The sequence below is a fragment of the Haemorhous mexicanus genome, chromosome 11 (assembly GCF_027477595.1).
Source record: "Haemorhous mexicanus isolate bHaeMex1 chromosome 11, bHaeMex1.pri, whole genome shotgun sequence".
Classification (NCBI taxonomy): domain Eukaryota; kingdom Metazoa; phylum Chordata; class Aves; order Passeriformes; family Fringillidae; genus Haemorhous; species Haemorhous mexicanus.
Window position 1 is genome coordinate 11,698,374 of NC_082351.1, and position 495,625 is coordinate 12,193,998.

Below are 495,625 nucleotides of genomic sequence, written 5' to 3' on the forward strand. Positions count from 1 at the left end.
GTAATTAGTGTGGATCTTAGAGATACTTTTGGCAGAGCAGCTGGGAGTGTAGAACGCTTTCAGAGGTGTAGAAATGACTAAGACACAAGTAGAGGAAAAAAACCTAAGGAAGATATGAATAAGAGAGGTGGGGGAAAGATCAGACTAAAGAATTAGAATTTTTATTTGTAGAAGAAAAAACTCCATGTTGCAGTGTGGTTATGGACTAGATACCAGAAGAATTAGTGGAAGTTAATGAGTTACTGATGAAGTACTTTTATTGGCCCAGGTACAGCAGTGATCAGCACCTTAAGAACAGGGATGATGATGCCTACACCAATGACTTCTGGTAGTGAGATTTTGATGGAATTTAGGATACAGTATTATCCCTGAGACTGCAATTTTCTTCTTACTGTAGAACCCAAGGTGGACCAGTATCCCTAAGTTTGCACAGTTCTTGTACTCAAAAACCAGATTGTTTCCTAGCACTATTCTAGCACTATAAGTGCTAATTTTTATTGCAGAAACAGAAATTAAAGATTCATTTGTTTTACTCAATCTCTCAACGTGATATCCCCCTTTTCAGAAGACATGGTCTTTTCATGGTGTGATTTTGAAGAGAAGCTATCAAAAAACCCATAAATTTTCAAAACATTATTTTCAATTTTATATGCTGTTCCTTCTCCTGCTCTCCTGATGCAAACATATTTTATAGGAACACAGTAAGAATATTTCTGAGCTATTTTTATCTTTCCCAAGTTATTTATTTGCAGTTTCAACTTGCTTGTTAGTCATAATTTGAGTAAGCATATATCTAAATTGTTGTTTATATTAAATACATATCTCTCTAGGAAAAAGGAACAATTATTATCTTTGAAGTGCTGACATACACTTGACTGGATACATTTACAGTAGATCAAATAGCATTTTTAAATCCTAAATAAATGCTTGTGTAATTTTAGTTAAAAATTCCATTTGTGTCAAATTAAAGACTCATCAAAGGCTACAGAGCATCTACATGTTATATACAATAACAGACATTTGGCTTTGTCATCAGAGGAAAAAGTATCTATTTACTGATAAGCCTGAGTCATATTTTAGGAAGTATTACCATTCTGGTCACTCAGTTGTTTCCAGACATCCTTTGGACAATCTGTTATTATTCAGAGGTGGTGTGTCCTAAGGACAGTAGAGTGCAACGGTGCTTTTTCTTAGTTATTTTGTGATAAGCATTAGAGACCAGAATTTAGCAAATCCAAAAAGAAAAATGGCCTCTTGTAACAGGGGCACTCCTGCCAAGTGAAATCCATGGTCCCACAGCTTCTGTCACTTGCAGCCTGTTGGTTGTTTAGTTTGTAAATACAAACACTGCATAAATCAGGAACATTTTCAATCTAAACAGGGATAAAGTATGACAGATGGTTGTAGAACACAGATGGAAGGAGGGAAGAGAAAGTCTTCATTGCTGTATCATATTTATTAGGAAGACAGAAATAGATGTTTCTGTAGCACCTGTATTTTGAGCTTGGAACTCTCATAAATCAGTTCCTCGCAAATTGCTCAGCAGCTTCAGCCCTTTAGGCAGTCAACAGTCCCACTGCCCCTATTTTTCTCCCTTTTTAAAATTTTGCATTACATAAAGTTCTAATTGTCACAGACATAATCTTCTTTTTATTCACCAAACCAAGAGTTATATGTGTAAGCATTTTATGATCTCCCAAGGGGCCTTAAAATTTAATCCCATGGTGGTGTTCTTTGGCTTATTCAAACTTCACAGGTACAGAAAGGTCATTCAGAAAGATCTCAAGTGTTCTGTCTTGTTGATTTCCTTAGCATGAGAAAAGAAAACACAGTAACTCCTTTTTTCTAAGGAAAGAGGTGGAAGTGAAAAAGACACAGGCAACAGGTCCCTTCTATCTATTATCTCTCTCTCTCTCTCTCTGTGTATGTATATATATATATATATATATATATATCTATATATATATACACAGAAAGGGAGAGATCATTCAGACAGCCACCCCTCCTATACTGCAGCTATCAGGGGTGATATGTATACAGCAAGTTCTGTGTAAGGAATCCCTTTCAGAGAAGCTTTTATGCAAAGCTTCACTCCCTCAATTTGCCAATTATTTAAATAATTTATAAAATATTACATATCATACACATGAAGAGCCATGTAGACTTTCTAATACTATTATTTTCAGTATTTTACTTCTCCCCGAGACTGAACAAAAGAATTCATTTACCTTGAAAAAAATTAAATCACAATTTTTCAAAAGCCACATTGCATGACGCCACGTAGCCATAGAGATGAGATGAAACTGCATTTTTCTGTGTTACAGGAAACAAGAGCAGTGTACATGCTATGAAAGGGAGATGCCATTTAGAGTATAATCTAACATATTTGAAGAAAAACCTTATCAAAGTCTTTATTAATACTGGTCTTTTTTGCAAATAGAAAAGCGAAGTAGGGAGGGAAGAGGTTACACCCCCATTACCCAGGAACAGCAAGCAGTGTGTTTGAGCTCCTGGCCATAGGGCAGTGTCACAGGCTATCTTTGGAAATTCCATTGGGGCATTTCTGACAGGACAGTAGCAGCACACAATATATCTAGCTATGTAATTTAACTCCCAAAATATAAGTCAAAAAGCACTCTCAGACATACAATTGGCTAAGAATAATCTTCCAAAATTTCAGGGAAAATATTTGTAATCACTGTTAGAAACATAAATGGTCATTACTGTGTCAGTGTGCAGCCTCTAACTTGCAGCTTTCCAGATACAGATTCCTTTTCTGAAACATTCATTGGTCTGGCAATAATCCTTTTAGATCCCAGTTATTTCCAACGTAGTGTACATAAAAGTGACAGAATTCAGGTCATTCTTATGATTATGATCCAATAATGTATGCTTCTGAATTACCCATGTTGTGAAAGCATACTCAATTAAAAACCCAGGTATGACACAGCACTACAGAACTCCCTTTCAGAAACTGCTAACTTTTTATAACCCATAAAGATTTGTCCAAGTATGAAGCAATTACTTGTAGATACTGGAATAAAGGCTGGCAGATTTCATTTGTTCCAGAACATAATACAGCAGCACTATCAGATGTGCACTTGCAGGACAGAAAAGGCACTCCCTGCAGAAGGAACTCCAGCCTGACCTGAGCTCCAGTAAGACCATGATGGTTCCATGTCACACTTGTCATCACCACGTTCAGGCTTGTCCTGTAGTAGCCAGATAAGTGTTTTTTCTTCAAAGAGAATGTCAGTTATATCTGGAAATAATTGTTTTGCAGAAGCACTGAGCATTTTTGAAAGCCACAGCACAACAGTTTTATCTCCTTTTCTTAATAAAGCTCCTTTACCTATTCAGAAAGAATATCCTGAATTACTGGTGTCCCAATCTCCTTCTATTCAAGCTTATCTAATTCAACAGTGTGAAGCTTTCAGAATGAGCAGAAAAGAAATACAGTAAATACTTTTATTTTTGGGTAAGTATGCTTATAAGAACTCCTTATATTTTTATATATTTAATATATGTATGCAAGTGTACACACACCCCCACATATATAAAGCTTTCATAGTAAAAATAACGCAGTTGGCAGAGCTTACTCATGAAGTGGGATTGAATCACAAACCGTTCAAGAGATCCAGGCTGATTTCCCAATTTTCTGCAAAACAATTATTGCCAGATATAATTAACATTCTCTTCAAAGACTGATAAGGACTACAACTAAATTAATTTACATGCTCAGAAATTCTAAAGCACTAATGAAAATGATAATACTCAGAGAGTAGCATTTGTTGAGATTTCTTTAAATTATTTTGAAATATATCCAAGATCAAGCCTAAATTGGTTTAAGAAGCAAGTTACAGTTAAAAAGCTTTGCTCAGAAAATTTGACAAAATGGGACACTCATACAAAAGATGACAGAAAGCATTACATTAGCTTAGGTAATTCTTTCCTTTTTTGTTAAATCTCTATTATGCTGCATTTTCTGTTTCAGCTATACCTAAGGTTTGGACAGGTTAAAAACAAGGCATAAGCATAAAAGCAAAATATTTCCAATTCTAAAAGCCTTTTTCTATTGTTAAAGTTAACAGGCAGGAGGATTCAGCGTAGTTGATGGTTTTTTAACCAAATCAATTTCTGCAATTATTTATTCTACTCAGAGCTGAATCTGCAATAATTTTGGTTATCTTTTTCGTGCATGATTTAGGCAGTCAAAGATCTCCACAGGCTCATTTTTGCCCATGGCCCATGGATGTATTTCCCTACATTTATCAGACAAATAAACTTTAAAGTAGATTGGTGATCTCAAAAAAACTTTTCAATACACAAAATAGTCCCATATTCCCTAAACATCACAAGGGTATATTAATTATTTTTCTAAGTCATGTTACAATAAAGTGTAATATTTGTACTTATTACACCTTCACTGACCACTTTAACATGTGCAGCATTTCTGTAGTTGCCCCCCAGTCAGAAATTTGAAAAAAGCATGTAAACATTCATTTTTGAAGAAAAAATATTTGTCTGTACATACTGTCAGGGCTCCATTTATTGCCTGCACAAAAATAAGCCCCTTTATACCCACCCTCACTTCCCAGTTTGGGGGAGCTCTGCAACTCAGTGCTGAGTCCACCCTAAAATCCCTGGAAAATTTGGCTTTAGAAGTTGAACACAAGAAGCCCCAGGAGCTCAGAACATACCTTTCACTTTTCAGATATGGTCCATTACAGTGTGAACACATGGTTTTACTTTCCCTCAGGGCTTCTTCTGAGCAGTCCCTTTGCCCAAGTTCTAACAATCAGAATGGTTCAAACTGAATAAGTTCAATCTTACCCCAAGAAGACAAACAATATAATCCAAAGTGATGGAAATATAATTACTAGCATTCATTTGCCAAAGCTATAATTTTCTTTTTTATTTCTGCAGCTGGTTTAAGTTTGATTGCTTCAGTGCTTTCTCCTAGAATATCATCTGCATAATGATTTGTCCAAGCTCTGATGAACATTTCTTATTGAATGGATATAGCTGTTTTTATCTTAGGAGTTTTGAATTTATGGACATTTTGTTTTTAAGGTAAGTTGCACTTTAAAAGTGTATGTATACAAAAGCAGAATAAATAAGAGGGAAGTTATAAGATTTGATCAAGTGCTTGCTCAGAAAAATTCAGTGGCCTGACCCATTTTTTGTATGCAGAGGACTTAACTTTCTCCCTCTTTTCTTCACTCCTTTGGTCTCTTTAAAACAACATTCTTAAATTTTAAACTACAGTATAGTTTTACTTTATTAGTATTTGATTTACCACAGTTTTTCCTGGTTTTATGAAAATCATTAATATTTGATAACAATAACAAACAAACATCATTACTAGTTCAATTATTTGGTTATTTTCTGCTGTTGTGCTAAGGTTCTTGTTGTTTTTCACTTATCTTTCACTGGTTTATGTTCCAATCCATACTGATTGATTTCTTGTGAGGACAGTTTCTTCAGTCCTCATATTGGACATTTATTTTATACCTGCTGTGAGATATTAATTTTATAACATTAAATGCTTCTATGTATTAAAATCTTGTCAGTTCACATGGGCCAGTTACTATGCATGAAGCTGAAGAACTCACCAGTGCCAATCTGATGTCTCTATCCAAAATAAGGCTCCTTCAAGAAAAGTAGTAGATGATTTGACAGCCTGTTGGAACTTTATGAAGAGGAAAAATGGGAGAGGAAAAAAAATCAGGCTTATTAACCTGGAGCAAAAACTCTGAGCTGTCAAAGGCTAATCCTTAGACGCTTGCCATGTCTTAATTAAACACAACATGGGCTGATAAAATGCAGAGAACCAACCTAAACTCCCTGCTGTACAGTGAATTTCTGCCTAGACATCAAAGACTATTTTGAATTCTCTGCAGCTTGCAAATTGTACTGAGCAGTTGTCAGATTTCTGCATAATGCATTTCAGTCAAGACTGCAGAAGAGACTCATTTGTAAGTATTTTGCAGGAGATGCTTTCCTGACAAAAATGAATTGTTAAGTGGTAATCCTTGCTTTTATAGTGTTTAATTATAAACTACATCAAAATATATTTTTAGGGGTACAAAAAATGATACATTGGTCCAAAGGAACACTTGTCCATCCCCACTTAATAAGCTGATCATTTGTAATTCCATTTTTTTAAAAATCCAAAGTTGACACTACATATTAGCATTATATAAATGGCACTCTAATCTCTCATTACCAGAAAATACTGCAAAATTTATTCTTTCCCAACACCTATTGAGAAATATACTTGTAAGGAACATGACAACTTCATGTTTTGACAGTCACTCTGTATTACACTAAAGGACCATGAGGTTTTGCTTCTTTCTGCTAGTAAGAATGCAGAAAGAAAACTTGTAAAAATCTGCAGCCCCTCAGGTTCTTAGACTGCAACACATTCTTTTCTTGATAGCCTTTTGCCCTACCATACATAAGTACCAGTTCTACACTTGATACCACTTCTATCATAACTCTACATAGAAATCTTTTCTCGTCACATAAATGTTGAAAGTTTTTGTGAAGGATTTGAGAAATATTTTTTCAGTTAAAATTTCCATGTGAAGAAACGGTACAGGAACTGGCTGTGAGAACTATGGCTATGTGCAATTTGAAACAGATCTGCAGCTACTACACCTGGACTTTTGAAGCAGGCTTGCTTTAAAAAGTGAGTAACCTTTTTGGGAAAGATCCAGTTATGTCATCTCTGAACAATTCCTCCAAAGGTGAGTGCAAGGTTACCATTCTTAGATGTGCATGAGATCCCCAAATACACGAAATACTTCACAAATACTTATGGCAAATGCTGTAGAGCCCAAGCAGCCAATTGAAGGGTTTATCACAAGTGGAAGTAAAGATTTCTTGTTCTGATATGGTGCAACTCCACTGGAACAACAGCCATTTTTACCACTCATCCATCTGACTGCAGCCCAATCAAAGCCATGGATTTGTATGTTATGGAAGGAAAAGACTGCTGCAGGTTTCAATTTGCATAAATTTGGGTTGTTTACTCCCAAGTCTCTCCTCCCAGTTTAATGATGCAGTTAGAACATACTTTCTTTACATTCCTTGTGTGCTTCTTGGTGGTCTAAACTGTGCATATTTGAGAATACAAAAGTATTAATACTCCACAGAACAAGTTATGCAAACACAATGCCCATGTACACAATCTCAAGCACAGCTATCATTCAAATCCACTCGTATGAAAGAAGGAAATGCGCAAAACCCCACACTGAGAACAAAGTATGGTATGGATGGCCTGCACATTTCTTGGCCACAGAGGCAGGTTTCAGAAACTAAATTCCTCTGCTACAGAAAAATATATTTTAGAAATATTCTAGTGTTCATAAACTTCTCAGTATGTAGTAATCTATGAAGGTATAAAGGTATACCTATGAAGGTGTGAATGTATGAAGGTATAAAGACTAATAAGCCTGTTTGAAATTATAGTTTAGAATCAGAACACGTAGTCCTGTATCATCTGGAGTACCAAAAGGCAAATTATTTTCTTTAAAGAAAGACTTTTTTTTCATTTCAACACTCAGTTTATTTGGCACACAGATCACACGTTCATTCCATTAATCATCAAGTGCCTGCTGGCTAAAGATTAACACCATCTCATGCTAGCATTTGATTGCATTCAGTTGATAGTTACTCTTCATAGTGTTGCTTTTGCAGGAAGCAATCAAGGAAACAAGTCTAAAAACTTCCATTTGCATTATCTAAAATGTACTGGAAGCAAGGCCAAAACTGTTTAGGTTTCCCATTTAACTCCAGAAGCCCTGAAAGCTACGTATGAATTTGAAACTTTAAGGACACTTCTGATTTCCTTTACTGCAATGGCTGAGTACAGAAACTACATACAAGTATTAAGAGGAAGGATAATGATTTCTGCCCATCATTGTAGGGTACAAGGATACACTTTCTATGAAAGTTATATTATTCTGAAAAGGTCTGGGAATCCCTTCCTCCAAAAGTAAGTTAAAAACCAGAAATTAATGGGCTCAAACCACACTAGCAGCATATTCAACTATTTAAAAAACACTTGCCCATGCAGCAACGATGCCAAATACAAATCTGGCTACATTCCATATGCAAGCCCCAAAGAAATGTATTCTTGGGGGACCTTCTCAGCTGTATTTGTATTGTAAATACATTTGCAAACTAAATTCCAGGCCAAAGCCCCATTGTTCCAGCTTCCACAAAGCATCACTGACTGTGCTGAATTTAATCATTGTGCCAATCCATTTATCCACCTAGAAAAGAGATACAACCATTCTGAGTGGGGTTCTCATGAGTAAGTGATTGAAAAATCAATGTGACTTGTTCTCTTAAGTCAATTACTACCAGATATTAATGGTATTTATGTGTCTAGAGATCAAGACAGACACCTGATGGGGCTTTCATAACACCTACCTCCCACTGAAATCTCATCCTCTTACCTGGCTTATATGAGCTATTCAAAAGTTTAATTAATGAGTGATTGAAGTGCTTGTATAGTGTTTCATGAGCCTTAGAGAGATGCATGTGGCCTGAAACCATTTTTATTCAGTCCTCTAGAATGATAAATCAAAGGCTTGGGAATGCTGGTTGTGAAACTGCAGCTTTGTTAAGGGACTTTGGATATTTTTAGACTTTGGCCTCTTAATGCGGGAATGACACAGGACATTCCCAAGGCAGTCTGAAAGCAAAAAAGAAGTTACCTGGCCTTCATGATAACATAAAGGCAAGTGTGCAGTATGGAATCAATAATTTTTTTATCATGTAGGAAGTTCTTTTACACAATTCACAATCTACTTATTTGCCTAAATAATTTTATTTTGTGTAGTATTTTACCAAATGCCTGAAAGACTTGCCAGTTTTGAAAGATCCAGTTCCATATATGCAGGACAAGTGTTGTAGATAGTCTTGATTTGTCTACAAAGAACACAACTGGTTTTTACCCAAGTTCTGAAACCACCAGTCAACTACTATCAGCTTTTTGAAATAACATGTCACTTGCCTAGCAAAACTAATAATTAACAAAATATTAAAAGAAATATAAATGGACTGTGAAACTTGTTTTATAGTCCTTATAAGATGATTTTCTGTATGAGAAAGTTTTGAAAAGATGCTTGAAATTATATTGCCACCTGCTGTTGCCAACAAAAAACAGGAGCCAGGTCTGGCTGGCTATATTATTTAAAATTCTGCAAGTATAATGGAAATCTATTAATTTAGGAAATCCATTGTGAAGCAAGGGATAAAATCTCACTGCTTTTATCACCTATCTTGTATGTTCTGTGCTTCACAGGACTTCATAAGCAGTGAACTATTATGAAAAATTCCAAGCTTTCTTTTCTTTTCTTCCCTTGTTCTAGTCCCTAAATGAAAGTTTCAAAGATTTTTTAGCTGATGTATAGAAGGTACCAAACAATAAGCTGCAAAGCAATATTTTGAGGGGAAAAAAAGGTAGTAATTTTGTCTGATAAATGATAATTTTACAGAAATACAAGCAAAGCAGTTCAAAGATTTTGTGCAGACAATAAACTTCACCTTAACTGTCCATTTCTCTATTATTGCTTAGTTTTCTGTGCAACCTCACAAGGGCAGCACTTACCATCAGCTGGAGAACACATCAGAGGATGTCTCCCTTTATCTCTGGTACCTTTGGCAAGACAAAGGTCTTGCCAACCACATTTAGAAGCAACATTATTCCAGACAGATCTAGAGTTCTTAACCTCCTTTGAAATAATGGAATTCAGTAAGCATTTGACCTTAAGCATAAGCATAAATGCCATCTTGAATAGTAAAATAACTCAACGGGCTCTGAAGCATTTTATTGAATCCGACTGCATTCTTTAACACAACCAAATCCTCCTCTGCAAAACGTAGATTCACTTAATTTGCAGATTTACGGGTCCCATTATTCCAGAAGGTGTACCCACACAACAGCAGTGCTCAATCTACGGCTCGGCAGCAGCGGGACGCAGAAACCGCCCCGGGACACGACAGGGACGGGACGGCTCCTACCGGGACACGGCTCCGCTGGCTCGCTGGGAGCTCCCCGGCCCCCGCTCCGGCCGGGCCCCGGGCAGCATCCCCCGGGCAGTATCCCCCGGGCAGTGCCCCGGCTCTCCCTGCTCGGCTGTCCCGGCTCTCCCTTCCCTGCCGCTCTCCCTTCCCTGCCGCTCCTCTCCGGACGGGACCGCGCGGCCGCCGCTCCCCGCGCCGTGCCACCCTCCACCTTCAGCCTCTCGCCCCTCTCCTACCTTGTCCGCTTTGCCCAAACCACACCAGAAAATAAATCAATAAAGAAAATGAAATACTGAAATGAAATGAAATGAAATGAAAATGCGAGCGAGCAGCCACCCCCCTTCCCGCGCAGCGCGGCCGCTCCGGGGGCAGCGGCCGGCTCGGACCCTCCCCACACGGATCTTCTGTCTCCCACCGCCCGCTCCTCGTTCCCCTGCTTTCCCTCCTCCCTCCGCAACTGCTCGAGGCCGGGGATAATCGCCCGGCAGTTGCTTCGCACCCTCAGCCGGGCTGCGAGACCCTATCCCCCAGGACGAAGGTGTGCGGGACTCCATCCCCCGGGACAGGCAGGAGCAGGACCCATCCCCGGCACTCCGGGCCCGGGGCTGTGCGGGACTCCATCTCCCAGCGCTCCCGGCCGCACCGCCCCGCAGTGCTGCGGGTGCCCATTGGCGGAGGCACTTCGCGGACAGCCAATTGGCCCGCGGCTCCTTCGACGGAGAGTGGAGCTGAGGGCTGGCGATGCTCGGGGCTCCGCGGAGCTCCGCGGCTGCCGGGCAGCGCCATGAACCTGGGGTAAGGAGCGAGCGGGGCCGGGCCGGGCGGGTCGCGGCTGTTCGGGGAGGGACGGGCCCAGCCCCGCGGGACGCGTCGGTCCCGAGCCGGGGCGCCCAGTGCCGCGCGGCCGAGAGAGCGGGAGCGATCTGCGGGACAGAGCCACGGGCCATCGACCCTTCCCGTGGGAGGGCCTCGGGACGGGCTCCGGGGTGCGATGCCCGGGACAGCGCGGAGCGGGGGCAACGCGCACCCCCGGCACAGGGCGGGCCGGGCCGGGCCCCGCTCACCGAAGTGCCCCGTTCTGAGGTGCCCCTTAGAAGGCTGCGTGCGAGCCCGAACTGCGCTGGGTTTTTTCATTGTTAACGTTTTATAATGAAATGTGAAGATAAAGCGGTGTTTGGAGCGCTTATCGTCACGTTAGGTTGTCCCAGCGCACGGAGGAAAGTAAGGCAGTTGGGAATTGACACTGCCACATTTTTCTCTTCTCCCAAACGCTTCTAACAGCGCTTGTTCCGCTTGTGAAGGTAAATTGTTGTGCATGGAAGCGCAACCAAAGGCTCTTTCCAGAATACAGCCCCGCTTTGTGATCAGCGCTGGCCTTCCGGGAGGCTTGGTTAGCGATTTGTGCAGCACCCAGTTTGTATTGTTGCATTATTAAATTCTTGAGGTGTATTGCTCTGTTTAATGATATAGAGTGGCACCTTTTTGTTGAAAGTAACTTCTCAAAATGTAGCTTGGGCTGTGAAAGACCATCTGGAACAACAGTAATTGTTCTTGTTATGAATGTTCAAATCTTACCATTATCAGATTACTTAATATTTCAGATTCCTCTCTCTCTCTCTCTCTGTCTCGTTTTGCAGAGATGGACTGAAGCTCGAAACTGAAGTGCTGGATGGAAAGCCTAGGCTAATTTTAGCTTCTTCTGGTATTTTTTTTAATTTAATCTTTAAAGCTTCTTGAAGTTAAACCTAATATCCAAGAGACATAAAACCCAGCTTTCCTGAAATATTTTTGAGATTAGGAAGAATGTTTGTGCATTGTTATTTATAAGTCCTCTCTCTCTCCAGCTTGATTCTCAACAGTAGGTTGATGATGAATTCTGAGTAGCCTGTGCACCAGGGAACAGCTGGCAAACAGTCTCCACTGCTTAGCCTGTCATTAAAATAAAAAGTTAACTGCTATTGTGTATCAACTGGCATAACTTGATGATAATTTCTGTAACTTTATAGCAGGTTACTTGCCAGGATAAAAGAGGCTTAATGACAGCTTAATTTACACAGCATGACATCATTAGAATCATGTTTTTAAAGCAGCTTCAGTATTTGTGGAAAACATTTTTAAATTCCAATAAGCAGTTTATTTAGGCCAAAACTCACTACTACCATCTGAGAGAATTATTTTCCAGTATAAGTGTTAATAAATTCTGTTCCTGTGATTTGTCAGACATATGTCTCTGCAATTAAATAAATTCCAACTTTGTGATTTGTCAGACATACATTGCTATACAAATCTACTTTTCCTAACCGTTCTGCATCGTCAGGGCAGATGGCATGGGAAAAGTGCTTTCCCCCTGATTTACAAAAATCAGATGACTATAATGTTTTACTAATTTCTCAAGATTGTTTTTCAGGGACAAGTTGTTAATAAATACTTCTTTCATATGTTTGTGTTTGTTTCCCAAAAGATAAATCAAAGCCTGCCATGAAGGTAAGTGTAAAATTTTTAGAACACACAAATTCATTATTTGTTAACAGAAAATTTGAGAAATTGAACTGTATAAATACTTGGAAACAATTATATTTATGAGAGAGAAATATGTGCTTATGAGTCTCTTTTAACTTGAGACATTCTGTTATTTCTCAGATTTATAATAGCTGTTCAAAAGGTTCAGAGTTTTGTGACTATTTTTACCTTTTCGAAATGCATTTGTTTCCTTGGCTAAGAAGTTAAAGCAGCAGAGGGAATCATCTAAATGAGAACTTTCAGAGCCTGAAAGGAATTCTGGTAAAATAGAGATCTGAAGTGTGTTTAATTTCAAGTTTGGTCATACAGGCTGTCTCTGAGTAAACTGCAATGGGTTGGTTTTGGGAAAGGAGAAAAAACAGAAAAAGGTCCCAATAGACAGGAAATAAATACAAGTTTGCACCAAGGACCTTGGAAAGAATAAAACTTAGTTCAGAATGGAATAATCAAGACTGAAATACTGCTGGCTGGATGGTGAAAACATGTACCTATGTGGAGCCAGGAAACACCTGTTCCCTATTCAGAAACACCAAAGTAAAGCAGAATTAATGCTTGTTAATTCTTTTAAATGTCATGCTACAGAAAGTTATTATTCATACTATTGTTTTGAAATACTCAAATTCAGGTGCTGTGTCCTCTTCCAAAGTTTTCCTGGTACTTGTGAAGATGTTTCATTAGCTTATACAGAGTTTCTACTGATGGAACAGGAAGGAAAAATGACACTTATTTTCCTTGTTGCTTCAATCTTGTTTTCATTTGTTACAAATACAATTTTTTTTTCCTTATTTAATAGATGGTGAAATCTTTTTGCTTTAACAGATGGGTAATAAAGCCAGAGCACCTAAACAGGCATTGAGAATAAAGCACTCTGGACTCATCTTGAGGGCAACACAAAATGCTTGTATCAAGCAGGAAAATTTAACAAAACCAAGGAGTGAATCAAGCTTATCAATGACAAAAGGTGAAAAACTGCAAGTTAATAAACACTCCTCACATGAAGCTGCAACTAAAAGTTACTCTTTGATTTTCCAAAGAGATAAGACAAAGAGATATCCTGATTCAGAGGATCCTAGTATTGTGAAAAACACTAAACACAAACCTCAAGCCCCACATGTATCAGCTGAAGACTTAAAAAGTTTGGTGTGTTTAACACAAGCACAGCTTCAACAGATTTTGATGATCGTTAAAGAAGGAAGAAGCATTTCTGAGACTCATGATGAAAAGCAAGAGGAAATGGGTAAGATACCAGCCATTGGATGCATTTGTTCCATGGAAACAGAGCAAAATGGGAAAGCTTAACTTGCAGTTGATAATTTCAGGTTATTTGCACATTGTAGAGATGTTACACTTAGGTTGGATGGTCTCAGACAAAATAGCATTTGCCATTATGGATGTGACATTGTTACTGTGAGAGCCAAGCATTTCAGAATTATCACAGTAAAAAAGATTGCTTGGTAGATTTCCAGTGTTCTGAAGAGCAAACCAGCAAGAAACATTGTCACAGTTCCATGCAAAATAAAAACCATTTTACTCTGGAGGAAAAACATAGAACTGCACTGTACCACCTCCCAAGGAGAAGGGCCGTTCTGGTTTGCAAAGACTTCAGGCCTTCCTCTGTGTCTCAAGAGCAGTTTTGCCATTTTCCTGTGGTCAAAGTTGGATTTGTGTCTTTTAGCCTTACTGGACTATTAGTGCTGAATAGTGTTTTTCTTTTCCCCTCCCCAGTTCTTACTCTCAGAAGTGTAAGAACTGTTGCTTATCTTCCTTTATTGCATCCTTGCTCCTGTTGGTTGATCTGTGGAAGGGGTCAGCTTTTGCACCAAGGATAAGACATCCTGCAATTGGTTAGAGTCCCAAACTCTGAGCCTTTAGCCAAGAGTAAGTGATTACTACATCTAGCATTTTAAAAATACCCTGTGAACGTCTAACTTATGTGCCTTAGCTATATAAGCAGGGCTGAAAACACTTTTGTTAAATTGTGGGGAATCTGCAAGCTTTTGCTGCTCTCAGAGTATTTATTCAAAGCTGAAGCAAGTTTAGTGGCTATATGTACATTTTTATATATTTATGTTCTACCACAGCTACTAATGAGGCACCAGAGGAAAATGTTCTAGCATCACTCCAAAAAGATTGTGAAGTGTCCCCGGTTCCAGATGAAGCAAACTCTGATTCAGGCAGGAAACAAGAAGCACATCCACAGCCAGGACAGAATGTTATGTAGGTACATTTGTGTTACTGTGTACAAAAATTGTGTCTCCAATAAAGATTCATATCATATGTTCTTAATAACATTAATATTGTTTATAAATACTAATTAAAAAGTTACCTCTAAAATTTAACAGATCAGCTTTCTAAATAAAAATCTTCCCCTCCTTTCTTTTCTCTAGAAAGGATTCATGGAAACCTGCTGACTTGTTTAGTACCTTGGGTGAAAGAGAAGGGGACAAAGCCTTATTGGAATTTAAAAAGGCCCAATGGAAGAAGGAATTAGGTATTTATGATGTATAAAATACATTTTTGATATATTTTTATTACACTCAGGATGCCAAGAAATTTGGTATTCCTTATGCCCTTTTAAATTTACTTAGATCAGTACAATTGCTACAAATTGAAAAGTAAATAATAAGTCTCCAAGAGAGATTAAGATTCTTGAATTTCAGAAGTTTATCCAAAGATTATAAATTCTTGCAAGAAACACTTCTCTGCCTATTCAGTATTATCTCAGATGTATTGTTATGCTTTGTATTTTAGGTGCTACTTGTCGGCAGTTTTGTCACATTCTGACAGTAATTGACAGCCATTATCATTAAAAAATTCATTTGTTTTTTAATGGGAACAGCATCACCTCAATCTACAAGCATGACTGAGTGTTTGATATTGCAATTTGACCTTGAGAGAGTTTCCAGTCCAGCCCCATCACCAATCAAGGGGAATCTCTGGAGGAATTGAAAACTGCTCAATACACTACTAAATTCATTCTGACAAATTAAGCTTTCTATGATTCACATGGAGGAGTGCTGTGTTTTGATTTGAAATTGGGTTTAGACCATTTGGTTTCAAGGTTTAATTCTGCATTGTCAGTAGCTTCCCTTATGGCTCCGTTGGCTTTAATAATATTAAAGTAGTTCAAGACTGATGTAACAAAATAGAGAGAGTTCATATACTTGGTTATTTGATGGTTTTCTCTGGGAAATTGTTACTCCAGTGTTTTTTAGTCTCTCTAGAGAGACTCCTCACTTACCTCTGCATCCGTGGGCAGATGCCCACTTTGCTCTTAAGAGCAAGGTCATGAATGATTGTTCAGACAGATAGGTGACATCTCTTGTGTCCATTTCACAGTCCAAGTGACAGGGAAGACATGCATTGCTGTCTTTTTTAATTTTTTTAACTGCTGAATGTTTGCAATAGGAACTCTAGTAAGAGTTTGGTTTTGTTTAAGATGAACAGGTAGCACTGAAGAAGAAGTTGAAAGAAACTCTGGAGGGAGAGGTGGGTTATTTCTGGGCAAAACTTGGCAGTAAGAAAATCCCTATAGTGGAAACACCTGACCCAGACCAGGTAAGACTGTCTATAAACAAAAGAGCACAGTTTCCACATCACTGTTGCAGAACAGTTTAACTTCTAATTCATAGAAGATTTTTTTTCTGTACAAATCCTCTAGAATCCAATATTGGGGGTGCTTTAAGCCTTCTCAGGGCATGAATTGCTGCAGCTCCCCAGACCACACTTACTTGTTGCTCCAGGTCATAACTTTTCAGCTTAAGATCTTTATAGGAGGAACAACTCTTTTCTGTCCCTCCATTTGGATTCCTGACTAGAAAGTATAAATCTTTTCTTGTTCTGCTTGAGGGAATAGTCTCAAATGTAATTCCTGGCTATATAATGATATATATTGATCATGAGCTCTCACATATATTTGATTGATTACATAACGAGCATAGCCACTATGACATCTTGCTTTGTAAAAAGCTGTAATTATGAAACCATCGTGTTAGGTAAATGCATTATACTCACAAGAGACTTCTCCAGTGAAAATTATTGCTGTTCAACAGAAGTTAGGGTTGCATCTGCTATCATTTCTTTCAGCAAAAGCAACTTGCACTTTTTTGTGGCACATTCAGCATTCCTAGCAAAGTTTTCACTCTGTCCTATAAGAATTTGTTTCAATCTACATAATTGATAAATAGTGGATATAAAAGATGCTTAGTTATAAATTTGGGTTGAGGTTCTAATGAACAGCAGCTTCTAGAAGTATAATTTTGTTAACAAACAAAACAGGTGAACTGAATAAGTCTTAGAATGGTCCCTTTGTTTGCAGACAGTGCTTCCAGCTGACTCAGTTTGTGGCACTGAGGAGAACTCTGCCTGTACAGCTGCTTTAGCCACAGAGGCTGATGGAGTTGCACTGAATGTTCCAAGAGCACCAGCTGGGCAGTCTTCTGATTTCAGTTCTTCTGACTTTCCAGCTGGCAATTGCACAGCATTGCCTTTCAGGGTAAGATCTTTAACTGTATGCAGGGTAGTTATACTTACTTATTAACAGTAAATGTTTGTCTCAATAAGTTCTTTTAAACCAGAAGAATTCCTTAGACCTTTTTGCTGTGAATAAATAACTTAGAATGGATGTTTACCAAAATATCAATGCTTTGAAGACAGCACTTCCTTCAAGGCTGATGTGAAGAACAGTACTAAAGGTGTGATATGCAGTATTAATTAGTTTTTAAGCATGTGGTGAAGAAATAGAGAAGTGGGAACCTATATAAAATAAATTATATTAATGGCAGAAGGTTCAAGAAGTAGGTCTTAAATTATGGCTGGTAGGCAGTGATTGAAGAGAGTTTGTCAGATGACATTGGAAGTTCTCAGTGCCACTGGAGCTTGTTAAAATAGTACAGAGATCCCTTAAGCAGAAACAGAAGAATGAAGGTGGCAGCTCCTTAATTTGAGACTGATCACTGCTAATTAGATTGTGGTGCTGAATCTGCCTGGAACACAGACTGAGCAGTGAACCACAGAAGAAAAAGGGATTTCTGTTCAGGATACAAATAAGTAGGGTTTTCTGAAGTGAGAGTAATATTCAGAATTCATCTTCCTATTAGCAGTCAGATACTTGCTACAGTTACAAAGTTACATCCTTTTACTGTGCTAGAGAAAGGCCCAGTTTTACTCACCAGCTGAAGGCAGAGCTTTCTGCCAAGTCCTTATTATGTGGCTAGAGAAACTACTTAATTTTTCGTAGAACTAGCAGTTATCTTATTTCAGGAAGGTGTGCCTCAGGAGCGACCTTTTACTGCTCTGAAACATGAGCAACAGAAGAAGTGGCTTGAAGAGTTGGACAAGCAGAAGGAAGAAGCTAAACTACGAAAATTAGAAGAAAAACTTAATTTATCAAAGGTATCGGTGGTTTAGAGAAGTCTTTCTCTATTTTTGTTTTAAGAAATAAAAAATGAAATTAATGAAATGGCAACAAAGATGGAATTTTGTGCAGCATGTCTAGGTTTTCACCATAAGGATGCCCTTACTGAGCACTGAGCCAGTGGCTGTTCAGTATTTCAGTGGTGTGTTAGAGCGCTTGCTGCAGGGATGGAGACAGTGGCAGCATCACCAAAAATTGGGGAGAAAATAAACTATATTTGAAGTGAGAGAGAATCAAGCATTACTTTATTTTCTGGCCCGGATGTGCCAAGGAAAATGTTCCAAACACACGGTTTTGAAGGATTTTCTCCCAAATTTCATACAGGCAAAACCCATAGAGATGCACTGTTTTTAAGTTAATTGGGCTAGAGTTGAGCAACCCCCATTATTCTCTTTCCCACTGGATCCTAATCTCCTTGCCTCCGGTGTTAATTAGATTTTCATTCTTACCAGATGTCTCCAATTCTGCCAAAGGCAGCATCGGAGGGTAAATGTTTTTTAGATGGCCACTAGTGTTTTGTTGATGTTCCGTTGATGGCCTTTATCTTTCTGGGTATCTTTGGGCTACTCCTAGTCTGTTGCTGTGTTCAGCCCATCTCCTTAGAGTGATGCTACATCTCCTAAAACTGAATGAAAGGAAGAAAATTCCTTTCCCCAAGGCCGAATCAAGCCTAACTAGAGAGACAAAATAAAAGTTTACAAGTAATATTGTTTCCAACAGTTGTCCTTTCTTTCTCTTTTCCACCATGTGTAGAAGCAAACTTGGGTGTGCAACATGGTGTAGAGACCATGGCTGGACACTTTGTAAAAAGAAAATTTGTGTAGCCTACAGGAGGTGAGAAAAGAGAAACTGAGGGCAATGCGCCACAGTGATGGCAAAATCCTGTTTCTAGAAATATTTTTTAATACACATACAGAGTCATGCAGCTATCAAAAAGTTTAAAAGCAAGTGTTATAAATAAGAAGCTTGACAATATTCAAGCAACAATCAATTTATTAATTAATATGGTAAAGTATGAGCAACACAGCGCTGGGTACAGTGGGGGAAGTTTTCCCTCCAACTGCACACTGATAGTTGGGGCTTGCAGGTATTTATAGGGGTACTCATAAGCTTTCTCAGCAGGTTCTATTCCCAATTTTTACTCGTCAGCAGTTTCTATTCACAATTTTATACACTAGTGTGATTTAGTTTTTCTCAGGATGTACATCCCGAAAGGAGTATCCCAGGTGGTGGTGGTTCAGTTTCCTAAAGAAGAAAAGAGTATTCCATAGGGTGAAGTCCAGTTTCCAGATGTGGGTCCACCTTTTGATTGTACGGGTTATAAATCTCCTAACAGTGATGTCCAGCTTCCCTTGGTCGAAACGATTAGTCCTTGAGTTGATGTACATGTTCCTTTCTCAAGCTGCATGTTTCCTTTTTATATATTCTAATGCTATAGTTTCAAAGATCCTTACTACAAGCAGTATTCTAAAATTATACTTCAGAAGGTTATTATTGCAAAACTCTTTAAGGCTTAACTACAAGCACAAAGTTCCTGTCAAAAAGCAACATCCTTAAAGCTTTAATTCAAATGCTCCTAAATCAACTTAAGACTTATGAAGTTTAATTGCAAGCAAAGGATAGGTTCAAAGGCCTTCTTCCATGCTTTATTTTTCTCAGTTATTATTAGAATTCGTCTTTATAACTGTCCCACAGTCAGTTTCCACACTATTACAATCACAAACGCACACATTGCCTGTATATACCTGACACAAAACACAGCTTTGTATTTCACACAAGTACTTTACCAGAAAGTATGGAAGAAAATAGCCTTACCTTTCTTTAGCCTCCAGAGCCAGCCTTGCTGCCCAGGTGGTTACAGACCTGCACACAACACAAGCCTTGTCTTTTCCTGAGTTGCTGAGGGCATCAGGCTTCCTTTGTAAACCGAGTTTTTAACTGTGAAGGGAACACAGCTGGGATATGTTCCTTCATTAGCTGCCTTGTTAATTGGGTAGGTGTGCTGTGGAAGGAGGACTGCAGTCACCAGGGAGTGACCCTTTCCTTTTTTTCATGAAGAGGTAGTAGCAGTATGTTAGTGCTGACCAGGTGTTAGTGTTCAGAATGATTATATGCAGGTGCTTTTATTAAAGAGCTCTGGGTGTCAGGGGTACAGACCCAAATCTGACTCCAACATGGGTTTGGGATGAACATGTTTTTATACCCTTATTGTTATATAACTACATATTAATTGTTGAATTTATATTGTTCTATTGTATACATTGATCTCAGCCAAGCATTCTTGTAATTTCCGTCAAACCCCCCAAACATTGTTTCTCATGATTCCTGTTACGATGAAACAATAATTATATCCAATTACCAAACAATCATCACACTTAACAATCATCATTTATCATGCAACAATCCTATCATTTATCATAGTCATTAAATGATTAAAAAGGTGCAGTTTCACATGATCCAGTAAAGCCAAACATTTTCCCAGGGCTTACCGAGCCCAGCCTTTCTTTCCAACTCCCCTGAATATCCCATGATTTTACAAACATTTTATCCCTATACTATCACAGGTATGGATCAGCATTATAATCTGTGATTTGACTTGCATTTTAATTGTCTTCTCACTTAAGGAATTTTTAATTGTCTTCTCACTTAAGGAATTAACTGCTGTCTGCATTGTAGCTTTTCAAATGTTCCTGCTGTACAAAATGTGCATTGTCTGTTTTATTAACCACACTTCACACTTTACAGACAGTGTAACTAAATGCTTTTTCTTTTTTTTAATTTTCTTTTTTTGTTGTTGTTTGCCTGATACTTATTTAGGCAGAAGAGCATGACAGATGGGAAATGCATTTTGATTCTTTTAAGAACCACTTTAATGCTAATGCACAACACCCCTTGAATGGAATGCACAGACAGCCTGAAAGTCTTTCCTTGTCACCTGACCCCAAGGACCCGACTGCTTTCATTCACCCTGTGTCCCCTGCAGCTTTAGGCAACCTCATGCCCTCACAGATGGGAACTGCAGAAAAAGCTGCTAAAAATGGTGCTTTGGAGCAAAGTCAGAGAGCCAGGTGAGTGAGCTTTGTAAGGGTAATTATTTTCCCAGCCAGTACATTTATGGTACCGCCTCAGAAAAAAAAAAAAAAAGAATAATAAATTCCATTACATTCATTTGGCTTTTGTTTTTTTTTTTTTTAAATACCTGTTGTTTCACTGCTGAAAGACACAAGTGCTGCCAATGTTTACTAATGAAATTTACTGCAAATAATCTTAAGTTGTTGCTTAATGAAAAGGATTTCCTAATCTATGAATTAATTTATATATTAACTTATAATTAACAGAATAACCTCATTATGAAAATGCAACCTAACTGATTCTAATTAGGGAAGGCTTAAGGACTATTTTTTCATGATTAGAAACACTGACGTGTCCCTTTGTTCAGTTTCCTCCGTTCCATGACGGCTCTGCTGGACCCTGCACAGATTGAGGAGAGGGACAGGAGGCGGCAGAAGCAGTTGGAACATCAGGTACACTTGGGTGTTAAAGCCTCACAATTATTTAATAAGCAGGAAGGATGAAAGGTAATGTCTCATGAATAAAGCATGACATTTAATACCAGAACCCGGGGAGGCACTTGACTTTTACACTGTAGATGACACGTGCATTGTTTGGCAGTATTTCCTTCAGTCAGCCTCTACAATTCTCTTTCAATATTTGCACGAGATTATTGCACTTCTGTTGCTGAGTCCCTGCCTCAAAAAAGGTACAGTTCAGTCCTTAGAGCTCTAGCAGGTTTGTGTGCATTTTCCTTCAGTCTCCACTGTTATAAGGAGGAGAAATCTGATATTTACAGATTCCCACTCCATGAACCTTTAGTTTTTTATCTACTTCACTGACATTTACCTAACCTCTGTGGCACCCTAACAATGTGTGTCTCTGTGCTGGTGTTTCTAGCACAGTGTGAAGAAGTCTCAATATAAATGTAGAGACTGTTCTGATCACACTGTTACTCTGCTGGATCAAACTCCTGGATTACCAGGAGCTTTTTCACCAGTAAGGTGAAAATCAGACGTTCATCTCTTTACAAGAAAAAATAAGTATCTTCTAAAACGTAAAAAGCTCCTTTTTTCTATCTGAGTATTTCAGACTGCTCAGTTGGGCTGGTGGTTTTCCAGAAACAAAACGATGAGTGTTTGAAATACATTGTCTTTGTGTTTTTTTTCACTTGTCCAAATCCAATCCTACACATATACAAAAATACATTAATAAATACCTTACAATATGTTAATGTTGTATCTTTTACTTTGTCCTTTTTTTTTTCTGATCCTGCCAGAAAGCAATAATGGCTCAGGTGGAAGAAAAACGGAAGCAGAAACAACTGGAGGAAGAGCAGAGAAAATGGCAAGAGCAGCAGGAAGAGCTGCGCCTGGCACGAGAAAAAGCACAACTGCAGAAGCAGTTTGAAGAAGAAATGCTGAAACAAAAACAAAAGGAGGTGGGGCTTGCATTATCTTCGTGCAGATAGTCAGTGGTAACACTGAATTTTGAGGAAAATAGTTCTTGTCCCTCACTTGGAAAATTTTGCTCATCATTTTGAAAATGAAAACTATCCAAAATGTAGACTTTCTTAATAAATACACAATACCATGTAAGAATAAGGCCAGATTCTTTTTTTGAACAAGGGCCTTTTCATTAAGAGAAATTATAAGAACTGGCAAAACCAGAAATGTAGTTGTAAATAGCACAGAAACATCCATTTTAACATGCAAATTTAAAATTAAAAAACACCTCGAACTATGTGGTCCAATTCTTGTTATTGGTAACTTGATGCTTTTAAGGTGCTTCAGTACCATGAAGTTCATCCAAGGGTATGTGCTTTCAGTCTGAATGAAAGACTTCTTAGGATATAGTCTGAAAAAGGCATTTTAAGAGTCATTCAAGTTCTCCATCTTTCCCTTGCATAGCTGTTGCTGAGCTTTACACAGTGCTTTCATATAAAAGTTAAACCAAAGGTATGTTTTTACCTTTGGTAAATACAGATTTTGCATTTCTATCTCTCCTTTAACCCCTGTGAAAGGTCAAACACTTATCTGATGTTTCATTCTTCCTTTTGGAACAGCAGAGCTATTACTGTTTGTTTCCTCTTTGGAACAGTAGCAGATTCCATGGTGTCATAAGACAAGGTGATTCCACAAACAGTCTTCTCCAAAGCCTGCAGAAATGTGGATTCCTGATTTCTCTGCATTTTCTGGAAGGAAGTGTGGCATCTGCCTGTAGATGCTTGAACAGACTGGTTCAACATGGGGAAAGTCATCCTCTGTAATTGCTCAGCTCCTTTGGTGTCACAGCACCAGTTGTTCTTTCCAACTGCAAATGCAGGAGGGAGCGGGATCAGCTCCTAATAACACCTGGGAAATGAGATTTTCCTTGGCCCAGTCTCCTGCACCTTGAACCCCTGAGTCAGGGAACTGCAACCCCCTGACATTTGCTGGGGAGCTTTTACTGTCTCCTTCCTGTGCAAGTAGGAGTAAGATGGGGTTTATTACTTTTATTTGGGCTCCTTTCATTTCATTAAACCATGGTACAGGAAGTGACAGATAGCTGACATCAGATGGCATCTAGAAAAAGAGGAATTTATTATAAGGGAAATAGATATCCAGATAACTTGGAGGATATAAATGCTCATTTATAAATGCTAAGATATTCCATTAGTACAGCAGAGTTTCTGAACTTATAATCATAGAAATTACAGGTTACATACTGTATTTACTCAACTAGTTTTAGTTTTGAAAAAAAATACTTTCCCTAAATAAAAATACATATAAACCTTGAGAATTATATGGTCATTCATTAAATAATCCAATTGACTTTATTCTCAAAATAAATAATCACATATTTACCCTTTTTTTTTTTAAGGAACTTGTAACCCTTAAAGCCAAAGAGCTTTATCAGACAATGGAGAAAGCTCAGGAATTAACCCAGGGATCAAAACAAGACCAGCACATTCCAGACTTGGCTCAGAAGGCACATGACATTTCAGAACTTCAGAACAGTCTTGGTGGTGGCAAGTATAAATCTCACACTCAGTTTCCCTGTTCTTTTGGTGGTTGAAAGCAAGTTGTTTCTGGGATTGGGGTGGTTTTTTTTTGTTTTTGTTTCCCTGTCTGAATTTGGGTCACAAACCAAATTTCATTACAATTTATTTACCTTTCAAACAAATCTAAGTGTTAACTCCTATGAAGAATATTGTGTTTTAGTAAGTTTCAAATACTGTATTACATAAAGGAAGAAATGCAGAGCTGTTGGCAGGAATGCACAGGAATGTTCAGACCTGTGTGCTGTCAGATTTCCCGTGGAAAAGGGAGAGCATTGGCATTTGGACCAGAGTTCTCAGTATTGCTTTGAGCTCTAAACCACAACTTTCTGATAACTCTGTAGCATAGTTTAAATTGAACATGGGTTACTAAATGGAACAACTCTACCCCTTTTCAGGTGACACAGAGTTTGACAACTGTAATTCTGGCATTTCAGCACAAAGTATTGATTTCCCTGCAGGTGTGGAGAGCCCCCCTGAGCTGCAGGCCTCCCCTCGGAAGGACACAGCGGTGCAGACAGGTACAGAGCCACACCTGAGTTACTCTGGGACCTCCACACAGGTGGGGGGGCTTGTTTGTGAAACTGAGCCAAATCACTGACACTCCCAGGGAATAAAGCTAGAGAGAGATACTTGCACAGACACAGTCATGTTGGTGTGTCACAGTGTACCACCCTATTCCTCTATTTATCACTATTTATTCTTCTAAATAAATGATATTTCTGTATAGTTGTTACTTACCAGTTACAAATCCCATAGTCTGGAATACTGTGTCAGCTTAGGGTCACAAGCCACATAGGTCCAAATTTTTAAGGTAACTTGATTTGGTTCTCCAGGCTTCTGTGTTTTATCCCTTCGTCACTGAGTTTGCTTCTACAGGTCCTATCTGTCTTCCACAGAAAAAAAGAATAAAAAAGCATTGTAAAACTGTAGCAACCATTTTTAAAATAAAATAAGTAATGGTAGATTGATACATATACAAAAGCCAACCACGTAATTTGAATAGCTCAGACTTGGAGTTAAAATACAATTTTTTTTTTTAGATTGCTTTAATCCTTCAGCATACATAGAGTCAGCTGAGGAAAGAACTGCATGTTGTGAATCGCCTGATATTTCCATAGAATATAAAGAAATGTCTAACAGCAAAAAATACCAGAAGGAAATGCAGTATATGGATAAAAATAAACTTCCAGGAAAAGGGACTGGTGGTATTTACAGTGATCTATATGAGCAATATGCAAGAAAAGAAAGGCACATTAAATCTTCGGAAAAATACAGCAAAAGACCTGACTGGAACATAAACAAGCCTGGGAAAAGATTCATTCCAGCCTCAGAAAGGTACCCCAAAGCTCTGCAGAGACAGAGGGAGGAGAACAAGGTGCGCCGCCAAATGGAGCTGCTGCAGCTGGTGGAAAGGAACAGCCCCGGGCAGCTCAGTGCACGAAGGGGGGGGCACTCAGCCAGGTCCCTCTCACCCCGGGAAGAAGCAGCTGGGAAGAGTAAGGGCCACAGAGGCAGAAAGGTGGGTCACTGTCTGGCCTTTGAGAACAATGGTGTGTTTTAAAAACTTTTGTTCCTCACAGTTTTACTTGGGTGGGAATTCAGTTATGTAACTAGAGCATTGAAATTCTCCTATTGCTCATCCTTATGTCAGCACTCTGATATTCAGGAGCAGGAGAACATACTCAGATTTTGTGACTGAGTTTTTACTGTTATTTCAGTCTTCCAAAGTGTTGATTCCTTTTCATTTGCTCACTAACGCTGATTCATGATGTAAACAGAGAGCTTAAATGCAAGCAGTGTGCAGGACACAGTGACATCACTGACTTGCTCTCTTTTGTCCAGTCATTGTGTTGTGCTGACAGGTGAGGTACAGCAGCACCTGCTCAAAAAAACAATGTTTATTTCTGCAAAGAATATGGATTACTGAGGATGTACTCCAGTGCCACAGAAATGCATTCTTCTTAGTGGAGTCATTCTCCATTTGCAGTATTTTATCAGTAGAGCTTGTGGCTGGAAAAAAATCTTTTAAAGAAAATACTATCAAATATATTTTTAGCTTCTCTCTTGCTCACTCTCTATATCTCTAACTTGTTCACTCTCTGTGTGCAATAAACACCTCACTTTCTCACACTTCAAATAACAAAATTCTGGACATTTCCTTTAATATCTTGGATTGAACCTTTCAGGTTTATAAATTCCTATGTTCCAAGGACAGGGAAATAGACATGATTTTTTTGATTGTACTTAGAGCTGCCAAATTCAGAAAATTGTAATGTGTTGATTTATTTCATGGGCACTACAAGTCTCTTATATGCAAAGCTTGGATAAATACCTTTCTCCTGAACCCAAGTCAAACAAGTCCTTTTAGAATTTCAGAATAAACTTCATCTGAAAAATCAAAGCTTTTAGTATAAAAAACATGGAGACTTTTGTTTTACTTTTGACTTTTTTGGTTTTCTCCTAGGAAGAAAAATTTCATAAGAATCACTTGAATGAAGAAAGGTACGTCAGTACTCTGCATTAGTAAAATGTAGGAATACATTATTACAGAAATGCACGTGCTTTTCTTTCCTGATTTTTTTTTTAAAGAATTTAGATACATCTAATAGTCTATTATTAAAGAAAGACAAGACCATACAGATTGCAGGTATAAAAGCAGAATAAATAAACAAAAATCGTGTCCTTCAAAGATTCTTAGTCTCTGTTATTTGAGAAAATCACATTACTGAAGTATTGTTTGAGCTTTTTTCTAACTTCAATTGTTCCATACAGATCTGAATCACCACCTGTTCCAGCAGTTAGGAACAGATTACTCCAAGTACAACAAAGACAGATGCAGGCTCCTCATTTCCTGCTGTGTAAGGAGCTGGGTGGGAGCGAGCAGGACGCCCCGGCAGCCTCGCAGCAGAGGAGCTCCCCCGCCGCCGCCCCCCCGAGCCCGCCCTGGGCGCGCTTCGTGCCCTACGTGCGCACACGGGAGGTTTTCTGCCTCCCCCCGGAGGCACCGCCGAGCCGGCCCTCGACACAGCACACCCACGGTACTGACAGCATCCCGGAGGGCAGAAACCTCACCTTGCAGTGCTGCTGCTTGAGCCACTCTGTTAGTTGCTTTTTACTGTTGTGCAGTAACCTCTCGATGTCACAGCAGTGCACAGAAAGGCTGTGCAACCAAATTAGAGTCGGTATTAAAAACAAAATCAAACCACAAAGTTTTAAAAAATCAGAAAAGCAACAAATATGTTATCAATTTTTGTTTGTTTACCTTTCATGAAGTATGACTGCAATTTCTTGCTTTACTGTTCAGAGATTGGGGTTTAGGAATCTAAGTGTTGTTTGATTTACAAATAGAGATTATAATCTCAATAGCAACCAACCCCGAATTTTAATAAACTTTCAAAATCTGCTGCTTCAAAATTAAAAGAAAATTAATAAAGAGTTTTATTAACTGATTTGATATACATTTACTTTTAGATTCTTACCAAATGCCACGACAGATTTTTAGCTCAGATCATGTTCGAGATCCTCTTCTAAATCCTGATGCAGTTACAATCAGAGAGAGACAACAAGAAATTCTCAAAGGATTGTCAAAATTACGACAGGTAAGCAAAAATTTATTGGATAATTGTGCATGTGTGTGTGTGTATATATGTGTGTGTGTATATATATATATATATATATACTGAAGTAAAAATTATCAGTATCTTTAATTCTGTTTCCATAATTTAATTTATATTTTGGTCCCTGTCTTGTACTTTTGTTCCGTTTTACTAATTTTGTTTTTCACGTGTTGCTTCCATCTTTGGACAGTCCTTAGAGAGAGAATATGGTCTCCTTTGTCCTTAAATCAGCTATGAAACAGTGAAGGGCCTGAGCAAAGTGGAAACCAAGAGAAATTACTTTGTTTGGTGTCCCGGTTTCTATGATTAGGGTTGTTTGTAAAGAATGTATCAGTTTCAAAGGAACAGAGTTTTAACACAGTACTAGAACCTTGTTAATGAGGTTTCTCCTGTGCTGTTCCCAGGTTAGGACAGAACAGTGGGGTTGGTGGGGTGGTCTCGTCTCAGGCCTGGAAAAATAGTGGAATTTGCAAACTGGAAGTATGAACACTTAAAAAATCCTTCCAAGACAGCTGCTACTTGTTAACATGTAAAAAGCAAACTCAGGATCTGTCAATCAGCCAGGTTTTCTGAAAAGAAAATGAAAATTAGCTTGATGCCACAGACACACGAGCTCCTGAGCTAAAAGGCTGTGTGTGTTAGTGTACATTGCTCTCTGTATCAGGCACTGGTGATGGCAATGGTTATCAAAGCCTGAGTGATTTGGGTACTGCACCTGTTGGCAGCAAGGTGTGGCCACGGCCTCTGAAGCCACAAGTCTGGACATGCACATGAGTACTTCTCTTTTATGCTCCTAAGTGGCCTGACAGGACTGCAAGGCAAAAAAATATTTACTTCAGGCTTGCCTTTGCATTGTGAGGAACCTGAAAATAAACATATACCAGTATCTTCCCCTGATTTTGAATGGGTCCAAACTAAATGTACCTTATTGCTAGCAACAGGATTTTTCTCTGCCTTCAGAGATGAAAATTTCATAAATAATCAAAGGGAAGAAAATCTGACAGTGAAGCACAACAAAATTAACAGCAGTTGAGACTATTGCTTATCTGTTGTGCTTTAGAAAGACAGAAGCACTGCCATGTACACTGTGAGAAACAAAGCCCACTCTTAAATTTTTAAGCGTTTCAATAAATTATAATAAGGGATAATTATAAAGCAAAAATTCCAGGCCTGGGTGCATGGCAAAGCTAGTGGCACACCCACTTCCTCAGCTTACAGTCTTTTATCCTGTTACAGTTGAATTACTTCCTCAAATGCCTGCAAATTTATTTTGAGTTTATTGACTACAATCTCACTTAAAATTTTTGCAGTGCTTGCACAATTCAGTAGTGCAAATGTCAGCAGTCTAGGGTGGTCTTTGGATGCCACTTTTAGGCTTGGTAGTTTTCCTTTTAGGGTCTTTGCTGTCCACTTTATGCTGTCCACAATGAACACTTTGCAATGGCCAGCATATCTGAAACGACGTCTTTCGCAAGGCTGCTTACATCTTGTGAAAGCCTTGCTTTCCCTGGCACACTGCCCACAAATGATTACAAATGTTATCATACTTCAAAAGCAGTCTAAAACTTTCAATAATTATTTGCAAACAATTACAATTTAATAATTAAAGCAAATAAATTGTAGCAAAAGCCAACTACTACAGAGCCATTTATAATACACCCACAGTCCTTCAGTGGTAGGTAAACTCCTAGTGCAAAAAAAGGCTCATGACTCTCCCCAGGTCAGTAAGAAGAGTTGTGACCCAAGAACACTGAAAGGCTGCCAGTTTCTAACAGCTTCTACATTGGTTTCACTGGATCTGGTCTTCCTCACTGCTCATTAACATCTTTGTTAAATATCTGCAGCTTTTAAGCATTTTGGTTTCTGAACCAAAGGAATCTCCTCCGCAGCAGGTACTGCAAAGACACCTTTACTGCTGCCAGCAGCATGCAGGGGGTCAGCACACCCATCTGCACATCCTAACATTGTTCATTTCACACCAGCTTTTATACAAATCTGACACCAATCCCTGCCACTTACTTATCTTGGAGTCCCAGACCTGGGGGTTGGGGCCTTACATAACTTGTGGTTTTCTTATCTTCAGCTTACAAATACAACACACCATTCCAGTCTAACAAACACAAATAACTACATCTTCCTTTATGACACAGAGATCTTCATGTTAGACTTATGGGCCACCTATACCTATTTCACTGAGTACTCTCTAGTTCCATATCTGTTCTAGCAGAACCTATGACTTTGCATCTTCCGTTTTCTGCTGGTACTTTGGGAGTTTTCCACCCGTTATCACTTTCAGCTGGCCAGGGCTAGGTCCTTGTTTGGGAAGCAGTTACAGTTATCACTCCTAGCATAGGGTGGGTCCCTCCTTGGGAAGCAGTTCCAGTTTGCAGTAGCCAGCCCCTCAGTCCTACTGGTTCACCTTGCTGAGACAAGTCCATGTTCTGTATTTCACTTCACTTACCAGTGGCATTTTGTTTAAGAGTGAAGCCAGATTCAAGGTACAGCTTGATCCCTGTGCTTGCTGAGGCTACAAAAACCCTGATTATGTAAACAGGTTAAAGTTGGCAAGCTCAGAGAAGCCACATGAACTTACAGTCAGTTTTGCAGTGGCTAAAAAGTAACAGGTTAATGTTGCAGTAGATTTGGTTCTGCAAGAGAGTTAACTTAAAACATGTGGAGTTCCTTTTTAAATACCCTGCCAGCTGCAGAAGGCATTTAGGACATGAGCTGTTCCATTTCAGTATACCTTGTATACCAAAGTATTGTACTCCTCCTGATGTACAGATGACACCTGTTTTGCTTCAGTTATTTCACTGAGAAAGTATGAATAGTGCAGGATTTTGTCTGAAATACAAAAAGCTGAGTTTTCTGTTTCAGAAGATAATCTAGTCTTGTTCTTTTACATTTATATATACATATACAGAGGGGCTTTATAGTTTCAGACTACATACATACCTACCTATATTTACAACATATTTAGCCATTGTTTTGTTTGGGGAAATTCATGTAATAGTCACAATTTCGACCGGTCTTTAGTCTTTGATCTCCGCACTGAGGCCGTGGTAAATGCAGCTGGGCTGGTGCAGTTAGAGCCCAGTGGGACTGGCTGACCCAGGGAAAAGAGGGAGGGTGAGTTCTGTCACTGCATTTGCTACAAGACAGCAAATCTCTTCCTGTGTCTCAGGTCACAGCAGGTATAGGAGCTAGCAACAGACTCTCTTTCCTCACTGAAATCACAAGTCAGTGGATAAGCTGAGCAAAGTGAATTATTTGTGAAAAAGAAGGGACAAAGTTTAAGAAAGGACTCGCCCCCAGGTCAGTACTACCAGAGGACCCCATTGTTCCTGAGGCAGCAGCACTGCCAAGGGCTGCAGGTGACAATGGCTGGGTGGGGACACACCCCCACGGCTCCCTGGGGAGGTATTTCCCACTGCTGAGCACCCTTCCAGCACCTGTGCAACCCTCGTGATAAACACTCAGCTGCCAGCTTCCAGGGTTATTTGTTCCTCAGCTCTTGGTTTATTTAGGGCAGTTTATTTTATAACTTGGTTTTGTGATGTGCTTCTAAATGCAAAAAATGCTCTGTAAAAATACTATGAGACTGAAAACACTGACCCGTTAATAGAAATAAGCAGATCCTGTTGATTAATTAGAAAGCAATTCATCAAGTGATTGAAAGTAGGCAGCTGCTGCCTTAGAAGGAGCCAAAGTGAAGTCTTGCAGGCTGCTTTGCTGACTTTCCTTTGGTGCCACCAGGAATCTGTGTCTAAATTGCTCTAGGAGCTGCTGCCTTGCATTAGGTCTGTGCTGAGCTGTGCCAGCAGCCTGTAACTCTTATCTTTGAGAAAGGCCTTGTAACTCCTGAGAAAAATAATTTTTTCTTTTTTTAAAAAAACAAACTTCTGTGGTATCAAATTATTTCTGACAAGTCTGAAATAGATGGAGAGCCAGGGGCCAGATGTATCAATATATATGACCCTGTTAATTACAGTAAAAAACCTTATTTTTAATTTATACTTGTCATAGTTCTATCATGTATGACTTGATAGACAGGGATACATTTCCAGGAGGTTTTCTTGTGACAGGTTTTCTCTATCATCAGTACTTCCAAGCACCATTGGCACAGCAGGAAGGAACCTTGAACCTTCTGACAGGTGTCTGTGTCTCCTGGAATGTCAGACAAGGCTAAAAGCCAATGCCCATCAGGGTTTTGGGTTCTGCTTCATTCAGGAATTCACTACAATACTGCAAATGCAGAGACAGTGCACAAAGGGATGAGAAAGTTCCATTTCATGTAGTGGAAAAGTCATTTTTCCCTCTGCATGGTCATCCCTGGAAACTGGCCTGGCTTCCACTCCAGACACACTTGGAAGGCTGATGTAGAAGTTCCCTCTTCCCTGACTCTCTGAGGCTTTACTGTTTTTTTCTGAAGTTGTGTACTTAAAAACCACTGGGCCTGAACAAGGAAATTGTTTTCAACTATGAAACAATGATGCTACATTGGTTCAGGCTGCCTGAGAAGACAGAACATTCACATTTGTATTTATTTCAGGGCCTCCTGCAGAAGCAGAAGGAGTTGGAGAACACTCTGATTCCCATTGTAGCTCAAGAGAACTTCATGCCACCGTTCTGAGAGGGGCATATGAATGTTCTGAATCCTCAATATGGAAATGCACAGCACTTTCTACTGTAATTAATTACAAACCACCTCTAGCTTTTTTATGAAAATTAAATTATGAGAATTTTGATAGCCTACATGGTCACATTACATTTTATATTGAAGATAATTTAGACTCATGATGGTTTGTCTGTTTAGAATGATTTTCCTGCTACTTGAAGACAAGTGTCAATTTAATATAAACCACCAAAAACCATGAAAGTGAACTGTTACATGGGTTTTTGTAGAACTCAGTGTGAGAATTTTGATAAATAAAAAGATTAAGATGTATTCTGAATGGCTTTACTTATCTTTGTTGGTATTTTTAACTATACAAAACTGCCTGTATTTCAATATTCAGCCACCTTTCAGCCTTATACTGTGAATACCAACTCAAGTACTGGCAGGTTCTAAGACCACAGTTCATCACACAGTCTGGTACAATTCACTGATAAAAGGGAGTTCTTTTTTTTTCAGAAAAATTACTTGCAGGGAGGGTAGGAAGTTTTACACTAGTCTGGTACTGGTTCTTAACTTGAATAAATCAATCCACTGATTATAGAGGGAAAGAATCAACTTTAGGCAAAAGTCTGTGTTTTGTGCTTGTTTTTTAAGAACTGCCCTTTTTCACCAATAATTTTGTCCCCACTAATTTTGTGGATTTAGAGTTATGTAGTTTCAAACACTCACCTGGTGCCAAACAGCACATCCCAGAGAAAAGCACTAAAATCGAATTACAAACAGCAAGTCCCCCAAACACAGGACTTAGGGCAACCTGAAGATGAGCACTAAAAGCCAGGAGGAGTCTCAGCCAAGTGAGCAATGCAGCAACTCCACAGCTGCTCCCTGGGGCTGCTGCCTCTGCAAGCCTGAGGCAGAACAAAAGGAGAGAATCGCAGAGGGAAAAGGTTGGTAACTGAGCAATGTGAAATTTAAAAGATAGGATTAAGAAACAGATAAAACTGTACTTACCCCAGGGCTAGTTCACAAAACAAAACCAAATTTAAAAAAACCCTGAAAGCCCCAGGAATCATTAAGCTGAAGTGGGAGAGGACTGAGGCTTTTCTGATGCAAACTGAATTCCCACAGTCATTAAGGTTTGTCCCTCTCTCATGACAGTAATGGCAGTGGCCAGATAAAAGCTGGGAGGACACTGCTGCTGCTGCAATGGCACAGAGCACCAAGTGAGACACAGATAATTGCTGTGCAGGAAACCAAGCTTGGGTGTTCCTCAAGCACTTTGCAAACAATGTAAAAACCACAGACAAAGCAATGTGTTAGCAAGTCCCTTGTGCATTAAGAGTTTATTGGATTTTTTTGTAATGGAACTGCACCATTGGTTACTCTAATTGAGGTATTTAGCCAAAATCCAGTATATAGTCATGAAAATAAGTACACTGCCTTAGAGCTATGTAAAAACAATGTACAAAATTTGTGTCCATGTCAAATAAATACATTAATTTTAATATTTATGTAAAGAAACGTGACTTGGATACTTTTGTGGTTAAGAAAAAAAAACAACTGGCTCTTTCACATATTTTAGGCAAACATTCAGCTTTACATTAAACAGACCTCAAACTGAAGCTTAGGTAACAGGTCAAATACAAATGTAGAAACTTAAAAGTGCCAACAAACAAGATAATTCAAGTACAGTAAACGTTAAAAAATATATGTATTTATTTAAATTTTCAGATGGTTCCAACAGGGACAGGCCATCAGGGATTTAAATAGAACATGAAAACATCTGAGATAACAAGAACAAGAAACATTTTGTTCCAGAATAAAATAGAAATCATTAATCCAACATTTTAGAAACAGAGAAGTCCACAGCAACTTAGAAAAAGAGACTTAAGAGTTCATTTCTGTTCTGAATATGGCCTGGAAGAATCACAGCAGCTATCCCAGCCACCAGGTGATAATGACTTTTCTGTATCCATGCTCTGATTGTAGGCAGATAGAAAATAATTGCTGCCTTCTTGGTTTTGATTTGCAGGAGAAATTGGGTATGTTGTTCCCAGAAAAGTCTGATGAGTGAGGACATGAAAGTGGCTGAATTGATGGAACATGTTTAATTGTCTGCTATAAACCTGGAAGTTACTGAAAGGAGTTTGTTCAACTGCATTGTGTTTTTCTCCTTCAGCAGAGCATGTTGTAGTACCTGGAGTAATTGGCCGCTTCTTTTCCAAGTCAGTTTTGTAAATCTTTTCCCCAAGGCCAGTTTGTGCTTCAGGAGGTAACTCTGTAACTGATAAGCAGCTGTCTTTAGCATCTACTCCATGTGGGCCCTTGGCCTCTGTCTGCAAAGCTTCCACATGAGTATCATACTTAGAGGCACCACTGCAGATTTCTATTTCTGACAATTCATCCCCTGAATCCAGAGACATGTCCTCCTCATCCTTCTCATCCTTTTCTACAAGAACTACATTAAAAGAGAGAGAAAGTTCTATTCTATTGAAATACAAACTTTGGTTAAAAAGGCCATACACTACTCACAGTGTTACACTTCAGGTTTGCCAGTCCAACAGCACTTTAAGTCTTGGTCTTCTGCCACTCGTGTTCACTTACTCAACACACACACTTAACCCTCTGTGGGAGTGTCCAGTTACTTGGTGCTAAAAGCTTCTGCACACCGTGCTCATATTTAGTGCTGGGAAATCCCAACTCCCAGCTCCAAAGGGGACAATGTCAAAACAGCATCTAAAGTTACACAGCAGGTGAGTATTTGATCAGACAAATAAAGGAGTACAATTACTGACATCTCAGTACAGTTTATCTACTCTAAGTAGATAAAGCAGGTAGTGACAAGTTTATCCTTCTCCTGAAAACAGATGCCCTGTCTACTGCCTCAAATGCCACGTCAGCCTGTACTTCTGTGTTTAAGGTCTCCATCCCCACTGCTTTTCCCCCATCACTTCAAACAAAAGAGTAGCTTGAGAGTTGGGTTTTCCTTGCCAGCTGCAGTGGCTGTTGACCAGAGTCAAGGCACACTGTCCCAGCACCTCTACCCCACACATGCAGTTTAGAAAGGAAAGTTTAAGTGTGTTTGACCTCACCTGATTGTCTTTGGCCATCACTGCAGGAAGCAAGGTTGTTCTGCTCAGTAACAGAGTTGTGAAACCCAACAAGACTTTCAAAGTTATGCATAAAGTCGTCAACAGCAGCAACCACTATGCCACTGTCAACGTAACTCGAGAGCGTCTTGAGATTCTTTTCTAAATACATAAAAGAGGAGTTTGTATTAACATTTAGCACCTATTGTCAAAAAAGGGGGAGAGGTATTCACAAATGTGGGGTTTACCTGTTAGGAAGACAACATGTCTCTGTTGTATGTTTTGAGCTTGAAGCCTGATGAGACACTCAAGTTCTGGAGCATTTCGAGTTTGAGAATCACAGTTATGGTAAGACAGAATCTCAACCAAGTTCTTCTTTTGATAGGTGTTCAGAAGGGTGAGCAGGTTCAGGGCATTGGCATTTATCCTGCAGTGGGGGGAAAGCTCACTATTAGAAACAATTTAAGGTCAGTCTAAATAGCCAGAGACAAACATAAGAGTAAGTTCTATTTAAGCGTTTTGGATGGCATACTGAAAGCTGAAGCATTTAACAGCTGCTATTATAGAACCTCACTTACCTCCCCAGCTCTTTCAGTTTTTTTTGTATTTTGCAGTGGACTTTCCATTGCCATTTCCCATCTGGGGTATTGAGATCCTCCAGAAATGTTAGGAACTGTTTTAGTTTATCTGTTATAGAGATATTGAATAAAAGTTAATTTTTGTGGTATGTAGACTGAAAATACTGCTTCAGTGTATACAAAAAGTTGTTTCCTGTTTTCATCACACTACAGTCACACAATTACAAACAGCAGCCACTCACTTCAAAAGTTTTATTCCATGCAGACTGGCCAACAGCAGTACCATAAAACTGAGCTGCCTTTCTGTACCCCAGGTGCCTAGCAGTGACATTTAAAAGCTGACCTCAGCATACGCACTCTGCCTTGCTAAAATATTTCAAAAAATTGTAACTTCATTAACTATTCCATTTCAAATGAAGAAAAAGTATATATAGCATATTTGTGGATGGAGTAGTAAGGAATAAAAGGCTCCACTGACATAACTACACCATGTAATACAAACTGAAGACAAAGTCTCCCTGTTCATGTGTTCTTCAAGAACGCCACTGGGCTGAGAAAGAGACTGAATCAGCTGAAGTTCTCAAAGAACGTCACAAAAACTGGAAGACCTGACCCTTCACTGTGGTGAGTACGGGACCTCTCACATACTGAAATGTCAGGATTTTAGTTCTAAAGCTTCCAGAAGGATCACACCTACCTGTAGTGATGGACTCTGGGTTAAGGACAGATTCATCTGACACAACAAAACCCCCAGACACAAACAGGTCGTGGTAAGTGCGATTTTTCACATCGTTCAAACTATCGACCCCTGCAAAGCTGACACAGGGGAACCTCTTCAGAGTCACCAGGCCAGGGATCTGTTGAAAAACATTTGAAATCAGATGTGTAACCACAGGTCACACAGAAAAAGGAATTACAGAACTCTCCTACCTACCAATGCCAGGCACCAAACTTCAAAACACATTTTCAAAAAATTACTGATCCTTCTCTTGCCTAGGGAGGTGCTCTCAGGAGCATTACAGGAATAAGGTAAATGGACGTTGAGCAAATTGAGTCATTTTACTTTCTGTCCAGCACAGGGTCTTGAGCTGGCAGGAATAGCTCAGGTAATCTAAAAACTGCCTTCACCTCCTGTTAGAGCATCACAGAACCAGAAACAGAACTACTCAGGCCTCTGCACAGCTTTACAACTACTAACAATAAATATGCATTAGCCTATGCATGGTGGTGGAAGAAGTTACGAATAAATGTTGAGACAAGACCATTTTTACTACAACCATTTTGTTTCTTCAAACAGCAGCTAAACACAGGGTACTGTTGAATGCTGAGCTGTCAGAAGAAAGCAGCTTTGCTCCAAATGAGCTCCTCTCACTATTGCCAACAGGTTTTTGTAGCTCACAGTTACTTACATGGGACATACCTTATGGATGAGATTGGCAATGTCTTCATTTTGGATAATGATCAACAGTTTATCCGAATTATCTCTTCTTTTAAGGAACTCCTCTGGATGGCACTCTGTGTTCCCTAACTTTCTAAGATATTCCTGCCACCACAGAGAGAGGAGACAAGGGAAAAGTCAATAGGTAGTTTGGTAAGAACAATACCCAGATGACACCCACAGCAAGAAGATTTTCCACTTCAGTGAATCCCAGAGGGACTGGCTGCTTGATCTCCCCCAAAATTAATCAGAAGGACGCAGCAACACAGAGCAGTTGTTTCAGCAACTCAGTCATTCTCATCAAATCACACACGGACAACCAACTGACAGAATCAAACTGCTCCAGTGTTCAAGGAAGGCCAGAAGTTTACAGCTTTCATCTTACACATTTAAGTACAAGCACAGTGATTTCTCAAAGTTCTGTCTACTATTAATTACAGGGGAAGAGAAAAAACCCCAAAGGCACACAGAGTGACTTTTCACACATTCTTTCTAAAATGGTAGCTATCACATTTCTTCACTTATCACCTTTTTTCTGTAACCCCCGGCAGGATCTTCAGAAAGGACCAACCTACATCCTGTCCTGTTTTCCAGCTCAAAGAAAAAGACTTACGTAAAAGCTAAATATAAGCAAGCCTACCACAAGAGCTCACTGAAGAAATGGGACAGGACAGCCTATTGTCACAACTCACTTTCACAGTGAAAGTGAGTCCAGTTTCATACAAGTGGATTTGAAAGACACTCTGTTCTGACACTAGAGAGAGGTTGAACTGAAACAGCTTTACCTTGATTTCTCTGCAGAGAACACTTTCTTCCTCTTCATGAATATAAAATTTGACACTGTTTTTCCGTACATTTTCCATTATTTGGACAAAACCAGTAAATAATTCAGGTTTTAACTTGCTTATCAAATCAGAAAAAGCTGGTTGAGTTGAAATGTTTAAGTTCTTAGGGGACTTCTGAGTCTTTTCTGGTGGTTCCCTGAGATCACCACCAGAAGAAGTCTGATCCTCTGGTTTAGCACTCCCATGACTCATTTTCTCCTTCCCTAGGGCTGGGCTTGCTGGAGGCTGCTCCCGGGAGTGCGGCTCTTGCCCCAGGTGATTGCAGGGCGGCTCCTGGAGCGGCGCTGTGCCGCTGCTGTCCCTGCACACGGCCAGCGCGTCGGGGGCAGTGCTGCTCACCACCGCCAGGGCTTCAGGACTGGAATAAACCGGGGGAGTCCGTTTCATGCATGAAGAAGCCAAAATGACACTGTCCAGCTTCTCAATCAGGCTCTCTACGTATTCTTGGACAGAAATCTCTGATGCCTGCAAACAGATGTGTTCAGAAAGTCTCATTATCCTCTCCTGGGCAGAAAGGACTGGTGTGGACATGTCACTGACATAAGGAATGTTTTTTTGCTGCAGAATTTCTTCAATCTTTCTTGCAAAGAGCTTATATTCTTCTAACAGTGTTGTCTCTATTACTGCACTAATGGAATGCTTAGCTGTAAAAGGTTGATCTGTTAGCTCATACTGGTCTTCAAGTTTCTCCACTTGTCCTGTGTAATGTCCATCTTCTGCTGTCCCCTTCTGTGTGTCTGAAAATGGAGAGCATGGCAATTGATAATCAGAATTTCTCTGTCTATTTACTACCCGGGGGTCATTAGGAAGTGCATCCGTTGGTGGCAAATATTCCAGTGGCTCTTCTGGTGATTTCAGACCTACAGAAGAAGAGTTCATCATCACCATCACCATCATCATCATCTCATGTGTGAAAGTCACACACAGCTGATACACCAAAACCTCCAAATCCCAGCCTGAAAACCAACTTCAATCCCAATACTTAAGTGTTAAAGTCTGCTGAGGTACAGAAGCACAGTACATTTAACAGCTTCTAAGACAGTCAAACAGCACAGTCCAAGTCTGCCGAAAAAGCAGAATACAAGTGGTTTTCCCAGAGAAAATGCAGAATAAGCACAACAGGATGTACCTCCATTACAAATTAAAAATTAAATTAGAAATCAAGCAGGGCAACATATGATTCAAGTATTTCCATTTGCTACTAGGTTAAAATGCTCACTTTTAAAAAGCTTAGACACAAATGACCTCGTGGAGTTGGACTGCAAGCTGCACCTGATCTTGCAATAGTGAAAACAAGTTTCTTTTCCTGAAACGGGAGGACATCAGTCTGATTGATTACTGACACAGCTTCAGTGGTGCTGCAAGAAGTGCTGAAAGACCCTCATAACCCCAGCTCAGTTTCTTCACCATCCATATTCAGAACTATAGTTTTTAAAGCATTCACATTTCTAATTTGTGTTAATATAAGGCCAAACCAATATTCTCCACCAGTATCTGTTTTCATCCAGCAGATTTTTGTATTAATCAAATACAAGAAATAACTGCACAAGCTATAGATGTGCTTGTGTACCAACATGTGATCCAAGAATGGATGTATGAATCCAGGTACAAACCTTTAGAATATGTTTTCATTCACCACTTGTAGGAACAGAGGAGTTAAAATCCATCTTACCTGTAATTGGGATAAGTTTCCAGTGCATTCCAACTTCCCCTACAGTATCTGAGCAGGGATGCTGCCTGAGATAGCCATGTTCTATAGGTGTACTAGGACAGGGATTGCAGTCTTCAATGGTACTCCCAGCGTTTGCTTCCTAAAAACCAAGCAAAATGCTCATCTCAAAACAACTTCTTTTGGTTTTGCTCACTAATAACTTTTTACATTCTGAGCAGTTGATAGAAAGAAGTGAGTTCACTGTCAATTCTGCCATCAATCTAACCCAGTCAAACCTGGAAACATTTCCACAAGGTTCTTCTCTGGTCTCTCATTACTAATGCAGTCCTGAGCACTGGTCATACAGTATGGAAGCTGGGGGTGCCCAGGGGGAAGGGAGGGGAGAACTGGCTGCTCCCTCACTCTTTCCAGGCTGTTGTCTTGATACCTGACTAAAGCCATGAGGCACTTTAAATAATATAGTTTAAAGAATTTAAATTTAAATAATAAAGTTGCTGAGGCACTGCCTACAACTAGTATTGGGCCCTTAAAAAAGCCAATTTCATCTCACATTCCAGATGGGTAGAAGCAAAACAGCACAGAGATTACAGATAGGACTAACTCATTCCTGCTCTATGACTCAGAAACTGGACTTTGTGTGGAAGTACCAGTAACAGATATCATGGAACAATCTCTCTTGTAGGGTAAGGAGCTGGGGCACTGTGATCCCTAAACTCAAGGGAACTCATTTACAGCACTGCACCAAGAAGGCACATGAAGAGAGCTGAGCATGCAGTGAAATGCTCAGAATTCTTGAACTCTGCTCCTTTTTTATTACAAAAAGAATAATGAACCATGAACACATACTTTAGAGTGGAGAAAATTTCCAACTATCTTCCTGCCAAACAGAAAAGCATCACAGAAGAGTTAGTAGTATCTGTGTTTGCCTCTGTAAGAAAAACAATGCTTTTTTCCTTCAGTCTCATATTGATGAAAACAGTACTTCCACTGTCAGCATCTCGGCAGTTTCACTTACCTGTAAATGTAGTGTGTGCTCAAGGGGGGCTTCGTTGGGTGGGAGCTGCAGACTGACATCCACGGGGTAGGGCAAGCACGGCACGTCAGTTTCCAGCACGGCCGGGCTCTGCGGGTCCTTGAAGGTGACGCTGTCAGCCTGAGCAGTGTTAGGAAGCTCATGACCGTCTCTGTCCTGAGCTGGAATGGATTCATACTCATACTTTTGTCTCACATCCTCTTCAACTTCCTCAGTGCCCAAGGCTAAGGTCTGAGCGACAGACTGTGCCAGCGCGGGGTCCCAGGGGCCGGCAGCAGCCAGCATCTCCAGCACCGCTCTGACCAGCCCCTCCGGCTCGGCTGCAGCGTCCGACACATCCTGCCTGAAGTCACCCTCGTGGCCACCGTGCTCAGAATTCACTGGGAACACATAGTGTGGTGAATCCAAGGTTCTGCCGCCTTAGAAGAGGGTGAGGAGGGGAAAAGGAATCCATTATTCAGTCTTAAAATAAAAACAAAACCAGATCTCCCCACAAACATCTGCCACATACCCACAGTCTCAATCTTTAGCGTCAGTTTGTATGTACACAGACTTATTTTAACAAAAATGTAGACATGCTTTCATCACATGTTCTACATCATTAATCAATGTCAAGAGACCTTTGAAGGTTCACAGAATTCACCAAGCAGGAATCCCAGCCATGAAGTCCACCCTTTGCATCCTTCATCCCTACATGCCAGTCAGTACCTTCTGTCCCCTCAAGAGGACAACGAAGGACAACTAAGATCAGTCACTTCATCTTCCAGTGATTCACATGCACAAGTGACTGGTGCTTGATGGAAATCCCCTCTTCTTTGTGTCACCCCGTTCCCATTTCCCCCTTTTGCAGGAGGCTTCTATAATTGCCTTGAGAAACTAGTCAGGGAAACAGAAATCAAAAGGTTTTTTCTGGCAGACCTTAAGTCAGAAGGTATCTGTGATACTTCTCTGAGGTTTGGATGTAGATAATTTCATGTAGAGAATTATTTAATCTTATTAGGTTGTTTCCTTTGTCCCACTACACACATTACTGGCTATTTCAAAACTGAACTATGCTTCTTCCCTTCAATCTAAACTTCTTAGGTATGAAAGAGGGTAGTGGACACAGAGAATTACAGCAAAGCCAAACTGCAAAAGACAGTATCAAGTCAGCTAAGTGCTCTGTATTAGAAAGTCTTTGGACAGCTCCACAGGCAAGTAAACTCTTTCAAAGTCTGCTTTCTTTCCAAAGAGGCTAAACAAAAGCAACTTCCAGGAAAATTCCCCTTAAGTTGTCTCCTAAAAAGTGGAAACCTGCAAAAAACAAACTTTATCTCTATTGACAGATCTCAGGCCAATGTGATGAAGTGTTAAATATGCTCTGAATAACAATGTTTAAAGAAGAACTCTAAACAAAGACTTTCTTACCTTCCCAGTGACAAATATTCTCTGAAGAGTCACTCATTTTTAGGTATTTCTGCAAATTTTCAGATTGTTTTTCCAGCTTTCTTTTCAGACCACTCCTAATTCTGGGGTCTTCAGAATCAGAATCTCCACCAACATTTTTCTTTATACAGTGGATCAAGTTAATAAGATCCATGATTCTTTCAGTATCACGTTCTCCAGAAGGAGGCACTTTTTTTTTGGCAGCAGTGGCTTCATATCTGGGATAGATTCTTTTCCTGCGTTTTGCCTTGGCAAAGTCAGAGTAGTCTTCTGTAGCTTCATAATCGGAGATGGGGCTGAAGCGCTGAGGCTTCCGATTCCTATCCAGCAGCTCCTTAGCTCTGGAAACGGGCAGCTGATAGGTCTCAGAACCGAAAATATAGTTCTGCAAGCATGTGCCAATGGGACCTTTGTATTTTGGGGCAGGGAACAGAAATCTTTTGTCATCCAGCTGTGTTGAGTACTCACGAAATGTAAATTCTCTACCTCTTCCAGGGCCATTGTAGAGTTTTCTAAAGTACTCATGCATGTACTTTTCCACAACATCATTGTAAGCTACACCGCTGTGTCTACAGGACCGCAGCAAAGCAAAATGCAGAGATGGAACCAACTTGCTGAATTCTGGAACAATTTCCTTTTTCTCGTGCAAAACCACGGTAGTTGAATTTTTCTGTGTTCCATATGGACCACTTTTTTGTGCTGCCAAAAGGAGAAAAGGGAATCCACAATTAAAATCAAACCATGAAGCTATAAATAAATGATGACTAGTTAGCAATACTCTGTGTTAATACATGCTGGGTGAAACACAGTCTGGAATGACCATGAAGAAGTAATTCAGAAGCCAGGGATGCTGTATCAAGAAATTTCAACAAGTTTTACTTTCTCAAATATGAACAAATGAACCTACAACGTGCAACATTTGCTTTTGTGAAGAAACAAGTATTTCTAAACACTAATGCCATGACCACAACCAATGCAAACTGTTACTCTTAGTTCACACTGACTGTATACTACAAAATCTTCAACAGAGAATCACCTCTGTTTAAATAAACCTGCACACAACAGTGAGCAAACCTACCTGAGTTAATGACACCTCTAGACTCTGGAAACAGAAACAATGCATGAAGCACACGGGACCGCCCAGTCTGGTGCTCTAGAACACAAAAAAATAAAAACAGTTAAAAAGGAGAGGACCAAGCAAAGTCAATCTAGTACTCAAAAACCCACCCCCCCTAAAAAAGCCAAAACAACAAACCCGGAAGTATGCTTACCATAAGGGGACATCATTTGCCAAGGAGAAAGAAGAAAAAGAAATCCTCTGTCCACAAGTGGTTTCACAAGGACCTGTTTTCAAGCAAAAAGAGCAAACTGCTTCAAAGACATTTGCTCATCATGAATACTCTTCTTGACTGTAAGATAACTCTGTCTTGGGCAGAGAAGTGCCCTGATACTTAAGAGTATGCCAGCTAAGGAATTCCAGTGAGACTGTGCATCTTGTAGTATGCATGGAACTACTAAGTAGTAAAATTATTTTTAAAAATAGGAATAGTCAAATCTATTGCACTCACAAGTTTCTCTTTCTCTAGTTTTTGAAGTAAACCCTCTAAGTGACTCCCAGAACGGGACTTCTCCACAACTTCATACAGGCTACAGTACACGCCATTCTTCCACACTGACAGGATACAAGGGGAGAAAGAGAGTATAAAGAAAAAGGAAACAAAATTGTAATTCAGAAAACCTGAAAATTCTGAATTTAAAGAAATTAAACGAGAACAATTTACCTTCTATTCTTTCTTGGTAAGTTTCTTTCAGGAACAATGCTGGTGAAATTTTTTTCTTCAATTGATCAATGCTTAGAACTTTTTCAACCTCAAGCTTCTCAGGACTGGAGAAGAAGGGTGGAGGGAGATAAAAAAAAAATGAAGACCTCTTTTTTTACCTTCTATATTCCTACACTCACTGATAAAATAAGAACCAGAAAATACATGCCCTTAAGAGTAATTTCTTTGGAGAAGAGCCAGGGGTGTTTATTCCTGCAGAGAAGTGTGTGTCACTTGAATGGAAAAAAGCCCAACAATCTCACAAACAACAGAACACCAAACAGCAAAGAGATGCTGACAGTTGTGGGCCTGAACTTAAGAAAATTTGGGACATACACGACTCGAGTCTTGCTTGATGTATTTAAGGCACTTAGTATTTCAGATTTTCATCTGAATATATCCAAAACTCACCAGTTTCTACTCAAAAAGAGTTTTAATAGAGCAGTATTTTAAACTTACTGTCTAAATGGCAATACTCACAGCTTGCATGGAAGGAAAAGTCGTGCTGCTGATTTTAGGGAAACGTGGCACACAAGTTTGCCTTTATTCCAAAGCTGTCCCCTCCACAATGTAACGTTAGGTTTCTCTAAATTCAGATGGAGAAAGGAAGACTAAGTGAAACCACTTGCCAGCTGTGACTGAAAGAAGAGGCTGCTGAATCTCCAAAATCAGTATAGGGAAAATTTCATACTAATACCAGACAATAATGTTAGAAGGCAACAGAAAGGGTGTTATCAACCCTGTTATGTTTTGATCTGCTCTGAGCAGGGTAAAGGAGGTTGGTTTGTTACCAACACCTGTCAATATAAGCACACCCTTGATGCTAATTTCTGAAGAATTATATCTTCTTTCCTTACCTTAACTGTCAACCACTTTCATACATATTAACTCTGCTTGAATGAGGTTCAAAACAAAGCATGACAGAGAATCATATTATTTGAAGTGCAATTAACCAGGAGATTCAGGAACTGAAGATCAGTTCCTACTACACTCTAAGTAGGAAAGGAGGGAAAAAAGATTATTGATGTTGTTCACTTGTGGTTCATTCTGATAAAAGAAGATACACATTAAGGGGTCTGTTTGATCATCGAGTATCAGCAACCAGCATGGCTCAAGATAAAATTCAGGTATACACTCAGCATAACTAAACTGGTCAAACATAAAACTACGGGGGAAAATCATCAAAACCTTCCCTGTCTGTATCATAAAACCAAAAAATGGAATTCATGCTTACCTGTACTTCTATCTGCGTGGAAGGTGCTTGCTCTAGACAAAAGAAGAGAGACAGAATGGCTAGGCTGGAACAGAGAATTCTGACCACTGAATTTTACATTAAGAATAGTTTATCAGTCTAACAAAATAGGAAGACTGGTAATTCCCTCTCTAACCTCAATCTACCACTGCTGCAGCATCTTTTACTATTTTAGATACCTTGATAACTGCTTTTAGCATTTCATAGTACAGTCCCCACACCTGGACATCCTCCTATCAGCACAGGTATCACAGTGGATCTGTGATCAACTGGCCATCTACATATTCTCTCCACCAGCAGACACCGGTGAAGAGTTCAGAGACAAAATATAGAGAATATTATTTTAGAGTACCAAGCAAGAAAGATAATCCTGTGAATGTTTTTATGTCCACAAATTTCCTCAGTTAGGTAACCCCCCCCCCCATTTGTGGATTCCACCCAGGCAAAAGGCAAGCAGGTGGGAAGAGCAGCAAAACTGCTTCCCACGGGGGCCACCCCGCTGCATAAAACCAATTTTGGCACCTCCTACTTTGCATTAGAAGTATTTAGTATACTAAGTCCCTGTGACACATTCATTCACTTCAGCACTGTTCATTTAAATCAATTCTAAGCTACTGCCAAGAGCTATGAATTCTTCCTGCTACATGCAGATTTTCCAGAACTCATTTCCTAGCTTACCTTGATGGGGGCACAAATTTTGGTCCTTGTGCCATGTCATCTTTGTAAGTAAATGAAACAACAGCAAAAGGACAAACATGTCTTGGTCTTTGCCTGATCTCATCAAAGCCGTATTCATAAAAGTAGTACTGGGAAAAAGAAGGGACAATGTTAGATCAGAAGCCTGGAGCAATCATTAATGCTTTAAATGCTGGTATTTAAAACAAATAAGTTTTTAAATGCTTCTTTCATATGTACTAGGGAATACAATAAATTAAGGCAGATCTTTTTATTTTCTCCTTCCTTTACTAACCACTTACATATGGACAGTACCTTCAGGAGTGAATCAAGAATAAAACATTATTGAAATGCAACATTTACTTGAAAGTATTTTTGGAAAAGGGATTAACAAATTAAAAAACCAAAAAAATTCAGAGGAAAGTAAATATTGCAATGAGTTTTGGATAAAATGTTAATTTAGGCAAATTTGCAATGAGAAATGAAAAAATACATTTGTTTTTTACATCTGATTCACTGATTTACAGAAGAGAAAAGAAGTTAATACTGAAGGAGAATGCTTTCAAGCAAGGATCCTGAAATCGTCAGACTTGGTGTAATAATCTAACTGCAACAGACTGTTGCAGTAAGAGATAGAACACCAGGAAGAACATAAATGCTTGGAACTGATTTCATTGTGTCTTCCCTCATCATCTCCAAACCTGAGAATCCGGAAAGGGGACTAAGCAGGAAAAAAAAAAAAAAAAAAAAAAGTGCAATTCTTTCCTAACCAACATTTCCCCTTTTAGGAGTCCCACTTAATGACCACAAACCAGTTGTACTTTTACACCTCAAACTCCCCAAGTCCTCTCTTCCAGCCTCCATTCCAGTCCCACGTACATTCCTCAGTTCCTTCCTATTCCATCTCCCCCCTAATCTGAGGGAGATCTTTGCCTGAGGTTCAGGATCACAGCATGGGAACAGCAGAGGCTGCCATGCTGTTCTGGGATTTCTAATGCAGGCACCTATGGACTGCTACACACACCCAGCTGCAGCTTCACAGGGAAGCTCAGGGAGTGCTCTAACTCCAGTGATCTTCTGTCCATCATTCAGTTCTGTTTAAGAAGGTTTTCTCTACGAAGCTGACACGGGCTCAGCTGTACCTGAGTGAGTTCGTAGGCTCGGTAAGCCAGCAAGGAGGCGACTTTAACTGCATTCTTTGAAACATGACACTCGTGGTTTGGGGTGGGATCCAACACATTCTTGACAGTTGATTCCATTGCTTTCATACCAATGTAGTCAGATACACTTTTCATTTTTCCCTGTAATAAAGCAGAATTGTCAGCATGAGCTTTGTCCTGGAAACTGACAAATTGCTTCAAGTACCAAACAAAGTAAAAGCAGAGAAAATAAAACAAGCCATTAAGAAAGCTACTTCTGGAAGTGCATTATTTTCATATTTTCAAAAAAAAACCCAATATATTTTTGTCTTCTATGACAATTTATTAAGCTTTATTTAAGCTTAATATCAATACTGGATTTTAAATCAGTGTAGAGGTCTAGATGATTGCACAAATTAAAAGTAAGTTAGGTTAAAACCACCTATGTATTACCAGTAAGCAATGTAATCCTTCAAGAACAGCAAGATAAAATTACCTTTATTATTTTAAAAACAATCACATCTCCAGTTGCTCCAGATTCTAGAGGATTAGGCTGCAATAAATCAGCATACCTGGAGATATATACACCTGAGAAGAGTATAAAAATAAAGCAAAATACATTATGCTGAATGTTAAAACACTAGAGATTTAAAAAGCCTTACATGGGATTAAAGCTCAATGCACACAAAAGAATAAATATACAATTGACACTCAAGTGCAAAGGTAAAATAATTTTGTGCTTTTCTGTACTTAGCTATTTCATAGATTTTACAGCCTCAAACACACACTGTCATCTGTTGGCATGGCTGACTACCTCAGATCAAAGAACTGTAACTCAATTCAGATACTCTAAAAAGCATCCATTTGGCTTAGGTTCCTCTCATTCCAAGTATGTATTTAACTGCTTGAGCAAATTGCTCCAGACCCTTTACCAGCTAAACAGTAAAAAAATCACATGCTCATAAAGCTCTGTTCTCCACTTCACACCTATTGCTGCTTTCAATATTCACCTCTGTATTCATTCACATTGTCTGCTTCCAATATTCATGATATCTCTGTACCATGTTCCTCTCACACAGGATGACAAAATTAGTTCCTAATTTTCTATTTGAAAAGTTTTTCAAAAGGAACTGTCTTGCCCTCTCAAAACTCTTTAACACCTTGTGACTCAGAATTCTAAGTCTCCAATTTATCTAGGCTCTTCTTGGATTTGTGGATTCAAGAATTTTAGTTCTATCTACATCAAAACTGAGCTGAGCTACTGTGTCCATGAGGTATATCTGAATGCACACACCTACAAACAAACACAGAGGCAGCCAGCCACACACTGCATTAGCTCTTTGGCCCCCCAGGTTTACTGGAAAGACATGGGATACTGGTTTGACTTAAAGCCAAATGAGAATTAGGTGTTCCCTTTGGAAAGGGAATTTAACTGAACTACTCAAAAACAGAGCTATGAAACAATATTCTGATATCTATTTCCTTTGCTAAAAACATCTTGCTGTGATATTGCTGCAGTTAGTGATACAAAAAGACTGGAAGTTCACACAACTGCCATCACATCTGCCAACTGCTACTGAATAACAAACAAGCACTGCTAATCAAAAGATAATTACCCATGGAAGGGCTGCCGAGAATTGTGATTTTGGAGTGGCCAACCTGCAGCCCCTTTTCACATATGCTCCGGATCTAAAGAGAACAGACAGTTTTTTTAAGCAAGTCTATTAGGAAAGCCAGGATATAAACAAAGAAAACAGTGAGAAATTACAATTACAGAATATAAATTGAGATTTAAACAAAACCCCAACCCTTACCAACAGAGGCAAGACTAATGAAATTCTCTATAAAACTATTAAACTGTGTAAGTTGAACTCTGATATGAAACAGCTACATAGACTCACCTGCATCTTAAAAATCCACACCCTCTCAACACCTTAAACACTCTTTATGAATATTACTTGCCTTCAATACAGAAAATTGTAATATTTAAAACAGAAGTATACCTGTCAAATGACTGCATGCTTAAGAAATCTCAACACTATAATAGCAGACTAAGCACAGAAATCACCTTTCCATCACTTTGATTTAAAGTATATGATCAGAGACAGAGAAGACAATGTCAATTTTCTAGTATTACAGGTTACCTTGTTGATGCAAAAAAGAGAAGAAAAAGACACCAAAACCCAAATGCAATGAAAGCACAAAATATTCCTCAATTAAAAAAAAAAAAAAAAATCAAACACAAACCAAGTAAAAACTCACATGTCATCCAGAAAATCTATACTTCTATTTATAAAACAGAGCCTAAACCAGAAAAGATAGAGTCATGAAAATGGAGTACCTGAAGTAGCAGGGAATAGAGGATTTAAATGGTGACAGATCTCTTTCCCATCCTTCTACACCTTCCAGTGCTGAATTTTGCAAAAGTAACTTTAAGATTGTGTCAATAAAACCATTCTGAAAAAACCCAAAGCCCCAAAAGCTCCTAGGTGCTGAAGAAAACATTTTCCCTGCAGGGCCCAGTGCTCACCTGGCACTGATCCACCATGAGGAAGGCATAACTCTCCGAGAGCTCCTTGTCCAGGCGCCCGTCCCGCTTCAGCTCTCTGCGTTTCTCTGTGAACTGTTCATACACAAAGGTCTCAACACAGGCACACCCTGCTGCTGCCACACTCAAGTGTCAATGTTTTAAGGCCCCATCTATGTTAAGCAGATCCAAGTGTACAAAAATAATCAAAAGATAATCCAAATTAAATCACTGGATGCTACAATTAGATTTCAAGAACATTATACCTGTGGGAAATCTAATTTGCTTCATCGACCCAAGTATTTGGTTTTTTAAGAGACACTCTTCAAACAAACCTGTGCAGTGACAGTTTAGTTTGATCTTTGTAGCAGAACTGGCTAGAACTATCCAGCACAATGCCTCCCACATCATCTTTGAAACTCCAGAAATAAGACTTTTTCTCTTTTTAGGAGATAGATCTCTTACATTGTACAAATATTTTTGCAGATGCACCTCACTGCTGCTGAGGTGGTTTTTACCAATATTTCTCAGCTGTAACCATGAATAATTAATGTAATAGCAGAAAATGCTTCAGTTTACTTCATAATTTTGAGATGATAATCACAGCAAACAAATTATATATTCTTCAATTAGTTCATATGTGAAGCTTTTTGGCACTGGGAATGAAAACTTCATTTGAGAGTGATGAGAACAAGCCAAGGCTGGATTTAAGAGACACCACATAAGGCACAACAGAGGGGCTTCAACCAAGGTGCTCCAATTACTAGACCAGTAATCAACTTTACTTAAAGTACTTCATGGAAAACAACGAAACTACAGAGATTATGGAAACCTCTATCAGGCACATATTTTAATCTTAATTTTCACAGGAAACATCAGCCCTGTAAAGAAGACATCAAAACAAACTTCTGGGTTATTAAAATACCTTAATAAAAATTAAGAAAATTTTTGACAGCTAATAACACACAGACAAGTGGTGCCAAATAGTTTTTCTTTTAGTCTTCTTAGGGTACCCGGCAGGCAAAAGTTTAAAACTATGCAGTAATAAACTTGCCTGAAAAATAGCTGCTTTCATTTCTGGGGATGTGAGTTTGCAATTAAAGACCAATTGCATAACTGAAAATAATGCCCAGGTCTCTGCTTCTAGATTGAGAAGCACTGTCATCTGACTGGTACCTTACTGAGAAGCAGAAGCCACAAATATACTCACTTCCTTTTCCAACAGTTCACTATGAACTAAGCTGGCTCTCTTGTATTTAAAATTGGACACTGAACTCTGATCCAAGTAGGAACAATGCAGAATGTTGATAATCTCCTCAAATTCTCGAGACCCTGGAGATACTGGTTGAAAGAGTGCTATAAAAGAGAAGAAATAAAATAATTAGCACCGATATACCTGTGAAGACATCCAAAAGTTTCCAGTTCACTGACAATTTATGCATGAAGATAAATGGTTTGTGATTCAATTTCAAACACAAAACACCTAGAATACTTGGCAAATATAGACTTTAAAAAGTTTATCTTAAAATTTCCTAGAATGATAGCATCTTTTAAAAATCACAATTGTGTTTATTTAATTGCTCTTGAACAGCTGTTAGTTCTGAGAAGTTTGTAAGGGAAGCACCTCAAGTTTGAATTTACCCCTTGAAAAACATCTAATATGTACTGCAAAACACTGTAATTCAACTTTCAGAACTGTAATTTACTAATTAACTCCTTTAATTAAGAAGCAGGAACAAAGTGTCCTAATAAAAACCTCAACAAGAGTTTCATAGCTTGGCCCCACTTCAGAACTATTATGAGGTTTTGTGTTTGTTTCCTTATGGCAATTAAGCTAAATACGAAGATATCCAATCCTATTTAAAGAAGACAAATAAGCTCCTATTATTAAAAATACCAGGACCCCACTGCCTGTGTTCATGCTTAATGATGTTTTCCCTTGCTATAGCTGCTTTAAAAGGAAAGCCCTTCATGTGCTGCTGTACAAATTCCCCGCTGGGCAAACCTTTACCCGAGTTCCCACAGGGAAGCAGTCATGTCCCTGAGCTTCTTATCTGTGTTTGGGTGCCAAGGTGACAAACTGATCAGAGGAGCAACCACCCTGGGGGGAGCCAGCAGAGGATGGCAGTGCAGTTTTTCAGAGTAGTGGCCAGGAAAATAACAACTCTGGGGGAACTGAGCTAGCACAACACAAGAAGTGGTTTTTATCCTCAGAGTAACTTCCAAAACACCCAGCAAAAGTGCACAATTTTTACTGTAGTTACAGCAGTTAGGAACAACAATAGTTCTAATCTCACAAAAAAAAAAAAAAAAAAAAAAAACCAACAACAACAAAAAAACCACCAAAACAAAGACAAAAACAAAAAAGCTACCTACCACTACTCTAACAACAAATTAAATTTAATTCTATCTTCAGAGTATATCCTCCAATTTCATTAAGTAATATGGCAGTAGATTTAGGCAGCAATCTTTCCCTCATTTGCAGAAAAGATTTACTGCATAAGCCTCAATATAAAACAAATGTTCCTAATGAAAAGCAAACTGTTCCCTGTTATTTAGTAAAAGCTGCACACTTTAGAAGGCAACGCCACATCTGCAAACTGAAATCAAGCAAGGATTCCAAAACCACAACAATGAGGAAATGATTTTTTTTTTTAAGAGCGGAAATTATGAAAGTGATTTAGAAACCATACTTATGTAACATCCTTTTCAGGAGCCACACCTTCACTCTTCAAAAGCTGACAGCAATATGGGAGGAGACAGAATTGAGAGTGAATGGAACTCTCAACTTAGTATTACTGGGGATAAGTGCTCTTGTACTGAAGACATAAATGCTTATGAATAGAATAGAAATCAAGCCTGGAGCAGGTACACACGCCCTGGGAAAGCACCCCCTGTTCCACCCCAGCCCCAAACATCCCTTGGACACTACAACACTAACTGCCTGTCAGACAGATCTGGGGCTCACACACTGCCAGCTCCTCAAAACGATCAGTTAAGGCAAAAAGTTATCTGTGCCAGCTGCTTGACCGAATTTCCTGTTTTCTTACCAGTGTTTACTGCATCTTATCCCTTCTCCCTCCTTCCCCCAGGACACAAGCTCTGTAAAAATGAGCCTATCGCTTCCATCTGGAGCCCAAACAAGTGGAAAGCACCGCAGGGTGAGCCAGAAAGAGCCACCACAAGGCAGACATAATGTCTCACCTACTTTCCCAGATGCAAATCTAGGAAGAGGCACATTATTACATTAATTAAGATCCTGTCATACACACAAATATTATCAACCATGCTGTTGTTTGTGTTTAAACACCTTCTGCTCTGTGGAAAGCTCTGGGGAGCAAGCTGAGACAGACTTGCCCTAAACCAGCAAGTCACCCTATTCTCCTGGTAGGGACAATCTGCATAAACTAGTATACACTTAGTGCTCAAGACGTTTATGGAAAAGCCCTACCTAATCATTCAATTATGGAAAACTGAAAAGAAGATTTTTTTATAAAGATTGTTGTAGTTTTTTCTTCTAGAACTTAAAGCACTGCAGACTTCACACTCTCAATCAAAACATGAAACACTACCCCAGGGAGGTAGGTGAGTAGCCAGGCAATACTTTTCAGCTCATTACTTGAGCTGAGGTGTTCAAGGACAGTGATGGTCTAAAATGTTACTGTCACCACAGCAGGGCCTGATCCTTACTCCAAGGAAGGAGAGCAGAAACAAGAAAAAGCTAAAATAAAACCGAGAAGTACTAAACTAGACCTTGTACAGCAGCCACCAAGGCCTGTGTCCCCAGGCAAACCATGAAATGGCTGAGCTCAACCCCAGTCCTCCATCCCTTCAAAGAGCAGCCATGGGCACAAACATGTATTCCAGGCTTGCTGTACACAGCTGATGGGGTTACACTGCACCTTTACTGCCCTGGGTTAATTAAACAGCAATTAAAGTAAGGACTAACCTGCAGCATCCTTATAATACAAGTCAATTGTTCTGGGGCTTGCTGGCTTGTTCAGAACAGGTAAACATAAGTAAATAAATACTGGGTTTGTTCATCTTTACCAGGGCACTGGAACGTATGTAATTATTTTTAGGTGGAAATTGAGTTTAGCTAGTAAATACTAGTCAAGGGACAGGGACTGGACTGGATGTGTGGATGTATGTCATGCCTGAGAGGTTCTGCTTTTCTTTCACAGCTGTCTGATGTTTCAACTTAAGAAAACTGAGATTAGAGTTCCTGGGTTTGGCTGCTTTAAGTCAGAATGTGAAGACAGATATCCTCCTTGAGCAATCCTGAACAAAGTTTGAAAGGAAGATAAGTAAATGAATGATTTTCCTATCAGCTAAGTGGGCAGAATGCTAGCATTCTTCACACACAAGGGCTTCTGCTACAAAAGCTCCATTGAGCTCCACCCTTTTAAGTCTCAATTTCTTTCAGTCTTCATTTTTTAAGACTATGACAAAAAATCTGTGGTGTTAATGAACTGTGACATTTTTACCTTAAGGACTTTTTCAGCCCTAAATGTTTTGTAATCTCAATAGGTCTAAAGAGTCACCAAGTTCAGGGACTGACAGAGTTCTCCACCTAGAAATATCGTGCAGCAAACAGCAGATGCACATCTCTACCAAAGAAAGGGAAAATTAGAGAGAGGACAAAAGACAAGGCAAAATGATGAATTAGAAAAGGGACAACCTAGACCTTCATGCAAATAATGCAGAGTTTCATGGGTAAAAGCAAGACCTTTTTCCCACCCTCAGCCTGAGAAACAGCAGTCATTTGCTACTTTGACAGACTCCAGAAAGAAACTCCAATTTTAAACAACAAGCAACCCCTTAAAGGCACTGGCTGCAATGTCAGCATCACTGGTGGAATTATCCTTCGGCAAGGGGATCACTCATATCTTCAGCAAGTTAAAAGTGCTCTTTCACTGATTTATCCTTAAAATTTGCTTTCTTAATCCTATCAAGGACCTCTCAAGCTTCCAAGCAAACTCGGAAACCTGTGAAGATCAGACAACTGAATTAGAAGAGGCCAGGAAAGGCCTGAAGATAAATGACAGATAAGCTGCTCAAGAGAGCATAACACCATTGCTAAACTCCATGTACCAAGAAAACAAACCTCCAAGGAACTTCTAAGCAGGAAGACAAACGCAGGCACACCTTAAAAAAATAATGTTGCAGCCAACCTTTTTTTGTTTCCTGAATTCCTATGCCAGCAAAAAGAATGAGAGAATCAGAAGAACTCTCTGTGCAAACTGATCACAGCTGTTAAGAGGTATCTTTCCTTCAGATTACAAAGGATTTCTGCTTTCAGTCCTGACTTAAGTCTCCAAGAGAGAAGATAAACTCTGAAGAAGACAAATAAGCAGCTAAAGCCTAAATTTTCCAGGATATTTCTCTCACATTTTGGAAGCTAAAGCTTAAATTTTCTCTTAAATTTACATTTGTGCTTTCCAGATTCAATTTTTAATTTCTTCACTACCAAAAATTGCTCCTGAAATACATTTTGGTGTTTAGAAATACTTGAAAATCCACCAAAAAACCCACCTCCAAACAAACTCAAACACCTCCGACAAGGCGATGCTGTACAGACTCTGTACACAGCAGCTAAGCCTTCACAATCAAGGCAGCAGCTGTGTCTCAGGATGGTATGTCCAGGAAAGACATGGTGGTTTAAAAAGCAGAACAAGGACAATTGCAAGGCAAGGAATGATGGAGGAAGCTTCCATATGTATTGCTTCATGCTGGGCTTTAGAACCAAGCCAAGAGAGATCTTTTGAGAGGAAGTGGTGTCATTCAGATTATTTTGCAATTTAACAAGATGTATTTAAGCACTAGCAATAAGGATTGCTGCAAGAGCCACTACCTATGGCATCAGATGATCCAGTGCTGATCTTCCAGCTCAGTTCCAGAACTGACTGAATTGCATCATTTTCCAAATGACAATACAAATCCCAATAGCAATTCAGCTGTCCTCGACCTGCAGTTTGGGAGTCCATGCCCTGAGAACAACACTCAGCAACAGTAAACCCACAAGCACCGTGGGCTGAACGGAGCAGGGTCGGCTCTGAGAGTTTTGGAAGCTCCAAGTCATCAGAATGATCAAAATACCCGAGAGCCTTTCTGCAGGCTGAAAGGAAAAAAGGTGAGAATGGCTCAAATGACCTTTCCATTACCAAGTCAGGTTTTGAAGTAAAAGAACGGCTTCCTCTTCTACCTTAGAGGCCACAGAAGCCTGAGATTTGAACTACACAATCCAAAATTTTGAGCACACGACAGATGGCTCAGCATAAGCAAATGACGAATTAGATGACCTGAGAAGGTATTTTGCAGGTTTTCATTCACACTGGAACCAAATGCTAAAGTGGAACTTCAAATAACGTTGGTTAAGTACTAAACATTTCTGAAATACATTTAAACCACACTTGGGTGTAACCGCACTTGGGTGTGGCACACAAGACACTTCGATTGTTCATGAGGCACCAAGTTACATCCAGGCATTTTTCTGCCACATGAATTATACAAGACTTTTTTTCTCCATATCAACCCAGCTCTTTTTACAACGAATCTCTGCCAGACTTGTATCACCCCAGAGTGGGGTGACAATGGGAAAGACCAGGAAGAAAAAGGGGTCGTTACTGCCAAAAGGAATTAGTCTATTACTGGCGAGAAAAGACTGGATAATGAAATAAACCTACCTTCATCTCTTCCTTACAGAAGAAAGCATTTCAAGAAGTTAAGATGTTACTCTCTTCTCTGAAGAACAAGAAGCCTATTCAAACAAGAATTTTTGTGATATGGACTAAGTTACTGACTCCATATTGCAAAAGAACAAGAACTAAGATAAATTTCAGGGAGGAACTCAGATATGTCTTCAAGTCCACTTAACAAAAACAAAGTTAAGCAGAAATCAGTGGAAACTTGTGAAAAGCAAGAAATACCAAAGGCTTTTAGAAGAAGAGTTACTCAGAAAAAAACCCAAACCCTGGACACTTGGAAGCAGAACGCTTCCAAAGCGAGGCACGAGAACGTGGGATGCTCCCTTTCTCCCTGCAAAGAACTTTCACCAGATAAGAACAGTCTTCTGCGTATCATCAATAAAGGACAACTCTGCTGGATTTGTTTCATCTATCCTAACAAGGATTACACCCTTCTCCTGCAGGGAGGAGGTCGGGGAAGAGAAAAGCGAACCATCTTCGCTGATGTCGGCGTCCCAAAGAAACATCTTCTCCACATGCCAATGCACCTCCAGAAGCAGAGCTGAGATCAACTCAAGCCCACCCTGACCGCATCCAGCTTCTCCTCCTTCTAGAGCAGAGATTTGAAATTCAAGCCGAGCTTCTGTTTCGGTTTTGTTTCATCCTCGTGACAAAATAAAAGTGAGAAAGAAAAGAGGAAGGGTAGGAAAAGAATGTAACATCCTGACACTAAAATCGGCTCCTCGGCAGCCTCGCGAATGCGAGCCAGCAGAGCCTCCAGCACAGCGCAGGGTTCGCATGCAGCCGTGTGAGGTGTCCGAGAGCTGCCTGATGAATCGGATGGAGAGGGGAGCGAGGTACAAAAGGGAGGGGAAGGGAAGGAACAACCTTTCTTTTCTCTGCTCTTCCTGGGGATCTGAAAGTTCCTCCTAACAGGCTGCTGGTCTTCTGAGGGCTTAGGGAGAGGGGGCGGCCCCCCGAGCACACCGCTGGGCGGCTGCTGCTGCTGCTGTTCATTTGCCGTCGAGATGCTGCTCCTGCGCTGGCTGCTGCTACTGATGCTGAGGTTTGTGGGGACCTTGTCTTCTGCAGCAAGAGCAGCCACCAGCAGCGCCTCCCCAGAGCTACCGCTCTCAGAGCGTCCGCCATTTTGTGTGGTGTCCTCAGCGGCTCCTGCTCTGTTACTCTCCAGTCCGAGGACGCCCGCGCTGGTCTTCTCCATCCGCTGATGCTGCTCCGGCTCCATCTCGCCGCCACTGCGGATCACGGCATCCGCCATTCCCTCAGCAGAAGCGAGCCCAGCAGCCCGCGCCCTCTCTTCTTCCCAGCACAGCGCCCCTGCCCAGCGCCAGCAGCGCCCGCGCCGCCTCGACTCGCCCTCCGCCCGCCTCACGGCAGCCCCCGAGCCGCCCCCGCCCCACCACACAACATGGCGGCGGAAGGGGGGGCGGTTCTGCGGACAGCCCGGTCCAACCAATCCGCTCGCGGCACACGTTATAAATAGGGGCGCGGCCGGGGCGCGGGCAGCGCCCACGCGATGAGGGCGGAACGGGTCCGTTCTGAGCCCGCTGCTGCCTCCCGGGGCACCGGCTCGGGCGCCGCTCGTTTTGAGCCCGCTGCTGCCCCCCGGGGCACCGCTCGGGAACCGCTGCTCCCGTCCCCGGGGCACCGCCCGGGCACCGCTGTTCCCGCTAACCGGCGCCGCTCGGGACCCGCTGTTCCCGCTAACCGGCGCCGCTCGGGAACCGCTGCCCTCCAGCCAAGCGGAGGCGCGTCCGCCTGGGCCCGGCGAGGGGGAGCGGGGCCGGAGCGCTGCCCTGAGGGGACGCCGCTCTCCCGAGAAGGCCGCAGCCCGCACAAGGCTCCGGCCCTGCTGCCGGGGCGCGGCGCTCGGAACGGGCTCTCCCCTCAGCGAACCCGCCCTTGGGCACGACTCCCCCCGCTTTCGGGCCCAGGCACGCTCCGGCTCCAGGGCTGGCACTGCCTTCTTTTCCCACTCCTAACTTTAACTACACGTTTACTACACTGAGTGCCAGCGCATACATCTTACTCTCAGATTCAAAGGTTTTTTCCAAGACACTGGACAAGATGAAAACATTTCACCTTTGAAGAATAAAAATGCAGTCATGGTTATGAAGGGCAGGCAAAAAAAAAAAAAACTTCAGCAGAGTTCTTTCATAGATGCATACTGAGAACAGCACTAAATAACCAATATTGGAGGCCAGAAGGTTGACATATATTGTCCCTCTAAGGCTCGCAACTTGCAGTGCAAGAGGGATGTGAAAATGCAAAAGCCAAAGCAAAGACCTGTCTTTGGCAGCTCCTAGGAATGCACTGCAGTGCAAAGTGCCTGCTGAAAATAACCATTCTTGCAGTGCCTAGGAAATGCAAAGATCAGATTTTAGTTTTACAAGTAACTAGCACAACATTAGAAGCCTATAATTTGTTTTCTTTGTTAAAAGTATACTAGTGCTTTAGGTGTTGAACAGATGCATATATTCATTAGCTTCATATACCAATTACCTTCAATCCCCATAACTGTAGGTATTCATATGTCACCTTGAAAGCAGATACTGACCTTAAAAATAGGAAGTTTTCATGCTTGCAGGGTGTACAAGGAACAGGTAATTTAATGTAGCCCTTTTACTAATCTCTTTTTAGATAAGCTGTAGATCCAAAACTATAAATAACCTATCAGCTCACAAATGGCCTGGTGCTAGTGGTAGCCTCCAGAATGTTAAAAGAAGAAAAGCTAATAATTACTAGTAGTTCTTAAAAGTATTTGGGGACCCAGCAAGTTTAAACAGTGTAATTAGTATCTGTAACTAAAATTTACATCAATTACAGAAACATAACACCCGGTATTTATCTAACTGCAGGAACAATGTTCCATTATCTAGACGTAATGAACGCCACAAATGCAGTGTTCATCCTGTGGATAAATTAGGACTCTCCCTGAGAATCTGATGTCCTACCTCTCTGTGAGGATTCAGCACTGATGAAGAGAATATTGCAAATGTGCTGATATATTATTGAAATTATTTTGCTGTGGTTTACATTGTTTAACTAGAATTTCCATATACAAGAAAAAATGAAAATACCAATCTGGTCCAATTTAAGGCTGTGTTGATCCATTATATATCTCCAATCATGTCAAATTGCTTTGTCAATTTTGAATTGGCAGAGCTGTTAAAATCACTTTCAGGCTGTGCATGTCTTCAGTACACAGTTCAGTTGACTGGTGTTTGGACCATACAATCTCTGAAGTCTTGCTTACTTACCAAGCAGCACACAGAGTTTTCCTCATAACTTGCTTTAACAAGATATGTCTTTGCAGATGTACAGAGGGTTTTTTCTGCATTAATTAATCTTAAGTCTGGGAGAGATCATAATAAAAATTACCCAGCACTAACTGATAAATGCTCCAGCAATTCCAGATCACTGCACCACACTGTGCATCTTAAATCCCAATAGCTATCAAACAGGTGCAAAGAATCCCAGTTCACAAAACAGCAAAAAAGCACCAAAGGAAGAGGTTACTTAAATACTCTGAAGTGAAAAAAGAGGTTATAAAATCTGTCACCTTATTCTCTCTCTAGTTTCTGGTTTCTGTGGTTTTTGATACTTGCCAAGCATTCCACCCTGACTCCAGGGCTTGCACCAAGTGGTTTTCCACCCCAGTACAAAGATCCCTTTGATTCTGAAATCAGATGATTTTAACACATTAGTAATACAGATTTAGATCAGATTAAGAACCACAAAGTAAGACAGAAGGGAGGGTTGCATGCTCAAGGAACAAACTTGGGTGCTTCCTCCAGACATTACTTCAGAATCCTTTTATGAATGCAAATTTAAGAATTTGAAAACTAAATTAGAAATTTGAAATTAATCAATCTGAGTATATCATTACAATTTAAATAACCAATTACTATTTTACTTTCTCTTACTACTGTAATGATGCAAAACACATCTAATTTCTTCAAAAGCTTAAGGAGCTAATTTTGTGCCAACTAAATTTCAGGTTCCAGGAGAGCAATGATAGAAGAACTGTATAATTAATCTTTCTTCCTAGACCATGCAAAGAGAAGAATCTTTGGAAAACTCAGAAAAAACCCCCAATTTACACACTTGGAAAGAGCTTTCGTATAGTTTACCAGCCATGGAGAAAATATGCCTATGATATTAAAAGGTGAGACAAAATGGGGCAGTAGTTGACCTGGCTCTGTAAAACCAGGAATTAGTAGCAGAAATTCACCTAGTACTTTCCTTTTTTCCTAACAAATGTGATCCTCAGGTAAAAGACTGAGAATATCTACTTGTATTTTTGTAATACTTTCATTTTATTATTAATACATGTAATATCTTAAAATATTTTAAATTTCCTGTAATCAAAATCAGCTGTGAAACTGCATTATTTCCAAGAGATGGCAGCACCAACCTGTAGAACACATTACAGTATTTTAAAATCAGTATTCATTAATAAGCATTAAACATGGAAGAGTTGCTCATTCTGGATCTGAAACCCCCTTTTAAAAGGAAACAAATCATCTTCTATGTTTGTGGAACTCTGTTTCAGACTCTGTTACATACTGGGAATCAAGATTTGTCTAAGTGCCAAGGCAGTGTCACCATAAAACCTCATTTTCATCAAAAAGTGCAGTCCATTAAACTGCTATCTGAAAGTTCTGATACAGCTTTCAAATTCTGGAAATTCTGTGAAACTTAAAGCAACCTGGTTCCCACTGTCACAGAAGCATTCCAAAGGCAGAAGCCTGGTTCAGGTGGGTCATGCTAGACAGGAGAAATACCTTTTGTACCCTGCAATTTTGGCCCTATTCTTATCCAGATTCTAGCAACTGTTCTTGGCACCGAGCTTCACAGATGTCAAACTTACAGTCTTACAGTTCCTGGTGTCTCATTACAGACCCTGTGTTCCATCGTCATCCTGGCTTTGTTCTTTTCAGTGCTGCAGAGCAAATCTAGGGAAACAAAGGCCACAGACAGTTCAATTTTGTGTTGCAGTCTCAGAGGACCCACACAGTTCACAGAGTCCCAAGGCCATTCTCTTTGCTTACCTTTCCTTCTCAGTCAAAACAATTTCTGCTTTTACCTTTATGGCTTCTGGTCCATCAGGTCTTTCATAAGCTACAGCTACACTGACTCCTCGTCAGGAGCAGAAGAGCAGACAGATTTGCCACAAACAGATGGATCTGCCCCCTCAGACCACTGACATCCTGCTCTTGAGAGCAGGACAGCTTGTCACTCACCCTTTTCTCTGAGTGGGAGATGCAGAGTTTGTACCTCAGGTTTAGAGGTGTCTGTATCCCTCTCCTCATTTTGCCATCTCCTCGTGGTGATCCTGGAAGCACTTGACACCTCAGGCTTTTCACTCACTGCTGCAACCTCAGACTCCCCTCTGGACACCAGAATTACTGTGACAATCACTTGAACGTATTTATGTATGCCACTCTTCCTCTTTACTTCACACTCATAATTTTACATTTTACCCGTCCTTTTTGGTACATTTTATTGTCCAAGCCCTCCCCTCCACCACCATCCTCCTGCCACAATCAAAAGTCATCCTTTCAAAAGCAGGGGCATTTAAAAAGTGCTAGAACTAAAACAAGCTTACCAAATCCAGCATGATAACAGTATTCTTAAACTGGAAAGCTTAATCCTTAGGGTGATTTGAAGAGAAAAACCCAACATCATTAGGATTAGATCAATCAGTAGCTAAGTGCAGGTTGACTACAAAGCACAACCAAAACACTTGCACTCCAGAATGCTGAACAGTGAGGGGGTGGCTAAACTATAGTAAACAAATGTAAATTAATCTTCTGAGATTCCATGGCTGGTTGGAATACCCCAAAATTAATTTCAATTATTAATTGAGACCCACAAGGAATTATGAGAGAGAAACTGATGACAGGACAGTACATTTTTGTTCCACCTACTTACTAAATTAATTATGCCATACAGAACCTTGGGGAATGTGGTGAATTGAGTGTAGTTACTTGTTGCTGTTACTCCTGTGCATTTAGCAAATTAGATCCAAATATGAACCAATTCATAAGAAAAAAAACACAAGCTTTGGTCAATTACATTAAAGCCTTACTGCATGTATCACTGAAATAGTTTTGTAGTCTTCTTCCACAAGCCAACCAAACCAAATAAAAAAAAATAACCAAAATGGTTTAATGTAATTTATTTGAAATGCTTCCAGAAAAGTTTAAGGCCATTAATAAAAAAAGTCAAAACACACATTCGTTCTTTCTTCTCTACCTGAACATTTTACATGCTTTTTGCTCTTTTTCAACATTTTTGCTCAACAACTTCCCTATGCCTTTTCTTTTGCAGATTTTTCCTTTCATCTTCACTCATTCAGCTCTAAAACCGAAGCAGTTGAAATAAATTACAAAGCCTGAAACAGAAAGAAAATCGATTTTTTTTAAAAACTATAAATACAGAAATATGTTCTATAGGGTAAAAACGTCATTTTTTAAAAAATAAAAATACCTTGTTTTATATTGTTTATCATCTTGTCACACTGATTTCGGTAATGCACATCAGCATATATATATGTAAGATAACTAGTAAATTTTATGTAAACTTGTAGAACACAAGAAAAAATATTTTTGGCAATAACTTAGCAGTTTTTCTACTTTTGTTGTTACAAGTACTTTGCACAGGTTATCTTGTGTGATACCAAGAATCATTAAAATTTTTAATCTATCATTTTCATAGCTTGCCATACAGCACTGGCATGATTTCTTACATTAAGAAATAAAATACTACCCAGGGATTCCTGAAAAATAACAGGATGATCACTATGTGTTTTAGACTGCATTTAGGTGCCTCATCTGCTTCTCATCATAATGAGTAGGTTAAATCAGCCACCAGAAAACACAGTAACATTTCCAATTACAGTATGAAATGAAATACAACAAAAACTTTTAAAACAAAACTTGAGGAAAGTAAAAAGGATGTAATACATCCTAAAGGACAAAAAATTCCCTTTTTGTTTAAACTCTCTCTACATAATCCCACAGGGTATATATGTAGAGCACCATTTGTATAAAATCATCACTTAGTTTTAAAAACCAACTACATGTAATTGTAAACAGACATTTACAGAACATTAAACGTTTTAACATTAGTGGTGCTTAAAACCAACAGTGGAGGTCAGTGGAGTGCAAAATGCTGAAGAGGGCCTATTCACAAGCAAAAGCTCCTTTCCATTCTTATTCTGTTTGGGATAAGATATATATATATGGCACTGAAAGCAAATTACCAGCTTATTTACAAACATCCAGTATTCTCAGCATTTCATTTAATTCAGTGCTGGCTGTAAAGGTTTGGTTGTGGTTTTTTTAGTTGATTATTTTTAGCATTACATTCTTTGAAAAATAAACCATCTTACTATGCTGACCATTTGAAATGTCCAGATTTTAGTAAATCTGGCTGCTGGATCTTAGGACAGTGCTTCATTTTGAAAAAAAAATCCCTAAAGAGTCCCTGGTTTCATGGCCCGCTGTTTGTAGTTCTTGCTGATTTAATACCACAGGAGTTTGGATAGCTTATTGCAAGATAGTTTTCTTTTTTGTTCCAAGAAACTACTTTTTCTTTCCATACCTTTAAGAAAATATGGAATTTCAAGATGATAAGTTAAGTCCACATCTTCAGCTGCCCCCTTTAAAGGGCAAATAAAGTACTTAAAAATTAGGGAAAGGTTATTTATGTAATGCATATACAAACAGTAGTTTAGAGATTTTGTTTACAGCAGGACATTGAGAATAACTGGTCAAGTACCTCTTTCATCCACCTTGGGTGTTTATGGAATATAATCACAGGACACGAGTTGCAAGAGATTCCAGCTTATACAGATGGGCAGTTACAGTACGACACTCACAGGTACAAATACAAGAACTGCATTGACATTGTCACAAAAAACATTCTAAAAGTGCTTCTCCGAATGGTTCCATGTATGGAATGCAAATACTGTACAGGTAAGAGACAGACTTTCTTCCAGGAGCTGTAAGTTTTTGTCAAACATTGGTTTCTATTTGCTTTTGGCTCTCCCAGGAGTTCGTCTGCTCCATGCGCTCGCAGTCGGCGCCGAGCTCGCTGGTGTCCATGCTGCAGTCGGACTCACAGTCCGACTGCTCCATCCGCTCCAGGGCCTCTCCGCGGGGGCAGCGCGCCTCCCGCCCGCCCGTGCCCGCGCACGCTGCCGCCTTCTCCTTGGCCTGCCGGATGCAGTTCAGCCACTGCTGCTTGTTGAAGGAGTCATTGGCTTGGAGAGAGTGAGTCTGGCTTTGGGATCCATTTTTGAAGCTGACTCTAAAGAAGTTTTTGACTGAAAGAAACAATACGTATCAAACCACTGAATGCTTCGGCTGAATGGATTTTAGAATCAAAGAATATATTTAAGTAACAAAATCTGCACAATTTTTGCCTTAGGGTCAGACAAGAGCATGTCAGACCAGAGAAAAGCATCTGGGTATCTTCTTCTTGTTGGGAAAAGACCACAGAACACTACAAGCACTTCTAGTAACTTCATATTGCTGGATTAAATAATTTTGGTTCTGCCATGCATGAGCTATCCATAAAGCTTAAGGTGAATCAGCAAGATTAAGGCTTCTCCCACACTTTAATGCCTCTCCTCCTACTTATCTGCAAAGTGAATTTCCAGAACCTTCACTGAATGCAGCATCCTTGTGCCAGCCAAAGACTGCCTCATCTCTTCCTTTCACTTCACTTATAGAGTGGATACATACAAAAACCCCTTGAAGTTTTGACCAGATGAGATTTAAAGGACCCTTGTAATAGAAAAAGCATCTTCCATAATATACTTAACTGGAAGGACATAAACATGAATAGCTGCAGTCTTGACCCTAAGTACTACAGCTTATCTACCAGCTTAAAGAGTTACTGAATAGCAATCAGTGTCTCCAATACAAGGAAAGGCAAAACAGCTCAAGATTTCAAAATACACTTGCTTATAACTTTGCCTTGCAAAGTTTGCAAAACTGCAGTTTTGCCACTCTAGTCTGTATGTTCTCCCCTTCTCAATTCAGTACAGGAGCAGGCGTGTGGAGAAATTCTATTACCAACATAGTGAGCTTTGAGGAAGAATTGAAAAGAAACAACTTAGAACGTAATAAACTAGTCTGATACAAAATTCAGTATGCTGGATGGAGATAATGTTAATTTTAGAGACTATTCCTATGTCCCACTGGCTGGTATCTCACAGTTCTGATGACCCTACGTGAGCAAACAGAAGAAGCTGTTGCCATACTTCTCTCGTTGTTGCTGAAGGCCCCGCGCAAGGAGCCGCCCAGGCGCACCTCTCCGTCCTGCAGGTCCTCCAGCAGCAGCTCCCGCACGGGAATCGGCTGCCGGTACAGCTGGTAGCACAGCTGCTCGTTGTGGGTCACGGCCCGAGTGATCACCAGCACCTCTTCAAAGAGGAACACATGCAGTTTCTGTTAAAAGATTCATAGGTAATACAGTGTTATTCCTTTCTTGAAACATCATTAAACCAAATGAAACAAAGTTCACCAGAAAGATGAAAATCGCCAGTTTCTTCCTGGTAGTTTGGTACTGAACTACCTGCCTGACCTTCATCAGTGAGCCAGGAAACAGCACCTGTTTATACACCTTCCCTCTCAGCTGTGTGGTGAAACAGGACCCTTCCACTGTATGCATGCTCCATAGAAGCAGTTCCAGAGCCGCAAAAATGCACTGCTTACTTTGTTACTTTCTAAGATAAATTTTCCCTAAGTTTTATTACTTCCATAAGTGTCATACTTCCATTAGTGTCAGTCAAGAAAAAAGATCTTTTTTTCATTGTTTATCCATTCAAAAGTTCTGTTTAACACTGAGGGGAAAAAAGCTAGGAAAGACTTCTCTTCTACTAATAATTTTTTTTTTTTCTTTTTAACTAAAAGCTCAGTTTGTGAAACTTAACAGTAGTGCAGCATCCCAAAGACTGGAATTCAAAGCACCAAATTTCTCTAGTCAATAAATTAACCTTGATCTCAACAAAGAATCAAGTAAAGCATTTTGAATAACTACAGCCTTTGACAAATGTAAAGTTTGTTGGTACATTTTTGTCTATAAAGTACACACATTTTGTGTGTTCTTTATAGACATTAATATCACATGTCTGAGACAGAAATTTAGGGGTTTTCCCTGCAAGTATTGAAATTGATTAGATTTGCAATTTATCCAGGATACTTCTAGGCTCCATAAGAGACAGAGATACCTAAAATCTTATCTCCCTATACAGACACTTAATTACAAAAAAAAAAAAATTAGTGTTATATATAGTAACTAATATTTATCAACTTCCTTTGTATTAGAGAGTGATGTTTCTCTATGTGTGCTCACAGCTCTTTTAGCTGTCGTGCAAAATGAAGGAATCTTTTGAAGTTATTTATGACAAAATATTTATTCCTTACCACTCCCCTGTTGTTCTTCAGTTCCCCATGACAACAAACAGCACGTGAATTATCAATCAATGAATCCCTTTGGCCTTCTTCGAGATAAATAAGTCTCTCTTTGTAATACTGGCATTCAGATTCACCAGTCTTTATGTTGATTTCAGCCACAATGCCCTGAATTATATTTATCTGCAGAAATACAATGAAAACACATGATTTTTAATTACACATCCAATATTCAGCTGTTCATATAAACATGTGTCCCTTTTTATATTTTATGTAGTTTTCCTTAATTCACTAATAAGCTAGAACTGCTAAAATCTCCTAAAAAACCCCAAACCCAACAGTAACTCACAGCTTCTTCCAGATGCTGTTGATCTGGATGATCATTTGGTGTGTGTCTTAAAATTTCTCTGAGCAGTAGTGGGTATTTCACCAAACGGCTTCTGGGGATGTCAAGGAAGTTCCAGAGGTCCAGCTTGCGGCTGAAGGGAGACTCCAAGCAGCGCTGCAGGAAATCCTGCACTCTGTGGTCTTGTTTCTTGTGGTCCAATAAAGCTTTGGCTGCCACTTGATTGCTGCAGTAGCTGTCATAGGAGTTCAGGCATGGCAGCTGAGGAAAGAATAAATTATTCTGTAGCTGAAGCAAAGCACAATGTCCTGCACTGAAAGATTCAGGTGATTCAGGACATCAGAATTCCTGCTGAGACTCCTTTAGCTGGAGATTTATCCACAGTTTATTGATGTCATGTTTCCAACAAATATAACCTTAACAAGGGTCCTCAGATCACCTTTTTCAACATTTAAGTAATTTAGAAGCACTTGCTCATCACTCAGATCCTACAGATCTCTGTTACTATTGCAAAGCATTAAAAATACAAATTACTTAAGACTGAGCACTATTTAGTGGAGATAACACTAGAACACAGAAGCCTGGCTTTCATTATGAATGGAAATAAAAGCCTAGGAATGAGTAGTCCCAAACCTGGCCTTTTTCACATCAGCCTTACCCAACCCACGAGGATGTGGCCAACATGATCTGTTGATCCATCAGGTTTCCTAACTTCCTGAAGTCGCCTAAGAAGATCTGAGAGGGAATAGAAAAAAAGAAGAGAAACCTCACTTTAATAAACCTGACTAAATCTATGTGCTATAATTATGCAGGCAATCACTATTAAAGTTTTACCTTCATGCAAAGGAATTAGAGAGTCCAGTGTTCCAAAAATTTGGTTCAGCTCTTGCTCTGTCATTATGGAAAGCTTAAGCATTGGGTCATGATAAGCCTGAAAAGAAAAACAAACATTTGTGGTTTGTTGGTTGCAAAATTAATTATAGAATTTAGTGGTGTTTCTAACTAAGTTTCATAACTATATATTAAACTATCAATTTCATATTAAAAAAAAAAAAAGGTAGCACTCTTCAACTGTTTCAGAAAGAATGGGAAGATTGAAATATGTTTTGGATTTTTTCCTCTTTTACTGTCTTAGCAATTATAAAAAACACAGATTGTTTTAAATGTTTTATGAACCAATTAATACTCTCTGTTGTGTTTTGGTTTTTGGTTTTGTTTCTTAAACAGACCTTTTTTGCCAACTTCAGATCTTCTATCAGGTCTTCTTCTCCCTGGGAAAGTTCAAAGATAGCCTGTAAAAACAAAAAGACAAATATTAGAAAGTATCTTTATTTAATCTATGCTCCACTTCCTGGGTTGATGTTGTATTCTGAACAGCTGTCTTAACACCATCTTAACAGCATTTCTCTGCTAAATCTACAGAAATAAAGTAAGGCTTTATTCCATAATTACAGAATCAAGTGCATTGTTTTTTAAAAGTTATATCAGAATGTTCATTAAAAGCTAATCTCAAATAGACAAAGAATTTTTTTTTTCCAAGGGATGTGTGCCCAGATGTAGGACACTACCTTCATTTTTGTGGTGTTTTGACTTCAACTTAGCCACTTATACAATTGCTTGTACAGGAGTTTTTGTGTTTCATTTTAGCACATGCAGTGGCAGAAGATACAGGGGATTCTACGAAGTAGGAGACAGATCTTACATAAAGCATTTTGTGGTACTGAGCACTTTTATTTTGGTACCAGTTCATTTTTTGTTACAAAGGCTGAGCTCTAGATAACTGTTGGCTGATATTAGTTACTCCTCTTAAAGCACATTTGAGACCTTAAAGCTGGCAGATTAAAAATAACACCACCCTAATTCACTGGTTTATCAAACCCCCATTGTTATTAACTTTTTACCTCCTTAAACTGGGGTACAGGAAGAGTTAAGGACATTTTGGGCTGGAATTCCTTGCTTTACAGTCAAAGCTTTCAACCAGTATAAATCATGGAAGCCCATTCCCAGCAGGAGCAGATTCCTGGGGCTCAGGAACATTGCTGCCAGGTTTGCCCTAGTGCAGCTCATGGGCAGCAGGTCAGCTGTCCCAGCAAAGCACACAGGATGGGAACAAACACACAGCAGAACCCTCCTACTAAACCTGCTGGGACACAGCTCACTTATTTGGGCTGTAGCAAGGATCCTGGCTCCTGCCCCCACACAGCAGTGACTGTGCCAACACTTTCCACAGTTTAGTTTTCAGTAAGCTGCCTTTGAAGTTCTCAATTACAAATTTATTTCCTATGAATTCCTGTACAATGTTAAAATTTGCACAAGAAAATGCTTGACACTACTGTTGTTTGATTTATGACTCAGTCCCTGAAATATTCCCAGGGAGATTGTTACAAGCTTTGTTGATACAGCTAGAAATTTCTTTAGAAAATAAAAATACCTTGATTCTGAAGGAGCTCTGTGTTGACTATAATATGAACTATTTAGACTTTGTCTTGTCTGACACAGTAAAACTCCTGGCATGCTTCTGCTTTGCTTTGGAAGACATTTTTTGATCAGTGTGTCATCTGTCTAGCACTGGAAACTTCCTCAAAGACAGCCTTTTCCAAAAGGGAAACGATGGTGCATGTTTGTGTGTCTGTATCACCTGATGAACACCTGTTCCAGGCACAGCATGCTCACCTCACATTACTAGAACAACAAAATGAAACACCAAAATATCAACCACGACTACAGAAAGTTTCAGAACATGTACACGCATGCAGCCAGTCACAAAACATCTCAGTGCCTTTGGGTTTGTTAAGGGAATAAGATGAGCTGGATTGAACAAAGAATACATTAAAATCTAATATTGCTTGAGTCATGAAGACTAGAGGTGGAATTCTGCTTCTAGAGCAGGGACACATTTGAACTGCAGGCCATCTTCAAGTGCTGCCCCAAAGCCTGTGAGCATTCCCAACTCTCCGCTTTAAAGGCAACTTTTGAACGTGAAATTTATGGTTAAAAACATATCCATATCGACATCTGTACCTCTTGCCTCTTGATTTCCTTGGATGTAAGCATGTGATTGACACAGACATCAAAGGTCTCACTCCAGAGTTTGCTGTCCCTCCTCTTGGTGTTAGCAGGGGGCACATTGCGGGACCACGGCCGTGGGCTGAACAGCTCCGGGCGACTCTCGCTGCGGAAACTGATGGAGCGCTGGGGAGAGACACGTGGGTTTGTGTTACATCAGCTCCAGGTCACACCCTCACTTGGCTCATTTCTAAGGTTCAGTACAACAAACAAATGTTCTCTGATCAGTTTTTCCTTTGACTTTCATAGCAACACTTAGTAGCAGGAATGCAAGAGAAATTATTTCAATGTATTCTCATGGAAGAGCAGGACCTCCATTCCTGCAGTGAACTCTGTCCGTGTCCTGTCCTCAACATGTACAAAACTTCTGCAATGCATTCCCATACAACAGGCACCAAGAGTGCCCTAAGGGGACAATGCAGAATGGTGCAGCACACTAAACTAACAGAAGTGATCAAATACAGAGTTCCAGTTCAGTGAACAGACAGGAATTACTTGTACATTTCACTTCTGCTTCACCAACAATTTAGAATTAATGCAAATATTAGACACTCTAGCACTGTCTACCAGCATCTCTGTATCTACTATGTGGTCTAGTCCTAAACTTCAATAAAGCCAATTTCAATTTTAAGAGAGACTTGAGAGTTCTAATTGCCTGTAAACTCTTAGAAGGACTTCAGGCTAAGGATGGATACTTTATGCTCTTAATATTCTATTTTGAAAAGGTTTCTTTTTTGCTTCATTAAAATGCAAGGCTTCTTTTTGAGGTCCTACCTCTGAAATGCTTAAACTATCTCACATAGTTGAAATACTCTACATTTTTATTGTTATCTAAAACCTGCCTTACATAACAAAATCATCTTTCAATTGCCTTGGGTAAGAATATTTAAAACAAAATAAATTCTCTCAATTTCCAGGTTGAAAGCAGCATATACAAAAGACAATATTTTAAATTCTTCTCTTAAGATAAGAGCCCATGAAATGCAAACAGACCCTATAAATACTGTGGGTTTTACCATACCAGAAGACATGATATAAATAAAAAACCTGTGTTTTAACAGAAGCCATTCTGAGTTGTACTTGGAATTGACAAAGACCTTAACAATAAACACACATACTCCTCCTTCCAAAACTTTGCAAGTCAGGTGCTAGTCTTCCTTCAAGAGTTAAGAAGATACAGAAACACACATGAAATTACATGCTTAATTTCACTTGTTATAATGAGGAATCATGGGGCAAACTCAAACTAGGCAGTATTTTGGGAAAAGTGACCTTTCACATGCACTGAGAGAATGTTCCTCCCTGCTGCAGGAGAACACTCCATACAATTCTCCACAGCCCTAAACTGTCCTCATTGGGCAGAAGTGGCACAAAGAGGGTAAAAGACTCAAAATGAAACCAAACTCCCCAAAATCCTGCTTGTTTGCTTAGTATCCTTGCTACCTAGACACAATGAGTATATATTGAATTGATTTCTCTCATCCATCAGCCCTTTCATGAACCATACAAAGTGTACCTTGCTTAACAAGTGGAATATTAGTGGAATACAGCCCTAAACTGAAGTTCTACCAAAAAATTCCAAAAACAAATTTGAAGATACTCTGATGCTATCTTTGCTTTGTACTTGTCAAGAAGGAAAAATTTTAAAAAACCAAAACAATCAGTCATGTGATAGAATCTCATGAAGGAACTGCAGGAATGTCAAAAGAGCATTTCTACATCTCCAGTCTTTTTAAAATAGTTTCCTATAAGGAAGTTTCTGGCTTCCTTAAAAAATATGTCCCAAAAACTGCTTAAAAATTATGGCCTTGTGGGATGATTAAAATTTTTATGTAATTCCAAAAACTGAAGGAGTTGGGTAAAAATCCATTCACAACCCCTCATTTTGTTTACCACACTTCTCTTGTGGCAACACATTTCCCTGGCTGTTATAAGACTGTTTCTTGAAGGGTCTATGTGTTACTAATGTTAATTAATGCAATTAAGATCCCTTAATTAGAGCTGCAGTAAAGCAAACGATTTAATATACTGGGCAAAGACCACTATTGATCAAAGCTGTGGCATTCAGAACTGATATTAAAAACAATTTCCTTCAGGATTTTTAGGAATTTTTGGTGTCCTAAGACAGAAAAAAGTAATTTGGACTCCCTACTTAAATTCAAGACACACTGATTAAAATGGAACTTGCAGAGGAAGCCAGCCAGACTTCAGTTTCTTTCTTCAGCATCTGCTGGAGTTCTTTTTCTGATCCTGTTTTCTGCTTTAAGCCAAACAGCACAGCTGTGAATAAGGCAGATCATCACAATCATTGGTGTAGCTTGATGGAGACTGGAAATACAGCTAAATAAACTGTCTTCCCAGGTGGGTTAACAAGTAAGAATACCTGCTTGGCTTTAGGTCTCCTGCAGCTGCACAGAGTGTGCCTGCCAGAGATGAAGCTAACAGCATTTTATTAGTCAGCTGCTATACACTGCCCTACACGACAGCAACACAATGACTACAAATAGTCAATAACAAACAAACCAACCAACCAACCAAAAAAACAAAAAGAAGGCTCAGAAAGAAAACCTTAAAGATTTCAAATACTTTTCACTTGGAATCCTTATGAAACAAGTATTGAAAATAAGTGGAAAATTGGAATAAAGTGAGGTATACACCAAAAAAATCAAATATTTCTATAATCAATAAAATATGCAAAACATAAAAAGTAGCCAAGAACATATCTTAAAAAAAAACTACACAAATGCCAGACAATTTTTTTTCCTCATGCTAAAAGTCCATTGATGTCAAGTCATATGTACAGAGGTAAGGAAAATTACACACAATAAGTTGGTTTTTTTTTTTTCCTCTTGCATGTATCTTGCTTTTAGAAGAATATCTAAGAAGGTTTGTTTGAAATGCCATAAAGGAATCTCAGAATTTTCTAACTAATTTTACTCATGCTGTTGGAGTGGGCTTTTTAGATGGATGTTCTGTTGACTTTGGTTTGTTTTCTTCCAGGGGAAGAAGTTGTTTGTTCTGCATGTTGTGGTGATGACAGAAGTTTTCTTCATTTTACAGACACAGAACATCTAGCAGCAATGCAAGAAGAAACATGGGTTTTGACTGAAATAACAATGAAAATACATAAAAGTTCACTCAGTAAGAAAAATCAACTTTTTTTTTCTTTTTTACAGGAGATCACGTGATGAAAAGAAACCTATACTGTTCCTAAGACACAGTGACAGCTGTGTCAAAACATAATGAAGTGAAATAGCTATATGTACTTCCCAGAATGTTTATAAGTAATTCCAAGTGGGACACCTGAGCACAAGGTCAGTCTTCTTTGTCCCTGCTCTATAGCTATTGAGAAAAGCAGATAAGACATCAATTTACAGCTGGGACATCACCAGCAGGATCTGGAGAACGTAGAAGCTGATTTCTCATCCCAGCTCCTTCAAGCACGTAGTTAGAGGGGATGATATAAATAACATCACTGTTTCATCTGCTAATTAAAATATATTCTTATGGCAGTATGAGCAGAGCAAAACAGAAATGCTTGCAATAGTAGGACTTGCAACAAAGCTGTTATTTTCCATCCTATTTTTGTCCAAACTTACCCTGAAACACATTAATATAGTTCTCATTTTGGGAAGCTGCTACTGCATACATAAAAGGATAGTTGTTTTGGACAACTTTATTAAATACAATATTGTTCTGGGCACTGCATTGTGCAGTCCCAGAGGCTTTCACTGCAGAACAATAGCACAGGTACCTAAATGGGGCCAACAGCTGCCTAAGGCTGTGGAAAGGGAAGCACCCTGCAAGCAGCAGTTTGGCCAAAAAAATAAATCCTTTTCCACACTCCTCACAACTGGAAGTGATGTGGCCCTTCCAGAGCTGAGCCAGTTTCCCCTGGAGGCAGACTGGCAGACTCTGCAGGAGATTCACAGAGCCCAGGGGATTCAGGGAGCTCTGCTCCAGTCACACAGACCTCACCTGCACCGAGCCAGGCAGGGTTGCAGACATTTGGCTGATCCTCCAACCCCGTGCAGAAATCTGCACTTTCAATATCACAGGAACCAAAGACAGGAAAACCAATGTCAGAAAACCCTGTAATATGAATTTTCTAGGTAATTACAACTGCAGAAAAATGGAGTTCTTTCCCATGACTTTTTATTTCTCAATAGACTCTGAAGTTTTATTTCTTTCCTCCTTAACAGGTAACTTCAGTAAAGCTCTAATTTAGGTTATTTTGATTAAGGAGCATTTCTAACACATTCAAGTTCCTTTTACAGTTCCTCTCAAAGAAATTAAGCTTGTTAAATAATTATTTTTAGATCTTTGACACGCCTTCTAACATAAACTCTTTCAAAGAGGAAACAGTGGCTTTCTGGGCCAGACCCAGAGCAGTGCTGCAGCTCCCTGCTGTCACTGTAATTAGGAGTTGGGCACCCCAACACTTTGCCATCTCTAGGTCTGAAGGCACAAATGCTTTATAAACTAAAGTTTCATTAGTCTCCAAGTATGTGTAACATTACATTCCTAATCTGTAACATAGAAACTGCATTTAAAATTTGTCAGCCCTTTATTAATTTTCATCATCACCTTCGGAAAATGACTTGGAAATTTCCGATTATTCACTAACTCTTTTGTTTAGTTAAGGTCAAAGTTCATTCTACAGGAGGAAATTTAGCAGTCCTACCTGACCAACTATACCAAAAATAACACTTTCAAAGAAACCAACCAACATTAAGAAAAAGCATTATGGAATACTCTCTTCATCAAATTTTAAAAGCAACTGTAAACCTTTAGCAAACTATTTTTTTATGCTACAGGTGGAATAGTTTTCTTCCTGGTAAGTGAAAAACATTATTAAACAGAGAAGTGGTTTTTTTCTGAGGTGAGAGTTGAGAGTTTTAAGCTGAGTGACCTTGTGGTGACAAGGTGCCTAAACCTGTTTGGCACATTGCAGTGGTGGGTGTCCGTGTGCATCCCCGCTGCAGGAAGGCAGCTGCAGCTGAGTGGGAGCCCAGGAGCTGCAGCTGAGTGGGAGCAGCAGCAGCAGGAGGTGCTGCCCTTACCTGCAGGGTCTGGCTGAAGCGCTTCAGCGGAGTGGCTCGCACGGGCGGGATGAGGCTGGCCAGGGATGTGACTCTGGAAAGAGGCTTGACCCGTTTGTTACTGGGCTCCTGCAGCACAGGGAGGAGGAAGGAAAGGAAAAAAAGTCAGCAGAGTGTGAGCATAATCAGGTAAAGATTGCTAACAGTTCTGCTGATTTTCTTAAGAAGGCATTTGTAGCAAGAGTGTTTGCAAACCTGGTCTATCATTAGGGCAGTAAATAAACAAAAGCAGTTTCAAATCTGACAGTGACAGATTGCTCTTGGCTGGTACATACAGGTCCTGGAAACAGCTGAAAAATGTAATGATGGCGAAGCTGCCAAGGCCGGGAAGAGGGGAAGGGAGGCAAAGAGAGAGAAAATAATTTGATTGTTTTTACTCATTCTTAGCAGAAAAATTTTCAGCAGTTCTCTGCAGCTAATGCACATTATGATAATCTTCTCACTGAAAGGAATGCTTTCAAATATAAACAATTCTGTGTGTGCCTTTGCTTCTGGCACTGTCAGCATGTGACTCTATTCAGTTAAATGTATTTTCTTCGAGAATATAACATTTAGACAGAAATCATTAACTCTTATTGTCTCTGAATGCATGGTGTTATGAAAATACATATACAGACAAACACATTAATAACATGCTTACATACACCTATTTTTTGCATAAAATATAACGGAAAATTAACAAAATCTACCATAAAGCACTCAATTCAACATTGTCCTTCTCATCTATATTTTAACAGCACAACAGCACCCAAAGTAATGTATAACCAAAATCACATGCTAATTGTCCTGCAGATGTATATTTTTTAAAAGAAACAAACAAAAAACAAAAACCAGAAATCATAACACAGAAAAAAGTGATTATAAGTACATAAAAATAGAAGTTAGCCTTGGCTTCCTAACCTCCATCTGACATTTAAGGGATCTCGAACAGCACATGCAAAAGGCAACAGAAAAAGAGCCAAACCTTCCAAATGAAGTTAAAAACCCCATCCAACACCATATTTCAAGGACATCCCAATGCAGTTCATCTTTCTTTTTCAGCCATGCTTATAAAGTTTGTGTAGGTTTGCTATGCCTCCAATTGTCTGGACACAGCTTTAAGAAAATGAAGCATGCCTATTATCCTTTTCTTAATATAAAGAAATATAAATCCTTCTGGACATAATGCAGATTTGTCATCCTTCTTGATACCAAATAATAAATCTCAGCAGCGATGACCACCATCTGTATTACTGGCAAGAAAAATTCTCTTCCATTAGTGCAGCAAGAGAGGAAAGGTGAGAAGCAGCTACATATTTAATTTACTTCTCAGCAGGCAGACCTGGAAATCCATAAAAGCCAGCTGAGATGAGCGACAAAGTGTTTAACCCTCTAGCAAAAATAATGTATTCCATCACACATGACACCTGGCATTAAAGAACTGGAGCAGTCTAAAGCAAGTTAAATCCTTATCTTCATCACTGCACTGTTATTCATAACCCTTCCTTTTCAGCCACCATGTCTTTGAGGCAGGTTTCAGAAGGAGCATTTTTACGTCATTGCAGCAATGCTTATATACTCACTCCTCTCCAGCAGCAGCATCCTGCCCCCTCCCCCACTCCCCAAAACAGAGGGAAAACCTTTGAGATTCCAGTGCAGTTCTCCTCCAACTGGTGGCACAAGCATGAGCTGTTTGTGCCTATTCTGAGTGCTGGCGCCCAGAGCAGAGCCCTGGCAGGGCCAGCTGCTCAGGAAGGTGCTGCACTGCAGTGCAGGGACACGGAGCCCCGGGCAGTGCCAGCAGCACAGCCTGTGCCAGCAGCTCTGCCTCAGCAGCACGGGCACTCAGGCACCAGCACCCCAGCCCTACTGCAAAACCTGGAAATGAACATCATATGGCCACCCCAGGAGACAGGGAGAGGAGGATTAGGATTAACAGAAATTATTACTCCTTCTTTATGCTCTATCCCTTCTGGTATCCATTGCCCCCATCCATTTCAAGGAGAAAAGTGCTAAGGCAGTATAATATTTACTAATGTCCATGTTGCAAAACCTCACTGAAAACAGAAACTGATTTTAAAGATGAACTCCAAGCAGAGTTTGAGCCACCATCAAACACCATTAAGATCTTGTGAAACCTCTTGCTGGGAGCCGCTAGAGGCCAGCCGTTCCCCCAGGAGGCAAAGCCAAGTCAGATAACTGCAGTCCTGCCCCTCTGTGCCAGCACCCCACCTTGAATTCCTCATGCAATCTATCATGTTCTGATTTCACATGGAAAATTCTGACCAGAATCCAGAACAGTTAAATATGCAATCCAAACTGGGAAGTCAATTTTATGGAAAGAAATCAGCATTATTACAGAATTCTCTCAAATAACATTACTACAGATAACTTCAGAAGCCTGAGACTTCACACCTTTACCAATAAGTTCTAAAAGAAAATCTTGTTAATCACAAGTTCTTAAGTATGAGGAAAAATCTTCTGAATACTTACAGCATGATTTTGCCCTTCACTAGCAACTGTGTGGTAGGTTAAGATACTGAGCTGGAAGTGAAAACTCATCAAATCTTAAGTGTTCCAGGTGTCATTTTATTCAGAGAAGTCTCACAAAAAAAGCCATCAGCACCGAATCAACCGTTTCTGCTGTAGTAAAATGAAGTTTGTACAAATAAGGCTTTGACTGTGCAATGAAAATACAGCACTACCAGAGCAATCCTAAAACTGCCAGACATTCATCCTGAAACTGCTGCACATCTGATCACAGGATTTCTGCTGTACTGTCTACATCCATTCTGCCTCTGCCTCCCCTCTCATCAGCACCCTCATTCTCAAGCTGTGTCACCTCTCCAAACCAGCACTGCAGAGAAGCTGAACAAACTACTGGGACCAACAATCTGGAGAGGTAAAAATTCCACAGTCAAGGGCAAGTTCTGAACAGGGGTGTTTTTCTCACCAAGGACTCTGCTCATCACAGCCAACAACACAAATGCAAAGAGGGGACTGCATGAACTGTTCTGCTTTACTCAGAGATACTGACCAGAATCTGCACTTGCACATTAGTCCAACATGTTCATTATTTCACTAATTTGTCTCTGAAGACTCTCCAATTTTCCAGTTAACCACAAGTCCCACAGCCATAAAACCGTCTGAGATATGAATCTTGACCGGTGTCTGCCCAGCACAGGGAGGCTCCATGAGGACACACTGCACTGGTGGAATGAACACCAGACTCCAGGCTGTCCTCAGAGCTGCCAAAGGCATCCCTGCTCCTCTCCTCCTGCCTCCCCCTCAGAGCTCTGGGAACTTAGAGGGGATCAAGAGAGAGGATTTAGGGGCTGGATCCATTGCAACAACCATCACCTGTCCAGACTGGGAAGCGGGCCAAGTTATCACAAAAAAATTCAGGAGTTACAATGTGCTGCCTGACCTTTTAAAGCCATTATGATTGGTATTTTAAAAAAAAACCCAAACCCTTATATCAGAGGTTTGAAATTATTGCATGTTAGACTGTATTTTCAGAGTTATGAAGGCTTGCCAAAGCAATACGGGAAGTCAGTTAAAAAAAAAAGACCCAGACTACAGTTTGGCAGAGTTACCAAAATGTGGAGCTGGTATATGTGAATAAGTAACATTAATCTGACAGGGCTTTAAATTTGATATAAGGCTAAATAAAGCTGAGGGAAACATGAGTGCAGGAACTTCAAAGGCTGAACAGTCAAGTGAAGTCAAATTAATACCTGACTAGGCTAGAACAATGAGCAGATGGCTTTTGCAGGGAGCTGTGTATTTGAACTCAAGATGACTTTGGGAATATTTGAATTCAGAGACAAAAAAAATTTAAGCTGCAAATACCGTGAACACATGCAGCCTCAGAAAGAACTTGAAACTGTGAACAAACTGAGAAAAGGAGCAAATCTGAGTCCAAAATATAGACAGCTCTGAAAACCAGACAGTGGACATTTCAAACACCTACTTTGTCCTTCTTTGTACATTTTTCTAATATACTTTTCTGAAGAATTAGTAGGAAGAAACTCTAATCACCATAGCATAATCAGTGATTATCACCAATTTAAGATGGGAAGCTATCAAACAAGAAGTTTCAAAGGTGCCATGCCTCTAATTAGGCATGAAGGACAGAGGGCTTCCAATTGCTTCTTCATTCTAATTTACTTTTTATTTACAGGTACAATTATATCTCCAGTATCTTCTATAAAATAAACTCTAACCCAATGGTTTACACTACTGAGTAAGCAAGGAAAGCTCTATCTTCTAACTCTCAAAAAAGCCCCTTCTGCTGTGGGAAATGCAGGAAAATGCAGCATTCAGCTCCAACCAGAGCATTGCTAGGAAGCCACACTGAGCAGACTAAACTGCCAGCTCCCTTTTCAGTAAAATTTAAGCCTTTTTGCCTTGCAGGACCGAGTAACATCTTGCTTTCTAAACTGTGATATGGTCATTTCAAAATGAGGACATCCTGACAAAAAGGTAACTTTTGTATCATTATATTGGGTCTGATGCACAGACCCAAACAGATTACTCTTTAAAAGCCTCAATCTTAGCACACAGCACCTGCTCCAAGGGCAAGCTGAGCATTCAAACAGGCATGGAAGTGTGTAAAAGCAGAAGATCTCGTGAAGAACCAGGCACTTTAGCTGCAATGCACTGACAGCTAAGTTCATGCTATTTCTGCTTCTTCCTTAATGAAACCAGCACCTAATAATTGGTTATATTGTATCCAAGAACACACTACACAGGCATGAAATCTTCTAGAAGGCTATTTAGGGGAAGAAGGTAATACTTGGGTGCTCTTCATCAGCAAAATTAAAAAAACCTCTTTTACTAGTGTATGTAAAGAATGGAATATTCCCAAAGTTCAAAGCAGAGTGAGTTAAACCCATTTAACTGTGTCAGTTTTCGATACATTATCATTCAAGACCACACACAGCCTAATTATCACTCTTGGTGGATAAATGACACTAGCAAAAGACTGCTTTTCATTTCCAAACAAACAGAAAGAAAGGAAACAAAAAGAATGAGGCCAGATTCCCTCCATATTGCCCTAAGAACATCAGAACCAATGACCTGGATAACACATGCTGAATAGTAGTCTAGGTGCCATATAAAAGGTCTTCACTTGCTCCAGTACCTCACTTCAAAATTCTTCCACTCTGTGCCCCTCAAGGGCCAAGCCCATGATTTCCTGCCAGTGAAGAGCCAATTATGTTCACTGCTGCTATGACTGTTTTTCCACCTGACTCCCATCTCTTATCAGCAGCTTCAACAGCGGTCTCCATGTCGGAGGAGTGGTGCTGAATCCGACAAACAAGGGAAAATGTTCCCCTGAGGGGCCATTATTCTTGCGTCTGCTGCACTACTGTGACCAGGATATTGTGTTGATTTTTCTGATTGTATTTAAAACTAAACTCAACAAAAGGAATTTACAAAGGTTTTTACCCAGCAGAGAAAATAAGTGCTATGTGAAAACTGGTACAGAAACGTAGCATTTCAGAAGAGTAGAATTTATCCTGTTTACCTTTAACCTTCAGAGGCCAACTGAACCCACACACAAAGTAGCTGAAATTGCCAATGCCTGTTAGAATCCCAACTTACTGGAGTTGAGCATGTTCTGAGACATTTACAGCAGTAATTCTGGATTTAAGGTAGCTACCTTGCTTAACATTTTATAAAAATCATGCTGTTTAAGTTTTTTCCATTTTTGATGTGAGTCAGAACAAACAGACATCCAAAGCATTCATTCTGTGCTATGGCAGCATTCATTAGGGAAAAATGTTTTAACTTCAGTTAGTCTCAAGAGTGTTGAGTGTACTAAATAGAAGACACTATAAATTGAAACAGTACAGTAACCTTTGTTTCATACCTAATTCACAAGCAGTGCCAGTAAACTCAAACAGAACCATCCTGTTTCAGATTTCAAGTAACTGGCTATATTTCCATATGCCTTAAAGGTTTCCATACTTTAAAGGTTATTAGTTTTTAGTCAACTTTATAAGGGTAAGTCAACATTTGTCATGGCAGGAAGCCCAACAATATTATTTTTGTTAGTCTGCTACTACTTAAATTGGCCTCAGATTAAACAACTCTAATAAATGCCCCTGAAACTTGGAGTTTAATAAAAAAAACCCCACATTCAAGCTCAGTTCCACAGGATGTTATCAGTATTTAACCTTCAGCAGGATAAAAAACAAAACAAAACAAAAAAGGTTAAAATAGAAAAAACAACCTATGTTACAACAATCCTTAACACAGCAAACACTTAAGTCTAAAAATAAATTAAACCAAGCATCTCAAGCTTTATGTACCCTCAGAGCAAAGCAAGTAGAAAACCAGAACAACATTCTTAATTGATTTTGGCACTAAAGACTGGGGTTTTATACTGAAACAGCAGAGGATTTGATTTCCCTTTGCTTCATAGTATCTTAGAAAGATGCTATGATTGAAAATTAAAGAACAGTGCTTCCTTTAGAAATGAGGTGTATGGTAAAGAAAAACAAAGTAGGTGACTCTAAAGCAGCTCTAAGTATAGTTCAGTGTTGTACAAAGGTAATTAAATCATCCACATGAGTCCATACTAAAACTTGGGGCATCCCTCCACTAAAACTGCCTGCATCTCAAGGAGAATTTAATAAGCAATTTTAGTGAATTGACACAAAGGCAACTTGATCATACAATTAAGTAAGTGTGTGCATTGGTGACACAATTTTCCTTGAAATCCATAAGGTCCCATGCACCACCTGCACTCCCTGATGGTAGCAGGGAGAGGTTTGTTGTTCCTCCTCTGTCAGTCTCCTCAAAACCAGCATGCAAACAAAGGAAAATCCAAAGACATTTTGTTTTAATCACAGCATTACAAAGAAGAGAACCTGAAATGATAGCTGGGGTACAATGAACAGCCATTTAGGGAAGTGGTGAGATATTCCTGGTCAAAGACAACAGTGAAGTTTGCATGATGTTATCCCCCCATGTGTTAATCAAGGATTGGCTCCTGGCTGCACACAGGCTGCCCTGCTGGTCACCACCCTTAGGGCAGATTTCATTTGCCACAGGCAGGGCAGAGCCACTCAAGTGTCAGCAGCATAAGCACAAGCTGCATCCAGCAATCTTGACTGATCATTTGTCTGCAATATCCAGAAATCAATACCTCTACCAGGAGTTAGGAAATGAAGGCAAATTAACAGAAAAACCTCACACTGAGGTGAATTAACACAAGCTACAGAAACCCTGAAAAACCCAGACAACTAATGCAGAGTTGATTAAATTCTGCATTTCCTCTCATTACAAGCTGCTTGTACAGGCAATCTAAGAAAGACCTTTTCCATTCTGGAACTGACTGGATATTAACCTGGACTGCCAATTAACCAGCAGATATCATACAGTGATTTACTAAATGGAAAAATAAAGACAACCTGTTTGTTTCACACTGCCATTAAGCAGAACAGATCACCAATTCCAAGTGCAGGGGTTTGACATGTTTCCAGCTACACTGCACATGAACTTACCTGAAATATGTCAAAACTGCAACTTACTAGTATTTCATTAACATGAAATACATACACTTAGCAAGATCAAAGAAAATTCATGATTTGGAGCTTATCTCATAATCTTTTGGCCCCTCTCCCTCTGGCTCCATGCCTGGTTCCCTGTTAATGAAGTGCCATGGCCTAGAGGTTGGTGGGTTCCCCTTCACATTCCCAGTTCCCAAATAAACACAAATAAACACCATCCCCCAAATAAACACCATCCTGAGCACCAGGCAGCCCAGAGCTCCTGCACAGTGCTGGGAGGATGGCAGGAGACAACAGAAGACAGGCTGCAAACAGCCCTGGCTCCGAGGTCAGAGTTCTGCACTGGAAGGGCTGTAAGCAGACATACAGCATACTGGACACACAGAGCAGAGGAACTCTATGCCCCCCTTGTAGTTTTCAGAGCCTAAATCCAGGTACCGTGTTGGATCCTGTATGGCAGAACAGGACATCCTTACTCTGAGGAGTTCGGGAGTTCCTTCCCATGCCTTCACATTCAGACCTTTAAACCTTAATCTGTGGCTGTGAATGCTCCTTCTCACCTGCTGCCCACCCAGTCTGGGTGTTGGCTTTAGAAGGTGAAAAATGGAAAATAATGTTTGTCATCGGGAAAGGCGTGGGGCTTTTTATAACTAAAGTAAGCAAGTTACAGATGTTACTGTTTCTATTTTTGAATTATAAAAAAAGTTGGGAAGAACCCAACACCTCTGTACTGTTCATCCCTAGAATTGTACTACAGGGTTTTATGTGGGGCATGTAATGGTTCAAGTAAAGACCTTATAGTGTTTGCCATATTAACTCAGGTACTAGGTACTGCAGTGTTTTGCTGCCCTTAAACTGCACTTAAAAACAACTATGATGACTTGGACTAGAACAACAGGTTTTTATCAGAAACCAGATTTTAGTGTTTACATATATTTCGGAAATTTCATTTGTCATCGTTTTGTGGCTGTGCAACTTTCCACAGAGTTTATGCCAAGGGAGCTGGCATTGCTGAAAGAAAGAGCCGGAAGCAGAAATCCTCAGTTCCCTTTTCTGCCTTGTTCCTCAAAACATCTATATAGCAGAAAATCTGTTCTAATCCAAATATACCAACATTTATGCACAATTTGAATTATTAAAAAAAACCAACCAAATTCACATGTTAATAACTAGAAGGAAACCGGTGTTTCCAAAGGCAGAAACGCCCAGCCCGGACAGCTCTGCTGCAGTAACACCCAGCTGTGCTAGAAGGCGCCCAACAGCTTTAATTCCCCTTGTGAATACTAAAAGCTGAAAGAACGGCTTCATATTAGAGCTAAAGGATTTTTCCCCCGTACAGTTTTCAAAGAAACAGGCTGCATGCACCAGTCCTTATAATGCCTTTCCCAAAGAGTAGCTTTTATTTCTGCTTTCTTAATTTTTTTGAGTGGTGGGTGGTCTTATATTTAAAAGTTTCTTTTTCAGAACGTTGGAATCCCATCCTACTCTCAGAAAACAGCTCAAAAGCAGAAGAGTGCGTTTTCCTGTTCGTATAAAACACAAGCTATTTTCACGTTGTAATTTTGATTGATCACATCTGTTACTCAATACTTCCTCATGCTCTCAGCTTTCACTGAGCCTTTTCCTTGGAATTTGATTATAATCAAGCTTCCTAACTGTAACAGAGCAACACTCCAGCTCTACAGATCTGACAGTTCTATTAATTCACAAAAAATTCCTTCATGCAGTAAAGGCTAAAGTCATGTTTCTTTAATATTATCATTATTATAATGAGTACCCTTGAGAAAAACATTTAGTACCTAACAGCTTGTGTTTTCCATAGATGCATACACACACACACACACACTATTAAGGTGTTAATTTTTCAAAAACACATAGCTGAAAAGAATTCCACTTCCCTTAACCTCAAAAATTAGGTCTCTCTTGTAAAAGTAAACTGGAAAGCAACAATGCAGCATCATCTCAGTTCTTAGCTTAACATCACGATTAAATAAGGTCACTGGGCTTATGTTACTTTTACTTTAGACCTATTCAAGTGGGGAGGTAATTAATCTTTGATGGAGATGTATCAAATGAAACTAACTTAATAAGCTGTCTTCAAGTTACTCAGCAAACAAGATTAAAAAAGAAACTATATATTTAAGTAATAAAAACTTTCAGATAAATGTTCTGCCTTCCGCCAGAGCAGTCACAATCCTTAATGTCACTGTTTTTTCCTAAACACAAACCAACATTAACCTAAAGTACAAATATTTAAGTTTTTCATACATAAATTTAACAATTTGTAAGTAATGCTTAGTCCTGGAATAAAATACAGCTAAATCTCTTTAAGCTACGTACATAAACCAGCTACGTCTCAATCAGCTATTTTAAAGATTCATTTTCCTAAAGCGACTGATGACAAAAAAAATCTAGATTCTGTTTCTGGCTTTATTCCAAAAGAAAGGTGAATACCTAGAGAAGGCAGCAAAGGATGCCTAAACAAAACGGGTATCCATACACTGCAGCCTGTTCTCAAACCGCGTTACTTTCCCCCAACGCAATGCAGGTCACACAATAAAAAAAATAAAGTTGCAACCGTGTCAGCAGTACCTCGGTCTCTTTAGCTGGGCTGGTCACCGTCTGCGCTTCCAAGGCGAAATTTGCCCTCTTGGCGGACAGGTAGCAGGGATAATCCTTGGCCACCATGGTGGCTGCCGGAGCGGCGCTCCCGGGGCTCGGCGCCGGCTCGGTGCGAGCGGCGGGCGGGAGGCGCCGGCCGTGCCCGGCCCCCGGCAGCGCTGTGGCTGAGCTGCGCCCCGGCCCGCGGCCCGGAGCGCGTCCCCCGCGGCCGGCCCGCCGCCAACTGCCAACTGCGGCAGCGGCAGCGCCGGGCCGGGCCGGGCCCAGGGGCGGGGCCGGGCCCCCACACCCTCGGGGCCCGCCCGCTGGCGCTGCCGCGGAACGAGCGCCTCCGGCCTCGCTGTGCCTTCCGTTCCCCGTTCTGGCCGCCGCAGCACTGAGAGCGCACGGGTACAGGGACACACGGACCGTGCGCTGCCCGTGGATGGCTGCGAGAGCGGCCACGGCTCTGGCAGCCGAGCGTCCCACAGGAGGGCAGGGCAGGAGGGCAGGACTGACAGCGCTCCCCAGTGGCACAGACCCAAATCCAGACCCGAGTCCAGCCCGACACACGGCACTGGCCCCCACACTGAGTGCGCTGTGCTGCCGCTGGTCTGAGCGGAACCTGCATCACGGCACTGAGGAGGTCACGGTGCCACAACACAGAGCATTGCTTTTACTCCCTCCTCAGCACACTTTTCTTTTTTTTTTTTTCCCTCCTACCTATACTGCTGCTTTTTTCCTGTCTGGCAAGCTGGAGTTTGTTTCTTATGTTTTTAAAGTTCTTTTGCTCATCTTGTTCAGCCAAATTGCTCCTCTGCCCGCATCTCTCATTGTACCGAGCTGAGAAAGTGAAAAACCACTTCTGCCCAAGGTATCTCACCAGGCACTTCAGTGTCTGTGCAGCCAGGCAAATTCTGTTTGATGGCTGCCTTAAAACAAAGGTAGTGAAAATTTCCTGAAAAGACAGAGGAAGCATTAGGGGCCCTGTTTGCAACCGAGGATCAGTCTGACAGAGACTATAATACAGGAGACAGGGAAAAGGAAATTGAGTAGGAAGCTGGATGGGGGAGGAGGGAAGAATATTTTCAGCCACACGGAAGCAGCCCAAACAAGAATAACTTCACAGACCCTGAAAATAACTGATTTTAAAGGGAGATCATGTAATGGATGTGGCTTTACAATCACCTATTTTTCTAAATGCTGTTAATCAGATAATGATGACTGTAGAATAAGATTAGTCAAATGGCAAATCTAGTCCTCAGCTGGACACTTTCCTTTGACTTTACCAATATCTCAAACATATAATAAGCTCTCACACTTACCCTCCTAGGCCTTTTGAGGAGTAGCTGCAGTACAACCAGAGATGTTCTCCTGTGCCCATCATGCACATCTCTATTTTATGGTAGGCTGTCCTTAAAACAAAAACCCCACTAGCTTCCCAACCCTGAAATTCCTGCAAAATCACTAGAACAGTTATCAGTACTTCTGGATGTGCAATGATTCTAGAACAAAATGTGACATTGGAACATTTGGATGTTCTGTGCCTCCTCATCTGCATCACAGTAGGGCAAGACAAGGTTGACTGAAAGTGAAAGTGCTGACAAGAGGCACAGAACAGCTTTCATGCAGATAACGGCTAAGCAGATAGGACATACAGAAATGAGAGAGATTAGAGCAGCTGTGATAAAGACCTACAAACCACAGTTGACAGAGGAAGCAAATAGGGAATTATTTTTCACTGTGTTCAACTACATCAGATTAAATCAGATGGTGGCAGATTCAGAGCAAAAAAAAAGGAGCTAATTCTTCATATTACATACAACTTTTGTATTATACACAGTGGAAGTATCTGTCACAAGATGCTGCTCCTAAGAAACATTCTCAGACACAACTTCTTGACTGTTGGGGCAATATTTTGGGAAACACCATGACCAGCTATTTCCGTTTTGGACTCTTCTCTAAGCATCTACTTCTCACCATCACTGGATATTTAGTGCTAGGTGAGATCACTTCTTGCAGCCATCGTGTTACTTTCCATACTAAAAAAAAAAAAAAAAGAAAAAAAAAGAAAAAAATGTAGCATTTTATTTGAAGACTACATACAAGTCTTAGCTCAGGATTTCTAAGCTATGAACAATTACTTCAGTCACACGAATGTACACTCACTTCTGCAAGTCTTCCTCCATGTGATGTTCAGAGGACACAGCTCTGAGCACTACCTGACAATGTTGGGCAGTTTACCCTCACATTTCAATTACATTAAAATACCACTACACAGAAACTATAAAAAAGGGTCAAGAACCTCCAGGAGAACACTGCACCTGCTGTGTAACCATCTAAACCCAAGCAGCCTTGATTTCAAATACCATCTGTGTATGTTTGTTTATGAAGGTGTATGTTAAAACCATTTCAAAAATCAGCTTCACTTAAATCATTTAGACAAAATACCTTCAGGGCATGTTCTCAAAGCAATCTAATCCTGTAACATGCTTCATGGCATAAACAGCACTTCACACAGGACAAGAGTGCACTGGTTTGGAGATTGAAATAATGAACTTGAGTTTATACACAAAAAATATGCCAAGAAGGGGATTCTGTCATTTCTCCATTAATCAGGCCCGTGCATTTCAGCTTGACTAAACATTCTTAAGAAACACGAGAAAAATTAATTCTAAGAGGAATATGATTGTCAATAGGCAGGACCTACATGTCAATAAGTTTCAGAGCACCTTGTACCTACAACATAGACTTCAATGACATGGAAAGTAGGATTCATTAGACTCCATAGACACTTGTTTACTCCACTAGAAAAGTGTAAATACAGTTTTAGAAATTAAATTTGGAACCAAAGTTCATTGATGAATGGCACTGAACTTTATAACATTATCTGATGGAATAACAAATGCAAACAGCTCTCAGAGAGCTGAATGTCTATAGAATGCTATGTGCTTTTATAAACAATGAATTATGATTACAGTTTAGTCACGGTATTGAATCCCTTCTGAACTGTGTATCAAACACCTGGAGGCCCTTCTGAAAGATCTTACAAACTTAGTGTGATTTATGTTTCATTTCTACATGAATTTAGATTGCACACTGGCTGCCCATCAATAGTCACTGCATTGTGCATGTGCACATGGGCCCAAGCAGAGCCAAACATCAGCTCATAAACCTCTGGCTGAAAGACTCCCTAGAGAACTCCAGTTGTACAGCAGGAGAAACAAAGGTTTCAGTGATTCCACAAAGTGTGGAACCAATGAGTCCACTCTTTCCTAAAATTATAGTTAGAATACAAGTCTACACTAACACTATAGGAATTGTGAACATGAATTGTAAGGTACTTTCAAAAAAATCAACTAGTATTTCAGATAAAATGATGGTAGTAACTAGAGTGCAGAGCAGGCCAGTGCATCAGTCTTACCACTTCTGGAACACATTTTTTGTGGGTTTAGTTCAGTGGAGGAGGTGTAGGAGGGTTTTAAAATTTATTTAGGCCAACAAAGAATTTACTTACCTGTCAGGGAGAAGTAAGGAAGGTATTTGGTAAGTCTGGAAAGCCCAGCTCAAAGGGGCCTAGCACTGCTGACCTGGTTGAGGTCTGAAGTTCACTGACAGAGCTGTTCTGTGGTCATGGTGTTCACACCTACGCCTTCAGTTCATTCCCTCACAGATTCAAAACTTAACACAGAAGTAACTCTTGCAAAAACATCTGTCAGCACAGCAAAGCCCTTTGAGATGTGCTCAGGTTCAAACCTTACAAAAGCCTTAAATGAAGTAGAAATATTGCATACACATTTCAAGGAAAAAAACCCCAGCAGTGTTCAGTATTCAGAGTGGAATAACTCTCATATAAATCTATGCACCCTTCCTTTCATTTAAATTGAAAGAAGGTAGATTTAGATTAAATATTGGGAAAAAAACTTTTCACTGCAAGGGTGGTGAGATCCTGGCACAGGTTCCCAGAGAAGTGGTGGATACCCCACCCCTGGAAGTGTCCAAGGCCAGGTTGGATGGGGCTCCCACCACCCTGGCCTAGTGGAAGGTGCCCCTGAGCACTGCAGGGGGTTGGAATGAGATGAGCTTTAAGGTCACTTCCAAATCAAACCATTCTGTGATTCCATGTATGTGGTTTCACAACAAACAAACCAACCAATAAACCAGAGGCCACTGCTTAGGAGAGGTGCTATTCACTGCTAGGAATACTAAAAGCTACTATTCCTTATATTCTGAAATGACCAGTGAAAGTCAGCCAGGCTAATGCTGCACATAGTAAGTACCTCTAAAGCCTCTCTCCAACATGCTCCAATCACTAGGAAGCTTTCCTTTCAGAAAAACAAAGACAAACTAAGAACCACACCACTGAAACCACATTCAAACAATCCAAAGAACTTTTGAAGCAGTCTTTTTAATCAAACTTTAAGAATTTGAATCTTCTCAGAAGATGGAATGCAGAACCACTGACAGTGTTGAATGAGAAGCCAGAAATCATATAAACTGCTAAGAAAAAGAGCATTTATCAGACAGTTACCCAACTGTTCAAGAAACTGCAATTTCCTCTTTGCAAATACAGAGAGTAATTTGGAATTCATTACCATGTGAACAAAGTAATAAATATTAGGAAGACACTGCTTGATTAAACACTTGGGTGCTGAGAAATTCCAATAAAAATATTAGACAGTAAGTGATTATCATTAAAATTGTGCTCTCAAAAACCACACCTGTAATTTTTCCAGGTAGAGTCCTAATCACGGAAAGATCAGTGCAGAAAAATGAAACACATTTCAATGAAACACAGTGAAACTCTGTGGAACACGTGACATCACAAAATTGAACCCCAAATTCCAATTCTGTCTTGATTCTCCACCTGAAGACTTTTCACATGTTCATTATTTGTGCCACCTGTGGAGTACCATGAGAAGAAGGAAGTTATGTTTCCTCACTATTATCATGGGCTGTGCTTTGGGATTTGCAGCCAAGATGCCCTGAACTACTCCCCAACTTTTCAGTCAGTAGCAGGAGTGTCCCTTGTCTCCCACTATGAATGATGGCTATTTCAAAACACCACCTCTACCCTGAAGTACACGTATGTCAAAGTGATGGTGAGCCACAATTCTCACACCAACCATCACAAATGGTTTGCTGTATAAACACACACCCAGTTCAGGCTGCAGGCTTTCAAACTCACACAGTGTTTCTTCATACAAATGTCACTGGTAGAACAATTCTGCACTGGAAGAGAAACAGATCAAACAACCTGCCAAGTTGTTTTGTTTTTATTTTGCTAAACTCATGTAACTTCTGATTACCATAGGAAATATTGTACATTTAAAGGATGCCTTGTAACAATCACTTTCACACTGAGGCAGAAGCGCTCCTTTGATGAGCTTCTCTAGGGATAAATAACAGCCCATTTTGAAATCTGCCTCAGATTCATACACAAAAATCATTTTGGTGACTGGCCTGCAGCTCAGCGCTAAGGCTGGCTGGCCTGGAGACACTGGGAAGGGCTCACACTTCTCCACCCCACACCCACACCCAGCAGTGCACAGCACTTGGTGGTCCCTAAGGAGGGAATCACAGGGTGTGGTGAGCTGGCCAAAATGACCCTCCACGAGTCACACTTACAAACAAAGAAGCTGGTTGAGTTTGTCCGAGTACACTTCCTGGGGAGAGCAGAAAGGAGGAAGTGGGGAGGATAGGGCTGGTTTATCCATGTGGACTTGAAACAGCTGCTCAAATTCTGTAGAGGGTGAATTGATCACCCCAAGTGGAGCATCCTTTCCTGAATTTTTCACTGAAAGGCATTCTAGGGAGAGGAAATTACTGGAAACACTTGTATGATGTTCAAATGAGATTAAATGTAATTAAAATACTTTTGTTTCAGTTATAGGCAGTGGGGGACCAGGAATTTCTCTCTAGAGCACTTATGCTGACTGGAAAATTAGGTAACAAATTTCTTTATGAGAAGTCATTATCCCTAATACAAAATGTTCGGCAAGACATCACAGTAGTGGTCTATTTTTTGTTTTGATTAAATTTTATTACAAAAACATTTATATTACATGAGTAACTCTGTAAAATTAGTCCTCAGAATGGATAGTATTTTCTAATTTTCTGCTGTACGTATGCACGTATGCTTTGCTTATATATGTATGTATGCCCAGATAAGAAGCAACAGGAATTTCTCCTCTCTATAAATGATCTCACAATACAGGCCAAATGCCACTTGGTTTGACCTTCCAACCATCCCCTCCAAGTGCAATATGCAAACCAAAGTTTGGGGTTTCTAGGGTTTATTAGGCAAATCACATAACTGGGGGATGAAAAAAAAAATCAAAATCCAAACCAAAGCCTACAAAAAACCTCAAACAAAAATAAGTAAACAAAAACCCTAAAAAAACCAAGAGAACAAGCAAACAACAAAAGAAGAGCTTTCAGCTACAAAAGTCCTTTTCAAGTCAGAAATAAAACTAGCAAAAAAGGATATGATTTGGGTCTTCTGAGTTGTGCTTTCCTATTCACCTCTTTACCTAACCATACAAACTTCAATCCTTATTACACATTTCTTTGTGTTCAGCTTGACACAGCTTACTGTGCTGCATTCACATTCCCAAGGGCTGACAGTGAATAGGATTTTACAGTATGGCTGAAGTGAATTGACAATTTACTTGTAGAAGTATAAACCTCACGTCCCCCTCTACCCAAATTCCTCTTCCTCCCTCTCTTCCTGCTCTTCCACTGGCACTGTACCCTCTCCCTGCCCCCTTATTACAAACTAACATTCATCTCCTCACACAGGTAAGTCAGCAGTCCAAACATTCTTTCTTTTGCCAGATCTCTTGTCTGCTGTTTTTGTGAGCTGAACAAGTTACTGTGGCATGAGAAAAGCACCAGAACTCATGAAGATAAATGGTAAAAAAACCTCTCAGGTACAAATAAGGACAGGACAGGGAAAAGGTTGGTTTTTCTCCTCCTAGTAGTTCTAAACTGTTAGCTCAGCTTTTTTCATTAAGTCATACCCAAAGAATAATGTCTTCATTTCACTTTTTTGGATGAGAGATTTGGATCAGGAGCCTTATTTATTTATTTTTAAAAACAAACACACCTATTAATTTCCATAACAACTGTGCACTATTACTCATCTAGCTGGTCATTTTTGCCAATTTGACTATCTTAAAATTAGAACATTTGTACCTCTTGAACAAATATTTAGAACACAAATCTTGAGACTGGTTTAATGTCCTCCTTAATTCTCCTGAATTAAGGTTGGAAAAGACCTTTAAGATCATCACATCCAGCTGTTAACCCAGCACAGCCCACCACAGTACATTAATTGCAAAAGGTATTCAGAAAAATTAAAATTTGCAAATTAAGATCACCCTGCAACTCTAGAAGTTTAGAGGTAATGTGCCTTATGAAAGTCTAACAATTTTAGGAAATTAAATCTGCAGCATGAAAATTATAATTCACGTACCCTTTTCTAGACCATAGCCAAGGATGTGCCAGCAGTGTTTCTAGACCCAAAGGTAAGCAAATAAAAATTGTCTGACACAGATTACAAGTTCCCATCCACGGGAAAGAGTGGTGAAAGTCAAGCAAAACAGTGAGACTTTCACAAACAGAAACAAGAGTCTGGTATCTCCACTATAGTGAAGCAGCCTTGAACCTGAGAGGTCTTTTTTTCACACTGCACTACTGACTGACCACCCAGTGCAGAAAACCTCCACATTTGGTCCCTAACAAGTTCCTTGGATCACTCAATGCCTTACAATCCAGATTGCTACAGTGATTATGCAAATTACAATATTCCACTGCAGCGGTTCATTAATATCTTCAGAAATGTTGTTCAATTCCCCTATGCAGTGACCTACTGTACAAACACATCAGACAAAAATGAACACAAGAAACTAAATCATCTTTCTGTAGCCCACATCCTCCCCCTAAGAGCAGGCAGGAAAACCATGTCATAACTTCAAAAAGAAGTGTCCTTGCAAAAACTGGTAATGCTTCAACAACTGATAGAACCACTCTACTCCCAGTACAACTGCACTGCTGACCTGTACCCTTCAAGATGGTGTGGCATGAAGTAATGATGTGACTAATCTTCAAAAGACAGCTGAAATGGGACATAACATCTTCAAACAGACAACAACAACTTACTCTGAGACAGAACTCCTTTGTTCGTAACCTTTTATCAAGGATTAGGGAATGGAGAAACCATTGCCAGGAATAAGAAAGGTTTTATTTAAAGTTACAAAATAACTGTCTTCCCAAGTGTTCATAGAATGATGCAATTCCATCCCATGGTACAGAAGTTACTATAACAAGTTTTAATTGACACAGAAATATAAATTAGAAACAGTTTTCCTGAATACTCTCCTGATTTAAGAAAGCCAGCTGTAATTTCTGAAGGCTGTCTCCTCTCTGGTCAAGCTGTTAACCACAAACTGCTCTCTGACACTGAGGAAGTTCATCCTGCCTTTATGGGATCATTATCAAATCTCCAACCACAACACACCACAAGTGTTCAACTATGAATTTTGGACAGGTGACTAATGATCACAGTTAATTTAGTTCCCAAGACAACAGAGAGAGTCAATAGTTGGAAAAATGTCTTAAAGTAATTCTAGCTACCACAGAGAAAATATTGTTTACTACTTCAAAAAGCTAAGAAAACTCACAACTGCATCAGAACATACTTCTTGTATCTAATAATCTTGGAAACATAGCAATTGACTAAACATAAAAGCATGATGTTTTAGCAAACATTCTGATTTTATTATATAATTGGGATTGGTGTTAAATTACATGGACATCAAATACTGTATCTTCAAATCCCCACAAAAACATGAACTCTTAATAAAACTCCTACTCTAATAAAGAGTGAAGTGTTAATATAAATGACAGTAGATCAACATGAGGAGACTTAAATATCAACCACAGACCTAAAATAACTTTGTTCTACGAATGCATGTTAAACAGAGTATAGTGGGGGAACAGAGAAGCCATATACTTTAAGTGCAAGGCACTGCTCTCAGGGCTAAAGAACATTAACAGCTGACAAATTTGCTCTGACCAACATGTAACTTTTGGGAAAGATTCTTCTGATAACAAGGGGATGTATAGCAGGAGAAAAGCACACAGATTAAAAAAGTAAATAAATAAATTCAAGTTGAGAATGAAGGCTGTTAATCTAGACCAGACAGGAGCAGAAGTGAACAACCTGAATGGCAGGTTTGTGGGATTTGTGGGACTGGGATAAATAATTTATCTATCCTTTCAAAAGCCTTTGTAGTTTCTGTTTGATGCACAATAGAAGTCATTAGAACAATGCAAAGAGGAGCACAGAACAATCAGAGTGATTACCTAGGAAAATAGTAAATAATATACAAAATTAGATACAGGGTATGTAATATATATAGATAGATAGATAATTAGATACAGGGTATAAAAGGTCCTGCTCCTCAGGTGATTTTGATGCCATTCAACAACACTGCAAAAGAATTTTAGAAGAGAAGGCACTGTCACATTAAATGAATTCTTGCATTATGGGAGCCAATATGCTCCTTAATTGAGGGGTAGAACAAATTTAGTGTTGAAGGCTCTGTACCATGCATACCCCACTGGCAACCCACACACAACCTGCCCAGCATGAAATTCCCAGAGACAGTCCTTTTTACTTAACATGACCTTCATTTACTTAACATTCTCACAGTCCTTCTACTTAATGTGACGTTCAAGCCCGCACAAGCAGCAGTTCAAGGAGACATGCAAGTGATCTTGAATTATTTTTTTTTAAATCCCTCCTAAGGAATCTTATTTCACTCTTCAGCTGTCAAACCCTGACTTTGTGTACGAGTTCTAGGCTGCTACAGAAGAGAACAAGGTTACATAACACTTCTTGGTAACTAAATTACCTGTAGGAAATGGGCTTGCGAGCACTTTAACAAAGAACTGTTTTCCATAATAAAAAGCAGACAACAAACTTGTAACCATCCAGAACTTCTAATTTTTACTGAAGCAAAAATATTTTGTCACCTATAAAAGTTAAAGAGGAAAAGGAAAGAAAAACGTGCAACGGGAGTAAAGCCTATGTTTTTTCAGGCTGCAGGAGTCTGCACTTTCATTTTGATTTTGATTAATAATTACCCATTAGAAACATGATAACATTTCACTGCCTCCATACTTATCTTATTCTAAACCAAGTAGCAAACAAGTGGGACAAAAAAAGCGAGCAGACTGCTGGCATGTGAACACGCTGAATAAAGCAGAAGGAAAAATGTTAATCCTTGTGTTGTACTTCAAGCACATTGTCACACGTGGTACAGGTGTTCTCAGTGTGCTCTGCCAGCTCCCCTCGAATTCACTACTCCATTCCTCCCTAAAACAAAACAGGACCCAGGAAGAGAGAGCACACACTGAGTATACAAGACTACCTAAGGGAGTTTGCAATGATGATCCGCAAGGAAAAAGGGTTAAGTCCTATGGAAATGTCCAGCCCTTGCACTGATGAATCCAAACTGAAAGGCTGAAAGGACAGCTTCATAAAAGCATAGCTGTACAATAAAGATTGGAATGCACTTCATATCTGCAGTAGAAACACAGGTATGTTATTACATACTGTTCTCTGGAATTTGGCGGGTTTGTTTTTGTACAAACACTCAGAGACTACCTGCTTCTGTTCCTAATTGCTTCCTGTAGATCTGGTATTTTTATTAAACTGAAGGATATCTATCCAAATGACTCCAGTTTTGCCACAGTAAGAATCCATCTATTTTGTTAGTTCAGGAAGTGCCATTTGTTTCAGTACGTGCTATCTAACAGCAGATGTGCATTAAAACGTGTCATTCCAGGATATATTAACCACATCACATGAATAAGCCAAACAGCTGAAATAAGAAGCTACAAAGACCTTTTTGAACATGAGCAGCCTCCCTGATCTCTATGAAACTAAATCACTAGTCTGATGTTACTTGCACATATGGGGAAGATACAATAACTGGCAACAGATCTCATGGGAGGCACAGCCTAATGCTTTGCACTTGCTTTACAATTGCTACCTCCCCTACTAGCAGCTCTTTTTTTTCTCCTGAGTTATACATTTACATACCTACAGTGTATCTACAATAGAGTTTGGATTCACATCTTATTTCCCCAATATACAATAGCTCAAGGAGAGAAGGTTACTCTGTTTGTGGGGTACAGGTTTGGATTTTTTTAATCATTGCCTTGCCCTCACATTCTTTCTCAACATTTGCAGCATTCGATCGGCAAAAATCCCTAAATCAATCACCTTCTGCCCCAACATTTCTGTTAGAATTGGAATATTCCCCCATCCTCTGCAAGTTCCAAGGCAATCAAAAAGCCTATTAGCAATTTTTACATTTGTATCCAGATTATGATAAAGAAGCTTTGAGTGAGATATTGCAAATTTTCAAAAGTAACAGTAACAGAGATAAACCCAATTAACAAATTACTACAAAAAGAAATGCTCCCTGCAAGAGAAAATAGAAAGAGGGAAATCTTTAACCCTGATTCTGTCTCTGGTGTTAGGAGATGAGCAGTCTTCACTATGACTTCCTATCAACTCAGTAGGAAAATGTTACCAAACACCATGCTAAAAAATGACATCAGAAATACTCTCTAGTGCTCCTCACCCTCTCTTTAACCTTACAGAAGCATATAGCACAACTCCAGTTTTGCCTCTGACCACAAAATACCCATGTACAGTCATCTCTGTAAGCACAATCTGCAGGCAAGTGGCTCAGGAATTGGACATTCTTTGCAAAGAAAAGCTCCACAGATTCTGTACCAGTAATCCCCAAAGTTTAGGGATCACAGACAACAATATTAACCAAGTGGTGTGCTTACCAACAGCTTCAGGCTTGTAATTAGAAAATTTTTATAATTTTTTTTCTTTCATGTGGCCACAAGAATCATCAAGGTGCTCTCTGAGACAGTGTTGTCTGCCATCCATAATCTCAGGACCACTTTTTCAGGCCTTCTAACTAAAGGTAACGGCTGTATCTGTGAGGTGATCAATATTCACAAAGTGCCCGAACAGTTCACATTGGAAAAAACAAAATCAAATAACAGAATTGAATGACACTCAACACCCATCCCCTCCCCCAGTACTAACCAGTGGAAAAAAAGTGCAAGAATACTAAAGAAATATTTCAAAGAGATAACACTTTGATCCTAGTTTTTAAGACTCTTATGCAATAATTTTGTTAAATATTTTTCCATATGTGAATGAATTCCACTACCTAAGACCACAGTTTCTTTCCTACTGTATTCAGTTCTTCCAGGGTGAGGATTATGACCTGTTTGTGAAACTGGCTGGAAGTTTCTAATGGTTCTTTTCAGGAAGCATGCATCTGTTTTCCAAACCTGTTCCTTCCTAAACTTGCTAAAGCTGGCCCCAAAAAATGTATCAGGAAATAACCAGAGGAGGAGGGGGATGGGGAAGGAACTTCAAAGACACCTTTTCTTAATTAAACCTCCAAGTGTTACTTCTTCCTGTTGAACTGAGTCACGCAGGGCTTTAGCTGTCACACCTGACAGGGGGAGGGGAGATGTCAGCACGGAGAAGAGGTTTGTACTTCAGCTGCCTCCTGTAATTGGCAGCCTGGAATTAATTAATGAAGTGGAACCAGCACACAACTAAGCACGGCAAGGAGTATCAAAAAACACTGCTCCTTGCTTTAATACTCTTTTATTGCTACAGAACATAGAGAGGTAAAACAGGAAAGGCAAATGCCAACTAACAGAGACATGAGGGTGCCTCTGGCAGCCACTGGTACCATCTGGGTCTCAGTCTGCTGCTAAGCTTTACCTGAACAAGCAGTGAGAATAGTTATCTTACCTAATAAACAACAGCCTTTTCCATTTTTAGTCTTTTTTGTCTCAGAATTATTTTAAATATTCTGTCTAAAGACATATGATTCATGTGGCTGCTCCAAGTAGTCTCAGCTGGAACCTCTCAGTACACTGTATCAGCATTTCAACTACTAATTCAGCTGGAAAGCCAGGGTCAGGAATGTGTCAACTCCACGGATTCATCGACTCATGACAGGAATGTCATTTCTGTAACCTTCCTACTTGATCAGCTCTTAGTGCTCAGCACAAGCCACCTTCCCATAGATGAGGCCAGATATTTAACTTCTGTATTTTAAAGACAATCTTTGGAGGGGTATGGAGAAATAAAAATCCCCAGTTATTTTCGGAGCATTTCCTTCCATTTATTTTTGTTGTTAAGTAACAGCAGATTTTACATGCTTATTTTTAGTAGTGGGTTTTGCTTTAACTGCCCTGACAGAGTATTGCAAAGCATCAGCTGATTCCTTCACAAATTATGTACCTAAACAAATCAGCACAAGTGACTTTTGTAAATTTACAGCTACATTACATCAATACCTACCAGACCCTAAGAGTGCCAGTGACTGCTGCTCACAGGGTAACTGGCACCCATTTGCAGCTTCACAGAATTGCTGCTGATTCAGTTTTGCTGTACATAAGCATCAATTCAAGCAATTATTAATCCTATAAAGGAGAAAGAAGCCATTGAAGCTGCTTTCAGGTGATGCCATTCCAAACTCACAAGTGCAAGCTTGGCTGGCTCAAACTGCTTCCATATCAGGAAAGGACAGCAATCTGAGAACAATGAAGGGTTCCTCAATTAGCTGTTGCAATCCCCAAGGATAAGACCTACTTTTTCCATACAGAAGCTTCCACATGGAAGAGCTATAACATTTTAGCTTTTCTGATGATCCTTTAACAGACAAAAGATATTAATGCTGCCACTAACAATTTGTTCCTTCTTCCATTTCCTTTTTCTTTACACAATGGGAAATTTCAACTCTTTTTTTTGGCGTTACTTCTAAGAAGTGGAAAGTGATGCAAGGCCAAATGAAATCTGTCATAGCTTCATTACCAGTGTAGCTGTATCATAGCAACTGTTTCATAAAGGCTTCATCAACTCTCCCACTTGCATATAGGTTTACCTTTAGGAATGGCCTCGCATCAGGTTACAAGAAAAAAACCTGAATGCTGCTGAATGCACCAATTCTTTGCTTCTTAAACTAAGGTCACTAAAAGGAGAATATAAGATGAGAGCTTTACCAGTAAATCCATCCAGCACTTATATATCTACAACTTGGTGGTCTGTTTAATGTTAAGAATTACTTTATAAGATGTCCTCATCTCTATCTCTCACTTGTAGAGGGTTTTTAGCCTACTTAAGTGAACACCACAAAGAGGAAGTTGTTTTTAAAGAGCACTAAGAAGTGACAAATGTGAGAAAATATATCCAGTGAGAGATACATTGTTGCTTAACTATTGGATGAAAAATTATTAATATGTTGACATTATGTACGTTTTCTGCTACTGTAAATAAAAACCACTAAAAGATGACAACAGTAAGAATCAGAGTATAGCTCTACTATTGGTGCTAAAGGAATCACTTTGGAAACAAGGCATCTCATTTGATGGAAGGGAACATTCATCCATATCATGTCATGTCATATCCCCAGACATAGGAAAGAAAAAGCCTCCCTGCCAGGGGGAAAACTATTTTTCCTGAGACAAACTCTCAACTTCCTGAGGAGTTAGGCAAAAGCTGCCAGTCAGGCACCTAATCCTACCCATGACTCAAGAGTCCACTTAGAAAAAAAATCACTGAATTTAAAAATACAAGGTAGAGGAATGATGAATGACAAAGGCAATAAATAGGCAACAAATATTAGCTGTCTCTGACCAGGTAGTGTATTTTGGAACTTCTGTAAATGACATTTTGAAAGCCTGTGTGCAAAATATTTCAAGTGAGAACTTGATACAGGTGCTGGCTGGAAAGTATTCTGGCAGAGATCAGTACATTTAGCTGTGCTCTAAGAGCTCTTATCGTTTTGGGGTTTTGCTCTTCCTTCTTACTCTATGACAGAAGACCACTGCATTGACTTCACGCAGTAAACTGACTTTAACAAATTTGTACTGAAGTACTTCCTGGCACTGCTTTTACTTTGCTTACTCCACAGCTATGCATCCTGCATCAAAAGACTGTCTCAACATCAGCAGGTCCTGAAATTCTGCACCCAGACCATGCTCAATTACGTCATAAATGAATACAAGAATAGCAGTTTCCATTTCAGTAACATTTCCATATTCCTTTAGGTTTGATGAATAAATTTTCTTAGTACCACTAAGGAAAAATAAGCTCATCAGCACTTCACAAGCAACAAAACCAAGCCAGAGAATATGTAAGTGATAGGTGAAGTTCACGAGAAATATGCTCTGTAACCACAAACAGACTTTTAACTTCAGGCAATGTCAAACCCAGCCTCCACATCACTTCCTTGGCCAATTCCACACAGATATGGGCAGCAAGTTCATTATCATTATCATAAGTGTTAAAAATTTCATGTGAGCAAAAAGGGCATAAAAAGCTGCTTATTCAAACAAGAGGTTAAAAAAGCAAAAATTTCTTCAAACATCAAAACACTCAAACTGCTTGAATTCAGAGTACATTTCATACAGAGGGCAGGAAGTCACTGTGCTATTCTAAGTGATGGTACAGAAGAAAAAAAAAAGCCACAAAAGAAGCACAATAAACATGCTGTAAGCAAGAAACACCAGAATATAAACCAAAACATCTCCCAGAAATAACAGAATGCATACAATGAATAACATAATGTAAACAACATATTCCAATACAACAATGCTTTTACAACTCCCAGCTTTATGCCTCAAACTTGACTCATTTGTCTTAATTAAGAAGCAACTATGGAGCTTTCATAAAAGGGGTAAGAAACACTTCATCCAACTACTCTGTACTACCTATAAATACTTTCAGAACTTTAATTAATGGTTAATTAGTAAATAGTATAAGAAAAACTTATGTAGCCTCTCCAAGAATGCTTTTGCTCTCATGATAAACCCACTTGACACAGTTTGCCTTTTTCAAAGTCTCATCCTGTTCCCATCCCACCACATAAACATCCCTGACCACCTCTGGATCCAACAATAGATAGAAATTAGATTAAAAAAATATCTGATTTAGAAGATTAAATATCTGCTACATAGATATCCAGCAGCAATAAATAAGACCCTATGCCTATTCAAACTTGCAACTTGTCTTTGTTAATATTTTCACACAATCTGGTTTCCTATTCCTTAGATGAAATCAATAGTATCTGGAAGTAATTTCATTAATTTCACAGGAAGAAGGAATTTACTGCCAGCTTCTCCCTCTCCAACTAGGGGCTTGCATTTGTTTTGTTCATTATTGAAGTTCTGGAAGTGTACAGTTAGTTTAATTTATTTTGAAAGGTCTTCACTAACCTTTGCAGAAGAGTAACTGTTTTGACAAGAACACAGAAGATCTTAACCAAGCTTATCTGTTTAGGTCTTAACTATCCTACCTTGCCACTGCCAGTCTCATAATTGAAAGCTACAACAAAGCCAGTGAGATCTCTTGAAAAGATGGAGGATTCACTAAAGGCCCAATAACACATATCCAGTTTTTACATTTCAGTGAAGAACTCACCTCAAACACTGAAAAGGAAAACTACAGAATCAGAACTTGGGCCTTAAGCAGGTGAACTGTAATTCTAGCAGTCCTCTGGACACTCTGTAATTGCCAGGGCCCCTACACAGCCACCAGCTACACCAGCAGGAACATATTCTTCTGTTATGTAAAATGAATTATTTAAACCATTAATAACCAGTTGTTTATCCACAGAATTGTAAAACTAAACCATTTCAGTGAGAGGCAGCTGATATAGGATAAACTTAATATTCACAACAGCACCATAATGCTTTGTTTTACTTCATCAAGCATATAAGTCACTCAGGCTGTCGATGCCTCAGCAGCCAAGTGCCCTGAATAGATGAAGATCAAATTTGTTCTGAAGACAAGGATGACAAATTAACATTTCTTTACAAACATGATTCAGTACAGTAAGGTAATTTGGAAGAGAAAAACCTGAAATTATATGTTTTAAGTGGAAATATGCAAAAATTCATTAAGTGTTTTTATCCAACATACTAAAGAAAAGCCAAATGAGTGGACTGTTGCTGTCCTCTGAATTTCATTTTTAGAAAATCAAATCAAAAGTCAATTACATCCTCACAGTGAGTTAAAATTGAGTAGAACCATTAAGCACACAGCAACAGATATTTAAATACATTAAGTTACCTACAGTAAGATTCGGAAATTAAATGCTTCAGCACCTTTGACAATTCTATGCTGATGAATGCATTCATCACTACCTAAGCATCTTTAAAAAAATCTGGCATAAAATTCTAAGTAATGCAAAGTAGTATTTCTGGCAGCTAAACTGCCTGAATTCCAGGAAGGAGAGCTTTAAAAGATTGTGGTTTTGTTTCCAATTCTATCAAATGTTCACTAAAGAAGCCAGTTGACTGAGATAAATCAAGTGAATCCCTCCTCCATGAAGGGATTAAGCTCTTAGAGGCAAACAAAACTCAAAGGGCAACCTCTACCACAAATACAAAGCAAATATATACAGTTTAAATAATGTATTTTATGTACAAAAATAGTAGATGAAAGTCTGAACATTTCCCAAGACAAAGTCAAATCCTTTCAGTATTGGTTTCTTTGAGAACAGCGGTAAAAAAATATCAGGTAGATGGTTATAAACATTGCCTTAAGAATTAACAGATCAATTTGATCTTTAAATTGACCTTTTAATCCAACTAATGGCTGATATCACAGATCAGACAGAAGACAATGTAGAGGAAGTAAATGAAAACTCCTCTAATATAGCAGCAGATTTACATTTTATCCTGCAAATGCAGAACTGTGTGAATGAACCCTGCAGGTTTACAGCAAATTTTTAAAAATTTTTTGCTGACATTTTTGTAGTCACATAAATGAAGAAGTTCACATAAGTGTAAATATCTCAAAAGTTACCACTAGAGAGGTTCTGTCCTCATCCAGGTGGGATGACTTTACAAAATACTACTGTTCAGTTTTCTGTATGTTAGTGGGTATATCTAAACCACCAAGAGTATTACTCTGCAAGTTTTAGTTCTCTTTTTTCTGCAGTCTTGTTCATCAGCAGCAGAGGTGACATGCTAACATACTGCTGACAAACACATTCATACACTTGGAAAAAATAACATTATGGTTTTTTGTAAAATAATCTTAGAGCATTTAGAAACACTTGTTATGCTTCTACATGCTGGGGGCTTTCCCCTCCTGGCTGCTTCCCACACCATGGCAAGGGGACAGGGTGCAGGTGCACAACAGAGCCAGCAGCTGTAAGCAGATACCCTTCAGCTGTCCTGATTACAGAGTTACAGTGAAAACAGAATGACAGAAAAAAAAATAAAAGTTTCCCTAAGGGATAAGAGGACCTAAAGGCTACCAAACGAATTGAAAAATCACTGCTATGCAGAGATCATTTTCTAGGATTATTGTGGCATTACCACAGCATTTTAAGATTACCCCAGAGAAAAGTATGAAACTTTTATGACAAATCACGTTGTATTTCTCTGTTGTAAGATTCACCTGCTTATATCTCCCTGCACTGCCCTGCACTGGAGTGGCCTTGGCTGACAGCCTGCATTGGGATGTGCCCTTCCCACTGCAGTCACAGCACTGGCAGTACAGAACACTCCCCCAGGAATGTCTGTGCTTTGGTCTCAAAGCAGGTCAGGAAAACAAACAGATTTGTTGCATTTTTCAGATAAGGACCTGATCAAGAGAGAAGTCCAATGATCCACTGAAGGGTACACAGGAAACTTGATGCTCATGAGGGAATAAAAACAAGCCAAATAGACCATGTAACCACAAATATCTGAGTGAAACTTCTTATCTCTCTTTTTTAAAAACTACTTTCACCAGCTCAAATTAGGAAATACCTACTAGAAAATTTTTAACAGTAAGCTCGTCTTTGTTTTTCTTGTTGCTAAGCTCTTCCTGAAGAAGTTATTTGATAATGACTTTCCTGCTAAGATGCAGCTTGTTTTAAAAAACACAAAGCCTAATAGAAGAGGTTTCTTCAAAAGATGGAAGCAGATGTTATCTATTATTTAATGAAAATCACCTCAACATATTGATAAAATTACTTTAGCTTCACATTAGCTGAAACAAAAATCCCTCCTCTGACCGACCTAAGGAGAAGGCATCACCTGAAAGAACTGGTATCTGTAGGTCCTGGCTACAGTAAAAAGGATCCCCTGCCCATACCTGTTCAGGGGATTTTATACTGATCTGAATGCTCACATGTGGTCTAAGATAGTGCCTCAAACTGCTTTGTGACTAGGAAACCTTGTTAACAACAGACAGAGAAGTTCTAAGCTGGATTGCCTGCAGGAGTAGCTAATGCTATGATGTAAAGAGGCATCCTGGTGTATTGATGTATTTATGCACCAACTTCATTTCCTGTTATGGTTGGTCACTTCTAGAGGCACAGCCAAAATGTAGCTGGTATTGCAAAAATGTATGGACTTGAACTATACAGCCATGCTAATTCAAGGAATCCTGACTTGGCTTCCACTCCAGACTTCAGTAAGCACTGGACTATGTCAAGCACTCCCAGTGGATATTATCTGAGGATGAATGGGCCATCCTTTCCTTCTCCCACAGAATAAATATAGGTAGACTGCTTCAGTCAAAAGTTTAACATAACTTGAAAAACCTCAACTCTTTGGCTCCAGGCCACATACAGCACATTGCTTACATGGTGCCTTCATTTTTTTTTACAAATTATGTCTGCACAGTCCATATTATAAATTCAATATAAAATAGTTACCAATGATGATGTATAAAACTTAATTTTAGAAAATGTATGGCATTATACGTTATTTATCTCTACAGAACTAATATCGGGGTTCATTTTGACCTCTAAACAAACCAAATTACAGTAGCTCATTACTTGATTCAATTTTATTATGAAAACCTCCTCTGCAAGCCTTCATCAAACCAACCACCACACACATTGCTTAACAGATCTCCAACTTCATAGCTGCCAATAACATCTGGTTAATTTCAGTTCACAAATGCTCCCGATTTGCCATGTGGAAAATAAGCAAATGTCAAGCCTGTTTCTGTAACCCAAAAGTAATTTAAACTGAATTCAAACTTTAGTTGCCATTTTCTGTTATGCAGAATATCATAAATTACACTGTTATTGCTATACAAACCAATTCTTTGAAATAGTACACAGATTTACATACACCACTTTTGACTGAATCAGAAAGACAAACTGTGGTACATGCAAATATCATAAGAATTACAAAATCTTTATATTTCTGAAGACAAAGTTATCTTCCATCTCATACATTTTTCACTGAGGTAATTTGCTGCTATTGAGAGCTAAGTCCACAGACTGAGTGGATGTTTTTGATGAAACCTTTCTGACTTGGAGGCAAAACCTTCACTCCTTTTCTTCTCTTTTGTCAGTATAGCCAAGGTAATAAAAAATTGGCACCTCACCAAAACATACCTCACCTAAGAATCAATATAATCTGTTTCCAATCTTTATCAGAAGCTTTCCACAGTTCCCAAGACTTGATCAGAATCTAAGATTTGATCAATAACAAAACCCCATGGCAAAAGTATAAGGGATAGCTTTGCAGTGTCTGAAAACCATCGGGTTTGGGGTTTTATCACATCTTTCTTGCTCCACAGTGATACACACTTCAGTTTCAGAACAGTAACACTGAGCATGCCTCATCAGGAAAAAAAAATTGAAGAAAAACTATTTTCTAGGAACCAACAAGTTCCCCAACAAAACTTCCTCAACAAGTCCCCCAACAAAACCATTGTATGGCTTTACTTCCCCCTCAGAGACTGCAGAATGCCAAGAACTGTATAAATAAAGAATCTCAAAGGAAAGGAAAAGGCATATACAACAAATTGATAATGTTGTATCAAACAATGCCTTGCACATGAATTTAAATAGGAGCAGACAAATAGATGCCAGCAAGTCACAATAAGATAGTGTTATAGTTTGAGCTAAACCATTAAAAAATGGTTTTAATACTTCATTTAAGGTATCTATAGACCAGCTTTAATTTCTAGAAACCAGGTGAATACGTACAAGAGATACATTTTCTTACTCAATTGGTGTGTGTTTCCAAAGGTTTGGCATATTTGTACAGGCAGATTGGCACTGAAGATGTTCATCACACATTTGCTGTCTTCAACAAAATAATCCTTGAGATTTAATGGAACTATTAGCCAAATTCTGACAAGTTGTTCACATAAATAAAGAGTAATTGTATAATTGTTCCTATAGATAGGAACTCTGAGATCATCCTAGAATGCAAAGGGGGAAAAATGCAGCCTGACCAGCAATTTACACAGTTTTCCAATAGAGCATTGTAGGCCTTATCTAATGAGAAATAGCAAGAGAATTAACAAAACAGAGCCTTAAGATACAGAACATTACTCCAAATAATGCCAGCAGCAGAGGGTGTAGCCTATGACAATCATATGAGGGATTAATAATGGATTAAGAATAGTCACTGTATAATGAAGTCTGAATCCAGATGAGCACTGACCACCCTGCTGCATAGCAATATTCAAAGGCTATGAATAATTCAAACATACTGTATACATCTTACTGGGCAAGCTGAAAGCCTTTCATACTATGAACATGCAACAGACCACAATTTAGAGAAATAAAAGACCCAGATACAATATATATTTTAATTATCTTGACTCTGATAAGCTGATGTGGAAGTAATCCTCTCTAAGCTTATAAAGCTAGCTTGCCATACATTTGCAGTCAAATATAATTGAATTTATAATTAAGTTTAATTAGGTCAAATAATGTTGCAGCTATATTGAACTATTAAATACATAATAAATGATCACTTTGCACTAAAAGCAATCAAAATTAATGAACTGTAGTCCAGTGTATGCAAATGTAGCTTAAGTCTGGGTACCTTTTTGTTTGTATCTTATACTGGGACATATTTTATTAACTTGCAAGTAGGCAGATGAGCAATAAGACATTTCCAGTTCACTCAAGAGTAAGTGACTATTTGGCAGAGCTTAATTTTCAGTAATGATAACTGTTCTATAGAACAAAAATAAATAGCTCTTCTGAAATTTTACCTTCTTTATTAAAGTGCTTTACATGTCTAGTTCATCATGTATTTGTTTTATGTTCCTTCTCAAAATAACAACAGCAACTTCCATGAGTTTACAACAAATCTGCATGCAACTAATTGCAGAGGAGAACTGCAGACCATGGTCCTGATTCTTTTTCTGGGTGGAATTTTGCTCAAGTACCATTTTATTCTGAAAAGCCCAAGTTTTGTATTAGGTTTTACCAGCTTTTTGTTCTGGAAATCTCCTGAGTTACTTATGATTTTACAGAGCTCAGACATGAGGCATACAGTATCATCACCATTACAAGATTTCAGCTATGCAGTTACACCCTTAGAACAGCCATTAAAAATGCAGTGCTGTTAAGTACCTTGCTGAGTGCTCTGTGCAATAATCTCCAGGTAACAGTGTTCACCAGCACTTGGCTCAGTGTGATGTATTAACTCTGTTTAATAGCTATGGAATACAAGAAAGAACCAGCTGCCTGTGCCTGAGTAAGGAGCACAGCCCTCCAGTGCTGCATCAGGCTCAGAAGGTTGCACTGAATGAAGAACCACATTTCAAAGCCAGGTTATGAGGAAAGAATAAAAGTCACAACAGCAATGAGGAGCAAAAGCAGACAGAAATAATCCAGAAGCTGCTCAGAATTTAACTAAGGAGAGAATGTCTGCAACAGGAGGAATATAGAGCAGGGCTCATTGAGGTGTTTTAAATGGAAAAAACACTTTGCCCTCCATGATCATTAAAGCTTTTTCAGTTTACGTGCTCCAATTCCCCAGCCTTTCAAGGGATAGCAATAAAATCTGAAGTTGATATAAGCCAGGTTAATGACATAATGTCTGTAAATCATTGCACATGCACAGATCAAGAAGCTATCACCATTCTAAGGGCACAAGCAGAAACACCACTGGCTGAGTTAACTGGACAGACTGAAGTCCATTGACTGAGTTAAGCCTCCCAGTGGAGGCCAACATGAACAAAGCCATGTCAGATATTAGGCACATCTCCCTTGAAATAAACTCCTGACCGCTGTGGCCTTGCACATTCATGCACTCAGCCCTCACAGTCTGCTGGCCACATCTGTCACAAGTTATCACAAACTATTTGACATTGAGGAGATTTGCAAATCCACTTATTTAAGCTGGCAATAAAATGGGCCAAGTCCAAGCAGTCAGTTTAATAAGCCAGTTTATCAGCTCCTGAAGCATCAATGCCAGTCCAGATCACTAACCAAACACAAAGATCATTTAACATGCTTAGGTTACCAGTCCTCATCCTGAGTCAGCAAAGCCCCAAGCAGGGTTTCCTGTGAAAGGAAATTCTGTCAGTATGACTTATTCCCTTGGAAAAGACAGGTATGTCTGGCAATGGTCAGTCACAGAAAAAAAGAATTAGATCTATTTTTGCAAAAGGACTGTAGACACATGATGATGTAATTGGCAGGAGACCCAGATGGATGTTGCTTTCCAAGCTATGAAGTAATCCAGTCATTAAATAGTTAATAACCTCTTTCTTTGCCACCCCCACCCTGGACAAAGGTGGCCATCAGATACATTTATACAAACTGGAACATTAGACAGCAAAGATGGCCAGATCTTTCCATGGCCAAGCACAAAAACGAGGTCCATCCCTGAGGTGATGCCTGTGAAGCCAGCACAGAGTGAATGCACCACCACCTTTTCACATCAGCAGCTCAGGGGGCTGGAGACCTGACCAGACCAGGAGTCATTCATCTCATGCAAACCAGACAGTGTGCTGACAGGAGAGCCTCAAATACTGATTTGTTATATATGTACAATATTTAATAAAAAATAACCAATTTTTTACACAGCTTGAGAGATTTATTATTTGTAAAAAATTAATGATCTATCATTATCCCACTGAAAATCTGAATATATAATAGGGAACACATGCATTCAAATTTTCATATTCTTAGGCCTGGAAAATAAATGCATTCACTGAAGATATATATATACAAAATTTGGCACATCTTTTCAGGGCATAAGAGAGTTGCTAGACAAAGGAACCTGAACATTTAATTATTTACCTCATGATATAATCCAAAGATTCCAATTAAGCATAGAGCCCTCATCAAGTAATTTCAAAACTCATTGCTTGGAAGAAAAGAAGGTATTGCATTGGGCTAAGCAAAGTCTCCTGAGAACAGCCATGACAGGCTAAGGATGGATCTCAGGCCAGCACCACTCCCCAGCAACAGTGAAAAAAAGCTGTCCATGTGAAAGCAGAGTAAACACCTGGGGACAGACACATAGTTTGCTCTCCCAGACTCAGAAATATGCAGCTTCAAGGGCTTCCTCAGAGGGATGGAAGCCATCAGTCTAATAGCTCTTGGCAGTTTTTTCTTCCATGAATTTACCCTATTTGTTTTTTGAACTCCTGCAAAACCTCTGGTATCCACAACACTCTGTGCCAGAGTTGTGCCCTGTGTGGTAGGTGAAATGGCATCGCTTTTGCTTTGGTAGGAACCTACAAACAGCTTTATTTTGTGCCCTTAGTCCCAACAGAAGGAATAACCTTACATGGACCACTTCTCATGGAACTAATCACGTGCCAAATTGTTCCCAAGATATTTTATTTCAGCTTATATAAGTTCCAGTATATTTGACTGTTTTCTAAACAGAAACTGTTCCAAACTTTTAATTATTCTAGACACTTCTTCTCACCCCTTTCTTCAGCCCCCTCTCCATTTTTGGGAATTAGTTACTCTGTATGTGAAGCAACAGAAAAAGGAAAAGTGACCTTGCATAACACCACCACAGCTGGTTTCTGTGAGGTATGAACTGATTGGTTTTGACATTTTCCTTCTTTTTGAAATTTGCCATCACAACCATGAGAACAAAAGACAGCCAACTCTCTGCCTTGTAACAGAAATCTTGAATTACCTATAATTACCTATAATGTAAGCTATGGCTCTCTAAAATCAAAAACCAAAACACAAAAAGACACATCTCTACTCAATATAAAGAACATTTATATTGAGAACAGAGAACAAAATGCTTCTACAGGTAAGTATTGAGCCATGGACTGCCAGATGCCAGCCATCCTTTTTGTGCCACAACGTTCCACAGTGCAATCAGAAGACCCTCCAATGTTTTCCAAAACCAAAAGACACTTAGTAATCAGTCTAGTTGCATTCTCAGCACTGTCTTAATCATTATTCATAAGAAAAAAAAGATGTGAAAGGAAAAATAAAAGTTTATTTGCCATGTCTAGGAGGCTCACAAAGGTGATAGTCCTTCTTTACCTGGGGGGATGATAATTTAAAGGGCAGGAACACAAGTCATGAGAAAATGTGAACTCTTCCTGCCCAACTTGTTTTAATGTCAACAGCACGTGGTTGTGATGGGCACACCTGAACCATTACCTGAAAAAACCTGAGGGTGTTGTTCTAAATTCACATGCCAGGCTCATTTCTTAACCAAAGGCACCTACCCTCTCCAAGTCAGTCATCTTGACAGTTTAAGTCTCCTGCCACAGCCAGAGGCAGACTGGCCCTAACAGCAAGTCCTGCCAGTGGGGAGGGCACAGAACCACATGCTGAACAGGAACCTGCAGTACTGCAATGAGCAAGAGTTCAGGGCAAAGTAAGCTTCAGAGACACAAGAGACAATACAGTCTGTACAGCAAAAATCAATCAGCACTTCCTGGTAACAGAAAAAAGGGGTGACAAGCTTGAAGTTATCTCAAGCAGAAAAAGATAAATCAACTAATGTTTACATAAACTGTACATTTAAATAAACTGATGACTCTTCAAGATGCAATGCATACCCTTTATATCCTCATGGCATATTCCCCACCCTGTTGACCTGAGTGATTCTGAAGCACTGTAAGGAAAGATTAAAACTTCTTCACCCATTCATTTCTCACCCCTATTTTCTAACACAGACTCCAGCATGCATTTACACTGAAACAGTGAAATTCTGCCTTGGTGACAGTGAGAAGAGTTTTCTTAACAGCCCTTCACACATTTTATTGACAAGATCCCTCTAAAGTAGGGATTTACAAATCTTTTAATGAAAATCCAAATTCAATGGTTTTATTAGTCATTGTCTTACAGATCGATGTTTAGTGAATTACTTTATCTCTTCTCAGATTCATGTTTGTTTTGGCAATAATAATGGTTACACAGAAAAGCAATACCAAGAAAATATTATTTTATAAATTTTAAGTGGTATTTAATAACTGCAAATGAAGGACATTGCTGTTATTATTGCTGATCAGAAAAACCACAAACCTCTCTCTGCTCAGTGCTCTGTCTGCGTTTCCATGGAGCAAACTCAGAGCTAAGATCACATTAGATCACCCTCCTCCAGGAACTCTATTAGCAGAAATTGTCCCCTTCAAGCAGTATTTAAATCTTTAGCTATTAGCCAAAGGAGAAGCTATATTCATCCAAGTATTTTCTACAGCAAAGCAGCAGATTCTACACATGGAAATTTTACCTAATTGTCTTCAATCACCCACGAATAAAATACACACTTGTTCCAGAAACATAAAAATAGTCAAACCCAGCATTTTCCATCCCATATCAGAGTTAAGCATCTAAAAATTATCAGTTTGTCCAAAATAATAATAAATACTCAACAATTTAGAATTTTCCCTGAAGAACAACAATTCCTTTCAAACTCCTTTAAAGGAATAACAATTCCTTTGAAGTTGGGCCCAATGTTAGGTCTGATGGGATGAACTAACATTAAAGTATTAGCTCACAGACAAGGTCAGGCTACTGTGGGTTTATGATTTCCAGAACAGTGCTGGATTCTACCCAGCTCACTTGAAGTGCCTGCAAGAGCTTATGTTTGTCTGCAGCCATCCAGGCAGGTGAGCCCTTAAATGTAATTAATGCTTCAAAGAACAGGTATACTTCAAACCAAAATTAACATCTGATCATTAGAGAAATCACAGCACTAGGTTTGACGCTTGCCAACAAATAAAACTGTTAAAACAAGCAGAGTTTATTCCCTATTTTTTTCTATTACTCTTTCTGTCTGTACTATATGAGAGGTCTACAGAAAAGAAAACTGGTTCAAGAGCTGACTGTAAACAGCAAATATTGAGGAAAACACTGAACAGAAGGAACAGCAAATTTTCCTACCCCTATTTTAGTTCCATGAATTTGAAACTATAACTTCAATTGTACCTTTATGTCACAAGTTTACAGGAAAAACAACACACGTTGCTGTTTACTGCATAATTACCCTCATTAATTCTTTGATTCAACACCCACCATAATCAACAGAAAGAGTTTGGTTCTTACAGCTTGCATTAACCACCACTGACAACTGAAATGGAATTTCTCATACACCCATTCAACACTATGAAAAGTCTATATTTAAATCCTGCATTCACAAAGTCCTTTTATCATGTTAATTATTTACTAATAAGAGATTCAATGGTTTACAATAAACTGTCATTATGACATCATTTTTCTTTTAAAGGCTTAATACAGAAAATGAGAGAAGTAATATAACAAGCAGAACAAGTTATTCGTGTTATGTATGAAAACAACACAGCTGAGAAGATGGAACAGGCTTATTTCAGAATACTCCTAACAGCCATATTTTAGTTTCAAGGGGTAGAGAGGGAGGGCAAAAACGAAAATTAAATTACTCACACTTGTATCCAGGCTGCAGATACTGATTGTATCTTCATCTTGAGTACTCTGTTTCCGTTTTTTCTATAAAGCAAAATGAAAAGAAAGCTCAGTCCTGATGAACAGTACCAACTGCCTTTGGCTTGATCCCAAGACAAGTATGTATCATGATGTCATACACGTAAATATATGTGTATATATATTTACCTTACTCTCATTATCATTATAATCACCATGTATGTGAATATAAACTTCTTTTCACGAGTTGAAAAGCTACCTATTGGCACATAGTGAATTAAAGGCTGTTCCTTTTCTGCTCAGATAGGTTCACTTCAATTAAGAAACTTCATTCCAACTAAAAGCATAAGTAATTACTCCATGTTGGAAACTGCATTTTGGCACTTGATATGAACTTTTGTAACTAATAAAACTGTCAGGAAGAGAAACTCATATTTTGTGCTGAAAGCCTTCAGATGTTTCACGGGCTACCTTCAGCAATCAAGCCCTATCCACAGACAGTCAATATAAAAGGTGAAATGTACTGCAGGAATCACATTAGTGCCTGTTAGGGTTTCACTCTCCATGTCAGTGATTGCATTCTGCTCCATATTCAGGTTTTGGGTTTGCAAATGGCAAGCCCTCCCTTGTGTCATTTCACAGGTTCACCGCAAGATTAATCTTCAAGCACTTCAAATAAGTGTGAAATGTCATTTAACAGAGCTCTGTGTTCTCTACCACACCAGGAAGACTCAAGAAACAAGATAAGTCACAGAATACATGGCTCTAATTTATCCAGCTGTGTTGTCTTCCAATGTCAACCACAGATAAGCAAAAACACATAATTATAGCTGGGATTTAGTTTCCAGTCTACAGAAGTGAAAGATGAGCAATTTAGAGACCAAAAACCCCAGACAAACACCATACAGAGTTCATAGCTTATGGGATGTCCAAAGCTCTGCTAAAAGGTAGAAGCTGCACACAATGAAGGCATTTCTTATTAAAAAAAAAAGAAAGAAAAATTTTAACACCCCCCCCCCATCCCCAGTGTCCATGCCCCCAGCTCTTGTGAAGCCAGTGAAACAACTTCAAATCTACATGGCCAAGCATCTGGTTTCTGAGAACTGTTTCTTTGATGAGAAAAGATAAAGAATATTTATCACAAAATCCAGAAGTTTTGATTTCTTACTCTTTTAAAACTAAACCCTTGGTGTTGGAATCTTTTATGTTTATTCACTGGTTTTCAGCAGATCTTTCATTAATTTATTTTTTTTCCCCAGAAAATAACTTCTGATACTTTTTTTAAACAATAATTTCAAAGTCCACAACAGCTGTGTTTTAACATCATTATTATCCAGGAACTGAACCATGAGTTGTGTTACCACATTACACAGTGAGAAGTGTTTTATGAAAGTAATTCTTCACCCTCAGACTAAGCACAATCAAATCCCTTTTACTATTACAGTATGGATTATTAGCAACAAGTTAAAGGACTGAGAAGAACACAGAAATCTCTGGACCAGACCACACTGAGCTATGAATGGAAATATATGAAATAACAGTGACTATGTTTACTTATCCTGTATCAGTCTTTTGTAAGGTTTGGTTTTTTCCCCACAGGATAAACTAATCTGAATTACTATTCTAGGGTTAGCAAATGTGAATTCATTGTGAGAAACACAAACCAGGGATGAAATCTGTCAGGTCAGCACTTCGCCCAGAGAGTAACATCTCCTAAGATTCTAGTTGCAGACTAGAACATGTTGCAGACTGTTCTCCAAACCTAATTAGAATTCTGGGGATCCAAATGCATGCATCATTCATTTGCACTCAAAAATCATATACTGATTCTACTTAAGTCTACACCCAGTCTTTACTTCACAAAAAGAAATTATAATAACTGAAAAGTACCAGCCCTCCAAACAGTGGACAGAGTTTAACTAAAAATGAAGGACATTTGGATTTGGAATACAGCTTTCTACAAGAGAAGGATAAATTAAAACTGTGCACGGACCTGATGTACCTGAGTCTACACTAACTGATGCTTCCAGTGCATGGATGGACAGGATGCAACTGCATCCACAGCTGGGGATGGTGTTGCTTTAAGTCTGACATCTTAGACTTGATTTCACTGCTAATGGAGCGTGACAAATGAACACACACACAACAAATGGGCAGCTCCTCTGTTAAACAACCAACTATAAGACTCTCAGTGCAGTCACATGGTTACAGATTAACACAGAAGGTGGCACTTCCAACACTGGCCAACTCCAAGGAAAGTGGATTGAGACTATAAATTACATAATATGAAGTAATAGGCAAGGCTACAGGATGAAAGTGAACTTGAATGAGGCAGGAGATGGTTTTACTGCAGAGGAAAGGTTACACAACAACTATGTGTGGGCTCTAACTGCTCTGGGTCCAAACCACAGAGGTATCATGGCCAAAGCAGTGGCCATGAGGACAAGCATCCATGGCAAGGCTATTCAGGCAAAGCACAGCACAAAATGGAGTCAGCAGGAATTAAAGTACTTGTATCTTATTTAGAGACAACCTTTTTGGTTATATAACTAAACATCAATATACTCCTGAGGAACAAACAGTATCAACTGTGATATACAGACCAAAACCAATGAGAAGATAAAAGTAAAGTGTAGGAAAAGCAATTACACATTGGGTAAGTCTGGGACAGCCTCCAGACACAGATCTCTTGCTCTACCCCATACTTCACTGTGCTAATCAACGGATCATTCCTCACTTTATTTTAGATCTTCTACTTACTGAAAAGTACCACACACTTAATAAAAAAGCTACTGAATATGAAATGTTATCTGGAAGCTTGCAAATATTATACACGTTATGTTCTCTGTGAGCCTCAGTGGTTATGCAACACCAGTCATTTCAAATGGAAATTGTTAAATATTAACCACTGCAAGCAAGATTAATGATTCAATATTTCTGAGAGTTTCAAGGGCTATTATCATTGTATAAGTGGGAGGCAGAATTCCATAGCAAAAAAAATCCAATAATTGAGCTACTAGACCATAATAAATTTCTTTGCCCATAATAAGTGGATTAGAAGCAAAGATTGCAGTGGATATTGTGCAGGGAGCATAAGGTGCTCATTAAATTAATCCCTGCTCTTTGTGAAGATCTTTTCCCCAAAGGGGTTACAAGTCCTGTCTCAGCTGTTATAGCACAATGCAACTGACCCCTGAATCTGCCTGTCCCACAAAATCACCCCTGGATTCTTGCTGTCCATTTTCTGTTTTAACTCACACAGCACATGAAGCAACACAAACCTCTCCCCAAAGCAGCCCAGAAGCTCAGCCAGGTGCAGCAGGCTCTGGCAGAGCCCAGGGCAGGGTGAGGAAGCACAGCAGTGTACAGCAAGGCAGGCTCAGCCCTCACTCCAGCCTTGCTCCCCCACCATCCCCAGCACACCCTGACATGTGAGTGTCCCCCTGCAGCAGTGTGTGACACTCTGACCACAGGACACCCTGGTAACACCACACTGGGCTATGGGCAAATGCCATCTGACCACAGAGCACCTCTTGATCAGAATTGGTATGTACATGAACCAGACTAAATTGAAAAATATTATGATGCTGTTTCCCTTGCTGAGAAAACAGGAAAGCTTGGAACACTTGGAAAACTTTTTTTGCACAGTATTTAGACGCCTTAAAAAAAGAGTACACAAATACATGAAAATAGTAGAAAACAGGAGCAAGTACACGTTCTAATGAGAAATGTGTCTATGTTTTCTGACTGACCACACAGGAAGACTACCTGCATCTGAACTCGTACCTCTGGGCTGAAAAAGCTTTTTCTATCATAATTTTGAATCCTAATGTTTGTGATACTGTTGCCCAAAAGGCTGTGCCTACATTCACAGTTAGAGACACAACTTCCTGGCCTTAACACAGCAGGAAAGAGCTGCTTTCCACAATTATCTCACAGGAGATGAGAAGGTAAGATATACAATTGTATATTAAAGTATTGATTTCATTAAAGGAATTAGAGCAATAAGACATTATTCCTTATTCTTATAAGGAATGCTGGATTAACATAGTCTCCATCACAGGGTTTTAATTATCAATAGCACAGATTTATACTTTACCACCTGGGAGATGAAATGCAAAGATGCACAAAAATAGCTTGACAAAACCCATCCTGTGATGGGAAAGGAAATGCTTTTCAGAAGAGCTGCTGACTTCTGTTAAAGCATCTCTCCATTCTAAATGCTTAGAAACAGGTCTGCACACAGACTGATATCAAAATAAATAACAGTTCAAGATAATGTATTTGCATAGGCACATCATACCCTTAGATCTTCTTAGTCAGAGACAGACTCATTTCAAAACCAAACACCAAAAAACTTTAAGCCTTTTTTAATACCAAAATCCATTCTAATGAAACAGACTTTTCCCATGTCCCCAAAACAAAAAGTCCAAAAGAAAGAAAAATTAGAAGCCATTCAATTAGCCTGTATTTGATTGTTTTCATATGAAAATATTTTCTAAAACAGTCTTTCCAGAACATACACCTGAACACGCCTCAATACTGCTAACTGGAAGAAAAAAAACTTTTTAAATAACAGAATTTTATTATTTAAATAAGTATAAATAAGTAGAAGTGCATATATACACACCTACACACACACATATAAAAATATATACATATTTTATGCATACATACATATAACAAGTGTATATAAATATATATACATTTGCAATAAAACAGAAAAGGGAAACCATTTAGCTAACAAAGTTTTGTATCATTTTTACTGTTGAGAAAAAGGGAGGAAGAGATTCACTACTCTGGGCTTTATGTTCCTCTCTAGCTTATGGCACACTTTTATCAGGAACAATATGTGTATCACACTAAATTAAAAGACAAAACTACCCAAAGACAAACAATTTGAAGAGGTCAGGTAGAGCAAAGATAAAATCAAAAGGGATTACTGTGGAAGGATGGGAAAAAACTGATCAAAGACTTAATAAAAAGTCAAACATCACAGGCCAGGTTTAAACCACACTCCAAAGGGTGGATTATGTCTGCATGAAAAGCAGCATTATTACATGACTGTTTTTCTTTTAATTTTAGAAAGCAATCAGTATCTCCTGAGCCAGCTGAGAACCACTCTACATCTACAAGGAACCTTCCCACCCTGCTGATGGCTTTATGCCCTAGGAATCACAGCTGGTGTTGAAGCAGCTCAGAATAAGGCAGGAGCACATCGTTTCTTTATAGAATGACATCAAATCACAACAATAATCCAGACTTCCATGTGAATTTCTAGTCACATTATTATCACAAATTTTATACAACTTTTTTTTAAATCCATTTAGCCTATTAAATCTCTTGATGTGTAACTGCGTTTTATCAGCAATATCCACATGTGTATACTCAAATACAGACGTGCACTTCTAAGCACCCTTCTAATTCTGAAATCTCTAACATGTACAGAAGCTGGTAAGTTCAAAAGAATACTCAGACACTACAATTTTCATTCTTTTTTCTTTGTAGCTTCTCAGTGCATCCATATTCATCCAAGCAACACATGGATCTCTGTTCAAAAATCCCTGAAAAGTACTACTTGCTCAGACCACACTTGTTCTTTTAATGACTTCAAAAATTCCATCCGCTGCTGCTTCCGCGTTACAAGATCTGTTTCAAGTTTTCATTGCTTCCATTTCAAATCACATTCAAATGATCTCAAAAATATCAAGCTCCCAGTTAGTTACACCACAGAGTATGGAGGACTCAGTAAGGACAGAGTCCAGTGATGATGCACAAATAGCACAAAACAGACGTTAACAGGAATGCAAAAAGGGAGGCAGGGTGAAAAGGAAAACTACAAACTGGACTGCCTCAATGTTTCAATTCTCCTAGCTAATTTTAAATGTTTCCAAAAGTTTAACAGATGACACAGCCAGCAAACAGAAAAGTTAAAACATTTCAGTTAAAACATTTCTTCCTAATACAAAAGGAAAACCAGCCTAAAAGCCAGCATTTTTCTTTCCTGGTGTTATTACTCAGTTAATGAAATACGCCTTGGATCCAGCTTAATTACTAAGCAAGAGATTAATAACCTTCTGTTAAGGTCAGTTGAATGATCACTAATTTAACATTTCCTGCTACAGGTGATGGGCTATAATCCCACCAAGCAGTGCTCAGAAGAGAACTAGAAGAGACAGCAGTGGTGCTGCACTACCCAGCTTCAAGCCAGAATGATACTCTAAAAAAGAGTAAGCCTCACATGGGATTAGACACTTTCCATCATATCACACTCCTGCTGCACTGCATGAAAGCATCTAAAATGAAATAAAGGCAGAGAAGACACATACACACCCCACCCCCCCCCAAAAAAAAGAAAAAAAGCTTGAGCCTGGCTGATAGAATGCACAGTCCTAGAAGGTCTGTATAGCAGGAGAATGGGACATATTAATCACACAAACAGCTCGGTGTGCAATCCCCAACAAGAAATATCTGCATTTCCTGTTGAATATGGGGCTTGGGTCTGAGATAACCAATTACAGGTTCACAAAAAAGTGACAATTCATTCTCTAGAGTTTAAGCCCTTTCAGAAAGAGATGGATCTTCTTCCACCTTTAAGGTCAGCCCTCTTGGCCTTCACCACAGCCTGTCACTCACCTTCATGCCAATACCTGTGTGCCTCCCTGTTCATCTCCTGCTTCTGTGGCTGTACCACTGACAAGAGTTTGAGGGATGAGGGGACAAAAACATCTAAAAACAAGTTTTCACACAGCATGATGCCTTTTTAAACTGAATAATGCATCATATATGCTTTTGGAGACCATAATCTCAGAATAGTGAATTCTAGCACAAAATTTTTTGAAGTCCAGAACGTGCTACCCTGCATTTCAGTATCACATTTCTTTATGTTATATTGGCAAAAGGGACTTGCAATCAAAAATTCTTTAGTGTTATAATAAAACTGGTTTCCGTATATATATCCAGGGCCCTCTCCTGTTTGGAATACCAGAGACATTCCAGGTTTCATTTTCTCAAGAGTGACACAAAATCCTTCAGGTTATTGCTTTTAAGGAGAAATGGCCAGAGATGACCTGACTGCACAGTCTGCACTGAGACTGGACACAGCATGGACAGTCCAGCTTTCCACCCTGCACACATTCAGCTGGCAGGAGCCCTGGACACCAGTGTTAGGAACAGGACTTGCTAGTTCCTGATATTCCAAAGAAAACAAACAAATGAAAAACCAGACTCTGCTCTGTTACAGCACAGCAAAAACTGCAATGGAGGTGAGGTCACCTCTGCCACTGATGACTTTCACACTTTTCAAGCACTTCCAGGAGTCATCACATCTCTGCTGGCCAAAATGGCAGCTCCTTGGCAGCCTCCCCTCACCACAGCCAGCAGCTCTGCTTCTGCACTGCTTGTTGTGATGGATTGGAGATTTTCCGGTCAATGTAATGTAAAAGGAACACTGAAGTGAACAATGAAATGAAAGTTTTATTCAATGTGTTTAACATCAACAACAGGAAATGGGTGTGCATGTACGGGATGCTGTAAGGACAAGGATTAGCACAGCTTTGTTTGAGGACTGGTATTTACTTGGTCTTTATTTAACCTTCTTCCTTCCCCTTTTTGGAAGACAGGCGAGAGGACCAGTAACTGGAATCTAGAACAGTTAAATACACTGACACTTCTGCAAACTTTACTGTAAAGTCCAGATCAAATTCAGCTAAATAAGTCACGTACATTTCTTCTGCACAGGAGGTTTCTGTTGCGTGAGAATTCTTTGTCAGCCAAAATCTGAACACTGCTACATAAATTATGCTTCTAATTAACACAATCAATATCTAATTATTTTAAACTCACCAAGTATATAAATAAAAAATAAGATGCAATGTGAAAGAGTCCATACACTATTTAGATTCAGCTTCTGTTCTTCTTTCAAACACTTTTCAGCTGGGATCTGTCAGATCCAGTTCTGTATGTCTCCAAGTAACATAACCAGCCAGCATGCAAACAGTCCCTGGATTCCTTAGTCTTCAGCAAGCTGAGGTGATGAATTTGCAGCTCCTGGCCTTGTATGTTTGTGCTGAGGGAGTTTAGCATAGGATTCGTTGTAAAAGCAAGAATAATCAAAGCTGGGGTGTTTTAATGCTCTAACTCTATTCTTAAAGGTTTTGTGCACTTGCAGGGGACACAGGCTCTTGAACACCAAGTCACAGAATCCCATAGGTTGGAAAATCCCTTTAAGATCACCAAGTCCAACCTTGAACTCAGCACTGCCAAACCACCACTAACTCATGTCCCTCAGTGCCACAACTACATGGCTTTTAAACACCTCCAGGGATGGTGAGTCCACCACCAACCTAGGCAGCCCATTCTAGTGCTTGACAGTGCTTTTAGTGAAGACATTTTCCTTAATATCCAATCTAAACCTTCCCGGGTGCAACTTGAGGCTCTTTCCTCTTGTCCTGTCACTTGTTACCTGGGAAAAGATACTTACCCCCACCTGGCTACACCTTCCTATCAGGTGTTGTAGAGCCATAAGGTTTCTATATCCCTGACTGGCCTCACACTACAGCCCCCTGCCTTGGTCACATATTTCTGAGAAATTTGTATTTCAAAGTACAACTTTAGTCAATGTACACACAAATATTTTGAAGTAACTTGGATTCCTAAATGAGAGGATTTTTTTAAGTTTTCCAAGAAAGGATGCTGTAAACTGGGGCTGGAGCTATGAAATCTGAGATCACATCCATCCACTGGTGCCTCTAATGGGCTACTCTTATTCACATATTAACAGTTCAAAATCATAACACAAATAATTAAGAACAAACAAGTACTAAATGCTAACCACTGCAACATGTAAGACAGGAAAGTTTTTATACAGCAGTTTGAAATTACAGATTTTAACTCTATACTTTGTTCTACTCTTGACGAACATGACAATCAGGAAGCGTTTATCCCCAGAACATCTAACCTGAATCTCCCTTGCCATGAAAAAAGCCCATTTCTTCCCATTCTGCACTTCCCATGCTCTGCAAGTACAGAGAACTAGTGTCCACTTTGCCATTGTTTACCCACATTTAGATAAGCCTATACTCACATCTTGTATCATCTTGTTTTTCTATACACTGAATATTTTAAATGCACTGAATATTTTAAACCTCCCTCAAAGGTTATATTTTCTACAGTTATTATCAACCTTGCTACTTTACTGTCCACATCTCTCCACACTGCAGTGTCTATAACAGCACCCAGTTTTCCAGGTGGTACCACACTCACATGCTACAGAGCAGAATCATCCTGCGGTCTAAGTACAGTTTAAGTAGGATGTGTTACAGCTTTCACTTTGACAATGGAGACAATAATGGATCTTGCTATAAATATTCCTCTTTAAGCCCTGGCATCTGCTAAAATTCACATTTTCAGGCTAGGACACTGAGGCAGAGATGTTTACATGGGTATGACAGATAAGCAGAAGCAAAGACCTAAACCCATCACCCTGCAGCAACAAACCATGAATACAGAGAGAAAAATAAACCGTCTTCCATCCCACTGGGAATAGCAGAGTATGTTACCTCAACCTTTAGCAAATCTCTTTCCTTACACAAGGAAACATTCCTGCCAAGCAACATTTTGGTTTAATCAATACCCAATCTTAAATCCTGGCATGCTTGGAAAGAGTATCTGTGCAATTCCAACTTACACACAAACAATAAAAAGTTCCACGATCCTGATTCATGCTTACCTGATGATGCACAAATAAGCAGCACCACACCATGAGTTATTTTCTATCGTACTCAGATTTTAGCAGGTTTCTCAATGTTCAGCGTGACAGTGGAAAGCCTTTGCTACAGAAGGAGTCCCTATGTCTGTCCCTCAGTTTTCGGCAGGAACTCCTCCCCGTGCAGCCTTACAGTTTGCTCTCGCTTCCTGTCATGCAGTGCACTGCAAGTGTCAGAAGCTGATCTGCACTGCTGTGTCTATCTCTGTCGTGGTTCTTCTCTCACACGCTGGTGCACAATAATATTTTAAACAGACAAAAAAGCGTTTTACAAACAGCCAATAAGTGAACAGCACCAGCATGGTGAAGGTAAAGATATCACTAAAGGTTTCTAAAATAACAGGTAGGTGTTTGGGAACTCTGAGCCTCAGTAACTGAAACAATCCATCTCCACCTGCACAATTCTTACACAACAGCAATGGGCTTTAAACTCAAGGGCAGACAACTATGTCCAAATGCAGATGTCTCAGCACACAAAACAGCTGGTAGATGCTGGGCAGAACCTTTAAATATTTTACAAATTTTTTTTTAGCATTTGAGAAGTTATGGGATGTGTTTAGGAGAAGTTCTTAATTATCAGAGGCATAATGGTAAAAATTAAGAACCAATTGTTTTAGAATCAGCCTAGAATAAAGGAACAAAGATAAGCATGGCAAAGCACCCCAATTTTGTGTGTAAGGACAAGTGCAGACTTGATTTTATCCCTAGAAATTCAATATAATTAGAAAGAAAGAATTACACCTCACTCTTGATCTGCCCCTATCCTGTTTAGTCTTCTGTGACTTGCTCAGATCTACAAACACAGACCTGGCTTTGCTATGAGCAGAATTCTGCATTCTTCAAGTGGGCAAGAATGTAAAAAAAAAATTAATTTGGGTAGCAAGATATCAGCAATTCAAACTTCATCTTTAAAGAAAACAAGTCCTTAGTGAGCTGGTGCAATCTTTCTTCAGAATAAAAAATTTCTGCTGAGCTTGGAGGAAGAAGATAAAGGTGAAACTGATACCAGTGAGCAACCAGTTCCTTTGAGAAGAGGAGCCATGACATCTCTGCAGACAGAAAATACTAACTGAAAGATCTTTCTGAAAGCAGACATTTTAGGCCAAGACTTAAAAAATTACTGAAGTACATCACTCTTGGTGAATGCTATTGGCCTGTCTTCTCTGCCCAAAAGTGAAGCAAAATCCAACCTAGACACCTTCTTTTCAGACCCTTTCAGCAGAATATAGTTTACTTTTCCAAGGAAATACATATAAATTCTTTATAGAAGCCTACAATATTTTTCAAGTATTATTTAGTCTCTATTAATTTAAAGTTATTTCTTCAATAATCTTTTATCCCATACCGAATTCCTCTGCTATCAGAATTTGGTAACACCTGACCCAGAATCAAATAGAGGAGTGCAATTTTTTCAGGTGCTATGATATCCATAGCTTTTTCATTGCACCAAAGATGAAGACAGGTAGGCAGGCATTTCTCAATCAGATTTCCTGGTAACATTTGGATTTCTGTATTCCACTTCCTGGAGACCACAACACATAAAGATTTTAACTTGCTTCTTTCTATTTGCACTTGCACTACTCCTTAGGCTGCCTCAACAGCCATCACAATTTAAGAAGCCTAGAGGCAGATACCACAGATTTCAGCTTTATGTCAGGCTTTCTCTCATCAATCTAATAAACAACAATTAAAGCCTTCTGGCCCCCTGCCTGTATCAATCAATGCAAATTATTGGGATGGCAAAACCTGCTTTCTAAGGTCTGAGGGGAAAAAACATTCTATCTGTGTTTTTTTCCTGCAGTTGCAGAAGAATCACCTCCAAGGTACTCTGCACTTGGTTGACAGCAGCATCAAGAGCATCCACCTGAAAGAAAGTGCATCTTCAACTTTCTATATTGTAGACAGCCACACAAATACCAAGGAAGGAAATCTAAGATAGCCTGTCTAGATTCCAGACAGCAACTTCATCCAAAGAATGAGGTCCAGAAATCAGAACTGACTAACTCTAAATATGTAAATACATGAAAGCTGCTTCTTTGGTCCCTGTGCTGTTAGAGCAGTTCTGCCCAGTCCAACAAAACATGAAAGGAAACAAGACAGCAGCATGAACACAAGATCAAATAAACAGCCAAAAAACTCACAAAGGTGAGTAAAGGGAATTAAATATTGCTGTAACTATAGTTTCAAGAACAAAGGATGAACACCAGCTATTCTTTTTTCCTTTTTTAAAAAATTAAAATAAATAAATCCGACAACACTATGTTTCAGAAAGTTTCCTGCCTTAGTATTCTCACTTGTAAAATGCCCACAGCACTGTCATAAGGCTAAAGCCTGTCAAAAGTCTGTATCCAGCAGCACATGACAAGTCTTTATTCAGACAGCACACAGTTTCCAGTTGCTTGTGTCAAAAAACACAGCAAAATGCAAGCAAAGCTACCTAAGCAGATTCACTGTTGCCTTCTTCTCCAGAGTTCTTAAAATTACAGATATTACAAATAGGAAAATAAATCCTTAACACAAACCATTGAGTTTGTAGCATCTCATGTATTCTCCCAGAGATAAAGACATGGGGAATGCTCAGATAATGCTTCCCAGAATGGGGAAAAGATTGCCATGATTTGTTCAAGACATTTAGAAGAGAATAATTTTATTTTTTCTGAGAATACTTTTTTTTTTCTTTTTGTAGTAGTCCAGAAGCAAGTGCCACAATAAACTGCACCAGCCACTGCCCAGCTGAGGACCCTCAGGAAGCACTGCAGCTCTCTCCCATCTCCTCCCAGCATCCTTGCAGTCAGGACACGCAATCTAATCTTCTTAGGATCAGTACATCTGCCCTCATCCTGTGACCTTTGCACAAGGCTACAGCTCTGCTGTGGACTTTTGGAAGGGTCTGGGAGGACACAGGGTTTGTTGAAACTCATGACTGCTACTTCTGAGAATATTTCAGGTTGTGAACTACTGAAAACAGTGCTTGGAAAAGACCTAAGTTTCACAAATTTGGTGAGGAGCCTGCTGGCACAGAGACAGATTGAAACTGGTTTCTCATTGTGCATTATGAGTGCTTTAAGAATGCTAAATTTAACTCTCTCTGAAAAGCTTTACAAGTAACCACAATCTAGAAGGAGACAGACACAACCTGTGTACAACTTTTACATCAAAAACAATGTAACAAATATTTTTAAATGTGCCTTTTACACGTCTTGAGAACACTACCTCAAATCATGTTAGAATCATGTTATTACATATATTAAATATATAGACTGCATATATACATATTATATCATTCATCTTCCATTAGAATGGGATATCCCATTTCAAAACATGGAACAGAACTCAGGAATTACCAAGATTTGTCATCACTAATCAAATTTAAGAGCTTCAACAGACCTGAATTTACTTCAAAAATTTAATTTAGTATTATCAAAGAAATGTAACAGTATGTTCTTACACAAGCTTAGATTGTAAATTCTTTGGAGAAATAATAGTTGATTACTATGTTTGTGTAATACCCAGCAAAATTGAGACCTCATTTTCTGGTTGCTACTGTAATAACAAAATTTGTTTCCAGGCTGCAGTAAATAGAAGGCAGCACCATATTGTTCTTACTAAGCATTTGTGTCAGATTTTAAAATATGGCCATCACTTTTAACTGCTGTGTACATTCTAACCACAGCATTAGCTTCCAAGAAGAATCTTGCTCTTATGTTTAGAAATAAGGAGGATTCATTCTACAACTGAGTCCTCATGGAGAAACCAACAAACCCCCTCAAAATGCTTCCTCAAAATTGAGAGGAACTCAAACTTTCTTTTCTTTTCCCGTGAGCTTCTGGACTCTTTATAAGCTGTTTCAGAAGTTCAGAACTTTTCAGGAGGTTTTCCTTCTCTCCTGGTCCTTAAAGGGATTTTGTTTAGCTTTCGGTCACAAGTACAACTTGACAAACTAAATCAGAACCTGTGGGACTGCAGAGGGATTGCAAATGGAGCAGAAGATGTTAGAATAAAACCTCCAGTATAGAGGATTTCCCCTCTCTCTTTGCATATGCTTTTGAAACTTCTTCGAAATGTGTAGTCCATCTACTTACTTTTTTTTTAAATTTAATCCACAGTTTCAAATAATAATACCTAAGCACTACCTAACTGAAAACTTTTACCATCAACTTAGAATGACCAGTGAGTTTTTACAGTATAAGCACTAGGAGATTAGACAACAAACCATCAAAACAATTTGGGGAAAATGGAAAGTCATATTAACAATGTATCTTTGCAATGTATCTTTTCAAAATTGCTTCTAAAATGTTGGTTTCTCAGACTGGACAAGAGCATCACTCAGTTAACCATTAGAGGTTTCTGAAACAAAGTCATAGGAAATAGTAATTTCACATCATGTGTTCTCAAAGAGCAGCCACTGGTGGAGTGGAGGGAAACAAAGACAAAGAAATGGGCAGAGTTTGGTTTGAGTTAAACTGAACAGGGGTCAAGTTCATCTGCTGCTGAACAAAGAAAAGAACAGTAAATGACAGCAGGAGTACAAGGTAACACCCAGTCTATGATTAAAGACAGGAAATCTGCTCTATAACAGAACATCCAATTTAGCATAAGAGAATCACAATTGGACCTATCTGCTTTATCACATGCTGCTTCTAGCTCAGTATTGTTTGTATGTGCAAAATAGCTGGCATGGAGGGTTTATAGCATATACAGAGTATTTCTACTATAAATAACAAACCACACCCAGAGCAAAAATAAACTTGTTACAAAGCACTTACAAAGATCCATAAAACAAAACCCTACAGCAGTAGGAGAATAAGTGTAAGAAATAATTTAAAAAAAAAAATCCATTCTTTGAAAAGATAAAATAAAACTATATAAAACCCCTCCAAACAGGAAATATCATGGTATTTCCATTATCAGAAAAAAATCAAGGTATTAATTGAATAACTGAGCTTTAGTAAGCAGAATATCTACCCTTTACAACAAAAGTCATGTGTGAAAAGTCTTGCAGATGTCAAAGTCTGTGGAGGTCTTTTCAACAATGCCTCAGCCAAGTGCTCTATAAGGGCTGCAACACTTTTTCGCCAAGAAACATAGAATCTAAATACAACTGCCATGTAACCAACTTGGAAGCATCTCTGTAACCTAAGTGAACAGTTTAATGGCTATGTACTTAACTCATAGATGACTTCTTGGGAGTCTTCTTTCACAGATGTAAAAGCTGTGAAAGTTTAATAAAACAGCTGAATTGAGTTAATGCAGTCAGTGCAAACTCCTAAGCAGTACAGCACTCCCTAGGTAGCATGAGCAGTACTAACTCACAAAACATGCACAGGTTTGTCTACCTGAGTCCCCAGCTATTGGGATCTTGAAGTCTAAAGGCCAGCCAGCATCAGTCTCCTCTGTAACTACTTATAAACAATTCACAGCTGTTGCTCCAGCCCATTCATGTTGCCACACTACTCTATGCAGAGGACCTTGTAACTTACAGTACCCATTGACCCTACAAAGAAATGTGGCCATTTATTACAGGCCTAAGAATCCCACATATATCAACAAACCATGTTTGGCTGGAATTTCAAATAAAACATTCTAGTGTGACATGACTAATCTTGCATCACACACAGTGGGTAGAAGTTATGGTGATTAACCCATGCTGACTCTGCACATGGCTTTGGAGTAAGAAATTTTTTAATTCTTCAAATTTGTCTAACTGGTCACTCTGAATTTGGTTTTGAATTCAGTGTATACATTAAGAATATGACAATTCTGATGTGTTCTGAAACTGCAGGTGGAACTGACTGCTATCCAGTTACGCAAATGCCACACAATGAATTTCTGATAGCATCTCTATTTGTGTGCCAATATAAACCTTGCTGTTCCAAGAGAAATTAGTCTTGTGACTAATCAACAACAGTCCCAGTGGTTTGTTCAAAACCAAAACCAATAACAAGCTAAACCATTTAAAACTCCGCCCATAGATTAGGCAGGGAGACACCAAACCCAACTCTTTAAGAAACAAAAATCCATGTCCAGGGTGAATATTTGCTACCATTTATAAGCTCCTGTCTTCTGAACCAGAAACTGTGTATCATGAGAAAATATTCAAAATGCTCTGTACATTGCTGCTATCAATGGTGTGAAGTAAAATTTCCCTGCTCCTGCAGTGCTCCCAAGAAAGAACTGCAAGAACAGAGTTACAGAATTGCTTACTATTTCTGGTGTCAGGTATAAGGGCCATCCTGGCCCAGGAAAGGTCAGTGCTGGACAGCAGCACAACAGCTCCTCCACAGAGGCAGACTAAAGGCAAGTCTGAGCAGAGCCAAGCAGTAAAAGAGAAGGGCTGAGACAAGCTCTGAAACAGAAGAGTAACACACTCAGTAAGAAGTCAGAGGAAGAGATCTAAAATGAGTGGCACACAGGAATTCATCATCTGCTAGAAAACAGAAAAGGAATATGGAATTCTTCTGTTCAAAGACAAAGGAGGAGGAGAGGTCAGGGATTAAGCATCCAGGTATCTTTAACCTGCTGCAGGTTAGAAGACATGGGACTCTCTGCAAAGGCAAAGGGAGGAGAGCAGCCATGGGGAGCAGGGATCCCAGCTGGACTCCCCTGCTCAGAGTCTCTCTCTGGCACAGGAATGAACTGACTGCTGACTGCTAGGTCACATGAGGTGCAATTATTCTACTCCCAGCTATGCTGTCAATGCATAATACCCATGCATTGACAGCATGTTTTTATAAGTGACACAAAATAGTCACTTATAAAAACATGCTGTCAATGACAAAGTAACCATCCCCCTCTGAGGAAGCTGCTTAATTTGTGCATAGGAGTAAACTGAACTAACAAAAAACCACATGTGTTTTTTAATGCATATAATACTTTGTGTTTTAAAGTCATACTGGACATACCAAGAGATTATGGTATTTAAGCACATTTGAGACAGTAGTGCATAACATTGTTGCAACAAGTATGAAAAAGGCCTGTGTGATACCACTTCTAATAAGTTTGTTATAGGTAACATCATTGCTTAGGCAAACAACTATCAGTGGATACAGAAATTAAGTAAATCCAGGCAGAATCCAGGAGAGGTACAGAGGTGCTTTCTATATAAATTTATCCAATTATTCATCAATTTAAAGCCAGGATAAAACTTCTTTTCTCTCTTAAAAATTTTTATCCTGTTGAGATTTGTGCACCCTGAATGGGATAACTGAAGTGTGCCAGTCTGCACAAAAATAGACTGTTTTCCAAATACTGTCTGAAAAGTGTGGAATTCTTCTCATTTGACATGACAGACACCCTTCCCCCCACAAACACATGTGCAGTAAAACTAACACAGAAACCACGTACACGTCTAAAACTGACTTTCAGCATATTTAACACTTTTTTATGACAGGTTTCTCATAAATTAGATCAGCCTTCCTCACAGGTGACCACATCTGCAGCTCAGTTAGATGCTTTTAAATACTAGAAAGGAAACAAGAAAGGAGGAAATAGAAAGAAGCCTCATTGCACATCAAATTATCTTCAATCTTCAGGCAGCTGCGCACTAAACACAGGCCTCAAACTATTTCAAGTACAAAATGTTGGTTTAGATTTCACTATTTCTTCTCAGCACTGAAGATCTTCAGCCAAATCTGTTGTGTGTGGCAGGGAGGAAATGAAGAAACAATCGTAATGGTTCAGATGTTTGCTTAAAGCATGCAGGAAATTATGCTCTCTCAGTGCAAAAGTGGAGAGGCATATCAGAGACAAGTGCAGACAAAACCAGCATCCTCTGCAGTCCTGCCTACAGCCCAATATTCTTCACTCATCAGGTAACTGCTTTTCTTTTGATTGACTGGCAGTTTCTTCATAGTCAACTCAAATGTCATCATAGCAACACTGTGTACCACTACTTCTGCAAATTTACCTTTTTTTTTTTTTTTTTTTTTTAGAAAAACAATCATTTGAAGACTTCCATTTGCATATCTAAGTCTAGAAGTTTATCCTGCTGGCATAAACACAGTGGGTGCTTTTAAAGGAGCAGGAAGGGAGACAGATAAAGCAGCTGAAATCTCAAACTCTCAAGAGATTCTTATTCTTCTTGAATTCAGAATTTCCTTGTTTATAAAACTGACTGTTCTTAGTGTGGTAGAAAATAGCATACAAGCATCTAACTCAAGACTGCATCATAACTACCAAAAAAACCACAGAAGCTTTAATCCTCACATCTTCTAATTGTGTGCGGATGACTGCACACATGTAATCCTCATTTGATGGAATGCTTTGTGAAATGAAGCTGTTTCCCACTCTAGACAGCAACATAACACATTATTTCCACAGACACTCAGAGCAGCATATTGACCTGCTCTCTCTTACTTATAAGCACCAGACAGTGATGCAGAGGAAAGCCACTTATCTGCTTCAAGGTTTTAAGGGAAAGGTGGCATGGAGATGGGAAGACCAGTGAGAGTTAATTGCAATCAGAAGATACAGCAAAAATAGAATTAATAGTATTTTCTGTGCCAAGATCTGTGCTGGTGTTTTCTTTATATTCATTATTGACCTGCTTCTGAACTGCCCTATCCCTTCAGATATTTGTGCTTCTTCTCCTTACCAAGTCCCAGCCACATTTTGCTCTGCACAGACATCATCTCAGGGTCAGCACTTTCAAAGGCTGAACTGGTAAAACTGCAGTGCTCTATAGGCTTCTGCCTCCACTTTGTACTTCCCTCTCTCTGCTTTTATACTCACTAGCTTTCCTCCACTTCTATACTCTATCCATTTCCACTCTCTCTCACAATTCTTTCACAGCTCTTTGCTTTCTCCACCTTGACTATCCCTCTTTCCAAATTGCAGATTCTTCCTCTTTCCTTCTCCAATGCTATACCCCATATAGGATTTTGCTTTTATTCCTTTTCTATATTCTGTATTATATATTGCTTTGCTTCATTCCTTTTCTACTTTAAGTACCACATCTAACACCTAATCTCCTACACTCTGGTCTTTCCTCCAGTATGGGATATTCTTATCTCCACAGAGTCTTTGTTTCTTCCTCTGGAATGACAGTTGTCACTATAAGTACTTTCCCTTTATAATAGTCTATTTGCTAGATACCTGACTACAAAAATCTCTTCAAACCCCAAATTAACCTGATGCTTTCTGTGTATGCAGGAGGAGCTTATAGCAAAAATTTTTACTGCTCAGTAGCACAAAGTCTAAATTTTAACTCAACTAGTTTCGGTTTATTCAGTTAAAAAAAAAAAAAAAATGAACTCATTTCTCCCCATTGACATCTAAACACTGCCCGAAATTCTGGAAGTCGCTGCTACCACTATCTAAAACCAACAGAAACGTGATGTCATTCTGACATGAAAATCCCCACTGAGAGAGTTTAACATGATCTCTAACCATGAAACTCAAAAGAGCTGCTCAAGATGGAAATCTGCTTCTTCTGATAAATTTAAGTAAGGAAAAGAGAAGTGCAGAGGAGTTTCTTTGGTAAATGTGTCACATCCGGGCCCTCCTTATCTTACTCTGAGGTTTACGTTGGTGTATTTTCCAGGTTTCTTGAATGTGTCCTTTTATCAGCATGATACTGAGACATTGCAACTGAGTGAACTGACTGCAAAGCAAGGACAGGGAGATGAACACAATGTTGCAATTCTGTGCTAATCACTTTATTCTTTATTATTATTTGTGATTGTTGAAATGATCCTGTATTACAGTTTGTAATAATAGAAATAGAAGCTAAAAAAACATAGCCATGAATAAGTCAGCTCCAGAGTTGTGTTTGTTATACTCAGCTGTGGCTCTGCTCCACTGTCAACACTAACCTAGTTATTTTAGCCAGTGAGGTTTTTAGTTGTGTTTGAGAAAAGACAGCAAAGCCAACCTATTATCTTTCACCATCTCTATGAAAACCTGTGTGACTTCAAGTCTGCCCATTGGGCTTTTCATAACAGAATTTTTCCATCCATCAAAATAAAATTAATTCCCACACAATGCAAATATCAAGAGACACTTAGCACTCTCTTTTCCAGTGCTCAGCTATCTTGGCTTCAGCATCCAATCAGATCAAGTGAACAACTCAAACAGGTTCTCCCCTTGATGCAGCCATTTATGTCTAACAATTAACTGCAATTGCCTACTACACACTGCATGAAACATTACAGCTGTTGAACTTGACATCTGTGTTACCATCTCGTAAGTTTCCTTAAAAATAAGGTGGTAGCCACCTGACACAGATCTTCATTTCTATACATGAAGGAAGCAATTTGAAGATCCATTAACTTGTTGCCTGTTTTCTCTCTAATACTACTACTCCTATCTGCTTTTAGGTTCTTGATTCTGAAGGATTTTACTCCCCAGTTGTCCATCCTTTGTGTACAGCCCACTCCACCTACACCACACAGGATCACAGACCTCATGCTGCCACTGTGAAACCAGCCCTATGCCTTCACTTCAGTGAGCTACTGCTCTGAACCTGGGATCACTGTTTCTTCAGCTACAACTCATACCTACAGAACTCTTCCCACTATTTTCATACCCACCTGCTTCCACAATTACTTCTCCAGCATAGCTAGGAGAGAACTGAGGGGAACATTAGAGTAAATTTTATTTTTATACTGTCTCTGAATTAATCAACAGCTTAGAGGTTGTTGGTATTTTGCCCACACTCTTGACCGTGCCCTTGTGAGAGAACTATTTTCCCAGTATCACTGATAACTTCACCCTGGTGTAACACAAGAAACAGTGACAACAAAAAGCTCACACTAAACAATAGTGGATGCTCTACTTAAATACCAAATTAAAATATTAAAATACAAAATTCAGTGAAAAATATTTTTTGTTTTAATGAAGCTGACCATATTATGAACAACACAGATCAGTAAATCCATCAATGCCATTAACTCTTTCAGCAAAGCATTTAAGTAAAGTCTGTCTACTTAACTATTTTGTTGGAAGAAGCTCAGAGGAAACAAATTTATATGATCTCCCAAATACAAGTCAGTCCATATTAATGGTAATTTAGTGTTCATTATAATAAAAGATGTCTGCAAGGTAGAAAAGTCTTCCCTTTAACCAAAAGAGTAGCATGACTTAGATACAACGTGCAGTGACTTCTCCTGGACTCTATCCCAGGCTCCAGTACCCTCACACATGGCAAACACACCATGGCCACAACACCACCATCACAGGAAGTTTTGCACCAAAGGGTGCAGAAGGGCTCACAGGCCATATGGGACAGGGAAGGGATGACATGGCTGATTCTCTGAACAAATTAACCTACTAAGAAGCTACCTCTGAAACCTGAAGAGGACAAGAATAAAAGTACCTGATACCACCAGCAAATACAAAGATTTTCAATGTCACTTGCATTGCTTTTTCATGTACCTTTTTAGTCAGTTTCATTGGGAACACACAAGCTTCCACATTTCCTCGTCCAGCCAAGCAAACAGAAATAAAATCTACTCCCTTCTGCCTTGTAAGAGACCCACATAATTTTTGTTATGATTTAACTGTACTTCTGCAAAGTTGACATATGCAAACCCACAATAACTTTACAAATATCTATATTAGAATTAAGTAGCACCAGTCCAGTTTCCATTATTTGAGATATGAAAACACACCCTATTATTTTTAATTTAAAGTGAGTTAATGTTCAGTGTCATTATGTCCTGTATGCCTCAGAATGATACAATCAAACACATAAAAAAAAAAAAAAAGCTGGCATTTTTAGAAAACCCTTTAAGGAGGGTACAAAATTAAAAGTTCCAGTCTAATTGTTTGTTGTGATTTTAGTCCTAACAGATCAAGGTTTAACTACAAAGTTACACTGCAACAGAATGCAGCAGGAGGGAATGTTATACCCTGAACAAAACAATACAAAACTTACCCCTCTGAAATTCCAGCCCTTGGTGGAAGAAAACAAGGAAAAATTATTCTGTTGCTGCTGTTTCGGCCTGCAAGATAAGACAAAGACAAGTGTTTAAATTTTCAGCTGCCATATTTTCTATCTCAGTAACAGAATGACAATAGAGGAAGAAAAGAAAAACACATGCTTCAAGTACTAAGACACTTCCTTGGCTGTACCTCTGACAGGTTTCTGTCTTCAGTGTAGTTACATGTTCTAATTCACACTGAGCACTAAGGGACATGGCAGACTTTCAAACGTTCAGAGATGCTCTAATGTGATGTTTGACAGCAACTTATTCTTTCCACTGATTTTCAGCAGAGACAGCCCTGACCCAAACAGTCTGTGAAGCTACAATTATGCCACATGATGCAAGATGTTGCAGCTGGACCTGAGGGGGACATTTCAGAGCCTTTAATCTTGACAGTGGAGCTACACAAAGCTGTAAAACAGCAAGTTAGCCAGCCTCTTGTGTGACACTAAAAACTAGAAGCTGACTTCTGTTTTTATTCCTTCAAAAAAAAAAAAAATCTTTATCCTACCCTATAATTAACACTGGACAATTATTTCTGAAAAGTAACCATAACATGGCTCGCTTCTCTCCTAATGAGTGCTTTTTACCACTAAGATCCTCAATTAGTTCACAAAGGTAGGCAAACATTGCTGAGATTTTACACATGAAGTCAGATCAAAGCTCGAGTGACCTGCTGAAGCTGACCAGACCAACACATGGTTTGGCAACAGGACCCAAGTGCTCAGCATGCTGCAACTCCAACACTGCAATTGGACACGTTACAGAAACGACCACAAACAGTAACAAGAACACAAAAACTTGCTTAAAAACCAGCAGATTAAATGGGTGCTTGTCAAATCTGACAATCCAGCAATAACACAACAGATACTGTTAAAGCACTGAACTAACACACAAGTTCTTCCTGCTGCTTATAGTTCCTAAAGGACTCCAACACACCATACCCCAATTTTTTTTCTTACAATCAGGAGAGCAATAGTACCCACTGTCTTTTTTTCCTGTCTTCTCTTTTTTGATGTAAAATATTTGGTGTATGAACATTTTTGCTTTCATGTTCATTAAAACACATCATAGAATTGTGATCACTGTAAACATTTTTAAACACCAGCATAATGCAAACAATTATAATAATGAAATTAATTTTTGTAACATCAAAGGTTGAGATGTAAATCTTCTCAGTTTTTCACTGTACCAGCCTGCCAACCAGAAAAAAATAATATTGAAGTGCGTTGGGAAAGTCATTAAAGAGCACAAGGCAGCACACACAACAGACTTCAGTGTTAAAGACTGTCCCACTAATAAATCCTCCACTACAGCTTTCCAAGCTAAAATATTTTGAAATTGAATTTCTAACATAAAAGCCTCACTGGAACAGTAAGTGCATTATAAAAAGAGAAGAATGCAATAAACAAGAGCGAGTTACACAGATTATCAATTGTCCTAATGGTGTTTTGCACCTTTTTATTCACAGATGATATCACACTGGAAACCAGTCAGGTTTTTGAGAAAGTACTGTGAGCTTTCTATAAAATTGTGCTCCTTAGTGATTTTTAAAAAGATATATGTTTGAACTCACATTTCATCATTTTGATGTTGTATTTTAATGCTGTCTGTGCATTTATTTTCCCACTTTGTTAAGAACTGCAGTAATTCTATACTAATTAAGATGAATGTAGGGGAAGCAAAAGACATTTCAACTTCTGTTTATGACAGTTTAGACAATATTTCAAGGGAAATGAATGACTGGATTAAAAAATATCTAACCCCCCCAATCATTCTGTAATAAGAACTGAGAACTCTGTAATAAGCAATAAATTTGTCATATCATCCATCTACACTCAACTAAAGACTATCCAGCAGAAGAAGGATGACTAAGCAATTGTTATCATCAATCTGTAACTTTGCTATTCACTGACAACAATGCAGACTACACAAAAACATTCTTTATAAAGAGCAAACACATCAAATTTACATTTTGCAATAGGTATCACAATTCCGTCTTATCAATCATGAGCCTTACTTCATTTTGATGAGAATGAATCTCACCTCATTCACAATGGCCTGCTAACTCTTCTTTTTCATGCTACTGTGGCATTAGTAAAGGGCCTTAAATGCAGCAGCCTAATCCAACAATGCAGTTTCACCAAAAGGAGCTAATTAAAAAGTCAGAAGCATATGGAAGTCATTGTATGCTCCTCCATGACTTGCTGAGCCGATCTGATATCAGGGTACAACAAAATTCTCCACAAAATATTTTTTTTTCCACTCAATGTGTGCAGCACTCTTCTAAAACCAGACTGAAGCATTCCCTATTTTCTGCTCTGTCAGAGGCATTTGAAGTCTGGAACACAGTGAATGTTCCAATTCTCCTTTCCCAGTACAAACAAGCACATCATGCAGCCCACCTCAAAGGTACTGAGATGCTAGAACTGCAGAAGAATTCCCACATTTTCCTGAAAGATTGTTTCAGAAATCTCACTGTTCCCACAACTAGGGATGACCTAGATTAAACATATTTCTAAATTGTTTACAATCACCATTCTGAACCAACATTTTCCAGCCTAACACACCCCTAAATGAAAATGAAGTAACATAAATCTTCTGATTCTCAAATGCATCTCAAGTGACAAAATTTAGTTCTATCGAAAGCAAGACCTCATTTACAGTTTTCAGTCTGGTCCTTCACTACCTTAAAGTTATTTTGATCATTTGGTCTTTCCACTGTCAACATAAATGAAAACTGTACTGAAAAAGTAATAAAGTATTGCAGCTTTTTCAAACACATTTTAAATTAATGTTTTGCTCTTTTTTTTTTCCTACTAACCCATTACTACCGTACCTCAGATCATTCTGTTTACTGGATAAACCCTTTCTGAGGTGCAGCGGGATATGAGCTAATTAAGAAACAGCTTGTGTTATAAAACTATTAAAATACTAGATAGTTATTTGATATTTTAAATACAAAACTGTCAAAAAATTCTATTTTTGCAATAGATATTACACTTTGGCAGGAGAGGTATGTGTCCAACAGTGTATTAGATGCACTTAGCTTCATAACAAAATAATTTACAAGACCAATAATAAACATCATCACTGGCATAAGCAGGTAGCAGATAGAACAAAATGAAATATTAGCTTGAAGAAAAAAGAGGAGATATTAATGGGCATTAAAAGCAATGAGCAGACCTGACTTTTAGAGGCACATAATTTTAAAATAAATTATTCAGATACCATAGTAGGGATTTTTCAAATGTCAAGGGCAAGCCAGAGATGGTTTCTATAACTGAATGCACTGTGATGAACACTCTTGAAATGCACCAAATGGGTTATCACAGACTAGATCTTGGTGAGATCACAGAGATTGAGAGAAGAGGAGTTCCTCCCTAAAATTACTTACAACGAGAGTCTCAGAGCTGCAATTTCTAACATTTGACCTTTCTTACACATGGATCTCTTTTCATTGAGCTAAAAGGCACCAAAACATTTTCTCCTGGGCACCACAGTGATAAGAAGGAAAGACTAAAAGACATAAAGTGGATATAAAGGAACTCTTCAGACAGTGGGAGGGAGGGGTCACCAAACCCTCCATCTGAGCTTGGCTTGGGGATCTCTATGGAAAGTTTACCTTGGGAATAAAATCTGACACCAAGTCCCTCTCCACTGTGAGGAAAGTACAAGTGGGGTCTGCCCCTTGGAGAGGCAGCCCTGGAGAAACTAAGCATTGAGCTCATCTCTCTGTCTGTGTCAGACTGCTCCTCTTCATGAGCACAAGTTTTAACTGCATATCCTCCATTTCACCTTTCACCTCCAGCACTGGCAATATATAAGCCAGGAAATGGCAGCTTCACTCCTTAGCAACACAAATATATCTTAGAGCCCTTGAAACATTTACCAGGGAAAGACTGACTTCCTTACCTGCTAGTTCCTAGTGATCCTGCAGTAAGTAAGAATAATTAAGAATTTTGCCAAACCAAACTTTTATTACTGCAGGAACTTCTGACACTGGTAATACCCTCTGTGCTTGGGCACTTGCTTTGACCAAGGTGCTTCTACCACTATTTTGTAGCCTAGGGAATAAAATGCTTTTGTCCTGAAGATGTACAGGGTTTTCTGTTTAGGTTCCATCACACTATGCATATATTATAAAAATGTTTTTACACACTAAATTAACATGCCTCAGAATAAATCAGCAGAACTTTTTTCTGCAACCTTTACTTCACTGTAGGTTAGTTATATAATGACAATTGGTAGGTAAAAGTGTATAAAGGAATCTAAGAACTAAAATACAGACTGAATTGCTGAAAAGTTTCCATTACATTTACTAACAAAACGTTTTATCTGCCTTGAAGCATGATAAGTTAAGTGAACAGTTTATGGCAGTTTATATTAAGCTCACGCAACTTTTACATCTTCATCTGATCTTCCAGTCTATCTGCACACAGAATCACTGAGTACAAGAGTATTTCTAAGATATGAATATCCAAACTGTGCGTGTTTTGTTTAAAATATTCAGCTGCTACATCCGTTCAAAGATAAAAGCTCGTTTTTCAAATCTACATGAGTACTCAGATAATTAAAGGAAAGCTCAAACCAGTTTGAGACAAACTGTGCTAACTAAAACTTCTTTTCAATCTGCAGAAATAAAGATTGTTACTACAGCTGTGAATATTTAACAAAGATACTGTTAAACAATAAATAGAACCTACTGCTCAGATCTGGTCTTTGCAATGTCAACTGCTCAACCCATCAAATATGTACACCAAAACACTGGTCAGAAAGCACATTTATTTTTAATATATTGGAATAATTGTGACACTAAATTCCACACACAAAAAATGTCAAAGTGGTTTACCTGGTGAAGCTGGAGATGTGCAAGAACATTTTAGCTTTGAACATTATTCAAAACATTTTAGTTTTGAATACAGATTTTCTCAGATATTTAAATAACAGGTAATAATAATTTACCTTTGGTACTGCTTTTAAAAGCAGAAAAAAGCTCATGCTTTGACCTACTTAATAAAAAACATTGAATCATCCACTTGTAATCTCAAACACTATTTCTCTTTTATACTAAGCCTGTGCATTTTGGCACCAAACTGAGATTGTGGAAAATTCCATTTATTTTCCAAAGCGTAAAGCAAATCTAACACAACAGAATTTGTCTCAGAAAATATTTAAGTTCATATAGAGAGTTTACTTGATGGGTTTTTCTTGCTAAAGGCAAAGTAACTCTAAGACTGGGTGCATGTTTGATTTGTCAGGGGCCCATTCTGCAGACAAGCTCATCACAAATGGGTAACTGGGGGTGGGGAGGCCACTCAGCAGAGCAAGACTGAACACTTCGTGTCTTGAGAGAAACAAAAATACCAAGGAAAAAAACAGATGACTGATTTTCAGCTGCTGTGCTGACTTCCTGAATGTGAACATCATCTTGTACTGTCCTACTCTCATGAACTGGCATAAATGCTTTAAGAAAGAAAAACTGCCCCTGTGAATGTGGCTGCAGAGACAAAGCAGGTACATGTAGCAGTGAGCTGTCACACACCTACTCTTTTCCCATGCTTACTGCAGAACATGTTTATTTACACTATGAATCAATGCACCCTACCATAAAGGAGCTCTAACAAAACCCAAAGAAGCTACAAAATGCTTTTTTTTTCATTTCTGTATTTGATTCATTTCCTGCAAAAATTAAAAACATTCTTATTAAAGATTAAAAAAACAAATCTGAAGGCCAACTGAAGAGCTACTTTCCAATCTAAAACTCAGATATTCCATGTGATGTAACTTTTCACCTTCTGAAGAATAAGAAGCTTGATTTAAAGCTTTAAAGGAATAATAAATTATTTCTTAATTTCTAATTATTGCAGGTTGATGCAATAAATGCCATCAATATACAGGATTGTAAAAGCATCCCCCTTGATATCCATAAACTCTGGTCACATCTGAAAGAGAAATCCCTGGCTCTGGCCAGCAGGAGGACCCAGACATTTCCGCTGTTACACAAAGGTGCAGCTGTTATGTTTATATCTCTATTAAAAAATATCACCATTTCGTGAATATTATAAAAGGCTGCGATGAGAGAGATAATTCACAGCTTTACTTTGACTATGCAGCCTAAAAATATTCCTGTATCATTTCAATTACATTGGGAAGAAATACTGCCAATAATGTCTGTTAATTTTTAGTCATTACCTCAGCCCACTCGTGTATCTCGGAGATACACTGAATTCTTTACAGGGAGTACAACTGCTCATTCAAAAGAAATGTTTGCTCATTCCCACCCAACAGCCAGAGAGGATCCTCTGGTCCATGGAAAAACAAGATCTGATGGTAAAGGTTTAACTGTCCCCATCATCACAGTCAGAAAAAGCCAAGCCTCGGGGCAAAAGCCTCACAACACTCCTGCTCAAGGGAAGACAAGTCTGCTTCGTTTTGTTTTCAAACTAGAACCTAAAGCTGGGAAATCCACTTACATTAGCGAGACTGGATACTTACTGGTTAGACAGGAAAAAAACGTTTTCCACACAGAGAAATCAAACAAGGGATTTCTTAGCTGATCAAAATCCACCCAAATAACATTTTCATCTCTACCATAGCGAACCGACTGACACCGTCAAAATCCATTCAAATGCCACCACATCATGTTCTTGATAAAGGAAATGGGTGTGTTCTGAAAGCCCTTTCTCTTTGGATGTATCTCATCTGGCTCTTTCTGAAGGTAAACTTGAGTTCCTGTGGAGCTGTGATTCACCAACAGGCATTCACAGAGATCAGAAGCACCGAACAAAGAAAGCAACAGTATTTAAAACAAGTAACATCTGGAGGCAATGTCAATCCTATACACAATTTTAAAATTTTTGTACTGCTGGTTCCTTATCCTTCATTTGCAACTTCATATTTCTTCTGCATTACAGCTTGCATTTCACCTGAAAGAGCAAAAATTGTAGGTTTGTAACTAAAATGTTGTATAGGATCATTATAGTCAATTTAGAGACTTTGTGTTGAAAAGTAAAACACTCCTACATACCTTTTCAAGAGCTGCGTGATACTTTCACACCTTGCTCTCAAGGATATGGCACTAGGCCAGTCAGACAAGGAAAGAAATCTGTTTTTATTAAATGTGATCAGTTATAGAGGACTAACTTTCAGCATAATGGTTCACTGAGCGAGACTGTTCTTGCTTGAAGGGTTTCACACTGAGTGACAAGAACCACTCCTGCAATCTCTATTCAGACAGACCAGAACATCTTATCTTGAGATTGCAACAGGCCTGTCACCACCAGAGCTAATAAACTAAACTTTTCCAAGTGAATGCAGCCATGCCCATGACTTATCTTCAGCATGCAGTAACTACCTCTCTTGAAAAGTCAAATCATTCCACAATTTTCCGTCTCCATTAGTTCTGCCCTCCTGCATGCCTAAAGGATTGGAGGCTGTCATGGCAAACTCCACTTAGCTACTTTGTCACACACAGGTCAATAACTTGGACATAAATATCTCACCAAAGATTAAATTCTGCAGCATCCTGGGGCCCTGCTCAGAATACAAGCAAGTATTTTATGATGGCATATCTACAACATGGACAACAGACATTCTCCCACACATTACCAGTTAATAAAAACCAGAATATGAAAAAGTGGGGGGAATGTCAGAAATTCATAGAATACAGTCATTAAGGCTGCAAAATATCTCCAAGATCGTTAAGTCCAATCTTTCACTGACCACCACCATGCCACTCAAACCACAGCACTGAGTGTCACATGCAGTTGTTTCCTGAGCTCCTGCAGGGATGGTGACTCCACCCCACCTCTGGGCAGCCCGTTCCAATGCCTGATCACCCTTTCAGTGAAGAAATCCTTCCTGATGTCTAATCTGAACCTCCCTTGATGCAGCTTGAGGTCATTTCCTCTTGTCCTCAACACGTTATCAATAACAAAGCCTTTCATGGGATGTTGCAATATTTATATCAAGCCTGAGGGATAAAGCTTCAACTTTTTCAAGCTTTCACCATTTCTAGAGATTTTACTTAGAATTTTTTTTTTTTTAAATCCCAAATCACAATACTTCATTCTTTTTCCTTTGAGTGTTATTTTAAAGACAAGCATCCAACAAAACCTGGGAGAGAACACCTATGGTCTATTAGATTACCAAGACCAGTAAGTACAATGAATGCAACAAACTATTTCAGACACTCACAGCTGAAACATCTGTAATGCACATGATACCAGCATGTGATATACAGATACAAGTCACCAAGATCAAACTATGTAGGCTTTTAGACTTACAAACACATTTTTGCTTGTAAGACTTTCACCTGCATTACTAGCAGATTGTACACCACAGGGGCCCAAATAAATAGTGATTTCACCTCCATTTCATCACATTTCCATCTGCACAGTAATTCCTATTAAGTTGCATAAATAACTCTAAGAGCAACTATCAGCCCCCAGGTCTCAGAAAATTGCTTTCTGCTCATATTTAACAAAGTGCTCTTCATTCATATTCAGCTTTAACATATTTTTGTAGATCTCAAAAATAATTACCAGAGTCTTGTAAATATTTACTAGTTTAGTTTCCCTTTTTCTATACATAAAACTCATTAGAACTTCTCTTTGTGGCCACAAATCCCGACTACCAAAAATATTTTGTGTTACTTCATGACAGCGAAGCTACCAAATAAAGCCCTGAAATGCTTTCAAGTTTCAAAGTTTATTCATATCATAAACACCAGACTGGTTTCCCCTTTGTTCTGAATGAAAGCGAAATAAATATGAACAAGGCAATTGTATGCACAAAGGCCAGTTTACAAGTACATGGAGAGCTAGATTTAACAACAAACAGTCTCAGGATATTTGATTTAACACTGAAAATTTTATTTCTGAAAAAAGCAGAAGAGTTTTTTAAGGAAATTTATAAATAGACACTGAAGTCAACAAATACTGACCTCTACCATGTGACTTGTGTGATCCTGACCTTTGTTGCACAGTGAGGTCAGAAGGCTACTGAGACAGTGTTTATTAACAGCATTTGGCATGTGTAAATGATTTACATAATTCTTCAAGATAAAACTAAGTTATAGCTCCTGAGCAGATTTTATACTACAAATTTGGCTGAAGAAGTTTCTTTACAACATAGAACATTTGAAGACAGTGACAAATTTTACACCTAACATTTGTAACACTTTTCATTGGTCTCTGGGATGATACTTCAGCAATACTTTGAAAAGGTTTTTCTACTCTAAAACCAGCCACACCTGTCAACATATGTGAGGTTTTATGCAAGAGAATTACTTCCTATTCAGTAAGCAACCCCCCCATACTTTCACTGAAGGACACTTAACATGAGATGCAAAAGCAAAATGTTTTCAGTTAGTTATTATTCACAGCTGGGCTCCCGTGGGAACATTTTCTGCATCACTGTTGCCATAGTAATTACTATAGAAACCCTGAATGCAATGGACTCAAACCTGTTCAAACTGTGGTACCATTAAAGCTGCATTCAAAATATCCAAGCAGGACAGAAAATGTTCACTTATATCTACTTTTGCCAGCAACAAGTTAGGTTTTCTACTCTCTTCAATATAAATACACTAATAACATTAATTTCAGCCCAAGACCATTTCACAAGAACATACAGGAAACCTTGTTAAAATAATTTTCTTACAAGTACAGAATCCTGTATTTTAAAATAACAGTATACCAGTGATGGCTCTTCAATTGTTTATGTTTTGTCCCAGGTCAAAGAACATTCCTTAAAAAGTGCATTTATCAGTAGGAGATATCTGGAGCTAGTTTTTTTCCAAAATGCATGTATAAGTACATATAAAAAAAGAAAAATTATTTCTGTGGATACATACACTCCTGTGCTTTTTCCTTTCCTTCTTGATTACAAACCCTGCAAAACCAGGCATTAACACATGAAGTGAGGCACAAAATGGGATTTTGTTGTAAAGCAGAACAGTGATGAGCCACCAGTGGAGGAAATTAGTAGCACTTGCACATCTGCACACACAATTTTGTTCTTTATTTCCATCATGTTTTGGGTTTTTTTTTCCCCAGACACTCTCTGCTGTTATGTTTCCTCTGAAACTTTTAATGCCATGCGTTTAAAATAAAGCACATTTATCTTTGTTCTTACTCTTGCTGATAGCTAATGTATTTGGGTTTCAACGAGGTACATTAGAGACACACTGAAATATTTCATTATAAAAAGTGAAAATCTCCCCAGTCACAAGCACAAAAGAACAGCCTTTTCCAGTCTCTATACAGAAAGCACTGGAAGACACGGACAATATCCCCAGGCACTACAGCAGCTGAAGTAAAAGTCAAACCACAAGGGAAGAAATTAAACAGATGTTGATTTGATCAATGATGATGCAAAAGTATTTAACATTTCCTTTGTGGTCATGGATACCAGAACTACTGTTGGTAGCCTAGGTGAGTGATCCTCCTCCTTTTGAATACATCAAGTATGTTTCTGGAGCCAAGATGCTGGATTTTTTCCAATCACTTACGCTATACCTCTTGATTAATAAAACACTATCTGTGCTTTCAGGACAGCATTTTTCATTTCCAAATGCATCAAAACTAGTGTTTTATGGACAACTGACATGAAAAGAGTTCACTTCAGCTGATACTCTTCCCACCTACAACTGGGTCACTCATCTAGGATTTCAGGCTTCTGCAGGATGCACTCAATGTTATCTGAGAGAGCCCTCCAGGCAGCTCCCCCAACCCTGAGAACTTCAAACCCAGATAGAAGAGATATGCAGCAGATTTGATGAGTCAATCACTTGGGAGAAGTGGCATAGTAATGAAAGACAAGTTTGCAATTCTGACGTTACACTATGGACTCATTGTTCAGAGTAAAGATTGAAAATAAAAGCTGCTTTCTTACTTCCAAGAGACCGAGGTGGCACCAGAATGAGGTGAAGCAGCACTCACAGGACACGGGGTGGGTGGGATGTGACCTCATGGTTACAGGCAGAGCTAAAGATCTGAGGTTTAGCACTGAGCACACAGGTGACAGCAGAACCCCACCTCCTGCTGCTGGGGCAGCTGAGGAGGGTCCTTCCAGCGGCAGCACCCCCAGGTTGTGTCACCACCTCTGTGAGCTCCTGCCACGACAGGGCTGTGCTCAGCTCAGGGCAGCACTTGTGCTGCTGCTCTCACCAAGGACAGGAATGGCCACGCTCTGTGGGGGCCTCCCTCACCGGGCCAGCCCTAACCAGCATCTCACCTCAACCACACACTTCTGCTAAAACTGGAGCTCATGTGCTCCGGCAGTTTTTATATCTTCTAGAAAATGAAACTAGGCAATGAGTTCAAAAGTTGCTGGCAAGACTAAGAGCAGAGTCACATGTCATTTCCTGAGGAAACCAGGCTCTCTTCAAACCACACACATGCACCTTCTTTCTGCAAGTCTGACTTGCTGAGGTACCTCAAAATGCAAAGAAAATGGTTTCAGAACTCCAAGCTGCCATGTCCCTTGGTGTCCTACTGAGAAAGATAAAAGTTTGGGGAGTTACTTGGTTGGATCTTGAAACTCAAAATGTGTCATACCTTTTATTCTTCAGGTAAATCTATGAAATAAGGAAAAAAAACTTGTTCTTTAAATTGGCATAATGAATCAACCACCCTACTTGGGGAGAAATGAAATGATTTTTTTGTCCAAGTTCGTAAAATTGGGTGTCTCTTCTTAAGAGAAATATTTAAAATGACTAGCAAGTGAAAAATATTAAATCTTATCCACAAAGACAAACATTAACACTGTGTCTGATATGCAAACAAAGAGCTTTAAGATGATTGCTAAACTCAACTGCACTGTGAAAAAAGATGCAGAAAAGAAACATCACAGTATTTTTATGTTATCTTTAAATGGAAACCAGATCAAAGTAGTTACACCTTTGCTTTAGTGGAATATAAACAGAGTTGCAGTACACTGTTAGCAAAAGCCCAAAAGCCTCAGTTAACAAAAAAAAATTGCCCTATAGTGCATTTGAGATGTAACTGATTGCTAAAAGGCTATTAAGGCATTAAATTACCATAGGAGACATTTATTGTAAGCATGCTCTGGTATCAGGAGTGTCAATCTCTGCACACCAATTACAAAGCCTAATAGACAATTAACACATAATAAAAAGTGGGTGTAACTACGTTTTTACAACAGCTTCACACAAAACCCTTCCTGTTCTTACAGAAATCTCAATACATGTACAAAGTACTGTGTAAAGAACCTGAAATTTTAAATATTTCACTTCCAAACAAATACAGGCACTTGAATAACTCAGCTTGTTTTCCTACACAAGTTAGCACTGTAAACAAAAGAAATTCACGTGCTTTGTTAAAATCTCCTCTTGACTAAGTCTGTAACAAAGCAAGACAGCCGGCATCCACACGGATCCCAAATCTTGCTCTGCAGCACCACAGTGTTGTTTACCTGAGCAATTTCTAAACTGCCGGGTTAGGCTGAGAAAACAGCTCAGCATTCTCTCCGGGGAAACACAGCTTGTTGCTTCACAAGACTACAAACTATCCTCATCTATTCACCTACTCATGCAAAATCCGAAATCAATTGTGACCTCGTGATGGATTATCAGCTTTGGAGATTACCAATATCTTGGCAAGAGAGTCACAGATTCCTGACTGGACAAAAAATAGTATTTTAATCACCAATAAAAACAGTTTGACTTGAAATTGGCAAGGAAATATTACTCAGGAACTTTGATGGGATTTAACTCAAGACCATTTCCTATAAATAAGGACACCAGGGATTCAGAATCCAAAAGTAGTTTTTGCCAGTTCTCAAGTCTTCGGTCAATCCTCCCACCTGCCCTTTGTGACAATTTTGTGTTTCTGTAGATAGAAGTCAGCTGCTGAAAGGCCTGAGGCAGAAGCATGGTAAGAGAAAATCATGATCCCATCCTACCTTTATGAGAAAAACAAACAGCTGAACATTCATGGCCTGTGTTTCTCAAGGAGACAGGGACAGCTGCTTCAGTTACATGGAATTACACGTTAGTAGAGGAACATAAGAAATCACTGTTCTGTTTATCACTACAAAATTAGCATATACAATTTTTCCAAAGTGTTCAGAGTCAGGGGACATCTCACAGCTGTCTTGCAAAAGGAACCTGCTCAACCTGACAACAGAAAGCTCGGCAAAACACACCTACAGACCTGAAGGACACTGCTGGTCAGAAAAGTCCAGCCCTACCCATACAGCACACACACTATGAGCAAAACCAGACATATACAACCTTCGGAGAGGAAATGCAAAAATAGTTCTGGTGCTAAAGAATTTACCTTTTCAATACCTTGGTACACTAAAAAACTACCACGAAACCAAGCACTGTAATTGTAATAAATCCTTCAAAACAAAAGACAAACACCAGTAGGTGGGAGAAGCTTGGCTATAGCTTAAATGGAATTAAAACATGACACATTTCCTAAAGGAAACAGCCCGAGGGGGGCCGATCCCCGCGGCGAGGAGCGCCCTGGGCGGGCACAGCGCGGGCGGCAGCGACTCGCAACGCCCAGCGCTGCTCCCCGGCTCCAGCACACGGAGAATGAAGAGATCACATTCCAGCAGAGTGGAAGGCAACAGCTGGAGGAGTTTATTCCCATTTTGTTATTTCAGGAATAATAAACCAGCAGATTATCAAATAAATTTCAATGGTTAATGATAAACTCATTTAACCCTCTAAATCCTATTTTTTCTCTTCGCTTTCTTCTTCATTTGTATGGAGATCAGTGGATATTTCCCACAATTTTCTGTTTTGTTATGCAGTGCTCCCATGTCAACATAGCACAGGGGAAGAAGATGAAAGAGCTCTTTGGGTCAGTCGCTAATTTAGATAAAGGAGGTTATACGGGAGAAGGAAAAAAATCTCCAAACTTATGAAATCTGATGGATAGGACAGAGAGGATGGTATATACCAGGGCAGATACAAAAAAAGCACCTCTACGGTCTGCACTTTGCTACAAATCCCTTAGTGATCTGTAGTGGACTCAGCGTGACCCCCTCCCTGCACTGAGTTAGGGAACAGCAGATCTGAGAGGGAGGGAATGTGCTGAAGCATGCCCAGGTACAACCTGCCAGATCTAGCTCTGTGTAGCAATAAATAATAATGGATTATAAAGTGTCAGATGTGAATGTATCTAAAGAAATTGCAAAGACACATCAGTTTTTTTAAAATTGAGTGCAACTTGTCTCCTTTTTTTAAATCTATCCAGTCACATACAACTTGCATTTAATCTGTGGAATATAAACACATTATATAGCTTACTAACGAGAGTCACATTTATCTTACTGTTCTGTACAGCACGGGGCTGGCGAGAGATCCCAAGAGAAAAAAACTGAGAGCTCCTCCTTTTTGGTGCAGTTTGCAGCAATTAATGAGTCTTTGAAACAAAATCTTTTTTACACTCAGAAGCATAGTAGCAACTGAATTCACTGTTTTCAAAACTATAGAATCCATTTTTTAAAATGAAGACATAACTAACCAGACAGCTCATAAAACACAGTCAGATCTTGGCCTTCATCACTGAGTACAAAGCCTGACAGAAGATGACAACAAACCACCTCTATTCCCGCCAACACGTTAGGTTATTTTTTAATTTATGCTTCTTATAATAATTAAGTTCAAAGTCAGGAAAGAAAAACATGAGTTCTTCATACTAACCAACACAAGAGGATATCCTGAAATATTTGCAGGTAGTTTTTTGTCACATATTTTTAATGAGTTTCTGTTCATAATGACCTTAATATTCCTATTCACACAGGTTTTCTCTTTCCACATCAAAATAAACAAGGAAGAGGAATTTCCTTGCATAGTTTTAAGGCAATGGAATGACAACCTAATACAGAAAAGCCATCTTTTGTAACCCACAGATTTGCAGGTGACCAAATGTATTCAGCTTGAAAGACATATAATCAAATCACTGTCTTTCACAACACTTAGCTATTGAAACTTTCAGGGCCCCGCAGGAAAACACAGTTAATTTAACCAGTTCACACACCCTCCAGCCTTCCTTCCCCCATGAAGGAAAGATCAAATTACAAATCACCCTTTGTTTCTGATCTTCTGTTTCCAAATACTGCAATGTCTAAGTATTAGCAAAGAAATACCGTTTCTGTTCCTTAAAAACTTTATCACCAGCTCCCTCTACAGCCAGAGAATTAACTAAAAATATGTAAGAACTGTTTTTCTGGGGGGAGGGAAGCAAGGAGAAGTGTCTTCCTATCAGTATCAGAGTATTAACTAGAAACTCAGCTGTAATAGATGCTGAAAAATGTATAAAATAAAACACACTGTTTATAAGAACAGATTCTGGATTTCTTAGTGAAAAGGAATCATGACCAAGGACAAGAACCTTTAGAAAGAGAAGCAGAGTAAGCATACAGGAAACAGATGGTTACCAGCGGTAGATCACTGGGGTTTGGGGGTCTTTTACATTAAAAAAAAGTGCCAATTCATATAGACACATTCACCCACAGAGAGAATCAAGATGATTCAAAGAGATTAGCAGAAATTCACACTCACTGTCCCCTGCTCTGCAGTGAGGAGCTGCACAAGAAGGGATGGAAATGGTCAGGGCAGCTGAGCTGCCCACAGGGACATTCCACAGGCCAGGAGACCATGCCCAGGGCAGAGGGAGCTGGACAGGGCCGATGGCTGCATGGGGATGGGCATCAGTCAGCGACTGGTGAGCAAGGATCCTGTGCACGGCTTGTTTCTCTGTCTCTTCAACTGCAGCTACTGCTAGCGCCGGGAAAAGCTGTAATTGTAACAAACAGCCTTTAAGTCTCGTGAATTCCTTTAGTGCTAACTGAAGCAGGACAGTGCTGAGTCCTGAATAAACGTGTGCAAGTGGTTCCTGCAGCCTTAAAGGCTGCGGGCCTGAGCAAGGCTGATAAGAAGCTGCATCTCGGCCAGACCACGCTGGGGTGCACTCAAAGAAAAGATACTTTTTTTCTGGAGGCCTGTGACCAAAAAAGGATGATTTGAGGAATGGAATGCTCCCCAAATGACCACCAGAGACCCCCTAAAGATGCCTACTCTAAATAAGCTCCAAGAAGTGATTTGAATATGCAAAGAATTTGTGTGAGTGTTTAGCATGTATGTATGAGTCTTGGGAAATGTAATGAATATGTATAAGCTACATAGATTTAAACTAGTGTGTTAGCTAGTGGGTTAGGCAGAAATATACCCCTCACCTAAAATCTGGCACCTAAAATAAAAGTGATGCCTCTTCCTAATACTGAAATTACAGCGCTAGAGAGTTTTATTTCTGACTTTTGGTGACACTATCACTGCCATTAGTTAGGGGTTAAGTCATGACAGCTATGAAGAAGGGATGGCAGTGTTTTCCTTTACTTGGTTTGTTAGCATGTTTCATATTTTTCAACAAGAAATTTTGACTGTTTCTGCAATTTTTGTGTTTTTTTTTTCCGAAGATAATAGAGAAGAAAATACATCAAGATGCTGCATATCTGAATGAGAAAATGAGGCATTTTGATGCCAAATTTAATCCTTGTTCTAAACTACGCAAACTCATTTATTTATATTTGCAAGACAGCCCTGAAGGAGATGTCTTCATCCTCTATAATCATAATTTCAACTTGTAAATGACCAAAACCTGAGTTAGGGATGGTGAGGCCTTCCTTCCTTACTATCATTGGTGATCCAAGCCTAATCAGCTGTTATTTATCACCCTGATAGCAGGCACTTCTCTAATTCATGGAGGGGGGAGCGGGGAGGGGAAAATGAAATTCAGTTTAAAAAATTCCACACACCAAAATGTGAAAGCCTGATTCCTTATTTAAAGCTACACAGATTCAGCTTCTCAGTACAAGTGATTCCTGTTCCAGCCAAGTGAGTTACTCACACAGTCCAGTGACATTTTCTATTAAACTTATTTTTTTAGATTTCACTGGGGCAGCCCATAAGGAAGAACACAGCAAGATACTTCTAAAAAAACAGATGGACTGACAGATTTTTACACTCCTTTCCTACACCAAAGTAAGTAAAAGTTACAGTTTTAAAACATTCTGCAGCTCTTTATTAAAAGAAATGTATTTCACTCTCTCTATACACTCCCTGTGAGCACTCAATTTATTTGGCAGAGTACAAAAGCCTCGTCATCAGCCCATGCACTAACACACATTCATAAACAAAATACCATTGAGGGCAGTCTAAAGATGTCATTACCTTTTACTTGGATAAAAATTTCTTGACATTCAACTGGAGCCAATCAGGTATTTCAGAAATGTTTTTTCTAACTCCCTCCCTCCCTCAGCTAACAGCTATAATAAAGAGAGATGTAACATTTAAAAAGCAGGTAGGACCCAATAGAGTCATAACCAAATATTCAGCAAATGTTTTAAGAGACACAGTATCAACAAAAATTATTTGCAGTATGACCTAGAGACAATGTAATAACATGTACAAGATGCAGGTTATAACTTTATCCAGGAACCTAGTGAGTGATGATCTCTCACCAAAAACAAAAACAAAAAATGAACCCCCTGCAAAAACCCACCAAGGAGTAGCCTTAGCTTAGTAAGGAGTTTTTTGAACAAGCAATTCGTAACTCACTTCTGCTGCTATGTCCTTATATGATCCCAGAAAAAAAGCCAAGGGCGGGGTGGGAAGGGGGAAGGAGAACAACCAAGGAGGGAGTGGGCACAGCCCCTCATCCGAACGAAGGCTGCCACCTCGTGGGCTTGGGCCAGGAGCAGCCCCAGCGCTTTTCTTTCTCAAGGCAAAATCAAGGTTTTTGATCCCATCCAGGATGAGGAAATGCAATCCATACTTAGTTTTGCAAGACCTAATGACTGAACATATGTTTAAACTTGTATTTGCCTCTGGGGCATATTTTCTTCAGCTACAAAGCCCATTTCATGTATGCATGAGGCAAAGTCAGCAGTTGGTGAGTGCACTTACTTTAACCATTTCAGCACATTCTCATCTCTCACTGTTTGTGGGTGTGCTACAGAGCCTCATGAGTCACCTTCTCCATGTCCCACATCACTCTCCTGGATCTTCATCCACTTCCTTTAAGGGACTGGTCTCAGGCTGCAAGTCCCAATGCAAGTGATTCCCTTGTAACAATTTTCAATTCTACTGCTCCTTTTATGGGCAGAGAAGTACTTGAAATAAACTAGGAAAGTTAGGTAAGATAGAAGTGATTTTACATACATGCAGTAAACATTTATCTGCTTTATAAAATGTAGTTGGTCATGATTGTTTTGTTATGCTGTCCTGAATATTTTATGGCTTTCCAAGAAAAGCATTTTCTCTCTTTGTAAAAAGACATACTAGAAAGCAACTAATTCAAGGCCTCTGGCAGATAAGATTAATTTTACCCAGCTATCTAAAATGTTAATCTGTAATTTATGGGGCTTCCTTTTTGCACAGACTGTAACCTTGTGTTCCCTGGACATGCATGTGCCTTTTGTAATCAAATATCTGCAGTTAAACCACACTTGACTAGAGCCAGTTTAATTCAGTTCTTCAGGATGACTCATTTCTACTGATTAAACAAGGATATAGGAGAAACAGGGAAAGTTGTGAAACTTGTTTCTCTTCTTACTGTAATTCCAGACACATAATTCTTCCTTCATCAACTGGCAGCTGACAAAAGCTGCAACAGAGCCATGATGATTTATTGTCACGAAACCTGACTTCCCACACAAGCTACGAGTCAGCTTGTGCACTTGTCTGTCTGAGCTACAGAAGGCAGCAATTTAGCTGCTCCCTTCTGATCCTCACTGAGGAAGAAGGGCTGTGTGATTAAAACCACAGGCATTAAGGTAAGATCTATGTGGTATCTACTTTGTTCCTTATTAAGTGAAGATGCACATTTTCAGCTGCTCACCATTGCTTTCCTTCTTGCTTTTACTCAGTCACGAGGATGTCAGTTCAAGTATTGTTTTCATCTCAGTTGACTCTGTTATTTCTTTTCCCTTATTGAACAGATGAACTTATTAAAAAAACAAACAAACGCTTCAAATACAGGTTGTACAATACTCCAGAATAATTACTTTTTCTATACCAAAGGGTTTCCAGACACCTGCACACTAAGATATGACAGTAAGCTGCTCTTTTTCAATGTATGTAATGATGGAGCTGTGTTTAAAGTTAGTTTATGCAATATCTATATTCAGTATTTAAGCATGTCTTCCTTCTCACTCTATGGATTGGAGTTTCAATAGCTTCCCTTCTCCACAAAGTCACCAGTCTCAGATTAGAAAAGAAAGCTGAAACAAAAACTGTCTGTTAGAGTATAAAACAAAAAATAAAAGATGCTACAAAGTTTCTATCCTCAAATTCAGTTTAACCCAAGTCATAAGTACAGAGTCAGAATGCATTAGAGTCCACATATAAGAGTGCTTGTTTGGTTATTTATAAGATTTATAGATTTATGTACTCATAATATGAACAGTTTCCAGAGAAATTTTGTCTAAAAGTGATTAAAACTCTGTTATAGAAATAGCAGAACACTGCATACTTCATAAGGAACATGGCAGAGTATTTGGAGACAGAAATAGAAAGCCAAGGCACCAAAACTGTCATGAGACATCGAGAACCCAAATTTCAATTATTGGTTTTAAAAGGATTAAATACTTCCTGACTTAATCCTAAGTAACATCATGAAGGAGTGACTAGCAAGATTTCATCCAGCCTAGAGGAAGCATGTTATAAAATCCACACACAATAACAACACCTGGAAAATTTCCAATTCTCCTGCACATTTGCTTTGAAAAACAATGTGCCAGCCAGCTACTTTCACAGAAAGCCTGGATGAATTGACACAGTTCCCACTTGCTCCCTAATCTTTAGCTCCTTTCTTGCAATTGTCAACATTAAAACACTGAGAATCTGCCAAATCAGGAGCTTCTACAATTTCAAGGCTCTCAAGCCTCGATTGTTCAACACTCTTCCACACCAGCTCAGACAGCTGATATTATTGATGTTATGACCATCCAGCAAGTTCCTTCACTTCCCTGCTTATCAAGAGCAGCTTAATTTGGTTTGCACATGAACAGTGCCACAATACCCTGCAGTTATCAGACACTCACAGCAGTCACACTTCTGCTACTACCAGCATTCTTCTGCTGCTGTAATCTTGTTTATGTATGTTGGGAGGGGAAAAAAGCAACAGAACCAAGTGAAGCATTGCAAGTGAGAATTCAATTATTTTTTCATCAGGTAGATGCACCTGATGCAGATGCAAAACACTGATAAACTAGAATGGCAGACTTGGTAAATGGCTGCACAAGGTAACTGGGGGTCAGTCAATTATTTACTCCCCCCTCTGTTTCTAGGAGGCCTTGTGCAACATCAAAGCCTTTTACAAGCATCCTAAGTGATGTTTAAATGCTAGATAAGGTCTTGCTCAGAGCTTTTCTCAGTGGATGCTTTTGACTTAATTGAATACATTATCCTGTCACTGTGTACTTTTAACAACAGACATTTCTAATCTTCCTATGACTAACACCAGTCCTTACCAATACTCATATTTTCATGAAAATAAACCCAGAACTATCAGAATGTAATTAAGTTCAAAGAATCAGACAATGAATAAACAGCAATAAAAGAACAATGCAGTAATGCAGTGCACCATTGTACTTTATTAGGCTGAGAAAAATAATGTTCATTCAACTGTAGTATTCACAGAAGCCCAGAATAAAAAATAGTATTTTAGAAATCTAACCAGACATGCACCACACTGCTATTGATAAAGTCCTCCCTGGGCCTCCTTATCTCCAGGTTAAACAAACAATCTCAATTCCTGCAGCTGCTCCTCATCAGACTTGTGCTCCAGCCCCTTCCCCAGCCCCCTTGCCCTTCTCTGGACACACTCCAGCCCCTCAATGTCTTTGTGCAGTGAGGGGCCCAAACTGAACCCAGAATTGGAGCTGTGGCCTCAACAGTGCCCAGTGCAGGGGGACAAACACTGCCCTGGTCCTGCTGGCCACACTATTGCTGATACAGCCAGGCTGCTGCTGGCCTTCTTGGCCACCTGGGCTCATGTTCAGCTGCTGCCAACCAGCAACCCAGATCTTTTCCTGCCAGGCAGCTTTCTGGCCACTCTGCCCCCAGCCTGGAGATGCAGGGGGTTGTGACCCAAAGGCAGGATCCATCTTTACCTTGCTGAACCTCACACTACTGGCCTTGACCCATGGATCCAGCCTGTCCAGATCCCTCTGCAGAGCCCTGCTACCCTCCAGCAGACCAACACTCCCACCCAGCTTGGGGTGCAACCTGCAAATTTACTGAGGGTGCCCTCCATCCCCTCATGCAGATCATTGATAAAGATATTAACCAGAGCTGTCCCCAGCTCAATACCACAAGCAGGATATAAAAATCAGCAAAAGACATCAAACGAAAAAAAGTGTTTGTGTCAATTTCCCACCCCTCGGTAGATTTGTGAGTCAGGAGGGAAGCCCACAGCTCCTCCTCATGCTGCCCTTTTATCCAAAGATTTTGTTGAGAATGTTCCAGAAGAAATATTTAAAAGAAACTACTCTGAGGTATTATTATGCTGTTAGTTTAATATTACATTAAGACCAAAGCAAAAAAAAAGATTATTTGATTTCCTGACAGCATGCAACAGGAAACAGAACATTCATTTGCTAATATTTCTTTAATTCTTCAGCTTTTCAAGAGTATTTCTCAGACAACAAAAACAACATAAGGTAGGTTTTTGTCCATATGGGTGTCATGCTTCCTGTCATGAATTTACTGGTTGTTTGCCACATGGTAAATAAATAATGTAAAAAACCCCTAGCAAACAACAGCAAGTAAAATCCAGCAGGCTCTCAAGAAAAGGCTCATTAACCCAGGTGGAATAGTCTCAAATCCTTTTCAACACCCTGTTCCCTTCATGGAAACAAACCAGGTGCTAGAAATTTCATAGTCTGTGGCAATTTTCACCAAAAAAATTGTTATGAAGTGTAAGCATTTGTCCACATCTACCCTTTAACATTGCAATTGCTTTTTTCCTCCAGCACTGATTTTTTTCTATACACAACGCAGAAACTATTGACTTTGTAATGTCTCCCAGGGCAGGAATCTTGGGTGCCTCAGAGCACTGGAGGTCCTGGTACCAGCATGGCCCAGCACCCCAGCAGCAGCGGGAGATTAAAACATTTGCCATATGTGAAAGATTCCCTGAGCACAACTGCTGCACTGCTAAAATGAACAGGAGTTTTTCCACAGCCCATCCCCCATGACACCCTGTATCATGTCATCTGCTAAAACCTCAAAAGCAAAATAAAAAATTTCCATTTTTCCTTCTCTGTTGTTAAATAATGCAGACTTAATGCATCAGTTAAAACAAATAATTATTTTACTTAATTTTCAAACTACATCTCCCAATATTGCTGCCTACTAACCTCTTAAAAAATTAGAGGTAACACTTACCAAATTTTTTCTTGTTCCATTCCTCCTCTGGCACACTGGTTTATTACAGCAGGGCTACTCATGGTAAGGGCTGAGCTTTCAGAATTCATTTTTTTTCTACAAAAGAACAACATCAGAAAACAAGAGAAAATACTATTTAAGTAAAGACTGTGGTTACTAATTAAGTAGAAAATGGAAATTTTAATACAAGAACTTTTAAAAACCAAATACAGTATGTTTTACTCATTTAAGTAAATGTTCTACATCAATGTCATTAATTGGATGAATACACTGAGAAGGATTTGGCAGTTTTATGGACTTGCTAGTTGTGCCAAATCCAACACTGATTGTCTTCTGTTTACTTTTCTGAACACATGCCAAGAGAGTTGATGTCAGCAAGCCTGTAACCAGGGCTGTGCATCATGGCAGCTCTGCTAATTCAGAGCAGCAGCCACAGCCAGCACTGCTGTGCAATGATCCACACACACAACATGGGGGAGAAGACTTCCATTTCTAACATGTAAAGACTTACAGAAGCTTTTCAGCATATTTTAATAACTTAAGATCATACTTTGCCACTTTGTAGGAAACAACCATTCATGGCTGAAGCCCCTCTCTAAAACAGCACAGGCATATTCCATTTGCAATAGCAATTCCCAAGTTACACCACCTACAAAAGGTCTATATGGTCAAATAAGTTTCCAGTAAATGACTTGCATGGCAAGAACAAATGAAGACTCTACATTAATGCAAGTTAATTCCACCATGAAACACTAATCATTTTTTAGTAACAGGATCCACAATGTTAACCTGAAACTTTTGAGTCCTATAGCTTCCCTACCCACTCCCACTTTCTTTTAAGGGGGGTGAGGATATCTTTAGCTATCAGTCATCTTATTCAACTTGATTTGACACCTAGTTTGTATAATGATCAGCACAAGAACTGATTAAAAGAAATCAGGCTCAACTGTTCATGAATTAAAACCTACTAGTATATAACCAGAAAATAAGCTGTGCTTGTCAAGATAATCCCTTACTCTTTTCAAGTAGGTACAAAGAACCGTTAAAAAGCTGGTTTAACCTCTGTGAAACCTGGGTCAAAATCTGACTTGACAGATTTCAGGGACAGCATGAAAAGCTGAGCACAGGGCACACACCCCATCACTGGCAGGTAGATAAGGCCAACCTGCACAAACTAAATGTTCTGAAGAGACTGCCCATCCTGGTTTCAAAAGTCTGCCCATGCAGGAGTGGATAACCAGCCCTGGCAAAGGCCCTCTGTGAGGACAGGAACAGAGACTCAGCCATCTAACCTCTTTTTGGATCAGTACTTGACCTCAAATTTACTCCTGATTCTCAAGTGGATCATTTTAGAAGAAATTAAGAAAAAACAAACGAAAACGCCACAAAGAAAAAAAAAAAAATCACCAATACAAAAACTCCACCAAATAAATCCACACAAAAACTCCCTTCTTTCTAAAAGTGGCTCAAGCAGCAATACCTGTTGAAAACGAAATTATTACCTGCCTCTCTAGTCTATAATAGTACAGGAAGAAAAGAGTTTTTCTTAAATACATGTTAAAGCAATATTGGAAGAGTCCATACTTAACATCTTCTGCAGAGTTCCCCTTTTTGAAGCAGCAATTTCCTAACCTGGGGAAAGCCCAGATTCTTCAATGATCACACAAGTTATGGCAATAAGAGTTTTTACCTCCTCTTGCAGGCACCTGTACCAGTAAGATCAAAGGTCAAAGGCAAGGTTACAAGGAGTCCACTAACTCTGAGTTGGAAGGTCAAAGATTCAGAGTACAAAACCACAAGGCTGGCATTCCAGAAAAAAAGGTTACAACTTCCACTGTTTTCTAGTGAGCTGGTACTAGAGCAGTACTAGCTCAGCACTCTCCTCCCCACCCTTGGAAATATCCAAGCCAATACTCCATACAGATCTCTGCACTGAGGCTTCCACACTCAAACTACAGCAAAAGCAGAGGCCAGAAGTGATTAAAGTCACTGTACCATTCTTTTCTATGAACAATTGATGATAAAGGTTGACATAGATCTAACAGAAAATAAACCAAATATGGCATTAACCTAATTTATGTTCTGAGATGCTCTGCAAAAGAAAATCACCTAAAGTAATAGAGAGAGGAATACATCTTGTCAAACTCCCCAACTCCCCCACATTCCCAAGCTGATATCTGAGAATAACAGCAGCACACTGTGCACCTTGAGTGACTTTTGTCTGCATCAGCTGTCCACAAGAGCTTCTTGCAAACCACTCTCCTTGGTTCCTGTCTGTGGAGATGGAGGCACTGCCAGGGCTTGGAGGCCACCTCAGGATTGCCACCCAGCAGCTCTCCCCAGCTACACTTGGGAGGTGGGACAGCAGGGAGTCCGACAAGCTTTGGGGACACACATTTATTACACTATTCCTCTCAACAGGTCTGCACAGGTCCTTGTTCAGGAGCAACATGTAATTAAACAGCTGATCCTCACAATACTGACAAGTTTTATGGCCTTGTCAAAACACCAAAGGTATTCTAATTTATAAATGGCAAACAGAAAACTGGTATCTGCCAAAACTTTACAAAGCCAGGGATACCAAGTATTACCACTACTTCTCTTACTTCAAAGTCATTTCAGAGAAAGATTGTCAGCCTGTAGATTCTCTCCTTACTTTTGTGTCACAGAGTTCCCTTAAGACCCCTTCTTGAGAATAAATAAATTCTTTTTTTATTTTAAAAAAACTTAAATATGTACAAGGGGAATATATTTTTTCAAGCATTAAGAATGTTTTATGGACATATTTCCAGTGAACACATAGTGCTTCAGTAGGTCTAAAATAAAACTGGTTTTTTTTTTTTTGTGAAAAGAAAACTGTAAGGCCTAAACTCTCTTAAAAATATTGTTCATATTCAAAGTGACCCACACAAAATGAAAGCTAAAACTAGCAAAGGAAAATTTTGTTTATGTTTAAATATATATATATATATATATGCACACAATCAGAATACTACCACTATCCTCAGAAATCAGCCTCCAGTTACAAAAACAGCTTAGAAAATGAAATGCAACTCAAGAAGCAAAAGAACAATGTTCAGAAAAAAATACACTGTTCACAGGTGCCTCTTTCTGTATGACCATTCAACTCCTGTTTGGACTTGAACTCTACAGCACAGGCAAGGTTCATGATGAAACTTGAAGGAGGAAAATAAATCTATCATCTTCCCTCGTAATAACTTGAAGCCAGATGCTAAGACAAGTCAATGAATATTAATTTAAGAGGCTGCTCAGACACATTCTGTTCCTCAGCCTCTGCACACTGAACCTTGCCTGTTCCAGATAAGGGACACACTCTTGGATTAGGTGCTGTCCTGGAGATTGGGCTGTGCTGAAACAGCAGGAAGTGGGCAAAACACAACTGCAGAACAAACACACAGCAAAACAAAGCCAGAGAGTTTATTTATAGCAACTAAGTTTACCACTACTCTCTCTGTCTTACTGAGGAAACTTGAAGAAACATCCTTGCTGGTTTTGATGAGACATCGGAAATTCAGGATACTTATTCTTCTATGACCAAGTATGGGTTGCTTAGCATTAGAGTCCCCAGAGGGAAACATGAACCCTAAAATTCTCTTATGTTATCTCTTCTATGCTTCCATTTAAAGTATTAACTCTGTTTATCTGAAGCCTTATCAGCCCACCTGCCTTAGATTGTTACATCACATAATGGCAGAGAGAAGCCTAGCAGTGGTAAGCCACTAGCTCAAATACTGACAAGTGTGTTATATTTAAGTATATTTTATTCACCTGTATTTAATTTTGGGAGTTCTGCAATTGCCCTTGAGGGGACAAAAACAAAGCTGGGGGAAAGGCTCTAGTGCAGCACAGCACTGAAGCCCCTGACTATCTGCACAGAATAGCATTGCAGGATCTCTTGAACAGAAAAACATGAGAAGATTCAAGAAAAGTATTGAAGTCACAACATCCCACAGGCTCAAGCCTGACTTAGATCTGGACAAATGGGGCAAGTATTAACCAATCTTGAATCTTGTTAAAACTGATTCCCTATACAAAACCCATTTTCTCCTTCACCTTTTCCCCACCTCCACCTCCAGTACCCTTGTGTTACTAAGTGTAGATACACTTTGATCCTCTGGCTAAAAATATTTTTTGCCTTTCCCTCCACACCCTATTTGTATCGCTAGACAAGATATTCACAGTAGCCATAGTTAAAAAGTAACATATCATTCAACAGCTGATCACTACAGTTAAAGCAAAAATAATTAATATCTTCTGATGAAACATGTTCCCACAGTTCCTCACCCTCACTAAAATGCTTTGCATTGTTGAAATAGTATCTTGTTATACTTAGTCGATTGGAAAAGCATGAGAAAAAAAAAATCTTTTCTGAACTCTAAGAACCCTCAATGCAGCAACCATTATTCTTCTTTATGAAAAAGAAGGCAGTAGCAGCACTATGTACTGGGCAAAAATGAGCATCTAATACAAGGAAAAAGATGTGTTAGTGTTACCCACCATCACTCTCTGAAGCAAATGTCTTTATGCTGACACAGCCTGAAGAGCTGCTTACCAGTTAGCAGGTTTAGTGTAACATCTCTAAAGAGGCCATTCCTATTTCCTCACCAACGGCCTGAAATCTGCTGTTTCTAGTGAATGATCACGTTTACCCTTGCATTGCTTCCTGAAAAGCCACCTTTCCACACCCAGAGTCGGCAAACAGAAGTATCTCCCATCTGGAAAGCACTCAGCTCCCAGCCAGCTGCCGCCTTAGGCAAACAGATTGCTAAAGGGCACACTTAAACTTTAAACCAAACTTCACTATTTAACTGCAAAACAACAAAGTCTAAAAACAATATTTTCTTCAAATTGTTTTCCTAAGACTCTCAGATATGGGAGCTGCAAGTCATTTTTATGCCACTACAGCACCACTTCAGTGAAATCAGGTGAAAACTCAAGAAGCTCTTGAATATTTCAAAGTAGCAGCCAGTGCTGAGAATTCCACTGTGTATGACCACTTCAACCCAAGTCATCCATACAGCATACCATAAACTTGGTTCCAGACACACCATGGTTATTTCAAGTTTTGACCTCACTGAACACGTGGCATATTATTACCTACTCCTCTTGAAGTCCTTAAAAATGCACCTGATGCTCTAAAGAATGACTTTTTGGAGGACCTTTTTCAAATACCTATTTTTGAGAGTTTTCATTTCTGTTCCAAAGGCACCCTAGTAAAAATATATGCCTTCTGTCCCCTTCAGAAGTGCGCTTAAATTTTATACAGGTACTTTACAGAAGGATATATACAAACACATTTGGAGGCAGCACTTGAGAGAACCACAGATGCTGCACATTTTGGTGAATCTGTCAGAACTCTTCAAGGTGACAGAGAAGCAACTTTGAAGTAATGCAATGATCCTGCTTCACAACAAGTGTTGAGTTGGGCTCCCTCCCCCATAGACACACAGTTGCTATAGACAGGAAGACAGTCCATCCAGCATAAAGAGAAGACAATGTTTAGCTTTGAGAGAGCATAAATGTTGTTCTTATTCTCAGCACAAAGCACATTAAAAGGTAAAAGACAACTAATAAATAAATAACTAAATAGATAAAAGTTCAATCCAGGCTGAAGCCATAGCACTGACATGAAAGAGTGCTCCATACTGGAGAAATACAGACAAATATGAGACAACACTATCAACAGATCCAGACCTTTGGCCAACTAAGCCTTAGCTCTTCTCCCTTAAAAATACCAAAATAACTGGAAGGCAACCAATAACGTAATCCAGCTAACACTGCCATCAATGAAAGCCCCTGGAGATGTTTCCCAGCATCAAAGAGGGGACAGAGTTACATCTCAGCTTACAGATGTTCCTATGATAAAAAAGAACAAGAAATAATTGAGAATGCTGGTTTAGTCAGTCTTGCATACATCAGCATATTAAATAATACTCCATCGCTGCCATGAACAGAGGAGCAAGGACTCATGCACACTCTCCAATCTGCAGTTACCAGGAGCTGCCAGTGGTTTCAAGTCAAAGTCCAGCAGTGCAGGGCACAGTAGGGAATGTTTGTGAGCTGTGTTGTCCCTTTTAGGCACAGTAGTTGATTGCCATACCAATTTTAAAAAATTTAAGGCTTCAGTATTCTGGTATCTTAAAACATGCAACCAAACCACTCATCTGATTAGAACAAAATTGAACATTAAAAAACACTTGCAAAGACTTCAACAATGTATTTTAAAGAGAAGGTTTAAAATGCAGAAGGATACACACACAAAATGAAATATACTGTTTAAGCAGAATACAGAGAACACTAAGTACTATACTCTATTCAACACACAGGTATCAAGAATTTTTTTGTCACTGATGTTGAAATTACATACTTGTCCTACAACAAATCTGTTTCTCTGTGGACTAAAAGATCCAGATGTTCCTATTTCAAGTCTCTGGCTTCAGCACCAGGCAGCAAGCAAAACAACCCATCACTTCTATCAGCATGCAGGGAGATTTCTCCAGCACTGCCCATTGCTCTACCCTTTATCCCTCTCCAAATTTTTATTTCTTTTCAGCAAAGCAAGCAAACACATCAGTATGATAATGCAGCTTCCACTGGAGACTTAACCTTTTGCATGGGAAACTGACCAAAGGCTAGCATTATCTGACTTCTATCATAAACTATGATTTCAAATGCAAATACAACTACTTTTAAGCTAAACATATTGTATTGTGTTTTGCAGTTGACACTATGCAGGAAAACAATGTTGAGAGGTCCTTTCCAAAGAATATGAGTATTTATGTTCTCAATTTAGTGACTCATACAACCAGCAATTTGAGATTTATTTAACTCTATCCTCCTCCAACTTCTGTATTTGAAAGCAAGCACTAAGTTTCTATTCAAAAGTTGTAACAATAAAACACAATGATTTTTTTTCTATGGTTTTTTTAAATCTAGATTTTATCTAGAAGAAAACTACTTCCAGAAGTATCTTTTTTTGCTGTTTCTGTGAAGAATATTAAAAGGGCTATACAAAGCTAAGCCAATTTAAGGAACAACTTACTAAACAAAAAAAAAAAAAAGGCATTTTTGGAAACTAGCACTGAAACTAAACTTTGTTCATGGTAAAGGCAGACTCAGAAAAACAGAAGAAAAATACAACCACTGTCCCTTTTCTTCATATTCTTCTCATCCTTTCAGCATATTCCTGCTTCCCTCATAATAAAGAGGTTTATCCTCAACAAAAATACATTAAGAACAAAGTAAAACCAAGAGAAATACCACCACATTTTTCCCTTTATCAGAATCATCAATACCAGGAAACGGCAGCAGGTTAAAATTTTATCTTCTTGGAAGGGTATCATATTTTCTGCCTAAAATTAAAATGATGATGCTTTTAGCCTACTATCTTAATAACCATAATTACTTTATTCAGGATTATTGCACAGTTCAATACAATTTAAGTTTGTAAAGTTTGCCTTGCATTTATATTCTTGGTTATTCAATACATTGAAAGGCAGATAAAGAGTTGTATTGCCCTAAAATTCATTTTTTGCAGCTTTTCACCTGCAATTGCTAAGCACAGTCAGAAATCCAAACCTACATGGGAAAGTTTTCAGAATGCAAGCCTACATGGGAAAGCTTGCAAGACCACCCATCCACACAACAATCAACTCACTTGAGTGAGTTTTTCCTTGGCTATTAATTACTTATATCTATGGAGCATCAACAGATGTTAATTTGACAGCACCTACTTCTGTAAGCAAAGCATTTCACCTAAGAACCTCAGCTGTCCTCAGGGCGATGGCAGGCCTGGGACACCCCCATCACTGCACAAACCTGCTGCTGCTGCCATTCCTATCTGCCTTTTTTAACCTTTCCCAAGTAAAGGCCATACATAAGCAGAAGGAGTCAGTCACCCCAAAAATACACCCTGACCAAAGAGCTGGTTTGTCATCTTCAGGAAATAGGTGATAGTCCTGACAAAACCTTCTGAAGGAACACTACATGGGCACACTGTTGTATTTAAAATAAAACCAGAAGGATTCCTGATACAGTACACACAGTGTAATGGACATACTCTTCTCCTCATTATAATACTGAAAATTAATTTAGGAGAAATGGTGAAGTGTTTCAAATAAACTAAAAAAGCTGCACTTTAACAACTAAAATGTCTGAGAGATGATACCAGCAGAGCAGCTGTTCTTGTTCTACAGAAACTTCTTGCCAACTTTCCAAGTTTATGTAAGCCTCAGCAGTGTAAGGCCAATAAGCTTTTCTGAATGCAAGTTGTACCTCACGCTGATTACACCTGCAGAGCTATGAGGGCAACTAGAGGACTGTGAGGGTAATTAACTTTACAAAACGGGAAAAAGTAAGAACAACAGTATGGGGCACCTTGCTAGTTACATTTCTGATTGCATATCTAATTATTTAACATAAAAGGCCAAAACCCCCTCTCATTGCCAAGAACGTAAAGCTTCTACTTTTGTCCAGTTCCAACAATTCTTTTGGAGGAATGGCTACATTTTACCGCTGGCCATACCTTCAATCACTGCCCTCAGCAGTGGACTGGGTCAGACAAGTGTTACTGCAAAGACCTCCTCCGGCCAGGCAGCAGCCTCCCCTCGGGCTACTGAGCAGCCCTGACTGGGAAGTAAATGAATGTACACACCCTGCGTTTGGGTATTAACAGCCCGATCCTTTGGCCAGGAACCCTTTCAGCTGACGCCGTGCTGTGCCGAGCACCTGCGAGTTAATCATTGCCCACCTTTCGGTACCTGACAGCACACCCCTGCACGTTCTACCCCGGCTGGCACCACAGGGGAGAACAGTCTGTGGGTTTGCACATCCCCTGTGCCACGTTTGGGGTGGAGACCACAGCCACTTCCTAAAGAACCACTTATTGCAGAGTAGTCACTTTATAGCTGTTAAAGTCATAAGAAAAGCAGGAGGTGCATGTTTATCACACATTAATGGAACGTATTTACCAAGTCCTTTATTTTCTAATTTTTTGAGATACTACACTACAGTAATCAGTAATTTTACACACTGCTAAAGATTATGCCAGACCTCAGCCATTTGTTAATTCCAGATTTCATATGACCCGAACAACTGGAATCCACAACACATCCCCACAAGTTGAGAGGCACACTTTGGTAACAAAGCAAAGACACATAAAGAGGCTAGTTGAATTAAACAAAATTGTCTTCCACAAATATATCATTCACCAGTTTCCCTTCAAATCTCACAGGAATTAAAAGGCAACAAATTGTTTCTCCAAATGCAGCTCTCACTCATACATTGAGTATAAGTCACTTTCAATAAAATACAGCACCTACACAAAGTATTCCAAAAGGATTCTAAATGCATTCATTACAGCATTTGTAGCAGGAGGCAGAGTCTCTCACAAAAAAAAATAACACACACACACACACATAAAAAAAACCAACAAAAGAAAAAGAAGAAACACAGAAAATTTCTTTCCTCAAAGGAGATTTTTCAAAAACCTAAACCACTGAAACATACAAAAAACCCCACCAGGATAAACAAAATTTAAGAGGTCAGGTTAATTTCCTCTAACACTTAAAGCAAAACATTTAAGATAGGAAAAAAAGAAACACTCAGGAGCTTTTTAACACAGGAAAAAAGCTCCTGAGTCAATATGAAGGTGTTACACATAAACTCCCGAGCAGAAGCGGGTGTCACCCACTTCAATTCATGAGCAGCAAAACAAAACAGTTTTGTTTAAGGCCACGTGGTCTCACTTGCCACTTGCTGGAAGCAATTCCATATAATACACCTCCAAATTATGTGCACATACAACTCCCACAACCTGGAATCACGCCAGAACAACTGTCTACACAAAAACAGTCCTGAGAAGAAGTGAGCTATTCAAAACAGAGTGGAGGTCTGTGAGAATGTGCAGGGAATGATACTGAGTGTTACAGTGGGTCACAAGGCCTTGTCACACTGCTAACCCAACACCACTCCCGTGGAGAGTGAATGGCATCTCTGTTCAAAACAATGACATTTTATTTACTGACACTGCCTAACAAATGTTTACTGAGAACAGGTATCATATCATACATATGAAGAATTTAAATAGGACTCAATCCACTAAATGACAAGCCAGAGATATACCCGTGCATTCCCTCACCTCACCTGGACCAGGGCAGCTTTGTTTCACACATTGTACCACCTACATTGTGCAAGCACTATTATTCTGCAGTAAATATTTAGCTCCATTGGTTTCCAAATCCCATGGGTTCTCCTATGCTGAACTCAAATTCTGTACAGATACAACATCCATCTCATAACTTGTTGCCCTCAGCAGACCTCCATACACGGTGCAAACTAAGTATGCAACCAAAGTAATTCCATAGCAAGTGTTTGAGGGTGAGGGAATTTCCTCTGCCCTTTAACTGCAAAAATGTACTAAAGGATAACACTGAACTAGAAATTGCATTAATAAATGTAGTTATACATGGAAAAGGTACACGAGAACGTTTCTAGAGCCATAAGATTAAAGAACTATATGAAAACTCAATTAAAAAACTGAAATTCAGGAAAAAAAATCACCGGAGTTGAATTTCTTGCATGAACGTGAAGGGTTCCGCAGTAAATCACAGCTCCTGACCGCTGCCGAGCACAGCACAGATGAGCAGTAGCGCACTGACCCCGCAGCCAGCACGAACCGCACCGCAGAGACCGCGCTGCCTCCCATCCCAGCCCGCCGCGGGCTGCGGAGCCTCACTCCGCAAGTGTAACTCACTAGGCTCCCTGCTTGTTTTTTTCCATTTTCCTTTCGGCTCGAGCCTCCCCACCTCCTCGCCCGAGGCGGGGGCCGTGCGGACGAAGGGCAGGGCCGAGAGCCGGCTCCGGGCCCCGCCGAGGCCAACAGCAGAGGGGCACAGGCGGCCCGTGACAACCCGCGCGGGGCTCAGAGCAGGCGGCCGGCTCCGGGCACCGCGGCCCTTCCCTCGAAGCCGGCGCTCTGTAAGATTCGCCACTAAACAAACGCTGAAAGTTCTTCAAAAGCATAAACTAACAGAGACACTCGAGAGGGAGCGGGTCGAGCGCCCGCCGGCCCCGGAGCCGCCCCCTCAGGGCCCCTCACGGGGCACGAGCGGCGCCCGCACCGACCTGGGCAGCGCGGAGCTGCGGCCTCCCCTGCACGGGGCATCGCGGAGCGGGGCGAGGAGCTGGAGCAGGACCAGCCCCGTTCCAGCCAGCAGGAGCTGCCGGGAGTCCATTCCCGACTCGCCGCGGCACCGCCGCTACCGCTCCGTACCGAGTCCCGTAAGGCGCGGCGGGTCCTCCCGGAGCGACCTCCGCTCAGCTCCGCCACCGCCGCCTCCGGCCCCCCAGGAGAGCCGAGCCGGTCCAGCTCCGCTGGGCAGCACCCACCTGCCCAGCCCCAAGGGACAGCACTCACCTTGCGCCGTCCTGCTCCTGCCCCGCTCCGGGCATGCGGCTGGCGGAGCTGCCGCCCCGGCCCGGCGGCAGCGAGAAGGGGCTGCGGAGGGTGGGCACGGGGAGCCGGCGGCAGCGGGCGGGACGCGGTCCCGGGGGCTCCGGGCGACTGTCAGGCAGGCGGAGGCAGGGGCTGGGTCTGTGTGCGCGCTCGCCTCGCCCCGCCGCCCGCCCCTCTCCGCCGGCCCCGCCCGGCTCTCCGCCCTTCCCGGCTCTAATGTGCTCCTCGGGTATCCCGTTCTTCCTTTCCGCTCCGGGTCCCTTCTGCACGGCTCGCCCCGGCTGCTCCTGCCCACAGCAGCTGCGTCCGCAGCCCTGACCGGCCCCTGCGCTTGCCGGGGCTCTAGTCTGCGCTGCCCCGGCCTCCCGCCCGGCGAAGGGGAAGGAAGCCAAGCTGGGGTTGAGAACAGCTAAGGGCTCAGACCGGCCAGAGAAAGGCCAAGGACATCGCGCCACGCTGATTGTCTCAAACTGTATTTACAGCGAGCGACCAGGAGCAGGTCCCACTAGGGTAAAAACTTATGGAAAATAGCGACAAATAATGTACAGGGGGTAACAGGCCATGTGTGTTTTGGACAAAATAGTAGTATGGAAATACACCCAAAAGCCCTATTGACCTGGAAGAATATAAGGATGCAAAGATGGAGGTAGATGATGAGCACTTTAGATGAGGGATTCTTTCTAGTCTGTGTTTGTACTGTGCCTGGTAAAGATCATCTTATTTTCTGTGACTGGAGTCAGTATAATACTAATACATACTAAAAATTACATCACTTAAAACAAATACAAATGCCATGTAGGTGGTAGGTCTCTCACAGCAGTAGCATTGCCAACATAAAACAGCCAATTGAAAAACAATAGTAAAGGAACTCATTACATTTTGTAGCCCAGACACCAGAAACACTTCACAGCAGAATAACTAATACTTAACTATGGTTTGGCCTTACTTTCTAAACCAACATCTTGTGAGGAGATTTCATCTCTCAGTTGTTTCTAATTGCTGAGGATAGGAATGTGGTATGGAAGAGACATATGGACATCAGACCTTGCTTTAAGTAAAGGTCTCCAAGTCCATGTCATTTCTGCAGGTTGGAATACTACAGTAACCTCTAAACTCCAAACTGTATGAAAACATCCTGGATTTAATATCATATTTAAAGATACTAGTTTGTAAGGAGAATTATTTTTAAACTAAGGACAATTCAACTGGATAACAGCCATCAAGATACCATAGTAGTTTTACATAATAGTTTACAGCTGGAGTTTTTTTCTGCTCTTAAAGTAGCAATTCACATAAATTACACAGGTGTGTGGAGACTTGGCACTTCTCTTGCCCTATGGCAAAGTCAAGGACTTATATTTTAAGCAACTCCAGGTTATGGGCAAAACCTGGGCTCCCAGCAGCATTGATATAATTAGCAGAAAGGAGAAATCTGTGATGTTGCTCAATCTGATAATTTCTGATGGGTTCCTGAAACACTGACCCTTTGTCATAGCTGCAGCCAAGACAAGTGGAAAACAGACATCCCACCCCCTGCTTTGGCAGTGCCTGTTACAAAACAGAGATGCACAGGCTATAAGTGCATGTCCATTTTTCATCTGGGACTTACCATGCCTGTCATGGAAAGCAGCAGTTCCAGACCCCTGTTTTAAAGCTTAATTTGATACTCATTATCAGGAAATGGGAAGAGATCTCTGTTTAGAGACTTTTAACTTTTAGAGTATTTTATGTGTCCACAAAATTTCCACTTACTTTATGCACACAGTGAAAGAACAATTAATTGATGTAACAATTATATAACAAAGTAGAATCTGCTCAAACACACAACTAAAAGCATTGTCCAGGGAGACTGAACACTTTTGAGTAATTACAATTTTATATTATTGGGGTCTAAAGACAATATATAATGTAATTTGTAATTGTGATTTGTTCAGCATTTTAAAATCACAGCAAGCATGGAATTTTCTTTAGTATGCAAAATGTAAAATTCAACTGTTAAATGTATTATTACTTCAGTCCCAAAACATTATCTTAAAAACACAATGATATCTGACTGTTATACTTTAAAAAAATGTTTAGCAAGCCAATTAAAGGTTAAAAACATTCAAATAAATGTAGTGGTACTTCTCAGCTTTGGAGGCGGTCTAAGCAAAGAGGGGAAAAACACAAATCCTGCCCTGTTTTCCTGATTCACTGTCACTGGTATTCCCACTCCACCCTCAGTAGCTGAGCATTGTCCAACTCTTCAGCAAAGAGATGGTGACTTCCTTCCTAACACCTAAACACACCTTGGCATGTTTGCAAGAGCTCCAGTAAAAAGCAGACAGCTTCCTTTCTGTTGATGACTCACAGCTTTTATGGGTACATCCCCTCTATGAGACATTGCTAAAGACAAGTAGGTCTAATTCTATTCTCACTTTTAATTATTTTGAAATAAGTATGATGTAACTGACAGCAATTAAATCACTCTAGATTTTCATCAAAATTATAAAGGAGTCATTCTTGCAAACCAGGTTCTCATCAGGCAGTGTACTTCCAGAGGAACAGTACCAAGGAGTGCTGTGGGGCTGAAACAGGCTCCTGCAGAGTCTGCCCCGAGGTACCTCACACTTCAGAGGTCTCTGTGGGGTGTTGTAAAGGAAATAAAACATTGCTTCATGTCTGCCCCAAATCTACCTCTTCCTTCTGCTGCAGTTCTTGCTGTGCCTCTGTTTCCCTGATGCTCCATCAGGAGATGATTTGCTGCAGTGGTGCTGCAGCACTCAGACATGAACCAGTGCCCTGCGGTTCCATCACACAAATTATTGCAAAACGCCAAAGCTGCAACAATAATCTCTAACCAAACACACTGACTGCTCACACAATCACCACTATGGCTCAAGACCAAGACATGAAGCCCTGTGCTCTGCCTTCAGCTGACACCAGCCCACCTCCATTCCCAAGGGATCTATTTCCTATACTTTATCTAGTTCCTACCCAGTTCTCACGTAACATGAGGACAGCAACACTTGCTCATGGCCTGTATGTGACCAGTTGTGCACCTATAAAGAAAAGTCTGTCTCATCTATGTCCCACTCCCATCATTAGTATCTGATTTCATAACCAGACCCATTGAGATTGGTTGAATCACCTGAGAAATAAAGCATTACTAAAAAGGGTGTGGCCACTGCCTTCCAGAAAGACCTAAAGAACCGCCAAAAAAAACCACTTTAATGTCGTGATTATAGTTCTGCAACTTGCACCAGAAATTATTTTCACCAGACAGCAGCTTGCTGCCCTGAAAATATTCCTGCCACTGGTTTCCTCAATGTAAAATCCTTTCGGGAAATTTTTTTCTTTAAAACACATTTCAGTTTGGCAACTCAGAAAAAAAACCAAACAAACCCATTCACCAAGTGTTTAATTTTCCCTTTTACTATGCAAGGCATCCAATTTGACAAGTTTAAGTCTCTGTAATTGAGTTAGAAATCATTTTTGTGAACCAAGAAGAAGGTGACTTCTGTTTTTAGGTTTGATCTGTATTTTTACAGTACTGGCAAAAGTAATGAAGAACTCCTGGTTTGCAGTTATTCGAAACAGTCACTATTCCAATGAAAGACAAGCTCTAAAGGTTAATGTAGCTTAAAATGGAAAAAAGACTATCAGTTTCCCAAGTCCTTGGTACAATCCAGGGTTCTATGGCTATTAAGATACGCAATATTGAAGAAAAGTTGTGTTCCTAGGAAAATGAATTATGATTATCAATGGCAAGTATTTTAGATTGAGTAAAATCTCATCATAAACCTGTCTGGTTCTTACAAAAATTCAGAGCGAGTTTTGTGAGCAATTTGATGTTGATTTACAGCTAAAGGGTTAATACAGAACTTGCACAGGGAGCAGATGTCAGAGAGTTTAGAATTACATGAAACCACAGACACACACTTCCCCCATGGAGAAAAAAAAGCCAAAATGATGGACTGACATGAAACAAACTTACCTGACTCATAATCAACAAGACTGCCTCTTTTCAAGCAGATCTTTTTGCACACCAGTAGCAAGTAAATAGTTAGAATTCCAACTAAATCAGCAGCCCAACAGGACAGTATTCCATACACTCTCTCATGCTAGTTCAACCAGCCATCTATTGCCAAGGCCTGTGACCCTACCAGAGAACCTGGAAAAAAAGCCTGATTTTTGTAAATTTGCCTTCATTACAGCTTTATGTCTTTTTATTACCTGATAAAGCAATTTGTCCACATGCTGACTTCTTCTTGCATGAATTTTTACTATTATAAAATGAAGCCTATTACATTATAAATTATTACATGCCACAGTTGAAGCAGCCACAATACAGAGTATCACCACACAATTCCAGAAGGCTTTAAGCACCCACCCATACAGTAACACCTCACCTCATCAGAAGGCTTCTGGCATTTGCCCATGCAGACTAACATCCTATCACTTCAGGAGGCTGCAAGCATCTGCCCTTCTTGTCCTTCAGCCCAACCTTTTATCCCCTCCTGTTGATGCACTGCACCTGTGTGCCCTCTGCTCCCTTTGGTGGCTGCTCAGTGCCCCTGGGCACTCACTCCATGGCTCATTGCTGTCAGTGCTGCTCACCTGCTGCTCACAGCTGTGCCCACTGGGGATGAGGCTGGGCCACCCCACTCCCAATTACCACAGACTGTGCACCTGCAATATCTAACATTATAGCTAACATTATATAACTAGATCCCCTTCATTTACCTGAGCAATATAAGGAATCAGAATGGTTTCAAGGCTTACCCCTAAAATTACAGTTTGCAGGGTTCACTGACTGGAACAATGCTTTGAAATCAGCCGGATGGAAAAAAAACCCACATATAAATCTTAAGTATTTATCACATCCTCTTGGACAAAATTAATCCAAGCTATTACAGTTTTGTGGATGTGGATAGGTTTCACCTGGCATGCAGAACAACCATGTTCTGCTAGGAGACCTTCAGGGAAGATACAGGAAAAAAAAATACATAAAATCATATTAACACAATTTTATAAAAAATAAAATCTGACCCAGTCCATCCCATACAGAAGTTTTAGAAGTTAAAATTTCTTAGAGTTGCTCAACTATAACAAAGACCCATCAAAAGAGCTGCTTCCCTCCCAGCTGCAGGGCATGCACAGCAGCTAGCAGGTCTGGCTGCTTGTGTGTTGTGTGGAACTGCCCTCCAAGTGTGTAGGATAAAATCACTGCACTTTTAAGCCATTTCTTTTTAATAGTATAAGAAAAGCCCAATGAATGAAATGACACAAAAATATTTTATTTTGGTATTTAACTTCTAAATTAAAGTATGACAAAACATTGTTTCTGAAAATGTCAGGTGCAGTCTATTTTCAACAGTTGATGTGTCCACGGACAGGTACAAATTATGGCAACTATACTCCCATTCAAAATGCTGAACACAGTCACATCTTGCCTTCAGCTTTCCAATGTTTCTTCACCCTCCCAGAAAATACACAATGAAATACTCAATGTCCACACACATGAGTGTAGCAGAAATTAAAGGGATCCTCTCAACATTAAGATGATGTTTAGAATTTACTAATGCTTGGAAACAGTAATAAGCTAACATCTAGTATGTGTGTTAACAAATCTTTAAAAAATAATTCTTAAAAGGATTTTTGCTGCTACTCCCAGCATAAAGAACTCTTGCCAATCCAGTACTATGTCCTTCCAGCATCTCGGTATCTAACTGTTTTAAAAACTGTAACTTTGTAAAAAAGCTCTATTAAGTTAAAGTATTACTTCTCTTACTTTTGTAAACTTGAGGTGTGGGCCATCCTAATCTATATTTTCACTTAATTATACTGTCTTTCTTCTGAGTACATAAAATATGCTGCTTCCACCTTAAGCTAAGAAGGAATAAAGGAATTTTTCTTCCCTCCCACCCCTAGCTGTGACTGTCATCTGCATAGACTTTTCATACTTAACAAATAAGTTTTGCAAGATTGTACAGCAAATTTTGAACAAATAAAAAAAAAAACATTAATGACAAGCAATTCTTTGTGCAACTGCCTTCTTCCCTTTTCAACACTCAGCTTTCTTAGAGCTCAAAATGAAAACCTAATTTCATTTCATAATACTGATTCTGCCACTGTATTCAATGGGACAAGGAAATCTTCCCAATCTTTAGCCCAGCATTTAATAACAGTAAGTGAGCTGAGACTTCCCATGGATGAGAGCAGCATTACCTTCACCAGCTCACTGCTAAGAAATTGCCTCCTCCTTCTCATGTTGTGCAGCTTTGGCATTTCTATGCACAGCAGATCTTCAGCACACAGGTTGTGTCACTTTTCTCCCTTGGCTTATTCAATCCAAACCCTTCCTCCAGTAAAATAACAAGAACTGCACCAAATCATAGCTGGATATCCCTCATAGCTGGATTTAGTGGAGGAGCATTTACCTCTAAATGATTCTGCCTGGTCTGACCTTCAAGCAATGGGAAAACATGGAGAATTTTGCCTTTAATAAGGCCCAAGGCACAGCCTTAAAAGAATCATCAAAGGCACAGATGATTCACTATGTGTGCAAAATTACCTCAACTTAGTTAGATATTGCAAGTTTTGAAGTCTTCCAGGCAGTGTTCTTTGAAATTCAGAAAGCAGAGAGAATAAGGAACATTGCCTTACTGGACAAGGCCCTCCAGATCCAACACATGCTGATCCAAATGATCACAGAACTCTCTATTACAATTGCAAAGCATGTCAGAGTTCTGCCATTAATTGTTATAGACAAATAATTGTTACAGCACTTTCTTACTGCGTCTGTGATAACAATCTCAAGAGTCCTTTGTTTGGAAATTCCAATGATTAAATATAAACTGACACAAAGAGACCCAAAACAAAACAAAACCAACCCAAGAAAACAACCCGTGAGCTTTACAGCTACTCAGCCAAAATCATCACTTAATAGTTCTATCTCATGCTATTTAAATGGATAATAAAATGTAACAGTTAACAATGTCTAATTCTCATCTATTAAAACTAAGAGAATATTTGAGGTATTTGAATTCTCCCTTAATTCTCTTTAGCAACCTCCTGCTAGTGGAATGTGAATACAGGTTAAATGAGCCAGAATTTGACTCTGTGACCAGAATGAGCAAAGGCACATTGGTGAGGTGTCCTTTAGTATTTGCTGCTGCCATTATTACTGTAACAGTGCCTGGAATTGCAGTTACAGAGGTGCATTTAATTTCAGAAAAGTTGCTTCTGGGAAACAGGAGGGACATTTTGGATCAAGATTTACCCACCTGGTCACTGCAGGAAACAGGACATGCATGCTCTGTGTCAGCAGATAAAAATGGCCAGTGGTAGTTTTTGCATTTTTCCTTAATATAACACTAGTGACAGTACAAAATCTTCATCACTAAGTAATGATAAGTAGCATAAACTGCAAAATAACTCACTGGCTTCTGTTCACTGCTTGGCTCCAGACAAAGTACTCCTGCCTGTTAACTGCTGGTCTTGGCTTGGTTTAGCCCAGGTGGTTTTGCAGCACCTGTCCTCAAATGATAACATGAACCCCCCATAAAGCATACTTCTCTCATGGGTGAACAAACCTAGAATATCTTCAATACAAGATATGGTCCTTCCTTCTCCCAGCTCTTTATTCTTTATATTAGCCCTTCAGGAAGAAACAGGAAGCTGTGATTCCATGGTAGCATTCAGCACATGGAGGACCTGTATTTCTGTCTATTACAGAATGATCCTCAGCCTCAGAGTGGGGCTGCCTGTGAGTCACCACAGCCAGACTGCAGAGGAGATCCGTGCAGAGGAGGGAGACATGCACTGCAATTAAATACTGACACACATTAGCATCTGGGAAAAGGAGGCTGAGGAAGAGAGCTCAAACCTTTTGAAAAGAAAATTATTTCTTCTGATGAAGAATTTCTTGATGTCACCTTTGGCATTATCTTGCTTCTGAAAAAAAGTCCTGTTCTCATTCACTACAACACTCCTGCCATCAAGTATATCAGCACTTAAAACTAGAGGCTGGACTACAAAATTTACTAAGGCTTAATGTTCCAAGCTATTTTATGTCCAGTTGCAAAGTTATTTCTAGGAAAAAATAGTAAATTTTGATTATAGCATCTGTAAACAGTGTAATATAATGACATTTAAATTATAACAGGAATTATTTTAAATGTATGCTCTTCTGGTTTTCCATGCTACCTTTTTCAAATCATGAAAGAGTTTTTATAAAAAAACCAACAGATTCAAGTTTACTGGCCACAAAAAATGGAATAACAGATCTTCTTCAGGGGCAGTTTGTTCCTTCAAGTAGATTTGGTGCTGAGACAGTGTGGTAGTTAAAGCACAAACAGAGGCTGTTGATAAAGTGGCAATGCATAACAATGTTGTAATGTATTATAAAGGAGCAATTGCCTGCAGTTCATCAGAGTGGATGTGGCAATGAAGTTCTGCTTTACATATTCCAGGCACTAAGAACTTTGTAGCAGTCATTACAGGAGGTTCTTCTTCCCCTATAAAAGGGAAAAAAAAAAAAAAAGGAAGTTCATTCATTGAAACAGTGATTTTGTACTCAGTCAATATTTCAGAAACAATGCCAGGAAAACTTATAGAATGCCTCTGCACCATCTTGTCTTGCACTCCTGAGGCTGAACTATCCTGCTCAGCAAATTGTTATCTAGAGGTACAACATGGATTTTCTTCCCAGGCAGGACTTCTTAGGGAAGACCTCATTAGTGAATGGCCCTAGTAAAGGTTTGGTTGTTGGTACTTCATCAAAATTAAACTGGTTTGAACTCCAGTTGAGGATGCCAAATAGGATGGGATCTTTGAGAATCTTTACTTTGCAGACCAGTAGTCTGCTCAGGAACTGCACTCAAAGATAGAAAGGATTCTAAGTTAGGGGATTTATGATTTTTATTCAAAAGATTGTCTCAAACTGGCCTTTTAAGGAAGAGAGGAAAGAACTTTTGAGATGCTAAACATCAGAGCTATTCACATCTGTTCTGACCAAGTAACAGGTAAAATAAGTACAAAACTGAAATGTAGGGTGAATTCAGAGCAATAATTTGGACATGTCTATCTCTCAGAACAAGAAAAAAACCTTAAAAATTCTATTTACTCCTCTCATTCTCACATATATAAATATTAGGGCTGTAAATGTTTTGTATGTCTGGGACACTAAAGAAATTTAATGGGTTGCAGTCTAAAAGGCAGATGTTGCTCTTAGAGTCAGTTCCAGTGCTGTCTCCTTTGTACTCTGTACCTCATCAGGGCTGTGGTTTGGGTGAGGGAGGTTGGGGGAGAGTCAGTCAGGGTGGTGCTTTTGGATGAGGAGAGTATATGGCAAAATGGCAGAAATTGGGGTTTCTTGAGACACTGGAACAACAGCAAGAGCTCTAACGTTTAACCTCTGCAGCTGAAGCATGTTAACAAGGGGGTATGTGACTTGAGAATTAATTACTGGGAAGACTGCCTCTTTCTTCCTGTGCCTCCCTGCAGCTGGGACACCCAGCTGACAGCTCAGCCATTGAATCAGGAGGGGGACACTGGGAAAGCATTCTTACAGGGAGGCCACACATTTTAAACTAGCATCCTACTTTCACTAGAACCTTTACAGAGATCATCTGTACTTTTTCCCACAAATGTGGCAAAAGACTAAGAAGATGGTAGGAAAGTATAAAATATAGTTTTAATTCTGAAAACAGAGTAGTAGTCACTTAATTAATTAATTAAAACAGTAAATCTGTATTTTTTTTCTACCTGAAGTTTTTTTCAGATTTTAACTATTTAGTCACATAGACTATCTAACTGACAGGTGCTATATCTGTAAATCAGCATTTGTATTCTCTTCCTCAAAGATAATTCTGGCATCAAACATTACTTATGAATTATCTAAAGAAGAATAAAAAATTCATTTACCCAAAAGAAAAGTCTAGTTAACACACTGTCAACACTTATTCTAGAATGCAGAACAGCATACAACCATCAAAATACAATATTCACCTGTTGTAGCTGTGTGGGAAATGGATTTGTACAGAGTTCAAGTTTTACACAGCATACTGTGTAAGCTTTCTGTTAAGTCTTAAAAACTCTCTACAAATTCATGTCCCACATAGCTGCTTAAGGCAAATCTCAGCAGAGCACTTTTATCATATCAATACTCTTGCAGGAACAGTTCTCACTGAGGTAGCTGTGATGCCAGTTCAATATCCTGTAACTAGTAAGGTTAGATCAGTTTTATTATACAGCCTGAGGCAAAATTGACACCTTATAAGTGGAGGTATCTGAGCTGGGTGTCTATTCTGGAGAGTGTCTTCCAAGCATTTAAATTACTCCATTGAAAGCCATTTGTTCATTCCCCAGCCCTGTATCTGGTGAGAAGCCTGATGTCATTCTGAAACCTGAGCTAACCACAGTACAGACATAGCCCTAAAGGATCCAGGATGTGCTGGAGCAAAATAGGATGCCAGGTTTAGATTTATGGCTGTCTGTGAGAATGCTTCACCATGTCACCCTCTTGATTACAGCACACAGCTGTCAGCTGAAATCCCAGCTGCCAAGGAGTCCCTGGAAGGAAGAAGCTATCTCTCCAAGAATAGGTCAATTAATGAGCAGTGACTTATTAATAGAATTTTAGTGAAATCTTATCTAGCTAAGATTTCCTCCACACACTGTAAGTTTAGGAAAAAATTAATTTTTCCAAAGTTACTCTATTTTTATTTTTATATGATATTTTTATATTTTTAAATATTTTCAATTTTGTGTAGTTTTTTACCATCTTTATACAATGTTTACCTTTCTCTGCAGCCTTTTATATGGCTCCTCACATATTATCTTACCTATCTGGAGATGGCAGAAATACGCACAGTACCTGAATGTAAGTTTTGATACACTGCTGTATCTTACCTAAACCTGATGATGAAGAAACACTTCCTGTAATGGAAGATGTTTCCATTTGGTCTGTCAATAGTCCTTCCATTAAAGGTAAAGATAATTCAGATGAAGGGACAGATGAATCATAGATCCCAGAATCTCGAGGCATGTCTTTCAGATTTGAAGCTTTAACAACATGTAGCAATGGCTGAAGGACAGAGCTGCCACCAACTGGAATGTCCTGAGTTTCTATATCTTCTCCAAGGTTTAAGTGCTGAATGATACAGTGAGAGTCTGAATTCCCCACTGAAATGTTTAGATCTGTTTTCAGGTAAAAATCACCATCCATCACCTGTTTATTCACCAAGTCATTTAAAACCAAGCCTGAATCAAATTTTTCCATGACAGGCTCTGAGTAGTGTAAAGAAGGTGGAGGGAAGGGAATGAATTGTTTCTCAAACCAATCGGGTTCCTGATCAATGAATTGATGCATGTTGCAAATAGCAACATAAAGGGACCTCCCAGATTTGCTCCTGAAATAATTTCTTTTACTGATGTTAACAGGAAACACCTCTGAATCCTGTACACTAAGATCTCTGGAGTGTAAGTGTGAATAGAGCTGGGGGAGATTGTCCATGAGTTTGTATTTTGTGCTCAGATCCAGAATGGCAGGGATGTCTCCCTCACAGGAGTAATCAAAGTAAACTGCAATGAACTTGCAGAGGTCAGCTGAGTTCTGCTTGGCCTGCCGAAGCTTCTCTGCAACAGTCAGCACAGCAAAGAGAAAGGGTTCTCCTTTTCCTGCATCTTTGGTTACTCCTCTGTGCTTCCAGTTCTTTTTTTCAACAAAGTATTTCATTCCTTTGGAACACACAATGATGATAAACTGTGACTCATTTATTTTTTTAATAAGCCACTCCTTCTGATCTTCTTTACAGCTTTTCAGATCTTCCCACAAATCTAAAGCCACCTAAAAAGGGGGAAAAAATCTGGTTAAGTTTTATGTGTATAAACCTAAGCACCCACTATGGATTTGATACATAGCAATATTTCTTGGGGAATAAAAAGAACATAGAAAATGTGGCTGGATGAAGTAAATTACAATTAACTTATGTAATCAAATTTGGTATCATCAGTCTACAATAAACAATTGTGCTTGCCTCAAACAATTTACCATTCTATGTCTGGGTCCATAATGTGCTGAATGCAATGGAAGTAACAGAATCACAGGATTGCTTAGATTGAAGACCTTTAGGTTCAAGCCCAGCCACTCACCCAGCCCTGCCAAGTCTACCACTAAACTGTGCCCCTAAGTGCCATATTCACTTATCATCCTTGCATATTAATGAAGTGTGATGCCCAGAATTTTCATATCTAGATAGAAACATGATTAGTGCCAATAATATCAAGATCTTCCAGTTAGGATGCAAAACAACAGCAATTTTATCTGATGTGAAAGCTCTGAAAAATTTTATCCTAGGAGTTATTTCATTTTTTACTTAGTCAAGCTTTCTGACCATTCTACATTATATGAAATGCTTGTGTACCAAGATGAGGGACACAATGCTTTATCTCACAGGAGGAATGAGTAGTAGGATGAGAGAAAAAAAACAGATGTAAAAAACTTGCATAAAAGACACACATCAAAACCACTTATAAAATCTTCATTGAAGCATTTTTCCAGAGAACAACAATTTTTGCTCTGCTGTGTCACCCACAGCAGAGTGGAAAACTTTGCCCCATCAGAAGGAGGAGTAGGTGGATGCCCAGAACACAAGGACTCCTGAAAACTGCTGCCACACAGTTGGCTACAGGAGGAAACTGATCCTGCCTGAGGTGTTGGCTAGCTGGACTGGAAGATCATGGTCAGCTCCTTCCAAACAGACAGCTCTAACCTTGGGAGGAAAGGAAATGCAGGGGGAAGAGAGGTCATTTTACTGCTGCTTGGGAGATTCAGGTAGTTTTGTGTCTGGTTTTGTTCCTGTTCTTCAAAATCCTGTGTGGCCTGCTATTTGTGAGGATAGCTTGTCCAGGATTTTTATTCTGGACAAGCTATTATTTTAAATAGCTATCAAATGCCACTGTTTTTATCCTCTGAGAAAGCATTCCAATTCCACATGATAAATACTTGTGCAATTCTTCTGTTATGCATTAAGCATCACTTTTTATATTAGACTACACAGCTTTAATAACAACATGTATTATTTCTGTACAGAGGTGCTACCAGTATTTTGTTATATCAATTTTGTATGCTGCCTATATTTCATGGTTAGAGCAGTAAGAGCTCCTCTCAACACTATTCCAAAGAGGAGCAGTGTAGGAGGGCATCTCTAAAAGGAGTTTTAAGTAAGTTAGTTATAAAATAGCTTATCCTGAACTATTTTAAGCAGATGAAAAAGCTGTGACCATCCCCACCACACACGAGGCCTCGGCTGTGTTTCTGTCTTTGGTCACCAGAGAGCAGAGTTGCTGTAATGAAACCCAGCTCCAGCTCATCCCAGTCAGATCCCAGGGGTGGGGGAAAAATGCAGCACAAAGAGACCAGCAACTGTCCTGCCTTTTCCAGCTGAAAAATGAAAAACTGGTCACATATTGATTCCATTTCAGACAGCAGTATGAGATTCTAAGCCTGATCATTCAAAGTAGCAAGTGAAATGTCTCTCTCATACCATTCAAACAAAAACAAGAAAAAAAAAGAGCTGCTGATTTCACAGTATTAATGGAACAGAAGGGAAGCAAAAAAATAAAAATAAATTAGCAACTACATGCTGTCAACAAGTGATTCTAATAAGGCAGTTTTTGCTCTATGAGTAGAAGTCTTGATCAATTCAACTTCTTTTAAATTACAATACAAAACACACTTTAGGAATACCAAAGTATATCAGGTAGACAACAATACCTCTTTGTGGCTGCTGACTATAAAGATGTATGGCCTACTGAACAGAAAAAGCACTTCATTCAAAGAAAGCTAAACATGGCGGAATGAAAGTGCTGAAATCATCATCTTCCACTATTCTGTTGGTTTGGGTTGTTTTGGTTTTTTTACACTGGATAAGATCTCTTAATTTCCCCAAGTAAAGAAAATTCATACAGCCTAAATTTAGAAAGTAACAGAAATTATCTCTGTGGAAAGGAGTGACTGAAATACCTACTTTTCAAGCACAGAAAATTTTGAGAGTGCTGTTTCAATTAAGGAAAAGTTGTTAACATATGAAATGCTGAGTTTACCTCACAGCCACAGAAGTCCTGAAGAAAATAAGCAAAGCACTGGATGACATTAATGTGTTTCTGGCAGTCTTTGCTGGAATAGCAGATGAACACTTTTGGCCGGGGTCGAAGTCTTTCCACATGGAGACCTGCAGCATATGCTGAAGATTCTGAGCTCTCCTCATCTAGATGGGAATATATATTTTCTAAAGTGCAAGAGAACAGAAAGTTCATTGGTTTTGATTTGGGTTCTAATTACTTTTGTAGGCTTTTTACTAATGCATACAGTAATGTTTGTTTTTTCCCCTAAATATTTTCCTCTCCTTTCTGTCCTGAAAAAGTTGTACACACTCTATTTATCCAGCTTAAGAGTTGCTGCATGTGAAATACACTTTCAAAGTTAAATGTGCAGTTATTTCTGCCCAACTCAGAAAACACAAGGAAGATTTTATAGCTAGAATGAAGTTGTTTCACCTTTATTCAATCTCAACAGTCTTCACATCTCTGTTCAAACACTGTAAGCCTAAAAGATGTATCAGCTTCAAGAGTTTCCCGTCTAACAGAGTCTCTTGTTAAAAAAACCCAAACCACAACATAAGCCAGGTAAGAATATTAAACTCCAGGTCCACAGACCCTTTCAGGATATCCTACAATTTCTCTCTAGTGTATATATACACACCCATGTTTGGACATTAATTTGACATTATTTGAATTAAGATGTTATTAATTTAAACCAAAATAGCTATTAGTGTTTCTTTCCTTGCATAGATCCTTTTATGCTGGAACATAGAAGTCTGGCCTTATGCCAGACAAATTCAATCTAGTTCTACAGCTGATTAAGCTAATTTGGAATAAAGCATGAGTATTTCAAAATATAAATATCCATCTAGGGATTCAATTCAGAACAATTCATCAGGAATAACTATTCTGGAACAACTCATTCTGTAGACAAATCCTCAGTGATTTGTCTGGGTTTTTTGTTGGAATTGTGCTAGCTGTGAGCAAAGGGGATAACTACAGAAGACCAGAAGGTAAGAGGATTTAACCCAGCTGGCATATAGCACTTGCAGTATATCTCAGTGCCAAAATTCAGGTGGATAACACAGATATGTGAGGTCTGGAGAAGTAATCTCTTTTTCCATTATTCATGAAACCACATGATTCTTTAAATTCAATATAAAAAGCCAAGGTATTTTTAACATTTAAATGTATCAAGTGTTGCTTGCCAGCTCCTGGATACAGAGGAGAAGTCAGCAAGGAGGAATGGAATTTAAAAACATCTGCAAGCAGGGCTTACAGTAAATTTAGGAAGATGGCTTAGAATGAAAGGTAAAGGCAACTTCCAGGAAAGTGAGCAAATCTGGAATAGCAGCTGTAGATAGTATTCCAGACAGCACTGTGAACTGTATTGGCATCACATGGCTTTACTTTCCTTCTGATTTAAAATAAATATGAATTAGATATTTCTTAGTAAAATAAGGGAATGTTTAAAACACACCCATTTACAAATTTGCTTGTAATCTACAGGGTCACGTGGTACTTTCTCAAAGAAAAAGAAACATTAAATAAAAAATATTTTCCAATATTGCTTTTGTTCTCTCCTTTCTACAGTCTTGATCTGTGATTCAATACTGTCTAAGCAACCAATTACCATCAAGCACTGGTTAGAATTTGCTACAAGTTTCAGCACACAAAAAGCTGAGAAGAGGAAGGACAGAGAAATAGAACAGCAAGCTTTTCAGATAAAGGTATTTCTGGAGCCAGCCTATCAATGAGGACTTGTTTTGGTTACAAAAGCATATCTTTCAGTGGCACTGCACTGAGTGGAGCCTCCTACCTTGCTGTTTCTTGCGGCACATCACAGTGAAGAGCGTGGCAAAGGCAGAGATGACAACCAAAGGCACTGTGATGGCAATGGCCCTGATGGGGCCAGCCCACGGGGAGTGCACTTGGAAAGGAAAGCACAATTAGCCATATGCAAATCAGCTGCATTGTTATCTAAAGGAATCTTCACACTGGCAATGCAAAACTGCTGCAGTACTCTATTATCAGGTAATTGTCCAAGACACAGTATATCAAATATGCTCAAATATCATGTTCTGCCCCATTTCAAATTAGGTTTTACAGTGGTTGCCCCACTGCCACAGCATCAGAGTGACTCTCATAAGTAACAAGACCTGCAAACACACCAGCCCCAGGAGATCAACCCCGGGGGCAAACAGTTTGGATGAGATATGCAGTGGTCATTTGGACCTGACATGTTTTGTTCCAGGGTGCTGAAGCTGCCCCTTAGAAAGAACTGCCTTCCTGCAGAGATCACCCTCAGAAATATGCATTAGAATTCAGTGCATTTTATCCACTGCCTCCATCTGTGGCTGTTTTGAGGCTGCAGTTGCACTCTGAAATCCCTGTTAGGCTTCTCAAAAACAAGTCTGACCCATAGGCATGTGAAGCATTCACCTGACAGGATCTCCAGACTGCTGGGTTTGGTACCAGGGCTGAAGGACACAGGTGATGTGGGCAGGCTGTTCCCACAGTTTCATTGCAGTATTTCCACACTACTGCACTCTCAGATGTATGCAATTAAGGTTATCATTCCTCATACCCACATACACAACAAAAACCACTTTCCCACAAAGATTTCCAATGATGGATTGATCTAAACTCCACTAAATATAAATGCACAGAGATGCACATGTGTATGCTCAAGTGTGCATCTCCACTCTTTTTTTATCAGGTCAAAAAAGCACAGCACAATTACCTCAATAATCTAGACTATGGCAAACAGACAAAATCTCAAACAGAGATTTATTTCCAACATAATTAAAACTGAATCTACATTAGTACAGTAAATATAGTATATTGTTTAAAAAACAGAATTCATACCTGGTTTTAGTGCATAGTGCATTGTTTTCCTTGTTGTATTAGTGTCATCAACCAGCTTGGAAAAGTAAAAGAATAGTTTTATTTTCTGCAATATGAAAATAACTGTAACAGCTTTTATGACCAAATGTGAAGAAAGGTACTGTTCCAATAGTTAAAACTTAAGAGCAGTACAAACTAGTATAATAAAAATTGACCAAGAAAGAGAATTCCAATTAAAAAAAATAAAAATCAAAGTCCAGGAATTATGCAGGCCCACAACTCCATTTTAAAGCACAAAGTGCTGTGCACTCATGGAAGCAAAGCTATGGAAAAGTCAAGAACATTCTGATGCTGTGAGATTCTAGCCTTTGTATTTTCATGTATTCATCCTGTACCACATTAGTGCATAACTCCAAACTCCATATAAAGTACTAGTTAACTTTCCTCACATTTTGGTTAGACAAACAATCCCTCTGGGCCTGTGTTCCAAGGACACCCTACAGCCTCAGGCCCTGAAAAGTATAAACATAAGTGAATTGGGGGGAGCAAACTGGGGGAATTTGACCTCATTACCTGAAGCTGTAATTGGAGGACTAACCCCTGATATGTAAATGGACCAAACTTATGTCTGAAAAAACTCCTGCCCTTCATCCATTTTGGGTGTAGCCCCTTGGGGAAGCTCCATCTGCCCTTACTATACCAAAAGACCCTTCATTAAATATCTCTGCTTTTATTCTTCTAACTTGGCCTGGCCTCTGTTTCTAGGTAAGCCCTAAAAAGGCATCATTCTAGAACATTTACTTGTCCAAGTTACTTCAGTAGGGATACCTGGAGTTCAATTCTACCACAGTGATTTGAAATATTTTAATTTTACTCCATTTTCCCATTAACATATTCATTTAGGTGTTGTACAGAAGACTGTTTAGAAATGTTACCTCAATGATATAATCCCCTGGAGACACATTCTGAAGAACACAACTTGTAGTGTCTGTGTTCTGCTCCTATATAAAGAAAGAATATTTTGCAAACAATTCACATACTTTGAAAACCTAATAAAGAATTCACATTGATTTAGAAATAGGCAGTGCCCTCTTGTATTAACACACCTCAGACCAGCAGAACTAACTCTGCCCATTCCCTGATACAATTGTCTGCCTGCAGAACTGACTTGTGTTATCCAGGCCCAAAGGAGTCCCCAAGCCTGGTTTTGACTGCTGAGTGCTATCACAGCACATTGTTATTTACATAAATAGCTCCAAACAGTTTTACAATTTTAAAACTGACACTATTTTATATTAAGTTTTTGAGGTTCCTGTAAGACCTCAGAACACCTCATGTCAATAGCTTTAGTGCTTGTAAGAGCTACAAGACTCAGCCACGTACCTGTCTGCAGGTCTTCTGCTTAAAGAGTCCTTCATGCTTCAGTTTGTAGTGAAGAAAGTAGTACCTAAACCCAAAGTTGTGAGGTGCATGATCAAAGGACACTTGCATGTTAAAACCTTGCTGGGTAACATTCACATTCCTTGGCTTCCAGTCTGTCAGAGGAGATATTCATGAATTGCAAAATGACTTCAAGTACAGAAAAGTTTTAAAAGATAATTCTATAGAAATATTACATTTTACTTACAAGGTTTGCAAACAAGGTTTTCTGGCTGTAGCAACAATTCACATGCTACAAATATAAAGAAAAAAATATTAATTATACAGTATCAAACTGCTATGCTATTTAAACAGAAAAAGAACAAGGGCCAAAGTAGCTCATAATTTGGAGAACCCTCACTTCTTTCCCAGACTCTAATATACCTGGACTAAATGCATTTTGCCAACTTAACTCCTTTGTTATGATTTCTAGTCCCTTCTCATCTTCATATGAGAAACAGAGACCCATTAATTTGAATATCACATTTCTTAGAAAAAAGGGATAACACCAGGCACAGCACATCAGGAAAGGAAGTTAAAACTAGTCTTAAATATATTTACTCAGAATAGGTAAGTATGCTGAGCACTACTACCAATGGTACAGCCTTAACAGACAGACTGGAAAATACCTTAGGCAAGTTTTACAGGGAAAAAAAACCCCTTAGCAGGACAAATATCAACAATTCACCTCAAAGGGTACTTGCAGTTTCTCACCATACTGTGTGAGCACTGAGGAGCTTATTCAAATTTCTTCTCTTCACCTCCAATGAGAATTGCTAAGTAATTGCAAGAAATTCAACTTGATGTGCTGCTATCTAATTTTAGATGTCCTGCTCTACATCTGTCTTTAGATAGTTGTTTTTAAATTGTAATCTCAAAGGCAAAAAACAACCTGCCTTTCTTCACAATGTCCAGAGAGGAGCAAACCATCTTCAAGAGTTAACTGAGAACCACAGAACAATCCTGCTCCAGGCAAACCTGAGATAATCTCAGGCCTACCTGACACTTTTCTTCTGGTTGCTCCCTAACACTTATGATCACACACCACACATTTATCTATGGCATGCAAATTCATTCTGCCTTAACACCCAGATCTTCCTTCCACAACAGTGTCAGTAACTACTTAACCCAAACTCACCCAACATCACCCACTACATTCCCTTGCTGGGAAAACCAAAACTCTGAGGGGAGGGGAAGCCCACTGAAGAGATGATAGGCAATACTACACAAAATGCAACACTACAGTATATGCAACACCATATTATGTGCAATACTTACATCTAGTTCTGAAGAAAAATGGGTGATAATTACTTTCATTTTTAATGGAAGGAAAAGGAACAATCTTTACAAAGTAATCGGTTTCAAACTTCAAGTTTACAAAGGGCTGGGACTCCATTCCCTACAAAAAAGACAAGATTGCACACATTTTAACATCAATTATCACAGCTGAAAGTATTTTTCAAAACAAGCCCACAATTTTGCAATCAAAGGCTGAAATTAATACATTAAGAATCCTTTCTCTACCCCTCTATTCCAAACTGACACGAGGAATCTCAATCCATGGTTGGATGTAGACTATTACAGATGTGCATTTGTACTCTAGTCACCCAAATGGCAGCTCCCAGCTTCAGGAAAGTTCCAATCAAAAGGAACAAGGTCTGTCTCTAAAGCAACAAATATCATTAATTTCACCAATAATACTTTTGGGAACCAACCAACTCTTACAAGGGCATGGAGCAATAGGACAAGAGGGAATGGCTACAAACTGAAAGAGGGAAGGGTTAAATTGGATATTGGGAAGAAATTCTTCAGTGTGAAGGAAGTGGGGCCCTGAACAGGTTGCCCAGAGAAGCTGTGAATGCCCCATCCTTTCAGGATGGTCAGGCCAGGCTGGATGGGGCTTGGAGCAACATGGCATAGTGGAATGTGTCCCTGCCCATGGCAGGGGGTGGAACTGGATGACCTTTAATGACCCAAGCCATTCTAGGATGATAAACTCCTTCAAGACTACTCACAGTCAAACAACACTGAAACTTTTCTTGAAACAAAGCACTTACTGTTCGTTTGAAACTGGGGCTGAGCTGCTTTGGATCTTTTAAAGCCATCTGCTGGCATTGTCTTCCCTCTGACTTTAACTCCTCCAGTATTACTCGAAATCCCTTCAGGTATTCAATCCCTACAAACAGCAAGGCATTTAAACAGAAGGTTGATATTTCAAAATGTATAATGTGGTATTTAATGCAATTTGAATATATTTAGTTTGTCTTTAAAACGAAAACTTATTGGTCATATGAAACATGTTTGTATTCAATACCTGTTGCTGTATGTCAGTTCTGCATATTCCACCTTGCCTATCTAGAATTCAGTCTTTGGCAAAGGCTACAATCACTGCATACTTGTGTAATGCTTGGAACAGAGGGGCCCATGTCTCATCAGGGGCTTCCAAATTACCACTGCAATGTAAGTTATCAGTACCTTCTTCACCTTCAGAAATACTTCACAGTAACTTCACATTTCCATTTTAACAATCAAATATAACATTTTGCTGGTAAATTATAGAAATAGTCCTTTACAAATTTTACTATCATCTCTGAGACTACCAGATTAAAATGGTAACAATTGTTACAACTTCTTTAGTTCTAGTACAGTAAGGGCCAACAGAAAACTTGACTTAAGTGGAATGGAATTTATTCCAGTGCATGTATACTTCCAGTTATTCATAACTACTGCCAGAACTACACCCATGTTGTTCAAGTTACTCTACTGCAACTTAGCACAGTGTCTTTATAATGTTCTCATCACAGAATTACTTCATGATATGACTAAACTGAGTCACAGTGATGTGAATATCCCAGGAAAATGCCAGTGTTACCCTGTGACAGTTTTGTGGCTCAGGTATCAAAGGCACTGCACAGCTCTTTAACTCTCACTACTCCAGCTAATTGCATCTCTTCAACAGCATTAGACATATTTATCAATGACACAGTCACAGCTTTTGTAAGCTAAATGCTACATAAATCAAAATGGACTCATTTCAGTTTATGCTATGCTTGTCAACCCAAAAAATAAAATTCCAAATGTATCATTTTCCACCACCTCCTGTGGTTCACTAGTTTTCACAGGTTCGTGGGTTTTGAATAATGTTTCATAATTCTGTAGAAGATAAAGTGTTGCCAAATGTGTTCTTAGCATTCAGGGAACAAAAGCACCTTTTGTCCTTACACGAAGACCCTGAAAGTGCCCAGTTCCCATGTCACCCAAGATCCCTGAACTGCAGTTTTGTCCTCAACCTGTCCAAAGGATTTACCTCTGGTGGTCATAAGGAAGAACTCAGGCTTTGTTTCCCATGGATGTTTGATTCATCCAGTCTGCAGCTGAGGATTACCAAATGCCTTCAACTGCACAGTGCTGCAGAATTCAGAGGCATTTTTGCATATTCTTTTAAAGCCCAGAAATGCGTTTCTCAGTGGAAATGGATTTCTGCACATCCTCAATTTTGGACACTACTGCTCTAGTGGGCAACAATGTCACTTCCAGTGACATTGAAGTAATTGAGGGATACTCCTAATCACCAGACCTGGCAAGGAAACACATTCAAGTCTGTATAGCTGTGATTAGATAATGTTTACTACCTGTAAGACAATCTGCATCTTAAAGAACCTTTAAGTGTATCAGCAACTAAACTCAATCAATGCCACTGAAATGCACCAAAGCCTTAGGGCAGAAAATTAAACCAGGGACAGTTGCACAGTTCTGTAGAGCAGGAATTCACTAAGCTGGGATAGTAAAAAGCAGGGTATGACTGCAGAGAACATTCTAGTTTTAAGGGTGTTTTTGAAGCAAGCCAGAAAAAAAAAAAAAGATCTTTGCAAAAGTGTTAAGAATTCCTTTCTTCTTAGGCAGTTTGCATCAGTGATTCCAAGCATAATTTAATTATTTGATTTAATACCTATGAGCATGGAGTTATTACCAAACCCATGACCAATGAGTCCATTTCCCTCTAGAACTTACCAATGGCATTTGCTGTCCAAAGGACCATCACAGCCACCTGTTCCTGGCAGGCAAACTGACTGATAGTGATGTTCTGCACATCTCCAATCATGTGTCTTCCCACTGAACTCAGGTAAGGAGTGCAGTCTAAATATATGGACAAATAAACACTTTATGTTAAGAAAAACATTCTAGCTGACATAAATTCCCTAACATGTCTTCAAGACTGAGCAAAGTAAAAGTACCAGTGCCTTCTTTTCTAGAAGGACTACACTGCAAATCCCGATGAAGTTTTTGTCTCAAGACCCAAAATCCCACAAAACCTCACAAATCATGGAGCACAACCACTGGGACTGGTTACCAGCCCAGAGTTCACAGGACTCCCAAGGATGTTACCAGTTTATCCCACCTGTCCCCCATCATGTGTATTGGGACTCCCAAAAGAGAACAATTTTTCCCTGTAGCTGTTCAAAATACTCTGAAGACTGACACTAATTTTGTTCATGAACAGTGCTCAAAGCAAGAGGATGCTGGTCAATGATCAGGCACATCTGAGAACAATAAACCACGTGAAGCCTGAGAGCTGCTCAAGAAGTGCTTTTAACCACGAGACTGCTTGATCCTGACCACAAAGAACCTGCTGCTGAAATCCATCTCCTCTCTGCCTTCCATTCTGCAGCCACATCCCTACAGACCACTTAACTGCCACTGGGTTCACTCAGGACTGGTTTTGTCTTGCTATCCTCACAAAATACAGTTTATTCCCTAAAATTACAGTGCCACCGCTTTAATCAAGAAAACAAAACATAAACAAAAGATTCCTGAGTTTGTTGTTGAACTTGTTCTTTTTCAAAGACGAAAACAACCCCAAATTTTATTCCTTTTACAGCTTTACAATAATTAGGCTTATATTTTGTGGCAGGAAGAGAAGTAGCAGGCAGGGAATTCACTAGTTCTGAAGCACAGTATACATGAAGATGGGTGTGCAAAAACAAACATTCTGTTCCTGAACTAGGGAAACTAACAAAATCCAGAAGAAATTGATCTGTAGATTGTCTATTAACGACTGATGATTAATTTTTTAAAAACTGAGATAATTTATATGCTATGTATTCATCTATAGAGAGCTTGTAGACAGGAAACATGAAAAATCAACTGCTATGATACACCAGTACAGGAAATTTGAATTTAATTCAGAGGTGTGATCTTAAAGGCAAGGAAAGAAAAATTATTAACTGTAAAGGGGATTTAGAAAAAGGCTTTTTACTATGAATAACCATGGCAAGGGGTCTTTTCTATAACTGTCACAGACATTAGAATAGAACAATACAACCCTGCCCTTGACAAAAGCTGGGTGCTTGCTACTGACTCCACTGTTTGTAGAGCTCAGTTGCTACGAGGGAACTCAGAGACAGCACGAACTCCCTCCTAGGAGGAGAGAGGATCTCTGTCAATGGAAAGGTTGAAGTAACTGGTTTTTGCTAGGTCTGGATCTAATTAATAGCAAGCTCAAGATTTTGGATCCTGGTTACCAGAATTTTATGGTCAAATGACAATTTGCCAAAATGGAATATAGCACAAATGCCTGAAGTTTTACTGCAAGCTACTGATTCAGTTATAAAGAACAACAGTTTTAGGAAGAAAACAGCATGGAAAAATCACACTTTTTACTTGAATACAAGTGACATACTAAAAATACAGACATTTCTTTTTCACCTGAATAAATAATCTAACTAATTTAGCATCATAAAACACACTTTCCTAGAGTTGCTCAGTGGCAAAATAAGAGCCTTTAAACCACAGCCAGCAAGCCAAATTGTGCTCTTTTGTGCTGGCTTATTAAAGGTAAACATATATTTCCATACCATGTGAGCTCTTTAGTCTTCATATCAGCAAACTCTTTTCCTAGTCCTGCAGAACTCAAATAACTCCTTTGTCCAGGAAGCACAGAGTGCCAGCAGAATTATTAATTAATACTTCTCATTGCTTAACACAGTTTCTGGTGCCAGAATTAATGGAAAAAACATGACACATACTGGGATTTAAACAGACTCATTGTGTTAAATAAATGTGGGATCCCTGTTCTGACTTGTACCATATCCTAGTTTTTGTTATGTAGATTTAAAAAAAAAAAGCCCACAACTTTTTCTGTAGTGACCACCTACATCTTGCACAATCCGACACACTTAAATCTTGCTCATTTTAAGTATTAAGATCAAGTTAGATTTAAAAAAATCACAGTGAAGGATTGTAAATTCAGGGATTAACATAAAAATAGAGGAGCAAAAGGATGATCAGAAGGAAACAAATCTCTATTGTTAGGTTTCCTGATGCAAGCTCTCAATGATGAAACTTTACCTACATTCTGCATCTGAGGTAACTTCTTTGTATAGGCAGAAAAAAAAACACCTATGACTTGCACTGGCATTAAAACAAACATTGTTTTAATGTAAATTAGAACCTTGTTTTGACTGTACACTGAGTTTATACATGATGGCCACTAGCTGCCCTCATAAGGATAAATTCTTAATTAGTTAGCAGTCCTGCTTTGACAACTAGACAGCAAAGATGATAAACCACCTAAAATAACCCCCACCAATAAGATACAGCCATTTAGCAGATGTTTGAAGAGGTGTGAAGTATTAATGCCAACCTGTTGATCACTGTTACTGTGCCAGAGATGACTTTATTCTCAGTTTAGCTGCAAACCCCAGCACAGCTGCTACAGCTCTGAACCACCTGGCTGCACTGCAAATGCCAACTGCAGTCCTCCACTGGCCTGGGCCTTGAAGACTGTAGCTAATGAAAGGTTCCCACTGACTCAACTACAGGAAAAGAAGCTATTCAGTATTCACATTCAGTATTAATCCTTGCAAAGACAATTTTTTTATTATTTTACCTGTAAACAAATACAAACTAACACATTTTCTACCTCGAGACACACATTAGGACATTTTCACCCAAAATTACACATCAGACAAAAGCTGCATGAAGCACAAAATAATCCTATGTCCTTGTGTGTACTGAAGCTTTCAGTGACTATATTTTTCACAGAATAAAATAATTGTCTATAATGTTCCAGTCAAATACTGGGCAAATTATGTAGGCCAACCTGAAAGAGAAACCACTACAGATTGTTAGATATTTTCATTATCAGTGAGACACAGAAGGAGAACACCTACCAGACCCAGCAGACACAAATTTTCTAGATTCTAAAATGATGTCAATATTCTGACATTATTTTGCTTATGCAATTTTTAGAGCCATTTTAGGACCCATGTTGCTATATATTGACAACTGTGATGGAGTCCTTGATTTCTGTGAATATAGTGCAGATTTCCAACTTACTGTCATATTTAAAGGTGATGTTGAGTAGTCCATTGTTCTTTGTGACTGATGGCAGCCCCTGCAGAGGAAAAACAAAGATATGGAAAGTCTGAATGTAGTATCTGCATGAAGACATGGAAGTGTGGCTGAAGTAGCACAATCTGCCCAGTAGATGGGAATCACAGAAGCTAATTTTTGGGAGAAAATTATGTGATATTCTCAACTTCCACCATCTATGTGAATTGTGTATGTACAAAAACCATACCTTTAATCAAGGTTTAATGACAAACTAAAGTGGGTTCTCCAGGGGAAACAGGGTGATAGAGAAGACAGGAGAACATCAGCCCAAGAACTGTCTTCCACTCACAGCCATGCAAAAGAGCATCAGAAGTTCCAAGAGTGTGGCACTGCAGAAACCCATCATGCTACCTCAGACACCCTTTTCTTTTATCAAATCCTGTTACAGCAGATACTGCAAAGTGAAGACCAACCAGAGAACTGCCAGGGAGAAACCCAGGCTGATGAGTCTGCTGTCTCTTCTCTGCTTAGAGAAAAGAACTTTGGCCCTGAGACATGCAATACCTCCCCCTTCAGAAAGCACTGAAATTGTTTTGAAACACAAAATGTAGCATCACCCTCACAAGGCACCAGGCTGAAAACTGGAATACTGATTCTTATCAGACAATATCATTCCCTGCAAGGCAAAATACATCAGATTTCCCATTAGCTTTAAAAAAATACCACCCATTTACATAGAATTGTATCTGGGTTCACTGCTACAATGCAAACAGCAAAACATCAGTACAAAAGGCTTGCAGCAGGAATTAGATGTGGTCAGGATCATGCCTGAGCACTCCCTGTGTGCCTCTCCACTGTCAGACCCAGGTATCTACAAAGGAAAACAAGGCAGGAGTTGTCAAGTTAAAAACAAACCCTAAAACACTTCCTAAAGGATGAAAGCAATTCAGACTTTGATAGTACTGTTACAAGCTAAATTTGTAATCTCACTTTCTTCTTAGGTAGCTTTTAATTGTTTAAGTTTGCTTTAGTTTGGCATTAAACCAGCTGTTATACAAAAAAGCTTCCTGAAACAGGAAGGAGTCTTTCTTTTCAGGTGTAACTTTTCTATTAATACCTGTTCTAGTCTGACTCACATTCTGTTTCTCTGATCTTTATGAAATGTCATTTAACTTACAGCAAAACAAAGCCATGATTTGTTTGATTTAAAAAATCACAAAAAAGTAACTACTGACTTTTTATAAAGGGATAAAAACCATCAAATCAATTGCTACTTGTCTTCCTTTTGTCCTAGAGCTGAAGTTTTGGGAGACATAAATTTTACTAAACTCCACAGAAAATTGGCACATGTATTTTTATTCATTAGATAGGATTTTTATATGCTATATTAAAATAAAGAGGCAACACTTCTCCTTTAATTGCATTTCTACTGGGATTATGGTGACATAACAAAATATGCAACAGTGTAAGTATAAAGAAATATACCACAAGCTTTGCTAATTCAGATGCAAAGACAGACATAACAGAAGCCAAACTCTGCTGAACTTATGCAGCATATAAGATTTACTAGTGGCAAAAATTTTCTCTCAAGCGTAGAAAAGGTACAAAAAGGCTGCAGGAATTAGTGAGAGAATCAGGGTCACCCCAAAGTATTGAACTAAATAACTGTTATTTTAGTTCTAAGTTAAAGCACATAAGCTACTCAGATAATTTCATCATGCTCAACTGCAGTATTCATCCCTCAAGGACTTACTGCTGTGAGTTTAAAAATATATTCTTCCAGGAAGCATTCCCTTGCTTTTGAATTAAAGTAATTGAGCTATTTAGGTGGCTTGTAGCTAGGAGAACTTGTTTAGAGCATCCTACTTCAAAAGTATAAACACTCATGTTATGGCCTCAGGGCTCTGAATTCTTAGCTAATTGTCCCTGCCATGGGAGGGGGGTTGGAATTAGATAATCTTGAAGGCTCCTTCCAACCCAAACCATTCTGTGATTCTACCATTAATTAACCAAGAACATTTGTTGAATTTCCATTTGTTTAATTTAATTTATTCTGAACTTTACTAGAAAACAAGTCTTTGTGTCCTGGAGCTTTTCCTACAAAATCCCTGTGGTCTACATACTTCTTCTATACATGTGGACTGAGAAGAAATACATAGGAAAGAAAACAGCCAAAACATCTCTTCTGAAGAACTCTAGACCACTGATCTTTGAACAGATATCAAAGTTGAAATGCACACATATTAAATTACAAATAACCTTATATGTCAAAAAGCTGGGGGAGCAGAGGAGGCATTAGCCACATGAAATCTCACATGATGGGAGCTCAAAGCACAGAGCTCTACAGAAAACCTGCTAAGCTAAAATCCAGATCCTGTATCTGTACTGGCCAAGCAAGGCAGGAACAATTTCCATCACACACCACACCCCTCAAATCACAGAGATCAATGTGGGATCTGCTCCTCAATCTGTATAAACAGCCTGAATAACTAAGGTTAAGATCCCCAGATATCCCAAGTCAGCACAGATCTAAATGAGACCAACCCACATCATCTCCTGAAGAACTAAAAGCTCATTTGGATGTTCAAGGCATGTACAGGCATTTCATTCTATTTAAACATCCATCTTTCAACATGAAAGAGCACAAGTATTAATAAAAGACAAAGACTATTCTATGAAGTTAACCTTTATTCTTGTTTGTTTAGATTTTTCCAATACCCAACCCTCATTCATAGTAACAGCTCAGTAATGAAATGCACTCATGACAACTCTTTCACCCATTACTAGGCCAGAGAGGAACAAAGTTAGCATTACATATCCAGAAATAAAGCTAAAATGAAATTTGTAACCACAGGAACTAATTGTGCCTCCAAGAGAAGTTAAATTTAACTAATTTCTGCTGCCAGAGGCATAAATTAAATACAGTTGAATGAAATGAAAACTCTGTTTGATTTTATTGAACTTTTCCCTCTTCTTTTTAACCTAGAACATCTAGTGCTTCAAATTTGAAAGGAACATCTATTTTTCATATCTGGCAATTCCTGCCAGAGATAGCATTGGTGATAGAAATGGATGGGTGATTTCAGAATAGCTCTGTAACTAATCTTTATTACAAACAATAGTGAAATATACTCCCACATTCTTCTGTTGAGCAAACACTCTTTCATTCAAGAAAGCCAATTTATGTGTGTGACTAGGTACTGTCAGGCAGCCACTTGAACATAAATACAGGGAAACAGAGAGAGATGCTAGCAGTAATTGCAGCAATCTGGTAGAGGAGGTAGGAAATCACTACCCCTCAAGCACAGCCTTGTGCAGCAGACCAAAACAGTAATCATGATTCATCTTTCACATGTTGTTCATCAACACACACATGGTCCTAATTTCACACTCCCAAGAGGCAAACTGAAGGGACAATTGTTTTTGAACTTTAGCATCAAGATGAATAATCAATGTTTATCATACTCATTGCTCAGTAAAACAAGGGCTTTGTATTTGACATCTGCTCTTCTTGTTTCAAAGCTTTATTCATGATTTCAACCAAATAAAAATATTTTCTATTTCTAGAGTCATCAGTAAAATGATGAATTATCTGTATTATTTAGATGCCTGCATTTTGAATTGCTTTCAAGAGAATATAACAGAATACACAATCCATGTTGATGTTTGCTATATGTTGTGTGTACTCCACAGACTGCAGAATTAATTCTAAGCCTTGGTGGATGGGTTTGTACTGTTGTTACTTGCAACAGTAAATAATATATTGGCTGGGAAAAAAAACCCATCACTTGTGAGCATGAAGGAACATCTTAGAATAATAGAAGCATTTAGGCTGGAAAATACTTTTAGATCACTGAGTCCAACCACCAATGATGATTTTATGGTTGACTTCCTACATTTTGTAATTACATTTTGTCTGAACAACCCTTCTGCCATTCTGACTAGATATGGTTTTCTCAATGTCCTCCTATCAAGAAAAAATATTGAACAGCTGCTGGCTTAAATCCCACCAGGGCAGGAGTGGTCCTGAAAGGTATTCATGGATACTCATTTCATGGGGTCTTTGGGGATTTTTGAGGTGAAACATGCTGGCTGAAGAGCATGAGCCACAGCATATCCCATCTGAACAAAAGAAAACCTACCAAACCAAACCAGTAAAAATGCCTTTTCATTATGCCCTGCTCCTGCCTGGTTTAGTTTCTATTTTCAAAAGGCAGTGGAAGGTTATCTCACACTGCTCTGTCTGACAGAGCAGTGAGAAACCAGTGCAAGGAGAAACACTGCAGAAGTGTTTACAGCACAACTCTTCAGATGCACATGGCTCTGTGCAGCTGTTCACTGGAGTTATGTGAACTGGTTTCTTTAGGAACAGGCAGCTATTGGGGCACAACTTAACCACAAAGGAAGCAAATTTAATCTGTACTGCTCACCAAGACCGTGAAAATCTTAAATCTCTGAGTCAAACTCAGGAATTTAATGCAGCAAAGCATGGCACAGAATGGGCAGCATCAGCTCTGATTTCTCTCATGCAATTTCAAAGTTTGCCTAAGAAGTTTTCTATTGTTTGCACTGACACAGTTTATTTTTTCCAACATTCTTGTGCAAATAATGTTTGGTAAATTAAAAGCCTTCTCAAAACAACCAAAAAGCTTCCAGAAGCTAACAGAATAAATATTTTCAAATACAGCCCATTTCCCACAAACAATACTGAAATGTGCTGGTCTCAAGATATTTGGACAAAAGCCAAAAGTCTGTAGCCAAAGCAGTGTTCTCTCAACTGTGGGACACGACCCCTGGCAGGAGAATTCCGAGAAAAGACGAGGTGTTTGGGAAGGGGAAGGGGGAGAAAAGGCAATGCCAAGACAGGTGCAGGAGAGGTGATTCTGACTGGGAACAAAGGGGCTACAAATGGTAAAGCTGCTTTTAGAGGGACCCCAGACAACAAACAGATTAACACATATCTGAAATAATGGAGAAGAAATTAATGAAACCTGTACTGTTTAACACACTGCACAGCACACTGTCAAATCAACAAGCTGACTATTCCACTCAGAGTGTCTTTCTTCTGTAGGAAGTTATCCACAACCTCAGGAAGCCCAGAGAGTTCCTCACACTTACTGGAATGATTGCATGAGCACTGAATTTTAGCTTATGCCCAAGCACTTCTAAACTAACCCATCCATGAAACAATTAAATATATTATCATTCATTTTGTTGGCTGTGCACACAGAGCCACAGGCTGAGAGGCAGTCTTTGTCTCATAAAGATGTTGAAACACAGAAGACAAACAAGAAAATGTTTCAAGAAGTGTCTGAAGCATAATAGATCAATGGATATATGTTATTTATATTAACATATATATAATATATATGGGTATGTTCATTTATTCCCTTTGCTTACCACATTATGAAATTATGTAGCTTTCAGAGCACAGAACATCAGGGAAAAAAGAAAGCAAAGAAAAATACTTCAGAGTTACAAAATGTATCTTTCAAGACTTTAGGCACATAAAGGTTTGCTGCTTCTCCTAAATGATTAAGTACTTCACAATGAGACAAATCCAAAAAGAAAGTCTTTGCCTTTAAAGCTGAGCAAATGCAATGGCACCTGGAAAACAACTAAAGGAGCTTATTTCCAAAATCATAAACGGTTCCCTAACAATTTTTTGCTGCCAAATTCCTACCTTTCCATCTGGAAACTCCTAGCACAAGCTCTTCGTTTGATTTCAGTTTCATCCAAAGGAACAGAAAATCTGTAAAAATAACTAGCACTGACTTCATAGGTTCAGTTTTAAGCTTCAGCCAGAACACAATTCACAATTATGACTAATTCAGGGTGGGTTTTTCACTCTTCATTTCTCAATATAATGCCAAAGTGCACATACACACACACAAAAAAAATCACTTGGGAAACTGTCATCAAATGTGGATTAACAGCTTTATTCATAACTGCTTGACCTACAAAAATTCTAATCTGAAATCTACTGCAATGTTGGACATTTTCATTGCAAACAACCTCAGAGCAAGCAGAGTACAAATACTCTATCTGCAGTAGAGGGTGAGTTTAACCAATCTGTAACTTCTGAAAATAGTAAAAACAGCTGCTTTCAAGGAAATCTTTAAAGCAGAAGATTACATAAAGGCTGGAATGTGAAAAATTTGACATAGCACATCTATTTTGTTTTGGTGTATTCAGACAATGTTTCCTCCCAGGTGCTTCTCGTGTACTATTTGAAAAGTCACTGAAATTCTTTGAGAGTTTGCCATCAGAAAATATGAAATGCCTGTTCTTAAAAAGTTCACTTGAGTTCTTACACGAATGAAACACACAGGCACAAGCACAGAAAGTATTGCATGTTCACAAGAGATCGTGACTGCAAAGAATATTAATGTACATTGGTTTTGTAGGACCAACACATAAATAGAGCAAAGCCTTGGCTCAGGAGGATGTGGTGGCTAGGTAATTAGCAATAACTGCACTGATTAAAGTGCCACAGAACTCATAAAACTTTTAAAGTAGATAGGATTTGGGATTCTTCCATCTTAATCCCTCCCTTTGAAATGACACAATTATTTTGGACATAAAAACCTATTCTTAGGGATTTAGAAACACACAATTGTTTAGAAACACACACTCATCCATGAGATTTTAAAACTGAATTCATAAGCAGTATGGTTCTAGTCCAGGAATAACCAATGACTCACTTGCCAAACCCCCATGTTCTAGCTTTAAAGAATCATTTACCATTCCACCAGTAGTGTTTTTCATACTTCACATAAACTTATTTTTACAGGAGATGAAGCAAAAAAACCAACTTTCCTTAAAATAACACAAACATCTCCTCCCAAAGTTCCCATCCTTGTGAGCTGCAGAACCTAGAAAGCCTTGGGCAATGAGAAGCCAGGACTTGCAATGTGACAGGGACCTACTCAAGTGGCAATGAAAAGGTGCCTTTGGCACTAAGTTCACTCTCAGGGGGACACAAGAAGTGCTACATTTATTCCATACACAGCCATTCTTTACATTTTGCTCACCAGAAGTGAGGAGCAGGTTGCTGCAGTCCCAGGACACACCAGCATGATGACTGCTCCAGACTTTTTTACTGTGGATGAGCAGAAAAAACAAGCCAGAAAAATGGAGGGGCCATCACGTCAAACACGACTACAAATACTTTTGGGTTAGAAGTGAATGTTCTTGTTCATCAGCTGTGCTAATAAAACCAATTACCTTTCCCTACAGATCCTAGGAAGAAATCAAGTATTCCTCCCTTTTTTCTCTGCCCTCAATTAACGGAGAAGCTGCAGGCAGACTCAAGCCTCAGCTGTGTTATAGAGACAGGCTTTGGTTCTTTTGCTGCTCCAGATTTTTACTCCCACCTCCCAAAATCTCTGCCAAGAGAGATTCTTACTGCTGAACGATGCACTTCTAGGAAATAATTCCTTCTCAAAGCCTCTGTCTAGTCCAGGTCCACAGAGAAGATGAAAATTGCTCCAAGCTTAAGCAGTAATACATTGAAGAGAGAGGATTAGAAGGTCCAGTGCTTGCTGTGTACTGATGTACATGGCTGAACTTCAGAGACACAGGCAGACACATTTGGTGGCTGCAGATTTAAAGCTTTGGCTGCCAGGGAATTTTTACACCCCTGGTTCCCCTCTACGGAGTACAGGCATCATATCTGCAGCCAAAAACCTCCATTTGGAAGTGTCAGAAACACACACAAAGCACAAACACTTCCTGCTCACCTGAAGGATACTTGGAAGAAATAGTAATAAAATATTCCAACTATACCAGCCTGTCTCTGCAGGCAAACTGGAGCTCCCCCACTTACAGACAAGCAGGAAAAGCTCCACCAAGTAATCAACACCAGGCATTTGAACACAACAAAATAAAACCATCCAAAACACAGTTTTCTGAGGAAACATTCATGGGAACGTTTCTGAGAACTGCCAGCCTTGAATAAAGTTCACCTCGTGATTCAACCACTCCTTCACACTGAATAGTTTCTGCCATCAGGATTCTTGAGGCTTTTCACAATGAAAAAAGGGATGAAGAGAAGACAGAATTCATTCAAATTTTCCTGTGTGCTTGCCTATCTTCAGGACTTGAATTAAAAATGCATTAAGTATTGCTAAGTTTTACTGTTGGAAAAAAAACAACAGAGAAATATGAGTGTTTTAAGTATATCTGTACTGGCAAACTCTTTAGGCAGCCTGTGCTATCAAGTCCTTGCAGTGTTTAACTATTCTAAAAGGGAATTTAGATACAAGATTTGAAAGAGAGCTTTAAGGTTTGAAATGGTACAGAAACTCCAGTCTGACTGCACTCAGTTCCCAGTACTGAAAATCACACCCTATGGATAACCCACTTTAAAATACACTCGATCAAGCTAAACACTTCAAGAGATCCATTTTTTCCTGAGTATTTCATGTTAAGTGCTTTTGGAAGTTGGCCAAAGCAAAGGTTACACATCCTATCTGCATGGTACATGGCCAGTTCATAACTGCCCTTTTCATACTCATTAGTACAGTACTTGACATGAAATGTGATATCTGCTAAAGCACTGACACAACCTGTACCACAACCTGCTTGGGCTTTAAATTACTTCATTGGTGCCATTTGCTTAACTACTATTTTACCACTTGCAAGATTTCCATTCTAAATCTTTTTCTAGAACCTTGGAACAGTTTTTGTTCTTTTATTATTGGTTAAAATTTAATTATCTGACTAAAAAAACAAAACAAAACAAAACAAAAAAAAAAATCCACAAAAACCCACAAAAAAACCCCAACCAAACCCACAAACCCATGGCAAGGAAAATCTATATCTTGAGAACATTTAATTTTTCAGTCAAATCAAATTTTTTTTTGAAATTAAAAATTTCAGTACTCACTAATAAATAATAATAGGAAATTGTACTGTGGGAAAAATTACACAAACATTAAAATCAAATGTCTGAGGTACAAAAGCAGGCTTGGCATATGGATCTGTTCTGTCATGGCCTACTCTGACAAGATGCAGGAAAGGTACAAAGTCAATTTAGCCTCAGGAAAAATCCCCCTGCTGTGCTGCACTAAAGAAATACCTCTGGTTTCCACACAAGCAGCCCCAATAAGATCCAGATTCATTCCACACTGTCCTTGTTACAAGTCAGAGGAACCTGCAAGGAAGGTATCCTGAGCTGTCATTTCACCCATCTCACTAAAATTATAAAAACATAGAAATAAAAAAAATCCTTTCAGAATCCTACATCAAGCAATGAGCTGCTCAAGTCAGCACAGCACACAAGAGGCAGCTTTCAGTTCATGTCCTCCCATGAGACCCACAGTAACTAACAGGTTTCCCAACGAATCCTTAAACTTTTTTATCTTCAAAAGGTATAAGTGTTCTGGTTTTACACATAGATTTAATTAATTATTTTTTAGCCTACACCTCAGATAATAAAACCGCTCAAAACTGCCAAAATTAACTAATAAATCTTCACCCTATAAAGGCTTGTTTCCTATTTTGTCTTCCTGCAAAGGTGAAAAAAATTCTACACACCTGAATAACTTACTTGATGTAGGGTTGAGTATTTTAGGATGTTAATACATGATAAAGATAAAAATTTACATATTTTTTTCTGCTGTTTTTTTTAATCTTCCCTGGACAATCACGTCCATTTTAAATGTAGTTAATTGAAATGCTTTAAATACTTCAAAACATAGAGCTGTTTAAGTACTACTTAACACATGAAAAACATACCAAAATTTCTGCTGCTTGAAGTTTCCATCAGTAAAGTCCATGGATCTCACACTTTATACTACATTTGAAGGAGACAACCTGAAGAAATGCACTGAGCTGGAAGAACCCAACACTCTTAAAAACCCAACCAACTACAAACCCAAAGCTCTGAGACTTTGAAGCAGTTTGGCCACTGCACAGCAACTCATCAAATTGCTGCTTACTTGGCACACAGAGGTACCTGAATACACATTTCTGCTATTCCTTGGAAAGGTTAAGGGATCAAGACTGAAATAAAGAAAATATGTGATATTAATAAGTAGTATCTGCTCATAAAATCCTACAAAGCAAAAAACCATATTTGAAAAAGCTTATGCTCTTCTGAAATATTTCTATTACATGGATATTCACAGTGATTTTCCTGAAATCAGACACTTTCACCCTAAACCATAGACTGAAGTGATTTGAAATGGAAATATTTCCTGTCCACTCACTGCCAGTGTCTGTTCCCAGAGTGATATAACAGATGACATCCAGTACAATATATTCTTTTATTAACCATAAATTTGAGCCTGCTTTAGGGATTTGAAGTGTTCAGTTTCATGCTGAAAAAATGTAACGTTATCCACAGACCATCAGCATGTGTAACAAAAACAGAGCCACAGGTTATGTGACTTTGATCAAATTATGACAAAATTTCATCTGAATTTAAAACCGCTTGGAAAAGCATTTACACTAATTGTCTAACCTTTTATTTTTAAAGATCCATGCACACTATCTGATCTTTTTCTGCAGGAAGAAGTCACTTCTAAGAAATGAAGCATCTTTACAGAATGACTATGAACAAGCTGTCTTCTGGCATTCATCTTATTTAAGAAGCCAGAATGCAATGGAAGTTTTAAGACAGCATTTAAATATGCAGATTAAAAAGTTAAATTGAACCTGTGTTTCTCACAAACTTTCACTTGACTCCTTTCTATCAACATTAAACTGAACATGTATGTAGCTAATCTTAAAACACTGAGCAGGAAGACAGAAAATACAATCACATTATCATAGTAAATTCAGAAGTAGATCCAAAGATCATCAAGTTTCACTTCCAGTAGAAATTATAGCTTTTAACAGGAATACTACTTGGATATAATTGTAAGATATATACATGGAAACAAGTATTTTTTTATTGCAGTAAAACCTAACCACAGTGGGAGGAGAGGGAGGAATCACACCTAGAAATCCCAGTACAGACAAGCACATAGATCACTACTGGAGCTTCAATGGTTGAATGAAATATAATAAACAATAAACAAAAGATGCAAACCAAATGCAATGTGGTTACACTGAGCAATCATAATCCACAGCTACCAGCATTGTTAGACAATACTGGACGTTATTCTATCATTTATTTGGGGCTTTGATTCCTACATTTACTGCCAGAAGGTAATAAAAAGAAACTTCTGTCGTTGCAGCTCATTCTTTAGTGAGCTCAATGTCCCATTTTTTAAACCTCTGCATGACATTTCACGGCCAGTGGTCCTTAATGAAAAAAAACCCCAAAAGTGAATGGCATGATTACTGAATTACTCTTACAAATGCAACTATAAGGAGAAACATAAGCTATCCCAATTTCCATTATTCCTAGCTAATGAATAAAAGATAAAGGTTTTGTTTCCTTTGATGTTCTGAAGAAGCATGGAAAAATAACTTTTCACCTGTTAAGGGTCTGGCTGAGTTAGGTGTTTGTTTTTTCTTTTTGTTTCTTATTTTAACTCTTTTTGTACTTAACCTATTCCTCCTGTCAGAAGGTAAACTAAGCTAATTATTAAACACCACCAACACAATTTGCTCAAAACAGAGAATTAAACAATAAAGCAAAGTTGTAACTATGCAATAGATCATTTACTGGTTCTTTGAAAACTAGTTTAGCTCATCTTTTTGTAGTAAACAACAGAAAAAGCAAAACCCTAGATATTCTTTCATAACTAAAGCACACTTTGTGAAGCAGTACCAGAAGACCTCAGATAAAATTTTGACAAACAAAATGAAAGCTCTTTATAATGGTGAATAATCCATAACTGTACTCCCTACTACACAAATTTGCTCACAGACACTGCATTAATAAGAGCTGCTGTCTTCAGAGCAAGGTAAGAAAAAAAGAGAGTTAGTAAGAGCCACTGGGTCATTCTGTAATTTTCGTGGTAAGCTGACCAAATTCCATCCACAAACTATGGGCTGGCAGGTGAGGTGCCCCCCTTGGGTTACAAATGAATACACTGCTCTTCATTTCCTGGCAGGAAGGGCTGGACAGCCTTACCCTGAGCTCTGTATTCCACCACGGGGCTGGCTGCATTTCAACAGATGCTGAAGTGATTTCTGAAACATTATCATCTTCTTGCTCGTGAAAAACTCACTGTTAAAAACACTCCTATGAAAAATGTTGAATAATTTATATGCTCATTATACTAACCTCAAACTCTTTGGATGAGATACCTTTAAAAGAGTATCTAAATTAACACAGCTTAAGGGTGGGAATGTTAAAAGCATCTGAACAGCTACATGGAACACTGGGCCTAATCACAAAAATAGCCTGGGGATTTCCTGACTCCCCTGTCCAGCTCCTCTGTCTCCATGCTGCAGTTCACCAATTCTGAACATATACTTAACATAAATGCAAGGGGACCTCATTTTATCCATGTCATTGAAATTACTCCAGTTGTGAAAAAGGGAAAAAAACAAAACAAAAAAGTAGGGATGCTTTCAATTCAAGCTGCTTTAAAAATGTGATCTACACTGCAGCTCACAAATAGGTGCATTAAAGCAGGTGGGGAGGGAAAGACAAACACCAAGACCAAAGTGGGAGGAAACAGATGGGAGTGAGAATTCCATTCTTTTTCAGAATCCCACTCCAAGCTTTTAAGGGTCTGCTCACACCAAATCACCCATTCACACCCTGTATCTCTCAAACTTCAAGCCCAAGCCCAGCACAAGCTTGAAAACTCTGCCAAGAAGGTTTGTGATTCAGCAACGCCCCCATCCCACACCATATTTAAAGTTCATCCAGACAGAGCACCCTTTATGCTCAGCAAAAATTGCACAATTTGCCAGTTTCAACTTCCATCCTCATTTTGTTACCACTGCCTAGAAATGGGGGCAAGCCTAGACAGGAAGATAAAACTGGTTCCCATAGAAGCTGGAGGAAGAGGAAGCAGTGCAGGCAGGCTTTACAAAGGCTGTGAGACAAGGTACAGACTGGCACCTTAACAGCTCAGACAGAGGAAAAGAATGGAATTCTTCATTGGCTGGGCAGCTGTAATCAAAGTTACTCTGGTTCATTTGAGGGGGGGAAAAAAAAAAATCACAGAACCATTAAGGTTGGAATCAAGGAAGTTTTTCCTGAGGGATAAACAAATTTCCAACCTCACAGTGCACATCCCACTCTACAAGAACAGACTACATGGGTTGTTCCAGGATACACCAATGCAAGAGTGAGAGTGAAGACAGCAATCATCAACAAAGCCTAAGTAGCAGACACTGCTCTGCCAGCCCCTGCCCAGCTGTGGGCCAGCTGTGGCCCCAGTCCTGCTGTTCAGCTCGCTGGCTGCACTTTAGGGTGGCACTGGGGAAGTGATGTGCACTGTGAGCTCGTGACCTCTGTCACCAGGCAGTGGCATCCGCAGGGCCACCCAGAGCAGAGGCTGGCACCACCCAGCTCTTGCAGGGAGCCAGCCCCAGCAGCTCAGTGCCAGGCAATCCCACAGCATCCAGCCGCTTCAAGTATGAAAGAAAACCCCACCAAAACAAAAGTCAAAGTGTTGCCACTGATTTTAATAGGTAGGGTTTTAGCTCTTTAAACAAAACAACCAAATAAATCAGAAAGAAATCCCTTAGTTTTCCATGTTTGAAAGGAAAATACATTTGGGGTGCTCTTCCTACAAGCAGATGACAGAGGCCTGCCTGGAATTTTGGTTAAATCACTGTCTAATATAAAAAGATCATGTGACTGTTGTAAGTTTCTAAAGTTGTAATTTTTTGATGCTTTCTGATTCCAGACCAGTCACACCTGGAATTACATATGTTTAACTGAGCAGCTGATAACCTATAACTTTAACAATCTAGAAGATTGTTTGGATCTAAACATTCTCATATAATGCTTTCTATGAGCTACACTAGCTTCACATATAATTTTAACCTGAATTATTTGGAAAAAAAAAAATTCTCTTGTAGCCTGCAAATTAAGGTTTCAAAATTAAGGTTTCAAAAAGGGGACTTCCACAAATCAGATTATTCTTCAGTATTTTACATACAAATCGCTGAAACTTCAGTACAGATAAGCAAATACACAACAAATTTTCTTTTATAAATACCAGAATTCAACCCAGTGCCTCCTCATCTTGGAATTCCATAACTTTTAAAGGAAATTATTAGGAAAGATATGGAAATATTATGCTATAATTACAAAACTCAGGAAGATAAATTTTATAAAGGTAGGGTGAACTTTAGGCATCAATATGAGTTTGGGATTTAGTCTGGGGAACTAAAATCCTCCATTTGAAAATACAAAGCAAAGTTAATTAGAAAACACAGTTTGAGCAAAGGGGGCTCTTGCAAAGAGCTCTTAGAAAGGATCACCTTGAATGTGTTTGATGCCGAGGCGACACCATAACTTTTCTTCACACAAAAGCAGTCATCTACAGAGCACAACCAGATGTTAAGTTTTCTTTTCTTAGTTTCTGTAAACCTCTGTGACCTCTCTCAAATTAAAAAAGGGAATAGCATTTTTAAAGCCACGGGAGCTATAATTAGTGAAGCATTCTAAGGATTTTCATTAATTCATAGCCAGCCAACCAGGAATTTTCCCACAGCCGTATACAAAAAAAAGTCAGGGAAGTTATTGATTGCTTGGTTGGATTTGAATGTAGTCAGAAGTAAGATCAGAAATGCCCAGTCACTCCCACTGATATAAGAGCGAAGAACATAGGCAAGGTCAGAAATTAAAATCCAAGTCTGCCCACCAACCATGAGGAAAATCCAGCAGGGCCATATAGCAGGGGGTATAGGAATGGGTATTACACACAATTTTGTGAGATAAAGGATCATATGGCTAGATCATTACAAACCAACCATTTGGAAACCCAAAGCCCAGGATGTGCAGCCCCAGGCAGATCTGCAGGCCTGCCGTGTCCCCAGCGCTGATTGATGCTGTCCAGTTGTTGCAATGCTCACAGCAGCTCATGGCCCTCACACACATTTATGGAGCCCTTTGAACTCCACACGCTCCTGAACAGCCCCTCATTGTTCCTGTGAACCCGGGAACAGCACACGGGCAGCTCCAACCTTGCGGCTGAGATGCTCTGAACGCAGAGGCTGGAGGGAACAGAAGGGCAGAACCCGGCGGCGGCAGCGGCGCCCTCCGAGCGACAGCCGGCAGGGCCCCGGCAGCTCCGCGGTGTACGGGGACAGCAGGAGGGACAGACAGACCCCCGGGCGGGAGGGACAGGAGGGACGGACAGACCGGGGGCAGCAGGGACGGACAGAGCCGCGGTCCGCTGATCTCTCATTGCGCGCTGCCACCAAAGGCTGCATGAGGCCCCGCAGGCACCGCCGAGCGCCGGCACAGCACGAACAGGAACAGACTGGACTCACATCGGTCACGGACACACAGTTCTGGTTCTCCTCCGGCAACCAGAACACACATCCCAGAGTTTGTGCTTTCAGGTATGATACCTGATGTAGCATGGAATCACCCAGGACAAAGCTGCCTCTCACATTTATTTGGGCTCATTGGAGCATGACTGATGCACCCCAAGAGCAGATTTACTGTCTTGCTGAATAACAGCCCAAAGGGAAATAATAAAAATAGAATGTCTGGAACAATTCTTCAAAGCCAATAGTGACATAATATTGTAACAGCCTTCAAGTGAAAGAGTTTCAGAGAATACAGCATCTCCTGGAACATGTGCTGATGCCTGAGAAAACTCTAATCCAAGCTTTAATTATTTTTAATAATCAAATCAAACTTTGGAAGAACAAGTCCCAACCTGCACACTTGATTGTCCTCATACTCCAGGAATCTACCATGCAGAGATGAGAGGTGACAAGAGAACAATGTACCTTTAAAATCCATGAATGGTGTCTTGGACATGACACTGAAAGAACAATTTACTAAGAAAAACAAGTTGAAGCATGTTAAAATATACATTTATACCCTGGTTTGGCTGGCAGAATTTTGGCTAACCAGAGTGATAATACCTGTGTTTCTGTTGTATGAATATTGCAATGAACCTACCCATAACTGGCATAGGCCTGTATTCACTATTGTACTAAGTATATATCTGGTCAAAGTTTTTATTATAAAATCCCATAGAAATATTGGGTGCCAGGATGTGCCACTCCTTTTGAGGAGAGCTGGGGAGGACAGTGAAACAATTATAAAATACTATACACATGAGAGGATAGAATCCTTTTTCAAGTCTGCACTTAAATTTTGACCCTTAAATAAAGTTTCACATTACCATAACCTAAAACCTAAAGTACTTCAGATGAACTGACCTTACATTATTTTAGGTTACTGTAGCTTAAACTTCCATTCAATCCTTTTTTATAATTCATATAGAGAAGGATATAAAAAATAAGCATTCATATAACTCCTACTACTTTTATGTGGTTTTTCCTAGGTGTGATGTATTAATGCATAATAATTTTTAAATATAAAAACAATTAAAAACTGCCATAGGAACATCAGCACTAACCCAAACTTTTAGAAAAAAATGTATTTCAGATCCACCTCATTATACTGGTGGGAGTAAATATAATACCAAAGCAATATACTTGGAAAAAAAATTACTTTTAAAAACTAAAAATGGCATTAAAGATTAAGAGTTCTGCAGGAATACTTCACACTCCTCTTGTTTGCCTCTAAAAACACATGCTAAATTTATGGGTAGATTTCAGCCTTTGAGCATAATTAAGCAGGCAAGCTCACATCAAAGCTTTGTTTCATCATCTTTAGACGGATCTGCTGGACAGCCGGTCCTTATTAAACACCCTTTAAATGTTGCAGTTTTAAGTAAGTAACATCCATGTTATATTAACATTACCAAGTAATTAACTAAAGAAAAGCTAATCATCTAATCATGACAGCTTAACATCCTTTCACCCATGGACTATAAAGTATAAATCTGTTTAAGCAGAACTTGTTCTTAAATAAATGACTCAAGAGTTTAAATTAACAAGTCTGCTCCAGCAGTTTCTATACTTGTACTTACTGAAAAGCAGATTTTGAGGGGAAGTAAAGCAGGGAGTGGAGTTCAGCATCTAAAGTAAGGGACACATTCTGGAGAGGAAATCAATCAAATGTGTAACAGTCCCAAGCGACTGCAACTGCAAAAACCCTGTTAAGTCAACAGCTGATGAATTATCATCATATTCAGATTGCCCAGTTCCATGCAAACACATAAGGAAATACACAATTTTGTTGGAAATACATAATTTCGTGTTAATACTGAGAGTTACTTTCAATTACATAAACATATGTTTCCATATTTTTTCCCTCTAGGTCATGCATTTGAATGCTCATTCTGCAAATACAGCATTAAACTGCAGAGCCTCACTAGCCTCAGAGCCTAGTTCCTGAGGAAACAGTCATCTGTGACTTTAAACATGAACTTTGTGCATTTTTAAATTCATTTAAATAGGCAGATTGTCATCAACGCTTTTTGACACTAGAGTAGGAACGGGGGTCTCATTCTCTGCTACCTTTTTCAATAAATGAAATTCAAAAGAAAACCCCAAAACAAACCCTGGAGGGACCCTGAAGCCAAACTCTAACTAAACAAAAGTGATACAGATGCCTACCTGCATGACTGACCATGCCTGCAAAGCCCTGCACTCACCATGTTGCATTGTATCTGATCACAGAACACAGGAAGCTTGAAGTGACACATCTCATCAGTTCTGAAATGCTATCACATTGTTCTGGATGCCAGAAAGAGAAATCTATTGATTCTATAAATTCCCAAAAAATGGCACATAGGGAACTGCTGGCATCTGGTCTGCAGAGCTTTAAAGCAGCTCTGGAACTGTCTATAGTTTAAAGAACACCCTGATGGCAAACATTAACACCTTCCACCATGCTCCATCTTAGGTCTGTCTTCTGCCTAATACCTTTTAAAATTTTTAAATACTCTGCAAGAGAAAATCTGGGGTTTTTACCTGTTGGAAAATAACATGAAATAGAAGGGAAAAATTTAAAGTTTGGTAATTTCTTACCATTTTACAGGGTGTTTTTCCTCCAAAATAAAGTTCCCAAAACATGTCCTCAGCTGGGAAAAGTATTTCTGTATGACCTAGCTCTGTGCTTGGTAGATTCCTGACTGGGGAGAAATACAAGTCTACTTTGGTATGCTTGAGGAGATAAATGTAGGGACACAGCAGCATGAGCCTAAAGAATAATGAGGCAGGCAGAGCTCCCAATAGTGGAACAGTAGGAAATCTTCAGTGTCTCTGCTCTGAAGTGAAAAGGAAATAGAAAGTTCCTTACACAAAGAGCATAGAAAAGGACACAGGGAGTTTCAGGGAGAATGCCCAGGAACAGAGCCCTCCAGTCTGAGCAGCTTTGCTTGGCAGAGCAAAGGAAGGTCCAACTCTCTGCTAACAAGGAGGGGAGGGCTGATAAAATGCTGGATTTTTATTCTTCCTCATCATACAGTCACATTAAATTTATGCTTTATACTGAACGATTCAATGCCAGGAACTTCAGAGGAATTAAACATATGAAAAAAAATTACTCATGTGTGTAGTCCCATCAGAATCTACAAAACAACTTGAGAGTAAAGTTGCTCATGTGTTTAACACCAAATAAATGAATCTGAAATATATTCAAAATATCCTCAGATCACAAGTCTGTCTTCTCTGTGCACCTTGTGGCTTGTTTGTACATGGTCTACTTTTCCAGAATAGCTCCCCATGTGGACACACTTATTCCAGATTAAAACAGGCCCTTCTCTGAACTACTTCTATTCTGGATAAAGGTATGCATATGAGATCCTAAGATCATCCATATGGAAAACTACTTTGCAATACTATTCTACTTTAAGTAAACGTCTACCCTAATGCAGAATAATATTAGGTGGTGGAATGCATCAAAATTTCTATTAAACATCAATGAAAGGAATCCTACACCAAGCAAAGTCAATCCAAATTCTACAGTCCTGAACCCACTGAAATCTGATAATTCTTAGCCACAGTAATGTTACTTATCCTGGTATTACTTGTTTTCCTGCTACACACATGTAAAGTTTGCAACACAAATGTCAGTGTACTACCAGAGAAGATGTACTATACAGGCTATAAATATATTTTGTGATGGAAGTCGTAAAACAAACAAAAAGTCACATCTAGAATGTGATTTTATTTTTAGTTTTGAAAACATTAGATATTAACAGTTTCAGGAGCTATGAAGAAAGCCAACAAATACTTCCTCATCAAATTCTTTTAACCATAGTCCAGTAATATGCTCTCATTAAGTCAGTTTTTTACTGCTACAAAATATTGAGGATACTTAAAATTGTATTTTGCACAGTGAGAGAAACTTGTGCATTACTTGTGCATGTATGTATATTACCTCTGTGTGTATGGAGAAAAATGGAACATGGATTCTTAAAAATAACACTCAAATGATGAAAAAAACAGACATCATAGGGAACTGAAACCCACATCTACAATTTTAGCAGAGGAAAATACCCAATGTCCATGTATCTAAATGCACATACAAACCCAGCTAGCTACATTTTATTTCTCCTTGAACAACCATTAAAAGTTAAATTATATACTTTTAGATTATTTATGCCCTTGAGAATTACCTCAATTCAACCACTTCATTTAATGCAGACTAGACATTTTTACTTTGTCTCTATAAAATGATAAGATTCATTCATGCCCTTAACATACATTAATTAGACACTACTTAAAAATAACCTGCAATAAGAATAACTATTTGAATAGGATACAATTACTTAGGGCTTGTGTCTTTTCAATCAGTCAGTGTCCCTGCAGTGTTTAGAGTGGCAGAGGGGAAGTGGCCTGTGGTTAAACAGAGGAAATACCAAGGAATTTTAATAGAGCAAATAGTCTCTTTACTTCCTACAGGGTACTACTTCAAAGGCAGCCCTGCTCCAGAGCAGACAATGTGTTAGAGGGGCCATCAGTCATTTAATAGCATGTCAAGACTACTCAAAACTTACATGCAGCCCAAGATAAATACCACATAACTGAGACAATGGGTACCATCCTGCAGTCATTACTCTAATAAATGCTGCCCTGCCTGCAGTACGGAGGCAATCATGTGCAAGGGTGGTATTACCAAATCAGACCACAAAATTATAACTACACAATCAGACAAGGTGTCTAATAAATTGGCTAGGGAAGTCTGAACTTGAAGCTGAAAATACAACAAAACCAGAAACTAGTACAAATATATTAAAAGTTAAAATGGTACATTAGTTGTGAGCAATAAAGACAAAGGGGGGGTTATGCTAATTGGAAAGAATGTAAGTTTTGCTGATTTGAAAGTCAGTCAAAATCATTGTATTACAAGAATTACATTGTGATAGATTCCTGTTTGATACACACAATGACATTACGTAAGCTAAAAAATAAATCCAGAACAAACTGCATTTGCATATTCCTATGCAATATACATTAATTCAAGTGTATTACAAGTCAAGTACTATGAACTGTAATAGTGATACTTAATAGAAGATGCAAAACCTGATACAAATATACAGACGTGTTATGAGCCTGCCCATGTCTGGTGAAACACACAATAGACGTACTGAGCCAAAACATTCTACTGCTAATTCTGCTAAAAAGACCAAACAGGGGAGTCTAAACCTGCAACTGTTCCATTCAACACAAAGGTTTAGATCTTAAGCTTTACCAAGGTTTGAAGTTTGTTTTTTCACACTCTCCTTTTACATATTTCCCGACGCTTTCGCCTTTCTAAACTATGCCCTACAAACTTCTGAACTCTGTGTTGCAGCAACGTTCTCAAAGGATCTGATCTGAACCCAAGAAAATCCTTAGTGACAGTCTAACAAAAAGGAAAAGCAATGAAAGTCAGTTGTGTTCCCTCCAGTGTTCCCGGATCACCACGCTTCAACTAAACCTGTAACCAGCCATCAGGAGAAAGGGAAGGAACGAACCAAAACACACAACTCAAAAGTTATTACAAGCATATTTTAAAAAAATAAAAAAAGAAAAAGAATATGAAAAGCAATCGAGAAAAGTCTGACAGCAAAACACACCAGAAAGGGCAACAAAAGGCAAAGACCAGCAACAAAACGTTTATCACCTTCCTCCCCTCTTCCCCCTCCCGTAAATTTCCTACATCCTCTGTATAATGATCAGGCCCGGAGCTAAGACCCCAAGCCGGCCTCGAATCATTAAAATAACAAAGCCCCAGCGATCGCTTTTATCCAGGTCGGCTCGGGGAAGCCGGGAGCGCTGGTGGTAAAGGACCTGTTGAGTGACTTCTTCACACTCGCCGGCTACGAGCCGCCTCTGCCCTCGGCGAGAAAGCCATAAATATCCCTTGCCGGGAAATGCCACCCTCTCTCCCGGCCGCAATTAACTTCCAGATGCAGAGCCTCGGGGCAGCGTTACTTGTTGCAGAAGTGTCCCCAGGGCAGCCGCTCCCTCCCTCCTTCCCGCACGCCCGGAGCGGCTGCGGAGCCCGGCGGAACCCCGCGCAGCTCCCCGCGCCTTGCGAGAGCGCCGCGGCTGCTGCGCGGGGAGCCGGCAGCCCCGCTCCGCTCCGCTCCCCTCCACTCACCCTCCCTGCGCACGCATCGGCCGCCGGGCCCCTCCTGCCGCCGGCCGCTCCCGCAGCGAGCGGGGCAGCGCCGAGGCAGGCGGCGAGGGCGAGCAGGAAGGAGCCGAGCTGCAGCCCCGGTGCCATGGTCCGCAGCGAGCCCGGCGCGGGCGGCGCTGCTGCCGCCGGGTGCGTGCCGGTCTGTCGGTCCGTCCGGGTCTGACTCCGCGGCTGTGTGTGCATGCGCGCCCGGCCCGGGGGCGGGGGGTTCGTCCGAGCCCCGGCCCCGCCGCCCCCGCCCCGTTCCACTCCTTGCGAACGGCAACAATGGGAGGGAGCGGAATCTCTTCCGGCTGCTTTGCCTTGCACCCTTCCCGGGGAGCGGAGGGGCTCCCCGGGACAGCGGCGGGCTGCTCCTGCCTTCCTGCAAATCTGGGGATCAAGCCGATCCCATCTTCGTTCCATGCTGCGGTACCATATTGCTGATCCACTCACTACATTGCAAGGAAGAGAGGCATCAAGGAAGACCAGTCATAGATCTTTGACATGATTTCATGCATTACAGAATCACAGAATCACAGAATCAGTTAGGTTGGAAAACCTCTGAGATCATCAAGTGCCATGTCCAGTCTTTCCTTAAACACTTACAAGGGACAGTGACTCTTCGGTCTCCCTGGGCACTCTAATCAGCCTTACTGTGAAGAAATTCCTCCCAATGTCCAACCTCACCCTCCTCTGGCACAGTTTAAGGCTGTGTCTTCTTGTCCTCTTACTGCCTGGGAGAAGAGACCCCACAGGCTGCAACCTCCTTTCAGGTAGCTGTAGAAGGTGATAAGGTCACCTCTAAGCCTCCTCCAGGCTAAACAACATCAGCTCCCACAGCTACTCTTTAATTACTCTTTAATTAAGGAGACAAGCTGGAAGAATATACTATCATAAAATTTTCAATTGTTGAAAATGCAAAGGAAGTCATACGTGGCAATAAATATTTCAACTTTTTCAACTGGAGTTAATTCTGACATTACATGCTTTGATGAAAACACTTTTCTTTAAAATAAAATAAATCGCATTTCTGATAAATATCAAATGCAAGGTGGTCTAATGTATCAGTAAATTACATCAATTTCCTCCCCTTTGCCTCAAAGTCATGTAAGAGACAGAGCAGCCCAAGGCTCCTCCAAGGCACAGGATGATTCAGCTTGGAAGAGAGCTCAGGGGTCACTAGGCCTAACCCCCTGCTCAAGGTAGCCCTAACTTCAGTTTCAGATGAGACAGCCCAGGGTCTTGTCATACATCACTTTTACATATCACTCAACTCCAGTTATTTTGAAAACCTTGATTTCAGGACATTCTGTTTGCTATGATTGATCTTGGACAAAAACATCATCCTAATGGAACAGACAAACCCATCGATATTTCATAAAAGACATTAATTATAGTTTGGATTAAAATAGTATGTAAAACCACCACTAAGGTAATCGGTTGAAAGGAAACATGACCAGCTGGTAATTTTTAACTACTATTGGTTTTGCACCTATCATAGGTTTTCCATCCTTTGTGACTAGTGGTGAAAATAATATGATAAACCTTTCTTAAACTGTTTGTTTAAGTTGATGGATCACAGCCCTGGCACTCAGTTACCTTTGAAAACAGGTTTGTGACTTTAAGACGGCTATCGCCCTCCATTACGACATGAACAGAAATTACATTTTTTACATTAAACTTCTTTTTTTTTTAGCAAAAAAGTGGAGATTAGGCCATAGTTCTTTGCTGCCCTGGGATCAAAATGTTCTTACTTTTGATCTCCATTGCCCCTGCAGGCTGGAATTCTGAAAATGGTAATATTAAGTCTCTAGGTGGAATTCCACTGATTTTATAATGAGATGTTTTTGATGGTCAAGTACATCCAGGCCAGAATGGAAGTGTTGCACATTTTCTCACTGTACACCACACACTTCTGTCTGGGTATTCCTGCTTTACTTTCTTCTTGCATTACTCAGAAGTCATCTAACAGGCTTGAAAACTATATGAGCATTTTTATTTTTAATCAAGTCAGGCTGCATAAAACCTGTAAATAACTAGTCCTTTTATGTTTGAATGAATTACAAAGGACATAAAATACCACAGCATCATGGCTAAAGAAAGGAAGACATTTGTACAGTTCATTTACAGGTCAGTAAATACCTCTGCTTCCCATAACCACCTATGACAAGCAAGAATTCCCTGTTGAACATAATGCCATAGATGTGCAATTAAATCTTCTAAACCATGGGGGAAACTGTTTGGCTTTTTCTGTTAACTGAGATCTAGATTGCTGGAGAAGCTGTAATTTTTAAGTGAAGACAAAATTAGCATTATCTGAGCTATTGATGTATTAGCCTATGATGTTTTTAACAAAAACAGACACACAACAAATAGTGCCAATGCCTTGCTAGCAGAACAACTGAAGAACTCACAGCTGCCACTGGTTACACTGGCAGTATCCAGAAAGCAGCAAAATGATTGGTCATATTTACTGAGAGCTCAAACCTAGCAGCACAAAGCAAAGATGCCACCTGACAAAACCAGCACTGATACTTCCTTCCCAACAGTTCAGCCTAAACTAATAACAAATGACACGTCTGAAAAACAATTCCTCCATGCTGCCACCCTGTCCAACTTATCCTGTGAGTGCACTGGCTGAACACAGAAGTATTGCATTGCTTCAGATCCATTTAGTATAATTTCCACTGAATTCTTTGGTGGAAAACAGTAGTGGAGAGGCAGGAATCAAATAACTGCAGTTAATGTTTCTAACTGGAGTCTCCAAACTGCTGTGAGCTCGTGGAAGGGCAAAAGTGGCTGTGGGGACTCTGCTTGTCTGTAGGTTCTTTTGTCCTTTTTACAACAGTCTCTTGTTTCTGAGTAGTATAGAATGCATAATACCCAAAAGTCATGGGTATCAATATCCTGCATTCTACAGCTGGTTTTGGTTGCCACTCTCCCGTCTTGCTTAAAGCTAAAAATCTGTTGTTTTTTTTTTTTCCTTCTCCTTTCTGAGCAGCTGTACCCAGATGGAGGAGACAGTGAGAACTCAGCAATTCCTATAAAAACATGAAAACTCATGGACCAAAAATTTCCAGTAATATGGGTAAAAACTCCCTACAAAATCTTTCTATTGCTCAGAGAAAATTAATTCTTGGATTTATATTCCATCCATAGTTCATATTTCTAGCACTGAATTCTCTCCCAAGAGAGACTCACCTTAACTGCAAAAGAAATCATTCAAACAGCTCCCTTTGGGGCAGAAAGCATGCATCACGCTTGCAGAGTATTCAGCTAAGTCAGACAATCATGACTCTTGCAATATCACAATATTGCAATAAGTCAGTAAGTCCTGTTACAGACAGACACTGCCCGCTGTTAGGAAAAGAGCATCAGATGCAGTGAACCAAGCAGACAATGTGCTAAAAGAGATCCCAGAACAGAAATCCCTCAGTGTGAGGGTCTTCTGGAACTTCATCCAGCAGATCGCTGAAGATAGAAAATCAGATCTTTTGAAAGTACCCATTTACATGAAATTGTCCCACTTCCATGGGGATGGTTTATCTATGGGATGAGCATGGAGCATAAAATAAAGGAAGAATCATCTTCCAGGATCAAACCTTAAGAACAAAACTAACAAGTGTGAAATGAATGTGGACACACCCAGCAAGGGCATGAAAATTTTCACCTGTGTCAGGGGTCACAAAAATTCTGTTTCCATGGAATCTTCTGTATTATAGCATGACATAGTTTCAAATCATCTGGCCAGGCCCAAGTGAAAGGTTATCAACTGATAAGAAAACAACCTCAAGCCATAAAATTGAATTGAAATTTGAAGCAAATCTATTGGTTATTACGAATACCCATCTTGTTAAAGGCAACTGTTAAATCATTATGCCTTGAGAAATGCAACAAAAATTCACAAAACACAGAGTTCTCAAAGAAAAATCTGTATTACCAGTCTCATTTTATAGATGGGGAAACTAAAGCATCAAGTCATAAAGATGCCTGCTTTTATGTCTTGCACACATGCTCAGGGCTAAACCAAAAATTAGATTTGGAGTCAGGAAAGACTCTGTGCCTCAGTAAGACAGGAAAAGACCCCTGTGTGTAGCATTCTTTGGTTTTAATTTGCTGCTTTCTGTTGAGACATACTCCACTTGCTAAGGTCATCCAGGCAGTACCAGTGGGTGAGCCTCCAGAACAATTCCACTCCAGTGGCTGCTGCTCTCCCAGGAGTGGCAGAGAGCACCCAGCAGGATGTCCTGGCAGCCAGCTGCCTCCTGCTGTGGCCACACATTTATTGGCACTTCTGGAAGAGCTGCTGCTGTGTCCAGATGGGAAAGTGGAATAGGATGCAAGAATTCTATTTTGACACTGCCAGCCATTTCTATATCCAGATGCTTTGCAACAGGTCCTGAAATGGAGCATCCAGTCCTCCCTGCAGCCTAAGCCAGACCTCCAGAATCCCACAGAGTGGACCACCAGGGATGCTTCTCTCCTGCTCACTTTTTTTTTTTTTTTTTTTTTTGTCACAGTGTCATGTTTGAGATTTCACTCAAAAATCTCAAGTCCATCTCCAGATATTTGGGGATGTTTTGAGGCTTGTAGAATTCAGAGAGAAGGGAGTGAATGGTCTTGTGACCTTTCTGGATGACTTAATCTCTTCTACAGGAAATTGCACTTAATGACCAGAGAAGTTTAAGTCCTATATTCCTAGAGGCTCAAGTCAGCATCAGATGTAGAAGTATGTTATGGTGAAAAGGAAATGACTGAACTAAACCAAACAGCTATTATATGAAAATTACTTCTGATCACTATCAAATTAACAATCTGTCAGTGATTCATGGATGCAAATCTTCATATAATGTCACCCCTCCCCAGACTTCACAGTTCCCTGCATCATGTAGACCCCTCCTTCTTCTACTGTCAGAAAATGTTTGTAGTCAAATGTCTACTTTCTGTATTTCTGTTTCGTTTTGAATCTGCTTATTCACATGAATATAATAAAGGAAGTTCTCTAAGATTATTCAACTTAGTGATGTGCCACCAAGCCCACTCCTCCCTGCTCCAAAAGCACACCAAAGTGACTCACCCTGTGGCCACATGTTGTTTCTGAGGGAGCAGGGCAGGGCTGCATCTTTCAGCAGCAGTCTTCTGTTACACTGGATTAGGGGTAATATGAAACTGCACTTTTAAAGAAGAGTAGATTTATGATGCAAAGAAAATAAAAAAGTGTATGGATGAGTCATTTTTCAATAAAAAAATCTGTTGAACTGAAATTATTCTGAAGCAACAACTGTATCCCCAAAGTTATCTATGTTTTATTATTTAACAACAAATGAATAATTTGTAATGTTCAATTTTAAAATAATGTATTTCTGCAATATAGAAATTTTATCTCAAACAGCTATTAAAAATCCAAACCAAGATCCTCACAATGCAGTTTGAATAAATGCCAGAAATTACAATGAAGTAACATCTTTACAAAAGTTTCCAGTTTTAATTCTACTCTCAACCCTTTCTTACTGCAGCACAATGCTTCCCATGCAGACAGCCTGTCATTTTCCTTCTGCAGGGAAATAACGGGGAGGGAGGTGGGAGAACAACCCTAACCTGATTTAATAGTCTACTGTGCAATTCAACAGCATCCTGTGGCAATGTCTGCAAAATTAATCCTAGCACACTAAGGGACCCCTCACTGAGCATAACCTGCCTTAAACCCTTTCCCATTTAACTGAGGGAGAGCTATTTGCTCAAGCACTTTAGGATGACGTCATTTGTTATTTGAGGCCAAAAGCTAAGGGTAATTAAGGCTAAAGAAAATGTTCTGAAATTTTTTGCAAATAATATGCATAGAGACACTTGTAACAGATACCACTGCAGAACAATAGAAACATGACTGGAAGAATTTTAAAAAGTTTGATTATTGTGCAACCAGTGTGGAAGAAGATTGGAAAGCCCTTTGTCAACAGCACATCATTCTACTCCCACAAGGGGAAATACACAAACAAAAGAAAATACCAAGGCTGGAGGCATATGGAAATTGCCTTTTTTTGTTGTTGTTTATATGATAAATATTCCCCAAAATATTCCAGTGTAATTTTAGAACACTTCATAACAGATTTATGAAAGAATGCACAGCAATTCTACATGACTGGACTGAAAAAAACAGAGGAAGGGCCCTATTAGGAATGATAATTGTTGCTGGCAGCTCTACCTCTCCAACAAACAAACTCATGGTTCTTTTTCTCTCTTTTCTCAGTCTGGCATATTATTTTAAAACACAGATTTGAAGCAGTTGGATATCAGGATTGAGTTAGCTGCTTATTTTTGGAAAGAGTAAGATAAATATGCAGATAATAACAGACTGAAATGCAGTTATCAAGATTTGTTAAGACTCCATGGAAAGTTAAAGCCTGTTAATATGGCAAACTACAATAGATTGATATTATTTCTTTCTAATTAGATTATACTAGTAGCAACCACTGAAAACACCAGTCCTCCTAAACAATAAATTATGATAAAACTAACTGCCTGGGATTGTATGTTTACAGAGGAAAGAAGGAAAATACTGGATCAGTTTTTTAATTTAAACAAAAACATCCCCAAGAAAAGATTTTCCATGTATCCAACTTAAATTTTACAGAAGTCTCAGCATTCTAAGGGCAGTGCTGATGCCTCCTGAGAATGCTTCCCTCTGACTTCCTTTCTCTGCCAAAATGAATTAGAGCAAACCACAGGAATATTGTCAGATAGCCACATCCCATAGCACACAATGGGATGCTACTCTGAAGTTAGAGAATCCTACAAATATTTGAATCATGACAGATGGATAACATCATATTTTTAAATATTTTTTAATATTTTGCTCTGACTGAATGCTTTGAAAAGCAATAGGAATGGTTAAGAAGTGCACAGTATTTAAACACCACAAAGTAATTTTTTATCCTTCTAATGTGATGAAACAATGAAAACTGAAAATCTGGTGGCAAGAAGTTTTTTGCCTGGCAAATATTTGCATTGACAACACTGTATTTATTATCACAGAATAATTACATTAGTAGATACGGTACCAGAAGTCATTCTAAGTTTTACACCATAAGGAGTGGAGTTATTCTAGAACTGCAGGATACTTTGTCAAAAGCTTTCACAGAATCATTTAGCTTAGAAAAGACCTCTAAGACCAAGTCCAACCTTTGCCCAACCATCACACTCTGAAGCAGACCATTGCACTCAATGCCACATCCAGTGGTCTCTTGAGCATGTCTCAGGATGGCAATTCCAGCACCTCCCTGGGCAGCCTGCCCCGATGTCTAACAACCCTTTCTGTGAAGAAACTCTTCCTGACAATTCCCTTCTGGAATGTGAAAATATTCTCCTACCATAAACTGACAAAGCTGGGCAGTCTTACAGACACAAAGTCCCAACAGCAGCCTAAATTCATTTAGAGGTAAGATTTAAAAGGTTGGTTGTTCAGAGCATCAAAAACATTACATTAAGCATCCACCCATCACTAAGTTCTGTTCAATGCTGAGCACTCAGAGCTTTGGAAAATCAGGCCTTGTACGTGTGCAGAACATCAATTCGGTCACAAATGTTGTGTAATTGGAAGGATCAGTCAATCCCCTGCGGGCATCGCAGAGTGCGGATTAAATCCCACAACGAGTGGGGCTGTCATTACTAAATCCAGCCTCTAGAGGACAGAAGCAGCCCAGCACTTTTCTAGGCAGTTCAAACACAGATTAAAACCCTTTCAAAATGTATGACTTTAGAGCCTGAATTTATATGGAAAAGCAAAATAAACAGCCAGCGATTTTTAGTGCAGAATACTTTATGAGCTATCTTCTTAATGTCCTTAATATGGCATCATTCTTAGAAACTTAATCCCGAGATATTTTGGAGTATTATTATGATCCACACAATAAAATTCTAAGGATTAAAAGTAGGAAATCTATCAATAATTTTTTTTCATTTTCATTTTATAAAACATAATTTTTTTATACAGACAAGAGAATGACCCATCTTAGAAGTAGTAAAATGTCATGGACTGGTAAAATAAAAATTCAGTTCTAAGAGAGTAAGAAAGGATCAGAGAAAAACAAGGTACAATAATTGAGTTGATGCAAGGTTATGGATTTTTTTTTAAAGGTCACAATGAGAAAATGAGTTTGAAACATATGCAATTTTTAAATTGCAAAGTCTCAAAATTTCATAGTGATTAATAACAAGACTAATGACATAGATAATTTTTAATGAAGGGGACTATCTTATTCCACCTGCCTACTTCTGTCCTTCAAGTCATCCTAGTGGCAGAGGAAAACCTGGTTTAGGAGCTAGGAGAGAAAAATCCTGGAACATAAATGCAGAAAGAAGAAATATTTACTTCTCTTTCAGTCTAGGTGTTGTATCAATTTTACTGGTCACACATACACATCCTTACAACATCCCAAGCCGAATGACCCTGCTTGAAATTCAATATCAAAAGCACTACCTGCACCTGTGTGATTCCATAACATACTCTGTTTGCTCAAGATGCTGAACTTCACAGCCACTGATTCACAACATGGATCAAAACACACTTTCAAAATCTATCCTTTCACTGCATTTTTGTTCTCTTTTTTCCAGCCTCCCCCACTGCTGTTCCTGCACAGGAAACACAACTGTCAGGTACACTGCCAAGGGAGCCCTCCATATTGCCACGACCAGACAAAGGACCCTGTGAAGTCCAGAGTAACACTTTTCAAGGTGGAAAAAAATCCAGCTGTATTTGAGAAAGTGATGGGCACAATTTAAACCCATGCTGGCCAAAGTAGGTATAAATGTAAAGTGAGAGGCTCTTTTTTGACTTGCTGATTCCTTTAGTCTGGGAAGAACAAACTAAGCCAAATGAAGCAAATAATGCAACTCTGCTTTTAAATTCTTTTCCCCTTAGCACTGTGTGGGACTCTCCTTGTACCTCACACTAAAGATCCTGCTGGTAACATTTGCTAATGGAGAGCAGGATACCAGCACTGGTGCTATTATTATTCTGCTACTATTCTACTGCTTCTCTTAAATTGCTTTGTCAGACTTCCGTCACTTGAGACAAGTTCCATTATAGCAGACTTTAGGTGTATTTAGGTATTTGCCAGATAATAGAGTAAGGTTCTTAAGCAATCAATCTGTACAGATTAGTCTAATCTGTTGCTGCTGGAAACTTTGTTTCCAGAAGCAAAGTAGACAATAGTTTCAGATTACCTGCAATAAGGTTAAGCTATGGGCAATATACGTTTTGAGGTGTGAAGAAAAACAAAATAAAAGAATGCATTCCCAATATTGTCTCTGCCTTTACCAGATCAGGCAGGTATCTGAATTGTGATTTCAATTTCTCTAAAAACTATTCCTAATGGATCTGGCTCAATTTAAATTGCTTTACTTGTAGTTCTCTTAAGTATTTTGGAATGCAGGATACAACAGAATTCAGTTAGGAATGTTATTTCCCAAATCCAAGAAAGTACAAAAAATAGTGTTTCAATATCAGATAAAAGTTTGTTATTTCCATATTAAAATAAGATTTCCAGGAGCAAAGCCAAGCAATTCAAGATTTTTAGGATTCTGCATAAAAGTGAAGGCAATGAACCAATGAAGATAAAAACACAGAAGGGCCAATAGCTGTCACCCAGTTAGTTCTAAAGAAATGCAGTTTTCAGTGATATTTTCCAGAAAATATAGAAATGTTTTTTATTTAATCTCTTGTAGCTCAAACTATAATTCAAAATACTAAGTAAGGACTGTCAAATCATCCCTCCCTTTAGCTTTACCTAATATGAGACTACATAAAATGATTTTTTCTATCACCCTATTTTATCAACTTACCTTTCATCCTATTGGACAACAGCTATGGATACAAGCATGAAGAAAGGAAGAGCAATACTTTGTCTGTTCATGAGATAACGTAGAATTTATGTAGAGCAAGAAACACAGGCTGGAGTCTCACTGAAGATCACCAGCACATGAGGCAAGTGCTTAGAGCTCTGCTGAACAAAGAGCAGCACCAACCTGTACTTAAAATGTTTCCTTACCTTGTGCCCATGAAGAAAGACTTGAGGGGTTTTTTTGTATATGGCTCTCCTTGACTTCAGGTTCAATATCAAATATGAGGATAATTAACTCTCATGTACTGTTTGATAAAAATGAATTCAACACCCTAAAATTAATGGCAATGATCTGGATATCTGGTCTGGCCCCACTGATCTGATCCCATGAAATGCTACATTCTGTCATTAAAAGATAATAGGGCAATTTCCTTAACTGGAACAGTTATACTGACGAGAGAGGAGATAACCAAGTTAGAGAATTAAAAAAGCAAATAACCTAAATTAATTAAAATTACATAAAAAGACTATAACTGTCAGCTTCTTTTAAATGAGCAAAGGTTAAAACTGAAGTCAGTTGAATATTAGTCCTTCCACTGGAGACACCTTTTTCTAAAAATTTACTTATTTATGAAAACTATTGTATTCTTTATAAATAAGCTATTTAAACTGCAATGCAACAAACTGTTTCCTGTAGCAAAATCTATTTTGCATACAGTTTATTTCAGATTTGAAACAGACTTCTTCTAAAACCATAAAGCTTGTCAAGTCATCTGCCGCAATTCATAGTAGCTGAAATTCTTGTGCAACCTTGCATTGTTTTAAACTGCAAAAATATCTCAAAATCTCTGAAAATACTTACTCAAATATATTGGGAAAGTTCACTTTTTCCACAAAAAGTAGATTAGAATAATACTTCAAGTATTTACAGTTTATTTGAATGAAAATTATAATAAACTTTCAAATCTGGGCATAAAATCATAATTACTATATCATTACTTAATACAGGTTCTGAATAATTCTTCATTTTCTGTAGCACTACTGTAACAGCAAGCCATCCTTCCTTCTATTCCAGCAGGCTGGAGGTGAAAGTATTTTTCACCATTAGAAACTGAGATTCTCTGTGTGATCTTTTCAGCTTTGCACGACGGTTCTGAAACCAGATCTAAAATGGAAAGAGAAGGGATGCTTTTCAGAAACACAGCAGTGGAAGCAGAATAATATTCGAAATTTAAAAGTATTCACACAGTATGACAACATTTTGTGTGACGACAGCAGTTTGCAAGTTAATACAAATTTAAAATCTGCAGATGACAGCATATCATCTGCTACCTGTAATTTTATCACTATAGACAAAGAAAATAATATCCCCAGGTTAACTGGAAAGTGAGATCAGCTTCACTGTAATTAATACAAAAACTGGTATTAAATTCAGTGACAGAATCAGATCCTGGAAGATCCTGAACATCTGGAATTCACACATGTCTTATGGTGCTATTTCTCCTGCTGCTTAACTATTTGCAGCATCAAGTTTCTCATCAAGCCCAATATAATACTTGCAACAAAAGCCTGATAAACAACAAAGGGAAGCCCAAATTCTTGTGTTTACAGTATGCTTCTTATCCCATTGAATTACCTGCAAATCAATAATTAACATTCCTGAATAGATTTTGCTTTTGGCCAGAGAAAGACATAGGTTCAAACACTGGTTTAACACATCTATGCTCTGCTGGCAGTCTCACAAATTATGTCCATACCTGTTTCAAATTTATTTCTCAAATATGGTGACAAGAAAAACATAAAAATTATTAAAGAAATTATCAAGTTCTGCAGATAAAAACTAGATATTAACAGAGCAGATATTGTGGAAATATTATAGAGATTAATTCCTCATCAGTGCTTTAGATTTCAGAAGGAATTCAATGGTTTCTATTTCACAAATCATTGAAGGCATGTTTCTTGTATATACATTGGTTTAAACTGAGAGTATTAACATTCTCATTACTCCTGTCAAACCACTTATGTATATAACCAGAGAGTACATATAGCTGGAATTACAGAAAAGTTCAAATAAATTTTTAATTACCTGGATCCTGTCTTCATCTAAATCTAATTTGCGAGCTAACTCTTCTCTAATATCAATGCCAGGGTAGGAGTTCATTTTAAAAACATTTTCCAAGACTTCAATCTGAGGAGATTAAAATACACTTGTTGAATAGTTAAAACTATGTTCATAGCAGTAATACATAAAATAAATAAAATAACAGCTTCGTTTGCTCAACAGGAGACTTCTGATCAGTGTTTGCACAATTCTGATTCCATGCATAAGCACAGATCTGCTGAAATCAGCAACATCCCTGTTAATTTACATTAGTTCCTGATTACATATCTCTCTGCTGAGGTACATCACACTGAACTCTGCTGTTAGAGGTTTCTTCCAACATTTTACTAACCTACATCATTACTCATTTGTTAAATGCTAAGGAAAGCCTTACCTGGTTTCTAGTGAATGCAGTTCTTGGTCTTCTACCCCTGTACCAGCTCAATTCTCGTTTGAAAGACAGCCTTTCAGTGACTGAAAAATATTTTTCACATTTCAAAACGTTTTCCTCTTGCGCTGGATCACTTCTAGCATGAAATAATGGATTTTCATAGCAAACAACAGGGATTTGCAGATGGGGATTACTGTCATCACCTAAAACTAGAAAGAGCAAGAAAAGGAGAGCTTCAGTTTACTGGTTTGTAGTAGAAACATGCCAGTATTTTTAAAGGGTAAAAGCTTAAGAGGTTACAAAACAGTCTGACTTACCCAAGCTGGTGCATGCATCCATCCAGGGTCTGTGAGGTTTCCCAGCTGGGATGCCATCTTTTTTCTGCTCCAGTCCCAATATACTCTCAATTGAGAAGGAGCAGTGTGTGGTTTTACTGTCGCCAAAGCCGGGCACCTTGTGCCGCTCGGGAGAGGCCGCCGTGGTGGCAGCACACAGCGAGGGAGCAGCCATGCCTTCGCCCTCAGCCAGCATAGCAGGGACACTGTACTTGCATTTCTCCACAAGGCCTCCTTATAGCTATGTTGACAAGGGGGTTGGATTTGTAACGTCATTAATTAAAATCTTTTATTAGAAAGTTTTAGCATGTCAATGAAAACTCTCCCACCAAGAGGCACGAGGAGTTAATTGTTTATTTGTTTGCAAGTAATTAGCAACTAATGGTGACACTAGGGGGGCCACCAAGGGGGACAAAAAGTGTTATCTCTCCTAACCAGAGCATCGACTTCACTTTCTCAAAAGAAGCTGTGCACAAATATAGTACTTCTCTTTTATTTGAAATCATTAATGTATAAAATCAGTTTTTAAAAAAACTTTATACTCTAATGGACTCCACTTACCTAAACATAGAAGCATGATAGGAAACCAGTCAAGTAATAAGTAATCTCATTTAAGTGAATTTCCTTCCAAGGAAATTTAAAAAATAATCTCTTAATGCTATTAGGGTAATCCCGATGAAAATGCCTCTGTTTTTTCATATGCATATGTAATGGTGAACGTGGTCAATAAAACAACAATAGCTTTTGGCATAAGGCACTGTGCAGTGGGTTGGCAGTGTTGTCAAAGCTCAGTGTAATTGCCTTCCAAGTGCCTGGATTAGTTAATAGGAACAGTTGCACCAACTATTTTAAATAATTCATGCATTCATTTTTCTTATTAAAATAACTTTGTTGCAGCCTTTTTGAAACATACCAGATGTGAAATTTCCTGATAATTCTTCACTACATAAAAGAAAAACTTCAAGTAATAAAAGCAATACACTCAAATTTATAGGTTTAAAAGATGCAGCAGTATTCTTCAATTCATTACTATTACATTTGTTGCAGGCAAATTTGTAATTCAAGTAAAACTTTTTCTCATAGATGTCTCTCCCTCCTTGTAGGTTTATAGCAAACAGAAGTATATTTAAATCCTACAGAGCCAACACTTAAAAATCACACAAAAAATTATGAGTCATGGGAAGAAAGGAGATAAAGGCTTTGTAATAAAGTCTGACAGAATTCTGATTTCATCCATTATAATAAAATACAGACTATAACATTTTTATATTCGAGCTCATCTGTCAGTCACACAACAGTTTACATCACATGCTCAAAAACAACTTTTGGTTCAGGACAAGAAAAGAAGGAATTTCTGTAGAGACACTATAAAATCAAGATTTGTCCAAAAAAACCCATGAACACGATATTTTTATTTCAGGACGAAAAGTTACCCCTCCTTCTGGCCTGACTTTGTGTTGTGCAGTAAGACAGTTGTCAAACCAAACTATTAAAGGAGTGACAATTCCAGAAGTGATCTTACCAAGGACACTTGTCACACATATCAATGGATCTTCAAGCAGCATGCATCCACCTGCAATGTTCACTTGCAAGATGAGCTCCAGTCACCATTTATGGACCTTAAGCCTTCTCTTGAAAACTGTATTTCATTGTTTTGGCCCAGTAATATTGAGCAATACTACCTTGCAACCCATTTGAATTACCTATAGACTTTTGACTAAATACCTTGGCAGGGGTAATTAGAGCCACACAGCAAACATTAAGTTGGGAATCCTAAGTAACCAATAACAGGAAAACTCACTGCTCCTTGGATATGCAAATCCAATCCTCTTACAGCATCACATACCTGATGAGGCAGGAAGCTAATCACCCTTTCAGACTGCACCAGTGTTTTTTGCCCAGGGACAGGGGAGTTCATCTCTTTAGGACATGGAGCTCTCGTTCAGGCTGCTTGCACCAGCTGAGGAGACCACACCAAGAGCCCTTGGGGGCTTTGGTCTGAAGGCCCAGCTCTTACTCTTGCTGCCTTTTGCCCTTCTCACCCACTGCTGGGTCACCTTTCACTAGAGCCTGGGCAACATTTTCAGCTTTTAAAAGGGTATAAATGGTATATATTATCTTTCTTCATACTTATCACACTCCAAAAATTCACCTTTCACCTCACCTTTCCCACAACCTCTTTACCCAGTATCTCACCACTTCAGAAGCCATGCTGTATAAAACTCTCTTTCAAATAGGTTTTTAACATGAATAACAAGTATTATAGTCAAAGCCAACTTCAGAATTCCGAAGTTTTTTTAAAGCAAGAATCCCTCCAAATGGTAACAGCAATTTACACAAAACAAAAGCAGTTAGCATTTCTTGGTTGAAGTAAAAGCTATTTTGACACAGGAAGATTAGTGAATGCAGGTAAATTCAAGGTTAATCCAAGGTTGCCACTGGCAAAAGTATGAGAAACTGTGTTAAAAAGTGGGAAACGCTGCAAATAAAGCCTACCTTACCCACGCAGCTACTTTGACCCTCCAGCAGGGGCAAAATGTTCTCTCCATAAGGGCACACATCTGGAATCCTCTGAAGATGTGTTCACTGCTCTTCTCTCTGTTGACAAAGTGCCAAGTGTTAGTTCCCCACATTTTCAAGACTTCTTAGCAGATATTTTGCAGAAAAAACAACAGCAAAACATAACAAACAGAAACCAACAACCCCTCCCCAAAAAACCCCAAACCAAAGAAAAAGACCAACCCCACAAATCAAAAAGCCCAAACAACAAAAAAACCCCTCACACACTAACAAAAGGTCTACAATGCTGAAAACAGTGTAACACTAAAACCACATTTAGAGGATGCAGAGGGATTCTTCAATTCATTACTATTACATTTGTTGCAGTCAAATTTGTAGCTCAAGTAAAACTTCTGGATGCCACTTACAGCTGTAAACACACAAAGCTAACTAAACCAAATCCACTTAAAGTGACCACCTTCCTGAATTCCACTGGGAAAATGATCTTACAGCACAAAACAAAGTAATTTCTTATTGCTATAAAGACTGCTGTAAAGCTTGGTCACAAGTTAACTGTCTCAAAACCAGAAAGCACATATATTTATTGGTCATGAACCAATGTTAATGTCCTGTCACATGGCTGCAGATACAAGACTTAGTCTATAAAACACCTTGTAAGATAACCTGAATTATTACCCTTATTGACAGGGAAAGGGAGAGGTGCTGTGACTTGCTTCAGTCAGATGAGTCACCAGCTGAGCTGGTAAATTAACTGACTGAACAGTATTAACTTGGAAATTTCTTTACCACTCCCTACAGGGAAAAACAAAACAACACGACAGCAAAAAAAACAAAACAAAACCAAAAAAAAAAGCCACCCACCACCCCCCCCAAAAAAAACAAACCAACAAACAAAAGCCACCTCAAAAATCTTTAATTGTTTGCAATTTAACAGACCAGTCCTATCCTTTATCTGCTTTAAATGGTAAATTACAACCTGATACAACATAAAGAATTGTCTCATAGCAAGACTGCACAATCATTAATCATTTGCTCTGCTGAATGACTTCATGTACTTTCTAACCTGGTCTTGGACTACATTCACTTGCTTCCAAAAAGGCAAAACCAACAAGGGAATAGGTTTTTGGTTTTGATTTTTTTTTTCCCCAGCTAAAAACTATCATCAAGTCTACTAAGTCTTGCGCTCTTAAACTACCTGAAAGGAGGTTGTAGCCAGGTGGGCATCAGTCTCTTCTCCCAGGTAAGAAGTGACAAGACCAGAGGAAACAGCCTCAAGTTGTGACAGGAAATGTTTAGACTGGATATTGGGAAAAGTTTCTCCATGGGCAGGGTAGCACTGACAATCACCATCCCTGGAAGTATTCAGATGTGAGGATGTGGCACTTGGGCACATGGTTTAGTGGTGGACACTGGCTTCCGGATTAATGGTTGGACTCAATGATCTCAGAGGTCTTTTCTAACCTCAGGGATTCTAAAATTCTAAGTAATTTCAGTGCTGAACCAGCTCACAAGTCCAACCAATGATCTGTTTTGATTTCACTGAGCCTTCACAGTAGTTTTAAGCATTTAAAATATCTCACCAACCTATGGCACCACAATTATTCAGTCTAAGAGAGCAGATATGGTTTTTCAATGTCTAATCAGAATTTCTCCTGTCTCAGATTAATGCCTCTTGTCGTCTCACTGCAAGCACAGCAGAAGTGACTGGCCTCCACCTGGGGCCCATCCACATGGCAGGGATAAGAGACTTGCCAAAAAGGATGCCCCAGAAAAGAGTGCTAAAGATGCTCCAGAACGGCAGGGACCCGACAGCGCTCCCTTACTGCGGAGCGGCCCTCAAGGTAATTGTCTGTGAGGAGACAACAACCCCCGAAGCACAGTCAGACAGGGCAGGAAAGTCACTTTGCTTGACAGCCGTGACTCGCACTGCCGGGCAGTCACCTCACCAGGACCCCGGCAGTCTCCGCCGCGCCCCCCACACGGAGCCGCTCCGGGGACTCCGCCGGAGCCTCGGCCCTGAGGGGCGGCGCGCGAGCGCGCGCGCGAACAGGCAGGCCCCCCAGCCAATGGGCAGCCGGGTGGTTGGGGAGGGCGGGCCAATGGGGAAGCCGGGCGCTCCAATGGGGAAGGCGGGCGCGCGGGGGGCGGGACGTCCGGCGCGCAGCGGGCGGGGGTCGGTGCGGGTCGGGTCCGGCCGGGCCGGCGCGGGGGCAGCGGAGCCGCGGGGGCGCAGCGCGGTGGCCGCCATGCCCGGCATCGACAAATTGCCCATCGAGGAGACGCTGGAGGACAGTCCGCAGGTGAGACAGGCCCAGCGGAGGCCGCATCAGGCCCGGCCCCTGGTGGCGGGCCCACCGCTGCTTCCCTGTCGTTCCCGGCCCCGGGAGAGCCGCGGCGGTGGCGGGAGGAAGGGTGCTGCCCCAGCAGCGCGGCGGGAACGCTGCCCGCTTGGCTCGCCGGGGCTCCGACAGTGTCGGCTCGGGCTCTCCGCCCCGGCCGTGCCCTGCGAACGCCCGCTCGGAGCTCCGCGGCGCCGTCGTCCGCTGGCCCCGCCGCCGCTCCCGGGAGTGCCGCGGGTCGGGAGCGGGGCCGGGGCTCCGGGCTCAGGTGCTGCGGCACCTCCGGCAGGGCAATGCCGGCACCGGCTCTCTGATCCCCGCCTTCGCACTCAGGCTCGGTTTTGGACACGTCCTGACCACAAAACCCGTGTTGCTTTCTGATTTTTCTCCTTTGTTTTTCGCTAAGGCGCGTTAAGGTTTAACAGACCCGTAGGAGCAGCGGTGCTGGCTGAGGTTATCGCGGCCATGGTCAGTGCGGAGGCTGGGTGGGAAGCACATGGTGCCCGGAGGCCTCTCCGTGCTCCGCTTCTTCTCTTGCATTGCTGCTCCCTGATCTGTGTCAGCGATGCTCTGTAGTGCGCTGGAGTTTCTTTCTAAAGTAGGGACTGCTTTATTCAGTGGCTCTGGTTTCTTTTGCTGACAGCAGCAACAGCAAGTCCTTGTACTGTATTTCTTAGATGTCAGAGAAAGTTTGCAATGTATTTTCTTTTATGGCGGCCTTTTGAATTAAGATCCTTGTTCTGGTGCATGGTTTACATAGTGAGAGTTTATCCTATATTGCAATAGCATGTGCATTGGTAGTTTTAATTCCTTGGTCATAGGAAGAGAAACTTTCACTTGTTAAAAAGGGAAATTTAGCCCCTAAAATGACAGCTACTTTAATAATTCTATATCAAGTGGAAGGACGACTTAAAAAAGGCAAGAGAAGGCCATGCAGAAAAGGAATAATTGATTTCCTAAGGGCAGTGGCCCAAATAGGTCAAATGCTGAATGTGAGATGAGATCTGGCCTCTAATGTGGGTTCTGGTCCAGGGGCCAAACCTGCTATCACCTCAGGAAGACGAAAAAAATCTGAAAGTCTTGTAATAATACTAATTTTAAAAAATTATGTCTTGAAGGTCTTTTCTTAGTATAAGGAAGTCAGAACTATTTGTATTTATAGCACATAAAAAAATGTTACTTATTGGAATGTAATTGTAATTCTAGAATCTTCCATGTGAGGTTAGTTTTGATCCAGACAAGCAAAGACTGATTCACCCCAATGTGTTTGAGATGCTGAAGTAGTTGGATTTGTCAGTATTGTCTTATGTAGGTAGAAAATATTTGTCAATATTGTCTTTTGTAGGTAGAAAATTTACATGTTTCAGTCAATGTAATATTTCAGATGAATTCTGGGAGCCAGGTCCTCTAGTAAGGACTCAGGGTTCTGTTAGGTTAGTCCATTAGTTACATTAGTTAATTTCTGTTACTTTGAAATCAGTGCCGTGGAAGTGGCAGCAAATGTTGCTTGAAGAAAGCAGAAGCCTCTCTCTGGAGGAGCTGCCATGATTTGGGTACATTGCTGCTGAATATTGCACAGCCCATCAGCCTGGGTGGTTGTTTAGTGCTGCACCATGGCCTGCAGTTCGTGTTTCAGACACTGACTGTAGGGATAAAAATGTCATATCAAACTTATTCTGGGTCTGAGGAAGGAAAGGCTTTTTAAAAATGTCAAACCTGTTCATTTCCTGTTGTCACAGGATCAAAATCTAACCACTGTGCTTGTCAGGCCTAAACCAAAGGCCAAGTTTACATAGTCTTTTGCTATGCAAAACAGAGCAATTTACCCATTAACCCAGGACATATATTGCACACACACACTCTGTGTGTGCTTAGAGTTTCTGCTCACACTGATTTGCATTCCCAAAGCATTGCACAACAAAAAAGCCAAGAGACTGGTAGCACAGGCTCTGTCTCCTGTCACCTGCAGTGGCCTCCATCTGATGGCATAGAAGGCTTAAAACATTCACTTCTAATGAGGGGTTTCTTTGTGCAGCTTCTCCCTGGTCCTTTCCTGTTTGCTTACTCACAAACAGGGATTGAAAGAATCCTAAAGAAAATGCAAAATGATGCAGAGTTTTACTAGAAACATAAGTAAACAATTGCTCTAATGTTCTGCAAAGCCGAAGTCTGCCATAATTTGTTTACAGTTTCAGGTTAATTTCTTTCCATCAGTATTGTATGATGTTGTTTTGATGGTTGAACATCAATAATGGACATTTTTGAAGTAAAACATAAAAATAATCCTTTTTCCATGTTCAGTTCTAAAGAGTATAATCCAGAAACTTTACATAATACTCCTTTAAAATGACAAGCTCAGGTTTATTTATGTTCAGGGTTAAAGTTCATGAGTATATAATTCAATTATTATAGTACCATGGAATGTTTTTCTTTTGCATTCTTCTGTCTATGTCTACCTTAATGGGAGAGTCAAGGCTGTTGGGATGACACATGTTGCCACACCTGGCAAAGATTTGAGTTCTCCTTCATCTCTTTCCACTTGTTTTATAAACTAGAACCAGCATTAAAGCTATTTATTGTGCTGATTATATTTTTTAATATTTAAATATCTTCTAGACATTATATATATATATATATAGCATGACAGTGGTTGTGATACAGCCAGGCATCTAATGCCACTTAGATAAAAGAATCTTATGTCAAAAGGAATTATTAAATAATATACTTTATATGGATTTAATATGTACTCTTTGATTATCATTAAAAGGAAAAAATCAGAAATAGCTGGAAAATACCTTCTTGCTTCAAGGGGAGATGGACTAAAGACTTCAGTAATTTCAAGACAGCTAGGGAAGATTAAAAAATAGAATTTCTGATTTCAAGTGTTTAACAATCATAGTTTGGGGAAAAAAAACAATTATGAGCTTATGATTCTTTTAATTTTCTTCCTGGACATTAATTTTGGTGTAAATCTAGAAACAAAGCACTTTTGCTAAAACATTGCCAAAGTATTTCCTTTGTGGCCCTTGCAAGTGCTGCTCCCTCTTCTACAGCCAGGCATCCCAAGCAATGTTTTAAGAAAAGCCAGTGTGGCCTGTGCAGAGTTACTGGTACATCCTCTGCTTTTCACCTTTTGGGATTTTTGGTGGAAGGAAACCATTCAAAATCCTCATGGTGAGGAGGAATAACCTTGCTTCCAAGTGCAAAAAGGATTCAAGAACATGCATTCAGCATCTCATTTAAGCTTACAGGCAAATTACACCTGAGCAACCTGATTGCCTTCTTATGGAGTCAGTCCCTAGGGCAGGAGGGAGAGCAGGGGATGTCAGTCACCCTGGCTTATGCAAGGACTCAGACACGGTCTGGCAACATTCTTCTGGCCAAAAGGGAGAGGTGTGGACTGGGACCTGAGTGGAAAAACTGGCTGGGTAGTTGGGCTTACAGATGGAGATCAGTTTTAGTCTAATAGGTGGCCAGTGATAAGAGTTTGATTTTTGAGGTGGAGGTTGTTAAGCACCATCAGTGATACATGCAGTGCAGTTGGACACAGGGGTCATCAGGCTTGTGGGTGACACCAGTTAAAGAACAGACTGACTGACAAGCTGGGTAAGGACAGATCTTTTCACTCCCTTTCAGTGGTTAGAAATATGTATGTTGAGGACTGTCAGGTGCAGGCTGTATTGTTTGTTTTGGTTTGGTGTAGTTCCTCAACCTTTTGATCACAGAATTGATAGGTATTTCACAGGTAAATTATAGGTCCAGGCACAACCAGCAACTGTCTGTGTTCAGGTTGGACAGTATGAGACAGTCACAGCCTTTATTTGGATCTCACTGCAGAGGAAATGTGTATACCTGGCAAGCTGTTTAATACCAGTAATCTCTACCCTTCTCCTTAAGGATGTACCATAGTGAGCCCAGTAGCTGCCCAGAGTTTCACCATTTAACAGCTGTCCATCTCCTTTGGCCCTTTCTTTTCTGAAAATGTATTAACCTGGAGAGAGGCTGACAGTAGGAAAAAGGCTGAGCCTGGATATCTTTGAGATTCTTTGGCATGCAACAGGTATCATTCCTTTAAACAAATTTGAGGGTTTATAGAACTTTCAGTAATGAAACCTGAAATAATGCTATTTAAGTCTGAAATCCCATTATATTTAAATTCTTCTCTTCTAACTTGTCATGGTTGTGTTTTGGCTGTTTGTTCCAGACCCGCTCTTTGCTGGGGGTATTTGAAGAAGATGCTGCTGCAATATCCAATTACATCAATCAGTTGTTTCAAGCCATGCACAGAATATATGATGCTCAGGTAGTGTTAATGAAATTCTTGAATGCATTATAAAGCTTTGGAACCACATTTCATGTTTCTTTAACTTCCATATGCTTTAAATGTAGAAGTGAAATAAAGTAAGAATTAATGATTGCTTTTCTCTATGTTAGGGAGTGCTAAGACTAAATTCTTGTGATTCTTTTTGCAAGAGAATTTCTTATGACAAGTGAAATTATATTCACTGTTCTCTGAGTAACTCTAATGTATTTCCAAAGTGTTTCTAAAATGTTGCACACACTGAAATGATCTTGGTGTGTATAATAGTATGTATCAAGTGGGAGGTTATTTTTTTACCCACAATATATTCATATTTCACTCATCTAGAAATAACTCCACTTTTATGCCAAAATCTATTTTATATGTTTTTCCAAAAATTTGAGTTTATGTCTGTATTTTTAATTTAGATATACTTTACCTGTTTGACTTTTTATTGGTTTTCATGTTTCCCTTTTTTAAAATCAGAATGAATTAAGTGCAGCAACTCATCTGACTTCAAAGCTTCTGAAGGAATATGAGAAACAGGTATTGCATAAATCATGTTGTCTGTGTGTGGTCAGATACTGTGCTCAAAATACTGTGTATTTCTGTAGTATTACATCTCTCAGAGCACAGTGTAGAATGAATTTAGGTTTGGTCCAGATAAAAGGAACTGCTGTGGTTGGTGGCTTAAATTGTTGCTGAAATAATCTATTGCCTTTATTTTAGATCTTCCAACTAAACCAAAATGAAGTTCCTCTTACCATGAAGAATATTAATGACTTTTGAAATATTTTACTTTTGCATTAGTTTTTTTTTAAGAATTGCTTAGGGTAATTCTGTTTTGTTTTTACTTTATAAACCTGTTTACCCTTAAGTGCTTAAATATCAATAGTCCCAAAAAGAAGAGATTGCATTGCAGTCTCCAAATTCCAACCATCATTTGCTCTGTGAGCATAATTGCATCTCTGAAAGCACAGACTGTGGAATCCATAACTTTCTTCCCTCGTAACCTGCGCTGTGCAGGGTTCTTTGTTTGTAGCTTTGCTGCTGGGTCCTCTTTTCTGAGGTTAAAAACTAAAATTTGCTTCTTTTAAGAGGCTGCTGCTCCCTATCCTCCTTTTCCACCTAATGAACTGCTTCAGTATATCTTAACTGTGTAATATTTTAAAATTATGGAATACCTGATACAGAGATGATTAATCCAGTTTTGTGAACGGCACAAAACACTGCAAACAGCATAACTCTTTTGCCTTCTCAGCGTTTTCCACTCGGAGGAGATGATGAAGTCATGACTTCCACTCTGCAGCAATTTGCAAAAGTGATTGATGAGGTAAGTCCTTGTATGTGCTTTGCTAATGCTGTCAGGTACAGACTTTAACTGCCTAATAAGTCCTTTTTTAGGCCAGGAGGTACAGAAATAGCATTCATTTGTCAACAAAGTAACAATTAATTGTATATTGCAGCATCTCTTTAAAGTTACATAACCTTAAGATAAAGAACAAATTCAGGAAAATGAGGATACATTGCTGAAAAAACACAGTTCAACTACTAGAGATAGAGCCAGAACCATTACACAGTGGCAGTTAGCAGCTATGTACATGAGGGTGTCTGTGTTGCCTGATTTCAGGTACCTGAGGGAAATAAACGGACTAGTCAGGATGGATGAGACCATTTTTGAACATGATCCAGTAGCTTGGAAAAGTTCAGACAAAAACTAAACTCTAAAAGTTTTCTGTAAAAAACTGATGAGGGGATCTGGAACCTAGAAAAAAGTAGCTGCAAAAAAATGGAACATGCAAAAATGTGTTTGAGTTGTACATGTCCTCTTTGAGTGACATTGATGTCCACCTATTGTGATTTGATTTGGTCTCAGCACTGCTTTCCTAAGATTTTCTTCTTTTGTCTTTTTCAGCTCAGCTCTTGCCATGCAGTACTTTCAACTCAGCTTGCAGATGCAATGATGTTTCCTATTACCCAGTTTAAAGAAAGGGATCTAAAAGGTAGAGGACTTGACCAAATACTGTTTTTTTCAACAGCAGCAACAATAAAAACATAGCATTTAATCTTCATAGCTCTTGTTTCACTAAATAGAATACACCACTTATTTTTCAGCTCTCAAAAGTATGCATCTCCCCATTTAAAAAGCAAAGTAAGTTATTTCTATTCATGAGAGTATTACAGTTGAACTTAACATTATTATTGTTGAACAAAAATATTACTTATATTAGGGAAGCACTTCTGTTCAAGATGAGCAATTAGCAGCTACTCAAAACCATTAGGAAAGAATAATTTTCAGATAATTTCCATTTTCAGGAAAGATTTGTGTATCAGTTCATGATGTCTGTATAATTGCTGGACTAAGCTCAAGAGGCAAAGTGCCAAGTTGGAGTACTTACTGTATTGAGATTTAGTAATGTGGTTAATCAGCTCTGCTGGTAGTACAGGTGACTTCTTATGTGCAGACATAAGGTGCTTCCAGCTTCTTATTTTTATAATAATTGTATCTTGTGCCTGGATAAAATAACATCTGATGTATGTGATGATCATAGATTTTACTCAAGATTCTGGAGTGAACAGACTGCTGTGGCAAATGGGCTTCCAAGTAGAAATTATAAGAGTTAAACCCCAAGTAACTTAAATGTCCCTATTGTGAATGTTCTAGAGTGGGTATACCTAAGACATGAATATCGAAAGTCTAAACTGAAATAAAAATTACAAGTCTTTCATAAGTCTTCTAACTCTTTATGAATCTTGGAAAATACTTCTTTGGCAATAGTTCACAGCAAAATTATGGATTGAAAAGACTATTGTTTGGTTTGGGGTTTTTTTGAGCAAGGATCATGACTATTCCAAGGCTGATATTGCTTCTCAGGACCTGAAAAATCTCCTGTTAGTACTTACTGAAGAGGCATCCCTGAGGCAATAATTGCCAATTACATTTTCCCACTGCAACCTTTAGCCACCACTGTAGTTTGTAATGACCCTACACTTCTTTATGGGCTTCATAGGCACTTCCTGGAAAGTTTTTTTGTATTTGCTTTATCATAAAGTTGATTATTGCTCTCTGCTGGTTTGTACTGTAGTATGGCACAAAGCCCAGCCAAGATCAGAACAGGTGTAAGGTGTTGTACTGGCTCCAGTGCCTGGCACAGTGAGGCAATAACCAGCTGGAACTCAGCTGATTTTAGCTAGGAGGAGTTTTGGGCTTTGATACTGCCCATCTCCCATGCTTGCATTTCCCCAGCTCAAACCAGAACCCAGACTGGAACTACAGGTGACACATTTGTATTGGTGATGACTTCCAAAGACTTTTGAAAAGGATTTTCTCCTTACAGTATTACAGTACAGGTTTTTTGTTTGTTTGTTTTTGTTATTTTTGTGGGGTGTTGTGGGGGGGGGGGGTCTTGTTTGTTTGTGGGTTTTTTGGGTGGTGGCTTTTTTTTGGTGAGCACAGAAATGATCCTCAGGCCCCAGGCAGGAGCAGCCTTGCCTGGCCATGTAGTGCCTGTGCTGGTAGCTCAGTGTAGTACAAGGTGTTACCTTCAATTGCTGAGTAGTGAAACATTACATGAGAAACTGTAATACATGAATGTTACATTAATAACAACTTATTTAAATTGTGATGTTATTTTTTTAGAGATATTAACTCTAAAAGAAGTTTTCCAAATTGCAAGCAATGGTAAGTGTAAAGTACTTACTCTTATCAATATTACAAGACAATAGCATTATTGTGGATTATTATTTGTCCTTAACTAGTGGAGTTAAGCCTGTAGGCTTAAGGTAACTAATTAAGGTGTAATTTTTCTGAGTGATACTTAGGCACTCAACTTTCCCTGGTTCACCTGTAAATCTCTGCTCTGTGTACTGAAGCATTAAGGGAAATTGAAAGGGTTTTGTTACAAAACCTTAACTGTATGTATGATTATTAAATAATGTAGGATTATGCCACCAAAATCACAGAAAGAGTAAGGTGCTAGCTCACTTCTTAAAGACGGGACCAGATCAATAAAAAAAATTTACCTTCCTAAAATGAATTTCATAGTTCTCTTCCCTATTTTCAGAAGTTATTTTTTTAGCTGCCTCTAATATATCCATGTTGAGAACTTATTATTTAAATAAGATTCTACTTCTCCCAGTGAAAATTGTCTAATTGCTTTAGAAGCAAAAAATATTAGATACAGGTTTTCATAATGTAAAGTTCCTCTACTTAATGGATAGCTCTTTTTTGAAAAATAGTGGATGTTCAGGGAACTTTGTAACAATTTAGCAACATTTGCATCTGGTTAGAATTTTTCTTCAGCCCAAGTATTTGTTGCTGTGAAGTGATTATAAACAGACAGGAACTATTCCTCAAGGTGTTGATATGAGAGAACTTTGCATTCAGCTGTCTGTGTAACACTGTGATATAAAAGGTTTTCTGCTCTGTTTCATGAGTCATTAAGTTGTGAAAATGATCATAAATTCTCTTTTGATTGCTTAGACCATGATGCTGCCATTACCAGATACAGTCGGTTGTCAAAAAGAAAGGAAAATGAAAAGGTTTGTAAAACAAAATCTTAATATAAAGATTTTTAAAGAAGATAAATAGTTTTCATCTTATATATATTTATGATGGAACACAGTGTATGGCAGATTCTGTGTGACATTTGATAGCTTTTAGCAGTCTTGACAGAAAAGCAAGTTTCTCCAATACACACCTGTCTGTAACACTGACAGTGCTTTAGGAATATTATTGTGATGTCATATTCAGTTTGTTTTTGTGAAGAAATAACCACACTTTCTAGGTGTTTGTATTTGTTTTTCTCATATCTCATGTTTAAATTAGAGAAGTAGAATAGTAAAATATGCAGCAGCTGGTGATAGAGGGTAGAACATGAATATGGGGTTTTCCATGCTGGCTGGAAAGGTGTCCAAAAGGAATGTGATCAGTGCCAATCTCAAACATTCCTTTTTTTTCCTCCCCTTGTCTGTGTCTCTTCAGATCAAGGCTGAAGTTACAGAAGATGTGTATACTTCAAGGAAAAAACAGCATCAGACTATGATGCATTATTTCTGTGCATTAAATACTCTCCAGTACAAAAAGAAGATTTCTCTGCTAGAACCCTTGCTAGGATACATGCAAGCTCAGGTAATTTCAGATTCTGAAAGAAGAAATAAAAGTACCTCGTGAAGGCTGATGTACTGAAATCCATTGCAAGCTCTCTTCTGCAGTCCAAGGAAGGAAATGGAGAGAAGACCCACCCATCCACTTCTCTGGGCTGCCACAGCTGCTGCCCTGAGGGTGCTGGTAGTTAGCACTGCTCATTGCCCACTCACTGCAGGGATCTCTGCATGAGATGCCCTCACTGCCATCAGAGGTCTTTTAGCAAAGTCTGGGTGACAAATATAATGGAAGAACTGATGAGAGCTTTCATGCAAGTGCACATAGAGATGAACCTTCTCAGCAAATAACATGGAGACAGTTAAACACTTTCCTATGGCAGCTCTTCTGAAATGAGATACTCATCAAAAGCCACAAAACTACTGTTTTCAATCAAGGCTGTGGAAGAGCCAGAATGCTAAAATACTTTCTGCTTTGGTTTTGCTTAATATTAATAAATTCATGATGGGTTTACTTGAGGATGGGTGCAACAGAAAGCACAACCATAATAAAGTTATTTGGACAGAATTAATTTTTGGAAGTATGTCATTATACATGAGCTTTGGGTTTTTTTGCAAGTCAAGTTTTGCAGCATCTGGCACTGCTACAGTGACCTGAGTAGAAATCAACTTCTGCACACTGAAAGCTTTCCAAAGGCAAGAACTCTTGCTTTCTTTTGAAACTTTGCAGCTTGTATTTAAGAGCCAAGTTCTGCATGTTTTGTGCAGTAAAGTAAGTGCAACCTGTTGCTTAGGTGGAGCTTTTTGCTGAATCTAAGAAACAGAGAGGCAGTGCCATGTCCCAGGACTTCCTGTTCCAACCTCAGTGCAGCTGTGGCAGATTTTCTGGCCTACTGTGGAGTACCCTTTGCTTAAAATACATAAAAATACATCTTGTTAGTTCCCTGTGGATGGCCCTGGATAAATACTCACAGGTTCTCTCCTATGTGCCCCAAATAACGCCCCCCCCCCCCCAATAACAACAGCAGAATGGTGGCATTGAAAAAGGACAGAGACACCCTGGGAGTGTTTCCTCTGTGTTTCTGTATTTCCTCCAGGCACCTCTGTTCATGTCCTTGTGACACAAATGTCACTGCAGTGCCAGCAGCAGCCTCAAACACACATTCTGCTGCTTTTAGTAAGAGGCTTTGGTGGGAATGAGGGATGAAAACAGATTTCTCTGAGAAACTTTAACCTCCTTTGACTTTATCTGTTAATTGTTGGTGTAGTTTTATTAATGACTAAATTCTCCCTTTTCCTCCTCTTTTCTTTAAAGATAAGCTTTTTTAAAATGGGTTCAGAAAATCTGACTGAGCAACTGGAAGAATTTTTGACCAATATTGGCACAAGTGTACAGAAGTAAGTTGGCTTTGTTGAATTTTGAACTTTGATGAAGATTATTTTTTCTGTTTCTACGTATTAATAAGCTATATTTGTTAATAACACATTTTTTATCTCAGTGTTCGCAGGGAAATGGATTGTGAAGTAGAAAACATGCAACAAACTATAGAGGACTTGGAAGTAGCCAGTGATCCACTGTATTTGCCTGATCCTGATCCTACCAAATTTCCTGCCCATAGGAATCTAACAAGGAAAGCTGGCTATCTCAATGCAAGAAAGTAAGAGTAACTTGTTATTTAAAAATTCCAGAGTATTTAATTTTGGGAAAGGAAAGCTAAAGAAGCTGGAAATGTTTTTTAGATGTTAGCTGTGCTGATTTTATACATTTAGTTGAACAAATCACATAAGAGCTATTCTGTTTCTTTCTTTGGACTTCTTCACCTAGTTAATATTAAATTCATTGTTACACTGACATAATGTTATTCAGGTGCAAAGCATAATTATCCTGATTTTAGTCTAATTTTGCCTGAATTTTAACAGAAAAAAAAAAAAATGTTTGAGAGTGTAATTCCTCTGCATCCTAACTGGGAAGTAACAAGATTCCATCTATCAGGATTATTCTGGAAGTGTCTGTTAAAGCTTTGGGATTCAAATTACTGATAAAACATTGTGATTTTGATCTAAACAAGGCAAAACACTGTTAACCAAAATACCCTTGGAAGGAGCTTGTGGATTCCATGCAGCATTGGCTCATTGTCCACAGGAGGGAGCTGTGCCTCTGAGGAAGTCCCACAGCTGTTTTTCAGAGCCACTAAAAATAAATTGTAACATTTAAAATTTTTTACTGTAATTTATATAATAAGCTCCAAGGTATTAAAAAAAAGTTAATTACTTTTACAACAACAGCTAAAGCAAAATACTTACTGATTGAGGCATTAATTTCTGTATTAGAACACAATTACAGCAAATAATATTCTAGAGTGTCTGAGCAAAAAGGGAGGCTAACTGAGGACTTAACTTTTTATCTTCTAGCAAGACAGGGCTGGTGTCTTCCAGTTGGGAGAGACAGTTTTACTTCACTCAAGGTGGAAATCTGATGAGCCAGGCAAGAGGAGATGTGGCTGGGGGACTTGTCATGGACATAGACAATTGCTCTGTGATGGCTGTGGACTGTGAGGACAGACGGTACTGCTTTCAGATAACGTCTTTTGATGGCAAAAAGTGAGTGGTCTTACACTGCTGCTTCTTGTAAGAAACACTGGACTCATTAATTAGGAAAAGAAAGATGGCCTGCCTTTGGCCAGATGTTAACCTGATATACTCTGTGGATATTTAGAAGCAAAATCTGGGATATCCTTTTAACTGGGTTAACTGGATTTTTGTTTATAAACTCTATAACGTAGCTGAGTAGTATTTCAAAATAGGATTATGGTAAATATTTGACAATCACATATTATTGCATTTTGTGAATACTTAAGTAATACATGGACACAATTAGAATTGTGTTCCTTTTCTGTTTCCTGTTGGAAAGAAAGCATAGGTTCCTCCCCATCCTAATTAAATGCTGACTGCTTTCAGCACAAACAATCTTCAGCCTTTCATAACTTGCTATTCAGTGTGTAAATATGAAAATGTAATTTCCTGGCTGACTGTATTTGTGAGGCATTTTACATACAAAAAACTGTGTTTTCCATTCTCCTCTTTCAGGTCTTCAATCTTACAGGCAGAAAGTAAAAAAGATTATGAAGAGGTAAGCTTATAGGAGGTGTGCATGGAGCCCAGTGATTTTCTGCTGCACAGAAAGAATACATTCCTAACCATGGCTGAATACTGCATATTTTTTTCTGTTTCTACTTATTAATAAATTATCTTTGTTAGCAACACCTTGTTTATCTTAGTGTTCCTATTAGTTTCCTCCTTCAGGTAAAAGTTGAAAAGCCAAAAACAGGAGCAAATGGTTTTCCAGAGTAGAGAGAGAAAGCAAATTCTAGCTTGCAGATGCAAGAAATGAGCAAATTCCACAAAAGCCAAATTGAATTTTTATAATGGTGTGAGGAAACAATGTCATCTGCAGCACAGAATAAAGAACAGAGAATCCTGATAAGAGTTTTTTTTAAATTCCTTAGAGTTAGGAGTTAAGCTTTAGTTTTAGTATGACTAAAATAATTTTTGTGAGTAAAATCTAAAAGTGTAAGGTGCAGTATGCAGGTGGCAGTGAATTTAATGACAAGCTGGGTGTGCAGAATATTTGTCTCCCTGAATTTACAAAGAAAGTAGACAAAGTGCTGGAACAGCAACTCAGGTATTCAATCAAGTTTGTTTAGAAAACGTACTAATTATTTGTTTTCTTTTTTCTTCCTCTTTTTCAGTGGATATGCACCATAAACAACATATCTAAGCAGATATATCTAAGTGAAAACCCTGAGGTAACTCTACTGAAATTTATAGTTAGGAGTAATATGTTAACATTTATATTTATAGAGCAAATTCGTACTGATAAAAACTTACATAACAATTTTTGCTTACTAAATTAGGGGAATTGGCCCAATAAAACCTGTTTTATAACAGAGCATGTATCTATATATGAAGTGTGTCTTCATGGGTTTTAGTTCACAGTTGAGGGCTGCATTTCTCAAATGAGATTTTTCTTTTTGTTTTCTGGCTACATTTGCTTATTTTGCCAGAGTTATCATTGGAGCTTTTCTCTATTGCTGCCTTTTGTTAACATTGGCAGTATTTTAAGGCCAGTGTGTTCATTTAAATTGAGAAAGTTAACATCAGGGTATGTGTTTGAAGAAAAGTTGGAAGAAAATGCTGGAGTTGTGTTGGCAAAAATTTAAGGATGCAAGATTCTCTTGAAGGGTTGAGTTTATAACTTCTCCTAGTTGCATATAAATAAAATCTGAAAGTTTATTTTGAGAAAAATGTTTTCAGTTATTGTTTCCCGTGTCTGCTGCAGGAGATTGCAGCCCGTGTGAACCAGTCAGCCCTGGAGGCTGTCACTCCATCTCCTTCCTTTCAGCAGAGGCACGAGAGCCTGAGGCCAGCAGTGTAAGTGAAGCAACCAGAGGCCATTTGAGGTGCACATGTGAAAAGAAAATCCTGGATAAAGTTCCAGGGGAAAAAAAAAAAAGCCTTACAAACCTACAGATATTTTTGTGATCAGAACTAAATCTTTGATAGGCCAGAGGCAAATTTCTTGAACACACCTTTCACTGCTGAAGCACTGTTGAGCATCCATTGTTACAAGTAATCCAAATGCCAGCTGGTAGACACTTTGGTTGGTTTCATCATATCTGTTTTGTTGTGTGATTTCATGATGAGCTTTTTCTTCATGTGTCCAATTGCTGGAAGTAGACCTCAGATTTTGTTATACTTAATATGTGATTATATATTGATGTTAAATCAATCTGATGCAATTATTAATGGAAGTAGTAACTGTAACTTAAATTTGACTAGGTACATAGATTTGTTTGCTATACCTCAATCTGCAGGTTTTTAGTTTTTGTTTTGTTTTACATCTAAGTTCTCAAATACTGTATTGGTGTCCCCTATGGTTTAATTAATTATCAACCAACCTGATTTCACATACCCTGACTTTGCCTTTTTGGTTTTGTTTAGGCAATCTCGTCCTCCTGCAGCTCGTACCAGCAGCACAGGGTCCCTGGGGTCTGACTCAGCAGCTCTCTCAGCACTCTCCTTGGATTCCCTTGTTGCCCCTGACACTCCCATCCAGTTTGACATAATATCTCCAGTCAGTGAAGATCTGCCTGGCCAAGCAAAGTCATCAGGGCAATCGGGCAGGTAGGAAATGTAGAGAGAAGGAAAAAATCCCTAAAGTCAATGTTTCTAATTCAAAAACCAACAAACAAGAAAACCACACTTAAGATGCAGCTCCAGCACGCACATTGCCTTTTTCCTGGCTGATGTCACAAATTTTGCAGTGGCCAGTGGAGCAAAACAATTTGTTAAACTGTTAGATGGAATTGTAAAAAAAGGCTTAATTACATCACTAGAGTCAAGGTGTAGTTTTCTATTTTGCAGCAGCTTTTCTTGCTTTAACAGCCAGTGCTTTTATTTATTGATTTATTTTCAACTTTTGGTTTCACAAAGTATTTTCCTTTCCTATTGCTTGCTCACCCAGCAGCTTGGGTTATTTCCTCTTGGAAACTCAAGAGAAATTTGGTAGCCCTGCCTCCAGGTGATGATGGCATACGATGACACTCCTCTTAAGCTGAAAGGTGAGTGAAAATGGTCTAGGCTTCTAGAGTAATTCCACATACAGACAGGTTAAAATCATCCTAAGAGTTCATCCAAAACATAAAAGCATTTTCTCCTACTTGTTTTTATATTTGAGTGGGAGATGTACTAAAAACCAAAGACCTGTAAATCATCACTGCATTTCTAGAGCTGTATCTATAGAATTTAGATATGAACAAAATGTATTTGCAGATCCAGCTGCTCTTAACAACAACAAAAACAGCCAAAGAGATGAAAACTATGTGATTCTTGTCACAAAAATGTGTTATATCCCCCTGCCTCTAGGAAAATATTTGAATTGCATCTAACAGATGTAGTTGAAATTATATATACACAACTATTTTTTCCTTTTTTCCACTGTTTTCTTTTTATTGTTGCTTGGTATAGCAGGATAAGCAGGTGGCCAACTAGATCCTTCAGAGTACACTGATATAAAATAGACTTGAAGTGTATTGCAGGAGGTGGAAAGTTTAAGACTTAGCTGAACTCCTGTGGTAGCCTGGTCTAGCTCAGTTGGTCAGAGCAGGGTGCCAGTAACACCAGGGCTGTGGATTCAGTCCCTGTATGAGCCATTCACTGGAGAGTTGGATCCTTGGGGGTCCCTTCCAACTCAGAATATTCTGTGATGTCATCAGTTATAATTTTTGTCTACAAAATAGTATTTTTCATAGCAGAAATGATAGAGTTGAGCTCAGTATTTTCAATTAACCGTGGCCTTCAATAAAGAACTGCAGTGTTTCTACAGATAGGTAACATGTTTGCTATTATAAAAGAAGTACTTTCCTTGGTTTCTGATACTGATGACATATATTTAAATTTTCTTTTTGCCTTTTGAGAGAACCTGTGAGATTTTGCATTTACTGTTCCAGTTTCATATTAAATGACAAGAAAAGTCTGAGCAACAGAAGATGCTGGTAGAAAGAATTTGCTTTTACTATAATTACACAGGTCAGCCTTTAATGAGATGGTTCTTGATTGTGTCCATGTTATCTGAACATTATAGCAATGCCATCTTGGCTTCAATCTAGAAAAATTTAATACTTTAAACCAGACATCTCTTAGTTACAACATTTCTGATAATTGATAAAATAAACTGGCAGTCAGTATGTGTAAGTGAACAATTTTTTTTCTCATAGTTCTGAAATTTATTTTTAGAAGACTAACTATTGAGGTAACACTTTTATTAATCCCATAAAAAACCTAATTTGAACTATATTGAACCCTTGCCAATAGCTTTTCAGCTACCAGTCAGCCAAAGAGAATGGGTTATTTCCTCTACAAATTTTAAATTAAAATGTCCCCATTTCCTGTGCATATTCCTTTACAGTTCTTGAAAAATGCAGACTTGGAAGCCTAGAGTATTTTCACTTTTCTCTGTAACTGATAGTAATTCTGTCTCTGAGAGCCAGAAATAGCCACATTTCTCTTGACTCTCTAGGAGTAAAACCTCAGTGATGTTTTGAGAAAGCTGCATTTGAAACAAACCCAGGGGCTTCTCTTGAGTGAGTAGTTCAACACCTTGACAGTGATGAGAAGTGGGTGCTCTTCTGGAGTACTGAAAGGGCCTGGTTTTTGGCTCTGCTTCCAGAAGCCGTTCTGGGAAATTTCCTCCCCTAAAAGTATAATTTTTCAAACATTACCAAGGTTTTAGTTTGGGCTTAATTCAAATATTTAAAAAAAAAAAAAAAAGTGAGCAAAACTTTCAATGGTACAATAATATCTGGTATTTTCCCTATTTTCCCCATAATGTGGGTCCTCAAATACAGCATGTTATGTCTCACTCCTGATAGCATTGCTTCTCCTTATGGCTCATGATACATTATTCCTCCAGATGATAAGTTTGTGAACTCACTACATGTTGGTATTTGACACAGCATGAGACTCCTGCACTGTCCATGAATGGTTCCTGTGGTCTGACTCCTGTTCATGTTTTCATTTTCTGATAGACGCACAAATCCTTTTGGTGAATCTGGAGGCTCAAAACCTGAAACAGAAGGTAAAACAAAATTTCACTTCAATGAAAATAAAAATAAGTTTTGACAGTTATAGTTCTGTTTCCATCTCTAGCTTCTCTTTTCTAACTTAACACCAGTTTTAAAATGCTTAATTACATTGCAAGGTATTTGATAAGTCAAGGTAAATCAAACTACTATCAGAAAATCTGCTGTAAAAATGATTAATTGCATCTTTTGTATTCGTTAACCAAATGCAAAGATGTGTGATGTGCTGGGTAGTAACTGCACCTCTAATTGCTAAGTGGGGCAATCTCTTTCCAAGTTAGGAGGAGCTTGGAGTTTTCCTGACTGCAATCCACCTTTGGTTTTGAATGGGAAACCCAAAATGGAGTTTGGAGTTTTTTTCAATACTTTTCTTTTTTCTTAGATTCAATTCTTCATCAGTTATTTATTGTGAGATTTCTTGGCTCTATGGAAGTGAGGTCTGATGAAAGCCCAGATGTTGTTTATGAAACAATGCGTCAAATACTCGCAGCTCGGGCCATCCACAACGTCTTCAGGATGACAGAGTCACACTTGTTAGTCACTTGTGACTGTTTAAAGTAAGTTTGCTTCCTGACTTCTACTGATGCTTATTTACAGAATGATCTTCTTTCACTTTGGTAAAATTTACTTTCTGGTTTGTCTTTAAAAACAAATTTTTAGGTTAATTGATCCACAGACACAAGTTACAAGACTACGAGTAAGTAACTTTCCATTTTAAGATAAATACCCAACAATGTAATTCTTTTACTTTAAAAATATTATTATTAGATGATAGCAAAAATCACTGATAGCATGAGATTTCAAGCCAAATTTCCAGTGCTATTAGGAGACCAATGCAGACATTTAGAAACACTTGCAAATCAGGTTTAGGGGAGTGATTTCAATAGGTCAAATTGGCTTTTGAGACTCCCTTCTCCCTGTGATCTGAGAGGGTAAAATAGTAAAGAGAGAAGATTAATAATGGAGTCACCTTAGTTCTGAAGTCCAAGAGGGTTTGTTTGCTGTTTGGTTTCTCTGTTTTGTTTTGGGGTTCTGTTTTTAATGTTTTGACATTAAGTTCAAAAATGCTCCAAAGCTGTCACCTTTTACAAGTGAGGTACATCAACTGAGGGCGTGTCCCATATACTAAATGCACACATCTAATTCCAGGAAAACTCATCCTTTCAGTTCACAGCAGCTGTGGTAGGGACTCTCAGAATTTTTAAGTTTATTGTTTGATGAGTCTTAAAGAGATAATTTGAAGTCCAACCTCTTTTAGGAATAAGAATGCAAACCATTTTTTTTGTAACAAACTAATGAGGGTATGGGCTGGGGGTTTTTTTCTTATATAATTAGGAGAGCTGAGCTAATTGCAGTAAAGGTTTTTGAGAAGTAGTGTGTTTACATGAAACTAAAATATTGAAAGCTTAGTCACAAATGTAACTATAATGAATGATTAAAACAAAATAAAACAGGAGTATATCCAGTTTTAGGAAGATGACTGACTCACACTGCAAATGTTGTCCCTTTTTCTTACATGGAGTGTGTTTTTTGACATTTGCTTGTCTTTGGAGTAATTAAGTCCTTGCTGTCTAATCTGTTTATGCTTCGTAATTACATTTGGTCAGGTAACTTCTTGTGCTGTGGTTGTGCATTAATTCATGTGCAGTGTATTGAAACCTCGTGTGGCAAATCTTTGGAATCAGTTTTAATCTCTCCCTATCTGATCCTTTTGGCAGTTCCCTTTGCCCAATGTAGTGCTGTATGCCACACACCAGGAGAATAAGCGCCTCTTTGGATTTGTGCTTAGAACCTCAGGAGGGAGAGTGGAGAGCCGCCAGACTTCCATCTGCTATATATTTGAATCAAATAATGAAGGGGAAAAGGTATTGGTGATGGTTGTGACTTGTGTCAGTTGTGAACATAGATTCCAAGATGCTAGATCCATTCAAGCTGTCTAAGGCATTTTTTAGGTACTGAAAAAGTTAAACCTGTAATTTTAAGTGCCTGCAAATGCTTTAATGAGCTGTTGTATTTAATTTGGGATGCTGGCTTAAATTTAAAGGCATTTTTAATTATTTCCATCTGTTTTGTGTTTAGATTTGTGACTCTGTTGGATTGGCCAAACAGATAGCTTTACATGCAGAACTGGTAAGAATCTTTTTGGGGCAAAGGATGCTGGGGAATGGAAGGAAGGGGGTATATTTAAATACGTGTAATAGATTATATTCTGCAAGATGCAGCAATACTGTTGTATATTTTAAGGGACTTTTTTCCTAGAATTGAAATTCAAATGAAAAGACTGACCATTATCTACTGTAGAACAATATTCAATACAGGATTCAGTTTGCTACTTTTAACAACCACACCAGTCCTTTAAAAGCAGAATGTTCAAAACAGTGAAGTCACAGTCTTCAGCAAGCTCATATCAATCAGCAGTGTCCCAAACATCTCAGGCTGTTGTTACTGACTTTATTTACATTTTTGTTCTTTAGGATCGAAAAGCCTCAGAAAAGCAGAAGGAAATAGATAGAGTCAAAGAGAAACAGCAAAAAGAACTGAATAAACAAAAGCAAATTGAGAAGGTACCTTTCCTCACTATTTCTTAATATTAGGTTTTTTCTGCTGACTTTCTTTTGCAGTTTTGTCCAAAGCTGTCCACTGATATTGTTGATAGATCATTTAGAAATTGTAATAATGGTATCCTGTGTCCATTGCAGATGGCTTTAAGGGTAATACTCTTTTTCTGATTTCCCAACCCCTCTTCTCAACTTAGGACTTGGAGGAGCAGAGCCGGTTGATAGCAGCTTCCAGCAGATCCAACCAGAGCAGCACAGAAGGACAGTTTGTAGTCCTTAGCAGCAGCCAGTCAGAAGACAGTGATTTAGGAGAAGATGGAAAGAAGAAGAGAGAATCTGAAGCCTAAGGTTGCCTGCTTAATTAAAATTGGAATCATTAATATATCTGGTGAAATGGCACAAGTTCTACAAGAGGTGAAATGTAGGTGGAGGGTCTGTCATGTTATAGAAAAGACTTCACAATATATAGACCCTATTATGCCTTGATTTTTCTTTCTCAGTTAAGTGATTCCTATTTCCTGTCAGTATAATTTCTCTTGTATGCCAGCTGAAGCACAGTGGTGCTGCCATGTTTATTACAAACATATGTTTTCTCAAGGCTTCTCTGCAGTATGGGAAGAAATGTGGGTGTTTTCCCCACTTATCTCTGTGCAATTGACTGCTTTGGAAGCAAAACTGAAAACCCATTGGCCTTCAGCAGTAACACTGAAATTTGTTCTTTACACTGCAGTAGGGAAACCACCTTGCTGGAAACAAAAGTGGATGTCCAAATAAGACAGTGCTAAGCTTTACCCAGTTTGTTGCACGTACGTGTTCTTAGATTTAGAAAGAAGGATCCCCTTTAACATCAGTGAGATGTGCAATAGTTCTAAACAGAAGGATCTTTTTTGTTTCATTTTGCACAGTATGATACTGTCTTGATTTTTTTTTTTTTTTTGGTGAATACAATGCCAAAAAATCTTACTTCAACAGGAGAAAAAGATACTGTCAGACCTAGGTAAGAGCTCATGAGATGCAGTTGAACGTCGTTGCATGAGGAAAAGCATTCCTCATTAAATGATAAGTCATGTATATAGCCTTGTAGCACAAGTGCCATCTTCTTGGTTTTTCCCCAGTTCTTGGAATAAAAAGCTGTAAACCTTTGAGTTCATTTTTATAAAACATGCTTAGAGTTGCAGGAACATCTTGAATTCCATCATATGAAAATCTTCTGCATATGTAAATGCCTTGCTGCTAATACTCCATCTACTGGAAATAAGTTGAGGCTCTTTAGGCTTTTTATGATTTTGCAAGCAGAATTTACCAGTTCTGAAGTAAGAGATGATACCAATCCTACATCCTAGAGTCAGTTCTGGAAAGCATTTTTCAAAGTGATGTCTGTTTACAGCTTGTAATCTGCACTCCATATTCCATACCCTGTGTAATATTTATTTTGTATAGTATTAGATGTGCATTCACCTTTTGAACCAGAAGAGAAATCTTGTTTGAAGAGAAATATTTATTTTTGCACTAATTACTATAAATATTAAAATCCAGAGGAACAGAAGATAGCTCTCTAATAGTGGCATGAAAATAACAGGATACATAGAGAGAAGAGAATATACTTATATTCCAAGTTATAATATAACAGTTATGTGTGATTTACAGTTCATTGCAGGGCATTTCTGGTGTTCAGGAATGGAAGCAATTTTCAGAGTATCTCCTCAGCAGCTGGTGGTGGCCCAGCCCTTCCTAGCTGGAGCTGTTCAGTGCTGATTAAGTGAGGAATCTCAGGTCTTGTTTGCTGGATGGCTGTAGGTGCACAGAGGGCTCTTCTAACTCCTGGGAGTGCCCTGCATTGCCAAAGCCTCCTCCTGCCCTTGGTGCTGGAGATGTGACTTTGTGTGCAGGAGTTGGTGCCCTGAGCTCCTGTGACAGGGGAGAAGGGCAGCAGTGCCTGGGCAGGAGCAGAGGCAGCTGGAGCTGCAGAAGCTCTGGGCAGAGGTTTTACACCACAGGGGCTTGAGCAGCCACCAGAGGGCTCTGCCTTGAAAAAGGAGGGGAGGAGGCTGAGGAACAGAGAGCTGCCAGGTTCTCTTCCTGATTTAGTTACCAATCCTCTTCCAGTGTGATCTTCATCCCCAGAGTAGCCAGTCACTTGTAGGAATATCTGCTTTTGCTGTCGCCCAGTCAGGTCACATCGTATTGCGCTGTGGCTGCATGTAGCTGCCACAGTGCCACATGGACCACACCAACCTGAGGCTTCTTTTAGAAGACAGTGGCATTTTTATTTCATATCTAGGCTTCCATTCTCAGCTCCCATTTTTAAGAGACTGTTTTTATTCTTGACAACAAAAATGTACAGAGAGGGACCAAATCAATTTTTTTCCCTTTCTGTGCTTAAATCAAGGCTTACAGAGAATGGCAAGGCAGTTTGTCTCGGCAAATTTTTTCAGTTTGTGTTTGTTTGTTTTTATTTACTGATATTTGATTTCTATCAAATAATATCACAGGGTAGCTCAAGGTTGCTGTGTCTTGTATCTTTCTCAAGTATTTACTGAGGATGAAGCAGTTTGGAAACAGCACAGGGAGCCTATGAAATCAGTGATCTCTAGTGTCTAGAATCCAGTCTTCAGCTTGTCAGAGGACTAATTGTGTTAGCTGCAGTAGCCCAGGCTCCAGAGGAAGGACAAATAATAGACAAGCACTCTCATGAAAAAGCATTTCTGATGTGCAGCCTGTTTTGCATTAGCCTTACTGAAGAAACATCAGAAAATGGAATTACTGTATTTTTTGCAGAAACTACCATTACTCATATAGATATAAATCTGCAAAGATGAGCAAGGAAGGCTAATAAAGTTGGCAGGTAAATTTACTGTCAAAAGGGATTTTTTTGATTTAGCAATAAATATTGGAATTATTCCATTTGCTTTTCAGGCTTTCCATATCTGCCATTAAATGTAGCTTTCTAAAACAGGACAGAGTAGGAGTGAAATACATTTTACTTACGTTGGATGATTCTGATCTTAACCACTAAAAGATTGATATGCATTAATGAAATGTAGGGGTTGGTTGTTTGCTCATTTAGAGGAATTTCACTGGTGTAAAATGAGCAAGAAAGTATAAAAGCATGGGGCAATGATGAAAGCTGCAAGAGCAAAGGGCATGTCAGCAGAGCTGGGGAAGTCAGACAGGAATGGTAATTGAGTTAGCAGGGGGGTGAGAATTACTGAGCTTTGCCTAGGGAGGATCACACAGGTTGTAATTAGAATTTTCTCAAGGCAAAAACAGCTGCTGAGGTTTCATACATGACCTTTTTGTCTATAAGGTTTAGAACTACTTCATTAGAAAACAACTTTGTTGAAAAAAAATCAAAATTATGCTTGGTATTTTCCCTGAGAGTATATAACTTTTAGTAGGAACACCTCATGGTCAGCTGGGAGCTGCTGTGGTAGAATTTCACCATCAGAGTATTTTATTATTGTAACTAAACTGCTGGATGGTTTCCTTTACTAATTTACAGGAGAAACTCTCCTGTTTATTATTTCCTACTGCCTTTTATTCACAAACTGATCTTTCAAGCACCTTTGGCTGAAGCTGCAGTTAGCTTCATGTGCATATGCTATTACTTCAGTCACTCCTGAAAATATTCTTTCAAGTCCATGATTTTGAAGTGACTTCATGTAGGTACTGAATTGGCAGTGTTGTTCAGGACTAACTTGTTAGGCTGCTAATTGCAGCCTCATAATTACTGCCAAAGTTTTATCCCTTAAGTAAGAGGATATGAAGCTCGTTACACCGTGTAGATCTACACGCTGCAGACCAAGCCAGTCTTGCTGTCAGCTGTTTAAGCTCCATACATTCTTTATGTATGTAATGGCATGAATATCCAAATATTGTGGGTATGCATTCTATTGCATTACAGGTGATAGCTGGCACTCCTCTGTGCTCACTGCTAGATTTGGCCAAGTCCAAACTAAAGGACAAGGACCAAGTCATGTACAACTGAAACATATCTAACTGGATATGATCAGGTAGTGAAAAGTCAGCTACATGTCATAGTCTTACTTCCTTAATCTCTTTGGGTTTGAAATTGTATCAAGACAATTTACTGTCTAACAGTAAAATAATATTTCAGAGTTAAGAAACATTCCCCTTCTAAAGGGCTGTCAGATTTCCTCTGTATGTGGATGTAAACCCAGAGGTGAAAATTGTGAACAGCTGAATTTATTTCTTTATGAAGCTGTAATTGATGTACATGGATATAAAGAAATAAATTTGACTGTTTAAGGTAAATTCTGTCTATGCTTAAGGTAAATACTGATTAATTAGTTGCACAGCATTTGGGACAAGCCAGTGGTGAAAACTATGCTACAATATAGTCTCTTATTATTAAGGAAATAGTTCACCTAGAGAAAGAAAACTGCCACTGCTTAGTGAATTTAGTAGAGATATTGTCTAGTGTAACAGCAAAAGCTGATACTTTATATTCTTTCTCTTGCTCTTTATTACAAAAATTCTTGCAAGGTAATTAGTCCCCAAGGCTTCTTGTTTTAATTAAGCACTAAGTTGGCATTTTTTTCCCTGCCACAGTGGTATCTAAGTTGTCATGGCAAGAGTAAGTCAGTGTATCATTGTGAATGCACTTGTATTCCTAATGAAGTTCATATTGCAAGCTGAGGATTTTGTACAACCTTTCTGGTCATTTTTATAATAGAGTGGAGTGGTCAAATTCTTATGATGGTGTTCTGGATTGGTCCTGTTCTGGTGAAGTGTAAGTGATTTTTGCAGTGTTTGAGACTGACTTGCACATTTTCCCTGAATAGCTGTATTAAGAACAACCAATGGCATATTTATGTCAACTCTGATTGTTGTGTCTTAATCTTGGAAACATGGATAGTAACCCTATTGTACCAGGGCTCCAGTCAGCGTTTTATATTTTAAATAAAAGCTTAACTATAGTAACTTTCTGGGTGAGACTTGTACTGATGCAAAAGCCTCCTGCATTCTTCATCATACTGACTTTGAGGAAGTACCATTACTGGTGACAGGATGTGTTCCCTTCCATTAAAATAAGTTCTGACTTGCAGGTAGTCAAGTGTAGCTCAGTTCTCTTAATTTTTATAGTAATAGCCAGATAACCTCAGAGGAAATGGTTATAGTTGGGAATGCTCTTAACCTTTTTTTGCAACAATCAGAGACTGAAGGTGTGCAGGAGCTGTGGCAGCTGGCTTGGCAGGGCCCATGGTGGGGCTGTGAGGGCTCTGCGGGACAAGCAGAGTGCAGAGGCTCTACCAGCACAACCATTATCAAGGGCATTGGACATATCTTCACAGGCTGAGTTGGTTTATTGTGGGATAAACACCATGTAAAAAACCATGGGCCATAACCACATTAAGGTTAAATTTGTATTTTATAAGGTTTGTAGATTTTTCTGGGGAAAAGCAGACTTTTGAATTCTGTAACTTCTGTGATAAAGATGCATGTATAACTAGAAAAAAAAAATCTATGCTTACTTGATTATGAAGGAATAAATACTACTAATGCCAAATGTGTTGATGAACTTATTTTTTTCTAAAATAGGAACTGATATTTGCAGTATTTTTAGAAGGAACAGACATGCTGTAGGTCTTTCTAAGACTTCTGTAAGACTTCCTAATATGACAGGGCTCCAAAAGTTTAAACTCCGCCTCTACAGAGAAAAGCTCCAAAAATTGGAAGCATGACTTTGGACAGCACTGTGTAAGGAGAACCCAGTTCTAGAGAGAATAGCCCAAGTTCATGGTGGATGAAACATACCAGTACCTGAGAAGGAGCTGCAGAACTAACAGAGCTTTCAGCAGTGCCACCTTGATAAAGAATTGGTATGTCACATGACCTGCTGTGATAAGCAGAGGTTTCTCAGGCTTAATCCCATTTAATTGCCTAGAATGGGGGATTCTTTGTTGGGTGAAGAATTACTTCAGAACTTCACTGCAGGACTTCACAAATAAAAATTATTTCTTGGTAAGAGAAGGGAAGAAGTACAAGAGAAAACTAGGTCCCTTCCTGGTTTTAGTCAAATCTCTGTCCTTTAACTAAACCCTGAGTTTAACCCTGGAATGAGGGTAGTGGTATCTAATATGACAAGCTTCAACTTAGCCATAACACAAGGCTTGCAGTCCTGTATCGTTCACTTCCTTAACTTGTCACACCAGGCATTTAAAATACCATTGCCATAACTTGCAGATAGGTCATAGTCCAGGAGATCCTTAGAATGGGATCACCAATACTTACATTTTGGGGGTCTTACCATTTTCTTCAGAGGGCGAGGGGAGAGCGCTGGCATTCCTTAAGATACAGAGGAGAGAAAATCCCAAAAGAAAAAAGCACAACAGTCTTATCCACATTAAATTCCCTTCAAAGTACAGGACAAATACTTATGCACAGTGGAGGTTGTAGATCCCTGTGAAGTTTTCCTGTCCATAAAGATCATATTCCTTGTACAGGATGTAATCTTTCAAGCAGTTTGGCAGTGGAAGGAAGGTCATGAAAACAGGACAGCGGAGACGCAGCCGGCCCATGCATGCCCGGATCTTCAGACGGCAAAGGTGCTTCAGAGAGCGAGGATTTGCTAGAAAGGAGAAGCAAAATTAAAATGCTACCAAGCAAAAAGGCCCCAATGCCAAACCAGCTTGTTTTCATTAAAAACATAAACAGATACTTACTTAAAATGAAATGGATGTCTGGCCAGAGTTCCTGTTCTTTGAGAACTGCTTCAAGCTTCCAGCAAATCTTAACATGATCGACGTAATCTAACATGACTCGCACTACTTTCCCAGACACGTGCTTCAGCCAGGACAAGGTTATCACTTCACAGAACTGATAGGAACAAAACATCTAGTAGGGTAATAGTTGATACTGCAGTAAATTACTTCTGTCTCTGATGGCAAGAATAATTACTTGAGCGGGTTTTAGAGGTTGCCACAGCTTGCCTAAGCCTCGCTAGTAGAATCTAAAAATTTGAGAGACTGTTATTTTGTACTAGATCCAAAAATAAACTTAAGCAGCTGTATATTTGGGGATTTGGTGCTTGAAAAGAAGTGCTATCACTTTTGAGTGGAATTTAGACTTGCGTCCCAGGTGCTTAATAGAAGGATCCACCAGCCCAGTGCATGCATCATCCCCTTATCTTTAGGTTAAAGAAGGGTTTATTAGATCCAAATGGACTTTACAAACTCTGAAACAATGACACTGATGAGTGTCTCCAGGAAGCTCTTTAGGTTTGCTAATTTCTGCTCAGTTCTTATCCCACCAGCTCCAGGGGTCCTTTCAACAGCCTTCCAGTCTTGGTGTTCAGGTACAGGACAATGCAGAGAACCAGCCTGCAAATCTCTGCTCTCACAGCATGGACAGCACTGCCCTGGAGAGCCTGTTCCTTACTGATCATTAGCATATCATCAGCTATATTTTCACAATTCAAAATTACTGTTTACAGCATTTGTCATCATGAACTAGGCTTCATAACAACATCTGGGTAATTTTAAACTATTCTTCCCTTTATGTGTAAACTGTCCTCAAAACTTATTTTTCTGACAGTGCATCAAGCCCCTTTCCGTTTAGTTTTAGGAAGGTGGTGGGACCGCACCCGCAGCCGTGTGACACACTTACCATGGTGTCTTTGATGACGGTGGAGGTCCAGCCGTCGGTCACGTACTGGGAGTGGTCCCCACTGCCCCAGGGGCAGTCGAAGCAGCGGTGCACGTCGTAGCCGTAGTTCAGCAGCATCCTCAGCATCACCTCATCCTTGAGGGCGTACTGCAGGGCTGAGGGGAAATGCGTGGTGTTCACGCGGCAGAAGTAGTTGACGTTGGCGCCGTGGCGGAGCAGCAGATTCATTAACTCGTAGTTGCCCATTCTCAAGGCTATCTGGAGGCAGTTGATGGGATCTTGGTTTGTCAGGGCTCCGGCGTTGAGCAGCAGCTGCGTTGAGCAGATATCCCCGTTGGAAACAGCGAAGTACAGGGCTGATTTCCGGTGGTCGTCGTAGCCTTTGCGAACTCTCTGAGCCAGCATAAAATTGGCATCAAAACCCGACTGCAGGAGAAACTCAAGGCACTGAGGATGTGCTCCTGCTGCTGCTGAGTGAACTGGACTTATCCCACTTTCTTTAATGGCAGAAAAATCAGTCACTGGAACTAAATATTTTAGAGCTCTGAAAAATTAAAACCAGAAGGATCTCAGAATCTTAAACATTTTGGTTCACCTAATTGATCTTTGAATTTCTCCGCATTGCTGGGCTTCAGAATTCATCATGACTGTTAGAATAGTCTTAATATACGTGTCCCATGGCAAATCAGTACCATGGCATGCATTGACTTGAATTGCTAACACTGAAATTGTTAGTCAGCAAAGGACACTGACTTTACATCTACTATGCATGTAATATTATTATATTATACTATTATTCATGAACAACCCATTCTTTGCTGTAGGAATTAATGATTCCTTTTCAATAGAAATTTTTCCTGAATGTTGAAAGCACATTGTTATTGCTTAACCTATAGGGATTAGGGAAATAATAGAATATGTATTATAACATGAATACATATAATCTATAATGTAATATATACATCTAAGTTTAAATATAACAGTTAATATACAGAAAATATTAATAGAGAAATTAAGAATACTCAGGTGCTGGTTTCTCATTTGTTAGTTGTGATTTCAGCATAAATTTCTTCCAGTTGTCTTTCTCTCTTTAAAATAGGGATAACCCTTACTCTCTATTTGTCTATTTACTGTATTCACCATTCACATTTCTCTGATGAGGTGGAGATGAGACATTGACCCAGAGAGAGTGACAATGTTCCAAGAACCTCAGCATCAGACTGGACAGTGTAACTACTTGTGAGAAATGGGGAAATACCAGAGGGATTATGATATGCATCCTAAAATCACAAAGATTTTTTTCCTAACTGGTCTCTTACATTCAGACACAGAACAGACATATTTCCACAGTCAAAAATAATTCGAATAAGGTAAAATTAGTAAAATAAATATGGTGTCATTATTATTTGATTTTTAAGTATATTAACTCACAGAAAGTGTCCTCTATATGCAGCTCTGTGGATTGGCAAATGACCCGAGTGCTTTGGAACATTGGCATCAGCCCCATATTCTAGTAAAAGATTCACAGAATCTGGATTTCCTCCTCCTGCTGCTTCAAACAATATAGAAGCACAGTCCATTGCCTGTGAAAGAACATCTGCACCTGGGAAGAAGCAGCAAAGATTTTCACAGCAGTCACTGTAAATATTCATCTGCAATTAATATCTCCAACCTCCCAGTGATATGGTATTTTGAATTCTATTCTTCACCAAATAGAACCACTGTGGGCATAAATCTTCATATTGGATCCTTGATTTTAGATCTGTTCATGTAATCCTTAGAACAAGAAGGTCCAAATTGCTTTGAACACAGTAAGAATTGTTCCTAGAACTGCACCAGCAAAACGTTTGGTTCTTATTCATCAAAACAATTTATTTTGGTTTACAAACAATGCATTTCAATTCTTTTACTTTACAAAGAACAGGCAGGTGTGACTGTAAATATGAGAGGAACCAGTATCCAAGAGTTAATGCAATCCAGTTCCAATGCTGCTGAACCATCATGTAAAATTCCCCACAATGAATATCCTGTCAAGTGTGCCCTAGGGTGACCTATGTGAGAAAATAATAGAGCATTTAAAAAACAATTATAAGTACTCACTAAAATATTAATATATTATTTTCATATTATATAAATTTGTATTTATAAGGCCTTCACTACATCACAACAGCCCTCAGTGCAGATGACATTTAATTTTCTCTAGTAAGGTGAGCTACTTTTGTTTTTAAGGCATATCTGAAGCCTTCTCCTCCTATAAGGTCCTATATAATAAAGTCTCACCTTTTTGCAGTAAGAGCTCCATAGTTTCTGTGTGTCCCATCTGTGCAGCCAGTGCTAGAGGTGTGAGGCCATATCCACTGCGGGGGTCAGGATCTGCTCCAGACTCCAGGAGAAGCTGTACCAGGTCCTTCCTGCCCAGTCTGGCTGCCTCATGCAGAGCAGTTCTCTCATGGACACAGCGCAGATTCACTCTGGCACCAGATCGCAGCAACAAGGAGGCAATGTCATAGGAGTCCAGTTTAATTGCTGTAGGACAGCAAGCAAAGCATCAGACAGGATTGTTATTCAGGGCTATTCTGTGCACTATGGCTGCTGTTATGTGACTGCTCACTGTTCCTGGCAGTGCTATTTATGCAGTGAGAAATGCCACCCTACATTGAAAGGTTTAACTCATCAACAAGTCTGTTCTTTGCTTCCAGGACAGCACTAATTATGCAAATTAATAATTTCGTGGTAATCTCTCTCTGCAGATTTTTTTCCTCTCTGTTGCATTTGGTAATGAAAGAGAACACAGCTTTCCTTGCCACTAGATGGAGACCACACCCAGGGCCCTGGTGCTCTGGAGCTGCCACCAGAGCTCTGTTAAATCTCCACGAGCAGTTACCACAATACAAAACAAAGCTTATAATGACTCTTTCATATGCCTTCTTAGCTTAATAAGCCCGAAGTCTTAAGTCAGGGAGGATCTTAAAAGAGAAATTTGCATTAGCTCCAGTGGATGGAATGATTAGGCAACACCCTTCCCTCCTTCTCTCTTTGATCTTCCAGGCTGTGCAGGATAACAAGTGTCCTTCAGCAGGACAGATTCGGCTGAGCAGCTTCATGTGCCACAGCTGCTTGAACACCAGTGACAGCATTCTGAGACAGAAACTGTGATGTCCCATTATCTGTAACCTACATGGCTGCTTTAGATAAATCCCACACATCCCCTTCTTGGGGGATGGTGCATTTTAATGCTGTGCACTTCAAAAGTATCTAGGAGTTCCATACATTTTTTTAAAGCAGATGGCCCTGACTTGAAACTGCACCCATTTTACAAGGATGGACTGAGGGTCCTACACATGACTGGTAGGCCTTTTTCTCCTCCTTTAAAAATAGTTTTGAAAAAGAAACCACCCTTCCAGTACAAAAAAATGTATGGGATCATCCAAGAAACTTGAGTGCTCCTTTAGAATTTAGATAATGAGAGTACACTTTCCTATAAGGTCCCATATAATAAATAAAAACTTTCCTGGTTTTGGGTAGGATTCAGTAAGAATGGAGGCGTCATAGCCCAGACTGAGGGAAGCAAAGGGAATGAACAAAGAACGCTTTTGAAAAACATGTTGGCAAAATATAGTTCTGTAGAAGTCATGAATTACAGTTCTTGTGCATGATCAAATTAAAGTGGCATTCACACAAAGAATGTGGATATGAGACTATACTAGGACTATAGTAGCTATGGGACCTTATTCCTCAATGACAAAATATTAAAGAGAAGTGAACTGAGAATGTCAACCTGTCTTCTTCACTTGTCATCCTTGGACTAATGACAGCAATGTCTAAATAGGGACAAACACTGCTTTGCACTCTACTTACTGTAGATAAATCAGGCTGGTTGGCTATAATTTTGAATAATTAAAACCAATTACCATGGATTTTTGAGAAAAAATGGCTGATGCAATGAAGGAGATACCATATGGGCAGAGAATATGAATGTTCTATGCCTGCAGACATGAAGGGCAGTAATAGCATGAAGAAGCAGAAAGACTCGCTACCTGGCACCACTGCAGCAATGATGCCAAGGAAAGCAGAGGATGGCACTCTGCACTTCATGGAGAAAGCTAATTATCATCTGAGAAGAAAAAACAGGGACAGACCTATTCAATGCTGAGATTAACTTTTTTTTTTTCCTTATAGCAAAATATTTTAGGCATTGAAGTCAGTATGTCACCTTAAAACCTAAAATGTATAACTGTATCCTCACCTCATTCCCTCACCTCTCCACCCCTAAAAACAGTATTCACCTATAACTAAAGGAGAGTCTCCCTCTTCATTTTTAACATCGGGATTGCAGCCATTGAGCAGGAGAAAGTGGACATTGTCCACAAAACAATTCCTTACTGCCACCAAGAGAGGTGTTTCCCCTTTTAGAGTGGACTGTTCCCACGTAATGTCACGGGAGGCTGAAATACAGAAAAGCAGAACGCATTTGAAGTTGGATGGTTCATCAAACTTTACTTTGTAAAACTTTTTGGTGGAAAACTAGAAGAACTTAGTACCTTTTAAAGTTATTTCAAGGATGTTCTTATTTAGCTGTGCTGCAGCTTCATGCACAGGAAGCCAGCCTTGCTGATCTGCTTCTTCAAAAGCAGAACTGTGCCTCACCAACTTCTTCAAGGCCTCCTCTTGGCCTGTGATATTTTAGCATAGATACATATTCCATTACACATCATTAGACAAAATTCAGGCAACTAATACATTGAGTGCCATTTATGCCACCGGTATATCTTGCTCATTATGAATGAAAGGCCTAGGGGTTTCTCTAATTTTAGGAGATAAAGCACTGGAATTTTTGAAAGGGGTGACACTTGAACCCGTCCCACTTCCATGATCCTATCTAATAAGCTAGCTTTTGGATGTCTTGTTTTTAGTTTCCTTACTTCTCCCAAGACTATACAAAGGAAAGCTGCACTTAAATCAGGTGATCAAACCCCCAAAGTGTAGGCATTGCTCAGCCATCCCCAGGGGTGTATTTGTACTTAACTGTCCGAATTGCTGCAATGATCTGCCCACGTTCCTTACTTGTGGTACACTGGAAACTGCATAAACAGAACAAGAAGAAAATGAGATGTAAAAATTCATGTGAAGCTAAGGATATAATTATACCTTACTTCAAATACTCTAATGTAGACAATATGTTAGATTTTTCTAAGTTACATTGGTTTTGTGGGGGCTTAACACATTGAAACACTATTTTTGTTAGTGTTTCCCTGACACTGTAAATACTGAATTTTTCACACAAGGTCCAACAATTAAATGCTAAAATGAGGGGAAGCTCCCATATCAATCTACTTCTACATCACCTACTTATCTTCTTTACAAAGCCTTATACTCATTAAAATATTGATGTAAACATCACCTGAAAGTTTCATATATTTCATATTTTCCAAGGAACAGGTACATTTTTTCAGGGAGAATTCAGAACAAGTGAGCTACCAGTGCTTTCCAGTATCCATGGGACAAGGTCAGCACAATACAACTTAGGGAGTTAAAAAAGGAAAATAAGGTCTACTAAATGTTTACTGTAATGCCAAGAAAACACCCAAAATAGAAATAATAACTTATTACCTTTCAATCTCTGTTGCACTGCCACTTGTTTCAAATTTTTGCCTATCTTGTAAGCTTTCCTGAATAGCTCGCTGGGTGGAGATTTCCTCATCAGAATCACCATCAACCATATACACAGAATTATTCATGGCAAATCAGCATCACATGGATCACTTCTGTAGGGAAACACTGTTTTTTAATTAGAAGCAGATGTTAATTCTTTAGGTTAGATCTGGAGCAATAGAAACAGCAAACACTGTGTCAGTATCAAGAGAAATGAAACACAGTTTAAAATAAAGGACTACACTGTTATATGATTAAGCTGTCATGCTGTTCTTGGCAGATTCAAGACCTCAGATATTCCATTAGGCTCAAACCTCTCATATGTTTTACCTTATCAAAACTTCCACTTCTGTCTTTCAAGAAAACTGGCCTGAAAAAACAAAACAAAACAAAACGACAGGGCAAGGTAAAATAAAATTAATAAACAAAACTGAAAGCTAATAAATAACTTGGCAAAATGAATGAGCACAGGAAATTTAAGGAAGTTGTCAACATGCCAACTACAAAAGTTGGAATAATTCTATAAACATAAAGCTGAGCAGCAGTAATTCATAGCAAATCTTCATCATTTAATTTGTTACCTGGTCCACTTAATGTGTGATTGCAAGGCCTTGATCTGTAATTGCATATATAGCAAAAAAGAGAAATAGATTAACAACATACACAGTAAGAAAATGTTAGTAATTGATTTTACTATGGTTCAATGAGTACATAGACTACTTTTTTTTTCCTAAAAATACTACTAATTTTCCTATTAATTGAGAAAATATACTGGCTTTCCTCACCTTCTGAAAGAGGGAAAATCTCTGCCTTTGAAGAAGTGATTATTAAGGTGAAAGTGACATTTTCAGGATTGAAAACAATCTCTGCAGAGCCCATGTCCATTAATAGCTCACTATAAATACCCAGTCATAAGATACTCTGGGACTTTCTCCACCTTTCTTTCACACACGTCAGTTATGTTTAATAATCTGACCTGATAAGTGCTGCCAACAAAAGAAGAAATTAAAAGTCCAGTTTCCTTGTAAAAAACACTTTTGAGTTTTGGAATAAGAGTTTCAGACCTATAGCAGTAAATATTACACAGTATAAAGAAAATTCTTTAGTGCTGTCCTAGAAGAGCAAACTAAAGGTGGTCTTAGGAGCTTGCTTAAGAGTGAGACAGCAGCAAAAAAACTAGAAACAATAAAAGTAAACAAAATCAAGCAATTAATCAAACAAAAACTCTGTTAAAATTATTACATGTTCCTGATTGCTTAATCATAATTTAAATTAATACAAATAGAAAAGCAATTGGAAAATAGAATTTTTAAAGAGAAAAGCAGTTTCAGAAAGACAGACACTGGCTCTACACCTAACAAGCAGGGACACAGACACCCAGTTGTAATAGTGAGGGTAGGATGGAGTAAGACCTTTATGTGCTCAGTTATTCCCACTGTATTTTTTGGAGGGATTTATACACACAACAGATGATGGCTGTATCTGAATGCAAGGTGGAAACAGTTCTTTGCTAGAGGAGATGTAGAAAGAACGCTTGAGTAATGTCTTTAAATTATTTTTAAAGAAAACAAAAGTGCAGAATCAAGTTTATTACCTATAATATTTCTCTCAGCGCAGACTACTTTTATTTTCCATGAAAATATATTTTGTGATATTCAACTAATGCACAAAAAAGGTGTTCATATTTTAATAATATCACCAAGGGCTAAAATCCTAGTTGCATTGCTTACAGATTGTAAAGACGGCCATAATAATAATAATATTAATACATACTTAATACAAAAGTTTGAGGGTCAGAAAGTATTTGCATGCCCTCTCACAATACAAAAACCTCCAGATGGTTCTTTTCCACACTAAGTTCCACTTCCTCTGTAAGCCAGCAGAGAGAAGCAGGTGTTGTGAAGTGTGAGTGTGAAGTGTCCCCAGTCAATCATCCAGCTGGCACAGCAGGGCCACGCCTCTCTTGATCCAGTGCTGGACTGGCTGGTCCGTGTTGAGCCTCAGGGCAATGACAAAGTTTGTGGAATGGCCCGTGGTGGACAGGACCCCTTTGCGCTCACTTGTCTTGTAGAGTGGGCAAACGTAGGCATTGGTCTTCTTTATGTCTGATTTTACAGCTTCAAAAAAAACCCAAAATAATGCATTACATTCAGCAGATCTACGTGCAAATGTTAAGTATTTACAGTAATATCTGTAAAGGTCAATAAAAAATTCAAAATTGTTTTGTGAGCAACATAATAAAATTATCTGCCTTTTTCTTATTGTGTTTTCTTGTGTGGTTTGTTTTGTTCTTAAACCCAACTAATTCCGCTAAAATTTATTTTCAGGACTTGATGCCCTCCTGTGATTCTACTAGCTTTGTAATGCTCAAAGACACATTAAAATCTGAATAGTTACCTAGTTAATACATAGCTTACACATGAGTTTTTCACAGTTCTACAAGAATTCTGGTCTAGTTGCCAGAAAATCTAACTGCAATTCAAGTCATCTGAGACCCAAGGACAGAACTCTGCAGGAACTCTTTGTATGCCCAGATTTTTTGCATGGAACTTGTGGAAAGCACAAAATTGTGCAGGTCTGAATAAATTCATCCAACCTCAAGAGAAGGCACAAACAAAGAAAGTGGCAAATTTTAATACTGCCTATTTGCTAACACTTAAGTTGCAGCAGTTGTAGTATTAAGTCCTGATTTTGTACATAAATAAAAGCAGGGATTTGCTCCTCTCAATCAAAGAAAACAAGAGTTGAGAAAATCATCTTACTAGTAGGAAAGACAGCTATCACCAAACTAAAATTAACCTGAGCAAACCTTGCTAAATCACATAAGGTAAAACACGTAGCTTCTGTAAATCTGTGAAAAGTTCTCCTCAGTGATCTTCAGTAAAAAAGGAAACCACTGTTGCAATTTCTTGTTGAATAGCTCACACATCAGAGAAATCATACTCACTTGGCTTTATCCAAATGATGGGCATGGCATCAAAGAGCACTTTGGGATACTGCTCAGTTAATATTCCCCTGGAGAGAGAAAGCAACAAAGTCATTGTTTGTGGCTTGAGGGGTTTGGTGGGTGTTTCTTGGTTGTTACTTGCTTGTTTGTTTTTATTTCTCCATTTACCATGCATGAAAGAGTACTTTGATGTTTTATTTCAATATTATGAAAAGTATCACTTAAATTATTTAAACAAGTCTTGCTTGAGCACTCAAAAACACTTTCCAGAACCACAGTAAAACATTTGGCTACTGACTTGGTCCTGTCCCAGCGAGCTCCATCTAAAAATAATCCGTGGATGTAAACACCATCCTCTGGTGCAGTGTCAGCAGTATCCCGAGGAATAACCTGCAGGAAATAAGTGTTACAAGTCATTAAACTCTCACAGCTCTTTGCTTTTTGAGCTATTATGACAGTTTTCAGACCAAATCAAACTAAGAATAATATTGTAGCCCCTCCTTTTCAATGCTACTTTTATATATATCTGTAGAGACAGCAGACTTCTCTGAGTTTGTTAATTACCTTTCTTCTAGGTTACAAAATGAGGCTTTAATTAGACAGAAAAATATACCATGGATAGGCTGCTTCCTTGAGTGGAGTTCTGGGTCCAGATAGAATTGCTTTTTATCACTTTGAGAATACCTCTTCTACAGAGGTTATTTAGCCTGCCAGTCTTAACAAATATATGGCTTCAGACTGCAGTCAGTTGCAAAATGAACCTTCCAGTTAGGATTTATTTACTACATCTCTCCACAACATCAGGACTCAGATTAATAAAATATTAATTTATAGTTTATCCATACCTCAAATTCATATCCTAGAAGGTCAATAGGGATCCTGTGCTTCCTGGCATAGTTTTGCATGGCTCCAGTTAGGAAAGCTTGAGTAAAATAGAATCCTGATAGCCAAAAAACAGCAGGCTTGCCTAATTCATACCAATCCTAGAGAAAGGAAAGCAATACATTAAACAAACAGAAAGAGAGGAATCCCATCCTCTTTGACTATTTTCTATATAATTGTACTCAGAAAATCTAAACAAAGCCTATCACTCCTTATCACTCACAAATTATATGGAAAAGTAGATTGAACAAATGGCAGCACTGCCACTTGCACATTACCTGTAAAAACTTCAGCCTTGCTAGCAAATCAACAACATAGCTCCCCAATGGTTTTAGACTTGGGTATGAATGCTGTGCCCACTTCTCAGGAACTTTTCCAATAAGGAGACTGCCAGACAGAGCCTCCAGTTCAGCATCCATAACAACAAGTCCTTTAATGGCTTTCTTCAGGTTAATTAGTGTAATGCGAATAGTTCGGATTAAACTGGAATTAAAAAACAAACAATTTTCACACATTCTGCAGGATTTGTTAAACATGACCATGTCGTTGGAAAAAAGTAAAAGAAGTGCATTATGGAGGTCTCTATAGAACTTTCATAGCTTTTTAAATCTATACAGATATCTGGACAATGAGCAACATCTGTAAAGTCATGGATTTGAGCATTAGTGCAGATTTATTTAAGACTAGAAACAGTCATTAATTCTTTTGTTATCTCTGATATCCTGAATTTTTTTGTAAGAGGATAAATTTGGAACTCCAAATGTATCCACTATGTTACAGATGAAGAAAAAAGGTTTTGATTACAAAAGAAGAGGGTGTGCAATAAGGAAAACTTGGAGACTTAAGGCCAGAGAGCATTTGGGAGAAAATTAAGCAGGAGACATGAGGAGAAATTGAATGATTTCTGGTAAACTTAGTAAAATAGAACATTCTTACTGGTTAAATCTTTCCATTTCTTGCACCAGCACAGTGTTCATACTTTCTTCATATCTCACAGGATATTTAATTAGGCAACTTTCAATGTCAAAATCCTTTGGAAGCTAAAAATGACAACACATTTGGAAATCATTCCATATATCACTATGATTTTACATTAAGGTGTGCAAATGTGAAAATTTGCAGAGCAATAGAAATCACTAAACTTTCTGATTAGTATTTTAGCAATACAGGATTCACTAGTTCATCTAAATAAAAATTTGTGGGATTTAAATGTTCATTTTTAAAAAACCATATAATTTTTAATAAAATGAAAATGTATTAATATATTTCTATTTATTAATTTTAAATTTGTTCATGTGAATGAATCAACTGTTCTTTCAAGTCCTCTTTGCTCTGTTTTCTCTCTTTCTACTGTCTTCTGCCTATTTAATAAAATTAATAAAATTTCTTTCAACTGAAATATAGCTGTGGTCTGTTACAGCCACACAAGTTCTTACTTTCACATTGCACTAAGTTCCTTTCAGAATGCTTTTCTTTCAAGAAGAAATCTACTTTACAGTGAAGATTCTAGTTAAGGAAATTCTGCTTTGTAAAAAGATATATTGAAGTCATTTGTACAATACAATACCTTGCTGAGAATATCATCTGCAATTGCATAAAGAGTGCTGTCACCACCCCCAGAAGTTCCCTGAGAACCTCCTCCTTGTGTTAAAATCAGAGATTCAAAGAGGGTCTTAGTTTGCTGAAGATCTTTTGCAATATCCACATTTTCATGCAAGCCAAATACCTCTGGGTGCTGAGTAAAAGGAAGATTCTAGGACAAAACAAACCAAAAAAGGAAGTCTGGGTGACATACAGCAGGAGGAATCTCATCCAAGGTTTCTTTAAGAAGTCAAGTGAAAAACTTCAACTGCGGGTGAGTGAGGACCTTAGTGGGAGGTATTTGCAGACAGTGGTGATAGAGCCGCCACTTTTCACACAGAAAGTAATTTCCAAAGAATTCTCAATTATCTATGCTACATATCCCCCTATCTAATTACTGATTCCCTCCCCAAAACATTTGAGATCATGCCAAGGATCATACAAGGATGCTGGCAAGAACCTGAGCATACAATTAATTGTGCTGCAAAACTACCTCTTTAAGTCTTTCAGGATTGCTTTCTGAGCACATCATTGTAACAGTGCAAAATCTTGTTGCTCCTTTTTACCTTAATAAACTCAATGTACTCCTCATACGTGCCTTTGGGTGGAGCATAGTAGTTGCCACTGGGAGAAAAAGTGTACCGAGGGTTCTCGATGATGTCTGGGTTATAGAAGTCATCGAGCATTGTCAGCAGCAAACGTCTGTCCCAGTCATCTGTCACTCGACCTCCATAGTTACACTCACCAGTCAGGTAAGAGACAGCTTCAAAGGGAACGTGGCTGTACTCATTGATGAATAACTGAAACAGAAATGAGAGCCTTTCTAGAGACTTGCAGTATCTGCTAAACAACAGTGGGACCTAACAGAATAAAAGGCTGGAAGCTACAGCATGTGTAAGCTGCAGTTTATGGAGTTTTCTTTCTAGGTGCTGGAAACTCAAATTCTGATATCTTATTTTCAGGTAAAAATTACTGTTTAAAATCAAGACAAGTTAAGAGCAAAAGCCTCTTATGAATATCAAAATTACTTAGGCATCCAAGTCATTCTTCAATTATTTGCAAATGGATGGTTTCTCCAGTTCAAACTTTGTAGATGGACACTTTTCTGCACCAGAAATAAACATGTGTTTCACTTAATTTATCTTTTAATCTTTCTCCAATCTCGTAACTTTTCTAATACTTTACTTTTCTTGTAACTTTTCTTTCTCTAATCTTCGTAACTTTTCAAATCTGCAGCCTCAACTTCTGTAATTCAGTTTTAATTCTCCTGACTTTTATACAGAGTGCCTATAAAAGGTTCAAGGTCAAGTAGTGTTCATCATCTCATTTTGGGGAAGGAGAATAGTCTGAGGTCCTGTTAACTACCAGTATACACGCAAAAAAATGTCCTCCTACTAACCACCCTAAGAGGTGACTGTCATTGACATGTGCTACCTCAAGAACAGTCAGCTCTTGTACATGACAAATTTAACTTTTATGATACTCACATATATTCATTATATTCCATATGTCTGTAGAAATTTGAATTTTTATCTCATTTGTAATTTTGGAAATATTTATAACATGATTGACATTCCTTGCCTTTACAGCTGAAGTCCTGAATATCTATGAACATTTGAGGTAACTTCAGTGTCTTGCTCCCTGTGACTCCCAGCTGTGCTTTGCAAGATCAGAGTTCAGGAGGTAATCAATGATTTTACCTGCAGCTGTCTGATACTGATTCTCAAGTCGGACTCATTAAATCCATAGGGTATATTCCAACCAAGGGGTCCAAACTTCCTTCTCTCCTGAACAAGAGCATGGAAGAAACAAACTCCAAAGAGTAGTTTCTCCCATACCTTTGAGAAAAGCAAAAGAAAAATGTATTATTAACTAGTCTGTAAGTTCATGGTAGTCTGCAACATGTGTAGTGAGCACCCCTGGATTACTACTCACCACCCAGGTATAAATCCAGGCCACCACTAAGTACCTTGTGGTTTTTGCCCAGGGAACTAGTGCACACACAGTGCCACATATGCAAGCACATTTAGCCAGTTCCTCAAGTACCATGATATTCTTTAATGTATAGGGCAACTGACTTCATAAGAACTCCAATAGCACCAGATATTTATTTTTAAGGTTCATTAGATAAACAAAAAATACAAATGTATTTTTAAAGCAAGTCCTTAGGTGCAGTCACACCTATGTATATTGACAACTCATATCTCTGATCCCACTGTTTTTCACTTCCTTCACAGGTAATGATTAGCTAAGTATCAATAAGATATATGAGCACTGCAGTATTTGGTCCCTGATAGCAAGAAAAGGCCTCCTCAGTGTTTATCACCTCAATCACAACAGACATGCCTTTCTAATCAATATTCAGAGTCCGTGTACATTGTGTACTATGTGTGTAGCATGTAAGTGATTTAATAAAGCCTAAGAAATCATTTAAAATATTGCTACATGAAATTGGATAACAAAACCCCAAAGTCCAAAATCTTTTCAAGAGATAGGCACATTACCAGCTCCTTTCCAGGGCATCCAGCAAAGAATTCAGGATCAGAAATAGGATCAGAAAGAAATGACTGAAGCAGGTTTAACCGCAGACCAGTAGGAGGCTCATTTGTCATCTTCACACCATTCTGCAGAATGGTTACTGGAAACTAGAAATAAAAAATAGCAAAACTGCATTAAGAAAGTGTGGAATAGATTCTATATAACAATATTCTATTATTTTGTGTTTTTTACATTAACAACTATCTGCAAGAAATTCCATTTTAAAGGTCAATAGCTTATAAAAAATTCTCCAAGGCAAAAAGAAAGTAAGACTGCTGTAAATAACAAACCTGTATTTTAAAATGTTTTCTTGGTATTCAACACTTCACAGATAAAATGCAAGACTAATTTTTTAAATTTATGTGAGAGCAAAAAAACCTTCTTAATCATATATGCTGACAGATTGGAGTTTCATTGAGTAGTACACAAAATATTGCACATCACAGTATCAAAATATTACAAAGGAAGCTTGATATTATCATGTTTATAATTATCTTTTAAATGTCCTTTCTTGGTTAAATTATCTCTTCAAAGCCTCATTGCATTTCAGGGAAGCTCTGTATTATCAGCTCATTCAGGCATACAAAAATTCCCTAAAAATGCCATCAACTTCCCCTTTCCCTAAACAGAGATTATAGGGCCATGCATATACCTTTGGTGAGGGGTAACTTGTAAGCCAAAGTCTGAATTCTGGGTGACATTTTTCACTGTCAAGCTCCTCACATATTTTCTCCAGCATTGGCATCCAGGAGACAGCTAAATGACAATTTTGTAAACAAACCCATGTTCCTTCTTCCATTCCTGTTTGAATCATTTTTGTAGCTATTGGTCCTTGTCCTTGTCCTAATGAGATGGACTGAAACTTATCTCCTACCATCTCTCTGTCATTTGCCAGTTTCAGGAGGCCTGGAACAGAAAGAAGTACAAGATTTTAGCACTCATATATTAAAAAGAAGTTATGTCAGAAAAAAAAATTGAAAAACTTCTATTACTATAGTGTTTACATGTACATACAAATTAGCATTTTGAAGGGGCACAGAATTCTACCAGTCTGACACAATGCCCTCAAATCTACTTGCAGAAAATGGAAAATAATCCTCACTGTGTATTGAAGGGGAATTTGAGGTCCCTTCTTTCTGTGTATACTTACTAGACATGGGATCTGCTCCTGGAGATAGCACAAATATTAAAGGGACTGTAGCAGTTGAATCTAAGTAACTTTTTGCTAGATCAAAAGGCGGCGGCTCTACAAATTTCTTCCCCAGTTTTTCAGTAACAAATGTTGTTATAGCTGGACCAATCTGGTAAAAAAAAGCAAATACAAATCACTAACATAGACAGAACTGCAGATCTGATAATGTTGTTTATGCCCAAGCCTGCAGACACCTCTCTGATTTGCAGGGATTTGAGACCAGTCTTGCAGAGTGTTCCAAAAGCAAAGGTTTCAGGTTTCACCTCTTGTTGACACCTCCCTCCTTATTTTTTCCTTACAAGAGGAATAATAAAGTTTCTAGAAAATAAAGAATAACATACCTTGTATAAATAATATTAAATAACATTTGGACCTTGAGTCAGGCTTTTCCTGATGGGGAGGACAAGCACATTCTCCCTTAGGATATATGAATGTAATTATTTTTAATTAATTCAAGGGAGCAATTGCTACATGCCTTAAATTCTAACATTGACAGCTCCTAAAGAGAATGCAATACAATTTTCAAAGAGCACCAAAGGCAGAATTTGTTGAAAGTTCATCTCGGTCATTTGAATCAACACATTTTATCTCTTTTTGACTTAATTATCATTTGCATGAAAGCACATGGTATTAGACAACCTCTGTATTTTTTTCAGGCTAGTATGTCCTGTTCTCGAGTATACTGAGTGCACCAGGAAACAGCCTAGGCATGAAAAAATATTTCAAGAGAGCTAGAACAAGGAGAATCCTATAAAAGATTCATTAAATCACATCAGAAAAAAAGATTTCAGCTGATGCTTGAGGTGTTTGTATTGGTCACTTGAAAAATAAGAACAGCATTTACTTTCTTAATAAATATAATGAAGAACAGATTAATTACTGGAACAGGCAGGGCAAACTATGTTACAAGGCATGGCACAGTCTACAAACACTCCATAATAGATCATTTTACCTTGTCTGGTCTTAAGCACCGAAGAACTATCATCTTCTGTAATTCACTAAATGTATTATTCAGCTCTTCTGGTAATGGAAAGTTGTGTGGCTCTTTGCTATCATACATTTTTTCCCATTCACCTATATTTTCAGAGACATGACTCCTAGAGAAAAAAACCACAAGTACTATAAATACCTGGAGTCTTTTTTTTAATATTTATCAAAGGCAAATTACATTGTGTTGTCATTTAAGACACTTCATATCTACTTCAGAAAATAATCCTACAGTTGAGCTTCTCCATGCTAAATGGTGAAAAATCTCTTTCCACCATGCTGCTGAGGAGAGATTCCACCAGAAACGTTCCAAGCTGACTATAAGGTCTGTCTGTTCCTCCAGGCAGCACTGCTTGCACCTTCATAGGGCCGGGTGAATTTTTTGCCTCCACTAGCTCAGGAAAACACCACACTTTAACTGAAGAAAATTACCAGAAAATTCAACTAGGGAAAAAAAAAAAACTATTTTCCTTCACACAATATGCAGAGTATGTCCTTGGCAATGGGACAGCTTTCAGATTATTTAAAGGTGGGATCATGATCCACACTGCTATTTAAACTCCAAAGGAGCTGAAACACAAAACAACCTCAAAGAACAACTTCTAAGAGTGCAGTGTTGCTGCATTCAGATCAAATTGCTCCAAATATTTGCACTCAGTCAGCTAATTTATGGAAGTCTTGTACAGTCATGTTGTCTCCAGAATTTAGTGCTAAATTCTATTTAAACCCACAGTGAAATTGTGCTGAGTTTAGGAGAACAGAGTTTATTAGAAAAACTCCTTCCCCAGAATTGCAGTGGAGTTCTGCTACATCTACCATCTCTGGCTTTCACTGAACCCTTAAAACACTGTTCCTCTACCATGAAGACATTTCAGAAGAAAAATTTCTTTAGGCAATGCCTCAAATAATTTAGAAAAATTAGTTTTATTACATAATCTTATAAACAGTGATCTAACTGATTGGAGTAAGTGAAGCAAACACGATAATGAAAACAAGGGGCTGGTTTCATCCCCTTTGCATTCTGGCACTGATTTGGAAAACATAGCAAACATTTCTTTCAGCATGTTATGTATGTATTGGCCAAAACCAATTCAGGCCAATTCACATCAGTGTTTTACCATACCTCAGTCTTTCCATAGCTGGGAATTCACTGGCACGACACAATTCATCCCAGCTCTTATCTGATAGCCAAGATGGATCTGGATTCTTGTGCTCATTCTTGAGACCCACACCTCCAGTTAGTAAGAACATAAACTCTTGATGTTCTATTTCATTATTAGCCCTATATATATAAAAAAAACCCAACCAGTAATTGAGATACAATTTTACATAATATAAACAGTGTTTTTAAACAGTATAATATACACCATTACATAATATAAACAGTGGTTTTAAACTAATTACACTTCACTGCCATTTAGGAATGCTTCTACTTCAGTAAGAGCTGAGATTAGATCTCAATATTCTATATTACTAAAAACTGCATGGTAAAAATGTCTGATTAATACTACAGTAAGGGTTTCAAGAAATAAATCTTAGAATCAATTAATTGTTTAGGTTGGAAAAGACCTTTAAGATCAAGTCCAACCATTAACTCAGCACTGCCAAGCTATCACTAATTCCTGTCCCTCAGTGCCTCATCTACACAGCTTTTAAATGCCTCCAGGGATGATGATTCCACCACTGCCCTGAGCAGCCTGTTCCAATGCTTGACAACACCTTTGGCAAAGAACTAATACCCGCTTTTCTTTTTTTTAAAGTGCAATTATTCCTGTTTTTTAAAGGCTTTGAAGAAAATAATGCATTTTACAATTACAGTACCCTTACAGATTGGCCCAGGAAGAACATCCATGTACAGATGAGTACACACTCCAATTAATTAAGTATGCATGTGGTTGTGCAATTTTAAATATATCATTCCTTTCATAAGGTATTCACACAAAATTAGGAAGAGAAAACTAAAAAGCTGGTGGAAAGGAGAAGACTGCATCTGAGATCACATGATGTTATGCAAAACGGTAACAGACACAGAAGAGAAAAAATGAAAAACAAAGACAAAAACCTAGAAGTTGTTGGCATTACACATTACTGCCTACGTTTTCTTTCTAAAATGTTTTCTTTAATAACAGAAATTGATTTTGACATAAGTAATGTCAAAATGTATGTAACACTGCCCAGATCCTTTAAAGATAGATTTATCATTGACAAAACCATTGACAAATGGGCACACATTTTTTTTTCATAATGTGTCCTGTAGTAGTGATAGATGCACTCACACGATCTTCCATTTTTTAATACTATACATCTTAGAAATCCCAAAGTAATCATGACCTTACTCCAAAGGCATTATTATCAATGTGCACTAGAACATTCCATTTCATCAGTACCTGCTTCCACGATAAAATCATTAGTTTCTGTTAGTAAGAGACTTCACAAAAATGAGCTTACATGAGCAGATTACAGCACAACAGAAATGAGAAGAGCAGCTTGTCTGTTTCAAACAGTGAACGACAGACTTGGCAGTACAGATTGTAGGTGAAGTGGTCATTTAGATACTGAAGTCGCTTCTTCAAAACTTTGGATTTATTACTAAAACAAAAAGAAGTGATAAACTGAGACTTCAAATTGAATAACATATACAATCCGTTAAGTAATCTCATCTGTTTAGGGTTGCTGAGGATTTATATCGGATCCACAGACTCCACAAGGGACTTAGGTGGCAGTTTCCCCAAAATTTCAACTATACTCCCTTTCTTTTTAAAAGACTGTAGCACTTTTAGAAGTCCCAAGCAAAATAATAAGCTGAAATCAATTTGCCACATTTAAGTGGTGGCACTTAGTCTTCAAAATGGAGCCTATTTCAGAACCTGACTTCACAATAAGTCACATTCTTTAAAATACTTAAATATAGCACATCCTTACAGTTCATCATTTGTTTCAACAGTTACAAAAAAGATAAATTAATTCATTAATAAATCTTATTTTCCTTCAAAATCCTGCATTTAAGAAGGCAAACTGTTTCGAAGTGGAGAAGATTATTCATAACAAGAGAATGAAACTGCCTTATTTTCTGCAGAGAGACCCTCTTTACCTGTCATGAATGGAGCTGATGTAGAGGCTGACAAACCAGCTGAGGGAGTACTGGTACATGGGGTCGATGTTGGCCAGGTCGGCGATGCTGAAGAAGAGCACGGCCGAGTGCTGCGCCACGGGCCGGTACGCCTCCCGCGACTCCGCGATCTTCAGCTCCGTCTTCTCTGCAATCTGCACATCAACGGCAGGGGACAAACAACAGCTTCTAATAGCCTTAATACTCTTCATGTTCTACAAAAATGTCACTACGTAATTGCATTTCCAGAACGGTTCCATGCAGCACTGCAACACCAGAGTAAAGTGACTTTCCTGCTCCAGAAGGCACCACCCCAGTAGGTAAAACAAGCACTAGGCCCTACCCCAGGGCTGCCTGATCTGTTTACCTGCACTACAGATACACATGCTTAAAAACATTTTAACGACTGAATAAACTACCAGTGAAGATTCTAGAACAGATCCAATTTTATTTCTCTTTCCATTTCACAAGTACAGAATCTGCTCCTTGTGCTATGCATCCAAATCAGAGACCTTCTGCTGGCTGCAAATTTTAACACTTACTTTCTCAGTATTACTGAGGGAAGCACACATACATACTCCTTACCTGCTGTTTTCTTGTGATCTCATTAGCCATGACTTTGGCAGAATCCAAGACCTGGATGGCAGTCTCATCTTCCAGAATATCACCTTCAGATGACTCTAAAGTTTCTAAAATTTTCTTCTCAATTTCTTGTAGATTCTTTTTATTGGCTGCGGACTGTACAATGAGAGCATTTCTTTCCTCTTCTAAATCTGGCCTAATGAAAAAAACCACAAAAACCAAAACCAGTCAATGCTCATCTTGCACTGGCAGCAAAAGAAGCCCATGAAAATTACTCCCTCTTCCTACAGGAAGTGATTTGTAAATATCCTTTTCAGTTTAAGAAGGTTTTGGTGTTTAACATCTATTTATACTGGTGAATACAGATTTCTTCCCATTATTTCTACTCAATATTTGGAAGTGATGGTCTAATCTTTAATATTTTAGCATTTTGAAAATGGCAGTGCATCCTACTTTTCCTTTATTGTATCTCTGCTGCCTGAAAAAAACCCACCAAGTGATATGCAGAGCCGGTTTACTGCTGGAAACACTTCTGTTAGCAAACAGTTTACACCAGTTACACAGAATGCCTGTCCAACCCACATACTATTCCATGCCTCTGAGAAGACTCAAATATGACCCATAATCGGTTTCAGAGGTACTTTGCATTTATTTCCTACAAAATTCAGAACTCATCGTTCTGGCTCCTTTGTGTGGCATTCAGTCACAGTGAAAAAATAACGGTAATGATTCAAATAATATTTACAAAGTTTTCTAACATTCAAGGAATATTTCAGGACAAAATTGCCATGAAAAAACAATGATTTCACATCTGCTATTTTAATTAACTTGTGGACACTTACCCCCAACACTTCCCTAATAAATTTTTAAATGATAAAATTTTAATTTCAAGTTGTTACTGAGCAACATTATGCCATGTAACATCCATTCTTCTATACAATAAATAAATTTCCCATTTCCTGGGAATTATGCCATAAAAACCTTTAATGGCTGTTTACTATAGAGACTTACCTCTCTTCTGCTACAACAATACCTAGCAGCTGGTCTTCAAGTCCCTCTGGTGTTATCATAAAATTGAGTAATAAAACTTTCGTAGCAAGTTCAGGCATATAGTGTGGATTTCTTAGTTTTGTGGTAATAAAAAACTTGAAATCACTGGAATACTCAATAACACTCTCACCAAGCCGGATACACTCCATACCTCCTGAAGTTAAAAAAGGAAACATTAAGAAAACTTATCTACTCCAATCATTCATAAGAAAAAAATACTTCTGTCATTAAATAAAAGCAAACTTCTCATCAATGACAAATTTCCTGAGAAGTAAAAATTAGTAAATATATCTGATAGTCTGAAACATTCTCACAGACCTCAATGAGGCCACTTATCCCTCTCAGCAGAAGAAATCAAGTCAATCCTATCACTACTGTACTTCCAATTTGCATATACAAAAACTAGAGACACCAACAGAGAGATCTGGAATTATTCCCAAATATTCTATTCTTACAGGCTACTCTTTCATTGGATTACTTGTCTGAAAGAGAAAACCACAAAGAAAAAAAAAAGTGTTTGAGCTTTACTTTCCTTTTGTTTTTAATTCTGAACATGAAAACCAATAAAGACAGACTAGGTAAGAAGGAAAGGAAAACGAATTTCTTTATGTGCACTTTTCTGTCATCTAACAGGAGGAAAAGTTGAAAAAACCAAATTCATAGCTACTTGCTAAGTACAGTAAAAACTATGCCTTAAGCAAAACATCTTGATAACTTTGCTTTATTTGTGCAAAATTTAGCAAATATTATCATCAGATTAAAATATGAAAATGAACAAGCAAAACAATTTCACTGACAATGTTTCCCTTCACAGAACTTCTTTAGTCTCCTACAGCAATCTGGTAAAGGTTTTCACATATAACCATTTTCATGACAAGCAGTAATCACATTTATTAAAAAGTAAAACTTCAAGCTCTTGTGCAATTACCTTTCTCATAGCAGAGGGAGAATTAAGGCAAGAAGAGAGCAATATGAAAAACATCAGGTGGTGCCATAGAGTAGAAACTGAATATTAATGTCCCCTCCTTCAGAGTTCTAAATTAATTCTGCTGTACCTTGTTTAAATGTCTGTTTAAGCAGCAAAGGTTCAAGAGATGGGTCTAATTCTTCCCCAACATTTTCTAGCAGCAGTGGAGTCCCAAACTGAATGCAGTTCTCCACAGTTCTCATATAATCCGTGTCACTGATCTTGATAACATTCAGACGGTTGTCCTTCTCAAAATTCTTGATCCATTTATTTGCTTGACCCTGAGGATCAATCATTAATGGCCTAGAAAACACAGGACAGTTTTCTCAGTGCTTTCAGGCATTTTCCAAAATTTTAAACTATTTTAGATGTTTCTGTATTAGACTGTCGAGAAGAAGTGATACAATTTAATTATGTTATTTGAAGATATCAGAGAATAATGGATGCATAGGTGTTTTACAATAATTTGAAAAGTAATAGCAGAAATAGCTTTAAAAGTTGCAAAAAATGTTTAACAATTTTCATAAAATAATCAGAATACAGAATTATTGTAAAATATTGTTCTACCTGCCCTCTGGAATATAAAGATTACACTCCTTTTTAAATTATATTGCTCTACAGAAGCTACACTGTTTCCAGATACACTCGTTTTTTTAAAAGTGGGAACTTGCTTGGATTTGAAAATGAAACCTTTTTGTCACCTACCAACGTCTTGAATTGTCAACAATCACCCCATTGTCTACAGAAAATATGTCAGTTGGCAAACCAGCAATATTCCAGGCTCTTATTTTTATTGGGTCACCAAGATTCTTGCTCAAAGAGAAATTCTCAGAACAAGGGATTTTTTTCTCCTGAAAAAGAGTGGGGAAAACCCAACAAAATGAACGTTTTTAATATTCTGGGTTTCTTTATAACTTTATTAAATGCCACTTTCATCCAAAAATGACAATGTGCATTTTGTTTAAGGGACTGATATAGGTCATGTATAAGTAAAAATCCTGGGGAAAATAAAACCCGGGATTTATATAAAAAATAAAATAATTTCAATAACTAACTACATTTCCCCACTAAATATTTACTCTCTTATCAAATTTTCTAAGATTTGTCCAGTTTTTGGTACATTCATGGGGGGAGGTTTGTTACATAAAGGTATGACTTAAGAAATACATACACAGCTGGAAATACCTAATTCTATTTTCCATTAAATCAGGACAGTAATCCAGTGCTGATTTGTTACTGTTTCATGCATTTTTAAGTGTTCCTAAATCACTTGATTTATCAATTATTTATGAATTTATTTGATTTATGAATTATGGCATTCATATGCCATTAGGGTTAGGGTTAAGTGTAAGGGTTAGGGTTCCTATGTTGAAAGTGCCCCTTTGCAAACCCCACAATTAACCATATAATTAACATACAAATACTTGATGGTGTAAGTTATAGAATGTTTTACATTACACATAACTGCATTTTAAATTTATTTATTTTATTTAAAGGCAAAATACAGAAAACAACGAGATTTTACTTCAGTAACAATCAAGCCTTACAAAATCAATGATGGTCTCTTGTTTCTGATATGCTATTGCGGAGTAAATTATAAGTGCGGAGTAAATTCGCTGATTTAATTAAATTCAAATCTACAAAAGATTGGATCAGCAGAATTGATCCCATTGGTTTACCCATGAGGTTTACTAGGCTAACATCAGGTAAATTACAAGGGCTTTTTGAAGCCTTTTGCAGTTGTCTGAAAAAATCAAACCATTAATTTAACTCTAAGACAACCTTCTAACCTCGCACAGTTTGCTCCAATCTTTGGTACACTCTTGTCGAAATCCAGCAGTAAAAGCTCCCAGATATGCAATTACACCAGCTGATATCAGAATATCACCCGTCAGATTATCATATTCCACTTGAAGATCACATGCAGCTTGATTCCATCTATAAAAAGCAGAAAAAAGTCATATTGAAACCTCCACATTCATGATATTGATGTTAAAAACCAACTTGGTTTTGTTCATCTTAGGCAAGAACAGGTGAAAAATACCTCATTCATGTATTCTATTCTCATTTTGAAGAAATTTCTGCAACAATTCACCCAGTGTTGCTGCCCATATTTTTATGCTACAAACAACTAGGAAAACTTCAAGGTGCAGGACATTGTTAAGTGTTACAGTCCTCTGACAGAAACACAGCATTAAAGGCTTAGAGAACATAATTTCAAGTTCTATTTCTACAGTGGTAGTTTTATCTGACATTTGAACTTTTAACTGACCTTGTTTTCTCTCCACCAAGGCCTCCAATCAGCTTCTCTGCTCGTTCCAGTTTTTTAGCACACAAATCAACCTGGAATTCCAAACGAGCCTTTTCTTCTGTCTTTTCAGCAAAGGTTTTTTCCAAAGCAGCCAAACGGCCTTCAACTTCTGCAAGTTCTCCTCTCTTCTGATTCAACAGTTCCATTGTCACTGCCAAGGACTCCTCTGCCACTTTTAAACGTTCTTTTTTGGGTTCAATCTCCTATTCAATTGCAACCAACCCACAAATGCTTTAGTACATTTGTGTAACTTTATTATTAAAATGCTTAGGGTGAATACATGGAGCAAAGGAAGATTCCATAGCACAAAGGGACAAGGACCAAAACCACACCTTTGATACCCTGTGAAAGACTTCCATTCCCTTAATCCACTTGCATAAACCCTCTGCTGCTGAGGAAGCTTTAGCCACCACTTGTGGATCAAACTCTGGATTAGTCAGGTACTCAGTCCGAATCTTCTGCATGACAGCTTCCTGGGTAACAAAAGCATTATAGCACATCAGATCTCACAGCTGACACTTCAAAATTGAACAGATTCATTGCCATTTCTCTACACAATGAAATAAGAAAGAACTATTCCATAATAATTGTTGTAGAAATCACGGCTCATTTGATTGTTTTGATCTTCCTATCATGTTTCCTAGTCTTTTCCTGTTTTCATTCTAATCCTATCCTTACCCTTTCTAATCATTCATTTGCTGTATCTTCCATGTGGCAGCTCCATAAGTGCTAAGAGCATTACAGTCACATAGAAGCCATAATTTACACTGCCCCTTTTGCAAAACACACCAATTCTATTATTTGCCATATTTTTTTCAATACACAAATTTGAGGACACTATAAAAAGCCATTTCTCCTAATGTAATACAAAATGTAATTGCTTGTGCCTACTTTTAGAGATCAGTTTTATAAAGGGCAACGAGTATTCTATCAAGTACAAAGCATATTCAATTTCCAATTAATTCAAAGGGCAATAATCACACTCTTGGATAGCAAGACCTTTGGGAGAAAAGATCATATTTGAAAGGTTATATAGCTAGTACATTTCTGCATTTATTGTATTTCTGCCAGTATAATTAACAAAATATTACCCATTTTGTCATCATTCATCCGTTTAATCAAAAATAATACAATTAGAAAAAGATGTTAAGAAAGGCAGCAATGGACAATCAATTATAAAAAGAAGTTTATGCTGAATGGTTGATCTAGTAAAACTAGCAAAAAAAAAAAAAAAAAAGGCATAGGAAGGCTGGACATGGATCAAATGTCCATTGGTTCCATCGAAAAACCCCAGTCAACTCCCAAAACAGGCTATGTGAAATGAGGCTAAAAGGACACAGGCTCCGAATAAACTGATTGATTTGGACAAATGATGTCTCCAATCCTTTTTTTTTTCCCTGCAAGAAAGTGTCTGGTAAAAATTACTGGAAAAGCCTTACCGGAATGGGTGTCTCAGAACAGGCTTTCAATTCCTTTAAGAAATTAATGTTGCCAAGCATTTTCTGGCTTACACCCCAATAATCCCAAATCTACAAAACACAGTAAGAAATTCCTTTTCAGGCTTTAAAACAAATACACATACAAAAAATTACAAACCTAATTTAATTAAAATTCACAATTACTTAATACTGATAATCTGGTATCTCCCTGAGATGCCAGTAAAGCAGAAAGTCTGTCAGATCAAACATTTCCTTCCAATCATACTTTCAGTCAAAAAGTAAATAGTGTCTCAGGGAAGTTATGTATTATCTATTCTCAAGAAATGTGTAAAGCAAATTAAATCTAGTACATTAAAAAATTTGGAAAATAAGGAATTCTGAAACTTTGCAGTAAAATCCTGGGTGGAGGCTATAAGTACTTGCCTACATTAATGGACCTTGGGTTATCTTGTTTATTGGATAAGTATTGGAAAGAACATGAATTACATTTTTATTTCAGACTATTGTCTGCCATTTTACCTTGCCTCCAGATCCTGAAGGATCTGCAATTCTTTCAGGTTTTTTTTCTCTTATGACACAGACAGCAGCCATGACAAGTTTGACACCAGAGGGAGGATTTTTCATTGTTTTGACAACTGCTATATCAGATGGCTAAAATAAAAAATACATTAAGTATTATGTCTTAGCACTCAGTAGATGAACTGATAGAAAAAAAAGGAACTATAACACCGTTACCAATGAACATAAGTGGTAACAGAGGAATTTTAGAAGGGATGATACAATGTTACCATCACAATTAACAATATCCATCACTATCCTCTATGCAGAGGAAAAAAAATTAAATAAATGCTAATAAACTGTAAACTAATGAATAAATAAAATTATGTTTTAAAAATTCCAGGTCAGAATATTTCTGATACACTTTCGTGTCATCTCTTATTCTTCTGAATTCCTATTTCATTTTAGAGAGTTACATAACACTTTCAAATGCTGAAATTTAGATCAGCTTGCCTTCAAAGTGTCAAGAGCACCTATTGCAGCCTCCATGACAGGTAATGCCTCTGCCAGGTCACTCTCACATTCATTTTTCAATGCCTGAGCTTCTTCAGCTTTTTCTGTAGCAATTTCTTCATCCACTTTAACAATTTTTCTTTTTTCTTCTACTTCTGCAGATTCTACTTCTATAATCTAAAGAAAAACCATGAGTGGGCTTTATTTATATCGTGCTGTGAATGATCAAATAAACTGAAATTACCTATTATAGAACTTATGGAATACTGTGAAATATAAAGGGAACATTGAAAATGTTTAATATGCTAACATCATTTCAATTAATGTTAAGGGAATAATTTCTTAGCATATTGCAACATCATCACAGAGTTTTAACAGCAGATAAACTGATATCAGATTAGGCTCAGAAAAAAGCTATTTAAAATATGTTTGAAGTTCAGGAGAAGCTCCTTATGTTCGCACATCACACTGTAACTAAAATGGATCAGTTTTACAGGGAGTTTTAACTTCATAGTCTGTAACACCGACTATTGAAACTTATTTTCTTTTCAGGGATAAGTCAAGCCTTTATCCAACTCCCTTTGCAGTTCTAGGCAAGTGACATTGAGTTTTCTTAGAGGCAGAAGAGATATCACTGTATCTGTAAAAACACTTAGGAATCAGAAACAAGTGTATAACATCAATTAAAGCATGCTTTTTTGGTGAAGCAACAATCACATACAAGATAAATATGTATGTGCGTATTTTCATATACTGGAATTTTCAAACCCCCAAGATTTTTGATCCTAAATCCCACTAAATTCCCAGGATCCTTTTATAAATCAATCATATAATCCCTGTGCATGCAAAGCCAGACCGTGCAAAACTGTTCTTGTTTGTTTTGTCATATCTGGTCAAATGGAAAAACTACTTGAGGTTTTCACAATGTTTCTGAATCAACTTGGGAAACCTGATTCAATCACTATTAGCATGAAAGTTCCTCTAACATCCTTCAGAATGGAGCTTAGGCAATGACTGTATATCCAGAGAATGTATTCTACATAAAGAATGAAATTTTATTTCTGTTCTAAGGCTATAAACATAAATAACCAGTGTCAGAATACTGGAAACCTCGGTAAACAACGAGTGAGCTCAAAGACCTCAATTCAACTCCTACTTTCTGAAAGTCACACATCAGTGAAATAAGACACGCGCTTACATTAAAAGCCACAAAGCTGTATTTGTATAACTCTACCTTCATCATGCTTGCATTTTCCACTTTAGCCTCTTCCAGTTTGGGCTGCAGCTCAATTAATTCTATTTTCATCCTACCAACCTATGCACATACAAAAGAATCAGGTGGGTTCCAGAAGGGTCAAGCACAATTTCCAGCAATTTCTTTAAGACCTAGATTTTACCTAATGACTAATTTATTGATTGTTAATGTAACATTCAGTTTCAAATCAAAACATTCCCAAGACTTATTTTTATCTCCTACATGCAGTGTCTAATTTTAAGAACTATGATCACTTACAGTCACCCGTTAACCACCAAGGAAATGACAGCTCTATTCAAACACTACTTTACAATATATGCTTAGAGATGTATGGCTTTAGCACAAGTTCTGTAATTGCAGGAAAGAAAAGGCAAAACACATTTGTTAGTTTTACTGTTGAAGATTGAGCTAAACAAAATCTGAAATAGCACTTTTGACTGACTTCTCCAGAAAAAGACCTGCAGTTGACAAACACTTCCTAATTTCAGTTCCATATTTGTTATAACTCACCTGTGACTCAGCAAAAGCTAGTTTATCTAGCCCATTCACATATTTCTTTTTGGCTTTCATTACACTGTCTCGTTTCTCAGTAAGAAGTCTCTGAAATGCAGCAATAAGCTCAAGATAAGAAGTAGGAGTAACATAATTATGGCGTCCCAGGCTTTGTAAAAACCTATTAAAAAAGTAAAAAGAAAGAGCAACTTGTATTTTGATTTATTTTTTGTTTATCACTAGCAAAGTTATGTAACTGTTTGATAGGAATTAACAATTTCAGTGATTTTATATATTTTTTATGAAGGCAAATAGTTGTGTTAACTTTTAATATATAAATGAGTAGCATTCAAACTCAGTCACCTAACGCTCTATGGTTGTTTGCAAAAGCCAAAGACTGACCTTTCAGAGAGTGACAAAACTGAAGTATGGAAGTATTTACAGATGGGCACAACTGCCTGACGCTCAGTGTCTGTGAGCTGAAGTGTTTCTAGGAATTTACTGGCCACACGTTCAAGGGCATCTTCAGGCCACGGCTGAGGTAGAAGTGAGGAAGAAAGAATTTGTAAAATTCAACTGTTAGCAGTCTTAAAAATCAAGTTTTGCCATTCAAACCACCAGAATGAGACAGACAAGTCTTAGCTGTGTCTCAAGAACAATGAACTGATAAAAGGGTTGCTTAGCTCAGGCAGCAAGGTCATCACCCATGCAATCTTTACTGACAGCTCCTGGTTGATCTTCTAGCTCGAAGCTACACATTCCATTCAAACAGTTCTGTGTCTATTCACCATTTGGCAGAAAAATTAATTGACATCAGCACTGGGCCAAGCTATAGAGATAACTGTGCTTTACTGAGAGCAATACTACTTACATTGATACTATTTCTCCAAGTTTTATTCTGCAATAAAAGATCTACTGATAAACATCAGGATTTGTATTTGCTAGACGTTCCTACAATGGATGACCTTCTTAATAGGCAGCCACAATTAAGGTAATTTTACAGTCACAATGAAATGGTTTCTCCAGTCCTTTAAAATATACACATTAGGTAATAAAATTACAAATTTCCATCATCAAACCAAGACTATTCATACTTCAGAAATGTGTAGCAACAAAATTTAACTTTATTTACATGTAGAAATGTTGAGATCACACACCAAAGAGCTCCCAAAATATTACAGAAAAGGCTTATGCAATTTTTAAAGTTTGGAAAACAAGGAGTACTTCTACAAGGAAAACAAAAGAAAATCTAATGGCCCCTAGAAATATAGAGTGTTAGAGAGCTGAAGCAGATTTTGGAGGAAATAATATAAATATTCTCCCGTACCTGGAACCAATCAATAGTACAGCAGTTGATGAGTGATGGAAACTGTCTCAGACGATTGCGGAAAGCATCTCCAATTGGGCTGAATGCCACCACAATGTGGAGATTCTCTTTGCAGAGGTTCACAAAAAATGCATACAAGGCCAAGGGACTGAGTTCTTCACCTCTATCACCAGCCTGAGCTGCTGCACGAACACCCTTAGGATATAATACAAGGCATAAAAAATGTTACATAAATTCTCATTAAGCACATCAGAAGTCCTATAGCAATCCTATTAATGGCAGCATCACCAGGAAATTAAATTTTTTAGTGGAAATGAAACAGGCAAAATAAAGTAGAAAACCAGAACAAGTACTAAATACTGTCTGAGAACAGGATTGCACTGTTTATCTGTGACCCTTCCAGCATTTGAAAGTGTTCCAGAAATGATCATCTGCTGCTCTGAGCAACAGAGAGTAGATCACAACAACAGAGTAAAAGAAGAATTCTTTGGAGGGAACAGATTTAAATGAATAAAAACCAACTTTGCTCCAGCTGGCATATTGCGGATAGCTACCAAGTTCCGGCATAAACCCTCTGAATATGTTCACACAAACTGTAAAATTAGAAAAGTAACATATTATTTTAATACTGCCACTATATACCTGGTAAGAATGAAATAGTAATAGAAAAAGATTACAAGAATTATAATCTAACTTCTTTGAAAGATACATGAATCCAGGTATCAACATGCTCATAATTTAAGTACAAGAAAAACCAGTAGTAACACCTATCAAGTGATACAGATATTGTAACAAAGAACATTTGTGTGTGCACTAAGAATCACTTTAAAAATCAACTAGAAGCATACCTACTTAATTTAGTAAAAACATCACAGAAATAGGGAGACAGCACAGCATACAGTTCCAAATATTGTTTGCCAACATTAAGTTTCCAACTTGATGTATACAAAGATTGATGTCTCTCCCTCCCAAACTGAGACTGCTATTGTGAAAATCCAAGCCTGATTTCAGTTAATTTTGTTTTTAATTTGCCTGAGTACATTGCATCCTTACTTCTGAGCCTAATGTCATGGAGCACCTTTGCCCACCTTGTCTCTTCAGGACTATGAAATTCTGTCTAACAATGCCCTAGTGCCCCAGAGAGTAGGAGTCTATGAGAAAGGTAGGCCATGTGTTCAATAAAACCATCACATCTTTGCACTTCACTGCTCAATGAAAACATTATGATGCACAATCTTGTCCTACACAATACACTACAAAAATAACTACAGCCACGGGGTATTTGTGAACAATGCAAGTTCTCTACATGCACAACTTGATGTGTTTGTGAACAGAACACTAGGTCAGAATTAAAGCTTGCAGTTGGCATAAACTACTCTATAAGTTTACTATGTTGCTTTATCTAAAGTCTCAAAAAGAAGTCACAGAATTAAGTGACTTTTGGGCAAATGTCCAAAAGCCACATTTCACACTGAACTGACCAAGTAGATTAAAAGGGAGGTGAAATTAAAGAGAGTTTCTAAAGATACCTCTATAATTTCTTGTTTTTCATCTGCTGCAAAAAGATTGGGAACCTCTCCTGTGTTGAGGACACTGTCAATATCTTCTAAAAAACTTTCTTCCTTAATTTGTGTGTCTGTGATAAGAAATACAGTTTTCAAGCCTTTAACACCTGCACTCTTCAGAAGTCTCTGAAAATGCAAGACAGTTAAAATTGTACATTCCAAAACAAAATTGTACGTTCCTTCCTCAAAATTAAGTCAAAATGTTATTAATACTCACTTTCAGATCTTCTCTCCACTCATTTGTACCATAGGTCTTAGAAATCTCTGGTTGAAAAACACACATTCTTGCCATGAAGGCTGCCAGGCGGGTCAGAGACTGCCGCCCGCTTCCTCCCATTCCAACCAGCAGAGCATTGCCCCCAGACTGCTTCAGGATGCGGCTCAGTCGAGACAAGTGCTCCAGCATGTACCTGCAGTGGGAACACACTGATTACCAAAGAGCAGAAACACATGGACATCTATGCACCCAGAAATCTGGGAAACAAAGCAAGGAGCAGCATCTCCAAAACAAAGTTCTGAATGCATGGTGAGGTGGGGTAGAGAGGAAGAGTAAGAAAGAGAGCAGGCATGAACCACAAAATAAAGTAAAACTTATAATTCTTCTATTATACAAATATCAGTATGTAGCTAAATTGCTAGAAAGAACATGCAGAGGTAAGAACAGGAGCAGTATAAGGATGAATGTGCTAAAGGAAATGAAAAACAATAATTCTCTACTTCAAAATAACAGTAGTATTACCAAATTTAACTTTCTTGAAGAATAGCAATTTCAGTATGTTTTTAAAGTAACCACTGGGGGAACATGGTTTATATCAACAAACGTCTCCCTTTCCTCTACCTCTGACACTGTTTTAGAACTTATATCTGGAATTGACATTGGAACATCCTCAGGAAGCAGTATCTGCACGTTACTAAGATCCTTGTCAAAACTCGGGCATGATTTATCTCAAAATATGAAGCAAGGCCTATAGGAGATCTCCTACTTAAGCACAGGGCATGGGATAATTAAAGCAAGCTGAGCAGCTATTAAAAGTAATCTCAAAAAAAACCTTCAAACATTTCAAAAAAGACAAATTCTTGTTTATTTTTACTGGTTAGAAAAATAAAGGAGCAAATTCAGATGTTATCCATGAGACTGAACTCTACGACTGCAGTCAAACATGCTCTCCTGGCTGCTGTTCAGTGAGGTCACTGCAATATTGCTTCTACACCCAGGAAGTGGCCTTTGATCAGAGGCTGCCAGCTGTACATACAGGCTCTCAGAAATCCAGCTTGGCAAAATGACCTATACTAAAAAAAGCTGCTGCTAGCACTGTTTGAAGTAACCCTCATCACCTTCACGAAGTATCAACGTGTCAAGTTACCCTGGCAAATATGAAGAGGTGGTAATCTCTAGCAACAAGGAGGAGGAAGGAGTTTGACCTCCTAATCTCTCTCAGTTGTAGCTCTGCATTATCACAAGTTAAGATAACAATAAGGGCCTGCAGAGTCTAAAATTTCACAGGATTAGCTGCAGCACCAGCTGGTTGCATGGCTGTGCTGCATAACGGAGCAGACAGCTATGATTGTGAACATGTCCCTCCTGGGATGCTTGTCCTTGGGGAATGAAAGTCCAGTGACATCCATCTTCACCGGTGACAGAGGCTTAGGAGAAGTACAGCGCCTACCTGCTTCAGTGCACAATGTTTCTTTAACAACTAAGGAAAATATTCAAAGCCCCTTAGGAGAAAAGCTTCTCATTATTTACTTTCAGATAGAAAAAGGAGAAGCATAAAGAAAAAGTCAGTTTACTTCATTCATAAAGGTGTAACACCACAAACACTATAAAGGATGCAAAAAAGGGGAGGAGACATACAGAAAACCACAGTCCACAAAATTGAATATACTGATTTATCAACTACAGCTTAAAGCTCTTAATAAAACAGATCATAAACACCTGAAAACAACAAGGTTCATTCGTGTTTTCTGGGTTTGATTATATTCATCCAGACACTGCTCCACAATATCACTGAACTCCTCAATACTTGGAATCTCAATATAAAGTCTTTCCTCTCCCTCAAGCTCTGGATCCATGTAGTCACCAAAACACAGACTTCTCATGTTTTCTTCTGTTACCTATGGCAAATATTCAACAAATTATGAAGTCAAGTTTAATATTTAGTGAATATATTCCTCATTGCAATAAAAGCAATTATTTTGCAACAGGTTAAACATGATACTCACAGATGAGCTTCCTTCCTTCAGGTGTGCAAAAACTTTATCAAATACTTCCTTGAAATGTTCTTTCACAATATCTTTCACTAGATTGAACAACCAGGTTCTGTCATCATCTTCCACCAGACGGTCGTAGAAGACACGAAACACCTCGTGTACAAACAGCCGAATCATCACGTGTTTGTTTTGAACTGCACTTTTCTTTATGAGCAAACAGCCATGGATAACCCGTGAAAAGTCACGCAGGTTGAAGGTATAATGAGATTTGGATGGTGTGGGCAAAAGATTTTTGATGGCTTTCTTATACACCTTCAGATAATAACAAAAGAGAACAACATAATCAAAAACATAACACTGACTGTATTATTATCATAATTCCTAAATGCCTTCTTCAATGTTATTTCTCAAAAAAACCCTTTCACTCTACATTATTGTAGAGGCAAAGGAACTTCAATGAACAAATTGAAGGAAATCCCCAGTAAGGTATTTGCCTCTTACCTCTAAAGTGGCAGTGACAATTTGATTTCCAATTGTGGAGAAGTCAGGAGGAAATTCATTAATCTTTAGGTAAAGAGTAACGACGGTAGAGAAGATGCGGATCATTGTTTCATCGCTGAAAGAGTTGATGCTGCAGATGTTGAAGTGCCGCAGGAACCGAGGGGTGACAGGATTCCTCCCACCCCCTGGGGGCCCCATAGCAGCCAGCAACTGGACGTCAACAAGGGTGATTTTAGAGGTGTCCTTAAAATCATACCTTCAAAATAAAATGCCATGTGACACTTAAATACAGATACAACACATTTGTTACACCTTATATGCATCTATATGACAGACCACCCCCCGCATGCTTCTAAAAAGTATTTTAAAATGTATATATAAACATAGTAGGAATTATATAATACAATATATATTTCTATATATTTTATCTTTTGAAAAACAAAACAACCCCTCCTCCCCAAAATACAAAAAACCAACTAGTCTTTTAACTGTGCACCAGTTAATCTCAACATATCATTTCCTGGCTGGAAAGAAAGATTATTTGTTTAAACTGCATTCTGTGAAACCTGATACAAAATTTTGAGCATTAAAACTGTAACATATCAAGGTATATATCTCTATTCAAGAGCAACAGATATCTGAGCAGTGCCTGGAATCGCAGAATGATCCAGACTCAGGAAAACACCTGTTCCTATCTTCCAATATAAGCAAAGCCAAAAACCTCAAAAGCAGGGAAGACTTTCAACTTATTTTATTTCATGCCTATTATCAGACCTGATTTCACTGTGAATTTGAAAAAAATGTTTTGAGATCTCATTAAAAAAAAAATTATTGAATAATAGAAACACAGATAATAGGGGAAACCAACATAAGAAATAAAATCAGAAATTTTATACAACTACATATATATAGATATGTACAGAAAACTGCCAACTCAATCTAAGGAGAAAGAGAAAGAAAAAGAACAAGAAACTACACTGGAAAAAAAAGTTAAAATTATCAAGGTGTAAATGAATAATTTTATTTAACATATACTAACTCTGCTGCTCAGCACTAGAACATTCTAAAACACTCAAAATGAATTTGATCATGAATTCCCTAAACTGAGAAGTCCTTAGAGAGTAAAATACAAGTTGCTTCAACTTTAAATAATGTATTTTTATATAAACTAAAATTACATTAACATTTACAAACCATTTCAAAAAGTTTTGAAAATAAAATTCAAGGGAATAAAAAAGTAACAGCAAATACATCAACAAAAAATTTTCAGTTGTATTTCAAATAATTACCAAAATCCATGGTCACAGAACTGTCTTAAAAGTTCTATAGGAGGCTGTGCCCCATACTTCTCCAAAGCTGGCATATTCATATCATCTACAAAAATAATGCACTTTTTTCCCATTGGAGGGCCAAAAACTCCTTTGCGCCTCTTGTCCAGCCTGGCCATAATTATGTTCTGCAATGAAACAGGATCACTCAGAACACAGATTACACACTCATGTCCACAATCTCCTGAGACCAAAATTGTCTGTTCTACTAACCTGAGTCTGATTGGCACTGGTTCGAGCTGAAAAATTAATGAAGAACGGGAAGAAGAGCTCCTTTTCCAGGTTGTTCATTAACTTGTCTTTGACATACACAGATTTCCCAGTTCCTGTTGGTCCCACTAGAAGAAGTGGTCTTCACAAAGAAATAAAGCACAAAGACTGCAGAAACCTAACATTGTAAACTAAAAGCAGCTAAAAGTCAAAGGTTTTACTAACTTGCCCTTCTTCTACCTCTAAAAACATTACTTGCCTAAAGAAGAAACTGTGTTCTAAGACATTCATCAAACCCTCTCATAATCTTAGTTTTCTTCCATCATCAAGAAAATGGGAGAATAAATAAACATTTTTCATTCCCTCATTCTCCTGGTGTTGAAGTATATGAACACACAGGGGAGGTAAATTTCTCCTGATAGGCCTTTCATTAATTCAAACTTCATAAAGCTTTCAGCCTTGGAACCTGAGGCTAGTTTTTATTTTATTCTCTTATATAATCTGACCATGACTAATATAAATGATTTTCATAGGATTAATCAAAGAAAAAAAATCCTAAAATATGTATTTACTTGCCAAAGTAGAAAGAGGGTGCAACAATTTTTGGGCTGTCTTAAGCACATCATCAGACTGGAAATACTAAAGTTAGACTGTAACAAGGTTTCACAAAAAAACTAAAATCAGACTTTCAGGCAGATTTTTTTGTTTGTAGTGAATGTCTGTTTTAAAAGGCCAAATAAACTGAGGGTTTGATAAAAACAATGAACTCAAAGGAAAGAATAAGAGATATTTCTACCTATGATCAAATTTCACTTCAGAAATTTGTAGTGAAGCAACTTACCTTCCATGGGTAATGAACAGGTCTAGCAAATAGGTATAGCGAACTGTATCCATAGTTGGGACTATAATATCTTGAATCTTTACATTTTTATCACTGTAACTAATTTGTTCAATAAATTCATTCCAGTGAGCCCAACCTACTTTGCCTTTGAGCTAGAAAGAAACACAGATGTAGAACAGATTGGTGTTACACATATGAAGGGTTTTCTCTACTACTTCACTTTTGAAAAATTAAAGTAATGGATTTTAACAAATTAATGAATATTTGATGTTTCAAAAGTTCACATATTTAGTTTGCTTTACCTCACTAACAAAGAATTAAAGTACATACCTAAACTTAGACTCCTTTGTTTTCTTAAAAACTTTGTTCAGTGAAAACAAACCAAAAAACCCACATATACAGGAAACCACAACAAAAAACCAAAAGAAAACAGTCTAATAGGCACTATAAACAAAAACTGCAAGACAAACTACCTATCGGCTTAATATTCTGCTTTGCTTCTGAACAGTCCACATTATTCCTCCTAAACAAAAGCAGATTTGAATCTGCCAGCTGAGCTGGGGTTACAGAAGCAATATGCAGTGGCAGTATTACAAATATAACTGAAATGTACCTCTTAGTATTTTATTAAAAAATTGGTCAGTACACTGGTATTTGAAAAAGAAATGAAAAATGTGCTGTGGGATTTAATTCAACCAACACTCTACAACATCCAACAGGCTTTGTACAGTTAGAAAACCCACCTGGCTGCATTTTCCTTCTGTTAGGACTGTAAGAATGTATTTAGTGGATGCAGAAGCCAATCCTACCTGATACATGTAGTCATAGACTAAGCCTTTCTCTTCTAAGGGACACTCCCACGTTCCCAAATTCTCTGGTACAGGATTTGTTTCAGATTCCCCAGACAAAGTTTCCCTCAAGAAATTATCAAATATTGTCCTGCTGTCACCATCACAAATTCCACCAATGGACCAGATTATGGCAAAAGCAAAACAACCCTGCAAAGGCAAAAAGTTAGTAACTGTCTCATAAGCTGACACATTACATGAACTTTGTACAGTCTGATTAACAAACATAATTCTAAAAAATATTGTTAAGCAGAGAAATGTTAGCAATTGCCCTTGAATACCCCTGGCCTAAAGAGATTTAGAAATCTGACTGTAGACAGAGGACACAAATAATCTTACTCAAGGACAGAAAGAGAAAGAGAACAAAAAATAAAGGCCACTGACTACAGCAGTATGTCAGATGGCAAAGCCTGAGAAGAGTTCTAATGACAAATCAGGATCTAGGAATTTTGTAATTTAATTTTAAATAACTACTTTCACATTCTGTTTTCTTCAGTTTTTCATAAGAATAATCACATAAGGTCACACAGAGGATCCAACTAATACAACTGTCAGAAACCCCTCTTACAAAGAAATTTTTGCTTGAACAAACAAGCAATCAGTGTCGCATGAATACTTATTTCGTTTAAGAGAAAGAAGACTATTTGCTTTAGCTAACTTCTTGATTACTTAAAAAGCACATTTAATAAAAGCATTATCCTATTTAATTGGAAAAAGAGTAACATTTTTAATCATATTTGTCACTTGCAGGACTTCCATCTCATCTGGGTACCCCCAGAGTATGGGGCGAGGGAGCAGGGAGGAAGTAGAATTGTTTCACGTCTCTTATTCACAAATTAAAGTTAATTGTATTAATGAAATTGTTTTGAAAACCAGCATATAGAGAAACAAATACACATTTATCTCCTTGTTAAAAAACCAACCATAATCCAGGTACGGATGCTTTTGTTGGTGGGATCTTCTTGCACAGCTGGACAAATCAACATTTCAAAAATCCGTGTGAGAGCTACTACAACATTGATCTCACTTGTGGGTACCAGTTCCTAAGAGATTCAAAAGGTTAGATGTCATACTTTACATACTTTTAGCTAATTGATCTTTTGGAGATAAAATACTAAGACAATTAGATCACTGGCTAATTCTAAACACACACTAGAAGGCAAGGTTTACACTGACTTTTACTCAAAAGATCATTTGACCTCCTCAGTCATTGAAATGCCAAGACCTTTAGCTTGCTAACCACGTTCATGGCTACCATGTGAACACTGCAATTAAACATCCTAAACCAAAACAAAACCCACAGAAGTAACTGCAGCAAAACATGAGCAAAATTTTGAGCATGTCACACTGAGCTTGCAAGGATCTTCCTATTTCCTCTAAAACTTAAAAAAGTACTTCCTTATCTGAGTACTTCCTCAGATCTTCAATATGAGATCTTTAAAGAAAAAAAATGTACAAAATTCTCTTGGGAAGACTTTTAAATCAGTATTTTAAACACTTACTTTACTTTTTAAAATAAGATGATGAAAACTATGATCAGGTTTCAAGCCTTAGCTGACATTCTCATTTTAACTCTTCACACTGGTCCCAAGAGCCACATATTCATTCTAACTGGGCTTGTCATGAAATAACAGTCATCTCATACCAAGGGTAACAGAATGGAAATGGCCACTAACTACTGCAGGAAAAAATGACAAAAAATACCTTGCACTGCTTCTGACGGACTCTTAATGCTGGTGGTACCAACCAATCAAAAAGTCCCTGCAGAAGATCTTGATGCTCCTCTGAATTCAGAGGTTCAGGCAGTTTATTCAGCCAAGAGGTGACAATGGGCCTCCAGCCCAGCTGAGAGGGTTCCAAATAAATCATGCCACAACGACTGACTGTAGCAGGCTAAGGACAAACAGTTAACTCATTTTATTGTGCATTGAATAGATTAAATTTAGTTTTATATTTTCATTAAATACAAAACTTACTGATGCCTGGGAAAGATCCATCGTTTCAAAAATGAGAGTCATCTGAGGGGACATTTGGATGACCTCCCCACTCATCAAACAAAGCTTGAAAGATAAAAAATAATATGCAAAATTGGGGAAAAAATTGGTATTAAACTACACTTCCTATCACAGGGGAGTTCTATACGAAAATTGGCAAAACCAAGTAAAATCAAAGGTATGGTCAACTACATAAAATGTTTAACTACTTGTATCAATAGATTCTTATCAAGTTTATGCTAAATTCTTCATTTAAACCATAGTACTCCACAGTAACCTACCAGTAGGTTCTTTACAATCAATCCTGCATATGACAAGAGGAAAGGACAAAAGATATCTGCAGATATTATTGCTAATACTGAAGCATTCCAGCTGGAGACACACTACCCTTTTGTACTAAAGTAGGAGTCCAGTTTGAGTATTTTGACACATTATCATACAGAACTTGAAAGTTCAAATGTTGTGTCTAATTTTTATATTTGCTTTGGGATTCCTACGGCCCATTTACAAAAGTGGTGTTACAATTTTGACTTCAGAAACCATTATTTTGAAAATGCAACCCTTTGTATCTTGAGATCGTCTTGAAATATAAATGTCTAAGCTTGTGCTGTCTTAGAAATAATGGGGTTTAGAATATATAAATAATTGTAATTGCTGATATTTAAATTTCAATTATTTATTAGAATATTTTGTTAGAAATTACCTTATGGCATCAGGAAATACTACATAATTCATGTCTTTCAGCAATGAGTTAATATCATGATTATGATTCCAATACAAACAAAAATACCTCAATCAAAAATTAAAAAAAAAAAAACCCTCATGTGAAGTCAGGCAGTGCAGTTTGTATTTGTGGCTTTATACACAGAAGAGTATTTTCAAAATGTCACATAATTTTCTTCAGGCATTTTTTCAGTGACTGCTACCTTTTTGTTGTCATCCAGAACCGTGTTCATGCTCTCTATCCACAGGGTGTCGATGGGGCCATCGAAGATGACCCACTTGCGCTCGGGGGTCTCGGAGAGCGCGAATTCCCTGAAGGTCGTAGCGACAACCCCGTCTGTCCACTGGCAACGGGGAGTGAGACAAAAACACAGAGTTCAGCCTGAGCTGCAAGCCACAGAAACCCTTCCCTTGGCTTTCCATTATCCCTCACTTTTTACTGGTCTCCTTTTGTGCTGCAGAAAGCAGCACCTAACTTTGGAGATTCACCAAGGGTCTTAAAACAACAGCAAATTTAAAAAAGAAATTTCCACTTGAAAAAATACTGTAAGAAAAAGGACCAGTAATTCAATTTACTGAAACTTAGAAATGCTTTTGCCCTGTCTTGCACCTGTTTCTCCCCAGAATCACCCTAATTCTCTCCAGAGTCACTATTTCACATTTCCTGCTTCATATTGTTCCTCCTCCAAACCCAAGTTTGACACTTGGGAACCCATGAGTTCATAGTTTTTTCTAGAGAGTTTTTGCATTACTTCGACTATACTAGTTAAGAATAGACAGAAAAATGAATGCAGTTATATTTGATATGATTTCCTAGCATGGATGCAATTATAAGAGGACAATGACCTTCAAAATGGTATTGCTTTTTTAATTTTTGCATGTTTAAACCTATGTAACTGCATAAACACACAGTACTGCATTTCTTACATCCTAATTAAAAACAGGCCACAAAAGCATTAGTTAAAATAAAATTTACAATTGTGTTCTCATCTATGTTTAAAATCATAAAATTATGAATTCAAGAGTTTACTATCCATAATAATGAAACATAATATACAGGAAACACTGCTTTTTAAATATGCATTACCTCATGGGATATCAGATCAAACTGCCCAAAAAGCTGGCCCATAGTGATTGATTTTGGATTTACAGTTCTATGAATGACTTTTTCTTCTTCACCATAACCACGCTCTTTCATAAGAGACAGTGTATCTGCCAACACATGTAGAACTTTGGTCTTCCCAGAAAATGGCTCCCCCACCAGCATGAAGCTGTTAGATGGAAAAAAAATTCTGCTATTAATAAATCTGTCTTGCAATTTAGACTTTCATAAATCACATGAAGGCCAACAGTAACAAATATATGCTTAAAGATAATTTTCACCTAATTTTCAAAAAGTGAAGCAAGTAAATTTTCTTTGAACAAAAAAAAAATCTTTTCCACAAACTCAGTTTATTTGCACATGCAAATATGATTGCACAATCTTACAGAGAAGATTCATTAATGAGCTGAATATTAACCATCATATAGCTCATGTCATATTGTATATTTCCTCCAGTCGCTATTCTGTAATAAAAGCTAGGAATAAAATGGCACAGACCTGACAACTAATATTTTAACAGAAATAAGCTTTTACAGTCCTGAGTTTTCATCATACTGGTATCAGCACCTAAAATCATTATACATGTGCAAGTGCTTCTGATATCAGGAAGAGTACAATTCCTCAGACATACATCCACAAGAATTCTGGGACATGCAAAAGCAGTATCAGTAATCAGCTGTTCAAAGCTGATTGGAACGGAGAGGAATATTATGCCACCCTCAAAACCTTCTATAACTTCATATAAATAACTGCTATAGTGTAAGTCAGAATTACAAAAGATAGTGCAGTGATGAGAACCTTACCCATGTCTAACAATCATCATTTCATATGTCTGTATCATTTTCTGCATAAAAGTTTGTATAGGTTGGACATTATGTTCAATGCAACATTCATTGGCACATTCCAGAAAATCCTAAAATCCAAACAAATCATAATCTTATTCCTGCTACAATTTAAATTAGTGTCCTGCATGACAATAGAACAGTTTATGCTCATCAGTAAGGGTTTCAAATTAATTAATAACTGAAATTGTATTAGTCAGAATATAGCAAACTTCCTAGAGGAAAAAATTCCCACTTCTCTACTTCATGTGCTAGAACAGAATTTAACTACAATCTTTATCTTGAGGAGAAGGCATATCACCCTCAGGAAACCAGCAGTGTGCTTCAGAACCAAACAAGTTTTTTCAAGATCGTAGTATTTACTAAAAACTTAAAAGTTAATTTGGTTTTTCCAACATACTCATCCTTTCCAACCATCAAAGATTGCTTCAAGTGTTGCTAAAAATCAAGTATAAGCACAAACCTTTATCTCACCTAATTATGTCCAATAATTAGGAAAGAAATCAGAAAGCCTAAAACTTGGTAAATGTGCAAATCAGTTCTCAATCTGTAATGCACAACCCTTCTGAACATAAGGGAACTCAGATGTAGACTATATTCAGCACAGATAAAAGAATTCCCTTTGCTACAAAGTTTCATTCAGCGATTTTGCTCATCTTGAAATACCTCACTGCATTAATTGCACCTGATTACAAAGCAAATCACCACAGAACAATCAACAATGATCATTACCAAGGAAAAATTAGAAGAGTACTTACATTGTAGTCTGCCTCAGGAAGCTCTATTCCAGGAAATAAATCACTGGTTATACCCATGAACAGAGGTATATCATGTGACAAAAATTTGGGCTCATTCACATCTTTAATTGATCTAAGAAGCTAGAAGAAAGAAAAATGCATTTTGCTGTTCTTATTAAGAGACAGAGCATAAGGTGTTCAGCAATTAAAATGATCTAGTACGTAACAAAGATTAATTCATTAAATGGGGCCTTTGATAAGAAGCCCAACCATGCAACCATCAGAACAGCCCAGGAAAATGCAGCATTTATTTTCTTATCTTAATTTCACAAACTATAAAACATGGATCAGTGATGAGACAAGATATGCTGGAACTACCTTCAGAACTTGGAACTGCATATATCTATGGAACTCCTTAAACAACTACTCCCTCAGGAACTCACCAATATATCTTCATCTTCTGTGGGAAATTTTAACTTTAGATTCCCCGCAGCCACCAGCACAGCCTTGACTGCCCGCATGCCGTAGTCATAGTGATACTGAGAGGAAAGCTGTTCTGAACAAAGCCTGTAGGTCATGACTATCTTCACTGACAGTGACTTAGCATTCAAAAATCCATAGGAATAGAGGGAAATTTCTGCTATGAGAGCATAGTTTGGAACCATCATGGCTACCGTTCGGAAAAGAACCTGGAATACATACCCAAAGAAATATCTTCAAATAATTAATTTAGGAATGGAAAGAATTCAGAACTTTTACAGTATTCATCCCACCACAAAACAGCATTATCAATATTTGCAGCTTAAGACTCCCTAGGAATTTAACCTGAGCTACCACCAATATCCATCTTAATACACAATGCAGTACATTAAGAAAAGACACTGTGCCCCCCAGCTCTTTTCCCTCAGCACTGTCTCAAGAATGCAAGAATGCAATTTGCCTCTTGCACAGATACATCCAGCAGAAAGGAAGGAAAATGTGGTCCATGGCAGGTGAGAGAATGCACTTTCTTTCAGCAATCTGCATTTGGTATGCTCCTCATGCTGCACTATCTCTGCATTCAGTTAGCAAAGCCTCTTCATGGAAACAGCTCACCTGGACAAAACAATCATCACAAAGGTCACAGATGCATCAGTCTTAGTATTTTACCTTCAGATTATCTGGAAGTTCAGAACGTCCTGCATAACCTGGATTCATAGTAATTGCTATAAAACAGTTGGGGTTAAGCTTCAGTTCAGTTCCTTCAAAATTAAATGTTTCTAGCTTCATCTGTATGGCTCTTTGGATGCAAAGGATCTGCTGTGCCACTACAGACAGCACTTCCAGTTCAATGCGATTGAATTCATCAAAACATGCCCAGGCACCTGATGAAGCCAAACCCTTGAAAAACTGCAAATGAAGAAAGAAACCAATAATATTGCTAACAGAAAAGAATCAAAAGAAACTAAGAATATAATGTTGGAAGTCTAATTAGATTAAAAAAATACAATTACAATAATAATGCTTAAACCTCTTTAGATCATAGATCAGTGATGTACTGAAGAACAAATTTTTTGACTCTAAAGAAAGCTAAATCAGAAGATCCCAATCCCATGAACTCTTGTTTGTTTCATGCTTTAATTAGCAACTTAATAGGCTTTCATAATGCACCGAAAATAAAACATGTAGAGAACAGCACATAGCATCCAAAGCAGCAGACCACAAGCGCCACATTTATTTGTGTCTGCAAAACAGAGACCCTAAAATTTTCATGCTAAAAATAAAATACAACATATATTTATTTTCTGTTTACCTTTCCCATTGCCAGGTAATCAAGGCCATCAGAGCAGTTAAAGACAACACACTGAACAGCGAGAGCTTTAGCCAAATCTTTGGTGGTCTCCGTTTTACCTGTTCCTGCTGGACCCTCTGGGGCACCACCGAGGTTTAAATAAAAGGCTCCAATCTAAAGCACAGAAATAGTTTATGGAAATTATTTGTATTTCATTCATATGAAATTCTTCTGAATGAAAATGGTAAAATTAAATTGCACTTGATGGTTTCATGCACTTATTTTATCTAACTAAAAGGTATGGTTTTCCTAATTAAAAATAATCTGAAATGTACTTACAGCTAGGAAAAATAGGCAAGAGAATTTAATTTTGATGCTAACAGAGGGTTTAGTTTTATTATCATCATGACCATGATTGGTTACTCAATCTTTATTAAACCCAATCTTTCAGTTCTTGTTTAGATACACCTCTCAAGTTAAATTTGTTGCAGTTTCTTGTTGCTACTCTTTTCTCTCCGTCTGTCCTTTAATATATTTTTTTCCTCTTTTCTTTTTCTTTCCACACCATCCCCCTTTGACGTATGTGCTTTTCATTGACTATTCCATATTTTTTCCTATACTACATTTAAATAGGAGGAAATCTGACAGAAAACAAACAAGTTGCAGACTTCAAACAAACAGTGCAACCCACAGTTACAGGGCCACATCTGTATTGACTGACAAGTTCTGGGAATACTTTATTAAGAACTTGGTGGGCAAAGGACAAGGCTTCTATTTGCCAGAATGCCATGTGTCCACCTGCTGTGCTCTGATTCAAGGCTTGTGAGCCTAAAAGCAAAACAGACTACCAGCTGTATCACCCTCTCACACCAATGTACCTTGATGTTTTGACAAACAGATACCAAGCATCAGCTATGGCCACACCACATGTGCCTAGCAAAACTTGAAACATACTCCAGCAAAGAGACTGCAGTAACTGATAATGGGAAAAGCTGTATCTGAGATGACTTTGGTAACTTTCACTTGTCAGGTTAGCTGAGGATAAATAGGTTCAATAATAAACACCTCAGCCAAGAGCAGGGATACTAAAAGGTTGCCAAACTTGTACTAGTCTTAGGAACAGTGTGATCACAAATGAATCCTTCTCCATTAAATTTAGCAGCCCCAGAAAATCAGAAAAGCACTTTGCGTTCTCATAATCTTTACAATAATCAAATATTGTCTTTTTTTCCTGCGTGTTTTAAAAAAGCACAACCACAACAGAAGAACACACTAATGTTTCAGTCAGGTTGGTGGGCTGTCCAGATTTGTGGTTATGAGTGATTTTCATGTTTAATATGCTGTAAAAATTACAAACCTCATTCTAGCAGAAACAGCAGAGTCTGACAAGAACCCTAAGCCCTAAAAGGATGGCTGCACTGAACCGTGTAAGCAGTACTAGAGCACAGTAAATACAATTTGCAGTGTCCCAGGAGGTAGCTCGTACCAGGGTGCGGTAACACCTGTCTGTGAGAGGAGTGATCACCAGGCGGGGGGAGTTGCCGAGGTATTCGTAGGCATACTTCACATTGCAGTTAATGATGCACACGCGAACGTTCTCATTCTGCCAATAATAGCGCAGCTGTGCAAGCCACTGGAAGTCTGTTTCATTCTGCACACCTGACAAACAGAGTTGACAGCAATCATAAAAGGTGTTGTACATAGCTGGATTTTCTATTACAGTTAAATTTAAAACAGCTTTGAAATTATAATTGTTGATGCTTGTAGCTAAATGCTCACAAACCCATTTTAGTACTGTACTCTTTTATGCAGTAAAATCTGATAGGTTAATGATTTTTCATTAACTATGTGTTAATAAAAACGTCTTCAAATATAATTACCACTTCCAATCATTTCTTTGATGACATCTCTAGCATGAACATCAAGAGTAACCAAGGCACCCAGTGTAATCCTTGTTTGCTTTGACAGTTTTCCTCTCACCAGCTCTACAATATCATTAAGTTGAAGCTGAAGTGTATCATAATAACCCTTTAAGCCCTAGGAGACAAAAGATAAATTTGAAACTGGTTATATCACAGTTTCAAGTGTTCCAGACTACTTCATGCTGACTAGATATCTTAACAGAGGTTGCTTATTAAGCTACTATTTTATATTGTCATGGTTTTGCATCAACTTCTCTCTTACCCACACTTATGCATTTATATTGCAAAGCTACATTTTAAACTATGATTGCTCTAAATAAGAATATTAAAGTACTTGAATGAAAGGTATAACTCACTGTAGATAAATTCATGTATGTCAAACACACACGCTCATAATTTTTAAAATTTTATTTTAATTGTAAAAACCTGTTTGATTAAGCAAAATACATCAGCTGAAATGAAACACTAAGAAAGATTTTTTTTAAATTATGCATTACACAGTACCTTGGGCCCATCGTGAAGAACTTCATGCACCTCACTTGTCCAGTACATCTGAGACACACACAACACTACTTGGCCAGGCCACTCCAGAACCCAGCGCTTTCTCTCAGTCTCTAGATAAGCCTGAAAGAGTCACATACATCATACAAACACAGTGTCTGGGAATAAATATAACAATGTAACTCAGAAGCTTATAATATAATCCTATTAATATTCCTTGCTGAAGAATACTGTTCTCCTATTTGCAATGTCCAAATGGAGCTTTAAATGCTCTTTTCCCTTTAGGTTCACAATTTTTTACCCAATAGTTCTAAATATTCTTAGAATTATCTTTCCATATTACAGAAATATTCATGACTTGTTAACTTCATACAAATAAATATTTTCTGTCTAATGATTTCCTTTTAGGAGGAAGCAAGCATATTACAAGTGTTCCATTTCTAATTCATAAGAAACCTGAACTATTACATTGGATGATATATCCTGTAAAATATTACTGCTGTGAAACCTTTAGAAGAATTTGTACCCAGTATTATAGGAAAACTACTTGCATCTTATTCAAATTAAACTCTAATGTATATAACTGGCCTATTAAATACATGTCATGTTAACTTGGTCCTGGCCACATGACTTCATCAACTCCTGTGTTGAGGAAGAATTTTAGAACGCCAAGAGACAGCCACAAAACAGAGATAGGTGCAGTTCTTAAGTTATCATAAACCCCATACCATTCTTGATCTGGCAATTACATCACGTACAGTCTTCAGCATAACATCTTCTACTTGAATTAACCACTTCTCCACTGCACCTCGAGCTTCAGAAGTAGAAATGTGTGAAACCAGCTGTACACGCTCGCCTTCAGAGCTGCACATTCCTTTAATATCCAAATTGCGAAGGAAGTCCAGCTTCGCAATGCCTTCAAAGCACTTCTTCAAGTGAGGCTGAACTCTAAGAGGATCCTTAGTCTCCGATAGGATCTCCAACATTTCATCATTAGACAAGAAAAAGAAGCTAAAAAAATTAGAAAAAAAATACAACTGCATTATCAAGCTATTTTTAAGACTGATCTTATTCACAATAAAAAAGCCCCATTCAGAATCTGTGGGCTTTAAATAACCAAAGCTCATCGTACCGGGGAAAGAAGAGACGTTTTTTTTCAAGGTAAGCATTAAGCCCTTTCATGATTTTGTCAAGAAGTTCATTACAAGTCTGAAGCTTCTCTGTTAATCCTGGCAAGGAAGTAGCAGCAAGAACCTGTAACAACAGGTTACATGTGCAAACTGTCAGCTATAAATGAAGTATTTCAAACAGTAGAAATTACTCAAATAAGGAACAACATAACTTTTTTTTTCTTGAAAGCCTAGGAAACTGAAATTGTAGTTCACTGTATATATTCTGAAAAAAAAAAGGCAAGAGAAGCTACTGCTTCCTGTCAGTAATGGACATTTCCCTTACCTTTGGGTCTTCAGCACAAAACTGCATAATCTCTCTCCACAGTCTATCCACAGTCTGAAACTGCCGTCCCTCTTCTGGCATCTGTTGCATAATATCCTCAGAAGAAAAGATGGGCTCCAAATACAGCCACTGTACCTGCACTTTCAGCCATTCATCAATATTCTCCTGAATTTTAATCAAGCGGCTTTCCCATTCCTTAATAAATGTTTAAAGAATGTTAACTTGACATTTCCAAGCAAATAATGTTAGAGACAACAAATTCAGGAAAGGTAGACATTGTGGTATTCCAGCTCCCAAAGAGGAAAAAAAAAGTCTATCAATAAACAAAATGAAAGAAAAATATTTAGGAGTATAAGTTCTTCCACATATACAGATGGCCAAAGGAGCTCTGAAATTTTTACTCACTTGGAAATTAATTTTTCAAACTGCTTTATTTATCACTTTAGTGCTATGAACTTTCAACAACTTAATTGTTAAGCAATAGCCAGGAGGCTACCAGTGATAAATTCTATTTCATTTCCCACAGCAAGGGCTCTTTTAGCTGAATGGCAGCAGGGACACAATACCAGAAAAGCCACCTCAGCTCATAGAAGAGATCCAGCAAGTCAGGTCAACAGTAGATACTGGAGCAGGCTGCCTGTAAAGTGCAAGTATGTTCACTGAGCCTGCTTGAGCCTGAACAATTCCCACATAAACCAACAATGAACTAGGGAGGGTAACTGCAAAGCAATTCCACCAGCTTATCTACTGTCAATAGTGATGGTGTTAGCACCACAAAGACTACTCTAGCCCTGAAATTCAAAAAGCAAGTGTAAAGCACTGCCATCATTGCTCTGAGGCCTGATTAAAAAACACTCTCCCAGCCATCAAGAACTTCCTTTGCCCTAGGGAAAACATTGTAGTTCAAAATTTGAGTCCAAAACTCAATAAATAAATAAATAAATGTTCTTATTAGCAGTAATAGAAACATTATTTCCAGTTATTAAGAAGCAAGGCTAATGGAAATAGTGATTTTGCAAAATACAAGAAAAAATAATAATGTTCTCTTGGTTACACTTGAATCTGAAGGGAAGAGAGAATTCCAAAACAGTAGTAATATGACTCATACAAACTTAAAAGATTCTTGCTGAAAAATCAATGAAAACATTTAATTAACAACTCAAACAATAAAAATTGTAATACAATCAGTATACTATTGCACTACAGTTATCTTACAAATAAATATGGTTGGAAAAGTACTCATGGTACCTTTATTTCATTCTCAAATGGTTTAATGAAAGGTGATCCTCTCATTGTCTGAGTTTTCATAATCTGGTCATCAAGAAGAGCCTGAATATCATCCACTGAAGACAGAATATGAATACCAGTCTCACGATACACATTTGTGGTGAAGGAAATTGAATCCCAGGTTTCCTTCATGGTATGCATTGCTTTCTCCAAGGAAAATTCCTATTTAAAAAGGAAATAGCTTGGTCTAGCCACTGAATTGTTTTTTTTCCAACTCTCTAATTCAATATATAAGCATATCCAGCTGAATAAACTACTTTGCTCTAATAGCACAAATAAACTATTTGTTATTATTTTTCCTCAGTATATTCTTTTCTTGCACACAAAAAGCAGCATACTTGGGAAATACTGATGATGTCACATGAGATACAAATGCTTACACTCATTATTAATATATAGTGGGCCAATGTCTCACCAAATCTCCTCTGTTGCATAATGGCAGAGACAAATAATGCCAATAAGTCATAAAAGTGTTCAGCAAGAGACCTGACGTCATATTTGTCACTATCAAATCTCTGTGCTTACCTTGCTTGCGCCTATACTGATAACTGTAAACTGGTCCAAGTAAGAGGAGAGATTCTGCTTTAAAACTTTTCTCAGGGTAGTTCCAGCATCTGGTGTTATATCATATCCTACTATCTCTGACATCTGCTGCCAGTGACGGTCTCTCATGCCAGGGTTACAAAAGACAATCACAGTGGGAATATGCTCCTAATTCAGAAAAACATTTATAAGGTAAGTACTACAATTACATTATTATAATAATTATATTATTATTATTATTATTATTGTTGTTGTTGTTGTTGTTGACAATTATATATTAATATTATTGTTGTCATATAAATTATTTCTTAATTTTTTAATCTGTTGCGTGCATTTAAAATTCTGCTACAGTAGCTGAAGACATGAAAATATTTTCCAAAGAGTGCCAATGGATGCACCTGGTTTTCCATTCAATTTCTAAATAATTATATCAACTACTGAAGAAGAAAATAAAAAAACTATTAAGCCTAATTTTTCAGTGATGCTAAATTTTGCTTCTATCAACATAAGAGTCCCATTTCAAAGTTCCCAACTGCATCCTTAAATGTTTTTCTGCATCCAAAAATGACTTTTCTCCTGTATGTGTGCACTAGTTGCAATTCCAGAAACTATTAAAAAATTTTAAAATCCAATTTTATTAAAATGAATGGGACAGTACAATCTGGAAATGGGGGTTCAGAACAGCCTCACCCTATCTTTGACTCTGCATCATCTACATGTACTAAGCCGTGAATTTAGCATTTGTCCCTCAGTATCACATATGAATATCCCTCACGTTTTCTTACCTTAAATTCTTTGATCTGATCCAGAACTGAAGAACACATTGTAAGAGTTGGATGACCCCTCCCAGCTATGTATCGCACTGCCTTTTTCTTCTCCGCTGCCGCTTTCTTCTGCTTTTGTTGGAAGAGTCTTAACAGTTTGTACATCTCTCTATAAAATTCATCAATCTCAGTCTCCATGCTTTCGCCATCTAGCTCCAAAAAGGTTCCATCCATCCACCTGAGAAAAAATATAAGGTTACAAAACAGAATAACAAATGTGGCCCACAAATAATTATCGCTTTGTTTTGCAACACATGAATACCTATTTAAATTAAAGCAAAGCTCTTCTTCCATATTATTGTTATTCTTTGCAAAATTCTAAAGCCCAGCTAAAAGTGGCTCAACAGCATTTTTCTGTCTATTTGTGTAGTTCTCTTAAGTCAGACACATACTGAAACTGAGTAACTGCATGAATGGACAAATATTTAAGTTAAACTCTAGACAGAGATCGACATACGACATTTAAAAATACACCAGGTCTTGTAATTTTCAAACCCCCACACACTTTCAGCCACAGCACATTATAACTTCTACAGAATGCATGAAATAATAAACAATCTCCCTTAATTTATACACAGAGTCCAGTTTTGTGGTAGGATGTAACACCAAACAGCAACATAGTCATTTGAACCCACCATTTTGGACAGCTGCTAAGTTAAAACCAGTTTTGGTTACATGCAGATGATGAGCTCTCTAGCTGAGCTCATGTGTGTGATTCATGCTGTGATTCTTGGGGCTATCCTGTGCAATGCTAGAACTTGGACCTCATGATCTTTGTGGGTCCCTTCCAGCTTAGGAAGTCTGATGATTCTATGATTCCATGATTACATTTTAAAAATAAAAACAAATCAACTTTTTTTCTAGCTGAATTAAGAATAGCAAGTCTGATATATATGTTATATTACCCTTTTACTTTGCTTGCTAATAACATGTTAACAAGAAAACAAATTCATTTTCTACATCTGACATGAATGAGACCAGGATAAGCATTTTTCTCACTCTTCCTCTTACAGCATTTAGTGCTGAATTACCTTCTTTCTGTTCGCTGCCATTTCAGTATAACATTAAAGAGTTTCAGGTATGGTTCTATCTCAGCTCTTAAGTTGTTGAGGAGTGGGAATTCACTTGGTTTCCATTCAAGCAGAATCTCTTCTTTATTAAGAGCAGCTACTGTTTCATCAGCATCCTGTACTGCTTTCTGTAAAGTCCTCACGTCAGTCACATACTGAAATCAAATAATAGTATGTCTTGAGAAATAACCAAATTGTGCTCTGAACAGCTTATATCAAAATATAAGCTTTCACATTAAATCTTGTTTTCTAAAATTTTAAAAACTTGTCTGCTTATTGATGAGTATATAAACTGTGAAGAAACCAGATGAACATTATGAAAAATAAAATTGGTTCTCATTACTGAATTTTAGAGTACTTTCAAAATATGTGGGCTTTAAAACTTACTGTTCCAGGAGGCAGGCACACAATTTTTTATGTATGTGGCATATTGGTAACTGGGATTTATTAGCTTAGGATTTCTGTTTTGTGCTTTGAAGTGCTTTGTTTTTTAAAAAGTCAGTATTTCTTACTATGCAATATGCTCCAATTAAAGCACAAGACATGGTCTGAAAATTAAAAAATACCGGTAGAAATTCATGAAACTTTGGAGCCAGTGGTCTGCTCTTCACTAGCATAACAATTAAGTTTTGAGGTTTGTAGGAAAAAAGTATCAAATTGGTACCTGTGCTGGTTTTGCATTAACTGATTTGTGGTGAAGAGGGAAAATGGATAAATTATTTTCGTGGGTGCACACACTCTTTCTGAACTGGTGTTATTGGTACCTATGAGCTAATTCAAGCTTTATAGCAATCTTCCTCTAAATAAAATGTTAAACGCCAATGATAAACAATAATGTGGGGGGGGGACTGAGCTCGGTAACTGTGGCAAGAGGATAACAAATGTTTTAGTTCACATTTGTTACACTGATTACTATTAATTACAATTTTTTCCATGATCCCTGGGTATTTAACACATAAAACATTTATATCAATTTTATATTATTAATCAAACCTGTTGCATGCGATCCAGTTCTGAGAGTTCTTCTAATTCTGCCACGGATTTATAAAGCTTGTCTAATTCACCATGCAGGTTCTCACATTTCTGTTGCACTTCTTGTTCTCGTTCAGCTTTAGACTGTTGGATCAGCTACAAAAGAATTTATTTTTTTCATGACAAAGGTGATTTTAAGTCCTTTCAATAATTAACGCGCATACTACCATCTAAACATTTAATGCAAACAGACAGAAAATTAACAGTACAGATAAATTATCATCCTTGCAACAGCTGAATTTTTTTTCCTATGTCCCACTTTAGTGTGTGCAACCTCTATACGCTAGCACAGAAGCCTCATCTCAATAATCATAGCAGTTGGGATTGCCTCAAAGGCCTCCTTCAGGAATCAGGAGACAGAAAATAAAGCATTACAGAAAAAAAATAGATATTCCTAATTTTGGGATTCAGTATTTTACTGCCAAAAAGGACACCTACAGCTGTTGAAAGCCAATGTTATCCCACATGTACCTGTGGCTGTAAAAGCCCGAAATTCTAGAACATAAGACCACCTAAAAGCACTGGGTCTGCACACTAAAGGCTTTGTTTTAGGGTACCAAACAAAAAATCAACAAAGAGTGAGGAGATTTCCTAAGACAAGTACACCTACTGCCATGCAAAATTTGTGAAGCAGACAAACAGAGTTTCACCAAAGGAGGAACCACTCTTTTCATTTTGCACTAGAATAAGAACAGACTCATATTTGAAAGCATACAATGCAAATATACAGACTCATGAAAACTTGATGTGAAACTTTTCTTGTCCTTAACCTTTAGCACAACACCAGTCACTTGACAGCCAGCTACAGGGTCCCACTGCTGAGGGATTCTCACTAAGTAGTAAGATTCACTCTGTACTACCATTTTCATTAAAAGGAGCTAGAACAAGCATCATGGATTCTCTGTGTCCATAGAAGGAGAAAATTAATTTTACTGATTTTTTGGGGGGGATTAAAAGAATAATTTGCTTGCATGGCGATAACATGCAAACCAAGAATTTTATAGACATAGCAGTCTCCCAAGATGGGTATCTTTTCAGTCAGAGGCATAATTACTACCCTTGGACATATGCCTTAGTATCCAAACAAAACTTATTAAAGGAGAAATCCTTACTTGTAAAATTTAAAAGATACTGATTTTTAAAAATGTTAATTATTAATTTTTAAAATATTTTAGAATAAATTATTAAATCTATGCTAAATTACTACAGAGAGGCAAGAGAATAATAAAAGGCTTGATTTACTGTGTCATAGACAGAGACAAAGCATACTAAGCAAGATGAATACAGGTGGTGAATGAAAAGTAATCTACTGTCACACAGAGAAAATGAGATGCTGCATATTTTCTATTAATTATTGCTAGAAGACATTGTTCCCCCTGTTCTTTTTTTGACAGAACAAAATACCATTTTAACTAAATGACTTCCTGTTCAGACACTCAGTCTTATTAAGGGCCTGACAGTTGCATTTTCAGTTACATTTCAAGTACAGTGTAGTGAATTTTCATCTACCTATGTCTTGCCTAGTACTGACCACAAGCATATTAGGATAATCAGATTTGCTGAAGCTTTTAGTTACAGTGACAGTCTTAAAATTTAGCCACAAAAAGCCCACTTTTGTTACAAAAATCTGGAAATATGTTATTCATGCATGTCTAAATTAGTATGGTCCATGGTATGTGTGTATTTACATTTAGCCTTCTGAGGAAATAAAGCAAAGTGAGAAGTCTAACAAGCCAAAATATACCATAAACTAAGAAAATGCTCTTACAGTATCATGCTCTTTAAAAATGCGGGTAATCTTCTTTGGCCAAAATATGGCTGTTTTATTTAGTTCAAGGTCTTCAGGAGTAAATGGATAAACATCTATCAAGTAACTCATTTGCCGACAGCACTCCTACAAAGAGAGATTTGACAAAACTTTAGGTATCATAGATCTGTTTAATATATAGGGCATGATAATATTATCTACAAGGATAAAATAAAAATCTACATTTCATGAACTTTTCAGAATTCAGAGCTCCTTCAGCCAATTGAATATTAACATTCAAAATATATGTGTAACAATTTTCAAATCCCTGCCCTGATCATGAGCTTGTTTCTCTAAATATGACTCCTGTGTTCTGTAAATCTATATGCAGCAATTCTAATGTTATTAAGAATATGCAAAATATAATTTCTGCAGGTATAAACATATTTATAGACCTATTACCATCAGAAAATCTGACATATATTCACACACACATTCACAAACTACTCCTAATGTAACATCACCTATATTCTCTCAAAGAGTAAATTCTTCCTCATGTGTTCAAAGTTTGTTGACTGTTTTTACACATAAAATGTTCTTTATTCTGTCTATTACATTTTCACAAATAGATTTTTAAGCAGTCCAGAAGTAAGTCTCCAAGTACAAAACATAAACTGAGTGATTTATTAGAAGCTGCGTTTCCTCACAGACTTGCAGACTTCCTCACAGAACACATGGGAATGGGAACAAGAAGCAAATGCATATGACAAAGAGTAAGCTGGACTTGCCACTTCTGTCTGAAGTAACACTGAGTTTATTCACACAGGCAGAAAAAAGTCTGCCCTCTGGAATGAATTCTTTATTTGTATAGGTCAGCATGTCTAATAAAAGATCAAGCATAAAAGGATAGTCTTTTACCTTACTCCTTCGCACCAGATCCTGAAAATCTACGGTTTTGACTTTCTTCATGTGTTCCATTATTTCTACCATTTCTTCTGTTGATTCAGGAACTTTTGATGCACATTCCTGAATGGCTTCACATTCGCTGCATATCCTACAGGTTTATTTTACATGAAATTCCAACATTTTAATATGGTTGACTGGTTTCAAGCTCAGCTTTAATGCAACTAAAAATTCAAATCACATTTTAAAGGATTCTCCCCTCACAAATTCCATTATTTATGAAACTAGAATATGACCAAGTCAGTCTAGACAAATACTGGTTTCTGACTTGCAATAATTGTTTTGTTTGGATTTTGGGGTATTCTGAAATAAATGCTTAGTAACCTGTTGTTACTAAAAGAACTTCGGCAAACTATCATTAGTGTACACACAAACACTTCCCTAGTAAATATTGTATCACTTTGGCAATGTGGAATCACTATAAAACTTGGCCATAATTGTTCATTTTAACTAAAAAATGTAGTAAGAGTTTCCCCATGACTTAATCCATACCTGCAAATTAACCTCCTGTTTAACTAAATTGATATCCTGTAAGTTCAGCCGTATAGAAGATAAATGAGAGGTGTTGGATTTAATTTTTCTGAGTTTTAATAAGGCTTTTAATACTGTCCTTCACAGAATCCTTCTAGAAAAGATGTCCAAGTGTGGGATGAGTGTGTTCATGGTGTGCTGGGTGAAGAACTGGTGAAGTGCAGAGCTCAAAGGGTTGTAGCAAATGGCTGGCAACTGTTACCAGCAGTGTTCCTCAGGATTCACTTCTGGGCCAGTTCTGTTCAATGTATTTATCACTGATTTTGATGCAAGAGTTGGATGCACTGACTTTGATGCAAGAGTTGGATGCACTCATCATACAACCAGGAGGTGCTGCTGACTCCCTTGAAGGATGGGACACTTTGCAGAACTAAACATTTGACTGTGATTAAGGGGATGGAAGGCAATGAGTTGAAATGCCAGATTCTGGACCCAGGATGGAGTAACACCCAGCACAAATACAGATGGGGAGGAATGGCTTGAGAGCAGCCCTGCTGAGGTACCTATCAGGTAATAAGAGAGTCTAACTTTGACAGTGCAGTTAATACTATAATTAACACACATAAATCCAGAACAGTAATAAAGTTCTTGGATCTCTGATCTTTTAGCTCCTCCATTATCCAAGCCAGTACTAATATGTTCTCCTACCTTCTTTTGAGACTAACACAGCAGAAAAAGTACAACAGCCTGTGCAAACTGAATTAGATCATTAGTTAGCCAAGAACCTTCAGTAAACAAAATCTGGTATATCTGCATTTCTTCTACGTGTTTCTGCTACGCATTTAACACATAGAGCATTCACAAGCAGAAAAATTCTACTTACCTTTCATTTTCCTCTCTGTAATCTGCAAATATTTTGTCCATTAGCATTTTTGCGAAGTTATTTGCACAATTAGCCAAACCTTGCTTTAAATCCTCACAATTCAAACAGATCATAGGGAAATAAATCACCTCTGGCAAACTCATGATTTCCTTCTTGAGGGTGAAAAATTCATCTATGAACTTCAGAAAAACATCAGACTTTACACTTCAGAGCTGTTGTTTAAATACTTGGCTACATGAATAAGTATTAGACACTGAAGAAAAGAAGTAATGCTTTCTTCTATTTACCACAAATTTTAGGGAAAAAATCAGTTACATTGTAGGTAGTCTATATATTTTTAGCTAAGCACCTGTTACCCTCTGTTACTTTTTCATTATTGCTGTATGTATAGTAAAAATTATTTATGAAGTATAGAATTAAAACTTACAGTAGTGTATTCATCAAAACTGGGTTGCTCTGCTATAAATCTGTTTATCCGTTCCTCTGCAGTTCCATCTACAAGCCAGCCATAACTTTCAACTGCAATTCAATTACAACATATTTATATTACTAAAATGCATATGCCATACAGCAAGCTACTTATTACAAAGAAGTGACACAGCAATTTACACACTCTTCTATCACTTACCATAGCCTTTAAAATGTTGCTTTGGGCCTTGTAAGTTGTCTCTGATAGATTCTCCCAGAGTGGATTTGGCCCATTGTACGATGTGAGCAGGAAGCTCAGCATCCAGAGTTTCAGTGCCCCCCATTAGCCAAGCACGTACCGTCTGCAAGTTCTAAGAGCAGTGCAAGTGTTGATTATTTAAATATTAAAAAGCAGCACAAGGATATATATACTTTAAAAGTAAGTTGCAATCTGCAGAAGACATGATCACAAAAGTATGAGACCCTAACCATGACCAAGTTCACATGCTTTATACACATGTAGAATGACTTTTCCTGAAGCAGAGTTGAACATGAAATATGTAAAGGAAAACAAAAAATTATCCAACTTGGCATAAAATGAAATTATTTAATATATGCAAATACAGAAAACCACCCCAAAACACTTCTCTGAAAGTACCAACACATGTGACTAGTGATCAATACTCAGTTCATATCGAAAGCCCCCAGAAAGACTCTCTTCCCTAGAACCATAGACAGGTTCCCAAGACATCAATCTTTTGATGTTGTATATAATAGTTTTTAGAGATTTGAGTATTTTCTTTTTCTTAGAAAGAAAAGCAATATCAACTCTAATTTTCCTTGTGTTTCTCTGGAGATCTTAAATTTAATGAAAATTTATTGTAAATCAGCACACATATAATAGAGATGTTATTATTATAATTGCAGACCCAAAGAGCAGACTAAAACAGTCAATAGCAGGTGAACCAAGTTTTTATAAACAGGGAATTACAAAATTACTTCAGAGCCTGGAGTGCCACTGGGCACCAAGATTCATTATGAGACCTGTAGAATCATTGTGGAAAATAAATAAAAGTTGCATTCTGATCCCATTGCCAGGGTAGTCAGACTCCTAAATCACAAGTATTTTCACATACTGAACAATTATATTATTAAATAGAATTTAACAATTACATAATTAAATAAAAATTAAAGCACACCTGGAGAGTCTGTCCTATACAATCTACCACAAACAGAATTGCTTCTTCTAAGTCTTGTAAGCTTGGATAAAACTCCATTCTATTTTCATCAAAATTCAAGTCCATCTTAAATATAGGCAGACGTCTTTTGTCTTCAGGATCAAAAAGTTTCACAAAAACTTCTGTTGTTCTTTGCAGTAACTCTTTCAGCTAGGTAATAAAATAGATCACCTATTAGTTGACATAAAAAGGGCGCAACCCATTACCCACTCATCCACTAAGCCAGTATTTCCATTCATTTTAGCACTTCTGGCCTGATTTATGGATAACTGAAGCAGTGTGAATTTTTCTAATAATTCTAATTAGAAATCAATTATATTACTTTTCTAATAATTCTAATTAGAAATCAGTTCTATTTTTTCTAGTGGTTACTAGTCCCAACCCTTAAATCATGAAAAATAATGAACAAGTAAACAATTCAGTAAAGTCCACGCACCTATTTTTGCTACAAAAATAAGTCTGTTACTAATACATGTATGTAGAAACTAAATATCTTGAAAGCATTTTCCTTTGATTAGACTATTGTTCCATTGTTTTTCTGCAAAGCAAGTAATGTTTTAATCCCACTAAGTTTATCATGGGGGAAAGATATTTACCTGATTAGACATAAGCACAGCCACACAGTTAAAAAAAGTCTCAAGCTGATCCACCCTTACACCATCCAAGGCTTCTGGCTGAGAAAAGAGACCAAGAACTCTTTGGTACCACGTAGTCATTATCTTGTCTTCTGCTTTAGAACAGCTTAGGGATGCATCAGTTTTTAAAGATTTACAGTCAACTGGTCCTTTCAATCTAGAAAAGAAAGTTACAGACAACTTTATAAACAAAATTTAAACAAACCAAACATGGAGTAAGGTAACAATACAAACTTTTGTATTACAAACCTAGTTTTTCTCTAGCAGGAAGCACAGGGGGAACTTAGACATTGCTTCAGTAGACTAAAAGGAAACAAAAACCCTGCCTCAAACTCCAGGATTTGCATAACAATTGCCAGAAAAAATAATGAGGAAAAATATTTTGAAAATTATCTTTTTGAAAACTATGCAAATTTAAAGTTCCAAGATTAAACAGAAAATTCAACTTCTGAAAACCAGCAAGAAGTCTGATCTTCAAGGTCAGCATAGAATTCTCTACAGATGATAATACTACTAGAAGTTGATTCTTCAAATACTATTTTAAACAGATTTCTATGGAAATTAAGCATTAAGAATAAGTGAATAATGGGGAGAACTTTACAAAATTAAAGGCAAAAAACAAATCAAAATGTCTGATATTACCAACAACTTGAACAACAATAAAATACGTAACAGAGAGAAAAAAGCCACACGTCATAACACAGAGTAACTTAATCACAGTACATTAAAATGGTGCATCAAAGCAATTTTCTACCATAAACAATAGAACTGAACAAGCTCGTCTTTGGTAGCTTCAAAACCTATATGGGTCAATAATTTACCAGAACAGACTTTACCTGGAACTAGAGAAATCCACTATAAGAAAGTTAAAGAATGCTGTATAAGCAAAATCCAGTAGTGTTCTCATTGTGGGGTGAAGAATATGTAAGGTGGAATTAATTTGGTTTTTTGCTTTGATATAACTGTTTTGCCACGTACTAGAAAAATCCATGCCTCTAAAAAAGAAAAAGCATTAAAAAGTAACCAAAACAAATGAACAAACAAAAATTAAGAGCTCAAGCACTACTTGAATAGAGTACTCATACATAAAAGATAGTATTCAAAAGATTATTCTCTAGTGTGAATAGTTAATGAATGCCACACACATGTCCTTCCATGCAGTGGAAGTCGTACAGATAGTCTGATAAAACATGCTTATCCTCCATGGTATTTTCAGATGCTGCTCTACATAACTATAATAAAACACTGTCAGTGCTAAAACTTTGTAGAGCATTCAGAGAAGAGATGTTCAAATGCAAGATCCTCTAAAGAGATTTAAAAATGTCCCAGTAAGGAGCTCCAGAATTAATCTTGTACCATAACTCTGTCCACACAGCTCAACGAGAATGTCCCTCATATAACTCAGTGTGTTTTGCCAGTGAGTTATTTGCTAACTTAATCCACTCACAGAGGTAATGAAGGCAAAGGTGCCTCCTCTTCCAACTTATCAAGTTCTTTTAGATCTGGTTTAACAAGAGCTCTTCTCACTAAAAAAAAATACACAAACATTAGAAGAAAATTAGGCCATATTCAATAGTCACTGTACTTCCTTGAACCAAACACATCATAGAATGAAAAAGTAATGTGATGAAACACGTTCTCCCAAAGGTAACTGAAAATCAACAGCTCCTGCTGAATTTTTATACAGATTTGGGCCCCTTAATTCCAGTTCTGGCTCAAATTCCTGAAGGTTTTCAGATGGGTTTGTGCTTAAATAATTGAATACTTCTGCAGTTTCTTTGCTGAGGGGATGGTCAGTGACAGCAACAGGCTCCCCAGGGAGGTGGTCATGGCACCAGTCCTGCCAGAGCGCAAGAAGCACCTGGACAGTGGTCTCAGTTGTTTGGTTTAGTTTTAGAGAGCCCTGCAAGGAGCTGGACTCTAATCCTTATGGACCCCTTCCAATTTGATATAGTCTATATATTCTATATTCTATGATTGCAAGAATTTATGGCAACTTTGTTCCATAATTACAATGAGGTACTATAATTATGATTCTGATAACATTACAAAGAAGTTAGTCCAAGGTTAAATTGTTTATTTTTTAATCTACTTTTTAAAAAGATAAGCCATTCACTAAAATATTAACAAAAGTGGGCCAAATTTCAGATTCCAGTTACTACAAATGTAAATAAATTAATACATGATTTCAAGGAAAAACACTTCCAAAACTCCTTTTTAAAAGCTTATAAAATTGAAGTGAGTTGTATGAGTGATATCTGAAAACAGTAATTATCTTTGCAGATTTTTATTGTGAGCTTCCTCCTGCAACAAAAGCACCATCAGAAAACTCATGAATGCATTTGTGAATAAACAGCTTTAAAAAGCTGTGGTTCCTAAAGAGGTAGAAAGAATTACTAGTACATTAAAAGTTTCTCCTTTCTTTAACAGTAAATAGCACTACATTCTTGCTTCAAATTAACTAAATGGGTTAAAGACACAATGAAATAACTTAATCAGCAATCAACCTGACATGAGGTCTGCAGCTGTCTTTGTCTTTGCTTGAACTGTACTTTCAGCTGGTTAACTTTTTACTGGTTCAAATAAAATAAGCAAGTTTTGCCTTAAACATTATGGCCAACACATTTGATACAGCAGGAAAAGCTAAATTAGTAGTTAATTACAAAGATCCTACCTGGCTGAAAGAACAAACCAGAAAAATTGTTTTAAGCACGAAATTATGGAGTTTATAATATATATACTAACATTAATATAAGTGCTGAATAATCTGTGGTACTTACACACACATCTTTGCATGCTTTTCTCATAATCCCTTACTATCTCCTTTAAAAGGTCTTCAGTGAGCAGCTCTCTATCTCTGCCCTCCATAAGTGACTGTGGCACCATGGCAAGCATGGACCTCAGCCACTGCTGCTGGATGGGAACCATTGGATTACTCTGCACACAATTCTTCAAAAAGAAGTAGTCTGCCTGGAAGGACAAGATTTTCAGAGGTCTAATAACTACCTACGCATGTATTTTTGTGTTAGGCTAGGCAAAAGTCTCTTTATATTCATAATTTCTTTATTTCAAAATTTCTTAGTTTCCTTAAGGGCAGTGTATTTAATCTAATCTTTTTAGCATTCACTGACTAATACCCTAAAAACTGCTTTGTGGTTGGTAACATGGTCTCTCTGTCTTCATGTTTAAATATAAAATATTGTACTTGTCAGTATGGCATTTTCCTTGGTCCCCTGCTGAAGTTTATGGCTAACAGTAAAATAGTTCAAGGTTAAGGTTATTGTTGTTTGGACAAACATGTATCTGGCAAAAAGTATGGACAAACATCCTCCATAAGGGGAGTGGGTCTTGGCCAAAGAAAGAGGTATTTCTGCTTTTGACAGTTTTTGTATAAAATCTCTACACAATGAGTTTGCCTAACAACAGCTAGGCAAAACCAGTGTTACTTTAGGCTACTTAATATAAATATATCAATACTAATTTGAGTTTCAACTGGCTCTCAGAGATGAAGTCTTACTTTAAAAGCTATACACAAATTTGAAGTTTAGTGCATGTTCTTCAAATTAAGGGAATGATGTCAAAATCTACTTTTTGTACAGGCTAAGATACAATCCATGACCTCAACTGAAAAAAATCCTGAAGCCTGTTAGGTTTTTTTTCCTAAATAATGATCTTTAACTAAGGTTAAATTAATTTTTGATAGATGCTCTTCCTAAGACAGAAAAATACTTTCCCTCTACAGGACCACAAGACAAGATTCCTATTTTGCTCCTATTCCATTTTCCCCCACCAAGACTACTTCTTCTTGTTTAATAACAATAATTCTGCATTACATACTCAACTTCTCTAATAGGGGCCTTTCACTCTTCTACGCCAAAAAAAGCAAATGAAAGAATTTAACTCACCCTTAGCTGTCTTTCATTGTCCATCTGTATAAAAAGAAATGGAAAATTATTATATATGAAGAACATACAAACAATAATACTGGAAATATAAAAAAATAGCAAATATTATTCCTAAACAAAGACTTTATTCTACAGATATACAGGCATATATTTCAATTGGATTACCTGAGTAAATACATTTATTAATTACTGAGGAGCAAAACAAGTACCTTGAAGTAAATTCTAAGAAGGAAAATAAATGTCCCAATAACAAAGAACTAAACAGAAAACACTTAATAAAGAAATACTTTCTCACAGTGGAACGCAGTTGTGTGATAGGAGGTGCAGCATCTCTCTCCTCTCTTTCTTCCATGTTAATGTAATAGACTTCAAGAGCTCGATCAATTCTAAAGTAAATCACAGCATCAGAAGTGCAAAAACTACAAATTGTAGAAAAACTACAAAGAATACAATGAAAATAACGCTAGCACTTTAATCCTATTTTTTTCATCTTGATCACTAAATCTCACTATAATTATAAGAAACAAACATGTTATTTGTCAAATATCAAATATGTAATGTCTCTTTCACTTGAATTTCAACATGTCTTGAATTACATGAAACTCACAGTAACTGATTAATGATCTTTTGCTCCTCCTTGCCTCTGTGGTATGCCAACAGTTTCTTCTGTGATGGGGAGTCTTCAGATATGACTGGTGGAGATAAAGCAGGGGGACGAAACAAGGTTCTCAAAGTCCGTTTACTGGAAGTTGCTTCATCTGAGGGCTCCATCTAAAACCATAACAAAACCAAAATTCTAGAACACAATCCTGTCCATGCATCTATTAAGTTGAATGTACGCAAAGTATAAAAGGAGATCACCTCAGGGAACTCCACAGTTTAGGTATGACAGTTATTTCAAAGCAAGAGAACATCAGTTTATATAATAAAATGGCAAAGTTCAAGGTTAAAAGTGTACATACAGAGCCTGTCATAAGAAGGGAAAAAAAAAAACAAAAGGAAGGAAGAAAGGAAGAAAGGAATAACCCAAACAAATTTGTGTTCTGCGACTGGGCTAAGATTCAACTAAAAGATCATTCTTGTATGGCGGCTTAATCGCCTGATTGGGGCGATTCCAAAGACTGGCGGTCGGGTTCCCCTGGAAACACGACGCACAAACTCACCACTGCATTTCAACAGCTTCCCACAGGGGAGCAGAAAGCCAAAGCTACTTCCTAAATCAGTGGTATGTCCTAAAAAGGCACCAAACCGGGGATGGTGGATGCACCAAAGGACACAAAGGACTCAACTACGGCCGGCCGGGACATCGCCTTTTCCCGGCGCTCCCTCAGCCCCGCCGCTCTCACCTCTCCCGGCGCCGCGCCCCCGCTCGGCACAACTGCGCCGTTACCCCGGAGCCGAGGGCGGGGCCCGGCCCCTGAGGGCTGCTCGGGGCTCTCCCCGGCCGAGATCAGTGCCTCTCGTGATGACAGGAAAGAAAAAAAGAAAAAAGAAAAAAAGAAAAAAGAAAAAGAAACCTGGAAAAACCTTACCGTCCCGGTCTTCCACAGGGCTGAGACAATCCGAGCGAGTCAGAAAGTCCCTCTGCTTGCACCAAGCAGATCACGGCAAAAATGCTTGAGAAATTAGAAATATAATACCCTCATGCATCAGGTGGCTGTTGCTAAGCTTTTCCTTTTTGTATAACTATAAATGGAAATTTTAAGGAACTCTACAGATTTGCTACCCACCTACCCACACTTGGCAAAAGAGGCTTTAAAATCCTAATTTTGTGTCGGTGTGGGCAGAGCCTCACGCGCAGAGGCTGAGGGAGCAGCGGGAGTGGGGAGGGGGATGAATTTTATGTCTGTTTTCCAAAGTCCTCGACACCTTCCTGGCGTGGTTCTCACTGCCTGGGACTGTTCAGCGTGAGGTCAACCCAGGAATGAAATATTTTCTCACGAACAGAACACAAACCCAAACTCTTGACGTTAAAGGATTTATCCACAGGCAATTAGCATCGGGGCGTTATGAGGGAGACCCGCCCACGCCTCGAATATCTGTTGGCCAGGAAGCTGCGCTGAGTAGAGGGGGTTTCGCTGGTGAGGGAACAGAACCCGCTGGTTCTCCGGTCGGCCAGACTCACGCCGTGCCGGCGCGTTAACGGCGGGGCGCGGGCGGCGGGCACGGGAACGAGAGCACGGCCCGGAGCTAGAGCAAGAGGCACCGGCAGGGGGCGCTGCCTCACGGCCAGCGGCGCGAGCCCGGCCCCTTGCCGCCTTCCGCGCGGCCACGCCCCTTGTCGCGCGCGGCGACGGCAGCGGCAGCCCCGCCCCGCCCGTTGCTCCGCCCCCGTCGCGCGCGGTGACGGCTCAGCCCCGCCCCGCCCGGCGGTTCCGGCCGCGCCCCGCGGAAGCCGCAGCGGCGCCGGGTCCATGTGGCGTCGGCTCCGCTCCGCCCTCCGGAGCCTCCGCGGCTCCCTCGCCGCACCCCCGCACGGCGGTGGCGGCCGCCCGCCCGTCGCCATGGAGCGCGCCGTGGTGCGCTGCGTGCCGTCCGAGCCCAAGCTGAGCCTGCGGTTCGTGCTGCCCGACGGCAGTGCTCGGCACATGCAGCGCGACCAGGAGGAGCCGCTGGGGCGGGCACTGGCGCGCATCGCCACCAACGCCGCTAAGGGCCACGGCAAGGCGGGCAAGAAGAGCAAGAAGGCGCGGGCAGAGGACAGCGCGGAGGGCGAGGCGGCGGTGCCGGCAGTGCGGCTGTTCTCCCGCGACGGTGCGGCCGTGGCGGAGGAGGTGCCGAACGCGGCTGCCTGGCAGGACGGCGCCGTGCTGCACATCGGGGACGCGCGATACCGCGTGGAGCGCAACCCGCCCGCGCTCACCGAGCTCCGCCTGCCGCGCTCGCTCCTCGCCGGCTTCCCCGTGTGCCCCAAGGTGAGCGCCGAGTTCGCCGCGCCGCAGCACTGCCTGTTCCGCTGGTTCCGCGAGCAGCGCCCCGCGGGCGGCGGGGAAGCGGCTGGGGAGGCCTGGGTGGAGACGGCGGCGGCCGAGCGCGTGTTCACGCCGTCGAACGCGCTGGTGGGACTGCGGCTGAAGCTGCGCTGCACGCCCGGGGACGGGGAGCAGCGCTACGGCCCGGCCCTCGAGGTGGAAAGCAGCGGCCCCGTGGAGGCCGGGCCCGGTGCCTGCACCTTCGACGCCCGGCACCTCTACACCAAGAAGGTTTGCGGCCACGGCTCCGTCCGCGCCGTCTCCTACAACATCCTGGCCGACACCTACGCGCAGACGGAGTTCTCCCGCACCGTGCTCTACCCCTACTGCGCTCCCTACGCCCTGGAGATCGACTACCGCCAGAACCTGCTCAAGAAGGAGCTGGCGGGCTACAGCGCCGACCTCATCTGCTTGCAAGAGGTGGATAAATCTGTCTTCGTAGACAGCTTGGCCCCGGCGCTAGATGCTTTTGGACTGGAGGGGCTGTTCAGGATTAAGGAGAAGCAGCACGAAGGCCTGGCCACTTTCTATCGCAGGGACAAGTTCAGCCTCCTCAGCCAGCACGACATCACTTTCAGCGAAGCCCTGCTCTCAGAGCCCCTGCACAAGGAGCTGTGTGAGCAGCTGGCCAAGTACCCCCTGGTGCAGGAGAAGGTGCTGCAGAGGTCCTCTGTGCTGCAGGTACCAGCTTTGACATGCTTCTTCTCTTTCCCTTCTTTTTTCTCCCTTTCTCCTCCTCCCGCTGTCTCCAGGTGCAGCAGGGCCAGCGTTGATGAGCCTCAAGCAGCAGAAGGGAGGTGAGGGAGTAAGAGTTTGAAACATGGAACTTTGTTCTCTGTGAACTGGGGTAATGGATAGAGGAGAAGATCAGCTTAGGAACAAAAACAAAACATTGAGATCTTACTGAACTGCATATATGGAATTACCAAAATTTGGTAAAATAAGGCAATATTATTTTGCTTTAAAATGAAAACAGCTGTTGAGATTCTGGGCCAGGTAGTGATTCCTGGCTGGTGGTATTGGCAGCCAGTGTTTCATACTCACTCTTATTTGTCAGAATATATTTTATAAAACTTAGATCTTATAAATGAATTTTAAGTTAGTTGGGTATGCTTTATAATGTCTCTTTAACAAGTGACTGGAGGGAGACAAATAAGGTTGGACAGGTGTGTGAGCTTCCTGATGCCAGAGGATCTGCCCACTGAGCTGTTGTGCAGGTACACAAGATAGAAGGCTGTGTCAGGAACTGCAGAAACACCAGTAAAAGTTTCCTGCTCATGGACTGAGTAGGACTAATGGGATTTCTTTGATAACTGAAATCACCTCCAAATTTTTGTTCAGTTTAACAATTATGGAATTCTATATTTGCTTGCTAAAAATGGAGACTTAGCTCCAGCTCTGTTGCAGAGAGTGAATACAAAAGTATTTCAGAATGGTACAGCTTGAACTACATCTTACGAAAAAATATGGCCAAACCAGACACAGTCAAAAGAATGTTTGTTAAATAATGTAGCAGTAATATTTTGGCTGATACCCAGACCTTACGCAGAAGATTATTGAAAAGTACAGCTCCTAAATTGAGTTTATTGGTTATAAGCATCAGATTCTTTGAACTGGATTGCCACAGAGGCATAAGCTGAGTAGTGCATTTTAAACTATATAACCTCTCTATTTAAGACTTAACAAAGACTGTTTTCTCTCTCAAAGGTTTCGGTTCTTCAGTCTACAAATGATCCTTCCAGGAAGCTTTGTGTAGCAAATACACACCTATACTGGCACCCCAAAGGTAATTTTGGCACATTCCTGCATGTAGGATAACTGGGTTTGGAAAGGTTTTTGCTCTTCCTTGGGAGAATAGATTTCCCACCATTCTTTTGCAGCTGTAGCCTTTTCTTCTGGAACTGAGGGCTTCCTGCTTACTTCTTATCTAGATGAAATCAAGCCAGACTCCTAGGTCTGTTTATATATATATTTTTTTAGTGTGCCTAGGAGTCAATAGAATCCAGCTGAAAGCAAGGCAAGTCACATTGCATACAATTCACCCAAAAAGCAGCCCATAAAATAGAGAGAACTTTGTGTGCTTATGGTTTCCCAGACCTGTTGAACGTGGAGCCTCTCCCAGAGTACTGCCAGGAGGGGCAACCAGATTGGGCTCCAGAAGCTGTTAAGAGAGATTCTTCTCAGTTAGTTTTCTTTTGGTTCTGTGCATTTTTGGGAATATTATTAGGATGGTTGCCATGAAATGGAAAACTGCTGTATATGGGTGTTAAAGCTTCAGAGTTCTTGCATGGGTGAGTTTAAGTTGAAATTGTCTGTTACTCAAAAGCTTTCATAGTCACAAACTTTAAAGGCTTCTTAATTCATGAAAACTATTCTAAAATTCAGGATTGCTGTTTCAGAGCTATATATGCTTAAATGAGCAACTCAGTGCTGTTCTGCCCTATTTGAAATAATACTTTTTTATGTCCTTAGGTGGGAACATCCGTCTGATCCAGATTGCTGTAGCCATGTCTCACATCAAGCACGTAGCCTGTGACTTGTATCCCAGGATCCCAGTCATATTCTGTGGAGATTTTAATAGCACACCCTCCTCAGGAGCTTACAGTTTTATCAGCAGTGGTGGCATTGCTGAAGATCATGAAGACTGGGTCTCAAATGGGGAGGAAGAAAGGTGCAGTATGACTCTAAGCCATCCTTTCAAACTGCTAAGTGCTTGTGGAGAACCTGCTTATACAAACTATGTTGGTGGGTTTCATGGATGTCTGGACTACATTTTCATTGACAGAAACGCTCTAGAGGTGGAACAAGTTATTCCATTGCCAAGTCATGAAGAAATAACAACCCACCAGGCTTTGCCAAGTGTTTCACATCCCTCTGATCATATTGCACTAATATGTGACTTGAAGTGGAAATAGAGTAGCTCTGGCATGGTGCTTTTGGAGGTTTTTAAACAAGAAATTTAATTTAAAGTACTGCTGGGCAACTGAGGTTAGACCCTGACTTGTATGCTACTAAAAGGAAAGCCAAAATGATTAATGAAGAGTTCATGTGTTTAATGGCTCTACTGAGTATTGTCACACTGTTCAGAATATTTGCATGACAATTTCCCCCTTTTTTATATGCTAATGGGAAAAAATACATTGAAGACAGGGTTTTGAAAATTGGATTATCATATGCCTTTTTAATGGTATTTTTAAAGAATTAAGAATTATTTTGTTTAAAATAAAAAAGGAATTTAATCTGATTTGTAAGACAGTCTGCAAATTGAACCCTGTTTAATTCACAAACAAACACAGAACCCAAACCCAAATGGATTTAGTTGACTCCACTTTGATTAATATAATGGTAATTTAAGTTCATAAATTGTCTTGATCACTTACCATTACTATGGCACAACTTCTAGTAAGTTGCAAGAACGATGTACCTACCAACTTCTGAAATTATGTTATTATCAGTGAGTAGACCTTGTCAAAAATCAACCATGTTAAATTCAAGGCTATAATTGATTTGGAAGCAGTTTGTCTGCCCACATAACATGGGTAATGAGGATAATGTTAACACCTTGTGAAACTGGATTACATGAAGAAACAGTATCTACATTGAACATATGCTCCTTCTGGTTTGAGTCATCAGCAATAAACGATACTGGAGTTTAGGACAACCAGCTTTGGATGCTTGTTCCCTGGGAGGGAGATTTTTATCAGTATCATCTGTTTTCAGGTGGGGAGAGGTACAGAACAGTGTGGTGCATAAGTTATCTGTGCCTACATCTTTACAAAGAAACACAAGTGAATTGCAAACCCTTATCACAATGGTTGTATTTTGTTTCTCTCTTGCATACAAAGACAGCCTGACTTTCTAGTGTTTTTACATGCATATTTTCTTTATAAATAGCCTAGTTTGCCCTGTTTTGTAGGATGCAGGGAAGTGTATTTTATCCATACCTTCACGGAATGTGTTGGAGTGGGTTCAGTCATTTAACAAGGTTCTTGCCCTGCATCATTCATCCATGGGAAACAAAAAGCATTTGGAAACAATTCACTAGATCTTCCTCTTTCACCTAATAAAACTCCCTTTATCAATTGCCTGTCACTGTTTTCAGTTTGGGGTTTTTTTTCTAGTTACTGGTATCTTTCATGGCAAAACAAGTCTGCCTGGGTTGATAAAAGCTGTACTCTCTGCTTGCACACCTGCTCACCTCCCCTGCATTCTGGTGCTCTGTAGCTGGGATTCACTCAACTGTTTAAACACTACTCAAACCAGGAAGTCACTTTCAGGTGAGATATTTCTAAGGGTTTTGGTGCCATCTCTTGCCACAGTAATTGCTAAGCTGTGGGTGGTGGTGTGCAGAAGCTTTTAAATAATCTGCTCTTGTCTGTTATTTCCAATACAATTACTACGGTGTTTTGCTGCTGTAGTGTCTGCATCATGTCATCTAACATGATGCTGGTAGCTGCTGTAGCAAAGCCCTCTAGGCAGGTTTACCTTCAGAGAGCATACCAGGCTAAAAAGATACAGGCCCATAAACCTCCGGAGGTGTCTCAAACAGCATGATGTGAGAAGACCAATCTCATGAACTGTCCAGTGTTTCATTACCACCTCTGCTCATAGATAAAGGGAAATGGACAAATTCCAGTACTCTCAGTCTGTAGAAGCCTATGTTGCTAAAGAGCTCATGTAAACGTCCTTTAAAGCAGATTCTTTTCAGCAACATAGGCAGTTAACCTTCCCTCTTATCCCACTCTCTTACCTGATCTGCTCTATCACCTGTGAATTGTCTCCTTGTTCCTGCTCATGCCACACCAAACTAAAACAGGGATGTGATCCTGTTAAAAATACAGGGCTTTTAGTTCTCTTGCTTGTACTATCATTTTAGTGGATCTTTATGTCCTGAACTTAGTTACCTTAAAGCCATTTGTGCCCAAAGAACTGATACAGGCTTGGAGGTGGATGGAAAGAGGTGATGAAAGCTTAAAGCAAGACTTTAACCTGCTCCAGCAGATCCACCCTAAAACATAACACAAGACCTCTACAAAATGGTGCTCATATATTCCAACAGCTTTGCCAGGCTGTATGTAAACCCTCAGATTCCTGGTTTTGTCAAGTCAGCACTTTAGCTAAGCCAATGGTAGCTAAAGCACCTTTGGATACAAAAGGGAAGCAAAATGGAATGTGGCAATAAAACTGGCACATGGATGTTAGATCACTGCACTAGTGATGGGCTCTCCCTGAAAAATTGGACCCTAAATAATTTAGGTGAATCTTTGATCAGTTTTTTTAATAAGTCTAATTAAAAAATAATGTGTAAATCAGTATTGCATGAGTTGATGTCTGTACTCTCCTAGACCTCAAAATTCATTAAAAAAGTATTGCTGATTCATAACTTCAAGATACACATGTGAGGAGAAAATCTTGCAAACAGAATGAAAGCTGTAAACTCCCTATCTGGGCAAATAAATTTTACTAATTCAACAAATGAGGGAACACTTATACCTGAAGATGTAACATTTGCAAGCATATGGCATCGTAAAGGGCAGAAAAATTAATTGGAAGATCTGTTCAAGAAAAAAATCCAGTATCAACACCAGGGAAAACACTGAAAGTGACTGCATTACAGTTGAGTTTGAAATACAGAGGCCTACAAATTACCAGCTCTGAAAAAAAATGAGAGGAAAAAAACCAAACTGCACTGAGTAATGCAGGTTGTGGGCTGGCAGAAGAAATATTTTAGTCAGAACAGTAAGATTGCAATTGTGAAGTTTGGAAGTGAGATTGTATTATTTTCATGGGCTAATTGAGCTCCCCTTGTAACTCAAAAGATCATTCTTGTCCTCATTTTTAATTACCATTCCATTACAACTGGGTTACTTTGTCTCTTCCAAGCCCAAAACATTAAACATCTGTAACTTGTCTCTGGAACCAGAAGATGGAGCTGCTCAGAGAACAGACTTGCCTGGTGCTCTGCCTCCCTTCCGAGAAACAGCAGCTCCCTCCTGCTTGCTATGCTGGCACTTGGGCTGCTGCTTCTGCCTCCCTGCAGACCAGGGAGAGGGAGTTCAAAAGGAAGCTGGAATCTGCAAGCAAGTGGTGAGGACAAACACAGCACTGGAACAGGCCCCTTGCTCATGGTAGATAATCCTTTACTATGTTTAGGAGAAATTCAGCCCTGTGAGCTGATGCTGGGGAATCTCCAGACCCAGTGTCCTCCAGTTAGGAAACTGCAGCAGCAGAGGCTGACTGCCAAAAGCAGCAAGGTGTCAGGAACCTGGGGCACATCAAGAATGAGACTGCAGCACTAGGGTCTAGATTAGGAAAGGCACAGCTCAAAAAACCTGAGTTTTTTGGGGTAAAAGAACCCTTAGGTATACCTTTGGCCCAGAGCCCCCGTGCTCCCAAGCTGTATTTACATCTGTGTAAGGTAACAGATGGTGCTTCCTACTGCACTCATGTTGATTTTTAACTCCCATTTTGGCTCTCCCTACACCTCTGGACCTTGCCCAGCAATTAATTCTTCCTCTGTAAATCACATCCAGAACCCACATTTGTACACGTCCCATTCAACTTGTCTCCATTTTATTTCATAAACCTAAACTCACCTGTACTTGTTCCTCATCCAGCAATTGGAAAGCTTCTTGCCCTTCACAACAAAAAACTGGGTAGGATTTTCTTGCATCTTTGTAAATGTGGGTGGGATTTTTTTGTTTTTGTTACTCTACATTCCCAGACCACCTGCTAAGGAAAAAGGAAAATCTATTTGCCTTCTACTTGAATTTCTCATCTCTGATTCATTAAACTTAAAGAGAGACAGTGCTGCCTTCCTGCCTGGCTGTCGTCTCAGGAGGGAGAAGTTTCTTCTTTCACAGTAGCTCCTGCTGTGTACAAACTCATCACTCACAAGAATAATACAGAACTAAGGGCACTCTAAACACTGACCTTCTGAAGGCAGCAGACTTGGCTCATTTTTAGGCTCTGGGTATTGTGAAATGTTTACCTGTGTATTTGATACATACAAAATCAACCAAGTTCTGCCAGATCCTTCAGACTGGTCTGGCAACTTAAAACTCCTATTATTCTTTCCCCTGACCATATCTGTTCCAGACAAAGAGGTCTCTTATCCTCCTGGGACAGTACTTGAATTCTCACACATTTCTTACATCACTGCTATTTTTGAAAGATATAATTCAAGCATTAAGTAAAGCACCTATATGTATCAGGATAAAGCAAGCAAGGATACCAAATATGATTGAGAGAAGAATGAAGAAAAGGGAGGAGAAAAATGGTATGAAAAAAACAAAGGGAAAAATACCCAGTGTGCTAAGGCATCAGAGCTTTCAATATGTCAAATTAATTGTGAGGATCTTTATGTTTCAAATATGTTTCTCATATTCTTGGCATAGAAAGAAAATTGTTTCAAGTCTTCCAACTCCTACCCAGTAAGAGGAAAGGCCTTAAACATTTCTGTTTTGGCAGCTCAGCTTTATTCACAAATCCAATGGCAGCATATGAAATGTAGCTCCTTAAGTCCCCATTCTTGACAAGGGTGGGAAAGACATACTGGACAAGGTGATGTCTAAAGTTTCATCCTATTGCACTCAAACTGCCTTTGTCCAGACCTTTAGAGAAGGATTTCTTAAGCTAACAAGGGACTAATAACTGGGCTCTGAATTTTCTTTACTGGCAAACCCAAAACCAATGTTTTACACAACCTGGGCTATTCTTGTAAGCAATTAAAAAAAATGAAGATAATGCATGTGCTTAATATTCGAGAAATAAATTGTGTCACCATGGTCAAATAAAAGAAAACCCACTCTTTCTTCAGTATTTTGTTCTCTATAGTTAAGCTGGCCATCTGACACACTGAAATAAAGCTTCCTATACACAAATATTACTTGACTAACTCCCCAGTGCAGCAGAACTTACCCATCTGCTTAAATATAGAAGGTAATGTATACAAAGAGACATTTCAGCTACTGGAACTCAGGATTTCCTGTACTACAGTGAATGAGGAACACATTTCTAGCAGTCTCATGCCTGTTTAAGATTTTGAACTTCAGGGACAGCAGTTCCATTCAGGTACTTGACTTCTGATAGGGAAATGACAAACCATATTAGTATCCAAACTCTTAACAGACATGAGAAAATTGGGTGTTCATGGGAATTTCATCTTCCTCTGAAGAACAGGGCTGTACTGTATGTTGTTGCTGATGTAGAACATTGTTTTACTGCATTTCAGTGCAAGCTGTAGCCTTAACCCTCACACAGACTCCATCACACTTAAAATGAGGTCCAAGATCTTCATTACTTTCTGACTTGAAAAAATTATTCATTTTATAGCAGAATTTCACCTACTGATACAAAAATCCAAACATGATGACTCAGAAATATGAACTTTGTATACACATGTTGCAACTGAAAAGCATAGTGGCTCAACAGAGCTCACCTAAACCTGAACGCTTACTCATTCAAATAATTAAATCTCTACCAAGCAGAATGTTTCCTTCATGGTAATAGGCCTAATTTAAGTATCTATTATTTAATTTAAAGACTACTTTCAACTGTGTAACAAGCATTGTTTATTTTAACCTACTGGAACTACAAAAACCAGCTTGTATTAGAGACAAGCTGTCTCTTCTGAACAAGGTGTACCATTTAAGGTTTAATTCAAAGAACTGCATTGCTAGAAATGTGCACATCAGCAGCTACTGATCAAATGCATGGGTATATCAGCTTTGGTTAATAAGTAATCAGCAATTCATTAAAGGTGCAGGCAAAATCCTTCTCACCTTACACTGTCTCCTGGGTTTCCATTACACACTGAAGACATTTAAGGATTGTATTCAAAAACTCTGGAATGCTCCCTGCTTACCTGTGCTCACAGTAACAGCACCTCCTAAGAACTTAAACCTCACTTACAGCACAAGCTGCCCAAGAACGTGTTCTGAACCAAAATTAGCTTGAGTTTACCAGACCTTGTAACTGGGATTTCTTGTAGCAAGGGTAACCAGACCTGGGTGGAAAATGAGAAGCACTTAGCCTGAAACTGCAACAGAATCATGCTTCAGGTTCCTAAAGACATCCAATCAATAGGACAGCACATTTTAGTTGGAGGGTTGAACAGTATTTGCTTCTATACAGCAGACAGGCAACAGAAAATTAGATTCTAAACAACCCATTAGAAGCAGCCTCAAAACACATATTATTTTATGCCTTTTGAACTACAAAGGGGTAGGGAGACAGAAATATGAAAACAGACAGCAGCAGTTGTGTAGAGATGATTTTTGAGGGGTGATTATCAGCATTATTATAATATTTACTATATCCCTGTAAAAGCACTCAGGTTACCTTCCCAGCTAGTCACCAACAGAATGTGTGACTCTCCTGCTGGGACCCATGTAGGTTTTGACATGTAGATAAAACTATGAAACAGACATGCATGCTTTTTAGGCAGTTCAAATTTGTTTTATTACAATTTTTTAACTGTTAGTATTTTCATATCTGGACATCTTGAAAGGAATTTTAGATTTACAACTTCAAAAGACATTACAGAATTATGTAAGCCCCATTGACAGCTACTCTACTGCACTGTATACAACTTGGTTGCCTCTCTTCCATGTCCCACTCTACACAGCTCCAAACAAGTGAAAATTTGAGACTGGTGTCCATATTCAAGCTGCAGGAAAGCTCAGTATATGGAGAAAGAATAAATGATAATTTGCATTCAACTATTTCAGGAATCAAGAAGAGAATACACAGAACTATACATTTTATCATTTTATTAGGAATAATTCCAAGTGGGTTATGAAGAAACGAATCCATTGAGTTTCATGAATTTTCCAAAATTTCCTTATGAAGATATGTTCACCAACAAACAGTAAAACTTCAGCAGAACTATTATACACTGGGCAAAAATAGTCAGGCTGATACCAAAAAGCAACATGCAACATAAAAAAAAGATACAATATAAAGGAAGACAATCTGCTGAATATTAAAAACAACCTCAACATGAGCTCTTCGCAACCAGCACAGAACTATTCTACCCATCAAATCCAATTCACACAAAGGCAAGTTGGGCTGACAGAACCCAAGGATTAATAAAATGTTCCTCAGTGCAGTAGATCTGTATAGTGTTTTAGAGCATTTCCTTGGCTTGGAACAAGCAGAATTAGGAAATCTTTTTGGCAAGGGAGAGAAATAAATACATACGGAATGCTACATTTTTAAATCAGCAGACTGTCTGAGGAATGAAACAGGGCATCAGTAAACTAAGAGTAGCAGGGAGAAAAAAATTATAACATTAATTTATTGGGGCTCAAAGAGTATTCAAAACAGATCTTAAAGATGTCACAATAACTATATTCAGGCATTTAGGCTAACAAGGGGAATAAAATCAGAAGATACACTTTTTCCAAGTTAAGGAGATTTTTACCCAAGCATATTGCTACCTTTGCAACATGTAGCTCGGTAAACAATAAATTGGCAACAAAACAAGTTGAAACGCTGTAATATCCTGCCCAAATATCAGTTCCAGATACTGTAATAACCAAGATGCAAACTAATTTTGTTGTAACAAGCCTAGACCACTTATATCAAACATGTCCCTGGTGAAAGAGTCATCCAGTTGGAATTAGCGTTTTGAGAGTTCATTTGACAGCCAGTCAAGTCCCTCATACAGACCAGTTCCTTGCGTAGCACAGGTAGCCTGGACATACCACTGTTAATGTAGAACACAAAAATTCAATTTAAATACTGACAAAATGCAAGCTAAGTTATGACAGTGTGTGACACTCTTTAGTGTTGTTATAATTGTGTGTGTGTGTGTTATACCAGTGTTCTTTAAATACTATTTTGTGCCGTAAGTAGAGTCAAGATTGAACAAATGGTATTTTAAAAAATTTTAAGTACATGCAGTGTAGAGGAGGTTCAGACATTATCCAAAATTCAAATGCTGGCCTAGTAAAGGCTACAACATAGCTTAAGGCATCAAGAAACAAATACAGAACTTGCATTTGGTTTACATGCTGAAAACTACTTCTTGTCTCGGAAAGACTGCTCTTTGGGAAGTGAACATGGAATTATCTACATGAATGGACCTCTGCAACAGCTTCTATGGTCAGGATCTTAGTGAGCCAACACAGACGCTCACATTACAAAAGGTGGGATGGTTCATGTGAAGCAAACCTGTGTCTCTAAAACTTGAGCAAATGAAATCTAATGTTTTAGAAGCTACATAATTTCCTCCTGGAGGTGGGAATGCAGAATGCATTTGTTCTCCCAGAGTACTGAGAAAACAGGAAAGCCTGTCACATACTTTGTGAAATGCTGGATGTCTGCATTTCAATGACAGACTGGAGTGTTTGTAGAAAACACTACAGAAAAAGGTGAGAAATGAAACACCTCTAACAGCTGAACACACTGGATTATACTTCTAAATCACTTATTTTGAACAAGGACCTGAATTATGCATTATGTAGTTTAACAGCAGGTGTGCGCATCTTTCTAAAGAAAGAGGTGAAAGCTACCCTTTCCCTTAGAGGAACTTTACGTTTATGATAAATAATAGAGGGAGAAAAGAGTTCAGCAGTCAGAAAGCTGAGCACTTACAGTTCTGTTACGCAGAGACTGAAGGCCTAGTTTGTCTGTCATTTCACTGATTGCCATGGCATTTGGCAGGTCCTGTTTGTTTGCGAACAGAAGCAGCACCGCATCTCGCAGCTCATCCTCCTGAAGCTAACAGAAAAAAACAGGCATGTTATTAAATTGCTTCAGTTAAGCAAGTCAGTTACTAAAAAAAAATCTAAATACTGATTTAAGGGTTGTAAACATTTTCATTCTTGCTCCTGAAGTCACTAATAAGTATTGAATGAAATTCAACTAGTATACAACAGAACTCCTGCAATTAAGAAAGTCACCTTTCAATTTAAAAAGTTTAAATTTATGGGCACCTTGCTGATGAAATATTCTCTAGCACCAATCTGTTCTTCCAAAATTCTTTTCCTGCTGCATTTCTATCAAGGTTTCATGAATGAAAGGTTCTGACACATTACTGGCTCTCCACAGAGTGGAAATTACAACTTGGTGTGCTATGTGACCCAGAATTACCAGCTGAATACAATACACACTGTACAGACTCCCTAAAACTCTAAAATCCTAAATCTCTTAAGGAACCTGACAAACATTCAAAAACAGAACAAGTCAGTCTAACAATTATACCTCAGAAGATATTGATATTTACCATTTTCTGCAGCTCTTCTGCTGCTTCCTGGATTCTCTCTCTGTCATTGCTGTCTACCACAAAAATGAGGCCCTATAGAAAGTTAAGCAGATTTGAAAAAAAAAAAAGTAAATATGCAGCACTATTCTTAAACCACCAAAACACTCATATTGAATATTGTGATTGCTTACCTAAGAAAGGGGACAAATATAACAGAACTTTCTGTTTAAACAATGCATGATGTGTGTCTGAACAACTACCTATGTCTCAACTTAAAAATAAAGTTAGGGGGAAAAAATGCAGCAAAATCACATAAAATAACTCTTCCCCCTCCCCTTTCACTCACTGTACTGAAAATCACAAGTGCTTCATCATCTCATATTTAACCGAAAAAACCCATACTCTTAAAGTAATGCCTGAATTTGTTTTAAAAAGTTTGTATCAAACAGTATTCCTAGTGACATCTCTGTTACTCAAGCGCTCTTCTTACACTATTTACTTTTAACCTTTCAGTCTGAAAACCTTGCTTTTATCATTCTCTTCAAGGAAAGAGAAGTATGTTTTAGAAGTATTTAGTAACAGGACAGGAATAAGGAACTGAAAATAAGTATTGCTCTATTCACAACAGTATGGTGGTGCAAAGGTCCCTTTTGGCAATCCAGACCTCTATATTTTTCGGCACCAATCATATGTATCATGCTGCACACAAATATCAATGAAACAATTCTATATTCAACACAAAAAAAAACCCCAAACAAACTCACTGCAGAAGTTTTCTGATACTAATAAGCAACTTACCTCACTACTTGTAAACCAAAGGTATCAAAAAACTGATGGCAGTCACATCATTGTGAAGCTATCACTTTTCAATCAACTGGTAACAAGATCTTCTACCATATTTTAGATACTCAGCTTATTAAAAACACTGATTTAGCATAGTAAAAGCCATATATTTTAAGAGTTCCTCAGAACAAACCAGTTGCTCTGGCACATTACAGAACATTGGTAGACCCTAAAGGACTTGGTCATTTAGAGGCTACACTCAAAATTAGGTTTGAAACCTTCAGGGGAACAAACTAGCATCAACTAGAATAAAATCTGGGTACCCTCAGAAGTTGCAGGAAGTAGTGCAGAGCCTTTCTGAAAGAAAGAAAACAACTTTCCATATGTACTCTACAAAACACAATGAGGCTTTACAAAGTAGGTCTTTAACTATTGCCATCTGTGTACTCTTACCTGTGTGTTTTGGAAATAATGCCTCCAAAGAGGTCTAATTTTATCTTGACCACCAACATCCCAAACTGTGAAACAAATGTTTTTATATTCTACCGTCTCCACATTAAAACCTAAAAATGAAGGAGTTCAGTAATTAGAAATAGTTAATTCTAGTGTTAAAAGATAATTCTAGCCATGTTAAAGATAGATACTTCCCAAGGTACACTTCTCCCAAATATGTATAAAGTGGCTTATCAATACTGAACTGATAAATCAGGAAGAAAACTGACTGAAGGGGGAAATACCACAAATCACTTAAATTCAAGTCCCAGTGGCTGAGCACAAACTGTGAGGCTCATGATGTTTGGGGGAAGTGGTGCTATGTATCTGGTTCCTGTCCTCCTGGGCATGGTCAGTAGCTGGATTCTGGTCTGGATGTCTCTTTGCTCTGACACAGTTATGTTATGGCAGTACCAGTTATGCCTGTCTTGATTCTTATTCTACCTACAAAGACAGCAAATCCCTGCACTCTTCAGAGGCCCGTCAGGTTTAGGATAACAGGAATAAAGATGTAAGAACAGGTAATCTTACCGATAGTGGGAATTGTGGTGACAATTTCTCCTAGTTTCAGTTTATAAAGAATGGTCGTCTTACCAGCAGCATCCAAACCAACTAGAAGAAAGAGAAAACTTGCTTTAGTCCACAACTGAACTACAGCCTGCTAATTTAAAAGCACGTCATTTTACATGCAGAGTATTAAGGGTTTTTGACTGAGAACAGCTTTTTAAACACTTTTAACTCATTGCTGAGAAACTACTGTATGTTTCTCCCCATCTCCTCTACCCAGCACCGAGAGAGAACAAGTAATGAAGAAAACAAGCTCAGTAAGATGCCTCCATTCACAACCTACATGCTCACAAGTTTCAAGGAATCTTCCTTAGTATTTGTGTTAATTAGGCTTTTTGACTCACGTTGAAAGTTTCTTCTGTGTAAATCAGGAAGATTTTACAAGCCCAGCAACAATCTACAAGCAGCACAGATTCTAACTGATCACACATTTGTTACTTCACTAAGCTGGGGAAGGCCTCCTTACCCAACCTCCCTTAAAGCTCAGCTTCACAGGCACACGGGGACCAACTGAAGCTGGTACTATACATGAAAGACACTTCTTGTCCCTTATTCCAGCCTCTCCTCCCTTTGCTAAAACATTTCTTTAGCACTGAAAAAAACACAGTCAGGCAGCTCTCATCATCCCTCCACATATACCACAAGGACTGTAGAGATTCTTCAGAATATCATTTCCATACAGTGAGATCTACTAGGATGCTTCCATTACAAGTCTCCTCCTAATGACTGTTGGTCATTACAGAAGACCTTCTGCACTTAAATTTGTTGTCTTGTTTCTAAAAAACTTAAGCTTGCTGTTTTTCAATGTAAGCTATGTGGTAGATATGGGACACTTCAGAAATAAAATAAAACGAAGCCTAAAACATATTTTTTAGACATATCATCAACACTCCAAGCATACACTCTAGTTTTCCAAAACTGCTTGTGAAACTGCTTATTGTTAAGCATTTTTGAACACATAAATGCAACTCAAAATAGAATTCTTTAAATTAGAACCCAATACCTAACACACAAGCACCTCCATAAACAGCAGGTACTAAACACCACAGCACAAAATGTCTCTTTTGTCAGTAACATTTGCCCAAACAAAAATATCTCCCATCAAAAGAGTTAATGAATGCTTTTGCAAGAAACCAAATGCTATCCTCATTTTATAAGGATAACACACATCCTTAAGCATTCTGAGTTAACTTCCAACTCTGCAACTGCAATACAGTAAGATTTAAGTGGTTTGGTGACTTGCCTGTTAATAATACAACTGTTTCCTTAGCATTGCAAAAAAAAAGGGGGATTCACCATTACCTGCTCATTCAGAATGAAACCAAACTCTTGAAAAACCTCCTTTTTCACAAGACACAAACTGCTGTTGCAGCAAACAAATTTTAAAAACCCTATCTATAATTGTCCTACATTCCAATAGTGTGCACGAGATTAAACATACCAATGCAGCTTCTTTTTGTAATTTTATCATTGTATGTTAAAAAAAAAAGTTGTTTTAATTCTTAATGTCATGACAGCACAAAAGAAAGGGTGTGGGGTGGAAATCTACCATCAAAACCAAAGTTCCTTGACTCTAAATTTGCTCCAAATGAAATGTAAGGGGTTTGAGTTTGCTTTTGTTTAAGTGTTGGTCTCCTTCAGAACCACACACAAACATGAACTAAAAAAGTCACAGTGCAGCAGAAATCACAAGAACTTGCAAGTCACGAAACTTCTAAATGCCACAATTCTCCCCACACCAGTGAAGTGTCAGGTCACCTTATAAAACCCTCTAAGCTGACTTCAGAACCCTCAAATACTGCACCTAAGCTGAAAACCAATGCTTTTAACAGCACAGTGCTTGAAGCCCAACACTATTTTCACACAGCTCAACCTCAAGTAAGCACTTGTAGGACATGTAGACCTTCTTAAGTACATATAATGCCTGTACATGATGTGATAGGGTTTTTTCCAGTAAATTAATAATAAGATAATTTAGTGAACCAATTAGAGTTACAACTACTATTCAAAATTATTCTTATTGCTCCCCACCAAAAAACTACTCTCTTATCAATAAAACAGACACTGACAAGATCTGTTAAAATCACCAATGTAAGAAAGATGCCACTGTCTACACAAACTGCTTGAGTGTATTTGAGGTTTATACTCACAACACAAATAAAGACAAAGATCTCATTCCAAAGAATGTACACGGGGTATCAAGATCCATTTGAAGACATGACTCAGAGTTAAGAAATTAGACACTGGCAGAGAATTTCAAAGTACTTGCCATATTAGGAAAATATTGCCCCAGTTACCCACTCTACCCTCGTGCACCTCAGTGGTGCTGGCAGAAGGCTACAGTGCCTATGCAAGTACAAAGCCCAGACTTTGCTGAAATCCACTCTTACCCACAACTCTTGATTAAGCTGTTGGACTTTGCACCGAGGCAGGCTGAGTTACAAGGTTATGGGTACATGTTTTCTTCTTCTGACTTCACACTTGAGGCAGAAGCTTAACTGAGGGAAGGACCTTATGCAAATCCCCGTGACCCTATTTGCAAAACTCTCCTCTTTTGGCCAAATGTTATGAAGTCTAAAGAAGCAAATCATGAAAAGCATAGCCTCCATTCATATTTCTTACTGCAATCTGTAATTTAAAAAAATTTCAGAGCATTAAATCACATTTAAAGTTTTGAGCTGGTAGGAAGTGTAACTACTGCTTTTAGTAATCCAGGAATAAACACATTTACATTTACTGGAACACTAAATGTACACCTATGAGCTACTGCCACAACATAAACTTCACCAAGATTAAGAGTCACATCTTAAATCTCCAAGCAAAGTAAATTCCCAATTCAACATTTTCACTGATTCTACTGCCTGACTGACCATTGTCAAGACCAAGGTGTAAGAGACTCAATGAGGGGTGTAACAATTGTAGCAATTGTACTGCAAAACACCAAGATTACAATAAAGTACAAATGGGAAATCCAGACCTGTACTTGCAACCATTCATCCTAAACTGAATCAAACATCCTATTCCTCTAGCTGGAGAAAAAATATCTAGAATGCTTTCAGGTGCTGCTAAAATCACTGTGGTTCTAAGCCCTTCACTCCTCTTAAAGAGTGTTTTATTCACAGCCTGTCAGTTGTTTTTCTAAATCTCAAGCTTCTAGTTCACTTGTCCCTAGGTACATCATCCCTGACCACATCACATCCTTCATTAACCAACTTCCTACTCTGATCACTGGTGGCTGAATATCAAGCTGCCTCTCTTATCACAGCACAAATCCTCATAAAAACTACAGAAAGCCAATAGCATGCAAACCAACAGTTGTCTAAAACAACACCTGCCCAAATAAAAATCAGCTAAATTATTACGATCTGTTGCAGTGACACAATTTCCAATGAATCTGACATTTTCCACCCAATGTATTTAATAATTACCTTTGTATTTGAAGCTCCTGAGTAGTTACTATATCAGTTAACACTTGCACAACTACACCAAGACACAGAACACTTATGATACTGAAAGGTGCACAATGAATGGCTATCTATTTTTCCAATGACAAAAACCCATCACTGAAGAGTTTCACAGACAGGTACATGTAGGTTAGGACTCATTGTTTCTACTCTTCATGCCCCAGCTGCTGAATCTGACTTTCAGACATTCAGCCCTATCCCACAGTTCTTTCTTTTCCCTCATGTTATTTATTTATTTATAAAGAAAATATCTTTATTTATAAAGAAAATGCATGAATCTTCTTTTCGTTCATTTCTTTCAAAAAGTAACTTAATATTTTTGAAAAATACTTACTTATACTAGTATATAAAAAAAAAAAACAACAAAGTTTCAGTAACAGTATAACATTAAAGATCCATTTCATATCATAAATGGAATTTGAGAACATAAAAAATAAGCGAGTGCTGTTGGTAATAGTCCCTGACGAGAAATACTCAAATTCTGCAGAACTCAATAACACAAAGTCTGTTTTAGGAGCTAAATTAATTCTAATTAATCTTCATCTCTGCAGAAACAGAAGAAAGCTGTGAAAAGGAAGTTATAACTATAAATTAATTGTCTGTTGGTATCAACTCACATAATATTTTTCCCCTAAGTACTTTACCCCACAAAGTTCTTTCTTAATTGGTGTTCTACATATGGAAACTTAAATGTTTGACCTTGTACAGCCCCATCTTCAAACCATACACTGAACATTATAACCTTAAGGAAGAGTGTTAATTCTATCCCAGTATTCATTCAGACCTCTCTCCTCAAAGTACTGACAGATGACATAGAATGCTATGAAGAGATTGTTTTAGTGTTACAGTTATACACAAATTATATCATATTATGTATAACATTCTGCTTCTAAACATCCAGTTTATGTCCTATAACAAACTCTCACCACAACATACCCTGAGTTCTACTCTCCTATACTACTTAACAAATACAGTGCTGTAATGTGCCCTGATCCATGCCTGCATTTTAATACAAGGCCTAAAAATAAAAATTTTTAAGAAATACAAAAATAAATTCATTTGAACCAACTGCTAGAAAATGCACCTTCCAAAGCCATCTCTAACCTAAATTCAACCTGATTTCCTACCAATGAAGAGCCTTGCAAACAGTTTAGATCTCTATGACATCACTTTCCTGTTTTCAGTACTTTGCAAAAAGTAGCAGAACTACAAATACCACAGACTCTGTCTCATCCTACATCCTACAGTCAAGCTCACTTGGAGACTTGACTTCACTCATTAAGAGTCATATGAAGAGTCTGGCTCTTAGGGAGACAACCAAATCACCTCCTTGAAACCAACACAAGTACTAAGTTGTCTTGAAGACTAAAATGACTCAGATTATTTTGAAATTGATGAGAGTCTCTAATTTCAAACAGTTAAGACACAATAAATATTACTGGGTATGCAATAGCCAACTTTATCATCACCAAACATATGGAGAACCTGAAAGATTTTAATTTAAAAAAGCTGCACTACTGTGTCTGCTGTGCATACCTAGGCAGCACTAAGGATGGGTGTGTGCCAGGAAGTTTCACAGCTAGAACCCACTCCCCTTGCTGGCTAAATCCAAATGAGCACTTTATTCAGTTCCTTAGGACAAGCTACTTCAGTCAACGACCATGAACCAATTCCCATTCACTTTGGTAACAGAATCTGAGAAAAAATTAGAGGCTAATAACTGTTTGTACATAAAGCTTGCAGGGGTGGGTAGATGGGTGGAAGAAGGCAGGGAAGAACTCGGAGCGGAGGAGGAAATACCAATGCAGTAAGCGCTGGCTTTGACCTTTTGAACTATAATCTGAAAGTGAGAATCTTCAAGAGCCACTGGCTTCAACTCCTACACAGTCTGTATCAAGAGAACAGATAATTTCAAAATAAATGGATATTAAAAATAAATTATTACGGGGGGAGACAGTAAAACTAAACAAGCACTGCAAGAGCTGCCTAGAGGGTTTTATCGGTTTGTACACGAGGCACAAAACTAATGCCCGCGGAGGCTATACCGAAACGCCCTTTCACGAGAGCCAGGATACAGACACTACAGCTCCCTACAGCTGCCGAAAATCGGCCATTATACGGCAGTTCTTACGCCCCTGGTGTTGCACACACCAGGCTTTGTCACAGCCAGCTCGCGGAGCCGCAGTGCCGGGGCAGGAGGGCACGGCCGGGGCGCGGGGCTCGCTGGGCGCCCAGCCCGGGGACAGCGGCCCTGCCCGGCCGCAATTCCATCTTTGTTCCGCGCGCGGCCCGGCGCAGGTGCGGGAACTGGGCTCGGCCTCGCCGGGACCGAGGAGCGGCGGGCGAGGCAGGGAGGGGAACGGGCACACGGCGGGAGAAAAGGAAGGGCAAATACAGCCCGATCCTCACCCCCTCCCCTCCCCGCCGCTCTCCCAGCGCCCCCCCCCCAGCCCATGGGACGGGCAGAGCGCGGTGTCCGCGCCCCGCAGTCCGGGACAGGGCGATTCCCCCACCGTGACCCGCGGCCCGTCCCGCGGCCTCCCCTCCCCCCTCCGGCGGGACTCGGCTGCACGGCCCCAGCCAGTCCGGGCTCTGCGGTGGCCCTCACCCATAAGGATGCGCATCTGCTTCTTGCCGAAGAGGCGCGAGAAAAGCGAGGAGATGGTGAGGCCCATGGCGGCTCCGGCGGCGCTGGGCGGCGGCGGGGAGGCGCTGAGGGAAGGAGGGCAGGAGGGAGCGCGGCCCGGCCGGTGTACGCGCACGGATCTCTCCGCGCGCGAGGCGAGCCCGGCAGCGGCGGCGGGTGCTCTGTGACCGGGGACCTCGCTCGGTCTCTGCCACGTCACGCTCGCCGCGGCCGCCCCGGCTCCAACGCGGACACGATCACGTCACGCTCGCCACATCCCTCGGCCGCGGCACCGCCCTCCGCCACCCGGCCGCGGCGCGGCGGGGACTACGGCTCCCGGCACGCGCTGCGCAGCTCTGCGCCTCGCGCTCATTTGCTATTGCCGCGGGGCACGACGGGGGATGTAGGCGAGCGGGCTCGCCAGCCCCGCGCAGCTTCCGGGTCGCGCGGAGCACGCCGGTTGCGGCGGCCCCGCCCTGGCCGCGGGGACAGGTGGCAGCCCCGGTAACGCTTCGCTCGCAGCCGCGGGGAGGGGGGACGGCCACAGGGCCCGCTCCCGGCACGCAGGGAGAGACTGGGGAAACCGATCCTCGGAGAGGCTCCAGAAGCACCCCCATAGCGACAAGGTCATTTAATTAAGACAAAACCAAAAACACACACACACACCCCCCCCCCCCCCCCCCGCCCTAAACTCTAGAAACCAAACCGAAACAAACGGCAGCGCTGTGACACATTACTATACTATTATTAATTGTGTATATATCTCCACTACTACAGTAATTATTAGGCATCACGGTCCCAGCAGGACCCCGCCCTGACCCTGCCCAGCGGCCCCGAGCTGCAGCACGGGGGGAGCGTGGCACCAAAGCACTCTCGGTTCAGGGGCAGGGAGCGCCAGACACGGGCGCGTAAGGGGAGAGTAAAACTGAGCCAAGCCAGGGGCAACGTTCTATGAACAGAAGGTATTTACTTATCCTTCACTAAAGAAATACATCCTTAATTATCTTTATTACGATAGTCCTGAACCAGATCCTAACATCTGGCTACTAAGCCAGGTAATTGAGGCTGTTCTTCTCAAAGAATGGTATGATTGGAAGGGTTGGATCATCTTATGACACCCCCCCTGCCATGGACAAGGACCTTCCAATAGATGAGGTACTCCATGCCCTATCCAACCCACATTTCCAGGGATGGGGCACCTACAACTGCTCTTAGGTATCATGTTGAAAACCTTATTCTAATTCTACATTATGTTCTTCTGAACTGAAAACCTGGTGTAAATTAAGACGGAAAGTTGTATTTTTATAAAAGAAATCAATCATACTTTAAATCTAGTTTGTGCCCAAGATGTTAATAGGATCCTGACCAACCATGAAAACTATCAGGAAGCTGAAATCTAAGGAGTCCAGTTCTAGGTTTCCAATACTCACCCATCTTCTGTTCAGAGCACTCAGTATTTACACTTCTTTTTTGGGCTAAGAAAGTGAAGCTTCCCTGTGCTGGAGGATAGTTACTTTCTGGATGTCCAAGCTGGCCTGTTCTTGGTGTATCTGGGTTGTTCCTAGATACCTTTCACTATTTCAGTTCTTTGAGTACCATCTAACAAACTGCTTTGGAATCCAGGCCCTGCCATTTGCTTTGCTGAGGATCCTGCAACTCTGTCTCATTCCAGCCATGATGCATGATCAAACTACAACACCACTCCATCACATTTCTGGTCAGCTCAGGGGTACAGCTTCATCAAGCAGCAGTCTTTGCAAGCTGAACAGCTTTGCTTACACAGGGGAGGGGGAAAAAACCAAGCAAACCAAACACACCCATCATCTAAGTCACATAACTTCCAAAGGGAAAAAAAAAATCAAACTCTTTATTTTTGTTTAAAAAAATACGTATTTGCAGTCATGTGCTAGTTATCATAGTTGTTACCAGTTTACATGGTTCCAAGAAACAACATAGTGCTACAGATTAAATAGTTAAGATAATTTAGGGTTTGAATGGCCACTTAATTTCTGGATTAGAAATGCTTTCCACAGGGTGTGCAAAAAAAAAAAAAATTGCAAATTAGCAATTAATGCTGAAGTGGTATAGTTTATGTAACACAATAGATACATTAAACTTTTGGTCGTGAGTAATTGTATACAAAACATAACAGTATTAAAATACATTATTTTCATAAAAATACTGTTGTGACACTTTATACCTAAATAAGAAATTTTTATAAAGATGGTATGAAATATTTGTTATACAAAAGCATGTTCTTATAGCAGGATTATGTCATAAGATTTAAAAAACTCTATCCAAGCACTTAAAAGCAGAGTCTTTTTTTTAATAACTGTGATCCACTTGACATATAAAAGTATATGCTGTGTGTGCACTATAGCATTGTGTTTGCTCTACTTGAAACTGGTCAAAGTACATCACTGCATGTGGAGCAGCTGAGTTCTTTACACACCACTGAAACTTGTTCAAGAAGATAAAACATCCCATTCTGGTTGCTGAACATGTAAGAGGAAGGTAGTCTTTATGCATGTTCACTGTATGCACATATTGAGAATAATTTCATGCTACAATCTTTTTTTGCCAGTCTGACCTGTCCAGAGGCTTTTTTCAGCTGAAGCCAACATTTTCTCCCTCCAGCCTCATCACCTGCTCATACACCTGACTGGGTAAGCCAAAAATAATAATAAAGATTAAAATTTTAACAGGAGCTAACTGGTATGATCTCCAACTGAAACAGACTGTATCAACTAACTCTGCCAAGATTACCCATTTTAAAATTCCTATTAGAACACCACAGTGTTCATTACCTGTGATGAATACTGCATGCTTACATTTACGTGAGTGATCCAGTTGAAATCCTGGATGTCAGCAGTTTAAAACCACAAATTAGTATACAATTATTTTAAGGCATGAGAGAACACTCTGATAACTGACACTGAGTGGAAGAGACTTCCTTTCAGGAAATTTTGTCAGCTGCCTTCTCTTCTTTAAAGATGCTAAATCAGTATCATTTTGGAAAGATGGTAAGTAGGTGGAATACAGAAAGTTAAGAATGGATCTGATCATTTCAGTTGCTCCTGAAACAGTTTTAAAAGCTGTGATTTACCAGTAAAATACCTCAATTTTAAGGCATTCTGGCCAAATCACCAATATGTCAGTTGGACTTACCACTAGCTAAAAACTAAAAGTAAAAAACAAAGAAAAATAATCAGATATTACATCAACAGGACAGTACAGGTTCAATATTGCCTACCCCTGAGAAGGACTGGGTATAGCAGCACCACTTGGAAAACATTCTGCAATGCCAGCACTGCACTGTAGTCCTATACTGTGACCCAGCTTCATATGGCCACAGATTATTCTTAAGAGCACTTATTTCAAATAGTATTAGACATAAAAATCCCTTTAGTTGCATTGGTATTGAGTGGAAAAAACAGAGAAAATTATATAGTGGGCTATACTGTTAGTACAGTCCATTTGTAGTGTTAATGTACTGGTTTAGAGCTGTGTTCCAAACTTGGTAAGCCACTGCCTTCTGTGAGACTACTTGCCTTCTGGTTTTTGGCACCAAAAAAGCCCAGTAGAAATCATGTTGTGCCAGTTTTGAGCAAGATGTCCTGTAAGTCATCTGGCAGTGCCAGTATAATATCATTGATGTGTGTCTGCAGCTTTTTCAGCGTGTCAGCTTTCACAGGAAGATGTTCTCTGTCAGCCTGCAACTGCAAAGGTACCAGAAAACAAGATTTGTACTGAAAATGCAAGGTTACCTTAAGAAATATCAAAGTCATGTATTAGAAAATCTGGAAAATGAATTCCTCATTTGCTGAGTAGGAATTTGGACAACGACAGGTTTCCTCAGCAACAACAATGTTCTCACTGTTTTGGACATTCGGAAATAACAACAAAATTTGGTTTTCTTCCTCCCTGGGGATTCAGCTCAGTCACAGAGTTCCAACTAAAAAGCCTCCAGCAATACAATGCTTCCAGCACAGCCAGATGATATTGGGAAGCCAAGTAACTCTTCAGGCATGGTTGAAATTGACTGTTTTTGTTCTTAAAGCCTGAATCAATGACTGAATCTTTAAACTACCTAAATAATGATGACTATTTTCATTTATGTACTTGCAAGACCAACTATATAATGCTTTTATGTAGCTAAGTCATGTTCAATTCAGTTACTTACCAGTTTATTTTTTAACTTTAAGACAAGATCCACCGTTTCTACCTCAGTATGCTTCTGACTCCAGAAAACCAAGTTCTAAAATAAAAAAAAACAGTCATTGAATTATTTATGGCTACATATGTAACTTTCAAAAGAGGTCTTTACCTATTCTGAACATTAGGTATAGGTTTTCTCCTTATTCCTATGACATTCGCTAACCTCATTTTACTCATGCACTGTCTTTACTGTGAACTACAAAATCTGCTTTATTTGCATGTTTGCCCAGTACTTCACATAACAGCAAACTTGCACACAAACACAATACAAATAAATTAAAGGGGGGAAAAAATCCTGCCAAACAGGCTCAGTTTGAGAAAGAGCATCTACAATGCCAAACAGCAGTGAATGATTACCAAATCAGAACTGCCAGCACAATGAAGTATTAAAGTAGTTCAGGGCAGTACTTACTGCTTCTAGGGCACTAAAGGAGATCACAGTTGATAACTAGTAAGATACAAACAAGTGAATTTTCTTATGGAAGTTCTGCTCCCCTACCCCCTTACAACTCACCTATGAAATACATTTGTTCATGTACAAAGAAACATTTATTTTGTGGGTCAAAAGAAAAAACAAGAAAGGAGCAGAATCAGTAATAAATTTGTAACACATTTCCTATTCTTTGATTAAGTTAATGTCAAATACAGTTGGATAGAATCTAAGTTGTATAACTGACCTGCAAATTATTTGTTCTGCTCTATTTGACTAATCTGTTTGGATTTGCTAAATTTTTAGTGTTTGGGAGTTGACAAGGCAAGGGATAAAAATAAATGGCTTTTGAGAAATGCACAGAACAATTTTGTTTGTTTTAAAGCTGTAGTGTTGCTTACTTTGTTTTTGTTCTTCTTATTCCCTCTCTGGCTGTACAACATCTTCTCCTCTGGCAATTCCTTTTTCTATCAGTTGTTCCAACTCAAATTATATTGATACCCACTTCAGTTTCTTAATTAAGCAATGGATCTTACAACATCAGAATAGTTATGTGGCAATCCGATATATATAAACAGACTTCACTTCTAAGGTTTCCATTACTATGCATCAGTTGAAGGCTTATTTACTAAATATATCTAATTTGCTGTCAATTAGAATGTCAAATTCACTGAATTTTTACCTTTAAAGCTACAAAATATTGTGACTAAAAATATGTTGGCAAGGATGCCAAGGATGGAAGCTGAATAGAGTAATATTGTCAAGTAAGAGTTTTGAGAGTGGGTGTGTGCACCTTATTTTAAAATACACAACAAACCTAAAAGTAGGTTTTACAAAGGATGACAGCTGTTATGACAAGTGAACTGTATTTCATATTGTTCTCTTGCTAGGTTAGTTCTAGCTTGTACTTGTTTAACAAAATCATGTTTTGCTAGATCAGGATTCACAAAATTGTCAACAATATCACGTTCAACCAATGAAAGCAGGAGTAAAGTGGACTTGTGGGAGAATGTGTTATTATTACAAAATGATAAATATAATCATAAGCACACATTTTTCTAACCTCATTACAGAGTGCTTCTAAATGAAGGGCCTCTAACTTCTGTGTCATTTCTTTCTGCCGGCTCCTAAACCAACCATCAAAGTTTGGTGATTTCAAAAAATGCCTGGTAAAACACCAAAGAAAAACACATTTTATATTTAAGTACAATGTGCTTAGCAGTGTTTTCTACATCATCAGATGTAATTATATTTGAGATTGAATAAGATATTAGAACCCTTTCTCTATATACTTTCAAAAAGATGTAATATTCTAAAGCAGAGATTAACATTAATTCTAGTAATTAAGACAAGGATTTAGAAAAGAATGTAAAGAACGTGTGTCTGAAACACAATAAAGATTAGGGAATTTTAGGAAAAAAAAGAGATCAAGGCTCAGTTTCAAACAGCCTTATTTTTATCTTTGTGTTTGACTGGAAGGAGGAATCGAGCTAGAACCAGAAATAAAACCACAAATAACAGGAACCTGTAATGTTAGCAAAAAAGACATTTAAGCAAGTAAAGTATGCTTAGCCCTATCAATTTCTATTAAAGCATATATTCTAAAAGAAAATCTTACTCAAATCAATCCTGATTGTAAGTTTCCTCAGGAAAAAATAGCATTAATATTACTGATCTGCTTTGATTTATCTATTTTTTTATGCTGATGAAAGAAACTACCTGTAAAGTCCTATCCAATCTCCCTTTAAACCTGAGGTGAGCTGTGGTCCTGCTTTGTCCAATGTCTTCATGAAATCATCTTGGCTAAACTGCCTCAGCTGTGGTGGACTCTACCGACAGAAAATAAAAATTAGCAGACCTTAATTTCTCTAATTACCAATTTCCAGCTCATTCAAATTATACTTCCTCACCTTCCAGGGTGATATGCATTTCTGCAAAGGCATTAGGCTTGCCACGTAACGTTCCTGGGGAAAGGAAAAGGAAAGGTTGTTTGCATAACCAGTATTAAAGACACACAGTCCACATGTGTGTGTTTACTTATTGCTTGTGACCAGAGCATTTTCTCTTCCCAGTGTTAGCACAGGGTGGGGTTGTGCGTATTTACCACATGAGAAAACAAGAAGGAGCTTATCTTATATAGACTGTATTTCCCAACTCCAGAACTTTGAGCCAGTAAAGTTCAAGAAGAACACGAGGCAAAGAAGGTCAAGAAGCAAATGCACACATAGAATATATATATCCTGAACTTAAGCCACTGGTAAACAATCTCTCTTTCTTTAGAAACAGTCCACACAAAGTGGACAGTCCACCTCCTATTGTGGGTGATTCCAAACCACGCTTTGTATCAAAGTGTTTGGAAGAGATTTTCTGAGTCCCTTACTCAAACATCAGAGTTAGAATTAACCCACAGAAGACTGTCTGAGCTGTGGCCATCTCTGCTCTAGCAAGGCTTGGAACAGGCATGGCCAAAGCCCCAAGGTGTCCAAGGCACAGGGAGTGGGGCCACTGGCAGGTATCAGCAGGAGGCAGCTGTGCCTCGTGCTGGACCCAGGCTTGATTCCAGGGCTACACTGGAGAGCTACTGGACTTAGGCTAACTCCAGAAAAACTACTCATTACTACTGATGTAAAAACCCCATTACTCTAAGAACTCACTAAAGGAATAATGAAACTTTCCGTCAGTTCCAAGAAATACCGCCGAAGTATCACGCTCTGGGCTTCTGTAGGCCGCTTCTGTTGTACTCCCTTAAAAAAACCCAAAACAACAAACCACAGTCAGTCTGTTACTCCAAAGTATGTAGGTAGTTGTGGTGGGTTTACTTTTTATGAATATTTATTATGAATCTGTATTCATTTGCCATATGCCCACACACAGCACTTCCTACCCTGAACCAGTGAAGGAAAGCAATAGCATCAAGTTCTTTCGTATAGACATTTGTCTTTGCAATTACTGATTTTTTTATTTTCATGTAAAGAAACTCAAGGAAAGAAATGTTTCTATCAAGAAGTGTTCGCAAATCAGTTGAAATCTGGAAGCTTTGATTCTTACACACCTCATGTGTGAGACTTTTAGAACAAAGAGACCAGAGTGGGGGTGGCAGAAGATGGAAAACCTCAACAGATGAACAGATAAAATACCTTTAATTCTCTAAATTATTAAGCTAACTTACTGAGGTCCACCATTCATATAGCTACAGAAGCTGCTAAGAAAGCAGCAGCCCCTCTACAATGAGCGTATATATACACCTATTTTGTTATGAACTGGGGCAAAGGAAGCAGAATCCAGTTTCATTTCAATTACACTAAGTGCAGCCTTATATGAAACCACTGTGCAACAATACACAAAATACACAAACCAGCTGCCATTAAGAAGTGATCTACACCATTACCTTTTGCAACTGCTTAACGATTTCCTCATCTTTGTTCAAGTATGGCTTGTAAGAGGTATAAACACCTAAAGGAAAAAAAGCAGCATATAGCCACAGGAGAAACGAGGTACACCTTTTAAAATGAAAACACTGGCAATTTAACTCTGAAGTTATTACCAGGTTTGGAATCCAAAGTTTTTAGGTTCTTCAGTTTTTTCACTTTCACCTGCTTTGGAACTTCACCTGCCAAAACACATAAAGCCACCTTACTTGAAGAGTATCTAATATTGTAAGAAACATTAGAAACATTGACAAGAATCCAAGTATATGTTCAGAAACACCCAGCAAACACATGAACAACAGCAAATAGACTTTTCATTTCATATAAATGTTCCTTGTTGAAAAGAAAAAAAACAAACCTGAAAACCAACAAAAATCCAAACAAGCAAAAAGTGAACCAAAAAAGCCCTACAAACAAAACCAGCCAAAGGATGACCTGAATGCAAGCAGCCAATTAACATACAGATACATAGCAGAGAATAATTACTTTCTTAATTTCATATTTTTATTCCATTTTCCCTTGTTCCCCTTAGCGTAAATGCTTTTGGAAACAAATCTTTGGTACCTTGGCATAACTAAAATTTGTATAAAAGAAAATAAAATAGAAGCCACATATTAAGTGTTGTAAGAAAATGAATTTAAGTCTCCTTTGTCATAGGCCATACTAAGAGCTTTTGTTTTCCCAATTTATTCTGCTCCAACCAGAAGACCCTAAACCCTGTTCACAATCTTGCAGCCTCATCAGAACCTTCCTCCTAAATCTAACTGGATGCTTGATTTTAGACACAGTAACAGATAAACTGGTCTTGGAACTGCAGAGTGGGGGGGAAAAAAAACAACAAAACATAATTGGAGCCCCTCTTTGTCCCTAAAGAAATAAAATATAGATTTTTAAATACAGGTCAGACAGACACATCTTTAGACCTTCCTGACTAAGCATTTCCCATAGCTACATCAAAACTAGAATTTAATACTTGAAACTGTGTATCAGATTTGAAGGGCACCTGTTTAAATGGATTTGAAGAATTTAATTAAGATTCTACTTTCCAAACATCAGCCACACAGCAGCAAAGAAACTCTTCCCCACACTACCCTAAGTCCCCCCAGGTATTCTTACCATAGACAGACATGGTATTTTAAAGTTAAGCAAAACCTTGCCTAATTATATTGAACACAGTATGCAATCCTTAGTTAATTCACTGTGCTCAGAAGTTAAAATGAACTTCTTCTACAAAAATGAATTTTATGGTGTTTTATCTTAATTGCATATTTATGCATTCCCACTGTCAGAACAGTGTAGTGAACCCGCAGCAACAAACAGCTACATTCAGGCAATTCATGCAATAATTAGAGTGAGGCAACTGACATGTTATCCAAACATTACATGAAAACTCTACTCAATCGTGTAAGGAAATCATCCAGACTGAACAATTAATAATTACTGGCATATTGCCAGATTACAAATATATTGTCAAAATATTGTCAAACTTTTTAGATTACTGTAACATTCAAATATAGCTTGCACATGGGTCTCATATTCTGTGCTGGCTGTGACTGATTTATTATATTCTACCCACACTAAAATTAACATCAGTAATATATTATGTCTCATTTTAATACCTTATTGGTAGAGATACAAATTCATGATTCTGTGAAAGGTAAAACGTTATTACTAATGAGTATTACTATCTTTCGCATTTAAGATACTAGATTTGAAAAGACATAGAGCAGTCAAGATTCTAATTTCACCTGACAGATTTACATCCATGAAAATTTAGTCAGCATTAAATTAAATAAATGGAACATAATTACATATGTTTGTAAATAAATAAGCACACAGTTAGATCCCTTTGCACAGGATTGTAGAGAATATTTTTATTTTACCTGGAAGTTTGATATCTCCAATTCGGATAATGTGAGGCCAGTGCTGAAGTGTTTTAGCAAAAAAGGGATTTGTCACCCCTAGAATGACAGATGGCCTAGAAAAGTAATGACAGTGTTTAAAATACGACAGCAAGAGCTTCAGCCTTAACAAACAGAAAAGGTTAACTTAAATTCTTTACTTGAAATTATTTTCCTTTGGTATTTAAGCATTATATTTTAAATTGCACATAAGAGCACAAATGTTTATCAAAGTTTCAATGTTTTAGAAAACATTGGTTTCTTAAAGGTATCTTAAAGTACAAACAACAACAATTGTCATGGAATAGAATAAAAATGCCATCATCTGCTTAGACTTGGCTATATTCTGCCCACTTGCAGTGGTGAGAACCCTAATGTTATTAGGGTTTTGTGACGTGTTGGTTTTTTGTTTGGTTTTTTTTTATGATCAGAAATCTGACTCATATTTGAAAGACAAATTACTACTTTTCAAGGTTTGGTGATAAAACTCTCAGTACTTGAATGTGCATGTCATTAAGAAAATGAGACACTCAATATCCCACTTGCTTTAAGCAGCAGTTATCAAGTGATGCAGCACAAGCACTTGAAGAGCACTGTGCCCCAGTTCACACTCTGCCAGATTTTTCTGCCTGCTCTGTGCTTGGCACCTGGCTTGGGGGATGCACAGGGGCACCCAGGGAACAAGGGGCAGTAAGGGCACAGTGCTGCAGCACAGGCCTGCAAAATGTGGGATTTATAGCACTGATAGGATGAGGTATGAACATGTTTTTCAATAAAGTGGTTGCCATCCATTTTACAGTCAAACATCAGCTAAGGAATAAAGCAGTAATTCTCATTGAAACTGCCATTTTAAAAATAGTTTATCATCATTTTATTAGACCGGTCTTAGAAATCCCAAAGTTTAGCACTTTCTGTACACTACCTAGAAGTTTCCCTGCTCCACTCTATTATTAAGATAATATAATACACAGAATTGGCATAATTTGGATTCTTCACCTTCTTAGAGCCCTAGCTTTAACAACCTATCTCGAATCTTTCCAACTTTTTGTTTTCCATAAGAAAGTCAGGGCAATTTCAGCTCTATTTCAAATACTAATCCCTGTAGTGACCAACCTTTTTATTTTGCTACAGAAGAGTGGATGGAATTTCAAAACATGGGTTACTAAAGTTTAACCAAATTCTTCCTGGAATTATTTTTAGAAACTAAATTACATACTGCATAACCATTCCCATGGAACACAATCTAAAACATATTGCCTATGTTTATGTGTTCCTCCACTGCTCCATCTCTGGCAATACACCCACTGAGAGGAACACTACAGTAAAAAAAAACAACAACAAAGCAAACAAAAAATCCAAATCAACAACCTCTGCCTGTTCTGACATTAGAAGAAATTTATCTATTAAAAGATCACTGAATCTAACAAATGCACTCCATTCTAAAATCAAGCTGCATTTAAATAACATACATTAAGAAATACTGGAGGCATAAGCTCCCCAAATATCAGTAGAATTTAAAAAAAATAAAAAGGGAGAAAAATGTGTCCTTAAAGCAGTTTCAAACATCACTAGTTTTGGACATTCATACTCTTAAAAAAATAATTTCTGACTTATTTACATTAATAACCTAATAAATTTAGTGAATAGGTATTTGATTTTTAAATTGTCTCAATTAGGACTTAGCTTTACAAAATAGCCTACGGATGTTGAATTCTACAAGTCACTTTGTTTAGCAGTCAATTAAAAATTAAAACACAGCAGAATTTCCCAAGGAGCTACTCTGGAGCTGGTGTTGCACAGACAAACCTTAATGGAAAAGCAAGAACTTTTCTTGGGTTCAGACTTGCAGTTTGAGTTATTCTGTAGAGAAGTATCCAATGAAACTCAAGCCTGGTTTAATTATGGTTTAATTGTTTTGTAACTTCTTTGTCTTATCTGACTGGAATAAAAACTTAAATCAGCTAATTGCTGCACTCTGCATGATAATCTCTCAAAAAAAAGGGAAAATAGTCAAACCTAATTCTCTAATTATAGAAATCCAGAATAGTTAAACAGTATTTTAATACAAATTTATGGTTATGAGTAGCTTTGAGCAACATCTTCTCCAGAGAGTTTGATTTACTTACGGGGCTTGTGTGCGAGTTGTGTATTCTTTGAATTCACTGTCATGGATGGTGAAGTACGGCCTGAAATCACTGCAGTACTTCAGTGGTGAAATACAGCTGCAAGGTACAAGGAGGATGAGATTGATTTATGTACTCAGAGCAAACTGTCATCAAAGACACAAGCAAATCTAAAATTTGTAATGCTTTATCACACTCAGATCAATGAAGGTCCACTCAGCTGGAATCTTACACCAACTCCCTCAGCCATAGATAGAAAGCTCTACTACATTTACCTAACTAGGGCCAACACAGTTTCTGAAGATTCTGCTGGTGATGGTGCCATCACAACAAGTGGTTCTCCCAGCAGCACCAACTCCCAAAGCATCTGAATGTGGAAGAACACTGGACAGAAACACCTAAAAACAGATTGAGGTATTTTAATACATTTGACATCATAATACATATTTCTTCTGGTTCATAAAGGCGAAAAGAAGAAGTTTGTGGTAGTATTTTAATAGTAATTTGAAAAACAAAGTACTTTAGCAAATTGGAACATTTAATGAACTTACTTATTTATTGCCATTTCAGCCTGTATATTGGTGAAACTGTGTTTTAGCAAACTTTACAGAAAAAAAAAATTAAAACCAACACTGATACATGTTAGCTTACAAGCCATGAGATGTGTTAAGGAACTGCCATAAATCAGAAATATGTGGGAGTTCACAGCTAGGAATTAATCAGGCCAAGCTCCTACCTGAAAAGATCTACTTCATGAACAGTCGGTAAAGCCATGGAGATCTGAGCGTCTGCCTAAAAGACATCGCAATGCTTGGTTTTTAGTCATCAGAACACCTAGGTATTAAATGAAATGGTTTCCCTTAAATGCTTACAGACAGTAGAAAAGATATAGTCTAATTATTTATGTACTGCAGTATATAGTACATTATCTCCACAACTACCTCTGTGTTCTATGAGCAAGACATCTCCCAAGTCACTCCCCCTCCCTCCATTAACAGGCATGTGGCTTTCAGTCCAGAAAATATGTAAAATACTGAAGCTGTTTCAAGCAACTGCACATGAAGACACAGACAGATTGGTTTTATAAACATCTTCTGCAGCTAAAGACTTTTAAATCTGTATCCATCCTCAAAAAAACCCAAACGATCCAAACTTTAAAAGGATGTTCAGGTTAGTAATTGTGTCAGCCAACTATCTTCTTCCAGGACCTGGATATCTCTCCCTGTTCAGAGTTACTGGGTTAGAATATCCTTTCTATGAAGAATCCAAAGCTGGACTACTCCATTCAAAGTCCCAAAGATTGTGGATTTCATCATTATCATAGCATAGGATGATTTGCTACCCATCTTTTCTAACCAACAAGTTTAAAGAATGAAAGCAGCTCTCTAGTTTGGTCTGGGGCTATATACAATATCAGTATCTAATCACTACCTGGTGCATATTCTGTACTATCGCTGTTGTTCCAGGCTTGTCACGATATGTTGGAATCCGCAACTTGGAAAGAAAAAGAAAGATTTATTTTCCCTTGTACTGAATCCAGCAGACACTTAAAATGCTGACTTAGAGAAAATCTGTAATACTTTGAGAGGATGTACTACAGCACGATGCTTATTTACTCTAAAGAACTTCCCCCTACAGAATTTCCAATTGCAAACTGAATAATAGAATATGAAAATAATACTCCAGTTTAAAAAGAGACTATTGGTAAAGTAAGTCAAAACTGTCACTGTAATTTCAATAAAAATACCTCTAAATTTTGGAAAGAATGATCTGAAATAAGGTCTTGGGGGTTTAAGATGGTACAGAATTACTTTTAGAAAGAAATCTCTCCTAAAACATCAAGATGTTAAGGCAAGAGAGACTTACCAGAATCCAAATAGTCTGAACACGTGAGGCTTCTCTGGCCTCACAGTTTGCATCTGTATGTCTTGAGTACTACAAATTTAATCATAGTGGAAGCTGGTATGCACAAATGGATGTCATTTACACACAACACTTAGAACTGCCCAAGCAGTATAAAAACCAGGGACAATATCACTGGACAGTAATTATGGCTTTACTCAGTTCAGGAATGCAATTTCAGTTCTCATGGGTAAGAATTATTGATGACATAAATGCAGGCAATACCCAAAGAAGACATATCTGACACTCCTCATCACCCAGCATCCTGAACCATTCTATTAATTTCTGCTTTCAGTATACCTTCACAAACTTCTTTCTCTCCCTGGTGATGCACACATGTCTTTCCAAAAACTTGAGAGTATCTGCTGAGAGGGTACTTCTGGCTGTAACCTCCGACTTCATCAAATCCATTTAATTGCACTTCATATGGATTATGAAATTAATACAACTCCCAGAGGCCCAGTTCTTAATCACTGTTTAAACTCAACAGTTCTTCACTATGCCCTAGATACAACTTCTTTAATAGCTTTCTTCAGGCATATTTCATTGCCATTAAAAAATATAAACAGCACAAGCAATTATTTCTGGGGTGCGGGACAAAAGAGATTTTTACTTGTCAACTTTCAGGAAGGAGAATGATTTTCATTAATATATTTAATTTTCTTGACTGGAATTTAACTCTCAGTATTTTCAAGTGCTACTTTATGTTTGATTTGACAAACATAATTAGCACTAAAGTCTCCTAAAATACAAATTCCAGAGGGATAATACAGACACTGCAACTAGTAGTTGTATTGAAACATCACTTTTTAGTAACTACTAAAATTAAATATTAACCTAAGCACTATAAAAGATCCTCCCCTCCTCCCCTCAATTAAAGCACTTAATCAAGATCTCCCAGACCTTCACTGTGAGTGCTGTAAACATCCACTCCTGTTTGGAAGAACAGGACAATGAAAACAAGGCACAATGCAGTGAGGAACTGTACAGTGAAAGGTGGGGAAAACACCACCAGAAAAGAACAAGTGCAGGAGTCCTTACCTTCATTATAAGACCCATAAGAGGCAACTGCAGAACTTTCCCTGGAACTGGTGGTGGCCAACGATCAATGTCACTACAAACTGAAAGAAAAATACCAGAGTTTCTGCAAGCTATAAACCACGATCACAGAGTCACCTTTGTGCACACTGCAACTTTAAATTAGTGCTAATGATCCACAGCAGTTCTACTTGACTCTCAATTACACAAAAGGTTTACAGCCTCTTAGACATTATGTATTATTCCATTAGAACTACAAAGATTGTCATTTCAAGAAAACAGTCTTCTCTGGTCTTCCATTTTTTGTAGCAATGAGACTTAAAGTTAGTTAAAGAAATGTTATCTGAGAAGCCATGAAAGCACCTACTAAAAAAACTGGAAAAGAACAGCTCCATTTATGTATATTGGCCACTGCAGAACCAATGAACACCAGCAGTTAAGGAAAAAGCTGGTTTGTAGTTTGGCTAGAAAGTTTTCCAGCATTTTCTTGTAAACCATTATGAATATAATACATAATTCTCATAGCTTCTACAGAGCTTATTTTGCTCCTAATACAATTTCTCAAGAAAACAGGGGATTGAAAAATGCAATTCTTTCATGGTTTACACAAATTGTTGCTCAGTGAAAACACAAAAACATGAAAGTTGTATGGGGCAGGCACAGTACACAAAACAGAGTTCTTCCAGGCAAAGAGCAAATAACTTTTCTATTTGTCTTTCTCCAGCTCCTTCAGCTCGGCAGTGAGGCTGAGACACCTGTTACCAGCACTGCTCTGTCACTTTTTCCACTCGGTCAAAAAACAAACAAATCACACACACACAAAACCAAACCTCAAGCAAGATGACATCTGTACAGCTGCTTAGCAAAAGCTGTCAGACTGCCCAAAAGGACTTGGGTGGTGAAGAGTGCAAAGTAAGGATTGCCATCAGCTCCTTGTGCTCAACAGCTGGTCCTGAAACACACACGACCCTAGATGTGTTTCAGGAGGGACCTCCAACTCTCCCAGGGAAGATCCAGAATTCAATTAGCTCTGTTCAATGATCTAGAAGTGAAGCTAGTTTGCTAAAATTACAATCCTCTACCCTGCAAGAAGACAAAACCACAAACTAGAACATGACAGTGCTGTTTATTTCTCCAGAAGTATGTGACAGTGTTAGAGTTCAACATCACAGACCACTACCTGCTTCCAGGAAAGCTTCATTTTTCTCAAAGTATTCTGGTGCTATTTGCTTAAGCATGGTACGAAAGAGATGGACATAAGGCAGCTTGCTGATGAGGACCAGTGACTGGAATAAAGAGTAACAAAACAGATTTTCAGTCAACACTTGCCCTCAGTTCTACTGCACCTGTTACCTTCAGAAACACCAAGTGGGACTTCTCTCACACAGTCAAGCCAACCACACATCTGACTACAGGCAAACTGCAAACAAACAACTCCCAAAACTTCCCAACTTTTCATTTTAAACACAGACACAAAACTATCTCTTCTGACAGCAGAGCTGGAACAGAGCATAGCTGATGTAAAATTAGACCAATTTAATATAAATTAGCAACTAATTTAGTTAGAGAGTAAGACAGTTTTCCTGTTCCTCTGCAGTCACTGAAAAATAATTTCTCAATTAATATTTTCCTAAAAGAACTGAAATTACCTTCTGGAAATAGCCTCTTTTTAATGATTTGTCTCGAACTTGTCTGAAATACACATAGCCATAGTAATATGCTGAGTCCTTCTGCAAAAGAAAGGAAAGAATTCAATACAACCACCTGTTACTGCCCTCCTTTTTGAAGCATTCTGCATACAGTTTAAAAGCCTATCCCCCTGTGAGCTCCCAAGTTGATTAGATACAATAAACTAGAAGGATTACTGTGTTTATTAGCATTATCTTTTTTAGTAAGTACTTCAAAGAGAAAACATCATCATGGGGAAACAGCTGTGCTTTCTGGCTTTACTATTTTTATATCTACATTCTCCTGACACACTGTGAAACGAAAAACCAAAATAATTTCTTGAGGAATAAATCAACTTTTATAATTCTGCAAAGTAGCACTAAAAAAGATTTTAGCAGTTAAAAATCTTAAAGCCCTGACTTGAAGAGATAAAACCTAGTCTTTCAATGTAATAGTTTTACAAAAGATTCTTTGAATATTAAGGAAGTTGGCTGCCACACTTCAAAGACATCAGCTTTATCCTTCCCACAAACAGGAATTCAAGTATTTGCCCCATAAACAGAACTGAATTGAGTTTGAGAATCAGGCTCCCAGAGGGCTCACTATTCCCAACGGACATGATGAGAACAACTTTTGGCCACTACCTCTTTTGGGTAACTGCTCCAGCTTCAAAAAGCGAAGGGTGGAAACTGAGACAGACCAAATTGCTTGGAATTGTTCAAATTAAGTTATAAAGCACTTCATATTTCCACAACAGTAATGGTTCTTACAATTTGATCTACAGGTTCCTAGTCAATAACGAAATAGATTTGGGCTTCAATTTAATTCCTTGTAATCCAAAAATCCATACTAATAAAACAAAGAATAGTTAATGAAACTAATTATTATTATCATAATAATATGCTACCACAAACACGAGTTTTGACTTTCAGGACATCCAGTTCAGAGATTTTTCTTTTCAAACGCTATATTTAAAGGTGAAGACCCACAAATTAACATTACCCAAAAGAAATTGAACTTCATTTTTTCTCATTTCCAACCTTTAAGTAAACTGGTAGATCTCTATCCAATTGGTCCAGAAAACAACACAATGAGACTTTCCTTCCAGGAGACCGTCGGAATCTAAAACAAAATTGTGTGTCCCCAAGACAACCTACATGGGGAGAGAGATAAATGACAGACAGTATTCTCAGTTTAACATGAGCACTTGCTTACAGCCAAAGAGGTATCAGAGTTTTGGTTCATTTATCTTGCATTGCCCTTACAAATATTAATATATTTATAATTTTATGAGTGGTAAACTTGGCATCTTTGCCAACAGTAAATATACTGTCTGCAACAAGAAAAGTCACTGCCTCACAATGACTATCATGTCCTCAAACAGGTCAAATGGCTCTCTTCTCTACTGCCACTACCCATTTCACTGGCATGCCTGTATAGTTTTGATCATCTTAGCCATGTCATTCCTCTGCAACACGGCTGCACTTTACCTCTTTTTTTGATACCATACAGTTCATACAGAAGTCACACTGCAGGAGTGACATTATGCTGATCTGTAACTCCACAGGCAGGTCTAGGATTCATAATTTTGAAAGCTGCAAAGCTAATTGCTGAAAACTGAGTGAAATTGTGTAGGATTTCCCAGCAATATCCCCAAGGAGCAAAGTTTTCCTTCGTTTGTATCAAAATGAACTTCTTAGAGAAAAATGGAATAAATTCTCTGTGGAACTGTTTCACCAGACTTTAAAGTTCCATTTCATCTTCTCTTTCAGTCATCCCCATTCTGCTGCAACAAGAACAGACAGCCCAACCCCTGAGCCAGATGCACTGGCTGTGCAGAGTAACAGTGACACGCACAGAGCTCCCAGGTCTGAGCCTCAGAAGCCCTTGAAGCTGGAGACAGAAAGCCCCCATACACCAAGACAAAACCAAAAGTAGCAAAACATGGTGAGGTGGGACCATTCCATTCAAACAGGTAACAAGTGCTCAGCAAGGATGCAATGATAAGAAAAACCACAGCACATGCCAATACCACAGCACTAAATATTTGCTTCAACTTTTCAAAGCTTCTTCCTTTCATCCAAAGGAAAAAAGCCCTCACGAACTATTATAAAAACCTACACACAGAAGACCTAAATTACCCTTAATCATTACTATGTTGAAATATCATTCAGAATATGTCTTCTTATTTAACAAGCTCTTGCAGAGAATACAGATAAATGTCTATTCTTTTTTAAATTATCCATGCAGAGAAGGTAAAGCATTGTTTTAAAAATAACTGTACTGCAAAACTCAGCTTAAAACCACAAGTGTTGTGATCTAGTAGCTCATTAAATCAATTTTCTCCTCTAAATTCCCAGCCCCAAGTACTGACATAATATCTCTTTGTAGCATTAAGAGAAAAAAGTTGAATTAACCTTTTGAGCCATGAAAACCTGGGATGGGCTGACCTCAAATTTAGCTGCAAGCTAGTAACTTCCTTCACTGCTCTATTACATAAAGCTTTTCTTTTTATGCTAAGGCCTATGATGAAAAAATAAATCCTAACAGACAGGATACACTTCCAGCCTTGTGGAAGACAGGTTTTACACAGGTTATTCCCTCTACATCATTTGAAACTTAAGCCTACCAAGAATGATCAAGAACCAACAGTTCTTAATAGGGACATCATAAAAAGCAAAAAAGTGGAATTTTTCCCTGCTGAAAATAAAACCTCCTCACATATACCTATTCTGCCTGAAGTAGACTACTGCACTCTTATTTGAAAAAATACATTAAAAAAATTTAAGAAAACAAGCTTTGCTCCTAACACATGATTTTGTACCTTCAAGATACCTTTTAAAGACTAAAGATGCTTATCACCATTAACAGTGAGAGTAATTAGAAGATACAGTTAACTCCTTATTTCAGTAACAGCAAGAAGCTGTGCCTCTATTTGCATACAGAAGAGCAAGAACAGAAAAAATACCTTAATTTTAGTGACATTTAGACAAAGGAGAAAAACTAGCCAAAATACTTTGCAATATTACATAAGAGAGAGCTCACACACATTAAAGCACACATCTGCATCACCACCTATCCAAGCTGTCATACTGCAGAGCATCCAAAAGCACAGAGACACTGCAGTTACAGGCACAATGCTGGTCCTGCAAGTTTTGACTTCTGTATAGAAATAAATGTGAAAGGAAGTGTCTGAACTTCTGTAATTTCTTTTTGCAGGTGGTCCAACCCATCAGCCCCATGTCCCAATCTCTCGCTGGCAGCAGAAGAGCAGAAGTTTAGATTCAAGAAAAATTTAACAAGCAGGACCACACACAGCTACAGGCACAGCAGGAATGGAGAAGACAGCTAAGGTTTTCCTTTCACAACTGTTCTTTCTAATTGCTTTTGAATTAAAAGTCAGTTTCACTCTTACGAACTTAGAAAATATACATTTAGTCCTTTATGAGAAGAGGGTTCCATATACTTCCATTTGATTTATTAAATCCTTCATATTCCATGCCTACTCTCCTCTCTACAGTGACAATACTATTATTTTGTTTAAAAAGCAAGATTGAGATGTTCATTCTTTACTTGCCAAGTATTCTGAAACGTCTGCACAAATGTCATCTGGAAGGTCTTACACACTTACATAAACCAGAGAAGAATCCTCAGACCATACTGCAATGCAGACAGTTGCAGTTTTATACTTAACCTTAGCTGCAACATTTCTGTATTGCAATGTTAATTAAGATATATAAATAAGTATTTGATCTAAAGCCCAGAACACATCCTGTCAAATTCTTTTTTAACACAGTTTAGTCCAACAACAGACTACAGAGTGAAGAAAGCACTTACCCGAATTAGAATCTGGAAAAGACAAATAGCAAATATTGGTTTTCTAAAGGGTAGGGAAAAGAAAAGACAGCTGTTATATTTCCTGAGATATAATATATTTATATTTTCTAAGCTAAAACTAAATTATATGTAGCAACTATGACTTACCTCTTTATCTGTGAGTTTGGAATGTGGAGGATATATTACCTACAGGAAAAAAACAGTATTATTTTATTTGAAAATAAGCTGGGTATAAGCAATAAGTTTCCATCAAATATTTCAACAGTACAACACTCGAACACCTTCGTAGCTGTAGGACATTTTCAATTGTAAGCTATTAATATTATGTCTCAGTTCTTATCTTCATATGCTTTTAAGCTTTCTTGATCACCCATCTTTACAAGGTATTTTGGATGCCAGTTAGAGACCACACACATTCATTTAAAAACGTATATTCAGAGTGTATATTCTCAGTAGTTGAGATTTTTGGTGCAAAAGGTCTCAAAGGAGAGCAAGATTACATCTTTCAGATTTAACTTGTACATGCAAAATGCAGAAGATGATTACATTTCAAGTAAACACACGTTGCCTGAAATCTGTTGCAATCAAAAGTTAGGCTGGAGTAACCAAAATTCAACCACAAAACATGATCTATATTATTACCAGCTCCTGAAGGATGAACACTAGTCCCCAATGACAACTGTGGAAGCTCAAGGAATAAACTCAAAATCATGGCTTTTTGTACTTACAGAAAAACAAATAGATCGTGTAGTAAGCTTGCACAACACAGAAATCAAAAATGATGCAACACAACTAAGATGCAGAAGCACAATTATTTCAGAAAAAAAAGGATGTACAAAACCAGTGATTACACAAGCAGGTGGGAAAAGAATATACAGGAAAGAGGACAAACCTCTGACACCTAAATTTCACCCAAAAAGGTCCTCAAAACAACCCACAACCCACTCCAAAACTCCTGAAATGCTTGGCTAGCTTATAAGCAGAGGAAATTTGACATAAATTCCAGGATTATGTTTCAAAGAAGGTTTTAGGGCTTCCAAAGATGGGACCCAGTTGAAGAGCAGAATTCAGTGCAGGAACAGTAGCTTCATGCAGTCCTCATTCTACCATACAGCTAACATCCCATTATCTCATTTAATCTTGTTCTACTAAATGTAAGTAAATTTATTTCCTGGTAACACAACACTATCCTACTCTATAGAAAACAACAGATATACCCACTGGCTGATCTCTGACTAAGCACCTTTCTGTCCTGCAGCCATAAAATCTCCAGTGCATTTTTTTCCCCTCAGTCTCCCATCAAATGATGTCCAGCTGTGTAAGACATGATCAGCACAACTGAAGCTGAAAGCAGACACCAGTGCAACACCTGCATTCTGCATGTAGTAAACTTCTCACCGTCTCTTCTCCAATTGTTAATACTTTCCTTTGCTATCTTATGCTAAACAGCTGTACACTAAATGTAACATTCAGAAGCTGAATGATGCAGAATTATCCACATTTAGTGAGAAGACTGGCATACAGACTTGAATTCATACTCATTCTCCTCAGTAGCAGGTGTTTCTTCCCAGAATTCCTACATAAACTGAAGCTAATTTTTCTTTCTGGGGAAAAAAAATCACCAAAAACAACAAAACAGGCCTTAGATCTGTAGACATTTTAAGTCTCATTTTATGCATCCAGTTAAATTAATGTGACTATCAACTAAGAAGTCTCAGCCAAGACACAGGCTGTGCTTCCTTCAGCCACTGAGCACAACAGCTGCCCAAGTCACAGGTTATACAGAAACGTTTGTCTTTGTTGTTAACACCGCCTTAAAACATCAAGGGAAGAGAATTCAGATAATTAACACAGTATCCTGGCTTTATCTGCTTTTCTTTGTGGCCAACAGTTATGTATTTTACATACTGTAATAGCCTGCTTGAATTTTAGGCCAGTATGCAATGCACTTACGCTGGCACCCCTTTAAGGCAAGAGAAAGAGAAAGAAAAAGACACTTTCCCTGCAGACCAAGAGTTTGCTGCACAGTCACATGGTGAACAGGGTGAAATAGGATGTGAAACTGATCCGAACAGTAATTCTTCTCTCCTTTTCCCAGCACTGTGAGCTCCCCGTGCCCTCCCCAAGCAGTGCCACATCTGTCCCTGCCCGTGCCCTCCCCAGGCAGTGCCACAGCTTCCCTGCCTGTTGCACAGAGGGCACAACCGGGAGTCGCAGCCGCAGCTGTGACACTGCCAGGGGCTGGCATCCAGCTTGCGCTGAAGGAAAACGCTTCAAACCCGTAGAGAACCTTCTCGCACACCTCAGCGACCTGGAGAACGCTGTTAATCATGAAGATCACTCACATTCTCCTTATTATCACGGTTTTTAACACCTAGATACCATAGAAATCAGTACTATTCGTACGCAAATCTCGGGAGGCGATACAAACCATTTAAAAGCGCTCACTGCCAGCACAAGCAGCACCATGAGAAGGGCTGCCCGAAAACCCCCAGCCTCACCCGGGACAGCCGAGCCGGTTTACCGGGGCACTGCCCCGCTCGCCGCTCCGGGGCTCCGCACAACCACGCTTCCTCCAGCACGGCCGAGCTTCCCCCGCCTCTGTGCAACACCGGGGCCAGAGGAAGCGCCCGATTCCGGCGGGGCCCCGCCGCAGCCCGCAGGACGAGCGGTGCCCCCCGCCCGCCGCCACACGTACCTCCACGGCCTGGCCCAGCTCCAGGTCGAAGCCCACCACGCACACGCAGTGCAGCCAGGCTGAGAAGCGGTCCCAGGGCAGCAACGACAGGCACTGGTCGGGACTTTCCGGCTCCGCATCCTCCGCGACCATCTCGGCACCGCCCGGCCCCGGCTCCGGGCCCCGCTCCCGCCGCGACATGGCCCCGACCCCGGCCCCGCCGCGCGGAGTCAGGTGACTCGCGTCGCCCCGCCCACTCCCCTCGGAGCCGCTCGGAGTGGGAGGGGCCAAGCGGGCACGGAGGGGAGGCCAAACCATTCCTGCGGGGAGAGGGGGGGTGGTAGGGGCCGTAGGGGGGGAGCGCCCTCGCGCGGCCCGCCCGGGAAGGGCTGCGGTGCGCTCGGCTCGGCCCGGCCCGGCCCGGCCCGGCCCCTCCAGGCGCGCACAGGGCGGGCGGAGCTGGTCGGGCGGGGAAAGCGGCTCCTCTCTCGAGGCTGCGGACACCGCACCTGGCCCCGGGGAGCCCGCCCCATCGGTGCTTAGCGGGGCGCTCGCGAGGGCAGTTCTGCAGGCAACGGATCACTCAGCTTTCACTGGTCTTTGACAGGTCAGTGACAGCACCTGCTGGGGGCCGCCGTGGCCGCCGAGTAATTAACAGGCGTGTCTCCGTCGTGAGCTATGCACCGCTGGGCACGGCACGGGAGGGAGATGGAAATACCCCTCTCGCTGATGGCTGGACAGCTTCACCCTCACAGGAAATGGGGATGATAATAAAAAAAGCATCCAAATCTCTTAAACCCTCTTTTATTGCCTTAGCCAAAGCCCAAGCTCTTTAATAATGTAAGAGCTTTCAAATATTCTTTTAGCACAGTCCAAAAGCTATTTATATTTCATTATGAAACATTTCGTAGAGTTAAAAGTGCTAAATAGCTACTTTATTTAACAAAAAAGAAAAAAAAGAAAAATAAAATATGCATTCACCTCCCAAAATCTCCTGATGTCTTTTAATTTAATTAATCACACTAGACTTTTGGTTGACTGCTACTAGAACAGCTTCAGCAGCAGTTAAGTGTAGATGAGCTGCTACCGGAATCACTACCTGCCATTTTTTCTCCAGAACAGGAGTTGCAAATACTAAAACCAAGATAATACATCTATACATACTTAAAAGAAAATGTAGGACTCCTTAGATGCACTGTTTCCTTAAGGCCCATTAACAACATTTGTTTATCTATCAAAAGCAAACAGCTAGAAATTAAAGTATGCTTTGATCATTGGAGTAATTTTCTAGACAAAAGATGAACAAACATATAACTCAGACAAAATTATAACACACAAAATTATCATGGTAATAACTTGAGATACAGCGGCCTTCAGTTATCTAAACCATAAGTAGCAAAGTGAATGTTAGATACAAACTGAGATAGGAATGGGGTTCTGCAGTGTGCAGCCTCGGGCAGGGCTCTGTGGGAAGGTTCTTGCTGCCTCCAGCTGCTTCAGGTATTTTACAGTGATACCATGCAAGACTCACAGATTTTTCAACTCCAAAATTCTGTAGAAGATTACTCTTGATAAAAAGACATGACTAAGACTGAGCTTAATCAAGTTCAACTCAGTGCAATGAGTCTCAGTGGAATTTAATTTGCTGTTTCCATTTAAGAACTTAAATGGCCTGGCCAAAAGCTTTTATCACTTGGTTTAAGAAAAGATTTCATGTCACTGCCTCTTATAAGCCTTCCCTTGTTTATATTCTTGCTGTCATGGGCAAACCAAATTTTTTAGCTATTATCATCATGCATGTCCTTCTAGTTTTTGCTGGTCCCTTCTTAAATTTCCATGTGAATAAAAAACTGTAAGTTTATCTATGTGAAATAAGAATATAGTACTTAGTAAGAGTGATACATTTTATTAAGTAAATTAATTCTAACGGATGCTTAACAAATAATCTTTTGGCAGAAGAAAGTTAAGAGAACAGACATGGGATCCCTGATAAAAAAGGTACAGAAGAAAGAATTCTTACCTACTGGAGATATTCCCAATAAACAGTAATTCAAAAAGATTTTCACTTAGCCATTTTAAATATATTTTAGTTTTGATAAAATGTGATTATCTCCTTCAGTTGAGAAAGAAAAATATTTCTGCATGTATTGTAACATTTAGAAACATCTGAGTTCCTTCTTCAAGAAGCATCAATGCAGGACAAAAGCCAGACTTCAGAGTTGGGAACCACCTAACTGAGAGCATTTTCATATAACTTGCAATAAAACCTCATAAAACACCAGGGCTCTGCATATGGAATGTGCCCTTACAAATCTCCAGGAACCCTGCCTTGTTTTGCAGAAATACAGCCATCTGTTAATATCTGAAAGGGTTTGGACAAGAGACACTGCTAGAAAAAGCATGCCCTTGATGTCAGTTGCTGGAATAAAAATGAGGAAAGGCCTATGTGGGACAGCTGGGTTCTAAAGATCCATAACTGCTCAGTGTTTGAGCCTGCCTTGCTTTCTCCCATGCTCTATCTTGCTCCTGCAGCTGCGATCTCCCGGCGCTGGCCTGCGTCTCTCAGCAGGATGGTTTCTATCAGGTAGCAGCAAATGTTGTGTTGGCTGCTGGCTGGCCAGGCTCCATCAGCTTCAGCAGGGAGTGACTGTGCAGACTGCTCACATCCACAGAGAAACACCAAAGAACTGCATAAACATCATCTGCTCATCTCATCTTCCACTCCATCCCCCGCCTTGAGATTTCAGTTTAAAGCAGTATTTTATTTGTATTTGAAAATTATATTTGGTCTAATAAATACATTCAGTTAAAACAAATAAACACATGCACAAAAAAAAGTCGTAATTATTTTTAAAGCATTTTTTCCATTTTTCAAACAGCCACAGAAAACATCAAATATTTCAAAAAGTCAATATTAATATTGACTGCTAAATTGATATATTAGTAGAAAAACAAATATGAGCTGGTCACATGATGACTATGGTCTGCTAAAATGATAAAGCAGTGAAAATGCCAGATATTTCAACTTGCCTGATTTAATTTGAAATGAAAAAACACTGCATGTAAAATTAACTATGTATTAGTACAACATGTATTAATGGTATGCATGTTACATTATACTTATGAATATATACCAAATACACGTATTATCAACATACTATGCAATGTACATTGTATATATAAACAGATAGGATATATAGCACATAATAAATAACAGATTTTAAATAATTGTATAAAACACTCATATTTATTACATAATCTAAATTGAATAGTATATTCAGTATATGCTCACTACATATATTACATTAATGTAAATATTATGTTGGTAAGACACTCATTTGTATACTGGATAAAAGTATCCTTTTTTAATACAAACCAGAAATAGGAGCAGGGAAGGATCTGAAAGAAAATGGAATAAATGGAGAACCTACCTGACAAGAGAGAATTAAACTGGTAGAATTGCCTATTCTCTCAAAATTAATGCTGAAAGATAATGCAATTATTTACATAACCAGTTAGAGAGTTAAAAGATCACAAATGGAAAATAAGTCTGAAACTAAAGAACCATAATATCACTAAAATAAAAATGTGTAACTCTTCACTAAATCTGGGGTGATAATTAGAACCAATTTTTTTAACACTGGAGAAAACTTCTCTGATACATTTCCTTACTTTTGATAGCTTGGCTCAGAATGTTTCAGAAGCCAAAATCTAGACGTTTTTCAGGTATGCACAGCCTCTATCACAGCTGCATTTTATCCTCCTGAAACAGACACCAGCTCTTTAGGGGATAAATGTGACAGTGACAGTCTCCTAAAGAGCTCCCTTTCCCTTATCCAAGATGGCTATGGAGCAGGCTCTTTCTGCCCTCAGCCATGACGGCTATCATAACATTTTCATGACTTCCTGCCCAGAAGAAGGAGGGACAGAGTTGGCTCCTGTTGCCCTTACCTAACATGGCTGCGAGGTGCTCTGCTTGCTTCAGCTGTGTGACAGCGTTCTCAGAAACGAAGCAGGAGCAGGAGCTGACACTTCCTCCCTCCTCCTCCCCTTTCTCCTCCTCCAAGCACAGCACAGCAGCCAAGCGCTTCACACACAACTCCTCACCCACCTGTTGCTTTCCACAGTTCTGGGACGGACACTTTCTGGTAAGCAGCAGGCACCTCATAAAATACCCATACAATAATTGTATCCTCATTTCAGAATGCAACTGCTTTCTGTATTTTCATCTTAGCCTTTGACTCTGCCCCTGATAACTTCTGAACTCATCAGGCAATTTGAAATAGGAGCTGAAAAGCCTAAGGGATAACTACACCCACGCAGCTCCACTGAGAGCTGGCACTCATGCAGAGAAGGAAGGGTCAAATTAATGTCCTCGATGAGCAGTGGGTACAGCTCAGCTGTTACATGAGCCATTTGGCAGTGCCAAAGAGAACTAGAAAGGCACATACCATTGCCATCTTTCTTTACTTTTCTCATACCATTGCGTGAGCCTGTCACAGTGGGATTTCTCCAGGGGTGAAGAAGGGTTCAGGAGAACATAATATGCTAGTTTAAATGACACAGTTATATTGTATTATTATGTTATTATAAATACCTAGAACATCAGAGAAATGTACCCACTGCTCAGTTTATTATTTTACCTGATTCTCTTAGGCCCTGTAGATGTTAATGGATCTTTTTCATCTCTAATTTTACTTCCAGTCTCCTCTCTCCATTAAACATGCACACAAAAATATAAAAAATGCTCTCAGAAACAATCTTTTCATTCCAACACCTGTAATACCCTTTGTCCCCATTTTTTTACACTTTGCAATTCTGAAGTGCTCTCAATTATTTCTACTTTTGCAACTCATTCCCTCAAATGGAATTCCTAATGGACCTAAATTTATTCTCACTTTCTCCATCTTCTTTTGATACCTTTCTTTCTCCTTCTGATTAGTTATGGCACCTTGTGTGCTGTAAGCAACAGCCACATTGAATTTCCACTTATTAAAAAATTAGTAAGAGCAAATTATGATTATATTTATCAGAGTAGTACAATCTCATAAGCTGATGAAAGCCATGAAGTGACGTGCCAGATTTTTTTTTTCCCTGTCAGGAGATTTAAAACGAATAAACAGTTCTAAACAGTCCACCTATCAGTTGTTTGTTTTTGTCTTCACAAAATCAGACTTGTCTTTAATCTTGGATTTCATTTCTCTGTTTCAAACACAGGTGCTACAGCCTGGTTTTGCTGTTGTTTTCTCACTGGATTGTTGGAAAAAAACTAGTCTGTCATGAATCAACCTCCCTTCCCCAAATCACAGTGCAGTCAAAAAGAAAGGAAAAAAAATGAAGACAGCCCTGAGATTTTACTGTCCTACAACTAAGAACGCTTTGTATCATACACTGCACTGCCTTACCTTGACTGCTGCTTTTCCCCTCATCCACTGCTGAAGTGCCTGGCCCAGCCACACTCCTGTACTCCACGGCTGCCAGCTCTTTCTGACATTTCCCATATCCCTAATCCTAACACCCTGTCACTAGGTAATTATAGTGCTGGCATGACCCCAACATCTATCTTACATCAACAATTCCCACTTGTTTGCTTTACAGGGAATGACGGAATTAAAAATGTATTTGGACTGGAGAGACTCGTTAGGCACAAGATGACCTTGACAAATGACCTTTCCTTGGCTTCTAGAAAACAGGCATAAATATGACCTTGGATGATGCTCCATGGCGTACTGAAGGAAGACACAGCAGTGACCCCACCTCAGTCCTGTCCCTGCAGCCAGTGCTCCAGGAGACCCCCTGCTCCAGCTGCCAACCTGCAACAAGACACAGCAAACATGGCTAGCATTCCTCCGGCCCCAGGACACATCACCCCACACCGCGGCTCCTGAGCTTTTAAACTTGGATCATAAAACCACCAGAGGCACACAGCGAAAGCAGGAGGATGTTCAGGAGACTCCTGCCGTTTCACATGCAAACTCTGCTGAGAACGTGTCAGCCCAGCTCCTCCTCTGAGCTCCACCCTTTCATAGAATCACAAAATATTCTGAGTTGGAATCAGATCATCGAGTCCAACTTCTGGCCCTGCACACGGTGCCCCGGAAATCCCACCATGTGCCTGAGAGCGTTGTCCAAAAGGTTTGTGAACTGGCAGTCTTGGGGCCATGACCACTTCCCTGGGGAGCCTATTCCAGGGCTCGACCACCCTCTGCGTGAAAAGCCTTCTCCTATAATCCTAACCTCCCCTGACACAACTTCGGGCTATTCCCTCCCCTTATTTATAAGAGCTGACGGGCCCCGCTCGCCCCCTCCCTCCCAGAGCGGAGAACAGCGAGGGCAAAGCGACGGCACAGGGCCGGGGCTCACTCACCTCAGCGTCCTGCCCCGTGCTAGCACGTCCCAGCCGTGCCCCTCCGGGAGGAACTCCAACCCTCTTCCCTCATCCTTCTCTTCTCCCGGCCCACCCTGCCGCCCCCTCCCGCGCGCCCGGAGCGGGGCGTGGCCCGCCCGTGCCGCAGCCTCACCGCCCGCAAGGCGCATGCGCGAGGCCAGCCGGTGCGCACGCTGCCCGCCCCCGGCCCCGCCCCGCCCCGGCCCCGCCGCCGCGGCCACACCGGGAAGGGCTCCAGGCGCTATGGCGGCGGCTGCGCGCAAGGTAAGGGGGGAGCGGGGCGCGTCCTGTGCCGCCCGCGGGGCCGAGGAGACGCGGGGGGACGCGCTGAGGGAGGCGCCTGACCCGGTTTGTTTTGGGCCCCGCAGGTTGGAGGAAACTTCCTGCGACCGGTGGCCTCCTGAGCGGCAGAGCGACCGAGCGGGAGCGCCCGGGCCCGGCCGCCAGGCCTCTCCCGCCGCCGGGGCAGCGGAGCCGCACTGGGCGGGCGGAGAGCGCGGGGGTGCGCAGCGGGCCCGCCTCATGCGCAGTCACCTGCGGAGGGGCTGAGCGGAGCCGCCGCCGCCGCGCCCCGCGCCGGGGGCTCCTGGCGGGCACTTCCCGGGGCAGCCCCCGCTGCCCGCCCCTGCGGAGCCGCCGCCGAGGGACGCACGCCGACCCCGCCGCCAGCCGGAGCCACCGCCGGGGAGCGACCTGTCAGGGCACCTCGCAGGCCGGCCCCGAGAACCCTTCCCACGCGTTGGTTTGTCCCCGGGAGAAGGCGAGTTGGGAGCCTCTCCATGCCTTATCAAGTTCCTTATCTGAGCGGCTCCCAGAAGCTGTAGAGCAGTTCAGCTTTATCTGGTGTAAGGGAGAAAAACAGTGTAGCTCTCGAACTCCATCCTATATCGAGGACCACCTATTCTGCTGGGATTTAACACATGAAGATGGTGAAATGCGGATTGCTGGGTGAACCATTAGGTCTCTGTTGTGGAACGAGGGCTTTGTATTGGCCTTCCAGTTCCTGATCTGTGCCGTGTGTGAGAGGACGCTAATCTTTCTCCTTCATCCCCCTTCCCTAAACCTTTCCTTGCTTCCATGTTGCATTGGTCAGACTTTTGGTCAGTGTTGTTTACGGAAGGGGGGGTGAAGAAGGCAGTTGAGGTTACAAACAAAAGTACTTGTATGACTCATCTACTTGGATTTAAGACATTGTATCCTTCTTTCACGGGGCCTTTGCTTCTCTCTGAAGGACTCAGATGCTTTTTCCTGTTCTTCCAGAGGAGGATGGATTGAAAGTTGTACGTTTTAGACTTTTTTTGGGCCACTGCTGATATTATTAAAAGACATAATGGGACTTTTTCACTGGATTATTGCCAGAATTAGTTTACACACTGAAACAATGAGTTGTTAGGCCTCTGATGATAATATTTGTCCTGCTTTAATATAAAGTTGCTGTGGAGGTGTTTTTAAAATTGTGGAGGACAGTCTGCATCAGAAGAGGCTCTCTTCATCTCTGGTTGGTGTGGCAACCACAATCTGTCCTCGATGCCTTCAGCCTTGGCCATCTTCACTTGCCGCCCGAACTCCCACCCGTTTCAGGAGCGTCATGTCTACCTGGATGAGCCTGTCAAGATCGGCCGCTCCGTGGCTCGCTGCCGGCCAGCCCAGAACAATGCCACGTTTGACTGCAAGGTGCTGTCCAGGAACCATGCTCTTGTCTGGTTTGATCACAAGACAGGCAAGGTAAGATGTTCACTTAAAAACACTGAAACTGCACATTTGTTCCAGCAAGTCCCTGTAGATTGTGGATCACTCTGGTTTTGCTGTCGTAAGTTGCATAGGGCAGGAGTAAGATTTGTTTTAAAGCGGTAACTTTCCAGGTAAGTTGGTAATTTCTTACTAAGCAGAAACTTTGGATATTATGAAAAGTATATGAAACTAACAGTTGAAAAGGGTTAGTTGAAAGGCTTGCATGTGTCTTATTTATTACTGGAAATAGGTGATTTTGAGGTGAGACGTGTGAATGTGAAAGCACATTGTATCGATATAGTGGTGTCATAGTATTTTTTTCAAATGCGGAGAAATTACTGTTTTATTGGTGTGTGAAAATTGATTGTGAAGAGCGTTGAAAAAGGGATTTTAGAAAGATACTGTTCTTGTTTGGCACTCTTCCTACTTGTCCTTTTGAAATTTTGTCAAGTATTTTGTTTGGTTCCAATAGGAGGTTTACTACTGGCAACAGGAGTGTAATGGATGGTATTCATGGTATAGTCTTATTGTTAGTGAAAATGGTTTTAAAATACGTCGTGTATTCTTAACTGTTCCTCTCTCAAGTCTGGCCGTCTTGTTAAGCAAAATTGAGGGGTCCTGTAGTGCATGTTTTGTCCACTAGGGATTGAACTGGGACAAGTAAAGTTGTTTTACTTAATGACTGTCACGTTAATTTTAAATATCCAGTGAAAAATAACAAAGGGCAGACTGCAGTTGCTCAGCACTGTATTCTTTTTCCAAATCTATTGATGTTATGCTCTAGAACTTAACATATTCGAAGTCAGGTGGTTTTTAGCTTCACACCAAGTCCTCCTATGAAATGCAGTCAGTGTAGCTCTGGATTTTAAGCAAAATATGGTCTGTAACTCATGCAGATTTTTTCAGTAGTATGACACAGCATGAGGAACAGTACAACGCAGTACAAGTTCTTAAACCTTCCATTGTTAACTATCCTATATTATGCAATACTTGGACGTGATGGGACAAGACAAGCATTTAATTTCTTAAGGCTGGATTATGGCTTTCAAGTTACCTGCAGGTAATTGTGCAAACGGCTATCTGTATTAAACGTTTAATTAAGCATCTTGCTTTGGCTCTCCTGTGTATGTGATGTGCATTCTTGGATTCTAGAAAACTTAACTGCTTGAAATACTTTCAGTGTAGTCTTTAACCTTTCTTGTTTGATTCAACAAAGTAAAATGTTCTGATTTATTGTGCTGTTTTTAAATTACAAAGCATTATGCATATAGCTTTTTATCAACATTTCTTACGACTTACAAAGACTTTAAGACCCCCATGTGCTCTATTATGGTTACAAATATGGTCTGTCATTTTCAGGATGGTCAATATGAGAAAGCACTGAGTGTTGAGCAAGTCTGATAGACAAGCTTCAAAAACGATCAACTATGAGAATTTTTGTTTGTTTTTAAATTTCAGTTAGCTTTGGCTTCTCTAATATAGGTAAAAAAATTGTATCCTTACTCATTTATCTGTTTAAAAATAGCAGCTTAGTAGTAGTAGTAGTTAAAAGGATTGTATTTGATAGTTCTTGAGATAACATCATGTGACAGTTTGACAGAGGTCTGATGAAGATTGCTAAGGTGGGCATCTGTAGCCATAGTAAACATCTAAAGAATGGCTTTGTGATCATGTCCTGGAATCCACTCCTATTGCATGTTAGATGTGGTGTTGTGAAAGGTTTAAAGCGCAGGTATAGCAGTGAGGAGAATTTCAGATTCTGTGCTTGTTTGTTGGCTGTATGGACTGGCTTTTGAGCTGGTGGAGTATCGGAATGGTAAATTGTGAGACGATGGGGAAATGCACCATTAGAGATAACAGGTATCAAATGCTGTTGTGAAAAGGCAGGTAGAAGATACTGATAAATACAGGCTTGATCTTGAATTACAAGAACTGCTTAAAAAAATTCTGTGGTGTTTTCAAAATGCAAAGAAAAACATGCCAGAACATTTACGTGCAGGAACATCTATTATCATTGTTTACATAACTGCTAATAAGCACATCTCATTTAGGAAATTGTCATTATCCTATCAATGACCTATATTTAAACCTGCACAAATTCTCTTTGTCACAGTATTTGTAGGCATTTCTTAGAACCTTATATATAGGACATTCATCAATTCTGGATTTTTCAAAAGATAAAAGACCTTCAAATGTTAATTTAGTAATGAGAAAAACCTTCAGCCCTTTCAAAATAGTTTGTTAATGATCTAGGACTACAGTTTCATAAGCTGTGGACTTTGGCAATACCAGTTTCGGGCATTACCAGTCACTCAGTCCAGGCTCTGTTGCCTCTTGAGCTGCCTTTCAGTTACACTTTATTACTCTTCTTTTTTTTTTTTTTTTTTTTTTCATGAGGGCTTGGAGTTTTATTTTGTTTAGTGAATCATGTGAGTGATCCTGTTTACTACATAGTCTGTAAACAATTTTGTCAGTATTATCTGTAAATAGGGGTGGAACCTGAAGAGAGGGAGCATTAGTAAGCTATATCAAGGAAAGTAGCACAGAATTTTTTTTCCTAAGGCAGAGGAAGGTATAAGTTGAAATTTGTTGCATAAGTAGACCAAGCTGAAGATAACATGTTACTTACAGTTGAAAGATGTGAATGTTTATTTTGTATAAAGGCACTTTAATTATGCATGGAAAAAGTTATTTGCCCAGGGAGATAATGTCTATGTAACACTGGCATTATTAAGGTTGAAAATAGAATGAGTTTTCAAGATCACCAATACATAGCAGTTAAAAGAAGGTACTTAAAGCTAGGTTTGCTTTTTAAAATATTTTAAACATAATATGTAAGCCTAAATATGTGTATGATAAAGGTGGAAGGAGATGGTGGTGGGATTATCTGTACTTGGACTTTTTCTGTGCATTGTAATATTTTTAAAGACCACTGGTGCAATGCCTCTTCCTATGTTTGTAGATACAGCATAATAACTCCTAGTTAACTAGTGGATTTTCCATGCAGCGATAACATTAGAATATTATAATTAGAATTCATTTTGGTTTTATTTTTTTTAGTAATTACAAGTTAATGAATCTGGGTTTTTTTAGAGGTGCCTGAAAAAGTGACTCACTAGATACGTAGGATGTCGATGTTGTGCTGAGTATGGAGTGTTCCAAAAAGTGTGAATCAAAGCAAAAGAAAAAGTGGGCTATACTTCAGAAAATCTAAATGCGTTCAGCTCGAATCTCACTGCATATGAGAATAAACTCTTAAAAATAGTGTAACTGAGATAATCTTAAGCTTGTTTTTTTGGGTTTTATTTTCATTTCTAAAAATAAACAAGTGGAAGACCTTTGAGAATTTGTATGTGACTTCCAGGCTTCTGACAGATGTAGAAGCTTTTAGTAGAAACCTGAAGCTTCCTAACAGATATCCAGGCTTTCAAAATCTGGAATTATTCAGTGCCTGATGTTGTTGTGTTGCTATTATAAGTACCTTTTATAGGGAGTTCTTTGCCACAGTTTACCAAAGATTCTGAGAAACTGTGAAAAATAAAGTGTTCTCTTAGATCAAAAGAACCCCAAAGAACTGGTCATTTTTAATAAGTGAAAAAAAAAAGTGTAGGCACAAGTTGATGCGTTAATGGTAGCTAATCCTGCTGTTTTCATTTAATTCAGAGTGGATATGAATTGCATTGAGCGCATTCATATCTTGGTGATCCAAATGCTAACTACTATATTGAAATCCATAATCCCTGTAATAGTAAATGAAATTCATCAAAGTTGTGCATTATGACTTGTAGACTTAAAATATGTGAGATAAAAATACTGCAAAATACTTAAAAAAAACTAACACAAAACAGATTTCCGCCCCCCCGAAAAAATTCAAGAAGAAAACCCAAACCCAACCAATCATACCAAACCCCAACAACTCAAAACAGCCAGCCCAAAGGCACAGCCAGTTTAACGTGATCTGAAGGACACAGAGAAGTTTACTTTGGTCTGTTTGGGATGGCACCAAGCCTGGGAGTGTTGCTGTGGTGGGGCTGAGTTGATCTGCTCAAGGGCAGGGCTGCCCCCAACACGGACCTGCTGTGCTGGGTGAATGGGCAGGCAGGGGCCTCAGGACAAACACGGGGCTGCACCTGGAAGGGAAGAACCCCTTGCAGCTTGTTAGACCCTGTCTAGCATACTGCATTTCATTTTGGACCACTAATGCAAGAAATACATTGACAAACAGGAGTTGAGATTAGATAGTCTTTTTCTGCTGTATTGTACTAGGGAGTAAAGTAAATTGATATGAAAAAAAGCAAACAAAATTAGTAAAGAGGAAATATGTTACTCAATATTACGTAAAATGTTTTGTGGATATCAAGAACTTGGCATGATTCAGGAAAGCACAGAACATTTTCTTTGGATATTCTGTTTGTTCAGAAGTATTTTAGTAAATTTGTCTTAAAAAACTAAGTGGGATATTAGAATTGTGGGGTTTTGGTGGGAATTTTTTTTCCTGCTGCTTCCAGGAGAGAATCCTGTGTGCTACTCTGACCTGTTTAGTGCTGATCTATGTAAAGTGTGTTTAGTTCCCCATGTAACAGTAGCACTTATTTTGATAGATACCATGTCTGTTATTTGTTTTTTCCTCTATTATATCTTTTCAACTTTCTGTTAGGGTTGTTGTCCGAGAGATGAACAAATGTTTTATTTTTCAGTACTCTTGATGTTGCTGTATGCTTACAGTCTGCAGTGGAGACACTGTCTTCAAAACATTGAATGTTTCCAAGTGCCCTGGGGGACTGACCTGGGATTTGCTGTAATGCACTAAGGTGAAACTCCAGTGCTTAGGTACTTCTGGTAAGAAGTTAATGTCAGGCAGCCCTCACATACACCTGTTAATATTTTTATGTAAGTGCTTTTCACCCTGAATGAACCATCCAATTTTGTACTGATATGATCATGAGAATAGTATGGGGTAGGGAGCTCTTGCTTTTGACCAAGTTCAGCCCCATGGTTTTAGGAGCTGGTGTAGGAGTGCAGGCAGCCATTTATAGTAGAGGTAAGGCAGTGCTGACAAGGATTTCCCTGCAGAGATACCATCTAGAGCCACTGCTGCAGAGTTAATACTGTAATTCTTGGAGCTGATCCATTGCAGTCATGCTGCATCTATCCTGAGCCAGGAACACCAACACATTGATTAGGCTTTAAAAACAAACAAAAATCCCTTTTGTATTTGCAGTGAATTTTTACAAACCTCAAATGAATCAGGTTACTTAGCTGGAATGAAAGCCAGTAAATGTGTTTTCCTTAGATCTCTTATGGGATTGTTTGGGTTTGCTCCTGGTCCCAGGCTTATAAATGCAGAACCTTACTTTTCTACATTTTCATTATATAAAGTTGTTCTTGATTTTTACTTTTTTATATGTTAGTTGGGCAATCCAGTGATCCTTTGCAGGTGGATTTACATGGCACCGGAGAAATACTTTGTTTTAGGTTTATTTTCTCATTTTTCTTAATGTGACAGCCTCATTTGCTTATTTATCTAATGAAAGTAATTGAATTTATGTATGCTGTAAAGGGCCATGTGGGTGAGGAGTGTCTGTGTCACTGTGTTCTACTTTGGTTGTGTTGATTTGAGTCTGATCTAGCTAGAATTCTGCAAAATGTGTCGATACATACTCAGCTGTTTTGTTGCATTTGGATTTTGTAATTTCTTTTAATAGATAACATAAAGTGAAAATGATGAGTGTTTTTGGAACCAGGACAGTGAAAAGGAAGCAAGAATGCTGTCTCCATCCCTACAGCTAGCAATTTTACACTCTATTGCTACTAAATTATTTGACTATTTGTTGTCTCTGGATTTTCTTTTCAATCGCATCAATACTTGCTTCCTGTTAATGTTCACTTGCAGAGAGTTTGGATTATCCAAGAGCTCTGAATTTTGCTAGATCTTGCTGTGACCATGCCATAATTTTCCCAATTTGTCTGTCTTTTCCAGAAACGTTTCTGCTTGTGGCAGAATTTTTGGAAAAAGGCTCAGCATTGTCACATTTTTGTTGAATATAGACAAGGTTTTTTTTCAGCCTGCTCTAGGAGTAGGAACATCAGGCAGAGAGATGGGTTGGACTATACCCATCTTGCAAGAAGACATATCTCTCTGCCAGAGGCCCAGAACAGTTTCCTCCTTGAAAAGGAAAATCATTGTGCTGGAGCCAGACAATTAATTGGATACAATTTTCCTGTTGTGTTGTACCAGACTTGTATGTGATTGAGCAATGCCTTAGAGTTTATTTCAGTCTTGAGAAAGTATAAATAAATTATGAACTTCCAGCAGGCTTATAATAGAAAGTCCAAAATCCTGTAGTAGCACTGTAGTTGAGTGGAAAAGCACAGAAAATGCTAGCAGGAGTTTGACCTTTTTTTTTTCTTTCTTTACTTTCATAAAAAATAAACACAAAAAGTTCAGGGATTAGTCAAGGGTAGTTTAGGGCATAAGGAATTTATAAGATCTTTGCAGAGCTAAGGAACATTACAGTATTGATAGTTGAACTTTGGTGTGTAGTGAAGGGAAATATATGTTATTCATAGAACTTGTAGGTTATAAAACATTAACCAACCGTTGGAAAGAATTGACAGTTAGATGGGCTCAGCTGCAAATGTCCTAATAGTGTAAAATTTGAGAACTTGTAAATAAATACAAAAAATAGTGACAGTATTGTGCTATGTTAAAGTAAGTTTTTCCCCAGTAGGAACATCTTTAGATTTAGTTTTCACATGATGATTCAAATCTGTTGGAAGTCTTCAATACAGAAAGTCTTCAATACAGAAAACATACAATGTTTCATATATATTAAAACCTATATAAGAACAGAAGGGTCATCTTTTGCTCTTGTGTTAAGATAGTATTGAATAGAAACCTAAGAATTAACTTTAATGCTACATATTCTCATAATTACACTTGTTGTATTTCTTCCATAAAAATAAAATGAATGTAAGACCTTAAGATAGAAAAGTTATGGCTCCATGTAACCATGTATTGAGTAATACCCTTTTTAAAGGAAGGAATAGAAATGTTATGTTTCAAATCCAGAATGAAAAGCTCTGTAATGGGCCAGATAGATATTTGTACAGCAAGTTCTTTTGAAGACATTTGGTACTGGCTGCTGCTATCTGCATATGTCATTAGTCTTATCTGATACAGAAGTTTTTGCTCTTAAATGTAACTTTTCCAAAGTTGTTCCTTTTTTGGAAGTGGAGTGAGCTGAAGTTTAAACCTTGATTTGTTTAAAACTTAGTCTTGGCCATAGTATCAATGTTCTGTAAGTGGTTTTCTTGCTTGTTTAACCCCACCCCATCAGAGTTTGATGATTATGCCTTGCTTTTTTCTGTTTTGTTTTTTTTTTTTTTTTTAATTGGTTCTCTTGAAGTGTAATAATTATATAGGTTGGAAGCCAGATCTCTTGGTTCTGCAGAGCTGAGCATTTAGCCTGCCTACATTTTAATATCCTGGTGACCTTTCCCAGTAACTTGTGGCACAATTAACTGTCATTCTCGCCTTTTTTTCGTTGTTAGCTGTGATAGTTAAGGCAGAACTTATGGGCAATATGATTGCAAATCATTACTTGTGATTTTATTCTGCCATTGCTGGGTTTTGCACTTTTGCCTACTGTTTCCAGGTGCTTGAAGAATCTCAAAGCTTTCAGGATAATGAATTATTTGTAATTCTTCAAGTTTTGAACTCTGTTATTTAAAAAATAAGCTTTGTTGTTTATATCTGATTGTGAAAGAATCCATTCTGCAGCCAAGTTATTTTTGCAGGTCTGTGATCTCTGTAGGTAACTCCTCGTTGTGTTCTTGTCATTACAGGGATTCCTCTTGCTGGATGCCAGAGGAATTTTTAAGGTTATGTCAATATTAACACATACTTTTAAGGGACAAAGAATAAGTTTGATGAAGTTCCTTTTGTTTCTATGGATTCCAGAACTTTAGGTCATTAAATAGTTAGGGTGATCTCTACTTTGAGTGAGGTTACAATACTGTGAACAAGGGCAGCAAATCCTATGACATGGATGAACTGGCAGAGGATAACTAAGGTTGGTGTGTACCCCAGGAGATTGTCCAGTCCAATCTGCTATTCCACAGCAGGTCTAATGAGTTGAGGTTGCTTGTGGACTTGGTAGAGAATTTTGTGTACAGAATTAATCCCTACTAGGAAATAAGCTTCTGAGGTCAGTGGCAGGCTTATTAGCTGGTAGATTAGCCTGTGTTGCTGTTATCTTATCTTTCTAACTTCCAGTGTATGTATGTATAGTTAGAATTTAGTTATGCTTACCTGGAGTACTTCTTATATAGTGTAACTTAAAATTAGTACCAAAATGTGTCAGGTAAATTTTAAAAGAATTTCTGGAGGAAAAGAAGCACTAAATGAATGACATAAGAATGTTCCTAATTCCATAAGGGTGGAAATAATACAACACTTTCACTTATAGCTGTCAACCACTACTTCCTTTTTAAGAACTCAAAGGGGAAATTTTTTTTTTCGGTCTTCCTCTTTAAGGACCTTTTGTAGACTGCATATTCCAGCACTTGTAAGAGCCAGGAATACAAATTGTCATGGAAAGGGTATATTTGTTTTTGTAATCTCAGTAGCTATTCGATGTTAGGTAAAGCTGCTGGTTGTGCTACTTAAGGAGAGCTTTGGTAGGTATATAAATATTGTCAGTGACAGTGAAGGCCAGTGATTTGGTCTATGAACAGAGCCCTTCCTTTGTAATTAAGGCAATAAGTGATAGGCTGCTATTTATATTAATAATATGTTACCTATAACACAGAAAGGCATGTGGATGTTCTAAGTCTATTTGAATGCTCTTTACCCATGGCGTCATTCTGATCTTTGGTTACATTTATGAATGACTCTTAATTAGAAAGTTAAAAGTATGTGTGCTGTGTTTAGATAACTTCTAATTTGCACATAAACAAAGAAAATGTTTCTGGAGTTTTTGTACTTGAACAAATGCATTGCATCGGCACACAAGGACAACCTTCCTTTCAAAGTGCATGTTTTGATCCTGAATCTCTGTACACATGCTGCCTCACTGACTGAGATCAGCACAGATTGTACATCCATCCTGTGGCAGCATATTGCTTCCTGATCAATTTAATGCAGATCTACATTTTAGCTGCAGATTGACCTTCCCTGACCCCATGTTCCAAAAGTGGGCTTGGGAAGGGTTAGGTTAGCAAAACACTGCACCAACACAGTTGTCCTTTCTCTGAGCCACTCTTGATGTCCAGATTGCATTTCTGGGGGCTCCTTAGGTAATCCTCCTCTGGGATTTTGGCTGCTTCACAGGTCGGTGTGAATGTGCCTGCAGTTGAATAATTGTGTATGCAGATGTGCAGGTAAGAGGGGTTTTTTTGGTCTCCTGTGGTTATCAAATGTAAGTGTGCTCATTTTCCTTCCTTCCTTTCCCATGCAGCTTCATGTTGAGCCTTCCCAGGATAAGTGTTGCTGGATAAATTTTAGATGATGATCTGAGTTTTATAAACTAATACTAAAGGATCTTTGTGACTACTACTCTTTATTTTGGGATCTGTAACTTGTAATCTCTTTGATGTGTGTTATGGTTTAAACTTGCTGTATGCATCTTGTTTTATAATTGGTGTTTTGTAAATAATTGCTTTGTAATATCCTTAAAGCCTTTTATGAAGGTGTAGTTTTGAGTCTAATGTTAGGGTACCTGTAATCTTGCAGCATGATTTCAGTGGCTGGATCTGCTTGCTGGTGTTCTGCCTCAAATCTAGGAAGTATGTTAAACCATTCTGCTTTCAATATTACTTCAGACAGTTATTATACAGGTGAGCAAAGCTCAGTGGAGACTATTCTGTCTTGTTCAAACCAAAACTTTTCAGACAGTTAGAAGGGTTTAAGAAATAATAAGGGATTGGTTATACTTGTAGACATTTGGAAGAGGTAATTTTTTTCAACAGCTACACTCATGCTGAGGTGTCCCAAATATTCTTTTTCATGAGGTAGTTGTAGTGGCAGGATTTTAAAATGTGAATTTGTGATCATATATGGACAGAAAATGTTTTAACCTTGAAGTTAGTGTTTACAAACACAGTCAAGATGCATTTTTATTTCAAAACTGGTTATATTTAATATTTAAAATTATGTTTAATATTTTTATTTAATGATGAGATAGTGATGACATAGAAAAGAAGAGAAGAGGCAAATCAGCTTTATAGGTGTAGTCTGTCCTATCTGAAAACAAGTTACAACTTTTGGAAAGTTCTGCTTTACAAATAATATGGTAAAAAAGTCACAAGAAAAACAAATATTTTGGAACATAGGAAGGGGCCAACTTTTTTTTTTAATATTAGCAGTGACAGTATAATTGCTAGGACATGAAAAAAGACTTTTCTGAGTATACTGAATCAAATATGAAAAATAGGCCAATTCAGTCTTTTTGGTTCTTTTTGACCCATATAACTCCTGTTCTAGGGGTTAGAAAGCTAGAGATGATAGAGTGAATGGACAGGACCAACCTGCTACTGATCAGAGTCACAGAATGGTTTGGGTTGGGAGGGACCTTAAAGATCATCTCATTCCAACACCCTTGCCGTGGGCAGGGACACCTCCCACTAGACCAGGCTGCTCAGAATGCCATCCAGCCTGGCCTTGAGAAGTTCCAGGGATGGGGCATCTTCCAGTTGTTTGGGGCTTTTTTCCCCATCATTGTTCCTTTCTTGGTATTTTTTAACTTCATTTTGCTCATTAAGTACTAGCATAGTGGCAATAGTAGTAGTTATTATTATTATATTCCAAAGCAGAAGAATTTCTGTCAGTGCTTTTAATAATTCCTGGTGAAATGTCCCATTTCAGTGGAAGAAAAGCACACCAGCAATAAATGACTACATAATCACAGAAGTGTGAGGTGCACTACATTTGCTCAAACAGGAGTGCACTTTTATCAGCTGTGTCCATGAGCAGGTCTGAGGGCCATCTTAGGAGGGTTCTTTTGGCTTGTCCATATGCTGTGTAGACTTAGGCTGGTGGAAGTGAACTCCTTATTTCCCTCATGCATTGTATTTCTGAGCATTTGAAAGAGTATGAGCTATACTTGCCTTTTTAATGCAGCCTTTGAAGTGTGAGCGTTGTTTGCTGACATCTTAAAAGAGGGAGGAGAAAGTTTATCTGCTTTGATAAACAAGCCTTTGCAAAGAGCTCTGTGACCTTGCTTGAAGAAGGATTATGATGACAGGAATGTCTTGTATATTTATTTTATATAATCACAAGTGGTGAATTCAGTTAAATGTGGCTTGTTTACCGTGTAAAACACTTAGATACCTGCCTACACTTGAGGCATGGTAAGGGTATTATCATTTAAATGTCTGAATTATGAAAATTTACATACTTGTTTAACATGCTAGCAGTGTATGAAGCCAAACTTATAAGTTTTGAGAACATTATCATTTAAATAACTTGAGTTGTTTAGTTTTTTTCAAGTATTAGAGCATTAGGTTCTGGAGAATATACATGGATGACTGTTCTTCATAAAGATGTTAACAGGTTTTTTCTGCTTGGGTAAAATTGCTAAAGGTGTCCCATAGCAGAAAGCCTGCACGACTTGCATCTTCCCACAATGCTAATGAGAAATTGCATTTTGAAAACTGTGGTGGAATACAGAGTCTTTGTTACTTCCTGCAAAACTCAGGGCTGCAATTCAGAGAGAGCTCTTGCTTTTCAGATTCAGTTCTGCTCTTTTACAGGATTTTGTTCCAATTCAAGAGGTACTTTTTTCACTATCGATTTGTGTTGCTCCATGCTTTCTAGTACCTTTGACAGAACAACTAAAGCAAATAGCACAGAACGAAGTCTTGTCAGCTTATACTGTGCAGGGACAATGAATTTTATAAAATCCAAGGTCACTGAACCTACATGTTTCTGAAAATGCTGGTGGTAACACTCATTTAGACCATGATGCTTTTGCCACCATTAGGGCAGTAATCTAATTGAACAGGAATAGTGAAATGGAATGGGCAGCAGAAAAGCACAGTGAACCCCAACACCACAGTAGAGTGTTCCTTGTTTCAAACAGCTCATCCTCTAGAGGCACAGTGAACCCCAGCATCAGAGAAGGGTGTTCCTTCTTTCAAATAGCCCATCCTCTTGAGGCCTAAAGCCTCTGTAGCAGGGAGTTCCTCTCTGTATTGTGTTTTTGTCAAATGCTGGGTAGTAACTTCCTTTCATTTTTAATGTATCTATATTACCATTAGAAAATATGATACTTCAGGTTGGAAGTATCATATTTATTTATTATAGTATTTATTTTTTCTGGTTTAGAAGGTGAAAAATAAAATGTTCTGCAAAACAGTGTTCTTAGGAAAGTATTTGACAAAACTGAAGAAATAAGAACAAATCTATGGCAGAAAAGGTTATGGTACACTGAATATTTCTAAACCAGTTGACAGATGCCTGCATAACTGGTCCATCATTCATCCTATCCTGCTCATGTTGATTCTCACTCTTAAAACAACTAAAATTAGGCTTCTGCTCTCTTGTCTGTCCTCTGTAATGTCAGTGCTGTCTTCCTTCCATCTTTGGGATGAAAAGAATTGCAGATTTTTAGGAGTTACCTGTTTTTTAGAATGCTTCCCCACTGGAGTCTATAAGTAATCTCAACTGCTGCCTTCCTCTTGCTACTGTCTCTTTCTGCAAAGTGCAAACAACAGTGGTAAAATTCCAGCTTCATGTGCCTTGCCTTCCTCTCATGTCCACATGGCTTGGAGCATGTATGGTGATGGAGCAGCCAGACATGAGTCAGTTTAGGGGCTGGAGAGAGGGAAGTCAGGGGAAAGAGGAAAGGTTGGAAGAAACTTTTCTGCTTCTCTTTCTCATTCTTTCTAAATACAAGCAACCAGTTCTCAGGTCACTTTCTGTGGTTTGGGCTGGTAGCCACGGAGGGTGGCCTTCAGGTGCTCAGGTGCTGTGAGGGCAGGAAGCACATCTGTATAGTCAGTTTGGAGAACTGTTGAGGTGAACTTTGTACCAGCACTGAGGCTGTGCTGGGGATAGACAGCTGGGTGAGAAGAGCACTGAGCACTGAAGATACCAGGGAATTTGCATGGGAAATTCTACAAGGATGGGATAGAGACAAGGGGATCACTGTTACAAGTGGATCAAGTGATGCAGAAGGGAATATTGAAACTGAAGAGCAATTGAAGTCACAATTGTACACTGTACACTCTAGATTACAAGTTGCCCTTTAAAACAAAACAAAACAAAAAAAAAAAAAAAAAAAAAGAAAAACCAACAGGAAACATGTATTGCTACTTCTCCTTTTTAAATATACTTCTCCTTTTAAATATTAGGCACAGGTGCCCAAAGAGCAGAGTTCTGTGCTATGGAAAAATGATTGTAAACATTACAATTATCATTTAAGGTAACAAAGCTTTTTATTGGTGATTTTCTGTGTTATGCTGTTTGAGTATTTATTTTTTAAAAAATGCTTACTTCTCTCAGGTTCTATTAAAATATTTCTTAGCATGTTGAAAAGAGCCATTGTTACGAGCAGTGCAGGAATGGCAGTTGTAAGGAGCTGTATTTGTAGTGAAGTAAAGTATTTCCAGAGCAGATAGATATTTTTATTTTTTTTTTAATTGAACTAGTCATCTTCCATTAAAGATTTTAGGAAAAATAGTTTCAGCTCCTTACATAAAACTGTTTTTAGTGAGGAGTGTGCTGTCTCTCTGCTATGTTTGAGACACTTACTGTTGAGCACTTCATCTGTATTTAATTGTGACTTGTTAATGAGGGCTTTCCCTATTAGAGTTCACTAGGTGGTTTTGGTTTTAGTTGAAATAGCAGCATGGAAATATTGGTCATTTATGTGCTTCTGATCCTATGTGAAGTTTTGTAGTTATTCTTGTCTAACTGGCAAAGAAATGAATGTTTTGCATTCTGTCAAAAAGTCCACTGCAAGAATACTTCTGTTGTAATTTATTGTGGAATATTGCTGTCAAGTGATTTACTTTCTGTAAATGATTATTAATTTTCTCTTAAAGTAATATGGAAAAAATGCATTAATAATTTGCACATTGGTTATTTTATATATGGGTGACTGATAAAATCCAGAAGGACCTTCTGAAATTTTAAGAATTTATATTTGAAAATTAGTATATTCAAAATATTTAGGTATTCATAGAATAGTTAGGAATAAAGATTTAAGTTCAGTTGGATTTAAATACTACCTTTTTTTGCTTTTAGTGTAGTAGCTGTGTGAGTTCTCTTGGGATTTTTCTCTGTTTTGTTACTCTGAACTATTGATGAGGTTTGCACAACTTTGTTTACTAGTTTGCTGTTTCTGGTATTTAAGTTTTCAAGCCAAACCTTTCAAAGGGAAGTGAAGAAAACAGCAAAGTTCCTGATGTGCCTGTTAAGAAACACTGAGGTTGAGAAACAGGTGGCATAAAGCTGCTGGGTGGTGGTTGATGATAGTGTATCATCCTTTGCATTAGTTCTGCTTGGCACTACATGAGTGGATGGTATTGGGAGTCTGGAGACACTTAGCTGCTGACTCTGGAGGTTGGCAGGTCCATCCCGTTTGTGCAGTCAGGAGGTAGATAAGCTGCTCAGGTTGTCCAGTTTTGAATTAAGTGTGAAAAGTATAACCTAACAAGGTAAATCAGGCACCTTTGTTAAAAGCACATGCTTATTTTATCTGACTTGAACTAATTTTAAGAGACAGAGAAACAAGTAAATGTACTAAAAATGCACTTTGTTTGTCCCATGAGAGGTGGTTAAGAATTAAATAATATACTTTAAGCTCAGAAGCTAAGCACTCCTTTGTTTTTAAGGTACCTTGTTGAATGTTGAAGGAGAACAGGATATTCTGCCGTGTTTTTCCAGTCCCTTGAGAGCTTTACGTGTGTTGCTGTTGCATGTAGGGGAGGGGACTGGTCTACACTCAGTTCCACCACGTGTCTGTGTTTTGTCTATTCCAAAAGAAACCAGAACATATAAACAGGGAGAGAGCTGGAGGTGTCCTGTGGTGCAGCTCTTGAGGTGGATGTTAGGGAGAAGAGCACAGCAGCTGTGCACTGCACAGGGTGTGTTTCCATAATTGCTGAGATGTTACTGCTCCCAGCATAGACCTGCTGTGAATGGGTGAACTTGGTGGGATGAAAACTGTTTGAGATACAGAGAGAAGAAAGCAGGGAGCTGAATCCTGAACTTTACTGGAAACCTAGATGGGAGATTGTGAGTGCAGTCAAGGAAAGTGCGGTGCAGTGAAGCCAAGAGATCTGTAAAGGCTTGGGGTGGTGTGTGTGGTACTTTCCTGCCCAGTCTGTCATTTAAGAATGTCTAAAATACAGCCGCTTGCTCAGCCCCGAGGAGCTGCTGTCAGGTGGCAGCAGAGGCAGGAGGTAATTTTGAGATCAAGTAGGAGAAGGACTAGCTTACTTCTGTCTGAGTCTGTGGTAGACAGACTAATTCCTGCCTTCTAACCAGAGCTATGTGGAAAGGTACGTTCATGTGAGAGGGCCTTGCCTTTTACTTGCTTCCCTTATCTCTTAGGTTTTGTAATTTCGGTGAACATTGACATGAATTTGTGTACAAGCAATCAGGAGAGCTGTTACTGATCTATATACAAATTTCATGTTCTGTTTCTGTTATAACAGTAACATCTTAATTGTTTCACGGCTGGCTGGGCAGACTTGTGAAGTGTTTTTTCTGGTAAACACTTGAAAATTCCTCTAACAGAACTGTCACAGATTTGTTTGGGATTTTAAAATTTTTCTCTTTTATTAAATAGTGCAAAGATGTAATAATCCAATGAAACATTCTACCAACCTGCATCATGTACTGTGTTTGATATGCCTAGTATTTGCTTAAGACCCAAGTATACTACTTGGCTGCAGAAGAAAATCTTTTTCCAAAAAATTTAAAAGAAGAAGTAGGGACACACATGTTTCTCTTAAACTTGTATTTAACCATGTTGCTCTTAATGCTGCCAATTCCCAGTGGCCCATCCTATTTTCCTTTGAAACAAGCTTTGGATAGCATCTAATTCTAATTAAAGTTTATTAAAACTTTGTACTAATAGTAGACTAATTATAGGTAGTGTAAAAGTCTTGCTGATTTTCCTTTAATCAAAGTGTAATCTTGTCTACAGCTGTATTAAATTTAAGCTTAGATGTCAAACCTCTTGGAATGTCAAAGCTTATTACTTAACAGCAAACATGTTTTTGTGGGAAGGCTGTGTTTGTACTGGGAGTGCAGTTTGAATGTTATGTGAACTTAATTGGAGGGCTCATCTGTTTTGGTGATACACAGTACTTTTTTTCCATGGAGTAGATGGGCCAGTGTAGATGGGACTGATTTCATGCACAGTGCCACTATTATTAAGTGTCTTCATTTTTAATGACAAGCTTGCTGAGCTTTCTTCCATGTTGTTTGCACTATAAATTTTGAAATAATTATTTAAATGTTTTTGTTTTGAGCTTGTAGTGTATGTCCTTCTGTCAGTTGGGGTTTTTGTCTTTTAGTAAATGACTCATTTTCCTGATTTGGTTTAGTTTCTGGACCTTGTTTCCAATTTTTCTGAGAGCATAGATAATGAATTGTAGCAGAATTTAATATATTAAATGTCAAGAATACATTTCAACAAAGGGTGATCTTTATACAGAAAAAGCCTAACTGTTCTCAGAACAGAAGTTTTTTTAAAATGCTGATTAGACAGAAAAAAATCTGTGTGTTAATTCCAGTTCTTTTGCAGCATATGGCAAATTTCTAGCTAGATAATTTTTACCATTGATTAGGAAGTTCATTTTCTATATTTAATGGGAAAAGCCTTTGACAGCATTCTGGTTTTTACCTATGCTTGCTGATTCTGGGTAGAACTCCAGTAACTTGCATAACTTCAATATCATGAACATTGAAGTTGAGAAACCTAATTTTAAAATTTGAGAAGTACAAGAATTGTTAATGTGGATGTTGAAGTGCAGAAGTAGCTTGTCTGGGGAGCTTTGGACTGTAAAGATGGAATTAATAGTTAAGCAACCCACAGAATATGTGGATATATTCCTATAATTAATGGAAAATTCAGTATTGAAAAAAACGTTGAACAACCAAATCTTCATAATATAAGCAGTGTTCAGCTGTAGTTTCTCCTCTGCTTTTTGTGGCATTGGTTTTGCCTTACCCAGCCTGGGCAGTGCATTGTGTATCGTGGTCTTGCCCTCTAGTGGCTGCAACTCAGCTTTAAATAGTGAATGGAAAAGGCATTTTCATGCTTAGGGAAGGGATTTGGAAAACTTTTTATGGTGGTTTAAAGAATTAAATTATTGGGGGAGTCTATTTCTTCTTAGATCGACAGAAACTCTGATGCTAGAAAGACATTCTTTTTGTATTTTGAAAATTTTTGTCTGTGTTCTAGAGGCAAGTGTGGCACATTGAGTACAAAAAATTGCAAGGCTTGATAATGACTTTTCAGAGGTCTGGGTGACCACTCCCTCAGGCTTTCCAGTTGAAAGGCTGTGGGATTGCCAGCAGTACTTTGCAGTTCCCCTGCTCCTAATGCCCACTGGCAGATTGGTCACGGGCACTGATGTGTTCTGGGTGCGTTTCTGTTGACAGAGAAATTCAGAGATTTGGGTTATTGGTCATTTTGTGTGCATGTGTGTATTGTTTTTTATTTTTAGCTTGTCTGAAGAATCACATTCATGGGCACAGGTGCTACCAGTGTAACATCCTTGATGACCCTGATGGAAAATAGCTAGGAAAAAAGCCAGCAAAATACTTGTGTCTAGAAGTACAGCTTTCTGTGTAGAAAACCTGGCAAGTTTTGTCATATTAGCAACCTTTCTAATCTGTAAATCCCACGTACCTTGCATGAGATTTTTGCCCTTGACTAAGATGTGTGAATCGTGAGTCACCATGTTTGGTGCCTCAGTTACCAGCTCCTTGAAGGCCTTATCTGCCCTCTGTCCATCCCTCTGCTGGCCTGGTTCTGCCGTCAACCTGTGAGAAGGTTGCCCCTTGTTTTGAAGTCAGTAGGAGACAGGTAAAGACATGAGTGATTAGTGTTCTGTAAGATTGCCTATCAAAAATCAGCTCATACATTCTCTCCCATTGCTGGCTGACCCATCTCCATATGTGGATTTCGTAAGTTTAAAATAAATAGGCTTTATTGTGTAGTTGTTGATCTCAAAGGAGCACCAGAATAAATCAGCCTTTGTTCATGAATACCAGTATTTAATTACTACTTGCTTTAAAAGTCCTGATCCAGGAATGCATTGCAAATAAATACAGTCTCCTCCCAGGATATTTTTGCTCTCACTTTGTTGGAGGTATGGCTTGGCACTGCCTTGAGTACAAATATTAAACTCCCAATTGTCAGATTTCTCCTCTGTGCTGGAAAATGAATTTTCCATCTTTGGATGGAGTTGCACCCTTCTCTTTTGGTGTTTGGTTTCCAGTTAATTGCATTTGCTCTCTGCATGGAATGCTCAAGTTCAAAACACAGAATGAAAATAAATTAAATTTAGTAATTTTTTTTTTTTAAGGTTTAGTCTGCCCTTGATGTAGAGAAGTCTTTGGAAAAGCAAGGAGCATATTGCTCTGGTGACCTGTTGTTTTCAGTTTGAGGAGCTGTGTAGTGAACTCTCACTACACTCTATTTGGGTAATACTTGTGGTTTGGACCTCTTACAGAAATATCTTGTATGACATGATGAAAACGAGTGCGGTGTCATTTGTACTAAGGCAGTTCCCTTCAGTTAGGACTTGTACTTTTGCATCTTTATTGGCTGCTTTGAATTTACATCACAGTAGCTTTAAGTTTATCCTCAGCATGGGCATTTTAGCTGTAGTTTAGCAACGTGCTGAATATTATTTTTCTTGTGACACTTGTGCTGTGTGAATCTATAGTTGGGGAGCAGTTGATGACGGAAGGCAAGGCAGCATTGCTTTGTGCAAAGGAGAGGTGAATTAACTAGGCCTGCTGCAGATGTTTCTTTAAAAAAAAATACTGAAGTTATATTACACAAGTCCTTTCAGATGGAATATGTCTCTTAATAAAAGGAAGAGACGAACTTTCTGAAATTTTTCAGGATATTTTGAGAGTTTTTACATACCTAGAGATAATACCAAACCACTGCTGCATTGCATTTAGAGGTATCTGTGAAATCTACTTTTTTTTCTTTATCTGAATGTGTGATCACTGGGAGTTTTCTCTGCCATAAACCATCAGCAGTATGGAATTAATGATAGCAGGTAAACACAGTGCCTTGTGTGGAAGGAGTAGAAATGAGAAATAGTTTGAAATAGTTTCAACAACTCCCTTTACTCTCTAAGAAGTTGTTAAGTCAGCATGTGAAAAGTGATTCTTCTGTGCCAGGAGTAGAGGATCTTTGATGTAATGATTAACTAATTCAGCAACTTAGCAGTGAGCAGCAAGACAATTAACAAGCTTTTGCAGTTCTGCACCTGCCTTGAAACATCGGATAATGTTGGGAGTTGGAGTTTCCTGATACACGAAGGAGCTGCCTCATAACCTTTTGCTTTTGTATAAGTAATTCTTCTCTTCTGGTGAAGTATCTGGTAATCTTGGCTTCTGTTGTGGTTTTTCTCCAATTTGCTTGCAAATGAAGATGTAATTGTTTCCTGATAGAAGTTCAGTAGTGCAATTTTCTTAAGGAAAACTTCCCTTTCAATTAATTTTTTGCTAGTGATTTAGTTACCTTGTTAGCTCTAGATTTTTGAGGAAGCAGAAACAATGGATGATGATGGTGTTGGATTTCTCATTCTAAGTATTTACTAATAGATGCTGATAGTATTTCAAGATTGCTTTTAAATAATCTGGTTTTCATTTGTTTTCTTCTCTTTCTGTAGTTTCTGGTTATTCTTCCATGTTTTGCCATAAAAACAATTCATTTGGTTTCTTTAATAGGTGTTACAGAAATTGATATTAGTTTCTGTTTATGCAGAGTTCTAATAAGGTTAGTTAAAATCCAGAGACCAGGAGAGATTTATGCCTTAACTCTGCTCTTAAATTAGGGCAAAGCTCTGTCCAGACATGACAAACCTGTCTTTTTGTCGTACTTTTGCAGTAGTCAGAGACAAAACCATATTTTAATTTGGTCTTGCGCTTCATTAGGTTGGCCAAAGAATGTTACCTTTCAAGTTTAACCATTTTTTGATTGTGAATTTAAGAATAAAAGTTGTTGTTTTCTGAGTATTCTTAGTAATCTTCACTAGTGCAGAATATTTATGGGTGGTTTTGCCTCCTAAAGATAAGAGTAAATTGCAATAATACATTACAAACCTTTTGAAACATCTATTTGAAAAGAAATTAAGATTGTATATGAGAACCTGCTCTTTGCAGAGCTTATTTATTTTCTCTGGATACGTGTGTCCTACAAATAAAGTCTTTGGGAATTTGCACATGTTGAGAGGAAGTTAACTTTACTTACTGCAAAGATTGAGTCTGCCATGTTGCCAAACTTTAATTACATTTATTAGAGTAAGTAGTAGTGTTTAGCTTTCTGTCTGGTTTTGTAGGAGAGTATTCCTAAAAGGGCTCAGGATTGATGAGTGTTTCAGCAATATTTTACACTTAGAAGTAATTAGCCAGAAGAAGCCTGCATTTCTGGGTAACAGCCTGTTAGAGTGTTTCATTTCTTTATTTTAAAGGTGCATTAAGTTGCAGTATATTTCCAAAATAGATTAGTACGAAGAACACAATAGCATTAAGTGAAACCTCAGGAGGTCACCTTGGCCATATGTTTTCCCTCAGGTCCATGTTTGATGTGATGATAGAAGTTGAGATAAATTATACAAAGTAATCACTGGTGTCACAGGGATACCTGATACGTGGCTGTACAAATGTCTTGTGTAACGAGAGGCTGAGCTGCTTTAATGAAATTAAGAGGAAACTTCCTTGCAAGTACAGTTTCCTTCTAGAAACCTGTTTTTATCTACTTTTCACTGGTTTTATGACTACATTGCACAAGTCAGTGTTTTAATATGGAGCAGGAAAAGTTGTTTTGAAGTCTGTGTGTTATGTAAGATATTGTCATCTATGACAGCAGTAAGACAAAATAAGTCTCTTCTTTATATTGTTTTAGTATTCTAATGAGTCAATTTGAGCATCTTGGTTTGATGTGTGAGTAGTCATTTCCTGGGAAGCTTTCTGTTGATTGTACTTTATTGTTAATGTATTTTATCTTTGCAGTTAAAGCAATGATGTGCCTTAAAATTGTCTCAGCATTTTCAGGATGGGATTAAAATAGTACTTGAGAATTTTCATGTAGGCTGAAAGTTCAGTTTCCTCGAGAATATTGTATATAACTAGTACTGGGTTGGGTAGTTTTCGTGTGGGAAACTTTTGTGCTTTGTCTGTATTCAGAATGGAATTGCATATTTTCTGAAAGTGTTAATGTACTTCATGTCTTTTGTGATTCATGTATAAGTTTTCAAGCATGATGTGTGTGAAGGGACAGACTTTCACTCTGCTGAGAAGAGAATAAATAGAAAATTCTTCATCCTGAACCATGTAGCACTTATAGCAGAAGTCTGATACTCGGAAATTTTTGTGAACTGTTAGGACAAAAGTTAAGTAAAAGAGACATTCTAAAGAGTAGTAATTAGTAACTATGGTGACACTGTAGCAAGTCAGTTGGCTATATATAAACCAAATTACTTGTAAATTAGAACTCTTCCTCTACATCTCTTCTTTTTAAAAATAGCTTTTTGCATCAAAATTAGTGACACTGATGTGTAGAGAGGGATCTATTTTTATATGGTGATGTCGCATTTTGTGGCTTGAAGTTTTTGGTGGGTATCTATCTTGTCATTCTTCTCCTTTTCACAGTGAATGCCTTTATGGATTATTTGAATAATCTAGGGATAGATCAGGACCCCAGTACATGAGCAGCTTCTACCTTTTGCAGTCACTTCATTCCACACTTTGTGTTTCCTGCAGAAATTTTTATTTAGAAGAGGAATGAATATTTTGTATCATGCCTAGGATTGCTTCTGCTTGCATCCTTCATCAGAAATCTTCTACCAGAGTGTGCTAACTACAGAATTTTGAGGAGGCCTTACAGCATAATAGGGAGTGTCCAGGACTTGTTCTTCTCTGACTTGGTGTTATACTACATTTTTCCATTATGGAATGTGAGGTGTTAATTTCACAACTGTGAAGTTGGGCTTGAAATGTTTATTTCTAGAAAATAGTTTGTGTATTACTTGAATGCTACCAGTTCTGGTGAAGGAGGGTGAAGGTAAATAGGTTAGAAAGGGGAGCCATCCTTTGTGATAATGTTTCCATTCACATTGGTTGTGCACAATCATAGATTAAAAGCTTTGTTTTCAGTTTCATCTGTTACTTCAGTATTGGTATATATGATATATTTATCATCTTATATGAAGGATTATTTCCCTGTATAAACTGCTATCCCCATAACATTAATGGTTTTTTTTCCCCAGATATCTTCTTGTTTTAGGTGTTTGGAGCGTTGATAGTTCCTTTCAAAACTAAAGTAAATAAAAGCAATCTGCAAGTGAGTTAGTGATGTTCATACAGTTCTGCACTGACTGATGCTGAGGGATTCAGGAATTGTAATGCAATTTGTTGACTTACTTACATTTTCACAGAATCACAGAATGGTTAGATTGGAAGGGACCACAGTGGGTCTTGTGGTCCAGTCTCCCTGATCAGGCAGGGTCATCTGAGAGCGTGCAGCATGGGATTGTGTCCAGATAGTTCTGAATATCTCCAGTGAGGGAGACTCTACAGCCTCTCTGGCCAACCTGTTCCAGTGTGCAGTTACTGCAGAGTAAAGAAGTTCTTCCTCATATTCAGGTGGAACTTGCTGGGCATCATTTTCTTCCCATTGCCTCATGTCCCATTGCTTGGTACCACAGATTAGAGCCCAGCTCTATCCTCTGACACCTCCCAGCAGATACTGGCAGACCTTGGTGAGGTCCCTTCTCAAGGTGCTCCCAGCTCCCTCAGCCTGTACTTCTCAAGAGACATGCTGCAGTCCCTTCATCACCTTTGCCACCTCTGCTGGGCCTGCTCCAGGGGCTTCATGTTTCTCCTGGACTGAGGAACCCACAATTACATTTTTGTATTTCAAGAAAGCAAGGATGATGTAGGTCATGATTTCCTTAATTTTCTTAATTCAGCTTGAGACAGTTGTCTCCTAATACGGAGAACTTCAGATTTGGACAGAAGCAGTAGAGATTTTTTTCTCATCATTTTCATACACATGCACAAATTTTGAATTGTGAGCATGGGTTTTTGCTTTTGTCTTAAACTAGAGAACTTGGATTGTGTTGTAGTTTGAGGTTCTGCACTGAAACTTTTAGCCATCTTCTGTCATTCTCTTAAGTATGAATTATCTGGAAAAATGCAACAATACTGCTTGAGAATTATATTTGATAAAAATAGCTCAAACCATTTAAATAGCATATTTTTAAGATCCATGTAGCTAGTTGTAAAACTGACTAATTTGAAAGAATTGTTTAATATTTTTAGTAGCCTTTCTGTTAATAAAGACCACTTTCTAATGCACATCAAAAATCATTATAAAATAAGTGGCCGATATCCTCTTTCTGAATTTTTGGATGTAAAGTAGATTATCTGTATCTACTTGAAGATTAGTATAGAGCTATTGACTAATAGTAACCCTAAGTCCTCAGCTTTTCGTCTTCAGATGAGCAAGTTGAATTGCAACTACTAGCAAATGTGTGGTTTGAACAATGATTTAGAAAGTAAATCTTGTGCTTAAATGGGCACAACAAATAGGAGATGGCATTAAGTCTGCAAACATACTTTTTTTTGTGGTGGTTTTTTTTTGTTTTGTTAATGATTTTAATATGCCAGAATTTAAAGTTCTGATTGGTGTAAGTGTATCTGTAAAAGTCTCCAGTTAAAATAAGCATTGCAAAGTCATATGTCAAAAAAAGTCTGTGCTGAAATGTTCATGGGTACAGCTTGAACATTTTGCTTTGTTCTGTTGAGAAAGGTGACATTTTGCTACTGAGGAAGGCACTAGAGCAACTCAGGACTGTAGCCAAACACATGTTTTATGCACAGTTAATTGTTGGTGCCTCTCAGTGCTGGGCATTGCCTTTCTGCCTACCTAAGGTGATTCCTCTTCCTGCCCACAAATCCATCCATCTTCCCTTCCGTGTCATAGTCCCTTTGCCCTTTTCAGGCAAACTCTGCTGACCACTCATACAAAAGTTAAGCTGACAGACAGGACCTATAGTGAACTTCAAAGCACTTTAACAACCAGGACATGGCAAGGAACACAGGGATTAATATTTTATAGCACCTCAAATAATGTGTCTGAAAAGGCCAAGCTGTGTTTATACCCAGGCTCAGTTATGCTGGCACAAAGCTGCTTTTACTGGCACAGTTTACTTTGCTTGACAACAGGTATGAGTAACCAGCAGGGTTGTCCTGGCAGTACAGACAACAAAACTTCAAGGTGTAAACAGACAAAGGAACAACTTGGTTAGCAGAAGAGCATAGTCCCTGCTGTCCTTTCCCCTCTACCCCTTGGAACTACTGGCAAGTTTAGAAGGGATGGCATTGGATTCCAGGGAATAGCTGAAGATTTTAACCTTTTCTCATCAGTGTAGCTGGATTTACATTAGGTTTACACTTTGAGTTAAAAACACAGTGACTTTTTTTGTCCCATGCTATATCAAAGAATGTCAATTTTTTATCTTTTTTTTTTCTTTTATTATTCATAGAAAAAGTGGTAAAGTTATTATTTTTAGAGAAGCTACTGAAAACTACTAGCAAGTTTTGTTTCACTTGAGAAACCCAACACTAGTAGTCCCTGAAAAGCCAACTGCCACTCCTTCACTCTGTTCAATCTGACTGGAAAATCCCTTTCTTCACAGCTGGTTGCTTTTAGTTTCATAGTGGGTGCCTGCCTGGGGTAGTTAGAATCATTTTAAAAATGAGTTTTCATGATAACTCAAAAGTTAATGCACTAGTTTTGTTTCTGAGTTGAAGGAGCTGGGGTTTAGTAAGCAAAGAGCTATTAGATCTGTGTGTTAAAGAAATGGAAAACTAAATAGAAAAGCAGTTTTGCTTCATGTACCCCACCCTGTGAATTACTCTTGCTTATGGAGACAAATACTTCTACTTCCTTGATAGACGGGTGGAGTTAGGCAAGTGAGAGGAAAGGAATTTGGGATCTGTCTAAGCAGACCAGAATGAGGAACTCAAATCAGTTGGATCTGGAGGTAATTTAGCATTTGAACTTCTCTATCTTACAGCCAAAGGACTGACCTGGAATTCAGTATGGCTTGCACAGTGTAGTCTGCTAGCAGTGCTGCTCCCAAAATGAGAAATTGTCAGTGTTAAGACTTCAAATAAGATAAAAATAATCTTGTAACAATATGAGAGAAAAAAATTTCTAGCCACAGTGTGGCAAATGTTGGCCATGTGGGTTTGACCATGGTACATATATTGTTTTAAAGTCTTTGGCTTTGCACAGTTGGACTTGTGCACAGTATATTTTGTTTCCTGGTAGAATTCTCAGCATGCAATGAGTAAATGAACTCAGTTACATTACTGCTTAGTGAAGTATTACTCCAGGGCAAGTAGTCCAATTTCTAGATCCCTATTTACTTCCTGCTTTTGAATATTAGCTTTAGTACTCAGGGGGTGCATTTATAATGCTTGCATTAATTGTTCAATGATTATTTAGTGTGAGTCAGGGAAGAATCTTTCATCATTAACTGCAGCATTTTATGGTTTAACTGCTCTGGCTAATAGCCTTGCTGCCCTTTTGTGGTGGTAACCATGGCAAAAATGAGGCTGCCAACTCCTTATGGGTTATAGTTCATAATTTGACAAAATAATTTAAATCTTTCTGGCTCAAGCTAAAGCCACAAAGGTATAACAGGACCCTGAAACTCATGGGAGTTCTGTGTACTTCTTTCACAGAGGAAATAAGAGGTGAGAAAAAGAACGGTGAACTAGGAGATTCTAAAATTGGTGTTCTTTTTCTACATTAGTTGTTTAGGCAGTGAAAATTTATTTAATACATAAAAGATATTACTTTTTGACTTTGTTTTAAAGGCAATAGCCTACATTTTTGCACTTATGTAATTATTAATTCAGCTGTGGAAAGAGGCTGCAATAGGTTTAGCTGTATGTAATGATTTCTTCTTCTTCTTCCTGCATTTTTTTGATGTAGAAGTTGTTCCTCTTCGCATGCAGAATCTCACATCTCTGTGGACAAGCTGCCATTGTTTTCCAGCTATTTTCCTCACTAGTTCTCAGAATAATTGCCCTGAACTGCAGTTTCAAGCTGGGTTAGATGGAGTAGCAGTAATGTGCTATTAAAATGGCAAATGATGGCTGTACATAGGAATAGCAAATATTGGAAGTATGAAAAAGCTGGTCAGTTGTTTCTTCCTGTAGTTCTAATCTAATTAAATCCAGATAATCAAATCACTGCAGAAGTGTGCTACTTTGAAGATTTTCTATATGTCTCTGAGCCCATATTTTGTCTTCTCTGAGATCCTTCAGAAGTGTCTCATCCTGTATCAGGCCTGTATCTGGCTTGGGAAAGAAAACACATCATGGCTTTCTCGCTTGTCGGCTAATTAAGGAGCTCTCTTCATCCTGCCTCCTGCAAGATGTAGCAATAGTAATCATTAAACAGAATGGGTATGTTATTGCTAGTTGGTTTTATTACTTTGAAGAAAACAGTTAACCTACATTTTATAAGTAATGTTAAAATCTGTCCTCATGGAGCATAGCAATTTGCAATTTCCTAGTATCAGTTAGAATTAACATATTTTATGTGCTTAGATTTGATGTATTATGGTTTGGGATCACTACAGAAGAATCTTCTATTTCTCTAATCAGAAAATACTAGCAATTTGTTATAGGAGAAAAATCATAGTGGTATTTAACTGTGTGAAAATAAAACATGAACTGATTTAGCAGGTTGTTGATGCTCTTCTGAGTCATTGACCTAGAAGAAGGAATGTGATTTTTATGCACCACAGGTCAGAGCACAGGAGGTACATTTGTTCCATTTGCAAAACTGAAGAGTAACTTGAAATACTGTAAATACTAAATTTGTGAAATAAGTACATAATTCCTTGCAAAACAGGGAAACAAAAACCTGTTGTTTTTTGAAACTTCCATAATATAGTTTGTAAGAAAGGTGGACTGTACTTGGAGAAGTTTGTGTGTATGATGAACTGCAAGTTTTACTTGAAAATAAAATCTTCACAAATTTTGTGGAAGTGGACTGGTAAGGTGCCTGCAGTTAATTGATCTTATTAATGGCTTGTAGGTGGGAGGGGATATAAACAATAAATTACTAAAGAAGACAGGCTAGGATTTTTTTTTTTTGTCTGAGATGGTATGCTTATGGAGCATAAGTTTCATGAATACTTTGTGTGTTACCTTGTATTTTTTAAGAAAGGAGAGGAAACCAGCACACACACAATATAGACAGCTATCCCTTTAATTAAGGATGTGGTAATGCTTTAATAGTCCTCAAAAGCTGGGTTGTTTTGAATGTGTGTGAGCTGCCATCTCTGCTCTACATTGGACTTGTTGTTAATATGAGGCACAAAAGGACTGGGACTTGGCTCTGGAGAGTGAATTATAAAAGCAAGTGTAATTAGGCCAGTATATGCTACCTTTTTTTCTGTCAGCACTGGCTTAAGCACCTCCTCGTTTACCTTGCATCAGCTCGAAACTGGTTTGCAGTGACTAAACAAGTGCCTGAGCCAGTCCAGGTGGTGAGGTGGTGGCGCAGCTCGGCAGCGAGAGCTGGGAAGGGCAGGCGGCATTGCCGCTCTGTGAGCTGGCACTGCTGCTTGAGCTCGGGCTGTGCTGGGAGCAGGGTGGACGAGTGGTGCTGGGCTCATAGAAGGTGCTGTGGTACACAGCTGCTGTGTAAAAGGTGTTGGTTTGGGAATCTGGGAACCCACTGTACTTACCGCTTAATTAAATAGTGCATAAAAACCAGTATGCTGCCCCAAGTACCAGTTAATGTATAGACACATTTGTTTCAGGGCTTGCACTTGATTTTATTTCCTGAAGATAGCTTTAGTAATTATGCAAAAGGGATGCAGAGATTGACCTTTGAGAAAGATCATTTGAACTAGTGAAATCCAGCATGGAAGTAACATTTGAATTTGCTACCTGAAAGGGACTGGCTCAGTGGGTTCCTGAGGAATGGCTACATTAAAGATAACCGAATCCTTTATAGCAAGATTTGATGGTATTGTGTTTTCCCTTCTTAGACGTCAGCTACTGACATGTGGCTGGTATTGCTTCTTTACTAGATGCAGGAAGAAGCGTATTTACAAACAGGATAAAAAGATTTGAAGAGCATCACTTTTCTAAAATTTATGTAATACAATTAGTAGTAAGCACTTAAGTGGACATCAGTTACATAATATTAAATGTAATGTGTATTTTCTGTCAACACTTGTTTACAAATATCCTTTTGCAGTTTGAATGTTGTGTCTGCTGATGTTTTACAAGTTTTGTATGGCTGATGCACTGTTGTACTTCTTTTCCTGTGGTCACTGTGCTTTATTTCCTTGAGCTATCTTGTCTGAGTCCCATTTGCAGATTCTGCAAAAATGTGGTTATAAGGGGCAATGATTAATCAAAACATTGGGAGGGGTAAAAGGCAGATATGCACAGAGAAGAAAAGGGTGGGGAAGAGCAAATAAGCAGAAGCATGTTTGTTTCTCCTTGCCTGTGACTCACTTTTTCATAACAGAAGAAGAAAGCTAATTGAAAACAAACAGGAAGTAAGAAATAATTACCTCTGCACTGAACCATGAGAGGGTTCAGTACTTTCAAACTATTAAATTAACAAGCTAATTAATTTGGTTGGCTTGTAAGCATATAATTTATAAAAGCTATATGATATACTATTATGTTAATAGATAGTATTTAATACTATGGAGAGTATTATTTAGAGTAGAGTGGGTTTGGTTATTAATGTAGTGAATGCAGTCAGAATTTCTTGATCTATCCATAATTTATGTTTATCTTCATCTTTGTCAGCTTATGATGGATTACTGTTTTCTTTTCCTTGAATTGAAGATCTAAGGCGTCTCTTTTGGGGGGAGGGGAGTGTTGCACATACTGCTTTTCATTTCAAACACCTGCCTGAGCTTTCCTGTGCTGGCATTCCCCTTGATTAGTGAGTCCAGTGACACAATGAAATTCCAGCTCTGTGCTTAGGGCCACTGGGTTGTGCCATATAAGATCCATCTCATACACTCGATGTCACTTTCCAATACAAGATCTGAGGAGCCCTGGTGCTCTACTCTCACTCCATTCAAAACCCATCTTTCCCCTTGACTGTGGTTTTGAGCTGTGTATCAGGGTTTTTTTGAGGCCTGCAACAATAAATGCAATTAAAAACATGGAAAATTTTGCAGGGAATGGTGCAGAAAAGGAAAGGCCAATTGCTTTTATAACAAAAAGATAGAAATACATTCATTCCTTTGAACACAACATCTTTTTCCCCAACCTTATGCCTGCTTGGGGACTTGATGAGGTTCTTTAAGAGTGCAGGAAGCCAGTGATTTCTACCATTCCAGCAGGTTCCAGTAGCAGCTATTGTTATCTTGGAGTAGTGAGATTGACTCATTCCAGTAGTTACACCTGGCTGTCAGTAGCATTTTGGTCCCCTCTTTTGTGCTGTCACTGCTCAGGTCAAAGCCAGTCACTCTGGTCTTCTGCTAGGTGATTCATTTTGTAACCTCTTCTCAGATGCAGAAGTTTAGACTACAAGTCTTGTGTCATAAAAGCACAAGCAGTTTCAGATTCAATAAGTTGCTATTAACATCTAATTAATTCTGCAGATTGGTATTTACAAAAGTACTTGAAATCTTGAAATTTAGTAGATGATGTGAGCTAGAATTGCTGAGAAGTAAAAGCATCCTGTTGGTTTTCTTTAAGTTTCACCATGGTCCTTTATTGCAATTCCTGTGTTGTGTCTTTTGCCAGAGATTTTCCTTCAGTAACCTTCCCTGCAGCATGATAGTCATGCAATACTGTTACTTTGAATGTATGAGCAGTTAGAATTTTGTGTGTTGACCAGCTTAAATATGAATTGTTGTATGTGGCAAAAGGTGTTGCTGCTAGTGACGTGTGATCCTCTGTTGCAGGCAGTAGTTCAGGCACACTTTGTAGCAGTTATTTGCATAGTGTATGTGCTAGAATTCAGTCATATGTGAACTCAAAATCAAATACAAATACTGCTTGATCATGGGAAGGTATTGCATCCTGATGAGGGTGTTTAGAGTTTGATACATTTGTTATCTCCTAGAAATAAATTTTATATAAATAAAATTTTACCAGTGCTTGTATTTCTTGTCTTTTCCCAAATATCTGATTGTTGTTTTTGTTTATTTGTTTACAGTTCTATCTTCAAGACACTAAAAGTAGTAATGGTACCTTTATTAATAGTCAGAGACTGAGTAGAGGATCTGAGGAAAGCCCACCATGTGAAATTATGTCAGGTGACATCATCCAGTTTGGTGTAGATGTGACGGAGAACACGCGGAAAGGTAAGGGTATGGATCATTTTTTGGTTTCTTTTCAAGTATATTTATTTGGAACATCTTACTACAATCCAGTCTTTGAAACTAAATTGCATTCCCATTGTAAGAAAACAGTCTTGTTTGCTTTTTTGTTACTTCTTCCATCCTTTGTGCTGGCAGTGAGCCCTGGCCCCATGTGGTACCTGATCAAGAAACATGTCTGCTGAAAACACAGACTCTATTTCTACCCTCACACCCCCAGATGGACTTTACTGGGTTGTTTCCATGGCCTACTTTCTTCCCTTACTGTGTGCAGGGGAAGTGTAGGTCTGGAAGAAGAGGCTCAGCTGAGGCTACATGTTCATCTATTGCCTCACTTAAATTGGCCTACAGCAATTTTAAAAGTGCAACACAAGCATGTGTGTGTAATGCTGTATTGGGCTTTTTGTGTTTGGATTTTATTATTATAGTTCTAACTACCTTTCTTTCAAGCCCTTTGAACCTTAAGGTTTCTGCTAATAGTGTGGCAGAAGTATGAACATGAATTTCTTGATCAAGTAGTCAGCGTAGGTTTGAAACAGGCTAACTTAATTCTTTTCAGGATACCCACTGTTTCCTTCTGTGTCAGCTACTGATTTTGATTTCTGCAGGTACTTTAAAATGAGGATAGAAAAAAGTTGCTAGCTGACAAATGAGGTGATGGCATTTTTGTTTGGTTTGTTTTTCTTGCTGTCTTCTTCCCAGTATGCATGCTCGGGAGATCTTATATCAATAGCTCTGTATCTGTGTTAATTAAAATGCAGCCTCTATCTCTTTTCTTTTGAAATTATGTAGTATGTCGGGAACCATTTCCTTATCTTTCTGGAGACTGGTCTGTATGGGAATTATCAGAATATAATCAGTTTTGTCAAGACTTTTTAAAGTTCCCTAATGGGTCTGCTGCTTTCTGTAAGCATTGAACTTCTGTCCATGTTCTGTAGAATCCTACCTACTCTGTAGCACACAGATTTGGCATTAAAGGTCAACTGCCATCACCCCTTTACTGCTTTTCTGAGCAAGACCTTCATAGAGCTTATCCTTAAAGAGAAATATATTAGAGAAGAATAAAAGAATAATATAGAAAGCTGATGATACATTTTTTTAAAACAAGCAAATAAACAAAACATCCATCAAAGCAAACCTCTTGCGAAGCAATCCCCCCCCCCAAACCCCAACAAACCAAACCATAGTACAACAGGAGAATTTCTTCAAGTGCATTGAGTGAACAAAACATAAAGGTAGCACCTGCTCTGTTACTTGTGAATTTTGTCTTTAGCCAGATGGGGTTGTAAGTCTCAAATCTGAAGTATCAGAGGAAGGGTAATGAATGTGTTTAAAGAAAACATTGTTAAGTAATGGTGGTGGTGATATTTTATCATCAAGAGCTTTTGGAGCTGTAGGATTTTTGAGTGATTCATTGTAGTGAAAGTACCACATTGTTTTACTCTTCTCAAAAATGATGTTGCAAAGATCTAACTCCAGGGTGCCTAGCTGAAATTTCTGGGAGTTATTGAAAATGTTTCCATGTGAAGTGATTGTAAACATTTATGAATACTAGCAGCACACATGGAAGATATCAAAAGTATGCACTGTATCTAATGAACTTGGAATGATTAGTTTGATGAGATGCTGTCCTTTCTAAGAGAAGCTGAATTTCTTCAAGTGGATTTTGACTAAAACAATTTTTATTATTATAGATTTAGTTGGAAGAGAAATTGGACTTGATTTGCTTTTATCAGCACATTGCAGTTAGTTCATGGAAACATTTGCACAAAGTTCATAGTAAGCAAATTCTTGCCATGAATTTTTGCCAGTAGTAGTTATTTGCTGTGGTTTTATGTTAGTTTTACAAAGCACGATACGTTACACAAGTGCTGGTGACCTGGCATTTGTGTAATGAGTGATCAGATTATGCAGCTTTCCTTGTCCTTTTCTCTGCCTTTGAACTTGGAAGCTGTGCTCATGTTACTCATGAATCTCTTGAGCTCGCTAATGAGGAAGAGGATACAAGTTTGCTTTCTTCCCTCTCTGCTCCCCCAAGCAGAGAATTAAGATTGTATCATCACAGGGTGTTTAGCTATGAATGTGGTTGGAATGCATATAAACATGGGTTTTTCACCAGTTGGTTTCAGTAGTCTTGGATGTTATTGTTAATCTAATCTAGTCATGAAACAGACAGGAAAGTTTTTAAATTGGTGATTCCCTTTAAAAGTACTTTGCACTCTGGTATTTACATAATGCCTTACTTGCACAAGACATGTCAGCAATCTGCTGTGTGTAATTATAAGGTAATGACAGGACAGAATGAGTGTACCTGCCCATGTAAATTCTGAATTCTGTCAGTTATGCTAGAATACATTTATTTTATTGTTCAGACTGTGTTTTAGTAAGTAATTTCCTTGCAAATGTGATCTGGATTTGGTTCATTAAAATAGTGGCATGTTCAATATGTGATTTTTCAGGTTATCAAGTATGAGCACCAATTCCTCAGTTTCCTGCTGCTGAGCCAGAGACTAACAGGTCCTGGAGAAGTGTTTGCAACCCTCCTGCTTCCTTATTTGTCCACTTGCTGTGTTACTGACAAGCACAGGGGCCTCCTTGCCATTTCCCCATCCTTAATACAGCACTTACCTATCAACATCTCACTGTGCTTTTCTCTGTGTTACTGTGGTTTATATTCTTTTACCACTTTCTTAATTTCCCACTCGTTCCAGAGCATTCCAAACTAATTGGTGATACTTCCCTGCACAGCAAGCAGCAGCAGCAGCATTGCAAAGCAAGGTCAAATAATTCCAACATGATAGAGTTCAAATGCAATTTATTCACATTTTTCTAGTCAGGTTTGGGCTCTCAACCATCTGTTCTGTCATGGGATGTTTGAGGGAGGTCGTGTAAGTGGGGAGCCCCACAGCAGTGTGTGCTGCAGGACAGTGCACAGATCCCCGAGGGTTGTGGGGGGCTCCTCAGGGCTGGGTACCACATTAACGAGTGAAAATAGAAAAAAAAGCATCATTGGGGAATTTTCTCTCTTGGAAGCAAAAACTGAGACAAACAGAAATGGCTTCTATGGTCCCGTTGTGCTACAGTGCAGCAGAACCTGTCGGGGTTTAGGACGGGTCTCAGGGGTTTTGGAGCTGTGAAATGTGGGTCAGCTCCGTGTTTTGGAGGGAACCAAGAAGTTCGTGACTGAAGTATGGAACAGCAAATGGAGCAGGAGCAGGGTTTTACTCCATGGAGAGAGCTGTGGATGTGCGGCAGCTGTTTGATGCTCTGGAGGGAGCCGTGGCTGTGTGGCGGTAGTTCGATGCTGTGGAGGAGCCGTGGCTGTGGGGCGGTAGTTTGATGCTGTGGAGGAGCCGTGGCTGTGGAGGAGCCGTGGCTGTGGGGCGGTAGTTTGATGCTGTGGATTAGCCGTGGCTGTGGGGCGGCAGTTCGTGGCTGTGGAGGAGCCGTGGCTGTGGGGCGGCAGTTCGATGCTGTGGAGGAGCCGTGGCTGTGGGGCGGCAGTTCGATGCTGCGGAGGAGCCGTGGCTGTGGGGCCGCTGTTCCCGCTCCGGAGGGCGCGCGCGGGGCGGGGCGGACTCGGCGGGCGCGGTGGCCGGCGCTGGGGCGCCCCCTGGCGGCGGCGCTGCGCAATGCCGGCTGTGCCGGGGCCGGGCGGGAGCGGCGGCCCCGCGGAGCGCCCGGAGGTGAGTGGGATGGAGAGGGGGGTGAACCGTGGGGACGAGGGGTGCCCTAGCTCCATTGGGAAACCAGGAGCTTGCTTTACTGCCTTTTCTTGTCAATTCCTCACATGAAATACTGTAGACCTGAATTTAAGCCAGTGCTGCTCTTCTGTGCAGTCAGTACTGTATTCATATTTTCTGTGTTGCTTTACCTCAGGCTTTCTCCTTGTTTTTCCAGTTGCAATGAACTGATAGCTAAAGGTGTAATTACACACAGCAGATTGCTGACATGTCTTGTGCAAGTAAGGCGGAGTTTGGATATTGTTTCCTTTCTTACTATTTTAATTTTATAAGTTTGTCAAAATGCTTGGTACCTTTTCCCAGTCACTGCCTATTTGAGACCTTTTGCTAGATGCCTGTTGTATCTTAATTTGACACAAGTAAAGCTCCTGCAGATTTTATGAGATTTTTGTCAGTCTAGCTGTTGACAGAAAAACTTCAGAATTATATAATCTTACAGCAGACCTATCTGATATGTGACCAGAAGGTAAAGCTGTCTGTTGCCATTTAAAGTCAGGTATCCTAATGTTTTCTTATTAAAATCACTGATTTCCTCTAAAATAAAGATTTCTGCATTATGAAAGCTATGTATTACAGGGTACAGCTAATATTGCTAATGTATTTTTAAAATGTTTTTGCAAACTGGATTTATTCAATTTATAAATAAAGACCCCAAACCCTGCAGTTTAATCTGTTCTGCCCTGGCATGTAAATTTAATACTTTACCAGGTCAGCTTGAAAAAAACAAGATGCTCTAGCCAGGAGAATACGTCTCCAAAGCATTAGCTAAATAAAGGTTAAAACCAACTTGTCTTGGTTGGATCATTTCACCTCTATATTTAGATTCTATTGAGGTAGCTTCCTTAAAGACCTGTCTCATTTCCCTGGAGTATTACCAGTGTCCTAAAACGCCCATTGCCCTTTTTTTTCCAAAGCCAGATTAACTGTTTTGCTGATATTAATAACGGAGAAAGGAGAGCAGCTATTTGTTTTTCTGTGTTAGTGGCTGCTGGAGGTATAGTTGTCCATGATGGATGACCACACACTCATTTGTATCTCACTTGTGGTATTGTTTTGGGAACAATGTGCAGCTATCTTTCCATGTATCTGGAAATAATTTTTGCTTCCCAATTAATAGAACCATACAGGGGAAAAAAAAGTCAGCCAAGACACACACATAATTTGACTGTTTGCAAAGACATTGAAAATCATATCAGTAACATTTTTCAAAACATTGGGTAGAAGGTTTGAACTTGATGTAAAAATCAAATATTGCATTTCCTCCTCTTATTTGTTAGGATCTTTCTTGGGTTAAACAAATATTGAATTTAGTCCTCAAGGAGCAAATTTACCTTTTCTGAAATGAAAGGCCACTTGTCTAGGGCTGTGCAGTAGATGTGCACTGCAAGTACCCCAAAATAGAAATGTGTTGTCTTGAATGATGCTGCTTACAGTGTTGAATAGGATGTACTTCTCAGTGGTTCCTGCACACTTCCTCTGCATTTCCTTTTCCATCCTTTTTTGTAAATAATAATTGCTTGGCAAGTTCCAAATTTTGAACTAAGTGTCGGTGACACAAATTTGACATAGTACCTTCTAAGCCCCTGGATATGGTTGTCAGAATCTTGTCCAAAAGGCAGCTCATTATTTTGTTTATACCTCTGCATTCCTGTTACCTGGTGCAGGTAAGATGCATTCTGCTTCACTCATTTATGATCAAAACATTCACTTTTTTAACTTAGTACAGTAAAGACAAGTTTCCAGTATTGCAGCATGTGGAGGAGTTGGAACTGGAACTGCTCCACAGCCAGGACTGAGTACTCAGCATGACCTCTTCAGGTTTATAATGATGAAGTTTCCTGTGTCCAGAGGAGGTTTGAGAAGGCAGACCCAGGTGCTTGAAGGTGTTCATGCCTCCTCCTCTTTGCCCGTCTCAGGGTTTCTTAAGACAGTTTGCTTGGTTACTGTAACATTACGCACTGAACTTAAAATGAAGTAGTAATGGATCATGATGACTTAGTGTTTGTTTCTTTTCAGTTACCCATGGATGAATAGACTTAGTATTTGTTTCTTTTCAGTTACCCATGGATGTATAGTCTCCACAATCAAACTGTTCCTTCCAGATGGAATGGAAGCTCGATTGCGATCAGAGTAAGGATATGTGTTCACATGTACCAAAGTTCAGCTACTGTGTGATGAGGATTTGATGGGTATTATGTTTAAAAGCATCTTGGGAGCAGTTGATTTTTCTGTAATCCTGCAAAGCGAGTAACTGAGTGCATGGTTCTTTTGCAGACATTATGAGGAAAAAAACCTCATTTGCTGTTGTTTTTAGTAATTAAGACAACTCTGAAGAATAAAGAAGTTCTCTAAAAGAAGAAAAAATTCTTAGGTAGTTGGGCTTTTCTGACTGTAGTTTACTCTAGTGAAATGGCTATTAGAAATAAAAGAATATAGAGAAAAATAAAGCAGATAAGCAAATTCTCCTGCCCTCGTTCTTTATTAGTGATTGTTCTTTTGGCTCTTTTAGATGCTCATAAACTCGACTCAAGTGAAGCTGATGGAAACTCAGATGAATATTCACAGCATTTTCTGTGTATATGCCTATTTTTGAGAAATTTTCCAAGAGTAGTAGAAACCAAAAACTTGAACATTTTGTGTGCACTGAGTGCTAATCACAAATGGCATAATTTTAGTCGTCCTTCATTAGCAACAATTTTGTGGGGTTTATTGCTTATTTAAATATCCTTTTATCATTAGTATCCAGAAATAGCTGTGTGAAGCTTTAGGGTATCTTGGCTTGCTTGTGGGAAGATCAGTAAAAAGTAAATTACTATAGAAGATTTTCCATATAATTTCATGTTCAAATAAGAAATAGTAAAAATGTATGTTGTTATATTTTTAGTTTTGATGAAAATGTCCAAGTACAACATTTATGTATTTTGTGTCCACTTTTTTTTTGTTTTTCAGTGTTATCCATGCACCATTACCAAGTCCTGTTGACAAGGTAATTCAGTAGTTTGCTGGTTTATGCCTTATTCACACACATGCTATTTTCAGACTTGTTATAAAGGTGAAGAAATAGTGAAGTCTGTCCAGTAACATTTTGATATCTTTTCCACTGACTGTTTTTACCTAGTTTAATGTTTTGAGTGACATTTAAGGTAGAGAAGTAGTGCAGTATTACAGTGTACATTTCAAGGTAAGTTGACTTTTTACATTGTGGAACCTGAAGCATGGCTTTGGAACAAAACCATTGATGTTAAGATGGTTAGTTTTCAGGTGCAGGTTGACAGACTAACAGGTGTGGCATAATTTAATACTTGATGTTGTGTGGGACCCAAGAGTAGCTCAAACATGATTTGGTGTTTGGATGAGGTCTGTTTTCTTTATATGACATTTTTTATGGAGGAGGAGCTGTGCTGCACAGTCTGGAAAGCACTGTCCTGTTCGCAAGGAAGACTGAGACCAAACCTCTCTGCCTCTCCTGTAGAGCCAGAGTTGCTCACTGTAGAGTCATGCAGTCAGTATTGTGAAGTGTAACTCTTAAACTCAGCTTTGGTAATAAACTCAGCTTTGGTAATGTGGGGGACTTGTAGAAAAGCTGCTAATAGATATTTCCTTGAGAGAAGTGATCAGGAGTTGATTATTTCTCTAGTCTCTAAAAAGAAGGATTAACTTAAATATGTTCTAATCAGAGTTTTATGCATGATGAACAAAATAGCAAGCAACTCTGGAAACTTAGTTGTAAAACCAGCAGCCTGAGGAGTTTATAGACTGTGTTTAAATTCAGATTTCAAAACAATATGTGTGGCTTGAATCCAGGGCACAAGTAGAAATCCTGAGGAGGGACTGCAGGTTTAACTGGGAAAACGGTTAAAAATTATTTCAACATAGGAAGCCTACAAGAATTAGTAAATAAATTGGCTGAAATAAACCCACAGAACAACCCCCCACTTCTCTCCAAGTGAAGAGCAGTTTGTTATTATTCAAAGATAATACAGGTATTCCTTAATTCTGAAATAGATTCTTATAAAGGGAGACAATGATGATAACACGTGGGTCAGCAGGAAGCATGCAGCTGTAATATGTGTGGTGACATTGAGTTGGAAGCCCACAATTTGTGTTTTTCTTTGAGTTGAATGGCTTCACCTTTGTGCCCCTTGTTCCTTTATTGTCAGTTCAGTCTCAACTGTACCAAAAGCTTTAAACTCAATAGTGTCTTAGTGGTTCAGGAACTTGTGCAGAAACACAGTGGGACCTAAGTCCCGAGTTGGGAAGTTCTGTGGTTAAAAAAAAGCATGAATAATAGAAATGAGGCAAAATGCTATTATTAGATAGTCTAAAGTTTACCTTTGTGACTAGATTTAAGTGAATTTTGCATTACTTCTATTTAATGAAAAATCCAAAACCATTCTGACTCTTACTTGTCTTTTTTTCAGGTTGCTGCTAACACTCCCAGTATGTATTCTCAGGAATTGTTTCAGCTTTCACAGTATCTACAAGTAAGTTTTCTTTTAAGGGCATTTAATTTGGCTGAATATTTTTGTTCAAAACACAAATCTTATGCTGTGGCTTGTATCTATTGCAAACTACAAAGGAAGGGACAGTGCTGGGAGCTCTTCTTCCTCACTGACATGACCAGCCTTTCTGTGCCTGCTTCTGTGTCAGTTTAATAGGGATGCTTTTCCCAAGATGTCACAGCACAAAAGAGTTAGAATGTGAAGTGGTAGCACGTTAAACTGTGTGCTGATAGATAAAAGTAAACTTTTTAGAAAGGATGATAAAATCAGCTTTCTGGGGAAAAAAACAAAACTTCTTTGCTGATAAATTCTTTCCAGGTTTAACTGTGCATAAGTTCTACTGATTTATTTTGCATGGTTTTATTTGATAATGACAATTTTTATTTGTTCACATCAAGGCTTTTGAGATAGATACTATCTTTATATGTATTTGCTGACATTGCAGGAAGGAGCTCATGCAGATGCTCTTTCTCTGGAAGCCAAATACATATTCACTCACCAATCTGTTCTCTCTCCATATCCTGGAGTTAACGAAGATGCTCTTCTGTCTTCCTGTCATAAACCAAAAATCAAACAGAAATAGTAGTTCTTGCTTGGCATTTCTCTTTTGTGACCTCATTTGAGGATGAACAGCTCATTGCGTGGAAGCTGCCAAGCTGTCCTTTGGTGTCTGTGGTTTTGTTACTTATCTTTAAGTCTTGGGAAGAATAACAGTGTGTCCTCAGCATGTGCAATGTAGCATGAGAAATGAATGGTTTAGGAACCTGAGGTTATAGGACAGCATTTTCTAATTAAACTATCCAAATAAATTTGTGGATGGATATAATAGAATGGGTTTATCGTTTTGAACAAGTTGACAGTGTTTGCTGCTCACATTTTTTTGTAGTATTTTGGGATCTTTTCTGTTGCTTGATTTTCTTAGTTGTTCTAGCTGAACTGACTGGTGCCTTGCTCTCTTCACAGGAAGCCTTACATCGGGAACAAATGTTGGAACAGAAGCTGGCAACCCTTCAGCGACTACTTGCTGTCACACAAGAGGCTTCAGATACTAGTTGGCAGGTATCTGCAGGATCCTTTCCTTATGGACTCAACTGTGCACTGCTATATAAATTTTAGCTGTTAATGCAGGGAAAAAGCAGCAGAAATAATAAAAACTTTATGATGATTCTCTAAAACTGTGCAAAATACAATGTTTAATAAATTTAGTGGTTGCGTACCTTTGAAGTAACTATTAGCAGTAAGTACTCCAACAAAATTCAGATCTTGAAAGCAGAACTCTACTGGCACTACATTAAGCATGAGATAATTCTAAGGTGATAATTCTTTTTTTCTAGGCTTTAATAGATGAAGACAGGCTGCTATCAAGACTAGAGGTTATGGGAAATCAATTACAAGCTTGTTCAAAGGTAAGTAGTTCACTTGAGGTCAAATATTAGGAATGCTGAAAGACAGCTCTTTTCGAGTGTTTTGGAAGTAGCTAGTTGTAGGAAAGCATTTGGAACATAAGCTTTCCAAAATGAGCCTATGCAACTTTGATCATCTGAATAGCACAAAAACTGTACATCTGCTCTGTATTTCAAGGCATCTCAGTAAGTGGCTGTTGTTTTCATTGCCCATAAGTCTTGCCTGATATTCATAATTACAAGTATGTGCTGCCCTGATTATTGTTTAGGCCACCTGTGTCTGCCTTGGATTTTAATTTTTATTTTATTTCTATTTCCTCTCAACTATCTACATTATAGAAACTTTTTCTGCAGGTCCTGTTTAAGGTCTTTCCTCTGGGACTTGTTTGTCCAGTTCTATTTCTCTTAGGCTTGACATTGTCTTAGCAGTGCCCAAAAAAAGTGCCATAATTCTCCTGTATCACAACTGACCACTGAATGTGTGTTGCTATACACACACTTCAAATGTCACTTACTTATACCCAGTCATGTACATTTGTTATGTACAGATCAGTGATCAAGAATCTTTGATCACTGATTTGTACAGAACATTTTCATATCTATCAGAAATTGCTAAACATTTTTTAATAGAACAGGCTTTATCACAGTCTAACTTATTTAATTTAATGAGCAAAATAGTAATTATTCTATCCTTGAATTATTTTGTATGTGCAGAATCAAACAGAAGACAGTATACGAAAAGAGCTTATAGCATTACAGGAAGACAAACACAACTACGAGACAACAGCCAAAGAGTCCCTGAGGCGGGTCCTTCAGGAGAAAATTGAAGTGGTCAGAAAATTATCTGAAGTGGAGGTACAGAATTTTCATGCCTGTTCTTCTGGAGGTGCTGAAATAGTTGTAACTACTGCTGTGTAAATCCCTGCTTTGTTGCTGTGTTATGTCAGTATCTGTTGTACTCTGCACTTGCAGGATATTAAGTAGTAGTGTTTATTTCTCCTGTTGGGCAGGACTAAGATTGTTAAACCATTAATGAGAACCTATTCTTTCAGCTCTTCCTTTTCTCCCTCCTTCAAAATTCATGATGCTGTCTTACTGAAGTTACTGTGTGTGGGACATACACAGGAAAAATGACATACATGCATTAAAAAATGCTGTAAGACCTTGTTTAAACTGCAGCATTTATGGAAATACACACTTGACCATAGGACAAAGTGTGCTTAAAGGAGCTTTACAATGAGCTTTTAAAAGAGTTAGACACTCTTTTGTAGTAAGATTTTCTGCCCTATAATAGCTCACATTATCCTCTTTTATTTCCTTTTTCTTTATCATTATTTGCTATATTCCCTTGGTCAAGAAGTTTCATAAAACTAGTTGGCATCCTGTGCATATATACTGCTTGGAAAAAATAGATCATCTGCAGTGTTTGGTAGTTCATTGTCTGTCTTTTGTTATTATTTATTGCATAATCATTCTGTCTTACAGCGGAGTTTAAGTAATACAGAAGATGAATGTACACACCTGAAAGAAATGAATGAACGGACTCAGGAAGAATTAAGGGAATTAGCTAATAAGTACAATGGAGCTGTAAATGAAATTAAAGATCTTTCTGACAAGCTAAAGGTAATGACAGAATTTCATCTGACTTAGGATAGAATAAATGTGATAAATGGAATAAATAAATAGAGTTTAATTTCTAATGTAGCTAACAAAAAAGTTAAGAAACTTGTTAAACAACAGTTAGCAATAGAAAGATGCACATCATCTACATTTTCTCTAGGTTAAGTTTTAGTGTAATTGAAACTGGCATCAGTTAAGTAACTTCCTAAAAAGCTTCCCTCTTCATTCACTTGGAAAGTTACCATATTTTTTGGGACTGAAATATATTATAATATAAAATTTTATGTAGTATAAAACTTTATATCTAACTGCTTTTATTTGGACTAAAAATTTTCAAACTAAACATCTGAAAGGTAAGAGGAATAAAAACTAGAATTAGAAATAAATTTGCATTTCATGGTGCCTCTTCGTGCAGTTACAACACACATAACTAGTCCACCATATTGTAATGTGGCTCATCTTGCTATCAAGTTTGATATTAAACTAAATATCTAAGTCTATGAATGAAGTAAATTAATATTTAAGGTCCTTTGTGCTGGAGAACAGAATAATCACTTTATGGTAAAGCCTGTTCTCCAAGAGTCTCCAATCTAGGTAAGTAGGAGTTGTGGAAGAGGAAGGTAATGGTGTTGTCTCTGGAGACCTGAGACAGTTGCTGCATTTGTCTTGGATAAGTACTGGAATTGGAACCTAGCTTCCTAGTTCAGGACCTCAGAGAAATTTTTCTTTCCATATTAAAGCATTAAATTGCTGCTCTTAAGGCAGTTGGTTTCCCAGTAATGGGTTGATCGCTGATGATGAGTATGCCCAGAAGGATCAAACCTGAAATTTATTACCTTGTTTTGAGGGAGGAGACAGTTTAAAACTTATCTTCTTGAGATTCAGCGAGGAAAAAGATGTGGGTTGCCATGAAGGTGGTCTGAGCAGTGTACATTCAATTTCAGAAGGGTTCTTGGGGTTTTGATTGACTTGAGATGCTGGAGACTTTGGGCATTTCTTAGTTCTAAGGCCCTTTACTGTTGCTGTTAAATTTATGTTCCTCAGTCAAAAAGTTGCTTCAGATATTTTGAGATTTTATCAGTTTACTTGTAGTGGAATTTGTATAAAAGTAATAGATTTTCTTTCTTTTCATTTTTTAAATCTGATTAGCTGAGAAAGTGACTAATGTACATTTAGTTACATAAAAAAACAAGAAGATCTATTCTTCCACATGTTAATTTTGATTTTTTTGGATTTGAAAAATCTTTTGGAGCAGGTAGCAGAAGGAAGACAAGAAGAAATCCAGCAAAAAGGACTGGCTGAGAAAAAGGAATTGCAGCATAAAATAGATGAAATGGAAGAAAGAGAGCAAGAGCTTCAAGCAAAAATAGAAGCTTTGCAGGCTGATAATGACTTCACCAATGAGCGGCTGACTGCTTTACAAGGTTAGTCAATAGCGGGGAAAGAACTTTGATTATTTGTTTTGCTTTAAATCTGTGAAATACCTTTTTCTTGGACTTCTGTTTACAGTACGGTTAGAACACCTGCAAGAGAAAACTCTTAAAGAACACAACAGCTTAGGTAGGTGTGATCAATTTCTTGTTTCAAGCTGGTTTCCGCGTTTGCTGTTCCCTTACGTTTGTTACGATGATCTCGTGGTCTCGGTGTCTGGCAGGAGAGTTCCGAGTCCCCGTTCCCCCAGCAGGGAGCTCTGCTGGCTCCGTGTCGGGGCAGGGCCGGCAGAGGGCGCTGCTGCTGCGGGTGTTCGCTCCGGCCCGGGCTTGGCGGGGCCTTGGAGCCGTTAGATTAAAACGCATTTTATAACACATTTTATAACATATTTTATATCCATCTCTACACACGTGTATGTGTGTAATAGCCAGTCGTTCTTTGGCGTTAATAACCTCTTAGACGTTTGAACAAACAGCAGCATCGTGTCTAGCAGGAAACACATCAAACTGGTTTGTGTGATTAGGTACTTGTGAAGAGGTGGTATGAAAAGCCAGGTACATTGCAAAATGCTGTGTTTATAAAGAAACAAAGCCCAAAACATTTTTTTTTTATTCCAAAAATAATGCCCTTTCTTAATCCTAGGCATACAAGTTGACGACTTCATACCTAAAATTAATGGGAGCACAGAGAAAGGTAGTGTATCTGAGGGCTACCTTTTGTCTTATGGTTATGTTTGAAAATGAACAAATTCAAAATGTTCTCTAAAGTTTTGCTTGGATTTTTTTCTCTTTGCAAATGAATTTGTCCACTCCTGACCAGCTTTTTTTTTTTTTTTTTTTTTTTTTTTTTTTTTTTGTGTATACTTCCAGTCACAATGTTTTGAGAAAGTTCTGTAAAATACAACAAAGCCACTTGGATGCTGTCTCTTTTTGTTGGTTTTTTTTTTTTTAATTTGTGATGTGTTGTCGCTGCAATCAATAGGACTCTACTGATTTAATGTTGTCAGAGTTGTGACACAAGAAAGTGGAGAACTCATTGTTTTTCCTTTTATTTTTCCCTTGCAACACATAGACATACAGTGTTTTTCTGGTAAAGTTGGGTATGATAAGTAAAGTGAGCAAAACCTATTTTTTCATAAGTTTAATATGAAAAGTGTGAGTATATAAAATTTATAAACAATGAAAACTGACTTTTAAAAACCTCAGAAGTATCTTTATGTGAAGCAGGAATTAATGCAGATTGAATTAAGTGATAGGATTTTTTAAAGGCCAGTTAGTGCCAAATATTTTAGCTCATGTGTCTTAACATACACAAAGTTTTTTGAGTGAAATTGTCCAATATCACATATAGCAAAAAGTATTCCAATTATGATTCCACATTGTTTAATTGGCTGAGATATATTTGTCCTCCTATGTAAATTTAATTTTTTTTCCTTGATGTAGCTTGCTTCTACAGTCTGAGGGATGGTGGTAGCATTGGTTTGAAGGTTCAGGGACACATATAGAGAACTCAGGGTTTTAACCAATATTCACAGTGTTTAGGGACTCCTGTATTTATATTTTTGAAACAGAATTTTAGAGCTCCATATGCATATTTGTAAATTATGAGGTTCTTAACTAGGGAGACCAATAACAAAATCAAAAGTTAATCATGACATAGCCTCCTTATGGGAGCAGGAGGAGAGCTCTCTTAAACACCTACAGGAGCTGCACTAAAGGCTCCCCCAGAGCTCAGAGTACTGGTTGCTCCTGAGTGTCTTAGCATTTTGGGCATGTAGCTCTGGTGCATCCTGAGCTTAGCAAGCAGGACATGCAATGTTTCTTCCCACTTCTCTACACTGCCATGAGATTTGATTTTTATATAGATTCATCCATCTTGCTGATGCCTAATTTTAGGTTGGTAATAGCTTAATATTGGATAGAATGTTTAAGAAATAGATCTGCTTTTCTCTTTTTTTAAACTAGAGCTAATTTGACACATTTTGTAAAAACTTTTGAGCTCTAACTTCAAATATAAATTATTTTACAGAGGAGTGATTTATGACATGATACTAGGTTTGATTTCTTTTTTAAATAAACACTGTTTGTTTTAAAATTGTTGGTAGAAGTGTCATTTGAGATTTTAAATACTGATACCTTTTATGAGTCCAAATTTTAAAATTGCCCATTTAGAAATCATTGTGTGATTATAATAAATATCATTGTATTACTGAACCTCACTTTTTTGGTCAAAGGTGGAGAAGCAATCCCTTTTGGACTTATTTTGGGTTGTACAAGAGTCAGTGTCATCTGAATTGATACATGACAAGATAGATTCCTCCGCCCTATGAGTAACAGTGGAACTTGTATTTAAACCTGGAAGTTTTAGGAAGCTTTTGGCCAGGTTATTTTCCTTTGAGTACAGACAATATATAACTGCTCATTCAAGTTCTCTTTCTGTGTGTTTATACAATCTATCACCTTTTTTGTCATGCACATACCATGCTCTTTCATTATTCCGTATTTTAGTGCAGCTTTTCATTTTTCTGTCAGTTGTACATTTTTCTGCATCTCTGCCATACCTGATCATCCCCATTTCTCTGGCATTTTACAGCTTGCTACCCTGTGTTCTCTTCATGACAGTCTGTGCCTTTTGCATCTTCCAGCCCCTTATGTAGCCCTTGTATGACAGATGGGCAGTTATTTGCTCTGTCAGATTTTGGATTTTGTTCTCTTAAAAGCAGCAGGAAGCAGTTACTGCTGGGTTTTTTGGGGTTTTGTTTTGGTTTTTTTTTTTGTTTTGTTTTGTGGGGGGTTTTTGGGGTTTTGTTTGGGGTTGTTTGGGTTTGGGGTTTTTGGTTGTTTTTTGGGGGGATTTTGCTTGTTTGTTTTGTTTTTTGTTGGTTGGTTGGTTTTTTTGGTTTTTTGGTTTGTTTTTTTTTTTTGCCATGTAGTTCTGCATTATTTTAAAGAGCTAAGAATTTTGGGTTTATAATACAGATTAAACAACTTTGGGAATGAAAGAGGAAAGTTGTAAAACCCATGTAAAATCAGTATGCTTTAAAAAATTCTTTTGTCTCTCTTTCTCTCAAAGTGTGTGCACAGGCACACTACCTGGCCATGACAAGAATAATGGTTTACATTGCTTTTTTCTGTGGCTGTAGCATTCAAGAGCTGTATTCAGAGTAGAGGAACTAAGAACTAGAAGAACTAAAGCCTCTCCAGAGGCATTTAATTAAAAAAGTGGATCAGGATGATGGTTAAGCATTCATTTTCTCTCATTGGATATGTGGAAAAGAGGAACTTATTGGTGCAGCAAGCCCCTGATAAAAGCTGTGTAGAACTAAATTGTTTCCAAAAGTGGTATTTTTCTCAGTGTGTTGCACTACACCTGGCTTTCATTTTCAAATTTTGTGAGCCAGATATTGTATGAAGAAGATAAGAGAAATTTGTATACAGTCACTTAGAGGACCAGGTAAAAATGAAAAGAAAGAAAAAAAGGAAATTTAAATGTGGAAAATAAATTTTACAGCCATGGTGCTGTTTTTTAAAAGCTCTGTCCTTGTGGGTTAAAAAAAGTTTATTTTTTAGAGTAATTTGAGATACAGTAAAACTTAGCAGTTGAACTTCTGATATCAGAGCTAATGATTGATTGAGCGGTTTGGTTAGAATATAGCACATTCTGCAGGTTTATACTAGTGCCAGCCTTTTCCCCCTGCTGGACTCATGGTCAAAGGATTTTTGAGGTTCTTCAGAAAGGAAGTGTTTGCACCTTGAAGAGATGCAGGATTCTGATGGAGTTGGGAGCTGAGCAAGGACTTGAGTAAACCTGGGAACAGAGCCCAGTTTTGGGAACTCTGCTGCAGAACTGTCTTTTCAAAGTGAAACTGTTTAATGAAAAACTTTTAAAATACCCTTTTAAAGCTAATAACAATGCTGATGAGTATAGGTTAAAAACGTGTTTCTTTTGAAAATGCAGCTAAAGTACTTCTTTCTTCTGATCAGCTTAAAAGAGTAATCTATTTCCTAGTATCATTCAGACATCATTTCAATTTCATGTCTTGTCTGCTTGCATATTAACTCAGATTTGATTCAAAAGTCCATCGTGAATACACTGACAAATATTGTTAATATGCCTTTCAAATTTTTTGTTGCATCAATTTGAAAATGGTAAGAAGATGTAAACTGAAGTGTTTCTTTCTCTACTAGAGCACTTTCTTTCAAAGAGTGGAGGGGACTGCACTTTTATTCATCAGTTCATAGAATGTCAGAGTGAGTACAAGAGTGTTCACATTTGCTTTAAAAACAACAGAAAACACAGAAAAGGTGGATGAAACCAGAATTTGTCACTGCTACTTAATATTTCTGTAGTAGCAGAAATTTTCTAAGCAAAGAATTGTGGTATTAAGCAGGTGTAATAGAATGTCTTTGCTCTTGCAAAGTGATGGTCACATTGTCTCTTCTCAGTCCATCCATCATTGTGCCCTGACCAACAAAAGGGTGGTGATCTTGCCACATGGTGTTTAAACCTGAGTGTAATTTTTCACCTGTTACAAATTCAGTTGAAACCTGTCAGTTTAAGCAAACATCACAGTCAGCAAAGGACAGAGAATGAGGTGCCTTTTCACATACCTGTAATTTATCTGATCATTTAAGGCCTTACACATTCTTCAGGCTAGTTGTAACAAAAGAACAGAAGGGAAAACAAGTCCATAGTTGGTATGTGAAAATGCAAGAGACTGTTTTTAGAAAAACAGAAAATTGCATACCAGTCTTGAGAAAGATGTGTTATTCTGGAATGTGAAATGTGTTTTTCAAAGCAAATGCTTTTGAAAATGAGTAATGAAACAGCACTGTTTGCATATCTATAATTAAAGAAAAACTGAAGATATTTATACTTTTTGCCTACTGAAAGAAAAATGTCATTAGAATGAAGAGAAGCCAAGTGCTATTAAACTTCAAGAAAACCAGGGATTTTTTTGCTTCAGAGTTTATAGAAATTATGTACCTAAAATTGAGCAGGGAAGCATTTAGAAGCAGGATCATTTTTGACATTATGGCCATTGGAGTCTTTCCTCTCAAACTTTCATGAGGAAGGGCAGCAGACTTGTTTGATTTTACTGCTTGTGATCCAGATTACAGTGCCATAAGCCAAATGACTTAATACTGCTAATGTTTATATAAGAAAATTTAAACTTCATTTATTTCAAAAATGGTTTTTAAAAAAAAATTAATAACTGGTAGCTGTCTTCTGTAAGGCTGCAGTTTAAAATCATTCTAAATGTTGCTAAGATCTTGTATAAATCTTCTTTTTTCAGTACACAGAAATGAAGTTAAATGCTTGAGTAAACATTTTTCTTGTCTAGAACATGAAGAGCACCCTGTATAATATTCAAATACAAATTGGTTGCCTGTTTTCATTGTTTGGATGTTAGCTTAACCTATTTTGGCCAAACTTAGGTTAGTATCACTTCTGCAAACTAAACATGATCAGTCCTGTCACTATTGAGAAGGAAAAGTGATCAACAGTATCTAGTAAAATATTCCAAGATGTTAAAGAAGTACTAATAACAGTAAAATTAACATCAGTGGATTTATGCTTACCCTTTCTCAAGATTTTGAAAGCTACAGTGAAAACACTGCAAGGCCTTGACTGCTTCATTTCTAAAGGAATGAATAGGGTTCAAAAGAGTGCAGTATTTTGCATTTTTTATGACAGTGTAAGTTTTTACTCTCACATCAAGAAAAATTCCATATCATTGACTCTTTTGTTTCTTCTTGGACTGAAAGTTTGCCTTTTCCACATTCAAATATGTTTCATCAGGCCTCACAATATCATGAGGTTAAAAACTGCAAACTGTAGGATCTGGTCTTTGCCTTTTGAATGTAAATGCTGCCCTTCAGTCCTACTCCTGTTCTTTGCTCTGTGTAGCATCAAGAGTTGGGGACTCCTGGGGCAAAAAATCAGTTCCAGAGACTGTCAGGAAATCAAGTTTTAAAGCATACAGCAAATGGTGTAGAACAATATCATACAGACTGGCAATAGAGAGCAGGAATATGTAGCTCATCATGTGGTAGTATGTTGGGGTTTTGCCCAGGGGCTTAAGTACTGAGAGGGGAGCAGGTTTCTTACTTAAACAATAATGATGTAATAAAAATCCCAGAAACCAGCTGGTTTGTAAAATTCAGCTTCTGTAGATTTTTAAAGGTGTTATGTAATTATTTATTTTTTTTAAGCTCAATGCACTCACAATACCATCCAGTAACGTGTCTTGACCTCTAACATCTGTGGAGTGTTATGAAATCTGGCTCTGAATGATCTGGGAAGTCTCTTACTTTCTGGTCATTACATCCAGTTCACTTGTTGCTCATTCCATAGCTTTTTTTTTTGATAACCACTGGTCAAAATCAGTGATATGAAGAGCAGAAGTCATGGTGCTTCTTTTTGATCAGTACATGATATGCATTATTGGCAAAAATGTGATGATGTATAGACCAAAGTGGGATTTGTTGCCCTTCTAACTTCCTGTCTTTCTTTCCAGTCTAACCCTTCTTTATTTGTGTCCTTTTTTCCCCCCTTACTTTGTGATTTTTGCATTTGATTTTAAATGCAAGTCAACTTCCTTCTTTTCACCAAGCTGATTTTTGCAGATTTATTAATAGTAGTTTTTGGGTGGATTGAATGAATTGAATTATTTTTAACTTTTCCTTTGACCTGCAGGTGTCTAAGTTAAAGCTGTTTAGTGTCGCTTTTTTCAGATGGTTGGACATTTGTGCATTGAGGGACATGTTTTTTTATTGGTTTTCAAACCTGGACTACTTCAAAGACTGTTTTGATGCCAAAATATTAATGTAGAGGGGCCATGTTAGTTAAATGATAACTGTAATGTTAACAGACCTTGGTTATTATATTGCACATAGTGATAGGCAACCTAAATCTAAAATTGAGAATACGGGAAATGCCTAAAACGCTAAAGGAAATCTGGCTTTAAGCTGCAAAAGAAAATGTGAATTATCTTAAGGACTAACTGAAAGCTTAACTTCACAGCAGATTGTGTCAGTAAAAACGTTACTATTAACTAACATTACATATATCTACCTCTCTGCTTTCTGTTAAGTAGGGACTGGATAGCAGGAAAGCTAAAGTTCTTTTGTGCCAGAAATTCAAGCTAAGATCCTTACCCTAATTTCTATTTTGGCAGCCAAGATTGCGTGTCTTGATTCAGGGAAAGCACTAATTGATTTAAAAACCAACTAGGTTTATGAATTTTTCTGAAATAGTAAACTTTTAAAATGCAGAGATTTGAAAAAGCTGTTTTAAAGAAGACATCTCTTTATCTTTTTTCTCCTCATTTTCCCCTCATTTTTAGTGACTAGGGTGGTAACAGTGAAAAATAAGGTTCTATGGAGTTTGGTGATACCAACATCCAATTTTCTGTTTTTTCTAAAATCCCATATCTCTATTATCTAAATACCAGCATGCTGAATTAATCTATTTTTTGTTGGCTTATGCCATGTATTAATGGTAGCATTCTTGAAACACAGAGAATGTTCACTTGTTCTGAAAGTCAGGAGAGCTGTCAGTCACCAAGTGTAAAACACTGGCTGGGCCAGCTTTGGGGCAGGCTGGGCAGAGCCTTGTGTGCTCCTGCTCAAGGTCTTGGCTGCAGAAACAGTGCCAAGGATGTACCTTTTGTACAAATGGTCAAAATTTGAGTTGGAGTTTGAGTTTGGAAAACATCTCTGTCAAGAAGGGTCATTTCTGTTTTGTCTTGCAGTTATTCAGGGTTTAACAGTTACTGAATGGTGAAAGCTAAAAGGTGCATCAATTCATAATGCTAAATTTTCTTCTGTAAGCTGATTCTAGAAGCCTATTTTAAGCTAGCAGTCTAGCATGGTTGAGGTGTTACCCCTTCAGCTCAAGCAGTTCAAAGCTGCTTGGTTTTGTGCTCAGCTGTTTTATTCAGACCTACAGGGAGAATTCCTCAGTTTTTTTCCTTGCTGCCTTCCCTTCCTTCCCCTCTTCCAGCCACGGCTGAGCACTGGAATAATCTATGAAACTGGAATAATATATGAAGACTTTTGTTTAGATTTATTTTATTTTAAAATGGAAGAGGACTCATGGTATCACTTGAACTCCTGACTTGTGGCTGCCAGTAATTTGATTCCCTCCACAGTGCTTTCCTCAGTCTAGGCAGTCATTCTCACCAGCTCTGAGGAACTTGAGGCTGTTCTGAACTTGGATGATGAGTGATGTCCTACAGTTGTTTGAGACCTAAAGCCAGTCCTGAAAATCCAGTGTGCTGTTCCATGTGTTTCTGAAGCAGTGTTAGTAAAATGTTACATTAATGCAGAATAATATTTGTAGATACAAGTAGGTGGAGAGAACATCTCTTTTCCACTGGCCTATCTGTCTGTGTGGGAGAGGGCAGAGTACAGGACAACTTTTTTGGCTATGAAAACCTTTCTTCAGACTTGGGGCATTTTGTCTGAAAGTTTGTCTGCCATCTAGGTTTGTACAAGATCTCTCCTCCCAGATCTTCTCCTGCATCTGTCCTTAGATTGTCATATTTGCAGCAACATTCCATCAGAGAAGAAGGGGGACAAGTTAATCTTCAGAGATACTTGAAGATGAAAAAGCTTCAAGTGAAGTTTTTTGGGTTTTGTATTTTGCTTCTAATTTGAAGAGGATTTACTGTCATCCAGCTTCTTTAGTCTGAGCTCTCCTGTTTGTGCTGTTCATTCAGCCTTCTCTGTGTCTGTTTCCTGTTGACAGCACATGGGGTATCCAGCAAACTGCATTCCCTGCCTGGTTATCAGGGATCTGACAGGGAGACCACGGAGGGGAGGCAGAGGCAGCTTCTCAAGCCTGATATTTCAGGGACTAACAGCTTTCAACATGGACTAAACTGTAAAATCTGCTGCATAGAAATCAAGGATGTGATCTCTAAGATGGGATCCTCAATTCTTCTGTGTTTGTATTGCTTCTTAAGGAATTAGAAATAATGAAATCTCATCTGCAAAAAGAAATGAATTATTCAACAGTTTGGTTTTTTTTTCAGTGTTCTTCATTAATCCAGTCCTGTTCTTCCCTTGATGTTCTTGTTTACCTTCATATCCTAGCATGAGTTAGGATGAAGTTAGCAATCTAGCCTCAAATTCCACTTCTGAGATTTTTGTGCACCTCACATACATGAGTAGACTTCTCTAAAGTAGACTTTGAATAAAAATTCCATTTTTTTTATTAGCCGTTGTGGTGTGGGGGGACTTCTCTATTGCTGTTTTACTGTGGTGCATTTCTGGATTTTGGCTGTGTTGGGTGGATGTCTGTTTCATGCAACCAGCTCTTCAAATTCCTCTTTTGATAACTAAACCTGAAAAATGTGTTAATTATTTGTTGCTTCCGATTAGGTTTTTTTTTTTTTTTTTTTTTTTTAAAGTACATAAAATAATTTTTCTAAATTCTCATTAGTGAACTGCAGCATTATGTAAGTTAATAAGGAGAAATAATTATGCACTGTATCACAAAGTTCTGGTAGGCTTGTGTTCTCTGTTTCATTATTCCTTGCCAGAATAAAGTTTTTGTTCAAGGCTGAGTAGGAAGTAATATTATCAGCTTTTAATTTGGTCATGGAATGTACTCTACGTAGATGCGTGCAGGGAAAATTTGAGCTTGGAAAGTAACACTTATTTTGTTTGGCAGACAAGATCATAGATGAAGGACATCTAACCAAAGTGGAAGAAACAAAGCTTTTGAAAGGTTAGACTTCTGGATTATTTAACTGTTTTTGAAGCATGCTTCTTCTGTCACTCAGTGCATGTTCTGTGTTAAGCCAGCAGTTTGAGTTTTATTGAATACGCATTTGAAGGGAAATTCAATAAAGGGGAGGGAAATTGTTTGCTGAACTCTACTCCAAATACTATTGTAGGCTAAAACGTTTTAATGGAAACCAGTTTTGAAGATTGAGTGCATGAAATACTAGTCTCAGTATTGACTGAGTTCTTACTTGAATATGCATTAAAAAAAAAAGGTTGATTTTGTAAATTCAATTCAAGCTTTAGTGCTTGCATGAATTCCAAATGGGATTTTGGTTTTATTATAGGGCTACACAGAAATAATGTTTGGGGTCATTTTAGAGTTTTAAATAAAAGTGTATTTTAATTTGACTGTTTTCTATCTTATCTCATAACTTTAAGTATTAACCTCCTAAATGTGTCTTTTTCAAGTAAAATCTATCTGTGCCTCTCCAACTCTTTTCTCTAATGTATAAAGTAAGTTAAATTAAAGGAGCTAATTCAAAAAGACTTGTCAAGGAACAGTCCTTCTTACCTTACAATGCCAAGGTCAGGATTGCTAACAAGTGTGCAGGTCAATATTTCTCAAGTGTCTAATAATCTAAGATTGTTTGGACTTGCAGGCTCACTCCTCGCTTGCAGCTTTTTATTCATGTCTGGACATACTGCCTCAGTTCTTTACCCTCTGAGCTTCTGCAAAGTGTTGTTTTGTTGAACAAATGTTAGTTTGCTAAAAGGTCCAGTGTTTTAGAGACATTTTAATTTCTCTTCTCTTCCTTTAATGCGTGGAATGGCACCTTTAACTCCTTTCTGTATGTGAGGAAGCTATAGACAAGGTGCCATATTTGGCAAAAGAATGCATACAATAACTGTAATGTAACACTTGCATGCCCCTTCCATTGCAAAGCTCTGAGCTATTTTTAGTGTTTGGTAATATATTCTAACTCATCAAGTATGATGTCAACACATTTTAATACACTTTATCACTTTGGCTATATTTATTCAGCTCAGTTTTATTATGGGAAATAGGAACAACTGCTGTGATATAATATAGTGCAGGAAAGAGTTTTGTGCTTATGACTCTGGTTCTAGAATAGGAAGCAGGTTTCTAATAATTTGTCTTCTGCTGTTTCACATGTAGAAGTGGTGCATCTTTTCTCTGGTGCCTCATCTTTTGTGCCTTGTTTCAGAAGGGGGAGGGCAGGAGGGGGGAAGAAGCTGGTGTACCAAGGGTGGGTGGGAGGGAAGCATATAAGGGGGTGCTGTGGGAGAGAGAATTAATTCAGTGGTTGGAACTCGCACTGTTCCTCCCATTTTGCACAGAGCAGGGAAGCAGTATTTCCATGGATGCCCAGATATGGTAAAGTTAGTTGGATGTGGATCTTGCTCAGCTTATTGCTTCTGGATCGGCCACTAATAAAAGTGACATGGGTGAGGCTTTTAGGTTATATTTTTCTTAATAGCTAAAAAAAAATCATGTATTGGCTTAGTAATTATTACAGTTTTAGTGACAATCCTGTGAGCTTGGTTCTATATGATAGTGTAAAATGTTTTGATTTGAAACAACTGTAGATATTAGTTAAAAACCTTATTCCTAAAAATAAGAAAGATCTCTTTTTGTTTTAGTAAAGAACCACCCATCCCCAAAGATTAAGTTTTTAGCTACAGGTAATCATTATGGATTTTGAAGTCTGCTAAAATGGGAATTGTGTTTGTAGTACCTGCCAGGTCTCAGCCTCTAGTGTGCTTTAACTATACTGGTGCTTTTCCCCTTCCTCTTCTCCAGTGATTTCGGTTGTGTTAGGGTGGGAAGAGTCTTGCTCTTCACCAGCTGCCTTCTTTCTACTTGCAGCCTTCTGTTTCATGTATAAGTGGATGTTAACCTGGCACAGAGTTATAGAAAACTTTTCATGTTAGATTAAGAAACTTTGTGGGTTTTTTTCTATTCACCTGTCCGCGTTCTGTCATGTTCATTTCCTCATGCAGCCACGCAGATTGTCTCCAGTTTCCTCTTCTTTTGTTCTGGGGGGAAGTTAGTTCTGTGTGTTCTCTTGTTATTTGAAAAGATGTCTTATTATTCCCTTGGTTTTTACTTATTTTCATACACTAACCCTCTTGTATAACACGATTTATTTATTGATGTGCTTCTTTCTTCCCATGTCCTGGTACTTCATTGTTGCATGCACGTTATCTGTGTGTGGTGAAATTATTTGTGTTCCCTGTGCTTTTCTCCATGGATGGGAGATGTCTGTGTACTGGGAATGCTGTATTGACCCCTTTTCATATCATGTCTCTGCCTGGAACTTGAGACTCAGAGGAAACCTCTGTTAACCAGCAGGTGGGCAACAGAGCTCTGAATAGGCAGCCAAGAAAGATTTCATTTTGCATAACCTCACCTGCATGTTGGTGACAGTTCCTTGCTGACAGACCTGCTGGGTTAGCCCACACCAGAGATGGTGTGGCCTTTTCAGTGGACCTATCAGAACTAAACCAAAATTGTTATTTAAGAAAAATTTTTAAAAATTTATTTCAGTCATGTATAATATTTAGACTTGGAGTCAGGGGTGATTCTGTGTGGGACAAAGATGCACTAGTGTAATTAAATCCCCTTGATTTTGAAAATATTGGTCTCCACTAAAAATCTAGAACTGGGGAAAAAAACCCAACAACAAAAAAAATCCAGCAAATAAGAAAAAAAACCCAACCAAAACTGTGTGCCTTCACTAAGCTGCATGTAATAAAGGGCTGAATTATATATGAACAGATATTTCATGACAGTAATTTTTTTGTGGGAGCAACATACACTGTTTCTCTTAATACAATTTAAACCGAAAGTTCTTTCTAGAAACTAATGTATTAATTTATATTGCTGTGGTTCTTTAATGGTTCACACCATGCTTCTTTTGAACAGTACGGTATGTACAAGACTTGTTATTGTGTAATTTGTCCAAAATATTGAAACACAGTTTTATTCTTTACAGCAGTTTCTTTGACTTGCTACAGTATCTGCATTGTTCTAGTTTTCTTTTCTTATTTGTTTGCTGATTGAATCAGCTTTTGCACAGTTCCAGCTGGCAAGAGCACAGCATTAACCCAGGTTCAAGCTGTGCACGAGGCGATTGCATCCCTTATTAGAGGCTGGGCTGGGTTAATGATTCCAGGGATGCGGAATCCATTTTAGCCCAGACTTGCTAAGAAATAAGCACCCAGCAGGTTTTTAACTGTTTCTTGAATCAAGTTGTTTTCTATTAACATTTAGCAGTAGTTTGGTGTACAGGAGAAATTATGAACAAAGCATTTATTGATTGTAGTTGCTTTTCCTTGTCTCTTGCAGAGAACCAAGCACGAGTTAAAGAATCGAACGATTTGTCTGACACCCTTAGCCCAAGCAAGGAAAAAAGCAGTGACGACACTACAGGTAAGAGTTTAATTGAGATTTCTGTGACCTCTAATTAGTTTGAATTAAATCTAGGTAATCATGAGCATTTCCTTAAAAGGTGGAGTATGTTATACAGAGTTAGAGACAAGCTTAGAGTGGTGTTGTCTATTTTGTGGCTTCATAATTTGACTCTTGTAAATTGAGAAGGACATAAAATCTTCTTTCCGTGTAAAGAATGTGTATATGAGAACTGTCTGCAGTCTGCCTGCTCTCTGAAAGGTGTGGGGTTTCTTTTTAGATGCTCAAATGGATGACCAAGATCTAAATGAACCTATTGTCAAAGTAGCTCTTCTAAAAGGTAAACAAATTTACTTTTGCAATTTCAGATGCATAATCTGTATATGTAATCTTTTTATCTACCTGCTTTTTATCAAATAATAAAAATATAGTTTAAATAGAATGCTGGAATTCAAAAATGTTAATCATGCAGTATGGAAGAGTTAAATTTAAATGTTAGTAATGACTCCTTTGGGTGATATAAAAACCTACTTTTGAGTGTTGCTATAGAAATCATCTGTGTATAAAGGTAAATCTCTGTACTCAGCAACACTGTTCTGGGAATTTACATGTTACCACTTTGACTTGAGAATTAGAGTCAGCACACATTTAAGATTATAGCTGTGGAGAGATTCTTCCACCACTGACATTTTTCAAGCATTGTCAAATTTTACTTGCATAGCTTCCATCACTGTCAGAAATGCTTCTGTTAGTTTGCAGCTGATGGGTTAATCAAAACAAGACTTCAGATTTTCTTTTTTAACCCAATCAAGATTGGAAGTTTGTATTATAACTGTATTTGGAATGATGGCTGAGGTTTAGCTTTGAGATTTGTTTCTATAAATTTAAAATTTTTATTGGTTTTTATGCATTGAAGGGATATACTTAATTAGAAGCTGATATTTACATATTCATTACTGAAGATTTCTGTGGCATAATGAGTTATTACATTTAGCCTATTGAAAATCATTTTATGCCTCTTCAACAATTAGAAACTTGATAAGATCTGTAAAATTAGGCTTCTATTGGGATCACAAGTAAAGAATGTCACAGTTCTTTGTGACTCAGGAAAAAAAGGAAACCATAACGGAACGTAGGAGACCTGTAAAAGAGCTTTTCTCTGCAATTGTTTACACTCCCTAATTTTATGACAGAAAGGCTTCCAAAAGTTGCACAAATTACTTTTGCTGTTTGGCAATGTGTATAAAATTGAGTTTGATGTTTCCCAACGGACATCAGTACAGCAGAGCAGTTTAAAAAGGAGGGTTTGAGACACTGGGCATGTCCCGTTGGGGGTTTGCCCTAATATCTGCAACTAATAACAAGTATGTTCAGTGGCTTTCCATGCTAGAAGGTAGAATTTGATAGTTTTGTTTGTAGTGATTGTAATAGTCTTATTTTTTGCTATGAAACTGAGGTTGGCAGCAACTTTTCCTCTTGAGGCTATTTATGGGCCTTCCTATTTTGCTGTCACGAAACCATTAAAAAATATCTGTGCAATGAATCATTTGCCCTTTTAATTTTTATGAAGAGTCTATAAACCCACAGTTTTGTTTGAGTTTTTTTTCAGAGACCAACTTCATGTGCCTGACTTTGTCCTAAAAAGGGTCTGATTTGCCTCAGAAAGGTTTTCAAGTGGCCTTGTTATGCAGCCGTATAATTAAGGAAGAGTGAGAATATTTTTGATCTGGTGGCTGTTTGGAATGCAGAAAGGCTGCTGGAAAAGGCAGAGCTTTTGTTGAAATTTACAAAAGAAATTAATGGAACAGGAAAATCTACAGCAGCTTCTGGTTGCTGTAGATTCTTCCAAGCATTTTCCATCAAAATTTTTTTAAGTGCATTCAGAATTTGATTTAAGTTTCTACAAGCCAGAATCTGGCAAGGAGGGGAAGAGGGGAAGTTGTGACAGACTACTTGGCTTTGTTTTTTCCCCCCACAAGGTGAATGACTTTATTAACCATTCATACCAGTTCCCTGGACACTTCTGTTTAAACAGGCTGTTTGTGACTACTTATTGCCAAGTTAAGGGCAGGTAAATGTTAAACAGATGGAAAAGAGCAATAAATGTCATTGGAAGACTGGTAATCTTGTTCTTACCAATGTCCCTGTGTTTTCATAGTAATTGCAAGAGTGATCCCTGGAATCCTAGCAGGAAATGTTGCAGCTGAGGATTTGCTGAATAGTGGTAATTTACATAAGAAATTTGAAAATCAGCAGTGGTCTGTCAGCTCAGAAAGTTTGGGAACCATTGTTTTGTCAGAATAACCAGATACTTTATTTTAAATATATGATGCAGTTTCCTTCATGTGGATCTTATGAAGCTAAAAAAAATCTCAGGGTTGTAATTGTTGTGTCTGACTTCACCAGAGTACCCTGAAAATTGTCTTCTGAATAACCTGAGAAATCCTGCAAAATTCTGAAGGTGAACTTTTAGAAGTGAGGCTTGAAGAAATACCAGGCTGCTCAGAAAGTTGATTCCACAGGCCAGGCACATACAGATAAAGGATCGGTTAAGACCACAGCCTGAGTGGGCTTCTGTATTATCTCTGTTATTAAAAAAAAAAAAAAAAATTGTTAAAAAAAGTTTTTTAAACAATTTTAAAAGTACCATTAGAGTCAATATTAAGGGTAGCCTCACTGTATTTGCGTGGGAAACAAAGATCAGAGATTGAAATTTTCCATGAGGTGGAAAAAATGAATGAGGAAGAAAAAATGCTGTATTTGACCTTTTTTATTTAATCCTTTCTGGCACCTTGTTGTAATTAATGGTAACTCCTTAGCCTTCTCTGAGGACAGTTTGTGATGTGAATTTACTTCTAAAGGGAACTCATTCTAAGCATGATGATATTTAGTAGTTTTATTGTTTGTAAATAGGGCAATCCTACTTACTGAAGAAGTACTTCACAAAACTAGAATTAGCACCAAAACTGTATTTGCTTTGAACTACCAGACAATTTTCAGTTTGGGTAAGACTAAAAAGCAAATATTTTATTGTGCTTATATTTCTTGGCTTTTGATTTAGAACCATGGCAGGCCCATGGAAATTCCCCTTTTGTGTTGATGTAGGAAAGAGTTTACCTCTCATCTCTTTTGAAGCAGTACTGTCTTTTATGATGTGTGCTTTCATTGACTAGAAAACACTGCCACTATAAAAGTTCATTTAGGGTGTCTGTTGTTGGATTTGAGACACTGCTTCTTTATCAGGCGTGATTTGAGCCTAATTTGTCAACTTCCTCATCCATTTCTTCTGAAAAGTCTCATTAAAGAGGGTTGAAAGTCTAATTACTCTAAATCTTTATCCATGAGAAGCTAAGAACAAAACATGTTCAGTAAAGAGAAACTTGGATTTAGAGCTAATAAACCATAAAACAAAGTATTTGGATGGAATATGTAGTCCTCTCTGTTCTTTCTGCTCTCATAATTTTGTTCTGAAAAAGTCTAAAAGCACATGTGTGTTCTCAGCTCTGCTCAAACCCACCAGTTCATTACTGTGAGAGCAGGAAAAACAGCCCCTTAGAGAGATCCAGTATGAAGACTTTTGCATGATTTGCTAAACAATTTTTTTAAGAGAGCAAGAAAAAAAAATCTATAATTACTTTATTGATAACATATACAGCTATATAAGAATGTCAAAAGTATAATGATGAGCTAAATTATAGTTTCTTTTTATTTCTTTCCTTATTTATGCAAAGTCCAGACAAACCAAAATAATATTTTTTGCTAAGCCTTTATCTTAAATCCATGTGGTCTGTAGTTGCAGACATTTATTGACCAGGTAACTGTAACCCTTTTTTTCCACCCTCTCCCATGATACACAGCTGGAATTCTTTCACCAATTTCCTTCCTTTACCTTTCTCACCAAACAAGCTTTATTTCAAGTTTTAGCCCTCTACCTGTAGAGTTCATTAGTGCTTTTTGTGCCTACTGAAAGATCAGTTTGTGCACAGACACTGCTTAAGGAAAATCTAATAAATGAGCGTTTGCTGGATGCTGTTCCTGGCTTTGCAGATGCCTGCAGGCTGGAGTGTTCCTGCATCTAATTTCTAGATGTGTGCCCATTAGAGGACACTGCTCTTAGTAACCAGTACTTAGTTTTCCTCTTTTAACTTCAGCTGTAAAAGTATTTTATTTTCTGTGACTGCGAGTCATCTCCTGTAAGCCCAAGAGGCATTTAATATGTGTTTTAGCTAATGCAAAACTTATGGGGAAGAGCAAATATTTTTATTTAGAGTTTAAATAATGTGCATAGATTTATGATCAGATTAAAGACATACCTAATATTTTAAGATGCAGTTAAAAAAAATCAAGTACAATATTTATCTTACTATTTACTAAGGCCATTAAATGAAATAAGGAGCTTGGAATTTTCTTCTTTTTCTTGATTTTATTTTAGGAAATTTCCCCAAATTTTTCCTTTCCTTGTTTGTCCCCAGAGGGAGAGGGGGAGGCTGAGCCTGGCAATGCAGTGGGTGGGTGGCAGTAGTGAATCATGGAATAGCAGCTCTTGCCTGAGCCTGTGCACTGAGACAGGCTTTAGGGCAGCTTCCTTTAAAGAGACAAGTTGTAAATACAGTCAGGGGTTGTCTTAGGCTTTGTTGTTCCTTGTTTTTGTCAATACAGAAGTCGTTGCCAATTTATACAGTGTTTTTTAAAACTCTCTTATTCTTCCTTGAAAACTTTTGTTTTCTATTGCATGTTATGTGTAATGAATGCTTTAAGGTTTGCATATGGTTTACTACTTTAAAAAGTATTTTAATATTTTTGCTAATATTTGCCTAATCTAATTTTGAGTTTACTTTAACTAACTTTTGAAGATTTGAGTAAAAAGTTGCCAGTCAGCACATGGCAGTGCAAATGAAGCTGTTATACCAACTTATGATTCAAAGAAAATGTTCTTTTATCAGATGAATTGCAGGGTGCACAATCAGAGACTGAGGCTAAGCAAGAGATTCAGCAACTGCACAAGGAGCTGATTGAAGCCCAAGAGCTAGCTAGGACAAGTAAACAAAAGTGCTTTGAACTTCAAGGTGAGACCCAGATCAACTTGGTTCTGTAGGGTATTCATGAAAATTGTATATATCAGGTAGTTCAAGATAAACCAACATGTTTTCATAGTATTGAATACATCCTTGAACCCAGTAGATCTCATCCATATTTCAGTTAGATGATGGATGTAATTGAATGTCTTCAGTGGTAGCTCTTTGTTAGATCATCCTATCAGCTATGTAGCTCTATTGTTTTTAAGAGGAAATAGTATAATTCAGTTTAATTGCATATTGTTCAGTATTCATTAGGGGTTATATTTACAACATTTATTTTTCCTTCCTCTCACACCAGTTTGCATTTAGCACACATGGAGTTTTCAGATCAGGCAACAGACTGTATCCATTTCAAATTAATTGTAATACTACCACAATAATGGAATGATGTCCTAGTATTAACTTTTATTAAACTACTTACAGTTTTACTACCTTTGATAACTTCCTGAAGTAATATGTTTGTTTAATCTTTTCACTTAAGGAGAGATTGTGACTAAAATTAATTACACCGGTGAAATTCATGTTACTAACAAAAACTCTTGGGCACATTTTCACTTTCATTTGTAGCTCTCTTGGAAGAAGAGAGAAAAGCATATCGAGTGCAAGTTGAAGAATCCAACAAGCAAATAAATGCTCTGCAAGGTAGGAATTTTTTCTCCCAGTCTTTAGGGAAACTATATAGTTTTGGCTGTTTCTGTGGCATCATAGTCACTAAGAAAGGAAAATGTTTAGTTGAGTATATGTTTTAAATCTGATTTCTTTCACCATATCTTTGAATGTTGTTTGCAATGTTTCCTTTAATTTCCTATGATTGTAATAGTAACTTAAAAAATGCAAAAGATGTAATCTGTAATAGGTACCTCTTGTTCATCTCTCTTTAGTCTTTCTCATTTCTAAATGATCCAGGGATTCTTACTGTGGCTGCCTTGAGAGCACTCAGGAGTTTTAGGTGTTTTTGTGCTAGTCAGTCTCTTCACTTCATTATAGAATCCTCTTAAAGGAATTTTTCATCTAGATCCACATCCAGCATCAGAGCATCATTGAGCATCAGAGCATGCAGTAAAGTTGCTGCAGCAGAGACCTTGTCCCTGCCTTTTTGAAAATGGATATAATCAATTGTGCTCTTTTCAGCCCAAAATGGATACAGCAGGACTAACCCATGATTTACACAACTTCTGAGTCACATGTGCTGTATCACATTAACTTCTCATCCATGCGTGGGTGAGCTCATTGGTAAGAGTCAGTCAGTCTGTCCAGCCTTAAGGTCAAAAAAGGCTATCTGATGTTGTCATTTCCTTAGAGCAAGTGTTAGTTTGAAGAGCAACTCAGGTACTGAGTCTGACAAAGCTCAGGAGCTTCATCCTTGGGTTTTGTCAGCATATCATTTGCTTTGGACCCAAAAATGTCTGGAAGGCAAATGAGCAGACAGGCAGGTGGACTGACAGTCCTGACTTTCTAAGGAAGTCAAAATAGCCCTAGAAAATTATTTTCTGGGCAGTAGTTTGTTGGATAATGTGGCACTTGTCATGTACTAGTTACACTGAAAACCTTCTGTAATAGCTTTGTTTTATGTGACTGTCAGCAAAGAATCTTTACATTTTCTGTCATTGCTGTTGTACAAAAGAGAAGCTTAAAGAATGCTCATCTTCAGAATGAGAGGAGCAATTTAATTTTGAGTGTTATCTTGCTAATAATGAGAATTCTCCAAGTAGCAAATGCTGTAACAGAAATGAGAAAATATTCTATAGTTATTTCTCTGCCCCAAAAATTTTTTTTTTTCCCTAAAGAGAGAGAATGAAAGTAGAAACTTGAGAGAGCCAAACTTAATTGCAGAATTCCTCTTCTCCTCTTCTCAATTCAGTACTTTTTTGTTTTCTGGATCCTTCTCAAGAGAGGTCTTGCTAATGTTTCCTCCTCTCTCTGTTGTAGTTCAGAATGTTCACTGTGTGCTTTGCTGCTTCCCAAACTTTTAGGGTGTGACACATCTCATAGTTTGGGAAAAGCTGTCAGGATTCTCCCTTGGCAGCCCCTGTGAACTTCAGGGGAGGAAAAAAAAAAACAATTGGCAGCTTCATGAAGTAACATTTCTAGAAGTATTTTCAGGGAATCAATGTTTTAGGCCAGCCAGTGTTGTTGGCTTTGTTTGTGATAGAGAAGAGAAAGTGCCAGAGAAGCAGCTGAGGTCATGTCTCTGCATGTCAGGTTCATTAGATGAACACATAGGTAGAGCAAGGAAATTCAAGTACCTTGTTGCTCCTTATTTAAAAAAAGTGAAAGAAGCAAAGCATTCAGTTTAGATGAGGTAATGGCTTACATAAACGAGAGATGTAATGGAAGTTTTCTTTCTAATTGTCCTCTCAAATTATATCCAATGCTTCAGAAACCATTCCCATATTGTTAGTAGTAACTTTCCTGTCTAAGTTGTTTCTACAACTCCACCTAACTTAGAACTTGTGTGTGTCTTTGGATTTTCAGTCCAAGGCTCTGCTTGTTTTCAGGCCTGAACATATAAAGGGAGAGTTGTTCATCAACAGCATGCACAGGATAAAAATTCACATTTCTTTGAAATGCTGCCAGCACCAAGAAACAGGAGTTTAGCTTGGCTTGATGAAGAAAATACTATCAGAAAGACATGGCTTGCATTCCTTTGCTCAGGCACCTGCTGTATTAGCAAGTAGTTCTTTGTGTTCTTGTGCATATTATTTTGGTAGGTTAAAGGCTTCTAATGCAAGGATACATGAAAAGGCAATTGTTGATGTATCATGTGGTTTTGCACTGTCAGATTGTTCTCACCCACTTCTTCCTTTGCTTTCTGTTAGTATAAGCCTGTAGAAATTACTTTCAAACGAGGTCATAGTAAGCCTCATTTTGCTCATATTTATTTCAAAATTCATCATGCTGCAAATGTTTTTGTTATGGAACAGACTGTTTCATCTTACACAGAATTGCCATGAAATTAATTTGCTATTAATAGATCTATATATCTACAATAGCTCTTAGGTATTACAATAACTACCATATTTTTCCCCATTATGTCTTCTTCCTTCAAAGTGGGGAATTGGGTAATTCATAGGTTCTTTTGTGTATTTAATGAGATAAATGTCTTGCTGGAGCCTGTTTAGAGGAGGGCAAAGAAAAGGTGGATTCTTCTTCATTGCACAACAACTATGTTACATCAGCAAAGTTCCTAGATTGTACCAGTACATGAATTCTTTCTGTATTGCTGCATATGTAGCTACTGAAAAACACCAAGTGTAATTGTCATGGAGGTGCAAGTCTCTTTTGAGTGACTGTGATGCTCTATCAGTTTACAGCAAGACTCACTCACATTCTTCCTGTCATGTTCTGTAATGGATTGAGATGACAAAAATAAATACAAGTAACCTAGGAAGATTACTTAGCCTTGGTTATCCTCCCTCTGCTTTTCACTGTCCTTGTTTTGCCCTTGGATTCTGAAACATACAACTTTGAATTTGTAATCATGACCCTCTACAGTATCTTACATTAGATTTTCAAATGCTCTTAAGAATTTTACCTTTTCTTCTCAGAATAATTTTTTATTAATTTAATAATTGCTTTTTTGCATGTTGAAATCAGTGAAATACATTTCTTTTAAATAAGTGAAATAGAACAACAGCAAATTAAACACTTTGCTCCCATCAGTGTTATAACTGTAGTTCTCTTGCTCTTTCATACTTCCCTTTCCTCTGCACTGTACTTTTTTTTAAACTGTTTGCACTGGATTCTGTTTGTGTATGTTTCTAGGAAAACCTGCTCTGAGATGTCTTTAGCAATGAAAGGGTTTTAGGTGGGAATAATTTGTAAGGTTTGCTTTGTACAGAAGTGTCAAGTAGCCTCATGTGTATGTGACTGCTGCACATTTACAGTGAGCTGTAAATGCTAAAGGACCTTCTAGCTCAGTGTACATGCTGTAGCTGTCCCTTTCAATTTAAAATTCATCTTGTGCTTTTAAAAATGCTTTTTGCCAAGAAATAATGTCTGTTTCCTCTACTGCATGTTGAGAACAAAGTAGAAATTATTCTGTCTCAAATATTTATAGCCATCACAAGTTAACTGCTGAACAGGCAAACATTTCCAGTGTAGCTTTGCAAATGTTTGGCTTGTGACAGAAGCTTTCTTGCTTTTCCTTTTGTCCCTGAAAGCCCCAATGTCCTTGTCCTCTAATACTTGTTTTGCTTACAGTGATGTTGGATCTAAATCTTGTTTCAGATTTTGGAAAGTTGCTTTGGTATCACATGCAGAGCCCAGCCTCGTCTAAGAAAGCTTTGTCCAGACATAATTTTTTCTTCTTTTTGACTCTCTCTATTACATGACCCACATACTTGCCTCTTTAAGGATACAGTATTTGACAGGATAAATATATTTTTTCAATTGCATTAGGCTTCTTTAGCCCTGTTAAATATCAATGTGTTGAGAAAGGGAGGTAAGGTTTTTAGGTTTTTTGTAAAAACAGTTTGAAAAAATATTGACATGAACGTCTGCTTTCCAGCTCAGTTGCGAAGGTTACAAGAAGAAATTGAGAATCTTCGCAAGGAAAAGGAGAATGAAATTTCAGCCACTCGAAATGAACTAGTCAGTGCTCAAAATGAGATTCTGTCACTTCAAAAAGTAGCAGAAAGAGCAGCCTCAGAACGAGACACAGATATTTCTACCTTGCAAGCTGAGCTGCAGACGGTGCGGGCGGAGCTGGACCGCTGGAGGAACGATGCCTCGGATTATGAAAAAGAAATTGTCAATCTGCAATCCCGGTTTCAGCTCAAGTGCCAGCAGTGTGAGGAGCAGCAGAGGGAAGAGGCCTCTCGCCTGAAAGGTACTTGTTTGAAAGGATGTCAGAGCATCCTGCTCTGCTACCAGAGCATCCTGCTCACTGTGGTGGATGCCAGTTACTCAAATCACTACTTGGCTGACCCTTTGTGGTCATTTACTCTGTGTGTGTGTGTGTACACACACTGTATGTATTTATCTGTGTGCACCAAGGCCTGTGGTGTTACAAAAGACATTTTGCCTGCTTCATTAAACACTTACTGTCAATTATGCCTAAACTAACTTATGCCTAAATTACTCTTTGACATCAGTAGACCAAGTGTAATTCCACTTAGAAAAGATGGAAAACTTTTACAGTTTGAGGGGTTCATACTGCCAGAAGATTTCCAAGAGGACTTGTGTAACTTCTCTGTAGTTTATGGCTGTTAAGGGGGAGCTCCTGACTTTTTAATTCTACCAAAGTGTCACTAAAGCTTATTGCTTAAAGCATTCTTTTCCTCATAACAGAGGCATGGTATTAGTGATTCTCTTGCTATTTTCAAGCCTTAGAAATTATTTTCTTCAAATATACTTTTCTACCACTGTTTCTAAAATACTAGAGTTGACCAATAAAAAGACTGTTTTTTACTTCTTTGTACCTTAGAAAAAGCTTTAATGAAAAAAGTAACTTGTCAGGCACTGGCTCATAAACCACATAACAGTAGAAGATATGTAATGTTTTACAGGTGCTCATGAGAGAATTCATGTGATATGATTACAAACAAGTATATTTGAGATTTACAGCTGATACCAGCTTTTCCTCCATTTATTAGCTGGTGTTCCTTGAAGTAGTCATGAAATAATTTTACTTAATTGAATTAACTTATTCATTGCAGATGAACTTGAAAAGTTGAAGGCAGAGTGGATCGCTCTGGAAGCTGAATGTGCTAAACTGAGGAAGGAAAATAGTTCACTTACATCTGAACTTCAGCGACAAGAGAAGGAGCTTTCTAGGTAAGGGCACAATGTTTGTCTGGGGGGTACCACAGCAGCTGAAGAGTTTTGATGGTGGTGGTTTTTCTTTTCAAAAGAGATACTAAGTATTAGTTATACACAGCAAGCTGTGGACATATATTTAAAAGCAAGACCATGGCCAGCCTTTTGTGTCAGCATTCTGTCTAGGGAGGCAATAATGGTCTGTGTTTCTGTGATTGCTCTAAGCTGATATTTACACATCAAAACCAATGTGTTAAACTTTCAAGGGTGAAAAGTGCCAGTTTGTGTACATTTAAAATGCATAAGGAATCAATTGGGTTTTGTTTTTCAGCTCTCAGAAACAGAGTTTAGCACTAACCAGCGATATAAGTGTTCTTGAAATGTCTCGGAAGGAACTTGAAAATCAGATGGGATCATTGAGAGAAAAACATCAGCGGGATGCAGCCAGTCTGAAAACTCAACTCAGTGAAGCTGAAAGTCAAGCAAAAGATTTTCAGAAAGAGGTAACGTGAACTATTTCCATTTTGCAATAATGTAATGCCCAATGACTGACCTGTTTAAGCTAAAAGAAAAGGGACTTGTAATTCTTTGCTTTTTTTAGTAAATAATTTTTTTCACATGTTTATTACAAGCAGTTTAAATGGTAGCTATGAAAATATAAACTGGGAGTCAAATCTAAAAGGAAAGACTTCAGGTAAATACGTGTGTTCTTTGAGAACTTCCTAAACTTTACTTAAATACATTATTGTAGTGAATTTACTTTTAAGATGTTCAGACAGGTAAATCATTATTCAGAGTCTTCATGAACATCGTGGTCCAGCGTTTCTTTAGCTGTTATGAGTCAAAGTTAATTTTCAGAGTCTAATCTTCCCAGTTAGATTTGAACTCTTCTATTTGGCAATGGGACTACATATTCTTTACAAAGATCTTTTATCTTAATGGATTTGTAAGTGCATAAGGAAGAGTCAGCATTCTGAGCATGATATTAATCTGCCTGGCCTCTGAAGATTATGTCTGCCAGGCGGCCATGGTCTCCAACACTTACTTGCTTCCTCTTATGAACATTTTGAATGTTTCTCCAGTCACTGCTCTTAGTTTCTTTTGCAGTCCTTTTGTTTACTCCATGATTAATTCATCCATGTCACATTCCTTACCATTCTCAGAATCTGAAAATCACAGTTGTCTTAATCTCTGTTTTGTAATCAGATCAGTATTTGTAAAGATGCCTCATCTTCTAAATTTGTGGTGAATGCCAGTACTGAAGGTCATTGGTTCTGTCCTTACTAAGCCCAGTCAGGAAGACTGCTAGAATAGGAAAAATGGAATGTGGGTTTGAAAAAGGAAAAGCTACCCATTCTGTAGGAGCATGTCACATTCACCCAGTACTGTTTGTACTTGACACACACTGAGGATTGTGGCATGACAGTAACAAGGCATAATTTTTTTTAATGCCTGCCTTGCTCTTATGTTTGAGTTTACTGTGTGGGAAGAGAGTTTGATTTACTTCATACAGAGTGTTGAATTTTGCACCTATCAGAGGGGTGTAAGCTACAGCCTAGATGTAAGACCACTATTCAAATGTGAAGGACTCCTTGTTCCCCTATTTCTTGTTTCATCTCTGTAGTTTTTACAGTCCTTTCCAATATGATAATGAATAATTGGTATGAGAGATTAAGGCTTTGCATTTACTTTGTATTTCCTTGGGTTTAGTAGTTGTAGCCCTGCGAAGCTGGGCAAAAAAATTTTAATTTAGAAAAAAAGGAAATCTAAATTCTACCCTGCTTTTATGAAAAGAGTGCACTGATGCAAGGCAAGTTGATCTAGGCAGATGACAGCCAAGGAAGCAGTGTGCTAAGCAGATGTCAGCATGTGCTGGGTATCCAGGGGTCCACAGATTGTTCTCTCTTTGTCTTTAGTATGAAAGAACACAGACTGTGCTCTCAGAGCTGAAGGCCAAGTATGAGGTGGCTGAACAACAAAACCAGTCACTCACGGAGGAGCTCAAACAGTGTAAAGAAAACCTGAAGCTGCTACAAGAAAAAGGAAACAATGTAAGTCTGTACCAAATGTGTGGGGAAGTCAGTTTATGATGCTGGCAATTCTGTTGAGTGAAGGAATATGGAAGAGTCAAATAGAAAAGGATGGACTTTTAAAGAAAAAAGCTGGGTACCATATTATGCAAAATTCTATTTTAGTCCTACCTGTGCAGATTTGCAGACCTTTACACTGTTACAATTACACAGGAAAGTTAAATTTACAGTTGCTTGACAGTTTTAAGTATGTCCTTAGATACCTGCTCTCTTGAAAGTATGTGGCTTAAATACTAGTGAACCAGAACTAAGTAAAATTTTCTGATTTCCAAGAATGATACAGGGGAAATAGCTGACAAACCTATATCCAAATGAATTGAGAAAACCTTTTCAAACTGCTCTCATTTTATTAGTAATGATTACAATGGATGTTCCCACCTTACTCTTGCTTATGCTTCTTAACTATGGTTATTTCTGGTGGGCTCATGCTTTAAGCAGTAAAGCTGAACTGTCCTTTCTAGCCACTAATGAAAACAGTGCTTTCTGGTTTTCAATTTGTTTGAGAGGTTGTATCATTAGAACTGAGTAGCCAGCTAGAGACAACTTTTTATTTTACTGAGATTCTGAAATCTTCCAATCATTAAGGGTGTGGCAGACAGATTATAAAGTGGTCATAGCCTTATTTTAGATCCCTTACTACCCTGGGAGGGGCTGGCTTTGTCTTCCTGTACTGCCTCTGTGGCCAGAGCAGGGTGAGCAGCTCCTGTAATGAACAGTACAAAACAGGAGGATAATGAATGCTCTGTAACAGACTTTAGCAAACTGTTTCTCTGACTACAAGGAAAGTTGTACAGGTCATATCCTCTAAATCAGCTGGCTGCTGGATGCCTAAAGTTTGTATGAATATTTTGCCATAATTAATTCTTGAATATAAACCTTGAACATCACGGAGCTGTCAAAGATGTAAAGAATTCAAAGCCTTTCTCACTTTTTTCAGACATATTTTCAGGAATACGATTTCATCATTCTCTTGGAACCTGATTCTTGTTTAGGATTTTTCTGCAGTGCTCAGAGTTACTTGACTTACTTAAAGCAGAAGTCAAAAACAACCCCACTAAAACCCCACCCCATTTTAATAGAGAAAATCACACTGAATAAATAATGGCAAATGTGAGATTTTCTGCTCTGTTAAAAAGATTATTCTCAGAATCAAAATGATCAGTGGAAAAGGGGGAAAAGTAAAAGGTTGAAACACTGTGAAGGAAGTTGGAGCACCTGATAAAAGTGGAAAAACCGAAAGGAAATTTTAGGGAGAATTAGAGGTGAGTATTTAAGTGAAAGCAGAAACCACAGCAGTTGCCAAAAGCTGCTTGCAGAAGAGGAGTTAATTGTGACAGTTGAAACCTGGAGGTCAGGGTGTGATGAAGAGCATCCTCCATATAAGGGCAAACTCACTGCTCACCAAACATTACTCACAGTCAGTAATGTAAAACATATCCATCTTGGGGATTGTTTCAAACATCATGGATACTGGGCTGAGTTCCAAGGTCAAATTTTTCAAGTACCATTGCCCCTTTATGCTGGAATCATTATCTGCTACTTCATTTCTGAGGACAGAAAGTGACTTCCCACTGTGGGATTTGTTCCTTTTTGCGGCCCATCTGTGTCTGAGTTTGCATATCTTCATATTCTAAAAAAAGATGCACGATTATTGAAGCACACAGTTAAAGGCTCTTTGACAATAGGGAGATTTGTTATGTATTGATAAGTTTGTGAGGGGAAAATCTAATAATTTGGAGGTGCCCTCATTGAATGTGATGGATATTTATCATTGGTTTCATTTGCCAAGAATGTATATAACTTGCAAAAATATATCTATAGAATTGTGCAGTGAATCATCAAATGTTAGAAAAGACAAGGCTTCTGTACTCCAGATATCATTTGGGATATCATTTAAATATTAAGTTTTAATATTTAAGTTTTACTTTAAAAAAAGATGGCAGTGTTGTGTTTTTGAAATGCTTAGCGGTGTGGTGTACACTTGTGTCTGCATGCTTGTAGCCACTGGTTACTTCCTGATGCGCTTTACACAACAGATTTCATGATCTGAATGGTTTGAGAACATCAGCTGCTCTGGTTGATTTAAACCTCTGGCACTTTTTGATCACTGGTGTGATTATTTCTGCCAACAGGCTTTCTGTGGGAAGGTGGCACTGTGATTCGTGGCACCCGTGACACAAAAATAATCCTGCATGAAAAAGTCTTCAATAGTTACACTTAATTTTTCTGTTAAGTATTTGCCTTGATTGAAAAAAAAAATTATTGAACAAGACTGGAATACTTTCTAATATTCCTGTATTTTGAACCATATTGGAGGTTCTATGAATCGGCGATTCCTACAAATTCATAGCAGGATGAGATTTTACTTACTAATCACAATGTTTTAGAAAAGTTAAGCATGAATTTATCATTTATTTATTTGACTGAACAAAATCAAGGTAGCTTCAGCACAAACAGTTTTAAAAATATTTGGCATGGTTTGACCTTAACCTCTGTGTGTCTTTGTGTGTGCACAAATATATAGAGTAGGATACAGAGAAAGCAGATGTCTTCCAAGGACAGATTAAAAAGCATTTAGGTCCATTTTTGCTTTTAATTTTTCATATCACAGATGGAGGCTGTTCTATCCAGAATGTGCAGTAGTTTCCATGAGTAGAACGCAGCTGAGAAAAAGTGTGGATGGTTCTGAGGAGGCCATAAGCTGGATGAACCCTGCAGTCTGGCCAGCTGCTGGTTTGGCCCAGCTGCAGCATTTGATCAATTTTCAGAATCACATGTGGTCACAAGGCTGCTGACCTGGCAGAGATGCTGAGCTTTGTGGTATCTCTGATAGATATGTGCTTCTCTGCATTTTAGTAACTGGATGTGGATTGTACAGTCACGTTACAATCTCACGGAAATGTCTGAACTACTGGGTTTGCCTGTGGACATAGCTGTAATTGATTCACTAATGGAGGAAAAAAGATTGTTTTTCCAGAGGCTGGTGATGGAAAATGGACAAGGCTAAGTAGCAAGGAATGAAGAAATAGCTGAAAAATCTAATATTTGGTGTGAGTCCATCTCTCAAGAAATCCAGATAGGATTTCCTCTTAGAAAAACTAAAACTAACTCTAAATAAGATACAGGCAAATCAGTTTAACATTCATATTGTTTTCAAGTGCTAAATTCCAAGTTGTGACAAGAGGTTTCTTGGAACATTTTCTGCTTACTTCCCTTTATTTTTAAACATCCCTGTTCATTTGAGTAGAATGGTGTACTAACTTTGTATACCAGATTAGATAATGCTGTAATGTGCTAGATGTCTTTAATACATTTCACTTAAAACAAAACTTACTGACTTATTTTCCCCTCTCTAAATCATCTTTACCTGATTTGATTTATAGCACAAAGTGATTTTTAATATCCCTTCCCTTCTTTAGCCTTCCATATTACAACCCGTCCCAGCCGTATTCATCGGCCTAATCCTGGCTTTCCTGTATTGGTGTTACGGCCCATTGTGGTAGCGAAAGGTACAAGCACTACTGTTCAGTCAATGTATGTTTGTCCCTCACCTGTTTGTGCCATTTCTGTATCAAATAGTGCATGGTGAAATGCTCACAGGTACTTCTTTACCTGAAGCAAACCCTTCATTTAATATACCATTCTGTTGACACTGATGAGCTGAGCAATCCACTAATCATTTAACATCTCTGAGATTTCTTGAATTCTAACAATGAATTTTGTTCTAACTGGTGCTTGAACGTGCCTCTTCTAACTCGGTCTCAGTTTGTCTTTAGCAAATGGGCTGCCTTTTGCACAATGCTGCGATCCTAGGGCTTGTAAGAAAACTTAATTGCTTAATTAACTATGAAAAATGAAGAGTTTGCCTCTAATAAAATTCAACAAGCTTTGGTTCCTATCTATGGACTAAGAAATTCCTCTCTGGCTCTAAACACTTTAATTTTTCTCACTATTGCTGATGGAAAGATGGGGAAAAAAAGACAAGAAATAGGTGGTTGGTTTGTATTCTGAATTCTCAGCTTGCATTTTCTCTTGTCTCTCAGTGTGTCCTCCTCTTAAAATGCCATTGTTGTCATGCAATGTTGTGACAGTCTGTTAAAAATGGTAGGATCTGCTACAAGCTAAGTCACAGATCTGGATTCAAACGGTCAAAAGTTAAAGATGTGCATAAACCTCTGTCTAGCCTTGACTTGGCATGAGCGATGTTTTAAACATCTCAAGCCTTGGCTCGTTCAGTGGCAGATTTCTCTGAGGTGTGTGCAGTAACAAACCTGGGAACACGGAGCTGCCAAGAGTCCTCCAGCCCATCCTCAGTCACGAAGAGCTGTGGAGTTCCTGTGCTAGAGGAACGTGGTTTGCTGTGGTGCTCCAGGTCAGGACTAGCCTGCAGCAGGGCTCCTGGGTGACATTGTAGTGATGCCTATCAACAGGTACTCAGGACTTGCAGGAACCACGAGGTAAACTGATTAGTATGAATTAGAACAAATATGATATTGATTTCTTTTTTCTCTCCACACAGAGACAATGGCCTTGGATGCCTGTGATGGCAGCTTTGGTTGCTGTAACAGCCGTGGTGCTGTACCCAGGCCTAACCAGAGCTTCTCCATGAGAACTGTTGTTGAATCCATACACCGTCCTCCCTTTAGAAGCTGGCAACATTCATATACTGAGGGAAAACAGATTAATTCTCTTCCTTTTTACCTCTTAATACAGCACAGCTCTGCGTGAGAACAGCAGTAGGGTCATTTGCTTTAAACTGTATAAAATGTATCTGTCTATAAAGAGGGAATAAAATTGTGATTCATCATTCTGTGAGCAATATTTTTGCTTACAACTTCATGCAAGTTTTAAATTAGTATGTTGGGATTCTGAATACTATAATGGTGGCCTAAAGCAGGCTTCTTGGTACCAAATTATTTATAATGGCTAGGGTTGTGGACACTGACTTTAGAATCTGATTGCTAGACTTAAGAGGAAAATACTGATTTGGACATCCAAGCCAAGTAACCTTGCAGATACTTGGGAAACAGATGCAGTGTGCTCAGTGCCTTTCAGTATGATCTATTTTTTTTTAAACTAGTGTATCATTTTACTTGCTGTTAGTCACTGAGCTGTTGGGAACAAGACTTAAAAAAACTTCTCTTACTACGCCTTTCGAAGGAAGCATATTTTTCTTTCATAAGGATTGCTTTATTAATGGGTTTTGGGAATAAACACAATTCATGTCCAGCCTTAAAGAGATAGAGATGCTGATGGTGAAGACCAGCCTAAAGTATTTAGTGTGAGCGTGTGCGAGTGTAAGCATGTGTGTGTTCTTGAGTGAACTAAGGTGTTTCTGGGAGCAAGTACTTGGTCATTTGATGGACATAGTGCATTGATTCAACTTATGTTAACTTTAGTTTGAATGTAATTTATTAAATTTCATATATTTAAAGAGATACCTTCTTTAAAAGTATGAATACCTTCTCACATATCACATGTATCAGTTTATTTTTTCAGTCATTTGATACCTTCTGACATGAGCTGGAGAAGCTCTTTAGAATAAGCTTTTGTGGACGTAACTTTGTTAAGAGAACTGCTACAGTACGTCTGTGATAGCTGAGAAAATCTAGATACATAAAATACTACGGAATTGGAATCATATACCTGACGAAGCATTGTCAGGTGAAGATGATTTTAATTTGGTAGTAAAATTTTGTGGCTCCTTATCACATGGCTGTAAGTATGATGCAGTGGTCCCCATTACAAAGTTTATTTTCCTTATCTAAGTACTATAACTATTGCTATTTGCTGACTTTTGGTGGGAATCACTGTAGTTAGTGCTGAATTAAATGTAGACAGTAGTTGTCTTGTTCAGCTCAACAGTTCTGTCAAAAAGTTTATTAAAGACTTAATATGTTAAAGAATGGTAAAGTAATATGGCTCTGCTGAAGGAAGCTTCAAAATAGGGAGGTAATCTCAGCAATTCAATTGGCTTTAAAGAATGTTATGGCAATCGACAGATAGTTTAAATATTTAAATAGAAATTTAGTATATAATTTACTTTGGGAGGTTTTAAGGGTCATTGTCCTTTAATTAAAGGTTCTATCTTAAGTTACATGGGATTTGCTAATGGGAGGATTATTAGTTGGAGAAAGTAGTCCACAAGTGACTTGTAGAAAATAACTATTGTCATTTAGTTCATTCATTTCATCCTTTTCATCCTTTTCAGTTGCAGGAAGCCACCCAACCACAGAACACTCGTATGCCAGTGGTACTTAGTACCTCTTGTATATAGGTTATTGCAAATATTGTTCTGAAATGCTTAACTTCAGAATTACATTTTTTTAAGTAATTAATTGTTTTAAATCTATTTTGTAAAGATATAAAAGTACAATAGAATTTCTGGAGTACAGATTAAACTATTTGCACTAACACACGTGATGTGCATGATTTAATAAAATAACTTTACTCTCCCTATGCATGTTTGAGTTGAATGTCATTTGAAAACAAGAGATTCATGCTAAGTTTCTTTTGCACTAGATATTGCCACAGTTACTAGGCACAGTGTCTGCAGCATGTCCAGTAAGAGCAAAAGACCTTTTTTTTTTTTACCTTTTATTTCACATTTGTGCTGTTTGAAGTTTTGGTCTAGCTGATCCCTCTGTCTGTGGTTTTCAGAAGGAAGTGGGGTAGGAGAGAGCCATGGAAGGCTTGGGAGCATATTGCCATGGAGGAGCAAGAGGTGTTGGAGCTGCAGGGTGGATGTGCCCATGGCAGGGGTGGTGAGATGGGAGGAGCAGTGGCTGCAGGTCCTGGGCAATAGAGGAAAGCCCTGCTGGGGGAAGGGAGCCTGATGCTGCCTCCTCACCTCTTCAGCATCTCAAACTCCCTGTTTGTCCCTGTTTCAGCTACTGTTTCTTTTGCAGTGGATTCCCTCCCCTCCTCCCTGCTGGTAGCCTGAGGAGGTGGAGCCTGGCAGAGCTGGGGGTCCCTGCCCTGGCAGCAGAGATGGTGCCAGGTTCCCTGGGGGCAGATGGAGGGGGCCCTGCACCACAGCAGGTCTGCCTGGGGCTTAATTTGTCCTTGTATTAAAGACAAATGTTGTGTTTTCCAAAATCTTTAGCACGTCAGAGAGCTGCAGTTTGAGGCTGAACATGGTTGTATTAAAGGAGAAATATTTCTAATTTCCTTACATGCATGTATGCATATTTATATTCTATACACAGGTGCATAATACACATTGCATGGGGGCTTGTGCTTACAAGTATACCTGTGGTTCCCTAATACAGTGCCTTTTCCAGGAGTTCTTGACATTTGCATGTTCAAAATGATGAGGAATGAGCTAAAATGCACAGTTCACTCTTCTGTTGTGAGAATCCCTAGAGAAGGGTTGGGTAACTGGGAAGGTGCTGTTCTTCAGTGCTTTGATACTAAAACACCAAGTGGAGTTATTTTGCAAGGACTCCTTGCACAAACCTTTCTGGTTTTTTATTGCTTTTTTTAATGGTAAATGTGTGTGCTCTTTTACATTCATATTTAGGTTCTTCTTTTGTTAGGCTTGATTAGCTGAGCCTTGGAGTTACTATACTGAGCAGCTTTTCACTCGTGTGAGATGCTCCACTTGTAAAACAAGTGCTCTGAGCTTGCACTGAAGTTTGAGGTTTTAAAAAGGTTCCTCATAGTAGCAAAGTTAGAGAGTTGTTTGTCAGTTGCTAGTTCAATTTGGAAGATTTATACTGAATCTTAGAATATCTAAACACTTCTTCAGATTTGTCCTGGTGTCTTGAGTGAGGCACCTTTTTTAAATTCTAAAAGAATTTACCTACGTGGGGACTACAATATCAGGCCTTTTATTTAAAAATACAAATATGTGAAAAATATAGTGTGATTTTCCTTGTAGCTGAATTAAATGTGTTCTTCCAGAGTCTTTGCCTCATCCTTTTTGCAGAATGTCTGGAGTTTTTTTGGTGCTAAATGGAGAATTGTGAGCCTGCACAATCTATTGCAAGAGTTCTCATGAAACAGTGAGAATTAGTATCAGAAAACTGATAGCTGAAGCAAAGGTAATCAGTCACCTGTGCATGTATTTTTGGGGTATATCCCTAGGTTATTTTTCTAATCAAGTCTTCTGAAGTATGTTACCTGTTCCAGATTTATGTGCTTTTAGTAAGATTTTGAATGTCTCCTGCCTTAATCCATAGGGTTCTGCCACTTGCAAGAATCATTTCTTTGGCTTGAATCTTTTCCATGACAAATCCACTGCCGAATTCATTCCACCAGCAGCATCTGAGTGCTCTAAAACACCAGGTCACCACTATGGCTTTTGGGAAGCCACTGTCCTTTGCACTGGCTCTGCAAGTGGGGCTGGCCAGGTTTCAGCAGGGGCCTTTTCTCCCCTCTGGCTGTTCATCCACCATTAGTGTTTCATTGGCAACTGCCTCAGAATTTTGAGTCTCCTGTTTGAGTCATCTATTATCAATAGCAATTGATCATAAAACAGAATTAGAAGCCATATTCTTCTCTCTTGCATATACCTCTGGGTCTGTTTGAAGAGTGATTGCTTCCTGCAAACAGCTGCATTGAATTCCCCAGATCCAGCTGATTTGCTCATCCCAGTCCCTCTTTGCACGTGCTTATGAGCACAGAATTCCTCCTTCTTCTCTGGTGGGGAATTGGGCTGCAGTATAGGGGATTATTTTCTGGCCTTCCTGGACTTTTACTTTGTACAAATTTCTTCAAAGTGAGCAAAGGTTTGTCCAACCAGAACAAAGTTCTTCTGCTTGGAAGAGAGGGACTGCACCCATTCCTGCTTAAGTGCTGGGTGCTGCCAGTGTCTGACTAAAGGCTCCCAGCAGTAGAAGGTAAATCAGCAATTGAAACACAGGTTTTGATGGGAAGGGACATTACAGGCTCAAGTTCCCAATTGTAAAGGTATGGGGAACTCATCATTAATCTGGATATCACAGTCTTAAAACTTCAGTCTGATTTCCGCAGCAGCAGCAGAATGTCAAGAAGTTCAGCATTTGTTAGGAAAAAAGAATTCTTGCTTTGAGAACTTCAGGAAAAGGATCAGTCGCCTCTGTAGATAAAGGTACGTGAGCAACTACTGTTCTCTCAAAAAAAAAAACCCCAAACCAATCCCCATCCCTGTGTTCCAGTTCATCTTGCTTTGCCTTCCAAAAATGGAACTCCAATACATCTCTCTTGGAGGATGTTCTTTTGCTGCAAATATTGTCCTGATCTAGGGATTTGATGCACCATGATCATACCATCCAATCTTACTTTTTATGAATGAATTGTTAAATTTTTTTCTTCACCCCTCTAGTTTTTGTTGTCAGCTTTTATAACAATTTTTAATTTTCCAAATGTTATCTTTTGAAGAGTAGATGCCAGAACAGAACGTGTCCTTACCGTTATTACCATACTAACATCATATGAATAGACAGTAAGCTTTATATCCTGCTCTGGTATTCTTGTTTGATTGTCTACCAGAACTTTTTTTTGGGGGGGGGATTCACTGACTTCTAGCTTCTAGACTGGACCTTGTCAATCAAATCACTGCACTCCTCACATCACCCCAGTATGAGGTGAACCCTGTGGTATCTGACTTTGCAATATTGTTTGGTAAAAACCACTGTAGGCAGCAGGCCCAAGCAGCAGCCTGCTCCCATCACTGTTCAGCACAGCAGTGAAGGAGGTTTTTTCCCTTTAGGTTTTATAGGGATGACTCCTGAAGCTTTATTCTAGACTATTGATCATACACTATTGAACAGTAGTGAGAGAAAAACTGATCCCTGAAGCACAATAGGGAAAATATTCATAGAATAATTTCTTCACTTAGTTTTCACAAACTGACAGCTGTTCTACATTATTAGTTAACAGTGATAGTAGTGCAGCAATCACTTTTATTGGAATGTCATGGTTTACAGAAGTCTTGATTTAATAACACTAATAAACTCATTTTTAAACAACTTTGAAAAGGGGAATTTTATTTTCTAAATGCTTTGACAGGTATGAATTATTTTACATTCTTGAATCTTTTGCTGACTGCTTCCTGTAGATTGTTCTATGATCTGCTTACATCTTAGAATGAAGCAAAGCCAGTCCTTTTCCCAGGATGAGACATTTTACTGTCTTTCCTCAGCCCCATCACGTTGTTTGCACATTTTTGACACTTCCTTCTCCAAGCATTTCAAATTCCAGGTTGTTCAGTGACTGAGTTTCTCAGTGTGCTCAGTGAGCATCATTCCCAGAGCTGGCTGTGTCTCAGCTCCAAGGCACCGAGGGATGTGGATGTGTGTCCGTGCTGTTCTGGGATTGTGCTTGCATGTGGTGGAGCAGGACATGGGCACTGGTGTCCTGTAGCCACGAGAGAGAGTGGGGGTGTAATTGAGCTTGTTGGGTAAATGGTTCTCAGCTGTGGGAATGGAGATGTTGGCAGGGAGGGATAATTCCTGTCTTTTGTCAGGTGAGACACTGAAAATGCCAATGTGCTGCCAAAGTGGGTCATCCCTTCATCGTGTCTGATGATCAAATCCAAAGCCTGGGTTAAACTAAAAGCAATGTTTTATTACCTGATCATATTAGTCAGTAAACTGAGACAAAAGAGTGAAGTCATCCATTTATTCTGTTCTATTGGAATAAAATGTAACCAAAATCTTACCTGTATTTGTTTCAGTACCCGTTGTTGGGAGATGGATTTTGTTTTTTTAGAAACACCGCACACACACCATGGTAAAGTACTGCCTTCAGTATGGAATGAATTTGCTATTTTAATCTTTTCATGCTAGATCATTTATGAAGTTTATATTCTATTTATATTTCTTGTAAGGAGTTCTTGCTCTGGAAAATAATTTTATTGAGTATGTCATCAGTTTTGATGTGACAAAACTACTTCTTGTCTTGAATACAGTGGCTCTTACTTTAAAAATGTTCCAAATATGCAATATGTCTTTTGGGATGAATAAATGGTAAAAATTATGAGAATAAATTTACATCACAACAGAAAGCTGATTTGTATTGTACATAGTCTTTCATTCAGCCTAACTCCAAATTTCAGCACTCCCCAACTTCCAAACCTGCTACACTCTGCTTTTCTGGGATAGAAAACAAGTTACTAATTAATGATTCAATTAAAACTGATTTCAAAGTTGGAATCTATTTATCTGTTTACTTTGTGCAAATGGGATTTGCAGCCACAAGACCTTCCTTCCTCTGTGTGACATGGTAAAGGTGGGCTCCAACAGGTCTGAACCCAGGGAAGGAAGGGCTGGAGCACGGGCTAGGAATGCAGCCTTGGTTTGTGCAAGAGTCAAGTGGATTTAGTGGTGAGACATCCTCAGGGGATCAGTCACTGATCATCCTTTAGGAAAGACCAGCAATTCTACAGTATTTTACCTTTACTGTAAATGAGAGGGAATTCTGGAGTTCTGTTTCAGTGCTGACTCAAGAAAAGGACATTCAATGAGTCACTCACATAATTTCAGCAAGTTTGAGGAAGGAAAGTCTCCTCCCTGTTTGGAGACTGTGTGGTTTGGATCCGCCCCAGGGTGCAGTTTAAGTACACATGGTTTCACTCCAGGCAAGCAGTAAGTCCTGGTGTAAGACCCAGGTAACTTTTTCTATTTTTCAGTTTAAAAAGTTAAAGTCAGAATTGGCATTAAAACATTCTTCCAGATGCAGTAGATAGTTGGGGGGAGGAGGGAAGCCTAAAAAGGTGATAAATATATCTGCTGCTCTTCATGGGACATTGCTGTTAGCATTTGATGTGTTACAAGTTTGTCTCTAATTCCTGTCTCCCAACACCAGCAGAGCTCTCTTCCTTAGACCCTGAATGAGTTTATTTCTGAGTGCTACAGGTAAAAAGGGGTGACAAAGTTTGCTCATTTTTAAAGGTTCAATGTCAATATTCCAGGCTCACTAGGTGTGATATTCAAGGCATTTGGTGTTTCTATAAAGTGTAGCAGCCACAGCTGACTGGCAGTTTTTCTGTTGCAGAGCCTGACTGGAATCCAACCGTAGCTGGCCATTGTAATAGACATTTGTTGCCTTTTTTTTTTTTTTTCCCCACTTTTTAATTATTGCAGTGGCACATTAACAAAGATATAGCCTGCAGCAATTTCACTGTCATTTTTTAATTGCACTTCCAGCCTTAGGTTGGCCAGGTGTTGGTGTGCCTGTGCTACATGTTGCAGCAATAGTACATCCTTCCCCTGCAGACTTCTCTGAACTGTAATTCTTCTTTAGGAGAATTATGTCCCAGCCAATCATAAATAAATAAATATGAACATATTATAAATATTAACAATCTCCCTTATTATTACTTTACAGGATTGCCTTTGCAGCAAGTGAGGGTGTACCTTAGCACATCCATGTCCTTGTTCAGGAGGATGTTTAGTAGACAAATACCAAAAAGATTCTGGTGTCTTATATGGTGTGTCTCATTTGAAATCTAGAGAGTGGTAAAAAATCATTTACCCCACACTGATGTTTCTTCCAGTAATTGAAAAACAAATACTGGAATAATTCCATCTGAATGAGCCCTTCTGGGATGTTTCTTTGGTGAGAACTGAATTGCTTTGTCAGATGTGTAGGATGTTGCATCTGCTTGGAATGTGAATCTGTGAGACATCCCTGCTACTGAATGACTGCCTTAGATGGGCAGGGAAATGTATCAGGGAAATCTTTGGTGTAAGTTTGTCAGGATGGAAGATGAGCCACAGTATTGGCAGAGATAATTCAGCTGAGGCACCTCAGTTCTGCTCATGTGCACGTGGACTCACTAACAGTGGTGTTCATTTGGTTCATTTAATGCAAATTGTTCCCAGTTCCCATGAAATACATTTCACTGGAGATTATTCAAACATGGTAAGTTTTCAATTGTAACATGGAGAACAATAATTGTGTTTTTAGTCATGTTCTGCAGCTGTGTGGCTTAATGCTTTATTTCTTGGACTTAAGACCTCAGTGCAATTCTGCTAGCTCAGACACTCCTCAGAAAACTGCTGTTAAATTTTGAGAGCATTTTGGAGTCCTTCAGTCCTTTTGGTTGTGAAGATCCTCTGAAAATATGAAGTTCTAACTGTGTGACACAAAGGTTGCTTCCTGCAGCCTCTGAAGTGCAAGTTTGGGAAGCAGTGGATTTGTGCTGATGAGTGTGGCCATAGGTGTCCATGACCCAGGTGTGAGCAGCCCTCTCCTCTTGAGGAGAAAAGAGGATGATGAGTCAGGGCAGAGTCACATCCTGTTAACACTGGCTGGGGACGCCACCACCTCACTCTTCCTGCTTCTCATAATGAAAGCTGAGAAGCCATGAGAAGAAGCTCACTGAAGTGTGAGAAAGGCCAGTCCTTCAGCCATCTGTGGCTGCCCAAACTTGCATGCAGCAATCTCACGTGCTCAAAAGCAGCTCAGGCTCAGCACTGTGTTCCTGGAGGTGTCAGGGTCAGGTGGGCTCTTTCCATGGCTGTGGCTGCTGGCTGCAGAGCCAGGCACACGTAATGGCCTTGTCTCCTTCCAGCTGAGGGCCCTGTGCTTTTCTCTGCAGTCCCAGGCTGAGGTGGTTTGCTGTGGTGTGGCTCCTGCTGTACAGGTGCTGACACCTGCCTCAGTGTCTGCCAGTGTCCAGAGTGGGAGAGAGCTGAACCCCAGCACTGGCTGTGCCCATCTGAGCAGGCTGTGCATGCCCATCAGTGACAAGCAGTGTCTGCCTCCTGCATCTCAGTGGGCTCTGCTCTGCCTTGGGGTTTGGCTTTCAGCTGGACTCCAGCACAGATGTTAACAGATGCATTTAGGTTGGATATTGGGGTCTCTGTGAGAGTGGTGAGGCCCTGACACAGGTTGTCCGGAGAAGCTGTGGGTGTCCCATCCCTGGAAGAGTTCCAGGCCAGGCTGGATGGGGCTGTGAGCAACCTGGTCTGATGGCAGGTGTCCCTGCCCATGGCAGGGGGCTGAAATGAAATTATCTTTAAGGCCCCTTTTCAGTCCAAACTGTGCAAGGACTCTGGGACAGGTCAGCTCAGCTGGTCAGAGCAGGTGCCAGTTACACCAAGGTTGTGGGTTTGATCCCTGTATGGGTCCTTCAGGAGTTGGGCTCGATGGTCCTTGTGGGTCCCTTCCAGCTCAGACTGCTCTGTGATCAGTTTGTGTTTCCCAGTGCACATTCAATGGACAGCAGAGCTGTGTTGGCATGGCTTCCTGAATCAAATGGTCAGGGAGCAGAAACAAGCTGGTGTAGCAGAGCAAGGAACTCCACTTGTCCATACATTCTGTTTAGTGGGATGAAGCTTTGTGCTTCTCAATGCATTTTTAACAGGACAGAGGTTTAGGTAAAGGTGTTTTAAGCTTTTAAAATTCAGTGTGTTACAAGGGTGAAGTTGGAGTTGCCGTTTCTGATGTGTACTGTGTGCACAGATCTCTGCTGAGGCATCTTAGTTTGAAAGAGGGTGTTTAAAAACCTTCCCCAAATATATTGGCTGCCTCCCAGTAACTTTTAACCTGGCATTGAAGCTGGAGAGGATTTTTTCTTTTGTTTCTGTGCTGCGTTGCTTAATGCATGCAAAACGGACTTGTTTAAGCAAGGATATTCTACTAACAGCTTTAGACTCAAATCACAAATTTCAAATGTTTTGTGGTGGAAAATACTTCCCCTGCAGCCTTCTTGGGGGTGTCCTTGCTGGTAGTTGCTGCTTCTGTTTTTCCTCAAATATGTCAGGGTGGTTTTGCCGAAATAAATTATTTGTCATCCTCAGAGCATGAAGGCCCTGGTGGCTGTGTTGTCTCTGAGCACGTCACCCCAGCAGCCCTGAGCTGGAGGTTGGGTTGTTTTGGTTTCCTGGACAATAAACTGGTGGCCTGGGAAGCCTGACCTGGCCTGTATCAGCACGAGGGGTGGCAGGAACCTGCAGGAGGAAGGTCCAGGTGTCTTGAGAGGAAGGAAATGAGGGGAAACCAGCGTGTTTTGGGCAATGTTCCCACACAATGCAGGGGAGAGCCATGGGGTAGGGGGCACAGCAGGAAGGGAGGGTCAAATGGGCCTGGGAAGGATGTTCCTGGGTTTTACCACAGAGGGAAAAAGTACTCATCCAGCCTTGAAAGAGCATCTCCATCCTCTGCTGGTGTCTGCTGCCTGCCTCCCTGAGCCAGCGTGCTGGTGGAGAGCCCCAGCTGCTGCCCGGGGCAGGGGGAGCTGCCCTGTGTGACCCCGGGGGCAGTGAGAGGGAAGGTGCTGTTTAATGTTTAACACACTGTGCAGGAGAGGGGCCTCACAGACAATGTCTGCCTTCCTGCCCTGTGCCTGAGCCTCAAGGGAAGCCTGCTCCATTCTTATCCCCTTCCTGGCACTGACCCATGGGTCTGCTGTGACCTGAGCCTTCCTGCCACCCCTGCAGGTCACCTCCCACCATAAGAGCCAGGTCCATGGGCTTCCCTCTCCCCGAATGCAGAAGATTTCTTCTGCCTATTGCAGCAGGGAGGTGACCTGGAGCTGTGTTTGCAGCATTAAGCAGGTGAACAGTAAAATAGCTGCCAGGGGATTTGAACTGGTGTCCAGGAAGTGAAGTCTTTGGTCTGGGCAGTCACAGCTGCAGGAAAGGTGGTGGGCTGGGATTTGGTGGAGATCACACTGCAGAATGCAGCTGGGTACACTGCCATGGGGGCACAGTGCCACTGCAGGGTGGGCACAGCCCCTGCTGAAAGCAGCTCTGCTGGCCCAGGTGCCAGGACTTGTGTAGGGCACCCGAGCCTGGCTGCATCAGGAGAAGGGAATTCTTTTCTGCTGTAGCAAGAATGACAGTGGTGCCAGCACATCCCCTGGTCTGAGTCTTGCCTTGGCCAAACTGTGTCCTACGAGTGAGATGCCTTTGATGCATCTGTTGCCTCATCCTTGCCTCATCCATGGAGCTTGGCTTGAGCCATCCCTATGGCTGAGAGACAAAGATCCTTTTAAAACTTAAAAGAATCTTTGTTCTGATTTTGTTTTGTCTAATTCTCACTTGTATATAACAATGTACATAATCTATATGGAAAAAATTATCTTCACTTAAATGTTGTTTTCTCTATACACATGCCAGTGGAAAATGCTTCATCAATACTTCCTACAATCCTGTAGACCCAGACAATGCAGTTCTCAGTACTGTTTCAATCTAAATTACTGACAAATAAAATAGTTTGTTAATTTTACCAGAAGCAGATGTCAACTTTCTAGCCTTAAAGCAAAAAAACCCACAAACCATCAAAGCCCCCAAACCAAAAGAGCCCTTTAGACTCAGTGTGTGGCCTAAAGGCAACCATCCCCATGCCTGTGCTGCTAATTGGCCCTGCCTGTCACCCTCATTAGCCCTTGGGCTTTTGGGCACTGCTGAGAAGGAACAGCCCCATTACAGGGCTTGTGAAGAGTTGTTCATGATGTCTCTCTGTGGGAAGAAAAATTCAGTTCACACCCTGTAAGTCCAAACTATAAGGTAAAAATAATCCCTTTCTATTCTCTCCTAAACAGAACTGCTCCTGGAAAGCAGAAACAAACCCTAGTAATTGCTCTATGTCCCTGGAGTCCTTAACAGAGCATCTGCAGACATGACAGGAACAAGACCTGCTCCGGGATCCCTGCAGTTTCCGCAATGGCAGAGATCAGTTCATGCGTTACAGTTTCAGTGCTCTGGGTGTGCTCAGTGCTGGGGCACTGCAAAGAAGATGACTTTATTTTCCTGCTGCAAAGAGGTTGAAATCTTAACATCCTGAACATATGGAAGGAGAGTTTTCTCTGACTGTCAAAAATCTCATAAAATGTAAGCTGGGGGGAGAGGGGAGGCCACGTGCATGCTCAATGTTCAAGAAAAACCTACTTGTGCTCAGTGTAATGACAATATTTTTCAGTTGCAACTCTCCTGTGCAGAAGTTTAATCTCCCTGCTGTGGACAGAGTGAGAGCAATGACAGCTACATCACTTTTAACGTGGCCAGTTTTCTAAGAACAAAAGAAATCTATCTCAAATATGTGATTTGGGTCACTTTTGCACCATTTTTTTTTTTTTTGTCTGTGCTTCTATTTATGCCCTGGCCAGTTCTTATACTCCCCAACCTTGAAAGAAAGTAGCTGTGGTTGCTAACTTCAAGAGGAAAGAGACTGGTTTCCTAGATCTGATCTGAGCACCATTGCCTTTATTTATGTAAACAGTGACATCATCGTCTGTTGCAGAACGGGAACCCTGGACGGTGACAGGAGAGCACATTTAGGAAGTGTCCTTATGAGCAAGTGTGATTCATCCTCAAGTGTGTACATTTAAGAGAGATGCTGTATCCTGAGTCAGATAAATTCTGTGAATCTGACTTTACTCCAGCTCAAACTGTCATGTATTAGCAAAAATTAATCACTTTTTTTTCCTTTTAAACTATTTGAAAAGTGGTGCTTGCAGCCTGCTGGGGAGTGTGAAGAGCAGCAGAGCCAGCTTTTTTGTCCCCTTTCAGCTTCTCCAGAAATCTGCTTTTGCACTCCTCCAAAAGCCTTTTGTAAGTGGTGCCTGACCCATCCAGTGATGGTAAGGGCTGCCTTGTTCCTGGGATTCAGTGTCAGTCATCCAGGGGATGGTGTTCAGGGCATTGCTGAACTGCCAGTAAAGCACTCAGTTTCCTGCTGGGGGAGTTTGCTATGTCTGTTAGAAAATACCACCATAGCCAGGTTCAGTCTCTTCTCCATCACACAGCGTGGGGAAATATGCATCCTTTTTGGCCAGAGCTGAAAAAGCAAAACCATAGAGCACAGTATGGCTGAGTTGCTGCCAGGGGTGAACATCTGCTCTACAGCTTGTCCTTCAGCCCTTAAAGATGTTCTGTGAGCAGCCAAGAGCACTGGCCTGGCTGGGTTCCTGCATCTGTTTTGTACCTGAATGGGAAATCACTCTCTCCAAAGGGAAGGGTTGCAGACTGGCAGGCTCCACCTCTGTGCCAGCTGCACATGTGCAGCAATGCATGGACCTGCCTCCTGGAGAGAGAGAACCCTGGTTTCTCCTCCCTTGGATTTTCTGTGCCATATTCACTGAGAAGTGCTCCTGTAGTGAATTACCATGAGGGAAGTAGACAAAAGCTTCCCATTTCCTAGCACCTGCCTTGCTGCAGGAACATGTGTCTGTGCCTCTTCTTGCTGTTAGGAAGTGACTACATCTGTGCTGGTCAGGCAGGGACAGAAGGCTGAAAGTTCTTTGGGTGGTTGTTTTTTTTTTTTTTTTGGTCTGTTTAAAAATTAACAAGTGTTTAGCAAGCATTAGTGGTTGTTTCCAGTGAGTTTGCTTCCAAACTTGGCCTCGTGTCATGGGAAAGGCTGGGGTTAAGTGCTGTTGGACACTGGGAGGTGCCATGGCCCAGCATTCCCCAGCCGGGTCCTAAACCAGAGAACCTTCTGTCCTCTCTGAATTGTCTCCTCCGTGACTGAAGGCAAATGTTGCATTACACCAGGGGCAGAACAGCGTTCCCCAGCCTTGTCCAGTAGCTGTTGCCACTTTTCCTTGGCTTTAAGCCAGGGCTGGCTCAGCAATCCCTTGGGTCCCATTGCTGATTTCTCTGCTCTGCTTTTCCCGGTGCCTTTTCCCGTTGCCGCTGCCGGGCCGGTCCCGCCCATCAGCCTGGGCTGGCCCTGCCAAGGCTCCGGTGCTGCCCGGCTGCTTTGGGGGAGGTCACCAACTTGCTTTTATGGCTCCTGCCAGGTTTCCCTTGCTCTAATGCCTGAGTTTCACACTTAAACCTGAGGAAGATCCCATCTGAAGGTGTTCTGGCTTTCCAGCTCCCCGTGGGAGGGGTGACTCCCTGATGGCACTTGGTGCTTTGTTTTGAGCTTACCAGTTGTCTTCTCCCTCATCTCAAAGCAGCAGCTTTATGAAAGAGATGAACCCAGCTGGCAGAAGTGGGATGGTTTGGGGCTTCTCACAAACATGCACCAGTTCCTCACTGGGGCCAAATTGCAGCAGTGCCCCAGAGAGAACCTCAGTTGCCCCACTGGTGGGGTCTGCCCAGGGCTGACTGACATGCAGGGCAAAAAGCAGCTTTCACTCCTCCTGCTTTCAGGAAGGTGAGGAGATTTGGACCAGTTTGGGAGAAGCTGATCCTCATTTGGAGAAGATTTTGGGTGCCACCTTCATGTGATGATTCTCAGGAGTGTCCTTGAGATACCATTTACCCAGAAGATTGCTGTGCCTGGTAACTTTAGGGATGTGTGTTTCTTGCCTGGTCTTACTATGATCCTGGTGAGCCATCTGGAAATTTCATCCTATGATTACTCCAGGATCTGGAAGACCTTTTGTAACTACTAATCCCAGAAACAGATTTTTCCTTCATCCTGTCTGTCAACACAGCCTTTAACTTATTTTTATGGGCTTCAGCACATGTTTGAAGCATCACTGCCTTAGGATACAATTTATTTTTTCCAGAGTATCTCAGTGCTCCTTATATCTACTTTTAGCACTTTCTGAGGAACAGCTGTTTCGTGGGTATTTATTAGGATCCTCTGTGTCCTTCAAAACTTGACACATCTCTATTTGCACACCTAGAACAGGAATCAGTGTGACTTGGCATACCATGAGCATGAGATCCTAGGAAATTGTGCTTTTTGGTGCTACGTATTTTGCTGCAAAAAAATTGAGTAATGTTTTCATTGGTAAGATGTGATAAATATTTCATTTAAAAATATTGATGCAATTAAAGCAAGGGGGGGTAAAAAAAAAGACTAATCTAAGATAACTGGTGCCACGCTAGCTTCTTGGTATTTTGCCCCTTTTTATTGTGTCTTGCCCTCTGGCTCTTGTTCATCCACCAAAATAACTTGTGGATGAAGCTTGCTGTATGTGTCTTGACTGCTCTGTGGAAGGAGTGGGATATGGCAGGCAGGAATCCTGTGTGCAGGAAAAGCTGTTGAATAGAGTGCCATCAGTTCTGGGGGAGTTTGGGAGGGTCTGTGTTGTCATCTTGCCTGTGTTCCTGCTAGAGCATAAGGCCCCAGGCAGAGGTTCAGAGAAGCTGCCTGGAGGAGGCTGCAGGACACATTTCCCATGGCTGGAGCATGGCAGAGTGAGGAGAAGCTGGAAGAGTCTCTGTGTGTGCCCAGCCCAGTGAGGGGCTCTCTGCAGGTGCCCAGGTTTGTTGTGTGCCTGTGTGTGGGTGGGCCCTTGTGGACCCTTGTGCACTTGCACGGTGTAAAGCCACCCTCTGCAAGTCAGCAGAGATGCAGGGGGAGCTGCCTCCTTTTTCTCTCTTGCTAAGTAAGAATTCTCAAAAAATGTTTTCACATTTCTTGGGAACAACAGAAAAGCTTGACCTAATTGCTGTTCTAAATGTATGCCCATGGCTTCTGAAAGGCACAGCAGGATGTAAAACCACCAGTTACCAGTTCTGATTTTTGCCAGAACTTCAAAGTGTTTCCTTTTATGTAGTAATCTTAAAACTAGTCCAAGAAAACACTCACACCATTACTTAGATATTCCAGTTGTGCCACCAATACGGAAACTTAAATTATTATATTTCCCACAGGCAAAGCTTCCATCCTTAGTTAAACTTGATGGTCTTCTGCTTGCTTGTAGGGAAGATACAACTCCCTTCGAAGGTCTGAGAAACGGCTGCAGCTCAAAGCTGAGCCAAGAGTGATGACTGATGGACTAAAAAAATAGGACCTTAATATAGTAACCAAAGTCCTATTTAGACTTTAAGATTTTTTTAATCATAGTCATATCCTTCTCTGGAAAAGAAGCTTCACATGTACCAGCCAGTACTCATTTACTAAATGTTTTATTATTTTACTGTTTGAGATTACAGTTCCCATCTATATCACTTGTGCATCATGCTCCAACTTAATCAGTAGAGATAAAAGCTTGTGATTAAAAGCAAAATCAGTTAGTAGGACCCAGTCCTATCCCCTAAGTCTGATTCACTTCTTGAAAGCTTTGTAAGCTGTGGTTCACCTGCTGTGCCAGTGTGGCCCTGTGTGGTCTGTCCATGTGTTTATTTTGTGAGCAAGACCATTGCACAGGATTCATTCATGTGTGCCCAACAAGCCATGGCTGCTCTGCTCCAGAGATTATAACTAAATAATATCGATGAATTATGAAATTGAAAGGGACATGGGATTTTTTTGGTCAGGTTGTATTGGGATTTACTTGATAAGTGCAGTTATGTGGGCAGAGACTGAGGTATTTTTTTTTCTGCTGGAGTGACCTCACAGTAGAACTTGACCTGGCAGTCAAGCTAAGGTAGGTTTGTCCCTTGGCCACTGGGCCCAGGAGAGCCCCAGGAGACGCACCAGGTCCTGGTCAGGAGAAATTCTGGAATGCCTAACAGCCAGCAGGGCCAGCAGAGTCCCATCATACTCCAAGGGGTTTCAATGACTACCGGATGTGTGGTCAGAAATGCAGAGGTTGTTCAAGAATCATTTAGATGTAGAGAAATCCTCCTGCCTGAGGAAATATCCTGCTGAGTTTCTCCTGGAAAATAATTTGATATGTAAAGTTGTATCTTTTCCAGATTATGAGAGATGGGATTTAAGAGAGAAGTGTCTAATTCTCCAAACTTAGAAAGCATGTGGGCCTCAAACTTTTTTCCCAGTTGGAAAATTTGCTGTTAAAAAAGGAAATAGATTTTTATAAGCAGTATTTAATTCAAGCATTTGGCTAATTCTCCTGCTGCAAAGCTTTTAGGTCTCATTCTGATTCATTGATGTGGATCTGGAATAAAAGGGATTAGGAGAGGAACTGGACTCTGAAGTTAGGAAAACTTTGGTTTCTTGTTCACTTTTTCCTACTCATCAAATGTATTTTTAACCTATGTTTCTATTTTAAGTGTTTTAGGGAAACTTACTCCTACGTGTCTGCCTTTGCTCTTTTTCTGCCCATTGTCATCAGCTCTGCCATGGGTGTGTTCCATTTTACTGTTGCAGAAAGGGATCCTGATCATTCTGGGCATGACATTGTTGTACAAATGCTGGGAATTTCTACATTTATTCCATTAGGTTAGAGAATGGGAAATGGGTGGGTTATTATTCTTATTACTCCTTAAAAGTATGTGTTAAAACAGTGCCCTGTTTCACAATGTGATGTTCTGCAGTAGCTCAGGGCCTGAGGGAAGCCATGTCCAGCACCTTCCTTTTGTTTCTACATGTGTATGTAGTCACAGAAATGTGTGTTGTCTTTGGGATCGCTTTGGGGATCCATCTGAAAGCTTTTCATCTGGCATTAAGGTCATTCTCTCTCTGTCTGTCCTTGCCATTTCTCTGTTGTGTGCGTGACCCTCAGCTCCTGTTGTCCACAATCCCACTCTCTCTCAGCTTCCAAAACTTTCCCATTTCCCAAAGGGAGTATTCTCATTCCTAGGCCTCAGAGACCTGACAGCCATCAATCCAATGCCATTTACAGTATCCTGTAACACCAGCTGTGAGTGCTTTTTGTTTTCTGTGTTCATAAAGCAGCTACAATGAGTCTATTGGAGGAGCCAGGTCTGTATCCCACTCTGGCTCTGGTACTGTGGAGTTGTGATGGATGTACTGCTTTCATAAATGCAGCAAACAGCATTGCCAAACCCAGTGGTTTATCTGGGGCCATCCATGTGCTCTGGAGAAAATAGCTCATCCTGGGAGAAAAGAATGATGGGGGGTTTCCCTCAGTTTCCAGTAATTACTTTCAGAGTAATTATGTTGCTCAAAAGGAAGAGCTGCTTCTTGTCTTGTGAGAAAAAGGAGATAAGAAGAAGGAGGTTAAATGTGACAGCTCTTTGGGATACCAGCCCTGCCAGTGCTCCAGAGACAGGAGAGCACAGTGCTGATGAGCCAAATTCACCTTGGGGCCAGGAATTAGTCAGGTGGGAGATTCCCACTAGATTGAAGGTGTCCTGGGAGGTCTCCTGGAACAGGGAGAAAAGAAGGGGCTTGGCAAAGCAGAGGACCATATCATTTTTCTCCCAGTTTTCACCATGTAATTCATGCTTTGCTCTGTAAAGCACTGTGATATAGTTTGTATACATTATGTAAAATAAGTTGTATTCTATTATATTGAAGAATTACAAATATAAAATAAAGACAAAGGATGGAGTAAAGTAGCTGTGTGGTAACTGGAACCTCAGTCCCCAGTTGTTCTGGTTGTCCCATTCCCCAGGTCTGTGGTTGCAGGTCTCAGCCATCCCTGGAATTATTTAGGTGTTTTCCACATGATGATACAATGTTAAATACAGACTGTCCTGGATGAAAATTGAAGCACAGATCAAATTCTGTCCACATCACTCTGCAGGAGAGCCTGTCTCCACCATCCCCTGCTCTCCTGCTGTTTGTGGCATTGCGCAGCTCTTTTGTCTCAGGAGTTTTAAGAAACAATTTTAAACTGAGCTTCATTTCTTTGAAGTTGGGAAAGCTCTAAAACATCTCCAGGCACGTGGGCCCTTTAGAAGTAGTGCCTGTTGGTAATGGGACAGTGTGTGGTAATTTGTAACCTAGGGAAAGCAGAACCCCAAAACTCTCCAGAAGCGGTGGTGGGGAGGCTGGCTGTAAGCACTTGAGATGGTCAATTTGCTATTGCAGAAGTTGGAATCTGCCCAAAAATGCCAAGGGGAATCTTTTACGGGAGCTAAGATGTGTTTGTGAGCTGCCCGGCAGCAGGACGAGATCCTGCTTCTGCATTTCAGCCCCGAGGAACGAGCAGCATCCCGAGCCGCGGCGGCGGGCGCTGCGGGACGCGCAGCCCCTCGGGGCGGGCGGCAGCAAGAGCCGTAAATCCCAGCGGCTCCCGGGCCCCGCGGAGGAGTCGAGCTCTTGGCTCTGCGAGGGCTCCCAAGGAGGTCAGCACAGGGGCCTCCCGGCGCAAATCCTTCTGCTCTATGGGAATTTCCCTCTCGAGCGAGTGCTGCACTTTTTAAGATTAATGGAAGAGGCCGTGGAAAGGGCCGGAGTGCCGGAATTAGTTCATTAGTCTCTAAGCAAGCATGCAGTGAGTCACCGGCAGCGCTTCCTGCGCGCTGATGCTGTGCCTGGAGCTCTCCCAGCGCTGCGAGGGCTGCAAACTCGCGGGACCGCATCACCGCATGCTGCGACTGCGGGCTGTTAATGCTATAAAATAAAACTAATCTAGGTTAATTACACTGCACATGTTATTCATCTATAATCCCCTCCTTGGCCTCTTTCCCTCACAGCATAGCTCCCCATTGTTTTCTGTTCCTCTCTTAAGGTGTCCTTGACTTCCTTTGGGTTTCTCCATTTTTTCCGAGAGCTGGGATGACGAAGCTGCCTGGTTGGCAGCAGTGCCTGCCCTGGCCGTTCACCTGGGGCAGACCCATGTCTGTGCATGTACAGGCATAAACAGCCAGTCAGAGCTGTCACTCGGCTTTGATGGGTCACCAGCAGTGACCTGTGATGGCAGTGAGGTGCTGCAGCACAGCAGGGTGGGTGGCTGGAAGTGCTCCTGGTCATAGGATCATAGAATATCATGACTTGGAAGAGATTCAGTGAGTCCAGCTCCTGGCCCTGCACAGGACAACCTCACGACATCAGAAATGATGGTCCTGGTAGGGGATGCACAAAGGATGTGTCTGTTTTCATGATGTTACAAAGGTTTGCCGCTACCTCTGACAGAAATGGGTTGAAAATTAAATCCAGCCATTCAGGGGACCAGCCTTTAACTGCAACCAGTTCTTACTCTGAAACAGAGCATCGTGTCGAACCAGTTGTCTTCCTCACAAGAAAGTAGTGGTGTTTATGTGCAAACTTGTGTGCGGTCCTGGCTGCAGCACTCTGGGGTGAGACAGCCTCTCACTGCACTGCAAGGACCTGGAGGGAGAGCAGGGCCAAAATGCCAGATTTTTCATTCTTAGGGCACATCTCTCACCTGCACTGCTGACCCGTGGCCAGGGAAGAGAAGCCCCAGCCATAGATTCAGGTCTGGGGGGCTGAGGGCATCCAGGTGTCCCCTCCAGCTCATCCTCCACCACAGGGATCCTGGCACAGGTTTGTTTAGCAGCAGGTCTGGGGGTTGAGCATGAAGGGACCTGCAGCCTTCATGACAGTGTCATTGCTTGCCTGTGCAGCCACAGGAGGCTGGTGTCTGTCCCACTGCTCTCCCTGGAGACTGTCCAGCTCTGGTAAATCCATTGCTGCCATAGGTGCTGGGAAATGAAAAGGTGTCAGCTTGACAGGGAAGCCTGTAGGATAAGGCCTGGTTACTGACTGGAGCCTGTGGCAGCATTCCCAATGACTTGGGTGGGAGAAGCACCAGGACCCTGATCCCCTGAGATGATAAAGATCTAAGACTTACTAAATCTGGACAAAATAAGCCATACTTTTGTTTTCCTCTGAGTTGTTTCATGCAAGAAGAGATTTTGAAATGATCTTAATACCTCACAGAGGATTGTTGCACTTTCATGTGATGCCAGTGGGATCAGCATGCCAGTGGATGCTCCGGTGGGTCCCAGGGTGCAGTGCCTGGAGGTCTCCAGCCCCCTCTGCAGCAGCAGTGGATTATGGGCATCATTCAGGCATTTTCCAAAATGTTCTGAATTATTTTTTGCTGCAGTCACTTCTAGCAGGGGTTTTGAAATGTGGTGACCATTTGTTTTTTCTCCAGCCTTTGTTTTTCTTCCCTGTTCACCTGTTTGAACACTGTTGCCACAGGGAAAAGGACTCAGAGGGTTCAGCCACAGGCTGGAATTTTTTCATTTTGTTCTTTGCCTTTTTTCTATGACTGCATTTTTAAATGACATGTTTATAAGTAGGGACCTCATTTTCAAAGCAAAGTGTTTTGAAACTGATTTTGCAAACAGCTGTTGCATAGGACAGCCCAGACTGGAGACCTTTCACATCTGTATCTCTGCCTGTGTCCCTGCAAAAGCGGTGTCAGCATGGAGAGTTCTGGGGTAGGTACAAGAGGGGCTCATGATGCCCACAGGGCAGTAAAACAGCTATTTTGAACTCTTGGTCTGTCCCAGTGTCCCCTCAAGCTTTTCCCCCCCCCTCAAACTCAGACATCGCCAGCACCACTCTTCCTCAAGAAAATATGCAATTTCTTTAGTGGTTTAAATACAGTAACTTGGGAAATCTGCATGTTGGTGAAACAGACCCCTCCCACACCTGAACACCTTCCTCCTGCACCTGCTCCCCACGATCACCAGCCTTGGGAAGTTGTGGCATTTCCCAGCAAAACCAACACATCTGTGGGTATGTTTTCGGTGGCACTTTGTGCATCTGCTTTAGATTGCTTTAAATTACAGCAAGGGGCCAGCTATGTTTAAATGGACTCAGAGGTGAGACCAAAGATGTGAGGCTTAAAATTCAAAGCAATCCGACCTGCCATGGCGTAATGGTGTGAGTAAGGCACTGGCACAGAGCCATCTCCCTGACTCCTGGGAGAGATGCTTTAAAAGCTCCTCACATGGGCAGTTCAAATGATGCACACATGGGGAGAAAGAAAATAATGTTTAATTGAAACTCTGTACATGTATATATGTTTTTAGGATAAACAAAACAGATTGGGCAAATATTTACTTCTGCCCCTACTGCTACAAAGCAAACTTTCCCACAGCTTTTGACAGAGATAATCTGGTTTTTAGCCATGATGGTGAATTTGTAATGACAAGTTTTCATTCTGAATGTTTCAGGATTTCCTGATTGGTTCTCATGCAATTATTTTGATTAACAATGAGGTTTTCAGACCAACTTGAAAGGGTCTTGAAGCCTTAGGAATAACCTGGCTCTTGGTTATTCCTCTCACTGGGATTATTTTCTTGCAGCTTTCTAGCACTGGAATCAAATTCTTTGGAAATCAAAGCAAGCTACATCTTAAAAATATTTCATATCTCCACCCCCCTCTGAGAAGGGTTTCTTAAAGTTTAGAAAAATGCTTGTACCCATGTTAAAAAAAAAAAAAAAAAAAAAAAAAAAAAAAAAAGCAAAGCATAGAATTGGAATAAGAATGAAATCCCAGTCTAATTTTTTAATGAAAATATCTATTTTTAATAAAAAGATGAATGCTTTAGGTGGTCATTTCTGTGAGAAGCAGCATCTAAAAACAGAAACTGAGAAGTATTCAGGGCATTTTTGATTAAAAAAGAAATGAGTTCTCATACTAGAAATGTCTGATGTTTCTCTTTCATTTATAAACATAGGAGGGAGCTTAAGGAATTAGGAAACATCCATTAGTGCTGTTTACTCAGATTTCATTGTTCTGTTCTTATCACTTAGATTTTTTACCCTTTCTTAAATCTCAGACTGGCTTTAGAGTGTGCATGCCAGCAGATCCCCTCCTCACTGCCTGTCTCTGCACTGTGGGTGATAGCACCTTTCTGCAGATGGGAACAGTGCTCAGGAGTTCCCATTCCCAGCAGAAAATGCCATCAGTGGCAAGTATCCTTAATTCAAAGTGATGCATCATGTGCTTGGACCCAGTGCATCCTAGGCAGGATCCAAATCAGCAGGGACTGCAGTTCCTTGAGCTGTCCCCACAAGTGCCTACAGCAGCCTGGGCTCCTGCTCATGGGCAGGTGAGAAATGAGACCTGGCTCCTGCTCACACGAGATGCACGTGGAATAACCACATCTCTATTTTCAGCTGGAGTGCTGAAGCTGCCTTGCCCCAGGGACAGGGCAGGGTTACCAGCACAGCTCCACAGTGCCCACCCTGGCACTGCCACCCTTCACTGAACTGTCAGGGGAGATGGCAGGTTGATGTCAGCCAGGGGAGCCTAAACATCTGCAGTGTAACACTGTGAGATGTCTGCTGAGACAGGTCTTGCATTTACCATGTCCTAGATTAATTTGTCACCTTATCATAATTTAAATAGAATAGTGGATTTAAGTGTCATAGTGTCAGAACCCAATGAGGATTGAGAGAGTGGTTTTGATACAAGCTGAGAACCCTGTAAATGAAAAAAAACCAGTTTTTACTTTCTGTGAAAGTGAAGCTTTCTGAGTTCAAGCAGTTACCCAACCAAACTGCCAAGTTGAGCAAACACACTAGCTAAAGGTAAGTACGTGTAGCAGCGTATTTTCTTTCACACCACCAAAAGTGGAAACATAAGCAGTGTGTCTGATGTCATCTCCATACAGATGGGTTTGAAATGCTGGCTCCCATCTGAAATATCATTACTTTTACAGTGAACTTTTAAAAACTCTATTATTGCTGCTAATATTATGTGTATGTATTTTAGAAGTAATTTCCCCGGACTCCAATAAAACGTTCTTACAGAGTTTTGTTCTCTAAACAATTTTAACCCGTGTTTTGCCTTTTGGGGAGCACTTTTGGCCCCCAGGCAACACAGAAGAAAAATTACTGGCTAAGTAACACCAGATGCAGGAGAGACTGCTGGCCACTAGACAGCTCCCAGATGAGAAGGCCTTACAAGTTGAAATACAAATATGTTTTGTAATGAAAGCAGAAACCCTCTTTTACTTCAGGGCACAGGGACCAGCCACGAAACACAGAAAGGTTTTTTGTTTGGGTTACAGCAAGAGGCATCATTATCCATAATTACATTTTTCATACCTGAAATCAAAAGCCCCAAAGCTGTCCTCCCTCCAGAGAAAGGTTTGGAAAATTATCTTAAATGTTGTTTTTTTGCTGATCTCTGGGTTGAATGAAAAGCTGCTGCAGTCTCTTGATAAGGGTGTCTGTACAGGGATTATGTGTCAGCCGCCATCTCGTGCCCCATCCGTGGTGCAGCCTCAGAGATTCCACGTGTCACTGCAGTCACAGCCTCCTGCTCTGTGGAAGAAAGGCAAGGGGGCACCTCTCCCCTCCCTCTCCCTCACTCAGGCTCCTATTATTGTGGTCAAAAGTCACCTCTTGCATAACTCACAGTGCCTGGGAGCTGAAGGAGTCTGGCTGCAGTATGCACTGATAGTCCTTTGGGAATCACCTTTGGGATAGGAAGAGACTCTGCCAGGTGCACCCCCTCTGGAGGGACTGGCTGAGGGTCATGTTATTTATATTGGGCTAAAATGCATTGGATTGACTTAAGGGCCTCAGCAAAGCCTGTGCCTGGGCAGCTCACAAGTGAAGCCCAGCCACTGGGTGCAGGGTGGGACATGCTGGCATCAGAGCCGTGGGTTACAGGAGCCTTGTGCTGGTTGTTTGCTGTGAGCAGTTTGTCACCAGTCATGAGAACCCATGTGGGTCCCTGCAGATGCGTGGGCTGGTGAACCAGAAAGGACACAGAGGTTGAGCAGGGGTGGGCAGCAGCTGGGCTCAGCATGGTGAGTGCCAGTGCACCTGGGCCAGTGAACACTGTGCCCACACGGCATTGCAACACCCTCAGAAAAAAACCTCTAACACCCTTGGTAGAAAACCTCCTCTGAGCTTGGAGCTGCTGCCTTCCTGCTCTGGCCCCATGAAATGCTCCTGTCTCTGCCATATGTGGCCTTCCCTGTGACATCCAGCAGCCTGCCCACCTGGCACACCTGGTAAGTTCACACCTGTCCCTTTCCTGTGAGTTCCACCACAGCTGGGCAGGAGGGCAGCCTGTGTGTGGCAGCACACTGTACTGAGCCATGATTTTATGCCTAGCGAGTGATGTTTGAAGAAGCCTTGCAGAGAGCCAGATTTAGCTTACTTTCAGGGAGGGGGGGGGGGCAGGAGTCTACAACTTCTCATCTGGCAGGCCTGAACAGGCTGCAGAGGAATAGTGTGGTGGCTGAGGCTGAGAGTGACCCCACAGCCAGGGATCAGGGACAGGATTCAGTGCCTTTAAACCCAGAAAGCGTTTCCATTGCTCAACAGTCACACAGCAGAGGAGTGCAAGAGGAACATGGAGGTCAGGGTTGACATCATCACGTAACCATTTTAAACATCTTGCTGGAAGAAGCAGCAGTTGGACATCCTGATGGCTGCCACTACTCTGTCCTATACCTTTTGGTAGTACCACATACAGAACCTAGGGCTGGTGTGCAGAAAGCTGGAAACTCAGTGGACTCCAAGGGCAAAGCAGAGACAACTTCTTACCCATGCTCTTGCACAAGTATCTTGAGCTGGACCACAAAACCCCATTACCAGGAACCCCTCTCTGATCAAAGCAAGGAGGAACATGGGTGCCCATACATGGACATGGCCAGGCTAGGGCTGGCTGGGGTTTCCTGGCAGCAGGGATGGGGCTGGGATTTTCTGGGTCCCTTCCCAGTGTGCCCTTTCAGATCTGGTTATCTCCTCTGCCAGAAGCAATTTCCACCCCTTTCAATTTCCCAGGGGCTTGGTGAGACAAGGAAAAAAGTGCTGTCAAAGGTTTTCCCCTTCCCTTCCAAAGGGTAAGCCCCTGGGGTCCCCAGCAGGGATTTGGCAGCCGCAGGAATGTGTGGGAATGCACGAGACTTCAGGACAGGGCTTAGGAGTGTATGTTATTGTGAGAAATGTCTCATTGAGGACTTCACACTCATCCCAAGTCTCAGAGCAAAACTGCCCATACCGACCCCCCATATCCTGGATTCTCCCAGGTGCATGTCCTTGTTTTCAGCAGCCTGAAACAGGGTGTGCCCAGGGTCCCTGGCAAGGGATGAGCAGAGTGCTGCAGTATTTGCTGATATTGTGCCTTTAGGGCGTGAAGGAGTTAAACTTTTCAGATGGAAAGCGAACTGAAGATCAGACTAGCAGCCTGGTGACCTCCCGCCGCTGGGACAGCAGCAGCTCCCAGCCAAGCCCGGCAGTTCCATCCATCCATCGGCGTGGTGGGGCGGCGGGCAGCAGTGCACGGTAGGTGCGAGGGGCGGCGTGGCCGGGCACCATGTGGGACCTGCCCTCGGCTCCGGCGGGACCCCGGGGCTGGGGCCGGAGGGCGATGGCTGGGAGGGAGGGTCCGTGCGATGGAGGGAGTTCACGGAGAGCTGTCCCTGTTTTGCTTTCAGAAAAGGAGTTGATCAAAGTGAGCTTGTCCCGACACTGCCTGGGGAATTGTGATTTCTTGCCTTTTGGGACACCCAGTCAGCAGATACCGAGAGTTTGGGAAAAGAGAGTTTTGTAGTTGAACTCCTTTCATGCAGCAAGGGAGGACACTGTGGGTTTATTTCTCCCTGATGAGGAAGGAATGACAGCTGCATTATTTAATCCTGTCCTCTGATGATGGTCAGAGATTTACCAATAAATGCAAAAAGCAGCCAGTCAGTTTACAGTTTCTAAACAATGAAAGATTTTTTTATAAGTGGAAATTTGGTTTCCCCCCCGCCTTGAGCTGGAAACATTGTGGTCTGATTCTGAGTAGTATAGCCTGTTGTGCTAAGTTGTCTCCCTGGCTCTTCAGTTTATTGAGCAGAGTAGACTCTCTGGTTCAAAGTGTCAGTAGTCTGAAAGCTTATTTTGCAGTAATAAAGTGGTATTGTTTTACCTAAGGATTTGCATAAACATTTCTCATATAATTTACATTGTAATGTAATCATTTTACACGATAGAACTATCTTGTTAAGAAAGCATGGCTAAATCAAGTCATGATAGTTTCTGGTGAAGAAACAAGGCTTACTTAACGTAGTTAAAAGAAAAACAAGAACCACAATCCTATAAAACTAAAGTAGTGTTCTTTCTCTTCACTGCAAGAATATCCTCAACCCTTAGGGCATTTTATGTTTTTCCTTAGAAAGAAATCAGAAGACATATTTCCCTAAAATTTGATCCTTTTTTTAAAACTGAAATGCTCTTGGGATGGTGTTTGAAGGAAGTTGCCAGGCTGCTCAGCGGTAGTTTCTGCCCAGGCAAATGGAAGTGCAATCACCACATTTCAGTCAGAAAAGCTCAAATTGCTCTTTACTGGCCTCCCAGTCGCCAGAACTTGATTCCCCCAAGGTACATTCTGGCCAGAGATGACTCTCTTGATTACAGAAATGCAGGTCTCCTGGTAATTGCATTTGATTTATTCTTCTGTATCACGGAGAACAAGTCAGTGTGATTCTTTGGAAGTATGAACTCTTCCAAATGCTAACGTGTGGAGAGAAAGAAAACAGCAATTTTTATTATCTTCTTAACAAGAGCCCACAGGAATGTGCTTTACAGTGAGTGCAACTTACAAAGTTCCCCTGCCTCAGCTCTGGCCTTTCCTGAGGGCTGCTGGCACAGCCAGGAACCCCTCTGCTGACTGGCCAAAAATCCAGCAGGGAAAGCAATAATCAAAGAGGGGGAAAGGAGGCTGTGGGATAGGGACATTAAGAAAAGAGCTCTAAAAAGTCATTAGTAGAAATGCAGTGGGGAGCCCCACTCCTGAGGGCACCCCAGAGACAACCTGTGGCTGCTCAGTAAGATCCATGGGGGGAACTGGAGCATATTTTGGGGCCTGATATGGGTGACATCTCATGGTTCCCTGGTGATTTGTCTCTTAGGACTGCTGGAAAGTGATGCTGTATGCTGTGGCTTTTGTCATTGACTTGCCGCCTTTCCACAATGGTGGAGTCTGCCCCTCTATCTATAATTAATGTCACAGAGAAGATGTCCTAGGGCAGCTGGTAATTTGTCTGAGGGGAGAAGAACCTGCCCAGGCTGGTGAGGTTTATTCAGCAGGGACTTGATTCTACTCTCATTCAAGTGAATAATAAAAATTCCACTGATGTTTTTCAATCACTGATGACTTTCTGTGGACTCTCGATTACCACTGCAGCCATGTCCAGAGTGTTTGAGTGTGTGGTGGAGGGTGCACAGCATAGAGAAGTCTGCTGTATCCTGTTTTTGTAAAGGGCTTTTCCTCTTAGTAGTTGTAGTGAAAACAAACATGTGGGAGAACAATGGGACTTTTTTTCTGTTTTCCTCTAGATTTTAAAATACAACAAAACGTCTATTAGAATTAAATAAAGTGCATTAACATAAAAGGGATTCCTATATGTTAATGAGGAAAATAAGCCTAACTACTCGAACATACAGTCACAAGCGCAAAGGTCATTTGCCCTCTTGATCTCAGCCTGTGTTTTTGCAGTTGAAAGCCCATTCATTAAATACCTGTGAAAACAGGGTAGTGGTAAAGAACAATGCCTGTGCCATAAAGTTGTTATCTGCAGGAGAGTTCACACCCCAGAGAAACACCCTTGCATGCTGCTGGGCACTCTGCAGGCTTTGGAGTTGGCAGCACAGCAGGGACCAAAGGGGAGTCTGCAGAAAGGATTTCCTTTCTTCAGATAAACGCAGAGGTATTGTATTTGTTTTGTCTAAAATGTTTTTCAATGAGCAAACAAGGATAATTCTAGTTGCTGTAAAAATTGAAGCAATAATAAGATGTTAATGCTTTCTAGGAGTAAAACTTGGAATCACTGTTCATAGGATGAATTGCTCCCAAGAAAACAGGAACTAGGATGAAGTACAGTATGTGAGGTGTGACATCTGCCTTCAACTGTTCCTATTTAAATTGCAGGTGTTTTAGAGAAAAATCTGACATTGATTCTTCCTTCCATATGAGAGGTGGAGGATCTACTGTAAGAGATAGTTAAGGGTACAGTTAGCTGATCACAAGGTAAAATTACTCCTGCCTGAGCAGATATTTTCCTGGTGGGTGGCTGCAGCTTTCTGCCATGAGACACTTTTCCCCTGGGAAGTGGAAACCCCTCACCTCTGACATTGCTCTCTCCATGCAGGTGCTGCAGCTCACGACCGCATCTGGCCTTGACCTTCTCAGCAGCAGATCAGGATCCCGAAACCCTTCACTACAAGGTGGGTTTCCTGTGGCATAGTCATCATCATCCTCCTTGCTGCTCTCCCTCTTCTTGTTGTCTTTTCTGAGTGGCAAATATCATACTGGATGCAGTTTTCAAGTGTGTTTATATAGAATGAGATCATTCATGCTGCTGACAAAGTCCAATACTCCTCTGACAGAGTAATTTGCACTTGACTTTTTAAAGGTACAATATCCTGGGCTCACCAGGTTTTGCTTTATCACTGGCTTAATAAACTGGTGTCACTGGTTTATTGAAGAAGGGCTGCTTGTCATTGTCACTTGAAATGCAGCTGTATGTGGACACCAAGGTGAGGACACCCTCCAGATCCCATCCACCAGCAGGCAGGTGAGAAAGGCTGAGGAATGTTGGTAGGATCCGCTTTCATCCCAGTGTGTTTTGTGTCTGTTGAGGTCAAAGTGCTTTGTGAAATCAGTATGAATTTGAAGGGATTATTTTAAGAGTAGGAGAAAGGAATAAGGTGCAATTATATCAAAGTACCACATTGAACATTATTTGGAGTGTAAGATTTTGGATTTATTTTGAAACAACATATCCTTCCAAGAATTGGTTTGCTCTTGTTCTGTTCTAACACACACTACAAAGTCAAAAAGAACAGTTTAGAGGCGCCTGAAACCAAGGGAAGCAGCTTTTTGCCATCATTCTCCTGAGAACTGTATGCATCAGGGTTTTGGCTCCAAGGCATAGCGATGCTAAATTTAAAAATCCTTTCAAAACAGGGCTCAACCTTTCTCACAACTCTCTTCATAAAAAGCTCAACATTGAAGTGATAATGTTCAGAACAAAGAACACTTAGTATAAACATTTAGCTTGTACTAAATAAATTACACTTGGTCTTACAGTCACGTTACTGGTGACAGCTTGTACAGCCTGCACCCTTCCCCTGTAATTCACCAGAATGAAGCAAATATACATTGTTGGGAAAAATTTCTTGACTTTTGTCAAAGAGCCCAATTGCTGTCAGCAAACATATTGTGGGAATATGAATCTGGAAACAAACAGATCATTAGAGGGTGAGTTAAGGTTTTGTGATTTAATTCTAAACATGTTGAGTGAGTGAACCAGAGATGTGCAATGCCAGAAAAACTGTGCACCAAAGGGTTTTTTTCTTTAATGAAAGCTGGTATTTTTATTGAATACCAAGTACTTTGGGTGACAAAGATGGTTGCGTATGGAAAATATGAAGAGTTTTGCTTGTTCTGGAGAATTATGAGGATCACTTGATCAGAAGTAATGTTGTGCCAATGCAAGTTTAACATTCTTTCCTTGTGGAAATTATTCATCCACTTACAGAACTTTATTAAAGTACAATAATTTTCCAATGTTAAAAAGAGAATATATACAGAGGATCTCTGCCTGGACAGGAAGTAGTGATCTGGGCTTGTATCTCTGATTGGATATTATCTGTGCTTTGGCCTGTTACAACTATACCAAGCGCTGAGAAAATGAAACAGCTTCCCCAGTCAGAGCATCTTTTTTGGAAAAAGCCTGAGCTGAGGCTGTGGTACTGCCCAGCCTGCTCTGACTGCCAGAGCCACTTGGGTCAAGGACCATCAGGAAGGCAGGGAGCCAGAAGAGCTCTTTGCAGGTCTCAAGAGAGGACTTGTAAATCATCTATGGAATCCTGAGAGGGCACAACTGTTGTCAGCCTTTTAGAGAAATGTAGTCATGTCGGAGCAGGAATGAGGAAGGGAGCCAGGCCCCATTCCCCAGCATGAGACCCTGCATCCCTTGGGATGGGCCAAGTGCCTGTGACCAGGCTTGGGCCTCTTCTGGGCTTTCATTCTTGTGACACATCTCGAAGCCCTCCCCCATGTCTGGACACATCACTGTAGAACGGATATCCTCATCTGCCCCTGCCCCTGTTCTGCAGGGACAGCCACAAGGCGGTCGGTGTCCTTGTGTACTTTGGCAGATGCTGGAGCTTTGCTCTCTCAGGGAAAAGCTGCTTTGGTCTCTTCCCTTCCTATAGCCAGACAGCTACTGTCTTGGCCTCACTGCTCTCTGAAAGGCAGCCTGAGCTGTATTTGAGAGGAGAGGGCTACAGTGAGGGAGCAGCAGGACATCTCCACTTCAGAGTGTACCATGAAGCCCATGCAGACCTGGAAGACTTCAAAGCTGGCTCATCTGCCAGGCACCTATCCCTGGAGCACTTCCTTCAGTCAATAGCAGCTCTGCCATTAATGATTACCTGCAGTGTCAGTATAATGAAAAAAGAATATCCTTTGAGATTGTCAACCTTGTCTACCCTCTAGCACATTCAACTACATTCTGGATTTCCCTAAAATTCAAGGATTTGCTTCCTGTGATCTTCTTTGTATCCCACTGGCAGCATTAACCTGAATACAAATAGGAAATTATAAGACATATCCCAAAGTCTTTGGCAAAGTAGCAAAACATGTCTCTTTCTCAGGAGCAGAAAGATATTTTTTATTGGAGTAAATGCCCCTGTAAAACTGGCTGCAGCCCCATGAGCTGCTTGTGGCTGGGGTCCTGGGATCACAATGGAGCTCAAACTTGGAAGTGGCTTCAGCTGCCCCTGCTGCAGAAGGAACCCTACACAACCATGTGCAGAGTCTTTCTCAGTGCAATCAACACACCTTCTCTTGACTGGCCCTTCTGCTGGCCTGTCTGCAGTGTGGTCAGGCTTCCAGTTATTTCAATACTGTGTTTATATGCTCTTAATTTTATAACAAGATAGAGGCTGATCAATACTTTCCGCTGTTTCCTGCCTTCTCTCACAACACTGATTCAAATAGTTATTAAATCAAAAACTCTGGCCAGCTCTGTGAATCCAGCCCAGTACTCAGGGTATGGTTATGAGGGATGCACAGGATGTACTGATCCTCATCTCAGGGTGAAGGAACAGCTTTTTGCTGCACTTCATTTCTCTCTAGGATAGAGCACTGATGGAGGAGCAGGCTGCAAGAACACAAGAGCGCTGCCCGGAGATTTTGGGCTGTGGCGAGAAGATACCAGACAATAACTTAAAAAAATCTGCCCATTGGAATCTGAGGTTCAGAAGTGATAATGGCCAGGATAATATGTTATTTATTGCAAACAGGCATCTGCAGTGGCCTCAAAGGCCTGGATGGCCAACTGCTACACGCATCAAAATCCCACTTCAGAGTCTCAGTCCCAAATTCAGTCTCCAAAGCCAAACAGTGATGGTATCACATTCGCTTTTCATTTCTGTGTGGGCACTGTGCCCATGCAGTTATAACACAGCTGAGTCTGATTTTCATATAGTTCATTGTTTACTTATGATTTACTATAAAGTTGAGCTTGTCTTATTTATGAGCAGCCATGAAGATATGGGATTTCATCCACTGGGTGATGACTCATTCATTGGGTTGGACTCTTTAGCTCCTAATACGTGACATATTTTGGACTATTGGATGAACAGCATTTCTGCATGAGCCCAAATTAAATGAGGTGAATGGAAATAATTAGTTGTTTGTTTTTAAAATCATGTTTGTAGCTGGGTTTGTGCTGGTTCAGCTCCGGGCTCGTTCTAGCAATGTGCACAAGGGCAGGATGAGTTGCTGTATGCTATGGTGGAGAGGTGATGAGCAGCACTTCTGAGTCAGACGTCTAAACATGCCAGGGGCGACTTTGCTTTGTTTCTGTTGCACAAGGAAGAGCTTTGCGGTGATGGAGCATTTGATACTTTCTATGAACTTTAATGACTGCAAGATTTCTTGTGCTGCTGCAAACAATTTGAGAAACTAATTTGTAAAATCACTCATAAAAATCTCATGTTCTTTCTGTTATAATAAAACTCCTCGGCTGGAAAAAGAAATACAAATCCTCAGAAAGAGTAGCTCAGCAGGAGTGTACTTCGGCCGCTCTCTTCTTGGGCATGCTCTCCCCTCCTGTGGGTGCGTCATGCCCCATGAGTTCAGCAGGAAGAATTCATGCACAGGCAGAAATATCGCCCCCGGTAACGCTCAACTACATAAGGAAAATGAAAAGTTTTTAAAGCCTCTTCCCCCTCTTCCTGCCCCCAGCTCTGAGGGATGGGACCAGGACCATGGGAAACGTCAGAGTAACTTTGTCGCAGTGAGAGGTTCTTAGGGCTTGCAAGTTTTTACAGCCAGGAGCCCTGCCAGCAGAAATTTATGCCTCCATTTCAGCAGTAACGATGCTTCCCAGAGCTGTCAGCCGGCAGCGGGCTGGGAGGCAGCAGCGGGGCGTGTGGGGGACTCGCCATGACATAATCACATTCCTGCGGCATGAGGAGATACTCCCAGGCCGCAGCAGGGGCAGCACAGCCCCTTTCCTGCTCCCACCCCATCACTGTGGTTCTCAAGGCCTGGGGAGCGCAAATGAACCCATCGGCTGTGCAGGCTTTGTGTGATTTTGGGGTAGAGTGGCTGGAAAGTTGCCCATTGGAAAAGGATCTGGGGATGCTGGCTGGCTGCAGCTGAACATGAGCCCAGGTGAGCCCAGGTGGCCAAGAAGGCCAGCGGCAGCCTGGCTATATCAGCAATAGTGTGGCCAGCAGGACCAGGGCAGTGATTGTCCCCCTGCACTGGGCACTGTTGAGGCCACAGCTCCAATTCTGGGTTCAGTTTGGGCCCCTCACTGCACAAAGACATTGAGGGGCTGGAGTGTGTCCAGAGAAGGGCAAGGGGGCTGGAGCACAAACCTCCGTGGGACTGGCTGGGATGTTTAGCCTGGAGAAAAGGAGGCTCAGGGGGGAGCTTATGGATCTACAGCACCTGAAAGGAGATTGTAGCCAGGTGGGGGTCATCTCTTCTCCCAGGTGTAACGAGTGACAGGACAAGAGGAAGTAACCTAAGTTGCACCTGGGAAGGTTTAGATTGGGTATTAAGGAAAATTTCTTCACTAAAAGCACCGGAATGGGCTGCCTAGGTCAGTGGTGGAAACACCATGCCTGGAGGTTTTTAAAAGCCACGTAGCTGTGGCACTGCGGGACATGAGTTAGTGGTAGCTTGGCAGTGCTGAGTTAAAGGCTGGACTTGGTCATCTTAGAGGGATTTTCCAGCCTAAGCGATTCTATGGCTCTATGATTTCACCGCTGCGGGGTTTTTTGGTAGGGATTTTTATCAAATGAAACCAGTAAGGCGTTTCGCTGGGGCTTGTCGGCGCCGGGAGCGGCGGGGCCGCCGTGAGGGCCGGGCCACGCGGGGCTCCTTGGTCCGGCAGGGGGCAGCAGCGCCCAGGGCTGTGTGGGGCGGCTCGGCCTGAGGGGGCACGGAGCCGCGGGCAGGGAGCCGGGCTGGGCTCGCAGGCACCCCCTGCCCACTTCATCCGTGCTCCGAGGAGCTGTCAGAGCGGCTGGATCTGCCGGGAAGGGAAGCCGGTCTGCCCCCCTCAGACAAGGAAGCCGTTCTCCAGTTGTACTTGACCAGTTTGCAACTCCTTCATCACCCACTGCCACTTCGCTACTGGAACTTTGCTGCTATCAAGGAACCTGGGAGGGGATTTCTGCTTTGCAGAAGGAAAATTTGCGGTGATAACCGCAGAAAATTCAGCACATCGCTGCCAGGGCTGGCGAAGGAGCAGGAGGAAGGTTTCTGTGGGGCCAAACCAGCCTGTCACAGAGGAAGGAATGGCTCATCCGTCGATATGGAGCTCCCAGGCTCTGCGCTGTGGCTGTGTCACAGTACCTGTGCCAGCTGAGTACCAGCAGCACCAGCGTGTTAACAGCCACATTGGTGCTTTTCCCACAGGATTGAAGTCTTCCACTGTGGAGTCTTCCCACCTACTGCTGCTGGAGAGATGGAGATAACACAGGTGTGCTGGCATGTGCCCCGCTTAGCCCCATGCTTTAGGGACACAGTCATACCAGCTGCTTGCCAGCCAGCCAGCCATGGCCGTGCCAAAGGAATTAAAGTCCCTTCAGAACAGAGGAAGAGTTTTACATACAAAGTTCAACAAAGAGAATGTATATCCAGAAGACAACAGCTGTGTAGAGAACAGGAGAAGGAGACTTCTTGTGAGTGCACCTGGCCCTCCTGGTGTATCTTGTAATCTCAGGGCTGTTTCTGGTCCCTAAAGGAACTGCTGCTGTCTCCCTCCCCAGGCTTGAGCTTCAGAAAAGCCAAAAGCAAACAAGGGCCCCTAGAGGCACCTGGGCGGCCACCATGCTGTGCCTGTGCAAACATCCAGTGCCTCTGAGAGGGTGGTGGTGATAACCCAGAGTTTTGCAGAGCTCCTGCAGCCCTACACCAGTGACATCCTCACTGCCACGCCCCTGTGGGGCTTCCACATAGCACAACTGGCCTCAGCTGGATCAGATCACCCCCATCCTGCTGGCAAACCATGTTATCACCAGGGCTGTAAAGATAAAAACTACTTACCTGGGGCTGCTTTATCTGTAATTTGCTCTTCCCTCCCCCTTCTCTACAACAACTATTGCGGCAATGAGGCAGCTGGAACCAGGCATAGTGACCACCCTCAAAATAGGTTCTCAAACAATGCCCCACCACTGTTCCACTTTTACGTTTGGCTCTTGCTCACTGTGATTAGTACGACTGGGCTTGCCAGGGCTCTGGTTTTCCCCTTCTGTGTCATACCAGGCTCTTGGTTGGTGTTTTAGCTGGTAGGGAAGTGACAATACTTACAAAGTTCCTTGCTTGGAGTGCCACACCAGATGGCTGTTGTGAAAATGCAGCACCAGCTGCTGCAGTGGCTGAATTGCCCTTTGAAATACACAGTTCCTTGATTGAAAAGGGTCTATTTTTACTTTTTGGTGCTTTTCAATTAGGTAGCTTATGACTGGGCTCATTCTCAATATTATCTCCCATTTCAGGACTGCCAGGCACACAAGGAGCAAGAGGTGCCAGCTGTCCAGCTAGCTCCACCACTAACACCTTTCTATGCCACCATCTCCCATTAGTATACCTCTTAGTCTTTTTTTTTTTTTTTTTTTTTTTTTTTTTTTTTTTTTTTTTTTAAGCTGGTGATTTTGGGCCTGCTTCGCAAAATCCAGGAATCATCATTTTGAGAAAAGCAAGAACCTGGGAATTGCAGGTTTTGCCCTCCAAGACAAAGGTTGAGCTAGAGCAGAGTGAGGATCCCCCCAGGGGAATCTCACATTTTTTAGGGAAAGTAAACAGCCAGAGAAGATCCTCGGAATTGGTAAGGCACTGATTGTGCCATGGGGCGGGTGATCTATTTAGCTTTCTTCCTGCCCTGTTTTGTCCCATCTGAGAACTCCGGTTTCTTTGGACAAACCCTTGCTGAGTTGTCCCCAGACACCCAGCCCCCTAGTTCATGCAGGGTACACACAGCTCAGGGTTTTCCAAACCACCACCTTCCTCCTGGCTACCCTGGGGTGGTGTCTTCCATTTGTTCCGGGACAGCGGCAACACCCTGCCTTTTTCCCCCTGCTGGTGCTTCTTGCACCCGCACACCCGCCTTTCCTTTTCGAGGGTGTTGCTGGGCAGAGCTCAGCTGCAGGACATTGTTATGCAGCAATATACTCACTAATAGCAGAACTGACTAACAGCTATGCAGGGGGAAGGGTGGGTTGAGGCTGGTGAGGGCTGACCAGGTCCAAGTGCTTTTCTTCTGCTTTTTATTATTCCTAATTCTCACCCAAATCAATGTGATGCTGTCCTCAGAGGCCTCTGCCATTCCTTCTGGTTCTGCAACATGTTTAAAACCTTAGATTCCTTTCAAGTAGAGGAATGCCCCCAAATACATGGCCTCACACGTACAAGTATTTATGGAGGAAGTTAAATTCTCTAATTGCTTGGCTGGATCAAGCCCAGGCTCCCAGCACTGCACTGAGCTGAGCAGCAGAACAATGTACAGCCCTTGTGTCCTTATGCACCAGGCAAGGCTTATCAGCCCATGTAGGGGCTAATAAAGCAGCTTTCGAATGAGTCAGTAGACTTAAAGCTTCTTTTACGCAAGACTTCTGTCTGGGAATATTTTTGTAAGAATGTTTAAAAAAGAGAAAGGAGCATGACTTCAGCCTTCTGCAGAAAGCAGATCCACTTAAAAGTGTTTTTGGGGTTGATTATTTGCCATCATGAGAACACTGCTGTGGGGTTGGTAGAAGTGAGCACCACAGTGTCATGCCTTTCCTCTGAAATAGCTGGGATTTTGTGTTTTCACTCACTCTGTGCACTGGCATTCTCACCCCACTGCAGCATCCTGGGGTGTGTGCCAGGAGAGCCAAACGAACTCCCCCTTCGGCTGGACATAGGTCAGCAATTTTGTTTATGTCACACAGAAGAGTTTTGGTTTGTTTAAAAAATATACACTGTTCCCCTGGAATGTGTTCCTTCCTATGCTACATCCAGCTGTCCCAAGGAGGAGCTTGGCTACTCCTCTGAAGTCAAACAAAACTATTCATCTGTATCTCAGGTTACAACAGCTCCTGAAGGAGTAACTGGGAAACACTTGCAATTCTGTGCAGTCCATGAGCTCTGGTAGACGTGAGATGCTTAATTCCAACTTTACAAACTCTCTGTGAGTTGGAGATGCAAACTCCAACTCACAGAGTAAAAGCACAGAAATTCAAACCCTGAGAAAAATGGGTGTATCATCTAAGGAAGAGAACTCTGGTTACCCTGAGTGCAAGCACAAGCAGTAAGGTTGGAAGTAAGCAGAGAAAATGTCTAATGAGGCCCGTGCCTGCGGTATCTGCTAGGGGCAGGAAGCCCTGATTAGCTGCACACTGGAGCATTGTGTGGGTTTGTATAGGATCTGACTTCCCAGGTCATGAAATCAGATCCTGAGTTATTTTAAAAATGAGCTGCTATTTCAAATTATTTTTCAACCTCATGTTTGATATGTCAAGTCACATTTATTTGGGTAAGCTATGTTTCGCACGGACACCCACAGTGCAACCATTGCTGCATTCCTGGTGCTGGGGGCAGGGATGGGCTCTGGCTGAGAGCAGGCACTGCCGTGGGGACAATTGCACTGCCAGGCATTGTCCTCAGGTACCAACACAACTTTGTTTGGATTTTGGAAAGAGATGCTTATACATGGCTCTGAGTATGTGTTTTTTAATTTAAAATCAGCTTCACTAAACAGAAGTAAAATTAAACACCCAGCAGCAGTTTATCAGTCAGAAAAACAGATGAACCAAGAAAAAGAGATGAACTTCGTAACATTTCCGTGGGAACAAGCAGCAAGGGTATTTTGGACAAATAAATTAGGTGAATTCCTGCATGAGACACTCCCAGGGAATGCCCTGTCCTTGCTCTTCCAGTATGTGCTAGATGGATTTCAGTTTAGTTTTCTCCTCTGATTTCAGGATAGCAAAAAGCACAAGCAGACTTGCTCCTGGGCTGTTTACAGCCTGTGTCAAAAACAGACCTTTAAATTCCAGCTGTGGGTCTCCCTGGGACCCAAGGCAAAAGCAGCACTGCAAGTTCTGGCAAAACACTGTGTTTGCCAGATGGATGCTGCTTTTGGCACCAGTTTCAGCTTCTGGGTACATATATAATGCAGCAAGACATATATATACACATATATAGTGCAGCAAGAACTCTGTGCAGAAGTAAAACCATGTTCTTCCAAACATAGAGAGATGAAAATTGCCCCAGACACAACTGCTACTAGAAGCAACTGTTGCCTGAATAGACTTTCCAAGTATAAATTTCAATGCAAATTCTAGAACAAGTTATAATTTTCAGCATATCTCTAGAGATTTCTCTGCCTAAAGACATCCCTCTGTCCGATTTGGACTGAACTGCTGCTGCAGGCTCTCACACTGCTGTCTTCCTTGGAAAAAGGAGGAGGAAACAGAAGATGGAAAAACTCAGAACAAGTTGTATCAAAGATCCTAGCCAATATCTGTATAATGCAGAGCTTCTTTGCCTTGCCTAGAGCTGCTGAATAAGGAAAATGCAATCCATATGATGCAATCCATTCGATTCATGCTTTGACTTGAATGGCTTGGTTTGGCTTCACTTCTCGAGATCACGGTAACAAAAGGAGAGGTTTAATGACGACTTTATCAATTGAGAAGAAACACTTCTATTGTCTTTCAGAACCCAATAAATAGGTAACGGGTGAAGAAAATGTGCAATGTGTTTGGAAACCTTTGACACGGGAGGCTGGGAGGACCCGGCTGTGATGCTGAGCCAGGCTCGGTGCTGCCAAGTGCGCAGCAATGCCATTTATGGTCACTTAGTCATGAAATCCCTTTGAGTTACAGTGCCTGTGGCTTCGGAAAAGGCAAACCTTTAACTACTCTGAGCTGCAGCTGCTGGATCTTTAGTGTTACTGGCTGGGTGCTAGGTTAGTGATGAGCTGCCCTGTGGGGATGTGAGGATTAGCATCTGCACAATGGCTTGAATGTGCTACAATATATTTTATGGCATTTGTTATGCATGGCCTTTGTTTTAATGCACAATGCTGTCCTGTGTTTGGATAAGGCTATTATGTGCCAAAAAATTATAAATATTTAAAATCTCCTGATAAATTTCTAAAGCTACCCGGGTGCTATTCTTTTTCCAAGCCTTTGCCCTGACAACTCACAAGTTTGACAGCCCCGGGGTACAAACCTTCAGTGTGCTGCTGCTTTGACAGAAACCTTTGGAAGAGATGGAGGCATTCTGCTGGCTTTTCACCACACATTTCTGCTGAGATATGATGCATCTTCAAAGTCACTTGTGTGGGGTTAATTGTAGTGTGGGGAAAAAAATGTCATTGCTCCTTGTGTATTAGCAGCACCACTGAAATCTTTAAAGGTGACATGTCTGTTGCACAGATCCTCAGAGAGTTGATAACTAAAGCACGACCTGCTGGGGCAGAGAAAGTCCTTTTATCTGCAAAGACTCAGCCTGAATGCTCAGCCGTAGCAGATTCCTGCTCTAAGCAAAGTGTGCAGATGTTGGATTAACAGTTGAGAGTAATTCCGATTCTTGTCCTCTCACAATCAAAGCAATCTATTGCTGAGCAATGTGTCAAGCAGAGAGTATGTACAGTGTCCCAAATGGAGGGGATCTCTCATGTATGGCCCATGACTTGGAGGAATCCAAGAATATATAATCACATGAGACTGTGATAAGTTGATTACCCTGAAACAGACCTGACTTCATTAGTCACCCCATCATGCACAGTTCACTGATGTCAGCGAGGGCCCATGCTGCCGCACCCCACACCCTTCTGCTTCTGCAAAACCAGCCTTCAACAGACTTTTCCTCAATGAAACAGCCAGTGTTAGAACTGCTATTTCCCTCTGCTGTTAGTATGCTCCAAAAAACTCATGGCAAGTATCCATCATGGAGCACCATGGTACCATTCCAGGGCCCCTGAGGATATGATAAATGAGATTAAATTTCCATTAAGAATTGGTAACTATTCCAAAAAGAGCAGTAACAGACCTGCAAAGGCCAGCCAACTTTTATTTACCTTTACAGTTTAAACTGTGTTCTTAATTTTTTTTTAATCCTGCCAGCAAAGCAACTCCCTGTGAATTCAGAGAGCTTAATGCCATATTCTGGTTTGAGAGACATTCTGCAGTGACTTCTTGCTAAAAATAGACTTCTTGCCACAATGAATTGCAATTACAGTTTATTCCATTTGTCAAGGCTGTATTTCAAATACAAAATATTCTGAGCATTTTCATGATAAAACAGTGTGTATGTGGCAGAGGAAGCCCTCTGCTGCTGAATTAAACAGGGTCTTTTTAAATTCAGCTTTGCAGTGAATCACCATAGAGGAAGAGTATTTTTAAAACAGTGAAAAAAACCCATTGCTGTGTACAACTGCTTAAAGAGAACCAAGAAAGCAATGGCAGTGTTCTTCCTTCTTTGTATCTTCATCTAATGAGTAAAGGAAGAATGGAATGGAAAGATCCTTGTCATACAGGACAAATAAAAAGAAAAAAGTATCTACCCCAGAGTATAGTATTGAAGTCTCCCTCTCTTTCTGCCTATATACCTACATCCACACAAATATCTATCCATATAAATATGCACATAAGGTATTTCTGCAAGGCATACATTAGTTCACTTGTAATAATATACAGTACCAAGATGGTATTCCAGCAAGTACAGATTCATGGGTTAGCTTGTTTTTATTTCTCTGTCTCCTGATGAAACTTGAAACACAGGTTCACTTTTGTTACACTGTCTTCCAACTTCATTTCAAAGGAAATACAGTTTTTCAGGTCAAATGTGACCCCAAGAAGAATCTGATCACAGAGCAGTACAGAGGGAGTCTCTCTTCAGTAGATGAGACCAAGCATTGATGCCCAGCCCTGCAGTTGCTGCCACAGCTGGATATCACATTTGTGGCCAGGCAGGTCCCAGACAGGGCACCTCTCCTGATCTCGGTCACCTGTGCAGGCGGTGGGATGCCATGTAGGCAGGGGCTGCCCCTCTTCACTTCCCGTCAACCAGAAATCTTGATCAGACTGTAGCTGTGAGGGTCATCTGTGACTGGGAAGAAAGGAATGAAACAAGATCTGCTCCTCAGAGCAAAAATTATTTTGCTTTTTTCATTCTCTTCCCATAAAGCAGTCATTGTTTTGCAATAATCATGAAAGTAGTACGGATGCAAAAGGCTGAATTCTGATCCAATGCCCTGTGATGTGCTGGGAAGGGCAGCTGTGACACGGGCTGCTGCATCCAGACCACCAGCACCTCACCAACCCTGCACAGTCCCAACAGCAACAGCATCGACTGTCCCACTGCCCTTGTCCTGAGTCTGACAGGGCGAGCTGGGCTTGCATGTCTGTGCCAGAGCTTTGTTGAGCACTTCACATCTGGTTTTGTGCCTCACTGCTTCTGGTGGGATGGATGGATGGATGGATGGATGGATGGATGGATGGATGGATGGATGGATGGATGGATGGAGTGGTGGAAAACCAAAGAAACCACTGTCCTTATGTGTGCAGAGCACGTCATTGCGCAGTATATCATTGGGATGAAAATTTTCTTTGCTGGATCTATGGAAAAAATTAATTTTATTGAAAATTTTAGCAAAATATGTAAGTTAAAAATAGAGGTCCTAGTACTAATTCTGTCATTTTCCTGTGTAATTCCTATTCACTAACTTTGTTTCAGAAAAAACAATGGCTAAAGCTTCAACTTGCAGCATGGCATGGGCACAAAATGATATTGAAGAGTGTGCATTACTAGGTGTGGCAGTGAAAAGGAAAGGAAATTAAAATATTATAAGCAATCAGCTAATCCGGATGTGGAATGGTTGCTAAGGAGTCCCAGCCCAGGCCAAAGTCAATACGCAATTAGCATCTATTAAAAGATGAAGTATAGGATGATGAGAGAAAAGTCCTTGAGAAAAGGCTCAGCTCTGTTGTATTGTGTTATTATATGTTTTAGTTGCATTAAGTTGTACTTTGGTTTATCCCAGTTCCCCCCTTTAGAATGGTTCTGCCTCTGCTGCCTCCTCCCATCCTTTTAATGTCAATCTCCCTACCCCTCCCCCTGTTCCCCAAAAGTGGCTGAACCCGTCCCTTAACCCCTCCCCGGTGTCCTGTCCTTCACTTGACAGCCCATCCCCTCCCTCTAGAAACTTCTACCAAGGGCGTCGAGTGATAGGTTCAGGCACCGGGGCCCCTCCCTCGGGTGGCCCTTATTGGTCCCCTACCTGCCCGTTTCCCTGATCCCCACGCTCTCCTGTATCCCCACTGGCAGGCGGGCAAACCCCTCCCTGGTTTAACATTCCCCCCCCCCTTATAACACCCTGCAGACCCCACCTCTTCCTTCTGGCTTGTCTCCCGGTGGCTGGTCTCTTTGGCTTAGGAATCTAGTTAGAGCTCCGGAATAAACCTGGACTTTACCCCCAACTGGAGTCCACTCTCCTTTTTCTACCGACGTCCTGCTAGTCTCTCGTCTGAAAGGTGAAAGCCTTTAGCCGCTCTCCCGACCTCCCGAGGAACGGGAGAGTGTCCCTCGTTGCCTGCAGTGCCAGAGCAAGCCGGGGTGACTCCGAGCGCACACTCCAAGAGGCACTGTGACACAGCTCCATGTTTCCAGGCTGCTCTCCCCTGGACTGGACAAATCTGCGTTGATCGCAGAGCTGGTCACAGAGACACAACCTGCCCTGACTGCAGCATCTCTATGCCCTGCACTGGCTTTGCTCTGTAAATAAAAGCTTTCACTTAATGTCAGTTTTTATTTGAATAATAAAAGCAACTTCCTGCTGCTTGGCTCAGTAATTTGAGGAAAGGGCAGTGGCTGCTGTGCCATGAGATACGCTTCAACATTTCGGTATACTAAATCTCATCTCTGATTTCTTTGACAGTTTTAAAACAGGAGGCAATGCTGATTAGAGAACAATGGAAGTTTAGAATAACTCCCACATTACCTCACGTTTATATTTGTTTTTTTCTTAATTTATTGTCAAAAATGCATCTAATATAAATTATTCTGAGGATAAGTCACTGGAGAGTAACCATGGTGTGATGGTTTAGTGGAGGCATTAGAATAACACCCTTGA

General features: G+C 39.3%; 12 protein-coding genes and 2 long non-coding RNA genes across 78 annotated transcripts; 5 read left to right on the plus strand and 9 right to left on the minus strand.

Moving 5' to 3' along the window:
• Nucleotides 1–10,741: 10,741 nt before the first annotated feature.
• Nucleotides 10,742–32,636, plus strand: CCDC66 (coiled-coil domain containing 66). Of its 5 annotated transcripts, XR_009487865.1 has the most exons (20): nt 10,758–10,836; nt 11,679–11,743; nt 12,503–12,525; nt 13,381–13,798; nt 14,643–14,778; nt 14,949–15,052; nt 16,001–16,119; nt 16,880–17,056; nt 17,824–17,955; nt 20,795–21,045; nt 21,417–21,501; nt 22,308–22,469; nt 23,891–24,038; nt 24,467–24,589; nt 25,112–25,590; nt 26,536–26,573; nt 26,844–27,109; nt 27,543–27,670; nt 30,873–31,003; nt 32,241–32,636. XR_009487865.1 is itself a non-coding variant. In XM_059856413.1 (19 exons), the coding sequence occupies exons 1-19, from the start codon at nt 10,826–10,828 to the stop codon at nt 32,319–32,321; spliced, it is 2,946 nt and encodes a 981-aa protein (XP_059712396.1). In that variant the 5' UTR covers nt 10,742–10,825; the 3' UTR covers nt 32,322–32,636. The 5 variants fall into 5 exon arrangements, 2 of the variants coding, with proteins under 2 accessions (XP_059712396.1, XP_059712397.1); XM_059856413.1 differs by lacking the exon at nt 30,873–31,003 and having other exon boundaries at nt 10,742–10,836; XM_059856414.1 differs by lacking the exon at nt 30,873–31,003 and having other exon boundaries at nt 24,530–24,589.
• On the minus strand, nt 18,953–58,009 carry TASOR (transcription activation suppressor). 17 transcript variants are annotated; one of them, XR_009487863.1, is made up of 28 exons: nt 57,374–58,008; nt 51,010–51,155; nt 49,803–49,895; nt 48,889–48,961; nt 47,769–47,860; nt 47,276–47,434; nt 46,137–46,264; nt 45,441–45,472; nt 44,687–44,792; nt 44,168–44,271; nt 43,955–44,058; nt 43,658–43,730; nt 43,465–43,539; nt 42,369–43,085; nt 40,944–41,380; nt 39,929–40,067; nt 38,197–39,116; nt 37,394–37,516; nt 36,671–36,830; nt 35,974–36,082; nt 35,644–35,822; nt 35,399–35,557; nt 34,839–35,042; nt 33,036–33,214; nt 24,810–27,231; nt 22,763–23,592; nt 19,793–19,840; nt 18,953–19,222 (listed from the first exon to the last, which is right to left on the minus strand). XR_009487863.1 is itself a non-coding variant. In XM_059856408.1 (23 exons), the coding sequence occupies exons 1-23, from the start codon at nt 57,762–57,764 to the stop codon at nt 34,202–34,204; spliced, it is 4,908 nt and encodes a 1,635-aa protein (XP_059712391.1). In that variant the 5' UTR covers nt 57,765–58,007; the 3' UTR covers nt 33,621–34,201. The 17 variants fall into 17 exon arrangements, 6 of the variants coding, with proteins under 6 accessions (XP_059712391.1, XP_059712390.1, XP_059712389.1 ...); XR_009487862.1 differs by having other exon boundaries at nt 19,793–19,915; XR_009487857.1 differs by having other exon boundaries at nt 18,953–23,592; nt 24,810–24,954; nt 27,144–27,231.
• Nucleotides 58,010–62,675: 4,666 nt separating this feature from the next.
• On the minus strand, nt 62,676–169,027 carry ARHGEF3 (Rho guanine nucleotide exchange factor 3). 4 transcript variants are annotated; one of them, XM_059856415.1, is made up of 13 exons: nt 168,832–169,027; nt 157,395–157,490; nt 134,911–134,977; nt 113,273–113,335; nt 75,412–75,519; nt 70,304–70,474; nt 68,512–68,574; nt 68,117–68,213; nt 67,941–68,017; nt 67,286–67,543; nt 66,949–67,119; nt 65,784–65,970; nt 62,676–64,841 (listed from the first exon to the last, which is right to left on the minus strand). In XM_059856415.1, exons 1-13 carry the CDS (start codon nt 168,864–168,866, stop codon nt 64,531–64,533), a joined length of 1,704 nt encoding a protein of 567 aa, XP_059712398.1. In that variant the 5' UTR covers nt 168,867–169,027; the 3' UTR covers nt 62,676–64,530. The 4 variants fall into 4 exon arrangements, with proteins under 4 accessions (XP_059712398.1, XP_059712399.1, XP_059712401.1 ...); XM_059856416.1 differs by lacking the exon at nt 157,395–157,490; XM_059856418.1 differs by lacking the exons at nt 134,911–134,977; nt 157,395–157,490; nt 168,832–169,027 and adding an exon at nt 123,000–123,119.
• A 5,101-nt stretch (nt 169,028–174,128) lies between these two features.
• IL17RD (interleukin 17 receptor D) lies at nt 174,129–216,298 on the minus strand. The gene is made up of 13 exons (XM_059856419.1): nt 216,107–216,298; nt 194,563–194,620; nt 191,236–191,361; nt 189,282–189,400; nt 188,503–188,623; nt 187,433–187,477; nt 187,189–187,340; nt 186,741–186,806; nt 185,827–185,881; nt 184,778–184,888; nt 182,962–183,146; nt 179,767–180,703; nt 174,129–177,371 (listed from the first exon to the last, which is right to left on the minus strand). Exons 1-13 carry the CDS (start codon nt 216,230–216,232, stop codon nt 177,256–177,258), a joined length of 2,217 nt encoding a protein of 738 aa, XP_059712402.1. The 5' UTR covers nt 216,233–216,298; the 3' UTR covers nt 174,129–177,255.
• Nucleotides 216,299–226,882: 10,584 nt separating this feature from the next.
• HESX1 (HESX homeobox 1) lies at nt 226,883–233,325 on the minus strand. The gene is made up of 6 exons (XM_059856944.1): nt 232,509–233,325; nt 231,290–231,391; nt 228,776–229,034; nt 228,462–228,667; nt 228,053–228,154; nt 226,883–227,131 (listed from the first exon to the last, which is right to left on the minus strand). The coding sequence occupies exons 3-6, from the start codon at nt 228,987–228,989 to the stop codon at nt 227,033–227,035; spliced, it is 621 nt and encodes a 206-aa protein (XP_059712927.1). The 5' UTR covers nt 228,990–229,034; nt 231,290–231,391; nt 232,509–233,325; the 3' UTR covers nt 226,883–227,032.
• Nucleotides 233,326–233,468: 143 nt separating this feature from the next.
• APPL1 (adaptor protein, phosphotyrosine interacting with PH domain and leucine zipper 1) lies at nt 233,469–258,783 on the plus strand. The gene is made up of 22 exons (XM_059856420.1): nt 233,469–233,613; nt 237,857–237,955; nt 238,439–238,498; nt 239,214–239,285; nt 239,868–239,955; nt 241,593–241,634; nt 242,436–242,494; nt 242,937–243,083; nt 244,371–244,453; nt 244,555–244,713; nt 245,468–245,656; nt 246,143–246,185; nt 246,805–246,861; nt 247,395–247,486; nt 248,057–248,239; nt 250,642–250,691; nt 251,078–251,252; nt 251,356–251,392; nt 252,414–252,560; nt 252,775–252,825; nt 253,170–253,259; nt 253,451–258,783. The coding sequence occupies exons 1-22, from the start codon at nt 233,560–233,562 to the stop codon at nt 253,598–253,600; spliced, it is 2,127 nt and encodes a 708-aa protein (XP_059712403.1). The 5' UTR covers nt 233,469–233,559; the 3' UTR covers nt 253,601–258,783.
• ASB14 (ankyrin repeat and SOCS box containing 14) lies at nt 257,938–267,410 on the minus strand. The gene is made up of 11 exons (XM_059856422.1): nt 267,320–267,410; nt 266,865–266,904; nt 266,493–266,647; nt 265,913–265,963; nt 265,424–265,560; nt 265,169–265,327; nt 263,163–263,408; nt 262,314–262,485; nt 260,883–261,426; nt 259,940–260,093; nt 257,938–259,845 (listed from the first exon to the last, which is right to left on the minus strand). The coding sequence occupies exons 3-11, from the start codon at nt 266,618–266,620 to the stop codon at nt 259,652–259,654; spliced, it is 1,785 nt and encodes a 594-aa protein (XP_059712405.1). The 5' UTR covers nt 266,621–266,647; nt 266,865–266,904; nt 267,320–267,410; the 3' UTR covers nt 257,938–259,651.
• Nucleotides 267,411–268,126: 716 nt separating this feature from the next.
• On the minus strand, nt 268,127–324,532 carry DNAH12 (dynein axonemal heavy chain 12). Its single transcript, XM_059856423.1, has 73 exons — nt 324,369–324,532; nt 324,057–324,147; nt 323,762–323,785; nt 322,637–322,826; nt 321,304–321,382; nt 320,693–320,851; nt 319,818–320,013; nt 319,183–319,371; nt 318,204–318,354; nt 318,003–318,094; nt 317,576–317,754; nt 316,177–316,312; nt 315,280–315,405; nt 313,473–313,607; nt 312,441–312,634; nt 311,371–311,587; nt 310,568–310,753; nt 310,004–310,204; nt 308,756–308,950; nt 308,433–308,554; nt 308,029–308,311; nt 307,304–307,423; nt 306,758–306,914; nt 306,364–306,536; nt 304,899–305,051; nt 304,256–304,495; nt 303,550–303,795; nt 303,128–303,247; nt 302,331–302,440; nt 301,513–301,696; nt 300,629–300,769; nt 299,685–299,768; nt 299,413–299,601; nt 298,632–298,751; nt 297,670–297,858; nt 296,861–297,012; nt 296,023–296,161; nt 295,771–295,937; nt 294,482–294,737; nt 293,993–294,292; nt 293,706–293,884; nt 291,987–292,179; nt 291,734–291,895; nt 290,205–290,399; nt 289,280–289,413; nt 288,896–289,058; nt 288,365–288,445; nt 287,131–287,307; nt 286,639–286,770; nt 286,120–286,209; nt 285,013–285,153; nt 284,642–284,883; nt 284,160–284,307; nt 283,075–283,220; nt 282,458–282,672; nt 281,364–281,556; nt 280,356–280,548; nt 279,753–279,925; nt 279,110–279,250; nt 277,785–277,943; nt 276,627–276,771; nt 275,633–275,783; nt 275,135–275,388; nt 274,449–274,589; nt 273,645–273,782; nt 272,511–272,744; nt 271,931–272,116; nt 271,300–271,403; nt 270,642–270,846; nt 270,327–270,464; nt 269,780–269,871; nt 269,482–269,549; nt 268,127–268,651 (listed from the first exon to the last, which is right to left on the minus strand). Exons 1-73 carry the CDS (start codon nt 324,530–324,532, stop codon nt 268,461–268,463), a joined length of 11,853 nt encoding a protein of 3,950 aa, XP_059712406.1. The 3' UTR covers nt 268,127–268,460.
• A 1,605-nt stretch (nt 324,533–326,137) lies between these two features.
• Nucleotides 326,138–330,815, plus strand: PDE12 (phosphodiesterase 12). The gene is made up of 3 exons (XM_059856425.1): nt 326,138–327,414; nt 328,441–328,519; nt 329,206–330,815. Exons 1-3 carry the CDS (start codon nt 326,176–326,178, stop codon nt 329,646–329,648), a joined length of 1,761 nt encoding a protein of 586 aa, XP_059712408.1. The 5' UTR covers nt 326,138–326,175; the 3' UTR covers nt 329,649–330,815.
• Nucleotides 330,816–336,170: 5,355 nt separating this feature from the next.
• ARF4 (ADP ribosylation factor 4) lies at nt 336,171–347,118 on the minus strand. The gene is made up of 6 exons (XM_059856426.1): nt 346,859–347,118; nt 340,751–340,831; nt 340,181–340,290; nt 338,966–339,037; nt 338,335–338,460; nt 336,171–337,444 (listed from the first exon to the last, which is right to left on the minus strand). Exons 1-6 carry the CDS (start codon nt 346,923–346,925, stop codon nt 337,358–337,360), a joined length of 543 nt encoding a protein of 180 aa, XP_059712409.1. The 5' UTR covers nt 346,926–347,118; the 3' UTR covers nt 336,171–337,357.
• A 1,603-nt stretch (nt 347,119–348,721) lies between these two features.
• On the minus strand, nt 348,722–370,416 carry DENND6A (DENN domain containing 6A). 2 transcript variants are annotated; one of them, XM_059856427.1, is made up of 20 exons: nt 370,120–370,416; nt 367,569–367,607; nt 367,422–367,464; nt 364,625–364,737; nt 363,566–363,646; nt 363,097–363,202; nt 361,920–361,999; nt 360,408–360,470; nt 359,713–359,768; nt 359,252–359,374; nt 358,980–359,075; nt 356,836–356,930; nt 355,069–355,134; nt 354,913–354,977; nt 354,179–354,268; nt 353,435–353,488; nt 353,244–353,353; nt 352,588–352,690; nt 351,060–351,134; nt 348,722–350,595 (listed from the first exon to the last, which is right to left on the minus strand). In XM_059856427.1, the coding sequence occupies exons 1-20, from the start codon at nt 370,414–370,416 to the stop codon at nt 350,464–350,466; spliced, it is 1,887 nt and encodes a 628-aa protein (XP_059712410.1). In that variant the 3' UTR covers nt 348,722–350,463. The 2 variants fall into 2 exon arrangements, with proteins under 2 accessions (XP_059712410.1, XP_059712411.1); XM_059856428.1 differs by lacking the exon at nt 367,569–367,607 and having other exon boundaries at nt 367,422–367,433; nt 370,163–370,330.
• Nucleotides 349,416–367,087, plus strand: LOC132332306 (uncharacterized). Its single transcript, XR_009487869.1, has 3 exons — nt 349,416–349,542; nt 365,357–365,559; nt 366,804–367,087. It is a non-coding gene; the product is annotated as an uncharacterized LOC132332306 (long non-coding RNA).
• Nucleotides 370,417–371,988: 1,572 nt separating the features above from the next.
• On the minus strand, nt 371,989–376,576 carry LOC132332311 (uncharacterized). Its single transcript, XR_009487871.1, has 2 exons — nt 376,466–376,576; nt 371,989–375,911 (listed from the first exon to the last, which is right to left on the minus strand). It is a non-coding gene; the product is annotated as an uncharacterized LOC132332311 (long non-coding RNA).
• Nucleotides 376,577–376,668: 92 nt separating this feature from the next.
• On the plus strand, nt 376,669–454,070 carry SLMAP (sarcolemma associated protein). 41 transcript variants are annotated; one of them, XM_059856429.1, is made up of 24 exons: nt 376,669–376,750; nt 376,855–378,211; nt 408,652–408,805; nt 414,615–414,687; nt 415,507–415,543; nt 416,979–417,041; nt 418,023–418,118; nt 418,394–418,465; nt 419,177–419,317; nt 419,948–420,085; nt 421,338–421,506; nt 421,592–421,642; nt 422,156–422,206; nt 425,701–425,763; nt 431,195–431,251; nt 434,621–434,704; nt 434,964–435,023; nt 439,627–439,749; nt 440,329–440,403; nt 444,272–444,592; nt 445,422–445,539; nt 445,853–446,024; nt 447,438–447,572; nt 452,131–454,070. In XM_059856429.1, exons 2-24 carry the CDS (start codon nt 378,014–378,016, stop codon nt 452,218–452,220), a joined length of 2,541 nt encoding a protein of 846 aa, XP_059712412.1. In that variant the 5' UTR covers nt 376,669–376,750; nt 376,855–378,013; the 3' UTR covers nt 452,221–454,070. The 41 variants fall into 41 exon arrangements, with proteins under 41 accessions (XP_059712412.1, XP_059712434.1, XP_059712436.1 ...); XM_059856431.1 differs by lacking the exon at nt 376,669–376,750 and adding an exon at nt 451,031–451,120 and having other exon boundaries at nt 376,861–378,211; XM_059856433.1 differs by lacking the exon at nt 376,669–376,750 and adding an exon at nt 451,031–451,120 and having other exon boundaries at nt 376,862–378,211; nt 408,652–408,799.
• The last annotated feature ends 41,555 nt before the right edge of the window (nt 454,071–495,625 follow it).

Bases quoted from the DNA above. Each gene is read 5' to 3' on its own strand.
- CCDC66 (XM_059856413.1), top strand. The intron at 21,046-21,416 runs GTGAGTGAGCTT...CCCTTTGTTCAG, and splicing joins GAGCAAAGTCAGAGAGCCAG to TTTCCTCCGTTCCATGACGG. The intron at 22,470-23,890 runs GTGGGGCTTGCA...TTTTTTTTTAAG, and splicing joins TGAAACAAAAACAAAAGGAG to GAACTTGTAACCCTTAAAGC.
- TASOR (XM_059856406.1), bottom strand. From the start codon at position 57,764: ATGGCGGATGCCGTGATCCGCAGTGGCGGCGAGATGGAGCCGGAGCAG. The intron at 36,831-37,393 runs GTATGTCCCATG...GTTTTTCAACAG, and splicing joins TTGCCAATCTCATCCATAAG to ATCCCTGGCCTGGTGACTCT. The intron at 35,558-35,643 runs GTAAACCCCACA...TTATGTATTTAG, and splicing joins ACATGTTGTCTTCCTAACAG to AAAAGAATCTCAAGACGCTC.
- ARHGEF3 (XM_059856415.1), bottom strand. From the start codon at position 168,866: ATGCCCGGAGCGGGGCAGGAGCAGGACGGCGCAAG. The intron at 75,520-113,272 runs GTGAGTAATTTA...CCTGTGCTGCAG, and splicing joins TCTGCAGCCTGGATACAAGT to GAGCCCAGTAACAAACGGGT. The intron at 68,575-70,303 runs GTACAGATGTCG...TTGTTTTTACAG, and splicing joins AGGAAATCAAGAGGCAAGAG to GCTATCTTTGAACTTTCCCA.
- IL17RD (XM_059856419.1), bottom strand. From the start codon at position 216,232: ATGGCACCGGGGCTGCAGCTCGGCTCCTTCCTGCTCGCCCTCGCCGCC. The intron at 194,621-216,106 runs GTGAGTGGAGGG...TTTCCTCTGCAG, and splicing joins CCGATGCGTGCGCAGGGAGG to GGGCTGCCATCAGTCACAAA. The intron at 189,401-191,235 runs GTAAGTTCTAGA...TGCTGTTTGTAG, and splicing joins TTGGACAGCAAATGCCATTG to GGATTGAATACCTGAAGGGA.
- HESX1 (XM_059856944.1), bottom strand. From the start codon at position 228,989: ATGCTGGCTGAGGGCGAAGGCATGGCTGCTCCCTCGCTGTGTGCTGCC. The intron at 228,155-228,461 runs GTAAGGCTTTCC...TAATCTCCTCAG, and splicing joins CTGCATTCACTAGAAACCAG to ATTGAAGTCTTGGAAAATGT. The intron at 227,132-228,052 runs GTAATTAAAAAT...TTTCCATTTTAG, and splicing joins TAGATGAAGACAGGATCCAG to ATCTGGTTTCAGAACCGTCG.
- APPL1 (XM_059856420.1), top strand. From the start codon at position 233,560: ATGCCCGGCATCGACAAATTGCCCATCGAGGAGACGCTGGAGGACAGT. The intron at 245,657-246,142 runs GTGAGTGGTCTT...CTCCTCTTTCAG, and splicing joins ACGTCTTTTGATGGCAAAAA to GTCTTCAATCTTACAGGCAG. The intron at 247,487-248,056 runs GTAAGTGAAGCA...GGTTTTGTTTAG, and splicing joins GAGAGCCTGAGGCCAGCAGT to GCAATCTCGTCCTCCTGCAG.
- ASB14 (XM_059856422.1), bottom strand. From the start codon at position 266,620: ATGAATAATTCTGTGTATATGGTTGATGGTGATTCTGATGAGGAAATC. The intron at 265,561-265,912 runs GACAGTTAAGTA...ATGCTAAAATAT, and splicing joins CAGATCATTGCAGCAATTCG to CACAGGCCAAGAGGAGGCCT. The intron at 265,328-265,423 runs GTACTAAGTTCT...TCTGTATTTCAG, and splicing joins CCTTGAAATAACTTTAAAAG to CCTCCCGTGACATTACGTGG.
- DNAH12 (XM_059856423.1), bottom strand. From the start codon at position 324,532: ATGGAGCCCTCAGATGAAGCAACTTCCAGTAAACGGACTTTGAGAACC. The intron at 273,783-274,448 runs GTAATGTGCCTA...CTTTTCTCAAAG, and splicing joins GATGCCCTGGAAAGGAGCTG to GTATGGGAGAAACTACTCTT. The intron at 269,550-269,779 runs GTCAGTAGCCAA...TTCTCTCTCCAG, and splicing joins GCTCGCTGGGACAGGACCAA to GGGAATATTAACTGAGCAGT.
- PDE12 (XM_059856425.1), top strand. From the start codon at position 326,176: ATGTGGCGTCGGCTCCGCTCCGCCCTCCGGAGCCTCCGCGGCTCCCTC. The intron at 327,415-328,440 runs GTACCAGCTTTG...TCTCTCTCAAAG, and splicing joins AGAGGTCCTCTGTGCTGCAG to GTTTCGGTTCTTCAGTCTAC. The intron at 328,520-329,205 runs GTAATTTTGGCA...TTATGTCCTTAG, and splicing joins CCTATACTGGCACCCCAAAG to GTGGGAACATCCGTCTGATC.
- ARF4 (XM_059856426.1), bottom strand. From the start codon at position 346,925: ATGGGCCTCACCATCTCCTCGCTTTTCTCGCGCCTCTTCGGCAAGAAG. The intron at 340,832-346,858 runs GTGAGGGCCACC...TCTTTCTTCTAG, and splicing joins GCAGATGCGCATCCTTATGG to TTGGTTTGGATGCTGCTGGT. The intron at 339,038-340,180 runs GTAAGAGTACAC...AACTTTCTATAG, and splicing joins ATTATTTCCAAAACACACAG to GGCCTCATTTTTGTGGTAGA.
- DENND6A (XM_059856427.1), bottom strand. From the start codon at position 370,416: ATGGTTTGGCCTCCCCTCCGTGCCCGCTTGGCCCCTCCCACTCCGAGC. The intron at 359,375-359,712 runs GTAGGAGCTTGG...ATCTGTTTTTAG, and splicing joins CATGAAGTAGATCTTTTCAG to GTGTTTCTGTCCAGTGTTCT. The intron at 350,596-351,059 runs GTAAGTAACTGA...GTACCTTTGCAG, and splicing joins TAAAGTTAAAAAATAAACTG to TTGCAGGCTGACAGAGAACA.
- SLMAP (XM_059856429.1), top strand. From the start codon at position 378,014: ATGCCTTCAGCCTTGGCCATCTTCACTTGCCGCCCGAACTCCCACCCG. The intron at 414,688-415,506 runs GTAAGGATATGT...TTTGTTTTTCAG, and splicing joins GAAGCTCGATTGCGATCAGA to TGTTATCCATGCACCATTAC. The intron at 444,593-445,421 runs GTACTTGTTTGA...TATTCATTGCAG, and splicing joins AGAGGCCTCTCGCCTGAAAG to ATGAACTTGAAAAGTTGAAG.